This window comes from Zosterops lateralis (assembly GCF_965231275.1).
Source record: "Zosterops lateralis genome assembly, chromosome: 5".
NCBI lineage: Eukaryota > Metazoa > Chordata > Aves > Passeriformes > Zosteropidae > Zosterops > Zosterops lateralis.
The window spans coordinates 23,496,919-23,960,658 of record NC_139766.1 but is presented as its reverse complement, the minus strand read 5'-3'; the positions used below and the strand labels follow the sequence as shown (position 1 = coordinate 23,960,658).

General features: G+C 40.6%; 7 protein-coding genes and 4 long non-coding RNA genes across 38 annotated transcripts; 4 read left to right on the top strand and 7 right to left on the bottom strand.

The window, feature by feature from the left end:
* Positions 1–23,230: 23,230 nt before the first annotated feature.
* Positions 23,231–28,080, bottom strand: UCHL1 (ubiquitin C-terminal hydrolase L1). The gene is made up of 9 exons (XM_083860718.1): positions 27,967–28,080; positions 27,845–27,856; positions 27,223–27,351; positions 26,281–26,431; positions 24,945–25,030; positions 24,804–24,851; positions 24,366–24,435; positions 23,977–24,035; positions 23,231–23,664 (listed from the first exon to the last, which is right to left on the bottom strand). The coding sequence occupies exons 1-9, from the start codon at positions 27,997–27,999 to the stop codon at positions 23,578–23,580; spliced, it is 675 nt and encodes a 224-aa protein (XP_083716844.1). The 5' UTR covers positions 28,000–28,080; the 3' UTR covers positions 23,231–23,577.
* Positions 28,081–42,348: 14,268 nt separating this feature from the next.
* On the top strand, positions 42,349–203,993 carry APBB2 (amyloid beta precursor protein binding family B member 2). Of its 10 annotated transcripts, none has more exons than XM_083861500.1 (17): positions 42,411–42,472; positions 59,977–60,057; positions 101,068–101,177; positions 110,593–110,661; positions 114,650–115,450; positions 138,850–139,055; positions 143,969–144,031; positions 144,471–144,556; positions 144,672–144,732; positions 158,438–158,584; positions 162,818–162,945; positions 191,787–191,901; positions 194,348–194,435; positions 195,304–195,387; positions 195,880–195,995; positions 196,738–196,917; positions 197,507–203,993. In XM_083861500.1, the coding sequence occupies exons 4-17, from the start codon at positions 110,643–110,645 to the stop codon at positions 197,672–197,674; spliced, it is 2,262 nt and encodes a 753-aa protein (XP_083717626.1). In that variant the 5' UTR covers positions 42,411–42,472; positions 59,977–60,057; positions 101,068–101,177; positions 110,593–110,642; the 3' UTR covers positions 197,675–203,993. The 10 variants fall into 10 exon arrangements, with proteins under 10 accessions (XP_083717621.1, XP_083717623.1, XP_083717626.1 ...); XM_083861499.1 differs by having other exon boundaries at positions 138,847–139,055; XM_083861495.1 differs by lacking the exons at positions 42,411–42,472; positions 110,593–110,661 and adding an exon at positions 42,349–42,393 and having other exon boundaries at positions 138,847–139,055.
* A 298-nt stretch (positions 203,994–204,291) lies between these two features.
* NSUN7 (NOP2/Sun RNA methyltransferase family member 7) lies at positions 204,292–221,999 on the bottom strand. 5 transcript variants are annotated; one of them, XM_083861507.1, is made up of 13 exons: positions 219,874–220,630; positions 218,339–218,698; positions 217,732–217,790; positions 216,230–216,360; positions 214,970–215,122; positions 213,511–213,694; positions 211,720–211,930; positions 210,973–211,116; positions 210,289–210,390; positions 209,673–209,790; positions 208,311–208,375; positions 206,327–206,444; positions 204,616–204,723 (listed from the first exon to the last, which is right to left on the bottom strand). In XM_083861507.1, exons 2-12 carry the CDS (start codon positions 218,649–218,651, stop codon positions 206,344–206,346), a joined length of 1,581 nt encoding a protein of 526 aa, XP_083717633.1. In that variant the 5' UTR covers positions 218,652–218,698; positions 219,874–220,630; the 3' UTR covers positions 204,616–204,723; positions 206,327–206,343. The 5 variants fall into 5 exon arrangements, with proteins under 5 accessions (XP_083717631.1, XP_083717630.1, XP_083717629.1 ...); XM_083861505.1 differs by lacking the exons at positions 208,311–208,375; positions 219,874–220,630 and adding an exon at positions 221,977–221,999 and having other exon boundaries at positions 204,292–204,723; XM_083861504.1 differs by lacking the exons at positions 208,311–208,375; positions 219,874–220,630 and adding an exon at positions 221,826–221,892 and having other exon boundaries at positions 204,292–204,723.
* Positions 222,000–222,097: 98 nt separating this feature from the next.
* On the top strand, positions 222,098–253,221 carry LOC310909237. 6 transcript variants are annotated; one of them, XR_014590041.1, is made up of 6 exons: positions 222,098–222,273; positions 222,817–222,922; positions 227,532–227,617; positions 232,156–232,286; positions 247,374–247,449; positions 252,825–253,221. It is a non-coding gene; the product is annotated as an uncharacterized lncRNA (long non-coding RNA). The 6 variants fall into 6 exon arrangements; XR_014590042.1 differs by lacking the exon at positions 252,825–253,221 and having other exon boundaries at positions 247,374–247,565; XR_014590043.1 differs by lacking the exons at positions 247,374–247,449; positions 252,825–253,221 and adding an exon at positions 235,118–236,304.
* LOC310909154 lies at positions 248,581–250,228 on the bottom strand. Its single transcript, XR_014590008.1, has 2 exons — positions 249,693–250,228; positions 248,581–249,026 (listed from the first exon to the last, which is right to left on the bottom strand). It is a non-coding gene; the product is annotated as an uncharacterized lncRNA (long non-coding RNA).
* Positions 253,222–253,425: 204 nt separating the features above from the next.
* On the top strand, positions 253,426–259,523 carry LOC310909238. The gene is made up of 3 exons (XR_014590047.1): positions 253,426–253,517; positions 258,930–258,951; positions 259,458–259,523. It is a non-coding gene; the product is annotated as an uncharacterized lncRNA (long non-coding RNA).
* Positions 259,524–260,244: 721 nt separating this feature from the next.
* RBM47 (RNA binding motif protein 47) lies at positions 260,245–337,910 on the top strand. Of its 7 annotated transcripts, none has more exons than XM_083860852.1 (5): positions 260,245–260,351; positions 328,105–329,264; positions 330,726–330,932; positions 334,501–334,703; positions 335,091–337,910. In XM_083860852.1, exons 2-5 carry the CDS (start codon positions 328,136–328,138, stop codon positions 335,334–335,336), a joined length of 1,785 nt encoding a protein of 594 aa, XP_083716978.1. In that variant the 5' UTR covers positions 260,245–260,351; positions 328,105–328,135; the 3' UTR covers positions 335,337–337,910. The 7 variants fall into 7 exon arrangements, with proteins under 7 accessions (XP_083716978.1, XP_083716975.1, XP_083716977.1 ...); XM_083860849.1 differs by lacking the exon at positions 260,245–260,351 and adding an exon at positions 261,333–261,491; XM_083860851.1 differs by lacking the exon at positions 260,245–260,351 and adding an exon at positions 295,730–295,831.
* On the bottom strand, positions 276,597–284,604 carry LOC310910055. The gene is made up of 3 exons (XR_014590244.1): positions 284,460–284,604; positions 277,633–277,735; positions 276,597–276,678 (listed from the first exon to the last, which is right to left on the bottom strand). It is a non-coding gene; the product is annotated as an uncharacterized lncRNA (long non-coding RNA).
* Positions 337,911–361,168: 23,258 nt separating the features above from the next.
* CHRNA9 (cholinergic receptor nicotinic alpha 9 subunit) lies at positions 361,169–367,707 on the bottom strand (the record flags this gene model as incomplete). The annotated part of the gene is made up of 5 exons (XM_083862498.1): positions 361,169–361,725; positions 363,038–363,570; positions 364,220–364,374; positions 365,217–365,362; positions 367,641–367,707. 5 exons carry the CDS (start codon positions 367,705–367,707, stop codon positions 361,169–361,171), a joined length of 1,458 nt encoding a protein of 485 aa, XP_083718624.1.
* Positions 367,708–397,956: 30,249 nt separating this feature from the next.
* RHOH (ras homolog family member H) lies at positions 397,957–417,550 on the bottom strand. The gene is made up of 3 exons (XM_083862022.1): positions 417,211–417,550; positions 416,102–416,206; positions 397,957–402,663 (listed from the first exon to the last, which is right to left on the bottom strand). The coding sequence occupies exon 3, from the start codon at positions 402,441–402,443 to the stop codon at positions 401,868–401,870; it is 576 nt and encodes a 191-aa protein (XP_083718148.1). The 5' UTR covers positions 402,444–402,663; positions 416,102–416,206; positions 417,211–417,550; the 3' UTR covers positions 397,957–401,867.
* An 8,712-nt stretch (positions 417,551–426,262) lies between these two features.
* N4BP2 (NEDD4 binding protein 2) lies at positions 426,263–462,184 on the bottom strand. 4 transcript variants are annotated; one of them, XM_083861323.1, is made up of 20 exons: positions 460,878–461,654; positions 458,602–458,710; positions 457,858–458,032; positions 457,451–457,623; positions 454,489–454,828; positions 451,433–452,660; positions 450,447–450,571; positions 449,224–449,312; positions 447,631–447,707; positions 445,780–445,935; positions 442,189–444,503; positions 440,683–440,768; positions 439,948–439,990; positions 438,718–438,953; positions 437,175–437,293; positions 435,718–435,856; positions 435,429–435,614; positions 433,068–433,236; positions 431,237–431,360; positions 426,263–430,460 (listed from the first exon to the last, which is right to left on the bottom strand). In XM_083861323.1, the coding sequence occupies exons 5-20, from the start codon at positions 454,703–454,705 to the stop codon at positions 430,415–430,417; spliced, it is 5,355 nt and encodes a 1,784-aa protein (XP_083717449.1). In that variant the 5' UTR covers positions 454,706–454,828; positions 457,451–457,623; positions 457,858–458,032; positions 458,602–458,710; positions 460,878–461,654; the 3' UTR covers positions 426,263–430,414. The 4 variants fall into 4 exon arrangements, with proteins under 4 accessions (XP_083717449.1, XP_083717446.1, XP_083717448.1 ...); XM_083861320.1 differs by having other exon boundaries at positions 457,918–458,032; XM_083861322.1 differs by lacking the exons at positions 458,602–458,710; positions 460,878–461,654 and adding an exon at positions 462,138–462,184 and having other exon boundaries at positions 457,918–458,032.
* Between the last annotated feature and the right edge of the window lie 1,556 nt (positions 462,185–463,740).

Below are 463,740 nucleotides of genomic sequence, written 5' to 3'. Positions count from 1 at the left end.
CATTTTTCTCTTTATGCAGAGGAAGAAATCCGACTCTGTCCTGCAGAGACTTGCATGCCAAACTTATAGGGTGTGAGTGGTCCTAACTCAAGCACATGCTTTTTACCCTAAGGTTAAGCATAGAAGTTTCTAGAAACAGAAGGACTTTTTTTTTTTTTTCCCCCACTGGGCTTTTTCAAAGACAAATCCTAAAAATCTCTCACGAGTGTTCAAAAGACGAGCCAAAGTTACTTATATTTATGCAAGCATGGAAAGGTATCTGTGTGCTGGAAATGGAGGTGTGCAGACCTTAACCCCCACTACTAAGGTTTTTCTGAAGGGGGGTCATAACTGGCCACTTCTTCAGCTTGTGATAGGTGTCAACAAGTTTTAACAAGAAGCAAACTGTAGGATTTTAAACATGCCCTAAGTTTGGGCCTTATTTCCCCCTCAGTTCAATGGCTGAGATTTTGAATTTTGTTTGTTTTCAGAGTCAACAAAAATTACCAACTCTTAAAATATAAATATACCACAAAAGTGCATATATTTAATTCTGTTTCCATTCTAGGAATTTGTCTTTATTGTTCACTACCTTTTTTTTTTGGTCTTTGTTTATTGCTTCAAGTATGCTGGAGTAACAAAGGGCCTAAAAACAGGATATAAGGTTTATAGGGATTTTTCTGAGAACTGCAACAAGACAAAAACTAGATGAATGGGTAATCTAATCTCAAATATTTAAAGATAAATAATAAGTGTATTTTGAAATACTTATGCTAACAATCTATTTTCTGATTCTTGTAATATTTAAATAACATTGATGTTTATCAGACAACAATTAGATTCATTCTCCTGGGGCAGTGAGAGACTAACAATTTAAAATAATTATCCTACCTCTTTTTTTTTATTACTGTGCAATATCAAATGCATGACTTTCCTGTCTGGTGATCTCAACATCACCTCTTGGAGAACTAGAAGAGCTGGATTGGGCTGGAGTAAGCATCATACCACAGAGCAGCATTCAAGACAAAGATCACCACCCTAGACCTTGTCTAGAAGTGAGGGGTGGACATTAATTTCCCATTTATGCAGTCAATTTTCAGGTATCATTAAAGAAAATGTGCTCTGATAAACATTTCTATTTATTTATACGCTTACGGTCAAACATACACAAGTTTTTAAATTTATTAAATCCTCACAGCGGCACATGGATATAGAGTTAGTGCAGTCTTTAAAGAGCCCTGTCATATCTTTAAGAGTGTAAAAGACGCTCTGACTGGCAGTAGGAATCTGGCCACTTCTTTCCTAATCCTAATCCTGAACCAGCTTCTCATGCGGTCAAGTAGGAGACAGCATCCCTACCTCCCTGTTCCCATGGAAACACACTTCTAGCATCAGCCCAGCTTGCCTTTTTTTTTTTTTTTTTTTTAAATCACCATCTGCCTGGGGAGTTGCAGGGCTTGCTCTAAGCCCCTTGAATACCAGTCACAGGTTTTTCAATGGTTCTCTTTTCTGTATTACAACCACCTTGGCAACTGCAGAAGACAAAATATGAGAACTAGAATGTTAGAAACTCCAGCAAGGTTTTCCCAAGGTCACTCAGTTGCTCCTAACCAGAAACATTGCTGGAAACTCAGTGGTGGAATTTGTAGCAGCAAAAAAATCGGAGATTTTTTCTTGAAGCTCTTCTCAAGATTCTCTCATTTAAAAGCAAGTGCTTCAGTTTAACTTTTTCTTCTTTCTTTCCAGAAAAAGAATTCAAGGCAGCACTTCAACAATCCTTATCAACACACTTGAATCTGTATATATGGGGCTGCAACCTATGGGGTTGCAGGTATCAATGTCAAACTGCTTTACTTCGTCCAGCTTCAGTTCCCCTTCCCAAAAGCAGACTGTGCCTATGCATAACTAAAGTTACTGTAGAAAAATGCATTATATAGTGGTAATAGGAGAAAGCAGAAATGGCAAAAGAGGGTCTTCTCTGGTTTGCAGGGATCTTTCTGCTGCTATGCACAAATGGAAAAATAGAGGCTTTGAGGAAGATACCATTTTAGATATTCAGCTTATATTAATTGGTTTGGTCTTCTACCTTGTTTAGTTTTCTCTGCTGGGAAGGGGAACTCTCGTGTTTCTTTTTGTCTTCAACTAGCATCTAAAATTAAGCCTCTTGAGTAGCAGGAGCAGAGGTTTAATAAGGCCTGACTGCTGTCATGGCAAGCCTGATCTTATCCCATGGCAGCAATGAACAGCTTACTTCAGGAAAGCTGTGTCCTGAACATCTTCTACCACTATGATCTGCCTCCCTGAATGAACAGATCTGGTGCTCAAGACCAAGTTCTCAGCAAAACTACTCCTAGATGGCATCTTTCTGCTCTCATTACTCTTTCTGGTTGTATTAGCCCAACAAAAAACCTTTTTCTCAAAGCCAATCTGTCACAAATGCTTCCAGCAACATGCATACACCTCCATTTGAAAAACATTTCTTTTACCAAAAAGCATGGCACAGAGAACAAATGAGTGAAACACCCAAGGATCATATATTTCTATTCTATTTTACCTTACTCATTAATCTTTTCTTTATGAGCTTTTACCAATGTGTCTTAAACCAGCAAGGCCTCTGGGCTGTTTAAGAAAGGAAATTATCCTGCTGGCATCAGAGCTTTTCTGCCTCCTTCTCTCCTTCACAATCTGCCACTCTGAGCTGAAATTCTCTGACCAATACTTCTTTTTTTCTCCAGACCATAATGGTGATACTTTGAGATGTTGTCCAATCCTAGGCCAGATCTCAGAGAAATCTGAGCTGAACATAAGCATACTGCTCTGGCTAAGTATTTTCCTGTTGTTTGCTCAATTACTTCTGTACATTTCTTTGGTTTGCTTGTCTTTTTTGTGCCTTTAAGAAATCACTGAATATCATGCAGAGAACTTGAGGTTGTATGGTATTTATTGTAAAAATTCTGCTTGGGATTTCTTAATTTTCTAAAGCATAAGCCCGGAGTAGGCACACCCAGCACAGCTCTGTTTAACCTCCAGATCATTTCAGAGCTGCAGTGTCTGAACTGCACTCTGGGCCTCACACTGTTGCAAAGAGCAGCATGGCTGCCTGGTGCTGCTGTGGGAGCTGGACAGCTCTGGCATAAAGATGTTGGTATTAGTGCTTCTCAACAGGTATTAACCCTGCCAGAGACTTTTTGGAGATTTTTTTTAACTGAGTTACTGATTTGACTTTACTGCCTTTACTGGCAAAGGCAGGTTGTGCATTTTCACAGCCTGTCCTGTGTGGAAGGGTGAGTTCAGAGGTGAGCTGAGTGAGCAGATGAGAAGAGTCCTTAAAGCAGCATATACCAAGGCAGAGGAGGGTGGTGGAGAAGATGGTTGTCAAGAGTTTAGAATTCTCTTCCTTGATAAAGTTCAATTCAGAGACAGTTCTACTCTCAATGACATGCAAGCCATCTTGGAGAGAAGGCTGGTAGTAATATCCACCTGGAAGCAAGACATAGAAAATCCCTACTTTTGAAAAATGACTCTTTAAATGAGCTTTAGTTATTTTTAATTCCCATGAAAAATCAATGAATCTGTGACCATGGGAGCATGTTGATTTTTTCCAACCACTCAGACAAATGTTGTGACTTCACATTTTATTTAATCAGGGCATCTGCTGTGGTATATTTGCAGTGTTCAGCATTTGGCTGACAGCATCTGTTTGTTTACCCCAGCCATGCTGTCTTCTATCACAGTCACTTTCTCTCTGGTACCACTCACTCAGCAACATATTGTCAGGCTTGGCATTGATGTTCTGTGTCATTCTGGGAATTACAGGAGTAGATGAATCGTCTGAATTTGCTCTTTCCTGGGAGAAAAGCAGGATTATCCTTTCTCACACTGTCCTGGCAGAAGGTGAAGCCCTTTTGTGAAGCAGTTTTTATCTATTTTGAACTTTTATATTGGTTTTTGAAACCTAGTACCGCCAATTGTCATCCAGTAGCTGAGAACCATTTGAAATTTTCCTATTTTTCTGTCTTTGCATTTAATTAATTTTTTAGATTTTAAAAGCTGTTGAAAATTCCAGAATGGATATACCACATGTTGCTATTTAATGAGCTATAAGCCTAATGAATCAGAGTGCAGGTAATTCAAAATGGGAGCTCACATGCACAAATGCATTTAAATATTCAATGTCATTTACAAGCCATAATTTTGAGGCAGGTTCACCTGCAAAAAAAGCCCCTCATCAATCAATACCTCATTGTTTTAAATGCTGCTGTGCCTGTAGTTGTGAGGTTTTCCTGCCTGGCCTTCCTTTCTGGCTTTGAGACTGGCTTCTGCCTCTCCTGAAGGCCTCCAGATCCCAGGCTGATAGCTTTGCTAATGGCACAGAGCCTGGCTTAGCATCTCCTTTCATCCACAGACATGGTCAATTCTCCTACTCACCCAAACAATCATTTCCTTCCTTCTTTTTATTGTTCTCATCAAGACCTGCCTTTCCTCTGGTATAGGAAATTCCTATATCCAGCCTCCTCTTTAAAAAGCTTTTTTTTTTTTTTTTTTTTTTTTTTTTTTTTTTTTTTTTTTTTTTTTTTTTTTTTTTCCCCTCTATGAGCCTGCTTTCTTTTGTACCAGCTTGCCATAATCTTGTGTCTTTCAGCTCCACTATATATCTTGGGTACTTCTCACTTCCTCTTGTTAATATGTAGTATTGGATGGAAAACCCAACACATAAAAACAATGAAAACTCCTGGGAAAGAAAAGCAGAGAGAAGGCCCATGAAAAGAGAAAGATCACAAATGTGAGAGAAGTGAGAACAAGTTACACAAGGTCAAAAAGACGTAAACTGGGTTGACAAGTGAGCAGTAATATAAGAAAGAAGTAGAGGAGTGGTGAAAGGGAAGTGAAGAAAATAAAGTGAAGAAAATAAAGTGAAGAAATCTGAAATAAATAGGTACCAAGGTAAAGAGAAAAATAAATCTGAGCATAGAACCAGTGAACTTGTCAGAGTATCCTTTCATTCTGCATTCACAGCTACCAAGCATCACGAGGTCCATGTCCATATATGTTCTTTCCAGATCCTCCCATAAAATATATGCCTGATAAAAAGAGGAAAATAAATGTCATCATGCCCAGACCAGCAATTGAAAGGGCACTCTGAAGGAATGTGTGGCTCTTCCACCCTGCTCTCTGCTCCCAGAAATGCATAGCTCTACCCTCTTGACAGGTCAAGCCTGGAAAAGGATGTGGCAGGACAATGGGTCTTTCACCAGCTGTTATCAAGGATCTTTTTAGCCCATTAAAACAAAAGTGCATTGATGGGGAGCGGATGCTCATAGGTTTGTGTACCTGCCAATATGACATCCTGTTTCTTTAATGTAAAGACAACAAACAGCCTTCACTTCTCTGCTGAACTGGAAGTGGCACAGAAGCTCAAAACAGTATTTCTCCTCCAGTATTCTTGCAAATTTGACTGTTTTTCAGCTACTTTCTTGAAATCTACTTCATTTAAGACTGGAAGTGGAAGTGGGGGTGTTTTTTCCAAACACAGTCTGGTCCAGAGCAGGCCTCTCCTCTTCCAGGATGTATATACCTTCCACCTGATTTTGCATGCTGCTCATTTGAATGCAGCATCTTCCCCTGCTGCCACACGCCCAGTGTACATATTACCTACTCCTTTTTACCATCCAGAGTAAATTGGCAAGCACATGGAGCTACTCAAAATTTTCTCAGTGAAGGATGTGGTTGGAGGGGTTTTTAGTACCCTCAGAGAGATGTTCCTCAACACATCTTTGTCAGTGCCACCACCAAGGAAGGGAGTCTTATAAGTCAGGTAACATGCTCAGAGAGCACATGCCAGCTTCAAGTTCCATCAGTGCAGCTGAGTCTGACTAGGTTCAGTCAGTCAAGGAAAGACAAGGAGCCAGAGCAGGTGGTTCAGGGGTCTACAAACCTCTTCCGCAAGCTGAGGTTTCAGCCACAGAGCTGTGGTATTTGGGGGAAGAGAGGGGGTGTTATGTATGAGACAGCATGCAAAGAATGAAGTCAGAAACTTTTGCCAAATTGGTGAAAAATGGGATGAAAATCAAAAACTGTATGTGTGAAAAAAACCCAAAAGGTGATTTGAAAAATGAGTCCTATCTTCCAAAGTAAACTCATGGGTTCTTATATTCTGTGTTGTTGGTGTATAATAAATTTTTATGTAGTGGTGGCATAAACATGTAGTTCACCAAACCACATAATTTTTATCAAATTTCAAAAAAAAAAAAAAAAAAAGCAAAACCCCCTCTCACTGATATTAGAACAGCTATTTGCTAGGTAGCTGCTTGTGAAAGTTTGAGAAATGTGGGAAAATCCACATCACATTCAGCCTTTAATTTTAGCAGTGACTTGCATCATGCAGAAAGAACTGGTGAATAATATCTTCCCTCTCCTTTTCTTAGTAAATATTCCTATGGAGAAGATCAAAAGGGAAAACCTGTACCTGAAATTAACATTGGCCTTTATCCAAATTTGTTTAGAGTTTAGCTGGTTCACACCAAATTGGAATATTCATTTACTCAGGATAAAGAAATAGGCAAACAAAAGTGGAAAGTGGAAAGAGAGAAGCAGGGTCAGAAAACAAGAAAAGCAATAAATGACTTGCCTCCATGCAGTAGGACAACAATCTATCTTATTTAGCAATGGTATGATGTGGGAGAATGGATTATAAGAGAATAGAGAGGGTGCTGTGGGCAACCTCACCCCTGATGAGTTGCAGCTGTACTAGTTACCAAAGATCTCGTTTGATTGAACATTTAAAGGACAGAATTTAGCAGAGGATTGTGTTCAACTAGGAGCAAGAAAAAGCAGTGCAGTGTAGGATATAGGTGAGTTTTTTCTCTGTAAACAGGCTCTCTTTCTCAGTGATCTCCTCTGTCATGAGAATTTTTGTAGAACAAGACACTCCTCAAAGCCTGTGAAGGTGCTTTTGTACCAGAAGTACCATTTCTGGGACAGATGGCATCGGCTGTGCCATCACAGACATGGATAGTCACATATTCATGAGTCAGGGCATCAAAATTAGCCATCAGTCTAAATTCCATTATGTTTTCTTTGTTTTTTCTACTCATCGTTTCAAAGGATGGAGTATAATTTGTACCCCTGCCTAAATACTGCTGTGAGATAATTTCACCACTTAGACACACATACTAGTTAAAAAGTCAGAGATACTGATAGTGAAAAATGTAAATCTAATTCTGACTGCAGATACAGAATGCTTATGGATAAAAATGTCTAACACTTACTATAAAAGAAATAGGGAGTACTGTTAATATCTGTTGGACCTCCCTAATACCTTTCGATGCTCTTTAATAACTTTCTCTAATAACTAATAACTTTCTCTACTGTCTTCTGGACTTCTTGGGGATCATACTGAAATCCACAGAAACTTTTCTGAATTTAAAGAGCCTATCCTGCAAGATATGGATCCATCACAGCCTTCCACACCTCTCAGTGCTAGAAGAGTTCATGTAAGTTTTCCACTTTGCTCTTTTGAACCCAGCCGTAAGATGATTCTGCTCCCAGCTGGCCAGATGTGAGCCACATCCAAACCAGTACCACCATTCAGTAGCTTCACTCAGTACCACTGACTCTGGTTTAACAAACTGGGCTTATGCAGTCAAGCCCAAGTACTATGGAGCACATTTTGGAGCAGAGTTTGCTTTTTTCCAGACTGCTTTTGGTCTGGATGTGATGTAGGTCTGCCTGTTGGGCCATAGTCCATGCTGACAAATTTTCAGGGAAGAGAAAGATATTACACTGTTGAATCACTGTCTGAGCTGCTAAATAATTTATTATATGAGGGCAGCCCACCCATATGAAAGCAGAGCTAACAAGATTGCCACAAAATCACTACTGCTGAGTGTATATCCAAAAAGTGTTGTGAACATGGCCCTTAAAATAGCAAAAGAGGGTGGCAATACCTTTAAAGTAATTTCCACAACTTTCTTCTATTATTACTTCTGTAATTATGTCTTTCTGTCTGGCCAGGAAAAGAGCCTGAACTTTTCCCCAGTTTGGAGGCCCCAGTGCTTTTCTATGGGCCTCCACAAGAAGCCCAAAGGTCAGGAAAATCTCAGATGATCACTCAAGGGAACAGAAAACACTTTTTGATATTCCACATTACTGGAATAGTTGCTGATACCTGTTGACTCTTATTCTCAGGCACTTTTTGGCTTCTGGTGGAACTGTCTATCACAGGAGCTCCTGATCTAGCCAGAAGGAAAGACAGACTATCCATAGGTTGCAGAACTGTCATAGTTGTGACTGATCCAAGCTACATTTTTTTCATTAATCATTGCTTGTTAAAAGGGCCATATTTACTGAGCACTTTTTTCTTCTTGAAATATAGTACTCGTTGTATGTATCCTCATTGTTCTATTCACTTCAGGGTTGGTCTTGATGCTCCTTGTGGTTCCCTTTCAACTCAGGATATTTTGTGATCTCTGAGTGTGCTGATAAACCATGTCCAGGAAACTGGATAGGGATTTTGATAAGATAAGACGAGTTAGATGCTCAAATCTCAAAAATTAATTGGGTCAAGCCCCTAAGTACCATCCAATTAAAGAATTCCAGTCCTAAGAGACACTGGTGACCCCATGTTTGCATAGCATGCTAGCAGGTGAGCAGAAGGTCAAAATGAGGGTGTATCTCTAAGTGACTGGAGTGCTACTGTTAAGGAAACATTTTGGAAGTCACAGCTAAAAGTTCAGGTCAGACAGCACAGGGAACACTGGAGTAATTAATCATTTGGTGGACTTCAGAATCAAGGTTTTCTAAGGGACAAGGGGCCTCCAGTTACCTTTAGGCAGTGTGAAGGGTGATGTTTCTCTGAGAATTAGTACTTTAATCAGGTTTCTGTGGTGAATTAGAATATGCCAAATTTGTGTCTATGAACTACTTCCAGACTTTTCAATTAAGCTTCATTGCAAATGTTTCTCTTTATAGACCACTTTGCAATTACAGTGTAGCAAAGATTATTGTGCAGGAAGAGATGATCAGCCTCTGGAGCACCTTTTGAGACTGGTCAGCATCTTACATGCCTCAGTGAAACTGGGAAATCATGAGCCTGTCAGGAATAAATACTGAAACCTTGTTGACAATCAAGACCTGCGGGATCTTCATCCACTTGTGTGAGGGAAGCCATGCAAGTGGTTCCACAGAGTGGAAGATTTTCCAGCTGTACAGAGGGACTGGGCTATCAGCTCTGGGAGCTCTTGTAACATGAAACTAATTCTACTTTGAGGTGGTTGGTGTCAACATAGCACTCGAGTTTTCATGATCTAAACCTAGAGGAGGGAGACACGTCTGCAAGGAAAATGGAGTCTCATGTGGAGTTATGACATCTCAGAGGAGCAATGGTTCTTCAAGGCACGTACCGTGTCAATATGTGGGTATGTCCCAGCATCATCAGGTGGCTATAGTCTTCCTTTCCACTTCCTACAGCAGTTAATTTCTCCAGCTTCTGAAATGCAGTGAAAAATTTTGAGTACAGAGCACTGAAATTTGCCTAATAAGAGAAGCCAGCTGGAAACCATCATAGTGTGCATAATCACATGCTGGGGTGCTGTGCAGAAGAGTAAGAGCTGTACATATGCTCCATTAAACCTGCCACTTTTTAGGGCTGCTTTGTTGCAGAGGCTGTACTGACTTTTATTTTCTGAGGACTTGAAAGTGCTGGGGCCTCCAGGAGCAATGCAGGAGAAGGAATATGCTGTGAAGAAACACCAGCCCTGGGGAAGGTGAGGAGCTGTGAGGAAGGGAGAGAATCTGTTTTTCTGTAGGTACAGACCTCTGTTGTTTTTTTAATGATTCTGCAGCATTCCCCTTGTGAACTTGGCAAGAGCACATAGGCTTTCTGAACACATTTGTGTTTTTCAATGCTTGTGACTGTGAAACCTACAGGAGAGAGATGAGACTTCTTCACTCCATCCCAGAGGGGAGGCTGGACAGTGGGAAGATTGCATCCTAACTTCCAGGATCAATTTCTTATCTCCCTCTAAAACTGCTGGTCTTCCATGCCTGAATTGAAATTACTTAATTGAAACACTCTGCATTTAAAACTTGTGATAATACAAAAAGCCATCCCCTGACTCATCTCTTCTTACAGAAACACTGTGCAGAAGCACTGAAGTATGGAGGGAGATGTTTACATCAACAGATATCCTCAGTTTATAACATGGTGAATGATTATGAAACTTAGGACTGGCTTCCCAAACCCATTTTAGTGACTGTAACCCAGTTAACACATCCTTTACAGAAAACATGCACAAAAATAAGGAAATGAATACTTAAACACATAATAAATCTCTTGCTCTCCACCAAATAAATACGCTGTGCATATCAGGTATAAACCATGGCCTATTTCTTCATTATTGTGACCATTAATCTGGCTCAGTTACTGTATACATTCTACTGTTTATTTAATTTTGAAGAATACTACTGTAAATTTCCAAAAGATGAAGGTATGAATTTTTTTTCATAGATTTACAGGTTATTTGTCTGGGTGATAAAAGCTGGAGAACTGTCAGAAAGGAAGGTATATAATGACAATTCACTCTAAAATTACATATTCAACTACAGTTGCATCTGAGATTGAAAATGCAATTTGATATTGCTTTTGTAACAGATATATATATATGAGGTTATTGAAAAAGGAACTTAAATTTTTGGGGACCATGATTGAAAGAATTATGCAGAAATATTTCTTTTGTTAGAGTTTAGAAGTGAATGCTGTGAATGTGTAACTACTTGTTACTTTGATTTCATTGGTGTGGTGGTTGATGCTTTGGTAGCTCTAAAGTTGTAACACTTAGAAAGGCCACTTTGCTGTAACATGAGCTCCAGGTCCAGAGGAAAAGCCAGGCTGCTGGATTGTCCCTGGGGATTTAATGAAGTGTTTTGACTCTGAATCGCGGTAATTTGTTGATACTCCTGTAAATTTAATGAACAAATCTTTCTATAGAGGCTATTTTCATTCAATGATATTTTTAGAAATGTTCTGTGGTTGCAAACAGAGTTTATTGAGTTGGTGTATTTGACCTGGTTTTATTGACAATGATGTTTGCTAAACTACCAATGAGCACTAAGGATTGCTGATGGTGTCATTTATTCAAGGCAGTGTTGAGACAGAAGAAGTTATGTACAAAGAGAAGGATAATGGAGGGAATTGCATATGGCTTGTCACGTGTGAGCAGTTGTTTTTAGTTAGCTCCTGATCATAATGATAATCATTTGCACATTAATTGCTTTAAATGTTTTACAATGCATTTGAATTTATGTTCACTCTGGAAAAATTCAGAACCAATGTTTCAAACAGGACCATCTGATTTGCTTCGGATGTTCAAAATTTATGTGGATGCAAAAGCAATTGAAGAAATTCACCAAAGAAAAATCTGTCAACCACCACTATATGTTTAGTCTCCTTTTACATTCTGTCCCAAGTTCATGTTACTGACCATTCACAGATCCTGAACAAGGATGCTTTTTGATCAGATCCTGTAAAATGTTCTAATGCTCTTGAGACTGCAAAACACACCTGTGATCTGAGATGCATCTCAGTGTTACTGATGGTTTTGAGGGATTTTTTTCATCCTCAGTGTGCTTTTTGAGATGGCGCAATGCTGAGAGCGTCAGAAAAATGTTGGGCAGGGAAACAAAGCATTCGGTAGGTTACAGCGCCATCTATAGAAAGAGCACAGCATCAGCCTGCAAACTGAGATCTCGCTTCTTTCAAAAACCTCACTTTGTACCTTCAGCAACCAGGTCACTGTTTTAACCATCGGGTGGGACTAAACATTAAATCCATCAGGAAACTCTGAGCACTTCACTCAGTCTTTAGGCACCACTAAAATCCTCAGAAAACTTGTTCAGTTTTCCTATTTCAGCTTTCCTGCCCTTAGGCCATATATTTCTACTAAGTGTTGTGGCAATTTTGCATTTATTGTTTTCTAGAGGGTCTCCATCTCCTGGTAATACAGAATTGCTCGGTGATATGGGCACTCTTAAACTCAGCCTTCTTCTTGCCAAGTGAGTAGGCTAGTAAAGTACTTAGGTGAGGCTTTGCACAGAGCAGAATTGACTGAAGTCTTGTAATTCTCAGAGTGCACATCTGTTACCACCTAATGGGAAAGGCTCTGATGGGAGGTCAGGGGTCTGACTCCAGCTTCCTGTTATTTCTGCGTTTGATGCTTCTATATTTTAGGAGCTGTATACCACCAGCAGACTATTACCTTCTACAATAAATTGTACAGATCTCTGAAATACATTTTGCATAAAGAAAGTGGATATACATTAAGGCAAGGAGAGATATTGTCTCATGGCAAGAGGTTAGAAACTGGTGTGAAAGAGTCAAAGTCAAATGGCTATTCCAGTGACTTCATTGCTTTCAAATGGGGACCACTGAAGCAAGAGAACTCATTCACCATAATGTGCCAGATAGCTTAGTAATTAAACTTAGTTGAACATAGAGTGATTCAATGTGGGTTTTGGCAGCAGAGCAGAAGAAAACACCTAGCCAGAGAAGTGACATAACCCAGGACAACCTGTCATGTCTCATTCTGTCATTCAGAAGGGCACCTAACAGTAGGAGACTATTCACTATTCACAGTAAGAGTATTAAGCAGGGGTAAATATCTCCTTCTTGCCATCACAATGTGTTTAACTCCTTTTGGGGAAAAACTGTCGGAATTCCCATCACCTGTAGGTTTATAGCTCTGTGCTCCCGAGCCATAAGCCCCTTGTTCCTCCCATTGGCTTTCTAGAGGATCATGCTGCCTAACTGAAGGCTGAGATTTCCTTGAGTGACAAAATGTGTGGAAGCAGGGCTTTTCTTGCCCAGTTTGCTCAAGAACAGTGGTGGGAGAGCAGGGTGCTGAATGTAAGACTCTGGTGACCTGGTCTAAGCACCCAGCTCTCCTGTTTTTTCTATCACTTGTCCACAGCACTGTGGCTTGTCAGTGAGCAGCCTCATTGCTTTGGACAATAATGGCCTTTTTGCCCCTTATAGGTCTGTAGATTTTTGTTAGGTGAGTAAAAGAAGACTCAAGATCTAAGCAGTATGATGTGCCATCCCTGGGCATTTTGCCACCAACTTCAGCTGGCTTAGGAGTTGGGTTTATGATCCTAAAGGAACTGGATGAACTGTTCTTAAGCTAAATTAAAGGAATGTTTAACTCCAGTTACTTTTTACTGTCTTCTTGCCTGAACTTGCTTTATTCAAACCCTGATTCTGGAGGACATAAAACTGGAAAAAACAGCTTCCCTGTGCAAGTTAATTTCTTGTGCCTATTTATATCAATGTGGTTCCATTTTCAACACTGGCAAAAACTTACTTGCAAAACAACTCTGAGAAAATGAAAGCAAAAAACCACAACCCAAAAATTAACAGACATTTTCAAAAGAAAGAGTTTTAAGTCTTTCACTACTGAAAACTATTCTTTAACTTTATTCAGTGTTCATGGAAAAGACTGTGTTGTCTTTTCAAAAGCTGTAGACACAAGTTTGGGGAAAATACTTTGAATGGGCAGGGAGAATCAAAATTTGTCTTCCAGCAGGACTAATGCTTATGATCTTAGACCCAGGGAAGTAAAAAAAACACCACTGTTAAACTCAAAGTCTGACTAGCTGAGATGAGAGTCTATATGTTGCCATAAAAAACTGATGTTTTCCCTTGCCTATCATCTCAGTGAATACTTTCTTTTTTAAAATGTCCACCAGGCTGTAGAAAGTAGTTGGCACTCAACAAGAATAAGGGCATGACAATATCATTGATATGAGAGTTCCATGGAGTCTCTTGAGCAGAGGTATTTTTTTGCACAATCAAGAGAAACTGTCACTGTTTGAGATACAGTGGGAATAGAGAGGGTATTTTAGTACAGAGACCTTTCTGGGAAACATCCTCTCACCAGTGTGTGCCAGTTAAACTCCAGTATAGTTAATGTTTTGTAGTTGCTTTGAAGAAATGCAGACCTGGACTGCTCTGTCCATCTGTTGTGTCTCACCCTGAAGGCTTCCCAGACTAGCACACTTAGAGATGTACTAAAACAAACACATCTGGGCCACAAGAGGTAAGTGAAACTCATTACAAATTCAAGTTCAAAATCTGTATGTTATAGTACAGTACATTTCTACATGAAAAGACCACTAAGCATTTAGTCAGATTAACTACAGTTCTAAATTAACTATGAAATGAGGGGCCTGGCCTTTTGTATGTGGGCTGCAGATTTATATCAATACTACGAGCACACACAGGCTGTAGTTTGGGAACTCTTTTTCCAGTATTCCATTCCAATATTTTCAGTGTCCTTTCTTTTAACGCAGAAAGTTCAACTATAATTCCCTACAAGAAATGGCATGAGTTTCAGACCATTTTTCCTATACTATAGGTGATTTTTTTTCACAGCTTACGAAGTATATGCATATTAGTATTTGCAGATGTTTCTTCCAGCTAGTTATCTTGTATATGCTGGACAGAGCTTTAAGGGTACCACCATGTACCCTTCTGTTTTGTTATAGATTTCACTGTCCATGCTTTATTTGCAAGCAAAATGCACAAGGATTTATTTTGCCCTAGATAAGAATAAATATAAATAAATACACAGGTGTTGAAAAGCCTTTCTAGTGCTTGCATCTGTGCTTCCCTCCTGAAACAAAAGTCATTCTGAAAGCTTTACTGAAAGCTTGCTTTGAAAGTGAGTATTTTTTCAGACTGCTGACTGCAGTACTACATTTGCTAAAGAGATGCAGTCACACAATGGTTTGCTTCTGTATTATCTAGGTCACGGGCCAGAATTCTCCTGGGTGCTAACACTTTTCATTAAGCTGAATTTGTTGGTGCACAGTGCAGCTATTTTCCTTTTTAAAGCTGGTCCTAAATGGGAATGCTGAGTGGCCTGCCTAGTTTAACTGGTTTTGGTTCCATGTAGAGTCAAGGGGCAAAGCCCTTCTCCTGAGGGGCTGGCCATTTATTCTGCCATGGCCAAGCACTAACTGAGTATTGAAGTTCCCTAATTTATGCTCCTCATCCCACACATTCACTACTGTTGATTTTAACAGTGTTTGTACGGTGATCCCAGAAGAGTTTGCAATCATCCATAAAAAAAAAAAAAAAAAAAAAAAAAAAAAAAAAAAAAAAAAAAAAAAAAAAAAAACCAAAGCAACTAAAGCTGGTCTCTTTGCACAAATTTTAGGTCTCAAGAGCCTAATTTAAATCCTAGAAAGGCAAACCCTAGAATTTAAAACCTAGTGTATTCCAGAAGTCAGTGTATGATAAACCTCCCCTAAATTCAATGCAGTAATTATTCTTATTTTTGTTCCTAATCCTCTTCCTCTTACATGTGAATATGCTTGTGAGCAGTAGCTCTATCTCAAGCATTTTAAAGCATTACCATACAGGATGTATTAGCTGCATTTAGGTTTTATGATTTCTTATTTAGCCTTGAAGTTCTAAAAATAATTCTCTATACTATTACAATCTGTGATGTTTTTATGATATATACTATGATGATCCATGTCAGATGATACATATTTTACGCAGTGTGCATTAAATCTCTTATGTACATAAGAGAAAATAATGAATCTGTGTCCAGTCAGTGATTTGTTTAGGACAGCACAAGAAAATCTAAACTGGATGACTGGTTCTGGCCCTCATTGCTGCTAGATCTGCTCTTTTCTCTGGAGAGAGCCTTTTCTTCCCTCCCTCTTGGTCCATATTGTATGTGAGGTTATTGAACAGCCATAGTAAGTATACCTTGGCCTGACTGCTGAAATACTGAAAGGACAAATATTAAGATCTTGCCATAGATATGACAAATACTATGGGACTGGATAAAGCATATCCAACTTGTTATTGTTTTATTTCTTAAGAAGCTTTATAGAGCTTATTTCTTAAGAGGCTTTCCAGCAGCATTCTTATTAAAAAAAACCACCAAAGAGAGGGAAGCTGCTCTGTTGGTGGTCACTGCTGGTGAAAAGTCCAAAAATCTTCTGTCTGAGACTGAAGGCAGAGACAGCCCACACAGGTCTGTGTTCTTCTAATACACATAAATATTAGCTATTATATTACAGTGTGCAAATATGCTAAAAATGCATACATTATTTATACAAACTCATGTTACTGCTGTGGTAAAAAGTATGTGGGAAAGAAGTTGAACTTGTGAATGCTTACACCTCAGACTACAGTTATATTGTTGAGATTCACATTTTATGCCTTGTTATAATTTATAAACATTGGATTCAGTCAGGGTAAGTCTTCTTACAGCTTAACTGTAATTTCCTGTGCTAAATGGAGTCAGATGAGTGAGGAAATGAAATCTTGGACAAGTTTAATCATTCCAAGCAAAGTTGTCCCACTTGATGTAGTAGAATTGGTATAATTTTGTAACAAGGACAGGCAGTTTGTTAATTCCCTGTCCAGTCCAGAGTGAAAAATACCAAGTGAGGGGCTTCTGCTTGAAAGCAAATGGACTTTTGCCCTCCTCATGTGATGAGTTCAGGCTCTGAGTCTAAACAGATGTGGAAATATCATCAAGTGTCTGACTAAGGAAATCACTTCAGCCTATACATAAATTCAGCAATGTTCTAGAGCCTCACTGAAGGCTTGATTTCAGTTGAGATCATGGACTAGCCATGAGCTGGGGTGCTCTGTAAAATCAGACCCCATATGCTACATGGTACTAGAAATAAAATCACCTCTTGCAGCCTAGGAGCTGGATTTCAAATGTATTTGAACAGGGAACTTTTCCATGCCCCATCAAATCTAATGAACCGAATGACATTTCCTGACATGCATGTATCAAATGAGTAAGGAACAAAGCCAATATTGCTGTGGAACTAATGTTTCAAATTTTTGAGCAGCAGTATTTCTTTTCCTTTGATTGCACTCACAGGGACTTACGTGCAGTTGTGCATTTTGCTTTCAAAAACTTCAGCTAAGTTATAGGGTTAAAAAAATCCCACTTACAAATTGTTTGAGGCTGGCAGGAGAAATATCTCAAGCTTTGAAAATCAAAGAGATTTTAAGCTAATTTCTTCCTACTGTTTTTTCAGGCTGTCAATGAGTGTGTGGTTATCAGCCTGCAACATAGCAAGCATATTCCCTGCAGGAAAGGCAGGCAGCAGTCCCAGGCTCTCCTGGGACCATCCCCTACTACAAGACTCAGGAGTAACACGAGCTACACACATCCACACTGCAGCTAAGCCAAGGAATAAAGTCTGTCACCTGACTGACATGGATCTCTGCAGCAGCTGTGGCAGACAGACCATAGAAATGAAACAACTTTGGTAAAACAACTGTACAACATCTCTGGCTGCTTAACCAGCAGTTTCTCATTGCCCTAAAACACTGCATTTTCACAAAGAGCAATGATTTTCCTAAACCCTCATAGCCCAATCAAGGGCCATGAACATGCATCGGATTCAAACCAAACAGGATTTTACCATCTGTGGTACAAAATTTGAATTATGTTTTACAGGAAAGTTTGTAGTCACTGCTGCTGGCACTGATAATTTCTAAAATGCAGCAGGGAATACTTTATGACCTCTTCTCAGAGGGTCATAAAAATTGAAAACCAAGTCCCAAAATGTGTATTTAGGGATGATCACATTCATAACAGTACTGGGCTGCATCAAAAACCTGTAACAGCTGCTTTCTGAAGTTGGGAAAAATAAGCCAGCCAGCCTCTTTTCTCACGTCGTTCAGTAAGAATTGATCCTGGAGAAATGTGTTGTTTATTGACATGACTTGACCTTCAGGGCCATTGTTCAGTGAAAGGAGAAGGAATTGTTGGTAAAGTCAGATAAAGTATCAAGCTAGCCAAATAATTATATTCTTTGCTGAACTGTTTTGTTCACTTCTTCAAATCATCAGGAATATGGCCATAGCCTTGCCAACTGACTCTTCAGTATATCAGAAAGCCCGAATACTGCAACCACTCTTCATATAATCATCTGCAATTTAGATTTATGCATAATCCTCAACTCCCTGGTGCTGCTAAACATTTTTGTGGAATGGGAAGGAGAAAAAGAAGGAGAAAGTAGTATTTCTTGAATGTTGAGTTGCAATGTAAGTCTAGTGGAAAAATATCTTCAGGCACTATAATGGGACCATGGGGACTATATGTCAATACAGACTTCTTTTGCAGACAGACATGAGTTCACCTGATTGTTCTCCAAGTCAGTCAAGCTGAGGTTAGTCTAACACTAAGCTTTAGCTAACAAGTCTAGCTAAGAGGGAGGGTCTATTAACTCAAGCCCAAAGCCAAAGTAGAGTAAATATAACAACTCTCTCTGAAAGAAAAAGTAAGGTAATATGTCTCCAATATGTCTCCATTCCTTAATTCCTTACTTGCAAAGAGGGGATAGTTAAGCTGCACTTTTCCCTCTCAACACACTAAGAGTAGAAGCTCTTTTGCTAGAAATGTTAACATGCATACATATGAAGACTTGAAAAGAAAATGCAACTCAGTCTGGCTACAGTGCTGTACGTAATAATAATTCTTACTATGGAATTGAGTGTTCCTAAGCCATGGAACTGACTGTCATGTTTTTTATGGTACCCTGCTGGAAGTGCTAAACTAGCTGGAATACTTTTGCTTAGCCTGGATCCTCCAACATCATGCAGATCTCATTTTTTGTATCTTGCTGCAGGCCTTGCAATATCATCCAACCACATCTGAAGTTCATCAAATCAAAAAGTAGAGAAGTTTCAAATCAGTTCTGCATAGCTCATTATTTGTTCACTGAGCTTCAGCTAGCACTACATTTTTGATGCACAATTATTTATGGGATTAGGAAACTTCATTGAACAATCTTACGGTACTGCTGGAAAGATGACAATTGAAAAATGTCCTGAAATTCTCTCATTTTTCCGTTTTCCCCATCACTCACTGCTCTTTTTTCCCCTGGTGTATCCCTAGGGATGTTACATGCATCCTCATGAAGGAGTCCTCATACTTCATAATTCACTGACTGTAGAAGTGCTCCCTCAGGTCTTTCTTTGGCCTCTGTGTTCCCCAGGTCTCTGTGAAGTGGCAACTCTCGCATCAGGAACAAAACCTGCACCTCCCCCTAGATGCTGTTCCTGATGCAGCCATTCTTGTGCTTCCACTCCAGACAGAGAAAAAAACCAAGTCAGCAGCATCAGCCTCCAGCTCCTCCTGCAGGGAACAATGTCCCCATGCAAACACAGCAAGGAGTCTCAAGATTAGCTCCCTGTCAAGGAGCACAGCACTCAGTTCTGAGGCTGGAGCAACACTGATCACTGCTCTAATTTTTCATACTGTAATTTGTAACCTCTGGCAGCTTAACAGAAGCTGGTTGTTAAATTCCAGTCCCTTACACACTTGCAAGGATGGAGATGCTCCCATTTCTCTGACAACTTGTTCCATGAAGAACTTGTTCCATGACAACTTTCCCATGAAGAAATACTCTCCTAGTTTCCAAATGTCCTGAATTGAACCTTCCAGCCCGCAATTTGGGGCTACTGCCCTTTGATAGACCATCTCCTACTACTAGGAAAAAAAATATGGGTTTGTCATCTTTGCAATTGCCCTTGATGTAGTTGTAAGCTACAATTAGACCTTGTCTTAGTTTCCTCTATACATGGCCAGCTCCACCAGTCTCCCCTCACAGGCCATATGCTCCTTCCCTCAGTAGCCTGCTGCTGGACCCTCTCCAGATTCCTCCACATCCATTTTTTAACTGGGTGGGGGGACCCAGAACTGAACTGCTATTCCAGGTGCAACCTCACCAGTGCCAATGGATAATGACTTCCCACCACCTGCTGGTCTTGTTCCTCTCAATATAACTCCCAACATAGTATGTGGTTTGCCTTACAGGAAGAGCACTCAACATATGGGCTTACAGTCAACTTGGGACTTGTCATAAATCCCCAGGCTGCAGCAGGGCTGAAACTCAGCCCAGCCATAGGGTGGCTCCAGCCAGGTGCCAAGTTCTTCATCTCACCATGTTGAACTCCATGAGGTTTCTTCTAACCCATCCTCTCATCCCTTGAGGTCCCTTGGCTTCAAAGCATTGGGAATGTCAACCAGTCCCTGAAACTTAATATCATCATGTACAATAAGTAAAAAAGTACAAAATGAGAGTGATATTTTATGTCCTTTGGTCACAAAGGAACTTTAATGTTGCTACTCCGCTTCTGGCTGCATTTTTCTCAATTTGTGTTCATTCTCATTTAGTCCACCGTTTCACTGAGCTGAAATCCTGTCATCAGCCTTTTCTTTGCTGCTGGCTGCACCAGGAGAGGGATCCTGTGACTACAAGGTTTACTGCCAGTCTCATTTGCTCCCAATGCCCACCACAGGCCCTGCTTGTCTTTGCATTAATGGCAGAGGATATGAGTGTATCTAGTTCCTTTTTCAGCTAACTGCTTCTCCATCTTAAATATTTGAGACTGATAAACTGGTCTGTGTGTAAAAAGCTGGATGCCATTGGAGTTAGTCCCACGCTTTCCTTACCTTCCCAAAAAAGAATTCTATTTAGTATGGAAAGAGTAGTGCATCTATTGCACAACAGTATATGCAGGACTTGTGCATCAGCTGCAAGTAAACTGGGGATCTAAGCCAAAAATTATTCGCATGTATAAGAGGCTTTGCATGTTGCACTATGTCTAGCTTTTGATTAGGATAAGAATTGGCTATTTGGGTCTGAAATCAGAAGTGTGCTTAAGCATCTGAATGATCCCACTGAAAGCAATAGGACTAGCTGTGGACTTAAAAATTAAGATAGCATCTGGATCCATTCTGTCATTGGTCCTAAATCAGACTTGTTGCTCTAAGTTTCACAATGCTGCCATCTACAGAGTAAGTTGACTTTCAACAGGCAGGCAAGAAAACGGTTATGAAAATGATCGATTGCAGTCAACCCTGGCAGAGCTCTAAATTAGCAATGTGCAGGTCTAAACAGATAAGCCTAAAATCCTACCTGAGACTCTTCAATATTTCTCAAATATTTCCAAGGGTAGTTCTATATATTAATTGCTGAATGTCCACCTCTGGAAGACAGCACAAAAATGTCAGGAACCTATTAATTCAAATTAATTTGCTCAATAGACTCCTCTATCTCAAAGAGCAGCAGTCACCGATTTCTTTCTGGTTTTCTGTTCGTGGTTTATTCAATAGAATTTTAAGATGTCAAATACACACTTCTATGCATTGTGGCTTTTTTTCTGAATGCAGTATTCTGAACATATTTGGAACAGCTGCACTGAAATATTGCAACACCTTCCATGGTTTGAGATCTCTATCCCAGCTCCCAAGATCTTTGCCATCCCCAATAATCTAATCTTATCTTCCTCTTTCTGATGCCCAAGGTGTTTTAAAGTGAAGCCTGTTTGCTAAGCCCTTGCCCTCATTTCTGCAGGGCACAACAGCCTTGCTAGTGATGTCATACATAAGTGATAGATAACATTCATTCTTCAGTTTTCTCACTACATCTGGGACCAGAATGTGAGAAAATAAGAAACGTCTGGCACAAACAACACTTTCCCTGTTTTCTCATGAGGCCTAAATTACCAAAATGTTGCGTTTTGGTAGATTCTTAACTCAGAAGCTTGAGCAGAATGAAAAAAAACAGTTTATGAAACACTGAAATAACCTCAGTAGCACCATTCGTACTGCTAATTAAAACAAAAAGTAAACCACAAAATATTGGACTGCTGCAATCACTATAAAATATACCGTAGTATCTCAAAGGCATTTTCAGGTTTCTTCAGCATTGACTCTACACAGGCACAGTCATAGGATGTGCCCTCAGCAACTATCCTAAGGGCAAGGAGAGGGCACTCTGCAGCACTAAAGCTCACTGCCCCAGGTAAGGCAGACGGCTCACTTGGCATTTCTTATTCCTCCTCCTGCAGCTGGTTTTTGCTGCACCTTCCACTGCCCTGAACTCCAAATACATACTGGTATGCCCCTTGCATTTTCTCTCCTGACAGTTGTGTTGCTAAGCAGCTCAAGCCACAGGCATGGCTCCAGGACTGCACTGGAGCAGCGGCTGCAGCAGAGATGCCCTGGAGGCCTCTCCCCTCCCACAACAACTTTCACTAACAGGCAGAAGACGATGCTGTTGTAGAGGACAACAACACATAACAGACTTTTTCTTAGCCATAGTTTTCACCTCCCTGCTAACAGAAACTGAACACACTGATGTTTAGAATTGGAGTGTCCTGAGGTTTAGCAAATCCTTAGACTTCAAATTAAAATGTGTTGCAACCCTTTGCCAGCTTCAGCTATCAGGTAATTATTACATGAGTGGCGACAAGGCCCAATAAAAAACAACTTCAGCTAACACAGAGTTTTAATAGAAGCTTGAATTACCCTTCAAAAAAGCCCTGAAGCCAGAACAGCTTGCAGCATACCCGGCACACCAGTGACTATCTAAGACTGTGTTACCCAGCACTGTATTAAATGGTTGCCAGGGACAGACTGGGACTGCATCAAAATAAAGATCCAAGTTAAAGGGTGTTTAATCCCTGCTGACAGCTACCTGGAGTATCAGCAGGGAGCTGCAAGAGCAGCAACACAGCAACTAGACTCAAGTAAAAAGAATTTCCACAGGTCATGCCAAAGAACATGTATTATAGATTAAATCTTTTTCCCTTAAATCCAAAATTTCATCCTGCTATTAGAAATTCATGTAGTGTGAGTTTCTCCTTTTTAGGTCATTTTGGATGGGACAGATAAGTACAACCTCTTTAAAGGTCCTTATAACAACCACAAATTAGTAAGCACACATAGCCTAGCCCAGAATTGTGCTCTGCCTCAGCCAGCAGGTTTGATTTAGCTACAGGTAAGAAAATACCTGTTCTAATACTGTCTCCTGTAAGAAAACAACATCAACTCAGTGGGTGTTCTGTGGCTTGTAGCAGTAATAAAGACCACATTAGGGTGACATTTGAATGTTAATTTATCACACCTTACCCTTCCAAAATAAATGTGTTCAGGGTGGAAGATTGCAGCTTATGAGTTTCCGACTGGACATTAGGAAAAGCCTTACTAGAAGGGTAGTGCAGCATGCAGCACTGCAACATGTTACACAGACCCATGTCTCTCCATCCTTGAAAGCCTCCCAGACACTAGAAAGAGCAATTGCCCTGCTACCCTGAGGTTAACTTAACTTTGTGCTCAGAGGAGAGCTTTGAGGGTCTTTTGTAAAGAAGGCTTACAGAGGATGCCACACAACTCCTTTTGGAGAAAATTAGTCATCACTTTAGTCCATTTAGTCTTCCAGCAGAACATTTTATTCTCATTAAGGACAAGGAAATATCAACCAACAACTCAATTAACATAACACAGATCAAACAAGCCCTGTTAAGCATTTTCTACTTAACATGTGAAAAAAGAGTCTAAAGATATCTGATGTGTCCAAACCGTTCACATTAAAACTTGAGCTCATCCTTCAGCATAAGCTCAGCTGATGTTGCTTCTGTGTATAGCAAAAGGTGGAAATAATTTAAGTTACCAGAACAGCTGTGTTTAACAAGTATTGAAGCACTGGAGTTTAAACTGCATTTACTGGTGTGCTATTAAACTGCTTTCCTTGCATCTCTTCAGAGTCTTAGGCAGACTTGCAGAAAGCCACAGCAGAAAAACGAACTTCTCCTTTTTCACGTTCTGTAAATTGTCTGCAGATCTTAGCAGAATCCTTGGGGATGAAAAAATACAGCTGCTTAGACTAACCAAGTACACTTTCTGTACAGAACAAGTCTTTGCAGTTCTTCTCTGGGTCCCAACAACTATGTTAACATAATCTTATAGCACCAGCTAATAAATACACTGAACAAGTATCTAGCTCTTAGGGACAATACCTTTAGTAGTCATAATCTTAGCAGATCTAAGCAGAGACTTGTACAGCAAGTAGGTACAGCCACTATACACCACATGCAGACTTCTCACCTTTTTATAAGGCTTTTTAGCCTTGTTTTCAGGGAAACAAGCAGCAAGGGAGAAGACTTACCTTCAACAGCAAATCATCTGAGCTTGTGCCATGGTTTACAGGAAATGGCATACGGCCATCTGTAAAAGAAATACTTCTGAATTAGCTGAACTGAGCATGGTGGACCCAAACAAGTACACATAAGATGATACTCGGGAAGTCAGAACTAATTGTCCATAGTCTGAATAAGATGGAAACAGTGTTCTTAGTTACACCAGTGACAACTTGCTTTAGGCCTTCAGTGTAACCCATCATCAGTTAAAATCTTCAGATGAAGATACAAATCGTGTTTTGGCTCTGGGAGCCTGAGCAAACAGTTTAACTAGCACAAAGTATCTTGCTTGAGCCCCCAACACTGCTGTGCAGTGTGAAGTAGGCCCAGTCCAACTAGCAAGTTCACAGGACCTTACCCAATTCATACAGATGTCCATCCACGTTGACAAACAGGATGAAGTGGAAGTTCACACTGTTGTCATCAACCTTAGGAGACATTGTCAGATACATTTGTTAGATTGAAGCTAGTACTGCAAACCCAATTTGTGACTACAGAACAGAGGAAAGAGATATCCTCTTATTGAAAGCAAATTACTGAAAACTTAAGTTCAATAGAACAGGTCTGTGGCAAGACTTTTACAAGGTCAAGCACCAGAAATTCTAATGTAAAATGATATTTTACAACTGGGTCTTGATCCAAATTTGCAATCCATATTTGAGGAAGAAATCCTGATCCTTCCTCATGAACTGTAACAGCTATCTGACTGTTAAAAATAAAGAAAGATAAAAAATAAGTGTTGCTCTACTACCTTCATTAAACACTTTCCCCAAGATTTTACACATTCACATCTTACCCGACATTGTCCTTCTTGAGCAACAGAATTGTGGACTTCTTGTATAGCCTTAAGAGAAAGCAGGTACAGGTTACTACATCTTCAAGTGCTGATAAGTGTCAGCAGTTTGTTAATATAGTTTATTCATTGTAGTTCATATACCTTATTATTTGCCAAATGCTTAGCTCTTTCTTCAGGAGACAAATCAGCTGTTTCATCAAGAAATTTCTTCAGGGCAGACCCCTCCTCTGCATAAGACGATCAAACATTTTATTCTGAGGTGAGGTAAAGCATCAGTAACAGTTTAGATGCAGCCAACAGAAATCAATGCTTTTTGCACTAACCACAAGTCATTGCATTCAGCCTGTAACAATCGTCAACATAAGCACATTATAACTACCACTTAAAGTAAGCTATTTATCCAGAAGATATTAATAACCATCTTCATGAACAACCAGAGCTGTTTCAGGGAAAAGTGCTTCAGTGTATTCTGGATACTTGTTTTGAAAATCACTTTCAAATGAGATTTAGCTTTTCTGATTTCCCCACTGCACATTTGGCAGAAATGTTCAATCCTATCTCAAAGAAATTCAAGAAAGGTCCCAGCTGTAAGGACACATAACTAACAGAATATGGGTAGATGAAATTGTCCCACTGCCTTCAAATGAAGGCATCATTTGCTCATGACAGGCTTACTTTGGTTTTCCAGAACATAAATTAATAGTGCAGTACTAAGATGCACTGAGGTCTAGCACATAAAAGATGTGCTGCATCATTGCTTCACTCATCAAGAGTGTGTTGTTTCAGTGAATCCTTTTCAATAAGAACAAAGCAAAATTATGCTTAAATGCTCACTATGACTTCCATGTTTTCCTTTGTATAAAAAGGAATCCCACAGCCACAGAAAGGGTCCAAGTTCTCTTAGAATAATGCTAGTTGTATTTTGCAGATCTAGTCACTGAACAACAAAAAAAATGTTTTTCTATAGTAAAGAAACCATTAAAACTATTGCCTTGGTAGGAAAAATCTCTTTACAAACCCTAATCTATACAACTTCTCCAGGAAACCCCCCAGATTTTAGACTGATTTACAGGCTACTCTGAGCACATTGATTTACATTAGATATATGTAGCATGAAGAACGCCATCTCATCTATTGACATCAAGCTTAACATCAATAACTACTTATGAACAGAGTATTTCCTAATTACAGACAGACTTTGGTCATTCCTGCTAAGTGCCCTTTTCCTCTTGCATTGCTTACTAGGACAATATCTCTGCAGCTAGCAGACAGGAGTCAAAGCACATTCTTTTCTGTGTTACAAGCAGTCCACATGCCCCTCTCCAAGAGCTGAAAGACCCAGTTACCAGCTGAAACAGTACAGCATGCCTTAACTTGGCTTGCATGAAAGCCCCACCTGTCTCCCAATAGCCCACACCCATCCAATCTGCTGTCCAAAAAAATGGAAATTCAAGCACTTCAGAACATTCATACTCACCAAGTTTCAATTTGTCTTTGTTATTAGCAACGGCATGTATCAGACCAATTGTCCCACAGGAGTTACTGACGGTCTGCTTCAGGAAATACACTTTGGAACTGATCTCCTGGTCCTTTATTTTCTCAGTCTGCTGCTTCCTGAAGTTCTCATGCTGCAAACATATAACTGTTTTAGGCATTTCATCATAGCCCTATATTTGTATTGTGCAAACTACTGGACAAATAAGTTGTTGTGCAGGAGAATAAGCATCAGGACTGGACAAAGATTACATATGTCTGAACTGGATTCAGGCCAACACTTAATGGACTACCTGCATGATTCAGTCATATCCAAAGGCACTGTTCTTATTTTCTCCATCTGTGCCATACACTGGGGTGGGAAATAATATAACGGATAAGCTCTTTTATATCCTCTCCCAACAAGACTACTCAGCATGTCTCTATAATAGGCCTTTGGACCTTTAGAATTATTTGCCTTCATGAGCCCCTCCCCACCACAACAATGTATAAACAACTGTAAAATTGCTATTGGAAGGTTATAATCCTTCCTTTTAACAACTTGTTAATTAAACTTGATTTCGAAGCCCATCTCCTCATTCACTTCCTTAGCATCAAGTGGACTGAACATTGTACTATATTAAAGAAGTAATGTAGGCCTCTCCAGATCCAATGATTCAGCATGGAAATGGAACTGCTATGCCTCACACTCAAGATGGCTCATGTTTTTTTCCCTCAGTTTGATTTACAAAGCCAAGTCTCACGGGAACACTGGGATGGAATGAGAGCCCTTGCGTAGTTGCTCAGCCCAATTTAGGCTATTTGGAGGCTGGGATCAATCAAACACCGTGCCAGTGTTGTGCCTCATCCACAGCCAACAATGTGATGCTGGGGTGGATGAGGGCCACACTCCCTAGAGCGGTGCCCTGGCGGGAGGGGCACGCACCTGCTCGGTGAGCGGGAACAGCAGGAGCAGCGCGCAGGCCGGGCTCGGCACGGCGCGCAGCGCTTCATCCTCGAAGCCCAGCACGTCCACGAAGCGCCAGCCAGGACCCACCCCGAGGCGAGACAGCACCTGCACGGGGCACAGAGAGCGGGTGGCCCGGCCGCGACACGCCCGTCCCCAGCCCCGCCGCGCCCGGTGACACAGCACAACGCGCGGCCCCGCCGCGCCCCCTGCCGGCCCTGCCCGCCCCGGGCCGCACGGGCTCAGCGCCGCTCCGCAGGTGCGGCCGCGCCCCGGCCGGGCGGGATGCCGAGGGACGGAGGGAAGCGCTGCTCCGCGCCCCGGCGGGACGGGATGCCGAGGGACGGAGGGAGGCGCTGCTCCGCGCCCCGGCGGGACGGGATGCCGGGGGACGGAGGGAAGCGCTGCTCCGTGCCCCGGTGGGGCGGGATGCCGAGGGACGGAGGGAGGCGCCGCTCCGCAGGTGCGGCCGCGCCCCGCGCAGCGGTACCGCCACCGCGGCCGGCGCGCCCCGGCAGGGCGGGATGCCGAGGGATGGAGGGGGAAGGGACACCGCCCTCCCGCCCACGGCGGTCCTCCGGCGGCGGCGGCGGCAACTCACTTTGTTCAGCATCTGGAAGACAATGCGGGGGCGGGGGGGGGAAGGAGTGAGTGCCGGTGACAGACGGTGTCCCGCCACCCGCCCCGCAGCCCCAAGCCCCGTCCCCGCTGCCCCCGGCGCACCTCGGGGTTGATCTCCATGGGTTGCCAGGCCATGGCTGCAGGCGGCGGGAGCCGGGAAGCAGGCAGGTGTGCCCCACGCACGACGGTGTCCCCGCGACAGTTCCGCTGCCGAGCCGCTGGCGACGCTGGGGCGCGGAGCCGCCCACCCGGCTCTTATATAGCGGCGGGCTGGCCCACTCCGCGCGGCGGCGGGGGGAGAGGGAGGAGCGGGGCAGGGCCCAGGCGCGGGGGGGCGCGGGCGGAGGGGCCGGGGGTGCCCGGCCGGGGCCGCGGGGCCGGGTCACGGCGCCTCCGCGGGACTGGGGTGCGGCCGGGGGACCCCGGCCCCCTGATGTTGGCGTGGAGACAGTGATGGAAGCGGGCCGGCAGCGTGGGCAAAGGGCTGGCATCACCCCGGGCAACAGGTTTCTCCTCCACCATAAGCCCAGCCCCTGGGCTCTGAGCATCCCAAAGCCCATGGCTACGTTTGTGTGCCCGACCGCTCCTGAGCATCACACCCTGTTCTCTGTGTGTTGCGTAAAGTATACAATGGTTTTGATATTCAAGAAAATCATTAAACGCTCTTTTTTTAAATGTCCAGTATGATAAATCCGACATGAAAGTCTCCTGTGTGCTGATTGTATCTCTGCATTTGGACCAACCCCTGAACCAGTCCAGTGAAGCTGGTTAAAAAATAGCGGGCTTTTTATCTTTTATTCATGACCTGTCAGTTTCTGCGCACAATGTCTTTGGACTAGAACATGTCTGAACAAGGAAACAAAACCAACCTGCTCAAAATACTGGGAATCACGTGGACTCTCAACAGCTTTTCAGATTTTACTGGTAAACAGCCTGATGGGAGCCTTGTGGATAAGCGAGATGCTTCACAGTTGTCTTTCAAACAATGCAAATACTGAACAAAAGAGTCAGCTGAATGTCTGCAGTCTGTTTGGTTTTGATGACTTTCTTCCTTTGGTTTTTCACTGTGTTTCAGAATGATTTGGGCCCCAGCACAGCAAAATTTCTAAGTCCCTGCCTGATTTCAAGCACATTTAAATTAACTTTAGATCTATTGCACTGTAATTTAGTGGGGAATCATTCACACCAGGTAGTTGCACACATGCGCTTTTGAACTGAGTCCTATTCATCAACATTACTCAGTTTACAATGAACTCCTTTGGGAAAAAACCTAGAGTTAATCTTTGAAATATGGCCATAAAAGGTTCAAAATGCAGTTTCACAGTAGTTCTGCCTAAAACAAGACTTAGTGAAGAAAAAACAGGATAGGAAGGCAGGCTTTGTATTTCGTGGCCAAAGCTGGGATGTTTCCAGACAGGACAAAGCCTTGAGAAACCTTGTCCCATCTTTTAGCTGATCATGCCTTGAGACGGAGGTTGGCCTAGAGATATCCTGAGAACCCTTCCTGAGGTACCCCATGATCCTGTGATTTAGTCTACCACAGTAAAGGGAAGAGCAGTACACACTGTTCAAAACCAAAGATTTCTGGGGAGGACGGAGAGTTTCACAGTAAATGACAGTATAGTTTATTTCTGCTTTTTTCCCCCCTTTACTGTAACTGATAACAGCTTTGATGCCTGTAAACAAGCTAAAATTGGCCCAAAATATTAATTCTATATATGGTATCTTTGACTATATTCCCTTTTATGATGAACACTTAATGCACTGTAAGATGCAAGGATATCAAAACAACTTGAACAAGTCCAATGCTAATGGTTCCTGACAGATAGGTAGGAGAGTCTGCCTGCAGCCCCTCTGAGAGGATAGCAAAACATTCATCCAGCAGTCTACAAAAGAGAAGGCTAAAAAAGGCAAGAAAATCCTATTTCTGAATTGTGCAGCAGCAAATGGTAGTTTTAACTTCAACCTGCCTCAGCAATGGCAGTGCTTAGATCCCTAGGTTAGTCATCCCTGGGATGGCTCCTGTGTCTAGGCTGTTGAGAGAGACTGCAAACAGTTGTGCAAGTGTAATTCCAGGCTCTGCATGCCATGTACTGCATGCGGGAAGTGACAGCAGAACTGTTTCTATGGAACAATCTGTCAAATCTATCAATATAGTATCAATACACTAACTTTAAAATAAACCCTAAGTGTAACAATATCAAACTTCTAAAAGTGCTACTGTTGCATAAAGATGCCTGTCTCCAGAAAGTCACATAAGAGGTGCTGTGTCAGATACAGACCCCATCCACCTCATTGCAAAGATGAACTCTCTGGAACATCTTTCTTCAAAGCAGAAGATAGATGTGTGGCATACTTCTGAACTTTCTGCACTGTCCAAATGAAATAATAGTACTTGTGGTGTTCAAAACTGTTTAGATTTTAAAGGTTTTGCTCAGATGTCTACTCTAGAAAATGTGGACAGAGGAATCTTTGCTACATATATGATCTTTTGGCAGATTGCTTTCTCTGAGATACAGAACTTGGTGTCACTAATTATCTTTTCACCATATTCCAGTTGAAGGTTTATATAAGAACTAGACCTATAATTAAGGCCTATTCATGAGTTCAGAGAATCTCCAAACAAAAGTATCTATAACAAGTAGAGTAGTGAAGGAGGCAAAGCTGGCCTTACAATGCAGAGCTCCCAAAATGGAAGCTGAGGCTGTATACTATTCTTTAGAAAATAATATTTGTCTTGCCAAAATCCAAGCCCTGAGGCAGTCCAAGTCCACATCTTCTGCAGTATCCTCACCTGCCTAGCAAACATCTCAGATCTGTGCTTTTCTTCATTTTCTTATAATGACTCACTTCCCAAAAGGAGGTTTCCTAAACCCATTCCTGGAAACCTCCTTAATTTCCTACTTGTTACCTTCAAAATAAACAATTTTTGTCCATAGCTGGCTGCCCAGGGCAGCTGACTTACTGTAAATGTGCTGACTTACTGTAAGTACCTCGGCTGGCTTGGGGTAAGTCCTGCCTGAGACTAAATCCTGCCTGAGGTAAATCCTGCAGTCAGCTCAGTTTTACCACAGCAGTCTGCTTGAGTGGGATTGATTTACACACAAATGCAGTATCCTTGCATGTGGGAGCAATGTTGATGCAGTACCATACTCCCTTTGGCATGTCTCCTGCTGTGACAGTGCCCCTGAAGCTGGAGACTTTGTGGGTCTCAACGCTAGCTCTAATGACAGCTCTGGGCTGAAGCTGTAGCCCAGAGAGAAAGGTGTGGAGGGAACAAATGTGTCCCTGGAACGAACAAATGCAGCATTACAACAGGTTTCATCTCAGCCAGAACCTGTACACTGTGTCACAAGGTATCAAACACAAAACATATCTGAGGCCACTGAAGGACAGTGGGTGTCAGGGATCTGTGTATAACATCCCCCCTTCTCTTCTGGTAAATTGTCTGGAGCACAGCAGCAATTCCTGCATGAGAGTGCCTCAGCCTTTAATTAGCAGATCAGAGGGATCAATAGGCCAAGCAATTGAGTGCTTTTATAGAGGGCCTGGGTCCATGAAACATTTGAGCAGGAAGAGAGATATCTGTCTGTTTCTGAATTTCATCCAGGTTAATTTAAATACTTATGTGAGGAATCTTGGTGACTGCAGCCCAGCATGCAGGAAGTTTAAGTCCAGTCACTACTGGCTGCCAGCCGCTGCTCTCCAGGTCCATGGGCCAGGAGCTCAGGGCTGAGACATCTCAGCTGTCAAGCAGGAGACTTGCAAATTAAAGAAAATCAAAGCAGCTCAGGGCTGAGTTGGGAATGGGAAAAAAAAAAAGCCCCAAATCTTTCTTTATCTAATGTAAAGGTTGGAAAAATTAGGTTCTTGTACTCCCTTGTCCACAAGAAGCGTATGTTTTGGCTAGGAGACGGAATAATTAAGGGCTCCTGAGGTGGAGACATACTCAAGGATGTGAACTCTGGGTCTAACCTGAGATGAAGACCAGCTGAAGAAGGGTAGCAGAAGCAATGCAGATAAAAGTGTCAGGCTGATGCAAGGGGCTGCTCTGCCAAGGACTGCCTTTGTGTGTATTGACTGCTAGCAGTGACTCTGCAATTCCTCTGAACTACAGCCAAGTCCACCAGCAGGTAAAGAACGTGTTTTGCAGAATGCAAGAGCTCTTATGGAAGTCTGTAGGTGGAAGTGTTAAACTGCTGAAATGTAGCTTTGAAGGCTTGCCTTGGGAGTCTCAGTTCTAAAGAGTGCAGCCATGGTTTCCTTGATTTCAGATCTGTCTGGCAGGATGCTGATGATTCTTCACTTCATTCCTCTGCAAAATTGTGTCCACCAAACAGTGATGGTGTCTATCAGAAACACAGCAATGGCATGCTTTGCTTCACTGTAGAAGTAGGACAAACAGCAAGTGGCTTCTTCCTCTTTTCACAAAGAAAGATAGGAGAGACATCATTGTTGACAAGGGTCTCTTAGTTTCCAATTAAATGATATACTATCTGGTTATGAAAGATACGAAAGTTTGCAAGGCTTGTCTCAATGAGTAAGAAAGACAGTATACTGGCACCTAGGCAATCAGCATCTGTGTCCTTTCCCTCAAATGCTTTCTTTGGTGACATTAGCAATCTATCCTTTTTCCTCTATAGGCAGGATAGTACATCTTTCTAGTCCTGTAGAAGAGAACAATCCTTCCTCTTTGTTTTGTTGACTTAAACATTCTTAGGATTAGTGCTTTTATCTAGAGATGTAAAATATACATTTCAAGAGCACCTCATTCTGTGCAATGATTTAGCATAACACATGTAATAGCTAATAATAATGAATTTTAATTTTGATGTAATATTTGGATGATCTGTGACTAGGACTTGCATACCTGCTTACATTTTCATCCAGAGAATACTTTCCTCAGATTAACAGGCACAAAATGAAACGAGATGAGTCATGTGATTTCAAACTACTAGTTGTGAGAGATGTAAATAGCAGCACCTGACTCTTGTAATACACTCTCTTGCCTCTCTCCAAGCACTGTGTTGTGCCAGGCCATCCTGGGGTGACCCCAGTCTGCTTCTCCCCTGCAGTCTTCTGTTTCTTCAGTAACAACTTAGCAAAGCCTATCCTTAGAATTGTTTCTGAATGCTCGACATCACACAATAGCACCCAAAATTTTAGCATTAATCTCTCCCTGAGCTCTGGGACTGCTAGAAGAGCTTACCTTAGACAGGATGAGTTTCTTGTGAAACAAAATAAAAGGCTGCTTCAAATCAGCTCTGGAGCACTAGCCACTTTTAAGCTGGAGGAGCATAGCAAAAAACAAGGAAAAGATAAGAAATGTCAGTCAGTTGAAAGGATATCAAGACATTGACTCAGTACTACTTTTAAAGTAGTAGTGTTGCACTTCCTCAGGCTTATGGGGTGCTGAGGTAAAGGCACAGCCACCTTTCAGATACCTCTTTATGTCAGCAGTCTCCAACCTCTACAATGAAACATTTTCAGGGAAAGGGCAGAATATATGCCTTAAGGAATAGCTGAGGATCTAACTTCTGGATTAAGTCTATTGTCACCTGCGCTCTCTTTACATGCTAGTGTAGCTTTGGTGTTTCTGGGGGAAATGTAAGGAGAAAATGAAGAAATTGGCTAGCCTGTTGTTGGATGAAGAAGGGGGAAGTATAGCAAGGGGTTTTGAGACTGTTGAAGAAAAAAGAAAAAGGGGCTTGTCGGCTTGCATGACAACAAAGGCACCAGACAAGGACTCTTGTGTGCAGGATGTTTACTGTGAAATCTTGTATAACTACTCCAGATCAGCACAACAAACCACCTTACACTATGTCCTGGATATCAGTTATCTTCTTTTGGGGAGAAGGAAAAGCAAGGTGATTGTGATGGGCAGATGTAAAAGGCATTCCTTCATCCTGTCTTTTTTATGCAAATAGAGACTTTAGCTGGAACCTAAAGTAGTTGACACTTGAAATCAGTGAACAACAAAGCCACTTCATGAAAATAAATTAATAAACCATAAAAATCCCAACCCTCCATTTTATTTTGGTTTTTTTAGTTCACTTAGTCTTAGAACTCTGAAAGATGGTTGGTTTTTCCACATAACTGACAAGGTCCTATATTCTTGTTGTATTTGATGAGTAGTCTTCTGGTCAACTGTCTCCATCTGATCTTTATATATATGTTCACCTCCACTTACAGAATTTCTGAAATAAGTTGCTCTCAGCTTAACGTGTTCTCTAAAATCTTCACTTGCATAACAAAATGTCCTGGGTAATACAAGCTATCCAGAACTCCTACACATCAACAAGGACAGATGTAGCACAATATTTACACTAACTTGTGCCAAAGGAACTTGTGCTTCCATATCTACATGTGCATATTCTTGAGGAGTGTGGGGATTTTGTTTTTAATCAGAGAAGTGCTCTGATCTAAAGCTTTAGCTGCAGACAGTCTATGAGATGTTCAAGCATAGTTCGTCTATTGGAGCTACTACACCTGGGGAGTAGCTGCCAGTCCAGTGAGTGAAGCCAAGAGTTTGGGGTCCCTGGAATTCCCCGAGTCTGCCCTAAGTCTGCCTAGCTAGTCCTGTCCTGAAGTAGGCTGCATAGGAAAGATATTTCCTGCATATGAGACAGTGTCAAACTACCTCTTCTTAATCACTCCTAAGGAATACTTTAATGCTCGTAGCCTCTACATATACTTGGTGTGCAGGGCCTGGCAGGGTAATGACTCAGAAGTGACTCAGAGGAGCACAGCTTTGACTCTTTCACTGTGACCATGGTAGATGAAAAGTCTCACAGACCTAGATCTGAGCTGCTCTTGCTTCTCCACCCTGTAACAGCATATAGAAGCATTAAATGCATCCCTTAGTCATGCTAGCAGATTGTGTTTTTTAGGCAACAAGATCTCCTCAGTCTTTGCTGTACCAATTCCTGTGTTAGTTACAAATAGCAGTAGTTATGCACTTTTACTTACAAGTCAAGGCTGTGATTTCAAAATAATGAGAATGAGAGACTTAACCTTACATTAATAGCCACTTTCCAGAAGTACATCTGGCAGAACATAACCTTTTGGTTAAGTTACAATGCTGACACAAAATGTTTTACACGTGGTGACCACCCAGTGTCTTGCTAATGCAAAACCTTTGTCCTGTATGTGCTGCTCTTAGCAGCTGGGGGATGCAGCAGCGCAGGGGCCCAGCTGCTCTGACACTTCTGGGGATGCCGCTGGTGGAAGGTTATTAGTCTTGGCTCAACTGCAAGCAATTAACATTAAAAACACAGTGAAACAAATCCAGTTGGGAAGCATCAGCCCTTCCAAGCTGCCTTTGACCCAGCCACTCTTAGAACCTAACACTTTAGTGCTTCCTGTGCATGTTCAGATGCTGCTCTCAGAGCACCAGTTGTGTGGAGAAAGGGAGGATTTTTTTTCCCTTTCTGCTTCAGGAATTTTTTCACACTACACAAGGACGGGAGTATTTCCAAACATCCATCTTTAGAAAAATGTTTAGACAGTGTTCATCACTGATAGAGAAACTTCTTTTCTGAGGATCAGTTTTAACAAGTACTGTTTTGAGCTGTTTACCCAAAGCACATGTTGGTATGAAGAACAGCATCATTTGGACCTTGAGCCATACTGTTTTAGTGGAGGAGTTTAGCTTATGAATATGCATGCTGAAACAAATCCCTGTCTCAGTGGAGAAAAATATTTAGATTGTGAGGGAAACTACACTGTGGATCAGAAAAACAATGGGACTCTATCACATTCTACAGCTGCAAACATAAACGCAAAACATGCTGCTCTTTCCTGTGTATGTTTATACACGTAGGGAAAAATTCCCATTGAGTGCATTTGCAGCCTGGGCTTTTCTAGCTGTGTTTAGGACATTAGGCACTGGACTTTTGTCTCTCTTGTTTCAGAGACAAAGCACTGGCCTTCTGCTGTTAGCAAACCTAGCGTTTCCAACTTTATCTTAGCTTTCTGTACCTCTTAATGTGTATTAGTGGACGTGAGTGTGTATATACACATAACATAGAATCATAGAATTCTAGAATGGTTTGGGTTGGAAGAGACCTTAAAGATCCTCTAGTAAGGATGATAGAATCATAGAATACCCTGAGTTGGAAGAAAGCCACAAGGATCATCAAAGTCCAGCTCCTGGCCCTGCACAGGACAACCCCAACAATCACACCATGTGTCTGAGAATATTTTCCAAATCCTTCTTGATGTCTGTCAGCCTTGGTGGTGTGACCACTTCTCTGGGGAGCCTGTTCCAGTGCCCAACCACCCTCTGGGTGAAAAACCTTTTCCTAATATCCAGCTTAAACCTCCCCTGACACAGCTTCATGTAGTTACCTCAAGTTCTGTCACTGGTCACCATAGAGAAGAGATCAGTATCTGCCCCTCCTCTTCCCCTCATGAGGAAATTGTAGAATGCAGTGAGGTCTCCTCTCAGTCTCCTTTTCTCCAGGCTGAACAGACCAAGTGCCCTCAGGTGCTCTTGCATGGCTCCACCTCAAGACCCACCACCAATCTTCATAGCCCTCCTTTGGACACTCTCCAATAGCTTTACATCCTTCTTGTATTGTGGTGACCAAAACTGCTCACAATATTTAAGGTGAGGCTGCATCAGTGCAGAGCAGGGTGGAACAATCCTTGCCCCGCTGTCAATGCTGTGCCTGATGCCCCCCAGGACACACTTGGCCCTCCTGGCTGCCAGGGCACTACTGACTCATGTTCACCTTTCCACTGACCAGGACACACAGGTCTCTTTCCAAGGTGCTACTTGCCAGCATCTCGTTCCCCAGTTTGTATGTAGAACCCAGGTGCAGAATCCATCACTTCCCATACAGTTGGTGATTGTCCAGCTCTCAAATTTGTTGAAGTCTCTCTGCAGGACCACTCTACCTTCCAGAGAGTCAACAGCTTCCCACAATTTAGTACTGCTGGTAAATTTACTTTACTGTTGGTAAATTTACTTTAATTTACTTTATTCCGTCCAAGTCAATTATAAGGATGTTGAAGAACACTGACCCTAAATTAGAGCCCTGTGGAACCACTAGTGACAGGTCCCCAGTCTGATGTCACCCCATTCACTATAACCCTTTGTGCCTGAGGCGTTAACCAGTTGCTCACCCACCCCATGATGTGTTTATCCAGCTGTGTACTGAACGTTTTGTCCAGAAAGATACTTGAGAGACAGTATGGAAAGCTTAACTGAAATCCAAAAATATTAAATCAACTGGCTTCCCTTGATTACCTAGGTGAGTTAACTTGTCATAAAAGTAAATTAAATTAGTGAAACAGGACTGTCCACTCATGAAGCCATGCTGGCTGTGACCAGTGACCATGTCCTTCAAGTGTTTTTTAATAACTCCCAAAATAATTTTCTCCATAATTTTACCAGGCACTGAAGTAAGAATGACAGGTCTGTAGTTCCTAGGATCATCCTCCTTGCCCTTCTTGAAAACTGGAACATTTTCCAGCTTCCAGTCAACTGTGATCTCTCCAGATTCCCAAGACTATTCAAAAATCTTTGAGAGAGGTCTCAAACCCCCTGCCACGGGCAGCAACACCTTCAACTATACCAGGCAGGTTTCTCAAAGCCCCATATACATCATGAGTGGGTCACCCATTCTGGCCTGAAACATGGCTTTCCTGACTGCCTCACAAGGAGCTGTACATCATCCTTGGCTGCCCGTTGGGCAGAACCTGCAGCGAAGTCCTTCCAGGGAAAGCTCCAAGATGCCAGAGTGGCATGTGTGAAGCCCAGCAGCTGCTGGCAATGGAGAGGTGTTTTCCTAAAATTTCCAAGCTGTGCTTTATTTTGTACTGCTTGAACAACAAAATATTTACAGTCTCCAATGCAGCCTACATTGCAAAATCTCTGTTGTATTCCTGTTTCTCAGGTGTAGGAAAATATTGGTGGTCATGTGTTTCAGCGTCCATCAAGGCTATAGTTCCCATTTTAAGCAGCCAAGGCAAGAAAATCTAGCTAGATGTCAGCTTTGAAAGTGAGAGCTATTATCTTTATTTGACTACCTATAATTACAGACCTTGCTCTGTGGCAGCTTTTGAGTATTTTTGTCAACCAGAGCCACATAAAAGAGGAACTGGAGTTTGCAGAAAAGTCAGCTCTGAAAGCAGTCCTGGCTTCTAGCAGTGCCTAAGCAGCTATTGTAGCATTTAGAAACTCTGCATTAATAGCAGCTTTTTTGTTCCAAACAGCAGCTTTCCTCCATCTGGCCCTTCCAGATAGAAGGAAGTCCCAAATGGACTGCTTACCTGCAGTGGTCGGTTGGTATGTTCTTGTTTCAAATACGGTAATCGTTTGTTAGCGAATGCAGTCACCCTCCTGGCACTGTGCAGAACCTGCCCGTAATAATAAAAAAATGGAGCTGTGCCTGTTTGGGTGAGTGGATGGGCTGGATATATTCACCACATGACAAAGGAGTTTATATGCCTAAGGGCCAGTCGGGTCCAACCACCTTTCCTTCTCCCTCCCTGCAGGAAATCTCAGTATATCACTGTGTAACAGGCAGAGAAAGGACAGATCAGAGAATTACATCTAGACAGATGTCCAAGAGATCATTTATAATTACTTTACAACCATTCCTGGATGCAAGGTTTTACATTCCTGAAGAGCTAGAGGGAAACTTCAAAATTACCATTCTGCCTTGCTTGGCATGCCAAGATATCAGAGAACTGCTGGCCTACAAATTGCTCCACTTGCACTTGTTCCCTTACAGCCTTCATTAAGGCAGTGGCAGTGTGCCTGAGATAGCTAATACAGCGAGTGGGAGAGGGCTCCATAAGTATAGCAGGAGGCCTTGATTTAGTTCCTGGATTGATTTAACTGCTGGAATAATATTATCTGAGACTGATGTCTTGTAGCCTTTGCTTCTCTGTAAATAACACAGGGAAGTTTGTTCATGGCAGAATTAACCTTTCACTATATGCTAGTCCAGGGAGCACTAAGGAGACAGGAATTCAAAATAATGGGAGTGATACATGCTTTCCCTCAGGTCCTGAGAAGCAATGTGTCTGGGGGCTGAACCCTCCAAGCAGGTTCAAGCCTGTAGTAAAAAATTACATGCTACAAGTCTAATTCTTAAATCCAGCTGCAGGTGCATTGTGTGTGGTGGTTTTTGCTTTTTCTGGAAAATGTTTTGCTTTTGTATTTAAAATGGAGACTTAGTGCAGCTGCGTGAAAATGTTAGAGAAAGTGTTCCAACCATTCTGCTATAACTGAATTTTCTTAGTTAAGTTTCTGTGTTTAGCATCAATATATTCCGCCAAAGATGGTGTATGTTTTCTGCGCTATGGAGGCCCAGTGGCACCACTAGATGGTAGCCTTGCTTATTTAATAGTCACCACTTTTCCTACTGTCCGCTGCAGTAAAAGAGACGAGTTTCTTGAGATGGGATCATTGCATACTGTAACTATCCCTCTACACGGACTAACCCAGGAGTTAAAAGCTACTACTTAGAAGAAATCAGGAGAGAAAAGAAATCAGGGGAGAAACTGTTGTCCTCCTCAGAGCACACATGAGGTGCAGTCAGTCCTGATGCAAGGCCTGCAAACACGTGTGGCAGTGGGGAAAGTCACTTGCAGAGGTTTACTTGCCAACGGAGACTCCTATGGACTGCCATTCCCTGTTGCAAAGTTGGAGAGATTTTGACCAAAATAAAATTGCAGTCAATAGTTCACACACAGGAACAGCAAGATGATAATGAAATTCTTTTGGTATGAGCTGATAATATAGAAAGGCCTGTCATTTTTCCCCACTGTTGCTTATAAACACTATTCCACAAGATGTTTGTGTCTTAAGTAAAAGACACAGTGGCCAAGAGTTGGACTTTGATTATCCTTATAGGTCCTTTTCAAATAATGATATTCTATGATTCTATGAAATATTTGATGAGCCTTGCTAAGCCTAGGCAAGCACTGCATCCACACAGAAATGTTTCTAAGAAGTGAGTGTACTGGGCAGCTGTCCATTTAGAATGTATATGAAATTCCTTATTTTGTTTCCCCAACACTTCATTTTTATGGCACTGCTGACTACACTGCAATCCAAAATGCATTATATAGACTATGTAACTAAATATTAATCATAACTCTAACCACATAGCAAAAACCACAATGCAGTGTTATTACACTTATTTTTATTAAAGGAACATGAATTTTTGAGTATCTTGCCTGAGTATTTCTGTTAGGGAAATTTATTAATAGGCTATTCACTAATAATCTTGGTAACCTGCTAGTTGTCTTGCATCTTCAGTAGATATAGTGCATATTCCAGGGAGAGTTATTCTCCAGTATGCTGTCAAAGAATAAAAGCTTTCCCTCCTGCTGGATATGCTTTGTTGAAGAGGGAAGCAATCTGATTTGCAAATGCTGGAATTTGATGAATCACCTTTGTATGTCCCAGGAGGTATTCGTCCTTCTGAAACTGATCACAATAACAATTTTATTACAGATCATTATAACTATTTCAGGGCTTTTTTGGGCCATCATCATAGTCTTGAATCTAAAAATATCAATTAAAATGTGATGTTTAGCTTATTAAAGTGTTAGGAGATTAAATCATGTCCAATTTTAAGACAAATGGAAAAAGTGGCTACCGGTACAAAAAGAATACATCTAAGAGTAAGATATCAAGTATAATTTCTGGGTGCTTTGCTCTGAATTACTTTGCTTAATTGTTGTATGTCTTTGCCTAATTGTTATTTCTTCTTGTTCATCAGTGTACTTATAATTACTTTTTTTTTCTGTTCTTTAGGCTGGTGTATGTCAATATGATCTTCTAAAATTATAAACATTTCTAATTAAAGATGTAATATTGCTATTAATCTTAATGATCCTTTAAATTGTTCTCAGTTGATGAGTGTTCTGTTATTACCAAGAACATAATTGTAAAGGCGAAGGTAGCTATGGAATGCATAGGAAAAATCATCTCTTGCAGATAAGTAGATTTGCTATTATAAAAGGTGTGATAAATTTTAAAGTGGATTTGAGCACTTCAGTAGGAACAGTAAATATGTTTACATTTACAAGAACATGTAGGAAAATGTATGATATGCCAATTGAGTAATAGACTCCTTTGACCTCCTTATATGTCTTAGGTCACTCCAATATGACACAGTTTTACTGCTGATTGTTTTGCACTCACTGTTCCAGGAACCTCCTGTAATTGTTAGAGGGTGTAGAGGTCTATGACACACTTTCCATTGAACTACCAACCTATGTTGAATTTTTTGCTTTAGCAATGACCAGTTTCTTCCCCTGCAATCTCAAAAGCCTAGCTTGACAGAACAGACAATATTTCACATATTTGGAAGACATTAAACAGAAATACCTTCCTAGGGTGTGTTCTATTAAGCCTCACTTCTCACTGTCTGGGACGTTGCTGTTATTCTCTACTCATGCATCTCAAGATGTGTCCAGGGATTTAACGTGAACCATAGCCCTGTAGTAGTGCATGCAGGTTAGATCAGTGAAGTTGCCAGGCCTGGTCCTTTACTCATTTGTTTTCCACACATGAGAACACCTCATTCCTTTCCATTCACACTGGTTACCTGAGCTCTGAGACCCACCAGAACACAGCTGCTTGGAGCACTATGCCAGTGCCAAGCACACTCCTTTAATCCATGACCAGAGGGGTTTGCTAATGTTCATCAGCCATCTGGGTGTTTAACCCACTGCCATGTTGCTACTTGGTGCCCATATCCAGTGTGAAAAATAACCCATTCTTAGAGTCATAGAAACATACAATTGTTAGGGTTGGAAAAGATATCGAAGATCTTGAAGTCCAATCATTAACCCAACACTGCCAAGTCCATCAGTAAACCACATTACCAAGCACTACATCTACTCGTCCTTTTGAGTAGGTCCAGAGATGGCAATTCCACCATTTCCCTGGGCAGCCTCTTCCAATGCTTAACAATCTTTTCAGTGAAGAAATTTTCCTTAATATCCAGCATAAACCTCCCATGGTGCAACTTGAGGCTGCGTCTTCTTGTCCTATTGCTTTTTACCTGGGAGAAGTAACCAACCCATTTCATATAACTGTAGAGAGTGATAAAATCTTCTAGGGGTTCCTAGCCTACTTGTCTGTCTACATGTCTGCCTCTCACTGTCGCCAGAGGAGCACTGGGACACAGCAGGCGGCATTTTAGGAGAGTCACGACCACTGCCTCACCTTGATACGGGTTGATACGGGCATTACTGCACTTGCCAAGCACGAGCCAGACCCTTCTTTTTTTTTCCCTAAGGGGATTTTTTTTTTTCCCCCAAGGGGTAGACCTGCCTCACACACACCCCCAGAGCCTCTTCTCCTTCACAGAGGTGCATCTCCTGTGCTGTGAGCTGTGGGCCCGGCCGGGGCTGCGGGGGCGCGCACAGACATGGCGCCGCGGCCTGGCCCCGCCTGGCCCCGCCCGGCCGGCACCCCGCGGCCCGCGGCTCTGGGCGGCGGCCGGGGCGGAGGGAGAGGAGGGGCGGCGGCGGCCGGCGGCCGGAATCGTTTCCTGGGTAAGCGCAGCGGGCTGGGAAGCGTTTCCGGAAGGCTGGCCGCATCCCGCAGCGGCTTGGGGCGCCTCCGGGCCGGGCGGTGAGCGGCGCGGCGCGGCGGGCAGGTGCGCTCCGGGCCGGGGAGGGCAGGGCAGGGCCGGGCAGGGCAGCGCGTCCCGTCCCGTCCAGCGGCACAGCCCCGGAGCGCGACCGCCCGCGGTGCCTCCGCTCCGCCCGGCCCGCTGCCCCTGCGACCGGGGGGAGGCCGGGGGGAGGGTCCCGCTGCCCTTGCCCGGGGCGATTCCGGCGCATCCCGGTGTCGGGGTGGGGCCCGCGGCCGCGCTGCGGTCCGCTGCGTTCCCCGGTGAGCAGGAGCGCTGCCCGAGCCTGCGGCGAGCCCGGGCTCTGCTCCCGCGGGCGGCCAACAGCAGCGGCAGCCGGGCTTGTTCTGCTGCTGCTGCTGCGGTAAAAAGCCTGCAAAATGGTAAAAGTGCCTGTAGAAGTAGCGCTATTATTATTATTATTATTATTAGTCGAGTGAGCGATTGAGCTCTGTGATTGAATGGTACTTGAGGGTTGCGCGCGGGGCTGCAAATGGGAGCCTGTAAAATACAGTCCTCGGAACAAAACGTGGACCCCGTGAATCCGCCTTGGAAGTTGTCAGGAATTTGCTTGGGTCCCAAGGCAGCAACGGAGCTACTTTTCATTTGCTGCTAGAGAGACAGATAAAATGGAAAGTGTAACGGTTTGTATTTGTACTTCATTGCTTTGCCTGCTTGCTCGCAGGGTTTTGTAATTCTTGGCTGGGCTCCTCCTTCCTAGGGAGGGTAAGTGTACTTCTGGGCTTTAAACACAAAATAACAAAAGTGGGAAAAAACCCCAACTCTGCAGTGGTGGTGCACTGGTAGGCTTTGTGTGCTATGGGCGCTGCTGGTAGCTGTACATCATGGATGGTATCTGCAGTCAGTTGTTCAGCAGTATCTGCTGCAAGTTTCAGTGCTTCACAGAGATCTGCTATGTTGCCCCAGAAGCTGAAGTACCATTGCTACTGAGCTGCTGCAGCTTTGCTGTGTCCTCTGGCTCAGAGAGTGCTCCTCTAGCTTGTTCTAGATCCTACGTGTCGTCATCCTGCCATCTCGAGCTCTAGTATTTTCTGAACGCCTGAATGAGTTGTCTGTCTTATGTTTAAAACTATTTTCTGCTGGCATAATTGCGTTTAGTTAAAATAAGAGTGCAGATGTCCTAGCACTTAAAGGAAGAGACATCCTCTTACGATGACCTTGGGACAAAATCTTGGCTGATTAATTTCCTTGCCTGGAACAGTCATGCGGAGTGTGGGTATTTTTGTTCTTCCTTTACAGCAGTGAGTGTGTGATAGAATACTTTTTGGCTTGTATTTTTGGGAGTTTTTTGTCATCTAAGGGAAATCAAGGTCTGGAGAAGACTGTTTGGGATGAAGAGTAATTTTATCCTGTATTATGAAGAAAATATAAGTGTTGTAACAAGGAGGAAGATTCTTGGCTCTGAAGCAGCATGAGTGAATGTGCCTTTCCCAGCAAGAGTCATCTAAATTGTAGATTACAATTGTGGGAATCATTTGCTAGGAGAGAAAATGCATGACTTGGAAACCTGAATTATTCTTTTTGTTTTTCAGTTCTGCAGCTAAATTGGAAACCAGTGACAAAGCTGGTCATTTTTGTGTGGTGTTGAGTAGACTCTGCTGTGCTATTGGTCAGTAGGAACAGTAACTTCCTTAGGAAATGCCTGAGGAGCCTAGAAAGGGCTGCTGCAGGGTTTGAGCTGAAGAGAGTGGTGACTTCAGGAGCATGTTAAGGGGAAATTTGAGTACTTGAGATTGCCTGCTGTAAGGATTTTTTAGCAGAAGTTGTGAAAAACTAAGGTGAATCCTGGTAGTTGATAGGTAATGGTGAGCACTTGACTGGTTACCTCTCTGTCAGATAGCAAGCTTTGACACAGGATGTGTAGTCATACTTGAACAAATCATCCACACTGAAAACAAACTGTACTGCACATCCTTTTCTAGTCTTACCTTTGTACCCTGCTGAGAGCAGGAAGCTCCAGTGCTGGAAGCAGTGTAGAGCCAGGGGTGTGCTGGGTGCACTGGCTGATTACTGACCAAGTTGCTGCTGCCTTGCTGCTATGGAGAAAGTAAAGGTGATGGTGGAGTGTATTAGGGCAGGACACAGGCAGGAGGGCTGGTGGAATGGGTATGAGCTCCTGGGGAGTGCCAGCCACAGGTTCTCTCTCCTGTGCTGCAGGTGGGACAGTGCAGACTGAGGCTGGAGGACAGCAGTGTCAATTATTCCAGAGAAGACAAGGAAAGCCTGGCTTGCTTAGCCTAGCAAATAAGGCTGAGATGGAATGTGATTGCAGTCTGCAAGTACAGCTGGGATATAAACACTAGAAAGGGAGAGAGGAGCTATTTAAGCTAAAGAACAATGTTGGCATGAGAACAAATGGATATAAACTGGCATGAATGAACTTAAGCTGAAATTTACACAGTTTCTTCCCTAATTGGGCTCAGGTTCTAGAATAACCTTAAAATAGGTTAAATGGGAGCAAGCCCCTTAACTGGCTCTTGGGGATATGTTGGGGAAGTCTGTATTGTATGCTTAGCTGTGGCAGTAGGAAGGAAGGGTTGGTGACTCAGGAAAAGCTTTTGAGTATGTCTGAGTTAATATAGATTTTATGTGTTAGTGTTTCTTATTTTTAAAATCTGACATCACAAAATTGGTATAAAAATGCCTGCTTTACAGCTTGTATTGCTACATGGTTGTAATGTGCTTAGTGGCCACTTTCTCAAATGTTTTGCATGTTAGGTTTTTTCCTCTAAAATTATGTGTTGTCTAACAACTGTATCTAAAATTGTGTGGAAGATCTTTTTCCTTAAAGTCCAAGCAAAAGAAAGCTATATGTTTGTATGTGTGAGCTGCTTGAGCTTATAAACTTTCAGGTTAAAAAATGAAAAAATGAACTACAGCAATTCTGGCCCCCCTTATATATAAGTAATTCATAAATTCTCTCAAAAAGGAGTTCTTGGGGGGCTGTACAGTAAACCCAAATAGTGTGAACTGAGACCAGTTCTCCAAGGTATACTGTGACTGGAAGACCAGAACTAAGTGAAGTTAAAGGAAATTTGAAAACAGGTCTAGTTGAGCTAGTTGTACATGGGATTTGTCTCATTTGTTATCCTGCAGAATAGCTGAGTTATCTGGCATGATGGTTGCAGTAGTTGAACTTGTATGAAGTTTGTAGTTGGTTCAAAAAATATTGTGTGTGCAACATGGAATACAACCAGCTGCAGCTGCTGTATAACGGGTACTGTGGCTGTCAGCAGTACCTGACTGTTTCTCATGATGACCTGCATCCCAACACCTCTGTGCCTGTTTCCTTGTCTCATTATGCTTTGGACAGAGGACTAATCTATGCTGTCCCCAGAGATTTAAGGAGCAGAGGCAGAGGGTGTTGTTGGCATGCTCTGTATGGTGTCCTGCTTTAGTTGCCTAATTCTTTTGACCCTTCAGTCTGCTTTCTTTGTAATCTGTTGTCTTCTGCAACCTTTTTTCTTTCTTTCCTTTTTTTTTTACTTTTTTTTTTTTTTTTTTCCTGTCACCATGTAAGCAGATGTCAAAGGAAAAATAAGAACAGGATATCCTTATTCAAAACCTTCTCTATAGATACTGTCTGAACCTCTGGCTGTTCTTAGCTTGTTGTTACCAGAGCTGGGTGCAAGCTTTGCCTTCAAAACATTTGGTGGGTTTTGGTTCCAAATGCCTGTCTGGTCTGTCTGCAGCCTCCTGGGACCTTGTTGCAGCCTCTGTGGCCTTTAGCCAGGAGTATTACTTGTTTGTATGTCTGCTTCTGGCTCTGAAAAGAATCCCTTCTTTCTGCTTGACTTCCTCTGGATTCCTGCTGGGATTATTGTCTCTTTTACCACTTTCCATTCACCTGCAAGGGCTGTTACAGGTGAGAGGCTGTAGAGCTCTGGCAGAAGAATTTGAGGAAGTGTTGCTTTCAGAGAGTGCCCTGGGATTGCTAACGAACACTGGTTTATCTGTGCCTCATCTGGGAGGTCCTCGTTGCTGAAGTCTCTTGCCAAGGGTGTAAGAGCAGACCCTGCAGCAAGGCGATGGGAAATGAATGTAGGAGTCTGCCCTGACAAAGACTGCAGAAACTTGGCCTCCATCACTCTCAGGGTAGTGAGTTAACCTTGTTAAAGAAAGTGTGTTTCTTTATGACTTAAAAAGATGAAATTTGGTTTAGCTGGAGATCTAAGGTCAGCTTCAAAGTTCCATCTTCTATGTTAGAATAATTTTCTTTCTTTTACTGAAATGTTAAAGAAACTTCAGTCTTGCCTGAAAATGTGGTATTTGTTTGGATAAGCATTTAGATCACGACTTTTACTGCTGAACAAACCCTGCATCTGAGTGTAACACTGATTAGTGCATTTTTAAAGTGGTCTGCATACCAATTAGGATGATTAAGTAGATGCAAATATGTGCCTTTATCAGTAGTCTTTGCTGCGTTTGATACTGAACACTGATCTTGGATGAATGAAGTGGGATGCAGTTCAGTCTAGGAATTCATGAATGTAAACTATTAACCTGAGTAGTAATGCATTAAAAGTAATATGACAGAGGGAGGTTTCCTAGAAAATAAAATATACAAATTTTTCTTCTGATCTCAGTCCCAGATAGCCAATGTCTGTAATTCTGGTTTGTTTTACCTTACAAATAGTGCTATGGCTGTAAAGTACTTTAAGCAGACTCTTGGCAGACTTATATTTGACAGTTTAATCTGTCTGATTTCACAATTTAAAAGCCTCCACTAAAATCTCAGTGGTGTCCTCCTGTAGCTATGCCAAAAGAGAGTTATAACTCAGTGATTTATTACTGTTTGGCTGTTCTTATTTTCTGTAGAAGACTTAAGGGGAATCTTTTTTCCTTTGTCTTCTTTGCTGGATTACATTGCACCTCAGATAATATACCCTGTCAGACAAAGTATCAGCTCTGTCTGCCTTTGGGAAAACCCTCCTGGAAGCACTAGTCATGCTTCACTATGATCTACTTTTAAGCAATTTTGCAGTGTGTTCAGTTGTTTTGTTGGAGGTTTGTTTTTGTTTGCCTTTAGTGCAGTTTAATTTTCAAAGGCACCAAAAGGAACATTTCTAAAGTACTTCTGCAGATTTCAAGTGTAGATGATGTATTTAAAAATACCATTTGGATTTAATGTTGGTGTTAAAATATGTTTCATGCAGTATTCTCTTAGTCACAACTAATTTTTTTCCTTGTATCTATTAGGTGGTTTTGGAGGGAGATTTCCCAATGTAATTACTGTATGTGAAGGACAGATTCCAAAGAGAAGGAAACTGACAGGCATTAATGTTCCTTACCTTTATGAATTAACTTCGTGTAACAGAAAGGACTACCATAAGCTTTATATACTTTGTTGTCATCTGTTGTAGAAACATATATTGTCTTTGCAGTGTTCTCAGGATAGGAAGCCTTCCAAACAGTTATTAAATGGCAGTCATTAGTGTGACTAATATTGGAACAAATTAGTTAAGACTTTATTGGAAACCTTGTAAGTATAATTCTTCTGAGTTGAAGGGTGATGCTTCAGGGTTCTTGCAGGCCAGCTGCAGAATTCAGCAAATGAGGAGCTTGACATTAAGCCATCCTATGTATTTAATACAGAATTTCATTTACCCAAACTGCTGCCATACTTACCCAAACTACTGCTTCCACTTCGTTGCTCTTGTGTTTACACTTGCCTTGTTAATTTTATTTGCAAAGAGGTTTAATGTTAGGAAGAGATATTTCCCAGCAAGGTGTTGAATTGTGTAGCTGTGGAGGAAGCTGTGCAGAGAACCACCATGAAACATGAAAGGGAACTGCAAGGAAGAGAAGTGAGGAGGAGGGATGCTCTCCCATGGAGAACTTTGCACTTGACAGATCAAATTGGGATTTAAACGTGGTATAATGGAAAGGAAGTTTAATTAAGTTGTTTAAGTGAGTTGGAGATACATATGAATAGGCTGCAGTCTATGAACTTACGGTAATATTTACCTGGAAGTAAGTACAGTAGATAGCCTGGGTGTTTGGGATGCACTTGGCATTAAGAAAACCTTTAGCACTATGTGATGGTCTTGTCTTCTTGGCACCCTGCATGCCTCCTATGTGAGCAGGAGAGGCAGGATCTCCATGGTGGTTTTTTGTTTGTTTGTTTTTTGGTTTTGTTTTGTTTTGTTTTTTTTCCCTGATACCTATCTGGGTGTAATACCTTTGGAGAATGTGAGATTTCACAAGGTCAGGCACCCTGGTGGAGTGGCAGGTTGAGGAATAACTCGTATTTTTCAAGTCCTGTGGGAGCCTGCTTGCCTTTTTCTTCTTTTTTCTTCTTCTCTCCTTCCCTTTTTCCCCACCATAATTCAAGAAAACAGTGAAGCAGGACAAGAACCATCAGTAAAGTTTAACACAGCTGTATATGAAAAGATACATGTACTCAGACAAACAGGATTTTTAATTTATTTTTTTTGAGAAGTTTGACATTTGTTCCATTAATGACATTCATTAAAAAGTTCTCAAATTTAGGAAAAATGTTTAATGATACTTCTGTATTTGAAAAGGGAAACATTAGAAAAAACTCATATTTTTAATTATTTGGTGTTTGCTTCTTGGAAATATTTGAGATCAGACTTATTGTTACATAACTTTGTATGTTGGTAAGATGACTAACAAAGGATATTGAAGTAATACAAAATAACATTGACTTTAAGCATATGTAACTATTTAAGCATGTGCAAGAGCTGCTAGCAAACAATGCTTAATTATGTGTATTTTAACCTTATTTTTCTAATCTTTGCATGCCGTTATGTCAGCACTGCCATGTGTAAACTTTTTCAGTGAAATATCCTGTGTATTTCCTTTTGCGAATATGGATCTAAACATGGGTAAAAATGATGATGCTATATCTGCCAAAATATAGGAAGCTTTCTGGTAGAGGCATATGAGCATTTAGGGACCAGTAATTCTTTTTTGAAAACCAATACAGATATGTCCTAATGTGATAAAGATGGTGCTGTTTGTCAGGGAAATGGCTTAAGAGTTCTCTGGGAAGTTTGTCTTTGCAGCATGTCAGTATTGTGATGTCCTTGCACTAAAGTGTAACTCTTGATGGCAGATCACAGAAAATTCAGGAATTCTCAGTGAGGGGTCTGTGTGGGGAAAGGGATCAAGAGGGGCGATTGGGACGCTGTGAGGGAGTCAATGAGGTTTGAAAGAAAGTCCTGAAAGTCATGGGATCCTCAGAGCATTGTTAAAGGTCTGCTCCTCAGGCAGGAGTCACGTTTCTGTTGTTTCCTATTTTACTTTGGGCTAAAGCTCAGCCGGCATATGTTACCTGTTGGTTCTGAAATACAGTCTCCGTGCTCTGGATTTGGCCAGCCAGGGTGTAGGAACACATGCAATGACATGATGTGCTTTTACTTGTGTTATACATGAAACAGCCAGATTTGAAAAATAATAAAAAAAAAAACCTACCAAAGTTTATTTTCGCGTAACAATAAATTTGGAAAGCCACGATAAAAGGACAGCCCCGACCCCGGGATGGGGACTGGGTGAACGTTGGACAGGCCTCTATCACACCTGTCCTCCCCCGTTCACACATCCCACCACCATGAGCCTAATTTTTATACAGTTTATTTCCCCCAAGGCTAGATCCTTTGTCCACTATTCTGGGATGATGTTTTATTGAAATTTTCTTTTAAGCTGTCCCCCTCCTGAATAAGTCTCTGGGCAGAGTCGGTGAGTCGACTGTTTTTCCGGGCAGGCTGTATTTGGGAGAGTCGAGTCGTTGGGTCTTACCTGATTCCGGCCTCCTTAATTAATCGTCGGCAAGGGCCCATCTCCAGGGCCGGGAACTTTCTTTCAGGTGTTGATTTCTATTGTTCTCTTGCTGGAGACACCCAACCTGAAATGCAAGCCTAGTTTTCCCAAAACGGGTGCTTATTCATTTATTTATTAACGTTTTATTTCGGCACGAATTATTAAATGCAGTATATTCCCTATAACACTTGCTTGTTTTTAGGCAGAAAAAAAGGGAGATCCCTCAGTGCTTCCCTGGTCCAACCAGCAAGTCAGGAGGTGATGTTTGTTCTCCCTCCTTTCCAATGTGTGTGCACATGTTACAGGGAAGAGAACAGCTGACAGGCTGATATGGCAACGTACATCCCTAAATTTGCTGTTTCCCTGGTAGCAGAGGCTCTAGTGACCCTTGTGGCCTCAGAGATGCAGCAGCTGAGAGCTGTCACTGTCCTTGCCTTGCAGTAACCCCGAGGCTTCACTGAGCAGTCTGCCCTGCCAGTCTCTGGAGAGGCCCAGGAGCTGGTGGCTGGCTGCCTGCCATCCTGCAGCACAGTGCCTGGCTCTGCTGCTGCCAAACCAGCAGGTAGGAGTGCTGGCTGGGCGGAAAACATTTTGTGGGATTTATCCAAAATAAATATCTAATTTTGCATGGGTGAGGCTGAAATTCTTCAGCTGCATCTCCTGCTAGAACAGAAGAGAAAGACTTCTTTTTGTCACAATGCTTTTCTAAGCTTCTGTTCATATGCAAGGTAAAGCTGTTAATTTCCTAAATTTAAGGTTTGGGTCCTCCTTCCTTGAGTTGTGATGGATGTCTAGATCTCTACTGCTTTGAAAACCTGTTTGAAGACACATAACTTCTCTGAACCTCCCTCCCCCAACAGGCTCACAATCGAGGCATTTAGCTGATTTTTTTCCTTCTGCTCTGTGCTTCTACATAGTCCTTTAAGTATAAATATAGAGCTGGAGAAAATGGCCCTTGATCTGGTATCCCAGCTTGCACTAGGACTTAAATTAGGAAATATGAGCTTCTGCTATAGATCAGAAATTTGAGTTTGTAACCCCTTAATTTTTGGCCTGATAAATCCTATTACTCCTCGAAAGCTGTTAAGGTCCAGGTCTGTAAGTCCTAAGGTTGTTTTAAATCTGTGGGTTAAATAACACATATGCAAAGGTTTAAAATAAGACTCTCAGCCCACACAACATGCTGGCTGTAAAACCAAGACTGGACAGTGTGGGGCTGATTCAAGCCATACTGATCCGACTTCAAACCTAACTAGTGTTGAGCTTTAGCTTCTGCTGCCTATACTGCCTTTGCTGTGGTACAGGAATGGAAAATTCACAGGTTGCTGATGTTTGTACTAATGTCATTAGTTCTCCCAGAGTAATGGGGTGGATACTTCTTGCGCAATGTCGTCAGGCTGTCCTAGAGAGCTCTTGCTTGGCACACAGTGTGAGCATGTCCAGAGTTTTCCTAGAGCATTCTTGCTTGACACATGGTATGAGCATGTCCTGAGTTTTCCCTGCTGCTGAGTGCAAATATTTGATATCTTCCTCAGGCAGCCAGTGTTCAAGCAGGGAACTGGGCTTTCCTCATTCTGAGGTTGTTCTTTGAGTTGAGGTTGCAAGCAAGTATTTTAAGCACGGGTAGATGCAATGTGCTGTTATGGCAGGATGTGAATCCTCCGTGCGTGAGGTGAGCTTGAGAGGAGGTGTTGAAATTCTAAAACCATGATGGTAGAGGATGAAGCTGACTTTGAATAGAGTTTGAAAACTGACAGAGGAGATGCTCTAAGGAGAGTGACACACATACCCTACAATTCCAAAATAAAGATATTGGTGCTCCCAAAGGCTGGCTCTGGAAAGGTACTTGCCAGAGGACTTAGGTGGAGACAGGAGCTAGTACATAAATAGATGAAGAGGAATTTTAATTACACAGAGGAGCTAGATTATGACATTTGCTGCAAAATGCAATAGTAAAATAAGCCTAAGTCACTTGCACAGAGTTAAACACTAACCTGGATATAAAACTCTTCTGTGGAACAGTGGGGAGGCATAGTATGTGCTAAGTAAAAAATAATCCATTTAAAAATGTTTTCTATGTTTCTTTCTTTCCTCTCTTTGTTTTAAGGACAGGGCAAGGTTCATCCTGTAAGACTCTAAAATTTGAAAATAATTGTGTTTTGTTTTGTAGAAACTGAAGTTTCCATATGCAAGTTCCCACACAAGCTTTGTTCCTTTGCGTTTTCTTGGCTATTCCCAATGTAATATTGTCTGTAGCTTTTAGTATCTCTAATTCAGAAGCATAAGCTACCTCAAATGCTTTCACAGCACAACTGGGAGTTTTAATAGGCCGTGAGACACCCTGTGCAAAGCTTGTCAAGTGGCTACAGCTGGCTGGTAAAATTGGATGATTAAAAACTAGTGTGTTCCAAAGGCTTTTAAGTTGAGAGTGACAGGCTCGTTGATTAGCTATGTTTCTACCTCTCTCAGAAGCTATGGTTGAAAGAACTTTTTCTTTGAAACAGAGCAGTGCACACATGAATGCTTGACTCTTCTGGAGGCTAATACTTTCTTGCCTCAGATGATATCTCTGCAGCATATGGTAGTAAAATTATTAGTACTTTTGAAATGGGGGTTGTTGAGTTTTTTAGCTGTAACTAGAAAGCAACACAATATCTTAAACTTGATAGAATGTTTCAATTTGAAGCAGTAGGCTTCGGTGTGTGAAGAGCACATCACAATTTTACAAGGTGAAATAATGTAGCTGGAGTACCTAGGTGTAACTGAGGGTCTGTTGAGGATTGACAGAGGCAAAGCGCTGTGGTGAAATGGCATTGTGGGTTGGATACCTCTGATGGGGAGCAAGTATAAAAAAAAGGGAGCTCTACTGGGAAGTCTAACTCTAGTGCTGTTATCTTAAGGATCACCAGGGATGACTTCAGAAATTTCAGATGACTTCAGAACAGCAGTTTATTGTCAGAATCAAGATCATGAAATTTGCTTCTTGCTTCCAAAGAGAAGTAGTGCTAGGAGGCTTTTATGTGTTCATTTCCTTCATTTACTCCATGCTTTTTCATGGTATAACAATATCTGTGTTTAAAACAACTTTTTTCTTAAAACATTTATCTTTGAAGATAAAAGCAAAGTATTTATAATGTTAGCATGGCCTTGGCAGCTTTTAATTAGATGTTCTGAGTACAAAGTTAAGAAATAGCATGCTGACAGGAATTTTTAGATCTGCTGGTATTCCTGTTGTCACATGGATTTCATCACATTAATACAACTTTTGATAATTACACCCTTGACCCAGTTACTCTTTTTATGCTTTTCTTTCCACATCGAGTCAGGCGAGGGTAAACATTTATGTATATTAGAAATGAGAAGTTTTGTCATCAGTAATGAGTCACAGCGGAAGGTGAGGAAGGAGCACAGCAAATCTTGTGATTTTTTTTTTCCTGCATTCTACATGAAATTGTTAGGTAGATGCTGTCTTTAGGTCCTACCACACTGATGGGGTTTCCCCCAAAATACTGATTGTGGTAGACGAGTTTCTTAAGCTGTATTAATTTTTGAACTGAAAACTTTGTATGCAAGTTGCATGTCAGCAGTGATAGTGTTGCCAGAGGAGGTCTGTTGATGCCACCACTCAGGCAAGTGGCACGTTTTGGACTTTCCTCCTGTGAGATGGCAATTGACTGCTGGCCTGTATTATAAGGGCAGAAGAAGGTATTAAAAAAAAAAAAAAGAAGAGAGAGAGAGAGAAAAGCTTTTTAAAAGGAGGAGTAATTACCAAAATAATTTTCTGAGAAGGGCCATTGGTAATATAAAAGAAACTAGCCTTTTTTTTTTTTTTTTTCCTGAGGATGAGAATAGGAGCTAGGAGTGATGATAATATACCAGACATTTTGAGATTGCTTTTATCACAGATGATCTGCTTTCCTGAAATATTCACATTATCACTTAGGTCCTTCTGTCTTTGTCTAGAGGAAACAAATCTTACTTTTAGCTTCATCCTGGTTTTGTGTAAATCATTAATTGCTCTTGTGTTTCATTAAGCTGCAGCCAGCCATCAGATGTGGGATCATATAATTATCATTATTAAGGAACTCTGATGCTTTAATTACATGTCTGCCACACTTTTTAGTGCTATAAAAGAAAGGTTACACACTGCCTGTACGTCCAGGCCGGCATAGTGAGAACAGTACTGGGATTTTTTTCTGTGAATTTTTGAGTGACTGTTATTAAGACTGTCATGTGTATGTAACCTTTCAGCATACAGAGCATAAATTGCTGTTCCAACTAAACTTAGAATATGTAAGCAGTAGAGCTTTACTCCAATGAATTAATTCTCATGCTTTCAGGTATCAAAATTTGGTGGCTTAATTTCACGTCAGTGACGCCTTTGTACAAACATATACTTGTTATCTCAGTACAGCAGTGTGGGATTTCTGAGGACAAGCACTGCAAGACACTAACTGAGCTGAAAGGTCTGACGTGTCTTTTCCCCAGCATTGATACCACTCCAGCATGGAGTGACTTAACACCTCTTAAGGCCTGTGACACAATTGTACTTGTCTTCAATTAGCTGCTTGACTAATTCCCAGTGTTGGTGGTTACTGGTGGTTACAGAGATAGCAATGCTGTTGCTCTATACTAGGTATTTTGTAAAGAACAGAAATTAATAGATATCTTTTGTTGTGGAAAATGTGGATTTCCTTGAGGTGACTTTTTGTATTGGGAGGGAAAACACAAATTTTGAATTTCTCCTTCTCAGCAGATTGCTGCTTCTTGGAGTAAGTGAAACAGATGCTGTAGGAAAAGCTGTTATTTTCTTAGGTGTTAACCATATTTTTTATTCTCCATATAGAATCACAGAATGGGTTGGATTCTTCCATAGAATGGTCTTGTTCCAACCCTCCCTGCCATGGGCAGGAACACCTTTCACTAGAGCAGGTTGCTCAAAGCCCCATCCAGCCTGGCCTCCTCAGGAATGGGGAATTCACAGTTTCTCTGGGCAATCTGTTCCTGCTCCTCGCCATCCTCACAATAGTGAATTTCTTCCTAATATCTACTCTAAACCTACTCTCTTCTGGTTTGAAGCCATTTCTCTTTTTCCTGTCATTGTATCCTCTTTCTCCATCTTTCTTGTAGACTCTCTGAAAGAGAACTTAATGGCTTTTTGGGTGGGTTTTTTTTAAACCTCTACTCTGAGCAGTGAAACATTGTATTTTCATTATTTGCATATTTCTTGATTTGGTTCTAATAGAATATAAACATGTGTAAAAGTTATTTATTTTCCAAGGTGGTAACAGCCCTGATGTGTTTGAAACACAGTGTATGTTTACAGAAGAAACAGTCAGACTCTTAAGTTTTAAAACAGATATTAAAGGAAAGAATAGCTAAAGCCATGTATGGAAAATGGGACAAAATATGGCATAATTTCATCTGTTGGTGGAATATGTCAGAGTAAATGACCCTCTATTTTCTTTTTCCTACCTTAAGATGTGAGTCAGGATAACTATTTATACAGTATACTGTAGGGTTCTTGTCTCGGAAGAAATGAATCATTTTGATAATGAGAAGTGAGATAATTTGAAATCCAACTTGGTATAAGAAGGCTCCATGTTCTGAACACAAACATTGGCTTTACCCTACACACTACCCTGCATTTTGGGGGGACACGATTTGGGATTTCTTGTCCCTTGCTCTATCTGGTCTTTCCCCACATCCTTGCCAGCTCTGCCTCAGTTTGCATGTTTTTGAGCTCACCTCTTCTTTCTGAAGTTGTACAGTACTCTTTGTGCTCATAGCTCTGGAAAAGCTAATTGAAGCAAGATTTTGCTAATTGTCTTTGGAAGTGGCACAAAGAATGATCGGACTGGCTTGCTCAGCCTGGAAAAAGGGAGAAGTGCTTGAAAGTTCCTGGGCTTTGAACTGCTTGTGGCTATATGGTTTCCCAAACTATGGTCACAACTTCCTATTTGGCTGCTTGGAGGTGAATTCCAAAAGCTTCAGCAGAGTTTTGGTGTTTCTTGCTGCAAAAGCTTTGGCAAGGACTTCACTGCATACATAATTATAATAACAGTGTGTTACATACAGAAGGTTGTATAATACATTAGTATTTATTAAGTACTATCATCACACTATCTGAATTTATAAAGTTCATAATCATGTTGTGTGACCTGAAACCCCCTAGGTTTGGGGCTTAGTTTGTATATTAGAGTTGTCTGTCTTCAAAATACCAAAGAACATCTCCTTTCCCTGATGTTTTTAAATGTCATTGTAGCATTATGGTGTGTAAGTGATTTGTATCTTTGAACATAGTGCTGGAGAAGGATGGGCAGTCCTATGAGCAGTGTTAGGATTTCCCTGCTCTCAGCTTTCCCCAGTGCATGGTGTGCAAGTTATGGGCTGCCATCTCCAACCCACCAAGACAGGGAGCAAAGATCCAAGTAGTGTCTCTTCTTGTTCCTTGCGGATCTGCATGGCAAATCGAGGCGGCTCTGTAAAGTCAACAGAGAAGATGTTAGAGCAAGAATGAGGGTTGGCTTCTCTAAATACTCTACTGTATTTAAAAACTTTATGGCAGCAATTCAAGATTTTATGTAGACAATCAGTGGTGAACCTTTAATACATGTGGTAAGATCTGTCTTGTGTTAGACTCAAAGAACAGTGTAGAAATAAGTTCTTCTTATCTAAAGGAAAGCATTTGCTACCCTTGTTACTGATGGGTGGTATGCTAATTTTAAGTAACCCACTGAATTGGCATGAGTAGGATAAATGGAGAAGTGTTAACTTTGAGGCACTCATGGTCAGGTGTTAAATACGGCATTGTGCATTCTTGATTTTGTTGTTTCCAAAATTCTTAAAAAACCCTTTGGATCTGAACAGCTTGGGATACTTCTATTAAGTTACAACAGGGATTTTGATGTTCTGGGAAAACATTTTTAACTGCCAGGATAATATTTGTTCATTTCTCTTAGCAGTATGTGCTTCCTTTGGCTTTGCTTTTGCATTTTAGGCTAATGTCTTCAGTACTTTGATTTTAGCTTCCTGGTGCCAGTAGAATAGACTTGTGCTGAAGTACTTCCCTCTGATATAAGTGGGCCCTGAATCATGTTTGAAAGCCATGTCTTTGTTCATACAAAATTGCCTCTCGTCCCCAAGCTGGACATTGGGTCTTGACATTGGGTCATTTGCACAATGAAAGGCGCAGAGACAGCTTCGCTCTTCCTTGAAGTATCTGGCTCTGAATGCTTTGGCTTTAGGCTGATGATGTCCAAGCATCAGCCAAGTTTGAGCATGTTTTTGATGTTCTTTCCTGGCAGACAGTGACACCTTCATACTTTCAGGATTGTTTTTCAGAGATACGTTTCTAGTCCTAATGGTTCAGCTGGTGCTTTAAAAAAATTGATATATATCCAAAATCTATGAGAAACTACTTATCTGATGAGGAGGGACTGGAGTTTGAATCAAATTGGTGAAATTTTGAGATCAAGATATGCTTTCATTGAAAATATTCTCTTAATTCTTGCTTTAAGCATAATTTTTGCCATGGAACAGCTGTAAAAACACAAAGTAAAATTGCCCTAAGCTAAAGATTTATTGACTTTGCTTTTTTTCTTTCCTCCCCTTCTAAAACAATCTGCAGTACGTTGTGAAGTCGGGTAGCTGTGTTTGCACTCAAAAGTGTTTGGCAATGCTTAACTGGCTGTAGTGGATTTGATACAGAGTGGTGTTCAAACCAAGCATGGCTTTGTGTGGAAGGCAGGAGCACAGCAACAGACAATTACTAATGGGTTTTGTATATGATGCAACAGGAGTAGGGTCAGGGAAGCTGTGGCACAGAGCAGAGGAGCTGTAAGCGTATGTGCTGTTTGATATTTCAGTCTGCTGGGGGGGGGGGGGGGCGGGTTGGACCATAAACATCTCTCCCTGTTTCCCTTTTTGTGTTTTGCTCCGTAGCAAGGCAGATGGAAACTTCCAGTGTTATTTGAAGTTTCTCTGTACAGACGAGTAACTGCAATTAGGGCAGAACACCTTCCTTCCCACGGGGTAACCTATAGTAGATTTCTCATGTCCCTGTGTGACCAGAAATACAGAGAAAGATTAACAAACACTTTCCTGCTGTAAAACGTTCCCCCAGGTTAAAATAGATAGGAAAGTTCAGTGTGGCTGATTAGTTCTAATTCCTCCACCCCCCACCCCGCCCCAAGCAAATAAATAAAGGTTGCTGTTAAATTCACCTCATTCTCTATTAAGCCTCCCTGGTCTTAAACTGTCTAACTCAAGTCATGTTTTTAGTGTTGGTAGTGGGAAGCATTATATTGAGAAAAAAACCATTTTTGTAGAACAATTTTAAAAATATATGGAAACATAGTATTTAGCGATCAGTAAAATGATTTGTGTTGCAAGACATCAGAATAAAGGAGTTATGAATGTTGTGTATCTGCCGTGAAGGTACCTGCCTTCAGTTCCTGCATAACCACTTTGTGCTTAATCATGAAAGGATCTGTCTACATTGGCAGTGCTGGGGAATTTAGCACATGCTCTAATGTCTAGTTTATGTAAGGATTCCTACATATTTCAAATACCTGGTAACTGTGCTTATGTGTTTTGGGGGAAAAAGTGGAGGGAGGTGCTTGAGTAATGTTGTACAGTTGGTAATAAAACATTTACACATCTATCTTTTCTTACTGAGTCAGATTTGAGATATAGGTGCCCTTAAGGCCTTACTTTCCATAGTCCCTGGGGAAATTTCTCCACCTGGATTGTTAGCACTGGTGTTCAAAGTGCCAGCTGCAATCTAGTATTCGGTCATGTAAAAGATAACTAGCATGGTAGATGCATCTACAGGAATCATGGGACATCCAGGAATTAGGAGGAGGGAAGTTCCTCTGGCTAGTTGTTGGTTTACTTGCAGGTCAAGTCTTTTTTTTAAATTATGGATGGTTAAGTGAAGAAAAGATTTCGAGTGAGTGCCAAGCTATTTCTCCTTGAAAGACTAGTCAACAGATTGTTTAAGAACTTATAAAAAGTAGGAATTAGCAGCTTGGCAGCCTAAGTTGTTACGGGCTTTGAATAGCGTGTGCTTGGGAGCATTTTTCCTTTGCCTTGTCAGGACAGCTACATTTTACAATGGTCATTATGCTCCTGGCAGGGTTTGCAAACACATCCAGTTACATTTGGCTCGACTCCTGTTGCTGCGGTGTTTTGTTTTTCCAAAGTGCCTTTAGCTGCAATTCAACACCTTTTATCAATTTGGCTTTACTGCAGCATGGAAACAAGAAACGTTTCATAGAAAGTTACTGTCTAGACCCTGACTGTTGTTACTTATGTATTTCATCACGTAAGTTTTTGTGTGTTTTTGAGTAAAAAGAGGACTTCTTTCTGAACTTACCTAATGCCCTGAAATATGTGCAGTTAGAAGTTTGGTGAAGTTGTGATACGTCAGTACGTTTCAATGAAAATCACAAAGTGTTCATGGCTAGGGATACCTTTCATGCACTTCCTGTTCAGCTCTTAAAAACAATTAATATTGAGGTGTTCTGTTTCAACTCCTTTCTCATTGTAAAAGCTCTGGTTTTTTAAAATTTTTTTGTGCCTTGAAAACTGCACTCTTCATTTTAAATGAACTTAAGAATTCGTTTAAGAGAGGTTGAAACAAAAGGCTAAAATTTTCATTTGTTTTCTTTTTCTCTGTTCCATTTCTTTCCAGACTCCCTGCACTTCTGAAGATTTGAGGCAGAGAGGCACAGAAGCTGAGGGAGGTTATAAAGTGGAGGTTTGGGGATTAGATGTAAGTACAGCCATCCCATCTACAGGGATACAAGAAGGGTGCCACTGTTAGCTCTTTCAAAAGCTTGCTGTTGAATCCAAAAGAAATCTCTTGAAAACCTTCAAAGACCCATTCAGACTAAATGTAGTGTGTGGTTTTAGGTTCATGCTCTTTCAAGAGCTTCAACCTACATCACCAAGGACAGATGAAAAGAATATGTGGAGAAGTGAAAGGAAGAATAACAGGCATCTCACTGCAGCCAGCTGCACTCTGGCTTGGTGCTATCTCTTACTATTACAAAAACAGTGTGTGGCATCCTTGGTTGTGGAGGAGGGTTGCATTCTTGGTGTTTCTAGCTGAGGATGTGCATGTTGAATGATTAAAAGAACAATTTGGGAAAGATGTTGCGTATGTGACTTCAGTGTTGTGCAGTGTTGAGGTCGTTGTGGTTGATGTGTCTCTGGTGTGAGGATGGTAATAGCCTTCTTAACTCGAGTAGAAGTTGTGTAACTTAGTGCTTCAGAGCTTCTTTTTACAGTGAAGATAAAAGATATACACTGTGGTTAATGAAGGAATAGTGATGATAAGAAAAAAGTACTATCAGACACTGTTTTAACAGCTGTGGTTTCTGTGATAAAGGCATATCCCTTCACATAAAACAAACTGCAGTTTGGGGATTAAGCCTGTTTTGAATACAAATTTATGTTTAAATTCTGACAGGAAGCTTTTGTCTATCTCCCTGAAGCTGTGTGAAATCCTTTGAGGGAAAAGGGAGGAAGTGCTTAGAAAACCATTTCTGATATTAAATGGCTTCTGAAAAGCTAGACTCATCAAACCCTGAATTTGGGGTTTGGGGCTTAGTGTTCACAGGGTGTATTGAGGAGCAGCTGATTCCAGAGTGCCAGAGGCCAGCTGAACTGGAGTACCCTTTGTGCTCAGGCACCACTTCTGGTCCCCATTCCCCTGCTGAAGGAGAGGCTCGTGGGGTGCTGAGGGCTGACTGCTCCCTACGCCCACTGGCACTGCTGCAGCCCCCTGTGGAGTTCCCTGGCCAGTGTACTGTGAAGCTGAATAAATTCCAGTGGTAGCCAAGCTTGTAATCAATTAGGCACAAGGTGAAAAGAGCAAGGAAGAAAACCAGAAGTTGATAGCTGGGTGTGAAATATCACCAGGGCTTCATTAAGGGACATACAATTGACAGCTACTCAGCATCTTCATCCCTGTGTGTGCAAGGTGAGCCAAGGCTTCCATCACAGGTCCTGCAAAGGCTGACTTGGTTGTATCTCTACATCTAAACATCCTTCACACATTTGAGGATGCCCTCTGCTTCTAAAATAGTGGGTTTTGAATCTCTGCTCTCTCTGGTGCGGATGTTTACCTCCTCCTTGCCCACAAGAGCCTCTAGTCTAAACATTTAGTCTAAACCTGATTTATTCAGATCCTCTAACTTTGTATTTAAGTGCTATGAACAATTTTATACAGTGTTCTGAGAAGTTGTAAACTCCTGTCATAGTTTGTACTCAGCGCACTTTTTTTTTTTAATTGGAAGAAGATAAATCCAAGGAGCATGAATTCGTGTTTAGAAATTCTCTTGCTGTGCTCAGTGTGAGAGGGGAACCCAAAATCTGGAGAGAAAAGCTGTTGTTATGGCAGCAGAAATAATTTTTAATTGAGACTTGCTATTCAGATGCTGCTTTCATGTTTCCTATTTCAATCTTTAAAGAGGTCTGCGTGTTATATGATGAAATAAATGACTTTTTAATAAGCATATAACTAGTATCTCCCAAAACTCTGTAATTTAGGCACTTACGTGAATAATAGCACATGATATATAATAGTATGTTGCCTTCAATTTTCCAAACTCTATTAGAAAGGGCAATGATGCACAAATGTATAACTTCATTAGATCTTTATATTTAGTACTTTGCAGCCAACTTTATGCAGATATCTTTATTTGTATTGCAGTGCAATTGAATCACTGGCATAATCTTCCGAGCACTTAGGCTGCCCAATTATTATTGCAGTGAGTCTGCAGAGATTAATGAATACAGCAACTTCTCTAGGTTTTAATTTTCTTTCCATTGAACAAAGTGTGCTGGAAGGAACAATTGAGAAAAAGTAATCTGGTTTTGACTTACTGGGTTAGCCTATGGCTTCTGTCTGAATGGAGGCATTGGCTCTTAGCATCTGCAAAAGAGAGCTGCCTCGTGGCTAGGGCTTTCCTCTGAGATGTTGGGCTCTGACATCTTCATGCAAGGGTGTTAGTGATTCCAGTTTGCTCCACTTTAACTATAGCAGGGTTGCTGTGTAAGGGGGACTTTCACTCCAGTAATGGAGAGAGCAAATTCCACACTGTTTCTGGAGAGGACTAACAAAGCTCCTCAGTGGAGTGTATTTGTGCTGGGACTCCTTGGGCACCTTGAGTCCTTGCAGTGGTTGGGATTTCAGGAAAGCCAAAATGTTCTCATTTTAGAGTGCTTTCCCCCTCCATTTTTCTCCACCTTTTTTTTTTTTCTTTTGCCTTCCCTTCTTCTAGTGTGCCGCCCACAGTGAAATGTTGTATGCAGTGATGTGAACAATTTACCACAGAAATCACCTATATTTTCCCATTGGTTTCTTGCTTGTGTTTGCATCACTTTGCTTTTTGCTTCATTATAGCTGAAGCATAGATTTTGTGCTCAGACTGTACATGACACTTCCTTATCTTTCTTTTGCAAGTGCTTGTTCTTTATTTCAGACTGTGTAAAGGTCCAGACACCAAAATGACATCCTGAAAATACCAAAAGGCCTCTGGCTATTCTGGAAGAATTGAAATTGAATTCCTATTTTCATCAGGGCACCTTTAATCATAGGCTTATGTGATGAGCAACTCCACTGTATGTTTGAGTACAGATAACTGTTGGGAACTGGTCTCTTGATACATGCACTGCTCCCTTCAAGTCTTTATTTTGCTTTTATCTTAAGTGGTCACCTTCAATATGAAGGTGAAGCTCATAGATCTGGACAAGCCATCTTTTTCTACAAGCTGTTACCTGAAGTGAAGTGATTGGTCTCCCAGAGAGTAAAATCTACCAGAGCCCAAAGGTGGATGTAGAGCAGAGCAGCAAGTAGTGAAATGTGGTTTTTATGTCTGGAGTTGATGAGTTTGAATGGTGGAGGATTTTCAGTTGCATTTTATTCGGTGATGGCCATCAAATTTTCCAACCAGGCAGACTTGTTAAGTGTTGGTATTTCACTCGTCTGTGGGAGCAGGAAGGAAAATAGGAAGAAAATTACAAGCTGCATGTCTGTTAGTATTTTACAGTGATTGTGTGTGTATGCAGCTCCATCCTTGGCATGGCACTCCTGTAGCTCCATTACTGAATATTCCATCCCTCATGGGATTTACCAATCCCATGGTGGATAGTTGGGTGGTAACTGTTGAGCTTTCACCCAAGTATGGAGCTTTCCTCATGTATGAGGACTTAATCTCATAATACTGATATCAGGAGAGTGAGAGAATCTGGACCTCATCTTCTGTTTGAGAAGAGATGATGTCTGGGCCTTTAGTAGGGAGAGAAAGTGAATGGTCTTGTGCAGACTAAAAAGGTTACTTTTCCTGGGACCATGTCTTGGGACAAAGGGACTTTTTTGAAAGAAGACCCTGAGGAGAAGATAGGATTTGGATGACATAGAAGAGGTTACCCTCTGGAGGAGGTAACATCCTGGAAAAGCAATGACTTGGACAACATTACAAGTTACCTTCCTAGAATAGAAAGGAAGATGATGTAACAAATATTGATGGTCTCCAAGGACCACTTAATTAACTCTGAACACCAAAAAAATGTAATCACAGTTTTTTGGCTAACAGAGTGGCAGAAAAAGGCATCAAACTTATTTTTTCATCTGGAAAGAAATTCATCTGATGTTATTTTGAGGGCAGCAAGACATTTTAATCTTGGGGATACTCAGGGATACTGATTTATCTAAGCTTCGAGCTAAAACGTTTTTTTCTCTGAGTAAATAGATCTTTGCTTATGCTAAATATATGCTTCCTGAGATTAATGGGTTGAAGAGTCTTCAGTAGCACAGGCAGTACGGAGAAGATCATTAAGAAATGTGTACGTTCCCAGATGCTGAGTATGCAATTTCTAAAACAATTTAAATTTTGCACAATTTATGGAAGGGGTTCATGTGTGTGTGTTACGTGTGGAACAACAAGAAGAGGAGGGGAACTCTGTGGCTGGGCTAGATGTCTGCCAAATCTCCAGATGGAAAATGATAGGTCTAAGATCAGAAAGTATTCAAAGGAGAGCTATTTATCCTTCTTGAGAAGAGTAGCCAGCTCTGCAGAAGTTAAGCATTTCTCTGAGTTACCCTTGTATACTGTTCATGTAGAGCTGTCCTTCCGTCTTGCATGGGAATCAGTGTGCAGGGCCTTTTGATATTCTGCCTAGTTGTCTTTGTGTATCTTGTATCTTTTGGTCTCTTGGCACTGTTTGGTTGGTGCTCCCTTGTTTTCCCAAGCAGGTTGGCTTTGTGTGAGTGGTAGCTAGGAAAGGCAAGAGAGGGCATTATAGGGCAGGTAGAATTATGGAGTCATTGGATGTTTTGGATTGGATAGGAAGAGAATTTTAAAGATCATCTGGTCCAAAAACCCTGCTGCTGTGGGCAGCCCCATCCAATCAGACCTCGAACATTTATTTACAGGGATGGAGTATCTACAACTTTTCTGGGCAATCTGTTCCAGTGCCTCATCACCCTCATCATAAAAATATTTTGCTTATGTCCGATCTAAATCTACCCTTTCTCACTTACAAATCTGGTCCAGTTTCAGCAGATACTACTGCTCCTGTGTAGAACTCCTTTTGTCTGGTACCAGAGCCACACCTACTTTGGAATGAGCTCTGTCTGTGCCAGACAGATAGAGTGGTGCTGTTTGAGACTGGGGGAGATTGTCAGGATGGATCAGACCCTGTGTCCCTCTATTTTCAATACCTTGTCCGCGTCTTAGTGCTGTATGTTTCCAGAGGAAAAAGTAGAAGCATCTCTAGTTTTATGGGTATCTCTCCCACTGTTGTTTTATCACGATCTGTAGCGATTAGAAGGAGACCTGTGCCTTTAAGGTTGTTGATAAAGGAATCTTAGTAATAAACCTGGAGTAGATGGGATAATTCTCCTGATCCCCACATGAAATGTTCCATACTTGACTTCCATGACTTCCTTGCAGAATTAGTTTTTGTATTGATATACACTCACACTCTTTTGCATATGCAAGCAGAAACTGCCAGGCTTCCTTTTCCTAATGGTTTTCTGTCTTATCATACTTGGGGGTATTTCAGCAGATTTGGATTGTTCGAGAAGACGGTGTATTTTGAGGGTTTTTCCACTCACAGAGCCAGACTTGTTATGTTTTTATCAAAGAGGTAACCTTGTCTGGCTTAGCAGCACCTTTTGAAGTGACTAGCACAGCATGTTATAATGAAGGCATCTGCACTAGTGTCCTCTAGAAGACATTAATTAGACTAACATTAATCTTCATCTCAGTTCTGTTTACACAAAACTAATTTGAGGTTCTGCTTTTTAAACTGTGGCTCTATCTTGAACCTTTTGCTGAGCTGTTTCAAGTCCCTTTCTAGATGTCATAATTAATGGTTTGGTTAAAAATCCTGTGAGGTTTTATAGCTAGCTTAAAAGCTTGCATTTAGTGCACATTTGTTGATACTCAGATCTACTGGTGTTTTATTTCTTGTCTATTCATGTCACTTATTTGTCTCTGCAGACTCTTCATGGTCCTGTCAGATGCTGCTTTACATCAGAAACTGTAATTTTCTGAGTTTCCTACCTTTTATCTCTCTCTGCTGCAGCCTTCCTTTCAATTCATTGCATTGTGAGATACTTCAAAAGACAAGGATGTGGGAGATAGGATGCCACTCTTTGCTCTTGTGCACACTGAACCCTTGTAGTGACCCTTGCAATTGGTCTCCCAGCCAGGGCCTGGTATGTGTGCATCTCACCACCTGCCCATCGCCTGGTTATCTTGGCAAACCCATGCTGCCTGGGGAGGTGCATGTGGCAGTCCTTGCTTCCTCCTTGGCTGGGTGGGCAATGCAAAGCACACTTCATTTAGAATACATCAGGAGCTACTGACTGACAGACCTGCTCTCAGACACCGCCGTGCCTGTTATGGTTGGCCATGTTACTTTGGAGAAAGTTCATGTTTCTGTGGGAGTTACTAGTGGTATCCACACAGCAAGCAGTCCAGTATGGGTTCTTTTTGCATTGAATTAATTTTGTAAGACACATCCACATTGACACTGCTATGTGTAGTGCATTAGTTCAAAGAATGGAGAGCAGTTTGGGTGGATAAGGTAGCCTTGCCTTGGTAACTACAGCTATTTAAGAATTAGGAAGAAAAAATTATTTTGGCTGAAATTACTTGAAGTGTTTTCTTCTTTGGCCAGTAAATGTCAATTGCTTTAGAGGCATTAAAATCTTGGATCTTGTCCAGCTGTTTTTGTTCTTTTCCCCCTCCTTATTTAGCTTTGTGCCAAGAAACATATAATCTCTAATGACTCAAGCATGAGAACTCAATTTTCTTTTTTTTTTTTTTAGTCCATATTTTATGTACACATGTACATCCTGTTAACTTTTAAATAGCAACTTTTTGGAATTAAAGCTGAGTAGTAATGATGAAACTCTGTGCTTGATTCCATGGTGTAAAAACTTAGAGTAGTTCAAATTTGTGGAGAAGGGGTCCCACATTCAGTGAAATAAATGGGCAGCTGGCAGATTCTCTTGGTTGCTCTGGACTATGTGAGGAGGGGGCTCAGCCCAGGTTTCCTGATGACTTCCACTATCTCCCATCCAAAATTGATTGTTATGACTTAACTATAAGTATGTGACTAGAAAAGCATAAAATTTGAAATACAGCTTTCCAAGTATTTCTGTATAGTAGTCAAAACTTCTCAGAAGCATTGAAGTGATAGTTCAGTATTTATTTTCAATGGCCCACAATGTCTTATTTTAACTCAAATCCATAGCTCCCGAGGAACTAAAGCTGTATCACTTTATTAAATAAAGCCTCACACCAGAGTCTGTGTATGTGGTGAATTTGATGGTGGTTAGAGTTCAATATGATAACAGCACCCATTCATGTGTTGCTTTGATTTGGCTGCTCATGAACCTTAATTTTCAGAGATACGTATCTCTTCTCTATTCAAATGTTAAAAGAAATCTTGAGGTAGCTTCCAGCAATAAAACTAAACTGACCAGCTTTCCTGTGAAACTTCCAGAACTTCCGGCTTCTGTTCTGGCTTAAAATTTATGGTGTTAAAAAACACACCCTTTCTTCTGTCCTTTCCACAGCTGAGTTTAGCTGGAATGTGAAAGCAAGGAAACATTGTAACAGGAACAAATTACCACTTAAGGAATCATCGTGATAACTTTGAATTCTAATGAAAATGGTCAGAGCTTCGCGTTTCTGGTTTTGTTTTTATAAAAAAGGTGCCTTTATGCCTGCCTATACTTCACACATTAAGATTTTGGTGCATACATATATAGATATATATAGAGAGAGGAAAACATGAGAGTAGGAAAAAAGAAGCAGCTGAATAAAGACAAGTTTTATGTAAAAATTACATAACTTGAGGAACAATTGGAAAATTGGACCAGATAATAGTTTATGTTAGTTTGAGGTAGTGTGTGAATACTGTCTTGGTGTTCCTCAAGATAACTACAGAGATCAAATTGTGTTTTCTAATTGTATTTGAACATTAGCCGATAATTGTGTACACATAGGTGAAATATTTTTCCATCTCTTAATTGGTTTCTGCATATAGTGTGCTGATGATACCCATTATCATAAAATTATTTAGGCTTGAAGAGGACCCCACAATCATCCAGTCCAGCTGTTAACTTAGCGCTGTCAAGTCCACCACCAAACCCTATTTCTAAGAACCAAATCTACAGGTCTTTTAAATGCCTCCAGGGAGAGTGGTTCCATCACTTCTCTGGGCAGCCTGTTCTAATGCTTGACAACCCTTTCAGTGAAGAAATCTTTTCTAATAGCCAATATAAATCTGCCTTGCACAACTTGAGGCTGTTGCCTTGTGTCAAATGACTTGTTTACCTGGGAGAAGAGCCTGACCCCCACCTGGCTGCAACCTCCTTTCAACCTTGGCTCTCTTGTAGAGAGTGAAAAAGCCTCCGTGAGCCTCCTTTTCTCCAGATTAAACAACCACAGTTCCCTCAACCACTCTGTTTAAGACATGTACTCCAGACTTCTTGCTCTCGACTGGACACATTTCAGCATCTCATATGGTTTTTCCTGTAGTGAAGGGCCCCAAACTGATCACAGCACTGGACTTACAGCCTCACCAGTGCTGAGGACAGGACAATGACTGCCCTGTTACTGGTGTGTTTCTAGCCACACTGTTGCTGATACAGGCCAGGATGCCATTGGCCTTCTTGGCCACCTGGGCGCAGCTGGCTCATGTTCAGCTGGCTGTTGACCAGCACCCCCAGGGCCTCTTCCACTGGGCCTTGTTCCAGCAGCTCTGCCCCCAGCCTGTTGTGCTGCAGGGGGTTGTTGTGACCCAGGTGCCCGACCCAGCATTTGGCCATGTTGAACCTCGTCCAGTTGGCCTTGGGCCATTGATCCAGCCCCTCCACTTCCTTCTGCGAAAGCCTTTGTGTCCTCCAATATGCCCACCCAACTTGTGTTGTAAGCAGACTGTCTGCAAATGCGCTTCATCTACTTGTCCAAGTCATTAATGAAGCTCTGGATGCCACTGCTTGTGGCTGGCCATCAGCTGGATGTAACTCATCACCACTCTCTAGGGCCAGCCATCCAGCCAGTTTTCTATCTGAAGAACAGTGCACCCATCCAAGCAATGATCACCAGTTTCTTTAGGAGAATGCTGTGGAAAATGGTATCAAAGGCTTTACTAAAATCCAGGCAGACAACATCCACTTCCAGCATCTCTTTAAACACACATCTTACAGACTTACGGTAGGATGTTTCTACCAAATTGTAGCCAACATGCAGCAAAAGCATGGGAAAGTAAGAAAATGAAACCCAAGTTTTAACATCAGTGAAGGAATAAGAAAAGGGTTAAAACAGTGAAATGGTTGTTAGTATTTGATATGTAAATGAGTACAATTCCTCAAGTAGGTTTTATTTGTTGAGCTTAAAGCTTGGAAGCAAGCTGACTTTAGATGGTGGTGTTTATGGCAAGATACAGATGCAATAATGTGGGCAAATTTGCTGTCTTGTTCAGCCAAGCGTTGTTGGAATTTTTCTTGTAGTGAATACTATCGTGATCCCCCCTACCTTCCACACTTAGTTGTTGTAGAAGGATTATCTGCATTGCACATAAATGTGCTGTGGCTATGGAGGAGATGTGAGCTGGTTTCATGCCATCTGGCTCAGGACCAGAAGCAGTGTGCCTGAGCTTGGGCAGCAGTATGCAGCCTTGGCAGTTTGGGCTGGTGCCATCTCAGGGATGGAGCTCTGTGCTTTAGAGTCAGCATTGCTGATGTTCCTAGTATACTCCTGTACAATTGTATTAGTCTCAGTTTTACATCTGCAGGACTGTAGTTAAGAGAAAAGGCTTTATAGCTTAAAGAAAAATAGTCATCACTTGCAACACCCGTCCAGGCATTTTTTCCTTTGCATCTTTACTTTGTGATGTGAATAAAGTTATATCTAAACAACAGTACTTGGACTCTACTGTAATTTTTTTATAGCACTATATCTGAAGGTGTTTAAGCCTTACTGTTTTATAAATTTGCTTTGGGTTTCTGTGGGGAAAATAATGCTGATATATTCATCCAATTTAAGGGATTAAGATGAGGAGGAAGTTAAATGCTGGGAATAATGTGTTGAATTGCAGGAACACAGACAGGGTTGTATGAAAGATGTTAGGAAACAATCTGTTCTCTGTTACAGTTTTAGAGATCTTCAGTGAAAAAGAGGACCTTTGTGTTTTTACACACCCTGAGGAATGCACTCTGGTAGGTGGGGTACCTCTGAATGCTTTTAACAGCCTAATCGGTGCATAAACAAAACCACCCCATAGGCTGCTTTCTTAGTGGAAGGACTGTGCTTGTGTGGTATGCATTTCTGGCTAGATTCAAGTAGGGGTTTTTGGGAGGCTTTTTGCATTTTTTGTGGTAACCCTCTGAACAAAATATTTGGAGAACATACCCCTATGGTGTTCCTAGGTCTTTTCATTTGTCAGTGATTTGTTTGAAATCTGTGTTTAGAAGAAAAGTACTTGACTACCTACCTTTTCAAAGTGTACCTTTGACTTATTTCTATGTTCTGCATATTTAATATAAAGAAAATACTACTGCAATATATTCTTAAGGTGCTGTTTGACAACATAAACTGGTAGTGTTGGCAATGATGCCTTTGTAGTGGAACTTCAAGTGTTAGACTGCAGTGCTAGCGGCATGGGTTGCTGTGTAATCTTTTATATTAGAAGCAATTTGATATGCTTGTGATTTCTGCAGAAAGTAAGCAGTCTGTTCTCAAGAATTTTCTTGATTAACTCTCAGATTCTTAATTTTCCAAAAGCTAGCTCTTATCTGATAATAGAAAATAATACCTGACTGTTGAGATTTGTGCTGGGAAAAAAGGAAGGAAGGAAAGCTCCCTGTTCCCCTTTGTGCCTTGGGGTGGTCGGGCACCTCAGGCTTGTGCAGTGTGCTGAGCGTCTCCTCAGCTCTGTGTGCTTCCCTGCTGTTGCTATATTTCCCAACTAACCCTTTCCTAGCAATGGATATATATTTATTTCTAGCTAGCTTATGGTCCTGCGGGCATGCTGGCAGAATTATTTCAAAAAAGTGGAATAGTTATGCTTTAAAGACACCTCAGACTATGCAAGAATCTAAATTTCTGTAATGCTAATATATAACTGTAGTAGCTTTATGATGCCTACCATGGACTTCTAATTTTTTTAGTTGCTTTTTTCTTAGAAGTCAGTGCAGATAGAGAGGGACTATTGCTGCCATCTGATTCCTCTTTCCTTGGGAAACTGAACAGTTACATATGACCTTAAAATCCAAACACTTACTAGAGGACAATGCAGCAAAATGTTCTTATGTCATTCCTTATGAATACCTGTGTTCACGTTGGGCTTTGTTTGTTGTTGTGGGCATATTTGGGGATATTGAGGGGGGTTTAGTCCTAGCCTGGGTTTTCTGTGGTTATTTTAATTTCACTTTACTTTCTTCTGTCTTTCTGTTTTGCTTATTTACTTAGAGGCTGAACATTTGAAATCTGGGTCAGCCAAACTGTATAGATGTACTGCCCTTTCATTGTACCTGGATACTAGAGATACTTTTCCAGGAAAGTTTTGTGTCCTTTATTATGTAGAGCCACAGGAACTGCACAGGGATTTTTTGATGTGTTTCTGTATCCTAAGAACTGGTTATCAGTGGCATATGAACTTCCATGTTAAAGGGAGTATTGAGAGGTTCACAGATCAGGTTGTTGGATTACTTGGTTGAACAGAAGGAACATGAGCTTGATCAAAACAAATTAAAAAGCTAGATAAAATACGCTGCAAACAGAAGAAAAGAGAGTTGTTTTAAATAACTTAGTCCTTTCAGAAACATTTAGAGGAGAAGCCATCTTCTTCTAAGTATTTTGCTCTGCATTGGCTACGTTTCCTTCAGTATCAGCCCCTGTGGATTACAGTGCTACCTGCCAGCATGGCAGAACCTCAAGGTGGCCAGGATGATGGCTGGGCCACTCTGTCCGCTTTTTCTGTTTCTGGTTTGGTGGTTTGGTTTTTTTTGTTTGTTTGTTTTGGTGTGGGTTTTGTTTTAATGCATGTTACAGTGCTTTATCTTATGGCGATCTCTTTGTTTTGGGCTTCCGATCTGTGGAGAAGAAATATCATGGATTTGTTGAGTTTTTCCTCCATCACTCCTGGTGTTCAAAAGCAAGTGCCCTTGTATAGGAGCACCACTGCAGTATTGTGAGTAGTAGGGAGGCTGGCTTGTAACTGAATGAACCAAAAGGGACTGGGGTTTGTCCCCACATGTTTGGAACATGTGTGTATGATGGTGAACTGCTAAAGACACTTTACTGACATGCATGTCATTCAGTTAGTGAAGGAAAGTGTGATGGCAAAGTCTGGAGCAAGGGCTGAATGCAGGGAGATTCCCTTCCAGACTGTTGTGTTGCTGCAGTGGTGACCTTTCTCATGCTGTGACGTTGGAGGCCCAGCAGCCATCTACAGCTGGGTTAAGCTTACTCTGCTTGGGCAGAGTGAGACAGTGTTAACGTGGTTGGACCTGCCCAGTGTACCAAAGCTCAACAGTGTGCTATTTTGGTCGGGTCACACAGAGAGTGATTGGCCTTATCTGTTAGTGGGAAGGATGCTAATGCTCTGGAGGATTCCTGTCATCGTTGTGATGGAAATTGGTCTGTGTTTCCACAAAACAAAGCTTTGATGTTTAAAACAAGAAACAAAGGTGCGAGGTCCCACTGTGCACTCCAAACTACTCTTGATTCTTGTCCTTGGGGCTTTTTTTGCTCTGAAGTGGGGTATCAGCATCTAGAAGCAACTGTTTCCTTCCTTCACTGTGTGGTGGCTGCTGACAGCTTGTGTGTTTTGGATCAAAGTATAAGTAGACATATGGGGGGGGGTGTGTATATATATATATATCTATATATATATCTATATATATATCTTTCTTAAAAAAAAGCCCCAAAACACTTCTGGGTGCTGCTCTCAGTTCTTGATCTACCTGCTACTCCTGGTGTTTCTCAGCTCCAACAGGGACAGTCTGGGTCTAGTCATCAAACATGGGATGAATAGAGATGGTCCTGTCATGGTGTGTTTTGTGAGGATGCAATAGCAAAGGACAGAGAGTCAGGCTGGGAATCACTTGGTAAATACAAAAAAGAATTAGCTGGCTGCAGTAACTACCTCCCTAGACGTTAGTCAGCCTGCAGCGTGGTGAGTACAGGAGGTGCATTTTTAAGCTAGTGTAACCAAGCAGAGGAGATGTTGAATGCAGGGAGATGCTTCAGAGTGGCTTCTCTGGAGAGAATGTGCTAAAATGTGCCACCTAAATGGTGAGTTGTGGTTCTTTAAAACATGACATTGAGTCACCAGTGTGCCCTGGCAGCCAGGAGGCTCAGCTGTGTCCTGGGGTGTAATAGGCACAGCATCACCAGCCAGGCAAGAGAGGGGATTGTCCCGCTCTGCTCTGCACTGGGGCAGCCTCGCCTTGAGTGCTGTGTCAATTGTGACAGTGTAAGAAGGATATAAAGCTATTAGAGATAGTACAAAGAAAGGCAATGAAGATGGTGAAGTGTCTAAAGGGGAAGCCATGTGAGGACCAGCTAAGGTCATCTGGTTTGTTCTTGGAGGAGACTGAGGTCTACAGCTTCCTCACATGGGGAAGCAGAGGAATAGGTGCTGAACCCTTTTCTCTTGTGATCAGCAGTGGGGCCTGAGGGAATGACATCAAGCTGTACCAGGGGATGTTTAGATGGGATATTAGGAGGTTCTTCACCCAGAGGGTGCTTGAGCATTGGAACAGGCTCCCCAGAGAAGTGGTCACATCACCAAGCCTGTCAGAGTTCAAGAAATGTTCAGATAATGCTCTCAGACACATGGTGTGATTGTTGCAGTTTTCCTGTGCAGAGCCAGGAGCTGGACTTTGACGATCCTTGTGGCTTTCTTCCAACTCAGGATATTCTATGATTATATGACTTACTTGACTTAACATGTGCAGAGTGAGGAAATATTTGAGACCTTTGCAGTGTGCTTTGCAGAACACAGTAGGAGATACTTCAGCATAGCTCATGCTAAGAAGTTTCCCAGGAAAGATATTCTGTGAAGAGTGTTTTCTTTGGAGGCTTGGTGTGGAGATGCAGAGATGAACATGCTGCAGTTATTGTTGGCAAGGAGCCTGCCTCTGACTGACACATCTCTTAGTAGGCACTTGTGACTTCTCCCTTTTTAAACTGGTTACTTGCATTACATAGGACCATGAGGAAGATGAAGTACTCTGTTTTCCTTCAGTGATGTTGAAATTAATCGGATTAATTAGATCAAAGGAGGGATGTAAGCCACAGGTAGAAAATGTGTTCTTGTTCAGCTGTATCTAACAAGCTCTTGTTTTTCAAATTTATTACCCTGTGTAATGGTATGCTTTACTAGTCTGGAGTAATTTTAGTGAAACTGAGCGCTCATTCACTGGCTTCTGCATCCCAGTGAAACTCAGTGCTTTGAAGGTACTTTCTGTTTCACAGAACTTCTGTTCTCTTTAATTTTTTTGACTATGGGCTACCGTTTCTGTTCCATGGTCTTGCCATAAAGTGGTATGTTAAAACAGGATGCCTTTGTTTGTGCTCAGGCACCACCGTTTTGGGGGTGGGAGAAGCTGGCGGGAGGGATCAAGTAGCTGGTGCTTACAGGCCCCTGGGGGAACCAGGCTAAATGGTGCCCATTCATGGGACTGTAGTAGTAAAGTGTACCTTCCCCAGTGTTTCCCTGCTGTTTTATTTTGGCTCTGTGAGTTGCCCAAGCTGCAAAGAGTGCCTGGCTCTCTCAGTGCTTTAGGATATTTTGGGTAGTTTGAGTGCCTCTACCATCTTTTCTGTGCTTTCCAAGCAGCAGTGAGGGCATGGAGGTCCTGTGCTGTGGGGCTGCTGATGACATCCCACTTGTCCCATCATAAGCATTGCTGACCCTGTGCTGATCAAGCACTGATGGCAGGTGTCTTTTGTCTTGTGCTAAACAGCTTTGGCAAAAGATGGCTTTTGAGACTGAGTGGTCCTCGTTGGTGACTCCAGGTAGGTGTGGCATGGTTGCTTTGCCTGTCATCTGCTGCTGCCTGATCATCTCTGTGGCTTCTCGGCAGTGGGAAGGGAATGTGGTAGTGGAGGGCTCCTGCTGTGCTGCATTCAGTGACTGCTTTCCTCTAGGCAGTTCTGGGCTGTCTCATGAGTAAACCCTCAGTGTTCTTGCCAGAATGCTGTAGTTCTCAAAGTCCTGTGCAGTTGCACTTGGGAATTTTGTGGATGTATGATAAAACTCAGAGGAGATGGGGACAGGATATCCTCTTTCCTTGATAAAAATAGCCTTTGTCTAGGGAGGAATCATAATTCCCAAAAACTTAAATCAGTGCAGTGAGCAAAAATGGGCTTGGCTGGGAAACACTTTCTCTAGATTTGCTCATGAGCTTCTGGGAGTTAGGAGTGTGGTACCATCTCTGACAACCAAAATACTTGGAAGAGCATGGCCAGATGTGGAATGTGGGAGAGGAATATTCTGTAAAAATCATTTGTCATTGCTAGTGGGTTAATTTCTCTGAGAGTTTTGGAAATTCATCTTGGATATTTGGATCTAAAGGCTAACTGACTAATGTCTGGGGCTGGCATTCTCTTCAGAAATCAACACTAACAAAGGGAAGGAAGTGAATACCTGAGAATACATACAATTCTGATGTTAAAATGTACATACCTTGTATTTTGGGAGAGAGGTAGATTTTTTTTTCCTGCTTTGCAGTTCCTCCTCAAAAGAAATAAATAACACTCATTTTGAGTTCTGATTATTTACAAAACAGAGCAGCTGTGTTGTTTTTCCTGATGTTTTATTATCCCAAAATGTAAGTAGGAGGACTTGATGGCAAAACCCATAACCAGGCAGTGTGGGTGACATGGCTGGTGCTACTCATGCTGGTCCTGTGGTGTTCACAGCAAATACAATTTGCTGTTGGACCAGCCTGGGTATAGTCTGTTCTGGAGGTGTAGGGTAACTGTGGGCTGCAGTACATTGTCTGACTGTTTTTCAAATTAAATTGGTGTGGATTAATAATGAACATGCTTCCTCCCATGTTAACAGTGTGGTACCCCTGCAGCAGGTACTGGTTCTCACAATATATGTGGCCCCTGATTCCTTATGTGACGGAGGGAGAACAAACTTGCCCATTTCCTCTTCAGTGGTTGCATTTTGACAGATAAAATGGTGTAACAGCAGAAATCTAGTTGTGACAAATTTTTGCCTGGTGAGTAATGGATATCAGACTGGTTTTATTACTAAGTTACTTTAAAAAGGATAGCTTAAATGAATGATTTGTTTGTTGCTATGTTAGAGAAGAATTCCACCTCAAGTTAATTACTAAAGACTCAGCTCTACTTGAGTCTGTAAGATGTTTGCTTATTGCTTTTTCCTTCTTGAAAAAAAGGTTGTTGTACTGCTAGTTTGGACTATGGGGAATGAAAAAATTCAAAATACGAACTGCAGTCCTCTTACTTACTGGTTACCATAGAAATCTAAATAAAGAATGCTCTGCAAATAATATAAATATAACACTTTGACAGCTCTTACTTTCTTAAAAAGACAGGCCACTGTTCAGGTTTATGTAGTGACTGATCAGTAAGGGCCACTGCACATATTCTGAATAAGATTGCTGTATAAGTGTTCTGTATATTTGCTAAGTATTCTCAATATCAGAAAACTTTTCTGTTAGTGGTTTTTGATATCAGTTTGTTGTTGAGACTGACCGTGGTAAACGGGACTAGAAAATGATGCTCTGCATTCATAGTGAGAGCTGCAAAACACTTAAGATTTTATGAATTATGAATGAGTTACCTACAGAACTATTCCTATTATTCCAGCAGAAAGGTGACCCAGTGATACGCAGAGCAGCCACCTTAAAGCTATGGACAAAAACTCAGGAAGCAACAAGGTGTCTCATTCTCTCTCTTGGTCTGGCTTCTTCACTTGCCTTGTTGCATAGCCTGAGGGTGGGGAATGGAGGTGAGATGGCTTTTTGGGTGTCTTCGGCCTCTGCAACTGGCGTGGTCTGACTCACAGCAAGTCAGTTTGTGGCTTTATATCTTTTTAGGAGCTGAGATTTTTTGGAGGGTAAAACTATTTCAGGTTTCCTCAACTGTCCTTAGGAACACGTATTATGCATTTCTTCTCTGGTGGGATCTGATGGTATTTTCAGGACTTTTCATTACTTTCAAAGTGAATAATAAGACATTATTATTTTTGAAGAAATCACTCTGGTTGTTCAGTTTTCTTCTGTGTTCACTCATCTTATATAATGTAAATCACTTTCATAGTCCATTGATTTTTTTTTTTTTTTTTAATTTAGGTTTATTTTCCTGGGGCTGCTTAGCTGGTAGTAGTAGCCTCCTTGCAGAAAGATGTCAGAATTTTAAATGAGTTTCCATCTGGTGTTGGTTTTGACTTGGAACAGGAATAAAAATGCTATACATTTTTACAAAGTAGAGGCTTTTTTTTTCTTCTGATAAGTAAAAACAGACTTGAAAAAGCTAAGTGGAAATTTACAGATTTCCAGAGCCAGATCTCTGAGTTATGGCCTTATATCAGTATGCAGCTGAGTGAAACCAAAATCTGCATATGGATGCATGTACAAACTGGAGGGTTTGTGGGCAAATCAGAGCTGGTGGGGCTTCCCAACAGCTCTCTCAGCAATGTAACTGTACAGCTGAGATGCTGTGCTCTTGGAAATTTCTAAATTAGATCTGCTAGTCTTCTGTAATTAATCCAAATACAGTTCCCATGCCTACATTGCGTTCTGGACTGGATCATTCTGTGCACTGCTTCTTTGGATGATGGCATTCCAACAGGTACCTTAAAATCCTGGTGCAGGTTTGGAGAAAACTGGGCAGCAATTCTGGATGGGGAAGTTAGTGTCACTTTCTTGAATTTTTCTTCCCCCTGCCTTTCTCACCATTCCTGCTTCTCACCTGGCCCCAGCAACTGTGGCTGGGTGAGGTGGTTGGTGTTTGTCTGGGTGTGTGCTGAGGCTTTTATAGGACTTGGTTTTGTGGCATTTGTCCGAACACGTGGGTCCTGTTTTAATGAATGGGATGATGCTCCATGAGAGCAAGGTTTGGAGGGTCTGCTCTTCTTTCTCAGTGACTCTCACTGTTCGGTGACATTGGTGCTTGTCTGTTGCTATCCTTCAGCTCTGTGCTCTGCATGCTGCAGAAATGACCATGGGAGGCGCTTCACCTTTGTGCTACTCTAATGTGAGCAATGTGCCCAGCTTGAGGTGCCTCCACAGGGAAATCACATCACCTCCTATGCAGGACTGGTGCCTGAATGAACCTCTGAAAATGAGGGGGAGTAATACAGGCATCATTCACCATGGCTGAGACCATTTCCTTTTGACGTCAAAAGTATCTGGGGGACATATTTATTATTTAATAGGCATTTTTTTGATGTTTCAAGTCTTTTTTCTTGATGTCCTGCCAAAAAAGAAATAGTTATTTCAGTGGCAATTTTACAAAACCTTTGTGATAAGAAGCTGACCTGAACTCAAAGGGATTTTTTGATGGATCTGCAATTTTTCTCTTTTTGTATGTGTGTGTGTGTCCCACTTTCTAAAAACCCTGTTCAGCAATTCTAGTGAGTATTGGCTGTGGTTTTAGATGCTTGCAAAAACAGTAGATGGTGGAATTTTAGCTAAGCAATTATTTCCTTAGATTCATGCTAATATGGCATTGCATTTCTTTTCCTGTAGTAACTCATCAAAAATGAAGAGAGTTCTCACTAAGGCGTAATATGATAAAGAAAAGGAGAATTTACGCACAACACTAAAATTGTGTTGTACCTAAGTTACCCAAGTAATTATAATTTAGTGCACAAATATAATATGTAGCTTGAAGTACACTTAATTGCATTTGAAACAATTTCAGCTGCAAACTAATAGTATGCTTTTTTTGATTTCTGGTTTATATATGGTGTCTGACAACTTGTAGCTATTATCTCTGCTGTGTCCCCTTTTCAAAGGAAGAGAGATTCACTGAACAGCACAGAATTCCTAGACTGAAGTTTGGAAAATAAGGTGAAAATTTTAAAAGTCTCCAGCTTCTGGCTTCAATGAGGGCAGGGAAGGTCAATGTGTTACTCAGCAGTACTCACAAGCCATATCCAAGTACACAGGACATGCCTTAGCATGGTGTTGAATGGGGAGGTGGAGTTATGCTGCTTTCAGAGAAACAAAACTTCTTCTTTCTGTATTTATTTTTTAATTGCCACAGCTTGGAGTGTAAAGTGAAATCACCCAGCTTTGCAGCCTTGCAGCTGTATGTGATCCATTCAGTTTGGAGCACTGCTGAAAAAAGAACTACAGCTGTTTGGGTACACTGGGAGAAGAGTTCTTATTAAACTGAAGAGCATCTTTTAGCCAAATGGATTTGAGTAAAATGAAAATTAGTATTACAGCTGAGCCAGTGAGTTACTGTTGGAAGAGGTAATCCTTATTCTTTCATTTGTTCTGTGGGATTTTTTTTTCCCCCACATGTTGTATAATGTAGCTCCACCCTCTTGTTTCAGATAGTGCTGTGGTTTGATTTTATATATCACTAAGTGTGAGTTAAATACACTGCCTGGATTCATCCTACTCCCTGTGGAGGCTCCTTGAAAAGGTGCCAGACCAGGCACAGAAGATCAGGAGGTGTGAGAGAAAAAGTTCCCCTGAGCTTCCCATGGTCTGGGAGATTCAGGGTGGGCTGAGTCCACCAGGTGAGTGTGAGCCCTGCTGAAGAGAAGCAGTCTGGAAATCTAAACTGAAGCATTTCTAATTAAACGGGAGAAGGACCTTTTTGTTGCAGAGGAGCAAAACCTGGGTAGTTCTGTTGTTTCACAGGGCATAGTGATGTTGGATTTTTGGGTGCATTGGGTTGTATTTTTTCAGAAACATCAAGAGTTTCTTGCAGTAGGGAAGAGATCTATCTTGCTAGGTGGAATTACCCAAATTGAAGATAGACATGAAATGCAGTATTGGACAATTCTTTCCATCTTCATAGAAGGTAAAAATGCCACTTTCTGGTCTTGAATCCTTAATATCTTGCTGTGTGTATCACCACTGCTGTTGTTTCTGCTCTGTGCCTCAGTCAGATATTGCTTGTTTTATGCCTATGATGTGGATGTGAATTCCCAGAGGTGTTAGTCTTCTGGGTGTCCTTTCAGGTGTGATGAGGAAGCAGCTGATCCCTGCTGCATGCTCCCAAGAGACAGTGCTGTGAGAAATTGCCTCTTGCCTCTACAGAACCTCCAGCAGCAAAGTGGTTACTGAGCCTATTTTACTCACCCTGTGTTCTTCTGACAAAGTAAATACACACTAATTATCCTGTTGTGATTACATGGTGCAATTTCCTTGTTCATTATGTGCCACTGCCAGCTTTAGGACCTTTGACACTAGTTTGGCCTTGCGTTTTGCAGACATCAGACATCTGTCAGAAAAGAAAAGTCTGCAAAGCATGAATGGACCTTGAGGAATAAATGTTTCTAATACCTCCCCAGCACAAGCATCAACAGTATAAAGCTTCCGTGCTGTGGAAGACTGCTGCAGCTGGTGTGGGGGTTAAGTCAGTCATCACACTGACAGCCCATCTGATAGCTGGGCCTGGAAGTGGGATACTGCAGCCGCAGCATCTCTGGAGAGAACAAGATGTGCACGTCTTTTGCTTTCTTCATGAAAGATTTATCCTTTCACAGAACTTTGTATCAGTGTTAGATGCTTTTGAAAAGCCTGTACAAGTAGATAGTTGTTTAACTATCAACAAGCCTCTTGATTGTTTTTTAGTAATTGTAGGTGTTGTGTAGGGATTGGGTTATTCCTGTAAGACCAAGCAACTTCTGCAGCTGCTAAGGGGCAAGTGTGATTCATGGCACCTTAAAAATTGATCAGTCTTGAGCTGCTTTTGCTGTTTCTTAATCTAAACCAAGAAGTTGACTTAGTTTGCTGCACATTTGCTCACAACTCAACCAGTGTGGTATTATGAGTGAAGATTAAACCTGCCCTGTTTCTTGCTGAGGGAAATTGCTCCTTTAGATTGCTGTGTTGAGCACTAGTGAGCTGGTGTAGTGATTTCTTGAAAGACTATCTCTGACCCCTACATGGTCCAGTCACTGGCTCAGATATATATACATTATCTTGTATTTTGTAAATTGTTCAGCCTCAGATTTATTGTTGTTCAGAGATGCAATCCACCAAAGAGAGCAACTAAAGGGATTGCTTTAAAAGAAATGCACTGAGGTCAGGACCATTTATAGACCTTTGGGTTTTCTGTGAGTTAAGATTTATCCTAATATTAGCTTTGGGCTTCACTTAAACAGAGGTATTTATTATTTGCTTATTCGTATCCCTTGGAATGTTGAAGTTATACAATAGATTCGTCCTGTTATAAGCTAGCATAAATTGCTGCTTCGTTTATCACTTAAAACAAGCAATCTTTATATAGGTACTTTTTGTTTTGTTGTAAAGGGCCTGAAATGGAGGAAAACATAAGAGCTAGCTAAGGTTTACTGGTAGTTGTGTGTACTTGCATATTATCTTTTGTCAGTGGCTCTGGATATGTTTTGCAGACTTTCAGCAAGCCTCTACTGTCATGGAAATTGAGAGTTAAGAATACTAGAAGGTGCTAAATGGCAGCAGTAGGTGACAGTAGGTTCTTCACTCAATTTACCTGCCTAGTGTGGGGCGGTTTGGCTGAATTCCTGAACATCTGTCTTACCTTGCAGGGGCTGTGGCATAAGAATGGTTAGTCTTAAATCTCCCCTGTCCTGTTGAGAAGGTCAGTGATAGAAGAGCTTTGGTGTGTACCTGGTGTCCAGCCAATGTCAGTCCTACCTAGAGACCTGACTTTGGAACAAAATATGCTAATTTTAGGGAAAAGAGGATTGTAATTTTCTTTAAAAGTTATCCCTTCAGAAGTATTTTTGTTCTTTTTAATGTCAGCAATGATCCGTCTCAAAATTAGTGAAGAGAGGAGGTGGTTTGGGGTAATGTTTTATTACCTGATAGCCTCTCCATTTTTGAGACGTGTAAGTAATTACAAATAAGACATCAGAGCATATGCTGAAACTAGGCCAATGGCAGAATTCAAATTATTTAAAAGTGTTCTTTACCAAGGGAGGAAGTGGACAAGGAAATGACCTTGGCAAGGAAATGCTGTCTCCGGTCTGGGTCACTGTCCGATTCACCTGAGAAGAGTAAACATGCTGGATGACTTGGGTAACACTTATTTCCTCTCTTGGGGTCTGTTTTATTTAAGCCATCATAATAGAGATCTTTACTTAGCTTATACAAAGCACAGTCTCTTTCCTGGTTGTCAGGAATTACAGAATTGGCTCAGTTACTACAACACTGTAGTCAGATAACCTGGTCTGCCATAACTTAGCTACTCCATTCTCTTAAGTTTGGAGGCTGTGGTTTTGCTGACTGTACCAGTGACATCAGAATTGTGTTAAATTTAAGCATAACTCCTCATGTGCCTGTAAGTTAACCAACAAGATGTAGTAATCTAATGGTCTTCTGCCAGTCAACAACCTCTGCAGTGTGATTTTTGCATTCTGGTATCCCTAATTTATCTTCTGGAGTAGTATTTCATTGCGTATAATAGTTTTAAAAGTATTCTCTGTATTCTCTGCTGCTTTAATACAGTGATCTTGCAAATCTCCTTTTTTTTTTTTTTTTTTTTTTTTTGTTAAGTAGAGATAGGTTTGACTTTTTATTTCTTTTAGGAGACTATCTTTAAGATAGTTCACAAACTGCTTGTTGGAAGTACAGGCAGAAACAAGATAAGTTGAAAAGATGATTGGTAATAAATATGCCAGGAGATCAGATGGCAGATGATGACTGGCATTGACGAGATTTTTAAGGCATCCTCTCAAGTCAGGTTTTTAAACAGATATCTGTCTTGGCATATTATATGGAAAATTATTTTAAGAAATTATTTATTTGTACATTGATTTCTCCAAAGATTTTATGACTACCTGGCTAAATGGGAATGTAATTGAAGAGGAATGCAAAAAACCCACTGGTCTTAATTATGAATATCGGATACAGAATGCTAGCTCCACTGATTTCATTTGGAACAGTTTTTGCCTGCTAGTTACTGCTATGAACAAGGTTTTCCCCACAGTTACACCAAAGCATTCTTCATTCATTTAAGGTTATGCCTAAATTATTGTGACTGAAAGTACCTTTGTGGCAGAACACTTCCCACAGAAGTGTTCAACACAGAACATTTTCTTAACTTCAGCTGGCTTTGAACTACAATATTGGTGCTTTTCAAGCTGTATCTTTATTTCTACTCTAATACAATTGCAACTGTTGCATGAACTGTTTAATTTGCAGGAGCATTGTCATCTCTATCAGATAAATGCTTCTCTGACCAGGTATCCAGCATATGGGGACTTGTGTGATGTTTCTCCAAGTGAAACCTGGTGGCTGCTTGTTGTACTCTGTCTCCTGCAACTGGTGAAGCTCCCGGGACTTCTGCGTATTGCCTAGCCTGGGTGATGTTTCTGACATAAGGTGTTTCTTTTAAAATGCCTCCTGCTGTGGCAGCAATGTTAGAGACTTCTAGATCCTTGGAGAGAGTTTTTGCATGACCGATACTGGGATCACCCTTCCCTTTCTTTCCCAGGTCACAAGGAGCAGGTCTGTCCCTGTGCCAGCTATTCACCCTCCTTCAGAGAATGAGAGTGATTTATTTGACTGTACTGAAATTAAATCAGAATTTGTGGATTTCTGTAAGCTTCTGATGTTACCCCAGTTAAATGTATTTTTTTTCACCCTTCTATTTTTAAACAATACTGAAAAAGAATGGACAGGGAAGAGTTGAGCACACTGTGTACATGTGTCATCTAAACCATTAGTGCTGGCAGTGCTCCTGGCATGTCACGTGTGCCAGATGTGACATCTTTCAACAAAATTTAAAGGCATGGTGAAAGATTATGGGCATGGTTTCACATCACATTGGACTGCTCCAAAATTAATGTCTTAAAAGCTGTTAACAGCAACTGTTCAAGGGTGTCAGTCCATCTTCTTCAAGCTCTTACAACATGCCATCTCCTCATCCCTGGCATTCTTCTGGCCCCCTGTCCAATCTGATTAATTTGAGGACACAGCTGAAAACTAATCCCTCAAAGAAGATGCATCTTTGTGACCATGTCTCTGTGATAAGGAGGTGGAGCCAGTCTAAAGCCCTAGTGCTACTGGAAAGGACAGTTGGCTTAAATCAGTGTAGATGTAAAACTGTACAGTTACCATCCCTCTGCTGGCTGTGGAACAGCAACTCTGACTTTTACTTTCTCCAGCTGAATGTACATGAAATGATTCCTTGTGAGCACTGCACTGTTTGTACATGGACTTTAACTGGTTTAGTCCAAGACTGTGTTCTTATTGAAGTCATGCCTGCATGAAATTAAAGAGTGTTCCAGCTCTTGTTTTTGCATATTTCAAATTTATACTGAACTTAATTAAAATACTGAATTTCACTGTTGCTTTTAACTGTAAGGGTAAGTTAATTTTAAATTGAGTTAGCTGGTCTTGCAGGCATGTAAAGTGTGTGCCTGTGTCCATTCAAATGCATACGTACACATATGTATGTACATACACTCTCTTACCTCTGACAGGAAGTCTTGAAACGGCCGGTTCTCCCTCAGTAGCTCTGGGAATAACTAGCTTCCCAAGTGGGTAAACTGGAAACAATGGGAGATATTGTTCTTGCCATTTGTGACTTCAGCAGAGAATGTAGATGCTTATTTCACATACTGCTTTCTAGCCACTTCTGGCACCATTTAGGTTTTGAAGTGTCTCATGGAAAAATTTAATGTTTTTGACTTCCAGGTGATCCCATTTCAGCTGTGTTCGACCATGGTGTGTGACTAATTAGTGATTTTTTTTCCTAGAGCTCTAATTCTGCACTTGAACACTAACAAGTTCCATTTGGAGGTGACCTGTGAGGAAAATTACTTTTAAACTACAAAGAGTTTTGAATTTTATTTTTCAGTTGTGGCACAGATCTCAATCTAGGTTTGGTTGCTAAATTTCCATTGTTTTACTGGAGGCCTCCTCAAATGCTTTATCAGCATTTCAGTTCAGTTTGTTCTATCATATGTTTTGCTTCTTGTTGTAGAGCACCTTTTTTTTTGATTTCATAATACTTTACATCTTTTGTCACAGTTTAGCCAGAGAGGATCAATACACAGACAGCCCCAGAACTCTCCTGTCCAAGGCAGCTTCTAGTCTTTGTCAGTACTCATTTTGGAAACTATCCAGTCCTGCTGTCTCTCTTCAAGAGGTTACATTTTTTTGCTGTACTGATTAACTTAACTGTTGTGGGTAAATTTGACCACCTGTGGCTACTGCTGACCTTCCATTCCTGCAGTACCTCCAAGCAAAATGCTAAACATTGCCAGCATTCTTGAAATCGGGATGCGAGGACAAAGCACTGCAGTGCACATCCAGGGCAGTCTTTGGGGGAAAAACCCTGCTTCTTACTCTATCTTAAAATCAAATTGGGCACACAGTTTTAAGAGATGAGATTCTTCTCACTGTGGTTATATATGATGCCCCTTGGTTTCTTACTGGCATAGATGGTTCTGCATAAATTGGAAAAAATTCAACGTGATTCTCTGGAATTGTGGATTTAAATAAAACAAAGGAATGACAGGAGGTTTTAATGCATAGCCAGAAATTATAGGGATCTAAGTGAGGTAGAGCAAGGCAATATTATTGGTTAAAAATTATAGGGAATTTTATTGCTTCCTTTTGGAGCATCTAGTAACAACTGCTTAAATCAAGTGTGCTCTGAGATTCCTATTTTTCAATTAAAGTAGTTTAGCAATGTACAAGCTATTTTACCGAAGACTCTGCAATGTTGCAGTGAAATCTTAATTTCTGTGGTTTGACTTTTTAGTATTGACATGATGCATAAATATAACCATTTGGCTGCTTAATTAAGTGTGTGATGTCCTGTAGGAAAATTTCCTTTCAATTCAAGAGGAAATTAATTTAAAATCGTTTTGATTTAATACAGACATAGATGCTTCTCATGTGTTTTGTAAATGAGCTTATTTTAAAAAATAAACACAAGCACGCTGGTTAATAAAATCTAGGCCTTAAAGTCTTAGGAATGAAGACCTTGGAAAGAACATAAATTAACACATTTTGGGCAAAGCAATATAGCTAATAATTGTTCTGCAGTATTACTGTTGCTCTTCTGTCAAATAAATCACTTTTAAAGTGGTTGTCTTTTTGAAAAGCTTCCTAATCAATATTGCATTCTTATTTTTTTATTTTATGAGTAAATGCCACATCAGACTTGTGAGCATGCATTGTAGGTCTTGGATGTGCCATCATACATGAACAGAAGTTGTAACTGAGAAATGCCTTTTTGTTTTGGTTTGGGTTGGGTTTTTTTAAGTAGAATTACTGATTGCAGTCTTAGGGCATGTGGTTGTTTGGATCTGAGGATTGGTCTGCATTTCTTGTAAAAGATTTTTCAAATTAATTAAGAGTATGCTTGCATGTTGCAGGGTAGAATATGGCTAAGCTTAGAGGAATAAACTCTTGAAGCCAAAGAATGGCAAACAAAAAACTTTGTATAACTTTGGGTAAAGGTGTAGTTAATGCTGTTCTGCAGTTTGAGTCATACTTAGATGAATGGGACCTCATTGGTCCATGCAGGAAGCAAATGTTTGTATCTTTTATCTTCCCAATTTCTCTTCCCTGGAAGAAGTATTTTTTCCTGTTGTTTCTAAAATAGTTAATTATCATTTTCTCAGGAGAAACTGCAGTATCTCTTCTGTCAGAGGCCTCAAGTTGGTTGGAAGAAAAAAAAAAAGTAAAAACAGTAGAAGTAAATGTGGATTTTAGCCTCATTGCAGATTTTAAGACAGTAGGAAGAATGTAAGCATGTTTTTTGAAGATGATTGGAAAATTAATCTCATTCTTTTCATCGGGTGATTGCACTATTAATAGAGCTCCCTATCAGAGGTAGTGAATTGAGAAAATACTGCATAGCACTAGAACTGTAGTGTTAAGTAAAAAAAATCCTGATGAAATATTTTTACTTCCTTAAGATCAACCCTAGATAGTGAGTCAGCTCACCAGCAATGATGATTAATAAAGGAAAAAGCTAACCAAAGATTTCTTCTGTTAACCACCAGTTCCTCTGAGCAAGAAATAATTCCAAGTATTATCTGTCCTTATTTTGTTAAAAAACGAAACAAACCAAACAAAAACCCAAAGCCCCCAAACCCCAACAGTTGTTAAAAATTGGAGATGATAGAGATAGAACAGGTTTGATTGCTGCTTCTTATAGTGGTTCTGCCTTAATTCTGTTAAGCACATATTGAATAGTCTATTCCAAACCTTTCATAGGCCTGTATAAAGTCTTCTAGCGTGGGGCAAAAAAACTGCTGTAATATTTTTTTTAATTTTCTCCCACAGCAAACCATAGTGACAGAGAGGCTTGTAAGGTAGATGAGATGATCCTTTTTTACAACTGAGCACATATAGGCAGAAAAGTTTTGAATATGTTGCCCTGGTGTGCAGAATCAGTGGGTTTTTTGGGTTTCTTTTTTTTGTTTTGGTGGTGGTTTGTGTTGGTTTTTGTTGTTGTTGTTTTGGGGGGGGTTCGTTTGGTGACTTTTTTTTGTTTGTTTGTTTGGGTTTTTGTGTGTTTGTTTTTTTGGGTTTTGTTTTGTTTTGTTGGGTTTTTTAATTATTTTTTTTTTTAGTGCTGTCATTATAGGCATGCAGTCTGAGAGTCTGCCTGGGCATTAATGAATGCAGTGATGCAGTGTGGTCTCTTGCTAGATCAGCTTTCCTATCAGATTTTTCTTGGATATATGAAAATAATGTAAAAAGAAATAGTGTGCAACAACACAGATGTGAGACAGAGATGTGCACTTCCAATGGCACATTAAATCTGCAGTGTGAGTGGATGCCTAGGCTGAGGCAAAAGCTGTGTGAAGGCCAGACCTGCTGGCAGAGTGGCTGACTAAGCAGGATGCTGAAAGGCAGAGCATACCAGAAGCCAGTCTGGCATTGCCAAGTGCCTTGTGTCATGATATGCATTATCTCTGTGCCTTGCCCTGGTGAGGTGGGTCTCAGGGATGCTCTAAGAGGGAGCACTTTGTTGTGTACAGCATAAGCTGTGGAAAGTACTGAAGAATATCAAGAGGAGTTGTGAAGAATTATACAGTGATAATAGTATTCAGAATAGGAACATAACTTAAGTGAGTTACTGGGAGAATTTGTGCCTAAAGCATAGGTGAGAATGCCTTTTTAAAAAGGAGGTGACTTGCAAATTCAGACTTTCTTTCAGCTTTGCAGTGCACATTTAATAACCTGTCTTCATTCAGGCAGAGTTATAAGCGAAGGCTGAGTGTGGCTCCATTTTAATTTATCCTGGTTTAGATAATGCTTTGAGAAATTATTGTCTTAATGGTGAGAAAGTACATCTCTTGGGAAAAAAGTGTCAACAAAGGACTGCCTTTTTGGGAAGCTGTTCTTGGTTTGTGGAGCTCTTGAGCTGAGCAGATCATGTAATATTTTAATGTGATCTTGTGAGAGGGTGTATTGCATTTCTGTGTCCCTATTTCTTCTGTAACTACTTGTCCTGGTTTGCTGGGTTTGACTTGTTAATGTATATGCAGAACCTGAGGTAGAGAGAATTACTAAAGAGCATGCTTGTGCCCTGGAGGGGGAAGGATGACTTAAGCTAAAATGCTGCCTCCATATCCCATGGGTATGCTGTGTGGTAGAGTGACTAGATCTCCTGCATTATTCATTGCTTCTGGCTTCTACTGTGACGTGGGTGTTTATCACATGAATAGTTGTGCTGTGGGTTGCTGCAGGAGAGGTGTGTGTGTGACCTGAATACTCATTACCCCCAGGTCTGTAAGTGACAGATAAAATCTGGTTTCAAGTATGGTGTGTCTGCTAAGAAGTCTCATGGTTTGGCGATGTTTTTCATCCTAAACAGCTTATGGAAGAGCATCTTTAGTTGCTTCTAACTCTCGTGGTTGGTCTCTGTCACATATATTAGTTTTCAATTCCTTCTTTAAAATATGATGCCTGTGTGAAAATTATTCCTAAAATATATTGGAAAATTGTTCAGCTAGCCATGCTGCACCCCCTTGTGCTAAGAATAAGGTTTTTTTGAGAGAAATTCCAGACTGCTTTGTTTTCAAATATTGATTCAAGTTTTTGTTTCCACTTTTAAGGTTTTTAAGTTTCTTTTTAACTCAGCTGCTTAAGTGTTTTCGAAGCATACTTGTTTTGCTTCTGAAGTGCTATCATCAAATTGTGGGTTGGGCTTTTGTGAGCTCTAAAATTTGGGTCAGGACAGATGAGGAAACAGAAAATATGGTTTGATTGCCATCCGCTGGGGGAAAAACATGCTGCAGTGGTACTTGATTGAAGAGTTGCTGTTGAATGATAACGTACCCTTGTTGATCGTGCTGTGCTTTTGGCATAATATCCCAGAGACTCAGCCCAGATGTTTGCTCAGACAGTCTAGTACTTGCAGGAATTGTCTGGTTCTTGTGAGTCATGATTGCAGTGATATTGAAAGCTGGAGAGGAGTGGACTTAGGGACAGAAAGGAGCATACAAGGCTTCGTTGTGCTGCTGGGACAATGCTCAGCACACTGCTAAGCTGCTTCAGGCAGGGTCCTGAAGTGTGGGAGGTGTGTTCTGGATGTTTCTAAGCTGTCCCTATTCCAATGGCTTTTGCACATTGGGTGTATATGTGCTGAGACCTCACACCAGAGCAGCACATCCCTCTGGAGCAGCTCCTTGCCTTGGCTGTCGGGTTCACCCTTAGGAAGCTGGGTTGCTCACTAGTGAAAACACCAATTCTCTCAGGCTGTAAGTGCAGGGTATTTACATGAAAAATTTTAATGGTAAGGTAGTGTGTAAGATTTATGTGTAACTATAGCAGCAGAACACAATTCAAAGTGGGCTTTTTGGAGTATACAATATGACAGGATCATGTGAGCTGAAGCTGGTGCCGGGAAGATGCCAACCACTCCAAAGCTGAAGATTAATTCTGCTTCAGTGTCACCCAGTACTTTGCTTTCTTCTGATTTGGTGTCTGTGCAGTGCAGTTCAGCAAACAGTAAGACTTGAGAAAAGCAGTAAGCCATGCAGCCACAGGACTGAAGTAATACCCTGCTGTCTGCGAGAAGTCACTGGCAATGTTAAGGTCTGCGTAAGTTGTTTTGAGGGCAGTGGTGAGGAGGATTTGCTAAAATGAAAATATAGTTTTGGGCCAGAGTGGCATAAATGTTTTAGTCTCACCCATATGTGCCGCCTTCTGATCAAAACTTTAAAAAGAAGAACAAAAACCACATTTCAGTATCTGCTTTGGATATTTTAAATAAAAGAATCACTAAAATGAAAGGAGGAGACCTTAGTATCCTTCATAAATATTGAGAGTTTCCTTCCTCACAGTCTCCTCTGCAGTGACTCCTGGTCAGTCTTCGTGGGGAGCAGGGAGCAGAAGACACTTGTGCTCAAGCCCAGAAGGACTTGGGGCCTCCCCCTGCCCTTTCCAGGAGGGTATCCAGAATATGCTTTTTAACCTGGAAGGGGAAGAGAGGGACCCCTCCTGCCAATATTGAAACACCAAATCTCTTCAGTTTTGTTGGACTTTTTAGGGTTCATAAATAAAACAGTGCCATGTGCATTTCATCAGTGTTTTATCCACTATTTGTCAAAGAAATGCTTCTTCCTGACCTTCAAAAATTTGGGAAGGTAAAACCATCTAAGTGATGTAATTTTTCTTTTGGCCCTCTAGGACAGTAAGTGAATTTATGTGTTTGATGCTTCTTTCTGTGGATTCAGCAAAAACTACTGCCAAAGAAGGTAGGATGCAATGAAAGGTAGATGCTAAAAGTGCCGGGGAATTCTTGGAGTGTGACAGCAGCCTTCTCCTCCAGCCCATCTTCAATGAGCTTTTTAGCCATCATTATTTTATGTGAGTTCCCCATAGTTGTCAGGCTGTTTTCTTGGTTTGCTTGTTTGTTTTTAAACTATTTCCAGACCCTAGAAACCTTATTAAAAAACAAAGCTCTCCTTCTCTCCTCTTGGAAACAAACCCCAGCAGCCTGGGTTCTTGGGGTGGTTGCATGAGGCTTACTGGTAGGCTGTCTGATGGACTGAAGTTAGACACTGTTAATGTACTTTCTAGAAGGAAAGAGAAAAATATATCCCTAAAATAGATGGCCATGCTGTACTTATTAATTATTGATGTTACATTGGATGATTTCTTTCTTCTATTAAGAAATTGGAAGAGGTGAATTTTAATGGAGGGGTATGTAGGATCCTGGGATTCCTGTTTAAAAGACAGTTTAAGGCAGAGGCAGTCTGGTAATGTGAATGTGGCATGTCTGCATGTCTATGCATGCCCAGAGGAAGCTGCAGTATGAAAACTGTTACCAGTTTTGTTCTAAGACCAGTTCACTCTGTATGATGAATACTCTACATATGTAATATCCTCAATCTCACACAAGTTCATAACTGTGTTTCCAGTCTAAAAGTGCAGGAAATGTGAAGTCTACAGTTATTTTTTCCAGAACAACTGGATTCCTACTGACTTTGATGTTACTGCTTTTACACCCTTTCACCCCATCCAACCCACAGGTTTGCAGTCTGATAGCAATATATAGCCATTACTGTAATGGAGGAGTGCTCCAGAGTGATAGAACTCTTAGAATTTATATTCCCTGATTCAAATAGATGGATTTACTTTCATTTTGAATGAGCTTTTAATGTGAAGAAGTGGAAAACTATCCGCTGCTCTCCCTGGACAGATATGTCACCCCCAGGTCCAGTCTGGCTGCTCTTTCCTGCACCCCATCTGAGAAGCAGTTGCCCCTTGGGCAGGGGGGAAGACCAGATGAATATTTTTGATTTTTGTGTTAGTTTTTATATGTAAGTGGATTTAAATCAGAGTTCCTCATTCAATGTCAAAAGAAACATCTGAAAATCTTGGTGGTACAGGTTATTTTATTATTTAAGGACAAAAAGAGAAATACTACGCTATTGCTGAGCGATATGACCTTTAATCTAGTGCATGTGCTTCAGGAGAGTTACTCAAGTATAGAACTGATTTTGGTACTGAACAATTCCTGCTGAAATTTGGTGGTTGGAAACCTGCCTCTTTTGTACTAACCTGAACTTTCAAGTTTCTTACCAATAACAAGGAATTGGAAAGGAGGGCTCTAAAACCAGCTAAACTTCTTAGCTGTTAGCAGGAGGTCACTAGGCACAAGCACAGACTGCAGTGGAGAAGAAGGAAAAAGCTGCAGTGGTTCCTAGGTTGCTAAATTCCTGCCAAGCCTCAAGAAAGTTGGCCTGACTTTAAATTTTACAAATCAAGGGGGAGTCTATCAGATAGATGTCTATCTCTGTTTTGAGATGTGCACAAAAGTAGGTTTTGCTCTAGCTTCTCAAGAAGAGCAATAACTCCCAAACTTTTTCTATGCTGACTGGTGTTTTCTGTTTGGTTTTGTTATTTCTAGCTGAAATTCTGTAATGTGCCAGGTTTCACACTGGCTTCTGTGACATCCCTTCTTTCTTAGGCTGGGTGAGGACAGGATTGCACATCTGTGACCTTTGGAAATCCAAGTACCCAGAAATCCTACTTCAAATATATGTAGCTATCACCCCATGTTTGCAAAAGAAGAAAATAAGGACAGTTTATTTTTTTTAACTTGCACCTATTATTACCTCAACCACCCAGTTGTTTATTTCATTAATGGTACTGGTATCTTACTATTTTGTCATCTCTGGGCATTAAACATTTGCTAATTACTTCTCTGCTAAGGGTATCAGTGCCTGCATGTTATCTGCCTTTCAATTTTGTGCTTTTAAGAAAGTCCTAAATGAGTTATTCCTGCTTGCATAGATCTAGGAGGCTGAGCTGGCTCCACTGTTGCCTTTCTTGAAATATGAAGGTTTATAAAAAGGATGAAAAAAGATTCCTCTCTACATTCAAGTCTGCCAATTGTCAAGGCAGGCAATGTGGTAAAAATGTGGGTGGACATTTTCAGCAGGATTCAGAAGAAGGGAAAAACACTCAGGGTGGTGGATTCTCAGCTGGGAAATAGAAAGTGTTGGGTGTGTGGCAGCACAGTTTCAGGAATTTATGCCATCAGTGTTAAGATCCTATTTGGTCAGAGGTCAGACGTCTGTTGATGCAACTTTGTTTTGCAATTTTCAATTTGCTGTTTTGCTGAAGAGGCTGGTCATTCCTACCTTTGAGACCCATATTTTGTATTTCAGGCTTTCGTCTGAGCTCAGAATTGACAGCTGACCTAATCTCAGTTTGTGTCCAAAACCTCTCTCATTTCAGGAGTAAAAAGATTTTGAGTTTGAGATTATTTTATTACCTTTGACCTTAGTGAATTGACTACTGTTTCAGTTGCAGTTACTCTAGGCTTGGTTTATAACCAGTTTGATATATAGGATGAAAAGATTAATTATAAAAATGGCAGTGCCATGACAGATGCATCTTTTTGATTATGTCGGGAAGAAATCCTTTAAATTATTTGGAAAAACTAACATGTATGCTCAGCCTGTGAAGAAGTTTGGGGTCTCAGCACTTGACCCAGAAAGTTTTGTTTATATAAACCCATGTATCTGAGCAGGAACTTGCTGGTTTCTTGGCTTTCCTGGTAGGGTGTTAACAACACATGTGTTTTCTTTCTCTCCCTCTTTTTTTTCCCCTCCATTGAATACTGAAATCTGATCACCTGATACAGAAGTTCACAAATGTGGTAAATTGGGTTAAAATATTAGTTTAATTACCATTTATTTAAAGAAAGTATCTAATACATTGCTTTTTTAATGGAATTGTACAATATTTAGTGTGATTATTCATGGGTGACTTAGGACTAGGAAGCATGAGCAACAACATGAAATTATTCTGATTATTCTGACAGATGTTTGAATATTTAATTATTAATTATTTTTTCCTTAAATTCTCCCATCAAGAAAGGCACAACTTTTATGTGATAACTGCAGATAATGAACCATATGTTGACATGTGAAGCAGTTAATAATTCTTTCTTTTCGGATGCTGAGAATCTTTTTCACTGCATTGTTGCCAAGTAAACATGACACGTTGCATCTCAGCTGAGGAAAAGTTTATGCTGTTTTTTGGCAGTTGTCAATATAATATGGATTGTGAAGGAAGAATGCACCCAGGAATATACTTATATTATTCTAAATGACTGTCATCATTAGCTTTGCAGAAAGTATCAAAGAGCCCTAACAAGAGTCTGTCTCACTACTCATCTTCTTTATGCAAGAGATTTGGTTGACTGACATTAGTATAAAACTGGGTTCATGTGCAGGGTGGGTTGTGTCTCTCTGTCATTTAACATCCAAAAAAACTGTCCATATCTCAATATGCCACACATGGGTTTCAAATACTTTTTCACTTAAGTAAAGCTACAAATCCTGCATAATATGGTTTGTCTGTCTCTTGTCTTTTGAGGGCTTTCTAGTGTCCATGGCAGTTAGAAACACCTTTGGGTTGAAATCCCAGTCTTCAAGCAGTAGGTAGGTTCTGCTGTGCTTACTGCTTTTTTGAAAGGGTAGAACACAGGGAGTTTAGATTAGATCATTAAGATGCAAATGGACAAAGGGATAAAGAGGGAATTTTTGTCATTCTCTTACTTTTCAGTATTTAATGAAGGATACCAGCAAGATTGAGAAGGTTTGGGTTTTGTTTTTCTGTCTGGACAATTGACAGACTTCTGGGGTTTAGCAGATACATCAGTTTGGAGAGAGAAGTTGTAGCACTTCACACCAGTTAATTGAGACCTGGCAAATGCAGAAATTGCTACATTTTTCTGGAGAATCTGGTTCTGCTTTTTCTCAGCTTCCGGTTTTTGCATCTGTTCTTGTACGGGTGGCAGCAGTGCTGTGTTCATTCCTACAAGATACAAGGAAGATGAAGGTGGAGAGTAGTGCTGAAATGCTACAACAGAAAACCTAGCTGTGCTTGGAAAGCTTGCCACAGAAAGCAAAAGCACAGTGGCATCTCTTACTTGAGAAAAAGTAATACCTTCTCATTTAGAGATACTGTTTTTACCAGACAGCCAGCTTTGAAAAATACTTTTCATGGATCTTGGTGTAGATGAAATTCAGAATGCATGTCTGAAGTATTGCCCTCTTGGTTCAGGCTTTACAGGGAGATCTGTGTTTCCCAGTGACGATTGCTTTGATCATGTAATGCCTTTGCACTCCCACAGCTCTTCAGCTTGCCAGGCTTCCTTCTGGCACACAGCCCAACCTGCTGCAGTTCCAGAGGCTCAGAGCACCACAAGTCTTCTTTTTTAATGTGCAGCATTATTTCTAGCTTAACAAATCCTTATCAATGACCAAGTGAAATTGAGATTGTTGGCTCATACCAGTTCAGATAGCTGCAATGAGTGAATGAGGTTAACTGTATTTTTAATGAACTTGCAAGTGCTACAGACAGTGCTTTCCTTTGTGTTAAAATATATATATGGGCGTATGTAGTTATGCACAGAATGTCCTGATGTTTTCTGTTACAATTTGGTGAAGAAAATCTGCATTAAGATAATATAGAATAAATGTAAAAAGCATGTGTGCTTTACTGAGAAAGTAGGTATCATCTGTGCAGAAGGCTATCATCAGGGGACCATGAATGTTTTAAATTCAGCTTGTTCTATGTGATCTGGCTGCAGAAGTACTGAAAGGCTAAATTTCAGAAAAACATGCTTTTGATGAGTTAGGGTCTCTATCATAAAGTCTTTAACAGTAGGAAGTGATTAACAGTGATGATATCGTCCAGAAGAGAGTGGGAAATAATAACATCCATCCCCACATGATGGATGGGAACTTCAACTAAGCAGGTGGCACAGTATCTGGAAAGGATGACCAAGAAAAAGAAAAGCCCTCATGATGGGCTTCTCAATTATGGAGAAGATGGAAAGCATCCAAATCAAAATCTTGTGAGGGGAGAAATTAGAAGCACAAAGGCTGCCAGAAAGTATACAGGATAGAGAAATGCAAGCAAGAATGTCTGCATGCAACAAGAATTTGAGTACTGAGAATTCATTGGAAGGAGAAATGATGGAGTTGCCAGACTTTGTGGGGAGGACAGGACTTTCCAGATATCTGAACATGTCAGGTCCAAAACCACAGAAAATGTGGCAGGGCTGGAGTGCAGGCAGGACATCCTCTTGTCTGTGGGATTGTGCTTGGCTTTCCACTTCCCGGAAAACTTTAATCCTGTTCCAGCAAGCAGAGATGGTGGGGGAGTGAGTTGTTTGGAAAGCAGGGTGACTCTCTGCTTCTCAGCAAAGGCAGGTGGAGGGGACAGCATAACCTCCTTGATATGAGCACTGCCAGACAAAACTGGAAGGATGGATAAAGTCTCTTAGGTAACAGCAGACTTGGGAAAAAGCCTTCCTGAAATGAAAACACCTTTTTTGAAAAACTGTTGGTAGTTATTAGGTGAAACTAATGGTTAGGAATTGTTGATGACCTCCAAAAAGGTCAAACATGCAATGATACAAGAGATGTGGCTAGTACACAATATTGTGCTTTCTCCAAGAGGCAGTTTGACTTGAGAGATCCATGTCCGACAGCTGTTCCTAGTACAGGAAATGAAAGTGCTGTCTCTGTAGGCGTCTCCAGAAGTCAGCAGCACAACTTCCCAATGACCTGGCTGGCACTTTGCTTGCTTGTTAGAATTGTGTTTTGCTACTGTTGTCCAACAGGTGATGCTGCCAGTTACTACTTTGAATGCAGGCAAAGTGAAAACCAATAAATTTGCATTATATGTGCACATACGTACAGAAAATTTGTGTGTATATTCAATTGTGATTTCTTAAAATGAGCCATCCACCAGTCTTACAGACTTATTTTAAAATCTTTTTTCCCCCTAGATGAATGTCTTTCAGTGTCTGAACCCTTTGCTGTAATGAATCTGTTTTGTATAGGACCTGTGGCCTATATAGGCTTTCAAAACAATGCACAGCATTCCTCTTACCACGTCCTTAGCTGACCTATTTCCTGGTATTCAAAGCAAGACTTGGAAGGTAGGATTGTGTTGTGTGTCAGAATATCACACAGAGAGTGCCGGAGTGTGATTTCTTGAGTAGCTGTCCCCTGAGAAACATAATGCAATAACCTTTTCTTTCCCCATACTATGTGCAGCTGTTCCTTGCAAGTGTTGACTGTAGTCAGTCACACTTGGATGACTTCCGTAGCTAATTTGCAGTCATCTTCTTTTTTCATATCCTTTTTCTTGGGTATGGGAGGGTAGGTTGTACAACAACAATCTGTTGTACGAGATTATAGCAGCCAATATGAATGTACCTGTATTTATGTTTGAACACAAATATATTTATAGCAAATGTTGCTTGGAGAGAACCAGGGAAGGTCAAGGAGTCAGTTGACCTCATAGGTAGCAGCATGCGTGAAAAAAATAATTTTAGGTGAAACACAACGTAGTTTTAATGGCCATTAATAGCATGGAGGTTGGACTAGGAATTGTTTGTTCAGAAACAAAAGGGAATCAGTTCAAGCAAACTGCATTCTGTGTGCCAGCTGAATTCACAGAACTGGTTTGACTCCTTGGAAAAAACAAGTCACAAAGACTACCAGAATTTAGTTTGTTTTTTGTTTTTTTTTTTTTAATAGTATCAAAACATGCATACAAGTAAAATGAAACTTCTGTGGAGCAGTCATAAAACCTGAGAAATGTGGAAGAGTTGCAAGGAAAGCTCTGTAAAGAAAATATCGGCTTAGGAAAGTGACAGTCTCAGTTGGAAGTCATGGCATCTTTCCAAGATGATGTATGTCCTCATTATGTGTGATGTTGAGTAGCTGGTGGCTATGTCACCACAGCTCCTAAAAGGGACTTGGCCTGAGCTGCCTTCAGGTGCTCCCTGGGTAGCAGGTATGCAGTGCTAGTGCTCAGGTTTTGTTTCCATGGTTCTCTGTATCTGCTGCAGCATGGGAATGGCCACCTGAACGGAATCGGGGAAGATTATCAGGAAGGGACAAAAAATAATCTTCAGGCAGAGCTGTATCAAATTATTTCTTGAAGAGAAGCCATAAGGCTGTATGTCCATTTGTGTATATGTAGTTGTAAATTTAACTATAAAGATGGAAAAATCACTATAAAACATTTTTAAAGCAATTTTGCAGTGTAATAATAAGCAAAAAACCACTGAAAGCTGTTGAAAAACACATTTGTTACAGAACAAATGTGAGCCAGCAGGTTAAAAACTAGTAATATGAAGACTTGATCTGACTTACCAGGTAGATTCAGGTTTAACTCGGATTTATGTGGAGTTGTGTACAGTTAAAAACAAAAACAAATCCAAACCTGTACATGCATGATACGTGGATTTTCTAAAAGCTACATTTGAGAACTCCTTCCATTTTGTTTATCAGTGTGATGGATGCATCTGGAACATAAGGGCTGTTTTTCAGATGCTTTAGCTATGGGATTTGGGTACCAACAAGGTTGGTCATATTCCTGTGAGAGTTCCCCGAGCTTACTGAAGAGCAGAAATTCCCTCTGAGGTTCCCCTTTTTTGGGTGAATATGTTTAAAGAAAGGGGAGGTTGTTTTGGCTAGTCTAGTCACAATTCAAAGATGATTCTTAAGGAAAACAAAACAAAACTAAACAAAACCAACTAACAACAACACAGAAAAAACCCAAAACCACACCCAAGCAGCATCTTCATTTGTCTCGATCTGGGTGTGTCTTTGCTGGTACATACAACCCAATATCACGATTATTTTACAGAGCAGTTTAACTACATTTACTGTATGACACTTGCTTCTTCATTGACTTTTGATAGTTGGCTTTAATCTACCTTGTAAATCTTTGAAGTTCACATTTTATGCAGTAACTGATGAAACCTTTGCTATAATGAGAATCTATCTATATGTTGTCTTTTCCACTGAGATTTATGGAGTTTTAAAATGTGATATTTAAAAATAGTCATACCTTTGGGTCTTGACCTCTACAAAGAATGATTTGCTCCCAGAGTGGGCACACTACCTTAGGAAAACCGTACTGTACTTTCGTTCAGCTGTTTGAGAGCATGATTGTAAGGTTTAGGAATCTTATTTTTATTTGTTGGGATTTTTTCTTATGGTATGGTGCAGAAGGCCCCCTTTAATACTATGGTGCAAGGTAGATAAGGAGTAGCCTGTCTCAACTGTAGAAATTTGATATAATTTAGTGAGATTTGGGAAAGTGTATACCTTTTAGAAAGACAACAATGGATTTAGAAAAAATGAATAGTCTTGCAGCTCTGTACGTATTGATCAAACTCTTTCACAAGCTATAGAAAAGAATTGTAAATACTGTCTTCTGGTTGCAGTCTGTTTTCCACCTCAGTATTTTTTTTTTCCTAATCCTTGAACAGCTAAAGACTGTTCTGTTGTATTTTGTTATGAATTATTAATTTGGTCTATTTGGGGTGAGGAGAGACTTAATTTTTTCAACTAATAAATACATATTATTAGTTTTATTCCTATAAAACAGGAAAGGGGAAGTGGCCATCTGCAGGTTTTTTCCTTGCACAACTTTACAATATGTTGAGCTAGTAGGCCACCAAAAGCACTTGTAAAGGTCTGTTTGACCCATGGCAAAGAGTTGTCCCATATTGTCCTGCAAAAGAAATGCAGGGACTTCTGAATGAAGGTTAATTTTACTGCATACCACTCACTTTTCTTTTTAACAGCCAGAATTCTTTTAGTGGCAAGAAAATACTGTATCATTAATTCACTGAACTTTCCCCACTGGGGGGAGTTGAACAGGACGTGCTTTGTCAGCACTGATTTGGAAAACAATGGAGATCTTTACCTGTTTTTTGGACTGTCAGATATGCAGCCATATAGGTGTCTATTTCAGAAGTAATCTAAAAAAGGCTGTGTTGCAGTGTTATATGATTACATTTAAAGTAATTTTAAACTCAGGCTGCCATGGTCCCATTCTTTCCACTTGCTCTCACTAGATACCAATACTTGTGCAACCACCATGAGCCATTTCAGGAGCTTAATCTGACTGAAAATATATCTGTATATGGAGTTTTCAGCTATGTTGGCTCCCAGACCAGCTCACCAGAGAATTGCATGGATACCAGTATATATAAAAGGCTTATCTAATCCAGGAATAAGCTAGCAATGTGTTCAGTAAGGGAACTGACATGCTTGAAGATTTGGGGAGATCTCCTAGTTTCAGTGCAGTGCTATTTTGTCTGTGTCCTGATATTTCTCTTTATTTCCTGGATAGAACAAGCTTGTGCTTGTAGCTGCAGCCTGAGATAGTAAAAATCCTTAATGAATAAGGAAAAAGACTCCTCAGAATTTGCTGCTTTTCCTGCTTTGTTCGGAAAAGCAAACAACACTCCTTTCCTGGTGTTACCAGCAAGGGAGTAGATGAAATAAGAGGAAATGTATCTTAACAAATGATGTGGTTAACATTCAATATATATTGATACACATCTGGGAATATGAAGGCTATTCAGGTAAATGAAGAAAAATGTAAAGCTGAAAAGCAACTGAAAGTCATATTTTGGTACAAAATCCTACACCAAAGAAAAAAACAATGGGACTTGGTTTTAGACTAAAGCATATTAAACCAGTAATTTGACAGCTTCAGTAGCATTTCAGTTAAGACTTTGGATTTGTTATTTCAAATTGACCATAAGATGTGCCATGCAATTTTTTGTTTGCTTAGGGTTTTGATAGTGCAAAAAAATTGATACATGGGTTAATAGCCTGCATTCCTGTAAAGACACTGCTGGATAGAATGGAACAAAGCAGTCAGTGCTGTCTTAAACAGTTCATAAATGATTGCTTAATGATTGCTTCACAAAATTCAAGACAAACATTGTTTTTAAATCTCACCTACTGGCTATCTCTATTAAAAGCCAATATCAAGCTCTTTCCTGCAGTTTGTTGTTCTCTGTCATGGACCAAAAGAAGCTACTGTATGACCTGAGATTTCTTTGTGTCTCAAAATTTATGTGAGCTTATTAATGAAGGCCAACCACCAATAATAAATTTGTGCTGCATGTATAGCACAACAGTTCATCTCCTCTGACATCATGACTGAATTATTTATAGATGTAGTTATCCTGGAATTTGTAGGGGTTATTAGCATTTTAATGAAAAAGATACAGCTGTTGTACTAAATCTTCACTTTTTTTTCCTTCTCCCTCAGTTAAGAGTTTCGATCTCTGCTTTGGGAGCAGCTGACAGCGTGTGGTAATGTGCTGACTGGCACTATGGGCAGGCGGTACCCAGGGGCTCACTATCGGCCAAGCAGCTCATGTACGTATGCTACCAGTCTAATTTATTTGTTGCTTTATTACTTTTGAAGGCTGCTAAGCCTATAAATTTTGAAATAGTATTTATAAAGGACGCTGACATATTCTAATCGATGCCAGCCCTTCTGTGTGTGTACCCAAATGGTAAGTATATTGATTTATGTTTAAACTGCAAAAGCGCTTTCTAGAACTTTAAAAAGTGGCCTGCCGGGTGACTTGACCAGATCTACTGCAGTGTGCTGTGGTTTGTGTTCAAGGTCTCCAACTTCATTTATTATGGAATTCTAAGGTTAGCTGCTATTTCTGTTCCTGTCCCTCGCAAGCTTTTAATTCAAGAAACCTTCAAATAACAAGCTACTTGAGCTCAACCTAAAATGTCACTGTGCACTATAGCTTCAATTGCTTACAACTGCAGCTAACATCTACAGTTCAGATTATTTATATTCTTGAGTTCAGTATGATTCACATTGTTTCTTTCCACTGAATTGTATCCTATTACTTAATCTCTGACTGAAGTTTGTCTTCTGTAGAAGTGCAAAAAGGGAGCTCCTAGAATTTATCACCTCGCTCCTTCCACCAGCCACCACACCGCAGTGGTTCTGCAGTGCAGACCATGGGAAGTGAGCTGATGTGATCTCCCTGGAGAGCTGTGGGGTAGCACCCCACCTCCAAAAGTCTGCTACTGGTCGTTGTGCACTTTCTGTTGATCCCTCAGGCTACTGAGGTGAAGTTGCAGTAGGTTAACTTTTGTATTCACTCTTCCTTCTGCTGTAGCAAAAGAACATGATCCCACAGGGCTTTTCTTGGCATCAAAGCCAGCTTGATAAGGTCTCACTTCTGTAACATTCTTTCTGTTCCTTAAAAGAATTCTTTAAGACCCCCAACCACTTTAGGCATCTAGCTCCACACATACTTGCATTGAGTGATTCAAGTGGTAAACTGCAGTGAGAGCTGACAGCTGTGGCAGGACAGGGACTTCTGTGGTGGCTTTGCCATTGGACATGAGGAACTGCATTTAGAACCTGACTTTTGGGGTTTTGCCTAACCACAGGGCTAGACCCTACGAAGTAGTAAAGTGTGGTTACTTTCTGCTGCAGACTAATCATAGATATCATAAAGATATGTTTTTAAATTAGAGTCAAATTAGATATTGTGTCCTAAGACTTGTTTGAGGGTTATTGTCTATACCACAATGGAGGAAATAAATGGTTGTTAAAGTTTTGATAGATCTTTGGTGGTCAGGTGCTGGAGTACTGACTTGGACTGATCTGTTAGAATCACTTGACAGTAATTCTAGGCACTGGCTTTTAAACATGGCCTCTCAGTGTGCTGCTGGACATGATGCTCACATCCCATGCCCAGGCTTGAAGCTCAGACATTTAAGATAATCTAGTGTAGATGTATCTAATCAAATCCATGACTGCTTAGAGAGAAAAAGTAATAGGCATTAGATTTTTACCAGAAGAGCTTGAAATGCTTTCCTGTTGTCTAGTTGAACAGTTTTAGGCATGAAGAAGTAGAATTGTTTGCCTGGGGAAAGGCTGGGGCTCCTATCATCTGCCAGGGCCAAAACTCGCATCAGAATCAATTGGCACCAGAACTCCCTCAGTTTGAAGACAGATATCAAAACACCTACTTCATGACTGCTTTGTGCTTTTGTTAAGCTAAGTTTTCCCTTTCCTTAACCTATCAGAGTTTCTAAGCCAGGAAGCTTTCTTTGTTTTTTGGTTTTGTTACTGTATGATTTGTGCAGCTTCCTGGTGCTTAACATAACATGTTTTGGATGTTCAGCAATAATGGTATTGAAATTGCCCAGTATTTGGGAAATGTGGATCATCTGATAACAGATTAGATCTTGATGGAAGTGCTGGCAAAACACACGATTTTGCTTTTGTGTTCTTTGCATAAATAATTGCACCATCTAAGTTATTCCATTTCGTGTTTACAGTTGTTGCAATCTTCATGTTGTACATCAAGGACTTGGTGCAGCCTTAAGCTTTAGTCCCTGACTATATCTTCTGTCCATACATACACCTACACCTAAATAAATCTGTGAAGGGAAGAATTTGGTCTGTGTGGAGTATAGCAGCTGTATTGCCTCTTAGGTGGTAAGGTAACATTTCATCTATTTATGTCATTGACTGTTTCGTTGAATGATTTTATAAATTTATGGGATAGAATAGTGTGTGGTCTTATGAGAATAACAAAAGGTTTTATAGTTGTGGAAACACATAACAGTTTAAATAGAAAATGGCTTATTTGAAGCCTAATGCTAGGAAATATATTTCCTATACAGGTGCTGAAGGTATTAAAAACCTTCAAGGTGTTTAAATTGTAAAATGGAGAACTGAATTTAACAGGTGCCTGCTGGTTTAGACTTTTTAAAAGTGTAATTGGAGAGCAATGGTCTCCCTCGATTATTGTCAGCAAGCAAAACAGGCGTATCCCTGGCACTGTCTAATGCTGCTTGTGCTGATTAAATACTCCCTCGTGTGCTATTTTGTTGGGTTTTCTGTATTTTCCTTGTGAAAATATACAGACTAAGGATGGACGTACAGTCTCCACCTACTGAGAAGCTAGGTTTTGTAAACAGACTTCTTTCATTAATTTCTCCTGAGCTTTTTTATTTATATTTTTCAAATACTTGCTCACAAACTCCACTTTTCTGCATTGGCTGCAGCAGCTCTTGTGAAAACATGGTTCTGTTTGTGATGTTTAGGTAGTCTCAAATTTTATTTCATACTAATTTTTTTTTTGTGCACAAAGAGTTTTTTATGTCTGGAAAAAAACTTTTTAAAGGGCTTGTCTATGCATATCCTGTCCATTTATTTTAGTTAGTTGTAGTCTTTTGCATGACATTGGATTCTGATTAAGTGTTTTGAGGAAAATGGGTTTGTTTCCAGTGCCTTCCTGCTGTCATTCAATGCTCTTGAAGGGCTTAAACAGCAGCATCAGCAACAATAATAATAGTAATAATAATAAAAATAAAAAATACAGAGTTTTGTGAGACTGCTTTAAATAAAAAAAGCCCACTTTTTCCGAGGACATTAGAAGTGAGAAAGTACAGAAATATGCGGGTGGTAGTTTTCAGCACTTGCTGACCTTTGGGTGTGCAGGGGTGGAGGCTCAGCCCTGCAGCGCCACATCAGCCTTCACTGGGAGAAAGGGACCTGCTTGCACCTGGAACTCCAAGACCAGCCCTTGCTGCCCACAGACAGTGGTGCCACATGTCCCACTCTTAAGTCATCCTCTTGATTTGTGGCAGGTACAGATGGATTTCTGGATTTTTGACCTATTAGTGACTCAGACTAAGGTCCATGTGGAATGAATTTTTAATGTGATTCTGCAATATAATTATTAGAGCCGACACAGGTTTTATTTCAGAAACTTCTGCTGGAGGGTGGCTTTTTTGTCCCAAGCAAACTTTTTTTGGGAAATGCCATTTTTTTGAAACATTCATAAATCAAGGATGAAAATGAAAGGAAGTATTCTTCATGAAATGGCACTCCCCTGGACTGCAGATGGGAGAAGTTTGAGTCTTGGTTCTTCATGATCATCTGCTTCATGATAAAGCTGCTCTTATAAAGAATGCAAAGTGCTTGAGGGCAGAGAAAGCAGGGTTGATATTGTTAACTTGGGGTTTGATTTCCCTTGAGGAATGCTCAAATTTCTGCTCTGCCTCTGTCTATTCAGCTTCCCAAAGAATGCCCAACTGTGTCCTTCTTTGCACTGAGCTTGCAAGGGAGCTGTTGTTTCATGAAACTGCTGGAAAATCTTAGTTTCACTGCAGTGAGATAAAGAAACAGATGTGAGAATGGTGACATTATAAATAACAGCAAACCTCTGAATGAACACCTAACTCCAGTCTTGCAGCCAAATTCTGATAATTACATTGCTGTCATTAGTGCCAGATGAGTTGGTATAAAAATGTATCATGCTGTGGCTCTATGGGCTTGGAGCTGCTTCTAGAATAACAGATTATTGACCAAAGATGCACCAAACCCCAAGGAGGAGGAGTGTATGCAATGTGCAACTCTTGGTAGAAGCGTCAGTAAAATTCTACATCTGCAAAATCCTGCCTTGTATCTCCTGACTTCTTTCCAGACAGACATCTTGGTGTAGATGAGATTGAAGCTTTAGCACTGCTCAGATCATGCTTGGGCAGGTGACACTTCTCTGTAAATTTTCTTTAAGAAAATTCCACATAGTAGCTGAGGAAAAGGCAGGATTACAGACGACTGATGGAGTGGAAATTGCAGAAGTATCCAATGACACATGTTGCTCTCTTTGTTAAAGTCTCTCTGGTTTCTGCCTTTCCTTGGAAGCTGTGTGAAGACTGATGAGAACTTCAGGCCTAAGAACTTCATCATCTTCTTGAGTGATCCTGGTGAAGCTCTAAAGCACATGGTCATGTTGGCAGGTAGGAGCTGACCCAGAGCCTGCAGATGGAAAGCTTTCTTTAGGGACCGTGTCGTACTCTGACTGCTTACCGTCACTTATGCATTTATTTCTTAGCATCATTAAATAGAAGCCCTATCTCAGGACCCTGGCAGGTCAATTTCTTCTTCATGAGGGAGTCAGAGGTAGAAGGTGAAGGTTTCCTTGTAATTCCACTTGGGGTTGCATATGGTCATGGAGAGCCATCATCATAGCAGATTTGCATCATGTGTTTGTCCCCTTTCACAGAAACTTTAGTTCCTTTGGTATTCGATACCTTGTGGAGATCTATGAGTTTGTAGATAAGAAAGAAGAACAGAGGATTTTGGCTAGCATATCAAGAACTCAAGATTCCATGTTGCAGTTCAGGCCAGTAATTTGTTCAGGCCTGTAGTTTGTTCTTTTCCACTTGTTCAATGTCTTCCACAGCCAAGTTTGTTGAAACTGAATCAGCTTTCAGCCGCACTTCAGTGTAATTAATATGAATGCCAGTAAGTGCACTTGCTTTTCTGTTATGTTCTCTTTCCACTTTATTATGGATTGATCTGTTTAGTTTATGGGGACCATAAAGCAAATATGATAGTTTGATTTCATTTACGAGCACGTGGTTTGTTTTATATATGAGCACTATGGGCAGAGCCTTCTCAGGGAGCTCTACTGGCTGCATCAGGCCAGGATTCAAGTCATCGCTGTATTCTAGTACCGTTATGACATTGGGAGAGCTACTGTAGGTTATGGTTCTTTTACTCATTCCTTGGATTTCTGTCATCTTAAGCAGTACTGCAACACTTGGTTTATAAACTGTTGTATGTTTCGAAATGTTTCTGGTTTGTCCCATTTGTTTGGGTTGAAGACAACATATAGCTTTGCAGGGAGCTTTCAGCCTTGCTGAGATGTATGTCTTTGTGTGATGAGCCTTATTTTAGTTCATCCTTTGATGAAAAAACAGACTGGAAATGTAGAGACCTTTTTTGGTTTGATGTACCCTGAGCTCTGTTCTTTTACTGGAGGCAAAGAATAGATGGGTAGGACATATGAGTCCAATTTTCAGACAGTTTAGCAGATATAGTTAAAAGTGCAGATATATACTAACCTTACCTAGGTGAAATACAGAATGTTTTTAATGTACGTGGAACACAAACAACCTTTTCACCATGGAAAATCTTTATTTACTTTTCTTGGAAGCCCTGATAGTCTCATTGTGCAAAAGCTGGCACCCTACTGCTCTTTTCTGTGTCTGAAACTTGGACTTTTTATTTTTACTAATTGGTCTCAACTTACTATTAGCAATTTGAAATTATTTGCAAACACTCTAGGAATTAGTGAAATTAGATGTTTTCTTTGTATTGATACTTTTGATACACACACTTTTATTCTTTATTTCCATATGGAGTTGTAGAGTCAACTGAAGGATTATTTCCCATTTTTTTTTTAATTTACAAATTTTCGTCTCTAGAGCCTAATTTGGTACTAAATACAACTTTACAGTAAAGAGAAAACAGTATTTGCTGTAGAGAGCTCTTTCAAATGCTTTTTAAGATATCAACTATGAGACAGTAAAAATAGGTGGCTCAAAACTATTGCTACCAGTCTGGGTAATCTGAGGATAAAAACATATCCAGATAACCTTGATTGATTAAAGTTTAATGTATAACTAGCCATAAATTTGTAATATGTGCTTCAGAGGGCAGATGAAGTTCTAGCAGGTAAAATCATGATGCCAGGTCATTAGAAGTTTAAAATAAATAAGTTTATAAAGGGAAACTGAAATGTCTTTATATATGTGCACACAGTTAGTTCTTGGAGAAGCAGATTGTGCTCAGGAGTATGCAGCCTTGTTTCTAGGCTTTGCAGGAACAGAGAGTGTTTGCGAGCTGCAAATTGCAGGGCCACAGACAAGATGTGTAGGAGGTGGTTATTGATAATCTGGGGGGTTTTTTGGTGGGGTTTTTTTTTTTTTTCCCCAGCACAGCATCTGTGCTGGTACCTTAACCATCCCATCTGACAGGGTCTCAGTCAACATTCTACCTACTTCTCTTACTAGTGCTGTGACCAATGCTTTATGTTTTTCCTGGTTTTGGTGCCTTTGTCACCTGATCAAAGTGCTTGGGATTGGTCCATTGCTGTTTCAGACAGCTGAAAAGCTGGTTCTGGATCTTGTGGGTTTCCTTAAGACTGTTAAGGAAACTATCATCTTTTGAGTGCCTCTGTTTCCTGATTTAGGAACTGACAAATGATCAAAGTTATATTTATATGGGGCTGAAAAATTCCTGGTTTGAAATCAGTCTGAATCAGTTGAAGTAATTTTATGTGCCAAATCTGTGGCCCTTGATTCCTTTCTAATGCTTCATCAAGCATATGGGTAGGCTGCCTGTCCTAAAACATTTTGGTTACATTTTTTCACTGAGACAGCTTATCCTAACTTTCTGTTTCATGTGACATTTTGCTTTTGTTTTGGTATTTCTGATCAGCTTCGATTACACATTCATAAGAGTTATTTTTGCATGGCACTTGAGATTGAAGCTGCAGAACACAGAAGTCCTTCTTGCTTTATTGGTCATCACAATTGCAGAAATTCAGGTTACAATTTCTGAGTTTGTGTTTCTGTTTAAGGGAGAATGACATTTATGCTTGTGCCCTATATTAGCACTTATGTTAAAAGTAGGCATATTTGTAAATTAACGAATAAGTCCGAGGCGTGATCTTTATGACAGAGATTGAGTAATATATATGACAATTAAAAAAGCTTATATTAGAATGCTAGAGCTCAGCGGTTTAATTTAAACAATAGGATTAGAAAAAATTACAGCCGTTTACTTAGCAAGTGTTACTGTGAGCATATAGATCCAATGACAGAAGTCTTGTTATCTGTGCTCACAAGTAGCCAGCAGATAAAACACACTCCATCTTCTTGCTGTGACGATGCTGGTTTGGCTACCAGACTGTTCCATTCTACACAGGGGGGAAAATCTAATTAAAGGGAAAAAATTGATTTTGGAAGACGTAGCATGCCATCTAGTTTTTTTCCCCTCACTAAATGCAGGATTAGTTGTTATGGCATGTCATGGCTGTGCTTTATATAAATGAAAGAATTGCTCTTTATTTCTTAAACTGGTTACTTGATTTAACAGTACTTTAGTAGCACAAGCTGACCCACGTTCTCTGCAATATTGTTCAGTCAAGTAGTCAAATATAGACTGATTATTTAGATGTATCTATCTTAATTTAAAAAAAAAGTAGAGGAGTAGTGGATTTAGCTGGTTTCTTTTTGTCATTAGCACTTTTAATTTTTTATATTTTTCTTTTTTCTTTGTATCTGTTAGAATCTGATTCTGAGGAACATCTTGTGTCAGAATTTTTTCTGGATGAGGAGTTTGTGGGAAGGGGGAAGGAAAAAAATGGTAAATGAGAAGCCAAATTCAATGTGAGTGCTACAACTCATTACAACTCATTGAGAATCTGAAGTTTTTTTCCTCAATTACACCACATAAAGAGAGATGATCTTTATGGATTCCCATTAGTAAGAGCACCACTAGAACAGAAACAGCACTGCTGCTAGGCTGTTGCAGTTGGTTGGCAGCATGATTAGCTCTAAAAGGAGAAATGTCATTATTGTGGCAGCAGGGACTGGCAGGGTGCCTCTTGGGGGTGGAGGAACCAGGACAGAAAGCTGGTTACCAGATGGTGATTTCGGTAGGACTAGGTGAAGCAGGAAATAGCTGGAATTGGGAGAAGCTGCATTTAGCAATCAGGCTGAACTGCTGATTTTATTCTGATGTGAGGACAGATCCAGAGTGGAGTAGAGAGGGCAGTAGTGACTACCTGCTTGGGCAGGGGTGTTGCTTTTAATGATCTGGAGAGGTCCTTCCCACTCTCAGCAGCTCGGAGATTTGTATGGGATCATCTGCAGATAGATTTGAGAGCACCATGTGTAAGGTGCTTGCAGCCTTGCTCCTTTCCTGCTCTTGCATTCCCCAAACTGCTCTGCCCACTGTCATAAGCTTTCTTGGCTCTGCTGAGCTTTATCTTTCAGTTTCCAAGCTCAATCCAGCTAAGATGTCACTGACAGAGGGAGTAACAAGAAGAAAATCATTGGCTGTAGTCTCTGATCTACCACAGCACTTCATTTGAATATTTTCTTTCCTTTTCCATTCTGAAAGTTTTAGGTGTTGCCTGGAATTTGTGTAGGTATCTAGGTAAGAAGAAACAGATGAAAGAAAACTTCTAGTCTCAATTCTGATTGCACCTAATAATGTAACTCTGAAGTTTATTAGGATGCTTCTGGCTGACATCTGTTTAACTATTACCATTTAGCTGGTCATAGTTTTAGAATGTATGTTTTAACATGGAATTCACCCTTTGAAGTGAAGGGAGTTAGCTGGTGTTAAGCTGCAATCATATAATGGAGGTGTTCTCTACAGCTGCTTAGACTTTAACTGAAGCCCAAGAGTATAAGACCTGTGGCTTATTGGTTTATTTATGAGAAGGTGGCCAGGAAAGGGTCCTATACTGGAATTTACTGCCTAACTTTCTTTTCATGATTCTCTCCTTTGAGATCAACCCTGTGCTTCTTAGTTTCATATGCTAGATCTCATTCTGCAAATTCTTTTGTGAACCTGCCTTACTGCTGTGTTTTCTTTTACCAGTTTCCTTAGTAAGCTGTAATCTCATATTTTCCAATGTATTTAAGTTTTGGCTACAGTATGTTGACTCAAACTGGAGAGTATTTTTGAATTCGTGCTCCTAGTAAAGTTGTGCATTAACAAAAATATAATAGTTGTTTTTAATTACATATTTGTGTTGCTGCAGACTAGCCTCTCCCATACTTTAATGAGTGTCAAATATCATTAGAAACTCAGAAGATCCTCACTGTTATGCTGTGAGATTTAGAATGCTTAACATCTCTCAGGAGCTTCTAAAATGTGGTATTTTTCTTTTGTGTTTTCTTTTGGTTTTAATTCTTAAATGGTCCCTCTTTTCAGATTTCAAATTATAATCTATTTCCTGATGCATTGCTGACGCCCTGCGAGCCATGTCAGAAGTACTTCCAGGTCAGATGCCCTTTAAAAGATTCTGCTGTGCAAATATGTGAAATTTTCCACTTATTTTTCTTCTTCTTTCCTGGCACATATTTCACTTTCATTTTGCCTTACACATGAAAAAGAGAAAGCACTTCTTTTTTTTCTTTTTTTTTTAACTGTGCCTTTTTGAAGAAACTCTCTATTCAGCTTTTTAAAAAACTTCCCATAGACAATATAATGCAAAAAAGTCATTAGATGGCAAAAACAAATTGGTTATGCACTATTCTGTGTTTGTAATGGCATTTTTTCTCTTTCTTCTAGCTCTGTAAGTTTTATGACAAGATTGAAAAACTTCGATAAAAGCCATTGAAGTAATAGTCTTATTTGTATTATTATGTTCCTTAGAGAATTTGCACTACTCTGTGTTGAACACATTATAGTGGTAAAAGTATTTTAATCTATATCTCTAAGAATGTTAAAAGTCTACAATTGAGGCTGGGAGTTCTTTTAAATAGTAAATAAGTTGAAACCCTTAATCAATTGCTGTGACAGATTTTCTACTGAGTTAAGTGCTGTCTTGAAAAACCAACAATTTAACCATGTAATTATTCTCAGTAATGGTAGTGTTCTAATTGTTGTTAGCTTTTCACCAGAGTAGACTATTTTTTAGTGTAATACACTACTTCTAATCACTTACAACTTAGCAGTGTTCCCCCACTTAAACTGAGATATAGGAATCAATTCATATATCAGTGGTTCCTGGTCTAGTTATCCATTTGTGTTTGTTTTTCAGCAGAAGGTAGAGAAATTGAAAATATGGTGGCCTGTGCTAGTAGCATGGTCCTTGCTGGTGGCCAGGCAGCACAAGGAGCTGTCTGAGAGGATGATGGAGTCTGCCTGTGGCAGCCCTGGATGCAGGAATCTAGGGTTCCTGCATTTTATTTAAGTTTTTAATTAGGAAGTTGGGATGTGCTTCATCTGGGAAAAATGATGTCTTTGAACGATCACTGTGTCCTGTATAAAGGAGGAGGGACTGACTATTGCTCTTCTTCCTTATGCTGTTCTAGCATGCAATCTTTCTTCAGTGCTCTTAGGCATTTCCTTGCATTCCGATTTTTCTGGCACTTTAGTTAATCCCACTCTTGTAGCAAATTCTACCCTTGAGATGGAAGATCTGCCCATCTGTATTTCTTCTTCTCTTTTTGCCTTCTTTTATCTTTTTTTCCTCACATCTGTATCTGCTTCCAAGAGCAGAGAGAAGCTGGCCATGTAGATCCCCAGGTGTGGCTGGGAGCACAGGGTGACAGCCAGGAGCAGGCTCGTGTCCCCTGGGAGAACAGCCTGCTTCACTCTGTGCACTCCTTGTGCTGCTGTTTGCCTGTTTACTGATCATCTGAGCATGATGGTTTGATCAATGGATCACCTGAGATGGGGTCAGGAGGCGAGATGGTGTCTAGTGAAAGGTTTGTTTTGACATTTTTCTGTTCAGGGTCCTACACCAGCCGAACTTAACACCCAAGTCACAAAGACTCCTTAGCTCAGTCGTTGAACAATGTGCCAAAGTTCATCAAATCAATGGAGAACCTTTATCGAGCAGATTAGTAAAATGTAATACATTTTGTTGCAATGTTTCCAAGGGCTTATTCTTAACAATATTTCTGAGCAATGAAACAATAACAGCAGGGGACAAGCTAAAGATAAGCTGGCAGGCAAATACTTAAGCTATGTGTGAGAAGATTATTTTTTAAGAAATTTGTTCAGTAACAAAAAACAGTGGCAAATGTTGCATAAAGTAACTCATTTGTAACAAAGGACAAGAATAAATTTCAGTCTTGCTCCATATTGTGGTAATTGTATTTATTGGTGAAAAACATAAATGCTTGTTTTAATTTGCAGAAGCATGAAGTAAAATGTAATCCAGTAAAATCCCTAGATACCATGCAGTTGTGTGAGTTCTAAAGGTCAGGCAGCAAAGGGGGGGAAATTATCCCGCCCTATTACTTTACTTATTTATGTGACTTTCATGTTGTCAGATTTTGAGTGATTCAGAAAAGAATACAAAGCAGCTAGTTGATACGTAGAAGCTGTTTCATGTAAAACATTTTGGTAACGTCTGATCAGATATGACACTGCTTACATTAGACCTGGTTGGTTTTGAACAAGATCCAGAAAGCTCTGTGTGTATGTACAACGTGTTTATCTGAGATTTATCAAGTTCCTTTAAATTTTGTAATAGTTGTGTTTTAAAGTCTGTTGTGGCTAAAGTTTGTTTCAGGATGTTTTTTAGCTGTTACCTAAGATGATGGCTTTTGCACAGTATGTGCATGCGTGATTGGTCTTCTAAAAAATTTGCAGTTGGTTTTGGCTGGCTGACCAGGGCTTGAGAGATTGGCAAACATGAAAATTTGTAAAATTTAGTTTAAATTCTGTTTTTAACAAGTTTTAGAAATTGTTCTTATACAGCTGGGTAGGTGATTCAGGGAACAAAGGATATTATTACTTGATCTGCTTGGTTTCAAATGAACCAGAGTAATGTTTGCAAGTGAGCAGCTTTGACAGCACATCAAATGGGAGGGAACACTAGCAATTGTGCCTGCATTTAGGTAACAATGTGAGGTGCTCCTTTTCACTCTCTTTATATATTATATGTTCTTTTAAAACCCATACATTTAATCTCTTGTAAATCTTTACAGCAGTCAGTTCTGTCATATATCAAATATACAAAGATGCAGCATAGCTCAGCTGGAATGATCTGTCATCGAGTAGCTCAAATTACAGCTTTTCATTCCTGGATAAGCCCCAGATACCTTTTTATGTGCAGTATAAGCAGTCAATGATAACTGAGAATTAGGAACAACAGAAAGGGTGTTTCATGTTGTGGCAGATGTGTTGTGGAGTGATTTGTTAATTGGGCTCTAATTTAGTTGCCAGGTATCAAACAACAGTGACTACTACAGTAAATTGAGGTGTTCATGGAGTACTTGAACAGATTAGTGGAAGCCATAAATAGACAGTACAGGAACAAATTACAGGTTTTTAAAATGAGTTTTTAAAAAGGTCTATATTTTGATAATTTTAACAGTCTAAAAATCTGTTCCCTCAATAAACTTAATATTTTTTCAAAAAATGAGCTGTACCCTTGGCTAAGAAAAATCAGAAACTTGTTTACAAGCAGACAAAAGAATGATATTATTTAACAGTGCAGTATGTGTTCTCTGCCCTAGGATATGTGTTTTATCCTTAAACTTGAACTTTGTGAGCTATAGAAACAGTAAACCATCTCTGGAGCCACTCCTTTTTTTGAAGTTGATTGAATTCCAGCAGGGTATTTTGTCAAGGTTTTTTTTTCCCCTGCCCCTGGAAGTCAAATATACCTTTGTGAAATAATCTTCTACTTGTATTCCCTGACCCTCTACTTCCATTCTCTAAAAAAAATTAAAAAGGAAGGTGGCAGGGGTGGGAGGGGAATGAAAGACAAATAGCAGAGAAAATGCAGGTGTTAGTAGGTAACAACTGACTAGCGAGTCAGGCTTAGCAGTAATAGCACTACCCAAAGATGAAAAAGAAGCAGCATCTGTCTGCAGTCTGCTTAGAAATATTTCAAATTTCTGCTTCCTAGTGATGAGCACATGAGGACTTATTTCCCTCCTCTTCCGAAACAGAGGTGAAATACTGAAACAGTTGTGGTAAGATAGTGAGAATCCCAAGCATTTGCAAAGGCACCCCTGCTGTCCTAGAGCAACAGAATTAGAATTGAAAAATCAGCCCTGAAATTGTGTTGTATAGGGTCAAGATTTCTGCTTTTTCTCATCTTCATGATCCTTATGATATCTCTGTATGCTTCCTGCCTCTGTTCTTCCTTATTTAATAAGATAAGCTTTTGTCTCTTCTCTTACCCACTTAGGTAATTTTCCTCCTGTAAAACAATTACCTAAAGTGCTACATGCCTTTACCAGAAGCCCTAGCAAAAGTGTGCCTGTAATGAATGTGTTTCATGACAGTTTCTTTTTCTTTTCAGTTGATTCCGGTGTGGACACGCTGGCAGTGTTTATGGCAAGCGGCGGCACGACGGACGTTGTGAACCGCAACAGCCCCGCCACCCCGCCCAACACCCTGAACCTGCGCTCCTCACACAACGAGCTCCTCAATGCAGAGATCAGGCACACAGAGACCAAGAACAGCACTCCTCCAAAATGCAGGAAAAAGTACGCACTGACTAACATTCAGACAGCTATGGGTCTTTCCGATCCAGCGGCTCAGCCCCTTCTGGGGAACAGCTCTGCCAATATAAAGCTGGTGAAGAATGGAGAAAACCAGCTCAGGAAAGCTGCCGAGCAGGGACAGCAGGATCCCAACAAAAACCTCGGTACCACTGCAGGCGTAAATGTAACTTCTGAGAAGTTTGAAAGCAATGAGCCGATCCCACAGGATTCCTCTGGCTGTGAAATATTACCCTCACAGCCAAGGAGGACCAAGAGCTTCCTGAATTACTATGCCGACCTGGAGACATCAGCTCGAGATCTAGAGCAGGGGTTTGTTGCAGTGGAAGATAAATCTGCACAAAGCAACAGCCAGGCTTCTACTGTTATTGTCAATGGGGAAGTTGTGCCCCAGAAACAGAACAACATGCCAAGCCCAGAGGATGGCCAGGTTGCCACAGTGTCATCAAGCCCTGAGACAAAGAAAGATCACCCGAAAACTGGGGCCAAAACAGACTGTGCCCTCCACAGGATTCAAAACCTGGCCCCAAGTGATGAGGACTCCAGCTGGACTACCCTGTCCCAGGACAGCGCCTCGCCAAGCTCACCTGATGAAACAGGTACACAAGCAAAGGCTCCTCACAGCCCTTTTAGAAAGGGATTTCTTAGCTTTTCTCAGCTGGTGCCAGGAAGGAGAGAGGTGTTTAGCAGTTTCAGTGGGGAAGTGGATTGTATCAAAATACAAGCCCTGGCCTCACACACAGCTGCTTGGCTGCAAGGGAATTCTTGGAAGCTTCCTGGTCGATTGTAGCAGCTTTAAGAAAGGCACCAGCAGATGCTGTATACAGGGTCCTAGAAATATGCTAACTGCACCTCTTGCTAGTTTTTAAATAATTGCTCTGCAATAGTCAGGGGGTGCATGTTGTGAGAAGAACATGATTGTTGGGAGATGCTGAACTACTGATAGCTACCTACACACAATAAAAAAGCTTTTCTGAATGATGATTTTTAGGTTCAGTGAAGATTTTTACTTTTGTAATGTAAGTGTGCCCACTACCTCCCAGTCATTTGATGATGCTCCTTCCCTGTGTGCCAACATGGGTGAAGACTCCCAGCTGAGGAGTTGTGCAGTGAGCCCTGGTGGTGCCGATCCTGGAGGTCTGTGATTTTGGGCATGGACAGGACTCTTCGCTGCCACTGCATCTGGGGTAGGAGGAGAGCATCATGTGGGGTCTTCACAGCTCAGTGCTCTCCAACCCTTCCATTTATGCTCCAATAATAGATGTTAGGGCCCAAAGAAAGAAAGACATTTATCTAGGAGAAAAAAAAAACTATGCAGTAGAGTTTCAGTCATATAACTTCTGGGAAGTGAAAAAAATCCCCCAGTATTGAGAACAGTTAATCCGCAAAAGAATGTAGTCCAGCAGATACCTGGGGAATTAATAATGTTCAGTCCAGAGATTGTATTTAGCACTTCATTTTATGCAGAAATATTATAGAAATACGGTTTTCCTGAGAAGACGCCATTGAAAATAACAATATGCATTTTTCAGGGCTTCTGAATTGTTTTGTCTTTCTCTTCCCACTATTAACAATATTTCATTATTTGAATCCTGGAAATCTGAATGTTGTTTTGTGAAGTATTTTTTGTTGTTTTGTTTTCATATGTTTTCTTTTGGAGTTGTGTAATTCAAAAACTGTGAAAATTTTATTCTTAATTGATTGCACTGAGAATGCATCATTGTTTAGATAAAATCCTCCTGAAGTCCCTTAGGGCAGGATACTTGTACGTGTGGTCTAATAAAAAGATGTTTTCAAGAGCCTTGACCTTCTCTCTGAGTGAAGAGGTCAAAAATAAATACAACTCCATTTAAAGATACAAAGCAACTGGCTTATTTAAACAAATGTTAGTGTTGATAAACAGATATGATAGAATCCATTAATAATGGGCACTGAACACCACAAACACAGTACAGTATAAGAAATGTGTTTTGAGGAAACTCTTCTTTCTTCTCCAGGGAAATTAGCTGTATGTGCATCTTGACAAGAACTACATTGACCTCAACTTTCAGATAATTTTATTAATGCTTTCAGCTATCTAACTTTATTTCTGAGATTCAGTACTTCAAAAAAAAAGTCTGCAGTGATTTTAGAAGCAGAAAAAGCCTATAGTCAGCAAAGCAATGGGATGTCATCGAGATCTTAGCACATGCCAAGCCCTAATGGGTTTTCAGGCAGCCTTCCTAGAGACAGGCAGCAACCTGCCATCAGAGCTGATTGACACCCAGCACTGCGGGCAGTCCCCCAGACAAGGAAACCTGCCTCCCTTGGCCTCAGGCGCTGCATCTCCCCTGGGACATACTGTATCTATCCAGCTCTGTCATCTGGAGAGTCTTATGAATAACCAGACACCAGCTCCAGGTGGTTTTAATACTGCAAATGACCAGAACTAGATTCACATATCAGGGAATGCTCCCTCCTTCTCTCTCAAGAAACTTTCCGTAGTCTAGCTTTCAAAGGAAACACATCTTGTGTTATTACACCATCTACCTATTCCTTCTCTCCCTCTATATGTATTCATCAGTTTCACCTGGATGAATTTGTATGTATTCATTGCATGAATCTATGTGGTGCAAGCAGCAGCAAAAAGCACATGCCCCAGAGCTCAAACCTAGGAGAGAATGAGGGTGATGTTTTCTGTTTGTGGCTTGCTTTTTTTTGTTTGTTTGGTTTTTTTCTTAAGAAGCTCCCTAGAAGGCAGGCACATTTCTTAATGTTTTTATCACCTGAAAAACAATTTCAGTGGAAAGTTATTCCACCATAGTAAAGTGCAGTGCTCTGTGTAATAATCTCTAATGAATTAGAAATGGGAATTCTTCAGGAACTAAAAAGAATTCTTTTTGCCTCCAAACCAGCAAGAAAATTGGAATTTGCTTTTGTTTTCTGTTTTAATTGAAACCCCCCTCCTTCTGGAGCCAGGAATAGCCCCATAATTAAGAAGGTCCCTGAGTTGTGGGACACATGGTGCTAGAGAGCCGCAGATGCCATTGCTCAATGCCAGCTGCCCCTCTTGCTCTCTTCAGGGTTTTGTGGGAGGATGTGCAGGGGCAGCAGCCTCCTCTGGCCACCCGGTCTCTCAGCCTTTGGGTCACATCATGCCTCATTTCTCCCTGGCTGAAATCAAAGGGGTATTAAAACCACAAGTGTCCTCTTTTTCAGATGTGCTGCTGCTGTGTGCAACTGCAATATCCCAAATGCCTGTCTGCTGCTGGTCTCTGAGCAGATACCAGAGGGCAGTTGAATAGCTGGTTACAAGTAAACGAGTTCAATGCCGTGCAGAAATGGTAGCTGAGAGACTGGCCCTTGGGGACTCAGGAGTGCTGCTCTTGTAAAGAGAGCCCAGTGTTCTGAAATAACAGCATGTCTGGGGAGAATAGCCCTCTTAATACAATAAAAATTAGAGTAAATCATGAACTGGTCATAAAGACTTATAGCAGTGGTCTATTCTGCCTCTGATTTTAACCAGCATCTTTGACCAAATTAAAATAGATGTCCTCTTAAAAGCATGATTCTTCCTTTGCAGTACCTATCTGATACAGACAATAAGTCTACTTGCTCAGAAAATGTTTTCTGTGTTCCTAAGTGGAAGAAAAAGATTTATGTACTAAAACTAGATTTAATTACATTGTGGATTAACACAAATCCTATAAAACTAGAGAGAGAACCACCTATACAGTTGTAGGGTTCTAAGTAAACACCAAATTTCTAGGTTTTTTGGGAATAAGAGTCTCTAGTTCACATCTGCTGTGCATCCTAAAGGCTGGCAACTTTTAATATTGAGCTGTTACTTTTGTTTTAATCCTGCATGTTACTGATAACCATGTCTCAAGCATAGTGCATGTTTTATAGTCTCAGGCTTGACCGTTTGCTGACTGCTTATGAAATAAGAAAGGTGACTATTGCTCTATATCCCCAGCGTATGTGTAGATAACATTCTGCATGTGAAGTTACTAACTGCATGTTTGTCTCTTATTTAGCCATCCCTACGAGAAGATTTTAGGGTCAGTTTAAAAGAAATAAAACTTCAAGGACAACTGTGGTTACACAATGTTCACAGTCTACTGGTAGAAGGCTATAAAATAAATGGAACTTGAAAGATGATCCTCTCAAGTGCACATTGTCACTGTCAGTTGCACAGGGAGGCTGCTTGCTGTGTTTAGGCAGTCAGATTGGGTTTATTCTGTGATTCTTGGTGCAGCTACCTAAATCCCTATCTTGGATGCTTCAGTGCTCTGACTTGAAATCTAAAGTTTCCACAATTAAGAGTGGCAATCAGCACCCAGATTCCACAATTAAGAGTAATAATCAGCACCCTTTTGAATTGAGATAGATAACAAAAATTAATTCACTATGTAAAAGTGAATTAATATGCTTAAATTCAGGAATGGGAGAATAGATGCTTTATATAGCAATGATTAACATCCTCTTCCAGACTCTGTTTGCAATTACCAAAATTTGGGACTGTAGAAGAGGTTTTCCTGAATGTGTTGTATGGTCAGAGTTACAATTTCATACTTAACTGTTTGGTAAAAAGATAACGATTTTTCAGTTCATCCGAGCCATTCAATTTCCTCCCTAGAGTGAGCTTGGTTCAACTGCCCACCTAATGTCTCTTGAGATGTCTGGTGGTGTCCAAAGCAGGCAGCAGAGAGGAAGCAAGAGCTAGAACTTGCATTTGGAGAAACAATCACAGGCTGAGCAGGATGCACAGATAGGTAACACTCACAGATTAATTAACTAGCTGAATAGAGTCTGAAACACCTGCTCTGTAATCAGAAATGAAATTTGTTCATATACTGTGTCTGTTTTTGTTTTACAAACAGCTCCTTGTTTAATCTCTGCTATATTGTTCCCAAAGGGTTTAGGATGGTTTGTCATACAGCTCCCTCCTCCATGCTCCCTCCTAGCATGACATCTCTCCTTAAGTGCCCTGGGGCTAGGGGAGATTGAGTTTGAAGACAGTTGCCTTGTGGGTGGCTGTGCTTTGACTATTAAAGCATTGCTGTGGCTAGCTCAGTCCTTTGGCTACAAGTAGTGTCAAATGTGGCCCAGTGCTAACTGACACAGCTTCATTGATTTTGACCTTACTCCTGCTGAACTTCTGGCCATTTGATGGGAGTCTAACAAACTGGGTTGTTTTGCCCTTGATACTTCATTTCTTGTTTGGTGTTTTCAGGGACGCTTCCCATGCTACCTTAGTAAAGCACATAATTCCTAATTCAGAAAATATAGTGCTGCGTTGTATAAAGTGCAGTACTGTATTTTTGAGGGTGTTAAAAACGAATTATTTTTCTATTCAATAAAATGTGTAGTTGTGGGATAAACAAATTTATCCAGGGCCTGCACCTGGAACATGTGGAATACCTGCATGGAAAAATAAAAGGTGGCAATGGGGAGTAGAGGTGGTGCCAAGACAGCACAGGGAAGTAAATGCCAGCATCATACTACTGCCTGAGTAGTTCACAAAATGCCCAGAGCACTGCACGCTTCCCTTAACTCCACAATGCACTTTACATGAACATGTAATGTTGAGATATTAGGACATGCTTTTTGTGTGCTGTAGCAACATGGAAAACTCTTCCGAGCATCTATAGGGCAGACTCAAGTTTCAGAAGTGGTAAATAACTTAATCATGTCAGGTATTTAACTTGACAAACTGTTTTTGGAAACTTTCCAAGCTTCTGTACTTTAAGGGATAGAAGTGTGTAGTTTTGGATGCTGCATGTCCTCTCTGGGGTTGAATGCATCTTGCTGGAAAAGCTCTTCTATGCCTAGGATTGTCAGAGACAGGAGCAAGCAAAAAGGAAGGGAAAACAAATCACAGAAGAGGAAACAGAGAAGTTAATGGGGAAAAGTCAGGATCCTGATTTCAGAGGGATGATAATGCAGGAAGTCTCATAGAAGAAAAGCCACAATAAGCTGACACCAGACTAACCACCTCTCCTTAAAAAAAAAAATAGTTCATAAAGCTGTTCAAGTAATAAAAAATTATGGTCAAAATTGATCCAGTAAACCTCTGCCTCAGCACTTCTGAATGCTGCACAGAACTCAGGCCAAACTTCAATCCACCTGATTGATGCTTTGAAGTATCTGGGGAAGGGAAGGAAAAAACAGTATTACCTTTAAGAAGACACTTTATGTGCAGGCCTGTTTGTCAAGGCAAGCTGAGATGGGGTCTGTGTTCTCTGAAGCTCTTTGCAGCCTGTTTGGGTGCTTGTTTGTTACCTTCTAGGCTCCTGTATATCAGCTGCAGGTGTGGTAGAGGAATGGTCTAACCACTCAGCAGCATGAGTCTCTAGTCTTGGCAGTGGCCCTTGAGCTCTTGGGGTGCCTTGCAGTTGCTGGGGCAGCGGTGATTCACCAGGTGTACAAGCTGGGGGTGGCCAGCACAGTTTGGGGTGTTTCCTGCTCAGAAGATATTTCTGCCTCTTTGCACTCTGCTGAACGGAAATGCAAGGCCTGGGCCCCTGTGGTTGTTCCTGTGAGTACCTGCTGTGACTCCAGTGTTGGGCCCAGCAGTAGTGAGCTGGTCTCCCTGCTGCTCTCAGAGGAGAAAGCTGATGGGAGGGCAAGTGGGTTGTGAAGTGGGGAGGATGGGCTGGAAGATGGGAACATGACCTGGAGGGAGAAGCAAAAGGAGAGTAAGTTGTATGCAGCTGTGGAGATAAATAAAGACTTGGCACCAACTGAGGGAGAGCTGGAAGCAAGCAGGGATTTTTGTAGGCAGTAGGTTAGGCAAGCAAGACTAGCATGAAAGTGACAGCAGTAAATCAGATGGACTGTTTGACAGCAGAAGTGAGTATTGGGGATTTTGCTTGTGCTGGGATGTCATTTCACAGAAGTTCTGAAAACTTAATACAAAATTGGGGAGCTCTGAGTTATCTAATACTGAAGTACTGCTAAGAGAAAGTCAGATCCTAGTTCAGGCCCCTGTGATGGGAGATGTCTGTCCAGTGAGGGACATACACTTAAATCTTCTCAAGTTCCTGTCCTTTATGTTTGCACCTGGAGGTATTTCTTTTCATCTCCCCAAGTCAGTGGCTCCTTTAGACCGTAGTCTCTCAGCGCACTGATTCCTTGTGTGCTGAATTGTTACATAAGTCAAGCGTTAGTTGATTGAAGTTGAATTCACTTAACAACATGGGATTGGCTGAAGTGAGGTTGCGAGTCCATTGAGTCACAATGGTGCTGTTCCAAGTTATGGAATTGGACATACAGAAATACCTGGATATACAAAAAGTTCAGGGTATACAGAAACCTATAGCGTGTACCACCAAGACATGGAATAGAGGGTGCTGCAGGCAGCCTTGGGCTCACTGCTGTTGCATCAGGAGAAGGTGGGTAGATTCAGAGCAGTGCTGAGCATCTCCATGGACCAGAAGAGGTGTTGTGTGATGTGACTTGGCACACTGCAGAGACCTTGCTCTGAGCTCAGTCCTCACTTGAGAGTGGCTGTCGGGTCCCTGCCTTAAGGGACATGAAGCCTTTTCCAGCAATCCCATGGAAGCACATACATTTGCTGTTGAGACTCAATTGCTTCATTCTGAGAGCCCCTGGGCACTCAGGATTTGGCCATAAATGTCCAATATGTGGATGCCACAGAGCTCCAGATAATGACATTAAGTGGGTTCCTTGTAGTGTCTGGATCTGGTTTCGTAAAGCCCAGCAGTGCGTGTCCTTTGGCTTGCACAGAAGATTTGTCCATGATACACTGATGATGCAAAATCATTAGGGAGAGAGGGAGAGGACAACTCAAATATAAATGTGTATTTTTGCTTCCTGCTTATAGGGTCTTTGAGGCATTTTAATCCATTTTTATATGATATTGTGTTACGGGGATTGTTATTTAACTGTTATTCATTATGTTGATTATTTTATATGTACATATTTTGATACATTGGACTGATTTATTACATAGTAAGAGTACTTCAAGGCTTTTGCTTGAAAATGATTTTCAGAATGAAACTGTTTCTTAATAAAGCTATTTAATCCTAAACAATAGCACAGTTTAACTAAATGCATTTTTCCTGGTTTTTTCACTTTTGAATTGAGGTTCTGCAGAGCTCAATTTAAATTTCAAACACTGCATCAGTTATTAACTTGGACATCATTGCAGGGCACTGAGAGAGGAGCAGCACTGTCATAATCTAAAAGTCAGAACTTTAACTTTGTGGAGCACATTTTTTGTTTGCATGTAACTGATGAATACTCTAAATCAAAGGTTATGGCTTTTACTTCTTGAAAGTGGATTTTAGGCACTTTTCTGAACCTGAGAATTTTTTAGTAAGAACAAAGGACCTTATCCCTCCTCTCCTACTCAAAATGAAAGCCAAAAAAGCACAACTCAGATTGGCCAAATAATTTTTATATTCGAATACATTCCCATTCAGAGCTTAATTTAATTTTACTTGTACTCTGTAAGATAGAGACAGTCAAGTTATCCTGGTCATTTTGGCTGACATGATTCTTGGCTTTGCTTAAATTATTGATTATAGCGAGGGGAGGGACTTTGCAATGAGAACAGCTCTCTCACTAATAGAACACTGCTCTCACTAATAGAAGCCTTTCACTAAATCAATTTCTACCATTCCTGCAATGCACCTTCGGGAAGTCAGAGGTTTGCAGCCTTAAGAAGAATTTTGTCTTTGAAGAGTGGATCTTTGCTTTGCATTTTTTTAAACTTTTCATGCTTATACAGGCAGCTGAAGAGAAAAAAAATCAACATAAATATATTTCCAGGGGCTGGTCTGCAGGATGAGGGGCTGCTCTGGTTCAAAGTTGAACTGATTAAATCTTGATTTGATTGTCATCTAAAAGCTTGTGGGCTGAAAATACTGTTTTAAAAGCTTGTCTCCTAAGCAGAGTCAGTCAGAAAATACATCAATGTCTTGCAAGCTGGAATGAATTCAGTGGAGGATGCAGTATATGCACACATTGCTGAAATCCATGTATAGCCATCTCTCTTATTTTTTCTTGGCTTATTAGAAAATGCAGTCATTTATACAGTCAACATGGGGTGTTTTCTCTGTTCCATTTACTGGCAATTGAACAGGGATGGCTTCTCTCCCCTCCCATCTAAACTACCATTCCTGGTTCTAATTAAGTGAGTGTCTGTTTAAACACAGCAGTGTATTTTCTTGTATTTGAGTTGGAGATGCTACACTGAAGGAGACTATGAAGCTGTTGGGAGATGTATGTAGCAAACTTAAAGGATGCTGGTAGCAGATCAGTACATGTTGAACTATACAGGAGCATCTAGTAACTGTAAGTAACACTTCTATTTTACTTTTTCATAGGTTGACAATGCCACTTAGGACTGGATACTGAATGCAATTATTTTATCTGTTGATAAAAATTCTCCTCAGTGGAAGATCAGCTGGGTTCTGACAGGTTAGGTTGCAGCAGTATCTTCCTGGATGCTCATTATTTCAGTAGTGAATTGACAAGTGATGTTTCATACTTGTGATCCATAGAGCTTGAAGATCTTTACATAGATTTAATATACATCGAAAACCAGACTTCTAATTTCTCCTCTACATGCTACAAATTCTTCCTCTGTGTTTCTCTTGTAGTCAAAGGGAAGAAAAAAGTATCTCTAAACAGTGTAATAATGGTACCACTAGTCATTCCCTAAAGTTCAAAGTAAAAGAACTTTTGCAATACTGAATGTGGGTTTGGGGGTTAGAAAGATGAGATAGTTTATAGCCAGTATTGAGTTGGGACCTGTCAAAGAATCTCGACTAATATCTTGGATATTTTGTTTTGTCCATCTTGCCAGCTCTAAATAAATCAATTTGTGGAGGTAGAAAATGATGTCTTATTGGAAAGCTGACTCAGACAAAATCTTTACACAACTTTTTCTCTTTATTACAGGGGAACTGTAATTAAATAGCACAACTGTATTTGCTACTTACAGAAACAAACTAATAATAAGAAACAGTTTGGTTTGGCTTTTGTAAAATTATTTGAAATTTAGTTAACTTTTTTATCTTTTGTGGGTAAGCTAGCATTGTTTGTTACACTCCAGCTGTAGCAGAATTTAAAGATAACATTTAGTGTTGAACTCAAATTATCTTCTTTTTCTTTTGTGCTTAACTAAAACAAAATAATGAGTCTCCCTTTTTTGCCCATGGAGGCTGTCAGTGGATCAACTAAGGAACTTTGTAATCTCCTGACTACATTAATTTCCTTTGGTTAATTGTGCTGAAACATAACTAAAGCTTTTTTTTTTTTAACAAAGATATCTGAAAAGTAGGAAGATGACGTCAGAACAACAGGGATTTCAGGGCAAAGCTTCCACTGACATGGAAAAGGAAGTTTATTTCATTTTTCTTACAGGATTGTTTTTTTCCCACTAAAATGGGTGTGTTAGGCTTTGTAGAATCATATTTCCTATGTGTATTCAGGGTAAGTATAAGAAAAAAAACTTTTATACAATATCAACATCAGAATTAATGTATGATCATTAACAGAAGATTTATTTTCTGTAGTTCTCTTGATTTCATCTCACCAGGTGAATTCTCTCTTTCAGAACTATAATCCAGATTTCTGTACTTTGAATATACCGAACTCCTATTACCTAAGATTTTCTAATCTTACAATGACTTCTCAGGGAAAATGCTGCATCTGAAAAGAAGCTGCCTTAGGAATAGTAAGACAGTGAAAGTTTCTCCATTTTATGTTCCTCCCGGTGGCTTCTGTCCACATCCACTTTAAGTTTCAAGAAGCTTGGTCAGAAAATTGTGAGGCACAGTCCAGTGTATTCAACACTTCCTGAAGGAAATCACCTTTTTTGATGGATAGGTGTCTCTGACTTGAGGGAGACTGTTGTTAATCTGAGACAAGCTTCAGCTGTTCCGAAATAAAACCAATTGAGTAGTGACTCTACTTAGTTGTGGTTTTCCAGGAATGATGCAGAAGAGTGGATTTTCTCTCTGCTAGGAGTAAGTGGAGATGTTACCTATGTGTTCAACCGATGAATGAAGTTCACTATTTCCAAATTTTGTTAACATCAGTGCAATAGCTGTCAGACAGTATCAAAAAAAACCCCACAGGCAAAATATACCGGTTTAAAAGTTGCATTCCCTGTAGACAACACTTGAAAAATACTGTAATAGTAATTACTGGTTGTATTTTAAGTATTCAAATGTACAACAGAAGCTTTATTGTGGGTGAAGGAATACATCTAGTATTTGCATAGTAGACCTATTTTGTTTTGCTCTGCAAACCACCCCATCTGCAGGCAGGACAAATGGACAGATCAAGCATTGGAAGTAGAAGGGAGGGGAGGGAATTTTCACATGTTGCTCCTTTATTAGTAATACATTTCATTTTACGTTCTCATTCTTGTTGCACTGGAATACTTATAGATATGATGCATTTATAAAGGCTTAAGTAGAGATGAATGACTTCTTCAGTATATGCCAGTAAACCAACTAAAAAGTTCTTCTTAGAACCAATACACTTTGTCCCAAAATGGGAGTTTAAAACAATGTGTATTCAAAAGCAAGAAAAAAAAATTCAGGTCATTGTTTATCTTTCTAGGGTTAAGTATTCATTTTAATTTTGTTTTTTTCAACTTTACCTTCTTTTGACAGGAAAACGTGGGAGATTCTGTGGGTTGTAATGAGAAGTTTTTTGAATATTTGTTGATTTGGGTTTGGTTTTTTTTAAGTGGACAAGCTGCAATTTTCCCACTGATTCCAGGAGTTAGGGAGTTAAAAAGTTCTAGACATCACAAAACACAAAATCCTAAAAAATTCTGTCAAAAATGCTGAAAACAAGTGTGAGTTCAGAAGAGCAGTATTTCATTTCCTCGGCGTTTTAAAAGTAAACTTTTTGAAAGGAATGAACCTTGCAGCTTGAATTCTGTAGTAATGAACAAATCAACCAGCTCATTTGGTAAAACACTGAAGGTCTTTTGGTGGGATGTGGTTTTCTGATTTGCTGAGGGGTAAGATGGTGGTCAAAGTTTAAAAAAGAGAGAAAACTGTTTTCTCCTTCTGGTAACATTACTGCAAAAGGGTCAGTGTAAAGGCCACCAGATCAGGTTATTTTGACTTCTATTTTATTGTTTTACAGATGCTATGTCAGGATTATGTGTTTTCCTGGCCACAATTTTATCTGGTCTAATCGTATTTTCTGGTGGCAAGATTCACTGAGAATTTGTTATCAGTGCATAAACCGAATTTCTGGCTAGCATCTTGCTTACAGCATGTTGCTGTCACCTCTCCTTTCTACTTCTGAAATTTTCTGGAATGCAAATAATATCAGGACAGTGAGACTGTAAACACTTACTGACATAAGAGCTTTCTGGAACTGTAGTAATTGTTGTGTGTAAAAGCATTTAGTGCAGGCGGTGCAAATTACCTCTCCACAGTAGTTGTCTCTGCACTGATCACTTCCTCAGTAGTTCAGCTATGTTCCCCTTTCCTTATTCATGCAGATATTTAAGACCAACTGTTCTATTTGTCTATAAATAAAATTATATTTGTGAAATGGTGATGCATAATTTGATATAAAAGTAGTAAATTCTTCCTTTTGGATACATTTTAATATAAATCGGGTCAAGTGTGAAAATACAATAATATTCAGTCCCATAACTCCTGCATTTCTGTTGTCCCATGAGATTATTCTGTATCTCAGGATAGGAAAAGGTACAAAGGTGTGTACTTTTGTATTTATGAGAATAAATTTATTGTTTATTTTCCTGCTAGGAATATATATCTATATTTATATATAAATCCCTTAGAGGAAGCTTGGATATATTAGTTTGAGAGTTCTCACATCAGATGAGGCTTTTTAATCTGGTCTAGTATAATTGCTGTGGTAACCTTTATCAAAATCTTTCAATGAAGTTGTTAGTTCCACTATTTCCAATGTAAACTAATATAGTAAGTGGAAGGCAGAGCTTTTACAAGGGTTGCAGTGGTTTCAGCTCCATGTTGTACATAATCAAATGGCCCTATATACCAGACCTTAGATTCATGTAGTTCTTTGTGGGTCACTTCTTCAACAGGGATCAGTAGCAGAAACTTACGGCTTTGCTGAAGACAAAAACAGGGCTAGCATAACGTGGTCCTCCCCCTATTATACCTGTTTCACTTTCAGTAATTGATAGTTTCAGGACTTTCAGACTTGATATGTCATTCATGTTATCTTCTTTAATTGCCCTTGATAGACTTTTCTAACAAGAATTGGTTTAATAATTTTTTTTCTCATTTGTATTTCTAGCATCCACAACATCCTGTGACCGTGAGCTCCATAATCCAATGATGTATTATATGAAAAAGTATTTCCTTTTGTTATAAAATTGCTCTCCAATAATTTCATTAAATGCCTCTTGCTTTTCTGTTTTAGGAAGCAATAAATAACAGTGAATGATGATTTCCTTTCCATCCTTGCCTTCTTCCCACCATTCATGATTTTACAGATTTCTCTGACATCCTCTCGTTCTCCCTGTTATTTAATCTCTGAGCTGGAGAGCCCTATTTTACTCAATGTCTCTTCCTGCAGAGAGATTTTTATCTGTCTGCCTTTTCTAATTCTGCTACATCCATTTTTATAGTAGGGCACGTGAAGTGCATGCACTAGTCCTATGATAGTTCAATCCTACATTAAAACTGTAGGCATAAAGACTTCTATCTTGATCTTGGTTCCTAACATGTAACTTCTTCAACTGCCAGTGAGTATTAAAATGCTACCTTCAAAAATCTTTGTAACCTGGATGCTTCCAGAGTGGCAAAAGGTAATTAATTGCTTGCCCTTGTATATGAGGATTTGAAGTAAATAGAGTAACAGTAAAGAAACTTGTAAGAAATTGATAAAAAGAGGAGATAGGTATGTCTGTCTGTTGAAGAAAACAGAAAGGTGAAGGTTGTGCATTAAAAACAGCTCTTGAAAATGTGTATCCTAAAACTGTAGGATCTATCTGCAGTCTTTTGTTTTTGCTCAGCAACAAAAGTGAATAGAAATCCAGAAAGGGCACTCTTCTCATCCTACATAACTGGTTTTCCAGCTTTCCAAGACCACCTGCATTCCTCTGACATGTCCACAAATTTTAAGGTTTCCATCAAAGATTAACTACTGTTTTCAGTTGGGGGAAAGGACCATTCTGTTGCTTGTGCATCTCTTGTTTTACTGTTTGTAAATGTGATGAGAGTCAGCTGTTTGTGATGACAAACATTTTGAGATTTCTTAACACCAGAAGGTCTTTTCCGCAGCGCTTATAGAGCTCAATGGTTTGCAGTTTATCATACACTGGAGATTTTGTATATTGTTTTCCTGTGCTTTGGCATATTTTTATTCTTACCAAGCAGGTGTTTCTGTTTAGGGGTATTCCATCTCAGGGTTCACAATAAAGAAAACTTCTCAAGCTGTGCTCTGGGCCTACACATCTTTAAGGAAAATTTATCCTCGCTTTCAAAGCATCCATTTTGCTAATGGGCTTTTAGTTGAAGGTGGTACTAATTGCAAGCGAAATTGTCTTGTGGTTCTGTGGAATTTTAAAATTAATCCCTTCATTTTTCTCTTTCAAATAGTGTCTGGCATAGGACCCTGGCTGTTGTGTGTTGGGTTTGTTCCTGGCTATTGTTTGCTTACTCAGACTTCCCAGGGTGATTTAGGCCACAGTTATTTTTTCTGAATTTTCTTCTAATTCCTGCTAGTGCTTATATCAGAGATACCATTTGTATCTCCTTAAATGCAGATTTTTAAGTGTAGCTTTAGTTACATATATGAATTTCCACTCTGTGAAAAATACAGAATTTTAGTACTGGAGTACCATGAAGTAGATACAAGAATGAAAATACTGGTATTTCTAATGCTAAATGGATGCTTTCAAAGATGATTAACATCTATGAGATTTCTTAATATCAGAAGGTATTTGGACAGCATGACTAGAGATTTAATAGAAAATTGATATACCACTGTAGTGATGTGAAATACTTGAATAAACTGCAGGGCTAAGAGACCCCTGTGTGCTATCTATCAACATGCTTCCCTTGCCCACTGCCAGCTCCTCTGGAGCTTCTATCTGCTGTCAGAAGCCCCTGCTCATAAAACCTTCCTGTTGTAAATGTTATACGTTGCACTTCATCTATGGCTCCATTCCATGCAGGAAAAGACTTAGTTCAACTGAAGCAAAATTACTTTTGAAAAGGTTAAAGTTGTTTCGTTGTTGGCTTTTTTTTTATAAAAGCCTCAAAGTTTGAAGGCTGGGAGGTGAAGCTTGAGTTCACCATTTTACAAGCCCTCAGCGTGGACTGGAGCTGCCTGAGGTACTCAAGCTTCCCCCTTAGTGTCTCTCACTGCAGGCAGTTCTTGGCCCATGTGCTGCTTCCTAGGCTTGTGCAAAACTTCACACTTATGTATCTCTGAGTGGATTTTCACCATAATAAATTCTCCCATCCCTTCAATATTGTAGCAACATGATGGGGACATATTAGGTCTATGTTGGTAAAAAAACCAGGAGCCTTCAGTTTGCTCTCTAATGCACATTTCACTACAGCTTTAAAGTGGCAAACTAATCCATTATGTAGATTATTAAAAGTCACATTCCGGCTTTTACTAATAGTACTAAATTGAGCAAGTTTTCCCATGCTAGGAAGGGCAGTCCCATAGTGTAGGATGGAAGGGGATTCTGATGTGTAGTCACACTGGATGTATAGTCACTACACTGATGTATAGTCACACTGGCTGATCTCTGTGCACTGTGTGTTTGTCTGGTGTTTGAGTGCAGGGAGCCTGCACAGACCTCGAGTCTGGGCATGACTCCTGGAGAGTTATTTTGTGCATCTCGGACCTCTCCTCCTACGCCTCCCTGACTTTGTTTAAAACGAGGCTTGCACTCTCCTACCTCACAAGGTTGGTGTGAAGATAAAGCAGTCATTTTTGTGGCATCTTAGAGCCTCTGCTGCAGTATGTGAACTGAAGCATGAGCAGAGCTTGCATATGAGAGGGGAAATGACTGTTCTTGCAAACTTTTCTTTTTTTGGTGAAGTAAAACATTTAATTTCAGACAGTAGCTCCATTGTAATTCAATTTTATGTTCTGTTTTTACTGAATCATTAAATATCAAAAAATATTTTTCTAACGTATTTACACAGTGCTCTAAATTAAACTGTCAAAGAAAAGCAGATTTAGTCAAGCCACCAGTTGAATTGTATATCTGTGCCATTGGGCAACTTCACTTGCTTTTAATTAGCCAGTCATATGCACAAAACCACTAATGAGCACATTCCTAAAATTTCAGAGTATATCAATATATTTATACAGGATATTCTCCAGAGAAGTACAGTTCTTTCTCTGCATGGACTCCTGAAATCAATAGGCCTCATTATATTTTAGATGAAGAAAATTACCTTTGCCCAGTACCTGATTTCTAATGCAAATATTTTTTATGCAGTTCCTTTTCTAAAATGGAGGGGGAAAATGGTGACTGCTAGTCAGATTCTTTCTTCCATACTCTGCCTTACTACTTGTGTCATTCAGATTAAAGAGGCACTCACTGACATCACCAATCCTCAATTTAAACTATTGAGCATACAACAGAAATAGAATAGAGAGGATAGAAAGCTGTTCCTGAGTTCAGACAGATGGGATTAAAAGTGTGGAGTCCAACCTTGTTTCCATTCTTTAGTACCAGGGATCGGTGGCAAGTGTATTGGCGGGATTAAGATCTGTTCCTCTGTCCTTCATGGCTTGTACCAAGGTAAGAAGCACTAGCTACTTGCAGAAAATGTAAGAGAGATGGGAACCATTTGTGTCTACAGCCAGTCCCAGTAAAATGGAGAGTGACAGGCTGGGAGATATTGAGCTCTGTTTGAAGCTTGCAAAACAAGAATGTTAGTTGTAAGTAAAACATATGGTGCAGGAGTTCCTTTGTGGAGAGTTGAAACTGTTGAGGTGACCCTACTGCCGTATACCAGACATTGGCACAACAACCCCTCCTGCTCTGCAGGCATCTTGAAGTCAGAAGGACATCTATGTTAAACTTGAGTACTTTTTGTGTCAGTATTATAGACTGAATCTTTCTGTTTTGTGAGAAAATTCCAGATTATATTTGTTCATTGCCCAAAATTAATGTTTTGTTCTATGGATGGTTTGATACTAGCATACTAATTCGCTTTGAGAAGCCAGGAGAATCAGACTCTCTATTTTAAGAAAGAAATACATAAATCCAGAGCTGCTACCAACATAATTTTGCCAGTTTTTCTACCAAATGCTTGGCTGCTGTTGTGACAGATAAATTTTGTGAAGGGAAGGAGGGCTGGACTCCATGCTTTCCCTTGGTGTGCTGTGCAGTGTGCCTGCTGGTGTGATAGTGCATGCACAGGCTTCACTGGGTGAGTCTAGCAGTCCCTTGGGTGAGGTGGTCATTTAATCCTTCCTCTTTAGACCAGAAAACACCCTGCTCCTAAAACAAGATGAAGTAGTTAAATAGGTTATGAACCTAGAACATGAGACCATATGGTGCAGTTCTGCTCTCTGTGGAGAATGGCATGGGAAGAAGAGATACTATGCAAAAAATAAAATCAGAAAAGCAGATGCATATTGCTGCTGGACTGGTTTAGCCCTGAAAGTTAACTTGCAATACCATTTTTAGTAATTTGTTAATGATGATAATGAAAATGCTCTTGAATAGCTCTTGATGAACTATTTGCCACTCAGAGTCCTTTGAGGTGAGGAGGTCGTTTGGGTCACAATCACACAATAAGTGATCACAGTAGATTCAGACCAAATTAGAGGTACACAGTCTGCTGTGTTTTGGACTACTCTTTAGGTAAAAACTTTTGCCATCTAGTGGAAGGAATAGAGAATTAGTATTTCAAATAAGCTAGAAAGCCACTTATGCTGGTTATATTCTTTACTGTGAGGGTGAGAGCACTGGAACAGTCTGCCCAGAGAGGTTGTGGAGTCTGCTTATCTGGAGATATTCAAAACTCGCCTGGATGCAGTCCTGTGTAACCTTTTCTAGGTGTACCTGGGGGATTGGAAGAGATAATCTCCAGAAGTCCCTTCCAATCCCAACCATTCTGTAATTCTGTGATATGCAAAATGTATTTATAAGTTATTTATAGATCACTTGCCAAACAGTATCAAATTATTCTGACTGCTTTGAAAATTAGATGGTAGAAATCTTCTAAGGTATTGGTGCACTTTGTTCAGATACTATCTTATTCAAGCACCAAGTTGGTGGAAAGGCCATTCATTTACATGCTGCCCTTACTTGTTTGGGACTCCTTTTCATTCCACTCCTGATGGTGCCTGCTTATTTTTTACTGGATCTTAGGTTGGCCAATATGCTTTGAATTCTGTGGTAGCTTGTTTCCTCCCACCAGTGGGATGGGGAAGAGAACTAGAAGAGCAAAAGTGAGAAGCCATGACTCACGATAAAGAAAGCTTAGTAAGGGAAGAAAGAAATAATCATATATAAAAAGCAATACAAACACTAGCACTAGCAGGCCAATGCCTAGCCTGTCTGCTTGAGGCTGAGAATAGAGATAATCTCAGGCCTATGCAGGCACTGCTCAGCCATTACTAAACCACTGGCATGTTTCTAGCACATTTGGTCACAAATGTAATGTGCAGTACCTTATCCCAATTCCAACCAGACCCAGTACCTCGTCTTAGTTGCCCAGCTCTCCTAATGTCCAGCACCCTAATCAAGAGATTGAGATCTTGTCACAGTAAAGTGGAAGAGCCATAGGATATGTCTCCAGTACAGCACTTTTCAGGTAGCCATTTATCAGCTTTTACTCAAGCTGACATGATCCTTCCTACATGTCTGTAACTTCATGTTGTCACCACTGCTTTGCCTGGCTAAACAGCCCCTGTCCTCCAGATGGGACAGAGGCTGGCTTCTTCCTGGTCCTTCTGTTGCCACAACAGCTCCCTTGAGAGAGCAATTCAGGTTGCCTCCAAGTCTTCCTTCCTTACTTTACCAGACTCTGCTTGTTTGGTGGCTAGGTGTTCTTGGTTGGTGAACAGGCTAGTCCTCTTGTCTTAACCTATTTTTTGCCCATTTTCCAGGAAAGAACATACCGACCTTTCCTCACAGTCGTACTGCAGTACTTTTCCCTAATGCTGCTGCTGTTAGTATCAACTCCTGTAAACACAAGCTGTGGTGCTGGCTTCTTACAGCTTTACCTCTGCATCTCTGACTGTATTCCCCCTGAGCAGACAACTTGGAGAGTTAAAAATTCTCCCATTTAAGAAGGAGAGCTAGTATCATCCATTGCCCTCATCCATGGCTGTCATCAACAGTTCTTCAGAGCCACTCTGCTGAATTCACTTGTCCTTGTTTTCTTTGGTAATTGTGCTAGTACTGTGGTCCTTTTATCAGCAACCTGGGCTTTGGTCATTGAAAGGGGAAATAAGCCAAGACAGCAAAACTAGTGGGTTTAGTTGTGGGGTTTGGATTTTTTTCCTGGATGTTAACAAATCTGCTTTCCTCTCCTTTCCATTAGATTAGTCATCTCTGCTTGAATGCCTCTTATGCTTGCAGCAACTCAGTTATACAGCCAGACAAAGACCACATCTCATGCAAAGGAAAAATAGTACAGGTGATTCATCCCAAACCTTCTTAGGAATTCTGTGAAGTCAGTATTTTCTGATTATGGCTGATTTTACAATTGTTCAAAAGAGAAAATCATTTTGGCACAGACAGAGTCTGGTATATGCCTGTAAATCCCACGTTTCAAGCATGTTTTCCTGGAAAGTGTTAGAGAATCTTCCTTTCCCTCAGTGCATGTGACTGGTGGCTGGTTCAGCAATTCGGCAAGGAGGATGACAGGGTTGTCATGACAACCAGTTACATGCTGTGAGCAAAGATGGTGACAAATGAACCAGCTTCTGGCTGGTTATCACTCCTTCTTGAGTAACGCTCCCCAGATTACACAGACGTGTCCGATTTATGATTATTTGACCTGTTGACTTGTATTTTTGCTGCTTTTGTTTCTGAGATAGCATTCATGCTTCTCGCAGTGATGCTGAGGCGAGGCTGCCTGCTGGCTATCATTGGTGTGAATCATGCAAGTAGGTGAAGCTGTTGATTTTGCCGGAGTGCATAAAAAGTGAGAAGTTTCTTTGGAGACTTCAATAAAACCAAACAATTTAAACTTGCACATTGAGCCCACTGCAGGAAATAGATGGGATAAAAATATACATGACCTATATTTTTTCTGTTGTGCTATTGAATGGAGAGTGCTCATTAAATTTTTCTTGCCCCCAGTCATTAATACAAAGTGGTCTTCTCCCTTCAATGCCTGACTTGATTTTCAGCATGCGTATGGGATGGGGAGGAATATACTTCCCTTAGGATGAAATCCTAGATCTGCTGAAGTCATTGATGTCTCTTCAAACAGACTAAGTTTCTGTGGCCTTCTTTTCCTTTAGTTTTGCTTTTATTTAGATGCAGAAGTTGGAAGTAAACCATTTTCATTTCAAGATTTTAGAACTTCAGAAAAGAAAATATTTTCCCCCACCTTTTCCTCCTATTAAAACCTTTTTATCCTATCTTCCCAGTCCCTTTTTGTGCTTCCCCTCTGTTGCCCAGAAGGATAGCATCTGTAATATACATGTGATATATTGGACAGCTCTTCATTGTGTTTCAGCCCAGCAGTGAAGACAGACATCAGATGTCAAGTTAGTGATTTCCCACTGGTATTCAAACACCGGGTCAACATTTTGAATACTGTTGCTGTCCCATTCTCTGCAATTTTTGACATAGGAAGCTTTGATGCAGACCTCTTGTTAGAGACGAGGTGCTTTTCAGTTTGAATTCTTCATTTATATTGTGCATCCACTGCTGAAATGTGAACAATGGGACAGCTAGAGATTCAGAAGTGACTTTACAGATTCATTATTTTTTTTTTACATTTGGAAAACACTGAAAGTGTTCCTGTTTGTACCATCATGCTTCCAGCCTGGACAATGAACACACCTTTTCAGTTATTCTTTTTTACTGTGGAAGTATCCATTTGAGACAGTGATAGGCAATTGCAGTCTGGATCAAATCCAGTGTTGGGATGGTGTCCCTTTTCTTCAGAGGATCTTAGCAGAAGAAAAATTGTTACAAAACCATCATAAGAATTGAGATAACTAAGCTAGAAGTACAAAACAAAAAAAAGATATCTTTATCTCTGTACAGTGTGGGTATTTTATTACTTAACCTATTCAGATAGCGTAGATCAAGTGTTTGCAAGTGTTGTTGAGCCTTGCAGACAAGCAGTCTCACTTGGGCATTCTGCTCCCATGCAGTGAAATAAACCCTCTTTAAGCTAGAAAGACTGACTGAAAGTCTAGTGCTTCCACTAACTCCAACGGAGCTGCATTTGCATTAGCCAGAGGCTGTGCACTCCTATCTGCTGCTACTCCTTCCAAGGAGGCAAAATGAGATCCCTCTGTTGAAATGAATACCTGGAAAAGCAAAGCATGTGTCCTTTGAATGATGCAGTGATACTTCTTAGATTTCCCTAAATATATTTTCTGTCTTAGTATGACTACCTTGATGCTGTCTCCCAATTTTCAAAAAATGTGATTTTATGTGAAATAACAGTTAAAATTGTCCTGTGGCATAGGAGCTATTACTGTACTGCACCTCCCAGGAACAGAACTTTCAGCACTCTGATAACTCTGTGCAGCATTTTTACAGTCTCTGTTTTGAAGTCACATATACTGTCAAACTGAAGCTCTTTGGGGCTGCATTTCCTCTTGCTCAAGAGTACTCTTTTTGTCCATAAATTAGTGTCCTAGCCATGCTGATTGGTGGGGTTTATTTTCACCTGAAGAAGAGATGAATGTGCAAAATACAGGTCTGTTTTTCCAAGTACAACTCCCAGTTCAATACAAAATTTATTGTGTTAGACATGTTGCCTTACTTTAGAGTATTTTCTTCAGGAAGGAAGTTTGCTCCGCCTTCAGCAAACTAGGTTTCCTCATGCACAAGGACCTAAGCAGAGAGGCACTGACTCTCTGTCCCCACACCTTGTTTATGACAACCACCAAGTTCTCATGGAAGTAGAAATAATACCTAGCTGCTGTGCAACAAAAATTACATGTTTTGAAATGTCATGCCATTGAATGGGGTCATTCAAATTCAGAGGAAAATTATTTTACTACCTGTAATTCCACATTCACAGTAAAGCCACAGCCTACTATTCTGTAGTAGGTCTCTGATGTCTCAAGCACATTCATCTGTCTTGTTAGATTTTGTATGTTGATGCTTATTTTGTTGTATTTCTTGTGCTGGTATCTCTTGTGAAGCTGCATTACCTTTGACTTGCACACTGAGTGCTTTCATCTGTTAGGACAGTCAGTGCACCAGGGAGGCTTTATAGCTCATGCTAGTAGTGAGCCACAGCCGGTGAAAAGGTTATCCCAACAGTCTGCCATTCTGCAGCATGGACTGCGACACACATATGTTTCTTTTCTTTTCTCAAGCAGGTTTGCATAGCAAACATGAGGCCTGGTGTTTCAGGATGAGCACATGCCCTCTGGTGCTGTCCTGTTTAGCCATGCTTGTCAGATAGTCTGAGGCCAGTCCCTTTGCGTGAGGAGCAGACGCACACAGACATAGATCAGTCATCTGGTGTGGGCAGTGCTGCTCTTTCAAATCCTGAGCTATGTTAATTTAAAAGGAATCTAATTCCTGTTTTATTTCTCAAAATATGAAGACATATTCTGGTGGATTTATTTTTGCTAGTGGATACATTTTCAAAATAAATTAATATTACTCAGCTAGGTGATATTTTCTTATCCCAGATATTTTACATAATTTCCTTCCAACAGTTTGTTCACATACAAGAGAAGAAATTCTCTCATAACTAATTGTTGCAGAAATGTTCTTTAAGTCTTTGAGTTAAAAATCTTATTTCTGCTGTGAGTTTTGTCTGCTTTTACTTCAAAGTAATTCTTATTTATGTCTTTCTGCTACTGCATGTCATTGCAACAATAAATAATAGTATGTTGACTCCTCTGTGTCTTTGGTTGATCAGTTTGAAATTAGTAGTTAAATTCAACCATAGCTTAAGATTTTCCTGGCTGTGTGTTTGAGTAGCTGTGTATGTATGTACATCCATATGTATGTACAGCAAAGACAGAAGCTGTGCCTAAACTTTAAACTTAAACTGGACTTGCAGATGTTGCAAACATCTGCAATACTTCATTGTGATGTTTAGATATTTGATCATGCTACTTCTTGCATGATGTGGCCCAAATTGTGGAAAGTGTTTTGCATTTATTTGCCTTTTATGTGGTTCAGAAGAATGCAGTCGATTTATTCAGTTGGAAAACAAAAGTGGGCAAGGTTGAAGATGAATAGGCTTTAAAACATCTATGACCTTGGAGTCAGGAACTATGTACTTGAATGCCATAGAGGCCACAACAGGAGACATTTAAAAGCAAATATTTAGAATATTTATGAACTTCTGGAACTGATTATGGTAATGTTGTTGATTTCAGATTTGGGCTGTAGGTGAGACTTTTGAGGCTTTCTATTAAATTTGAGTGTAATGATATCATCTAGCATTTCGTCTCTTGCTTAGGTTAGTCTTCAAGTGGTAAATCAGTAATTTAAGAACTTTTTAAGTGGCTAAGGGGAAGAAATAGTCTGGAAGAAAGTTATCATGAAATTTTTGTGTCTGTTTGTGTGTATGTGCATAAATTTGGGTACCAGAAATGAGAGAGACTCAGAAAAAAGCACCCATAAGAAAGTTCCTAGAAGAAGGTTTGAAGGATAGACTAACAAGGAACTTTTAATTCCAAAAAAGTATTAAGAGCAGCAGTATAACAAGAAGTTTTTAATCTGTCATGTTACATTGAGCCTCAATAATTTGGTATGTTTTTCTGGTGGTGGTTTGCACAGGAACTGTAAAACCGCAATACCAGGTGTGCAGACCCATGCAAGAACTTTGTGTCTTTGTGTGATTTTTTTTTTTTTCTCACTTGTTCTCAGCAGATATATGGAGTGATCAGTCATTTCAGACAGATCCAGACTTACCACCTGGTTGGAAAAAAATAAATGACATTGCTGGGATCTACTACTGGCACATACCAACAGGAACAACTCAATGGCAGCGTCCTGTGTCCATCCCAACAGATCTCCAGGGCTCACGGGAAGGATCGCTTGGTTCCATTACTCCATCTCCTACTCCAGAAACTGAGGTAACCTGCTGTGTCTTCTTGTGGGCTACATATTGTAAGGAAAATTGAAATAACTTTTTGAACTTGTTAGCTAAACTGGCCTGATAATGTCCCAAAATGTAGCTACTTGTTGGTAATACATTGTAAGTATCGATTCTCTATGGCACTTTATAACAGTTGTGCCTGATTAAACACCCTAAACTTTGGATGTGTTGGATGAAATCAGACATGTCTCTGATAAATTAGGCAGTGCCTGATGAGTGTGAAACTTTGGCAGTTCTGTAGCAAAGGCTGAAGCATTGCTGCAATATATGGATACAGGATACATACAATTTTTGCACATGATAGAAGACTTTTGGCTGTGCTCTTTGTTTGCATCTTCTTTTTGGCTCATTTGGTAGGAGTATCACAAAAGACATATGAGTCTTCATTTGAGACACTAGTTCCTTTACAGGGTAGTTTCTACTGAATAAACATGTAGTGTTCTCAAGTGTAAGTCTCTGTACATCCTAACAGTACCAACTATCTATCAGTGTTGCAGTCAGGCTTTAACTAGAAACAGAGAGGTAAACTCTGTCCTCCACATGTGCTGAAAGAGCAGTATGTGTGGTACTGCCTTTTAAAATAATGCTTTCAGGCACAATCCAAGGGTTTGTTTTGTGTCATGTAAGTAGAAAAATAAAATCAATTCTCATAAAGAAGAGTATGCTTCAAAAAATACAATCACTTTGTTTTGGTATGCTGGGAAGACTTTTATGGAATCAAATACTAATATAAAATAAGGTTGGTTTAAAATTACTTTTATACTGAATTTTAAGAAAAATGTCCACAGCTCTGTCAAGGGAAGTCTTTGTACTGGCTCTGAGTTTTGGATCAGGCAATTCCTAGGGGGTTGGATTTTTAGTTTTTAATTCATTTAGAGAAAACATTTTTTCTGTTCTTGGTTTTGTTCATATATGCAACAAACTAACTTACATGAAAGTTAAGAGGAGTTAAGGACATTCAAAAACGTATTACCATATAGACTCTGAAACTTTTATCCTGTGTAGGCTTAAATATGTACAATCTTGTTTGTTATTTTAGAAAGGTTGTTCCCACATGTTCGTTAATGCTACTCATATAGTCTGCAAACTTGACCACAACATTTCATTTATGGTTTACATCAGTCAAGCTCTCATACTGTGCACCAGGCATGCTGGAAATAATTTTTGAGAGGATTCCTGGAGAAAGAACTGTAACTGTTACCCTTCTGGTAGAAAATAATAAAAAATTCAGAAATTCTGAATGCAAAGTGCTACATAAGTTTCTAGTATAAATTCCTGTAATGTACATGCGAAGGATATAACTTTACCATTATTATTTTTCTTACTCTAGAATGTAGAGAATGAGACTTTAATTAGTAAATTATAGATGGTTTTCACAAAAACCCAGAAATCAGTATGGTTGGTAAACTGCAGAGGAAAAATGGCATCTTTTCATTTGAAATATTTTTCTACTTCTGCTTAAAGTGTCTTTACAATTAAATTTTCGGACCTGCTGGTAATCTCTTACATGTATTTTTAACCTTTCATGATTCTGTTTGCTTTAAATGAAATATAGTTTCTAATTATGAATAATAGTCATTAATTCTCAGCAGCATCACAAGAGTACAAAATGTATGAATTATAATAACATAGATTTTAATGGATTACAGTATGGATGTATTAAATAAGACATACACGTATGTGAGTCCATAGTAGGTTCACCTAAGTTTTGCTATGGCAGTTCTAATTCAGCAAAGAATTTGTTCCAGCAAAGATTTATGCATAGACAGTTCTATGGCAGCACCAAGATCATATACTGTGCTGTAAAATGTGATCTAGAAAATAAGCACATCCCCAAAATTTGTATTAGTATGATATCATGTAGTTATTTTAATTGTAGATATAGGTGAAAGCATTTGCTTTTTGTTAGTTTCTGCATTCATTGGTAAGCATCTTAGTGTTATTCAAGCAGTACTGGCTTTTTGACTCAGTGATCATTAAGATAGTGTTCCAATACAATACCACCAGACTTAGAGTACTGGAGTTCAAAGCAAGAGCATGGATTGGGCTCAGGATTTTGTCCACTTCTAAATATTGAAACAGCTTCAGAGGCTCCAGGCATAGTTGGAGTTATAGCGAGTACTGTTAGAACAAGTCTTGTGTTTCTTGAAACCACAGATGCCAAGCTTTGTTAAAAGGAAGTGGAGGAAGAATCCTTACAAAACCCCAGTACAGAGCAGTTAGAGAGAAATTAGTCACAGTGTGTGTTTAAGAGGAATTTTTGGGGTTTAGTCTCTCTGCAGTTGGTACATGACAGCACTGTATCGTCTCCAAGTCACTGGCTGGCAATACTTGTTTCAGTTCCTTTTAACTGCACTGCTGCATACCCAAGTGCTCCTCCCTGGGAAAGGGTAATACAGATGTCTCTGATAAAGTCCATCTGACACTTCACAGAAGATTGGGAATTCAGTCCAAACTAGGGGCTCCCAAATGTCTTTATTCCAGCACTTCCACTGGCAGCATCACGTGTGGTGGAGAACTTCCACCTCCAAGCTGGGCCCATGTGTGAGCTGTGTACTCCTGGTTCCCTCATTGCTGCCTGTGCTTCGAGATTATGTGTTTTGAGAGGGCTGGTTTAGCTCATTCCCCCATTCTGGGTTTCTGTTGCTTCATTCTGAAAAGGCTGGGAAATATATAGGTTTTAGGCAGATGAAAGAGTATAATCAAGGATTGAAGACTGGCATGGGTAGCATTTCATATCTGAACCAATTGGCTTCCATGACTCCCTAAGAATACTGTATCTAAGTCACATTTGTCTGTAAAGCATCATATGCTAGTGTTGAAATGAGTTTATTTGGCCTCTTTCAGATTATTAATTTGTCAAACACCATTTAGAAACACCATCCCCCCCCCCCGCCCCCCAGAGTACCACCTTTTTACTCTTTGTCTTGTTTCCTTCTTTTTTTTCCTTCATTTTATTTTATTATGTCCCTGTCTCTTAAATAATGTAATATACAGAAGCTTTGCTTCATTTTATAGAATGTGGCTCACAGCTGAGGGCAGTCAACAAGAACAGATCAAGTCACCTATTTTTATGTTGTAGGTTACTCTGGATATTTAGCATAAAGAAAAACAGTTATTACTGTTAAACAGAGAATTAAAAAAAAAAAGGTAGGGAGAAATGATGCTGTAGTTCATAGAAATGGCAAAATGTCTTAAAAAGGAAAATAATGTGAAAATGTCTTTTACACGAAGTGCAAGGCAATTTTTTTCACAAGAGAATCAGTAAATTTCAATTCAAAGCAATTATGGGCTAAGCATTATGCAAAAATCCTGATTTAACAAAAATGCCAATAAATGCTAAATAACCTGTACCATTCCTTCCCTTCCTCTCCCTCAAAAGCATGAAAATGTTTTTTGGTTTTGCACAGCTGTTTAAATTTGACTTAGTTTTAGATCCCTCTTTACTCTTGTGTGTTGTCAAATTACTTTGTTTTTGAATCCTTGTCTTTTGTAACATTCTCTTCCAAATTTTAGAAATTTTGCTGCTTCTTTCCTATTTCCTGTGCAGAGATAAGGCTGTAGTGCTTAAGTTTCAGTAAGAACTTCTTTGACACTGTAGCAGAATCTGGTGATGGTAGTTGTGTCTTCTTATAGCCTAACTCATCCCAGGTCTTGAACACCTCTAGAAGTTCTTCTGTAGACAACGTAACCACTAACAGCTAGTAACAGCTAGTAATTAACGAGGGAGGAAAAGGTAACAACTCAGTTCGTTCAAAGACACATTAGAAAAGGGTTACTCCTGGGAGTTGTTTCTCACAAAATAATTCCTCCAGTGGGGATATATTGAGGATACTTCTGGGGTGAGAAGTCCACCCTGCAGGTTAATGCATTTGGGCCACATTAGTGGGTGCCACTTCACCTTGGGCCTGAGCTGGACAGACCAGCAGAGCTCATCTTAAAAGGGGAATTAATTTAAAGATCTCTTGATTTGGTGAAGCTATAAAGAGGTGGCTCTGGGTCTCCCAGCTATCAAATCTCCTGGCTTCTATTGAGAACTGTGGGAAATCTCTCTTGGTGAGACAGAGGAGAGAGGCACTCCAGCATCTGCTGTTCCTCTCAAGCTTTACAGAAAAGCCTGAACCTCAGGTTGCTTAGTGCTAAACACACTGCTACTTGCTTGACTGAACCACTGAACACCTCTGAAAATTTTTGAGAAACTCGAATGGATAATAAGAGGGTGGGCGCTTTGTTTGGTTTGAGGTTATTTTTCTTAAAATCTGCTAGACTTTTCAAAACTACTTTTTCAGCAAGAAATCTCTGCACTCCTTACTAATCCTCCTTCCCTTCCTTGCCCTTTTCTTGTGCTTTCTCTCTAGAGATATTTGATTTTTATTTTGTATGTATCTTATCCTTGTATATATTTTTTGTGTTTCAGTATTTCTAGTTCCAGTACTGTTAGGGTCTTTTAACAAAAGTGCCAATCAAATGGAAATCCTAATGTTTCCCCTTAATTGCTGTTGATGAAAGGCTGTAGCAGCTGTGGCCAACATTCATATTCAGATTCATTTTGCTTGCTTTTAAGATCATAGTTAAAAAGTAATTTCATTGTCTGTTCCTAATTTATATTAACTTTCCTTGTTTCAATCATTGTTTTGGTAAGTAACTGTTAGAGGCATGTCTTCCCTTCCCTTTCCTCCAAATGCCATGGTATAGTGGAGTAAGTAGTTGAAGTTTGAGGTGATCTGTTCCCTAACCCATCCTGTAAATATCAATGCTAACAACAGTGTCTTGTGTTTTTTTTCTTTTTCTTTTTTTTTTTCTTTTTTTTCTTCCTTTTTTTTTTTTTTTTTTTTTTTTTTTTTTTTTTAATCAATGTGCTTCTTCCTGTGTGAATAATTATGTGTCTAGAAACAGCCATGGAGTGATTTTGCTGTACTGAATGGGGGAAAGATTAATAGTGACATTTGGAAGGCAAGTATATTGTCAGATTTTAGAACCTTTACTACTATTACCCTTGTTTTTTGCATGGCAGTGGCTGTTTTCCCCTTTTATTTTTCCATGAATGTCATTCATAACCTAGGCCAAAGTGAGTGGGGGTACTGCTAGTGAAGTCTAGCTCACAAACATGCTGCCTCTTCTGATCTTTCCACTTGGAATGGATTCAATCTAAACTAGCAAGGCAACTGCCATGATATAACAAATAAGATGCCTGCACTGAATGAAATGCAGCTTGAAAAATATATATATCTATATATATATGCATGCCTCTTTTTAACTTCAGCCAGAAATACTATCGCTTCTTTGCAGGGAGGATTTAATTTCCCTTTGAGATAAGAAATAACATGATGGTGTACTTAATACTATTATAATAGTGTTAAAATGATACTAATAGCACTGCCTCTATCTCTAGGACCTACATGCAGCCACTGTGAACCCAGACCCAAGTCTGAAAGAGTTTGAAGGAGCAACATTACGCTATGCCTCTTTGAAGCTCAGGTACAGTGACTTCAGAAGTCTCAGTGAAATTACCAACTCCTTTCTGTGTTGTGCTGTAATTTTCATATGATTTTAAGACTGATTTTGTCTTTTGTTTTTTTTCCCTGTGTCACAGAAATGGTCCACAATCTGATGACGACGATTCTTGTAGCATCAACAGTGATCCAGAAGCCAAGGTCTGTATGAAGATCCACAGTGATAAGGCAATTAAAAATCAACCCCTTTAAGCATAAGCTTGCAAGGTGCAGAATGTCTCCTAAAGTTTTGAAATTCAGTGTACCCCTCCTCTTGGCACAGTGTGGATTGACCATGCAAGGCTAATTCCATCAAAGGAATTTGCAGATCTAAAGCTTCATTCTGTTGGGTCAGGAAAGTGTGACTTATTTTAAAATTACATAAGCCAGGAAATTGGATTTTAGAGCTCAAGATTCTACTGTCCAGCTGTAATAACTGTCCTCTTGCACAACTAAGTGAGTGTCTGTGTGAGAGAGGGCTCTGGTTTTTATTCTCTCTAGGTAGATTCCTGGGCATTCAGTGACAGAATTTGCTTTTTATTTTCAAGTTTGTCCCTTTTTAAAGTACTCTTCCTTTTTTATATGTCTGCTTCAACTTACATCTACTAACAAGGAAGTTACCTTTTAGAACAAGAAACTTCATGTTTTGGAAGAGAGAATGCAGCCTACTTTGAGGATGCAGTTTACAGAGAAAAATTAGATTGTTATGTGATGAAGCATCATAATTAAAGCTTTTACTATTGTAATCTAAGGGGTTTGAGGATAAAGGAGCAGAAGAAAGTTTTGAATGCTTGCCTATCTATCTCCAGATTTGTCTTGTTGATAAATTTCCCTTGTTACTGTTAAGGGTGTATGTGAATCTCTATAATTGAAAATCCAAGTAATTTAAATAAGTATTTTGGCTGTGCCATACAGCTGCAGCAACTGACAAGATCAGAATTTACTTATTTGCAGGAACAAATATGTATGTAACAGAGTTGATAACAATAATAGCATTATTGATATATTTTAAGAGAGAAAACAGACTGATCAGGGCACTAAATTTTCTTTGTCATCTTGATTATTTGGCTTCCGATGTTTAAATCAGATGTAAATATTTGTACTTTGCTTGGCCCACTGGTAGTTTAAAAGCAAGAGTTTTGGCTGTGCTCATTACAATGACAAGCACTGAATTCTGAGCACAGTAAAAGCAGTTGAAGGAGTGAGGAGCATTAGATTCCAGTCCGGAGAATGATAGAGTTGTTCCTTTCATGATGAGCCTTATGGTATTTGACTTGCAGCAGCAGAGGCTGAGGGCAGAGCTGTCCAGTGCATCTGCCTCTGCCCCAAGGACAGGGCAAGTGTGGCCATATGTCACAGGAATGGGGAATGGTCCAGAAACAGCAGGGAAAATTTTCTCCTGCGGAAAATGCTCTGGGATCTTTATTTCTCACATGGATGGGAAGGGTATGGGGTAGGTAGATTCCTTGCTAGTCTATTTTACCCCAAATACTGAGAACCTGAAAGAAATCTGATAGGATTTGGAATTGATGACTTGGAAAAATCAGATACTTTTAGCCTTTTAGGCTCTCCCCTACCATATTATGTGCCTTAACTCTCTTTGATTGAAGCTTGCTTTTGTGTGGCAGCAAGCACAGATTAATACTTTTTTCTTCATTTCATCACAAGAGAAGGAAGGTTTTTTTAACTCATTAAACTGTCTACTGGAAGAATTTGTTAAAATGAACTTTGTTAGAGGTGTGTTAGAGATCTTAAAGCTATTCATGACATTGGCCAGTACATTTGTGGAAAAAACAGCTTCTTTATGGCAGGTTTGGTGCTGTATTTCACAAAGAGAACTGTGCCACCTTGTGGAAAACGGTAGTAGTTGGCTTCCCCCGGTGTCAACTTCTGCAAAGATTGAAGCACCACAAAAATGCCTGTTTTGAGAAAAGCATGGAGTATAATTCATGTAATTGTTGTAAGAAAAGTGACGTATGCAGCAACACATTCAAGCATTGATAATTGTCAGTAAAGAACAAATGTTTCTCAGTGTATCGTGTGCTTAAGATGCAGCTCGTAGTTTCATATCCGTGGTGTCTCAGTCAGATTGTCTGCACAAGGTCATAAAGGAGAAGTGGAAAGAGGAGAATTATTACATCCAGCTTCTTGATTTCAATAATTTCTTTTTGTAGAAATTTCTTGAAGAGATGGCTCATTGTGCTTGATGAGGATCCTAATTCTGTATGTGAAACATGCAGAACTAGAAATGAGTTTTGAATTGGTGCTTCCCAGGAGACAGATCATAACCTTCCTGGTTAATTTATAGAGCAATGTGTGCTTTCCTAATTGAGTTTCAGGGAAGGCAAAAGATGCTTTTACCAATCCCAGACTGTAAATTCTTCTGGGTTGTCTTTTTTTTTTGTTGTTAAAAAATACAATGTCTCTATGTAAAAATGTGCTAAAGGCACTAAATCTTTTCTTATGTCCATATATAGAAATGGATCCTCCTGGAAATCCTGTTACTGCACCTAGGAATGGATGAAAAATGGAAAGCCCATATGACTGATTTTATCTAAAACCTTTTCTGGATTGGCCTGTTGGGCCTGACATTTGAACATGCCTTTATTCTCTCCTTTTGTCTTCAGTCACGGATTTTCAAATTGTCTGTCCACATTAGTCTGCTCAGCAAAGCTTCATTTTTTTGAGCCTCACCATTTTAGAGCAGTTTTAGCTGTGTACCGTTGTCTAATAATGGGAAGAATGTATTTAAACCTACGGAAGACAGGCATTTACTCCAAAAGACTATTTTCTACTTTAGAAATCAGTAAATGCTCTAGATCTCAAAGGAAAAGAATGAGACTGTTTGTAAGAGAGAGAGAGCATCAGGAGATGTTGATAGCAGGTATTTAAATTTAGTGATTCACCTGTAGGTGAATGGAAACACTTTCCATGTTTCTAACTGTGCGTTGGTGATGAATTTCTATGCATTACCTGGGCTTTAGAGTTTGACCAGATGGCTTTTGGTAAGCTGACTTGTGGCTGTTGTGGAAGTGGCCTGTAAATCAAAATAAACTATCTAAGCACTGTCAAAAAAAAATTTACAAAATACTGCGTTCCCCAGGTATTTAATATCCATATCTTGGCTGCTTTTCTTACCATGGATGCAGGTGTATGTGTTTTGGAGGCATTGTGTATTTGCTTCTTCCTGGTCTTTTCCAGGAGCAAATACAGGACTGCCTAGACACAGGATCATGTGTAAATAATCACTGTGTAGCCTTGGGGACATGAATCTGATTTCTGATCCAAGCGAAGACTTAACCTGAGAAGAGCTTTTGCCATGTTCAGCAATCCCAAGAAATGATTCTTTTCATACAGTCAGAGTAACTTCTAAAATTCTCTTGGTGCAAGCAGGGAGTATTCAGCATTTTCCAGCTGTTCACATCAGGCTGCATTACAGTCAAAATGCTGCAGAAAGCCTCAATTCAATTAATTTCAATTAATTAAATTTGAAAAGTTTATTCCCTCTTAAGTCTCTTTACGAAAGTAGATTAAATATAAAGGACAAATAGGGTTTCTTCAACAGTTTTTCTTCTAAAGTGGTATTTTTGCTTGGTTTTGGGTTAGGAATTTATTTCTTTCAAAGCAATCTTTTGTTTTCATTCCCTAGGAAATAGCACTAGAAGAAATCTTGTACCCATTCCTTTACTCTCAAAAGGGAACCACAATATATAAACACACGTATTAATGTCAAGTTTATTCTAAAGTGTTTTTGTGGGTGTTTTTTTTTTTTTCTTCTGTGACCAATCTTACTGACAAACTGATTCAACTGTAATTCACCATTCCACGTTTGCAGCTCCTGGGTAGCAATGGTGAGTGATGAGGGTGGCTGTTTCTAAACTGGTTTGTTATTTCTGAATTTGTCTCTTTCCCATTAGCAGCATTAAGGCACCCTCCCATCTGTAGAGATGCTGCAGGTAAACGATGCAGGTGCTTGAAAATGTTCTGCTTCAAAAGCAGTTTTAGAAATAGCCAGCTAAAGCATTAAAATACATATCCTCAATGATTTATTTTTTAAATAATCTTTTTCATGTAGTGCATTAGAACTTTCAGAGAATGTGTTTGTTTATTTATCTCTGTGCATGATAGTTATTACTACTGACATCTGTTGTGTCATTAGGTAAAAACTGCTAATATTGTGATATGATGTACATCATAATACAGATTTCCATCTAGAGGATATTTGCTTCCACCTTGTTCCTAAATGGAGTCTTGTTTAATCAAATATGAAGATGAGTCCAGGGCAGAGGAAGATGTAGCATTTTCCTAGATCTCATGGATTTACTTTATAAGGGCATACAGAGTTACATTGTGGTTTTTTGTTATATTACATGTAAAATATAAATATCTGGGATAATGTAGCTTAATTTCTCAAGCCATTCAAGATGATAATGAGATCCTTCAAAATATTACATGTCTTTCACTCCTAGGAATCTCATGTATCTCTGGGATCTAATTAGCTGTGAACGTAACAGGCACAATCAGGACATGAGTGCCTAAACAGTAGGAGGCATGTAGAGAGATTTTACTTGTATTCTTCCTTAGAAAAACACATCACAAAGCTGTTCCTCATGTGAAAGAGAATGGAAGCTGCTTGAGTATTTACCATTAGTTTCCAGGTGTGTAATGCAAGAATTAGGTCTTGAGTTTGAGGGCATTATCGGGATTTGCTTTGTTAAGATACACTGTACAAAAGGTTTGCATTGGGCTGTGAGATTTCTGCAGGATTGGGAAAAGAGAAGATAAATCGTAGGAACACCTTTGTTTCAAATCAAAACAAAATATCTTCATGGCCAGTAAAGTTCCAGTATTGACAGTGGCTGTGTCTGCCACAGGTGTGTTGATCAGGAATTATTGTTGGGGTAGTAAGAACATAGATGCCAAATGCATTACAGGAAGATGAATGATGCAGATGGGAGCTGTGTGGGTCATGCTTTGCTCTTGGAACAATTACTGCCTTTGCCATGAGTGGCCAGGTTGTGTGAGCAGTTTAGGTGCATGCCAGTGACGACTGTCCTTGTGGGGAGGCAGCTTCCCTGGTTGCCAGTCAGGTGAGGTGACACTGGAGGCAGCCTTGCCTCTGGAACTGTAACTGTGGGACACCCAGTGTGCTGCTGTGGCCTCTCAGGCATGGGATACTAGGAAGTACTGGCTATGTTTGAGAAAATATGAATATACCTATTTTTTAATTTAGTTTTTTAAATTATGTTGTTTCTTCCATGGTGGCAGTTCTTATTGCTTCACTAGGTCAAAGTGCCAGTGTCATCTTCAGTACTTTTCTCATGGAGGTGCACAGTCCAGTTTTTCTTGGCTGGAGTCTGTGTACAGCATCTTGCTGTGTACAACCTAATATAACAAACTGTGGTGGTTCAGTAGAACACAGAAAATCCCAGGCTGCTGATCTAAGCAAAATATTTTTTGTTTAAGAGGAATCTTCACTTTCTAATATTTTAATGTTGCTTATTTTAGTAGTTTTTAATCACAATTTATTCACTCTTTTATGGTGCAACACTGTAAATTTTTCATGGGCCAGCAGTACTTTGTGTGCAATTGTTGAAGGAACCCTCAGGAATGGACAAAAATTGGGAGAAGCAGCAGCTCATCATAACCATGTGTAACAGGCAAAAAGTTTCCGTGGCCATTCTGCAGACCAATGGATTCTGTCAGCAAGCAGCTCCCAGTTCAGCACAGCCTGGTCTGATATTTCTGGCAGACCTCACTGTCAGCTCACCAGCATCTCTCCTAGTATAGTGCAGAGATAATCACTGCTTGCAACCCTTGAGACCAACTATTTCACCTCCAAAACTTGTGAATTGCCTCTTGAATGTTTGTTCATTGTATTGCTACAAAATGAGCTGACAGGTATTTTTGTATTTGTCTTCAATTATTTACATTACCTTGCCAGTTTAGGGCAGCTCAGGGAAATGGCTTGTTCTATTTTGAAATGTTACAGTGTTTACCATTCCATGGCATAGATTTTTAATGGAAAAAAGTGCTGTTTGTATTTATGTGTATATAAAGATATGTATACTTATTTATGTTAAATATTGCACATACACGTTTTGAAAACAGCATGATACAAACTTGGTGAGTTATTTGTCCATTGTGGACTAGCTGAAAGCTACATTTATGGAGGAAGTGCATTGAAAAATCAATTAAAGTGGAGCATTGAGTTGAATGACAGAGCAATATTTAGATAGCTTTAGCCAGCATATCTATTTATTTTTAGTTCTATTTCTAAATTTCACTTTAAAAAATGAGAACTTTTCCTTGTCAAAATTTTCTTCATTTCATCCAAGAGAAAAGGGATAATATTTATCTTTTAAGAGAGGTAAAAGCATGAGATGTGCTGTCCATCATAATGCCATGTTGTACAGTTATGCATTATTCCATATGTTTGGAGATGATAACTCCATGGTGCTTCAGGGAGACAATAAATGGATCCTCAAATGTGGGAGGTCCAGCAGGGCTCGAGATTTTGGACTTGTGCTTTTTTGAGTCTTTTTTGAAAAGTGGGAATTGATAAATAGTGATTTAACTTAATTGACTTTGAATCCTGCTGTAAACATAATTTCTGCAGAAATCAAATTACTTGTAATAATGTTGCTTTTAATGAGACATAAAATTCTGACTTTAGTGAAGCTGGAAGGTTTTTCTCCATTGATTCATGAGGTCAAGAGTTCACTTAAAGGTTGGGAGCTCTTCAGGGGTTTTTATTTCTTTGTGCCTTTTGATGAGATTTTTAAGATTTGGATATTCCCTTTGAAAATAAGCATCACAGTACTAAATAAAGTACTGCTGGTGGCATTAGAAGCACTTATATCTGTCAGCCTGAAGAGCAGCCTACATTGGGAAAGCACAGCATTTAAGGTTGAAGTTAACAAGTGCAGAGCATTAGTTTTAAAGAAATAAATGCACACATTCTTTTATGCTCTGTAAACTCCTACAGGGCTTTCCTCTACTGGCAAAGCATATGTGTGTTTTTGTTGGGGTCATGTTAGTGTGTCATACAATAGTGAAATCTGCTTGAGTTATCCTAACAGCTGAGTTATTCTGCAAGATAGACCTGAATTTGAACATCCTTCATTAGTTTCTAGTGAAAAAATATGACTGCCTTTTCTTAAATGAAGAAGCCCAGGTTTTATTTCACTACATTGAAATGAAGCCCAAACCAGCCTTAGCTCAAAGCAAAAGGCATAAACCCATGCCTTTAGGATCTGAAGTCAAGCTATCTGTAAAGCATCTAAAGTGAAAACCTGTTCATGCTGAGAAGACTGGAGAAAAGAATAAGGTGGTTTTAATTTCTTCTTCAGAAGGGGGTGTTAGTAGGGAGTAGTAGTAATCAAATGACTGGATTTTAAAAAGTCTTGAACCAGCACAATGTTCCTGCAACATTTTCTTGCCTTGATAGAGCAGATTTGACCTCTGGCTATAAGCCAGGGGGAACCCCTGAGACAGAAGTATTAAGCTCAAAACAAGAGAGAGACTTCTTGTCATCCTACACATTGAAGTCTGCAGGTCTGAAGAAATGAGACTGTAATGCTTGGAGAACGAGTAAGGGACTGTGAGAGCAGAAAATTTGATACCGACCTCCTGTAAAAAAGTAATTTATTATAAAGGTTATTCTATAGTATTTGTAAATACTCCCCATATTTAATTCTTGGGGAGTTTAGTTTATAATCATCTGCTGAAATAGCACTTATTAGTGATTTCTGAATTCTGTTGTGACATGAATATTTCTGTGCTTATTTTTGTATTTCATGCGCATTTTCATTAATTCAAGTAATACAAGATGGACTGCAGCAGGAAGCTGGAAATGTTGAAAAGTCTTATTAGTATGTATTTGATAAAGCATTTTGAATTTTTTTGTAGTTAAGAACTTTTATGTGACATCTGTGAGTATTTCTTTGAGAAAGTAGATGCACTGCAGTCTCTTCATGTCAATTAAATGAGAGTGCTTGTTCGTTAATTGCATAAGTTCTTTTTATTCTCTTGTTACTCTATCTTTGATCTTCTCCAGTATTTTTATCTGAAATCAATGTAATCTTTCTTGCTGTGTAGCTGGCAAATATACTGGAACATACTTCTTCCTCAGAATAGAAAGGTAATATGTTATGATAATTGATCTTCCAAAGCATAAAATAATGAGAGGTTTTTTAATTTTCTAACTATCAAAGAAAATGCAAGTGAAATTTCGAAGGTTATGTTGGCTGTATAATAAATGGTTAATTATGTGACCTACATGCTGTGTCTCAGGCACAAACCTGCTCAGTGGTCTGTGATAAAAGGCCTTATTAAAAATTGTAGTGATTTACGTATGTCTGCAAGCAGATGTAACCTTTAAAAAGGAAAAATATAAAAGGAAACAAAGGAAATTGCTCAGAACCAAGCAGTCTGGTGGGCTTGGAAGTAGAGAAGAAATAAGCAGCACAGATTTAAAGCATCAAGGCAAACATACTCTTAACACAGATGTGTTCATAGTGACTGCCAACAGTTGTGTTATATGAAAAGCAATCTGTCTGTGGTCTTGTAATGTACATTAGTTTGTTGTTCACTGTCATGACAGGTAGAAGAATTATAAAAGAAAGGCCTCATAAAATCAGGCCTGCTCTATTAAATTAATAGCTAGCCTACATCTCTTTTAAGTGTAGCAATTTGCAAGTTCCCATATGAAAACAATCATGGTATGAAAACTTCTTAGCATCACAACCTATTCTTGGGTTGAAAAACAAATGCACCTGCAATAACAAGGGATTTGTCCCATGCGAATCATGGAACATAAAGAAAATATGTAAATGATACAAGAATAGAGAGATTTGATAGACAAGTAAAATACCTTTTACTAACCAGTAGAGTAAGTGGCAAGAAAGCTATTAACCAATTAAACTTGCAGGTCTGTAAAGACTGTATAAAATGAGTTGTGAAAATTAAGATTTGGCTTTTCCCTGCATGGAGATAATGGAGTCTCAGCTGACTTATTACAATTCTCAAACTGATGTTCTAATTCATTTTCACCCAATAGTGGGGTCTTGTCTATCCACGCCTTTATGATCCATCCAGTTTCCAATACTACTCTGCCATCAGTCATGTGCACTTGATCTCTTGGCCTCTTTTTAGTAGGGGTTTCTATTTGCTTTGTTTTTCTCGATAATTTTATTTTCTTTAATGCTACATGCTTAGCACTGCATGAGGCAACAGTTAGAGTGTGCATTTGCTTATGGTTAGAACTTTGTCACAGTTCTGTGTCCCTGCCAAGGCTCCTTCCAGAGTTCCTCTTGGAAAAGCTGCTGCAGAGCAGAACCCTGCCCTGTGGTGAAGGGTTTCCAATGCCAAAAAGTGTGATCTGTGGTTTGTTCATTCCTTCAATCCTAAAGTTCCCCAGCTTTTAGGCATTTAGGCAATGTTTTGGATCACAACTGCACTTCAAGAGAGGTTTACAGGTCTGTACAGGGTTCAGATGGCAGTATTTATGAGTTTGGTTCTTAGGTTAGAGATCATTAACCCTGAAACATTAATTGGATTTGCAACTATTTAAACACACGTTCCCCAGAACTGTAAAAACAACCAACAGTACCTGTGTTTTCATTTTTGTTCACCTGTCTTTTCATGGGCTAGTGTGTGATAAGGTGGATTTTTTTTTTTTTCCTTTGTGTAATTTCTTTGCAATGTCTTGTGTAGCCGGCAGGAAATATGAAACATCTACTCAAGATAAAAATACAAGATTATAGACTTACCATGGTTTAAGAGACATTTTTTCATTCACTTCTCTTAGCCACACAAGGTTTGTGGTAGTATCTTTGATCCTCTCAATCCCAAATAGCAATGTTTGCACAGTATACAATTCTTAAGTATCTTTCATCCTGCTGTATTTATCGACTTCTTTTGTTTTTCTTTGCCGGCTTTTGGAAAGAGTCTGGGTGCAAGCTGACAGCCCGACCAGCACAGAAAACTGTCTCTAAGAGAGAAGATAAATTAGATAGACTACCGTAAGACAAAAGTTGGCATTGGGATTACTTTAAATTATGACAGGCCAACAGTTATTAATTGCCACTAATTATCTCTAAGACTCAAGCAGAGATGCATAACAAACATGCTTTCCTGGCATTGCCAGGAATGATGGTTTTACTGAGCTCATAGACTCTTCATGAAGAAAAGCTACACTCTGTTTTTTAGCTTGGCTTGGTTTGCCTCTAGGTATTAGTTCCAGAAGACAGTAGACTGCATTATCAAACCTTTTTGGGATCAAAGGAAGTACTTTGTTTCTTGGCTTGTCAGTGTCATTGGTGGGAGGCAGGGAACCATGATGCTGTGTTAATGTGTTAGAGTACTAAGCAATTCTCCTGTCACACCTAACTCAGCCAGCCATGGTCTAAAAATTAGGTCATATCTGGCTGGAGACACTAGATGATTTGTTTCTACTGCATTTTGTGCTGTTTTGTTTTAAAGAGAAGAGAACCTCTAAATCAAATAAGAGGAAAAAAGCAACCAACAATAAAACACAAACTGGATTTCTTACAATCCAGCTGCTGGCAACATGCAGAGAAGACAGACATGCAGGCATGCATGCTCAGACTTCCACCTCTCTCCCACTTCACAGGTGTGTGTTTATATACTTTGTTATACTGATGCTGAGTGGAGCCTGGTACATGTCACACGTTACTGTTTTCTAGTTCTGAAAATCCACGTGAAGGTCAACTATGTCTGCTGAGCCACATCAGCACATGTATTCACTTAATCACAAAATACAAAGTTTTTGGTCTTTAGGTGTATTTTGAACAGAAGAAAGTTACTTTTATATATATACTTAAGTACATGCATTGACTTGTGAGTAGCATGTTGAATCTTTTTAGGGTTTATTGAGAGATTTTTGTTTGCAGTGAGTTTTTGGGAAATTGTTGTTTGTTTTTTTTTTCTGAAGCCTTTGTGAGCATTTTGTTTGAATTTTGGTAAGGGCTTCTTGTGAACTACACAAAAACTTGTCAGGTGCCAGAAGCCAAGGGCTTTCTCATGTCTACCTCACTTGGAAGCACCAAGAGGAAATAGGAGCAGGGAAGGAGGCCAGGTCTTTCCCATGGAGGGCAATATGTGGGGTAGACAAGGGTGTCGCCATCAGCTCACTGTACTGTTTTGACAGTGGGTTGCATAAATACGATGGATGCTGCCACCAGAGAATTTCAGACCTAGGATAAAAAAAGACCAGGAAAAAAAAAGAAAAACAGTTCACCATCTTTACTAATAAAAGATTTACCTGCTGTCAAGTTGAACAGATAGTGTTCCGTCATTTTATGTCCTTCTTAAGATACGCTCCATTCAGTGCAAGGACTGTATAGGTTGGATAAGCCTCTGAGCAATCTGGTCTGGTGAAAGGTGTCCCTGCCCACAGCAGGGAGATTGGAACTAGACAATCTTTAAGGTTCCTTCCAACCCAAAGCATTCTGTGATTCCATATTTATCCTTGTGTTCAGAAAGCAGCTAAGAAATTGCAGATGTGGTTGAGATGTGAAGAGCAACAAGGAAACAGTGTGCTTATTGTATATATGTAGTTCTTCACCTCTGTTATGATTTATAAAATGTTTCTCTCTGCTAGTATTCTGCTATTCAATTTAATATTTAACTACTTGTAAAAAAACCCCTTTCTTCTGGTACAGTAAAAATCAGTATTTTTAAATTTGCAAAGATAAATATTTAATACTCCAGTGGGTATAGCAGCACTTTTAGCAAGATTCATGAGCATCTAATGTGCCTAAAACAGTTCTGCAATCTTAAGATTAGGCCACCTTAATAATTGCTAAAAAATGTTTTTTTTAAGTATCTTGTGTAGCCCTGAAGTGAAGAGCACCCCTGAGTATTGACCCCTCCTTTTTCTCCTCTTTCATCTTCTCCTTCATGGCCCTTTAGAATGGAAAGTCAGCACTTTTGTGGGTTTCCAGCAGAGCTGGGTCAGGAAGCAGCAATGTGGAGAATTTTCATGTTGATCTCCTTGGTTGCAAAGAAAAAAAAAAAAAAAAAAAAAAGGGAGAAAAAATCCACAAAAAAGCTCAAGGCCTGAAAGGCTTTAGTTTTTTTTACCTACGCTCATTAAAGGGTTTAATGCAATTGCAGAGTGTGTTTGCTGTCTGATACCTGAAATGAGATGCATCATTGGAGTGGGTACCAGAGGTACAGGAAGCAGGCTCTTAGGCTGGTTTTCCTGCTTGTTGGAGTGAGCCTGGATGAATGCATTGTGCAAACTCAAAGAAGTCGGAAGGAGGAGAGAAGTTTTAAACAAAGGGAGAAACTCATTAATCTTTTTATCCACTGGTGAATTTTATTCTTCCCTTAGTTTGCCAAAGTTGACATATTATGCATATTTAAAATACTTTAGTGTTTTGGGGTGGGGATTTTTTGAGGGCAGTTGTTCCCAAACAGCACACCAGCGATGGTGTGTGAGCTTGATCAACTCACTGACTTCACAGCATATTTTAGAAGGTGGCAAGTGAATATTCGGCTTTTGAGCTCTAAAGCTGATTTGTTTGCTGCATCTTAAGAAGAAGGATTGGTAACTGCAGCATGGGCCTGCTGTTGCAGCTCCTGGGCTGAGTGACAGTGTGCTGCTGGAGGCCGCAGGGCTCCCAGCAGTCACCAGGAGCTGCCTTCCTTCCAGCAGCTCCCAGGATCATTGTCTGTTTTCCCGAGGACCTGCAGGATGCTGCCAAGAGCAGAGAAAGCTGTGTGGCACAAGGCAGCAGTGCTGAACCATAAGTGTTGGTCTACTCTTGCTGAACCTTTAGGGGTCATCTAAAGCATTTGTTGTGTCTGGCCAGGAGGTACAACAGTCAGCCTGTTGTGCCCATTGCTGGCAGTGCACCTGTAGTTCAGTGTGTAACACCTGTAGAGTTCTCTGGAAGAAGCCTTGGTCTTGCAGACAAACTCTTATTGACGTAGTGTGAGGTCTGTATTTCTCCCACCATAATGCCTGAGAGCAAGTGAGCAGGTTTAATAACAATTTTTATTCTCTACCTTTTTAGATGTAGAGTAGAGATGGTGCCATTCAATTTGTTCCATTTTGTTTTGTTTGCAGAAAGTACCATATGTGCAAAATAATGTTGCCTTGGCTTGTTCTGCCAACTGAGTTCTCTGGTTGGCTAAACATCTTCCTGCTAAAAAATGTATAATGAGTGTTTTATTTTAAAGGTAATTTTGAATTTCTTCTCAAAAAAGCCAGTGTTTCTCTTATGATAGCTTACCTTCTTCTTAGCTCTGAAATTGTTATTGTTTGCTACCGTACCGTTTCACTATTGAAGTGATTGCTGTAATCCACAAAAAAGTGTGATTTTCTGGTTAAAAGCCAGACAGTGGATATCTCACAAGAGACATAATGCAGTTATGTTTTCTTTCTTTTCAGTTAAAGCTCTAGATTCTAGCTAAAATTTCAATTCTACAATTCTACAAAATTTCAGTCTATAGTTAGTTGTGCTTTGTCCTTTATTGTTTTTATATTTGTGTGCATCCTAATAGTTACTGCTCTCTTACTTCCTTCTTTATGTTAACAAAATTATTTTATTGGAAGACATTGGTGTTACCTCCACAGACACCTTTCATAGCAAGTGATGCATTCTTCTTTATTCTTTGAGTATTTTCACCTTGCCATTCATGCCAATTTTCATGCCTAGTCACTAATTGGTTCTTGAACGTCCCAAACTACCACAACGAATTATATTTTCATTTTCTTGCCTTTGAGCATAAGCCGATCTACAAGGCCTTAATTTTTTCCCATTCTAAATGGAGACCTTTCACCTTAACTGCCTAGTTGCTGTTGTATGACAGATGTTTTTTTGTTTATTTTTAGTGCTTCGCTGTGCGATCTCTGGGCTGGGTAGAAATGGCAGAAGAAGATCTGGCTCCTGGAAAGAGCAGTGTTGCTGTGAACAATTGCATCAGACAGCTCTCTTACTGTAAAAATGACATCAGAGACACTGTTGGCATATGGGGAGAGGTAAGAATGGTGTGAACTTCTCCTCCTCTTGGAACGTCCTCTTGCATCATAAAACATCTCAAAGGAACAATTCTGTAGACAGCTACGTCCATGTTCTGTGTTTGGGATTTCACTACTTCAGCCTGGCACTGCCAAATACATAAAAGGGTTCAGGGTAAATGTTGACTTTTTTGTTCCAAACTGCTCAGGACAGCAGACGCAACAAAGAGGTCACTTTTATGTTTCATCTGTGCTAGTACACACTTGTGCAATGGTATTGTTGGGGACACAAAGGCCAAACTGTTGAAATTCAGTGTAAGTCGTCCTCCTGACCAGAAGTCTGAAAGTGAAGCTTTATAACAGCATTTTCAAAGGTTTCACAATGACAAAAGGCTTTAAGGAAACCCACAGTGGCAGGGTTGTGGTTGTGAAGTGTGTGAGAAGATTGGAACTGATGGACAGATGGTTTATCTTACGATGATTATTTTATCAGTATTTCAGAAGGAAATTAATTATATGTCATCAGTCTGTCTGTTGGCTCCTCTCCAATAACTCTTGAATCTCTGCACCAGTGTCATCCAGTTTTGAAGGATGCCAGATTCCCACACACTGAGGGAAAAAGAGCTCAGATTTCCTCTTTCTTGGTTTGCTGAGGGGTCAGTGTGCCTTTGTTGCCTGAACCACGGTTGCTCTGTGCTTCTTGAGTTGGCAGCAAAGAGAGGATAACGCTATGGCAACCTGGGGAAAACTGAGGGGAGCTTTAGGTTTTGTGATGTGGAAAATATGTGTGCTGGGGACAGATGAAGAAGTGGAAGATGTTGAGGGGTCAGTAAGTGAAACAAGAAGGGAAAAGCTAGGACATACAGAGGGCGCAGGAGACAAAGCCACAGTAAAACATCTTTGTTATTTGACTGTTCATGGAACAGCTTAAACTTCTGCCAAATCTTATTTTCTACCTCTCTCCTGACATTTTCAGAAGGGTTACACTAATGTGGATTGGCCACACAAGATCTGAACACAAAAGTGACAAAAGAGTGAATGTTGTAACTTTTCCTTATGTGATCTAAGAGAAATGGCACTGCCAAACAAAAAAGAAATCAGAAGAAAGACTTACATTTCAGTAAAAATTTCAGGAAAAACAACATTCAGTCTCCCAAGTTGTTGTTGCAGTCTATGGCTCAAGTCTACCATCCTGATTATGACCACAGCAATGCCAAGATGCTGCAGGGGAACAGCTGGGAGAAAGTGCCCTTAAAATTTGAAATTATGTTTAAAGGAACACATAGTGTTCTGTCTATTTAAAATAATTTCAGAAGGATTTTTATATGTAAGAAAAATATGTTGTACATATAAATGAACAAAATAATATTGTTTTTCTTTCTTTCTTACACCTGGGAACAGTTTTATTTAGATAATATATTTAGACAAGCAATTAGATATGTGTCAGTCATAGACTTTGGACTAACTGCTGACCCTAGGATAGAAAAAAACCCCAGTATCTTTATATGTGTGTAATCTTATCCATTTTTCAGCACTTTGATCAATTTGAAATATATTGTTTACTTTGAACCCTCATGATTTAAGAGTTAATGTACACATTTTTTTGTATTTCTCTCTGTCAGTCCCCTTGTTCTTTGTTGGAAACCCTTGCAAGTTTTCAAGCCAAACTGGTGAAAATTTTGGACCTCTCAAATGGATGTTTAAATTATGAGTGCTATTCATTTAAAAAAAAAAAATCAGCCTGACAAAACAATAGAGACACTGTGCTTGAATAGGTGGCTCCTGAAGTAAATCATCTTCCTGATTTTAAGAGTTCATTACATCCAAACACATTTTCCTGCCTGCAATGTAAAGCTTCAAGAGTGATTAGAACAGGCATGTTTTAGAGAGGAACCTGAAAAAATTATACTCCATCACTGATGTATCAGATGGAGCAATTATAGCAGGAATCTATTATGAAGCTAAATGACTGCACGTAGGAGTTTTAAGATTGCCTAAAAATTTACTGGAGCTAGAATGTAATGAAAGTGAAATTGGGGTTAGGACTAGCCCCAGGTTTTCATGATGTAAAAAAATGCAAAACAAATCAAAAAACCTCCCACACCCTGGGTAAAATCCTGACCCTGCAGAAGCTTTGTTAGTGGCCTTAATGTGGGATTTCATGCCCTTTGCTCCAAAAGAAATTACCTGTAAATTTTGAACTTGTACTGTTCTGTAAAATCTAAAAAGAAAAACTGTTCATCTGTTTGTGTTGCTCTTTTGCCATGAATTACACTTGTGTACATTACAATATCACTTACATGAAAAAGATGTCTTCTTGCCATTGACCTATATACTGCAGCCTGTAACATTTCCAGAAAAACTGCTGGGATTGAGCCTCTCTTTCCTTTATTCACTTTCCCTCCATGGCTCTTCCTCATCTCAAACCATCAGATCTCTGCAGCTCTTCAGCAGTCTGAGACATTAAAGCCTATATTCAAGCTCCTAGCCTGTCCAAATTCTTTTTGACCTATGCAGTGCTTTCATCTCTAAAATAGCTTTTGTATAATAAGGCAACAAAATTTAGCAAAATTTATTGCTTCTGGCTGCAAACGAGTGATTCCCCTGAGCATTGCAAGGATAATTTCCTGTGACTTATGTTGCTTATCTGCCCATTCTCCAATTTTTTCCAGCTAATTTGGATTCCATTTTGTTACTCTAATCCCAGTGTATTTTTCATGAATAACATATTTTTCCTTCTTGTAATAATTTCCTTCTGGAACAAATATATAAGTATAAAATGGATCCACAAAGCAATCTTTGTGACACTTGGTAGCATTCTTCACACAAATCGTTTAGTGCTTCTGACCTCCAAGCAAATTTCTCCCTTTTTTCCTTTGTAATGTTTCTTTTTTTGTCTGCCAGAACCATCTCAGTACTGCTGGTTTGCCCCATTTTTTTGCATGACTATCACAGCTATGTCTGTTTCTGCTTCCCTAGGAGCAGTCTAAATATCCAGCCTTGCATCTCAGCCACAGATGTGCTTTTTCCATTAGGCAAAATATGCTTGTGTTGGCTTTGCTCCTACCAAGCGTCACCTCTCTCTCCCACATCCCCCTTGGTACTTACACTGCCAGCTCTGTGTCACAGCTTCCCTTGGAATCCCTGTTAGGAGACCTGGGGCTGGGAGAGGAGATGGGCAGTGCCTGCCCCTTGCTGCCTTGCCTACAAACAGTGGCAGAAAGCCCTCATGGAGTGACATAAATGTATTTCTTATACAGACACAACATTAACATCCTAAAGACTTGAGCCACTGTAACCAAGCGGGAAACATTAGTCAGTAGGGATTCGGACCCTTTCCATTCTTTCTGTTCATGTATAGATTCTGGTACAAAAGGGAGGAAACAAAATACTCTATATTTAGCTTCTGATAGCTTCCACCTGATCAGCAGGAGCTTGTCTTACTGCTCAGCAATAGGTCCAGGATCATTTCTGCGGGATCTCATGGTCTGAAGAGTATGTGCATAGCCTTCAAGAAGGGGGATATTACATGTGATAGAAGAGGCAGCAGACCTCTGCTGCCTCTCTGCTACAAATCCTGTCAAGAGAAGGAAGATAAGAATTTGTAAATTAGTATCAAAAGAAAAATCATCTTTAAATGTGTTTCCTGTAAGAGAAAAAGCATTATTCTTGTTCTTACATGCCAGAAGAATTGGGAAGAAGTCCTGGCTCCAAGATTCCACAGTCACTAGCAGAATTCACATTCAGGTCTTAATCCTAGGTTTCCCCTTTAATCTTTCTTCAAAGAGTAAATCCTTTGACACATACAAATTGCTGTCTGTTCCCATAATTCATTGGTTAAAGTTTATGGAAACAAAACACTTTGAAGGAAGGAACTCTGCCTCAAAAATACAGGTTTTGCTATAAGGTTTTGCTATGAGGACAGACCATGACTTCACAAATATTTGGAAGAATTTACTGAAAAACTGATAAACACAACTTGTTGAATAACTCAATAGTTTGTGTCTGAATGAGTTGTATTTAAAAGACATTAGAGCTTTTTGTCATTGGGATTGTTTGAAAATATAGTAGCAAGATAGCATCTTAGATCTTTTTCACACCTAAAGTATATGAAGTTTTTTTCACTTGCTCTTGGAACAACCCAAATTTTTGAGTAAAGATTAAGCTAGTCTGAACAGCACAGGCATAACACCTTGAGCCCAGCCAGTTTGAGAGGGTAATTACTGTGTAATTGTACTTTATCTGGAACTGCAGGGCAAAGACATGTACCTTATACTGGAAAATGACATGCTGAACCTGATTGATCCCATGGACCGCACAGTTCTGCACTCGCAGCCCATTGTGAGCATCAGAGTCTGGGGTGTGGGGCGTGACAATGGTCGGTGAGTGTTCACTCTTGTCTGTCTTGACTTGGTGCTATTTCAGTCTGCTGATTCATAGTACACATTATTTTGTCCCAGGGCATATGAGAAGGTGGGTAAAATCTTCTTTTTGTTGCTGGTGTTACTTTTTAAACTCTCTGCTTTTCTTAGTTTATTTTTTTAATACTGTTTTGTTAAATCTGCAATGAACAAGCCTTTCAGATTAACTCATGTGCATAAAACTGCAAGTGTAACATTGATTTGTTTCAGATATATGTAGTACTTTTTGGTATAAAAGCATGTTTTCAAATATGTCTTATAGTATGTTTCTCCTGGCTACATGAAAGCATATCTTCCTGCTGGTTCAAGTCAAAGGTACTATCCAAGGCTCTGACTGTGTGTGTGTGTTTCTACTTTCTTGAGATATTTAATATGATGGAGAAAAAATTTGGATTGAGGGAAAAGTAATGGGTTTAAGTCATTAATATTACTTTTAGTTCTTGACGTAAGAAGATCCCCAAGGATGTTGCAGAAAACTGAGGTTTGTCCCTGAAATGTGCTGCCTGTGAGCTGAAGTTGTTCCTTGTGGTAGGGAGCAACCAGGAGTGTGTGCTAAAGGCCTTCCTGCACTGCACCTAACTTTCCTTACGTTTCCTTCCTGACTGATCTTTTGGTAGCATTCTTGTTTGTCGTGTAACATTGCTGTGGAAACAGGGTTGTGAAAGTGACTTATTTGGAGCAGGACAGTGAGCTGTCTCCCAGTCTGATTGGGCATTTTGATGTAGTGAAAACATTGCCATTCACATCGAGAAAGTCCAGGATCTTAGGACAGTGCCCATGCTGACACAAGGATAGTAAGGATTGAGTAACACTAGCAAGCTTCTGCTTTTTTTGTCCATGTTTGATAGTGTCAGGTACTGCATGACCAGTACTGGCTGTGATGGAGTACCCACATCACTGGACAAGGGAAGGGTTACTGATGTCATTTATCTGGACTTCTGAAAGGCTTTTGACACAGTCTCCCACTGCATTCTTCTTTCTAAATTGAAGAGAGATGGTTTTGATGGGCGGCAGGGCCAGGGAGGGGATTCTGCCCCTCTGCTCTGCTCTGCTGAGACCCCACCTGCAGGGCTGCATCCAGCTCTGGGGTCCCAGCACAGGAAGGACATGGACCTGTTGGAACTGGTCCAAAGGAGGCCACCAAATTGATTAGAGGGATGGAGCACCTCTCCTATCAGGAAAGGCTGAGAGAACTGGGATTATTCAGCCTGGAAAAGAGAGGGCTTAGAGGTGACCTAGTTGTGACCTTTCAGTACCTGAAGGGAACTTAAAGGAAAGACGGGGTGAGACAATTTACAAGAGCATGTAGTGACAGGTCAAGGGTGATGGTTTCAAACTGAAAAAGAGTAGATTTAGATTACATCCCAGGAAGAAAATCTTTACTCTGAGGGTGATGAGGCACTGGAATAGGTTGCCCAGAGAAGCTTTGGATGCCTCATCCCTGGGAGGGTTCAAGTCCAGGTTGGATGGAGCTCTAAGCAACTTGGTCTAGTGGAAGGTGTCCCTGCCTAAGGCAGGGGAGTTGGAACTAGATGATCTTTGAGGTCTCTTCCAACACAAGCTATTCTGTGATTGTCAAGATATGTGCAATAGGAGGGGTCTGGGGTTTTTTGTCTCCAACTTTTGGTAGGAAATGTAATTTCAAACATGAAAAATCTTTCCCAGTAAAAGATTTTCTGAGACTTGTTTTATCTGCCTCAAAGTTTCTGATTACCAATGGCTAAATTTCTAAAAGGAAAGGTGATTAATTTTTTAGGTGCCTAAAGGTTTCTAATTTTTTCACTCTTATAAATGACTGATAGTCTACTGAAGTCAACTAGGCATGGGGTAAACTGTTTTTCACTTCCTTGAGTACAGATTTTTTAGAGATTTAAAAGGGGCAAATCCAGTTTGAAATGCTGGGAAGTAAAAAGGTTTTTAACTCCTAATGAATAAACCATTAGAGTTCTGTTTGCATCAGAAAATGGGTGCATTACACATTTCCCTTCAAGTCAGTTTTTGTAGTACCTTGTTTTGGTCAGAAAATAGAGCGTTTTAAGGAGCACCTAAATGTGACACAGCTTTACAGAGTAAAGGATGCCAGCTTTGATTTTCATTAATTTTTTTTTAAAGCGTTTACAGTTCTTTTCCCAAATACTTACATTTCTTTGTGAAATAAAATCATTCCATTATGTTCTTTATAAAGTAAGATAATGAATCATATTTCTTCAGGCTGGGTACCCACTTTTCCTAAAGATAGAACTGGTCATGGATGTTTTTAGGAAACATTTAAGAGAAATGTACCTTTTGCAATCATGTGGCACCAGTAACGTTGTATGCTTTTGGTGAGATGTATCTGGGGCTGGGAGGCAATAGCAGACTCTCCTAGATGAACATAAGCCCTACCAATAGGGCAGGATTTGTTGGGAAAGGTCGTGTGTGCACAAGTCACTCTGTCTGCTCTGACCTGCTGTGGCACACCACAACATTTACCAAAAGCTACATGCAAGACAGGAAATCTCTGATCCCACTCCTGTCCTTTTTCATGCCATGTCTGGGAGCCAAAGATGAATTACAGTTCTGCTAAGACTTCTAAGAAACTTACGTATCTATTAAGAAAAGATTGTTTAGATATGGAATATGTGGGAGAAGTACATGTCCAATTTTAAAAATACAAGCAACAAGAATCCGTCAAACCCAGCTGTTCCTTTTGGTCATAAAAAGTAACCACTTTCTCAACTGTTTTCCTGAAAGGAAGTTTTATACATGATGCTGACAATACAGAGAAACTGGCAGAGGAAATAAACTAATTTTTTCTCATGTTTCTACTGTCAGTAGTAGGAGTAGGCTTTTCTGTGTTCAAAGTGAACATTTCATGTTTCAAGCATGATATTCCTTGACCAGTTGCTGTAAGGAAGAGCAAGAAATAGTTTATTAAATTTTAATACATATTGTGTTCAGGTATTAAACACAAAGTCGAAACAAGCTTTAATATTTCATTTGCTGGCACATGAATGTTCTTAGCCACTTTTATTGAAATTTGAGTTTTTCATCAAAAGAAATTTAATTTCAGAACTTCCTATTCATAGCTATTTTTAAGAGCCCTTTGCTCCCAGGGATAAGGATAACATCCTCTGTTCCTTGAGATGAAAATGATTTTTAGAAATAGAAGACTTTTGTTTTATATTAGAAGAGGCATCTTTAAATGGTACCTTAAAATAAGCAAACATAACCCATATGTAGTATTAAGAAAGCTGCTAATAGGAAGGACTTTGCAGAAGTAGGTTTCTTAGGCAGCTGTTTTTGTGAAAGTTAAGACCTACAAGAGAACTGTTTAATATTGTTTGTAGAGAAATTCTATAGAAGTTCTAAGAGAGACTTTTCTCATAAAGAACTAATGAAAGATTATTTTTAAATAGTGAAATTGACTAAAAATCACAAGTTTTGTCTTTTTATGTTGTTTGTAGGAAAGTAAATGCTTGGGAGGAGGAGAAGGAGTGTTTTAAAAGTTTCATTTTGATTCTCATTTTTTTCTTTTAGTGTGTGTTAATAAATTTATCTTTGTAACTTTTAAGTTTAGGTTTGCTTTTGCTTCTCTCTCAATCTTATCTTACTGTTATTTTTCTGGTGATGGCAAGTCCATAATCAGGGAAAGTTGCTTTTGCAAAAATGGCTTTAGTGTTTCTCACCTCAGTAGCAAGCGGTGATTTTACCAGGATGAATGCAAGGACTGTGTGCTGATGTGTACATGAAAAGAGCTGCAGTGCAGTTTCCAGCTCAACAATATGGTTGTATGTTTTCTCAGCTTGTGTTCTCTGCACAAGATAAAGTATAATAAACTTTCTCTTCTGCATTAGCAACATGGTCAAGAAAAGCAGAATATAAAATAAATTAAAACTGAAATGGTGTTTGCACCTGCTCTTCTGAAAAGATAACACCTCTCAAAGAATGTGTAATTTCAGCTGAGCTCTTCAATCTCTGAAACACCATTAATCAATATTGCCTATTCCCTTCGGTCCCTGTAACCTTGGAATAAGGACAAAACATACTGTAAGGAATTACATAAACAGGGCATAGGTGAAGGATTACACTGGAGGAAAAGGATTTTACTGGCTTTTCTGACCTCTCTTATTAGCTGAGTTTTTACAGTTATCTTTTGGTTTTTCTTATTCCCTAAGCCAGCTGCATTTGAAGATCTCTTTCTGTATGTTTTGGTAGCATTTTCCCTTCTCACTAAGAAATGGTTTAGGTAGTTATTTATGCTAAACTTCCCATTTATATCCATAAGTTCTGGCATTGTTGTTTGGAGGTGCAGTGTGTTCTAGGAGGGAGTAATGAAACAATACAGCTGTAAAATGGGGAAATCCAGTCAAGCTTACAGAATTAATGGGTTTTAAAGCAAATATGGTCAAGCGGGTACAAAAAGCTGCATGTGTGCGTTTATACCTTGATTCATTAAACTGGTTTATTTTAGCTTTGGGATTTAACATGAAAGACACAGTAGACTGAAGATGCATTAAAATAGGCTGGCATTAATTTAAAATATTATATAATTTAAAACACCTGTAGTTTTACACCAATGGTTTTCTGTTGCTGGTGGCTTCAATTGGGGCAGTATCCTCTATCCTTTCTGAGTAATCTCACTAATGAGATGAAAAATTAATACATAGAAACGCAGAATCAATTAGGCTGGAAAAGATTTCTGAGGTCATTGAGTCCAACCTTAAAACAATCACCACCCTGTCAACTAGACTGTGGCACCAAGTGCCACGTGTTCTTGAACACCTCCGGGGATGGTGACCCCACCAACCTCCCTGAGCAGTCTATTCCACAGTCTAGTCACTCTTTCTGAGAAGAAATTCCTCCTGATCTCCAACCTGAACCTTTTAAAACAGCACTTGAAATTATTCTACTGTAAAAGCTTCAGTTAAGACAAATGATACATCTAGACATGGACTACAAATAACCACTGTGATATAGTCAGGCTGTCTCAAAAAGATGGCATATTGACTGAGTCCCTGGCTTAAAGCCTTTAGATGGATTTGTGCTAGAAAATCTGCACACATTCCCTGTTATTTCAGCTATTAAACTCAAACACTTTAGGATACAGCTAGAGTAATCCATGAATTTAGGTGGCTATCACAGAGGTCCCTCGAGAACAGCTGAGCTGCCTGTGAAAGTGTCTGTAGCTTGGGAGAGCAACTGATGGCCAGCCTGGGGTGGGAATCTTATGCGTTCTTGCATTCTTCTACTATTCTTTTTGCTGCATGTTAATCAAGCAGATTCTGTGTCCAGACTGATTTCTGTAACTGCTGCTTCAACTCCATAGGAGTTTGCTCCTATGGAGCAAACAGTGATGCAAGTGATGCAAAAAGCAGCTGCTGTCCACTCTGTAGCTGTCAACAGAGAACATCCATCTTACTCCCAGACTCTTTACAACCCTCCTAGATTTCAACACCCAGAAGTTTTGATCTTACCTCATAGTCAAAGATGGTTTAAACTTACCTTGTTTACTTTGTGTGGTCATCACTTGGGTGCATACACCTTCTGTTGATTCCTCTCCAAGGAGGCTGTGGAAACAAAAAATAGTATCTTCCTTCCCAAACCAGTTGGAGTCAATGGAAGGTGCCCGCCTTTAATTCACTCCCTTTATTTTCAGCAGTGCTGAAGTTGCTCTTAATTACACATCTCTCAGAGGCTATATTAACATAGGGGCTATGTATAGAGAGAGCCATCTATGGAATAAATTATTATCAAATAATTAAATAATACTTTTCTTAAAAACAGAACGAAAAACCTCAGTAGCAACTTTTTTGTATTCTTGGGTTCTCATCTCAAGACCTTTTCTAGTCTGGGAGATGGGAGAAAACCAAATTAGTCCACTAATGATTTCACTTTGTTAGTCTAATGTATATTGAAGCTGTTCAGTTAGTATTAAAGTAGACATATAAAAAACCTTCTGAGGAGAAAAGCCACAGAAAGCATAGGCCATTGAAGAAAAGAGCCATGCTTTACAAAAAATTGTGCCAACTTACTAACACCTTGCTGGCTAAAAGTTCATGAAGCTCTCAGCAACTTTGATTGTAGTATGTTTGTATGAGCAGTAAAAGACTTTTCTGTGTGTAGTAGTTTACTTGAAAATGTCAACCTTTTGCAAGAGATGTAATTACTTTGCTTATTGTTTTCTATTGTAAGCAAAACTTAGAGTTTTGTAAGTAAAAATTGTTACTAGGCAAATAATTTCAGAAAAAATGCTGGAGAGGAAAAAATATTTTGTGCAGCAGAAAGTATTTAATTCAATTATCTCACTGTTAGGCTAGTTAATAGAATATGGGACATTCACAACTTTCTAGTGTAGCAAATTAAAAAGCAAAAGTAGAGACAGAAAGTGACCTGTGTAGCTCTTCTTTCTGTCCAAACATCTTACGCCAGTTTTGTACTGGTGGTTAGAAAGAGAGTAGGATGCTTCTATATACACCTTTATTGTGTAAATGTTTATATCCACCTACATAAAAGCACTTCTGATGTTTGCATGAGTGTTTACCTGATATCAGGAGGATTTGTGACATGTCTAGGTATTTGTAGAGCACTGAATGTCTTCTGGCATTTGCTATATGCAATAGTAAAACAAGGTACAGACTTTGACCTGTGTCTCTCTCTATGTACAGTCACAAATTTGACTACGTGCTCTTATATAGTAATTTGAAATGTGCCTTAAAAATATAAGATGATTCTCTTGCTAGCAATTTAGCACTTCAATTATTTAAGTCACATCTACCTCTGGATGGTTTTTCACATTTGCTGCTAGATGATTGCAATTCAAATATTTATATGCAGTGCATTTTAATGTAAATTGTAGCAGCATATACTGTCTTATCCATTCCATGTATTTAGAAAGCATTTCACTTCAGGATTTTAATTCTGAGGATAGTGTTGGCTTCTTTTCTAATGCTGGCTCCTCCAGGGAAAAGGGCCTTTGTTTGTCAGGGGTATTCAGCACAATTTGGCCTCTGGCAATGCAGGTAGATTGCCTGCTGAAGCCTCTTTGATATGTGCAGATCGATTAGCAAAAATTTAAACACTAATTTGGGCAAATGAAAAGATTTTTGTCAACAGATAATTCAAGTGTCTTAAATGTTTAGGGATTTATTTACTGACTGATTTGGTTTTGTATTTAGAAATTGTTACATTAACATCCGTATTTTTTTAAGAAATTTGTGCTTAGTGACATCAAAAAAATAGTGTGCATTATACCTCTTCTGATGACAGTCATCTTCATACAAATGCTATTCATCTTAATCCCATAAAATTATTTCAATTTCTAATCTGAATTAATGCATTAAACATAGAATTCAATTATCTCCAAAATTTCAGTATTTCGTTGCTTGAAGTACCTCTCTCTCCACCTTGATTTATTTCAAAGTTGGCTGGACGTACACTTGTGCCTCCTGAGTTGTACCAAATTCCTCTTATAATTGATGGGAAGTTTTTATTAGCTTCACCATGAGTTGAGTTAGTCCATAACTTACAGAGGTGGACCTCCAAGACCTGAATCCTGCTCAGCAAAATCAATGTAGTACCTCTGGGGGCATCAGGATGGTGTAAACATTTCTTTAACACATTATTTCTTTAAGGTGTAAACATTATTTCTTTAAGGACTAAGGTTCTCATACAAGCACAAAATAGCAGGATGAAAAGTCAGGAGCCTGTGGTTTTTAAAAGAGTATGAAAGAGCTAAAGGTCTGCAAGGTGGCTGTCTTCAATTTTGACATTGTATTTTCCTGATCCTATGTTTAACATCAATGAAGTGAGTTTTTCCACTTCAGACAAGACCCTGTGAAAGTCAGCTTGCCTGTGTTCTGGGATACCTCATACTGACACAGCAGTGTTTGTAATGATGCTGTATTTGCCAACAAGGTGCAGAAAGAGGTACTGTAGATTACTTACAGAATTATTTTTTAGTAGCTCAGATGGGAAGGGCCCTACTGGGTCTTTGCAGACAGTTTCAGAGCAGTGAAGGTCCTTCCTTGGGCAAGCTATCACGAGTGTAGTTCAGTTTGCTTAGGTTGTATTGAACTGCATTTGCTTTGCAGTTGTGTTTCATCAGTCTTTCTTCATAAAGAAGTTTATTTTCTGACTGTTTTTTCATTTTTTTAGTGTCTGAAGAACCTAAAGAAAGTTCATATATGTATCTCCAACAATGTAGATACGTGTTTAAGATTGATAGTACCCACATCCACAAGAAAATAAATTACTAAGAAGGATTCAATTTTTTTTTCTGTTCTATTTGAAGGACACCTGTGTGTATTTATTTAGAGAAATAGCTTTTCATCTCTGCTTTTACTCAGCCACCATCAGGAATATAATGAGATGAATTAGACAAAGCAAACTGAGCAATTGTTCTTGCCCTCTGTTCATTTATGAAGTACATACATGGCTTCAAGGGCCTTAACATAAAAAAGACAAACAAAGCTCTTTGGAGTGTTGCCAACTCAGGCATTCACAAATGCCATATTCATTTTGTCACTTTGGAGCCTTTAAGGATTCAAGGTAGTATTTCAGATTTTCCAAAATCCATCCATGGATTTTGGAAACTCATTTTGTGATTTTTATGGAGATTCGCATATACCTGCCTGAATCCAGGATTTAAACCTTCTGAAATGCTTCCTCCCTTGCCTCTCACCTTCTCTCCTCTTTTGGAAAATAATAGGAAATTTCAGATAAATTAGAAGATTGGTACTGTTGTTACTGCGTGATAATTTGTGATGGAAGTAGATGATCACGATGAGGGGAGGTTTGAAGCTTCTACATTGTTACAGACTGAAGAATATTGTGGCACTCTGAGGTTTGCAAAAAGGACTGATTTTTTGTTTCCTGGGAAGTGTCGAAATGTTTTGTTTCAGGGATAGGATGGATGCTTCAGAACACCAGAAGGCAGGGCTAGTTTGGGAACCATTTGCTTCTCTTCTGTGGGGCAGAGGTGGAGCATTTGAATGCTGCAGGAGAATGAGTTGGGATGAAACCTGCTCCAGCTTTTACCTCAAGTGTAGGACTGCAAGGTACAGTTGTGAGCCAGCAGTGTGAGGGCAGCTGCTAGGACTGAGCTAAAATGCTAGGACTGAGCTAAAATACACTCTTGACCTCGCAGTATGGATATGTTGCTATAATAAAATTTTCCTTTTGCTCAAACAGAAACAAACTGCAACCTGAATCCAAGTTCCATACTCATAAACTCATTTTCTTTTTCCCTCAAAATTTTGTATATGTGAAACCCTTGGATCCAGTCCTTGCCAGATGCCCAGAGTGAGTATGAGGATCTCAGATGCTGATAGTGGTTTTGTTTCTTCAGCCCATCTATAGCTCTGCTAGTATTACATGGGCAGTGTGTGATGGGATACTTGGTATTTCACTCTGAGATGCAGATTCTGGCCATGCAATGGGAATATTTGATCAGTTTAGGGAGAGTATGATCCCACCTGTATCTAGAGGATAAGCTAATTTCATTAACTCAGGTGCCCTGCTGTTCACTGACAGTTTAACCTGAGAATTGGGCACATCATTGCTACCAAGTGCATGGAGATCTGCCCAGATTCTTTGCAGTGTTAAATACCCATTCCCTTATTATGAGCTTGGCTGAACCTCATCCCCTGTGAGGAACACAGCAGCTTGGGAAATAGACTCCAGCTGTTGACCCATGAGAGGGCAGCACATGATAGCTGGGAGAGCCTCGAACTCAAGTGTTATTTATACACCAGTCATGCCCCCAAATGCTCCTTCTGCCTTGATTTGGCACTTTTGGCAGTGCAGGAGTTGGATTTTGTCAGCTCTTCATGAGTTGAGAGCTCCCCTGAGCTGTTTTTGCCTTGCCAGGGCTGGCTGCTTGTGATGTTTTTGTCAGTGTAAATTTGACCCATTACTTGCTGTAAACTTATTTCTTTTGCAGCCTGCAGGTAAATTGCAGTACAAAGATCCTTCCTGCCAAGGCATCTGGCTGTAAGTTCACAGCACCTGGCTGGCAGTGGGAAATGGGACTCAGTGTGGTGTTTGCCCTGGAAATTTTTTCACTGTGTTTTTGGTAGCAGTTGTTGCTAGGGAGAGCTTGTCAGCCAAACTTGGCATCCAGTGGGGCATTCTGTGACTTCCAGGACTGGTCTCAAAGCTTATTGATGATTATTCTTCACAATACAGTTCATGAAAGAAGACTTCTGTGTGAGTTTCACCTTTCATTTTCAGAATAAAGGTACTTGACCAAGTAAACTGGAAGAAATTAGATACCACTACCATTACCCTGAAGCCTGTACCTAAAATTTTTAATTCATGTTTGAATTCACATTTTTTGGTGCAATTGAGAATTGGTAGAGCTAAGTTTTACCATGGCAACACAGTTGTAGTTATTAAGCAAATTGTTTGTGCACGAATTGGAAAAGATTTGGCTCAGATTGTTTTTCATTTTCAGAAACTGCCTGCTGGTCAAACCCCTGGGAGATTTTCCTGTATCTGGTAAATCTATTGCCCTTTTTATACATAGCAACTAGAAGTAACAAACTTGGAGGAGTAGAGGATGTGGGGCAAGGGAAGGTGAAATGCTGAAACCAGGGCAAGTTATTCCTTGAAACACGTTTTTATCTAGCAGTATCTTTACTGACAGGTGCACAGGCAGTAAGTGTCAAAATATCAAAACCAACAAAGGACTAGGATTTAACCCCAAGTTGACTTTTTGAAAAGCCAACTAATTAATAACTTGAAAACTGAGATTTAGTTTTAATTATACTTTTTTTTACAGTTTTTTAAGTTTTGCTGAATCTCTTTTTCTCTCTTTGTACTGAAGGAGGATCAGAGAAGAGCAGCTCTCTCCTACAAACTGATCCAGCATATTAAAATGGAAAAAGCTGGCTTCTCTCCTTAGAAGCCTTCTAAGTAAAAGTCTGACATTGTTCTCATGAGTGCTGTTGTTTGGTCAGCTGGAAGACTACCATACCCTCTTGTATTCTACTTACCAAGACTAAAGAAGGACAACAGGAATGAAGAGGGTTGTCCTAATAGTTAATAGTTATCAAATTAATTGTGTCATCATTTTCAAATGTAAAGAAGTTACATTGAATGCTTATTGGAACCTAGATTATAAATGTAGTGCATTTATATTTTACCACATTAACCAGTTTCAGGTGCCACTTTGTTCATCCATAAAATGCCCCTTTCTTTCCTCACAAGTGAATTCCACACTTGTCTCAAGACATTGGAGAAGTTACTCGGACAATGCAAAAAGTTATTACATGGCTTTGAATTCTTCTTAGCACTGAGCATTCAGCACATCCAAGAAGGGGCTGGAGCTGTTCTGTCTTAGACAGATTTGTTTATTGAATTCCCTCCTGTTACTCCCTGGGAATCAGTGGAAAGCTTTTGGGATGGCACAGGTTGTTGCTTGAGCGTAAACGGTCCTGCCAAACCTTGTTGATGATAAGCTGGAGGAAAGGAAGGAAGGAAGGAAGGAAAGAATCCCACTACACTCTCAGGGTATATTTAGGTGGTGAAAAAAACATCCTGCTCCTTATGCATCTGTGTGGCTGAAAGAAGTGACTGCCAGAAAATTGTCCTTAACTGCTTTTCAGTCTCTCAGCTCTGCTGGTGGAAATATCCATGATCATTGGGCTCAGATAATTTAAAGAGACTTGTTGTTGGGCATTTTCATGTGGGCTCATTTTCCTTGGAGACAACAGGTGTGATCCCATAGACAGCTCTGCTAGCACATTTGAAAGAGAAATTCCCTTGGATGGAGAAGAGTGACTTGCAGGGTGGTGACCGATGTCCTTGCAAATTGGGGTTGTTCCTTGGTCAGAGTTTGCCTCCCCCCAGTCTTCCCTCTGCATTGAGGAGTGATGTGCAGTGTTGCAGGCAGCTGTGAAAGCTGAATAACCTGGAATGGGGCTGAAGCCCTGATACATTTTAAGTGCATCCCTGCCAGAAGCAGCCCTTTGTTGCTGATTGAGCACATTTGATGGGGAGTTTTGATAAAAACTAGAGCTCCAGGAACCTTTAGTGCAAGCAACACCTCTAAATTGGATTTACTATTACTGCATGTGCCAATTCTGGAAAATCAAATTATTTGGTGTGTTTGTTTTTACAGCTCAAGGATAAATCTCACTTCCAGCATAAGCAGATGTAATTTCATTGAAGTAAATGCAGTTGTTACTTGTGTCTGAATTTTTTGATTTAGCTGTAAATCTTTGTTGCCTTTTTAAGGCAACTGTCTCTCTGTTGCATTCAGTACAGAGATACGTTGTGAAAGCTTTGCAGAGGTTTTGGAAAATTGAGAGGGGCAGACTCTGTGTGCACTTCAGCTTTCCCCGAAAGATTACTTCTGTCACAAAAGATTAATCTTTGAAGTTTACTGGCTAGAAACACAATGGGTAGCAGTGAAGATTCGTAACGGGGGAGGAGAGCCACCTCTTCTGCGGGTCAGAGCGCGGGGAGCGGGCAAAGGATGGGCAGGGAGGGAGGGACAGACAGACACTCCCCTGCCAGAGTGAGCGGGACTTCCAGGGAGAGGCACCCACAGCTGGAGCCGCCAAACACAGGCATGCACAGTCCGTGGGGAGAGTGGGAGCTGACATGATGTGCTTCAATTCGATGCAAAATGAATGAGCTGCTGTTCTCAGGGGTATTTGGCCCCCGTGGTTGAAGTACAAGTACGCGGCTGCATCAAGTACACTTGCATCATCTGATGCTACAGACACACTAACGGAGACGGGGACCAGTCAGAGCATTGACTTGGGTGTTTTGTATGACGTGCTTGGCATTAATTCCTGTTTGCTGCAACAAAAAAGGTAAGAAACTTAAAAAGTGGCAAGAAAAAACCTAAGCCCTTCCCCCTTCCACCCCCCCAGAAAACAGTTTTGCATTAGTGTAGCCTTTGTCTCGAGCTGTATTTTCAAAGCTATGGTCTATTAGTCTAAAGCTACTGTGTGGATGCCTGCAAGGCAAATTACAGCTCCTAGTGTGACAAAGGCAAGTCAGATTTCTTTTCTCCAAGAGCTGACACTTAACAACCTTCAGGAGAGCAGTGTAGCAGAAATGCAGGACTGTGTGCTGAGCTGTAAGTATTTGATGCTGTTCTCCCTCTCCTTTATCCCTTCAGATGTTGTTCATTTGAGCAGTAAGCAAACTAATTGATCCTCATTATTAATAGGTTTGGGGGATTGTGTTCAGCTCAGAATTACATGTTTCTAAACTGACTGTGGTTACTGACTGCATACTGACCAGTCTGATTCTGTAGAGGCTGATCATAATTTGTTTTTCCTGATAATGCCATGTTAACGTATGAAAAAATGCTGTAGTTAAGAATAGCAGAAACCTCATTTGCTAAAGGGAGGAAAGCTCTGTGTGTTTTCACTCTCAACATATACCACCTGTATAATTATCTATGTCTAATTCCCAGCTAACTTCTAGCTAGACAGTCTTTTCTCAGCCCATAATTGACAGTGAAGATTGAACAATCTGTGTAAATCTTCAAAAGATGTGAACATGTTTAATGGCAAAAGTATTACACTATATGTGGGTATACATGCATGTTAAGTATATTTAGTTGAAGTGGTTAGCAGCTTTTTTGACAGAAGAGGAAACTTCATGATTAAATGTAATCTATTGCCTTAAGGTCTCTGTGCTTGCTTAATCCTATCTGAATTTATAAAGAAATTGTAGCAGGAGAAATTTCATTGATTTATTTATCGATATGTTGCTTTGAATCCTTATTATGCTGGGTGCATGGGGAAGGAAGAGAGACAAGCACATTTATCTTTAAACTCAGCAGCTTCACTCTTTTAGGTTTCTTGTGTGTTATGGAACCTCATTGCTGTCCCTGTTCTGTGCAGTAATTTTTGCTTTCTTAAAGGATAATAGCTGAGTCTATGAGGGGAGTACATGATGTGTTTCATCCTTTAAAACTATAGCTTTCATTATGTTCCTGTAGCTGTTGCTTTGTGGTAATTACAACAACTTGTGAGTGAGGAAAAGAACATTATTTAGCCCTGGGGCATTTCTCAGTAAAAAGTGGCCTATTTATTTTCATAGGGATTTAAAAGAGAGAAAGGAAAAGATAGTGGGGTTTTCTTTTGTAACACCAGTTAAAAAATTTTAAGGGTTTTTTTTAAAGTTTTAATTTTTTTTTAAGTATGTGTTAGTTTTCCCTTTTACAACAAGTAGGTGAATATACATAAACCCTATCTATAAAGACATTTTAAACAAAGATCAGTTGCAATACAGACGGAGAGTAAACCATTTGAATTAGTATTTTAGATAATCAAGGTGTGTATTGAAGGTCTGTGGTATTTCTTGTATTGTGGCAGTCTGATGGGAATTCAACAAGGCTTTCTGATTCATCATTCACAATTCCCTGTATTTCATGCCATGAAGAAAAACTTTTACAGTGGACAAAGTTCTGATACAGTTGATATTAGAGTATTGATTCAACTGCACTGTAAAGCCTGAATTTGGTTTAGAATGCAGACTTTGTTTCAACTTAGTTTAAGATGGATGAGATATCCTTATTCTCTGGATAAAATTGATGTAGGTCAAACTCTGAAATTTAACAGTTCTATATCAGGGATGTCAAGTCAGTAAAAAGTGTTCTGTTTCATTGTGCCACATCCAGTCTTTGCTTAAACACCTCCAGGGATGGAGACTCCACCACTTTCCTGGGCAGCCCATTCCAATGCCCAGTCAACCTTTCTGTAAAGAACTTCTTCCTAAATGTCCAACCTAAACATCCCCTGGTGCAGCTTAAGACTGTGTCCTCTTGTCCTACTGCTGCTTTCCTGGGAATACCCAACCAATCCATCTGAAGTGGAGCTCCTAGTGATTTGGGGGAAAGGTGGCCTGCTGATCAACATTCTTTTTGTGCTTCCAGAAATGTGTTTGATTTCCCTAACAAGCCAGCATGTTCTCATGAGAGGGAAATGATCTTCAGTGTATTATGAAAGATGTCTCTGGTTTACGTTGGGAGAGGAGACACCGAGGGTGGCCATTGCTTCAGGGGGCTCTAAGTGCACCCACTCTTTAATCTCAGGTTCTCAGTCACTGAGTGTGTGCAGATGAGAGAAACCCTGAAGAAATGGCAAAATGATCTGAAGTTGCTTATCTGTGGAGAGGACTTAAGAATAACAAGGACCCAGCTTGGCTGTCAGATACCAAACTGTGAAACTTTTATAGTTTGGGTGCTAGATGGCACATTGATACCTGACGAAATACCAAAAGCCCTAGTAAGTGGGGCTTACTGATTCAGAAAGTCTATACTCTAAAACAAACTCTTCTGGTTTTAAGAGTACAATTTAGTCTTTACAAAATGTGGATTTGTCAGAGCACCTCATGTTTTCTTTTTATTTTAAAAATAGAATCTGATTAGGTTATAGTAATCTTCATAATATATAATTAGCAACAGAAAGCTAGATCAAGCCATCAATTTTTAAGCAGACCTCTTCTTTGCTACCAGTGGAGAATTGCTTAAAAATTGATGGCACAATCTGGCCCACAGTGACTGGGGGATTCATGCAGAAAGCATTAGTTGTAATTCTACTCAGTCTCCATCCTGGTGGTGGCAGGGACCCAGAAACTCAAGACAGTCTGCTGGAATAGTCAGTCTGCAGTTTCAGTATTTGTTAGAAGACAAAAGGCTTAAGGATTACTTTAAAAAAAAAAAAAAAAAAAAAAAAAACCAAAACACACCACCCAAACTGTTAAAAAGCTACTAAACCCTTAGAAAAATTATAAGCCACAGCTATTTTCCTTTCATTAAAAGAAACTATTTCTCTAATGGCGTACAAAAGTGAATGACATAATAATTCTCTAAGCAACAGGAGACTTTCAAATACACAGAAATGAAGACTGTTTCCTTTATTTTTCAGTGTTGTGTTGTTGAGGTGTAACTACATTTTAAATAGGGATTTTGTTGCATTAAGTGCTACTGGACTTTGTAATTACAAATGAGAGAACCAGAATAGGGCCTCTTCTATGTCTCAGAGGATGTGCTCAAGCAAATACTTGTAACTAAATAAAGATGAAAGGCTCATGCAATGGATTGTAATTTCTAATCAAGTTAAATACGTTTTACTCCATTAAAACTACAGTAATTGATAGCGAAGACATTTCAGCTGGTTGTTATCTCTTAAGAAGAGAGATGGTCAGGGCTGCTGCTGGTGGCTGTTGTCCCATGTGAAAATGTTGAAGGACCATGGAAGTTGAAGGGCAGACCTTTGTACTTCCTTATGATCTAGTTAACACATGGCAGCAGTTTTTTTGGGTTTTTTTCCTGCTTAAAAAAGGCAACTGAGGACGTTGCAGTGTGCCAGACTCCAGGGGAAGCTACAGGAATGAAGAGGTGTGAAGTGTTAACTGTGTCTTCACAAAGTTAGCTGAATGCATCAATCACAAAAATGGTTGGGCTGTAGACCTCTGCCAGGTACAGGGGACTAAACACTGAACACTCTCCCAGGCTTATGTGCAATGCAGTGCCACACTAAAACATCATCCAAGCATGGGAACATCACCTTGATCCTGAAATACCTTTGTGGAGGTGACAGAAACAAAACCTGTCAGGTTTCTTGGTGTGATTTGCTCTCCATCACATTGTAGCCTTACAGTGGCCCTTGTTGAAGACACAACAGTAGCAACTGTGAAGTATTTGGAGCCCAGGACAACTCCTGCTGTCCCACACAGGGATGGATGTGTGGGGCATCTGAGCTGCTGAGGCTCTTGGGCATGTTGTTTCATCCCTGCCAGCTTCCTTCTTCCCACTTGAGACAGTCCCATAGGTTGGTCATCTGTGTAAACACAGCATCACCATCTCTGTCAGTACAGCACACCTCACATCTGTGCTTTGAGGTGTTTCTGTTACAGAGTCAGGGGGAAAAAGTTGCCCTGGAACAGACTACAACAGGTCAGCTAGACTAGTCTCCTGCCCAAACCTGGGCAGGGTTCAGGATCACCTCAGAGCCACTTCAGGCTGATATTTATAAGACTCCAAGAACAGATTGCACAGCCTCTTAGACTATATATCTCTGAATTTGTCCACTCTCTTGGTAAAGAAACTTGGGTTTGCTCTATTTTTTAAATTCTCCCATGAGCAAGTGGGAGACATTAATTAGATCCTCTCCTGTCACCTCATCCCCAGGATAAACAAGCCCCCCTCATTTCCAAGCTAAACAAGCATGGCTTCTAGAGCCTTGGCTGGGCTCACTCCAGTTTGTCACTCTCCATGGATTAGTGAACCCAAACTGGCATGCAGAAGTGCAGATACAGCCTCATGAGCACCATGTTGAAGAGTGTTTATTCACCTCTCAGTGAAATCTCCATCACCTTTCTGCTTGTGGGGTGGGCATTGCACATCATGGTCACCCCCCAGGATACAGTTTACATCAGTCACTGGTGTACAAAACCTGGGACTGAAAGAAGGAATGGTCTTGTATTCAAGCAGTGCCCCATCAGTTACAGCACTCTACAACTCTCTTGCCTCCACTGCATCCGTGGACTTGGGGACTCTCTGGAGGAAAGCAGGGATCAGGGAGGCAGGTGCCCTTCCAGTACAGCAATGCTCTGTCTAAAGGCACTAATCAGAAAACAAGCTGGAATAAATGAACCTGGCAGGAGTGATGGGGAGGAAGAGACTGTTATCACCTTCCCTGGAAGGTGGTGTCCTTTTGGGGTTTGCTCCAGGAGGGGGGTCCTTTCTCACATCTCTGCAGGCTGGAAGGTCATGGGCTGTTTTTCTTGGTCTTGGCCATTTCCCCTCAGAAATGAATCTCAAATCCTGTGTAGCAGCCCTGACACAATTTTCTGGGGACTGTCTTCCCAGGTTATTGGCAGGCTCTGGCCTGACCCATTTTAACTCAGTCAGCTTGGAAAGGGATATGTAGGGCACCACACTGAAGCACTTGTGCAGCTGCTCTTGCAGCATTTCTAGCACTTAGAGCAATCAACAAAATCTACCACTTGAACTTAAACTTTCCATATCTACTTTTTACCCTTGGGGCAATTTTTAAAAAAATCGTTTATTTGAGTTTGAAGGTAAATTATTCAACCATATTTGATCTACTAAAATGTAAAGAGAATGCAGGCAAGTAGTCTTTTGTATGAAAATAATTAATGAATTACAAAACACTCTATGAGAAGTTGTTGGGTTAATTGGAAAGCTGTAATTAACTGCTTAGAAGCAGGAGGTAGCCTCCCCTGATTCATATGCATGCCACGGCAGCCAGAGCCCCACTCATTTCTTGATGCCTGAGGAAGTCCAGCAGCTCAACTGCTTCTTTTTCTCTCACCTTCCTGAATTTCCTTCACTGCTCTTTTCTCTGGGCTGGCAGCTGCACTGGTGATTGTTCTGTACAGTTGTATCTTGCATAACAATTGGGGAATTAACAGATCTCCCTTTCAGAGTTTGCTCCAGCAGGTCATGTTTTGTGTCTCTAAGACATTTCTTCTCCTGTCCTCCCCCAGTATGTTGTGCCTAAGACACAGGACACCTTCTCCAATAAAATGCTTTTTCTGAGAGATGGAAATGTCTGTTTGTCCACTTCATATAAAGCCAGTAGTTAATGGACAAAGAAAATCCTATATGTTTTCTTTCTCATACTACTTAGAAACACTGTGTTTTCTTAGAAAGTGAAAGTGATAGTACTTTTTCAATTCTGATTTTCACATAGGCACTGACATACAGTATCAACAGTGTTTAGGTTAGAAAGACTTCAAATATTTACAATATTGAAATCTAATTTTAACCCTTTATTTTATAAAATGTTAGCAATAGTTGAAGTGCTTGCTGATTCTGCAAAGCCCTGTAGAAAGCCCATGTAGCTGAAGCAAAGGAATGAGCAGGGTTTTGGCTGGGGAGATCCACACATGTCACCACTGGATATTGAAAAGGGTTCAGTCTATGACAGGAGTGAGGCAGAGCACCATGTGTTTCTTCTTTACAATTAAGCTAAGTTTCATGCTTCTGTTGTAAAATTTCTGGGAAAGTCCATTACATTTGTAAATATCATTTTTCCAGCTTGACTGCTTTGATGGAATCATAGAACAGCTCAGATTGGAAAGAATATGAAAAGACCATCTGATCCAGCCATTTATGGGAAAGGAAGCCTAAATGAAATAGTCTAGCACCCTGTCCAGTGAAACCTCCTGTGATGGGAGCTGTGACATGTCCATGGAGAGGTTGTTGCAGTGAATTGCTGTTCATCACAAGGAGCCACATTGAGATTATTACAAGGGATAGCAGGTACAAGTTGCAGCAGGATAGGTTTCATTTCAACATGAGAAAAAATTAAATCTCTAGCTACATGCATACACATCCATTTTGGGCAGATGCATTAGGGAACCACATGCATGTTTAGCTAAAACCTGCCTTAGAAAACTTACATTTATTCCAGATCTACTCATTAAACCATTTCTAAGCAACAGATCAATCGCTGTAAGCTTGCTGACATGAGATGTGTAATGAGAATTGGTTCCCTTCCCTTCAGTGTACTCTGTCTTTAATCCTAGCCTTAGTACTTGAGATCTGATGATTTTTCCACTCCACTTCTTTTTTTTTTTTTTTTTTTTTTTTTTTTTTTTTTTTTTTCCAAGAGTCAGTTACAAGCTGGAATGATGTAGGATCCTGTATTTTTTTCACACAGTGCATGAATCATGCTCAGATGCTCACTAGAGATAGCCCCTTCTTTAAAAAGGGAAGTTGTGAGGTGCATGCAGGAGGCAGGAGTGGGGGAGCAGGTCTAAGTAGCTCTCTTCTAAGACTGGCCATTGTCCCTGTAGAGACACTATGCCTTGCACAGAGTGGTGTCCAGTGTTTAAGGAGAGGTGCAAAGAAGCAAGCAGCAACCCACATCGTTCCCCAGCCCAGCTAACCCTTTGTGGTAACATCCCAGGAAACTGTGCATTCTCCACAGGACAAGCTCCAGAAGCACAGGTGTCCCTGCCAGCTCACTCTGCTGGGGTTTCATGGTGGCTGGCATTTCCTGGAAAGCAGCAGGCTGTGGTAGGTGCCAGGACCTACCTGCAGGGAGCCCCCTCTAAGGCTTCAGGGCAGGAGGCAGAGCAGGTCTGCAGGAGGGGGCAGAAGGGCAGCCAACAGTCAGGGAGGCTTGTGCCTCTCCTGTCTGCCTTTGCCTGTGGGAAACGGATATTGGTTAAGTTGTACCAAGAGTTAGTGGTTGCTGAAGTGTTTTAGAAATTAACGTGTGGTGATTTTATACATCCTGGCTTCAGTTCAGTGCTCATGGAAGGTTGTTCCCCAGGCTGTCATTTCTTCAGGGTGCAACTTTCAGAGGACCCCAAGGGGCCTTGGGGCATGAGCTTTTGGAAAAGGCATTTTAAAAACTGATGATAATCTTTCTTCTACTCTTTGAGTTTAAACAATGTATGGTTTGCTCAGCCTGAAGAATTATTCTTGTTTCTTTTGTCAGTGTCTGCTGTAGAAAACGTTATTTTGGAAGAAAGAAGGTTCATGCACTTTCTGTGTCTATTTATACTTTCTGCATACTACTTCCCAGACTTGTGTGTGGTATTTTAAGGTTTATTACCTCCCACTGTTGATATGTCTGCGTTGCCTCGCTGAATTCAGCTGATGCCTGTTGGCTTCATTGCATGTTTCCAAAAATACAAACTTCAGAGCAACAAGATTCAATGAAAAAAAGTGTCGAGAGGAAATAGTGGCCGTATGCTGTGCTACAAACAAACAGTGTATGTTAAATGTACAGCACTTTTCAGCTACCCTGTCTTATCATATGCTGGAGCTCTATCTGCTTGAGTGCCTTCTAACTTGCTCTTTCTGTTTCTTCATGCTTCCCTGGATTCAGAGAGAGGTAAATTATTTTCATTTTTCCATTTTTGTATTTATCCTTCTGGCATGCACTGAAAAATGTTGTATTGGTTTGCTTGTATCAGTAAACAGAAGCTCGATTTCAGTAAGTAAATTCATACCTGTCACCCTTTCAAATTGCTGTTAACAGAATTGTCCAATTGATACTGGCTGTTGGTTGTTTTGGGGTTTTTTCCCTCAGGTCCCAAACCCTCTAATAATAGAACAGTTTAAAATCATGTGATGCAGTGGGTTTTAGTATTTGCTTCTGGTTTTAGGATTTAAATTCAGCTGATGATGTGCTCTGGAATCTGAAATGCAAGACACTAGTGTAAAAATCCCAGCTTTTATTTTAAAAATTGAAAAAACATGATACTGAGAGCAGGGGATTTCAGAGTTAAGTTTAGCTAGATTTGAAAAAGTAAACATTTATTTTCTGGTTTTGGTATTTGTTTTGGGTCTGTCTGGGTTACTTGCTTGTCTTTTAAGTTTGAAGAAAAGTTGTCCCCGGTATGTTTGATTTGTTTGGATGTACAAAGGGATCGTTTGAAATTCTCTACAATGCTTCCTGTTTCATGGGAGCACAGTGAGGCATTGTAGTCAGGTGCTCTGCAGCACAAGGGCTGCAGCTACTCCAAAGGCTCTTAGCATCCCTCAGATGAGATTTTGGGTTTGTTTGCTCTTCTAAATTGCAAAAACTTGAAAGTGGGACTGAGTGGAAGGAATGTGGTTTAGAGTTGCAGACTATTCCTCATGTTTGCTTTGTGGAATATAATGAGAATGGTTTCCTGGTCTGACTTTTTTAATCAATCCTTCAGGCAGTGTTGGCCTAGGGAAATATTTGAACTTTCTTGATTATGGTTTTGCAGTCTAATGTAGGTTTCATGCATGTGGAGAGTGATGATCCTTCCAGCCTAGCACTGGCAAAAGTGTGCTTCGGGCAGATTCATGGGTAGTGTCTATGCACAACTGCTGTGCTCTCTGTCTGAATAATAAAGAACAAAGGACTAGGAAGCCTTGCTTTTAAAACAAAACACACTGGAGAGATTAACAATTCTGGTGTAGTCTGCCGTCTTCAGTTAAATCTGTTAGAGAGCTTTGAGCATCTCAACTTGATGTATATCTTTATTAAATCTTTAAATATTCCTTTTAAACAAAAGCCCATATCTTCCAATTAGATCTGGAAGACAGAATCATTGTCAAAAATATCTAAATACTAATATGTCAAAGTCAAATTTACAGGGTCTGCTGCAAAGAGGTAGTTCAGAGGTCCACAGGCATAATAACACATTCATTTACTTAAAGGAAATTCAGGATTCATCACACTGGCCATCCTGAGGAGTTAAACCCCCACTTTACCGTGCTTCAAGAGAGAAGCAGCAACTATAATGGCCTTGACAAACTACCTAATTTTTGTGTCTTTTCTTTGAAAACTGCTGCACAGGGTAGGAAGACAACTCCCTGCCCATGCACATTTCAAAAATATTGTGAAGTAGTTAAGGAAAAAAAACAAACACCCTGAAAAATTTGTGTTGACCAAATTAATAGCCAGTGATTTTTCATACAATCTATCCCAGAAGTTCTGTCTTTTGTTAAATCCATCTATAAAGCAAGCAGAAGTCTAGCTACTGGTTGACTTTTCAGTTTGCCATGCCTGTCTAGCAATTGGGGAGCATCAGTAAGCCCCATCTGACCCCCAGCTGGATGTGACATCCTGTTAGCTGGGCCCCCTTGGGCTGCCAGTCCTACAGGAGCTCAGTTCCCAGGGCACCCCCTTGGTGACCATGGCACATGTTGTCACAGACTGTCCTCCCTGCCATGGTGGTGGTGCTTTGGCCATGTAATTGTGAGGTGAGGCTGGGAATGAGGATCAGTATGGGACATACATTTAAGCTGTACAATCTGTACTGTTGTCACTGTGCTAACAGAGCTCATGGATCTGGAGAATTGCACTTTGACATGACTCCAGTTGATGTGGCCCTTTACAGGAGTAAAATAAAGCTCTTGGTAGTAGAGGGGTAAATTATTTGTAACATCTCAGAGCCCCCTTTCTTGCTAGAGGGGCAGTGGTGGCAAGGCTGACAGGACTCCTGTCCCCCCTGCAGACAGAGGGTGGTGGGCAGCACTGAGACTTGGAAAGCCCGTCTGGAGGCCCGGCTTTTGCAGCTGCCTGAGCACCAGGCTGCAGGAAGGAAAACGGAGTGAAATGCTTTCAGCCTTGGAAGTGCTGGGCTCTGAAGGGCTGAGCTGGGTATCAGTCCTATCAGCTCTGAGAGGGTTTTAACAAATTTTGGAAGCACACAGAACTGTGGCAATGATAAGACATCAAAGAAAAACCGGCAGCTGTGAGTTTTAGGGCTGCCAGATTAAAGCCTCTGAGTAACACACAAAGTAGCCGTAGCTCCTCCTTCAGAGTGAGCAAGTGACATTATCAAGGAATGAAGCAAACAGCCTTTCAGCAGGGGATAATTTGCCCTACAAACTTTATGCTTCAATTTGAAAAACAAGCTACACACTGTCAGTGCCAGAACATTTGAGAAGAATTTATTAAAATGCATAACTGATGTTTTGCTGCAAGGAAATCCATTTTCAAATTGTGTAAAAACTGAAACAGGAAAAGTCTCCCAAAAATGTCTTCTTGAAGAGAGCATTTTAACTACTTGGCTCCAAAATTCATCACCAGAGTAATGTCATGGTGGCCAAGTGTGCCATTCTGGGTTGTAGCTGGAGAGCAGCTAAAGAGGTAGAGGAGCTCTGTGAGGTGAAGTGCTTGGAGTGAAGAAAAATGGAAGGCTTTAATGTGTGTTTAGGATTTCCAGCTGTCAGAAACAAGGAAAATTCTTTCTCCTCCACATCACTTCCAGCTCTCATCACTGAGGAGAGAAGGGTAGATGTGGTTACTGTATAAGAGAAATGGGAAGGAGAAGACTCTTGGGAATAGTTATTTTTCTTCCTCCTCCTCCAGGATTTGATTCCAAAGTGTTGGGTGTTGGATGTATATTCAGCTGGAGAAGGGGCTGTGGGTTTCATTTGGAACAGGTGGAAGAGAAGCAGTGGTTTCACTTGGTATCTGTCTGGTATCTGGTAGTTGAAAGGTCCTCAGTAACTCTTTTACGAACAGATTTTGCAGCATTTGTGAATGCTGCTTTTTTCATCTAGTTATCACTTTCTTACCTTTGGATTTTTCTCCGTAACTTTGCAGGTTCCTTGGTGTGACCATAACAAAAAGACAAGTGAACTGAACAGAGTCACAAACATTATTTCAGCTATAAGCCGTTCTCCTTTCTCCTATGTGAATAAGAAGTCTGGATAAAAAGCCTGAAATCTTATTCCATAGGATTTGTAATTTCTAACATACATATTACTGTAGGGTTTCTTGCACATCATCTTTTCTACCATTCATGATACTAGAATATTTGTGTATCATGGAAAAACCCCACCCGAGGATGGTCTTGATGGTATTATATTTACCTGCTTTAATCACTTGCCTCCTCTCCCTTCTCTTGCTTTTCTGCTTCTCTGCTCCCATGGACATTCAAATCTCTTGTCAGTGAATGGCAACCTCCTGCCAGGTGTCTCTGACCGTGCTCAGCTATAGTGGTGGCTGCCCTCCCCTTTTTGTTTCCTGCTTTCCTAAGTCTCTGGTGAGCTGTTTGCAGGAAAGCAAAGTGAAGCCTGAAAGTTACAGACTCAGGAGATGGCTTCCCCATAGCCTGGAGTATCTGTTCTGTGACCCTGCAGTTGCAGAAGTCTGTGCACCAGTACAGAGAAATCATCTTCCACAGGCTATTCTGGATGAATTTCAATCAATTTTAAGACAAACTCAGAGAATATAATTTTCTGGTTCAAGGATGCTAGTTACAATTTGTAATACATAAATCTGGAAAGAAATGCACATTTTCCTGCATATGTATCATTTTAATGTAGGTGTTTTAAATAGCAGCAGTTTAATTTTATTGAGAAGGGTAAAAAAAATTATTTCATACTTTAAGGTTAGGATGTTAGGGGTTTTTAACCAAAAACAAAAAAAGGATTCATGCAGTTCTACATTCTTCTGCAGTCTTTTGAAGAAATAAGTTTAATGTGAGAAGGTAATGGAGGATGTGCTACTCTTCTAAGCTGTACTTAATTGGGATGCCTCCTAGGACTTTAGCATAATAGTGGCAAATGGTTATAGCTGCTACTCAAACAGGACAGCATTAGCATAAGTTGCTTTTAATGTGATTATATTCATCCAAGGTTGAGCAGCTAAGTGATGCTTAGCCAGGTGTTAAATAGGTATGACTATCTAAGGTTTAGTCAATGACTGTAGACATTTGCCAATTAAAGAGAGTAAAAGAGCAAATAAAAATTAATTCCCTTCTACTTAGCACCTTACATTGTCTTTTCAACTCTCAAAATTGCTTTTTAATATGTCTTTCTCTAGTTCTGTATTCTTTCAAAATAAATTACTACTAAATGTTTAACTGTTCAGCAGAACCAGTCTTACCCACTCTTGCACAAAATTATTCTTATCTATTTTTCTGTTTTTCTAGTGTTTGTCCAGAATACTGATTTATGTCCAGTTCCTATAACTGGAAAGTTATTAATGGATAATGCACTATGTGTGCAAATGATTAAAAAAATTAAAATTACATTCTGTGTGATACTTCTTCTCTATATTTCTGTATCAACTGATGTGCTGCGCTTGTGCTATAAAATTTCAATAGTATACAACTTTTTTTTGCAGCACCGTTCTCCCACTAAACACCTTGCTGCTCTCCCCACTGACATGGAATGAAATTTTACTAGGAGCTGTCATTCAGATCCCACCAATTTCATGTGCACATACACCCTATGGAGACAGAGACTCATCCATCTGATTGTTAACCCCGTGCTAGCTCTCTGTCCAGCCATGAGCTTTGAAATAGCTTTTTAATGTCTTTTTTCACTAGTTTTCCCAGCAGAATGTAAAGATAGGAGAGTGGTAAGAGGAGGTGTTTGCCCTTTTCCATAAATTTCTATTGCAAACACGTTGCTCAGCACTTCTTCATTATCCCAGGGGCCTGTTGCACATAAATCTCACTTAAATGTTAATCAGCTTCAAGTGAGCTGCAGTCAAATGAAGGTTTATAGTTGAAGCAACCCAGAAGGGATCTCAATTGGAAGAGGAATCAGAGACTGGTCTTCTGACTTACTGAACAAAAAAGAAGCTGATCCATTGTGATCCTGTGTAGGGAAACACAAAATTTTTCTTGAGTTTTATTGTTGCTGTAGGAAGCAGATACTCCGAAATCCTCAGAAAGCCATACCTTTCTTCTCCAAGAGGAACTGTGGAGCTCTGTTTTCTGAACGCCAAGAAATGCCTGAAGCAAGGCTGCAAGGCTGCTGCTGGCACTGGAGCAGCTGGCTGCCACTGTTGGTACCCCATCTCCAGGTCTGCTGGGCTGCCACGTGGGGCCACTTGTGCAAGCACACAGCCATCTAGGTGACTTCCATGAGTTAATGATATCAGTGGTACTGTCTGTGCACTGCCAGAATGGGGAAAGATGGTTTGTGTGCTAATTTTGATTGATGATTTGAAAACAGATGGTGCTGGCAGGATTGAGTGTGATGTGATACCACAGGTTTACAAGAATTTACTTTTCATACTTTGTCTCAGTAGATGCAGGCCCTGATCATCTAAAGATTTATGTATATTCACAATCCATGAATGTAATTAGCTGATTTACTTTGTTCAAGCTGTTCAGGTACTTGAAGTGAAACACTAGTGTGTCAATCTGCATCACCCCCACAAGGATTTCATTAGTTCTCTGCAGTTGAATCCGATGTACTGGCTGGTGTGTGCTTTTCTTCTGTAATACTGTTATACAGCCTTGTTTATGATTGCAGACCATTACAAGCAGAAATATTGACAGGAGCTGCGGGACCAAGTGCTGGAGAGGCTGGACACAAGCCTTACATGCAGCCCTGCAATACTGAGACAGCGCTTGCGGAACTGAGGTGTGGGCCAGGTCATCCTGACAGCTCCTTCCCAGCACCCACCACCAACCACATGGGGTTTTTTATATGGCACCTCGTTTCATGGTTTTTACCCATAGCTGCTAATTTTTCATAAGTTACAAGTGATCTATACCCTCTTCTCTTGGACTCCAGTTAGGAGTCTTCAGCTTGCTTTTGATGCACAAAGCGAGGAGGAAATCATTCTAAAGCAAGGCTTGTCACATGTCCAGATGAGCCAAAAGCATCAGTCTTTTTCCAAAAGCAAGATTCCAGCTGAAACTCAGCATCTTGCAGTGCAGAAAAAGGGAACATGCCAAAAGTCTTTTGTGGCCAAGGGACCTGGGGACAGACTGGGGCTCGGAAACCTTGGGGCATCTTCTGTAATAGCACCTGCCTGAATTATTGCTTTGTGATTTTTCCTGTAGGTCACTGTCGGTTGGGTAAAACAGTGTCCCAAAGGATGCCTGTGTCTTACATGCTGGCAGGACCTTGCTGCAGCTAGCAAGAGCCAATGCAGGAAGGGTTCAGGTGGCAGCACATTCCACATGCTGCCCCACTGCCTCCTGTCCCTGCTGTCCCCTAATGTGTGCCAGTGCAGGTTGGGATGCAGCTTCACTGTGTTTCTGCATGGTTCTGTCATGTGGAATTGCTTTCAGATCTCATGCTCTGATAGTTTGGGTTTTTTAAAATATTATTCATCAGGCTTCAGGTTGCAAAGCAGCTCTTATATGCCAAGGGCTCATGAAGAGCAAAATCTGTTGTTCAATTAGATACAGTACTTACCTGCAGGACAGTGTCTGTACCTTGTACAGAGCAGGAAGGCCAGCAATCCATTTGCCACAATTTCTGATTCTCCCTGGATAGCTTCAGTGTGAAATTCTTCAATTCACTGGGCATTTAAAATGAATTTAAAAATTGGCCATCCATGCTACATTAAACCCTCCTCAGAATATTTACAGACTTTTATATACAGAAATGCTTTAGTTTATACTAGGCCTGTGGCTTAGGAATATCCCTCCTATCTCTTCACCACTGAGAGCTTTGCTGGTAATTATTTGTGTAAAGCAGAAAGGCGCTGAAAAGAGACTTCAGGCATAAGAGGCTGGAGCAAAGTCCCAGAGAAATCGGAAGGTAGCAAGAGGGTCACAAAGTAGGAATACACTGTGGTTGCTTGGAGGACATGAAAAAGCAGAGGTGCAAGTGAACAGAGAGTCTGGTATAGCAAGAATGGCAGTTGGGCAAAGTCAGGCTTCTTCCTGGCTCAGTATGTATTGCTGACTGTTTCAGAAGAGCTCCTGCTCTTAAGCAGCCTGAGAACAAATAAAACTAGTTGTGGCATTTCCTTCATCCATGCTAGAAAGCTATACTGTGCTGTTCTGACTAGCCAGTACAGTGCAAAAATCTCTTTTGTAGGGCAGCTTTATTTAACTTCTGAAAAAATGAGGTCAGAAATTTAGGGCAATTAGTGTGAGCAAAGCTCAGCAGGTTCACATCTCCCTTATGCAATCAGATCTCTAATTACTATCTGTATCTTTTAAACACTTTCTACAGTCCTTTGAAATACAATTTTTCTCTGACTACAGTGTCATATGCTGTTTCTTGGGGTCTTTTAGTAGTTATGAGCTGCATATGTTTTCTATAATATGTAATTCTCTCTACTTCATCTTCAATAACATATTTGAGTAAATTTTGCTGTATATTTACAATTGCATTTGGAATTATGCATTGTGACTTGAGTAAGTTGCATGGTTAGGAAACTATAATGAGCCTTTGAACTATATAAATTAAGCACCAAACATCAGATATATGTTTCATGGGCAAGCAGTTTATTACATTTGTAGACCTGCTTTGTTGAAGGCATGTATTTTATACCTTGAGAACTGAGGCATACTCCTGTTAAACTGAAGTAGGACTTGCAGTTTTGGAAATACTGATGATTCCAATGTCATCAAATTTGTTTTGCATGTTTCTAATGTGTCCATTTATCTTGTTTACACAGAGACTTTGCTTACGTAGCAAGAGACAAAGACACAAGAATTCTGAAATGTCATGTGTTTCGATGTGACACACCTGCAAAAGCCATTGCTACAAGTTTACATGAAATCTGCTCGAAGGCAAGTGGATTTATAATCAGCTGCATTTGTCTGTTCAGAGGTTCCTGAGCCCTATACGTGTAATTAGCAGGAGTATGTAGTGTTAGTTTAGTTTATATAAATGGCAATGAGCAACCGTGTAGAGAATTTGTAAGGGAAATGACACAAATGGATGGGAATTATGGGAGAGTGGGCATTTAGATTTGAGGAGGATGATATGTGCTTTTGATTTGACAACTGTGTATAGAGGCCAAAGGCTTTCCTTAATAATAAAGAAGCTGCAGGTTCAAAGTGGAAAAAGAACACAGAGGTTCAATTAATAATAATTATAATAAACAATTATGGTAAACTCCATAAATAAATCAGATCTCATTTCAATGTTGTTATTCAATGGTATTATCCTGCAGAAAAATAGTTGCTAACTGTATTTTAAAAAATCATGGGGAAGAAGGGTTTTAAGGTACTCTAGTTATGTATTCTAAAGGATCTTAGTTCCTGCTCTGATAGTGTTGTCCATAATACTGGAGAGGACTGTTCTTTTCAGTCATTCTGCCTTACCGATTTAACACCATTCTCTGGTTATTAATTTTGGTTTTCTTGGATGATCAGTCCATGAGTGTCCTCTGTACAGTCATTTCATGCAGCAGTAACAACACAGCACAGTGGGCAATCTGAAATGCTTTTAAAAAGAGAACATTAAACTAATCTACTTGAAACTCTTTTATTGAGCTGCGGTGGACTTGAAAGTGCATCCCACTTTTTAAAAATATTACACTGCTCATTTTGGTTTTCCTTAAAACATTTTAGTTTGCATCACATAAAAAGTAGGGGTGAATAATCTTATCAGTTATCCCTGTGTAACTTGTCTCTCCTTATGAGTCATAGCTCTTCTAGAAATGCTAGTTAGGAAGCCTTCAGGTTTTAAAATTCTGCTGTATGACTGTCATTTGCTTTTTACATTTTGTCTTCACGTTAGTGAATGGAATCATTGATGCCAAACCCTCCTCTGCAGTCAGGTGTATAGTCTAAAAATTTTTCATTTTTGCAACACTGAAGATGTGGTATTGAACTTGTTTGTGGTGCTTCATGCAAGCAATGTGAGCCTTTGCACAGTATGCATTACTGGAACCCTCTGGGCAGCAGGGTTGTGGTTGATGCAGAAGATAGCCCAGCCACTGTGCAAAACCTGGCAGGTTGGTGTGGGTTTGAGCTCCAGAGGAAGTGCCAGTGGCAGTACTCAGGGAGCTGCTGAGGTTGGTCAAGGAGCTGCAGGCTGTGCTTGGTGAATTTTAACTCCAGCACTGCAGCAGTGACTGACTGGAGACCTGTTATGTTCTTCCTAGTTCTCCTCCATCTCTACAATTCACACAGGTATTTCCAGCAAGTCTAGAAGGGAAAAATGTGCTACACAGGCCCTGCTACTGCTTTTATCTATAAGGTCAACATTGAGTAAATGCCATGGTAGCTTCAAGCAGGAATATCAGAAAGGGAGCAGAGCTGTCACATAAGTAACTATGACATGAAACTTCAGACATTATTTTTGGATAAGAGAACAACCAGACATTTAGCTAGCCATAGCTAACAGCAACACAGAGAACTACTACTGCTGCTACTACATCTACTGCTAATTCAGCAAAAGATGTAATCCTGATTCAGGGAAGCACTTGTGCTGACATACTGTACCTCTTTACTGAGTCAGGGTTTCTTTCTAAGCTAGTGTGTATAATTTTTCATCAGAGGGGGCAAGAATATTCCCTTGTGACCCTGCAACTTGCAGCATATAAAACCTAAAAAGAAAAGGAAGGGGGCAGAGGAGACAATTGTGGTAGAAGTATTTTCAGACCAAGTGTCATCTGCTGTAAGACCAGGTATCTTATGGCTTAATTACAATGAACAGACGTAACATAAAGAAGCAGATAACTATGGTTCATATATGAGCTTTGGAAAACCTCTGTTAGCTTCCCTGGATCCTTTCCCAGTCATGTATTTGTAGGGAATAGCCATCCAAAATGTTTATTTAGAAGTGGAGCTTTATTCCTCTTTTGCTAGTACTACACATTTTGAAGAAACCACGTGTTGAGTTTTGCATGGGATTTTTAATTACAGAATAAACAACAAAAGATAGTTCAGAGAGGAACATGCATAATGAACACTCTTCTCTCTGTGTTAAATGTTTCTTGCTATATTACTCCTCACTACAATTTTGCTGTTGATAAAAATGACAAGATTTTTTTTCCTCCTCAACCTCTCTTTCATCTAGCCTTGGACACTACTTAAGTTCTTTATGTAGTCAAGGAATGGTGAATAAAGTGGAGTAAAATTAAAGTTGTTATTTAAAAAGAATAACCTGCTTAGTCAGGTACCTTCTAACCTATTTCAGATTTCAGAAAGAGGGTTGTAATAGGAGTAGATTTATAGTTGCTGCTGTACTATTTTTTTAATGCTATATTATCATTGTCCTCTTCAGATTATGGCTGAACGGAAGAATGCTAAGGCTATGGCTTGCAGCTCATTGCAAGACAGGACAAATGTCACCCTTGATGTTCCTCTGCAAGGTACTGAATATTACAGCTAGTATCCTCAGGATGGTCCTGTTCTAGATAAGTTTTGTTTCTGATGCAGTTTTTTACAAAAATGGAGCATGCTGGGTGGAGAAGTCAGGAGTGTATTTCTGCTTTTTAATTAAAGTAACTGACTGATTGTAATCTGTTCCTGTATTACTTTAAGTACTTTTCTTGGTTATGTTAACAGTTATGGAGTCCTGCTCAGTTATGTCAACTTGTGCATTTCCTCTTTTATTTTGAAAAGCAAGTGTTGCAAACACAGTCCTACTTATTTGTGGCTACTCAGGATATTGTCTTTTTCAAATCAAAATACCTGCTGACTTGAGACTGTGCCAGTTGGCCAAAACTTCCTTAAAACCAGAATATACTCCAATGCCCCACTTGGATTCAGAAGAGCCATAAGAGTTCTCCTCCTATGTCTCTTCAGCTTCTGACTCAAGGGTGCAAGTGGGTTGTCATTCAGCTTTTGCACACTTTACTGCTTGGTAGAAGGAAGTTGCCTTTGTGTGACTGTGTTTAACATATTAGCAAGGATGATATTAAAAGTAAATCACAGATTTTTACATAGTTATTGCAGTGAACCTTAGATCTATACATCTCAGAGACCCATTCATCTGTATTTTCTGTGTTTTAATATTCCAGCAATATAATGTGGTTTTATTCTTAGCATAGACCAAAAAATTCCTTTAGAAATTATTGAGGCTTGTTCTTGTTAGAAGGAGTAAAAGTTTTTTTTAATTGATTCAATACCTTCAGAGTACAATTAATGGGTAAACAGTAGAATGTTATTGATGAAATAGAAGTGTTTTTTCCTGCTGTGAATGCTGATTAATAGAAATTGACTTTTGTTCCCATGCAGTAGATTTCCCAACACCAAAGACAGAACTGGTACAGAAGTTTCATGTCCAGTACCTGGGCATGCTACCTGTAGCTAAACCTGTGGGTATGTAACACTTAAATGAATTCCAAAATATCTTGCTTAACCTCTAATGCCTTGTCACCTGCCAGTGCTTGATTCTTGAAGGGTAGCAACGCTTCTGTTTCAGTCACATGAATCAGGCATGAAGACATCTAATATCCAGGGCATCATATCAACATGTGTTTTGCAAATAGGGTATTCTGGGAGCTGCCAAGAAGGCAGAGTTTCTTTCTACAGCTTTCTCTGAATATAAACTCTGCTACTAATGAGATGGGCCCTAAAGAACTGAAACAGTACAAAAGCTAAACAAGATGCTATCCTGCTTTTTATAACCCAGAGGAACCTGTTTTGATTATCCAGATGGAGAAATACAACTTCACAATACTTTCTTCCATGATCAATTTAATTTTAATAAGGAATCCAAAACACTGTTTTCTATAGTACTGTGTGAAGATAAAAAAATCTGTTATTTTATATATATATTGTTTTTCACTGTTTCATTTTATTCTTTTTTAGGAATGGATACTCTGAATAGTGCCATTGAAAGCCTAATGGCTTCCTCTAGTAAAGATGACTGGTTGCCAGTTACCATGAATGTTGCTGATGCTACTGTCACAGTCATAAATGAAAGAGTAAGGCAGACTGTGCTGTTTAAAACACAGTTAAAATAATATGAGTGTTGAAAACCAGGAACACAGAAATGCTAGTAGGGTTAATTTAAACTAAAATTCATTTGCTTGTTTTGCATTTTATTTCTTTCCAGAATCTGCAGAGGCTCTTACTGCTTGTATCATCTTCATTTTTCTTTATCATTCCAATCATGTTCTCAGAAATAAATTATTCATTTGATACTTAAATTCAGTGTTTTCCATTCTAGGAATTTTGAGCCTAAAATGTTGTAGGTTAAGCCCAAAGTAGTAGCAATCCTAAATTCCAAACTGCATTTGCCTTACTCTTGGTATGGAAGCCAAGAGTAATATAAAAATCTCTGTTACAGAAGAAAATGTAGAGCATTTTCCATAGAGTTTAATACAGTGAGACTTACTAATGCAGTATTTTATATATGTCTTTTGATGAGGTACTAAACCAGCATCTCTGTGTTTTGGAGTCAATATAGCCATGTTGTTTTGTTTCTTCACAAAACAAGCAGCTTCTAAAATGTACAACATTTCAAAATTTTGTGGTAATGCTCAAAGCCTCAGTTTTCTGGTGACAGCCTGGAAGGGGAGCTCAAGCCCAGGCCTGAGCATGCTTGGTTTATGCAGATAGTTAAGAAGGCACTGCAGTACTGTACCAAGATATCCTCCCATTTAATCAAAATTGAAAGTTCCACAGAGCATCCAGTAGTAATGATCAATCTTGATTCATGACCAGAATGAAGAGGAGGTCATGGTGGAGTGTCGTGTGCGGTTCCTGTCCTTCATGGGAGTCGGCAAAGACATCCACACGTTCGCCTTCATTATGGACACAGGAAACCAGCATTTTGAGTGCCATGTGTTTTGGTGTGAACCAAATGCAGGCAATGTATCAGAAGCTGTTCAGGCTGCTTGTATGGTAAGTGACCTTCTTCAAAGGCATCTAATAGATTGATTTAGATTTTCACTACCTCCATAATAATTTTTTCAAATTTGCAATTATATTAATTTAAAGACAAAAATAGAAATTAATATTATGATATATTTAATCAATTAAAATCCAAACATTTTAATGTTTGACATGCCAGCTTGGTGAGCAATGCCTCTTTAATTAATTTCTCTCATAACCACTGCAACATCTATGAAAATTAAAAATCTTTTCTTTCACTACAGAAGTTACTTAATGCCAGAAAAAAACATTTTGCTTGGAGTGATGTTATGAAATCCAGTGGTAATATAGTGAAAATAATCCTTTTTCAAGAGTAACTGAACCCAGAAAACTTGTTTTTCAGTTTTCAGATGGGTATTTATATGATTGTGTGCTAATGGACAGTTTCTGCCCAAGCACTGACAGACCAATTTCCCATTAACTTCAGCTGACCTTCTTTGTCACAGCCAAAACAGAGGTTTGACTATATTTAATGAGAAAATACTAGAAGTGTATTTAAAATTATCTGTGAAGTTATTTGATCCAGCAATGATTGCAGAATGGCTTTGCTTTGTTGCAGTTACGGTATCAGAAGTGCTTAGTAGCCAGACCTCCTTCACAGAAAGTTCGGCCGCCGCCACCTCCTGCAGACTCAGTGACCAGAAGAGTTACAACTAATGTAAAAAGAGGAGTCTTGTCTCTCATTGACACTTTGAAACAGAAGCGTCCGGTCACTGAGATGCCATAGTTGTGTAAGAGAGAAGATTCTCCTGCAATTTGACTGAAGATAACAGTAGCTACACTGAGGAAATGAACGGACAATGTCTGACCTTCCACTTCAGTTGCTGATGCTTTCTCTTCAGAGAATTTCCCCCTATCGAAACAATGTTAGACAAGCATGTTCTCTCGTTCTTGCCACCATCGTGTGATATGAAAAGAAGCATGAATAATTTTTTTGCTGTCAGTGAGTTACATCATGGGCAATGGAAGGTCTGTTTGATTGTAAATACATGAACATTACTTAAACTCACACAAAAAAGAGAATATGGCCACATCCCTCCTAGTGAACTCATGCTATAAAGTCCTTGGAGTGAACGATGCCTGAGTTAAAAGTTTCATCTTCTTTAGCTGGATTTGTCACAAACCAATCTTAAATCCTACAGCACTTTGCTCTTTTTTCAACACTGGATTAGGTATCAAGTATTAGCTACAATTAGCTACAATTAGCTACAATTGAATTACTGTAGATTAAATACCAAGTTTTATTTTTTACAGAACTACGCCTGTTTTAAATTGTTTGGCAGCATTGGTCTAGCAACTACTTTAACATCTCCCTGACATGTTTCTAAGTCATAGTGTCATTATATCATCTTCCGGTTACACATTATGGTTTCACAGAAGAATTGTGTTTAAAACCAAACAAATTATGAAAGATCCAGAAGTGTTTTCAGTAACTGAGTGATCAGGGCGATCCACTTTTCAGCTTTAAACATACAAATTCAACTGCTGGCTGTTAAATTTATTCTCCTAAATCTGATCATTAATTAATCAAAAATACTGTTTGTTTCATGGAGGGCTCAAACCAATCAGGAATAAGAAAGGAAGTAGTTAGTGATTTTATTGTCTTATGACTGTTATAGAGACTAAACTATTCCATACCGTTTCTATACAAGTGTTCGATTAAATGTTCAGTTCAGTGTCTGGTTGCATAATTCCCCCTTCCCCTCAGAGTTTGTTGCTGAATACTTAGCACGCCTGAAGAACAATTACATTTTTTGTTATTTAAAAAATTTCATGAAATTTTTGTTATTTTTAATGCTCTTATAACAAATTAAGAAGAGAGTTGTTTTTTAACAAGATAATGTTTGAGGTACTATAATTGGATTTCAATGCTTTTGCTCCAAAGACTTCCTCTAACTGATTTGCTTTACATGCCTGCAGACCCTCACAAATCAGCCCAGCATTGCCCTCAAAATTGTACCTCAGGCTAATTTTGAAATGCAGTCATGCATCTTCAATCTTTCCCTTTGTCATCTTCCTGCAGATTGGTACACGCTTTGGAAATGGAACATTAAGTATGTTTAACTAGTGTTAAAAGTGTTTTGCCTCCATTTATAGCTAGGTTCCAAATAAGTGTCTCCCAAGTCTGCAGATCTTGTCCTACTCCAACGATAAAGGAGCAATGACAAAGTTCTTGTTACAATAACTCTTTTTTTTATTTTACTAAGCAAGAGACTGTTATAAACAAACTGCTTTTTTATTTCCTTGTTCAAAGAAATTAATGACCACACCTGGCAAAGTAACTTAGGATCACAACAGGAAAGGAATGATGATTCAAGAAATTTCTGCACTGAAAAATGCAGGAAAATCATTACTAAACTCAGCGTGATGTATGAGCAAGCTGGCTATGCAACTATTGTAATTAAATTCCGCTTTCTACAATACCCTGTGAAGAGCTGATCCTCTCTGGATCTCAGATCTCTTCATGACCACAATTCTGCACCTCAGGCACTGAAGCAAACTGTTTCCCTCTCAAGGCTCACGCACTTGCCACCTCCTTTGCGCCACCTATATTGCCTGTACAGCTAGAGAAGCTGCTTATGCTGAGTACACAGGGAGAGCTGGAGGGGAGGGGATGCAAACTCACCCTCTTTAGCAGTACCTGTGGTTTAACTGACCACAGAGCCAGATCACAAAGCATGGGGATGGCAGCTTGCATATAGCTTCTGTAGTTTCCAGTACTGATCCCAGTCACCTCTGTTAGGAGCAGTGTAAAACTCACTTGTCAGAGAATCACAGAACTGTTTAGTTTGGAAGAGACCTCAGAGGTTGTCTAGCTCCAAACCCCTATCAGAGGGGCACTTTTCACCAGAAGAGGTTGCCCATCCAACCTGATCTTGAACATTTCCAGGGATGACTGCTCTCAAACTGTGGTGGCTAACACTATACCCTTAGGTAGGATTGTGAAGTTAAGAGATAAAAGTTTCCTTGTTCGTCATTGTGCTAGTGATTCACATTTTATTTTATTTTAAATTAAATACTTTGATGGCATCTTTTTAAAGTTCCTGCCAACGTCATGATTTGGGATTGGCAATTGTTGTACAGCAGTGAATTAATTTTCAACAGTATAATTAAATTTTTTCATTGCATCTGTGCAGTGCTGATTCCCCCCAAGAGAGATCCAGACTCTATTTAACTAAACCAACACTTAGCAAACAGTAGTGTAAAGGTTCTACATCCATGTTGTCAAAGTCAGGAACATCTGGTTAGCTTTCATTAGCAATGTGTGCAGCTGCAGGCAGGGCTGAGGAGAAGACAGAAAGGTATTTAAAAGCTGTACATCACTCGCCAGTGTGTGTTTTAAGAGGTTTATGTCTGTTAACAAAATGCTGTTGATTTTGCAAATATTTAATGTGTGCTTAATGATCTGACTATATGTGGCCTTTTTGCTTCAGTAGAGCTCCTTATTCTCCAGAAGATTTAATATACACCCAGGTGTTTGCAGAATCAGAACCTAATATTGCAATGCCTATTATCTTTTGTTTCAGACACTCTTTTTTTACCATGGCCAAAAAAAGTATGTATGGGATGTGTGTGTGTTTGAGCAACTGCAACTGCTCTAGTTGATGTTATAGCAACCCTTCAGTTATCTATGCATTTTTTTAATAATACCTAATGATTCTGTAGGCTGGCAGCCATGTTCACTATGCCTTGTATGTCTGATGCCATATTCTAACTTAACCTGTTAAATACAGCTTAAAATATTTTTATTTTATTTATTCTATTTTTACTGAAATATCCTCCATTATTATGTTGATGTATTGTCTTTACTGGATGTACTCTTGTAATATTCTCCACTCTGTATACTATAGGTTGCCTAAAAAAGGCAGGCTTTGTAATTATTTATAGTCACATTTTTATTGAAGTCTGTAGAAGAATCATGTAAAGCAAAGCTAATTTCTTAATTTTTTTCAATGCAAGTAGTAAGTTAGAGGTATCACGTGTCAGTCAGTCATGTCATTAACACGCTCCCTTGCAGAAGCAAGGAGATTTATATTCACAGTCAATGACTAATAGATAAAAGCCTTTCTTTTGAAATCTGTAGTGCTGGCTGTAGGTTTTATTTAAGCCACTTACTGCTTCATTTACAGGGTAGCAAGGAGGTGTGGGAGATGCAAGGCTATGGAGACCACCTACAGGGTGGTTAACCGGGAATAACAAAAATAGCATAGGAATGGCATAGATTCCATTCACAGTAAAACAAGGATGAGTGATACACTTCCTGTGCAGAGTCACCTGTACCTAACAAATATTATGCCCTTTAGTGGCAGAGGAACAAAAATTGTGGAATATCTAATAGCTTACACCAGTTCTCTGTCTCTCCTAGGAGTTCTATATTTTTTAATTTTATCAAGCATTTAATGGATCATTTATCATGGAATCTAAAAGCATTAGTACATCACCCATAGAAAAGAGAACATTCTCATTTCAAGAGCCAGTATGGGCTTGGAATTTCAGCATTACCCCCAAATGCATTACTCCTTTCTTGGGCACGTTACTTAACACATTGGCACAACGTGTGCTGTCCCGTCAGCCAAGGCAGGTTTGATTTAACAGCAGTAAGAAAGAAGGAACCACACCCATTTATTAGCAGAGCCCAGTCTTACATAAAAGTACCTGACTGACAACAAAAAGGACAATTTTCCCTGCTGTTGACCACTTCTCCACATTTAAATGTAATCTGTTCTGAGAATAAATTTAGCTGCGTAAAGTGATTGTCTCAACTGTTACTGCTCCATGAAACTGAGAATTTATTTTGTTCAAAATGGTGGTTGAGGGAAAGGAAAAACATACTGGTGGTTTAGAGGCAATAGCAGCACAATGAAGAGTTTTGTATCTATAAAGCTGAATCAAGAGTTTCTAGTTGAAAAATTACAAATAGACAACTGGATTACAGAAAAATAGTTACATAAGATATGGTTTTACTGTAAGAAGCCATTGAGTGTTATAGGCATCTACCTACAAGCCATCCAAAGGCAGTCCCAGATGTTGCCACCATGTGATGTTCCATGCTTACAAAGTAAGCTGCTGACCTGTAGTTGAAATATTCACTTTCTGATATTCTTGGTAAGACATCAAGATTGTAATTGGTTTAACCTCTATACTGTGTCAAAAATGAAAATTCCTCAAAGCAAGATGAGGCCAAGTGTGGGACATCATGGCACATATTATGTAAGTAGCCCAGAAATTCTGTTATTAAACACACAATGTATGTTGTTTTACAAGTAATTTCAACTTTAATAATGAATGATACAAATCATTCTTTAACTGCAGAATCTCTTTATTTTAAGCACTTAACAACCACATTGGGAAAAAAAAAATCTCCATAATGTCCACTCCTTCCATCCAACATGTAGAATCTCTCCTCCTACTAGATGGTTTGAAATAAAATAAGAATTTCTTTTTTTCCGGTTGTACACATGGCATGTGTACGGGTCTAAATCTGTCCTTATGAGTTTGTTCACAAATCAGAGTAAAGTTCACTATGTTACTGGAACAGGTAAGGAGAATGGATTGCTCATAGGGATATGCAGAAGGTGAGGGATGTCTTTGTGTAGGACAGCTGGCTCACATTAAAATGCTGAAAGAAATTTTCACTGGTTCTGTGAAGCAAGGATATTTATAATGAATGCCAGCTGTCTACACTGCTGGTGTAGTATCGGTCACATACTTTCTTTAAAAGGTACTGCTTATCCAGTGACACTGACTGGTGTGGGTGAAAACAAAATAGAGATGTTATATTTTCTCTAGATGGGTCTAAATCCAGACTCATATGTCAAATCGGTTAAGTTCCACACTATATTGGTGATGCTCCTGCCAACACTCTTGCCAAGTATCTGAAATGGTTGCCTAGAGGAAAATTTCTGGGCCACAGCTACCTTTGCCTTTCTGTATTGCTGTGCTGTCTCTATTTCATTTTAACAAGTTCTAAATACAATTCAGATTTCTTGTTAAAATTATCTCTGTGCCTTCCTCTATCCTCTACTCAGATTGCAAGACAGTTGTGGATATTTTATAGCTATTTTATCTTTGCCAGCAAAAGGGAGCAGCTTAGAAGCCCGTAGATGTTTCCAAAGACAGGCAGCTACTCTTTGTCCAGTCATTATTCAACTGACTAGCAGTAACATTTATAAAAACATTACTTTGACGGTAGCAACTGAGAACTGCTTCTTTTCAACTAAGAACTGTTTATGTTAAAAAATTGATAAAATGCAGTTATGAACAATGCTATAGTTTGATGTGACATTATGATAAAAATTCTGTAGTTTTAGCATGAGAATATTTGGTCTATTTTTCACTGTTGGTATTTCAATGCACACTTAAGTAGAAACCAAGAGAGCAAGTACTAGAAAGCCTATGCATGGCTTTAAAGTACTTGGCTAGTTTCCTGTACAAAAGTTCACATCTAGTTTTAGAAATAAAAAGTGAGCTAACAGGCTTGCTGTGCAAGACTTATTTTCCACACATCAGTCTTAAGCGGAAACTCACAAAAATGGTACCTAGCACTTGTAAAGAAAGTCCAGTTTAAAAAATTCATTCTCACTTTAAAAACATCAATTTGAAACTGATTACTTGTACAGGTTTAGGTCACGGTTGGGAGCTGGATGTATGATTTAACTTGACACTTTAAAGTGTATAGCAAGACACAACAGTTTTTTGACCTCACTTCTCCTAACAGTATCAGCCTTAGGCAGCTGAGCTCAATTCACTTTCAAGTGTGATTACTGGATTAAAAGTTACTATCTAACATGGATATTTCTACATAAATAGCCCATATTATATCTTTCCCAAGGCCAGATTATCCTTACATAAAGATATACCATAATGTAAAAGTATTGATTAATATATAGGAATTTTTACCTTCTTTACAAAGGGAGAGCAGAGTCTGAAGGTTCATACAGCCAAGTTGGCTTGACCATTTTTGACCAGGGCGGTGGAAATATCCAACAATTTGGACCCTGTGCTCCAGTCTGGCCATGAAGGTAATGTTAAGTTGATGCACTGGGTTTGTTTCATTACAACATTTCATATAATGCTATCAGTGGAGGCAAAGTGATTGTCAGGGGCTTCAGTACAACCCTGTTCTGTTCCGCGTGTGCCTTTTGAGCAGGTGTCTGTCTCTCATACGCCTTGCCCAGAGGTGACAGATGAGGTGTGGGTTTCAGCACTTTAAATGGGGCTGTGTGTGAATCAATGTTCACAGATTTCTTCAGCTCAACACAGCTGTCTGTTTAGGGTACATTCTTTAGCTGTGCATTACTGACTGCTGACTGCTGACTGCTTTAGACATGGATGTTACTGGCTGCTTTTGTTTGGCATACATTCTTTGTTGTATGTTACTGACTACTTTTTCCGGGCCGCATTCTTCTGTTGTGTGTTACTGGCTGCTTTTTTTTGGTTCACATTCTTTCGTGGTGTGTTATTGGCTGCTTTTTTTTGGTGCACGTTCTTTTGTGAGGTGTTACCGGCTGCTTTTTTTTGGTGCTCATGGTCTTCATGTATCCTACAGGCTGCTTTATACACAGGAACTTCAGCCTTAACATTAGCTCCAGTTTGGTGGTGAGGGGGCTTTGCAGCTTTTGGCTTACTATCACTAGCAGTAACCTTACGTTTACGTTGTTTTACCTTCTTCTCCTTTTTCACCTCTTCTTTTGGTTTTTCTTCAACAATGCCTTCTAGTAGTCTTTTTGCTGCAGCAGAAGCCAAAATGTCTTTAGCTTTTTTAGAAGTATCTTTCTGAAAATTTCACAGGAAACAACAATGAATCTAAGCTACAATAGAGAGCTCCATGAGAAAAAGACAGCAGAATCTAGCAGAAGGACTTAAGTCACATGTGATAAATGCTAACCAAATTACTTATTCGCAAAATTAAGAACTTGACTTGTGTGAAGAGGTACTGGATAGACTCTTCAGAGGCATTCTTTTCTACTGACCCAATGAGAGGAAACTCAGTTCTGGGCTCTGTAATGTGTGTCTGACTTGTGTTTAAATACAGCTGGTTGCCAAGCCCCATGCAGCCACTCGCTCCCCCACCAGCAGGATCAGGGAAGGAACTGGAAGAGTAAAGCCAGGAAACTCCTGGCTTAAGATAAAGACTGTGGTTCCCTGGGAAGACAAGTGCCATAACTCCAAATGTCCTCCCATCCTCCTCCTCCTCTCCCCCACTTTATACAGTAAGCATGATGTCACCAGGTCAGCATCCGAGTACATAAAGAGAAATGATGGAGGAGAAATTATTTACAACTAGCTAAGAAGACGGTTTCTGTAAAGAAGGAATTTTGGATTAAATTATAAGTACGTTTTCTACTTTGTCCAAAATGTTCGTTTCCTAAATCACCTAAAAACTGGCCATTGGAGCAATTGCTTCTTCGTAGTAAAATTTGACCCAAAAAAATTACTTGAATTAACTACCTGCTCTAGTGTTTGTTTCTCTGGAGAGAGACAATATGGTAGAGAGATGCACATAGCACAATTAACTAAAACTCAGACCAAGTTAAAAATATTTAATATTGTAAAGAAAGAGGTCAATAATAGGTAACTTGAAAGGCTTTTCATATGTAATTTTCTTACACTTAATAAAATCTAACTTCCCCCGAGAGGCAAGCTTCTTTCAAGCACTGTAATCGCAGTATGACAGAAAATGGTAAAAATAAGCAAGTAAGATCTCTTATCTTTAATTGGCAATGAAATTCTAATTAGTTCTTCCCCACAGCCCTTCCAGTTTTGCTGGGAAAAAAATGGTATTTTTGTAAGAGACAAGAGGAAAATGTTGATGCTCAGAGATGCAAACTAGCCCTTTAAGACCTTTCCTCAGGAATCATGCAAAGACTTTTCCATTTACTCAGCAAAAGCCCCCTGCCTTTCAAACCACATTTGCATATGCCTTAGTTTGGGAAGGAAACATATTCATACCGATTTTATTCAAATTATAATAGTGTCACCCATAGGGATTAAGATTTCTGCTGCTTGGATACTGGAAAATCTTGGTGACACATATAACAAATACATTTACTAGACACCATTTATCATGATCAAGCTGTGTATTTCATTCCAAAGTGTTGTAACAGCAGTATATTTCCTTTAGATGTTGCTGGCACTAACTTGGATCACAAGCCTGCTCTGATCATGAAGAGCTCCAGAAGAACAGGCACATCTTTTAAAGCTGTGCTCAGCATAAAACTCCAGAAGTGGCACATTTCAATTCACCTTTTGGTCTTAAGACAACTACAGAGCAGCCGGGAATTTTCTTTCAAATGTTTCATTTTATTTTTTCTTCCGTGGAAAATTGCAGTGCTCATCTCCTGTGAAGTGATTTAAAATGGTTATTTTTGTAACTTACCTCTCTCTCTAGAACAGCTAGGAAACAACCACTGGAAGTTTCTGATGGCTCAATTTTGAAAAATATTTCAGTGGAAGACTCTGAATCGGAGCAAGTAGAAAAAACAGAAGGAATAAGCCTGTAAAAAAGAAATGGAAGACCAGAAAATAATATTTAAGAATATAAAAGGAAATAAACAAGTATACATTAAGAGTAATCTTCAAATTATGTCTTTCAGTAATAGCTTTATTGTAATTTTAAAAAACTGCAATTCAAGAAAGGCATGAGAATTAATCTTTTTGGAATTAATTGGATTTTTACTTTTTTTCCAGTAATTTCTTTCTTTTACCAATTATTAAGTATATTAATCACCAGATAATATATAATCAGAGAATGAAAAATTTATGTTCTTTCTCAGGTGTGCAATTATTGATTTATCGAGTTGTCCCTGAAGTTGAAGAATGGTCTGAAAACACTAAGCAGCTTGCAGAAATTGTAGAGGTGTTGACTTTTAGTTATATATGCTCATAATAAATATCTATCTAAGCTAAAATCTTAAGTTGGGAAAATCTGCTATTTGTTCTAACTGAGTGATTCTTCTCCAATTTTACAGTTTTGCAGTGCCTCTGTGGGGAGGGAAGAACTAGCCTCTTCTCATATTCTCCTTGTATTCCTGGTTGTTACAGAAATGCCTGATTGTTACAAAGCAGTCTTAAAGACTTGGCTCATAAGGCTGGCAAACCAGTACTAAGCTGTCTCAGTACAGAAGAACACTATCAAAATGTCCTTTTGTAATTATAACCCCTTCCTCCTTACTGAGGACTGTAAGATAGAGTCCTACTCCTTAATGCTCCACTAACATCTTGTGACAGAAATCTTTTTTCTAAGATGGTTACAGAGAAATGTATTCAATATTTGAAAGCAATATCCTGATTTGGCTGGCTAGTTCACTTTTAATGGGAAGTCTGCAAAACTGTTTGTTTCCAGCTTCTCACTGTGATCTGGATTTTTTTTTCTATATTCCTTGGAACTTGATAAAACAGGCTACACAGTTCACATCCTCCTCACATTACTAAATAAAACTTAAGTCTTATGACACAGATTTTTGATTTTAGATCAGCTTATTCATTGGAAAGAAAAGCCCAGCGGTAATCTTTTATTGATGTATACAAGTTACTGTTCACCAGGAATCCCTTCAACAACCCTGAAAAATGATGCAGAAATTAATTCTAATTTGATAGGCCAAAGCAAAATGCATGAGTGGTTTAGACTGCACTTTATACACACTTGTTGGCCATGTGTACCCTTACTTTATATAAAGCTGTTGCTGTAAACTCTCATATCCTAAAGGTAAGTTCAGCTTAACCAGTGCGAACATGTTTGAAATCACCCTTAAAACTGCACAGCCAGCAGGGACCCCAAACTCCAACAGAGCCTTAATTTGTTTGGCACCACTTCACTGCTGCAGAGTAATTCCAAAAGATAAAATGCACATAAGCAAAATTGTTTTAAGTGTTTCCTGAAAGCCCTCAATTTTCTTGGAAAAGGGAATTAATGTTCAGTACATCTTTGATGATCATACAAGATGTTTTATTATGACTCGTCTCTCAAAGATACTACTGTGAACATGGGGACTAGTAACTCTGCAACAGCCTTTCATGTTATACTGCACTGTTTTTGTCAAGTAAGTTCTCTAATTAATTCTAAGAAAAGCGTAAAAGGAATTTTTGTAAGTAGTACATGCATCTTAAATAGCTTGAGCTTTCATCTTAAGCATAATCACTCTGTATATTTTATTTATGGTATTCTATTACTGCTCTGTTCATGCTGGTTACCAGAAGCTTTATTGTAGCAAGGACTATGATGAAACATCCAAGATACTGCATGACAGTGAAGGAGGAACTGAATCTGAAATTGTCATTTATGAAGCTCAATCAATCTTCAGTCAGAAATTTGCTGAGGTCTGAAAAAAAATCTTAATGCAATTCTATTGTCCTTTTCTTACCATCCAAGATGGCCTTTTTAAAAGTGTAAGTATGATTTGGTGGTTTGAAAACATTCATGATCCTTCTGCAAAACAGTGAACAGATTTGGGGTTGGCTGGGTGGGGGAGCGGGGGTGATTTACACAAACAGGATTTTTTAAAACAATAATTAAAGCTCCAGGAACTTTTTTTTTAAATAATTTTTTGTATGTTATAAATTTACATATTATTTATGTTCAATAATTTAGAGACCATTACATTACAAGGTCCCCCAAGTTCTCCCCACAGAGCTGCACAGAGGTCAAGACAGACTCCAGAAAATTTTAAATTCCATAGGAAAACACAAGCAAGGGGCCATAAATGCTTTTGGTCTAGCACACCATCACTGGCAAGACATACCCTGATTTCATCCCACTTACTGTAAAAATAAATCAGGCAGGCAGCTATTTTCTATCAGTGAATTTCAAGAAAGATGCACTTTGTTGCACTGTGTCTTATGAATAATATACAACTTTTAAACCGTCTTTGGACTGGCCACAGTAATTATCTACCATTTTAATCCTGCAAAATTTTGTCACACTGAATATCTTGAGCCACAGTACCTTTCCCTTTGATAGCCAGACTATTAACATCATCTAGGGTAAGATAAAATCTAAAAATATATTATTACACTTCTGTGTTTTTTATAACATAAACTCTTTTAAACCTGCATCCTGTAATCCACTATTGTATTTATGTGCAAGTGAGTGTCAATTGTTTGCATTTATATGACTGAAAGGAAAATCCAGAAAACACCCATCAGTGTTTAACAATTCCTCTGGCTGACAGGGGTGACAGCTAACAGGTTATAACTACATATGAAGTATACAGCATACATCCTTCTTTCATATATATTTGTATTTGCCATGATTGCAGAGGATGATCTCTTACTGTAACCTGTCCTTCCCAGAAGTCATTCATCTGAATACAGCAATGAGCAATCCTACAGCAAAGGGTTCTTATTTTTATCTATTATTCTTACAATTCAAGATTTAATTTTTTTCCTTTGAAATTGATCATTCTACATCAGAAACGGAGAGCATGCTACCAAGTTAGTTTCATTCTCTGAGTATTAATGCAATAGTAGCAATAGCTCTATCTGTACAATGTCATTTCCAACCAGTGATACTTTCCTCCCATCTTAATTTCAGATAAACAAAAGTATTAGACGAAAAAGTCAATAGAGTACTGCTAAGCACTCTCATAAACAGAAAAAAATGGCATGACAGACAGCAAAAGCTATTTTAATTTCATGCAAAATATATAGCAGTCTAGGATGAGAATTATGCTACAATTTAAAGTCATACTTTAATTTTTCCACAGATACAATTACTCATTCTGTACCTATATCGTCGTACTTTTCCTCCCTCCACTCCACATTCCAGTGCTTTATTCACTACAAGTTCATTTTCTTCTGGGTAAATTGAACAAGTGCAGTAAACAATACCTTGTACTTTCTTAACTACAAAACAAAACACAACTTTTTTACTCTTCAGATTCTTCATACAGACCATGGTTTGGTAAAAATTAAAAGCATCATAAAAATTATGTCACTTTTACCTCCTGATTTCTAGTGTTTTAAAATAATTAAAATACTTTCAAATATTTGCAGATTTCAGCACAAAGTCAATGCTGTCTCCAGTCTTTTCACACAGTTACAAAAGAACAGAGGAAGAAAGTGGCAGCATGCAGATGGAGGGAGACTACATTTGCAGAATTTCCAGAGTATAACTAAGCCATAAGCCAGTTCTCTACATAATACTGAAGAGTATTGTATTAACGTGTGGTGGACACCAGGACACAGGAACACCATCAGACTGGAGGAAATCACTATTCAGGGGGGTTTGTTACATGTTTATTGTTAATTAATAGAGTAATCAGTGTATTTTTACTATATTAAAACTGGTGATAATACAATGGAATTGATAGTGCAAAGAAATTGGGAAAGTAGCACACTTACATTTCAGTGCATGAATCAACTCATTAAGCTGCCTCTCAGCAAGAATACGGAGTTTATTCTCAGACACAAATCCCTGGAAAAGGTCTCGTAGCAATTCTGCATCTAAAAGAAGAGAGTAGTAAATTTAGTCTTGGAATTTGTATTGGTGTCTGAAAATTCAGTTGTTTGTAGAAGCAGACCTCGTTGTTACTGGCACAGTGTGAAGATAGGTTTTACAAATTAGAATACCAAGGAGTGCTGATTTATTTGCCTTACTTCTTTACCTGTCATTACTGGTGCCTCTTACATGCTTCTAGTTAATGAAAATTGTACAGTGAAAGGACTTATACAAACAGTCAGTAAAGGAATGTAATCAAATAGAAAATTATATACATGTTGGTATCTTGAAATAAATCTTCTGCCTACAGTCATTTTACTTAAAAAAGCTATACACACTCTGCTCCCCAGAATCATCCGCAAACTTTCATACTATGAACCTGAAGCAGTCACAGAATTACACAATATAAGTTATTTTATAGTATATAAAAACTATATATAGTATATAGTTACTTAAAATACTATAGTAATTAAAATAAGGAAGGTTTTTTTAATAAAATTATACAATTTACTGAAGCACCTACATCGTCTAGACCACAATACTTGGATCTATTTCTACCATAAACTACATATTGAATCAAAAGTTACCTCCATCTTCACTTGAAATAAGCTCCAGTGGATTGCCAGCACCCAATCCAGAGGATTGTGGTATCAGCAAAATAACTTTTGCCTTTTCAAGTCTTGAGTCTGTTGTTTGAAGCTCAGTAAAGTCTTCATATAACAACTGAATATCTGAAAAACAAGAAAAACTCAATGCTTATAGAATGCAAGCAAGTTTGCCTACAGGTGATACAGGTGCAGAGACTGTGGTATTACACAGAATTCGACAGAGCTAGAGCCTGCTAGATGCAGATCCTCCAAAATATGGCCTATGGATTTCAAACAGATTGAAGGGCTGCATCTTTTACTGAAAAGACAGTTAATGGGGTTGCAGTCTTGCTGCATTCTGTACTGATTGTGTCCTCCAGGTAAACTGAACAAGTGCTTGTGTTTTGGATTAACACTCTCAAACAGCTGGAAATCAGACTGAAAGCATCAGCCAAAACACCAAAAGTTCCTGCTACCAGCTACACCAACTGCTACGTAGTAGCTACTTCTGTAGAAAAAAAATCACCAATATTTCAGGAGTTTGCATCTATAATATGGTTAGACTGCAATTAACTTGACTGTAGCTAAAGAGCTATCAGGTCACTTTGTGACAAAAAAAGGTGTTACTGCCACCCCCAAGTCTCTTAAGAGGGATCTCTGAGTTCTGATAGAATTAGTCCATATTTACAGATATCACAAACATCTGTATTACAATACTTTTTGAATACCAATTGTTTTATCACCTACTTTCACATCCCATATGACTGAAACTTTTCCTCAGTTGTTCTTTTTTTGCCGAAGATTTCACACCACAAACAAAAATTGTGGACATGCTGGGATTTGTCAGCACTGACAAATGGGCAATGGTCAGATAGGAACCTATGTGAGCCACTATAATGTCACCATCTTCACTCAGCAGTGCCTGTGCAGAGTGCACAGCAAGGCTGCGAGACTTATCCTACAAAACAAGGACACAAAAATTAAGTAAGATCAACTGTTGTGGCTTCTATGAATGCCAACCTTCTTTTCCAAATTAGGAAAGTATTTCATTGTTTTCATAGCAAATGAGAGAGAAGGGAGGAAAAAAGCTCATCAGAGATATCTGCAAATACAGAATTAAATAAATTACAAAACCAAGCAGTCACTCAATAAATTTAAATAATTAATTCTAAATAATACATTAAAAAGCATAATATCTATAGGTGAAAATAAAGTATGTATCATCCCTGTAAGGAGGAAATCCTAGCAAGATTTCCTTGTTCCGGAAAAGATAAACACAGGCCACAATTCAGGCAGAATTCATCCTCTGAGACAGCTTAACAGAGAAATGCAGAACTATTCACATAGCTCTTGATGATAATTACAGGAGAAATGCTGCCCTTGTAGATCAAAGATCAAGATTTTGCTGAAATTCGAAGAACAGAGAGGCAGACTGGAATGCAGAAAACACAGGGACAGCTCCAAAAGAGTAAATGCTCTTGTACCACTAGTGATTAAAGAGAAAACTTTATCAAATTACCTCAAAATGCAAGGAGTGAAGATACTGACCACAGATACCAGGCCTTGCACCAAATCTGACAAACTGATGATACATGGTAAGGGGAAAAGAAAGTGCTAAGCATTTAAGTTCACATCATTGTCTGTGTACACACAGCATTCAAGCACCACTCCACACCACCACAGCAATGGAGGTTTTGATGGTTTTATTTACTAATTTTGAATACTTTCAAGAAGTAACACTCAGAATTTGTTCCCATTACCTATAGGACTGTCATCTATAGTTCTTTTCTGTAAGTATTCTATTGAAAACCTACAAACTGAAATGGAATATGGAATACTGAGTCACTTTTTAAGTTGAGCAATAAATTTTGACACTAAAGTTTTCAGACATCTTGTGAAACTGCTGGTTGAAATGTTTCTGCTAGGCACTCAAGAATCATCAGACAATTCAGATGATTGTGTTGTGTTGTGTTGTGGCATGGTTACTGCAAACCACCACTCTAGAACAGAAACCTCCCACCAAACTTCACTGGGGAGTCTAATGATGGCAAGTCACGAAAAAGACCAGTGGGGGTTATGGAGATCAAGGAACTTTGTATTTTGCACAAAATACAAAGAAATGTGATCATTCCACCACAGACATGCATTTAAATAGGAAGAAATATTACAACAGCATACACTATCTACTAACTGGAGGAAAGCATATGGACTTATATTGAAACTTTACTCACATTTTCAGAAGTGAGACTGCCTCTTTTGACCACTTTTTATATTTAGTTCAACAATTCTAAGACTAAATTTTAAACATCCTATTAACTTAATTGTAGTCATCAATTATAAGCATTGACATTTGTATGCTAAATTTAGTAAGTTAGATTAGTTTGTAACCTAATTATTACAAATGTCCAAAACCTTATGAGAGTTTGTTGCTGCCTGACAGATTTAATAGACTAGTCACACAATACACAACCTCTTTCTAATGCAAACCAATTATTTAAATTTGCAGATCATCTGGCTCAAGGCTGAACATCAACTCACCTGCAGTATGAGTTTGCTATCTGCAAAAAGATCTAAATTAAGCAGTTCTTCTCTAAGAGAGGAAGGAAAAACCAATACATCATGGCAATGTTGGTCCACAGCATACGTATAATGGTCAAAGTCTGACACAGATTCAACCTTTGTGAATCCCTTCATCTCCAAATCTCTGATAACATCTTCAAGGCTGTTAACATACAACTCTGACCATTAAATATACGAGAGTTACTTAAGCAACATAGTTTACATTGATTAGAAGAATTTTTTATTTCTGTTACTGTGTGTGTATACATATGCATACATATATAGGTATAAAATAGATACTGTCTAATGCAGGAGGGAAACTTACTCTACTTTAGGCATGTAGGTTCTGGTTTGAAACAATCAAGTTATTAATAAGTCTGATACAATTAATTTAAAAAGAGGTATGTGTCTCCAGATGATGATTCAAAGCATCAAAACAGAAATGTCCCTGTGCTCAGGAGATACTGTAGTAAATTTACTGCTTGGAATGCTTTAGTTCTTTCAGTTGCTTTCAATCTAGCCCAACTGACCAATAATTTTAATGGCTGATACTGAAAGAATCCTTGTGTAAATGTAATGAAGGCATAACTGCTGAGGTTAGCAATTCAAATATCATAAAGATTTAAAGGTAAATATAGCAAGAGGTGTTTGTTGAAATGCTATTTCAGACAGTGCCATAAGTTTATATAGTACATTAAACATGGGATAAATGAAGCAGCTTTTATTTATTTCCTATTTAAGGGTTCTAAAGTCACACCTGAAGTAAGGTAACATTATCTTGAAGTGCCTATAACCGCAGCACTGAACATTGGACCAAGACAAGAGTAGTAAAACAAAATTCTTGAAAACACTATAAAATGGATTACCTGTCTAACAAAACACATAACAGGATAAACTGGTTCATGTATCAGTTAGTACAGAACTGGGAAGATCAGTGTTACATATAGAGTAGCCTACAGAATTTAAGGATTTTTAAAAGTGTATTTTAATTTCAAATTTACACTATCCTTACAGAACAAACAGCAGATTTAAGTATTATGTATTAACACACCCCCCCCCTTTGCCAAGATTATGGTTTACACTAATACACCTGCTTTTAAAGACATTTTCTCTTATTTTTTGTAACCAAGTTAATTCACCGATATTTTTTCCTAGCTTTATTTCCTCATTTATTTGGTGAAAGACCCACACAAGCAACAGAATAGTAAGAAGAACTTGGTGACAAGTTCTTGGTGACAAGAACTACTGGCAATATATAAAAACTACAAAAAAAAATATGGCACAATGGCACTGGACTAAGCAGTTTCCTGTAAGAATTTTTAATTACTGGTAAAAATATAACCTGGAAATTCTAAAACAAGCATGCAGCAAACTATATCACTTCATATGCAAAAATCAATATTCATATCAATATCAGATGATACTTTGAAGACCTTACCTGATTTTAAGTGTGTTTATCCAAAAACAGACAGGTAAAGCAGAAGCCCTTTTTTCCTGCTTCCATACGTTTTCTGGTAAAAAGTATTCAATTGAAAGAGCATCGTATTTGATGCGACATCGTGCTAATGCAGCTGCCAGTTTGGTCTTGTAACTATAAAAACAGTCACAAGTTTAATAAGTTTTATAAATGTTTTCATCATCTATTAGCAAGCAACATGTCTGTTACAAAACCATCTTGCTCAGAAACCAAATCCAAAAGGGACACCTTCTTCTGCAAGCTGCAAAAGAAAATACAGCTACAAAACATTTTCTACTGCAGACAACAGTGCAGGACTGGAATTATAACAGGTGACTCTCAAATACATCCATTTTCTCAGACAGCTCAAAAAGAATCTCAGTATGTTTTTGAAACCGCAGTGTGGGGAATACAACCATCAGATTCATTTGCATGTTTGAAAATGTAAATACATATATGTACAGAATGAGCATTTGATGAAAGCTGGCTCCTAAACATATACAGAAACAATACAAGTATGATGGCAACCAGGAGTCACTTTTACTATTATTACATTAAAATGTCCAAGAAAATTTCCAGTCTTTTCTTCCCACAAGTTTCATGCATATTCCTGATACATGGTAATTCAAAATAAATAAAAATTGCTGGTGAACTACTTCAGGTATCTTACTTACTGCTCCCAGAAATGCCTTGTACATAAGAGATTAAAGAACGTTTTGGGCCATTCTAAATCCAGCAGCAACAGAATTTTGTCTAATAAATGCCTTTTGAGTTAGTCAGCTGACTGATGGAAGAGATAATAAATATTAAAATGGTTATGTATACTGGGTTTTGTTCTAATTATTTAAAATAATAAATATTTGACAAAGTTTCATAGTAGAAGTACTGCTAAATAGAGAAATGTTATTCCATTCCTCTTGACTCTATTACACATGCAATTATGAATATTTAATGAATATTTGTTTTCCTTCCTAGAATTCTATGAATGTTTCAGCAATGCCAAAATAAGATAAGATGCCTGCAAAATAATCCACATGGTAAGGATGGTTTCTTATCTGTATTTTGCATAACTGTATAAATATGAACATATGCCTCCAAACTAGGCTCTCATAAAAAAAAAAAAAGCCCACAAAATTTCAAAGTGAAAGACAGGTTTAATAATTACCTTTAAAAGGCACTGATTATACAAATCTTCATTTTTGCTAACCTGTATCAACAAAAAATAGCTCTTGGCAGATATACCTGTATAAATAATGCCCTATTTCCTGAACTTCTGCTACAACTTCCTCTTCAGCAAAAACCTTTCCTTTTCGAAACTTTCGGTCTTGTAGGTCATAAAGCATCACAACAAGCAAGCTGGTTAACTCATCCGGCTGCAAGAGAAAAGCAACTGGATGGAGAAAGTGACCCAAAGCATGCCTTATTTCTGCAAAAAGATCCATATCAAACAGCAGTCTCCCATGTAAAAGACATTAAAAACCCTTAAATGCTTACTTGCAAAAAGATGAAAGTAATTATTTGTGGAGAGTTAATAAAATACTTTTTAAAAAAATATATATTTAAAACTCAAATATATAACTTACAAGTTATTTAGATTATCAAAATTAAAAACATTCTCCATGCACACAGATAAAATACTGTATCTTAACTTCTAATGTTATCAGAATTGAAACTTCGAAATTACTTTCTCTTCTTAAAGGAGTTTGTTAAGTAGCTAAGCTAACAAAAACTTCTTGTCTATCAATTCCTCTCTTGTGGGATTCTTCCATATGTAGGATCTGATATGCTCAGTTGTAACAACCCTTCTGCTTTTGGGATATATATAAAACCTCCTTTCTTTGTCTAAATGTTTAAACCAGGGAGCATCTCCTATTTAAGAACAATAATTACTCCATTTCAGTTACCATTGTCTGCCTCTTTACATAAAACTCTTACAGTTATTATGCTTTCTAAAATTTGCACCTTCTCACAAATGTGCCCAAAATTAGTTGGAAAGCTCAAATTATTAGGGAAATACCACCAAACACAAAATGTTAGCATAAAAGTCTTTCTTTCAAAAACAAGGCAAAGATAAATGTGTTAGATCATTTGCCTGCTCGCATCAACCTCCACAAAAAGGAGCTTTTTGTTGATAAACTCAGCTCAAGTTTATCTTGCAATTTTCAAAGGCATCAAAGACAAAACTGGAAGGAACTGCAGAATATTCTGCCAACTCTAGAATTTCTTTCCATATCAAAGCAGGAAAGCATGTTGAGCGAATAAACTGGACCAGTTTTAGCCAGTACAATATTTGTATACAGTACCGTTTGTCCAGGAAATGAACCATGGGGTCAATACATTTTTTTGTCTGATGGGATTCACTCTGTTTTCCAACTCCCAAGGACAGGAAAGAAACATTTTTTTTTCCCTGCTCACAAGGGGACACGGCTGAGAAGGAAAGCACATGGACATGGACAATATCACTGAGCATGTACTGTGTTGCAGTCAAGTTCATGGCTCGCTTTCCCACCTTTTTTCTTTGAAGGTTTTGGCTCCCAGCAATCAGTTGCAAGAGAATCTCACAAGAGATCTTGAAGATGGGTGCTTTACACAACTATGTGAAAAGGTCAGCAATGTTTCAGTCTAAGGCTGTCACATAGTCCAAAACAACAAAGGTTGTTCTGAAGTATGTTGTAGAAACCTCAGAAAAGTACTAATTACATCAACACAGAAAATAAAAATGCCTCACAAAAATGTTCACTTACTATTGAGTAGCATGGATAAGCCTTACTATCTAACAATATTTCTTCAAGAAGATCTTGATCTGTAAAAAGAAGAAAATGTTGACAAGTTATGCCATTCTTTACAAGATTCTATGGAAGTAAACCTTGTAAGTCACTAAACTGTAATTTTAAATATCATGAAAATTGAGGGCAAATTCAATCACCAACAGTAGCAACCCTATGTAATTCATTTACATGAAAAAGAATAGGCTTTAAATGTTTGATTTCACAAATGCTAATAACACTTAGCTATACTTAAATAGGAGGGATATGAGTAGTCTAATAAATGTATACATTCATCCATATTTAGGATCTGAAAAGAACCACCGAGATGAACTCAGTTGGTCAGAGCAGGGTGCCAGTAACACCAAGGTTGTGGATTCAATCCCCTTACAGGCCATTCTTGATGATCCTTGCAGGTGCCCTCCAATTCAGAATATTCTGTGAATCTGTGACTCTGTAATAACCTGAAGCCTAACAAAAATTTCCTCAGATGACTGCTGTCAGGCAGACACTGAATATTTGTTTTTCCATGTTTTCTCTGCTGCATTATTTCTGATGGCAATTCTTGGGTAAGTTTTGTACTTACATTTCAGAGCATTGAAAGCCAGTTCATAAGATGCACGCCTGGAATACTCATCTTTAAAAGTCACCATGGGAGATTCTGCGTTATCACCATACCGCACCTGGCTTTTATCCTCACTCTTTTCAGTATGAATGCCTTGAAAAATCTTAGCTGCATTTATGTATATGGAGTCAGGATAGCCATTCTTCTCAATCTGAGTCACTCTTCTTTTTTCAACAGATCCCTTTTCATCTGAAATTTTCGTTTTACTCAAAACTGAAGTACCATTTATAACATCCTCATGTGAAGACACCAAATTACTTTCAGAATCTGGCATTTTTCCAGTTACTGACTGTGTAAGTGAAAGTCACAATCCTGCTGCCTCTGCAAAAAACAAAGTTTGTACTGAATCATGACATTTTCTTTTACTAGAATACACTTTTCCCTTCCTTTTAGGGTTTTCAATAGAATTTATTTTCTTTTTCAGGCTCTAATCTTGCAAATACATATACATATAAGTATATCATTTACATTCCTATACATCTATTATCTTACAAAACAAAGAGAAATATTTATAAGAGTTTTCTTACATTATTTGTTTTCATCAATGCACATGCCAAGATTGGTTACTTGTTTCAAGAAGGCCAGTGCTTTACAATCACTTGTCCTTTACAGACTATGCACACAAGTCTTGATTCTCAGTGTCTAATAAGAGCCATTATTATTGCAGGCAGAATAGTATCTCTTACTAGGAATTCTCCTTTAATAAAAAAGACACCAAAATTTCAAAGCAGACATCATGTCTTCCAAAGAAGAACCATCTTGAAAAGAGTTGCAGTGAATTCCAAATGATTGTCCACTAACCTGCCTATCTGTTCTTAAAAGTGGAAAACAGAGATCATCTAAATGTTAACGTATTTCATGTATTATCTAAACAGCACAATTTTAAATGTAGGAAATACATCCTGAGAGTCTCTCTAGGTATTATCCAACTCTCCTAAAGTCCACGTGCATTTCTTAAATTTTCTACACATCTTACATTTACAGTAAAATAAAAATTACCTTCCCCAGAGGTGGAATAGGGCTTCAGGAAAATGAAAAAGTCCCAGAGTTAGCTGAATGCAAAAATATGCTAAAGTTCCACATAAAACGTACCTAAAGTATTGGATTTACCCTACTTGCTCTGGTTGTGATAACACGCATTTATGATAATGCCTAGAGATGCAGAAGTCATATTAAATGTTCAGAAGTGGGTTAAGCCAGAACAAATTTAAACACAGAATAAAGATTAAAAAAAAAAATCAAACTAGTGTTCCTGCCTAGGGAAGAATAATACAACAGAACTATGAGGAATTTAGCAGCTATGGCACAAAAAGCTAGGCATGGATCCACTGCTGCCAAAGACTTCTGGATATTTTAGGATTAACTGCACAAAATAGCAGAATTGGGGGGCAGGGGGTGCCAGTTTAAAAATCAAGAAAAAAAGGTTCTATTCCGATCAGATGGAAGGGGTCTTCTTTTTTGCTACATAATTTAGTTCATTACAATAAAATACATACCTCATCTTCCCAGTTCAGACATACTTGCTCAGCATCTTTTTCTTCCTCTCTCCTTTCCTGCTGCCCATCACAAAAAGCCATAGTAGCAACAGAGGATGGCAGCACAGAGTTGGAGGGGCAAGGAGAGGGACACAAACTGTTGCTTCTCCAGCAGGCAGCCATGAAATGCTCCATGCAAAGCCAGCATTCCCCCATTCCAACTCCCTTTCCCAAACATGGGTGACACTCAGCCCATCTCTCCCCTCGCCAAGACCAGCACAAGTCAGTGCCTGACTAGCCCAGCATGCTCCACACAATAGACCAGTGTGACTTCCTGAATTCCGGCAACTTATCTGGGGGAGGCCACATCTCATTCTCCTTCCCCAGGATTTGCTCTCCAAAACTGAGAGCTGTAGAAGTAACTTTTACTGTTACTTTATAGAGGCCTTAGGCCTCAGACAAACAGTTCCTTCAAGCAGGAGTTTTGCTCCAACATCCCTGTTAGACGCAGCAGTGATGGATCCATGGAGCAAACATAAATTTATTTTATGAAGCCATATTGAAACAGAACAAGCAGTGCTATCAAAAGAAAGCCCTATTCTTCACTAGAATAAAGCACCAGATCACCTAAACCAAATTAAAACACTTGTGCTTAAAAAGGAAAAAAAACCACAAACACAAATGCTTTCATGATCTTTCACACTATTTTCACCAGCAAACATAAATCTCACAGAAACACGAGCACCATCTCAGAAACTTGAAACTCAAATGTCTTCTCCATGTGAATGCAAATATTCCACTTTTGAAGAATATGCAGCAAGTGAACTATGTCTTTGGTGTAAGGACTTCGAAGATTTGTAGAGTTCCCAATTACTCTTTGTGACTTCTTTGCCAAAGCTGTTTTTGCTGAGCCACAATACACACTGCTATCAAGATGATTTAAAGAATACACTTTCCCAAAAGACAAATGTCATCCTAACAAAGATGAGATGCCAGTGTTCCGCCCTGTGCAGACATGCTGCACGTTTGCAACACTATAAATCAGTCTGAATTACTGAACGCCAAGCAAAGGACACCAAGCTGGATTAATATAAAGCTCAGCTGGAAAGAGGATCTTCCCAGACAAGAGAGAAAAGATCCTGCCTTTACTTGTGGATCTCAAGCAGATTACTCAATTGACAGGGAAAGAAAACACTCAAGGTTCCAAGGTCTCCCAAAACAGAATGGCTTGAAGGGTATCTGCAGCTTCGACTTAATAAACTCAAGCAGACAAAATAATGACATTTATTCACTGCACAGCATAGCAAGTGGTTCACACACAAACACATCTCCCATAAAAATTACTAATTCCTTTGCTCATAAACCAGTAAGTGTATTTTCCCCATTTCTTCAGTTATCACCTTTTACAGTAGCCTCTACAAGTAAGGAAGAGAGATAAACAGGAAGCAGCCCCACTGCACTTGTGTTGTCTCAAGTCCAGCAGGCAGCCCGACCACCCAGTTCCCATTCACATTTTACCGGGGACTCCATGAGAGGCGGGTATGTGAGAATGGACGCGGCTGCTCACACACCAACAAACAGTAAATCCTTCACAGCCGTAGATACACGGTAGTTTTCTTCTCACTGACTCTGTGGGTACACGGCATCTGCTTCCCAACATCACTGCCACTGACACTGAGCTTCAAAGCCTCTCCTGTCCAGCCGAGCTGGAGGGCCGCGGAGACCAGTGAGAGTGAGGACAGGCCAGCCACCACACCGCTCCCTACTGCGCTTTATTTACCACAGACGGCTGAACTCCACTCACAAACAGGCATACAGGAGGGGGGAAGGAAGGAAAAAAAAAAAAGCAGCTGTTTCTTTGTAAAACCAGGCAAAGCGTTCGTTCATTGTAACAGTGCCCTGAAAGGCCCTGAAACTCAGCCGGCTCCCCACGGCCGCTGCCCTTGGCCTGGGCAGGCCCGCGCGGCTCGTACCTGGCCGGGCTCCTGCGGCTCCCTCGGGGCGCTCCGGGCGGGGCTGCGGGCACCACCCCGGGCCGTGCCGGGCAGGGCTCGCCCCATGCCGGGCCCCGGCACGGCCCGGCCCGTCGGCCGCCCCCGCCCGGCCCCGCCGGCCCACACGCACCTGCGGCTCCGCTGCGAGCCCGGGGCGCCGCTCCCGCCGGGCTCGGGCGGCGGCTCCGCCCGCACAGGCCCCGCCGGGCCGGGCTCCATCCCCGGGGCCGGGCTCCATCTCCCAAGGCCGGGCCCGGCCCCGCCGCCTCCGCCGGGAGCACAGAACGCCCGGGCAACGGCACACAGGGGGCTGGAGCGGAGAAGCGCTTCCAGAGGTTTCCTGAACAGACCTCTAAGAAAATCCCTTCGCGGGAGCCAGAGCTGCTCCCACGCTCCTTCTGTAACTTCGGTTTGCAGGGCTTCTTTGGTTTGGTTTTTTGTGGTGGTTGTTTGGTTTTGTTGTTTGTTTGGGTTTTTTTAACCCTTTTGTTTAAAAAAAAAGAAAAAAAGTCCAAACAGCATTGATTGTGGTAAACTCCATGAGCAGGTTTACAGGCCAGAGTCACTGACACTCCTGACAGCATCTGAACGCCATCAGGGACAGAACTGGAAACCCCAAGTGCAGGAATAACTCCAGATAAGGGGCTGGGCTTTCACTAGCACTTGAAATTAGCAGCGTGATCTTGTAATGTTTTAGCTGTCTGGGCCAGTGCTTTTATTCAGACTTTGAAAACATGATTGGAATGCGCTTTAAAGTTGTTTCTAGATGTTTTATTTTCAAAAAAAAAAAAAAAAAAAAAAAAAAAAAAAAAAAAAAAAAAAAAAAAAAAGGAGGGGGAAGATTATCGAAAATATTCCAATAATCAATAAATCAGCCATAACTTTTGTGAAAAACCAGAAATCTGCTTTTCCCCTGTCAAGTTTTTTCCTGTTACATCAATGCCTTCATGGACAACTTTTAATTTTCCAGAATAAGGGGAAAACCCTTGTGGTTCTGTTAGAATCTGTGATGACTTTTGGAGTGTCATTTCTCCAACAAGATCCTGCCTGGCAGCTCCCAGAAGCATCTGTCACAGGTATGAGTGCCCTTACATAGGGAAGATAGAAGTACAGACTCTTCTGCAGCAGGGCTGCACAAAAGCTGGGTAACCAAGGCTTTGGTATAGATTGGCTGCACATTTAGTAAACCTCAGTACAAACCTTAGTATAGCTGTGTTTTTACAAATTGTGAGGTTACAGAATTTTTGGGAGCAAGCTGCATTGAAGCACACAGGCCAGTGCTTGTTATTCCTTCCAAAAACTTGGGTGTTAGCCAGATCCCTTTCTGGTATCAATCTTAACAGATATCTAAGTAAACCAAGATGTGACTCTGTGCAATCACATGCATCAGGACTAGAAAATTTTGGGAGTTAAAAACAGTGCTTAATTTGTTAATGGTACAAAGACGCCCCTCTGGTCTGGATCTGGTACGTGCTCCAGCGTGGCTGGTGCAACTTTGACAGCAGCAATTAGTTACAAAAGGAGCCAAATAGGCTGGGTAAACTTTGCACACAGCAGTTCAAACAGATCTTGAATCCTTCCTGATAAAGGGGTAAAATATGTGTTTAATAGGTTGTGTGGATCAATAGGGTGCTATGCTAGCAACAGTATAGTGGACAGAATTTTTTTGTGCTAGTTTTTCCAATTTTTGTTCAAATAGATATGGCAGCTCTTCTTAAAAGACACAACTGGAAATTGCTGCCCAAAGTCAATTTCATTTATGTGTACGAATATTTCACCTTCACTTTGAAGTAGTCTATTTTGCTAAAAGTTCTGTTAAGAATTTTCAGTACCTGGAGCTAATTGTCTTTTGAAAGAAATAAACATATATTACCACCACTATCTCATTTCCATTTTGTCTGTGACATTTTAAACTACTGTTCCCTCATAGGAAGCCCCCATAAAACTTCATATTTTAAGTTAGACTTTTTAGTCTACATGCTTTTAACTTATTTATGGACGGAGAAAAAAGGAAACTGTGTTCTGCTCCATCTGGGGCCTTTCTTCCCAGAGCTTAGCATGCTCTGAAGTTGAGCAATCTCATTAGGGTTAATTTGATGCAAGTTGAAGTGGCTCACTGGCTTGCAGGCTCAGCACTCTAGGTAGTACATGAATGAATTGCTGACAAAGTTAGAGTAGAACATTAAGAATGAAAATAAAAGATTAAATCTCACTTCCTTCCATCACAACTTGAAATACTTGAGTGTATTTGTTAGGTTAAACAATGCCAAATTTGGTAAATTGTTTCATTGAAGGCAAGCAATAGAAAACCATTAGGCTGTTTTATGTAAGATAATGGTTTAAACTATACCTACTACTCAGGGACTAGATATGGTACAACTTGAACTTGGTGGCTTGAAGATGACACAGTGCATTGAATTGATATGTAGGAGTGGGATCTTGCTGCTAAGTCACAACTTTCATCTCAAGTCCACCTGCCTATATTTGAAGCCAGGGATCTTTTTTTCCTATGTACATAATTTATCTGATTTTTATCTGACCACTTATTCTATATCATAAGGTCTTTGTGACCTTATCTCTAATGCCTTCCCTCATCCTCACTACTCTGAATACTTTTATGTATTGGCAAACTATCACATCTCGTTGCTCCTCTCCTTTTCCAGATTGTTGCTGAACAAAAAAAAAGTTGGTATATAAATTACTAAAGAACTCCACTGATTACTTCCCTTACAATCTTTTTGCCAATTATTCATCCATTCAAGGACATTCTTTCATACCCTTCTTATTTTGAAATTACAATCCCAGTCTAATAAATTATGCTGAGGCAGAAAGATCAAAATCTGCCAAACTGATGATGCCCACAAACATCTACCTGCTGATATTGTCCATGTTGATTTCTGAAACTCTCTCTCTCAAAAATCAAGACACATCAAATATTTGATTTTTCTAGTGAAGAGGCAGGTGCTGACGTGGTATAGCAAAACCTAAGAGATCACAGGAGTTTCAGTTCATCTAAGCCTTTTAAATTGTAGAAGTTTTGATTACTCATTGAATCCACAGGAATTTGTGTTTAATGGTTTGTGAAGTTCTTCATAATTAAAGACTAGCAAATCATTTACTCAAAACAAGTAAGATGTCATTAACATTCTATACCAGGATGCCATATGTAACCACATTGTTGGTGGCTGTGGAACCTGACCGTGTGTGGTGTGCTGTCTTTAGATAGCTCTTTCAGACTAGATTGAATATGTGAGAAAGGTTGCCATTTTTATTTGGCCCAACACAGGTTGCCAAATTAATGTGTCAACAGACGTATTATATAGTAACTGGGAGTTGGTAAGTGAACAAAGACTTCACCAGTTTTGTCCCTTATAATCACTCTGTAAGTAACTGCGGTTTCAGTGAAACTGAAAATAATTTTGTTGCAGAAATGTTAAATGTAGTTGTTCAAAACTTTTAACAAGTACCATATGTTAAACTTAAAACCTCCAGGGAGCTATAGTAGGGAAAAACATATGAGATGTTATCTTAAATTCCTTTTTTCTTTTATGTTTTTCCTTCTTGTTGAAGTGTTACATTCAGTCTAAATTTCTGAAATACTTATCAGCATCCTGGTTATGGTCAGCCTTCCTGCCTCAGACCTGGAAGATTTAAGTTCTAGAGCAGCGTGTCTTTCATTAGATTTAGAACCTAATCTGAATTCAGTATAATAACTTCAACCTTAATTCTTCAGCTATTCAAGCATACACGAACAGCTGTCTGGACTCTAATGTCAGCTGAGAGCATAGGACAGACAGAGGAAGTACAGATGATAAACAAACCTTCCTCCTTTGCGTTTCTAGTTGATTTGCAAATCCAGTCAAAAATCTAAGGGGTTCATTCAAAACCCATTTGGTTTTTCTAGAATATTTAATTCTATTTTTAAACGTAATGGCCAAATGAGTCCAAAAGTTGCTAATGTCTACTGAATGATCAACTCTTCGCTGGAAAGCTTGCCCAGATATGTTTTGTGCTTAACAACTGAGATTTTATTTCATTTTTATCTCATTACACTTGTAAGAAATCTTGTATTAGGCTTTATAATAAGGGGGAAAAAAGTCTATTTTGATATGGAAAGTTGTAAATTTACCTCATTCACTCTTCTGACCAATTATTTTACACCTGTGAGGCTGTAACTCAGAAAAACACAGAACAACTAAAAGGAGCTGGTTTGAAACTAATAAATGCCCTGATAGAAAACAGTAGGATAACTAAAACGTTATTATAGCAATTGGAAGTGTGGAGGACAAGGAAAAGCTGATGACAAGGAAAGCTCAGGAAGAAATCTGAAGATCAGGCACCAGAATAGTTGCTATTAATAAGATGTGTAGGAGCTTGGAAAAGAACCGGAGGAATATGAGCTGCTTCAGGGATAACAGGAGTAAGAGACAGAGGAAACAGAGCCAAAATTTCTAGCCAGAGCCTATCAGAGAAGGAGCAGAGCAAAATAGTGGAGTTTTCAGTCACACAGAAGCAAGGGGTACAAAAATCATTGCAGCAGTAATTAACATTTTTGTCACTCATGACTTTAGCTTTCCAAGTCTTCAGATATTATTATTGACATTTTGTAAAAACACAACAGCCAAGGTATTAATAAAACATTCCTCTTCAGATACACTCTTACAGTATAGGTTATGTAAAAGTATTTCTATCATTTATTTACCAAGAACATGCTAAACTGAGTTCCTTATTTCTCATGGTATGACCTCTAGCTAATATAGTAATCATTACTTCTAACATTAAGATTTAAGAGTGATTTTCTGTTCACAAATATTTTTCATAGACAGACAGGCATAAATCCCTGTTGGCATACATGGACAATTATCAAAATAATATTGTTTAGCAAAGCTAGACTTTGACATAGTCATACGAAAGCCCACCCCCTTCAGATAATCTTAATATAAGTATCTGTGTGTATATATAGATATGTATTTATAATTTATATAAGAATATGTATTTTAAATCTATATTAATATTATGTATTGATATTAAAATATATATTTATAGTTTATAGTTGTATATAAATACAGATATATATTTAAAATAATATTCCTGGAAGTTAGGAAAAGGAGAGCAATTACCAATACAAATATTTCCCTGTATAATCTAATTACAGCTCAAATGAAACAACTTAACACATAGTCACCTCAATTGCTAATGCTTATATTTTACCGAGAAAAATAAAGCTACTGCATACATTTCGTAGAAACCATTTGTGCAAGACAATGTTCACTTATGCAAATACTAATAAAATTGCAAAGATGTCTACCAGGAAGATAAAGGAGACACAGCACGGAGAAGTAAAGGACAGTCAGATAATTTGACACCAAAAAGCAGCAGCCATGTGGTTTGGCAAGATATAAGAGAAGACATTCTTTCACCTTTCAGGGACAACATGTTCTAGTTTTAGTGACATAAACAGCTCCTTTAATTTTCATCCTCTACGTAGGTAAGCACACCTATACAGAATGGAGAGTCCTGAAGCTGTACATGCATAATGAATCAAGCCTCAAAAGATTTGTTCACATCACTACAGTTGCAAAATTAAATTATAGCCTGCCTCATTAGTACTTATTTTCTGGTACATGTCTAAAGTGGTGCTCAACACTTCTGTTGTCTGTTTACTTCCTTTCTTCTATAACTTAGGTTCAGAGACAATCTGAAGGTCTAGGACAACTTGAGCAGATGTGAAGAAATGAGACCCTCTGTTCTTTTCCAGAACCCCTGCACAGGTAACACTAAACACCAAGACAGATTTAGGCTTCTGGAGCCCATTCAGCCTTTCCTCTCATAACTTGCATCTACTGAGCTAAATTTAAACACTCCTACTGAGTTTAGTGATACAGGATCAGGCTTTACCTCTGCACAAGTGATATCCACCTGTTGGTTTTGAGATTCTTAGTTCATTGTAGTCATTGTTCCAAATTCATTTCATTCCCTTCACAAGGAAAGAGTAAGTTCCCAGTTCTGTGGGAGAACTGGTGTTGTAGGGTTGTGCCTCTTCCCTTCCCCACTCTGATATTTCACACTGTTGTTGATACCCCTCTTACTCTAATGGCAGTTTCAGTTACAGAGACCACAAGTCTGTGCCTGCTGGTTCTCCCTAAAATCCAAATTCGCTGCTGTCCTTATCTCTCCCCTGATCTCATCTCTGCCCTGTAAATTACGTGTTAAGGCCAAGGTAAACTCTAGATAAGGCATTAAGGTGTCTGTGGTCTAAACCAAGTGAAGACACATGCTGCTAATGCCCACAAAAGCACGCACTTCACTCTATTTAATTTTGTTGTTAGCATAATCAGTGATAAGCCCAAGAATCTTCTTGAGCTTGGTTAATTTTTTCTCTTTTTTCTGGAGGGGAATTCCAGTTTTCAAATTCCTCCCATCTGCAAATGGGTCTCCAGCCCCTTTCTTACAAAACTGAGAGTATCTGTCTGCCAGATCAAACAGCCCTTACAGCTCTGGCTGTTTATACTGGGTATTTTGTAGGAACAGGGGTGATTTAACAGAAGAGCCTCGCATTCCAGTAGTCTTACCCATGATTCACTATCATCTAATAGCACACTTTTCAGCCCAGATTATTTTCGTGTGTCTCTTAAAGGTTTGTAATATGTGTTAGGCAGTGTTATAGATAAAAACTGCAAAGCTTGAAAGACAGAGATCAATACTTTAGGCCATGTTGTTATTACTGTTATTGTTGTTATTGCTATTATTTCAGTCCAGTAGATTTTACAGGACCAAGCAGAAAACTACAATCTTTGTGAGGGTTTTCCTACTTTCTCTCTATGCTGGAAGCTAAGTAACATAGTGATCAAGAGTTAAATCTCAATTTAATGTCAACGTGCTAACTTTGTAACTTAAGATACACACTTGTGTTACAGACACCTTTCTGACTAAGAGCATTCATCACAGTGCCTGTATGCAGTTTTTGCTGCTGATGAAGCTGATTTCTTTTTCAGAAATCTTCGGCACTGCTCTGCAGATAAGAATACTGTAGAGAAATCTGTGAGTCTAACTCTCTTTGGAATGCTGCCAACCATTTTAAGTCTCAAAATTAACTCAGCCCTATTCACAAGATCGATCAATTCCCTTTCAAATGTATTTTATGTGAAGCAGATTTGTGAAAAGTGTTTTTTAAGCAGTGCAATTTCAATGCAGCTATAGTGGCAGTGCATATGCATCATCAGATCATTGCCTGGGAATGAGATGGCTTGATCCATTATGCAGACACAGCCTTAAGAAATACACTGTGCTTCTATTTTTTCTTCTAACATTTGCAACTCACTTGATAAGTTTGTTTGCATGAAATTGTCTATTTTTCCCTTTTGAGTACTTTGTCACAACTTTCCAGCAATAATAACAAAGTAGTCTGTTAATAGCATGAATTGACACATTTTTTAGTATGACCATTTCATTCTCACCAATACCTAGTAGAATTGATAATGATAAAGGCAAATTCTTAGTCCTGGCAAGTCATAGTTGCTTTTTTATGTTCTTGAACAAACAGAAATGAGACGGTCCTCCCAAACAAAGATTAAAAGAATGTAATTCACTGAACAAGCAGAGGCAACATAAGAGTATTCATCAAAGCCAGGAGGATAAAGAAGAGAAACAGTGATTTTGAATCACGTTTCTGTTCTGGTATTATGCTGAAGTTCAATGTTGCTCAGGACATTACCTGAAACTAGAAGCAGATTGTCACTGTTTGCCTTCTGATACATCTTAGATTGGTGGCTTTTTTTAGACCTTTTATCTGTAAAACAGGTAACCTGCATACCCCGATGGCTTTTAAAGCTGTCTTTATGACGTGTAATAGAACACTGCTAGGCCTTGGAGCCTGTCCTCACAGTGCCCATCCTTTCCTCTCTTTGTGTTTCTCACTTTAAGCCTGGTTTCTTTCAGGGAGCGAAGAACATATGTGACCTGTTATAAAGTCTGGCACTTCCCTAGCCTGTATCCTGCAGTGTTAAGTACTTTAAGAAGTGGGGCAGGCTTTAAAAAACACAGCTTTCCAACTGATTTCATGCATCTAATAATAGCCTCTCAGGCAAGGAATTGTGCATGTGCCTCATGCAAGCGATCACAGTGTCAAAGTAGACAGAAACACACAAGCTACAAGCTAAGAAAAGCAGTTCTACAGGCTGCTGATAGGTTTCTGTTCTTTCCATGTGGGACAAAGAGATCAATTCAATATTGGAATGGCCAACGTGAAGATAAGAAGACAATTTTCTTCTCCATGGTTTTAGCATAAAAGGATTTATGCAGCTCTTACTGTTCTCATTGGGGACTGGCCTTAGTCTTTCTTGCATGGGATTTTATCACTTGTTTACTTTTTTGCATTACTCAGTGGGTGTTGGCGATAAGGTTGCACTTTCTGAGTGGTTAAATTTGTTAATATTAATAGCTAGAGATACTAAAAGCTGTTGTGCACTGCTGTGGTCATATTAGCTTTCCAAGCAAAACTTTTCTGAACAGAAATATCAGTGAGCTTTTCTCTCCCAGATCAAAACAGCCATCAGGCTTCCATTTAAAATTTCACTGATTCTGCATCTGTATTCCAGTCTGGTTCAAGCCAAAGAACACTGTGTACATTAGCATTTCACAACTTAGTAATTGTTCTCAAACATTATGAGTCTCTGTAGAGACTATTGGAATTAGATCTATTGCTTTTCATAGGAGAAAAACTAGTTCTATTCAAAATACTGAAAGGAAACTTATAAGAAAATACTTAAAAAAGGATGAAAGTATAAAAGATTGAGAGTATATTCCTATTTCTCATAATCTCTTCTTTCCAAATCTTTACATATATTAAATTCTTTGTGAAGCACTCGTTCAGTTATGCTAGCAAAGGATATCATGATATTAACTTGCAAAATTACATGGAAGGTTGTTTCTCCTCTGTCTTTTCACTTGTTAAAACCTTCAGTGATATTGTTAACCATCATGGAAGCACTGCAGGGCCCTGAGTTTTTATCTTTTTCTATAGGTGAATGGTTGTTTGATATCAGTGTATTTATTGGCAATTTGAAGATTTTGTTTTTCCTGACAGGGTTTTTGAATTTCCCTTGATCTGTAGAAGTATCATTGAGAGGAAAATATAGGAATGCAAGTCTAAGCAACTTTTTTCCTTTCTGAAACAAGGGCTGCAAAAGGTTTATATTTAAATTACAGAAAGAGTCCTCAATTATTTCATCTTTCTTTCAAATTTATTAAATCCCTGTCTTGTACATCCAGATCTTGTACATCCACTTGGATTCAGCAGTGAATTATTGGTCATAGGAAGCCCTGGGCAGTCAAAATACTACATTAGCTGAATTAAAATATTAAAATTAAAAATATCTTTGTTACATGGAATTGCATATTTTCTTAATTTATGTATTCAGGTGATAGGCAGTTAGAAAAACTGACAGAAGTTTCTAGAACAAATGAAGAGTATTTTACTTTTGCCTGTGGATATTCACCCAACAGATTCATACCACTTAATTAGTGCATTTTTTTTTTTACTTGAGATGTATCAGTGAGATGGTGAAACAATTAATAATGGTAATTTCAGTGACATTTCAATAAGGAATCTGAACATTTTCTTTTAAACAGGCATTGGGTTACTCCTAAGAAATCTTCCAGATTAAATCTCTCGAGTTTGTGTTGCAAATTCACAGCATGAAGTCCAATGATCCATTCAGAACTTAGAGCAAAAATGTCATACTCATTTTACGGATTTCAGTTCTGGCACATGGCTGCTTTGGCTTCTTAGTAACCCCCTGAATGATGTGAAAGCTCCCAGAATGTATGGAAAGGGTATCTGTGGGGTAGGGGGCTGTTCTTCTCAACTGAAAGATTTCTAGTAGTGGTTCATGTTATAATTTTGGCCAAGAGAAGAGTTAATAGTAGTTTAAACCTGATCTGATTCTGGTGCTAAATTTCCTATGGTTCTGCTTCCTTCCTACACTGTTCAGACTCTATCGGTTTATCTTGCAGAACTCAAGCCACAGTTGTATCCTGATACCTACACAGAAGGAAATTGAAACCTACTGCCATCTATTTTTTCACATGAGAAGAATTCCAGAGGAAAAGCAATATTCCCAAACCAAACTTTGCCAGAATATTTTTAAATAGAACATTACAATAAAATTCTGTAATATTACACTGAATTTATCATACAAAACATGTATATAAATTCAATAGAAGACATTGTTAATTTGGCAGCGTTTCATCAGACATCTTAGTTATCTGATTGCATTAATGCTACATATCCAAATTCTCCTTGTTCTAGTGTTATGTCTCTCCCCATTGGAACCCAAGCCCTGGAGTCAAATAAGAAAATATCCCCAACTCTTTGAACGTATTGGATCAAAGGAATGAATGACATCTCTGATCTCAGAGAACAGAAAAGCACACACTTTGGTAAGATCTTGCTCACTTTTAAGAAACCTTGACTGGAGACGCAGCACATGGTTAAAAGAGTTAGGGCCAACCCATAAAGCCCAGAGCTCAAACTTCATCTGTATCTGAATTAATGTGATTTCTGATGCTAATGCTCATTCAGTCCCACACTGACAAGTGCAGACCCAACTTTTCTGTGTTTGGAACATAATGTTTGAATATCATAAAAGTCATTAAGCTTTTCTCTAGCTAAACTTAATTTGAGTCTTTCTGAGCCCCTCATAACAATCTGGGGTTTTCTACTACGTTCCTGATGCATTGATATCACTTCAACTGCTATTAAAAAATATCACATTTAATCAAATAGAACAGCATCATCAGCTGGTTCAGCAAACTCCTCAGGCATTAAGGAGGTGTTGTGGAGTCAAGTGCTGTTAATTGGTTCAGTCAGACTGCTGGGGGGGAAGTGACCATCTGCAGCGTAGCCATCCCGAAATGCATGCAGCAAATCAGGGCACACTGGAGCTGTCAGGAGCTCTGGTGCGGGCAGGGAGCTGTACCCCTGGAAGAGGTGTCTCCTGTGCCACCAGTGCCCGGCTCGGCATTGCCACCTCCCGGCCCAGCCCCGGCACTCCCGCCCGGCATTCTGCTGGATTCCTCTCGGTTCCCAGAGAGCCCGAGCGTGGGCAGTGGCACAGGCAATTCGAGCCTCCTCGCAATGCTGCTGGGCGGGTTTTGCCGCGCTCTGGCCATACAGGAAAGCCTGGTGAGCAGGGAAAGATGAGGCACAATGGCACTGGGAATCCCTGCGTGTAAACCCTGTATAAAGGTGCTTTCATATATGTGATGTTTGTGGATTCACATAAGACACTGCAGGTCCTCACTGTGTTTTCAAATGCTAAGCTAGGCTGAGTTTAGCAATGTCCCCTTGCAGCACCAGGGACATCCTCGCCCATCCGCTTCGTTGGCTCTACATGTTGCTGGCTGACTTTTGGACAAAGTTCAGTATTTCTTAACTAGCACCCAGAACAAATGAGCAGCAGCCTCATTTCCCTTGCCTGTGCTTCTCCATTCATCTCACCCTTCTGTGTAAGCAATAGCTGGTAGAGACATATGACATTTTTTCATCACAAAAGTAAACCTAAGCCTAAAACATTTGTTCGTTTGACAAATGGGTTAGAGCTAATGCCTTTTCACCACACTTCTTATCCTAGGATTTCTTATCACCTGTCAGATATCATTGGTGTAATGGCACCTGAACACTCTGTGGCCATATCAGTGTTAAGTCTGATGGCTTAACTTAAGCTGTTGCGCAAGGCAGTTGAAGTGAAGCTGGGGGGTATTGCATAGATGATAGAAAATGCCCACATATTTTCTTCCACCAGCAGAACTGAGAGCGACACACATTCAGAGGGGAGCGCACAGTTGTGAGCCATATGCGTTGTCAATCTCTGGCATTTTTTTTCAGTGAATACTTTGTGCATGATCCTATCAGGTCTTTCACTGGGGGCTTTTAATGAAAGTGTACCTAGAGCTGGTCTTACTTAGAGTCATTCCATTTAAATATTCCTCAGCTTGCTGTGTATGAAACATTTTAACATCAAATTTAGAAAATGCACCCTCCTCTTGCAGTTTTATAGGTGGATTTTCTATTTAAATCTCATTAATGCATGAAAACATTAAAATGCTGAGTGTTTAATAAATATTACAAAACCAGCAGAAAAAATTATGTAGTTAGCACTGTATATCTTTTCTTCTGTGTCTCTGATGAGATGAATATGCTCAGCTATACAGCAGTTGAGGAGCCATTTTAATTAGAATTTAAATTAGATTTTTGTAGACCTGTGAAGAAGGACGCAAAAACGGGCCAAAAGATACTACCAACTGCAGAGAAACTCATTGTGCACCAGCAGTGTCCTGGAAAAGAGGATAATGTTCTCTAGCATGATGGCACTGGAGAAGGAAAATGTTGCAAACTCTAGTGCAGAAAGAGTACTTATGTGAGGACTTTGGACCAGCAGGCTTGAAGAGATTTCTACTTATTTTAACCTTTCAGGAACACACGTAAGAGGAAAACCTGAGCTATCAGCAGTGTTTTAGATTTCCTGCATCAGTAGCTTTATATGACGTTTTCCAAAAGAAAAATTAATTCTATGAAAATTTTGTAATATCCTATGTCATAGCTAAGGCTTGTTTTTGGATACTTTTTTCCTCTGGGCAAATAGTACATGCCAGTCTTCGGGACTGGCAGCTCAGCACTTTCACCACCCTTCCATTAAAATGAATTTAAATGTTAAAATAAAAAGTTTATGGATCTGATGTTTCTCAAATAGAGCAGACATCATGGTGCTGATTGATAGGCAATCTTCTCAGATCTGTTTGCAGGTCGTGAACTGAAAGAGCTAGATTCAAAATGCTGACTGGGTAAAAGCATCAACATTTGAAGTCCCACAGATCATAACATTTACTGCAAGGTCAAATGTAATATGGGTGCTGACTTTTGAGCTGTTTTTTCGATTGGTCACCAGAGTGCTGTGAAACTAAGTGTCTGGACTGGTACTGACTAATATGTGTACCACTGTAATTATCAGTACATTTTGCCGTGTTTTTTCTTGCTATAGAATCATCACAGAGTATCTAACACGCATGCAAGCCAGAAGGCAACATTTTTTTCTTCCATAAAGACTAGTGCTATATAACTGCACTATTATGGCTGCAGATATTTTCAGGCTTTTCTCTTTATTAAATTTTCATTCAGCTCGAGAAAATGACTGATCTTGGCAACTGCTCCTAGCGCAGAGAGCGAGAAGCCGCTCTCTCCTTTTTCTCCTGCAACTCTGCTACTTTTCCAGCAGGAGGAGCTGCAGGAACAAGGAGCCAATTCCTCAGACTTACACTAAGGAAAAATACCTGGGATCATTTGTCAGCACAGTTCCCCTTCGTCTACGCTGCTGTACAACAGGTGAAATACAAGATATTTTTGAGAGACTCACTTATTATCAACAGATTTATTATTCATTTTGCAAGGAGTAAAAGGTTTATCAAGTAATTAAGACAATGTTTTCCAAGCCCTACTGTTGAGTACTCATTTATAGCAAATCTTTAGAGTTTCAGCAGTCATTAGCAACTGAGTACATATCAGCTATGCAAATCCAGGTAAAAGAGACATAAATATGGTTGAAAGGGACAGTATTTTATTACTTAGTGCAGTATTTTTAAACAAACAGAATAGTGCAACTAAGCAAAGGAAACTGAAATGGCAGCCTAAATAAATTGACTGGGCATGATAATAGATATTTAACTATGGATAAAAGGAAGTTTGGCTACCTATTCAGCATGTAATTTTTCCTGTAACTTTCTTGTATATTGGTCTGTTTCATCACTAAAATGTATTCATCCCGTTGGTGTATCTTAATCTGTAGCCTTGCTCTTTTTCATGGAAGCTTTTTCTTATTGTTCATTTGTCTTACCTTAGGACTCTGTCATAACCAGATCCTGTCACACGTTCTCTGCATGGATTTGTTTTCATTCCCACACTTGTGCCAACAAACACTTTTTTTACTTGGCAAAATTATACAATGGCAGCAAATACACAACTTACATGCTCTAAGTTAAGCGAGTGCAAAGCTCTCTGTAGGATTTTGGCCTTATTCATACCAGGTTTATCTAATAACCTCCATCTGGTTAGGTTTTGCTGGCTGGTTTGGTCATTATCTTTGCTCCTCGTGTCTCCTTCTCAAACTGTGCAGTGTCACAGTGATCTTTTTCCCCTCTCTTATTAGATATTTGTTAGAGACATATTACCTTTCATTTACCAAGTTGGGCCCTGTAGTAAACTGGAAAATAACTGACCAGGTCCTAAAAGCATTTGACATTTGTGCGCAAGTAATTAATAAAGTTATCTGGCACCCCAATACCTGGATACTTATTCTATGCTTTTTGCCTTGCTCCCTGTTATAAATGCTCAATGTGCAGCTCTGGTACAGCTTTGCATTCTGGCACAATTAGGTGTGCATTTAAACTGTGAAACAGAAGCAGTGTCCAGACCAGGTAGAAAATATCCAGATCTAAACTTTATCGAAGTTTGGGTTTAGATATGAGTCCAGAACTTCGCTGCCTCTGAAGCAGTCTTTTGGGGTGGTTTTCTCAATGTTTCCTCAGAGTTCTAAAGCCATGCTCATGAGCATTGATATGACAGTTTGCAGAATATATAACCTTTCAGTCATATTCATATGCTCTTCTGCCTGGAGGTTATATCAGCCTGACAAGCTCCTAAATCCAGATAGTAGCAGAATCTTACTGAGGTGAAGTTTGTCTTATCTGCCTGTTTCATCACATGGTCAAAGGATGCATTAGCAACCACTTCACTAGGAATAAATTTATGTTGGTCCTGCCACACACAGAGTTGTTAGGAATTTCTTCAGTCAGATTGAGACAGACAAATCCCCTTTCCAAAGAATGGGTGAGGCAAAGCCAGAACTTGTTCTGGAAGCTTTCCAAGACAGACTAGGCGATAATGTCAGATCCTCTCCTTCCTTTAATCAAAAGAGTGAACTTTCAACATGTGTCACTGTGAACATATTTATTTGTTTAGTTACTTGATGAAGTGGAAACAGGACATGGTCACAAGGGATAACCACAGAGCAGCCAGGCTGGGAGTGGTTCTCACAGAGCTGTGCAAGTCTTGAACAAAAAAGAAAGAAAATATGAGGCTGGGCTGCTTCTGCCTCAAAAGGCAGAATCACTATGGTTTTGAGGGAGGAGATAATGAAAGGAGGCTGTAGCTGCACATAATGCCACTCTGGAGGGGTTCTAGGAATTTCCCCACGTCTGCCTGCCCAAGATCCTGATGAGTGCAAAATATTCTGAAACTGTTGTGGATGTTTGTGTTTAAGTAGGAAACTGAAGATCCGGTGGGTTTGTCATCTTTTCTTCCTGACTTCCAATACCTTTCAGGAAAGAATCTTAGGCTGGAAGCAGGTGGATCTTGAGTTGAAAATCTGGTATTGTTGCATCCTGATAACTGCATGTGCACACATACAATCTGGGCATTGAAATGCTGCTGTTTGAAAATATGGAAGGGGGAAAAATGAACCTACATTTGATAGTATTGTGAAGGAATTGCACTGCTTTTGAAGATTGCCTTAAGTCTGCACTTTTTTTTAAATCAAGGCAGCTGGATTTTTTTTTCCACTTTCAATGCCTGAGTTAATGTGCCTAGGGAAATGCAGGGACTCTGTCAGTCCTATTCTAAGTCTAGTTGAGACTCAGGGATGGATGCCCACCATTATCTTCCTCACACTCATTTTTCTGGAGGCGCTTCCTTTGTCTCCTGAAACAAATTTTCCCTGACACCCTGTTCAGACTACAAAGAAAGTGATTTTCGTTCCCCTTTCATCACTTGTATTTTTTTCAACTATCACCTAATCTCCAGCCTGAAAGGTGGTTATCAGTTGTGTCTTCATTTGAGTATAGCTCCAGGCTTCCACTTAAAACATTACAGACATGATACTTTTGAGTCTGTTAAGAGCAGTGATGCTGCTCCAGTGATCCTTTAAAATATGTCGGTATAAAAAGTCCAGGATCAGTAATCCTTCACCTCTGTAAAATAATTACTTACCAGATTTTTATCAAAAATAAGGATGCTTAATTTGCTCTCTGAATATGTCTAGGGCTTACACGAATTTTTTCATCGCCAATGTTCTAATTATATAAAATAGATGTGAGTGTAAACAAAAAAGCATCTTTTCTCATTACTTAGAAAAATATAAGTAGGTCCAAATATGTATAATATGGTGTTTGATTTTGAGAGATAATAGATTTATCATCAAATGTCAGATAAACTCAGAGTTTGGCTTGATTCTAGGTCAATTTCACAAATTTAAGGCAATAAAACATAGGTTCATGGACTATCATTTTAAATTACCATCGTTGATGAATAACAGTTTTAAGGAAATAATGCCTGTATCTTTTTGTGTTAGATACAGTTAACTGTGTCAAATTTCTGAAGAAATATTGCATCAAATGTGTATCTGTTGTTAGGTTCCCCAAGCTTGTAACCAACTGGGCAGCAATAATAAACCAGACTGTTTGGTTTTAATACAGAGCAAAAGAATATTGAAAATATTCTTCTTTGATACAGATTCGTGTAGTGAATGGGTATCACCATCAGAGTGGAGTCTTACTCTGGCATTTCTTGTAGAATAAGCAAGATTTGTATATTTTAGTGGAGTATCTCTATATAATAATCTGCACAAAGGTGGAGTCCCTAGTCCTTCTGCCCTACTCCCCCCTGCCCACGGAAAGGATAAATTACTGCTGTGTATTTACTACAGTTTTTCTTTATCTTCATTTACTACATGCCCTTTAGCTCCCTGGAAGGTAATTAATAATATATTTGGTCTTGGGGCTATTTATATTTGTAACTTTACTCTTGGGGAATCTTAACCAGTTCAAACTGTATCTGACCTCATTTTTCAAGTTTTTCTTAAGAGCAAAGTTATTAATCTTGAGATTTCTCAAGCTAAGTCATGCATTAATGTTCTCACAGTAACAACCACAAAACGTCCCTGCTAGCCTTTCTCTTTTTTTTTTTTTTTTAACTTTGTTTGTGTAGATACCCTACTAACTAACCAAGAAAGGTAGTTTCGTGCTGTGGCCTCATAACATTTTTTTTTGTACTTGCACTTTTGCTCTGATGTCATGAGCAGTACAATGGTGGAGTAATCAAAAGTATAGTCAGGTCCTTGAAAGCTAGTAAAATTACTCATGCAATCCTTAAATCATGACAGACATACATGCATGCACATATGCACACATTCATAAGGGTAAGGACTTTGCTAGTTTGGTAGGAGTCACTGTAATGATGCTACTTATTAACTAAAACCTTAAAATAACAGTAATAATCACTACTGGACTTTCAGCTATATTTTTTTCTTTTTTTTAATCCATAATTTGTGTTGACAGGCCTCCTTCTTCTTCTTTTTTTTTTTTTTCCCATGAAACAGGCCAACCACTCCTTTCTAAGGTGAAGAGAAGGCAGAACATTAATTGTTTGAGTGGAATGTGGGGATAACAATTTCAATGATTCCCAAGATGCATTTAGTGATCATGAAAGCTGAACATCAAAGCATTTCTCTTTGTTTCACATTCTTACAAAGCAAATCTATAGAGGTACGTGATGAATGTAATTTTTTTCTCCCCTTTTTCTGCTGCAAAGACTGTTATGGCTTCCTGCTATTGCCCCTGTTCTCTATTTTTGCCCCTATGTCTGGTGCATGTCTGTGCCATGTCCGTGCCACTGATTGCTTTTGTTGGCAGGTCACATGTGCTGCACGTTCCACACAACTCCTCCCCCTTCAAAAAACCCTTTCACTCCACTTTCTCCTCTGATAGCAAGGCAGCATGCCAATAGCTCCTTATTTTTTATACTTAAACCACCTAGGTTGTGTAAGAGGCACAATATTGGTTGCCACTACTTCGCAGAGTTCTTTGTGGTGGCTTTTAATATAGGAGAGCACAACCTGCATGTGGCAGAAAAGGCAGGAATGAGAGCTGTTTACCAAAGTAATCATTACTAGTCTGACCAGCTGCACCAGGTCAATGAGTAAACAGTCCATTTCTCTCTGTGCCTGTCATGGCAAAAATATACTGTGTGTATATTTCTGTATGCCACTGATGCCATTAGCATTGTTAATTTCACCCAATTTCACGTAGCTTGGGAATTTAACCATACATTAATTCTGGAGGTCCCCACTAGTGGTGGCATTACAGGGAGAGATTTCTATAGATGTAAATCCTACCCCGAATTCCTCAGAGGCAGAGAGTGCCCAGATTCCAAATCTCTTCCTTTCCAGCTCAAGAGAAGGTGGTTAGAAATTATTCAGAATTTGTTAAACTGTACACCAACTACAACCCCCATCTGCTGAAGAGCAGAGGATTCAGGAAACTGGTGTCAGTGGCCAGAGCCACTCAGTGGGAAAAGATTTGCAAGGAAAAAAAAAAGGGAAAAGAGAATTATCCCTATTTATGTCCTCCAGAACTGATCAAGCAGCTGTATATCCTCTTTAGGGGTCATTCACAATCAGTATGGCAGGAGCAAACTCAGCAGTTTCAGAGTTGAAAGCCTCTTGGGCAAGCAGGGGCTTTGCTGGTAGAAGATGTAATGTTTGTGCTTCCTTAGCCTGCTTCAGTGAATCCATTCTTCACTGCTTGTAATCTTCAAGTGCTCTAGATCTTGCTGTTCTGTTCTATTGATCTTTATTCCATGACAAATAAATGAAAGTTGCAGTTTGTGACCTTTTTGTGCCTCTATGCATGCTGACTTTGAAATTACCACTACAGTAGACCCAGGAACATCCATGTTAGCTCATCTCAATTAGATAATAAATATATCTGTTGGTTCCTGCACATGCAGTGGAGTATTTGAAAACTGAAGTGTTTTCCTGTGTTTACTCATGGCTGTTTATATTTGGGTATACTTCTCCTACATGTCACTATAGTCTTGCTTTGAAGTTTTGGACTAAAACTAGTACTGCACTGATCTCTAAAGCCGTTGTGTACATAAAAGAGTTGCTAATGATGCCAAATACCACTAGTAAATGCTGGATTTCACAATGCAGTAGAGATGGGCTGGAACAGGTTTCCAGGTTTCCATTCAAATGCATCATTCAGATGTCTCCTTAGGAAGCAGGAGAAGCTTTTAATTTGAAAAAAAAAAAAAATCAAGGCAAACCTTTTCCATGAACTTATACAAGTCAGAGACCAAATGTCTGCACTTCACTTTGCTCTTAGGAATCTGGAGGTTCTGGTGCTTGTGAAGCTGAAGACCTGTATTATGTAGCTCTCATCACATTTTTCAACAGATTTCTCTTAATATATGAGCTTCCTTAAATATCCTAATATCAGACATAAGAGCCATTGTTCAATAATGTCAGAGAATGAGATGGGGATTAGTATTATTCTACCAGTCTAGTATATGCCTGGATAAGATTTTTTTTTTCCAGTAAAATATTGAAATTCATTTGCAAGGCAGAATGAACTTAAACAGAGAAAGTTGAACCATACATTTTCCTACATACTAACTCAACCCTGTGCAGCTCCAGTGCAACGGATATTTTGAGTTGGACATATTTTAATTTTACCTCTTCTTGCTTCATAGATATGCTTAGGCACTCATTCCCACAACTGTACAGTTCCATCAGTTATGTCTGCAAACCTGAAATTTACTATGAGGGCTGGAAAAGAGCACCAGAAATTTAAAAAGTGGGACAAAATGCTTGTGCTTGCAGTACTACTGAGGAAAAGACCTGTGGAACCACAGGTTTCAAATGGTACCTGGACAGCTGTAGTGTGTTTTTTATTGCAAACCTCTTGCTCTATGGAAGGTGGACAGACATGAGTATTTATCTCTTACAAGGCAAACATTTGGCTACCTGTTCTGTAGGAATTTTTGACCACTTTATATCATCTCAGGAACACAAATACAAAAATTTGAAGCCAAAACAAGTCTTCCACACAACACCCAGAAATGCTCAATTGCTTGGTGCTTTACAGCTCATCAAAATCTGACCAATTCTTGAAAATAATTAAGCCAATCTAAGTCAAAATGCAGAAATATTCAGTCAGATTCATACTATGACAAAATTTCACCACATTGGGTCACATATCAGCTCTGTAATCAAGGAAAGGCTGTTATGCTGCTATTGAATGTACTGTTGTGCCTGATGGGGAAACCAGAAGTGCTTCCACAAATCACTCATTTAGCAAAGCTCCCACTAACTCCGTGTGAACAGGAGAGATGCCTCGAGGTAAAGAAGGATTCTCATGTCTCTGTGCACTTGATTCTCACCTCTCTATGTACATGTGGTGTGTCTTCTACATGTTCTGTTTCCTAAAATGGCCTCTCACCTTCATGTGATCATCTCATATGGCTTAGCAGGAGAATCCATGCAGCCTTTGTGAGGGGCTGTTATGTACAACAGGGGCAATGCTGAGGTTCTGGGTTCCCCCAGAACTCAGCTTCATTTATCCTCTGGATGGTGTCTCCTTCTCTGTCAACACATCTCTCCTGGTAGGCAGCAGTGGATGAACTGCCAAAGCTAAATGACAGCTGCTACCCAAACTGGAATCAAACCAACAATTTGCAGGAAAATCATCCTGTTCTGAGCAATCAGATTCCAAATTTTAAGAAGAATTATCTGTTACACCTTCACATTAAGGCATATGCAAATTTTTGGGTAATGAACATGGTTTTCTGCCATTCAAGTTTTCCAAAGCCTTCCATTTTATGGATAACCTAATTTACTAAATATGGGGAGGGAAGAATTTTTGAACCTGTGTTTGCTGATGTTAGTAGACTTGACATGTGTTCTTTTTCCATTAAATTACATTGTTAGCTCTATTTATCTTCTCAACTTTTGTATAGGATGTTGCAGAATTTATTAAAAGGCCTTTGCTACTCACTACAGCTGACTTTGAATAGCTCACTTGTCTGCATTCACAATCTATCTTTCAACAAGCAGCACAAAAGAAAAAATCCAAGTAATGCTGCTGGTTAGAAGTTTCTCCCGTTATTCATCAAGAAAATGAGCACATCATTAGCTTAAAGCCAGCTGAGAGTTTTGAGGAGAGTGGATAGAGCCCTGGTTAAAAATAAAGAAAAAAAAAAAGGGCTAATAAAAGGTATATATCTAGTTTTTACAGATGTCAGAAGGAATTTAAGAAAGGTGCACTAGGTCTTGTACACCTTGTGTTTTTCTTCCACTGAAGTTTCCCCACATACCTTACAAATGCTTGCTTAAACGGATGAATTTCAGACTATTATTCAATACAATTATGTGTTTGCAAACACTGGAAGGGAATGTTTTTCTCCAATGAAGACAGGTCTTTTACATAGCCATGTTTCTATTCTTTGAGTGGGTGAGGTAATCTGTACCTAGTCAGTGCTTTGGAGTGTTTAAAAAGTGTTTTCAAATAAAAAAAGTAAATAAAAATAAAAATAAAATAAAATAAATAAAAATCTTGTAGATTTTCTATATATTAGATCCCTTTTGTTCCCTTACAAGATGCCAAGAACCTAAACAAAAGCCTGTCTATCTATGGAAAGAGCTATCAGGCCTGAGAGGGTCTCACTGAGCTTTTGTTCACCTTTCTGGTTTGTCTAAAGCCTTTCATGCGAGTCATATTTCTGAATTCTGTTGTTCATGTTTTATGGGAATGACTAGCTGGTTGTACCAGGTTTGTGAAATGCCTGCAGATAAAAAAACAGGTGATCATTTTAAAGGCTTTTGTAAAGGAGCTGCTTTGAGATCTAGCCCAAGTTGACAGCAATCCTTTGCATATGGGACTTGAGACTCAGTATGTCCTGTGCTGTTCCTGCAGTGTTTGGGAAGGCACAAAGGCTGGAGTTCCTCCTGTTCCACCCTTGCTCCCAGGGAATAGCCCTTAGCAGCAGTAACTAACCACAGAGGTCTTGCAGAGAAGCCAAACCCTATAAGCACAATTTGCATTTACACCACAACCCTTGTTATTGCAAAGGAGTGCAGGCAGCCCTGTTGGTTTTGATTGCCATGTCACCCAAATGAGTTATGTCACTATTATTTGATACAACTCATTATGAGGAAGATAAGGTTATTCTCCTGTAACCTGAAGTCTGTGAGTTATATTGTTTCTGCACAGCACTATTAAGTCCAGATTGATAAACTTGCCTTAAATAGCCATGCAGATAGGAGATTTTAAACAGTCTTCTATTGAATACAAAGGGTTCAAATTTGAAGGGTGTTCTCCAGCCTTGGCAATACATTGTCAGAGTTCATATTCCTCTAAAGAGCTCATATTTAAAGGCAGCTGCTGCTTCTGAGCAGCTCTTCATTGCCATCAAAGTAATACACCAGTGCTGACAGCCACTCTCAAAATAATGGACAGGAAAAGAGAGCTTTTAGCTCTGCATCTACCTCTTCCAGTTATTCCCAGACAGCTTTGTCCAGCTCAGAGCAGGAAAACAGGAGGTCTGTCCTACCATTTCATACAGCCACAAGATGGACTTTGTGGGATGACACCATTGGGCTTCATCTGGGATAACCCCAGGACCAAAAGGCTGCTGTGTGGCCTACCAGACAATTTGAAGGGTTATTTACCCTTAATAACAAAAGACCTTCCTTGTCCTGGTATAAGACGACAGAGAGAGACAGTGTTATCTTTTCAGGACCTCCTTATCAGTCTCCTCCTGGCTCTGGTCAGACTGATGTCACATACCAACAGGAGGAGAAAGCTGTGTAGGCACCTTGGTGGCCTGTATCTACACCAAGTTCTCTTTAGTCCCTGTGTAGAGCAACCCAGGGGTGTCCACTGCCTGTCTGGACAGCTTTAGGGAGTGGTGGGTGCTCTCAGGGATGCTCTGCTTGCTGTCTCCCTCCAGTCTTCTACAGATCAATTTTTGAGCTTGTGTAAACCTTTTGAGGTGTAAACCTTTACACCCTCTCTCTTTTTTTCCTATTTGTTGTCTCCTGGAAACAGTTTTATTTGGAGGATTTGTGGGTTTGGTTTTTGGTTTGGGTTTTTTCTTTGTATTGTTTTGGGGGTTTTTTTAAGGCCTTTCCTTTCTGGGAAGGGCTTGAAGATTTTGTTAGAGCCAGGAGGAGATGAAATGATATGCTGTCCTGCGTACAGCCAATGGTTACTTGGACAATCTGGGAGCTTGGCTGTGACCCAAAAGGCCTAACCTGCCTGGAGATAAGGTTCTGGGCTCCTGGGGTTGGCAAGAGACCAGAGTGTGGTAAAAGCTGAATTGTCCAATCAGGCTGAAGGAGTAGGAGCTCTGCTTGCTCCCATAGAGATGGGAGGAAATGTATTGCTCTTTTGAAACTCAGTAGTTCTGTCAGAAATTTTACATCCCAAGAGAAGTGTGATCCGTGTTTCATAGTAATTTTTTGGTAAGCAGTATGGGAAAGAAATGAGAATTTTCCCACAGGCAGCTGTATTATGGGTGTTTCTGAGGTTGGTAATGGCTGGGATTTGGCCCGTGGTTTTGAAACTCCAGGCCAGGACACACAGAAGAAAATCTTAGCAGAAGTTTTAACCAGAATGACTTCTTCTTTAGTTAACACAAGTGAAGTCAGCTTCCAGACATGAGATTTACATAAGCAGAAGATAACCAGCCCAGCTGAGAAGTTTGCACTGGAGATGTCAAGTTCAGCTGGAAGAAGTTTATATCTGGACATTGTCAGTCTGCTGAAACTCAGGAAGACAATTTCCCATGCAAAGCATTTGAGACTCTTAGCCTCAGACTATACTGCTGGATCTTAATGTTCTTTAGGACATTTGAAACTACTTGGGGTTGGAAAATATACCTGCAAATCATGCAGGTCATGTTTGACTGATGGAATTTCAGTTATTGTAGCAGCCACACATACAAGTGGAGTATAACTTGTACCAGTGCTGTGTGCCAGAGTTTGACTGGTGCATGTCTTCTGCCAGACCTGACAGTTAAATGTATGCCTACCTATTTAAAACACTGTGAGAGTATTTTTAAATATAGTGTGGCATTATAGCAACTTTACTCAGCAGTTTTCTGCAAATAATAGCCACTTTATTAAAAAAAATTCCAGATCAGCTTACAGCTTAACCCCAGTCATTGACAACCATTTATAATAACAAACCTTTACTTTTCAGGCAATGGGACTCGTGCAAATTATTGAAAGATCAAGCTTGTGGCTGACATACTTTTTAAAGATTTTTAAAATTAGATACCTCAGATATCCTTGCAGAGTGAATTCAAATATAAAAGGTCTTTTTAACCCTTCTGCAGGGGCTGCATTGGCAGCATGACCTTGTCTTGGTCAGTCTTGGGAGATCTGCAACCCCTCTATGCATCCAAGCCCAAGGTGACAGCCCCTGTGCAGAGGGGTGCAAAGCAGAGGTCCCACAGCCATCACTGGTACAGGTGTTCATCTGTCCTTCAGCCACAATGATAGATGAAGAAAAACCTGAAGATTGCTCTTTGTCCACCTCCCAAAAGAATTTTTTGGCAGGTCTGGTTATTTCATCCAGACATTAAATAGCTTTGTTTTATCTTTTTTCCATCACTACCAAAAGCTCTGAATATTCTTGTGTGCCAAAAAACAGATTTGCTTTAGACTTGAGATAATTAAAATAAAACTGAAATCATTAAGACTTTTTTTAAAAAGCTTAAAACCTGTGAGCTGAAATAAGCAGGAAATTTATTCATTTTTAAGAAATGTCTTCTCCAGTTGACAGGAGTTTAGAAATCTTCTTCAGGTACCTATAATCCATCCATCTCTCAATTTCTCCACCAAGAATTGATGTTAATAAATGGAGAAGACATTAATTTCTTCACACACAAAGACTCCTGTTGCCATATTGTTGCAACATCAACAGGGGCAAATTTTTCTGCTTCACAATACTAAGCCAGCCATCCACATTAGCTTAGAAACCTGGCTGCACTCAGTGCTCTTCATTTTTTCCAGCAAAGGTTCATTCCTCAAAACATCTTGTTCTTTGAATAATGGCCATTTTTGGATGTTTTTCTTGGGTGGTCTTAGGCTCAGCAGGTTGTTGGTGCTACTGTGCACCAGGCCTTCCCCTGAGAGGCTTTGCAGTGGGTGCATTGCTGGTAACTGCAGCAGTTTGAGTCCGTCATTTTCTTCTGAAGTTTTCAGAAGCAAAATATATTGCTCTTTCTACAGTTTTTCCTATTAAAGTCTACGGAACATTAGAAGTAAATTCACAAATGTAGCTCTTCCCCTGTAGACAACAAAAACCCCTTTTAAGGACAACTTGAAACCACATTGATATTGCTATATTTAATCCCTCAAATGTCATTTGCTAACTAATAAGTAATTTAAAGAAAGTTTACATCAAAACTTAGGTACTAGGGTATTACTGTGCCTGCATACTGAAGGTTTATATGCAACAGCTAAAATATACTTTTGATCATGCTCTTTAGCAAGCATATCAGGGTGGTCATTTAGCGTTAGGTCTCATGTAACATAAGTCTCCTAAATATTATGGACATAATCTTCCATTTTGCTTATAAATCATTAATAATGGTGTGTTTGACTTTTAATTTTCTATGTTCTTCTGTTTCAGAACTAGGACGGCAGAGAAATGTACTAGTACCTAAAGGAATCCCAGTTCCATCTCAGACTGTCTCTTTTCATAAAAGGTAGCATACGCTGACAAAATACCTATTGTGACCTTCCTTCTGCATTTCTCATTTATAAGATTTCTGGAGATGCACTCCAAAGATATGTTTCTTATTTAGAAAGAACAATTTTATTCAAAGAGCAAATAATGACTCTGAACGTTTGCTTATTCCAAAAATGTGCTTTTTCACATGGAATCACAGGACCAGTCTGCTCTTTTGTAGCAGCAGCAAAGCAACCTTTCTTGCTGTTAAATTATTATATCTTCTCTCTGCAAAGTTTTAAAGTTTTCCATCAGAGAACTGCACAGGGAGTGAAGGGACAGTGATGGACATGTGGTGTACCACAGGTAAAACACACTTCTTCCCATGTGAAAAATGCAAAGCAGTGCCCAGGAGCAATTCTGGTAGTCAGAGACTTCATGGTCCCCTGCATTCCCAGTGCACCCCCCAGATCCTGGCTCTCCTGCTCACAGCCAGTGGTGGCTGCCCCTGGGGCCTGGGCAGTATGGTCTAACATGGGGTTTCTGAGCATGCTGAGGAAGCTAAAACAGAAACGTTTCCAGAATAGCAAGGTGGAATGATTCAGATACACAGCTCCACTGCATTATCAGCTATTCCAAGTAATGCCTATGTCTCCTACATCTAGTATGGAATTCTGTGCTGTGTATGGAATTTTCTCCTCCTCCAAACAGGGGTTAAAAAAATGGCCAGTACAAGACAAATTAAATCATCTCTCTAATTACTTCTGGAAAGCCAAACTCCTCCTCTGACACTTTAAAGCTTTATCTCCAGCTGTGCCTTGGCATACCTCCTCTGTACTGGTTTACCTAGGCCTCCTTGGGTATATTCTCACCACTAACTAAAGGTTGTCTCCCAAAACACGCTGGTGCGGGATCCCGTGTGGGAGCTGCAGCTCAACAGCCTCCTGTCTCCCCTGCTTTTGGGCTTCTGATGTCTGCCGGGATTTGCTCCAGTTCTGCTTATCCCGGGGATTCAACACTGCCGTCTAGCAGCTATGAGTTTCCCGAGATTACTCCCAGCTGTGGGAATTGTCCCAAAACATCTTTGCTGTTGCGACTGCCTTAGCCAGCATCTCTTTAAAATGCAAGCTCCAGGTGATTGACTTCCAAGTAAGAGGAGCTGAATAGGTTTAGACAGATTAACATTCTAGCAGTAAGTGGCAGTCATTCCAAGGAGCTAAATCAAAATCTCAAGTGCTCATTAGCAACAGCGGAGAAAAAAGAAAAAAAAGAAAAAAAAAAGAAAAAAAAAAAAAAGTAAGGGAAAAAACTAGTCCGAGAACGTAAAAAAGAATGAGTACATAATGGAGAGACTTGGTGGAAGCTGTATTCTCATTAGAGTTTTTCATTGATGGCCATCTCCCTAAAACACCAGGTCATGGGGTGCTGCTGCGTGGCATTTTCTTGTAACACAAAGTAGGAAGGTGCAGTTGACCCAGGGTCACTCCGAGTTCAGAATCAGCCCGGTGAGATTGGCCGGCAAGATGTGTGTTAGCCATGCCGGGCTTCAGGGGCAGGGGGAAAACTACCGCAGCTGCCATTTGCTCTTCAGCCTTGGAACGACTGCTCTACACCCTGAAAAACAAAATACAAGTCTGTTGTGATGAGTTCACTCGGGTCATCCAGGGCACTCCGTGTGCTCGTAATAATTTGTCTGTTTGGAGTGTCCTGTTAGGACAGTGTTGCAGCAATCGTTGTGAGGGGGAGGTAAGGAGGACGCTCAGCACTTAGCAATCCGGACAAGAAATACTGCTCTGTCTCGGGGCGTGCAGGGACAGCGGCTTCCCCGCGGGTTCTGAAAGGTGCACTGGCACTGGCCATTGCCAAACTGCACGCTGAGGAGGACGGCACAAGCGACCCTGCGGCACGTCCCCCGCACGGCGCCCTGGGCTCCCCTGCCCTGGGCTGCTCCCCTCCCGGGCACCCACCGCTCCTTCCCCTCCTGCCGCTGTCCTCCTCCAGCCTGAGGAGCAGGGTGAATCCTGGGTCCAAGTCCTACTAGTGAGTGGAGTAGTTTACATTTATACAAAATATTTAGTTTTTTCTCAAGCTTGTTTTCCTAGAGTTCTGCAAATCATGCAAACAGATTTTTGCAGTTTAGGCAGTTGCACTGCAGAACTTCACCTGTTCTCACTAAAAGCATATGAAAAGGAGTAAATAGGAAAGATTTGGAATTATTAACAACTTGTCCCATAAAAGTAAAATCCTCTCTACCTGAGTGCAGAGGAAAGTCCCCATTACCTTTTACATTTCAGAAAAAGCAGAGGCAAATCCTGACCCAGGTTCCCTTTGCTGCTTGATTTACTCAGAGAAATATTTTCACTGCTGTTTCACACAGCACTAATGAGTTTAAAACTCAGTGGGTTCACAGCAGCTGAACGGCAGCAAGAGTACAACCCTGAACTGTACCCAGCTACAGACTCGCCTGCAGGAAAGGAGGAAAACCCAAAAGCACTCTGTAGGCTTGAATGCTTGAAGAAAAGATATCTAAGGGTTTGTTTTGAATCAGGCACCCACACCTGGCTTTGTACACATCAGAGTTCCTGATACTAGCTTTCCCAGGTTCTGCTTGGCTGCTGGCTCATGCTGCTCCATTCCCTACCCACTCCACCTGCTCTGCACAGTGTGCTTTGCCTAAGTGAGGCTCACCCTTGGCACAGGAGCATGAAGTGCCTGGGTGTTCTGGCAACAGAGTCAGCATTAAGCCTGGAGACAGTTGAATACATTCCTTTGACCGGCACCCACATTTTTCAATGCCTTTTAGAAAGCAGCTTTCGCTGAAAAAAGAAACAGCAGCAAAGAGATCAAGATGTCAGGAAATGCTTTTGCTGACTTGGTGTGAAGAAAATATTTTTCTTATCCAAAGCAGCAGAAGAAGCTGAATAAGTCACTTGACCTTCCTTCCTTTCCTCTCCTTACCCTCTAGGCCTTCTGCCTCTGCAAAGGACATTTCTTCAGCCATTTGCCATCCTGTCTAGCACATTTCTTCATATTTTTTTCTCTTACATAGTCAGCCCCTGGGACTACTCAAAACACCTTTTGATTTGCTCCTACCTTGAATTGATGGGCATGGCAAAGTCTTCTGGTTGGATCCATCACACACACAGTGGTTATAGAATTTTGCATAAACAGTACCTGAAACAATAGCAAGTGAATTTTCTTTCTGGTGTTCTGAATCTCTCTGCTATAGTCTCAACAGTTTACAAGCTGCAAATTTGTGGATCTAAGCCCATTATGCTTGAAAGCACTGCATACTGCAAAAATTCGTGCAGGAATTTGAGTCATTTTGCTAGGAAGTGTCATGCATAGCTCTCATGATCACTATTACAAAGTATGATTCTAATTAAAAGAAACTCAAACCACAAAAAAAAGCACCTTTGTGTTCAGAATCCTGGTAGTTTGCTAGTGTAAAATATTGTTTCTTTCCCTTTTCCTCCAGATTTCTTTGATCCTCTAAGCCAACATAGGTAAGGAGAAGAGGGCTGGATCTTTTTTCTACTATACTATGCATTTTGCCCTGCAAGTAAAGTCCCCACTGCAAGCACTGTGGGCACAACATAGTCTCCAGGCTCATAATTAACAGTGATGATTAATGGCAAAGTATCTGTCAGAAACTGTGGGAATAACTGTTCATCTCTTAAGGAAGGGGGATGCACAGGATGACCTCTCAAAGTCTCTTCCAGCACCATGACTCTGTGACAACAAAAAGACAAAAGGCCCCCAGCTTGTTTTTCAAGTAGTCAGCTCTTTGCAGGGCTGCAGCTAACAGATAGGAAAAAACATCCTTCCATCTGCAAGCAAAGCTCATTGATAGATATGCAAAATTCTCCTGCCATGTAAATTTTTTTATTAATATTTGTTTATTTTCTTCTAATTACTACCATAATTGTATTACGTAGCTTCTAATGGCAGTCTCTCTGTTCAAAATTATGCTATTTGTGACAGCTGTAATGTATGGATCTGGAAATGGAGCCCCAACTGCAGTAGATCTACTGTCTTGTTAGTTTAGAGATTTCAACCCAATGAACTTTTTTAGAATTCAGTTCAAGGATAAAATTACTATTTTCAGTGGAAACAGGTTTATATTAGAGAAGAATGGAAACACAATATCTCAGAGATTTAGATTTTTGTAAAGCCATTTTCATCATTGCTCTTCCACCTTCCACAAGACTACAAACGAGGGCGCACAAGTCAATGAAACTTTCAATTTTTAATAAAGACTCACACCTTGAAAAGGGAAAATTATTTCTCCTGGTGAAACTTTTCATGATGCTGATGTGAACAGAAGTGTGATGGCATAAAACCGGTGCCAGTGCAGTGGCTTGTGGGCATGAACAGGTTTGTTCCCAGGTGGTGCCATTCCTTGATAAGTGGGCGTTTCCTCCTCTGCTGCCGTCAGTAGCACCTCCCTGGTGGCTCAGGGGTTGTTTATGCTGAGTAAGGTGACTCTGACCAGAATTACATTCTAGGAGTGCTTACATGATTTCTCTGTCAGCTCAGCTTCAGCTTGTACTAACAAAGTGCTAAGCAGATGGGAGAGAATAGGGTCAGAGCACTCTAGGTTTTTGTGTGGTTTCTGTCTGAAATCTGTCTCGGGTGCTCAAAGCCTCTTAGATTTCTCCACTTGCTCCTGTATACTGGGGGCAACAATTTCTATCGATATGCAAAATCTATGATTTTTTTTTTTTTCTACCTGCAGTTTAAACTGGTGATTTTTGGGAAAAATTGCAGCTGGGAAAGGAAGAAAGGGAGATACTTAAATGTAGTAAAGGTTATGGAAGTAGAAGAAAAAAAGAAAAAAAACCCACAATGCAAATGCCCAAGAGCACCTTGGCCATTGTAGTAGAAAGTGCTGCTAAAAACCCAGTCATATCAGCATTGGCTAGAGGGAAGGTGCTTCTGACTGTGCACTCTGTTCTTCTCCATCTCCCCTGCTTAAAACAATACCAGTAGATATTTTGGCTGTGTCAAGATTATTATTAACAAACCACTAATTACTAAGCTAATAGAATTAAAAGAAACACCCCACAATTAAGGCCTATAAAATTCATATAATCTCTCTACTTTTGTAGGAGTAGTCTGGCAGGGATGGCAGAGCCCCATTACATGGCACAGGGGGTGGCTGGGTTCCAGGCATTATAAGTCATTGGGTCTGTGGCAACTTGTACTTCTTGCTGCTGTTGTTAAGAGACTATTTTAGGGCACACGTATTTATTTGACCTTAACCTACTAAGACCACACTAAGCCATTAGTTTTTCTTCTGGTGAATCCCATTAATTAACCTGCCAAATATTTCATCAGAGTTCCTAATGGGAAAACCTACAGAGGAGCTAATGTTTTTTATGGTCACTAATGCAGTTTATCTTACTGTAGATCTGGAGGGACTTGGTCATGGATCAGGATCCTGTTATGCTAAATGCTGCTAAATGTGGATCACATCCCATGGTTTTCCTCACAGAACTTATCATCTGAAGAGACTTTGTCAACAGATCTTCCTTGGGGTAGAGTACACATGGACTGGAAAGATGAAACAGTAAGAATTGCCTTTTTTGTTGTGAGATATATTTAAACAATATAAACATAACTTTAAAAGTCATACTTATTTAAAAGTCAAACCAACTGTATCTGGCCCCCTGTTTGTGACTGTGTTCCAAATTCTTCCACTTGCCATTTTATGTATAATCAGAAGTCATAGTTTTATTTTGATCTTGTTCTTATTCATGAATTGATATATGCAATGCTAAATGTTTGCTTCTAGATTAAATTTTTAAACAACAGTGAATTGCTTAGAATGTTGCAATTAAGACTAAAATAAAGCATGAATTCTAATGTGCCATGTCTTTTGTTCAAGTATATACAGTCTGCATTTTTCACATAGACTAGGTGAATTTCACCTTTACACTGTACATTTGCAATTAATTTTCAGCTAGAGAGGATTTAATTGCTCTTTTTGCTGACTTGTTTGAACTCTCAGGTTAAGCTGAAAAGATGCTGTGAAATATGGAAAAAGAGGAAGAAACAGAAACATACAAATGTTCATCATTAGCTAACTGCAGGACACTGCAAGTAAGAGAATTAAGCTGATAAATATGCTTCCTGTATAACACCTCAAATCCATGTTGTACTGTTCATCTTGCAGCTATGAATCTGAAGGGACTGGTTAGAGTAGGGATCTTCTTCAAATATTGCAACAAGACACATTGTGTTGCTGTTATATGATGATCAGTTATAAAATGATAATCATAGAAATTTTCAAAACTGGACTTCAGTGCTACTCAGAGTATTCCCGCCTGAGCTGATCACTCTCTCTAGGTTTCAAGCAAACTAGAGAGGCAAGCAGTGTTTTTAGATTTCCTATATCCAATTTTGAGACTACTCAGTGCAAATCCAACTCTTATAATGGCTTGCAGTTCAATTAGTTTTTCAACATGATGTGGGGTTTTTGCATGTTTCATCTTTCTCTTAAAAAAAAAAAGAAAGAGAGAGAGAACAGAGAAAATATTGTGGCCTCAACTATTTTCCTGTCACACAGCCTTCGGTTCCTATTTCCCAGACAGATCTCCAAACTTGAGTATTGACCCCGAACTTTGATAGAAGTCAAGGCAAATGTGAAGGTGACCATCATTTTGTGCTGAAATTTGTCTTTGGGCATATGTCCGTCCAGGGTTGGACAGTCAAGAGCATGAAAACTGAACATTTTTACAAAAAAATATTACTTTAAAATGTTTAAAAGTTTCAGAAAAATATTTAAACTGAAAAATGGTAGATTTAGATTTAGACTAGATTTTAGGAAGAAATTACTCACAATTCCTGAGGGTGTTGGTGCTCTGGCCCAGGTTTGGCCAGTGGCTGTTGTGGCTGAGCCATACCTGAAGCAACCTGGTCTAGTAAAAAATGTCCCTGCCTCTGGCAGGGGTTTGGAATTAGATGGTCTTTCAGGTTCTTTCCAACCCAAACCACTCTATAACGTCTCTATATATGATTACTCATGGGTGGATACACTGGAGACAACTGAGGGCTCAGAAGCTAGAAACCAATGCACAGAACAGAGAAGAAAAGCCAGCAGCGCAGGTGACTAGTCCTACCAAAAGCCTGCAGAGGAGCCTTCTGATACAGCATCATCTGTTAGTGAAATAAACTATTTCATGATTATCTGATTTCTCCTGTATCCAGAAAATTCCTGGTTTTGTTGCAAATTGCTAATTTTAAAAAAAATATTTCTACCTGGCTATTTGAGTCAAAATGAGTATCAGTGTTTATTAACATATGGTACAGAGATCTTGTGTATCTGGGTGACCTTCCTGTTTGATGGCTTCCTTGTCTGCATTAAAGTCCCACAGCCCATTGTCCCATGTCCTGCTGGAGTATTTCTGTCCATTGGAGCATGGAAGGGGTTCAGCTCTCACCATTATTTTCAAGTCCCTGAGTCATCTGAGCCCTTTTTTTTTCTGGTAACCACCCATGACTATTACGGGATGTGTGTGAACACCCCCTCCCTCCCACAGTCACAAACCTTCTTGGTTGTTCCCCTGACCTCTACTCAGGCTCACACCCAGCTGAGCACACAAGTGTCTACATGCACCACAGTGATATCTGATGTTGTCTTGGTGGCCTCTCAGACCTTGCTGCTTATTTGTGCTGAGAGATAGAAGTGAATTTAGGCCATGTCTTTCTCTCCTCCCTCCCCCCTTTTTACAAGGATTAATAAATAGCTGAATTCTACTTGGCTTGACTTTTGTTCTGTCTTAGGGTTTGCTTCAGTACATAACGATAATTTCCTGCTGAACTGCTTCTGCTGCACAGTGCCTGTTTCACTTCCCTTCCAAAAGAAGTGACTTCAGAGTAAATACCCAGTTCAGAACTGTGTGACTCCCAGCCAGGGTTAAATCTGACCACAGAGCCTTATGATTTTACTCAGCTTCTGATTTCACCAGCAATGGCTTCCAGTTTTGAGCTAAAGTATGTTTGTTGTGAGGAGAGTGCCCAAGTTTTTAGCTGTCAATGCTCAACAATCTGCAAAGAAGAACACAACTCTAAGATAACCTATGCAAATGATCTACTCTTCTGAGCTGCAAAACTGTGAGAGAAGGGTAAAACTACATTCAGAGTGGTTTGCCCTTGCTTTTTCAGGTCCTCATTTTATTACGAGGACTGGAAAACCACTTTGTCTGTGTGAGTGCTCAGCATAATTATAATAGAAATGGCATGACTATTATTATTTCTGTGCTGGAGGTGGTGCTGCCTGTGGCTCTCCACAAAAGTGTGGAGCTCTCTTCCCTCCAAAGCTTTAATAAAATCAAGAAGGAAGAAGAGCAACATCTTGTTGCGGTACTCTGTGAGTTGTGGGTTAGGTTGGAGGGTTATGTAAGGGCATGTTTGCATACAGCCAAGGTGCATCATGCAGACAGCCCTGAACTAAAACACCCCAATATACACCTCTGGCCAGAAATCCCCAAAGATTATTTGCTAGCTAAATGCAGCAGGAGCACGTGGCATATGTACCAACATGTCAGTTACCCTGAGTGAAGGGCTTACATCCAAGAGAAACAGCCACTGCCATCACAGACAGTGTAGCTGTGACACCCCCAGCCCCAGGCTGATGGGGACAGAGCCCCTGGCAGCTCACAGGCCCTGGGCTAAGGGGAGCAGCTGAGGAGCTGCTGTGGCTGCACCTCTGCTGCTGGGGGCTCCTGCACACAGCAGATGCAAACCCACTGCTTTGTACACGGCTCCCACAGGTGTAGACGGTATGCACAGTGACCTGGAGCTGGGACCTGGAGGTGGAGGAGAGTTATTGAAGGGAGATGAAGGGCAAAGAAAAGACAGCAGTTTCAGAACAGCCAGGCAGGCAGGCAAGAGAGCTGCTGCCAGGGCCAGATGAGGGGAGTCCTCCAGGCTTGTCATCCCCATCCCAAAACACAGCACTGGGAATCTCACTGCTGTCACAACAGATAGCCTTTAGGAGGGACTCAAGGAAAAGACACCAGTGGTTTTACCACCTTCTTGTTTGAGGACTGTATTTGGTGTGAGGACAGCATGGGGGAACACATGACGTTGCCTGTAGAAAAGCAAATATTACCATGACCTGGGCTGGTGCTGCTGGAGTTGTGGAAAGGCAGAGGCAAAGTGCTGAAATGGATACATGAATGAGAAGGGCTGGTAAATGAACAGTTTAAATGAAAGCCTGAACCTGAGATGTGTGTAGAGGAAGCAGCTGTTGAAAGGGGTAGGATGGTCAAACCACTAAGTAGGAAAGCAAAAGGTATGGACTGGGAGGAGTTGTTGTGGGGGCCACAGTGACAGAGGTTGCAAACAGACTGCATGGAAGTGTCACAAAGAAAACAAAACCATTCTGAAACAGAAGGTACTGTGTTACAGAATAAGCATGTTGAGATCTTTTAACATAGGGAACCACAATTAGAAATTCTCACTCTCCAAACTTCAACTGGGAAAAAATCAAATGCTGTGTGATTACAGACTTGTTTACAGACTCTTTGATTACTGAACTATATTCAAATGTTTAACCTGTAGTAGGAAATATTCTGTGTTAGAAAACTTAAACAAAATTTAGAGTTGAAGTAGAGGCTTTTTAATTTTTGACAAAAGTAGCAAGTGTTCTACTTCTCCAATTACTTTTCTGATAGTTAGAAATTCATTCTTGAATAACATACTCCCACTTTTTCATAGTCTCCCAATTAGAGAGAGAGGAGAAAAAAAGTTTTGCCATAATCTTCTTAATGAAATGCAGTCACCAAAGTTTCAACATGCAGTTTTCTTGCTGCAGTAAAGTCAGCTATTGGGCAGGAGTGATGAACTCTACAATAGGTATTTAACATAACTGATAATACAGTAAGCCATATTCAGAAGGAAAAATTACAGTCCAGGAGACACAGCTCTCTAAAAACCACCCCAAACCCCCTGGCATTTTTTATAGCAATTTTAAGATCATTTTTGGAGGACACCTTCCTTAATCAAATACTATTTCCTTTAAAGATTAGTGTTCACAGCCTAATCATGCTGCACTTAGCTTAATTTGCTTTGCTATGGTCTCATTAAATTCTTTGTTTTGGTCAGAAACCCTGCCATGGCTTGGCAGAGAAACAGGAAATCTTCTCTCCATCTTGGAGGGTTGTGACTGCTCTTTCATTTTAACACACAGACTGGAGGGTGCTGCAGCAAATTACATGTGGGTCACTCATTCATTCCTATGTAAGGAGCTCACAACCCCTTAAAACACTTTGTCAGCTGGACAACTGGAACAAGAGGGAGAAAAATAATTCTTGTGTCAAAAATGTCTCAAAATGCCATTATATCACTTAGATCTAGTGTTTAATTTTAGGTTCCCTGAAACCTCAATGGCAGCAATTCCTACAACTGATTGTTGAGGCTGCTTTCATCCCATCTCAGCTTGTGATAGATTCAGCATTTGGTGGTCAAGAAGAGACTTTCCTGAATTGCTACTGTCATTTGTGCTGAGAAAGTGCACTTAAGGAACAACCTGGCACCATTACCTGTTATTTGATCTGGAATCTGTGAATCAGAATAAAGCACAAGTGATAAATAGTAGAGGTTTGGCACTATTATTTTGCTGGCAGATGAGGAAATGTGTTTTTCCTCACTGAAGTTTGGAAGTCCATTAAAAAGTTGAGAGTAGATGTGTCATGGTCACCCCTACACCTGCAGGAGTATGCAGACAGATGTGGTACCTTGCAGTCTTATCTGGGTCCATGGAAAGTGTCTCCTCACACAGACAGTGAGCAATAAGGAGTATTTTAATTGCTGGATGAGCTTCTGCCAGGTATGAGCTCTAACTAGGCTCCCCTAGTGCTGTCATGCACATCATCTTCAGCTGAACAGAACTAAGAAGAAAGTCAAACTCTTTCCTATTTGCATCCTGCACCAGAAAGGCAGGAACTGGCTTTCAGGGATAAGACCCACAAGCACATGTGAAGGGTCAGTAGAACAGGCAGAGCTACACTTTTAGCAGCATACCTTAAAATAGTTGGCTTTACCACACTGGTGCAACCATGGCTTTTGGTAGCCATGCCTGTGTTCTGGACATGCAGGGGAAGGCACTCACATGTCTTTCCATTTTCTATTTTATTCATTATATTACAGAGATGCTCATTTAGAAGTAATCTTTATATGTTGGCAAAGAACTACTTCTGCCCAGTAATGTCAATTTGCTCCTCTTACTGGAGCAAATGGAGCATAGGTTCTCTCTGCTTGAGATGGATTGCCTGAGAACTTTATCAGCAAACTTACCAGATGAGGACACTATGGGAATGTCTCCCTTTGGGCAAATGGGTCATGATTTTAAAGAGTACTACAGAATACTTAAGAAGTTTTTGTACCACTAAACCCCTCATGATTTACTATTCTGGACTATTTTTTCTTAAGGAATTTCTTAAGCATAATGTTTGCTGCTAATGGTGAACTCCCATTTTAATTAAAGTATTTTACGAAATTTTTCCCCAGGATTATTTGCTCATTAATGCAGGTAAGTTCTGAATTTTTTATTATTTATTTATTCTTGATGGATGTGCTAAAATTGTAATCACATGCTTTTATGAACTTTTGGATTGTGATAGTTTGGAGAGAACACACTGTTAACTTGAATTTTGCAACATTTGACTGTGAGCTTTACATATTATACCAATAATAGTTTGATTAATTGGTTTGTACCTGCAGGAAAACTCTTACAGAGTGAATGTGGATTTGCTTAGGTAAAACCTGTGAGATTTTTCTATACTTGAAAAAGAACACAATTAGACAGATTATTGTATAGGACAAGCTGCTTTCAAAGAGCATAGGTAATATCACAGAAAAAAGGCAGCATAGTGGGTACCCAGCTCTGAATAAATCTTTTAAAATTTAGGAAGAATTAAGAAGAATTCTTAATTAAGAATTGCCATGAATTAATTAATAATTTAAAAAATTAAGAAGAATTATGAAAATCAATTTCCTTCACTATTTTCGAGCTCAAATATTATTTATTCTTCTAAGATTTAACTTTCAGGACTTCTAATCTACTGTTGGGGGCTTGAACTGTCCAGTTATCCTAGATGAAGATCCTCTGTCTACTCACCAATTACAGATGATAATTGGGGTGAGGGTCATGATACTAATCAGTTGCACAAATGACCTACATGGGGAAACAAACAGATGAATAATATCTCCAGATCATCACTACTGGTAAATATTGCTCTGGTGAATATTTGCATATACATGATGGAACATTGCTTGTTTGTTTTGGGATTTTGGTCGGTTGGTTGGGTTTCTGCTCTCGAGAAAAAAAAAAACAAAACAAAACAAAAACAACTCCCCACTCTCCAAACTTCTGCATTTGAACAAAAGTGATTGAAGGGAGAAGCAAAACTTTTTTCAGGGTTTTTTTTTTTTTTTCTTTTTTTTTTTCCGTTTCATGACAATGCTAGCAGGAATTACTGCTTTAAAAAAAATCTGCTGGTGTGTGCTTCCTGTTCCAGTTTGTTTAGTCACAAGTCTGAATTAGATCTGTCTGTTGGTTGGTTTCATTTACTATAAACAGGTCTTGTGCTTTGTTTCAATACATCAAAGCCCATAGCCAGGCACAGACAGGTAACGTAAAAGGGGGTAAGAAAGTTTACAGTCTTGCTTCATTGTTTCTTTAAGCGTTCCAGACGACGGTCAGAGGGATCACAGGGAGTTTAAAAGAAGGCTTGGTTGTTGGTTTTTTTGTCTATATAAACTGGTTTCTCTTTTGTTCCTTTTCTAGAAACCACATGTAACTTTAGGTCAGAAAAGTGTAAAATGTGGCAGTTCTTAAACCAGTGTTACCGCTGCCCTGGGGTAACTGGATCAGGCAAAGGTGCAGGCTCCTCTCTCTGCTATATGCTGATGCCTGCTGCTGTCCTTCAGGTGAGTACCAGAGGTTTATTTTCTTTCCAAATATCCATCCACCTGAAGGAGGCAGATGGCTGAGAAGCATATCTTCTCATAAGTGAAACTGCCCCCTCCCCCCCCCAAAAATCACTGTTTTAGCCCTTTATAGATAAATGCGATTCACGCCCTCCCACAGTATTTTTAGTAAAGCTGCTCTAAAAGTTTGCTTCCTTCCAGCCCTTGCATCTCTCCAGGTTTTCGTCTCTGGTGTTTTTTTTTTTTGTTGTTTGTTTGTTTGATTGGTTGGTTGGTTGGGTTTTGGGGTGGGTTTTTTTTGTTTTAATTTTTGCTTCTGTTTTTGTTTGGGGGGGTTGAGGTTGGGGTTTTTTGTTTGGTTGTTTTTTTTTTTTTTTTTTTTGGAGGGGGGGTTGCTGGTGGTGTTTTTTGGGGGGGGTTGCGGAGTTTTTGTTTGTTTTGGTTTTTTTTTTTTTACTCTGCCCTCTTAAAACAACAGGAATGCTGGCTGGCCCTCAGCCAGGCAGAACTCAGCAAGCAGAGTAAAATTTCAGTTCAGATTTACGGGAAGGTGTTGGGAGTAAAAATCTGGTTTGGTGAGTTTAAGGCAGGGAGTAGTCCAGAGACAACCTTGCTACTGTGAGTGTGGAGAGAAAGAGAGGAGGGGGGGGGAGGAGGATAATAAAAACCACCCAGGCTGGAGATTAGAGACCGATTTTTCCCCTGTCCGAGTTTCAGTGCATGTTCTTGAGCTTCTGCAGCCTTATCGAGTTTGTAGGCAGAAAGCCGGGTCTGGGGGTGGAAGAGCTCTGCGGGGCCGGCAAAGAGCTCAGCGCCCCGCTCAGCGCCCTGGAATGTGCGGCTTAGGGCAGGGGCGAGCAGGGGCTTTGCCTTAGCTGGTACTAATTGAAAGTTTTAGTACTCACAAACTCTCTTAAAAAAAAAAAAAAAAAAAAAAAAAAAAAAAAAAAAAGGCGCAAAGAAGCGAACGAAGAGCCAAGAGAAGGGGTTAAGATTGGGAGAGCTGTTGCTCCAAGCAGCAGTGCAAGGAGTTGCTCAACTCTCGTTTAGCAGCGCGGTAGGAAGGACAATGCATTAAGGTCGCTACCCCAAAACGCTGCCGTGGCCGCGGATGGTGCTGGGCGCTGCCCTGGGCTCCAGGTAGGTACCGCCGCTTCTCGGGCTGCTCCTCACTTCCTCCGTCCTTAACCGCGGATTGGATCGTACCTACTCTTCTGTGATTGGGTTGACAATGTAAGCGAGCAGAAGTTCACTCAGAAAATACATTTTAAAGTATTTTTACGGGGGAGAGGCAAATGGAGAGGGCTGCAGAGGTTTTCGGTGGAGTTTTGTTGACTGTTTCCAATGTCAGGTTTCTGGTGATTCTGAAGATGACAGATGAGAGGCAGAGGCAGGTACTAAACAAGGACAGATTGAGAGGTGATTTGCAGATTTGAGAGTTTTAATTATGTGTTTCTCCATGTCAAAGAAAAAGCACATCGTGACTTGTCTAATGTCTTTGGAGTCAATTTCGGAAGAAGTGTTTTGTTTTATGGCTGTTTCTTCTTTTTGAACACTTAAGATGCTGTAGTTTGTATAGACCGAGAGCCGTGGCACAAGTGACAGGGAGGTGACAGAGGGCTGAGTCTGCTGTCTGCTAAGCTGTTACAGACATTAGCATAAGAATGGGATCTTATCTGTGAGAAGTTTCTGAAGACCATTTGAAATACATGTATCCATCAGGAGGTCAAGCGTCTTCATGCTGAAATATGTCTGATTAAGATGAGAAATACTAGTGTCTCCTCACTCATGTTAACAGAAATAGTAGATCTAAAAATTTTTTTAGACGTAAGGTTACACAGCTCATCTCTTCTTAGGAATTTTAAATAAAATTTTGACCTAAACCCGATTTATTATAATGCTTAAAGATGGGCTGGGACCTTACAGGTGGCAAAATCCCTACTACATTTTATCGGCTCAAGCGGGCTGACCTGGCAGAAGGCAGGAGCATTAGACGGGGCTGAAATGAGCCGCCCGAGGCTAACGCGAGCTGAGTATCGGTGCCCTTATGTGCCTCCCAGACTTTGCAAATGATCATTTGGACAAGCCTACAATTATTCTGTACCAGTCTGGCCGAGCTGGCAGATGCGGGAGGGGAAGGCGCGTGTTTCACAAGGGGACGGGAAGCGCAGGGAGGGGCGGGCTGCCAGCGCAGGGCCCGGGGGCAGAGGTCGCCCCTGGTGTTAAGCGGAGCCTGGTATACAGCTGGAAAGCTGGAAGGCGGCTCGCACTCTCAGAGAGGAGGTGGAGATAAGGCCGGGAATGGGCCGCTGCTCGGTGTCCGGCAGGCTCGCAGCTAAAGCTCAGAGTGCTGTCTGCGAGATAAACGAAGAGACAAACACTCCCATTGCACATTCGTTTCTCTTTCCCGCCACTCCCCTGCATATTCCCGTCCTGAGAGAGGTTGTTCTCCTGGCTTGGTTCAAAACTGCATCCTGCCGAGAGCTGAGAGCGGTTGTCCCCACCTCTCCTCGTAGCCCGGGGAGAGCCCAGCTCCCTCTTCTGCTTTTGGGGTCTGACCTCTCTTGAGACACAGGCCCCGGGCTCAAGTGTTGTTAGGGATATATTGGAGTTGACTGGCATGTAAATAATTGCTAATTTGCAATTGCTAATAATTTCTGAGTGTCTCTGCTGCAGCTGAGGATGCAAAACCTTTGTTTGAAGTTTCAGAAAATAAAAGAATTTGCTGCCTTCAATACAACAGATTTTTTAAAAGTTGAAAACATTGTAATAAAAATATTTAATACAAGAAGTGGAGATGGTAGAGCTTTCAGGGAATACTGTTTCTATGTCTGTTTGGTCTGAATCCTTGATCTTGTGTGACCTTCCCCTGGCTGGCTTCAGCAGAGCTATCCCTGGGACTGGGGTCTGCTTTTGCAGCTTCCCACATTTTGGAATCTTGGATTCCTCCACATGGCAAAGCCCCCTCACTTTGCTACCACTCTGTGAAATGCTACACCCTCTTCTGTGAAAGCTGTGAGAACATCTGACAGCTACAGAAGACCAGAGGTTACCCTGGAGTGAAAGTCCCTGTGGGGTTACCAGAAGAGCCCACAGCACGGCCAGGTGACACGTTCCAGCAGATGTTACACCCCGTTTATGGGTGAAACAAAAATGTAATCTTGCCTTTTCATTCAAATGGCCCTCATCACTTGTGTGCATTTTCCTGAACAAATATTGCTGTGATTTACTGAGAAATTTAGTTGGGGCAATGTGTTCTTTGTGAAGAAACATTGCCAGATCCTGTTCCTGTTAAAAAAGAAATCAATGATGAACATAAGGATGAACATAAAGATCAGGTTTGCTCTGTAGCAAGGAAGCAGATCTAACAGATTAACTATTAAGAGACTATCTCCATGCCTGTATATGGCTGTATGTAGTTGCCTCTTTTGTCATGAACTTGAAATCTCCAAATTACTGATGACTTAAACCAACAAATCCTTCCTGATATTGTAGGCACTTTGAAATTTGTTTTGTAAGGCAATTTTTAGGTGCAGTTTTCCAGTTTGTAAAATGGATCCCACAAACAGGATATTTTTGTCTGCTCCCTTACCAGAGGGAAGGACTCTGACCTTTATCTTTCCAGTATGAGGCCTAAAATAATATTTCTTTCTGTTGTAGTAATATTTTTTTCAATAAAATGCTTCTGGGTACACCTAGCTCTTGCCAAGATCAGGAACATCTCAGCAGCCTTGCTGAGACAATGCAGGCTTTGTATAGCTCTGGCTGGTAGGGCTTTGGTGACACAGTAAACTCAACAGAGGAAAGCAACTTTTTAGTAACTGCAAAGCTGACTACCTGATACTTGAGGGCATTTTTGTCCTTTCCAGGCTTTCATCTGCCCTGATCCCAAGTAAGATTTTATTTGAAAAGAAGAAAGAGGTTTCTGATATTTTTAAAATGTGTTTTACAAAATATGCTTAAAATCTGGATGTTATCTTTTCCTTAGGTAGGTAATAAAGCTGAGACTGAGTCAGCACAGATGGGCTTGTTTGCCATGAGATGGAAAGAAAATACAAGGGCATGAGAATCCTCAACCAATAATGTGACAACAGTAACTTTCATGTATTTCCAAAGGGGGAATAGCTTAACCAGCCACTAAAAACTGAGAGGTTTTCTATCCTATTTCCCAATGTGAGAGCCATTGGGAGGTTTACTCTGGAGAAGCAGCACTCCAAGTGATGTAGCTCAGAGTTTGCATTCATATTTTGGCCTTTTGAGTACCCAATGGATGGGCTGGAGTTGTGCCTTAGAAATAAGCTGAGATACTGCTTCGGCCTTTTTGTCTTTTATCAGAGAAATTTAGTAAGCTCCACCACAAGTCAGGGTGTAGACTGAGTTTCAGCAAGTTGAGTTCCCAGTAACATTCAAGATGTCATTTATGCCTGCTGTGTCACAGACCTGGGATTCCTGACCTGGGTGTTTCTGCTGTGCAGACCTGCTCATACAGGCGCAGCGGAAGGGCTGTCACTGCATGAAAGAGCTGGTGAGAGGCAAGAGATGGGATAGGTGCTAGTGGAGCACAAGGAAATGGTGAGGGGTCAGCTGGGCACAGAGTGCCAGCAGACTGGCTGCTGTTGTACTCTCCCAGCAGCAAGGGTGAGACTTTAGAAGGAATTTAGGAGAGGTGAGCAAAGTTCCTCTGCAGCTGTGACCAGGGAGATAGTCCCAGTGAGGAATTATGAAGGAAAACAGAAGGGCATATGATAGGTAGCATAAAATAGGTGTTCATAAGCTGCAAAAGACACCTGTTTGTGCCATTCAGCTCTGCCTGCCTGAGCAAGTACTGTATGTAAGGACATCTTTTATTTTATTTGTTATAAGATGGAAAGAGGATCAACGGGAGTACAGAAAATGAGTGTCACATTCAAAGCTATGAAAATTACTCTTGAAGAAATATTTGGAAGATGAAACAGTGGATAAAGATTGTAGGTCAACAGTGGATAAAGATTGTAGGTATGAGGTCTAAGTGGATCAAATTAAGAAAGAGCAAAAAGGAATGTCACCATTAATGAGCTAATGTGAGGGTAAGACTCCAGGGAAGTATTTAAGTTTTGAGGGCAGATAGAATAGCCAGTGTCTTTGACATACATGCAGAAAGCATCAACAAGTCTTAGCTGTACCTTGAAAGAAAGACTGCCCAAATAAAAAACTTGCAAACATTACTGCCTGCAAACTGAACAGTAATGGTCACTGTGGAAAGGAGAGAAAATAGACTTTGGGTATTCCTTGAGAGAAGGGCAGTATTAGAGAGTCTGCTTTATCCACCTGTAGCTGGAAGTGATGGCTGGGCTTTCAGCAGGCAGTCTTTCAACCTTTCTAGCAGAAGAAACAACTGAGAGGTGTTGGTTGGGCTGGATATTATGGGGAAGAAAATCAAAGAAAAATGAAATGTAGGGAGAATTTTGCAATTTGACTTGGTATAGAGATAAGGGCTAGAAGCAAAAGAGAAGCCATGGGAGTTGATGGAGTGGAAATTGCAAAAAGGCTGAATGGTGGACATAATGGAGGAGGCTAAGGGATGGTGCTGAATGGGACCACTTGTAGTTTGGTGAAGGAAAAACTCAGCAGTAGATAGCCTCTGGACAGTGCAGGCCAAATAAACAGACTTTTTCAATGAGGAAAAGAGAAGGATCAGGGCAGCAGAGGAACAGAATTGGTAAAATGGACCCAGTGTGACAAAGAGTGTGATATGGGTCACCAGCATAAATCAGCAACAATAAGAGAGAAATGGGAATCAAAACCCAAGAAGGAAGGTGATGGACTTGGTGAAGGGGAGGCATTTGCAGGGCTGGGAAGAGAAGGGAAGAGAGAAAATGAGAAATGAGCAATCCTTGAAAAGTGGAGTAGGAGGAAGAGGAAGAGGAGGAGGAGGAAGGAGACAGGAGAGGAAAAGGTCAGCTCACTGAGTCTGATCCCAGTCAGGGTAATGCTGACACAGAGGTGCTTCATTATTGTTTGAAAGCTGTGCTCAAGATTTCAGGACCTGTAAGTGTGAAATTATGAAAAGACTGTGGCTAACAGGTCTTTAAAGCTGGAAGTTGTGCTGGGGTGACAAACAGAGGGTATGAGGTCTAAGCAGTATGCAGGGTGCAACTTCTGGAGCTCTTATGGCAGGGGTGGGAGGAAGAGCCAGAGCAGGGAAAAACCATGAAAGGCAAGGAGGGAAAATAGAGTCAAACACAATCATGCACGCAGCGACATGTCCTCTAGATGTTTTTGAACAAAAGAGCATGTTCAACTCACCTCAATTAAATATTAACATTGTTACCATGACTTAAGGCCATGTTTCTGGTAGTAAAATTTCTGTTGACTGTGTATGCTGAAATTTCACCAGAGTTCATACACTACTATCCACATCCTAATGTGACTGTTAGTCCTCACAGGAAGCATTTCGCTGTCATTAGCATTTTCACTAAAGGTAGCACCAATACAGTACTTGAAGCTCACAGGAGCATAGTCACAGGTAAAGCTGCAAGTAGACCTAAACTTAATTGGTGAATGTATTCCAATTTTTGGGACTGCAAAATAATCTGTGGCTCTTGAAGATGGATTCTGCCTTTGGCTTCTTGGCCTCATGAAGCAGGCAAGTAAAGAAACAACTTACCTGACCTACTGAGTGCATACATTTGATGAATGTGAAGGTGCCTCTGGCTGGATCAAGGAGATCTGAATGTGCTTGCTGTTGCTGCCATTTGTGGTGTCTTAGTCAGTGTTTACAAAGTAAATGGGATGAGCAGATGCTACTGACAAAGTTGTCTGCTCACCCTGAGCACCCAGGCCAAGGGTGACTGCAGATGTACCCAGTGGCGTTGCACAACCCCAGGGCCCAGAAGCAAGCTTCAACCTGGGCAGGGCTCAAACAGGCCACAGTTGTCCTGCATGGAAGGAAAAATAGTGATTTTCATAGAGAATAATTGTATTGAGCAACAATAAACAAAAAGGCTTTACATGCTTCTTCCACATATTGAAGTCCCAAGTCTCAACTTACCTATGTGAGTCACGGGTCAGACTGTATGTGTGCAGAATAAATCTTCCTGAGCACCACAGGGGTGGCAAGAGGAATCTGGGATGTCAGCACAGTGCCCTGCCTCCTACAGTGTGTGATCAGTGGGAACAGGGTCTGAGACAGGCAATAGCTCTTGAACACACCTGTGTCTCTGCTGCTCTGCTCCTCTCTGCCTTGCCAGGTGGGAGCCCTCCCTAATATTTTAAGGTCTATTCTCTTACCACAGGTGTTTGCAGGTCCTTGCTGGAAGTGCTGGGAAGATATCTTCCCATGGTCACTCTTTATATCTCTTGGAAAGCTCTGGTTTTCTGCAGGGAGTTGTCTGCAAGCTTACATTTTTGGTAAGCAGCAAGACCAACTGGCAAACAATTTTAGTTTTTAATGTTTGCTAACGTTATGAGGCTAAGTAAGAAAATTCCTATGCAAATTCCTTCACAAATTCCTGACCATTCCCATGGCCACCTGCCTCGGGGAAAGTTTATCAGGTACACTGTCTGGTTGATATACAGGGCACTGTATAAAACCTACAGCTCTGAGGAATGTGGAATGAACTGCCAGAAGCCCTGAGTAAATACATCAAGTATTGCTAAACTGAAGGCACTGGTGGCCTTGTCTGTTGGCTTTCGCATCAGAATGAGAAAAGCCCAGGGCAAGTATTTTGCTTACAGAAGAGTTTCAGGGCTTTTTTTCCCTCCTCTATCTAAAGCATTATCTAGTGTTTCGGCAGTGGCTCTTTGATTCCTGCCATCTCCCAAAGACCTCACAAAGGGTTTGTGGTGGTGTGCCAGTGGGAAGAGAGGCACCGTTAAAAACATCAGGGATTTGAGAAGTGTTACCAGTGATCCTGCCAGTCCTTGGGCTGTGGGGTTGCTGAGAGCAGCTCGTGGTGTCCATCCCATTGGCCTTTACCAAGGAGACTGAAATCTGAGTCAAATCTTAGCATTTTCATCTGTAGATCACTGAGGTTTTGGTTTGTTTGCTTGTTTGTTTTTAAAAGGAAAATATATTCTTTCTATTTGTATATTTATACGTATATATAAACAGCATGTGCATTGTAAGTATCAACACAAATTAGTCTCAGTGCTGGATTTTGATATCCTAAAGCACTGTCAGTAACCATCTTTATCTCTGTTTTAGGGAGATGGTCTTATGGGATCATTTTACCCACTGTTCCATTTTTTTGCCTCTCCTCCTGTATACCAGAAATACACTCTTGAGGAGTGCCAGCAAGAGACGAGCTGTTAAAGCATATACTACATAGATAGAAGAGGTGAAGCATTGGAGCATCTCTGCCTCTGTATTTTCCAACAGATACAACAGGGGTTTTTTTCTAAATAAATAAGATGTGTAAAAAATACAGGTTCTCCAAAGGAAATTTAAGCAAAATAGGTGACAATGAGGTCTACTTACCAATGGGCAGTGTAAGAAACTTAATTTTATAAAAAGTACCATGTATATGTAAGCCTAGAAGGTTAAGTTCTCAATAAAGCTTCATACTGGTAATAATGAAAATCACTTAAGAGACCTCAAATCTCAGTGCATGCTGCCAGTAGACAAGACATGGACTGAACAGGGGGTTCGTAAGGTCTGGTATAAGTTTATAGTATCTTTGGGTGCACCTCCTTGTCTTTAATGCATAGGCAACTGTATGTTCTCTTTTTTGTTGTACTCCAAAGTAATGGAAAAGGATCACGCTGCAGTTCGAGAGCTGCAATTGTGTTACCACAGGTTGGATGCAGGCTATCTGTCCCCTCTGCCCTAGGAATATCCACAAACTGGTTGGACAAACCCTTTGCACAGCTGAGGCTGGTGCAAAGAGGATTAGATAAGCTTGCTAGTTGTTGTTGTTGTTATGCAAGTTTCTTTCAGAGTTGTGTGTTCAAAGCTGGCCCACTGCTTCCCCATCTTCAGAGGTTCACCTTTGTCTTCTGTCACTGGTGCCATGCCCTCTGCATGCTCTGTGTCAGTCAGTGAGTCTGGCCCTGTGGCCAGGGATCCTGGCACAGGATACGTGCTCTGAACTGGCTTGTGTGTGCCCTGGTGCTCCACACACCACCCACTCTGCATCCTTGCAAGTACTGGACAGCTGGATGCAGAAATATTGGAACCATGGAAAACCAAAAGGGGTGAACCCACTTCTGGCCAACATCAGGACCTTCGAATGACAGACAAGGTAGATGAACCAGACTTTCCTTTTCACTGCATTTCTACATTGTTTGAATGTGGGTTTCAGCCACAATACCAAAACACAGAAAGGGCTTAGCTTCTGCCTGAGCTCTGGTGACGGGACACTGTTTTCATGTCTTCTCAATCAAGCACTGTAGCATGAGTGTGAGATGAACATAAGTTTGTTGGTCCTTCTGTAGATCCAAACCACTTATATCACATTTCCTCTTCATCTCATCTTAGCTGTTTTGTGTTGCAATCCTTGCTGTGCTTCCCTATTTCCAAACCAAAGCAAAATCTTTCTGAAAAAAAAAAATCTGAAAGCTGATGCCATTTTGAAATGTGGCCTTTTTCAAACAAAGAACATCAGGTCACAGTGAACACATTGGTTTGTTAATCTTTACCTGGAAAGTAACTGGTGCCAAAATCATTGCATTCTTAAAGCTCCTGCAAATGTCAATCACTATTAAATAAAGGTTTCTTCTGAGTTCACACGTACTATTGTATGGATATGTGCAACAGGGTGTAGAACAAGCCAGGCAAGAGGTGAAAAGTATATGAATGACTGGTTTTGCAGGAAAAGCACCAGTATAAAGCTTAGGAAACCTGAGTTCATGTCCCTGCCTCACCATAGAAAATGATATACATGACTTAACAACGGTACAGTCAAGTGGTTTTTGTGGATATCTGTTTTGTGGTTACTGGTCTCTGCTGGTATAGCTGAACATCCCACCAGGTTGTGAGGTCTGCTATGGCAAATCTATGAGGAGCTTCAGCAAATCTCAGGGATTTTTCTGGGTTTGGCTTATGCCTCCATTTAGGTGGGGTTGGGCCGTTGTGCTATGGGAGTCCTGGGGAAAGATGAGGGAAGCTGCCAATCACAGCTGGACACCTACCTGAACCTCTGGCAGACCCTGGGCTCCTTGCCTCAGCTCCCTTTCCTTCAGTCCCACAGCTCTGGGGTGAGGAGGACTCTGTGAAGCATTGCAATGGCACAAGCTGTCAAGAGATGAGGAGAGGGCACTGCCAGCAGGCTGCATTTCATGATCCAGCTGTGTCCCTGTGAAGTGAGAGCAAGGTCCTGCTGACAGAGCAGTGAGCAGCACTTGCTGTGGAACTCCAGGGACAGGGGGGAGCCAGGAGTCCCCAGGATGCTGGTGGGACAAGTCCCAGATTTCTGCTTCAGATCACTTGTTTTGGAAAAGCAGTTTGAAATGTACTGGTAAAGTGCCTGTAGCTTTAGTGTTGATAAATAGATATAACAGTTGTAGCCCACTCCCAAAAAAAGTGTCTACACAACATAAATTGGGACTGTAACTGCTCCAAGTGCATGACATTTCGCATCCAAAAGTTTCCATTGCACAAGCAGATGTAAAAGGAAGAAATGTAAAAGGAAGAAGACAGATCAACTCTGGGTAATAAGGATGTCCTGCATTTTCTATTAGAAGACTGTTTTTATTTGCTCATAATTTTGCAAAGCTTTGCATTGCATGGCAAGACACCTGAGGCCTATGAATTGTTCTGCATTTACCTGTATAGAGGCCCAAGAGTCACTTAGCATAAAAATATTTGACTATTTCTGAAAATCAAAGCCAGAGAATTTGGTTTTTTTCAAACTTTTGCAACTTCTTCCTAAGGTTTCCTAAGTACTTGACCTCAAGCAGGGAAGTGGCTCTTGTGCAGGGGTCAAAGCAGGATATAAACCTTTGAAAAGAGTTTCCATGTGTTTAGTGGAAGCTTCAACTTTTAACTTCCAAGTCCCCATACCCACTGTTGATGCTGCCTATGCTCTGAGCAAAACTTGGGTCAAAGTTCTAGCATGAGCCTGCTGGGCTCTCTGCCCTGAGTTCAAGAGCTGTCTATAGGGCATCTAAAGATAAAGAAAACAAAGAAACAAGTACTGGAGCGTGGGGGTCCTGAAGAACAGGTTGAACCTAGTGGGAAGGAAAGAGAGAAAATAGAGACAAAGGAGCAGGAGAGGGAAGACCACTGTCTGCCTTGAAAAGCTGATGAGGAGTCAGAAGGCTGATGGAAAAGGGGATTTGATAACTCAAACAGAAATGACTGAGAAATGGTGGCTGAGCAGGGAGCCAGCATATTTTGGAGCAAGGTCTGACGCGGGAGGCTGCACTCAGAGCCAGCCAGTCAGGGGTTCTCAGGGCTAGAGACTGACAGGAGGGACATGTAGGAGTTTGAGGCACTGCTATTGGACAAGGGCAGGAGCAGAAGAAGGGGCAAGTCATGAAAGGAGACTGGATGCAGCCCAAGCCAGAGCACTTCAGGATGTGAAGCCAAGGGTTTTCACCACTCCAACTTTCCCTCAAGAAGCTGTAAGGAGTCCCCCATTCCCACCTCTTCTCTCCTTCTCTGCTGCTGCCCTGTCTTTGTCATTTACTGTTCCTCTGTGGAACAGAAGTCCAAGCAGTAAACATCATGTGCCCCTCGGGTGACACACACATCAGTAGAATGCCTCATGATGGAATTTGGGGTTGGCTTTCAGTTTGCATTAAAAAAAAAAAAAAAAAAAAAAACAAAACAAAAAACCACAAAAACAACAACAACAACAACAACAACAACAACAACAAAACAAAAAAAAAACCAAAAAACACCACAAGGAACCTTAGGAAACCACGCACAGATATATCCTACTCATAAAAAACATGAAGTGCCAGATTTATAGTCTGCACAATCCTAGTTTGCCTTCTGATATATATATATTATTGTAGTATCATCCTGGTTTTTTGACACATTCAGTGCTGATGAGGTTTTTTGAAGGAGCCTTGCCATATGCCATCCATAAAAATGAGAGTGGACAATGAACCTTAAATATTTAATTCTTTTTTTCTCTTGCTGTTTGGGATATAAATGGTTCGTGCTCTTGAATTCTTTTGCACTGAAGAGACATTTATTCTCTTTGGCTTTTTAGTGGTGCTCATTGCTACAACATTTAAATACCTACGAACAGTAATGAGATAATCTGCATAACAACCATTTGATACTTATTTACTGAAAAATAGGGACACAGGATATAAATTAAGAAGTTTGCCGTAGTTTTGATTATACAGTTTAGGATGCCAGGGCCAGGCACAGGTGAAATTGCTTAGCTAAAGGTCATCTTCACTGAACAGTGTACTTAAGGGTAAACAAGCTCTAGCTGTAGGCTTATGTCAAGCTGAGGTTATTTTGGGCGTTCAGAAATACATGTACACAAATAAGTTGAAGAGTTATTTCCATGTTTTCAAGATTATGCAATACTTTTTTTTTCTGCTTTAGAGTGAAATTTCGTTTAGAAAATGTCACCAAATTTAACAATAGAAATGGAGTAAAGAATTCAGAAATTAAATGTTTGCCTTGAGGCAAAACAAATTGTCTCCTTTTCTTGTTTTACTTGCACTTCAGCTACTAGTATCAGTTGGTCACACTGCTCGCCTCATGACTCTACTTCCCAGAAAACTTAGTTTTACTTAAGATCCACATTTTCAAAATGCATTTCCCAAACAGTTCCCTTGCAGCTACCTCTAAGTGCTCATTGCTCCTGCAAGCAAATTGCAGTCCAGAAAATGTTCCCATCTGAAAACAAGGAACATGCCACTGTACAAAGCTTGGTTTAAATGACTTGGCCAGTGATACAGAGGATAAATGTGCAGACCAAAGGCAGAAAGAGCCTCTTCATTTGCGTTAGCTGTGGGTTCCCGTTTCCATAGTGCACCAGGTGCTGTCACCTCCGTTGTCTCTGGCAGAATGGTGGGGACAGCAGCCACTGTTGGTGTCTGACCCCAGCTCCTCTGCAGGAGCAAGGCCACCCTCTCTACTGCATGATAAGTGAAGGAGGCCATTGTCTCCCATGAGGGTCCAGAGCAGTGTGAGATCAAATTTGCAGGACCCACATTCCAAATATGAGGTGCTCCAGGGGAGCAGCACGCTGCACCACTCACTCCCCCATGCACATGTCTGCAAGATACAGCCAGAGCCAGGCTGGCACCTTCACTTGGTGAAACATGGGAGTGAGGGCAATGGTGCCATGTGTCAGGTTGGAGGGTACCCAAGGAAAGCCCTGCAATGCTTTTGTCCCTCCTGGGCTGTAGAGCTGTGCTGGGCTACACCAGAAATAAGTGGCTGGGGTGGGGAGATGCCAGCCCCATGCCACTGCATAGTCAGGGATCTGTGGGGCCAGGAGGAGAACTAACAAGTAGAAGCATCCTTATCACCAACAGCTGATTAGATATTGGGCTAGGAAGGGGGGATCCTGGGCTGTCTTTTCTATGCCATGGCCCCTTTCTGTGTTTAATCCCCATCCCTGCACATTCATGGGGTAAAAGAGGGAGGAATGAACCGTGGCTTCTCATGGGTGGGAGTCACTCACAGTCTGAACTGTGCTGGCTAAGGGACTGGTTTGAGGATGCAGTGGTTCCACATGCATCCCTGCTGGTCAGCTGGAGGGCATTTGGAGATTTGACTGGCCAAGCAGGACAGGTGACCTAAACCTCGCAGGGGGAGCCTCTTTCACTGACAGCATTGCAGCTGAAAAAACAGCTGAAAACATAAACGAGGCTGGTGTCCTCTGCATGGAAAGAAAAGATAGGGGGGTAAAGAAGGAAGATGTTATGGAAGACAAATAGTGAGGAGTGTGCTGAGGACTGGGATATTACTCATGCTACGTGTACTAGAGTTAGACATTTCCTTGCTTAGGGAATATGTTCAGCATGGCTCTGGCCACCACAGTGCACCTCTTCTACAGATCTGCTCATTAAAGGGGCCTGTAAAGTGGCAAAAATCAAATGTAGCAATTCATGCTGCATTGTTAGGGTGTTTTATTCTCTTTTCCTGGTGGATGACAGTTCCAAGTGATAGCTGCCCTGAAGTTAAGCTGTTTCTAGGTGAGGAACAAGAGATTGGTCAGAGACTGAGATGATGGGACTGTGGACTCGGGGATGCCCACCACACAGGGCTGTGTTTCTGCTTTGTATGTCACCTTCAGGTAGCCTAGGCCTGAGGCACAGCTGTTCAATGGAGCTGCTTTCCCTCCCATGAAACCATCCCAAAAGCAACTATGACTCAAGAAAGGAGCAGGATCAAAGCATGAATGCAATACGTTTCCCAGCCAGTGTGTACTGGCAAAGCTTTGGTTCTTTTTAAAGCAGAAATGGGCAACTGAGAAACACTTGTTGCACTGGGTACCACAGATACCAGAGGGAAGGCATCCCCTGGTCAACCAGCTTGAAATCCAGAGTCAGAAATGAAAGATGCAGAGCAACCTCCTTCATTCATAGCAAATGGCTGAAGATAAGGACAAAAACTCCTGTCCTGGGTGGGCTGCAACACAGCAGATCATGCTACAGCCTTCATTGAGCAAACCTGAGGTGTGAAAATGTTTGTGGAAACTAATGGGTGAATGATTCACAAAGACAGAAAAGGACGTCCCAAGAAAATAGAAGAGTAGGCACCTCTAATAGGGAACAAAGCAGTTAAACTCTTCTCCTAACCCATGGTGGTAGCAGTACATTCCCTTTCATGCACCTGCCCTTGTGCTCACCTGCACTTTCTCTGTTCTTCTGCAATGCCACAGGCTCTGAGGAGGATCTGCAATATCTGGTGATTTCTTTGTAACACAATAGTAACTTTTCAAAAGATGCAGGACTGACACTATCATTTAATATCTGTCCATCCCTCTGTTCATTTAATAGAACAATCATAGAGAATGCCACTCTCTTTTCATCTTCAGAGCTTTTCTATCAGGTCTGTAGGCTGGCCCAGCTGTGTTGGCCAGATCGCATTTAGTTCCTTTTCTGTGCCCTTGACCCCTGCTTTCTCACACTGACAATACTAGAGGCCATACCTGACCACCATACTAGGAAACCTTCTTCATCTACTAGCCAGATTTCACCTGTCTAGGCTGTATGTGAAGTGTGCCAATACAACAAAAAGGGAAAACACAGTCTGAGCTTTGTGTGACCCAAGGCAGCTTGCAGTAGTGACCAAGGAGCAGCTCCCAGCCACCTGGGCAGTCTCAGGCTAGCAAGGAGAACCTGTGCCTGCACAGGTTATGCCCACTTACTTGAAATTGGTGAAAATCAGCATGCCATGTTCTGGCTTTCAAAGCTGAATTGGTGTCAACCCCCATGGAGATAACATGCATTATTACTGTTGTACTTGAGCAGGGCGTTTGTTTTTTTTTTTCCTCTGTATTCCCTCTCTATTCAGACTTTGATTTAATATTCCTTCTCTCCTTCTGTTTCGGTTACTTTGTGTCTTAGAGCTTAGAGATTTCCTGCCTGTATATTGAAAGTTTTTAATGAAGAATTTCAGCAACTCTCAGAGTTACCAGTAAAAGCTTTCTGCAGATTTTGACAGAAGGAGTTATATGAAATTACTTCTAATCTCTTTATCCTTGTCACACCACTCTGCTATGCAGTAATACACCAAAGAATTTCCAGAAAGTGAAGGTTGGCGACTTACAATACCTACCCACTTGGTTGAAAAAATAATTAAAGGAATTGGGAGGTGAATTCAATCTGCTGCTTTGTTAGCTGGGGAACAAAGGAGGGGAAAACTGGAGAGAGAAGACTGGAAAAAGTAAACTTTTCCCAGTTTAATTTTTTTTTTTCAAATAAAAACTTGAGGCCAAGCAAGCCATTTACCTCAAAAGTTTAGATCATGTTCTGAAAGTTAAAAAATAAAGTGCTTTGGTTGACTTTATCATGGCAGCTATCAATGGCACGTGGTTAATCCCTGTTAGAGTGGCAAACCTGCAAAACAAATAACAGTATGTCCTTGAGTGCACCAGTTCTGTGCCTGACAGGTTTTCATTTTTCACCCCGTTGCATAATGCTGGCACGCACATCCGACACGTAGTGTATGAAACTGTCTGAGTAGGGGCTGGTTCTGCCTCCATTCAAGTCAAAGCCAATACTCTTCCAGTTCTCAACAGAGGCAAGGTCATGGCATGTGCTGGAGCTGACAGCAACCCTATGGGGAAGCCAGGCAGAAATATTTTGTAATAGGTCAGCTGTCTCCTACTCTAGTCCACTTTTACCTGCACTTGTGTTAGGACTTTGCATTTGAAATCCCATGGCAACCAATGACCTTTGACACTTGTTTTCTCAGATTTATTTCCTTGAAAATACAAACAAGGAAAAAGGGGGAAAAACCCCAGATATTATTTCCCACTGAAATACACACATACAGAAAACAACATATTGATCTTCTTGTAGTCTGCATTTGTCAATCTTAGCCAAGCATTGTGTGTAGGTGTAATGTGATTTAAAAAAATAAGATGAAATGTGGGTGGGACTGAAAATGCAGTTGCTATTATTCATCTGTTTATGGCATCATGCACATGTGATCGGGCTGATCTTGTGCAGCAGCCTAGGAACCTATGGATTGCTTGAATCATGTTCTGTAAAAGAGCCAGGAGATTTGTTATTTAATACTTCTGCTAGATCAGCAAGATCTGTATATACTACATTTGTATTTCATAGCTAGAGCCAGTCTCATCCCACACATGTGATGAAACATCAGCATAGAAATCCATACCCATACTTTTTTTTTCTTACAATATGCAAGCTCATCAGGATTCCAGCTATTCCAGGATAAAAATATGTGTAAACAGCTTACATACTTACCGAAAGTGAAGATTTTGTAAAAATAAAACTATTTGTAAGTTTGGGTTGAGTTTGCAAAACAGACTGATCTGTATAAAAATTAAAATTCCAAAGAAAATATTTTAAATTTTCAGTTGTGAGCACTTTATGTGGAAATTGAATAAACCTCTAAAGTGTTGGGGAAAAAAATTAAACTGAAATTGATTTTTTTATTTGGTTGAGAAAAACAATTAAAAAGAACTTTTCTTATTGCTGTTTCGGGGGTCAACTTGTGATATATATATATATATATATATATATATATATATAAGGTTGTTTCTACAACTTTAGTTTTGATACACCTCCTCAGAAGGAGTAAAAATGCAGCACTGGCAATGATTTGCCAAGCCATTCTCAGTTGGCTAGAGTAGGGAGTTTTCCATGGGAGTCCAGTCCTGAATGCTCCTTCAACTCTGTGGAAACTTACCTGTGACGTATGCCGACCATCCAAAAATCTTAGGTACCGATCCCTTATCACGTTTTTTCAGGCTCAACCACATTCCTGCTTCCACAGAGAGCAGTTCTTCTAGCTGCAGGCAGTACAAACTTGCAGCGTTAATTATTTGATCATCCGCCTCAGTATTTGCAGATGTAAAAGATTTCTTTATTTCCCTTGTTAAATAAGGAGTTTGGTTTTCTATCTCTGTTCCCCATTAGTTACATCTCTGCTAGTAAATCAAAGGCACCCAGAATCGCTCTCTGGCACAGAGGCTGGTTGCTTCCAGAGGAGGATGCCATGTCGCCTGCCAAAACCAAATACTGCACCCACACTGTGTGTCAGGTACGATCCAGAGCGCTCCCTAACCCTTGGTCTGTGCCTGGGAGAGTGATGATCTGCCCTCTGGTTTGGGCAAATGGTATTTAAATGACATGGGTCCAAAGGGTGTCAGCTGTTCTGGACCTTAAAAGGTGCAATTGGTTTCCATTCCAACACCCAGGAATGCTCACTGACGTGGTTTTTCTCTTACTTCTGTGGAGGTAGTTCTTACATCTCTCCCTTCCTCACTGGCACCAATCAGCTCAACAGCTTTCTTTCAGAGGCTCCAAAATCAGGTGTATACTTATTATGTCTCCAAGCACAGTATTTACATTCAAATAAAAGTATAATTAGTGCTAGTAGCTTTAGCAGGTGTTCTATAATGAGGCTGGTAAGGGAGAATGAAGCCATCAAGATAAAAACCTGGGATCCATGGGATGTCTGCCCAGGAAGGAGTGAAACAAGGCAAAATGACAGGTAGCTGCTGAACTGAACAGTTTCACTGGGAATAAAGTCAAAAAATTCTAAGCAAGCATAAAACATGCGTCTGTTTGCAGAGGGGGAGAAGGAGGAGTCTGGAGGCTCTAATGGCCTGGGTTTTGTGGGGGGTTTTTTTGTAGGGAGGAAACATTTGTTCAGCACAAATATGCTGTGGATCCAGGTTCAGTTTTCCCTAATCTATTCTTACTGGGGATGCAATTGCAAGCAGTTCCCTACTGGAAGAAGGTAACAGTTGACTTCTGATTCCTATGAAAATGGAAAAGAAGCTGATTCTTTTTAACTGAGACTACCCTGAAAGGACAGGGCAAAACTTCCCACCTGGTCAGTACAACGAGACTCTTCCAGTTTCTCAGTGTAGTAGCAGACAGACTTTCTGATCAAAATATGGAGTTGTGTTGTGCTTAGCCCACTTCTGGGGCTATTTGTATATACCTGTTCAGTCAATGGGCTATAGTAGTAAACCTATAGAACAATAGAAAATACCTAATGTCCTTTGCAAGAATAACACAGGAGATCAGCACCCATTTTTACTAAAGCTGTTTTTGCCATCTGTATGTAGAATAAATATATTCCCCTGTTACATTGCAATATTGAATTCAAGGAAGCACTTTTTCTGATGGGATATAACTGCCATCCAAGACTTTTGTTTCCCCTATTAATTTTGTTATCCACTCCTTTCACCCACACACGGTGGGGTAGCGTTTTTAAGAATTAACAGCAGCAACTTTGTTTTCTCAGTTATGTCTAGTTTAACTAACATCTAATCTTCTTAGCTCTTATACCCTCACAAACAGGGATTTGTTCGGCTAAAAACTTTTAATGAGCCCAGTCACATGGAGCAGGTATTTAACAACCCCAAGGCAAACCCATTTCAGACATCAGAGGTGTCTCACCACCAGATTGGGAGAGCTAATTCTAGGAGCCTTTTGCTGCAGGCTGAAGAACTTGAATAACAGGGTTGGTGAGTGACTGGCACCTAGTTTTTCTACATAAGTGGGCAGCATTCTTTAATGGCAATTTGCTGGCTCCAAACAGCATTTCATGATCCTTCACTAACCCCTCATCTCTGCTCACCCTCCAAAGCAGCCCCTCAGTCTGTGCTTGCATAAGTCAAGCTAGCTCTGAAGAAAGGCAAGGATCTTCTCATGGGATTGTTAAGACCTGAAGACCTGGCAGGTTACTGGAACAAATAAACACATAAACAGACTGACTGAGGGTAGAACCTGCTGAACTTTTGATCCTAATAATTTGAATCCAGGAGAAACATGGCTCAAGCAGTATACAGGTCCTAACCAGGAAGCACAGGGTCACTGCTGCAGGGCAGGCAAGGCTGGGGGAAGAATGCTGATGCCAATGGGACCTGTGCTCCTGTGGTGCGTGAAATCAGTGACAAAAGGAGTGGCTATCACAAAGCGGAAGAATGGGTACTAAACATGCAATTACTAACGAGACTAGCTCTGCCACAGAACCAGGGTCCTGGCTGTGCAAAGCCCACCCATGAGCCCATCCATAAGTGATTCTCAGGTCCAAGCTGTTCCTCCAGCCGTGTCTCTTAGAGAGGTCCTGGGGGGCTCTGTCAAGTATTTAGCAGTGCTCCTCCAGCAGATCGCTGGGGAAACCAGACCAATATTGTGATCATTGAGAATGGAGGTAAAGGCCATGAGTGGTGACTCACAGAGGTATCACTTCATTGCACTTTTACAGCAGTATTGTCTTCCTCTGCTGTGTCTGCTGCCACTGTGGTATTTTTGAAGCACCTGTGTCAGTAGAGTGATGCAGATCAAGTCACCCCTATCGAATGTGCTGCCATGGAGTTATTTCTGGTCTATACTATCATCTTAAACTTGCTTTGGAAAATTGCTAACCATAATAAACAGAAGTAAGTAAATAAGTGAGAAATAATATCAGCATCTTCTATTTAAGGTTGCAGAGATGTAAGCCCTCTATATCTGCCACTTTCAGCCCTGAGTTTGCAATATCATGAGAGCTTTCCTAGGCATTAGCTTTAATTGATTGTCAATTAACCTGAGGTATTTGATACATTTGTCCCACCATTCTCCACATATTCATTCCTGGCTCCAGCTGCTCTTCTTTAGAATACCAGTACTTACTCTCAGGGGTGGGTGGCCCTGCCTCAGCAGGGGAGAAGATTCCTGGACGGTCTGCATAGTGAGCAGGGCAAGATATGCTTTTGGGATGCTTCACAGACCTGTGAGGAATATGACTTGCCAAGCTGATTTTTACAGATGTGGTTATGATGAGCTGCCCCTGCTGTAAATAATTTAAAATACCCTCTTGTCCCAGTAAGGGAGGTAAACTGGCTAGCCATATGGTGCACATGTAAACACAGGGTACCCTGCTTAAACATATTTGCTTGTGCTCTAGCAAGATATAAAAACAGTTTTTAAAGCAGATGATTCTGATGAATGGATAAAATGGTAAAATCAATTGAAGGTATGTTCCCTGAACAAGATCTGCTTGATCAGGCAGGATTTCCATTCCAGCCCACTTACTGAGAGATGCTAAAATAGCAAAAAAAATATGGAGCATTAGAAATTGTTCCTTAGGAAGCCAGCTTTAAAAAAGTCTGCTGACTGAGCTCATCCTGAATTTTTTGCTTTCAGAGGGCAACTGAAAAACTTACTCAGTAGCATCACATGCAGATATTTGCAGGTAGCAATAAATATATGAGTGCTTGCAGTGCTGATGACCATTAAAAGTTCTGTTTTCTGACTTACTTACAGCAAACTGAAAGCAAGCCATAAGGCAAATTAAAATGTGGCAGAATGATGTGATGGAAGGGAGACATGATGTCAGGTAATATAAATACAAGCTACTGAGTGTACCTAAGTAATGAGGGGATCTTAGCTTTAATATCTCAAAGAATACACCAGGTAAAGCAAAATCTTTGGTACTTTGCAGAGTACCATGAAGAGAGCAATTTAGCACTCACACTCTAGCAATTAAATATTTGAGACCGGCCACCCACACCAAGCTCTGTGTGGCTGTTGTGCTTTGGTGTGCTCAATGTCCAGCCAGTGGATGAGGGCTGAAGTTTTCCCACAAGGATGTGCAGAGACCCTGGGCAACAAGAACATTTTAGTAAATTCCCCAATCCCTTGGAAAAAAAGCAGCCAAAACAGATGTGATAGTTAGCCTTTGGCTGAGTAGGCTCAGGTACAGACCACCACATGGGTTTCCTGGATTCAGGTCTATAAAATCCAGGGTGGTATGAAGTGGGTGGTTTGGGGTGAGCTGTTTACAGTCTCTCCCAATGCAAGAGGTAGTGACTGTTAGACAAAGATTTAGGAGCCATTGTCAGAATTAAATGAGGTATTTTGTCATGCAGCAAATGCTGGATTTATGAAACTCTTTACTGAAGGGTATGACAGTTGCAGCAATTTTTTTCAGACACTCAAGGGAAGACTGGGCAAGTACTTGGAAGAGAGCTCCACCACTGGGCAATCCAGATCAGGCTGGAGGAGTCCCCTGAGCTGAAATTGGTTGAAGGCTGGGAGACAACTCGCAGAAAAGACAAATATGTTCATCCTATTGTTGCTATTCTTCAGGGGTCAGTTTTTCATCACTGTTGAAGACAGGTTACTGGGCTACATGAGCCCCAAAAATCTGAAATAATAACATTGTTCTTATTTTTTTTATTTGAATTGTGAGCCAATTATATATCAGTTTTCTGATGTGTAGATGAATTTAAGGTGCTCTGTCTTCCCATCTGTGCCTGAGCTAGAGGGGAGAGCACTGCAGGGAGCAGTGGTGCCACAGTACCTCTGAGAAACAGGTGGTTCTGTCAGCTACACCATGGCTATAGGTACCAGATGCATGGGGAGACAGAGGAGTAGGGCTCAGTGACAAGGGCAGAATTGCATGATAGTGTATTTTTCTGGGGTCCAATAAGTTGAAGTCTATGTTTTGTGAAGCCATGAGCTATAGTGCTCCCATTTATTTACACTAGAATGTAGATTTTAACCCTGGTAAACTAGCCTGATAAGATAGCCCTGTCCAAGAGGACTTCTCTGTCTCTTCTGTCCCACTTTGTCCCTCTTTTTGTGCATAGTAAGAACTGAGATCTATGCTTTCTTTTATGAAACTAAAACAATTTTTGAAAAGTTTGTGGATTAACAAATGACCCCAAGTTCTTCCTTTGTCCTCTGAATAAGTAGAACAGACATCACAGCAATGCAGCAAAACTTGGATTGCCCTTGTGCTCGAGAGCATATAGCTCTCATGTTTCTTAGAGCTCATATAGCTCTAAGAAACATTATACTCAGTAGTTTAAATTAACTTGCTTATCTTCAGATTACCAGAAAAAACAGTATTATTTATCCCCCTCTCTTATACCGCAGCAAAGATAAGTACTTTGTTAAAAACATCAGTGCAATTCCATTGCCTTAAAGTCTGAAGCTGTGAGGAGGGGAAGCTCTGACAAGCTGTTTCTAGCCCACTGTGTTTTGTGGGTTTATCATCTGAGTCCCTATGTGGCAAAGTACAAGCAATATGTGTTATGAAGAAAAAACCCACACTGATATTCCTATAGCTTAGTAATTGTAAAAAATTATTTAAATAACCATTCTAAAATTTTAAAACTATAATAAATATTTTTTATTTACAAATACTTTTTTAGAAAGGGATACTGCAGTTTTTGTGCATATATATATATATATAATAAAATCATGAGAATTGTGTCAAATGTGTGCACAGATGCATGTCATCACAAGATGAGAGCTTTTCTGTGGCTGCAGGGAGCTAGGGCATGTTTTTACACAGGCTTTTTTGAAATATGTACCTATCTGTGCTGCCTGGAATACAGGCTTTCATAAAACTTTTATAAATGGTATATACATTATTTAAGGTGTTATATAAGCATTAACTGTTATAGCACTTCTAGGTTTTGTTTCGGAGGGGATAAAGCAACTTATTCCTGCTATTAGTCACATTGCTTGAAGCTCTGCTGTGAAGCCCTCTGAAACAGTACCATTACCTTGACTCTAGTTGAACTGTGCTAATTTGTTTTAATGAAGAATTCAGACTCATTAGGCTAAAAGAAGTTGTGTCAACCCATGATCTGATATCCCAGGGATGTCAGTGGATTCTGATTGACACATGAATTTGCATGACTGAGCATGATATTTTTCTTTAGGTTAGAAATGCAGACATTTAGCTAGCATATTCCTTCCGCATCTTATTCACAAGGCAAAAAGGATCTTGGAGACACAGGTTTCTAAAAGAATGTCACCAAAGTATGATAGGGCTGAAACCTCTTTTTGAGTGACTGCCATAGTCCCACTTTTTCCTTCTTCACTCAGCTGGAATGAAATCAATAGAAAATTTAGTTTCTAGAAATCAGCTTCCCAGGAATGCGTTTTTAATAAGGCCATGAGAATTCCTGCCACCTTCTCTGGAACATCATTTATCTTCTTTCCTTCCTTGCATATACTACTTCACATAGGCCTACAGGTGACAAGGGAGGGATTTTAGCAGAACTGAGACAATAAAACCCCCTTGCCTCCATTTACAGTTACTGTATAGAAGGAATAGAGCTCTAGGACTAAACAGATACGGATTTTCTGTGTTGGCTTATCCCATACAAGACTCAAGGGATGCTAACCCAGGATGTGGGACATGTTAGACTGTTTGCTCACTAGAAATAAATTCCCTCAGAATACCCATCAGCACCTCTGTAGAAGTCTAGAAGGTTGCAGACCTCCTGATAATCAGCAACATCATGAGTAGTGCAAGGATGGAGTGAAATTTGTTTTAACAATGGCAATTCCTTAGTACAGCTCTGGGGTTATAAATCCATCTCTCCTTTGCTTCTCCCCTCAGAGATACAACATCACAGGTGAGAGATCTGCACAGCAAAGGAGCTACACACAACCATTTTATTTACTGTTCCTTAACAAAGAAGGCAATCAGCAAGATGCTAACACCCAAAACATTGACTAACACACTGATGAGAATGAAGTTTCAACGAGACTTACTCCATTTTTGTGCAAAGGATCACTAAAGGATCTGCCACACAGTCCACAGGCTGATTCACAGTCTGGAATTTCAGGCTCATACACAGCGTGATCCCAGAAGTTTATATTCTTTGATGCTCTGCCTTGTTCATGTTTTAGTGGGTTTAGCACTGCAAGAAAATAAAGATTTTCACTGATGATTTACTTAACCATAAGCAAATGAAATTATATTCAACCTATCAATACAGTGACATCAGTAAACAAGAAATGGGCTCAGTAACTTGGATTCAATCAATAACTGAACCATGGCACCCACTGTAATAACATCTGAGTGCCAAACGTGCACATGAATAGCAGCAAATCCAAAAGGTGCAATTTTTCCTCCCTCTGTGCTTCTGTTTGTTTATTTAGGTTGGCTGAGTTGCCCTCACTTGTTTGTATCGAGGAGTGACGGTGTTCCAACATGCCATCGCCTCCATTCCTAAGAGAGGCCTCTCGTGAGGAAACACCTCACCTTTCCCCTGGATGTGCTGGGGTTACACCTCAGCCCAGGCGGGGTGCCGGGCACTCCCCAGCTCTGCCTGCTCTCCCAGCAGCCTCGTGGCCATGCTGGGAGCGAATGCCAGGGCGGAGGGAGGATCACAGGAGATCTGCCTGGTGGCAGGCTCCCAGGTCCAGCTCTGGAACCAGTGCCTCAGCCTAGAAGTGAGCTTGCAGAGAGGAGCGAGGCTGGTCAGAGCTGTGCCAGCTGGGAGGGCAGGCTCACGCTGGCTACGTGCCGTATCTCTGCAAGAGATGCTGCAATGGCAATTCTTACCTTGACTCAAGTAAACTCAGCATCTAGCAGGAGATAATCTATTTCTTCTAATGAAGCAAGTATATGTGGCAAATGGGAAATTTTTAGCAGCCTTGGCTGGCCCCAAACAAAACACAGCAGAGACACTGCTCCTTATTGTCTTGGACCTGTTCTTGTCCTCTGCTGTTCTTCGCTTTTGAGCAGTCTGGTGTCCCCACTGCCAGCCCAAGCAATGGGTGAAAATATGGAAACATTTTTCATGATCTGGAGCTACTTTCAATTTTAATAAATAAATAGATGAGAACACTCTGACTTTTCCTATGATGAATAGTGTTTCCTGCTGGTACTTTTCCTCTGGAGACTGTATTGTCCTCTAGTAAGAAGAAAATCTTTAGAAGTGGCCAAGACATTCAATTTCCTATCCCCACATTTTTAACTAGTATCTGACTAATATGTGAGATCAGATAAATGGCTATTCTATCACTCAAAATGGTCACAGTAAGCTTAGAGAAACCAAACATTATTTTTTGATTTTTGGCTTTAATAATTTCAGTGTTCTCCTTTAGAGCTGACTATATATCAAAGGAGGTGAAAGCTGTATATCAAAGGAGGTGAAAGCACCATGCGAAAAACAAGTGATCTGGGATTCCTTCATGGGAAAGGCTAAGGAAATGTACACCATTAAGAGGATTTGAAAGCCCACAAATACACAGCTGTAACATGAAATACCAATTATCACTGCAGAATACTTCAGGATTATTCCAAACTACCAATCAAGTTTAAGTCTAGACCCGGGTGATTAATTGAAAAAAAAAAAAAAAAAAAAAAGTACAATCAACTATGAAAAAAAACCTGCTAACAGGCTCATAGCATCGTTCTCACACTTGGGGACAGGACATTAACATTTTGAGTTCAGAAATTGATATTTTGATGGTGATAAATTGAGTGACTTAGACTTTGCCTAGCATTCTTTTCTAAGGCATCTTCTAAGACCTTTCTCATAATCTGGTGATGCTTGGAGTCTTGGTAATCATTAAAATATGATTCATCATCTCCCTTCACAGTGGTCTATAATATCCATTTAGGACTCTATGTATGTTATTTCTGAACAGCTGTTTTCATATATCTATTCTGTTGTTTAAAAAACAGAAAAAAAAAGTAGCTTTTCATGACTGATTTGCAGTACCATAAAAAAGATCTGACTAGGAGTCTACAACACAGGCAAAATTTCAGTGCTCTTCAATATTTTCTTGGAACAAATGGAGTTGTGTTAAATCAAATTAACTCATTTCAGGTGTTTAAATCTTCACTGTTTAAGGGACTGTTTTGAAAGCAAAAGGCCAAAGAGTGCATTCTCAGCAAGTTTGCAGATGGTGCCAAGCTGAGTCATGCAGTTCATATGCCTGAGGGATGGGATGCCATCTCTAGGGACCAGGATGAGCTTGAGAAGTGGGCCCATGGGAACCTCATAAGGCACAACAAGGCTAAGTGCCAGTGCTGCACCTGAGTAAGGGAAACCCCTGGTATCAAGACAGGCTGGTGGATGAAGGAATTGAGAAAGGCTCTGTGGAGAAGGACTTGGTAGTGCTGGTAGATGAGAGGCTGGACATGAGCTGGCAATGTTCTCTCAAAGACCAGTAAACCAACCACAGGCTGGGCTGCATCAAGAGAAATGTTGCCAACAGGCCAAGGGAGGCAATTCTCCCTCTCTACTCCACTCCTGTGAAACCACATCTGGAGTGCTGCATTCAGCTCTGGAGGTCTCAGTGCAGGAAGGACATGGACCTGTTGGAGCAAGTCCAGAGGAAGCCATGAAGATGACCAGAGGCCTGGATCACCTCTCCTACGAGGAAAATCTGAGAGTTCAGGTTGTTCAGCCAGGAGAAGAAAAGGCTGTGAGGAAGTCTTACAGCACCTTCCAGTAACTAAAGGGAGAAAGATGGGGACAGAATTTTAGCAGGGCCTGTTGCAACAGGACAAGGATAATGGTTTTAAAGTAAGAGGGTAAATAGATATATCTATATCTGTAGATACAATATGCAGATTGCATATAAGGAAGAAATTTTTTATGATGATGATGGTGGTATAATGCTGGAATGTGTTACACAGAGAGATGTGAGACGCTTCATGCCTGCAAGTGTTCAAGTTCAGGTTGGACAGGGGTCTGACTAACCTGATCAAGTCAATGTATCTGTTCACTGAAGGGGCTGGAATGGGTGTCCTTTAAAGGTCCCTTTCAACTCAAATTATTCTGTAGCTCTATAATTCTAGTATTATAAGATCTTGCCCTAGTACAGATGAAGCTAATCTCAAATGCAAACTGTTGTCCTCTGAGAAGGTTTGTTCTAAGCAGGAGACTTGCAAGAACAAGCTGATCCTGAGAGCCCCTCCATCTTGTGCAAAGATTAGTGAGAACACAATGTGTAATTCCAGTTCTAATATAAATTAAGTCCAAGCTTCAAATCTGAATTGTAGCCTGCAGCTAAACTGGACTGACACCCAGCCAACCACAAATATCTGTGATTGTGCTTATAAGTAGACAGCACTTTTTTCACTGAAATACATGTACAGAACAGCTCCTGATTTCACAGCAGTGAGTAGAGCAGGGTTCTGTATGTCAGCTCTCAAAATACATTGTCTGCCTAAGATGAAATGTTATAAAGTGAATTCTGCATAATCTGGTGAGAGGTTTTGAAATTCTAAAATCTTAAGCAGCAGCAAGATGAATTTTGTAACTTGGGAGTTTGAATCATGATTTTCTCACTAGCCATGCTGCCTTCCTCAGGACAGCCAGATTGAAGATCAGTTTGCCACTGAGCTCAGAAAATGTATCAATGTGCTTGCCAGAGTAGGCATTACAGATTTGCTCTTAAATAATTTGTTTGCATGGAAAAACAAATCCACTTTCACTGTTACTGGAAGGTTTAAAAAATAGAAATACCATAAAATTACTCTGGGGAACTGATAGACTGGCTAAATGCTGCAGTTTTCTGGTACAGAACATTGTGTTACTGAGCTCTCCAGCTTTCATACAATAGATGGGAACTCTACAAGCATAAACTATTACTGGTTGTGTGTGCATTGGAGTAAATGATATCTGGTTTTAGTCTTTACATAGAAAACAACCAAGTTTTCCAACATATTTTGTTTGCACATGTGATGTAGCTATTGTAGAGAGGGTACTGCTGGTTCTGCTAGGCGCCTTTTAGATGAATACTTTTAATTAGTAGGAAAATCTGCTTGAGAGTATTTTTATCATAAACAAGAAAAAGGTTCATTTTACATTTTTCTTCCTCAACCGTTACCCCTCCAGTTGCCGCTCCTCCTTTCGCCCCGGCAGTGGCCCATCCCCAGCAGCCTCAGTGCTTGCCCATTTCTGACACTGCACCACTGTTCGTCTGCAAGGGTTAACATGCTCAAGTCCCTGCAGCTTGCACCCAGCACTGCCCTCCCTTTCCTTCCCCTGGTCAACCACCTGCAGACACGCTACTCCTCATTGTTTTCCTCCCCAAATTTTGCACCTCAGCCTCCCTCCAGCTCCCCCGACGATCTCTCATTTCTCAGCACAGTGACTGTGATTCAGTGTCCCATGTCCCTGTTAGCTTTTTACCTTCTCAGCCTCCCTGCTTTGCTTGACTTCATGAAAGTGAAGCAAGACTTCACCCTCTTCATAAAAATGCTCCCTATCTGATCATATCCCCATAGGCAATTTATTTTCCAATCTTTAAACCTCTGAGCTCTCATCACTTTGGTTTTCCCACCAGTCCCTCTTGAATAGTTTGCATCCTTCCAGCTTCACCACACAAGGAATTTTGTTCCTAATATGCCTGGTTTAATATAGTCAGGCTCCATTGCACTGTCCTCTCTGACCCTTTTCTATTTCTCTCTCTAGATGGACTCCATTTCTTCAACTTTCAAGCAGTGTGGCTTCCAGCACCCAGTGCACTGGTGCCAGATGCATAGCTTGAAAGCACACTACCCACCAATTCTTCCTTCACCCAGGGACTAGATGTCCTTTTGGTTATGTTCTTCCAGTACACTATTATTTTACCTGACTCAGAGGCACTCCTTCAGAACCATCATCTGCACATCCTGTATTTACTACTTCCTCTTTCCAATTCAACCCTCATTTTTCCCTTCTCACAAGCATTACTATGTCTCATCAGCTATCCGTCCAAAACAACTTACTTCACTCCAGCAGCTGGGTTGCCCCATCCTATTTTTTTCCCTTCAGAAATGGTGGATTTCCTCTTATCTCTTCTACCACAAGATGCCTTCCAGCTCTATCTCAACTTCCTCTGCATCTATCACTCACCCTGTAAGCAGTTCCCAGCATCCTGTTCCTCCTGAACCATGTCTGTTAATCTCCACGATTTTCTCTTAACTTTCTTTTCAGACAATTATCAAGTCACTCACTCTGTCCTTGGCATCCTCAACTAACTCGTGTTTTTGTGGTAACCCAGCTATCTCCAGCTGTGTCTCAGCCATTCTGCTATTTCTAGACAAAAAGTTTTCATTGGGTTCCACCAAAAGAGAGAAGTGAGAGGCAGCCAGACAGGCAGATGATAGGAAAACCACAAAGCAAGAGGTCCACTGTGCAGATCCAACCTTCAGATCTTCATCCCCCTCATCTACAAATGTTTTTTCTTGTGCTTTGAATTTTTTGATGAGGTGGATGTGCGGTAAAAGGCATCTGTGTACTGAAGCTTTGGGATGTTTTGGACTGCATGGAGATAATTAAGTAAATAATAGCTTCCAAATACGTAAGTACAGTCCTCAGGAACTGGCCTCACAGAGATCTGTATCAATATCTCCTCTGAGATTTTGAGTAAAGCAAATAAGAACAAAAATATTTCATTCATCATCTTGGCAGTATGTTCTGGAAAGGCTTATTCAGACCCATTCTTTTCCATTCAGCTATAAAATCTCTGTATGTACTATCTTCTTCAGTGTTATTTTAAATTAGAAACATTATTTGTCTCCTGAGGTTCATTCAAGGCAACTAGCTATACTCGTGGAGTCTAATGAAGGTGCTTCTTATCATCAAATGTTAGGAAGTGAATTTGAGGGCAAATATTTACCCAAATTTAACATAAGGTGCTAAGGACAGTGTAAAAAGAATGCTCCATGCTAAAATGGCTACAGGCTAGTTTCAGTTCCAACGTTAATGCCCAAGAAAGTAGAGTTAAGTTATTGTTAGCAACACATGTATTCTCTTTTATTAGCAATTCTAACTTTTTAGAGCTCCACGTGTCCAGTTAGCTCTTTTAAAACCTAATGTATCTTGACATAAGGATAGATAATAAATAAATTAATGTCCTTGACATAAGGATAGATAATAAATAAATTAATGTCATGGTCCCTACACACCAATGCCCCACCAACCCTGCAGCCAGTGCCATCCCAAAGTCTGCCAGGGCAGGTGTGTCTGCCAGGCAGTCCTGGTGCCACAGGTGCTCCTGAAGGCATCTCCTCCCAGACCTGTCCATTTGCTCCTCTGCAACTGGTCTCCACAACTGGATACAAGGGCCCAGGGATAAGATGTGGACATTGTTAAAGCATCCAGACCACAAATACCCCTCCCAGCTGTCCAGTGAGGATCCTGACTAAATCAGCACCAGGAAAGCCTGAGCCTGAGATTCTCCCTGTTCACATAAACTTGTCCCATCAGTGAATCCCAGAAGCAGCTTAGTTGAGAGACTTTTGCATTAAAATCAAACCCACAGGGTATGTACATCCCTGATTTTAAAACATCAAGTTTCCCAGATCCTTTCCTAAGAGTGACTGTGGGTGCCATCACAAAATGCAGCAATACATGTAAAAGTGGCTTAACAGCTGTGTGCTCAGAAGAAAGGAATATTTTGAAATATTTGTCCACAGTGTGAAGTTGCCAAATCACTGGTGTAGTATGGTCTTACAAAACAAGATAGAGTAAAAATAGGCAATACTCTTTGAAAGCTTTGGATGATAATGTTTTGTAATACTATTTCTGAAAAAAAAAAAAAAAAAAAGGTGCAAATAAGGGAGTGAACAAGAAAGGTGGGATAGGTTGGTTTGTTTTTTGAAAAAAAGCCTCTTTTTGCAGGGTGTTTTCTAGCCTGGCATATGATTTTGTATCAGTGTTGCCCATTTGAAGGCAGCTCTACAGAATCTGCTTGCAGTGTTCTTTCCCATCAACATTTGGTTTCTCTGTGAATCATGAGCAAGCTTTCTTACATATCTTGTGTATTTTGCAAGCTCTGCTCCCTCCAAGGGAATAGTGATGACTGAAACTCCTATCCAGTGAAACCACAAGCCAAATATGTCTGCGATCAGGTAGCAGCAGTTTCCTTACCATCTCTTTTATCTTCCAGAGGACTACTTTGTCAAATGCTGAGGACTCATTCTCCAACAGATGAGTATCTACAGGGCATTTTGCTCTGAAAGCTCAGCACAAGATACTAAATTATGGACCAAAAGGATGAGTAGGTATTTCAGGACTGTAGATCTTGCACTGCTGGCATGTCCAGGTAGGATTTCCAAGAACCCAGACACCCAGTCAAATCCACAGCTGGAGAGGTGTCCTCATGTGTGCAGCATTCAGACCACTGAATGAACACTCTCAATTCATACTTCAGGTCTCTGCTGTTTTACTGTGATAAAGATCTTCCACAGCTCACAGCAATTATTTTCCCCCTCCCACCTGTTTTTTAGCAGCAGGTAGTTGCTAGTCCTTCTGCTCCAGAGAAGGGGATGTAGCTCCTGTCAGAGGAGATCAGTGCTGTACCAGTAATTCCTGGGGAGGTGGTTTCGACACAGTGCTTAGGGATGGGTCTAAACATATTCCTAATAGCCCCATGTGCTCAGGTGCAGGTTCTTTACTGGGAATGGAAAGTTTTCAAAGCCTCTGCAGTAGCCCCTCTGGATCTGCCTGTACTCTTTTCCAAAGTAAGTGTTGCCCTGCAGGATGAAATACAAATGCCTGTGTTGAAAGAGCTGGAACAAAATTAGACCCTATTTAAGATTCACAGAAATTTCCCCTCTGTTACCTGATACCCATGTTTTAGTTTTGTTGTTTGGTCTCTGTGCTGTTAAGGTTGTTAACAATTTGTAAGTAAATTGGGGTTTCATTCAAAGAGCTTTGTGAATTTTAGGTGCTTTCTCACTTTTAATATCCCTATGTATTAGTTGCTCCCAAGCCAGTATGAAGTTATACGATGTCTGTATTAAATTAATGTTTGACTTTACAGTCTGTGTGCTGTCCAACCCGGCACCTCCTCCATTTGCAGTAAGTAAATATGCAAGTGTTACATTGCCCTTGAAACTTGTGCTCTGTCACAAAGGTTGCATGCTGAAAGGAGACTGATATGCCAAGTGTCCATGGGCCCCAGTCCCTTCTGTGAGCCGTGTGTTAACCAGAAGCCCATCCCCAGTGACCTGCAAAAGCGTGGTGCAGCACACTTTGGACCAGCTGACACCAGGGCAGACTTGGCTTCCTCAGAAAAATCATCCACCTCTCTCTGAGCCCTGTGGAAACCTCACCTCTGAGAGAGGAAAATGTGTGAATAACAGACAGTTTTCTCAAGGTGATGGCTATACAGGGAAGACTTTTTTTTTTTTTTTTTTTTTTTTAGTTCTTGTGCAACAATGAAAAAAAAGGGTTGGTTTCTGTTGCTTTATATCAGCTAATCTATAAGGACAGATTTTGGGGGAGGACCCATCAAATTTTCCACTGCTCTATTTCCCCAGGGGGACATGATAACACTTTAGATGAGCTGTAGTAGAGCCATCATTTTTCTGTGGTAGCTATACCTGGCAGCTACCACTGACAACTGAGTTTCTTCAAAGTCCTCTGGCCTCAGAGGGTCAATACTACACACTATTTGAGTCTCTCAGGCTTGTACCAGCCCAACATGATTTGTAGAAGTGTTAGCACTGTGGAAAATTGTGTATTTGTACAACCTTCCCATAACAGGCAGTAACCTTGTCTATGTTGCCAGGCAAACTAAATTTGAGCTGGCTCCATAAACCAAGTACCAGTGTGCTGCTCTTCTACTTTCACATCTCACCACTGCAACCTCAGTTTTCAACTTGCCAAAGACCAGACCATGATATGGAACACAGCAGTGACAAAAACTATATCTGACAAAGATTTGTGGCCAGATCTCCTCCAGAGTTTTCTGCTGAAATGCTACTGCAGCCAGGAAACATCAGACTGGCAAAAACAAATCTTTTCACAGAAACATGGTGTTTTCCAACTAGGTTTTGTTGGGAAAATCTGAGAGATCTTGAATGGGCTCTTTATCCAAACTGAAGAGAGAAACAGCTTGGCTGGACCTCCTCCCTTGCCTGTCTAGTGCACCTCTCTGAGAGCAGCGTTCATTACCAGTTGGAGCAGGACTGCCATGAGAAGTTCCCACTCCATGAATCTGGTTAGACAGGGTCTTAAACCCAGATAAGCTCTTTCAGATAAATCCCCTCCTTCTGCCTGGAGGTCTTGGAGGTGATAGCCACAGCTGAGACTCCAGGCAGCTCTGTGGAATAGCAGGGTGTTCTTACTTCTCCTGCGATATCAGCAAGGCACAAAGAGGCAAACATCATGTGGCTTCCAAGCCTGAGAAACAGGGAGAGGAAGATTGGTCTCTCCCTCCACTGCACAATTATCGCACTTTTCCTCAGAGGTTGGGAGCAGATGCTGTAAAGTAGCTGTGGGGGATTTTCATCCAGAGGGTATACAAATTGATGTCAAGAATTCATGAGGTTTATGCAAAAGATATTGATCAGTCTTGCAGGTTGTCCTACAGCAGCAGGATTGTGTCTAGCAGCTGGAGGGAAGTCCATATGCCTTTTCTAACTATGCCAGCATCCTGCTCATTCCCAGTAAAGAACCATCCTAGCAGGCAGTCACAGGCTGCTGCCATGGTGGCACAGTACCAAATGCATGAGACATGCCCCTTCTGCTTCTCCTTTTCCAGGCAAAAGGGAAGGGGAAGTGAATTCAGATTGGCAGAAGGGAGCAACACACCTGAAAATACACAGAGCAAATGGACCTTGGAGAGCTGAGCAGACTTTTGTGTGCTGGGCACACTGGGCATGTGGTATTGGCTGTAGCCACAGGGCTTGTGTTGCTGCAGCAAGTGGCCATGCATCAGCCCCCTGCAGGTTTGCCCTGGGCCCTGAGGAGTCCTGGCTCAGGGAAGGCACTCCCATTTCCAGTGATGCCTCTGCTCGAGTGAAGCCACAGCCCACTGCTGAAGCAACGGTGTCACATGTGTGTGCAAGCTGTTGCACTGGATGGAGTTGTGCTGCTGGCCACCTGTGAATACACACACAGCCGTGTACCCAGCAGGCAGAGAGTGCCTCTCCAACCTGACTGGACTCAGCTGGTGTCCCTCAGCTCAGCATCACTGGGTATGGACATCCCCAGCCCTGTGCAAGGCTGTACAAGATCATAATGGACCCCGTTACAGTGATCATTGTTGCACCATGTGGCAAGTCTTAACAGCTAATCTGACTAGCTGGAGCAGCTGTGGGGTATGTTTTCTCCTTAAACATGTACATTAAAATATGTACTGTTTAAGTTTGGGAACCAAATTAGAAAAAAATCATTGCTCTTCCCCAAACCAGGATTGAAATCCCATGACAGACAAGGCAGTATCACAAAACCAGAACACATAATGTAGCCTAGATTTCCCCATTGTTCTTCCATGAGCAAACATTTGCACACCAGATCCAGAAAATGTCTCCCACGTTGGAAGCAGCCACTCCATGTTGAGTCTCAGACTCTGGGTGCTTCCCAAGTTCAGCAGCTACCCTTTCCTCCTCAGGGAGCAGCAGTGTCACCTTATCAGTTCTGTGCTCAGTTGTCAGCCCATTTCATCTGCCCTCTGCATGTAATTGTTAACTTCCTGAGAACAGGAAATCTCTGTTTACCACAGGTAGAGCTTTAACTCTGAGGTGCTCCTGAAAAGCCAAGACACAGGAGTAGAGCAGGGTGTTGCAGATTGCTTTGGCCATTCCTTTCCCGTCTTCGTGTTTAGGCTCCCTTTGCATTATTTCATCATGCAGTTCAAGTCTTTTTGTTATGATTTTGGAGTTTCAGCTGTCATTTGAATGAGTGATCTCTTATGCCAAAGATTTACTTGGAAATTTATGTACTCCCACAAATTAAGCGTTCCCTCTCGGCTCTCAGCAAGGCACGCCTAGGCTTGCCTCCAACCTTAGAACAATACAGAGGAAAGTTATCATGACTTACCTGCCACAAATTATCTATTTATAGCACCACTTATGTACCTTTTTTTTTTTTACCCTTCATGACACGCTCTCCCTAGATCCTCCTGTTAGCAGGTTTCCCTTTTCTTGAGTGCTTCGTTTTCCCTGTGGAGAACAGGGCAGGTAGAAGAGGAGCGACCTTTCCAGCAGTGGCTCTGCCCCCATGGCCCCAGCACTGCCTTCTCCCACAGATGTTTGCCGGGAGGGTGGGACACGGGCTGTTCACAGCCTGGTAAAACATTGACCAGCGCAGGCAGACGAGGCGGTGGAAGCACAGGGCTGCCCAGGCAGGCAGAGAGAGCCCAGCGGCAGCCAGCGCCACGGGAACACACCAGCTTCTCCCCAGGTACCATTTGCCACTTTCATTTTCCCAGCCTGGAAAGGGAGAAGGGCAATAGTGCTGGGTTATAGGGTTTGCCAAAGCTTGTCTCCCTGGAAGGAGGGAGAGGAGTTAGCCTTGTTATTTTGCAGTTTGCTTTTGATCAACTGTAGTTGGCTGAATGGTGTCATCTAGAGCATGGGTTGATTAACTCACCCTCGATTAGCTGGTTGTTTGGATTTTGTTGTATGTTCAAGTAAACAGAATTAGTACATAATTGCATTTGAAAACTTCATTGTCTTCTAATAAAACTCAAACCTGGCTTCTGCTCATCTTCTAACTGAAGAGTTGGAACAAGAGTCAGAGATTTTAATGAAAATGTGTAATCCAATTATTGCAACTGGGATGTGGGTAGTGACTCATGCTGAAAAATACTTGCTGATTTTTGACCGAGGTTTGCAAAAATAGGCGAAGTGACTAATTTTTTCACGATTATTTCCATGTTCCTTGGAACATGGAACATGGACAGTAGACACAGAAAAAATGCCAGGATTTAAGTTCCTAGTATGCGTATGCCACTCAGAGAGGTGAGGATGAATTGTTTCAATTTTGCTCAGTGACTGAAAGTTTCTGCCAGCCAGTGGAAACTGACTCATTCATGCAGGAATCATCCTCCATGTGTGCTTTGCTGATCTGGATATGTCTTTAAAAGTACTTACCATGACTACTTAAAAATTACCTTTTACACCCCAGGCAACTGTCAAATAATCCTGAAGAGGGCTCAGTATGAAATGAATGACATATTGTCTGTATTCATGATTTATCGTCAGTATGTTTTGTGTGCTAAACAAAATGCAAGAGATTTTTTTTTTTAAAAAGAACCTGTTGCTTCCAGTTTATCAGTGTCTGGCCCTAGCTGTGCTTGCTTCATGTTTAAATCCTCCCCGATGTGACAGTGATTTTCTTGATGTGTTTGCTAACTGTGCTTGCAGACGACATGATATTCATGCTCAGTACATGCTCCATGGTGTTCAGTTGTAGTGAAGTGTGGTAACACATTTACTTTATTAAAAGTAGTCTAATGTGGCTCCAACTCTTAGCAGTACTAAAACGCCTAGAGCAAAATGCAAGGAAAGGTTGCTGGAGGACAAAACAACTGTGGCTGCTTTAAAGGATTGAAATATGATTCACTAAAAATTTTGGTAAAGGCTGCATCATAGTTTCAGTCTGTTGCTGAATTTGTAGACATAAAGCATGACTATGATTATAAACTGTGATTTTCATCTGTGTCACAGTGTTGTGGGATTCTTGCCCTCTCCTCCCAGGAACAGTAAAATGTATATGCCAGTATCTCACAGTAAATTGGACTGATGTAAAATTTCTTTTGCAATAACAAAAAAAAAGATGGTAAAATCTTATCTGAGAGTTCACAGAGACTGAATTTTTAAAAATAAATATTTAAAATAAAAGATAGTGTTGACAAAATTATCTTGTCTGTTTTCACACAAAGATAGGGTTCTAGTTGGTGACTATAAGGGAGATTACTTGGCTTAAATGGAAGGAATAAGGCTGTTGACAAAATCTGTTCAGTCTTTAAGCCCTGTTTGAGATAGCTTTCAGGATAAGGAAGCTATAACAATCTGTAAATTATCAACAATTTTAATTGTCTCAGTAAATAGTAGCATATCATTGCATGCTAAAATGAAGCAAATCTGTTTCATCCCCTGTGCTTGGTTTTCAGCACAGCTGTTTACCAAGTTTCAGTTGGTTAAACCTGTGTACATAGACTGAAAGGAGCAGGGCTGTGCAGGGATCATGAGGACAATCTGGTCTGCAGAATCTTTTTCTGGATATGCAAGGCAAAAAAGACTGAGACTAGTGTTTAGACTCATCTAGTTATAAAGTTGCTAGTTAAAAACAAGTCTCTCTTCACCCTGAAAGGCAGTTCCCATGACACAGACATTAATGCTAGACCTATATAAAATAAAATGTCCTGGATCCCACAAAGTTCACATAGTGATGCTATTTTAAATTTCCAATCTATCTTTGGGGCAGAAATTGCCATGTTAAAGGGGTGTATTAAATGGGAATGATCTCTTCAGATACTTTTGGAGTGATGCTCTCAATGTAAGGGCCAGATATTCAAATGGCAAAAAAAGAAACCCTGCCAAACAAAAACTCTCATGCAACCAGGATTGCAGAATGGGCATTGCAAAATTCTGCTGTCTCCTCCCCGGAAAGTGTCAGGATTTCCCAGCTTGCCCATGTTTTTTTCCAGGTCCCCACAAGGTGAGCAGTGCCCTTTTGGAGGCTGGAATAGCCTCAGTCCCTGCTCTCTGTGAATGAGTGACAGGGCTGTCACTGGGAGGGTGCCAAGAGGGGCATCCAGGCCCTGTTTTCAGTGACCTCCTGCACCCGAGCACTCGTTCCAGTGGCTTACATTTGCTTACTGTACTTGTTTGTGTAGCAGCTATCACACCACTGCTGAGATTCCCCATTGCAAAGATGTTGACAACAAATCACCTGAATCAGATGGGTAACTTGTGTCTTGCTGTGTGGTTCTCTTTGTTTAAGAGCCTACCCCAAATGAGAACTTTATAGTTACTATTTTTCCCCCTGACAGCCACATGGCAGCCGATTATGACCATTGCAAACACTTTGGGCTTGAGGCAGAAGAGCAAGAGCTCTGCAGTCTCTGGCAGAAGACTCATTCCTTCTATGAAGAAAAGCTACTGGCTTTTCTTTCTAAATATTGGACAATCTTTTCTGTAGAAGTCTACTTGTACACCTCCCACACAACCAGAAAAACTTTTTGTGTCACTTTGGGAGCAATTTAAAACACTGGCACTTCAGTAGTTTATTTCTTAGGGCAGAAGTGTAAATCTTACTGGAGGACACTTTCTTTTCTAGGAGTAAGAGTTTTCTAAGGGAAGCTATTTACTTTTTCAGAGCCAATTGAAGAAGCATATTTTTGAAAATCAGGTAAAACGTAAACATTAAAAGACAGTGATTAGAGACAAGCAAACTTTTGCACATTTCTAGCTAAGCAGAAGTACTAGTGATGCCCTGAAACCCCAGCTTTTCAATTTTGCTAAAATAACACAAAGTTTACTTATGAATTGCAGCTGAATGTGAAATATCGTTTCCATAAAATGAAGTAACTTTAATTATTTTAATTACAAAAATTATTTTGTGCTGCATGCATGTATCTGTGGTTACCAATGGTGCCAAAGAGAAATGAGTGCTTAGATCTTGATTTAGTTTTTTTACTTCTTTGCAATGTGTGCTTTCACTGTTAGTATTTCTTTATGCAATTTATGCTTCTTGTAATAACTTCCAGAACTTTTATTTCCTCAGAAATCAGATGTTGCACAGATCAGAGTGCAGTATATAGTTGATGATTCAGCATTTCTATCCAGATGAATGGCAGTTTGGCCTTCCCCTCCCTGGTTCTGGGTCACAATGTTTCCCTTGAATTCCAGCATTGAACAACTGTCAATATCAAACACCATTTGCTTGCACATATAGAAGGCAGAAGTAGAAGTAATAACAAGTAATTGTCCATAGATGTTTTTTAATGGCTGAACTAAACAAAGGCTTACTTCTCACACAGTATTCTGACTCACAGATTTACTGCTCTTCTTCCCTGCAACTCCCAGGCTATTAGAGTTAAAAGCAAAAAGGCACTGAGCAAAAGTGCAGTAGTGTCATTGAACCTTTGCATTTTGAAAGGCATAAGTTTGAGAGTCATCAGATTGTATCTCTTGCATCTAATGAGTATTTGGATTAAAAATGAAAATGCATTGTTCAAACCAAATCTTTTTGGTTCTTGAGTGAAGAGTCAGCCTCTACCAACTTCTCATCTCTTTTGAAGAACTAGAGAAAACAGTCATTATTCCCATCCTTCCTACCTCCTGCAAAGGTATTATCTGACAAAATGCTGTAGTACTATAGCAGCAATGTTGTTTTTAATGGTCTCCAGAAAAATTGCACATCTTCTTTCCTCTGGGAAGTCTCTGTTACTGCAACTGGAAGCAGCCCCCACAGCAGCCCTTAAACAAGCTATTAGCTGGGATCATGCTAAGCTTTACTGAACAGAATACTTTCACCTGAAAAATTTGGGATGCTTTAAAAGGAACGTTGCTATGTAAACATTCTGTAATGCACAGAAACAGCTTTCACCACCCTGGTTTATGGCAGTTTTGTTAATGTTTCTCCAAGTCGTGGCCACCCTATCATGAAGCTCTTCCTTGAATGGTTCCCAGAAATGATCAAACCACACCTGCAGTTAGCTCTTTGTGGGCAGACAACTTTATAAACCTGAAATTAAAGATTTAATAATAGAAAATTCATGAATAGGCATCTTCCAGATGAATTTAACAGGATTACTTGGTCCATTGGTGTTAATCAATGGGAATAATAGATAAAATCTTGATTCTGCAAACCCTCCTTTCTCTGGTAGCAGGTTTATACCTGCTAACTTTTTCCTGGTAATCTCTCAACAGAGGGGACACTGTTTGAAATGGATGTGAAAATATTGAAATAATGGTGTCCTTATCATACCACAGTGCCTGAAAAACCAGTATCATAGGCAAGACTAGGAGATGATCAAGTATATCTATCCAAATGAGCACCACCAATCCCAGAGATCCCTGTGGAGAGGACTTGATATGGTAGTGGGCATGGGGGAACCATGCTGCCTTTGTCTGAGAGAAGGCTGAAAGGCAGAAAAAGGGCTCTGGACACCTGGTGTATCAGGACAACATTGAGAAAAAATTCCATGGAAGGGAGCAATGTCACAAAAACAAACAGGGAGAGTGGTGGTAGAAGGGAGTGGTGGAGTAGTAAGATGACCTGATGACCAGCTGCCTGGACTTCAGAAGAGCTGCCTGTTTCAGGGGTGTATCACAGAAAGGTGTCATTTGGCTGGAAATCCAAGACTAGAGTGCTGAGAAGCAACGTAAAGGGCCTAAACAGTCCTGTCTTCCTGACAACGGACAACAGGCTCCTCCTTTTCACTATCCAGAGATAAGGGGAATGGTCAGTACATCCCATGGAATTCTATTTTGACAAGCTCAACAGGCTACAGTCTTCTTCCTCAAAGCCCTGATGGGGTTTCACCCTGAACTAAAGTCAACAAAGACTTTCCTGATCCATTTTGTGTTGTGCAGTTGCTCCAATGAGGCTGAAGAACATTTCTTTTTGATCAGCCAGAGTGAAAACCACCACTGTGATTCTGTACTACCACCATAATTACAGACACCCCACATTAAAGCTAGAGTCATACACAGCTGTTGAATATGCTAAGATTTTCACTCTATTTTGTGCTGCAGAATATTTTGATGTAAATGGGAAGTTGATGTTGGATACAAAGTCTATGACTTTCACTAACTGAAATAATGTATATGAATGAAACTGAGCATTATTCAAAGTGACTGCTTTCTGCACAAGTGTAAAGGATATGTTTCAATGAAGAATGTGTTTCTTTCTAGTTGGTCTTAAAAATGGCAAATGGAAAGGTGAGCAGCCCTCTGTAAATAGAAACAGGCTACATAGAGAGATTGCTTTTAAACTTCATGATGACACATCTTCCTGACAGAAGAAAAGAGGGAAGGCATGGGAATTAAATCCGGTTAAGGGATTTCAATTTATGTTCATTCAACGCTGTAGGCTCCGCTCTGCTCTTCATTTGCATTTAAACAAGGAACTTTCAATAAAGGAATTGTTGAATTACTTGGGAGTGTCTGTAGGGCAGTGTGAAAAGACAGTGAAAACTCTTCTGTTCATTAACCACAGTGGTAGGAAGTTTTCTGAGACTTCTGGCTACATTTTGGGAGATGCAGGGAGGGTCCATCCCCTGCACATGTGTAGTTTTAGACACAGTGTAATTGTGTTAATGTGATGAGATTTAAACTATTTTCACTTGCTTAGATATTTTGCTGTATCAGGAATCTAATTAGAGCTGTGTTTTGTGGAAAATTAAAGAACTAGGTTAAAAACAGGTCAAGAAGGAATTATCTCAAAAGACGTGTAATAATCATTCTTAGTCAAATTTTAGAATTTCTGATGGACAATGGCAAAACTGGTAAACTCCTGCTTTCATGAATACTTCCTTCTCTTTCCTTATGGTGATGAGCAGCCCTCCTAAACTCCTACCTGATGAAGTGGAGGGACTCCGTGGTTGCACCACATAACAGAACTTCATGGTGCAGATCTCCATTAGCCCTGGGTATGTAGGACACTCCAGCAACCTCACTAGCCTTTGTGTCCAGAGTCCATGATTGCTCTCCTTGGCAAGTTATTAACTGGCACTTAATTTTATAATGATGCTGAACTTTGAGGCCTGATTGCTTTGTTCTTAAATATACCATAAAGATATGTTTTAAAAAAAAAAAAACAGGTTGGGAGGGGGGAATGTTTTTTTCAAGAAGCCAGATTTTTACAGGTTTTTTAGGAAGTAAATTTTTGGAATAGAGTTGTGCTAACATGGCAGGCTATGGAAGATAGGATCTATGTCTTCTCTCTCTCTCTCTTTTTTTTTTTTTTAAATCCAGTTCCAGGGATTTTGCGGTTTTGTTTAAGCCCTAGAGTTGTAATTATGTAAATTACTTAAAGTTAATGTTATGTTTCTGTGAGTGAACTGCAAGAAATTAAAAAAAGAGTTATTCTGTCTTGTAGATTAGTTTCTTTGTCAAGAAAGTAGGCACTGGAAACATCTCTGGTTTGTGTCCTTCAGGCTGTTAGCAAACAAAATCTGTGAGTTTGTGTGAGGGGAACATACATAAGGACCTGACAAACAGATGTGCAAGCAAGTCCCTCTAATCCTCCTCTTTAATCCTTATGATCACCTTGACACTGGAAGGCAGTTGATATTCAATACTCCTATATCTGCAGGTGGAGTTTTGGTATTAGAGATAATGGCAATTCCTGACAGAAAAGCAATTGCACATAGCTCAGCAACTGACCATTCCAGATCTAACTTTCACCTGATCAAAAAAGCAAAATAATGCTATTTTTTTTTTTAATTAGGCAACTTTACAAATGTTAAATATTTTTAGCTGCAAGAGCGGTTTTTTGAGACCTCAGATTAGCATATTGCATTGGTGGTTTTCTTACATGCTATAGATTCTCCTGTTCACTTATAAAAATATCTGGGACTGGCAGTTTTTAGTGATATAGTTAATTCATAGTGTCTACAAGTCTCCTGTCAACTCTATCAGTAAGAGATCAATAGGGTTAAATATTTGGGTTTTGCTGGAGGTTTTTTGTTAGGGTTTTTTTGGGGGTTTTTTTGGTGTTTTGGGTTTTATTTGTTTGTTTGTTTGTTTGTTTTTGTTTTGTTTTTTTTGTTGTTGTTGTTGTTGTTGTTGTTGTAGTTGTAGTAGTAGTAGTAGTAGTAGTAGTAGTAGTAGTAGTAGTATTGTGGGTTAAGTAAAGAGGCTGGGAGGTGGTTTTTTTTTATGAAAACCATCACCAGAATGAATGTACCCATCTGTATCATCTCTTCAGCTTTCAAATAGGATTTATTTCTGATTTCTGAACACAATCTATTTCTCATTTATTCCTCTGTCTGCTCATATGAAAATGAACAGACACAGATTGGACCCCTTCCCCAGCCATAAAAGCAAGGAAAATTCACAGGAAAAGACAGAAGAGCTACAGCCCCAGTCACAATTCCAGCTGTTCGGAGGGCATGTGAGTAGTGACTCCATACCCTGGCCCATGACCAGACAGATCCAGTGGAGAGAGAGCAGTTTTGCCTTGCTGAGGAGGACACAATGCACAACCATGATGGATGCTGACTGGGCAGGTACAGAAGGGGGAAGTGTTCAACCCTTTGCAGCTTCTCAGATTATTATACAGCAATTAAAATACCTCCCCCCATGTAAAAACATGCCATCAGATAACAGGACACTCTGACTCATTAAATGGACCCTTGCCAAAATTGTTTCTGGAGTGTTCCAATTTCTTGCTTGGGTCATGATGTTAAATCACTACTTGCACTCAAGTTCGATGAGCCAGCTACTGGCTGGTGGAATAGACCCATAAACACAGCTGTGCTGGCGGCTACCTTTTAAAAGGTCTTCTCCAAGCATTTGGCTTGACTTTTAAAAATAGCCTGTTTCTTTTCACAGCCTCTCATCATCAAAGCATGACCCCCTTGCTGAAATCTGGTTGTGAAATATGACTTTGCCATTCACCTGCTAGCAGTGGGACGCTTTCTGTGCAAGCTGGGTCTAATGGCACAGTATTTCATTCTTGTTTGGTGATTTAAGGCTTTCAGAAGCAGGCTGTGCCATGATGTGCCTCTCTCTCCTCTGCTTGCCTGTCTCTTCCTAGAGGAAGATGCCATTTCCATTTGTGGAGGATTTTTTTTAACCACTTGCACTGCAAATGCCTATTAGAAGGGGACAGACATAGGGACATTTGCAGCATCCTCAAAGTGGTCCAATGCTAGATGCAAATTTCTGCACATTTACAAATGAAATAACCTTTTATTTATAGGTCCACATCTCATACAACTACTCCACTTCCGAGAAAACAGAAGGAAAATAAGTTTCCTCACCTGACCCAAGGGTAGGTTTTTTCCTGGCAGGTTTCAGTAGAATCACAGTCATTTGGAAGTATGACACCAAGCATGTGCAGCTTGCACCTCAGACATCCAAATCTATTTTGCCTACTAGACGTGTTTTTGTTTAGAGTAACTTTTGTAACCAGCAGTTTTCACTTATATTTGCTAACTATGCTGTGTTGCTTAAGGAAAATAAAAGTAGGTAGCAGACAGTTTATTAATTTAAATTAATAACAATTTTATTATTTGTATCAAAAGCTGGGGGTGGCCTGCTAACCTCTTTGGAGCAGGCTGGCTCATCCATATAACAGGTGTCCCATGTCTTCTCTAGAACCTATGATGATCCTCCTAGCTCTGAGGCATAATTACTATTTCTCATATGCTTTTTGTTTGCTGTCGGCTCCTGAAGTATAGCAGAGGGGTATCATGAAACTGAAAGTGTGTATTTACCAGAGCATAGGGTCACACAGGGTCACCTGGCAGTGCAACAATCCTCTTAGAAGATTCTGCTGCATCAGCCCAGGCAACCATTCCTGGCACTAGCTGATCCATTTTGTCTGTCCCTGGAGCCACATCTGGACTTGGTCAGGAAGAATTGGCTGGTTCTCTCTAAACAAGGACCCAAAAGAGAGCAGAGGGTTTCATTGGCTGGGAATGGACAGGACACATCCCCTGCTGTCTCACAGATCAGATGGAGGTGTAGCACAGGCAGTGGGCCAATCCTTCCTCCACCAGGAATCTCTTCCTAGGAGTAAAAGTTATCCTTGTTCAGAAGGGAGTTTCTGCAGCTCCTCCTCAAGATATGAGAGCTAAGTCCAGGTGATGTGCTTATGTTATGGCCTGCTGAGATTTTTTTTAAGCAAAGCACAGTTTTGGTGCAGAGCATACATGATCAGAACCAAAAATGTTCTTTTAAGGACTTAGTTTCAATTGAACTTTCACGTCCAGAATTTAATTTATGGGCCAAACCAAGAGAAAGAACTGCTGCAAAGCAGGGTAGAGAATCTATGGGAGTTGTGAGACTCCAGCAGTAACCTCTATCCCAGCTACAAAAGTTGGGGCTCGGGTGCCACTCTGCACTGAAATGCAACATATTCCTTTTCTCCATGCCACATCTTCAGTTGTTGGTTCTTTTTGCTGAACTAAGAACTAACACTGAGTTTTATAAAACATTGTGCTCCCAGCTTGACAGGCACTTGGGGAAACTCCTAGCAGGTTTTGCTGCTGTTATAAATCTGCCCTGTTTTCACAATGTTCCTTATTTTCTTTGATAATCCCAGTCTAAATGTATAATTATATTCATTCTGGCTGTGCAGTTGAGGAAGAATTGACTTCCCTGTTCTGATGAGAAACAAGAGTATTGTTTGATATTAAACAGTATGTTGTTTTGGTGCTTTTGCTGCTTTTGAGTGTAAGGACATCAGAAACAAAGCCCTATAATGGGATAATAAATAAACTGTGTTTTTCCTTTGCTGAAATAAAGGCACAGTAGCATGCAGTACTTTAGCTGTCATGGGCTTCCAAACCAAGAGGCAGACAAGCAGTGGGATTGTTCCTCTATACATCCTTATCAGAAGATATCCTCTACTCTTCAGATTTCTGCCTATCCTCGGTGTTTCATTATATGGTCAGCTCTTCTGGAATATGTTTCTTTAAGTGTAGGTGAATTTAAAAATGTTATATGCTTAATGAAATAAAGTGCAGCATAGTCTCAGAAAACTGATTTTTAATCAGGGTTAGCATGTAACTGTGTACTTTTTAAATAAAATTAGTGTGACCTGGGCAATATAGTGATTAAAGTTTGTGTTTGAATGACAGAACTGGTTTTTCGTATGTTGTTGCTTTAAGACATGAATAATTAAAGTCAGACCTCCCAAGCCCTGTGTCTAGGTACCCAAACAGTCTTCAAAGGCTCTTGAGCATGCTTAGTTCCTACTTATCTCAGTGTGAATTTGACAGACAAGGACTGGAGGATTTAAAATCATTAAAGCAGACTGATCTATGACTAACACAACTTATTAAGTCTGCTTTTCTACAATACCACTGTAGGAATGCAGAGCAATTCCAGCTTTAGTCCAGGTTCCCAGTAACTCCCATCCTCTCAACCTTTGTCCTCTCCCGTGCTCCTTGTCCTGTAGGCTGTGTGGGTTACAGCCCTGCTGGCCACTGCTCCCCCAGACAGCATTGGGGAAAAGCTCACCTCTGACTGCTTCTCCCTCAGCTTTGTATAAATGTAATCTCAGAGTTAGTTCTGGTTTTCTCAAGGCTGCATAAACTCTCTAAGGTCTCTCTCCACCTTTGAGAGGTTTGACTGCACTTGGTGCAGAGCTCCACAAGTGGGAATGTGGAGATGAAAGACTGGCAGACATGTCACGAGTTTATAGGCCCTGCAGGGGCAGGGTGTGGGAGCAGTTTTAGGAAACCAGGATGGGAACACCACGCATTCAGCAAAAAGGAAGAGCATGCAAGTGTAAGGATGTGCAAACAGGGAAATTAACTCAGGCAAAGACAATGAGTCTATTATTGCTTGTTTGCTCAGTTACAGCAGCTAACGTTGATTGTCTTCTGTGCCAAAATGCACTTTCTCCTCTTCCAAATTTTACAGTAGTTTCTATGTGTGTGCTTTCAGTGTCACAGCAGTTTTACTGCTAGAGCACCTGCCATAAGCCAGAGGGGCTTTTGCCTTTTAACCATGAACTACTGCTGGACTTTGTTCGCTTTGACGTGCTAACCTTTGGCCAGCTGAAATAGGAGAGAAGCTGGCTGCTCTTGGCGAAACACGGTCACAGTGTACCCAGGGAGGAACCTTTTGTAAAGTGCCCTTTAATCTGTTCCAGTCATCGTTAGAGGTTGTAATGATTTAGGTTTCGTTGACAGTTTCAGTTAAAGAGCATCTGAAGGCACAAGGTCTGTCCTGCTGCTTCTCTGTGACCCCCAGAGTCCCTGGCTGAGGTCTGGAAGCAGTGGACACCTGGGTGCTGGGGACACGGCGTTGACGGAGGCACTGAGTGTGTGACGGCTTAGCAGGGCACGAACTTCCTTCTGCCAGCCAGCTGAGGAACCACCAGTAGGTTAGTAACCATACCCCATGGCAATATTTGGTCATGGTCATATTTCCTATGGTATTTAGAAGGGGTTCAGGCTGTTTCAAAGGGGGTCTGGACAGTGAGACACCTGTTCCAGTATCTCAAGAAGTAGTAGATGCCCTAAAACACAATGTTCATTGAGGAGATGGTTATGGAAAATCTTGTTTCAGAAATCTGTCTTCTTAGCCACTAAATGCAAGAGACTGTCTTATGCTTTAGATAGGAAAGTTGGTCCTTTTGGGACGCTTAATATGCTCTGACCATGACTGAGAATCCGTGTCAGAAACAGGCAGTCATTGTGGAGGCTCCTGTTCTTCCAGGTTGCCAGTGTCCTGTGCCACAGCATGTAAAGCAACCCTCATGCTGTCCTCCCCAAGTGCTCTTTTAATGTTATGTTTCATCTTTTAAGGTGATTAATAACAGACTGAAAGTAACCTTTTCAAGTGTATAAAATGTTTTTTTCTGGAGTAAATCACAAAGACAAAATATTACATTTTTTTCCTCTCTGAAATTATATACCTCAGTAACTACATACAGAAATTACTTTTCCTTTGTTGGCATCATCAAGGCAACTTCAATCCACTTAGATTTTATTTCCAGCAATAATTGTTCCCAAAAGAATTGAGAGTTTCCAAAGAAAAACAGTTTAAAGCCTCAGGATAACGTTGATACTCTTCATCAGTTTTGTGGTACATCTTTAGAAAATAATTTTGCTTTAGTTTTCAAAAGCCAGAGATTAGAACAAGGCAAACCTCACCACCTGATAGCTTTATCTGCATTTTCTGGAATGTACTCTCTTGTACATACCACCAAGTTTCATACCATGAAACATATGAGAAGTCAAATAAAAACCCTGATGTGATATAGTAGTTCATGTCAAGCATGATGATGTGGCACCAAGAGTGTATTGGCTTCATTCAAATAAACTTACACACTGACAAAATTTCAACCATCTCTTCACATACACCTCTAAATATAAAGAGAATGAATACTTTCTTCTACAGATAGAAAATTAAGACCTCAGAGGTGACGTGAAAGTCAAAGTGTTTGGACAGATTATAATCTGGTGGTTGCCACATTAATCTGTGTGCTAGATAGCAATATATCACATATTCATATTCAGATATTCTGTGCTAATCTTTTGGAATACTCACCAATGAGGTAGCAGGAAGGACAATGTCCTCATGCACAAGTCTCTGCCTATCTCCTTTGGTTCTCTGAAGACAGCACACACCCCTACAAAGGTCACATTTCAACCATTTTAGCTTGCTTAGAGACTATTGCAGCTCTTACTCTGGATATTTGGTAAAATGCTTACTTTGAAGACGTAACCTATACATATTCCCACCAATTAAATATGCTTCCTTTAGGAGTGAGTTTACCTTGCTTATTTTTAGGAAGGGCAAAGTCACTGACTGTTTTAAGTTCCTGAGATTTTTAATTTTTTTCCAAAGAAAGGGAATATCTCTGCATACTTACTGCCATTTGTCACTTATTTAACACACTGCAAAGCTGCAATTTCCTGTTTAATTGCAGATGCATCCTTGCAAACGCTCACATCTCAGGTGCGTGGTGAGCATTGTTTCTGCCCCACAGCTGAGAACAGTTGATCACATGGGTTATATCTCTTCTAACAAATAAAACATGCTGGGGTGTTTTCCCTGAACCTAAAGACAGCACAGAAGACAACCTTTTAGATAAAGTCTTCTCCTTCCCCCATCAAAACGAGGTGGCCTCAACCACAGGGCCTAGCTTAGGCAGTCCAAGTGTCTACATCCATCCTGCAGAAGAGAAGAAATCAGAGAGAGAAACAAAGCAGAGCTAAGAGTGCAGGTACTACTCAGAAGAACTCTGGCTCTAGCCCCTCCTCTATCCAAAGCAAAAGTATCTCCCTCCCTTAGGACCATTTCATGTAGCTTCCAAGTCTGAACTTAAGGATTTAGTTACTGCCAGTTTGGAAATGTCCTCTTGAAAATATAAACCTTCTCTTAGAGATAGGAGGTGTGGGGCTTAGGTTCTTCCTTAATGAGACGTATCTCCTGCTTAGGTGTTGTCAATGGCTCAAGAGTGGCAGATCCTGGGTCATTGTAGAGATATTTTCTTTAACAAGAAAGGGAAAGAGCAATATGGCTAGTGGATTTGATAATTACAGCTGTTGAGACCATTCTTTTCATTCTTAAATATTTCAGCTAATATAGTTCTTGAAATCATAGACACTTTGCCTGGTTTATCTTGTCAAATATCGATTGAGATAAGTTATGTCAACAGCACTCTGAGATTTTTCTTTGAGAAAGAAGTGTTTTATAGCAGAAGTGTAGTTCTGTAAAAAAATCACCTCACTGCAATTATTGAGAGCTGCCCATTAACACAACCTTTGAGCACTTTCAAGGTTAATTAAACTGGCTCTATCCCTCAGGGTGACCTGGGCAGATCTGTCAGTCGGGGGGATGATGCCTGAGAGTCCCAAACCAGCAGTGGGCCTCTGCTCAGATGCAGCTGCAGAGATGAAAGTGCCCGTTTACTATTTAAGCATGTTTGGTTAAGGTGGGTGTTTTTACCCCAAGGTTGCAAAGTTTTTATCAAGAGTCACTTCTGTTACACTTCTGTTTGTGTGCCCTGCAAGCAGCTTGGTATAAATGTAGCTCTAGGACTTGCCTGTGCTGTAGATAATGTTTGGTGGAATAACAGGCAAATCCATCCTGTCTCCTACACTGCAAAAGCAGATCTTAAACTGGCAACATAGCTCGACTCACCCCAAAAGAGTGGCTCAGGAACAGCATGCCTGCAGCTTTTTGCTGGTACCATGTTGGCTGCTGAGAAGAAAACTCAGCTGGAAGCAGGTTTGCAGCCCCAGTCCTGCCTGCCCATAGGGAAGGTCAGCAGTGGAGAGGAGCAGACAAGATACAGATGCTGACAGAGAAGGAGCCAGAGTGCTGGGCTGAGGTTAGGTAAGGCAAGGGCACGTGATAGCATGGCTAAATTTGTGCTGGACCACATGGACAAAATCTTCCATGCGATGGGCCGAGAGATGTGACCCAACCCCTGCCTCATGGCAGCACCCACCACTGATGGGTGACTCAGTCATAGCAAATTCCTTCCTTGTGAAGTCCCATCACAGGTGTTCTAATAAGCATGGGGCTGGTATAAAGGTCAGTCTGTTTAATGCAGACTGCTCTGGTAATGATGCCTTTGCTGTGCATGTCAGTTCAGACTCTGCCAACATCATCAAAAGCTGCTTTTTCTAATCCTGATAGTAAATCAGTTTTCTGAGAAATGGAAGTTGTGGAAATAATATAATATAATATAATATAATATAATATAATATAATATAATATAAGCTAGAGTTAATGGATATTGTAAATTCCCCAGCAGATCATTCAGTCTCATGCAGTCTACAATTTTCCTTCAAGTTACTGGGAGGCAGAAAAATAAATTTGTCTTCCTGAAGGAAACTGTCAATGTCCTTATTGGATAAACTCTTTTTACACACAATTTCCATGTGATGCTTATTGTTTCATTTTCAATAAGACATTAAGAATGAAAATAGAAAGGCTAATGCCCTGCCCAAAGATGATGTCTGTTGGCTGGAGAAAGACTTTTTCCCTTAATATACTTATATTCGACTGTGAGCTGTAAAAAAGCAGAACAATTACTGGAAGAGACTGTGTGCTAACCACACTCGTTTTCATACCCTGATTCTGAAAGCCACCTGTAAATATACATTTTGAGGTCTTAATCTCCTTCTTATGAACATGTATCACAAAACCCTGTGGTTTTCTTTGCAAAAAGGCCCTGGAAGGAACCAGCAAGAATGTTGTTTGCCAATAACCTTCTAATTCTCAAAATTGGTTGGTGCATGGTTGGCTTGTGCTGGTTGGATATCCCTGCTAGCCACAGCAGGTGGCCATTGGGTACCTTTTGGTGACCTATTGAGCTTACACTAATGTCCTGCCCCTTCTTCCTTGATTCCTCCAGGACTTTCAGTCCCTCGGTAGCTACAGTGCTGAAATTCACCAGCTGCATATAAAGAGTTACAATTTGCTATTCTACTGTCTGGTCTCCCTGGATGATTCAGTGAGTTCCTTGGTGATACAGAAAGGCTGTCACTTACCCCACTGTGGAATCTCATTGGCCTCTTCAGAGGAGGAGCTGTGCTGTGCAACTAGATTCAGCAGGTTTTAAAACAATCCCTTCCCCTGTTTTCCCATGAATTTTCTCGGTGCTGGTGACCTGATAAATTCTTTAAGCCAGCAATGCTGGCAGAGGGACAGGTCCCACCCCCTTTTACCCCTCTGCCAGCACAGGTGCTCAGGTGGTGTGGGTGGGTGCATGGTGCAGCAGCACAAACACTTGTGGCAGCACATGCAGAGGCTGCAGTAAGGATGGAGTGGGGCCCTGTGTAGAGTATCAGTTTAACATGTTGGGGAAGCTGTGGTGTGAGCAGTGGTCTGGAGCAACCACATCGGGCTAGTGAGGGCAAAACCTTTTTCCTGTGGTGTTTGATTTACCCTAGGACTGAAAGGCAGTTATCATATTAACCTCCCTTGTAGATATGTCTATCCAGAATCCACCCTGTATTTATTTTAATGGAAACCAAACATGCCACAGAAATGTAATGGCTATGGCTATATTAAAAAAACCCAACTTTGTGTTTTGCTGATTTCATTCTGTTTTGTGTGCTAATTAAAATCTGATACACTCCATGGGTTTATTCGTTGTCTGTCTTCTTATATTTTGGAACCTGAAGGCTGCTTTCAATTTTAAATTCTACGTGGGGAAACTGAGCCTGACTGTTACAGTGATCCTCTGTGCCGACTTTCATTGCAGAATAACAATAAAATAGATTTTTGCTAAAAATAGAATAAATCCTTTGCCTAGTGACTGTAAAGGTTATCAGAGCAAATCCCACTGCCCATGAACCAGTGAAGCCTAAGACTAAAAAACAAAACCAGAAATCCCAAGGTGTCCTTGGCCACATTTCCCCCTGCTGGTACTCCACCCTCAGGTCTGTGACTTTGTCATCTCCGTGGTGGGATTAAGGCATGTGCCTGGCTGGCAGAGTAGATGGGGAGTCCATTTTTATGAAGGCAATTCCCTGTGATGTGGCAAGGTAAAGATCAAAACATTGACATAGGTTATGTGTAGAAGAAGCTTGGGTGTGACAGAACCTGGAAAGCTGTACCGGTTCCAGACTTTCTCTGAAGGATCTCCCCATGTTTTAGCTGCAATAGCTTAGGAAAGTCAGGAAATTACAAAATCTGCTGTATTAACTCACGTCATATAAGAACAGGTGTAAAATAACATGTTATTAATTTAAATAAAGTGGTGTTGTCCCTTTAAACAGTCAAATAGGCAATAAAAATTGTTCTATAAACATGTGGGAACCTGTTCCACCAAATACAGAGTGGCTTTGTTAAAAAGAGAAGGAAATTATAGAGAAGGAAAAAAATGCTGTTTGTTACATTATGAGGTCTCAATTTTTGTGGCTGTATTGTGACTGATACTGGGTTTATGTGTGAATATACTGATCAAGACTTTCTGAGATTGAGATTAGAGACCTTGCTGGTCATTCTTAGATTTTTGTGTCCTTTTAGTGAAATATTTTACTTGGTGCATTCCCTTCTCATTCTACTGCAGTCTCTCAGTTGTTTTTGAAGACCGAATAAAACCATAAAGGCCAACCATGGCTCACTCCTTACTCTGCCTCCTCATTTCACTTGCTCACCTCTGTACTGTCACATAGTGCTGTTTCCATCATGAAATACCTCCTGAAAACCTATTCACTACTATAATCATCAAAAATACTCACTCTTACCCAGACAATGGCATCTCGCCAATAAAATGATGAGCCTGTGGTCAGCCTATGGATCTCCCACAGCATTTGGGTTTGTTCTTTCTAAAAATCTCAGAAGGCAGATCCAATGCTTCATTAATGCTTGTCATCACACTGAGAAGCCCGGTGCACTCCATCTGTAAAGGCCAGTTGATGTGTCTGCTTACAGAAGACAGACAGCTGAGGGGAAGCTGTGTCTCCTGGGAGGAGTCTGCACCAACTCCTTGGAAGTCTTTTTTGCATCAGGGAGAAGGTCCCCATTCACAGGCATTACCATATTCCAATGAATGTCACTTTTTTTCTTCTGATTTCCAGCCTTTTATATCACTGTATTCAAGAGGATAATTATTTAGGAAAAATCTTTCACGTGCAATCCCACTGCAGGAAAGAATAAAAGGCGATGGAAGGTTTAAAGAAAACATGGGCATGGGCTGGTCTGGACTGTTCTCTTTCACATCTCTTAGGATTTAGCCCCTGCTTTATCGTCAATAATTAAAATGCCAAAACAACTAAATATATATGTTATTATTGTAACAATGGGTGGGTTTTATTCATTGCAGTCAGCTGTACATTAGGAAAGACGTGCTTATATTTTTACCCTAGAGTAATGGATGCTGTATGAAGAGAGGAACGTGTGGTGTGTATACAATCCATCCTCCCTGCTGCTTACATGGCTCTGCTCTTAACACTTTTCCACTCTTCCTTACCTGCCATCATAAAGAGGTATATAAAGAGTCATGCAGTCATTATGAACACAGTGGTTTTGAAGTCAAAGGAAACCAGGTTTCTAATGTCAGGGAAAGCTGGGAGACACACTGCATAATTCTGCCCAAACTTCTGAAGTTCCTTATAAAAGCACAGCCTGCAGGAAAAATTAATATATTTTTAATTTTTGCCACTGGGAATGGTAACACCTCAGAATATCCTGCAACAGATGATGTGTTGATGATCCTTGCTTTAAACAATAATGGAAAAGAACTTGGAAACTAACAGGATGCAGCTAAAAGTGAACATATGAAACGAAAGCCAAGGTTCGAGAGGCCTCCCTACATGATCCTAATTGACACAGTATTTGAATAGCTTTCTAAAAATGAGCCCATCAGCCCACTAGCATAAGTGTTTTTTCTTACACCAGAACAGTCCTCTCTGGGCATTGAAGTACACTCACAATTGTAGCTGATAGGGTTCACTTTACAATACTTTTAGATATATGCTTGGTTTGTTTTCCAACAGAAAAATATGAAATAAGAGAAAGACACTGAATTTTAAAAATCAATTAATTTGATGGAGTTTTGCAAATCCATAACTGCCAATGTTTTATACTCACTTTCTTATAGAGATCAGTGGAATTAAGGCATGGATCTTATTTTGGCAGAATCCCCTAGATTTTATCCCCAGCTTTGATACTGATTTTTCCTGTAGTCTTGGGTAAACCATTTAAATTTCCATGCTGCAGCTTCCCTGCCTGCAGGGCAGTACCTGCTTCTCTGCAGCTATTGTAGCTAACGGGTTAACATTTGCAGGGATGAATTCTGAAGATGAAAGACTTGCACAGTAGACTTGGGCTGCCAGTGCTCTGGGACCAGGATCCAGGCTCCAGGTGTGTTTGTACAGTGCCTAACACGCCATAGCCCCAGTACAGTGGATAAACAAGTATAAAAATCCAGAACAGAGTGATTGCAATCACCCAGTGGTTTGCAGTGTAAGTAGAACAGCTCTCCTTCCTGTTTGCTTTCAGAAACTGCCACAAAGATGCTTCTTTTGCCAGTCTTTGCCATCCTCCACATATTTCTCTCTTAGAGCCTTCTAATATTAGAGCACTTATCTCTACACCCACTGACTCCCCTACCCCTCTTCCCTATTGACCAGCCTCTGACTTGGCAATATAAGGTTGTTTTTAAAGTTTTACATGCCCAGACTAAAGGGCTCAGAGGACAAGAATAAATTATTGGTTAGGACCATCTCAAACAAACTGACAGTGCTCCCTCTGCAGAATATACTTATATTTATGGTTTGTCACTGAGAGGTTAGGACACTTTTCCTTCCAGATGTGGATGCCCTGAGGTTGTTGCTTGTGTGCTGTTTGGGTGGAGGTTTGGACCAAGCTTTCTTTTTGGGATGGAAAAAAACAGTAAAAAAGGAGAGAAAGAAGAAAGGAATGGTTATGCCGGTAAAAAACACCTGGGAAAGAACTGGAAACTGTAGTTGTTTTGCCACTGCAATATGCTGTTTGCTTTTCACCTTCTTCAGGCTGTCTCCTTTCCCAGAAATTAGCCATCTCCCAAGGTATGCCATGCTCCCTCTCCTCCCGCCGGCCGGTTGTGCATGCTGCTTGCCAACTGGGCAAATCTATCATCCAAAGAGTGTTTCGGAGCGGTTCCTCCTCTTGGCTGCTTGAGAAGGTGTGTTGTTTGCTTTGCCTAAGTGCTCCCAGGGCCTAATGCTCCGTTGTTATGTACAGACCATTTCTACTGTCATGAATCATGTTTTACCACCCCTGTGCTTTTACTTCTGCACCAGGTGCTTTTTTTCCTTTTGAGCAAACACACTGGAGTTTCCGTGTTTACTGCTGACACAGTGCATGTCGGGTACACGGCATAGGCTGAGTTATTCCTACCGTCCCACTGCCGTCATGATCCGTAAATCTACTTCTCGCTCCAGGAGCCGCAGACCCTTTCTTTTTCCTACAACCAAAGGTAAATTGATTCAGCACAGCCTGAAATAATTTTGCCAGACACACATAAAGAAAAAAAAAATATTTCACTGAGAAAGCCTCATGCAGTCAAGCAAAATATGCCCTTTTCTTATCTTATCTGTTGTGAGTAACCCAAGCTATTTGCACAACGCCTTGTGCTAGGAAGGAGTTGTTTGTACATGTTTCACTCCTTTTTTTCCAAGTTTTGAATTTTGAATGAAATCTTTCTCTTCAGATTCTTTTTACCTGTGAAAATGTTATGGTTTCTCTTTCCTACACTTCCCTGAAGATTGGACCCAGCCCTCCCTCCAAAGATCTCTTCGTTGCAGATAGTTTTCTATTAATCTTCAAACCACTTTGGAGCGCTCTTTGCGTCTGGCAGCACTAACATCCCCTCTCCCTCCCGTCCCACCCACTTAGCCTCAGCCTAAGAGCCCTTAACAAATGACTCCCAAGGAATTTAAATGGCTAACGCTCGCTGACCAATAAAGAGATGCATAAACTCTATAACCAGGTTGCACAGCTCTTGCCATTAGGAAGAAAGGTTGCTCGGGCAAAGGCGCGAGTCCCCTTAACCTGTTGCACTTCGATCGCAGGAGCGGCGAGGTAAGGGAAATCTTGTTTGCTGTGTAGGGCTTTTTATCTGGTTTTCATTTATCAGGGAGTTGAGACCAAAAGTATGTCATCATCAAGATAGGGGCTCAGGAGTTTGCCTTCCTTTAGAGGGTCCTAAGGGATTGTTTAAGAATTAAGCAACTGCTTGTAAAATTAAACTGTGAGATCAACATGTGAATATCTAAAAGAATTTGCATAGCAAATACCAAAACGAATGTCAGAACAATGAACACTAAACCACTGATATTTTAGACAGAAGAAAACAAAATCATGTTTCAGAGATATCTTTTCTGCTGTCTTAAATTAATGAAGTGAAAGGTAGCCAATTGCAACTGCTTGGCATTGTGTTTTCAATCAGTCTGTCTCTGCCATTGTCTGTGCCGCCTGGTATTTGTTCTGCTTTTTCAAGAGATTGACAAAAAAAAATCAAACTTTAAAAATGGATTATCAGCTTTTGGTGCAGAATTTGGGGCTTGTAGATTGAAGATGGCTAGTAAGGTTTAAGTATACAGGGTGTATATGCAAGTATTGTTAATATAAATGAAGCTATATAGGGCAATCTGCATACTGAAAATTTGACAGCATTTAAAGAAAGTCAGCTTTGATATTATTCTATTCATATTCTACTTAAGCAGCATGTGAAATGTGTAAGGCTTGTATGTGACATTGGACACGTGACATTAATCCGTTCGCCCTTATTTATTTAATTATTAATTTGTTGTTTTATTGGGGTCAGTGATGACAGCAATAGTGAAGTTTGAACTTAAACCAGGAAAAAGAATAAACATAGTTGTTGAAAGTAAGGTTCAGTTAAAACCAATGACAAAAATGTCAATTTACATGTGGACCAGATGCAGCAACTGTATAGAGTGGTATCCAGTCCTGAGCTAGGTGGGATTGAAACCATGATTCAAAATGTATCTGTAAAGCACTCCTTTTCCCTTTGCATGTCCAAGCTTGCCATGGGTGACAGCCCGGGCTCACAATATTGGAGAGATGTCACAGCAAATGTTGCTGCTGTCCCCTGCAGTGCTCCATGGCCTGGCAGACTGGATTGCAGAAAGGACATCTTTTTCAATTGTATTATCACAGCTGATCTCTGAAGGCCTTCACATCCAATGCAGTCTGCAGTTGGTGTTAGCGGATGGTGTTGCACCAAAGACCTTACCAGTGTGTATAGGAGTAGAGAGAGGTTATTAATTAAATTGACATGGCTAATCCAACAGAATTTCAAAACATGTCCTTTATGTTTGTCAAGACAAGACCACATGACTGTCTGTCGGGAACTTGTTGTAATGTTGTTAGTTTGATTATTTTTCCATGGGTTTCTCATATAGCTATGCACTGTATAACCACGATTAGATAATATGTTGTAAAAAAAAAAGTTAACAAAGGAATGACCATTTTGCTACTCTTTTTAATAATTTCCATTCAATTCTGCATTTCAGCTCCAGTCTTTGCTGAAGAAATTATATTGAATCAAATTATCTTTGTCTTCTATCTTCAGCTTCTAATTAAAAAAAAATAAATAATCTCCCTTAAGGTCAACAAAAGACAAATTTCAAATTATATCTCTCTCAAACCTCACTCTTTTCTGGAGTGAACAGAAGTTTCATTTCCAAACCATAGGTATTTCCAAGTGAGCTGTAATTTCAGTAGACTTAAATTGTCTTGAATTAACCCAGCACAGGAAAGTTGCCCCCTGAGAAAGTTCCTGCCTTGGTTAAACATTTTTTTTAATTTATAATATTAACACTGGGCACAGGTAACGAGTGCTGAAAATCTCTTCCTTGTACCTGCAAACCTTGTTTCTCAATTCTCCAATCCAACGTTCAAAGGTCTGTACAAACTTCTTAGATCAGAGGTCAGGTACAAATTGCTGCACTTTGCAGCTCCTTTCTGCCGATATGACAGAATTTCACAGAAAGACGATTGGCTTCCAGCCCCCACTCCTCTGCACACAGGCAGCACCAGGCAGTTAAAACGGTGATATGTACAAGTCAGCCATTGGTACCTGAGTTTAATTAATAACTAACTGGGTTTCAGTGGTGCAAGGTGCATATTATAAAAAGGGTCAAATGTCAGTGCACAAAGGAAAAAAAAAAAAAAGGACAAAACCCCAGCCACTGACTAAGCCAAATGCTTTGAGTTTAATGTACTTTCAGCAGTGAACATTCACATCCCAACTGTGGTTTGCTTTATGTTGATTTTCATTTCAGTGACCTGGCGGGGGGAGGGAACACGTTGAGCCACTTTCAGCTTTTCCTGGAATCTCTGCCTCCTGCTGAAAGCAGGGTTGCAGGTTGGGCCCCCTGTTGTTGCAGTATTCACGTGGTATACACAAAGCTTAGAATGTTGCAATAAAAGTACTGCATGGGATTAGGGTAAACTGAAATTCTGAAGCTATTTTTATTGTAATAAATTTGACTGAGCAAGTAGATTTTATACGAACAGACAGGATGTGTTATGCTTCACTCTGGGATCTCCAGGAGAGTTAGAGGAAAAAGTTTGGTCAGAAAAGCTGAAAAGACAACTGTAAGTTATGAACTTTTAAGATACTATTGGTTGCATTGCAGAGTGGAACATATTAGTGCAATATTTATGTAGACAGACAAATAGATAAAGTGTCCTGTGTTATAAAAACAAAGTAGCATGTGCAGGCATATCCCTGAACGACAGAGTTGAGCAAAGCCTTTGACAGACATTTTCTATGATTGAATTAAATCACCGTCTTCATATATAAGGTTTTTCTTCAGACGGACTAGAAGTGAAATAAGTGAATGTGTTATCTTTCCCGGGTAATGATTAACAGATGAGTCTAGTTGTGGTTTTGTTTTTCAGTTGCAGAACATTGCTTCTTGTGTCCTTCTTACGGCAAAAGCTTGTGAGCTTCTAGTCCATCCTGAATGAAACTCTTCTCCCTTTCCAAGCAGAATGCTTTTTAAAGCAGACAGTTAATGAGGAGGACACACTTACCTATATGAGCATCTCTGCAGAGAACAGTGTTTAATCACATTTTTGGTAAAGAAACACTGCAAAAACTTTCCCATTGAGTAGAGCTCATCCAGAATAGGAAAGACTACACTGAAATTTATATGTCACACATTTTCCTGTCTGATCATTATAGACTTTATTGACTAGATTGAAAAGGAATTTGGGGAGAAGGGAATGGTTGTGCTGTTTCCTGATTTAGACAGCTGATAATAGTGATTACACAAACCATGTCTCATCTTCTCAGTTTTCCTCAACATGTGGCTTCAATATATTGCAGGGTAATAACTTCAGCCTCAGCCCGTAACAAGTCCTATCAAAACGGGTGAGAGCTATGAATCAACTGGAGTGGGTAAAAGATGGAGCTGGGGCAAACAGGATAACACAAGGGTTACACAACTTGTTGGACAAAGTTCTGAATGACTTGCAGAAAAGTGCATTGTAAAATAAGGGAGGAGACTGGTTTTGCTTACCCAAACTTCCTTCAGAAATGATTTAAATTGAGGTGGCTGGTTTGGCACTGCAGTAGCATATAAGCACTCAAGAAACAACATTGCATTAGCAGAATTCACACTGCAGAAGCAGGGTCATGTTAGTAGGATGCTCTAGGTGTTGGTGGTGCTGTGATACATCAATAACTTTTTCATCAGTATGGGTTTCATTCTTGCCATGGTAAAACCATACATTCATGAACACATTTTGACTTGTGATCATCAAAAAGCCATGGCAGGAAACAAAGCTATGCTCAGAAAAGTTTTCTTACTTTATTATTTGAAATATCATTACTCACATTTCATTGAATATAATTTTTGCAGTTTTTAAGCAGGAGGCCAGGTAATTGAGGGACCTTCCCCCTGGGAATGTTCACTGCTGGGCATGGATAGTGCTTATAGATAATGCAAGTGGATCACACACAAGATTAAATACATCATAGAAAGACGCAGAGAGGGTGCATAACAGAATAAGCAGGACATTTGCACAACAGAAGATGACTTTATTTTGTATGGGAATCATAATTTTAGCTCCATTTTTAAAATTGTACATAAAATTGCTGTGAGGTAAGATTAATAGGCTAAGGGAACTGGTATAATATGGTTAAGGGAATTAGATCCGTGGTTGTTATTTTTCTAATGATAATGGTGAAAATAAGAAGTTTAACCTTCAAATGCTAATTTGAAGCTGTTGCCAATTGTTGACTATACAAATTCCTTGTTGAATTATCTGATTAGCATTCAAGTTTTAACCTGGGAAATTCCAGGATGTTAATTTACAGAATCATTTCAGGTGTTTCCTCTTAAAAAGGAGCAAGAAGCAAAAGAACAGATTTCTAGTAATTTTGATGCAATTTCTTAAACCAAACGTGTTGCTTTTGATTGGTGCCTGGAGAACATCACCTGTCTCTGCAAGAACTTTAAAGCAGGATTTTCTGTAGTGCTCATCCCTATCTTAAATATATCCCTCTTGCAGCCATTAGAGTCTCATACCTGATGTCAGGGGAGTAGTGCTAGATGTGAGTACTGTTAGAAATATCACACTTTATTTTCTATTCCTTTCCTTGAAACGAATGCAATCAAAAGTCAAAGTCAAAGGATTTTGGCGAGTTTTAAATGGAAGCAACCATTTTTAACATGTTTACCCACTTAGGACAAATTAAAGCAACTGAAAGCCATTCACAGACCCTTTCTGCAGTAAATCCACCCTGAAAACTGCTTTTCAGGACCTGAATATTAACTTGCCCCATACAAAGTGAGCATAACTAACTGACCAGATTAAAATTGAAGTTTAAGCATTAAATACAAACTCTTCCAATGAAATCAATGGTCAGAAGTCTGATGATAGGCTCTAGATTTGAATGCCAGTTGTCACCATAGCAGAAGTGGGAATTTCATAAAATCAGAGAATTTTTAGGTTGGAAAACACCTCTAAGATCGTTGAGTCCAGCCATTAGCTGAACATTGCCAAGTCCACCACTAAACTATGTCCCTAATGCCACATCTATGTATCTTTTAAATACCTCTAGAGATGGTGACTCAACCACATCCCTGAGCAGCCTGTTCCAATGCTTGACAGCCCTTTCGATGAAGAAATCTTCCCTTCTATGGTGCAAGTTGAGGCTGTTTCCTTTTGTCCTAATTTCAGCAGCTAGCCTCAGGATTTAGAAGGCTGGTTTTATCCTACCTCTCAGGCACTGTTGCTCTCTCAAGTTAAGTATAATACTTCTAGTGGGCAGAGAGCCTCTGCTGGTACATGTTCATGTCTGAACATACATGGGAAATACACAGTGCAGCAAGTGCTGCTCTGTGCACATCTCATTGTGTTCTGTGCAGCACCTGAGCCAAAAAGTTCCTGACCCTGGCTGGAGAGGGACAAGTTCAATGACCCAGGTGAGGCATGCAGATGATGATGAGAATAAGCAGTCCTTTAGAGGTGCTGGCAGCAGGATAAATTGCACAGCAGACAGACATGTCATTGTCAATGATCTCTGAAGTTACTTTCTTCCAAGTTACTCATCACAAGCTACTTATCGAATCTCTTGCCAGCCGTTGTTCCTGCCCCTTTGTGTCTGCTGACACAGTTCACCACTTTTCCACAGTTTTGCCAAAATGGTCCAGATTAAGAAAATTCACCTTTTCAAAATTTCACCTAGCCTGGGACAACTTCTTCACTCAGTTCAGCAGCAAGTAAAGAAATGTGTCTGACAGACTGCAGACATTGTCATGGCCTGTTGGCCTCAGGTATTGCTTTTTGTAAAAGGGTGAAGGCATCATCCATCCCATGTAACCTTCCCTTTCCTGACGGTAAGACCTTCAGAAAAGGGCCTTGGCCAAAAATCTGTGTTGACATGCTGCACTCTCTTGCATTGACCTCCACAAGTTTCAGTTTTGGACACCTGCATTTCATTAATGGCAGAATGTAGGAAACGAAATGTGATCCAATTCCTGTTGATCCCCACACTGGCCCTGGATCCTGCAGTTGGGCATGTCATGGCTCAGCTTCGGCAACAGTCTCAAAGACACCTGCTCTATTCAGCTCATTTATGAAAATAATGAGGAGGAAAAGAGTGACAGTCTCAGCAAGAAAAAGCAAAGCTATGTATAATGATACTGTAATTATCTTTAAGCAGGGAGGTAACTTGTACATGACACTTGAAGCAATGCACTACCTTATTTAGAATTGATGAGGCTGTTGAATTTTTCTGTTCAGCCAATAGATCTTTAAACAGGCAAACTGTGTTTTCAGCAGGAGTATTTCTAGGGTGTCTGATGTTTGTGATAAAATTACACCGTTGTTCTTAGTAAGCTGTTGGTTTTGTATGCATTTTATGAATATCAAGTTGTCATGAGAATAGAGCCAGGATTTGTAAATAAAAAACTTTAATGGCAGCCATGCTTTTAGAGCTGCTGCCTATCATCATCAGTATCAATGTTTTCCCTTCTTATTTCAAGTAAAATACTAGGCAGGTCACATTTAAACCAGTAGCTGTTATTTCCCCCTGCCAACAGGGCGTATTCGAAATTTCAGCAACCGTCTCTCCCTCTGTGGTTTAAAATGCAAAACTGTGGCAGTTTCTTGAAGGAAGCACTAGCTGTGCAGTGTCTATGAGAACACACCCTGTCAGCTCAGTGGGAGTTTGAATGGTACAGGGTTTGCAGGTGGGGCACAGGTGTCCCCATCCCTCCCCTGGAGAGTTACCACAGGGACAGCACATCTCCCAGTCTCTCCTGTTGCCTGTGGTGGTGCTGGCACCTGTTCCTGGGCTTCGTGACTGCTGGCAATTGTGTCACCCACAGAAGAGCACATGATGCCACTAAATCTATGTAACACAAAACTGGAGGGATGAATTACGTCCGAACATAAACAACCTCATTTTTTAGGAGCACGTGGGTGAAGTGGACACACAGTTACTGCCACAAGGACACTGGCTGTGTCCCTGTGTTTGTAAAAGCCTATTTGACCACACTAAGATCAACAGAGGAGAAAGTATCTGCCTAACATCACAGGGCACTGCCCAGTGCTGGACTAACCCAGGGATAAGTTGATATGTGGACTTTGGGCATTGCTCTCTTGCTGGGGCCCCAAGCTGCCTTTGCCCTGGGACAAGGGACATCATCATTTGGCCCTGTATTGTTGTTGATCAAGGTGTGGTATTTCTACTTAATAAAATACCTGTCTCAGTTAATCAGCCTGCTCACAGTATGCTTTAGGTCAGTTACTGCCAACACAGTAAGTTTGCAATTTAATATTCTGTGATGTGGGGGAAAAAGTACTTTTAAAAACAAGGTAATTAATGTTTAGGGCAAGAACTATTTACACCCTTCCTACTGGCAGCAGAGGGGTTTCGTAAGCAAGGTGATGTGAAATTTGAATGGTTTCAGTGAAACAGATATGTCTGAGAGTCCACCTGTGCCAGGAAGAGTCCTTGGAACAGAGATGCTGAATTGAGGGGCTCATAAGCCACGCTCCTGGTAGGCTGGCAGATGTTAGAATCCATCTAATATGGTGTTGAACAATCAAGCAGGATTTACCTTTTCCTGAAAGAAGCCAAGGACTTGTTTCAGTCCTGATAATGAGTCATTTAAACTTAACTGTCTCCAAAACACAACCTTTCTTGTTAAAAATATTTTTTGTCTGTTTCTCTTTTTTGAATCTATGTTATCAAGATCAGGTGTACCTTCCTCCTCTAGGAGGAAGAGTCTTGGTTCCTAGAGTCTAGGAAGCAAGCATTTGTATTTCACAAGACACTGCATTTTAATGGAGATTAAACGTTTGCATTTTCTTGCATTAATCTCACAAACCAGATGCTGGAAATCAGCTTGGCTTTAAAAAGGCCACTAGACCCATAGTACCAGCCCATGCCTTGTGTAGACCCACAACATGTGGTAGCATGTTTTCATGACCAGTTTACTGTTGACCTTAAAAATGCACAAGCAGATTTGAATACTTTGGAAACTGGTATTTTTTAAAACTGTTTTCTTGAGAGGGATTGCATATCAGTCTGAAAAGGATTAGATTATGTTGGTAGCCCATTTTGAAAGGCAGTAACAACAGGAGAGAAGAGCTCTCAGGCCAGAAAACCTGTGCATTTTCTCATCAAGCTACCAAAGGATCACTGATGATAAATGTTCTGATAAATGATGCCTGAACTTAGTCAAGGTGTTGATTATATAACATGGCAATGAACAAGTTGTTAAGTGTGTATTTAGTTACAACAGTTAGGGCTATATGGGCTCTGTAACTTCCTTAAGTAGTACCTATTTGTGAAACCCAGCTCTTTGTAGCTGCACAGGAAAAAAACCCTAAACCACATTTGATCATGAGTCTTGATTCCAAATAAATTACGTAGGGATAAATGCATTTTAGGTTCACAAGAAAATTTTAATTATACACTATCACAAATGGTGTCTATCACTACCACAAAGATGTGCTATCTGCAGCAAAGATGGCCAGCAGCACTTAGAAGCAGCTTCATTTACAAGTTGCAATATGAGAAATCATCCTGCTGGTGCAATGCAAAGTGCAGGAGAACATGCAATCTCCTGCATGGCCATTGGATCACCAACTGCTTTCTGGGGGTCAGGGGAGGTTCCATTTCATCTCCCTTTACTCCACAAATTCAGTGATCATCTGTAGCTTTCCAGACTATAGCTTCAGACACAGAGCCCTGCAGATAGCAGAGATATAGAGACTTACTATGTAAGTTGACCTAAAATAGGTGGTTTGAATGGAATTGCTAGTTTTTAAACTTAGCCAGAACTTGGAGTGATAAGTACTTGATGTGCCAACAGGTGGCCCATGTGAAGGTGATGATTATTTCCCACCAAGGTGTTTGTATAACTAGCTTTGCTTTTATTCCAAGAAATGTGACGTTATACTTCTGGGAGCAAATTGTCAAGTGAAAAACGAAGCTGTTTTACTCTGCCTTAATTTTCTCAATTATTTCAAATAATTCCCAGGAATACAATTAAAATGTCTGACTGTTGAAGGGTAATATTTGAATCTCAGAGAAACCTCTATCAACAGCAGTTCAAGAAGCTATCCATGACAGAGCTGGCTTCAAAGGAATTGTGTTTACTAAAGTATTGCCTGAGCATCAGCATCATTATTACTGCCCTCTAGTTTATTTTCTCCTCTGCTGTCCATATTTTTAAATTAAAATGGCTCAGAAGCATTAGCATGCAACACTCATAGTCCAAAAACATGCGCAGGATCAGGTCTTACCACAGACCAACATTCAGAGGTCTGGTTTCCCAAATGAACCAGGCTCAGTGGTGTTTGCCCTTGCTGCAGAGGCATCTCTGAGTATAGACCATCACAATTCTGGGCAGCTCAGAAGCTTTACTGTAAAAATCTGAGGTGCTGAGGTTACTAGGATTTAAATGGATTTTGTGAACCATACAAATTAGACATTGGTATCTAAAATCTGTGCCGATATTTTTGTAGACTTGGGTTTGTTGTACTAATGAAAGATCTTCATTGTGGTCAACAATGCAATGGCCAAATCATTCAGATGAAGGATATATATTTGAGTTCTTATGGGACAGAAAGAAACCTGTGTCTCACTAAATAAAACAACTATATAGAATAAATAAATCCCCCTGAAGCTTCATCCTTAAAAAAAAAAAACAAACAAACAAACTACCTGTCAAACCCATATATTGGGAGCATTTCTTATGGTAGTTTGCAGTGTCCTACAAGGGTCAGTGTATTTTGACAGTTCCATCAACAGACTGGTGATGAATGCAAATCATGACAAATAACTCAGTGAAGAAAAGACTGATGGAGTCATAAAACATGACAGGAAGGAGCCAATTGTGTAACATTCAATAGGTGGGATCTACTCGAAAGGCAGTTGGGATAGGGCTGAATGCAAAGTTGCGGCATTCAAGAGTAATAAACACAAGTCATGCCTACTACATGAGACATAACCAGAGCAAGTGGTGCTTCTATAAAGGATTTGAGATTAGCATGGAAAAAAACCCACCCAACTCCATGTGACTTGATACTGAGAAGATGTGAAGAAACAGGCTTTGTCAAGACAGAGACATGGCGAGAAGGAGGGATGATCTTCATCCCTGTATATAGCAAAGGTGAAAAAGGCTGAAGATCTAGACAACTGTCCAAAGACCAACAAACAAGAATTTCAGGTGAAAATATGACTAATTGTGAGCTCGGCCTGCAAGCTTTATTCAAAAAACAGTTGTGTCTTGATTAAATTACTTAAATATCACTATAAGGCATAAGCAGAGGTATTGAAAGACACTTTAGTCTATCTAATCCTATCTGGAAGCAAAAGCCAGACAAATTCTCATGAGAAATACTGCATACTTGCTTGTGGTTAGCCAACAAGCCATACAGGGATGTGGCAGAGTCCACAGCTCTCTGATTCCTTAAAGCCAAGGTCCTTGTGGAAGACACAATTTACTCAGATAAATGCTATAGCACCTAATGTGCATATAACACTAAAATGTAATGGTCCATATAATATACAATCACTTGTATTAAATTGTTGATGGACCCTTGCAGCTTTAAAAGTCAATGAACTAACTACTCTCAGAGTCCCAAGGTGTCTTGTTGAATTATGCTCAGAAAGAAAGCCCACTGTCTTGCAGTTTTGGTTATTGGCATGGTCGTTTCCTGTATGTCTGCATTTCCTGCTCTCTGCCTGTGTTCAAATGCAGAAGGTTTCTGAGACGAGCCTTCCTCTTGCTGGTTTGCAGTGCTGTGCTGTCTGCTTGGCCTAAAGCAAGCTGCCTCTCATAAAGGAGTGGGTCTCTTCAGCTTTTGTCAAGTCCTGCTGTAATAGTGGAAGAGACAAATATGTCAGACATTGTAACACAAGCAGTAGGCAACTCAGAAGCTTGTCAGATCACCCTTTGCACAAAAGAACAAGAACTGCCCCCCACTCCTGCTACTGAAATGTATTTATTATTTCCTACTTGACAGTTATGCAGATGTCTAGAGGAGCAAGGGGTTGTTATCAAATGGAAACTGTTTGGTGCTTCTCATGCATTTCCCACCTTTCACCTGGTGCTTGTGCTGTTCAGGAATAAATGGATTAACTAATGAATGACTGAGAGGGAGAAGAAGGCTCTGTAGTTGGGTACCTCTGGCTTCCTGTCAGTATCTTCTCTCTCAGTTCTGTGTAATCTCCTTTCGACCATTTCAAAGAGAAGACAAGGGTCTCAAAGGTCTTGAGATTTTGGGGTACTTGGTGGCATCCATTCATGTGCCTTTGGTGTGCTGCGACAGCAGCTCTTGATGCATGGTATGTGTGGGCAGGTGATCTTTGACCATTCCCTCAAAGAGGAGCTTTGCCTATGTCCAGGATACACTACCCCTGCAGTATCACTCTTCAGGCTGGTGTGGCTTGTTCCTCTGTTCTTCTGCAGCCTTAGTCCCATTTTGAAAAACAAACTTGCAGAACAACTACAGGAAAATGAAAGAGAGGTGGAATTCTGATGGTAGCTAATAGCTTTTAACGAGTGTCCTCCTTCTTCATTTGCCCAGGTTTTATCACGCTGTGAATGAGTTTGACACCATGACCGCTGAGGATTCCACTGCAAGGATGAGCAATGATACCACCAATGTGGCCACCACAAAAGTCCCTGAAGGTGTGGCTGGTGCGCCCAACGAGGCAGCCCTGCTGGCCCTCATGGCCCGCACTGGATATAGTATGATCCAGGAGAATGGGCAACGCAAGTATGGAGGCCCTCCTCCAGGCTGGGAGGGCCTGCACCCTCCTCGTGGCTGCGAAGTCTTCGTGGGCAAAATCCCCCGTGATGTCTACGAAGATGAGCTTGTCCCCGTCTTCGAGTCTGTGGGACGCATCTACGAAATGCGCTTGATGATGGACTTTGATGGGAAGAACCGTGGCTATGCCTTTGTGATGTACACACAGAAGCACGAGGCAAAGCGTGCTGTCAGGGAGCTGAACAACTATGAAATCCGCCCCGGCAGGCTGCTGGGTGTGTGCTGCAGTGTAGATAACTGCCGGCTCTTCATCGGAGGCATTCCCAAGATGAAGAAGAGAGAGGAGATCCTGGAAGAGATTGCCAAGGTGACAGAAGGAGTGCTGGATGTCATTGTGTATGCCAGCGCTGCAGACAAGATGAAGAACAGAGGCTTTGCCTTTGTGGAGTATGAGAGCCATCGAGCAGCAGCCATGGCCAGGAGAAAACTCATGCCAGGAAGGATCCAACTGTGGGGACATCAAATTGCTGTTGACTGGGCAGAACCAGAGATAGATGTGGATGAAGATGTCATGGAGACTGTTAAAATCCTGTATGTGAGGAATTTAATGATTGAGACCACAGAGGACACCATTAAAAAGGTGTTTGGTCAGTTTAACCCTGGCTGCGTAGAAAGAGTGAAAAAAATACGTGATTACGCCTTTGTGCACTTTACAACCAGAGAAGATGCCATTCATGCCATGAACAACCTTAATGGTGTTGAACTAGAAGGCTCATGCCTGGAGGTTACTTTGGCCAAGCCGGTGGACAAGGAGCAGTACACTCGCTACCAGAAAGCAGCAAAAGGAGGGGCTGCAGCAACCTCTGAAGTAACTCAGCAACCTAATTATGTTTACTCCTGTGATCCATACACACTAGCATATTATGGATATCCATACAATGCCCTGATTGGGCCAAACAGAGATTACTTTGTGAAAGGTTAGTAAGCACAATTAGGGGATGTGATGGGCAGGTTTGATTTTAAGCTGATGTGAGAGGTCTGCCTCAGACAAAGGACACCTAGTGCCATGCAATTTTATCTTAATACTCTTTTATAGCCTTTTTGTCATATTTCTGTTTGGTCTAACTTTAGTTTATGACTACACAAAGTGTATTTATCTATAAATAATTGCTAATGTACAAGATAGTATGAGAGAGGTATTAAATATATGGTTAAGAATAGATGAAAACCAAGCATGGGATGGAGAACAGAGGGATCTGGGTTTTATGAGTGTTATGCTAAGTCTGACCAAGCCTAAGAAATCCAGCTCCTTTCAAAGAGCTGGATTCTATGACAGAATGCTCTGGAGGCATGGGTATGGTGACCTATCCAAAGGGAGGGGGGTTAGGGAAAGCCTTAGTTAGGAGCTCTCTTGGTGGCATTTACCTTCCACATTAAAATGACAGTAATGCTGTCCTTCATAAAGTCATTTGAGAACTACAAGTGGAAGGAATCACGTGAGTGAAAAATAATTCTTTTATTATGTATACCTTAAATACTTATTGGTTACAGTCATTAAAAATTAACCAAAAATCACTTATTCATTAAAAAAACCCTAACAGCTATAACTGATATTATAATTACAGTTGTCCTGTACTTACAGGAATTAGAGTTTCCTGGAATTTGATGTGTATTTCCATACAAGAAGCAATTTAGCATAAATATATTCTTAAAGCACCTATATAAACTGAGAAGTATTTTTAACCCCAGTTTTTCAAAAATTTCAGTTTCTCAGTTTCCAGGTTTGTACTTGGAATGAACTATGATAGGGTTGAGTAGTGGGTCTAAATATTCAATTAGACCATCATAAAGTACATCAGTACTGCAGTGTTCAGAGTACTGTCATAACACGTGGAGTCGCTAAGATGAATAAAGGCAATATTTTTGGAAATGTGTTATGTGCACCTAATAAAATAGCAGAGAAAACAATTAAACAACCTAAGTAAAAATACATTCAGTGGTGGGTCAAAGTTGGTTAAAGGGCAGGTATGATGTTGTGCCATCTCAGTAGGGTCCCATCACAGCCAGCTGGACAAGTTGGGTCTCCTCTGGAGATCAGCAGACAGCAGAAGCTGTTCCTAATGCACAGAAAACACCCTCAGGTTCCCCTTGCTCTCTACTGACTGCATTGAACCTGTAACACTTGCCACAAGATTTCCACCAATATAAATGAGCAGTTAATATATGCTCACAAACATCAAAAGCTAAACAAGCATAGGCTTACTGGATGCTTCTTAGGCACTTCTGTTTTCCTAAGAGGGGTCACTGGGACTCAATCATGCTGACTTCAGCAAACATATTTATAAGTGCAAGCCTCCAGATTTCAGCCTGGGGTCACTCATGCTCCCACAGGGCTGTCACTCTCCACTATTCACCATCTTCTGTGTTGTTATCATAAGCAGGCAGCATACGAGGCAGAGGACGAGGTGCAGCTGGCAACAGAGCTCCGGGGCCCAGGGGCTCCTACCTGGGGGGATACTCCGCCGGCCGTGGAATCTACAGCAGGTACCATGAAGGCAAAGGAAAACAGCAAGAGAAAGGATATGAACTGGTTCCCAGTTTGGAGTTACCTGCAGTCAATCCAGTGGCCATTAAGCCTGGTGCAGGTTAGTGTGTGTAAGGAGGGGAGGAAAGCAGGGGGGGTGGGCAGGCCCTCGCTCCAAGCCTTGTCCCAAGCATGTGAGGACCCCTCCAGGGCCAGTCCATGACCACAGCTGTGGCAATGGGGACGGCCCCAGGGTTGGGGCTCAGTGCTCCCTTGTGCTGAGTGCTTTCTGGCCCTGGGGAGGGACTTTCTTCACAGAAGAGGCACACAGCAGGATAGGGGACACAAATATCTGGGAGCCCTTCAGGCCAAAGAAAAAAGGACTAAAGCAATGCCCACTCCTCCTGTCTCCTTTTGCATTTGCTTAGGGGGAAGCAGATTTTCTTCTCCTTCTACTCATGTAGATTAGAACAAGGTGACTAAGAGCAATCTTCCTCTCCTTTAATGTCTTAAATGCTAATTTCACCCTGGGAGATTCCTATACCAGATTTCCAGCCAGGTTGTAGCCCTCTCCTGTTTAGTCCGTATTTCTCCAGTGGTACAAGGCTGAGAAAAGGATCAGGGGCTTTCTCATTGCAGGAAAGTCCCTGGCTGAGGCAAGCTCCTCCATATCCGTCAGTGGCATGGGGAAGGAACAAGGCAGGGAGCCCTCAGAGTCCATCTTTGCAGCAATGCAGTGCCTATAGGAGTGCTCTCATCTCTGCTGGGCTCTGAGGAGCCAGTCCAAGGGCTGGGGCAGGGATTTCCCCCTTCCGCCACTTTGTCAGCTCAGTACCCAGCCCTTGCCATTCCCAGGTGGACAAGATGAAAGCTGAAATTCTGCAATTCCACAAGATCCTGTTTGAAAAAATTCTTACTTGAAAAAGTAACCTGAGGAAGAAGGTCCTTGGAGGTGATGGGGACCAGCCTTCTCTCAGAAGTCCTGATGTTTTCTCTCTATTTCTCTTTTCAGTAAACTGTAATGGCAGGACGTAAGCATTGCTTAATAATAGAGCTACTGTGGTTTCCCAAAACATTTATGTCAGTGAAAATTAAAGCTTGCATCTAATGAAGTCTGTGAAGAGTTCTTCATAACAGCTAGATGAGACAATGTCAGAAGAAGTCTAGAGACAAAGGAAGGCTGAGTTGGAGAAAGATCAGACTTCCTGAGAAAACTATCCACTCACCAGCAGAAAATATTACCGCTATGTGTGTTTGCAAAGATACTTTAGGAATTCCAGGTATTACTAAAGGATGCTTGAAAAGTGAGCTTGGAAATGCATGCTTATTAGTGGTGTCTATATTTTATTCAACTGCCAAATGAAAGCTTGAAGCTCAAGTCAAAATGTTTCTACACTTGAAGCATGTTGAGATTCAGGGGTTTTTATCAGACCTTCCCCTATCGAATGGTTCCAGCACAGCTTCTGAGCACAGAAGTACCTGGTCTGTTTTCCCCAGTCAGATTAGCTGATCTAATAAGAGGTACCACAAGCAAGACTTACTTGTTATGAAGAGGGTGTGACTTTGAAAGCACACTACCAGAATAGAGGAGTAGAAACGTACTGACTACAAAGTTTCCTGTCTACTGTTTAGATCAACCTTAAAGCTCATTTCTTTGCAAATAGTTGGAATACTCCTGCAAGGTCACCCCAATACCCCAGATGCCTGCTACTGTTTTTTCTGACAGAAGTTACTGCAGAATGGAGCACGTGAGCTCTTTGCCTTGGTGAGAAATTATCCAGGATATTTAAACCAGAGATAAAACTGATTTGACCTGACCAGGTGGACTTGGCATAAAACGAGAACTGGAAAACCTCATGACTGGGGGGTTTCTGCTTGAGGAAACAGTGATACTCCACTGGTGGAGGACACATCTCTGCCTGAAAGATATCTGATCAACTTCCTTGTTGCAGCTCCAGGATCAGAGCAAGGGTGCTGCTGTCACCTCCTTCCACCAGGCATAATTGCACACTCTAACATTGCAAAGTTTCATTGCACAGAAAGAAACCTGTGTACATATTAGGTTTCATTTCTGGCTTAATGGCTGCACCTCCCATAAATGCCCATATTACCTCTTAGTCCATCATCCATTATTTATCAAATACTTTGTTTTCCTTATGAATAACCTTACTGCTAAAAAGCTCGCAAGCTGAATGCTGAAGTGTGCGATACGAGGCAGTGATGGAAATCATAGTATCATCAAATAGTTTCCATTGGAATGGACCTTAAAGATCATCTAATCCAATGCCCCTGTCATGGGCAGAGATGTCTTTAACTAGATCAGGTTGCTCAAAGGCCCAGCCAACCTGAACTTGAACACTTCCAATAATAAAGCACATAAAACTTCTCTGGACAACCAGTCCACTGTCTCATCACCTTCATTATAGAGTATTCCTTTCTTATGCCCAATTCTTTTTCAGAATTTTCTTTTAAAACTGTTACTCCTTGTACTATCACTACAGGGCTTACAGTAAAGTCTTACAGGCCCCCTTTAAGTACTGAAAAGCTCCAACAGAGGTTTTTATTCCAGAGGCATCTTTACTCCAGGCTGAGCAACCCCAACTCTCTCAGTCTGACTTAACAGTAGAGGTGCTCCATCTTGTTTAACATCCTCTGAACCTGCTTCAACAGATTCATATCCTTCTTATATTGGGTGCCCCAGAACTGGACACAGCACTCCAGGTGGAGTCTCACCTGAGGAGAACAGAGGGGCAGAATCACCTCCCTCAACCTGCTGGCCACACTGCTTTTGACACAGCCCAGAATACAGTTGGTTTTTCTGGGCTACAAGTGCACATTGCCAGGCCATGTGCAATTATTGTGATTATTGGGAATGTTCAGCAAAGAATGCTTCTTCCCTAAGCAAGCCATGAATCCATTTTGGACCATGTACCATCCTGAACAATATTATTCTGACCAGAGTGTTCTCCCTCTGTCTGAAAGACCATGGCTCTAATTATATCTTGTTGTCTAATTATGGCATGAGGGAGAATTCTCTAAAAAGAAGTTTGGGGGTTTTTAATGTCTTTAAAGCAGATTGATCCTGGCAGATGGGATAAAACATATTTAACCAAGCTAGTCCTGGGAAATGCTGGTAAAAGAGCTGGTATTTCAAAGGGTTGGCCAAAGGATGGTATGTAAAGTAGACCGGTTGCTACCTGTAACTTCTGCAGTACAAACCACAACTTTCTGTTCTGAAGCAGCTCATCCTATGGCAGCTACATACTCCTTGATGTCAACAGCTGGAGCAGGGACCTCATTGGGACATTATACACTCTTACTCCTTGTGTTCAGGCCACACTCTCAGCTAGTGGGAAGGACAGCAGTGGTCAGGAGGGGTTGTGGAAATCTGGGTCACAGCTCCCAGTCTTCAGGAGGACTCTGGCCCTAGGACACTCACAGCAGGAGCATGGAGGAAAATGCTGGACCAAACAGCACTGAGCCTGTCACAGTGCATCAGCTATGGTGCTCCCACACATGGGAAGGGCAGAGGTGCCCCAGGTGCCCTGCCCGCACACAAAGCTACCTCCCCTGATAAGAGCAGCACAGCATCACTGCTGGAGAGTTGGCGCAGCTGGGAGGGAGAGCTCTTTGACAAGAGGTCCTGGAAACTCTCTTCTGGTATATCTGATATGTCTGGTCTCTCCTAGTGGCCATCCCTGCCATTGGTGCCCAGTACTCCATGTTTCAGGCTGCACCACCAGCCAAGATGATGGAAGATGGCAAAATCCACACTGTTGAGCACATCATCAACCCTATAGCTGTCCAGCAGGACCCAGCTAGTGCAGCAGCTGCCGCCGCAGCTGCAGCCGCAGCTGTAATACCAGCTGTCTCAACACCTCCTCCCTTCCAGGTGAGTTCAGCACAGAAATCTGCTTCCCATACTTCCAGCCTCCCGTACATACTGCTATGCATACCCAGCGTGGGGGGAAAGCATAGTTTCTTGTCCTGCTTCCATTCAGGACATGCTCTTGAGGATGCCACAGTGTCCAAGAGCACTGAAGTTCATCTGACCTGTCTTAGACATCTGCACATTGGACCGTTGCTTTCCCCACTATGGGGGACACAAACTGTGAGAGGGGAGCAGCCTCCCATGACAGCATAACTCTCAATCAACAGGACACATACTGCCTACCCTCCCCATCACCTCCTTCCCTTCTAGGGGGTTTGCCACTCAGGGCACGGAAGTGGGATGTTACAACAAAGTACTTTTTTTGATGTCTGAACCCTTTCCTCCCAGGGTCGCCCCATCACGCCGGTGTACACCATGGCTCCCAATGTGCAGCGGATCCCTGCCGCCGGGATTTACGGGACAAGTTACGTGCCATTTGCAGCTCCCGCTGCGGCCACAGCAACAATAGCCACGCTACAGAAGAACGCTGCCGCCGCCGCCGCCGCCTATGGAGGATATGCTGGATACATCCCCCCGCCATTCCCAGCTGCCACCATCCAGGTGCCCATCCACGACGTCTACCAGACGTACTGAAACTGTCGGCAGAGGAGGGCGGTGGAGAAACACACTGAAGGAACACTTTACTATTTATGAAGAAAGAACTGTCTGCGAAAGAGTAAACATTTGGGCTTGGTAAAACAATGCAGAAAGTGAAGAATGTCATAGAAAAACATGTTTGAAATATTTTCTATGCTTGAAGTTTTCACTAACTTTTTTAGGCTATTTTTAAAAATTTAACATGCCTGTATTCATACATTTCCGAAGGACCTCGGTGCATCCAGCCCACCACTGACGTGCATTTATACGCATTGTAGTGGGGTTGCATAGGGTTTCTTTTTTTTTTTTAGCAGTTATATTTTCAATATATTTGTGGTATGAAGGTTATTTTTTAGTAATTTCTGCACTCCAGAGATGTCTATTTTGTAGTGCCTTTAATAATATATCAGCTATATATTAAAAAGCACACCTGAGCAGCTAGGGAAAGTTTTAACAATATATTTTGAAGAGTATATTCAATATTTAAAGAATACATACCTTAGTTTTTTGTTTTGTTTTGTTTTTTAAGAAGAAAACAACAAGTGTCTTATTTAAAAATTATACTGGAAAGTGCAATTTGAAAAATGTGCAAGACCTCTGCATTTTTATGCTGGCATTAATACAATCTGCTCATTTTCATTTGAAATCACAAGTAACTAATATTGCCTGTTTGGAAGAGAGAGAAAAGAAAAAAAAAGCCTCCTCACACATACCTCTTCACAGTGTGATTTGCAGGTTTGTTTTTAGCTGAAGAAAGGCTCCAAGTTTTCCTTAGCAACTGGATTTTCTATTTATTGAAGCTGCTTGTAGTTGGAGCATGTAAAGAAACGAGTGGCTGATGTTTCACACAAGGTGTCTTGACTTAGATCTTCATCCAGTATAAAGCCAAGGCTTTTTTTCAATGCTCTTCATTTTATTCTTTGAAGTATATGTTGTAGTGACTGAGAACGTATGCTGCTGTTGGCAAAAGTAGCCACACTCTCACCGAGAGGATGTGCAGCATTACTTACCCATTGCTCCATCATGTTCCATGAGAAATTTCAAAGGTACTAGGGGTGGTAGTGATACTGGAATTAGTGAAACAGGGCTAGCCCCCCTCACAGCCTCCCTTCCACTCTTCTCCACGACTGGAGTTGAACATGCACATCAGGGGTGGGAGTGATTAGACCCCATGATTTTAAGACATAGAGCTTGTAAATATCTTTTAATATACATTTTTAAAGTCATTTTATGTTGCAAATTTACCTGGTATGTGGTTTGCCACAAAACAAAAACCTTTTATTGCAATATTATAAAAAGTTTGTTTTATTAAGAAGTAAATATGTTATTGCAGTGTTTTGTGGCCTGTTTAAAGGCTTTTATTTAGTAGTGCAGTGAATGTAAAATAGAGTAAAATGGTAAAAAAAAATATCTTGCCCTTTGTATGAAGTGTATCAGCTCTGCAAACACAAGTCTGGTGACAAAAGGTGAGAAGCAGGGAGTCAGCAAACAATGTTCCTTTACTTTTTGTGGTATAAGTACATGCCAAAGGGGTTTCACATTGGCCATATTTTGACAACTGAACCACTTCCAGACCACATCAAGCTCAGTTAAGCGACATTTTTAATACACGTCTTCTGCTTGCCTCAAAACTGAGCAGTTGTATTGTAGGTGCTCTTGCTCAGACAAGCTGAGCTCCCCTTGACCCTGTCGACCCATTAGCAAAAGCACTGTGAGGTTACCCATTAGGTTGGACTCTGCCCCTCCACACCCTCCCCAGAAAACTTTTATTGTCTGTACCTGCACATCTGAAAGCACACCCAGACCTCAGCCCCAAGGTCCTGCCCTTATGTAGGAAGAGAGAGGAGGAGATCTGGGCAAGCCCCCAGCCAGAGTCCAGCACTGCCTCCTCCAGTCCTCCAGTCTAAGGCCTTACATGGCTCCACACTAAACACCAGCGTGGCTCCTTGGGCATGCACACACACCCCTGGGGGCAGGAAAAGGCAGTCCAGTGGTCTGGGCCTCTGCTGGCCCACTTCCAGCCCCATGCCATGGCTGACCCTCAGAGGAGAGAGGAAGGGTGATGGCTCCTTTCCCACTAAAGCTCTCCCTGCCAACAGGACAAGGAGCCTGCCACTCACAGAGATGGCAGGAAGAGAAAGGAGCCATGAGGGAATACTGTGAGGTGCCCCTGGCCAACAGTGGGTGCTGCCTGTGCCAGGGTAGTAGCAGGCAGTACCCAGGGATGGAGGCAGGACCCAGGCATGCAGGCAGCCAGGTCATGCTGAGCCTGCTGCCCATGCCTGTCTTGACACTTGCTTCTAAACCATTTCATGTACACTACTACTGAGGTAAGTCTAATAACTTGAAATGTGAACATCTTTAGGTTAAGAACAAACTATTCTAGAAAAAAAAAGTATAAATAAAAAAAATAATAAAGCTAGTGTGCCTTATTCTCAAAAGAGCTGATATTTTAGATATTTTATTGTATCTCTTTTCTCTGTATTGTCAGAAGCCTCTGGGTTTATTTAGTTCTTGCTCCATTTATGGTACGTTTCTAGGATGTAGTGAATAAAGCATTCTTTAAAAACAGAGACTGTTACTTCATTGCAACATCCCACTCTGCCAAGGCTGTGCTCCCCTTCAAACTGGGAAGAGGGTATTTGGGGCAGGAGGGGAGCGCAGGGCACTGCAGCCAGCATCTCTGCATGCTCCAACAGAGATGAACTGTCCCCAACTCCTCTGTCCCACCATCTGCAGAGGACAGTGACCTTCCCAGAATGCATATTGGGCATCTCTCCATTCTTCCAGCATCTTCTGAACAACCTAAATCTCTCTTTGCATGCGGTTTAGAGTCAGTGCCTAGATGTGGATGGAACCGGAGCTAACATCCCTATGTGCTTTCCATCCACCCGTGCACAAATTCCTGTATCTCTGTCCTCACTGCCAGGCAGGAGCACTGGGAACAGGTTCATCCTTTTCATTTCAGCATGGTCCATGCTTTAAACACACAGAAAGCTAAGCTGCACCTCATTTGCAGTGCTCTAGACTCCCTGGTGGTTTCCTTGGTGTAAATACACCTGGACAAAATTTTTTTACAAATACCAAGTTTGTGGAGAAGACCAGTCTGAGGGAGTAGTCCTGGCTAACCAGAGAGGCCCCAGTTGCTGGAAGGTATCCAATCTGACAACTACGGAAACTATCAAGAATGACCCACTTGGTGAGGGAAAGGCTGTAAAAGTTGTCTAACTTTATTTTAGTAAAGCCTTTGACATTGTCTCTCACAATATTCTCCTGGAGAAACTGGCTTCCCATGGCATGAAGAAGCACACCATTCACTGGGCAAAAGACTGTCTGAATGGCCAAGCCCAGAGTTACATCCATGGATGGAGTTAGATCCAGTTGACAGCCAGTCGAGAGCCATGTTCTCCAGGGCTCAGTATTGGGGCCAGTCCTGTTAAATGTCTTTGTTGATGACCTGAACAAGGGGATTGAGTGCCCCTCAGTCAGTTCATAGATGACACCAAATTGGGTGGGAGTGTTGATCTGCTGGAGGGCAGGAAGTCTCTGCAGAAAGACATGGACAGGCTGAATCAATGGGCCAAGGCCAATGCTATGGGGTTCAACAAGGCCAAGTCCAGGTCCTGAACTTGGGTCACAACAACCCCATGCAGTGCTAGAGGCTTGGGGTAGAGTGCCTGGAAAGCTGCCTGGTAGAAAAGGACCTGGGAGTGCTGGCTGGGAGCTGCTGAACATGAGCCAGGGTGTGGCCAGGCATCCTGGCCTGTGTCAGCAACAGTGTGGCCAGCATGACCAGGGCAGGGATTGTCCCCCTGTGCCCAGCACCAGTGAGGCCACACCTCGAATCCTGTGTCCAGTTCTGGACCCCTCACCACAGGAAGGACATTGAGGGGCTGGAGCATGTCCAAAGAAGGGCAACAGAGCTGGGGAAGGGTCTGGAGCACAAGGCTTGTGAGGAGCAGCTGAGGAAGCTGGGGGTGCTTAACCCGGAGAAAAGGAGGCTCAAGGGGAACTGATCACTCTCTTCAGCTTCCTGAAAGGAGATTGTAACTGGATGGGGGTTGGTCTCTTCTCTGAAGTAACAAGTGACAGGACAAGAGGAGGTGGCCTGGAGATGTGCCAAGTGAGATTTAGACTGGATATAAGGAAAAATTTCCTCACTGAAAGTGTGGTCAAGAATTGGAAAGGCTGCCCAAGGAAGTGGAAGAATCACCATTCCCTGGTAGTGTTAAAAAAGCATATGGGTGTGGCACCTGGGCACATGGTTTACTAATGAACATGGCAGTGCTAGGTAAACAGGATTTGATGATTTCAAAGGTATTTTCCAATGATTCTATAATTCATTTGGACGAGAAAGAAACTACCAGCAAACCACGGCCCTTTATAAATGTTTAAACATGAGGCATGACCTTCACAAAAAGAGATGTTTTCCAAATGAGATGAACTGTGCCGCACTGAAACGTGTTCTGCTCTTTCCTTTTTCCCTTTATCCAAGCTACCCAAGATTAAAATTATTCTACACAACTTTTTCTAAACATATGCTTTACAAGATAATTTCTTTATTTTTCTAGACTGCTGATTTCTGTCTTCAGTTTTGTAAGATCTTAATTAATGATTAACTCACCGTAAGGCTGAAATATGCAAGTCATTCTCGGGATATTAACATAAACAATGCCAGAGAAATGCAATTGTGCTTTCAAGATGACCTTGCTGCCTTGGGAATGTCAGGAGTTCTGCTGAGGCCTTGGGCACTGTGACAACTCAAAATGCTGCCAAGGTGATCCCATTCCCTTTTTTAATGTCTTTCTTCATGGTCTTGAAGAGCGGATGTGCTCTTCCCTGGCTGGTATCATCTTAGAAACCATGCTAAAAACCAGCTTTAGCTTTCTTTAGGAAACACCATCTAGTAGCACAACTGTGATACAATTATTACATGAACAGATTTAGAAGAAACTCAAGTGCACCACTCTGATATGGCAACATTTCATTTATAAAAACACTGAGAATATAGGCAAAATATATGCATTTTTCATACATACAGAAAGGTAGATGCAGTACTTCATCTCCTTCTTTGTGGCTGGTATTATACCCCTAACACTTCTGATCTGAATGGGTCCTGAGCACCTACAGAAATCTCTGCTCCCTGGATGCCAATCAAAAACTGGCCCATCATGCTGACCTGTAAAATAAATAAACCCAAGACCTACACTGTAACAAGAGAAACTACCTCCGCGGTGCATCTAAAAGCCGGCAAAAGTCAGGTTTTATGCTCCAGTGTGTCAATTAAATGCTGAATCACATTTGACTGCATTTTAGAGCCAAGTCCTGCCTGGCAGCAAGTCAGAACAGTGTGGCAGGGAGAAGCTGCACGCTAGGGAATAAAAGAAGGTAGTTTTGTGGCACCAAGTCCTTCCCTTTTGGCACAAAGACAGGCTGTGCCACACAATTATGATTGTTCAAGTTGCCAAAGAGGAAAGAGACTATGGAAAATTTTAGAAACTTGGTACTGTAGAAGTACTTCCACATGAAATACTTTTGTCAAGCTGATGAATTAGATCAGAATTTTTTCCTTTAGCCAGAAGACAAGAATTGGAGTTCACTTGGTTCCTAATGAAAGAAGATAGAAGTTCTGTCTCACAGTTCTCACTCAGGCAAAACTGCAAACCCTGGATGTGGGAGGTGACCAGTCAAGGACTGTCTGCACCACAAAACTTCACAGGGAAAAATGTTCAGGTGTGTTCAGCTTTGTCCCACATGTACCAAATGCCTGTGTCTTCCCATCATAGTGTCATTGTCTCTTTGTCCAAACAGGCTGTGTCAGTTGTCAGATGACTCCATCTAACAGACTGTGGAAGTTAAAACTCTGCCCCACAGTGGGCCCTGAGGCTTCACCTCCTCTGACCAGGGCTCCCCACAGCCAGCTTTCCCCAGGGCATTTGTAGACACATGATCACAAACCCAGGTTGTGGGCTGGTGCCCACCCTGACTGTTCCTGCACTTCTGCATGCAACTGGTTTGTGGGGTGGTGGCTACCCTGGAGGAAGCTGGGTCACTTTTCATGTTTTGGCTGACACCATCACACTTTGAAGAGAACTATGAAGAAAAATATGCTTTTGTTCTTTTTTGTTTTCCTACCTGATTCCAAACATACTATAATTTTTGCCAGCCATGTTGCACTTTGAGCCCATCCTTGCATGTTTTTGCAATGTCACAGAAGCTCGTCATTAGCCCAGCCACTGCCTGCAGTCTGTGCACTGGTAGGAAGCAGGAAGCCACAGGTAAGCCTGAAGATTTTCATGAAGCATAAAATAAACCCCTGCAAACAACCTACACAACCCACAGAAGTGAACTCAAGCTAACCAGCAGAGAGAAAAATGCACTTAAGTCAGTCAGAGGCATAGCAGCCTATCCTTAGAGCAGGTCCTTTGTTCCAAAACTTTGAAGCAATAACTACAATAAGCAATTCTCACTCCTGTAACAAATCCATAAGTTAAGAACCAAGATGTCTTACAGTCACTCCAAGGGGCATGCAATGGCAAGAGATTACTTATTAAACTTGTTATGCATGCACTGGCCATACACAGGACATCCCTAATTTCTCAAGTCTTAGACTTTTTAGATGCTGTCCTTTGCAGGAGGCTTTCCAGCCACATAGATAAGCTAAGTATTCCCTTAAAGCTTGACTTCACTCCAGAAGATGGATCCTTTGGCTCACCAGCCTTTGTGCAGGACAGAGGGACACAATCCTAGTCAGCATCTGCAATGCTGGCATCCGAGCTGCAATGGGGCAGCTAAGGAGTGCTTGGCAGAGCACTGAAGCACTGAAGCTACTTCCACCACAGTGAACATAAGCTGCTGCTCATGGGAAAAGAATTCATGGAAGTCTGCTATAATTTATAGCTGGGAAGAAAATTCAAGTCTTGTATGGCACTGTACTGTCTCTGAATTCCAAACTCCATCACTCTTAGGAGCCAAATTCCCAAATGCTGATTCAAACCACCAATCTCAGTGTCCTGCCAGGCAGATGTTCACCATGTTCAGCCACCTCACCTCTGTCTGAACCCTCTGCCTGGGTGTGGACACCCCAAAAACACAGGGGCCTGCATTGCCCTTTTCACAAAAGGCTACATGGTGCACGAGGGTCTCACTTTGCATTTCTGGACCCACTCCTTGCAGCTCATGTGGGGTTTTGAGACACTCTCAGATCAAGTGACTTTGTTACACACTTTGGCTTTTGTACAAGTTTTTTTCAGGCTGTTCCTTTTGGATTTGGGACTAGGAGAGCACTGAGGTCTAAAAGGGTTAGATTTAAGCATAATAAATGGTACTTTAAATTAGCACTAAACAAAAAAATCTGCCTGCTGAGAAAATTAACTTCCTTGTCTTTCTGTGACATCTTTGTGAGCAATAGGAGAGGAGAGAGAACACGGAAGTGTACAACACTTGGCACTGGCTACACCTCAAACTAGTATTTCAACATTTTACAATCAGCTTTGGCCATGTGACCTATGTGGAAAGATAAACTGAGATATTTAATCCTATTTTTCTTGTCTTTTTTTTTTTTTTTTTCAACATAAGGAAGTGAATTTCATGTGGTTATGATCATTAAATTACAGTAAATGATTTGCCCACAAGAGAGAAAAAACATGACAGAGTTTTTTAACATAGGTAAGGCTGGAACTGGGCAGCTGTTTGTGACCAAATATTCTTTCCTAAAATTCTCAGTGAGCTTCACTATTTCTCCCTGGCTGTAGCATTTAGGGACATGTCAGCTGACCACAGGTGAGGATTGCCCACCATCTGCTTTTGCAACCAAAGTATGAATAACAACTTCCCAAAAGCCAATTGCGTTTTGAGATAAAGCAGCAGCAATTACTATAATTTCTGCTTCATTTACAGAATATCATAAACTGTTGAAGTGACAGCTGAGTGTTTGGTGAGCTGCACACTCTGTTATACTGTGATAGGGAAAGCCAGTTCAGATCAACCAGAGGCACAGGTCTACCACCACCCTGGATCAGGAGCATGCTCCAAGAATGTGTGGAGATGTCAGGGTACACTCAGCAACTCACTCCTGATGGAGCATCCCCAGGGACCACCATGCAGCACTGAAGTGACAAGGGCAGTCTTGGACCCTGAGACACAGTAGGTGAGATTATGAGTAGGGGACCATTCTTGGCAAGGCAATGTTTAGTCAGCATTGTCAGCTGAGATGAGGACACAGACTGGGAAAATCTAAACGGGGGCAGAAGATGTTCAAGAAACTCTGCAGACTGTGCCCATGACTTGCTCTGGCACAGTCAGGAGGGTACACTATGGTTTTCCTGTTAGCACAGAGAACTGACTCAAATGACTGAGGGGTGCAGTTGTTAGAGTGCCAGGCAACTGGAGATTGTCTTCTTCAGCATCAAGGGTTGTGTGCCTGCTGATTTCTGAGAACTGTGGCTTTTTGCTTTTGTTTTTGTTGTTTGTTTGTTTGGCTTCACTCCCACATGCTAACACATACCAATATCCTCCTTAGGGCAACATTAGTCTCATTATATTATTTAAACAGCTTTTTGTTGCAGTCCACTCAGTCCATGGAAATGTTGGCCTAAGCGTGAATGCAGGTAGAAATGAAAACTCCCTCTGTAAAGGCACTGCTGCAATCTCCTGGAGCCTTCCTGGACATCTGTACAGGCTAAGCAGGGCTTTTCATCTCAGGTGTTACAAGAGAATGACATCCAGGTTTCTAGACTGGACCTGGCTCAGCTTTGACCAGCCCAGAGCAGTGGCAGGTGAGCCACACACCCCAGGTACCTGTAACCAGCCCCAGCCTGGCTCCGCCAGCCCCCACCGGCCGGGACGGGCCAGAAGGGAGGAGCGAGGGCTCGTGTTTAACCAGGCTCAGCTCCCTGATGCGTCTGCCACGTCCCCACAGGAACCATCGCACCGGCACAGGCAGGAGGCAGAGGGGTGAGCTGTGCAGCCCAAGGCAGTTCTGCAGGATCAGCCCAGCATCTGCTCCCGTCTCAGCCTGCCTGCATCTACAGGGCAATCAATGGTGAGGGCACAGCAGCAGAAGCACACCTAGCAATGCCCTGGCAGGTAGGCATAGCACGGCAGAGCAATGTGAAAGCCCCACCTTTGGCACAGAAAACATCTTGTACGTGAAATTGAGCAACACCACAGTGCACTGTGACTCTGCCTGTCAGGCTGTTTCTGATGCTCAGCCCCAATATTTTCTGCTGTGAGCCTTTTTTATTAACTGGCAGCTCTCCTGCTCTCATTTATTCTTGTGAGTAGGTTTATTACTAAAATAATTCTTGGGCCCAACACAGCTCCCCATTCCCTGACAACTTACTCCACCAGGCTCCTCTCATCTCTTCTGACTCTCTCGCTGCTTGCACAATGGCATCACGCATCTCCTCAGGGCTTAGGAGGGGCCAGCAGCAAGAGCCGTCAGTGAGAGGGGCACCGAGCACCAACAGCATCTCCACAGGTGAGCTCAGCCCCGGCGGCTGCTCCCCGCAGCCCACTCCTGCCGGGGCTCAGCATCCTAACCAGCCCACTCCTGCCAGGCCTCAGCATCCTAACCAGCCCACTCCTGCCAGGCCTCAGCATCCTAACCAGCCCACTCCTGCCGGGCCTCAGCATCCTAACCAGCCCACTCCTGCCGGGCCTCAGCATCCTAACGATGGCCCTGCTCACACACACACCACTAACACCACTCGCCTTCAGGAGCTTCACCTCCAGTTCACTTCAGAAATGGATTTTCATGTCTGCAAACAGGGAAAGCTGTGAGGAGACCTGGCCTGGCTATTGTGATCCACAGAGGCTACACTGCCTGGAATAGGGAACAGACAAAAATATTAATGAAAAACAAAGGACGAATGGGGTTCCTTGGCACCCACTCCTCTGTGGGTCTGATTTGCTGGTATACCAGACTGCACCTGCGCAGAGGTATATTCTTCTCATCTTACCACAACCATGGAAAATTCCTACCAAGACGCATTTCAGGATTTGACTTTGACAGAACTTAGGGACACCCTGGAACAGACTGTATAAGATAAGGAATCACATGCCACTGTCTTCTATACACACAACTCAATGTCTTTGTGTATTTCATGTCAAGTCTTTAAGAAGAGATTACTAAGACATCCTAGCACCACATGTTATGCTGAAGAAAAAAAGAGAATATGCCTGCTAAAAAGATGTTTCAGAACAGCTTTCTGATACTTCAGTTATAAACTTAGAGGCATTATTATAAATTAAGCTTGACAGGCTTTCTAAGAGTCTCTCCATGTTATCCCATTGTTGATTCCAGTCTTACCAGTAGAGTCATTTTTCTTTTCTTTTCCTCTTTTTTTTCTTTTTTAATAGTTGTTTCCTGGCTATTTATTAATTGACCAATCAATAAGCTCCAAAATAAGTAGAAGGGATGGAAATACAGTCACCATCTGACAAAATTCTATCTATATGCTCTTCCAGATTGCTTTTCCTTGCAGTCTGGCATTACAACCCCAGTGTAATGAGCAGGACAATGCCACAGGGTTGGATGGGGCTTAGAGGTCTCAGGTCTTGTTCCCTGTAAGTTTTCCTCTTTTGTTGAGTTCGATGGGAAAGCAGCACAAAAGGGCCAGCACATGAGTTCGCATGGAAACACACACCTCCCAAAACAAAAGATGAAAGCTACTCTTCTAATGAAATCAGAAGGGGGAAGAAAAAAAGTGAAGGCAGAGTGGAAAAACCTGCAAGAGGTCAACAAGGAAAACAAAGGGCAGCTTTATGCAAGCAGCTATTTCACTACAGATATGGCAGGGCAGGCTAAGGAGCTACTACCCTGTGTTTTTAATATAGAGATTCAATGTAATTAGGGCTTTGCTTGTTCCAAGAAGATAATGACAACCCAAAAGATAAGATTTAATAGTGGATGAAGCTTAAGAGGGTGGAGAAGAGAGAAAATAGACAAGGAATAAGGGTCTTCTTCTCAAAAAGCAGAGGAATGCTAAGGAAAATGGAGGTGATTCTCTACATTTTACTTTTCCACTTTGATCAGAAGGAACAAAAGCTTTTGATGACTGTTACAGGATCTATTGATCAAAGATAAAAAACAGGTCCAAATGAGCTAATATCTCTGATTGAAAGGTAAATATAGCAGAACACAATTTTCTAGTAAGAAAGCAACTTTTGGACATCTAGCAGATGGCATAAGAGGCTCAAACTGATGAAAGCTAGAAATAGATACATTTAAGTTGACATAAAAGGCTCAATAACAAGGATGAGCTGATACAAGAACTATGATACAAATGATAAAGCTGGGCAAATCATTGTAAAATTTCTGCCAAAAAGCTGTTCAGAGGCATCCACTTGAGCTGCATCCCAAGCAGGAGAGACACATTGCGTGAGCATTGCTGCATTGGGCAGCCATAGCGTCAACCCCCGTACTGCAGCCCTGACCCATCACTTCTGCTCCCATGGGTTTAAGCTGCCAACACCTCCCCACTTGCTAAAGAGTTACCCTGGCAGCTTGCTAGATGACAGCTTGCTAGCAGGCTGTTGCCAAAGCGACTGCTCGTGTGAAATTTTGATTTTTGGTTGGACATTCCCACTATAAGGAGCCTCATGCAATGGCTGTTGTGGTCCAGCGCACTGTGGGGGCTCTCTGCCAGAACAGAGACAACTGTGACTACTGTAAACTCTTATTTCTACATTTGCTCAGCCCAAACTGAGAAGCAGTTTAAATTTACTCAACTTGTTTGCTACTAAAAGGAATACTAAGAGAGAAGATGGTATTTCAGGGTAGCCCAATATGAATGGTGGAGAAGAAGCAGAGTGATGGATTTGCTTCCACACCTTTTGCAACCTAGGAGGAAATACATAAACTTCCCAGGAAGATCTTTCCATCTCTTGCAGCTGCACAGTTAGAATTTACGAGTATCTGTGCTGAGTCTGATGCAGGATCCATTTAGCCCAAGATTTAGTGTCCACCACTGTCAGAAGTCAATAACCAGGGAAGAGAAAGAACTGGATGAGTTTCTCTACTGTTCCCCAGCATCCCTTCAGCCTCCAGGCAGTTCCAGCTTGGGGGATTTCTGCAGACAAACATGTTTTCTGTTTATTTAGTAACTGTTAACACACAAAGACTCTCCCTCTCAGATAAAACAGATGGAAGCTCAACCAAGATATTGTTCCTTTTTATTTTGCATAGGTACTTTGTACACTCCCTATACCTTCCTGTCATTACTTCCATTTAAACTATGCATGACTTTTCTGGGCCTGAAATACAGGAGAACAATGTCTTATTGTGGGGAAGGTGGGAAGGAACATTCACCTTTGGAGACTGTAATAGTTATTCTGACACCTTTAAACATCTAGCAGCATTTCCTCTGCAGTTCTGAAGACTTAGCCCTCATTCTGTCTTGGTTTTTGAGACACTAAACTCAGAGCAATGTGCCCTTGAAAATCTCGTCTTGAGCATTTCTGAAAATGTTGGTATTTGCTATCATTGATTTTAAGGAAAGAGTTATGGACGAAAGAGCTACTTTCCACAAGGCAATTCAAGATAAGCACATTGAGAAATAGCAGACACACACTGTCCACAGGAACAAATAAAGCTTACAACAGCCCCAATGTTGCAGAAAGCAATTTGTGTTGGCAGGTATGTCGCAACTTCAGTGCCAGGGGCTGCCATAGGTGTTCAGGCTATTCGGATCATGCCCAAACACTGTACTGGTTGGGAATATAGCCTGACATCTGGCAGAAATGCAGCAGATGTAATGGGCATAGTACTGCTAGTGTATTGAGTATGTCCTGTGCACAAGGGGCAACAAAGTCTGGCTCCAGCTGGGAATCTCATGGATCCAAGATCAAGTACAAGGACATGCTGCAAATGATTTCCAAGATGGGAAGTGATAGAACAGAGGAGCTATGAAGTTGGGCTTTGGAAAAATGAAGTGCAGTGATTAAGTAAAAAAAGAGGAGACATGAGGACTGGATGTTCTGGAAAGAGAAGGCAAATGCATCTTAAGAATCATTTTGAATGTTGCCTTTAGATCTTGCTCGGAGGGCCTTTTTTTCTAAAGCTGCCCTTACTTTCACTATAGTGAAGTGCCAGAAAAGCTGCTTCAAAAGTACATTTAATTATTGCATTCATAAATTCTGTGCTAAAACACAATCCAGCAAAGTCACTGGAAACAGCTGAAATCAGTTTTTCCCCAGTACAACAGGACACAGATATTATACTGTACATTTCTTCTCCAAATGCTCTGCAAAACCTCCAAAGGCTTGAACTTGCATGGAGAAGAGCAGCTAGGGGTGGTCAGGCAGCTGCAGCACCCTGGCCCAGCCCCTCTGCCTGAGCTGGGGTTCAGCACTGGGAATCAGATGAGCTAGAAAGCTGGAGAGGGACTTTTCACAAGGGCATGTAGAGACAGGAAAAGGGGGAATGGCTTTGAACCAAGAAAGGGTAAATTTAAATTAGGTATATTAAGAAGAAATTCTTCACTATGAAGGTGGTGAGGCAGAGAAACAAGTTGCCCAGAGAAATTGCAACTGACCCATCCCTGGAAATGTTCAAGGCCAGGTTGGATGGGAACTTGAGCAACTTGGTCTAGTGGAAGGTACCTCTACCCGTGGCAGGGGCTTGGAAGTAGATGATCCTTTCCAACCCAAACCATTCTATAATTCTATAAATTAAATTATTATATCTTGCTTTGTGATTTATATAGCCATATGTATACTTCATTTCCTATTTTTAAACTTATAATCTACATTTTACAGATACCATAGTGGTTTTGCTGCAACTGCCTTGGAGTTGATCTTGGTAGGAAAGGCAAGGCTGCAATGCTAGTCCATAGGGACCCCAGACCTCAACAAGGAGATGTTTGAGGCATCCCTGGGTTGATTAACTCTGCAGGTAGTGTCCTTCTCTGCTGCAGTGGCTCTGGGGAGCTTTCTAAGCTCCAGTAAGAGTCAGCACATCACCACAGTCAGCTATACTCCAACACCAGAAGAGCTGCAATGCCATCTTTGCAACACTGTACTCAGCGATAAAACACAGTAAGGACCCCTTGGCAAAGAAAAGCAGGAGAGGACGACACACAGAAGGGACAGAGGCATTTGCTTTTACACATCCTCCCCAACAGCTCACATAAAGGGTTATTCTGCATGATCTGGTATTAACCCAGCTGTCCCCACCCTGCTGGACTCTGGCAGTGTAACTATCAGGAACAGCAACTGAGATGGCCCTGTGCATTTCAGTGCAAGAGAGCAAAGGCTAACCAGGAGTGCTGGATGTAAGGAACAGTGAGACCAGCTTTCTGTGACAACACCCTGATACTAGCTTGCTCCTGATTCCCTCAAAGAGGAATAGGTTAGTTTAGTGCATTTATTTGCACTCAGCTATAGTTTTGGAAAGTGAATCATATGCTCAGAAGCACATAGTTTCATGAGTGAGTTTTCTGCAGGGGCTAGAATGAACCTTGAGTGCCGATTTATTCTCAGCTTTGTTCCAGTTTCATCAGCCTGGAGGTGCTCCTAGCAATGGCAGAAAGTTTAGAGGGAAAGCAAAAGCAGCAGCATGCCTTCCAGTCTTCTGAAGCAGAGGAAGGCATCTATGGAACACACAGTTCAGGATCAGGTTTATGTTTGACAAACATAAACACTTTCTACCATGTGATTGTGCTCCAGTAAAATTAGAGGTTCTTAACCCAGCTCTGAGATACGATGCAAAAAATTGGATGGAAGTGAACTACAAAGGCAAAAGAGCTTTTCTTTATGATAAAACCTCAGAAGAGCAATTAATTTAATCAGCAGACTTCAACACCACCTTTCATAACCTGAGATGTGCCAAGAGGTTAAGGCTATGGGGGACAAGTTATCTTTGTGACCTTTACCACCAGGAAAATTTACAAATGGCAATTAGTAGATCCAGAGGCAAAAAAATTAACCCAGACAGAGAGCATGTAATAAACCTCTGGCGTTTAACTCAGCAAGGTTGAAAGCAAAAAAAGCCAAGACAGAAGCTAGGCTGTGCAACATCCAGCAACAGCAGCAAAAGGAATTAACATTGATCTCAGAAAAGGTATGCAAATCATCAGTTGTTATATACTGAGGTCATAAAAGTAAACCCACTTATTTCACATGGGATCCAGAGTTGTTGGACAGTATTTAAGAACAAAAGCAAACTACAAGTGATTGTATAGATCTTTGATAAGATACTTTTTCTCTTAGTTTTGCCATGAACCTTGGAACTTCTAGCTCCCTACCAGAGTAAAACTCTTTTCTTTCAATAGCATGTAATTAGGTGAACTACCTGGTATAGATAAAGCTTACTTACAGTGAGACAGCATGATCCTTAGGACCAATAAAAAGAGGGGAGGCTCACGTACCAGGTAAAAACTTGGAAAACTTGGAAAATTTTAACAAAGCTGTGTTTTGTTCAGCACACGCTCCCCACCACAGCTCTTCCTGGACTAAATGAAGTCTCTATTCCCTTTCCCTACAGCTTAAATCCATTTTAAGAGAAATCTTTATCTCTGTAATAGAAATTGCCTGTGTTTGTTCATTCAGCAGTAATGCATGGGTGCACCTGAAGGGTGAACACTGAGAACTGCAGAGCTGTAGGAAATCCTGCCACGCTCGTGGCATAATTCCAAAGTGGTGGTCCTGCTACCAGGGCATGAAGCACCTCAGCAAGACTCAAAGCTTAATCAAAGCAGATATTCTAGAACGATGCTCTACTTCTACAAATGCCATCTCTAAATTTGTCAAGGGATGCTTAATTTTTAAAGGGAAAAAACTACAGTCATTAAGTAAAAAGAATTGGGAATCACTACCAATACACAGTGTCCTAGCTAAGCACCCCCACTAAACACAGTGAAGCAGGCAATGAAAAAAAACTAGTATCATTCTGTTCTGTCTTGTATTCACCCCCATCTAGAGCAATTTATTCATACATCCTGCTAAAGAAAAAAACATAGTTTGCTGGCTGATATACAAGCCACAAGAGCAGGCCTCAGTCACAGCAGGACAAGCAGCAGCAGGACCATGGCCCAGAGCTATAGTAATACTTTGCTGCCTCATCTTTAAATAAGCATCACATTAATACTAGATGCCACACCACTGCAGATCTGCCCATTGGTTCTCTCCAGTCTGTGATAATGCCCCATCATCTAGGTGCAAAACCTGCAGTTTTAGGTCCCAGTGCATCCCCACAAGGTTTCCCTTTTTTGAGTTCACAGCTTGTAACTTTTCTGATGTCTGGTATTGACAGGAATTTCTGAAATAAGTAATTGTGCCATGTTCCTTCTCCACAGGCAGGGCTTTGTGTATTTAATGGATTTAAGGCAATATGGGTACAGGTCTGATTAACATTTACCTTCTTGTTCCAGCTATTTTTTCTGTTTGTGGGGGTTTTAAAGAACATACAAGTTACAAAAGAGAAATGTAACAGTCACAGTGGCAGCACAGTGGAAGTGAACAGCGACTGAAGTTTTGCTGCTGCACAAGATGAAGTCCTTCCCCCCAAGCTGGTCATACCACTATTCAAGCAAATACAGCTAGACTGATGACAGTCTGGCAGTGCCTGCAGCCATTCTGCCTGCTCAGCAGCACTGCCTCCTCCCCTCTGCCATGTGCACAGGGAGCTTCAGGTCTGTGTCCCTCTGGGATGGAGAAGGAAGGGGAAGGAGTCACCTGCCTGGCTGGTTCGAGAGGATCACTTACAAAGCACATCAGCAGGCACAATGGAAACAGTGCCATGGGGGAAGGTTGGAGCGTAAGCCAGGCCCAGGCAGAAGTTAAAGTACTCTGGGTCTCTTGAACTGAACCAAATTACCTCCAACAGATGTCTTTTTACATCTATTACCTCACAGGAACAATTGCAAGAGTCTCTACACTCCATGAGTCCTCCAGAGGATGGCAATATGATGCAACAATGGAAGTTTAAGTTGGTATGGTCGGTTAATCCTCCCTGGACAGCAGGTGCCCACTAAGTCACTCTTATCATTCTCCTCCTCAGCAGAACAGGGAGGGAGAAAATAAGATGGAAAAAACCCTCATGGATCAGGATAAAGGCAATTTAATAAAGCAAAAGCAAAGGCTGTGCATGGAAGCAAAGGGAACAAAAAACAAAATTATTCTCTACTTCCCATCAGGAGATGATGTCCAGCTTCTTCCTGGGAAGTAGGGCTTCAGGATGCAATGCAGTTGCTATGGAAGAAAAATTCCCCACTCCATCCCTTTCTCCTTTTTCAGAGCTTTTATAGATGAGCTGATGTTATGGAATACCCTTTGATCAGTAGGTCAGCTGTCCTGGCTGTGTCCTTTTCCAAAATCATGCCCAGCTCCAGCCTCCTTGGCAAGGGGAATGTTGGAGAGACAGACGATGCAGTGAAGTGCTGCTCAGCAGCAGCCAAAGCTCTGGGGTGTTAGCCACACTTTTCTAGCTACCAACGCAAACCACAGCTTTGTGAGGGCCCTTATGAAGAAAATTATCCCCACAACCTGGTCAGGGGCTCAGGTTCCTCCTGTCATAGCTCCCAATGACTCCAATAGGCATTTTCTCTTAGTTCCAGTAATATCCTGACCAAGTGTGGAGACCAACCTCCACTGGCCATGAAACCTTCAACCTGCAGTACTTCAAGGTCTAACAGCCTACTTCAAATCGGATCTATTCCCGAGACTGTTAGCCCCTGAATCACACTATGAATTAAAGCACAGCTTCTGAGGAAGTAACGAAGCAGCCTTGCAGAACAGCAATCTTTGCATTTACCCATAGGATAGAATTGTTCATTTGCTTAGTCCGTAATAAAGGATTAACAGGAACAGCTGTGCTAACGAGTCTACATCACTTGATGTGTTGTGTGGAGAAAACAGCAGATTTAGGCTTAAGAGCAGCTTTTTTTCTTTAAAAAATTGCCTACAAGCATGGCCTTGAAGCACCTCAGCAACTAGAACAGCACTTGTGTGACCTCTAGAGGTCTCGGGATTTAGGTGAGGAACTAACTCCTCAGAAGGAAGTTTTGCAAGGCGCTTTTACAGCAGAGACACATGGGCCCTGGACTTATTCTTTCCAACACCCTTCACCTCTCTACCATTCCCCTAAGGGCAGGACCCCCTCGTCCTCAGGAATCTAGGGTCCCAGTATAGTGCTCCTAGAGGCAGAAAACTTGATGGCTTGAAGCACTGCTGAGAATTCATGCAGCTCAAGGGTGCAGTCCCAAATAACACACTTATCCAGTCCACTTTGAACCATGGTGTTGAGAATGCTTTTCTTTGCAGTTCAAACAACCTCTGCAGGGTAGTGAACATGGCATTCCAAAGCAGAACTGAAGCACTGTACTTGAAGGTGACTAAGGTTTGCCCATACCTGGCTAGCATATCCTTGAGGTCATTTGTACTCCTGTATTGTTTCAGAGCAAGAGAGTAAGAAGCCAGTTCACTCTTGGGTTTGGGGTGTTAGTGTTAAGCCTTTTTCATAAAGTTTTCCATAAACTCTCATCCTTTAATTATGAGGAAAGAGATTATCTTGTGACCACCATTCTGTTTTCAGCTATGTTAAAAACACTAGATAAAAGCAACAGAAGTTTCATTCACCACAGTTATCTTGCTGGCATTCACCTAGAATATTAAAATGCTAATCAAAAGTAGGCACAACGTGCAGGACAGGAAAATACACCTACAACAGCTATGAACCATATCAGGCCTCCTGTGAGGGAAGCTACCAACTTTCTGTTGTCTGTTTCCATATAAGTGACAATCTTCATACTGAAGGCCACCAAACACTTTTGGGAACTGAGCTGAGAGATGAAATGGAACTGCTCTACCAGTAGGTGATGACAGTGGGTCCTCAGGGTCCCACCAGTCCATCAAGCTAGTGAAGGCTTGGACACATCATCACAATTTGGGGTGAGCTGGCACCCTTGTCCCTGACTGAGACAGTAACCCCTTACCCCACAACAGACCCACTGCTGTGATGCAGCCCCAGGGTTGCTGACAGTCCAGCCCTGGACACAGGTTGGCCAGAGAATGGGACATGTAAAATGAAAGTAGCTATCCCACAGCTTGAATGTGCTCTAGTGAACTCACAGGTGCCGAACAATAGTCTCAGTAATTTTATATTTTTCACTTCATGTGTAGTTAGTTTTCCCCATCTCTTTCCTCTTCTTTATTTTGCTAATATTATGTAGCATTATTTTGCAACACAGCTGTGTCTGCTATCATCCTCTAACCAATTGTGGTCCTAAGCAAGTCAAACCAAAACTTTCATCCCCACTGAACATGGACTCCACAAAGCCAAATGCTTTCTCTGTAAAGGTCTTTTTTAACTTCTGGAGACTAGTCCAGATGACTTCACCATCTATTTAACTGTATTTTAGGGTACACTTTTGCTACAGTGAGACATTAACGAAAGGCACTCTTTTCACTGAAATGTCATGAGCAGCTTGGTAGTGCTCAGCTAGAACTGAAAATACAGAATGAATAAAAGAGACAGATCTATTACTTATCTATGGCACACTAACAACAGAGGCATGCAAATGTATGCATTAATGAGAGTATCATTCTTTGTTTGTTCATATTACATCGTCTCAAAAAATTTCCTGCTAACTTGTTGTTAAGCATGCTAATGGAGAATTCAAAAGCAAACAAAACAAGAATATGATGTGATTATACAATATTTAAGACTGCAATTAATCAAGTTGTCTGTTAGTGGAGACAGACACATAGCAAGCAAATACCCAGTGAATTGAGTTTAATAATTTTATTAAATGAAACATTCCACCTACAATATGCTGGGTTAGTTTTTTAAGCATGTCATTTTTTGTTCCACTCTTCTTTTGCCATCTCTGTCATTGAGTTTAAATTAATCAAAACTAATACATTCTTCAAACCAAAGTGAAATGTAGGAAAGACTGTGGTGTGTAGTCTCCCCAGAACTCCCAACAACACAGATAAAATCTTGTTCAGCAAAGAGTGATATGAATAAAAATGATGACCTACGAAAATCTGCTTCAAGTTCTTTTAAAATAGACATAAAGATTTATTATGAGTAGTTGTGTGAATTCAAGACTCAGAGGATAATAATGGCAGAGGAAAAAACAACAATACCTGCTCCCCAGAAAAATCCATAATCCTAAATGGGTTACTTAAAAGGTAGTACTGGACTACTTTATAAATAAATGTCTTCAGAAGGTATAATAAAAACCCTACTTGAACTTGCAGATGCCCTTTTTTAATCTCAATTTGCATTTTCTGTATATTCACTAGATAGACTTCTATTCTGAAGCAGGAGTACCCAAGAAGAGACCATGGCAGTTCCAGATGCCAGCTTTTTCACGGAGCATATTTTCCACCCTGCTCTGCTCCCCATAAGCTTACATCCCACCCTCTGCAGTTAGATTTGTACTGCATCCTGATGCTGAGGTACCTCTGGATTTTCTTTTCAACCACAATGGCTAGAACTACACCAGGCAGAACATACAGTACTGTCATGGCCAGACAAAGCAACTCATGTGACTTAGGCATGACTTAGTTCGCTACCAAGGTCCATCCCTGCACCCCTGGTAACCAGAAGACACCACCTGAGACACTCACCTTTGTGGTGCAGTGTATTCCTGGTGCCCTTGCAGATCCTTCAGTGGTCTGGGGCCTGCAGACTAGGAATCAAATGTACAAAACTATTTAGAAAGACAGACATAAGAACAAAACTGAGCTAGATACTTGCTGTCTCTGTTATTCCTTACTGTAAAGGTAAAATGGAGTTCTTTAAAAGTGTCTGGAAACAATGAAGCCCTAATTTGCACAGCACAAACTAGATACAAACACCTCCACTACCTCTGGTCCCTTCCACAGAGGTGGACTTGTCTCTAGCAAAGAAAGATTTCTCCTTTTTAGTAGACTTCAGAGAACACTGAAAAAAGAGATGTTCATCTTGCTCCCCTCCTTTAATTGAGCTCCAGGTCACTCACTCTGCCTGCAAGTACAGAGGCAGTGGCTGTACACAAACTGCAGAGGTCACCTTTGGTCCTATATACTGTCACTGATGAAAAGATTTTAAGAAAGAAAACCAGAGTCAATATATTCTTTTCTTCAATGAATAACAGAAGTTTGTAAGAAAAGATGGATTCTTCACACTTTTATAAACAGAATGAGAGTTACCTTTCACCCCATAGTCTCCTTTTCCTGTCTCCAGAACAATTATATTCAGGTCTTGAGCTTCTCAAACTGGGACTGCTGCACAACCAGGAATTCTTGCCACAGTCCTGCATTTCTTGAGAAATGACTATGAGACACTTATCATAATCCTGGCAGTGTCAGAGAACCAAGCTTTGCTAACCAGTGGACAAAAGATGTAGATGCTTAGAATGTGACAAATTAATTCCTGAAACATAGGAAAAAACCTCTTCTCTCTCAGAGTGTCATGTATTGTTCAGGATGATCCTTTTTGGTTTAGTCTGGACCCTCTTGGTTCAATTTCCATGAACACAAACAGAATTCTTAAGTTAGGAAAGGCTATCTTCTACCTTTCTGTACTGTTGAAAATCCAACACCACAACATCCCATTACACTTCAGCTCTGTAATTCTGTTTGTGAAAAGAGCAGTGAAGGCATCACAAGAGACAGTTTATATTTTTCCTCATTTCAACACTGCAGTGACTCAGTACAAAACAGGAGAGTTGATCTCTCTGCCAAGAAATGGTACAACAAAAGAATCTGTCAGCTCATCTCTCAAAGGCCTCTGCAGAACACAGATCTAAGACTATTTTAACAGCATCATTGTCTTCCTCAGTAAATATAGTCACCTTGCTGCCTTCGTGGTAAACAGTTACTCAGTGCATAAGTAGCTAATTTTCCATTACTGTAATCATAGTTATTAATAATTTCTGGATTTCATCTTCCTCAAAGATTACTGGATCTAAGCATATGGCACACAAATGAAAGGGGAAGAGACCAAGACAGATAGAATTAGATTAAACACTCCTGTCTCACTCAACACTACAGCTGTCATGTACAGTTCTGCCTGCTAACACACAAGGCTGATTTAAAGTTTCTTCTTGATGAAATTTCCTCATGGAAGAGGTTGTCAAGCATTGGCATGAACTGCCCAGGGAGGTGGTGCAGTCACAATATCTGAAGATGTTCAAGAACTGGACCTTACACTTGGTGCCATGGTCTTGGTGACAAGGTTGGTGATCAGTCAAAGGTAGAACTTGATGATCTCAGAGGTTTTTCCAACCCAAATGATTCTGTAATTCTGCAAACATTAAGACCTAAGCTACTGTCCCTATAGTTTAGTCAGATACTCCTGAGCTAGCATTAAACCAGGTAGCCCTTTCATGGGCCTTCAGTCAACCTTGTCACTAGAACCATGGCCATGCAGTGTCGCATCATGTTTTTCACCCTGAATGATGATCGATTCCAAAGACATGACTCAAGGGTCCTAGCATCACAAAAATTCAGGGACTAGCTTCTACTGGCATTCATCATCTGCTCACAATCTTTATCAAATCCAGGGTTCTTATGTACTAAAAATGGAAAAGCCTTTCCTTCAAGATCAAGAAAAATCACCATTTGTAAATAAAGGGTGAAAAAAACCACTTGAGAATGTGTGGTCATCCAAAGAAAAGGATAACAATTTAAAAGCAAATTTAATAGTTAATAGGTTCAAATGGTTAGAACTATTTTTCAAATCATACAATTGCAAGGAAGATATTTCTTATACATTCGCATCTTCACATAAAAAGTACTGGGGAATTGCAAAGCATGATTTCAACATCATCATCCAAGCATGCAGAGTACTGAAAAATTACCAGTGTGATAGAGGCCCACAATCCACCTATGATTGCAAACCTTCCCTTACACATGGAAAGCCTACAACTGCAGCAGTTTGTTCTGAACAGAGTGATGTGGACAAAATCTGAATTTCTGAGGAAGATATTTTGAGTCAGACTAAAGGGCTGCCTAAATCTTGAAGCTGCCTCCAGTGGGTGCCACCAGTGGGACGAGCACTGAAGAACATGTAGTCATGAATCTCTAAAATATTGCTCCTCCTTTAAATGCTTGGTGACTGTATGCTCCTATTAACTGTGACAACTATGAAAATTAGTAAGCCAGTTGTTGGGGGTTAGGTTTGTTCTTTTTTTTACTCTAAATAATTTTTTCCCCATAAGTTACCAAGGAAACTAAGTGTTGGATCTTAAGAGTACTTGACCAAAATAAAGAGGTGGCCAAAACTCGAGAGGGGGAAGAGATTACACGAGTTTTGGGGCAAGTAAAGGACGGAGCTTGAGGCAGATCCAGTCTCTGTTTTTTCGGCGTTCGGGGAGAGAGAACGGCTGGGTTGCTGCTTGCTGCTAGACGAGTTCCAAAGGAGTCCAGCCCTGGGAAATCTACCATCATCTGCTCGCCCTGAAATTCTGAGCTCCTCTGCCGCCCTGCTGGAGCTGGGCCAGCCCCGCCCCACCTTTGCGGCTTCTTCGGCGCTGCTCCTCTTACTACAGGTGACCGTGCACCGCCCTGCCCTGCCGAGACAACCTGCCATCACAGCCACCAGCCCGGGACCTTTCCATTGTTTCCAGCTTGGTGCTCTGAGGATCCTGCAGGGCCACCGAGACTAAACTGCCCTGGGTTTTTTGTGAACCAAAGCCTTCAAGGTTCTTGGTACTGTTTTTGTTATTAATGTTGTAGTTGTTTTTTGTTTGCTTTGTTATACATACTAGTAAAGAACTGCTATTCCTATCCCCAAATCTTTGCCTAAAAGCCTCTGACTGCAAATTTATAATTGGAATAAAGGGGGGTGGTTTACACTCTCCATTCCAAAGGAAACTCCAGCTTTCCCTTGCAGATACCTGTCTTCCCAAATCGAGACACCAATAGATTTTCCTTTTTTTTTTTTTTCCCTTAAGTCTTGAAGTCCATATAATCTTTCGACATTCACCAATCATGTTGCAGTGTTCCTCAGCCTTATCACATGTTGTGCAGACTCCTCCACTGCCACACACTGGGGACATTTCATGTACCCCGTTCCTACATTGTAAGAGACTGAACAGTAGATCTTTATGCCACCATAAGCCTTAAGTAAACCCTTGGTCATCAGTTTTCCATGCTGAAGACTCATGTTCTGAATACTTTACCGTTATCTTTAAATTCTCCCTCAGCTTTACAGACAATAATTTTTTCCACAACAAAGAGCAAACCTGTTTCCTCAAGCAGGCAGTGTAAGTGCCAAACCCTGAAATACGTGGCAAATGGATGCAATCGTTTTTCTGTACAGTGAACGAAAATGAACAGCATGTCTTCTAAAGGAGCTACTCAAAGTTACCCTGGTTAAGAGGGAACTGATAATACGCAGGGAACACACTTGAGACTTTTTCCACATACTGAGTTTATTCTTAGCTAGACACCTAGTTTAGCTTTACATTAAAACCTGGACTTTAGGGCTTGCATTATGTATGAGAATCCAGATAAGTTTACAGTGTTAATTATTCCACACAAAAGAAAACCTCCATTAGCAATTCAATGCATCATTTACATCATCAAAACAAAAAGAACAATTCCCTTTCTTCTAATAAATTTGGGCATAACAACTGCATCACTTTACCAGTTTACCTCCTTGCTCTTAAGTTATTGATTCACAGGTATGCGCCTATCAATTGTGACAATTATGAAAATTAGTTTTATCACATGAACTTTTGACTGGGATCCATTACAATGCCATTCTGCCTCTCCCAGTGCATCTAGAATGTCATGGTTTCAAAGTTCAGGTGCTTTGCAAAAGCAATTTATTTGCTAGGGGCATGCCTGGGGTACTGGTTTCTTCCTTTACCACAAGAGACATTGTCCAGAGCTCTATCAGTCTGAGAGGGTTAACAGAAACTAACAGACAGAAGAGGGGGGTTTGGTGTGGTCAGCAACAAACATTTTCCCATACATGTAAGTATTAAGGTGCTGAGCAAGGAGTGTTCATTATGGCACTACTTAATGAGTCTGTAAGATGATGATTTTGTGCTAAGTAATACACAGAGCAGCCTTGGCATTCCTGTAAACTGTTTAAAATTTAAGTATTAAAGAGCTTGTAAGAGTGAACAAGGGACACAAAGGGTGAACACTAGTAGGTAAATACAGTTAGAGAAGACAGAAGTCACACCCTCCTATTTTAGCAGTCTCAAATAGCATTTAAAGGTACATCTTGCACGAGTGCCCAGGGCAGTGAGACACGCAGGAAGGACAGAAGTTCTTCCTACTATTAGGCTCAAGAGAAAGAATTGAAAAGAGGCCCTCTGACTCAGTGAGGAAGAAATCCTGAGAATCTAGCTTACCGGAGTCATGGTGATAAGTGAGCTGTAACAAAAAATATAAGTTTTCAAGTCAAGTTAAAAGGGAAAAAGGGAGTGCCGTGAAGAGATGATCTCCAGAAAATGTCACCATGCCACAAATACACCTTTTTTCTCCCCATGTAAGAGAGAAAGGGCTGATAAAATTACGAGGTGCAGAGATGCAGCCCTGTGAATACACAACTCCCTGCTAGGCTGCCTGCTCCACTGCAATGCAATGCTGCAATGCCCAAACAGCCTGAAGACATGGCCAGTACCGACCAAGGTGGAACACTGACTGCTCATCCTCATCAGCAGCTTCATCAGCACATCATACTAAAAGGCAAGCACAGTCACCAGCAAAGTCCTCAATTATGCAATGTCTCGACTCACTGTCACAGCCTACAGAATCTTTTTGTTTATTGTTACAGAATGCAAGACAAAGGTCTCAAAAGCACCCCTATCACAGAACTCCTCCTAAACAAACTAACATAGAATATTCAGATTTACAAAAGGAATGTAATTAATTTTCAGTTAAGCAGCTTTCCCAATGATCAGCACACTCATAAAAAACACCATGATAAAAAAAATCCACATGAAAAACCTGTCCATCACTTTTGCAACTTTTTTCCACTCGATTCCTTTGGCCTTGTTTGCTTTATGGTCTCTAACACAATTAGCAATATACTCGATATTTTTAATCAGCATTTTGTAACAAGAACAGCAATTAACAGTCTCCCTAACATTTTCACCATTAACTCCATAGCTTTTACTCCAATTTCCATTGAGCTTCTCCTTGAGACTGCAGTCCTCATTCCTAGTGGAAAGAGGACTTCTTACCTCTTTGTGCCTCTTCTGACACCCACCATCCCCCTCTAACCTACGTTCTTCTTCCTTCTCTCTTTTTGGACTTGTGCAATTTTCACCCACATCATAAACAAAAAAGATTTTTGACATATAGTCCAAAATAACCACCTTGGCCCACTGTGGAACAGGCTTTGCTTCTGAGCCACAATGATGGAGATTCATGATAATGATTGTCAATGCAGTGGAAGCTGTGATCATGGTCATAGTTGCTATGTAGTACTTTCCTAGAACACAAAATAAAATAATATTAAAGATGTTACACTAATAAAAAAATGCAATGAAAAGTAACAGTGTGACAGCATACTGTTAAGCATAAATGCAAGTGAAACAAAGTTTTAATCACCGTAATTCTCTTAGATCACAATTTAAAAACAAATATACAAGCCATTAAAATAAAATCTCATACTCATTACTGGCATGTCTTAATCAGATGAGTGTGTGACTACTGTATTAGTATGGTAAATATTTGCACGCTAAAACCTCTGATTACTTGAAACACATCCATTCAAGAAAGCAGCTCAAGAATGTTTCTCAAGAGCCTTGCTCTTTTCTTAGTGTCTGCAAAACCCCCATGCCAATGGCACCTTGGAAATCCCACTTCCTCATGTATTAACAACAGTGATGATAACACATTGTTTGAGCTATTGGGGCCTCCCACAGCAGCAGATCCAGGCTTTCACACTCAAACATGTCAGTGAATATGCAGACTTTGCAGACTGTGCTGGTATCCACAACCAGTGTGCCGCCAGCTCAGAGGTCAAAGCACAGAGCTGAAGAGAACACAAGCTGTGCTCCTCTGCCCTTGCTTTTGTTAACAGAAGGACACAGCTGCCCACCCAACCAACCTATGCAGAGAGGCAGCTCCCAGCCCTGCTCTGCAGCCTTTGCAGGAAAAGCAAGGGCTGACAGCAATGACACAGGATATGCCACAGACAAGTGTGATGGGAGCCCAGTTTCAAAGGGATTGGGAAGGATGGCAAGGGAGAGTGTGGGAAAAGAGAAAACAGACTAAGCTAGATTCCTTTCATTGCACATGAACTTTTCTGAACTCCCAGACATCAATTAAATTTCAGGATAATGGATTCCCAGGAACCATAATCCAATGTAGCAATTGTCAGATATTAAGTCAACTGTGAGTATGCCAGCCAGGCCATCCAACCATCTGGATCTGACAGAAACATATCTTGAAACTGTCTGACCTTGTGCTTATATCTTTTGATTATACTTCATGTGTTAGTTCTAAATTGTTTTCCATTACTAGCTTTATTTTAAGATGCGATACCATAATTCTAAATATCTAACTATATTTAATTAATATAAAATAGCTAGCTAATGTATAATTTAAAATAAATAAAAAATAACTTCTAAAATCTGCAGAATATATACACCAATTCCACAAATATTTCAAATACTTCACTATGTTTCAAAAATGTAGCAAATTTCTCTTCCCAGAAACCACAAATTACATAAAGGATCCCTGACATACAGCCCTGCTATTAATAAGTCATGCTTAAAGACAAAGTGTGTAAAGCTCACCTATCAATGGTACATTTTCAGATGGGGGCATGATCTCTGCAACCATCAGCTGGAACACAGTCAGAGCAAGAAGAACTGTAACACCCAGAGACACTTTCTCACCAGAGTCTGCAGGGAGATAGAATCCCAGTGGGGCCAGGAAGGAGATCAAAATGCAAGGAAGCAATAGATTAAATATGTAGAAAGAGCACTTCCTTTTCAAAATCAGCGTGAAGGTCACATCTGGATAAGGCTCTGAGCAGCAGCCATAGGTGATAACATTTTTAACTGCTGGCATACCATGAATCTCCCATTCCACATCTTCTATGAAGTCAGAGAGATCACCACTATCAAGAGAATTGATGATGTCTACCTGATTACCATTATAGGTCCAGGACCCAAAGGTAAGGTTGCACTGCTGGCTGTCAAAAGGAAAATAAGACACATCCACTACACAAGAGCTCTTTGTGATAGCAGGTGCATCCCAAGTGATTTTTCCGTCATATCTCAGCACTACGTTAGTATTTACTGGTTCTGAAAAGTCATCATCAGCCCTAAAAGACAGAAAAATGGCAATCAGGATAGACAGACAAAAACTGAAGGGCCAGAGAACGTGGGCAATGGGGAAGAGCCTCCTTTCACACCACTAAAAGCATGCTTCTGAAATCATATTTACACTGAATTTTAGTAGGAACTTACTATTAACCATTATTTACAGGTATAAGTGCCCATGAATGCCAAATGTCAGTGCTGCTAAATTATGTTGTATTTTTTGGCCATAGTTTCTTAAAACTTGACTTCAAACAGGACACAGTAGGATAAGTGTATATTAAAAGATGAAAACAATCTGCAGGTCATTGTTGGCCTGGGAGACAAGACAATGCAGCCTTTATGTATCATCTTTTGGTGGACAATCTTCCAGAGCTCTCTAGGAGCATCAGCAGAAAGCACCTCAGTCAGCCAGGGTATTCAATTCCCAGTGCAGAAGAATTCAGAAAAGCTTTCTCGTGTAGCATAATTTTCAGATCTTGTCTATAGGTTTATTGCAAAATATTTAGATTATCAACAACAAATGTTAAGACAACAAACATATCCCTTGCTAGGGTAAGGTAGAGATGAAAGTTCAGATTCTGTAGGCCAATTACTCCTTTAACCCCCTCCCTCCCTCAAATATGCAAGCTGATTTTCTCCAGCCACACTCACTTGTTATATAGGACAATATCTGGTCTCCATACCAAATTGCTTGGAATCCTGATAGAATCCAACCCATCATATTTATCTTTGTCCCATCTGAGGTATGCATCATACCAGCTTTGTCGAATCCATAAGTAAGCTGACAAAATTTGGTTCCTTTCATCCTGCATAAAAATGTTGAATTATTTCTAGCTCAAGGTGACAAAATCACATCTTAGATGCAGATAGCATTTGTGATATGGCTTTGATGTAGTGCTCAAAACAGGCCAGAATATTAACAGGCCACAAAATAATTCTCAGACAGGCATCTAGCCCCATACACTGTACAGCGAAATCACTGCTTTGGACTTTCCCTTGTGCAAACCTTCTCTCAGCATCCTCCCTAGTTTTAATCACAGTGTCTAATGCTCCCAGTTCTTCTTAATTTCCTTTTGCAAGCTTCAGAATAGCAAATAGCTAACAGGTTCAGGCTAAGAAATTCTTTGAGAGCTTGGAAAGACCTTGAAATTATAATTCAGAAGTCACAAAAATAATCTTCCCTTCTCCTTCCAGACACATTTTCTTTTGCCTTAAAAGTGTATCTTAAAAAACATATTTAAAAAGTTACTGAAGGTTAATTTCAGGAATTTTATGTAGAAATTAATTGCATCTTAGAAAAAGCATTTGCTGTATTTAAAACTGAGCAGAAATTGCCTGGAGGATGTGATACCAACACCTAACTACAAAAGAAGTCTTAAAAATTCAGCATCTCTGTTTCCAGACTTATAATGGAAGCCTTAAGTGTTGCAACCAGAGAAGAATGTGCAAAAAACTGGAGACCAGGACACACTCCCACCCCCTCAGGCCACCCGTCTCCCCAGCCCTTGAGGAAGCATTTCTGAAGTTGGCACAACAAAATGAAGGCTGCTTTTCCTACTCCAAACAAAAGGCTTACATCCAAACAAAATGCTTACGTCTAGTAGAGTCCTGCATATTTTTAGAAAAACAGAACTATATTTTTACTCACCATGTCTTTAATTTGGGACAATGTGATCTGAAGGGTGACATTCAGTACTTTATCTGTGTCTTCCACTGGTCTTAGAGCATTGGAGTAGTCTTCAAACAGTTCATTAAACAGCATGTGAGCATATTTTCCTTTGGCTGATTCTACAGCTAGATAACATGGACTTGTTCAGTACATTAGATTAGGTAGTGAGCAGCATCAGAAAACACCCTCTTTCTACTGCTTCAAGCAGTATTTGCTACAACCATATTTATCATTCATATATGGCACAATATCAGTTCAGATACAGAATTGTACCTGATGAAGTTATTCAAATAAAGACAGCGTTCACCTGGAGCAAATGAATAGCTGACTTAATCTTTTCACACTGAAAAACACTTTGTATACAGCAATTTCTACAATTTTGAAAGTATATATAATTACTTTCATTTTACCAATGATTTTCACAGGCAGATATTAGTGACTTCCAGTCAGCAAGGTCTGAAATCACACCTATCACAGGCTAATGGCCTTTGGTATGTCCTCAAATGCAGCACTGGTAAGATTCCTGCTACTTCCAGGATTTAGTCTTTTTCTTTTTAAACTACCACCTGTAAAATGTCTGAGCTGCTTTTCTTCAAAAGGTGGCAATTGCATAATGTATGAATACATCTGTGCACTAACATCTTTTCCAAACCATGTATTTGGAGATGCTTCTTGCTATCCAGACTTAGATACTAATGATAATTGACTAAAACTTGAGGTTTTAAATTACACTTTTGCTGTTTCATACTGTTTTGTACATCACAGTTTCTCTAGGCAGCCTCTGTATCATCTTTACATAGATTCACAAATCTCTGCAAGCAAAAGGCAAGGACAACAGAACCACTCTGTTACAACCACCCTTGAAGGTGGGGTAACTGAGGTTCTTCTTATTGGATCCCTTGGGATGGATGTGTGAAACAACACTGAACAACTGGTTATGTATAAATACATATATTTATGTATGGCAGGTTTATTTTAGAGCAATTTAGTTGCAATGGTGTCATTGAAACTACAGGAAAAACAGAAACTCTCCAACAATTTTTCAATGTTAGAGAATTAGGCATTACTTTATTCTGGGCAGAATGTTATTCTGAGCAGGACATGCAATAGAAATTGCTTCATTCACACATGCCCGGGTTGTGCAGTGAAAATCATTCCACCATACATGGTTCTTTACCAGACTCTTCGCCTATTTATACATAAAACCCCCGAAGAAAATCACATTCACTCGTCTTAAATGACACAGTTGTTACTGTTCAGTCTTCTATTGATTATTGATCCCTTTGATACTAATTCGGCCCTCACTCCTCACTCCCATACTCTCTTGAACCAAGAGAACCTCACTTGGTTCTCTTATCAATCTTTTCCCAGACCAGGTGTCTCCGTGGGAGTAATGCCCGTTAATGTTCATTTATTTCCTGTGTACCTTCTGGCTACTCCCCATCTGGAGATGTTAAACTCATCAGACCTCACCCGGTGAACAGTGTTTTGAAGAGAAACTTTAATTCCACTCTCCCTGGGCAAAGGTGAACATGCCCCTGACTAAAGTTACAAAAAATATTTTAAAAGTTGCATCAATTCCAACAATGGGAAAGAGGTACTTAGTGGTATCAGTTATTATCTATAGAAACGAAAAAATATAAAAGCATAAGAGATTACACTTCAGAAAATACAGACGGGAAAGAAAGAAAATGAAAGAAAGGATAAGAGTAGATAAAGGAGAGGACCGATATCACCATCCATGATAAAAAGTATTATCTCATCTCACGGGATCTGCTTCTTATCTGTCTTCTCCCTTATCTAGTTCAAAACAGCCCAGCTTGTTGCTAAACAAAGGTTAATTTGTCGTGGTGATCTCTGGTGATGGGTGCTCACCCCCTTTGCACCTGGCGGGTTCTTATGCACGTTCAAAACCTATCCTACTCCCCCTCGGTTTTGGGGTGCAAATACGGCCTCAGCAACATCATCAGGTTCATCAGGATCATCCTGATCATCAGGATCACGCCCGCTGCTTTTGCAAATGGCCGATTTGTGAGTCGTTATCACTTCAGCATTTCAGTCTCTCACACACTGGCAAGACTTGCCCAAATGCCAGGTGGCATTATGTAGGGAACGAGTGCTTTGGAGTACATTGCTCTCTGGTGATTCACACCGACTTCTGGACTAATTAACAGTTCAAAGCAAATCTTCCCGACCAAAAAGGTATCCCAACAAATCAAAGCTTCCCGAAGAGCACTGCAATTCTGGTGGCACATGATCATTTTGTCTATGCATCAGTGAGACAAAGTAAAACTAAACAAATTAAACACTTCTGGAGTTCAGCCATGTAGAGACCTCAGGTCACAAGACCCTGTCCGAATAAAATAAACCTCAGGGCAACATTTAGCTAGCAAGTATTCTCACCTTTGAGTATCACTGCTGTAAACAGGAACCACAGAGAGACGTGAAAGGAGAGGCTCCTTATCTTCATTTCTGGACCTTAAGTAAAACTGTTCACCCAAGGGTACAGAAGTGTTTACCACCATCCAAAACTATCCAAAAAAGTAAATCAAGGCGCTGACACACTGGTGCGCTTCTGGAAGCAACTGGGTCCTCCCTCAGCAGCTGTCAGAGTCCTGCAGAGTCTCGGGCTTTGTCCTGCCCCCGCCTGGGGCTCTGCGAACCCCCCCTTGGAAACCTGAGCGCTGCCTGCTCTCAGGCTAATGCTGAGACACAAAACCAACAGATTGGGTATCAGTGCCAAAATTGTATTCCGTTCCATTTTTTTACTACAAATGTAAGATTTCGTCCAGTTTATGACAAATCCTTTCACAGTTCTTTGCAGGGCTTTGTTTTACTGTGCCACATTCTGCAATAGCCCTCTCGGAACCAGTTCTATGGAATTTGTGGACCTTCACAAAAAAGTGATCTGACTCAGTACTTTAACAGGCATAGTGATCCTGTACATCACACATCCAATATCACACAGAAAAAACCCCAATACCCAAGGCCACGGCCTACTTACTTCCATGCAGATAAAACAAGGTTTTCATTACTAAAGCGTTGCCACATGGAAGAGATGCAGTTGCACCAAAGTCAGAAAACACATCTAATGTTTGCAGTAGCCCAAAATCACTGTGCCAAGAACTTCAGCAGGTGTAGACAACTGGGAGACCAGTACTCAGCACAGTAAATCTGGAGCAAAACCGGACTTTGCAGGTAAAATGCCACTTCCTTACACAGTACAATTTTTCACAGGTGAACTTGACAAAAAAAATTATAGTCACTGGACAACATTTACATTTAGCCAAAAGAGTTTCAGGAGAAAAATGAGAACATGAAGCAATACCTCACCTGGCCTTCCAACTCACTCTGATGGTCAGAACTTCAATAGCTCTGTCTATATTACTCATGTTGTCAAGTTCACTTCCTAGTAACACAGACATTTTCTTTCATGTTTCTCAGACTAGAGATTACTTCCTTCTCTCCACAGTCCAGTCCATCCTTCCTGATACACTGCAGTCCATTTTGCCATCCTTTTAGAACAGATAACAGATAACATTCACTAAAACTGAAAGTGAAAATATAGGATGAGCTACCAGAAAAAAAAATTGGTCCAGATAATCTTGATCCACAGAAAACATAAAATACTGTTGCTTTACTCTTGCACAGTCTTTTAACTAAAAGAAAAGTTATCCCTCCATACACATAATTTCTACACATCAGCCCTACAAGCAGTCAGTGGCTAATGTTTGTAGTTTTGTGGGATGTATAAATCATTTACATTTATGGCCAGGTTTACTAGGTAAGTAATAAATAATTTCAGTCAAAACTCCTGTAATGAAGTCCATCTCCATAATTTCATTTGCTGAATTGTCAAAGGAGTAAAAAACTGGAAAACTGTTTAGAAGTCAAAAAGGTCAGAACAGCCCCTAGGCAGTATGTAATATCCTGCATTCTCTGTGGGATAAAGGTATATGATGCCAGAGACAACAAAAATTGTGGAAAGAAGACAATAGTTTTTGGATACAGTCAGAAAAATGCATTCTCAGGAAATAATTTTAGTCTACAATAAATTATAATTCTGTCAGCAAAGAGCTACTGCATAACATCTCTTACTGTAATCACAAGAGTGATGGGGTACTGCTTTAAGAGGGTTGCTGTAACCACTACTGGAACCAGGAGTAGCCTTGCTCTGCCACAGGCTTGAGACAGCCGTGTGACCTGTTTCATCAGCAATACACACATGTCAAGCAGTGGGGACTGATGTACTTTCATTTGCTTAAGATAACATATATTAAAGAACCCTGTACATTTACTGCAATTAAGTCTTCTTAAAGAGAAACAGCAGGTTAAAAAAAAAAACAACCATGTTTACATGTTGTTTACCCAATTTATTCTTATACTCACATACAATTCCTTAATATTAATTATAAACTTGCAAACGGGTAGACCATAAACCGTGATTTATAACCTATAATATTTTCAGTCACCACACTGGACATACAGACACATAAACATGAACACACATGTATCAGACATGTTTGTTATGTTTGAGATGCTGTGTTGAATGCACGGTGCTTGCAAAAGTAAATTAAAATACATCCAAAAGCCTTTTCAATACTGAAGACACAAGAATTTTAACAATGTTAGTATGACAGGCCATTTGGCTTCTTTATGTTTGTTCACAAGATATCTGACCTGTATTTTTAATCAAAATATCCCTAATGTGTGCATTTTGTATGAATGCCGAGCATCAATTTCTCGTTGATCTGAGAGATTCATCTACAAACCCACACTTCCTCAGAACACAGTTCTAAGATTTGGCACCATCTAAGGCAATTACTAGCCCTAGATCAAACATCCCATTTGACTTTTGAATGGCGCTTATAGTTAAAGAGTTGTCTTTCTTTACAGTTAAAAGTCCTGCTACCAAGTCAGACATTAATATAAGATACGAAGCCGCTTACAAAGACAATTTAAGAAGAGTCGGGAGTGTTCGGAAGTCAGAACGAAGCCTTTAAGCAGTGGCAGGCCTAGAGCCGCTCCCGGCAGAGGCACAGGGATGCCGGCGGGGTCCCTCTGCCAGCAGATGGCCCTGTCACCCAGCCCACTGATCCTCCCGCCTCAGCACAAAAATCACCTTATAGCATTATAGTCTACTTCCATCGGTTTCGCAGATTGTTCGCCTTACATTTGATGTATGATACGGTGAGACAAGATGTTCTTTTAAGGAAAAATAAAGCAGGAGGAACAAACCCGTTTGGTGGCCGGATCCGGGGCCTGTCCGGAGTTCCCTCTGGGCAGGACCCGGCGGACCCAGAGCGGACCCAGAGCGGACCCAGAGCGGGCCCGGGGGGTCAGGGGGTGTCAGGGGGTGTCAGGGGGGTGTCAGGGGGTGTCAGGGGGGTATCAGGGGGTGTCAGGGGGTGTCGGGGGGTGTCAGGGGGTGTCAGGGGGGTATCAGGGGGTGTCAGGGGGTGTCGGGGGGTGTCAGGGGGTGTCAGGGGGTGTCGGGGGGTGTCCGGGGGGTGTCAGGGGGGTGTCAGGGGGTGTCAGGGGGTTCGGGGGGTGTCGGGGGGTGTCAGGGGGTGTCAGGGGGGTGTCAGGGGGGCGGGCACGGGGGGTCAGGGGGATGTCAGAGGAGTGTCAGGGGGTGTCAAGGGAGAGAGCACGGGGGTGTCAGGGGGGCGGGCACCGGCCCTCGGCACCAGCCGTGAGCCCACACAAAGCTACGCTTGGCGCACAGGCGGCTTCTGCTGATGCGGAGAGTGATTGAGGCCCATGGCACAATACCCAGCCCCGCTCCCACGTGTTTTGTTCAAAGGTTTGACTCTACGGGAATGAGTATGGGCTGTTGGCAGGGCAGAGCACTGTGTTCACACACACACTCCGAGCTGCTGTACCCTCACATAACACAGGTGGCTTCTGATGCTTCTAGACACACATATACTCTCATGTAGACATCATTAAAAAATCTAAATTCCGTGTACTGCCATGTAAGGGAAGTTCGACTTTGCATGTGCTTTAAGGACAGACTGAAGTGGAGATGACATTGGAGAGATCTCTTTTATATCAAAACTTCCAAAGTTAGATATCTATCGTAGCCAAACTATAAGCAATGAAGTGTAAAAACATATTTAGAATTTTGTTCTTTCAATCCTTCTTTTCCTGTGTAAAATTAAAATGTGCTCTTGAGCCTAAGGTTTTTACACTAACAATTTCAGGGTTTTTTTAATGGATTCTTACCTTTTTTTCCATAAAAAACATTAAGAGTTTTCAAGCCTTCAACTGGAAAAGCTGCAGATACTGTACTATCACAGGCCTCAAGGCCGTCTGTACCATTTATAATCCATCCCTTCATCAGAGAACAAAAAAGAAGAACAGATTGGTTTCTAAGCACAGTTTGTAAGAAATGTCTCACAGTCTGCTTCTACTTGCCTTCCTGCCAATTTTTCCTCACAGAAGCTGTTGTATTCACTTTCTTCACAGCATTTGCTACTGAATATTATCTTGTGACAGGGTCAAGCAGCGCACTGGCTGTTCAGAGTCAGACTTCTCTCCTTGGACTAACTGGTCTTAATAGCAGGGGTAACAACAGCTCCTGCTGCCAGCAGAGCAGCCTCACCGATCCTGCTCTACAGAGCACAGCACTTCATTTACATGCAACATGTTTCTCTCCACCTCATTTTTTCTCACCCACCTACTGCCTCCTCCTTCCTTCTCTGTAAAAATCCCCTACCACCCGAAACTAACATACTCATTCATATTTTCTTCCACCCTGCTGTACACATGGAAGATAGGAAATACTTTAGGAAGTATTCACAATTCTAGGTCATGAGATAATGTAGGGTATTAGCCACATTTTCCAGAGGTGGGAAATCCTCATTTGCATGTTACAGTTGTGGGGTTTCTGAATATAAATTCTTTGGGTGCACTTACACAGGCATCTCTGCCTTCCGTCTCCCAGCCCCTGAAAAGAAACTTTCTGAACCTAGAAGTCTGGAATTACTTAATATGGTCTAATATGCAGCAGGTTATTTCATTTTCCACCACAATGCTTACAAACCCATTAGTATTTTGTCCATCAATATCTGGCATGGTTAAGGACAAAGCTAGTTTATAATTTTAGGTATCAGAAAGCTATTTTATACACAGCTCTTTCTCATTGGCATAATTGTAACATGCCTTTGAATGGCCAATTGCAGAATCTGTGCTCTACACAAAGGCAACCTCTGGGCCTAGACACAAATCACAAGTTTGCTCTGATAGGCAGCCTGATGCTCCAAACCAAGCTGAATTAGAGAAAAATTCTTACTCTTTTACAAGTGTGCTGACAGACTCAAACATCTTCCTCTTGATGATCTCTCTTGAGCCATGGAAGGCAGCACACCACCTCAGCTTTTGGAGTAGAGGGAAGTCTCCCAGCTACTATTGCAGGCTGAAGACAGCTCTAGGTACCCCAGCTTGTAGGCATATCACCAAAAAAAAACCCAAACAAACAAACAAAAACACCAACAAAAAAACCCCAGACATTAAACCAATGTCTGAAGAGGTGAGACTGAAAGGCAACAGTTTAGACACTAACTCAAAACTAAAGTTTCACTCTCCAAAATTTAGAGGTGGATAGGAACATCCCTTTAAAACACTACCAAAACTTCTCACGACCACAGGACTACCTGCATAGAGGGTTTAGCATTTCCTGAAAACATATGCTTTCCTGGCAAGCTCACATCTACCTTGCAACACAAAATATGGCAAACTAGATGGGGGAGGACACAACTCTAAATCACCACAATGCATTTAGGCCCAAACAAACCTCCCTGTGGGATAAAGCAAGCAGCAACTACTCATCTCTGAGGGAAAAGAACTTTCGATAAATCATGGGTTTAGCTACTGAAACATCTTATGGTACATGGGTACTGACATTCTTTAAAATGTCCTAGCCTGAACACACCCACATTATGCTGTAGTTTAAGCAGAAGTATTTCCTCTTGAGCAAAACATTGTAGTAAATCTGCTGATTTATTCAAACTCTGCAGCTACACTCGTTCTGGCACAAGAGAGTCCTTTATATCTTGGGAACAAAGCACTACCATTTCAGCTGAAGACAGCATCCCTTTTCTTAAGTATCTGTAAGCACAGTGGCTCAGTTAAGTGAGTCTGTATTCATACTGTCCGTTTTCATCTGCAAAATTTCCAGCAATTGTCCAAAGACGTGATACTGTTTTCTTCTTTTCAACCCATAACAAATGTACTGAAATTAAGTACTTCCAAAGGGAAAAAAAAATAAGTTAAAGTGTTAATACAAGGAGTCAGAACGAAGGAATATATTTTCTTTGGTTGAGTGGGCTGAAAAAGCTTATTTTGCCAATAAAGACATAGGATTTGCCATCTAAAAGTGTTAGCCTACAACACTGACCTGAATCTTACAGGCTTAAGCAGCTGCTATTTTTCAAGTACTGTGGAAGGTGATATGAGGTATAAAAGCTGTTAAGGGAAAAAAAAAAAAAAAAAAAAAAAAAGTGTTTTAACATTAAATTACTACTATAACCACATATCTGATTGGTTTGTGTGCTTTGGAAAACATTTGTCCCTTGCTTGCCAACAATTGGCAGGGGGGCTGTGAAATATCTTTGCCAATTGCTCAGCTGCCTTTAGCTTAAAGAAGTGCAATTTATTCTGAAACAGAACCAAAATGCTGGACAAAATGCAACAGGGATTAGTGCAGTTTATAACTGTAACAGAGCTGTGAGAAGTCAGACCATCCCAACAATCATCCTGTGATTATTGTAGCTTTTGGGAAATGTATATAAAAATACAAGAACCAGTTCCTCAAATTAGTAGCAAAGAGTTAGTGTAAGAACATTCCTAGACCATGGAACAATTTTAACAACAAATTCCATATTGGCTTTACTCCTGGGCTCTAACAATATTACATTGCCATATGAGACAGCTGCTTCTTATCCAATGGTTTTAATGGCTGAGGTACAGTCTACACTGGACTCTGATGGATAATTGATTTGTTCTTGGTGGGAAAATATACATAAGGAAAAAAGCATGGGATTTGTGGTACACATTGTTCTATCATCCTCTTCTGCCAGTATTTTAAGGCAATATAGGTCGCTAGTATTGTTAAGCAGCACATTGCAGTGAATCCACTGTCAACCTCAGAGAGCGAGACAGCAACACATTACGACATCTCACTGGAAGAGATTCAGGTTCAGTGAACAATTGGTGCACTTGGCACTTGCTAATGCTTCTAGCCAAGCTTGCATCACAACCTGTGAAACAGCCTTTTTCACCTACCTTGACTGAAGAACACTGCTTTTCCTTTAGATATCTTAAAATACACATAGTTTCAAATTCTATCCAGTTTCCAAGTCTGCAACATTAGTAATTACAAACCTCCTGAGGAGGAATGACTTAAGAATATGAAATGAAACATCTTCAACAGAAAGCACGAGCTGGGTAAGCAGAGAACTGGTATGTTGTGCCCAGCATGCTGCTACTACAGCTGCTGAGTGTCCTCCATCCTACGGGGAGGAATGACCAAGTCTCTTCAATGTACAGGTAACATCAAAACTGAGTGATACTCATATCTGAAAGCAAGTAGAAGGAAGAAGTCAAGGTGACAGAGACTTCTAGGTAGATATGTAAAAGACACTCTGGGGATGTTTCAAGCAACAAATCAATGCAATCCCTCAGTCTACAAGGGTTCTCTTTTCCTAGCTACATTTCATCCAGGTGTTGGTTGCAGACAAGAAGCAAATATAGGAGACACAATTGCTTGCATTAGCAGTCTCAAAAAGTCTTCTCAGCACTTTTTATAGCACAAATAATTTTCCATATAACCACTGTAAAGAAAACCGTAAGAGGTTTAAAGGCATTTGGCTATTTATTCTCCATTTTCTGGACTTGTATCTTGGCTATCAAACGACACAAAATGCTGTGTCCAGAATGCTTAGCCAGACTAGCAGAAGATGCTTTCATTCTGCAAGCAAGAAATACTCATTATTCCTAGTGTGAAACCTGGCAGATACCTGATTTTCTTATCTACTTCATTTTTAGTAGATATGAAAATAAGTAAATATTTTCAAATTTCATCTCTTTCGGGATTATGAATTCTAAGCTACAATTTAAATAATTAAAATTTTAGCTGTATAAGGACATAAAATTTACACTTGTTTGATTATTACTGAAGTAATGAGCAGGTGACATTACTTCTTCATTCTAAGGAATATGTATTTTATATAAGCATCACAATTAGAATGGAATCAAATGCATAACAACCAGGTGTAAAAGAAATTTTTAAAATTTTTTTTTTTTATAAGTAAACAACCCTAAGCATGAATATGTAAACCAGGAAAGGAACCTCAAAGAAGGCTTAGTCTCCCTGAAAATCAATGTTAGAAAATTCCTAATGATGGATGAGGAAAAGGCTGAGATACTCAAGAATTAATTTTTTTTTGCTTCAGTCTCTAATATCAGCCTTTCTTCCCACACCACTCGAGCAGGTGGACAGCAGGATGGGGTCTGGGGAAGCAGAGAGCTTGTGAAAGAAGATCAAGTTTATGACCACCTGAAGAACCTGAACACACGTAAGTCTATGGGACCTGATGAGATGCATCCCAGAGACTTGAGAGAATTGGCTGATATAGTTGCTAAGCCACATTCTATGATATTTGAATAGTCATGGCAGTCAGGTGCAGCAGGGCCAGGAAGGGGATTCTGCCCCTCTGCTCTGCTCTGCTCTGCTGAGACCCCACCTGCAGGGCTGCATCGAGCTCTGGGGTCCCAGCACAGGAAGGACATGGACCTGTTGGAGTGAGTCCAAAGGAGGCCACAAAGTTGATTAGAGGGATAGAGCACCTCTCCTATGAGGAAAGGCTAAAGAATTGGATTGTTCAGCCTAGAAAGAAAAGGCTTATGGTGACCGAATTGTGTCCTTCCAGTACCTGGATGCAGCCTAAAAAAAAAGATTGAGAGGGATTTTTACAGGAACATGTGGTGGCAGAACAAGAGGAAATGGATGCAACTAAAAAACAGTAGGTTTAGGTTAAATATTACGAAAAAAACTACTTTGAGAGTGGTAAGGTGCTTCCAGAGTTTCCGCAGAGAAGCTGTGGATGCCCCATTCCTGGAGGTATTCAAGGCCAGGCTGGATGGAGTTCTGAGTAACCTGGTCAAGGCACTAAAGGTGTCCCTGCCCATAGCAGGGAGGTTGGAACTGGATAGTCTTTAAGGTCTCAACACAAACAGTTCTGTGATTCTATTATTCTATTACTTCCCCCTTATTCTTGAAGAGTCTAACTGCTTAAAATAACAATTATAAGTTCTAGAATTTTTAACAGTCTGAGCTACCAGATGAATGAGTCACCAGTATCTGCACATAATACAGTGAATTCCCACAGCAGAGAGTCATCAGTAATACAAGAGTTTCTCAGCTTTTTCTAGAGTCAGTATGCTTAGCCTTTCACCCTTGACATGATAAAAATGCATGAAACCAATAATTAACATGGTAGGAAAAAAGGTGAGTTGAAATAATTCCCCATTTTACACCTTGAAGTAAAATACCATTCTTATCACCTATTCTTTTCTATTCTTTAGAACAGCTAAACAAAAATAACTAGTGTATTAGTTTGCATGGCCAGGTTTTGGTAGCAGGGGGCTAAAGATGTGGCTTCTGTGAGAAGCTGCCAGAAGCTTCCCCCATGTCCAGCAGAGCCAAAGCCAAATGCCTCCAGGACAGCTGTGCTGCTGGCCAAGGCTGGGCCAATTAGAAATGGTGGTAACAACTCTGTGATAAAATATCTAAGAAGGATTAAAGTTATTGTGCAGATGTAATTGCAGCCAGAGAAGAGTGGGGTGAGAATACGTGAGAGGAAAAACTCTGCAGACACCCAGGTCAGTGGAAAGGAGGGGCAGGAGGTGGTACTTGTAAGGTTTTACTTCCACTTAGGAGGGGTACAAGATCAAAACTCTGGCTATAACTACAGAATGTAGGCAGAAGTAAGAACAAAGATCATTCTCTTTTCTGCTTCATGTATCAGAGACATAGAAATCACAGATAGGACAGGCATCCATTTTCCCAGTATTCCTGAGCAATCATCATGGCATTTGTTTGCCAAATACCAGGTTCCCCAGAAAACAAGACTTACCTAAAAGCTTTCAAAACAGCACCTATATTAAAGGTGCAACCATTAATACAGCCATTCCTGTCTGCTAGGACAACTATTCACACTCCTAAAATACTGGCAAAAAACTTTCCTGTATCCCCATTTGGGAAGCACAATTTATTGCTGAAATCAATTAAATGGGAGAGTCCTAGTAGGTAATTAAATGGTCAGGCACATTCACAGTTAAAATATTTGGGTACTGGGAAACAAATATATGAACGGGCAGCCACTTTTACCTCTTTCTACAGAGGCCACCCCTGCAATGCCCCCTCCCACCACTCCGAAGCCATGCTGCATACAGCCAATACACAGACCTTTCACAGCAAGGCAACAGACAGTACTAGGAACTGGCCTGCCTAGATGCAGCACAAGCCAGTGAGCAGACAAATCACATGCACAGGGGACAGCAAAACCCCAAAGCTTCCACAGAGCACAAAGCACTTCCTTACACAGGAGTGTTCCAAGTATCTGCTTGGCCTAACAAGCAGCAGCAGCTGGGGGGCACCTCAGAATAATTCCTGGGGAGATGCTACATTTGCATTACCTTAGCTCTATTTACACCAAGATTTCATGCACAGAAATAGAAATTACTTTGCAAACAAGCAATTCAGGTGAACAAAGGAAAGTAATGAAAAAGACAGCTTTTAGCTGAGCTTTTAGCTGATATCTCTGATATCAGCATAACCACAGAAGTGTTGCTGCACTGCAGTTAACTCCCACAGCAAAATCAACACTATGCGCAGTAGAGAGTAGTGGATAGTGCTGCCCTGCATGGACAGGGTGTATCTCAACTAAAACCAGAAAGTCTCAGAAATCACAGCTGAATATCCACATGGAGATCAAGCCAGCATTAAATTTCAGCTAGCTACCATCTTTCTGTTCCCCATAATTTTGTTAGAGAAGGGTATAGTGCAGGGCAAGATACAAAACCAGCCTGTTGAGCTATAATTATAGTCTAGGGTTGAAGCAGTGATAGTAATAAGGGTGATCTAAAAGACTTGTTCACCACAATTCTCACACAGAGGACTGTCTGACTCACCAACTCCTGTCCCAGTCCAGCCATATGAAAATATTTTCCACCAGAGGCTATCAAAGTGCTACAAATACTATTAACACCAAAATTAGAAATACTCAAGCCATTGTACGTTATGGTTATGGTTGAAAACACAATTTTAAAAGGTAACTTAAAAATCAGGAAAAAGGCAGGTCAAATTAAGGCAAATAAGTATCACATCCTAAGGAAATAATTAACTGTTAGGTGAACCATATGCTATTTTTGTTATTTAAAGTACTGATTAAGCTAATTATGCTCACAGGGAATTGAGTCTAGAGGATTAAATTAAATCTTTTCAGAGGCAGAGTTTGATGATAACTTGCTATCATCCATTTAAACAGTAAAAGGTACGATTTTGAACATCTTATGATGATCAACATTTTAAGAAGATCATCCTTTGGTGTCTGTTATTTGGGTAATAATATAGTCTATACTTTCTTTTTGACCTTAGTGAAATGTTAGTGTTAAAATGTGTACAGCTATGCCAAAAGATAATACCATTTAACTGCTTCCTCTTTACAACTATTACCTTAAAAGCTCAGGTTTTCTTTGAGAGCAAAGATTAAGTTTTCCAAGTAAAGAGCAACAATAGTACTAGTAGGCAGAAACTGTTTTTAAAAGGCAATATTTATTATCTCAAGATAATAAAGATATTATACAAGATAAAAACGCACCTTTCCATGCACAAATGTGTGACCATCCCCCCACTTCACATACAGACAGAACAAACAAGTTCTGGAGGAACTTGGGATCACCCCACTGGGAGGTAGAAAATTCATTTCAAATGTTAAATACAAAATTCATATTAGAGGCTAAAGTTGACTCCACATAAAGAAGATGACTGGTTAGCTTCTAAACTATACGGCTAAAGTTGACTCTACATAAAGATGATTGGTTAGTTTCTATTTTCCCGCTGGTCTCCACGGTCAGAACCTCCCCGGGGTGCCGCAGGGCCACCTGGCCAGGCGGGTGACCTCCTCCTGGGGGTAGCCGCAGCGCGCAGCGGTGAGCGCGGTGCCCAGCCAGAAGGAGTGCACGCCGAAGTGCTCGGGACACATGCCCAGGCGCCGCAGGGAGCCCCGCAGCACGGCCAGGAACTCTCTCCTCGTTACGGGCCTCAGGTCGGCGTGCACGAAGAGCGCTCCCTCCAGCCGTGGACGCGCCGCCAGGTAGCTCCGCAGCGCCAGAACGGGGCACACCCAGGGCTCTCCGGACAGCGCCAGGCTGATGGCGTGTCGCTCCTGATCCACGGGAGGATAAGGAAGAAAAAGCAGCACTTTCCTCTCCATCAGCTGGAGATCGCTCAGGCGCAGCAGCTCGGGCTGTAGGATATCACGGTGCTTTGCCACCATCTCTCCTATTCGAAGCGCCCCAAAAAAAGCCACAGTAAATAATGCACGAAACAGCAGGCACTCATAGTGCGTTCTGCACACAGACTCCAGAACTCCTAAGAGAGATCGCAACATCTCAATTGTTACAGGCAGGTATTTGTCCCTCAGGATACCGGCTCGGCGTTTCAAGCCTGTCACCATGCAGCAGGTGATAGGATCTTCCAGAGGATCGGCGTTACCAGTCAATTTTGATAAGTAAGAAAGTGCTGCCATGTATTTGAGTGTCCTCGAGGGGGAATAATTAGATTCCACAACCAAAAACCCTCTAATCTGCTCCACTGGAATTGGCCAGGCTGCAGGCATTCCCATGCTTTCCCTGAAGACAAGGAACTGCTTCAGTCCCTCGAGGTAGGCTTGCCAAAGCTTATCATCCCCTGAGCGCTCCAGCAGAGACAGAGTCTTCAGAGGACAAGGTCCCAAGGAATGCTTTCGGTGATAGTTCATCTCGCTTCCTGCAAGAGAAGATGCACATTAGCACAGGGTCACCAGAAGCATAGGCACACCACTTAGGCAGCAATAAAGACAGGACTCCTGAGCGCATGACACCTCCAGGTAATGCTGTGAACTTATCTGACACACAGCTCACACACAGCTGCACCAGAGATAGTTTTCAAATGAGAATTAAGCGACATATCAGGCCCATTTCAGGCACTGGATGTGGTAACAGTCCCTGAATTTACCATATTGTGGAGTAAAGTAACGAAGACAAATATAAAGCAGTTTTTAAACCAAGGGAGAAGCTAAAACAAAGGTCACACAGCACACTCCCTCCAGTAGGTAACATTATTTCCCAGCCCAGGAGGGGGAATTCTCTCTACACCAAATTCTCTCTATCCCAGCAAACCCTGCAGCTTGAGCCCAGAGCCCGAGCCGAGCCGAAGGGCCGCACTCACCGTCGGGCGGTGTCCCGGGAGGGGCTGCAGGCCCCGCCAGGCTCAGCCGCAGCCACTCCATGCCCGGCTCCCGGGCCAGCAGCGCCAGCATGTCCCAGAAGAGCGCGGCGCCAGGAGCGCTGGTGCGGCAGGCCATGGCAGGAGAGCGAGCACCGGCCGCGCTGGAAGGAGACTGATGGAGCTGAGAGCCCTGGGGGACCCTTTTATCCCGGGGGACACCGCAGCCCCTCCCAGAACAGCCCCCGAGGTCAGCGCTGTCCTGGAGCACAAGGGGGGAGGATGGGGAGCTGGGCGCGGCCTGAGAGCTGGAAGGTGTGAAACATCCTCTGCCAGAGCCTGGAATAGATTTAGTGATAAGGTTACAAAGGAGAGAAAAGTACTTGTGATACCTTTCAGTTATTCTCCTGGGCTCTGCAAGACGTGGTTTCCAGGTTTGGTAGAGAATGGCTCAGAGCAGCTGGCTCCCTTCTGAGTTACTTATCAGCCTTCCTTCGCCGTCAAGCACAGGCAAAGCACGGAGATGCTTTTGCACAGTTTAACGAGACAGCTGCCTTTCCACAGTAGCTATCCCAGAAAAAATCCTAAGAAAAAAGCAAAGCTCCTCAGCCCACAACTTGACCTTTTGGTCTCCCTTTGAAGAAAGCCGGGCAGGGACCCGGCGGCATCCTTCCCTGGGAGTTCCGGCTCGCTCGAGGTTTGGCCATCACCCCTGGCCGTGACACAGACCTGTCCCCGTTTGTACCTGCCCCCGCTGCCGGCTCTGCCCGTTCAGTAACAAACACAACGGCACAGGTTTGTGGCAGAGGAGAAGAACAGGGCCAGGGACAAATAGTTTCAGTCACCCCGGACATCCCTGCGCACCTTCCTGAGCTGCAGCACACAATGGCAGCGATAACGGGCCGCTCGGGCGTTTCCCGGCACTGGGCAGTGTCCCTTTCCAGGAACCCCCCGCAGGGCCGCGGGCAGGGAGCAGAGGGGGCGGGATGGGCGGGCCCCGCACGGACCCTGGCCACGGGCTGGGATGGGCCGCAGGAGACACAGGAGGCGTTCCGAGCGGGACGTGAGGACCAGGGTATAAAAGGGCAGCGCGGCGGCACAGCCCAAGAGGGGGTTGTTCCTGCTTCCCACTGCAAGGCAGCCGCGCCGTTGGTGATGCAGAGAAGGGCTGAGCCGCCTGCTGCCCCTTCACCCTTCTGGGGGCTGGTGTCCCTGCTGCGGCTGGAGCCCGGCATGGGGTGGCTGCCCTGTGGTCTGCACGGCTGCCCCGGACCATGCAGTGGCTGTGGGGCCGAGGCTGGCACTGGGGAAGGAGATGGTGAGTGTGCCCCTGGGGGGGACAGGAGGGGCGGGGGGCGGCTGAGGGATGGGGGAGGGGGTGGGCAGAGTCCTGCCGTGTGCTTTGACCACACTGTTGGAAGTCTCCTCTCTGCATTCCTGCATATATTGTTACTTTGTGGTGCCTTTGTCACTCCTAGACACTTGTGCCTAGTGATGGAGGTCTGAGGCCACAGAAACCTTGCAATAGCATGTCAGATCTGTCATCAGGCTCAAGCTTTTGCTTTAAAGAAACAAATAGGTGGAGGGTTATGGGTTTTGAGAATGTAGTTCTTCTCCTGTTGGAGAGTTGGAAACTTTGCAGATGAGAGTCGTAAGAATGCATGGGACAGGCTTTTTGTCAGAAAAGTTCAATTAAAGGCTGAAGCATGTTGTAAGGGAGGGAACTTGTACCTGCTTTTGCTTGCCATTACTAACATGGCTTTCTTTCAGCAGGTAAGCTCAGCCAGGTTCCTGAGAAGCATTCCTTGGGCCCTTGGCCCCTGAAGGCCCTGCTGTTACTGGAGGACTCAAGAGACAGTGACTTATGGCAAGTCTACCATGAAGGCCTGAAAAACTTTCTTTCATTTAGAGAAGACATGTCTCTGTCTGCAGTCTGGCCAATTCCAGCTGAACAGATTAGAGAGTTTCTGATTGCCATGGAGTCCCAGGATCTGCCTCCCACAAAAATAATAATGTATATGGAAGGACTGTCCTTCATCTCCAGAATGGTAGATCATCCTGATCCTCTTCCAGATCCTCTTACTTGTTTCATGATGTCAAGGCTGAAATGCAGGACTCACTGTTCAAATAATGAAAACTCCCCTGTAACAATTGAAGTCTTAAGATCTCTCCTGGGAACTCTGGAGTCTGTGTGTAGCTCTCCTTATGAGTGTTTGTTGTTCCGAGCCATTTTTACTGTAGCTTTTTTTGGTGTACTCCATATAGAAGAGATTGTGGCAAATCACCGAAATAGAGCTCAGCCAGACCTCCTGCGCTTGAGTGACCTCCACCTGACAGAAGGAAGTGCAATTCTTTTTCTGCATACATCTCATAGGGGCCGACAGAGGCGTTTGATCCAGCTGGGGATATGTGAGGAGCTGTGGGTGTGTCCTGTTGAAGCTCTGCGTATCTACGTGGCAGCACGGCCACGAGGAGAGGGCCCTCTCTTTGTGCACTCAAACAGGATGCCTGTGACAAAGAGGGACTTCCGCACTGTTTTCTGCTGTGGCCTAAGATCTGCTGGAATTCCTCCAGACAAGTATGGGGTGCATTCCTTCTGGCTGAGGAACTCTAACAGGAATATCTCAGGGGTATTTCCACAAAGTGATTAATAGAACGGCAAGGTGGTGGTGAAGATTCTGAAAAAGACATACTTCTGTCTATCTGTTGCACTTCTATAGTAGAGGGTGCCTTCTGCAATCCACAAATTTTATACCTTATACAGACTGATACAGATGGACATACTAGTACAGAGGGACAAGTGGAAGGTGACTTCACACCTGTGGTGGTTTTGAGAATGAATTGTCATGGTTTTAAAACTGGGACTTACGGGGCAGTGCACTTGGTGTTCAGCATGTTTGTTCTAACTGCATTTTGACCTTGTGTAATCTTACATTAAATGGTGCTTTCTTTCAAGAACTTCTCTAGTTTGGTTTGTTTGGTTTTTTACACCCTGGTCAATGGCCATTCCTTGCAGTGATGACACTGTAACTTGATACAAGTCTGCATTTTTTTTTTACTATCTAGTGTGATGAGAGGTAAAGCTGACTGACTGGTGATAATGTGTCACCAGTGCATTTTTTTTACTATCTAGTGTGATGAGAGGTAAAGCTGACTGACTGGTGATAATGTGTCACCAGCAGTGAAGTTACTCTGTTGTCCAAATCGCAGTTCCATCGCAGCTGCATCCAACCTTACCTGTTGCAGTCTCAGTCTCCTTATTACAGAAGCGTTCCCCTTTACAATTCTTAGTATCCTTCCCTGACTGGTCTGGAAAGGATGTATTCAGACCTGGATACTGATCAAAAGTAGCCTTAATTGAAGCCTGAACACATCAAAGTTAGCTCTGCTCAGTTCAAAAGTGGCAGAGGACATAAAGAGATGGCTAACATAAATAACACTCACTCTAATTGATGCACTTGTTAGACTTTTAACCAATTAAATGACTAGTATCTGAGAAGCATGATCATAACAAGGTTGAATGTCACATTTCATACATAAGGATGTTTGAAGAAATGGCATCCTGCATAGTGTGCTCAGGACACAACTGAACAAGGTGACAACTAGGTATTCAGAAAACAGTCAGCATCATACTGCACCCCCCATCCTCCAGCTAGTTTCCAAGAGGATCTTTCATTAGAAGAAACTCACTCTGCAGAAACAGCTGTGATAGTAGACAACAATCTGTTAATTCCCTGGCATACATTTGGTAGCTCACTTTCTACAGCTTTACTACAAGCTGTTGCAGAATTAGCATGCTGTGATGCTGATGCCGAGTCACAGTCATCTTGCTTATATTCATGAATGTGAATCTGGATCCACCAGCACAGTAATCAGGGAGCCTTGGTCAGGTTCCAGTATGCGCTGATGCATTGCTTGGGGACCAGCAACCTTTTGGACACTTTCAGTCAATTGATCCATAGAAGTTACTGTGGCAATTGGATCACCTGTCTCCAGAGGAACTCAACCCCACAGCCCAATAGGTGGCTCTTTGGGTGAGGGACGAGGGAGCTCTTACTTCCTGTGGTTAAAACCCCAGGTCCTCAGTTGCCCTCAGCTTCTGTTTCTGTTAGCATAAATCACTCTCCCCATGTAAGGGAGGCTCTCCACACATATTTAGTTGCAGACTCTTTCCAAGTGCAACCATATTCTTCTTTGTAATTTAGCCAATTCAGTAATAGTAAAAGGTATTTCTTAGGTAATTATGCAAGGGAAAGCATCATTAATTCTTTTATGTTGATATTCTGTTTTAATTATGACCCATTTTTTTTTTTCATATCCAGTTGGCACAGCTTTGAACTTAAGTGTACTGAGTATCATCTCACCTGGTATGACCTGTTGCTATATGGCTGGAAGTTTCATTTGGGGCTTTTCTTTATACAGCCCAAGTGAACACAGCCTTTTTGGCAGGTGTTTCCGGCAGAGAAAGAAAACAGGTCCCTGTGGTTAAGCCACATAGTGTACTTGAATTTATTCACCAATCGGCACTGAACACAAGAAACTCCCCCACCTTATCTGAGCCCCTGTGAAAAAGCTCCAGAACCAGGAGAGTAGTTTAACACCCACCACTAACCTCTGTACTTAATATCACCCAAAAAGGTAGCTTAAAAAACCCAAACCCACAATTCATTTACTTAGTTTTCTGCGACAGTGGCTGCAAAAACTGGGCTTGGGCAGTGGTGCATCAGGTGCTGCCAGCAGCTCTAATGAACCAGGAAAAGCTTCCCAGCCTCCCTGGCCCCCTGAGCACATCCTCATTACTGGACTTGCTCATCCTAACCTGAGTGGAAGTGTGGCTTCCTATCTCCTTTCCATCAGGGACACAGGAAAAATAAAGACCTATGAAGACTTCTGGAGGAAAACTAAGCAGCAAAATTAAGCTGCAAAAATCTAGTGATGCAACACATGGTAATACTCCCACAGGCACAGCACAGCCAAGCCCAGTGTGAGTGACGAAAACAAAGGAAGTCTTCTCAAGCCAAAGATTCAGGAGCATACCTTTCACTACATTTCTTATCATATAGTAAGCACTAATGCAAGTCCAGATTTTTTTTCCTTTTTCACAAATTTTCCCTATCTTGTCATGAAGAAGCCAGTAATAATATGTTTTTATTAATCTTTTTGTGTCTAGAAACCCTGAAGAGGGGATCTGGGTGTGCATCACTTTTAACTGGGGTGTTTGCACCTGAATTGAAGATATCATCTTCAACACTCGATCTCCCATTTCTGCCCGCAGTGTTTTCCCTTTGCAGTTCTCCAGGGCTGACCTCGCTACCTTTGAGTCAGACTGAGATAGCCAAGACCACGGGGAATCCTGTAGGCACACTATTTGTGACCATAATGTTTCAAAAACACATGATTTTCCCACTGCATGTGCACAGAGGCAGCTTTGTTTTGACATTGTATCTTCCTCACACCGCTCCTCACCCACCATCCAGAAACAGGGTGTTCCTCTGCCTAAAAGCATGGGCACATAAATAAATTTAATTGACAGTGTGACTTTACAGCATGTCATTTATTCCATGGTAACTACCCATGCATACACACTCCTACGCAGCAAAACATATGGCAAAAAGGTGTAAATGACTTCACACTTCATCAAAGAGCAAGAGCATTCAGCCAGAGGTTTGTAACCAAGCAGTTTACTCCACAGTAAGATTTGCTTCTAATCCAGTCCAGATTGTGTCCTTTGAGGCAATTAGCTCCCTAGCAAAGCTGAAGCTTTCACACATCCTCTAATCGAATTATCTGTCTCTATTTTGGGGTGTCATATTTTTGTTCTGTAGAATAGGATAAAAAAGAGCTTAACTCTTTTTTAAATGGTCAGGCTCCCACTGAATAGGAACTATTATCTCCTGTTAAGTGGGAGATAAAAGGGCCCATTAGCCAAATATTTGTTAGTGCAGAACTCAGACTTTCAAAGAGCTGTCCAGTGGTTTCATTTATATGATCACCTGTCTTCTCATCCTAGGTAAGAACCAGCACTTAAAATTCAAAAGATGAGTAAGATTACAGAGTCAAGAGCTCTTATCTTGATCCAAGAGTCTTATCTTCGGCCTTGTAATTGATCAGGCTAAGTCAGAAACTTCCAGGTCACTTTAATTTATGTCAAACAGGTGATTTTTCATCACTTTGGACTCAGAGGCATCCCTCTACCTTCCCAATGGCATTTTTCTCTGAAGGAGGGATAACAAATGCTGAGATTGCCAGTGACAAACTTTTCAGTGAAATACTTTTTGTTACTAAATCATTATCCAGCAAATACTCCAGGAGAAGTTTAATGTAAGGACTAGTGAATGTTAAAGTGGGACTATTTGCAGTAGGAGGATACGCTGGAGACCACAGAACGGGGAAGGTGTTCAGTAGCCAGAGCCCTGTGACTGCTGTTAGTAACTTTCGGTATAGATAAGAAAGTTGCCAAAATTAGTATAATTTATAAGTGTATACTAGGCATACTTATAGGAAAAACTATTCCCACATCCTAGCAGCAGCTCAGCACAGTGATTTATACATGCACACAGTAAGGGAGAGGGAAGCTTATCTGCTATCCAAGTGAGGGACTCTGCATCTGAGTCCTGCCCCTTCTTCTCTCGTTACAGCCTTCTGCTAAAAGCACAGGAGTACACCCCAATCTCACCAAAGATTTTATATAGCAAATAGTGTCTGGCACACAGACTACAGAGGCATCCCTATTTCACTGCAGTTCTTTGTGTGTGTGGACATCAGAGGACAAGACCTAGTCCTTTTTAGATCTAGGTCTTGTCCTCCTTTTCTCCTCCATGAACGGGATAAGGACACCAGGTGTGAGACCCCAGCTCCTCCATGAAGGTACTGTGGATTAAATGATTGGTTAAACTGTGGGTATGACACCAACTGCAGCAGTTTCAGCTCTTCTCCCCCAGAACCAGAAAATTACCAAGTGCTTAGCCAGGTAAAAGGAATAGTATTTCATTTTGATAATTCAGCTGGCATACTCTTCTGTAATGAGACCACATCAAAAAGTGAAACTGCAGTCTCATGCGGTTGTTTGCAGAGTAGATGAATCAGAGCCTCTCTCTTTCCATGCAGCAGCTCACTAAACCTGTGCTGAGTTGAGTTTAATAATTTCCATTCCCTTCAGGGCAGAAGGACATAGTCAAGCTAGGTGATTGCCCAAACACTCTGCATCATGTTGTGAAGGATTTTAAAGTCTTAACCTTAATGAGTAATTGATGAACAATTCTTCATTTAAATGGTTAGACTTGTAACATCTGCTTTGGCAGAAAAACATCACCACTACAAATCCAAGAGCCAACAAATTTCACAGTTTATTCAGTGTTAAAATGAACTCTGGGTTTATCTCAGGATGTAATTCCAACTGCAAAGTTAACAGGGACTCTTTTATGAGGGAAGATAGCTAAAGAGGGAGGGCTCTACCCATTGTATTAGCATCAGTCTGTGCCTTCACACTGCATATCCCACACACCCCATCTATGTCCATCCCTGTCTCAATAAATCCTAAATCTGACATCAAGTCATCACAACTGACTTTATGTCGCATGCAACAGGAAAGCTCTGAAGTGGCTGCTGTGAGGTTAAATGCCTCAAATCTTATTGGGCAGAATACTCTGTCTTGATCTTGATGCAGAAGTTGAACTCCAAATATTTGGCCCCTATACTTAAACTTCTCTCTAATGTGTCTGAGTTTTGTTTGATCCTATATTGAATATACGTGATCCTACCTTTATGCTGCTTTCTTGCACAGTCATTCCTAGCAGTTTATAGTTTTTCTTGTGGTGGGGAAAAAGGAACTTTTCAACTGCAATTAACTTCCGAAAGACAAACAATAGCTGTGACAAGTGCCTCCATGCCTCTTGATGGCATTGTAATATAAAGTAAGGTGTAAATGCAACAAGAAATCTGTTATATGTGTGCTCACAGTTTCAACAGCAGTGTCTCAATTGTGTATTATGTTGTGGAATATGGTGTTTGGAAAGATTTTTCCCTAGGGATCAGACTAAGCACAAAAATAAGGTGATCCTCAATTCCTCAGAAAACAAGGCTGATGTGATTGCTTTCTGCGCTTTCTGCTTGTTTTCTCTGCAATAACCTGTTCATGCATTGGCAAATTTTAATTAAATTCAATGGAGGAGCAAAAACCTCAGAGATACTAAGGTATTTAAAAATGTCATGGAAATGTGAAAAAGCTGTCATCTGTATTGGACCCATCCAGCTTTGAGACACGGATTCCTGGGAAACAGCTTTACCCATTCTGCTGTGACATAGAGGCACCACAGCAGCAATAGCTGTGAAATGACTCACCAGACCCATGTCAGAAGAGGCAGGGAGGGTCCCAGAAGCTGTGCTGTGGTCTGTGACAGTGTCTGTAGACAAGGGTGGAATCTCCTCACCTTCAGATGTCACAGTATGGACACCTATGGCTGAGTTGTTTAGACTCCTTTTAACAGCTGAGACTGAGTAACATATTTTTCTGGGGCATGGTTCACCTTACCAATGTCTGAAACAGACCAAAAGAATCTCATATCAGAAGTACCTATTTATCTCTGCTACACTCCTGGGTTTGCTTTTTGGGAGAGTGGGTGGGAGGCAGAAGCAGACTCCTGCCCACACTGCTGCACATCTGCAAACAGCTGGTGCTGATGGAGCCCATGAGAACACTTCTGCAAGCAGAGGATAGAACACAGCCCATGACCATATTGCAGACAGCTGTTGATTGCTAACCTCACATTTCTTCAATTCTGCAAATGCTTATTTCCTGACAATACTTCTGCAGGGTTAGACAGATGGACATGTGGATCTTAAATACATTGAAATACCACCTGTTGGGCCAGCTCTGCTCTAAGCTACGCTTAGAGTGATGTTGTGCCAAAAGCAAACCCTGCAAAAACCTATGGTTATGTAGAGCTCATATTCCAAGGGGACCCTGTGCCACCAGAAGCCAGTTGGTTGCTCTAACATCTGCAGGACTTCATAGGAGAATGTCAGTCCCTCAGCACACGCTAGAAGGCTTGCTTTCTGTGTTCCTTTATCTTAGGCACAAGGTGGTTTTTACTCTGATCATTCACTGGCAAATGAGACTGTTGCATGCTTGTCAGGCTGCTCCTCAGCAAACCTGGGCAGCAAACCCATAGCTCCAGTCCCAGCAGAGTGAAAAGCTTAGAAAGATGCAAAACTTGCTTTGGGTGAGATTGTATCTTGGAAGCCTTATCTTCTGCAACACAAGGCCACTAAGCCTTGGGTTTCCCTACCAGTTCTGTAATGTTTGTATTAAATATGTAGGCTCCAAAGCACCAAGGAAAATATCAACAATTTCATTGCCACAAACACAGTTGCACCCTGGCTGCTACCACCTGGTGTCACTGGCTGTCATAGTTCTTGTGCCACCCCACAGCCCAGGGCATTCACAGATGTTCTGTTCTCTCTCCACAGCCCTCCTGACCCAACACTACTGAAACAGCCACTCCACCTGCTCCTGAGCTCACACATCTTGTGGGTACAGGTCCAAGCTCCTGGCCTGGACAGACTGCACAGGCCAAGGGGCAGCTTCCCCATTCCCCATGCTACAGTCCCTGGAGCCAAGGACACATGCCCTGAGCCCTAGACAAGGCTTGGGAAAGGAGCAGGTGGGGAGGTGAGCACAGGGCCATGCATGAGTGTCTCAGGCTGCTGCAGTGCAGGTACAAAGCAAATTTGCTTTTTTAAGGGTCCACATTAAACTTTGCCTGAGAGTGCTGGGTTGGGGGTGGCCTCAGATGTCCTTCTGCACTCCCCTGCATGGCAGACTGACCTCACTGGAGAGTCTTTCAAACTGACTAGCAAATGCAGGTCATTCCTCACGTTGCCTTTTTTTTTTTTTTTTTTTTTTTTTTTTTTTTTTTTTTTTTTTTTTTTTTTTTTTTCCCTCAAGGAATTCCTAGCTGGGATATCACATTGGTCTTCTCCTACTAGGAACATCAGAATAAATTGTTCAAACACATTCTTGTGCTGCAAACCACACCACGAACAGCTTTTGAAAACAGGAGTGCAGGGCTGACAAAAGGATCCCTTCAACCAAATGGTCTCTTCTCTGCTTTCTTCAGTTCTCAGCAACTTTTTTCACTTCTTACAGCCTCAGCTATTTCCTTTTGCTACGCTTTAGCTCCTACTGTTCTGCTTGTAGCAGCCCACCTCTCTCCTCTCCTCCCCCCTCCTACTTTCTTTGAAAACCTTCTTGAGAGCAAACCACATCCTTACATTCCTCTCATTGTTAGAGACTCTACCACTGCTGTTGTTATGGTTCTTCATTACTTTTTGATAAAGTGGTCTTAGCACAGCTATGAACCCAAGCGCTCTTCAGGTGTTCCCATCTGCAGGTGTGCAGACTATCCCATAAGCTCATTTTACAGATGTTTGAACTAAGTTCCTCTTAACTACACCATATACACCTCAAAACTGTAAATGATTCCTTGCAATAAGTGCAAGCTGTCCATGAATTTGAAACTCAGTGCAGGTTTGTGGTCCAGTAAAAACAGTTTGCTAAACAAACCACTGGACACTTCAGCAAAAGAAAAAAAAAAAAGACTATTCCTGTTTGTGCCATTTACTCTGGGCTTAATTTTGTGGCCATTGATGCAAAATCTCTGCATTGTTGGATCATCCAGGGATTACTCAGACTTGAGCTCCCTGAAGCACAGGGAGATGACTGAATTCTCATAACACTGCCAGCAGCATTTGCTCTTTCTTACAAAGGGCATGGAGAAGTGATCACAACATTCAGCTTGTGTCAGCTTTTGCAGACTGCATCATCTCTATCCTTTGGCTTGATGATATTTTTCACTCTGTGATCCTGACCCTCTTTGTACTGTAAAAATGTCTGAGTTTGTATTTGTCTTAAGGGAATTGCCTTGCTGTGTCCAAGCAACACCTCTGACAGAATTAATTGGTTTTGCAATTTGATCAATATTTCCTACATCAAGAGGGAGCTTTCTCATTGACCTGGAGCACACTAGAGGCACAAGGTGCAGGCCTGCTTCTTACTGATCTGTTTCACACAAGCATTCAGCCTGTGAAGGGAAAATGTTTTTTCAAGGGTTGTGCTGCACCTGTTGAGAGATCAATAGTGGAAGCCTCTGGGCTGAAATTGATGGGAATCTGCTGTGCTAAACTGGCCAAACAGGAAGCAAGAAGAAAGGCATATTGCTCTTTTGACATCATGTTGCTTATGTGTTCAAGCCCGAGAATGTGGTCACCGTATCAGCAGAATGTGGTTCAGCCCTGTATGTCTTGTCCCAGACAACCTTCAGTAGTTGAATGCAGAGGAATTCACAAGGGACTTATGCTCTCCAAGCATTTAGCATGGTCAGTGGGAAGCATGGTACTACAGGCTGGCTCCCTAGGCCAAGTTCTGTTCCTCATGGAAAAGCAGAAAAAACTGCTGACTGCATTGTGCAGCACAATGGATGCTTTACACCTTCAGTTGGTGTGATGAGGAACATGACAACTGCACTTCACACATCTCCTGCCTCTTAGTTGAATACAAATACGTCTGGCACCAGCCTCGTGCCCTGCTCCTCAATCCATGGAGAAAAATTGAGTCCCTGCACTACCCTCCATACGTGACAATCCTATCTACCTAGCTGATGTTTTGAAGCTGTTACCAGATCCCTTCAGTTACATAGCTGGTGAATTAGAAGTAGTGACAGAAAACCTATTTTTGCAGACTTGAGTTTGACCCTGCTGATTTCTGATTCTGTCTCCTGTTCTCCTTCTGTCCTACGCTATATCTGTAAGTTTGAGGATGAGCAGACTTCAGTCCACCACAGTCACTGCCTGATCCAGCTGTGGCTCCTTCACTCACATCACAACAGGAGCACCAAATCATAAGATGCTGGCAGGGATGCAAAGTTCCTCACAGATGCTTGCTGCCATGTAAAGCTCTGCACACATTGCAGGCACACAATGTACTTGTCATTATTTTACTTCAGTTCTTTTTTGCACTTCTTATTGTGATTGCTGTATTATCCTGGCTAGCTTCTCTTGAAGATTTTGGTGCTCCAGTCACACACAGTGTCTTGCAGCCCAGTCCTGAAGCCCATTGCACCCTGTTAAAAACAGGTCAAAGTGGGACCTGTTACTGAGGTAAACCCATCTCTTAGTACCATATCAACAGAAGCACAAGATTCCTGCTTCAGGGACTAGTGACTTTAGCTCAGGCACCTCTGCCCATGTGGCCTACAGATGTCCCTCAACGACCTGTATTCTACACCCCTAATCCTCAGCCAAGCCAAGACAGGGAATAATGTTAGTCTTGCTGTCAGACATGGTCCTGCTACAGCTCCTTGGATGTCCACAGGGCTTTGGGGACCCATTGCTGCCACCCTGGATATTGACACAGCTCCTCTGTTTTGTTTTGGTTGTAGCTTGGCTTTCTCAGGCTGCTGCATCTGGGAGACCTTTCCAGCAAAATGGCTGATTAATCAACTCCTTCTCTTTGGACTTCAGAGGAAGTGTGGCTCATCTCTCTGTAACTTGTGTCTCTCAGGGCAACACAGGCTTGTGTTCAGAATCTCACTGTCCACATTTCCCACCAGAAAATCACAGCATCACCTTCACAGAGCCCTAACAGCTTTGGAACTCCCATGTCCATTCAAAGACTTTTATTTCCCTATTTTCTTATGCACCTGCAAGTCTTCAGAGGCCCTGTTATAACTTTTTTTTCCACACCCCAGGGATTTTTTCAGGGGTTACATTAGCACTACAGTTGCTTACGTACCTCTGCACTGTACAGAAATGAATGTAATTTCCATTCACATGCTTGCTGACTTTGGCCATCTCCTGCTGCAGCTTTGTTTCATGCTCTTGCAAAGAGCACCTCTGAGTTCTCAGGCTTTTGCCTTCTTCTCTTCCCATGCTAAGTGTCTTCTCTTGGTGCTTGCAGACTCCAACTACATGATGTGGTTCACTGCTGCTTCTATATTTCACTCATCATGCCTGGTACTCCCGTAGCTTCTCTTGTTTGTCATGGCACATGCAGCTCAGCTGACTGATTTTGTGAAGGCAGATTTTTTTCATGCCGTTCTGCCTTAGCTTTCAGTTTTCCCATTGTTTTGATTCTTCTGTCATAGGCACCATAACAGACCACTACGCTGCACATATCTAAGATTCTATGTTTGGTGAATGCCCTGTTAATTCTGGACTGTTCAATAACATTCCTGAGTGATTTGTCCCAGATCCCAATCAGGACTTAGTTTTTTGGGGTTTTTTTTTATCTAGTTAACCAACCCCTTCTTGGATATTTCCTAAACTCATTTGTGCATTTGCTATTTCTATATTTGCTATTTGTATAGCAAATGCTATACATATGCTATTTGTGCTCTCAGCTGAAAGCCATATCACTTATGTATTTAATAAGCAATGCAGTGATACTCCTCCAGTCTCTTCTGTGAAGTTTCACAAAGACTTAACTCCACCAGCATTGGCTGTTACCTATTGCAAAGATCAACTGCTCCAGAAATAGCTATTCTTCGTGGAGTGTGGTTGGGAAGTTGCAATTTTTTGCCAGGCAAGACTCATGGGATTTCTTCATCTGTAAACTAAAAGTTAAATTGTGCCATATCTGTAGTGGGAGCCAGAAGCACGTGTCAACTATGAAAGAGGGAAATATCTCCAGTAAGGATGCTTCATTTTCTTTAAATGTCTCTGGATATTCAAGGAAAAATAAAAAAAGATAATATCCCTGCACAACAGAGAGACAAAAACTTGAGAATTCTCCAAATCAAGGGCACTGCATTGGTTTTCTTGGCAGCCAGGTGGAAAGTTGCAGAAGACATGGAGCAGTCAGATACTTCTCTCCTTGAGTTCATCTCCTTAAATTATGTCTTGTACTGCATTGTGAGCCTGAGACTCTAAATGAGTACCCTTGACTGCTCCCTCTGCAGAAAAAAAATCTTTACTATCACAAAGGGCTGTAAGAATGTTCCTGTCGCACACACTGAGATCAATTCAGCTCAGAGTCCAGTCACTACAGCGAATGTAAGAACATGCTCCAAAAAGAGGGATAGGAATAACCGTGGAGGGACTTTATCTCTACTTCACCTTCCCAGCATTCAGCACAACTCTCAGGAAGAATTTGGCTTCTAAACATATCAGTGATGAATGAGATGTTAGCTCATTCCATACTGATGTTCTATAAAATAAAAAAGGGCATTATGTTAATTACAAACTGTTAAAATAGTAAAGCAATTAAATCTTTGTTATATCTTGTGCCTTCTCTTTCTGTCCTTTATGCTTACCTGCCCCCTGTGGCTTCAGTGAATTGAAATTCTGGAAAGCCCTACTCCCATTATGTGTGTTACAGACCATTCAGAGCACACTCTGCAGGTCAAACCTGTCACAAGGAACACCTGACAGGCCTGACAAATGCAAAAGTACCCACCAGCACCAAGATCTTTCATGACCAACTGAATGTACTTTAAAAAAGGTCACTGCCATGTGTCCATCTCATGTGGGGGGCCAGTAGAGCCGTGGCTTGCCTGGTGTCACCCAGCTGCAGAAGTGGTGGGGCCAGGGACACCCTCTGTGTCTGTGCAATGGCATTTCATGCTTGCAGTTTGCCCCCCTGCCATCCACCAGACAGCCACGGGGAATAGGCTCAGGCAGAGTGAATTCATTTGGGTCAAGCTTATCCTAAACTGGTCAGTCACACCACCAGTCAGTTTGGAGTTGTGTATCTAAAAGTTAATTGTGCAGGCTTACACAGGTCTGGCCCAGAGCCTGGTTAAACTCAAAATCTCCCCACCTACCCTAATTGAGCTTTGGCCGAGCTCTCCACAATGGGGTAGGGACTGAACAGCAAAGTTCATTGTTTAAGCCAGTGGCATAATTATGAGCCAAGGTTGCAGCTCTGGCTTAGTTGATCAATAATTCTATGATGGATCAGATACCAGCACTAATTCCACATACAAGAAAATCATTCAAAATATCTGTATACATTCTAATGCCCAAGATTCATAAGAAGTTCTAAATTAGTCTCTTGTGGAATCCTGTGACTTTTAATGCTTTCTCAGATGCATGTTGAGTTGAACACTGCATCACTGTCCTTTAAGCCGGATATGGTGTGTCCTGGGTTGCAGTATAGGATGTGCCCAAAGTATGTATTCTATCACTATCTTCATGAGCTATTGAAACCAGGTGGGGCAGTGTTTCCCTTCCCCCCTCCTTCTGGGCTGTCTTCTGCTAATGGCCCATCAATGCCTTGTCCACGACTCACAGGTAACACCCTCTGGGAGCTATCTCTGTTTAATGGGCCATCAAGGACCCACTGCATGACTCATAGAATAATATCAGCCCATTGTGAGATCCTCTGCCCAGGGGGAGGAGGCAAGCATTCCCACCTGGATATAACCTGGGATTTGGGGCAGCACAGAGAGTCCTTACTCTCTGGATTCCCAGAGGACAAGAGCTAACAGACCTTTCTATGAGATGACTGCTTCAACAAGACCACTTTATCTGGATTGCTACTGCCACCCTAACTAACAGGGTGTCCAGTTGTATTCTGACTCTGTCAGGGGTCTTCTGTACTATTTTATTTTATTTTATTTTATTTTATTTTATTTTATTTTATTTTATTTTATTTTACCTTCTTTCTATTAAATTGTATTTCTGACTTGGAGTCTCTCACTGGCTTTGCTTTCAAACCAGTACAGGTGTCACAGTGACAGATAAATGGAAGTGGTAAGACAATAGCCAGAAAGATACTTAGCACTTCATATATTTAAAAAACTGGGTTTTCTAAGAATGAGAAAATTCAGCAGTGCTTATGTGTTACAGGAGGTTTGGCATAAAAGATATGTCTCCCTACAGCTGCTTTTACTCAATTCATCTGCCAAGTTGAGAAGTATCATCCTTGGGTCTCTCCCCATATGCCCTGAGACTGGCCATGCAGCTTTGGCCACCACTGCCCTGACTGTGGCTAGCAGACACCTAGCAAACACAGCCTCATCCTGGGCAGCTGACTCTTGCAAGGGATCTTGCTTTTCAAAGCAAAGCCATCTCTTTTGAAAGTCTCACCCTTTTGTGGTACCTGAACAGCAATGGAGCATTTTGGGAAGGCAGCCAAGGGAGTGAAGGGAGACATCCAGGTCTTGGCATGAGAATTGTCCCAGATCAGCCTGTATCCTCTGAGGCACAGCCTGGAGCTGCTGTGGGAGCCGGTGCTCACTGAAGACTTCTCAGAAACACTGCGGCGAGTGAGCATCTCACACCAGGGGAAGACACCAATCATCATTTCCTTCCTCTTTTCCAGAGACAGAAACAACCACCACACGGAGGCCCATGCCCTTCTGCTCCACCCCTGTATGAATCATAGCCAGGGTGAGAGGAGCAACAACAGAAATGCCCCTGGCAGCCTTCAGTAAGGTTGTGAAAGACCTGAGCAGACATGTCACTCATTCACTTCATAAACAGAAAGGCAGCAATAGCTATTATTTTGTCTGCTAATAACTCATAGCTCGTGCAAAGCTGGAGGCCAGCTCCCCATGCTCAGGAAGCTATGTGCCACAGGGTTTAGCTCAGTGCTTTGAGACAATCTCCTCCTCCCCTCTCCAAAATGCAGCAGCTGGAGCCCAGCTACCAGTACAACAGTAGCTACAGAAACCAGGCCTCAGCAATGACTTGGACACTGACGCTGATTTCAGAAATGGCACACAAAACAAATGTGTTACTGCAAGGCCACCTGCATGTGACAGAAGTCTGACTGAGGCAGGGCCAGCTCTGTTTGCAAAGTAGGGCAATTGCTTGTGCTGCAGGTAAGAGGAGTCACAAGGAGTATCTCTTCTGTCCAACTGAAAGCACTGGGTAGCTTCGTGGTGATGCTCTTCTACCTCACGAGTGACACGGACCCTGCTGACACAGAACGGCTGCAGTGTCACACTGCAATGCAGTGAAAAGTCCAGGTCAGTGGAAAGGCCACTACAGCTGTAGTTAGGCACTATATAATATAAACACCTAGATACACACAAAAGTTGTTTTTTCCCTGAGTTTTGTTTTCAATAACTGGCTGCTCAGAGCCAAGGGTGAAGGCCACAGGTCAGCTACGACAGGTACATATCGATAACTAGTCAGGATGTTTTGTTCCTACCATTGTGAAGGAAATCTCTGAGACATAAAATGTTTCCTCACATCCAGAGACTTTATTTCATTATCCTCACATCCAGAGACAGAGATGCATTACTGTCATTTCAGCAAGGGAGTTTGGCTAACCCAGTTGTGGTCATATCTGGCTTGTTTAAGAAGCCAAACTGACTTTTAATTAAGTTAAGGTAGCTAACCTGCTCATAAAGGCACAAGCAGACAAGCATTCTGATGTTCTGAAATGAAGCTTTTTATTCCTTTTATATTAACCTAAGATATGTGCAACCAAAGCACTAAGACAAAGTGCTTAAAAGGCATGGATTGCCCCATTTATTAGAAATTATTCTAATGGCTGTATTCACTCAAATGCCATAATAATACAGGAAAGGCTGAGATGTCAAGAGTGCTGACACTTCTTTTTCCCTCACGTTTGATTCCTCTTGTAACTTCTTTCATAATGGTGCCATATACAGAGTCCCTTAAACACATTTTCTTTATTAAAACAAGCATCAGCTACTTCTGTTCACAGACTTTAGTAAACGCAGAGCACCCACAAAAATTGCACAAAAATTTGCAAACTGTCAATTGCAAATATCAGGCAAAAAAGTATCAATTATATCTAACATGCTTGAATAATTTTCCGTATGAAAAATCAGCAGGCAGGAGTGATGATTTGAAACATATTTTTACTATTTACTTGTAGAAAATATTTATACTGTATGCTGCACATCAAGTAAGTTTAAAAGCCTGGGAAATCTGTATTTGAAATAATCCTTTTTAAAAAAAACATTTTAACCTATTTTAGTAGCAAGCAAAAATAAGAATAGCAACAGAATAACAAACTGAAAGGGATCTGTTTGAGAAGATAGGAGAATGTTTGGGTAAGGTCTATTCCCTCAGCTGAAAGCTTGACCCAACCAAGGCAGGGCTGCATATATTTTCTAGTTTGCTATTTTTCAGAGCAAAAGAAGTTGAAATTTCAGATGTGTCATTTTAATGTATTTTAAAGGTCAGAGCCAGATTTTAACCTCCAAACAGTACCCAGGGGCCCTGTTACCCAAGCAAACACAAGCAAAACCACCCTGGAAGGGGTTCATAGGAGACCTCAGCAGTCCCTTCTTGTTCCCACCACAGACAACAGGGCTGCAGTTGTGCAAGCAACAAACCCCAGTATACCACTTGGCCAAATCTTCATCTGAGTTCTAGTGTGTCTAGATTTCAACCTCTGTTTTGGAGTTGCCACATTTTTTGAGCACATCAGTTCTATAGCTCAGGGAAAACTGCATAATTACAGGCACTAAAATATATGTGTTTCACAGTTTGTTCCCAGTGAAAAGTGCCTTTTAGCTTTGAGAGTCTGAAAATAACCAGGCTGTGAAAATTTGAACCATTTTCTTCACAGAGCATGAAACCAAAATCCCCATACTCTTTCCAAATTGATTTTAAAAATCAGCTGGCTTTCAGCAGCCTCACACCTTGCACTGACTCTAGAATGCACAATCAAGAGTATATCAAGCCATCCCTAAATTTCATGCGTATCCTATATCGTCAGTTCAGGCATCTCAAAGAAGCCTATCCACTTGGCTTCACTGAATTGCAATAGACATCGATTTCTTAATTTTGTAACACACCATAACAAGTTCTGTGAAGCTAATACAGATGAGATGAAATAAGATTTTCAGTTACAGTGTGATTCTGGAGCAAATCTTTATCTGGCTTCGTCTCTGATAACAATTCTGTGGAGCCTTTTGGTGCCTGTATGTGGTACTTTGTGGCAGATACCACAACACAGCATTCTCACCTGGTGATTATTGCTCTTCAGCACATAGGAACACCAGCATAAACTGTTGTGAACAAACTTTAACCCATTGAGGGGAAAAAAAAGACTATTGACTAGAGCATTCTGGAAAAAATATGTCTTAAAAATAGTTGAAACCAGGTATTAAATCCAGTAGTGGAGTAGGGAACATAACAAAAATGTCCCCAGTTGTAACAGATTTGAAAATTCATTACATGACATTTTTCATGCAATCTTTAATGTTCAAACAGCATCAGCTACTTTTAAATTAGAGTTACAAAGCCTAAGACTTCCAGTGGAGCGGCATTGCAAGAGTTGACATGTAGAAGCACATTTCTCCCAAAAGCCAAAATATTTTTAACCAAGGACCGGAAATATCTGGCCACAAATATGTCAATTTTAGTGTTTCAGGAACAAATCAACATTTGAGAAGAAAGAGAAGTAGGAAAGAGAAGAATTCAGGGAAGATGGGTGGTGACAGAAGTCCCTGTCGTGTGCTCAGGTGCAGAAGTTTGTAAAGATTTAAGGCTGTTATGGAAACCTGAGATGAGACCAGGATATTTTTATGATCACAAGACTCCCTTACAATTAGGTTGATGAGTGGTAAATATTCAACAGTCTAGAAGCCAAGGGCAATCACACCACCAGGTGTTCCCTGCCCTACTGGTGCCCACACTGTAAATACTTGCCCACCTACATCACAGGTGAGATAATCCTACTGTGCTATGTGCCATCTTTTATGGCACCATGCTATATAAGCCCCTCAAAGGTTAGTTCTGAGCTAGGACAGGGAAAGGGACAAAGAAAATCTTGCTGCACTAAGAAATTCTCTTGGGATGAGACAGATCTGCAAGACCTGAGAGAGGGTGCAGGACAGAGGAGACAGATAATATGAGGAGAGGACCACCACAATTCACAGGGAATGTACAGCATTGTGTCTTGAGCCCACTTCATCATATTTTCTTAAATACCTGAAGTTTCCATTTCCTTAGCCTGCTTTTCTATCCAGGAGGGTAACTTGGCCCTGGTACGTACATCAGGATTTGGTTCCTAGAATTGACAGGCTCCCCAGGATGTAAAGCCTCTTTCAGTCTTACTTGGATACGACCTAGGAAGTTATACTTAGCTCGCAAACTCAAAAAAAAATAATTTAGCCATTCTAAAGACCTTCAACCTTGCTATGTACTCAATCTTTTACTATTGTAGGTGACTGGTTGCACTAAAACCACTGCTTTGAAAAAAAAGTGTACTAAAAATATGTGAGAATTTAAGTGCTCATGAAAAAATATCTTCCATCTCTGGAGACTGAAATATTTTGCCTCCAAAATTACAGCAGGGACAAGAGAGGTGATGGTAGCACAGAATTATCCCTGTCAACCCAACCACATGTCTAAACTAACCCTGTCTGCAAGCTCTGCCGAGGTTCTAACCCAGTGAAGTCTAGGAAGAATCAGATTAGTTTCCCACCTTTGACCACATTGTTGAGGAACAATATTAAGGAAACCAATCTCACAAAACTGCAGGACAGCTGTTAAATGTCACTAGGTTTTGATTACTCCTATGCTGGACATAGTGGTGACTGTTATGCAATGACTCAGGCATGTCTAAGAAGTGCTAGGCTTGCCTGCTGGCCATTTATTACATGGATAGGACAATTCATTTCTGTGGTTAGTTAAAGGGAGCTCAAAAATATTAAAACAAACTTTTGGGATTTTACAACATATACAAGAGTCCTCTAAATAAAATACACATTGGTCAGGTTTTATATACTATATTCTTAAGTAAAAAATATATCTACAAGGACAGAGGTGGGTGCTGATCCAGGCAGAAGTTTGTCATTAAATAAATGCAGATGTAGACATACCAACAACTGTAGAACACTGACAGAAACTAAACTAAAATCAGTACTGTTGTTATCTGCAGATCTGCAGGCTAGGCCTGCTCCTGTTCAGCTAGCAAAGTCCAAACACAGGCTTGTGAATAAGGGTATGCACCTTTCATTTTTCAAGATAGCGCCCATGTGTTTTGGAGGGGAGAGGATCAGATAAAGAGCACATCTGTCTCACAAGAGGCACCTGCACTGTGGTCCTGCCAGGAGCCCTCCTTTGATTCACCTCCCATTCTCTCTGCTGCAGTATCTTTGTGAGAAAACAGAAAGAACAAATGTGAGCAAAACTACTGCTGCCAGTCCTCAAAAGATCTTGCACTCATTAATAGAGAAGAGTTTCCGCCTGTTCTGTCTTTTGGCTTGGTTGACGGCGGTCCGCACGGCGTACTCAAACACCTGCTGCACGCCCCTGTTGCTGAGGGCAGAGCACTCCAAATAGCCCTTGGCCCGCACATCCTGGGCCAGCCGCTTGCCATCCATCGGGCTGATACAGGAGGAGCTGTAGGGACCCATGTCACGCTGGTCAGTCTGAGTGGCCACCACCAAAACAGGGATGCGGGGCAAATGGCTGCGGATCTCACTGATCCATTTGTTCCTCAGGTTCAGAAAGGAATTGTGGTTTGCTACCGAATAGCACATTAATACCACATCTGCCTGTTGGTAGGAGAGAGGGCGAATGCCTTTAAAGGCATCACTGCCAGATGTGTCCCAGAGACCTAAGCTAATCTGTATACCATCCATGAAGACATCCACTCCAGTATTTTCATATACGGTGGGTCTGTAGTCATCTGGAAAAGTCTCAGAGGTGAAACGTACCAAGAGAGATGTTTTCCCAACTGCAGAGTCTCCCACCAGAACACACTTAACTGAATCCAGCATTTTATTAACATCCAAGGCCAAGAGCGTGGTCTCTGTGCAGCAGGCGTGGGACGGAGAGATGCAGTGGTCTTAGAGGCTTTCTATATAACTTCCATTTAGTGAGAAACCATCCAAATCTCTTGACTTCTTATTGACTTGATTCCGTCACTTGAGACTAAAATTTCATTTTCTTCCACATGACTCTGCTGGTTTTAAATCTTCAGTGAGTCAAATGACATTTCTGGAAGAGTAAAAATAAAATGTAACATTTATAAGCCACAGAGAACAAACCATTCTTTATCAAGATAAAGATGCCTGGACACATCTTTGGACAGGCATGGCAAGTATCCCTTACTGAGGATGATGAACTTCTCCATTTCCTCCCAGCCAGCTGTGTGTGCAACAGCCATTGGTGTAAATAACCTTCTTGCTGCTCCACAGGGGCTAACAGTCTTATCACTATTGCCATTTTCCACTGACGCAAGCTATTTTTTCCCCTCCATTTGTCTAAAGACTAATAAAATTACTTTAACTTTAGTATAACTGCTACTAATATGCTGTGAGACATTTCCTGCTTCTGACTTTCTGAATCTTTCTCACCTTCTAACAGAATCCTGAATCTTTACATGATCAAATTCCCCTGAAAACATACCCACACTCTCTAGAGGAAGTCAGGAGAAAAAAAAGGATCTTTGCTAACTGATTTGACTATTTAAACAATCCTATATGGAACGGTAACACAGAACCACTTGTGACAATAAGGAAGCAAAGACTTCAGTTGTGAATCTCAAGTCACATGAACCTGAACAATTTTCAAAAGCAGTGAAGGATTCCCAGGAAAAATACCCAAAAAGGGTTCATATTTTTTTTACAAGTTGCTTTCAACAATCAAGAAGCACAAGCCAAAGAAAGCCCCACTACCATGCTTGCCCCAGTCAAAATTTGATTCAAAGGGGCTATAACTGTCTTGGCATTTAATCTCTTGGAAAACTGAACTAAGAGTACTCTTCAGAGTAGGTAATTGCATTTGAGCTCCTGCCAGCATTCAGTCAAATTTCCCTATTTTGAAAGCATTTTCTTCCCCACTAGCTGTGTGCAAGATTCACTGCTCACACAGGGTGACACACAAGATGCTCCGAAAATCACTAACGGCAAAACTGAAGACAAATTAGTTCTGATGAAGGAGAGCAATTAAAAAGAAAGTATCACTGCATAATCTCAAAATGTCACGTGTTTGTTACATAAATTATATATTTCTGTTTCCTTCATATATGTAGATAAACATCACAGCTGAAGGCCATTTGCATAGAAATGAATGATGGCCACAAAGGGCATATACTGTATTTTACTGTAATGCTCTCCACTTTCAGTACCCTAACACACCACTGCCCTCCCCCTTTATTTCTAGTACACTCCAAGCTTTGGCTTACTCCAGAAAGGGGGGAAAGCAAAGGAAAAGTGCTAGATGAGCTTAGAGAGAACACTTTACAGGCACCGACAACTGCTATTGGCCCTGCTTTCATTTTGTATTGAGGCCATGCCCTACCTCCTCTTGTGCCGCTGGCACACCTGCATCTCTCCCACCACCAGATGCCCCGGCTGAAGGCAGATGTGCGGCGGGAGCACACGCGCTGCTTTATAGAGGTGGCACCAAGCCTGGGGGCTGTCCCCGTACGGGCTGGAGTTACGGGATCTACGGGAGTCGTTGCAACAGACGGCGCTTCCTGGCCTGCCAGCGAGACCGTGCTCTCACCATCGCCCCTCGCTTCTAGGAAGTGGCATGGAGGCTGAGGCTGCTTCACGACATTCCTGGCTGCCGGGAAACGGGCTGCTCCGTGAATTTAAGTTTTAGTGGCAGCAGATGAAAATATGCTTTTAAAGATTCATTAGGTCTAACTCCACTCTCTCGCCTTCTCTGTTCTCCAAACAAGCTCTCAAGGGAATTAAACAAGACTTTTACAAAACACATCTATGAAAAATTCAAAAAGCATATGTAGAATAAACATTCAAACTGCTTATATGAATCATAATCTCTCTTTCAGAGTATTCTACTTCAAAATTGGGTCAGCATTATAGTTTGAAAACACCTCAATTTCACCGCAAGACAGTAGTGTCCTATTCAGACAAAGCTGCATATTCTCAGGAGAAAGTTTCCACGTACCAAGTATCCTTTTCAGAACAAACATTGCTTTGGTGCGAGTAGCCCTCGATATCTTCAGGTTCATTATTTTGTGCACGTTGGAATGTGGGGGAAAATAAGGATGTCCAAAGCATGACTTTTGCGATTTCATAAATGCCAAAACAGAAAGACAGATAAAAGGATTGTTTTGGCACTCAACTTATTGATTACCAGGTCAAATTATACTGGCTATTTTGAAAGAAAATGTAAAATTTTTAAAGAGATAAAAAGAGATATTAAAGACTAGTGAATATGGCTAGTTGAAAGACAAGCTGAAATATTCCACTGTGACAGTGCAGAATTGTTTTCAAAGCAAATTATATTGTTCTACATTTCATCAATGAATAATAAAAATACCCTGGTATATAACAAGGTCCATATTGTGATCCTGTGGACAAATTGCCCTCAGTGGCCCTGATCTTGCATTTGTTCACAATTCATGTGCCTACATATATAATTGGGACTGCATATGTGCATACTGAAGTATTATCTTTGATTAGGCTCATAGCTGGTCCTTGTTGCAGCCTCAGGGTAAGAGCAGCATTAGTGTATTAAAATAATTACACAAGTTCATCTCACTGGATAGAAAACGCTTGATTAAACATCAAAAAAAGCAATGTCTTTTAAAGAACAGCACTGGGCACTTCTGTGCCTCAGTATACAACCAATTTTAAAAGTATTTGAAAAAGTTTTGGTCCCTTTCTCTCATATTGTGTCTTGGTCTGACAGCACAGTGTGCTACAATCATTACAAGACTGCAGAAAACCTTCTGATCACAGATCAGAGATGGAGCCTAAGCTGCTGAGGCATTTTTTTTCCTTCAACAATTTGATTTTCAAAAATTTACTGACTTTATTAAGATAATTTTGTACATGGAATTCAATATATAAACCTGTATCCTCTTTTATGCTTTTTTTTGGTTTCTGCTTTCATCATTCAAACAATAGAAGATTTTAATCGAATAATAAGGTAAGAGCTTTTATAAAATCATTAGGTATAAGAATGCATGTCTTATTTTTGTGTGGTCATGTTGCGTAGTGATCTTTAGCAAACTTCAGGTTTTGTTCCCTCTGTCTTTGGAATGCAGGCACTTGTGTGTGGTTACAGACACCTCGGACTTCACTGATGATGTGAGCACAAGAAGCTCTACAACACTGCGGAGTTGGGCAGTATCTGACCTGCACCTCAGCAGTCTCATGCAGGTAAAATGTCTCACACTTGATCATGGCTGAATATGATATGGAGGTGAGTGAAGTTGCCAACTGAGACAGGACAAAAAGCAGAGCGTAGGAGCACCAAGCTCTTTGCAGGTAGAGGATTCAAGGGAATGTCCGTCCCATGAAAAATTAATCTGGTATTTGTTGAAAGAGGTCTACCAACAAAGGCAAGCAAATGCCTTTTGATACTACTGTATCAAAAGGGGTAAGTTTATCAACTGAACCAGATGAGATTTTCATTTATGCCAAGAATATCTCTGGCATCTACTATAAGATCATTGTGAACCTGACTCGCTATGGCTAAACATCTCCAGGGGACGGACAACGTCTTACGATAGGGGAAAATAAGAACAATCAGGAACTTCTAATTTCAAAACCTATCCTAGATACTGATAGTGCACACTCAGGTAGGCTGGAATTTCAATGGAATTAGCTCATACATAAACAAACCATGCAGGCAAACAACAAGCTTTTTAGATCAGACAGTCACAAAATGCTTCAGAGAGCTAAAGCAGTCAACGTGCTATTATTGCCATTATCTACTCTCCACCTCAATTACATTTCAGCAGAGTTCCTGTTTATGTCAGGATAACAGCAGATTAATTTTTCAGTTTGAGCACTATGTATGCTAGTTCTTGAAGAGACTTGACATGGCAAGGAAATTAAAATATTTATACTAATAGAAAAGGTTGAAAACCACAGGAAAGACTTCCACTAGCTGTGCAATTCTTGAATGTACATGCTGTCTTTGCCTACATACTCTAGTCTTGTAAGTCCCACCTTGTTGGGAAAGATTAATCAGGGAAACCTTATAAATATGATTGCTTAGCAAAAGATTCTGAAAATATGAAGCCTGTAATTGAAATAGAAATGGAAGCTTACTTTGAGTTGTAGGATACCGAGTCTTAGTTACTATATAACCTAAAGACAATAGCCTAACCAGCTGAAGAAGAATCCATTTTGATTAACAATACCTTTCTGCTGGCTAAGGGATTCAAAGGTCAATGTAGCAAAACAGAAAAGTCTAAAGAGTAGTTTTTAGAGTTTAAAATATAATACATGGTAATGTAGTAGTTCTTATAGGCTGTATGTAGATTCTATAGGATTTTGTGTCTTGTATTGGTTGGTCACTGTAAATTAGAATATTCATCACAAAAGGAGATATAATGTATTGTAATCAGGACCTCGCTCTTCTTTGCGCTCTCTCTCTGGACCTCGCTCTCTTTCCCTGCTCTCACCTCTGCTCTCTTCCCCCTGCACTCTGACCCCTGCCAGCTTGCTCTCTCTCTCTCTCCTCTTTTTAGCCCATACCCTCTTGCTCTGTCTCGTTCTCTCTCTGGGACTTCCCTTCAGCCAAGGCTGGTGGCTGAAGGGAAGGCCCTTTCTACCCACGACCCTTGCAATAAAACCACCTATTCTAGAATATCTCAGGTTTGCAGAGTACCTTGTCCCTGTAAGTCACGGATGCTTCTATACCACCTCACACAGAGGTGGGTTCTGCAAAACCATGCCTACAGTTATTCTCCAGTGTGCTGGTTGTAGCCACTTCTCCTTCCAGCTGCACTACAGATATGTAAGAACTCTCCTCACATCCCTTAGTTAGGCACCCTTGAGGAGAGGAAGGAGGAACAAAGACTACCCTCACTGACCAGAACAGTGTGCAGCTTTACACCTTCACCTCCATGGGCACAGTTGGCACTGCAGGGCATGCACAGGGCCTGAGACTCCTGCAGGCAGAAGGAGAGGAAGGAGGAGAAGGAAGGCTGGCAGGCATCAAGACAGGCCAGAGACACTGTTGCCTGATTACACATTGTCCTGTGTTGCCTGTCACACACTGTCCTGTGTGACAGCACCCAGAAGATGCACTCCCTGTGCTGTTGTGACTCCAGTCTGAACGCCTTGCTAGATCACCGGGTTGTCAAGGCCATAGTACCTGGTTTTCAGCTCTGTGGATGAGGTGCACTTGCTCCATTCAGATACTAACTTCCAGACTGCTTCCACAGCACAGGTCTCCTGAAAACTAATCCATCAGCTGCAGTCTGTCTGGAGATCGCTGCTGGTCTGTAACCAAATGGCCCTTTGCTGCACCTGTCACGCATTCATTAACCTGGATTCTCTGACATCTGCATTAGCTGCCTCCTGGTTTTTTAACTCCTTTTAAGACAATTTTGATCTATAGCCCTGTCCTGCCAATCAGCCTCCCTCCACCTCAGAGAGCGTCAGCATTCAGTGGTGTTATGACTGCCATGAAGAACTGGCTCACAGCCTGTACCTTTGCAAGGTGCTGCATCTTTTCCCCAAACTACTCCACCAAAAAAATCTCCATTCAACTAATTCGCTTCCTAAGATGGCTACCACAGGGGCCATCACTATTCTTTGGCCCAAGAGCAAGATGGCATTGGCGTAATAATTCAGATGTCTGATATAATTATAATACTGACTGATTAATTGCCAGATTATCTTTCAAGGTGCTTTTATATTTCAAAGAATTGAAAGGATGCTTAGAAGCTCGGATGAGAGCTTTTATAGAGACATTTTATCCTTAAGTACAATCATTTCTTCAACACTTTTCTAAACTTAGAAAAGCAAGCCACATGCAATGAACCCCTATTTTCAAAACCAGGATGTCTTGTCATCTCAAAAAACAATCTCCTTCTAGAATTAAAAAAAAAATTGCAGACATAAAAACTTCTTTCATTCCCTTATTCACAAAACTGAAATCTCGCTCCTGTTTTAAATTTCGGTGTTTTGTTCTGAAAAAAAATACAAAATTAAATTTGGCTTTAATTTCTAATTTATGAATTTTTGAGAAAATAGAGAACTACTTTCTTAGAAGCCTTTGGAAAAAATCACTTCTGGATCAAGACACCTGAAAATATCTCAGATTCTTTCTCTGGAAGTTTTAACCACTGCAAATGAAGAGAAAGATTTATAATCAAATATTCAACAATCTTATCAACTTTATTATTAGCAAGGGAACTCAAATTATCAGATTTAAAGGAAATTCCCTCATATTGAGAATGTGAAATCTTGATATAAAACAACAACAAACACAGACCAATGTTATTCACAAGATTAAACGAGATGTGTAGTCCTAGTAAAGGGATGAAAGCTTTTTGTGTTACAAAATATACATATTTACACACATGCTCATACATATAAAACTGCTTAATGAGCTGTCTTAAATTGAAAAAAAATCAATTTGATTTCTTTAGTAATAGTACCTATGATAATATATATATAAGCAATGGATAATGACACATTTAAAGATCTATTCAACTTAAAACAGTTGCTGAGAAAAATTATTTAACTTTCATTGTAATTATGGAATTAGACAAAAGAAATATTTATCTTCAAGAACCCTCCTTCTGTGGCCAATCACACCTTGATTCAGCAACTTACAAATTACACATGAGCACAGATTATTAGAACCACTCCAAAGATTAACAAAAAGCCTGGAAGACTCTCATGTAGTGATCTGAGATCCTAAATCTCTAAATAGAGCTCAGTGAAATCTGACAATGCTAAGTACCCATTTAAAGGGTCAAGCCATTAGTCTGAAGTAATTTTTTCTCCATGTTTATGGCACCACATGGTAAATTACGAACTATGTGGCATTCATGGTCTAATGGATCATTTTCAAAAGGGATCCATTTTCAGTGTAAATGTTCTCTCCAAATTAAAAGTGGGGTAAATAAAGTGTAGGAAAGTAATCCCTTCAGAGAGGGCCAGGTAATAAATCATTCTCAGTCTGATCCAATACCCTCAAAAGTCACTAGGAATGGAGCAGCGTCTCATGCCTGTAGTTAGGTCAGCCTAGTGTTCTTGTTCTGCAGGACACTGGGTATGTCACCTCTCTTTTCCAACCTTCTCTGTGCTAATTTTTCTCCTCTGTGCTTAAGCAGAGCAGAAATTTCTGAGTTTCACTACAGATACAGCTGTAGATGGAGCATCTGGTGTGCAAATGTCACACACGTGTAGGTTCCAGCACAGGAGTTCATCAACCATCTGTCCATCTGCCTGCCTTAATAGTCTGTTTCTGCACACATATACACACATATATATGTACATATATATCCACCACTGACATCGAACAGCTGCTGGGTCTCTATGGGGATACAGATACACTTGCAGATGAACATGGATAAAGTGCCGCGTGCTGACTCCAGAGCTATCACACGTACCTATGAATAGTCTTTCTGTCTGAATGACTTACAGGTCAAAAGCAAATTTTCAGCAAGTCTAACTGCATTGAAGCCAAACTGAAGCCTTGATAATATAAAATACATTATATTTAAGGAATTTACTTTAATCAGACTATTGTGTGTGTAGAATTATTGACATGTAGAAATGCTTGCAGTTTTGGGCCTCAAACTGCTTCAAATTTTTCATGCCACATCCTCTTTTAATGCAGTTCAATTTCTTGAAGTTTGAGACAAATCAAAAAAACATTTACAACTTTTTTTTTGTAGGATTTTTTTTTTACAGAGTTAACTCTTCAAAATCTCCTCAGATTTTTTGGCTGTTGAAATATTTTTTTGCTGTTGAAGTACTCCTTTATTTACAGCCTTCGGCAATTATTGTGTTTTCTTTCCAATGAGCCTAATCCTACCCCTATTTCTGCTTGTTTTTTTTTTAACATCTGCAGACACAGGCATAATCCTCATGAAGTTTCCATTTCTCTTTCATACAAAACTAACATTTCTTAGTTTTAAATAATCATTTGTAATTTCTCAGAGAATGATGCATTTGCTAGACTGGATGCACAGAAGTGAATATGAACGTATATAGATACACAAAAATACTGTAAATAAATCAGTGCATATTTAAAATCCAGCTATTTCAGTAATGAACCAATACATCCATGTACAAAAAAATCCCATCCATATGTACATACGTATGTGTATGTCCATATACATATATATATATGGATGTATTAATATTAATTCATTGCAAAAGACATTGACACAGAATGCTGTAGGAAACAACATATTATGGGCAAGATATCTTACCATCATTTGAAAACCTACATACATATTTTGCCTCAAATGGATGCAGTTTTGAAATGACCATGGTCTACATACAGGTACACATGTATTTGTATGCATATGAGCAGAGATTACTGCTGTGCTAAATGGGGATTTGCAATAACCTAGGTATCTGACTGATATAGTTTTACATATAAAATTACACAGTCACTCTTAGTAAACTATTCTATTTTTGCTGTGTATGCAGGCATTACATTTATTAGACACATCTTTACAGTATGTTACAATGACTTCTTGTTAAGGAGATGCATAGATTTACATTAAATCCCGCAGGTGTGTAACATGATAAATTTTTAAAACAAACTGGCATCTCCACATACACACTTTCATTTGCAGGCAAAAGGGCCTCTTTCAGAGCCTATGCCAAGCCTATTGCAGTGAAGAAGGCTTCAGTGTGTTTTAAAGGCTTCGGTGTGTTTTGAAGACTTCAGTATGTTTTGGCTTTAACCTGCGGTGGGACTGCACTCCTCTCCCTTGTTTGCGCACCACTTGATCTTCTTGACTGGTTCCCTTAAATACTACAAAGTAGTTAACAGCATAGCTAAAAGCTAATACAGGAATGATACAGGTGATGTGCTCCTCACTGTTAAAGTCTTTAAAAATTGCCCTACCATTTCTCCATTTTTCTCAATGGATCTCTTGCAAGATCTCCAACTTTAATTTCACAAATCTCTTCAGGTTTAACTTTGCTCTGATTTAAATAATGTCTAGCACAAAATAAGGAGATTCTCAAGTCTAGATCTTCTCCCCCTAATATCAGTGGAAGAAGAAGGAGATTCTCCATGTTCATTACACAGGTTTGATTTCAGTGGGAGGTAAAAGCGGAGGAGGAAAATGTTAGTTAGAACAGAATTAGCCAGTGTTCCATGGAAGACTATTTTTGCATATTTTGTGATAAGAATAAAGTGTCGGATGTACAGGTGTTCTGAGTAGTAATAATGATATTGCAGTGGATCAAACAATTCACAATAATGACCTCTTGCTAAAATATAATGATTTGTTTTAAATTTAGGAAGAACTCATATTTACTGCATGTCACCATTTGTTTTGCTGTGATGAATATTAAAATTCTGACATTAATGAGCAAAACTAGCAAAGCAAGCAGCACTAATTTGGTTGGGTATTTATTTTATAACACAGAAACTCCCTGATAATTTTAGCTTTTCCCCCTTAGGATTGCCAGGAACAAAACCCTTTTTCTTGTCTCTGTATATATCGGAGTATTTAAAATCATAGTCTAGATTTCACACAGCAGAAAACTGCCATCTTTAATATTCTTAAATTTTGTGTGCACACATGTACATAAAAATGTTAAAAATTTGAGGAGCTTGCTTAGAAATAATTTCAATTACTTTTCAAGCAGCACTTGTGATATACAATATACAATTATATATACAATTATCATAACTTATCCTGCATTTGTTGATTTATGATTTTTATCTTTTTGATTTGTTTTAAAAATTTTAAAAAAGGAGTTGTCTTCCACAATCTATGCCATGACTTCGTATTCATGCACTATATCCAGCACATGGATAAATAAGAGATCTACAAGTAGAGGCTACCATGTAGTCTCTAGAATTCCTCAGTCAAAGCAGATAAAATTAGATAAAATAAAGGGGCATGCATACTTGCCTTCATCAAACTTCCTATGTTCCATGCATAGTTATGATTAAAGCCCAATTTCAAAGGAACATGCTTTCTTTTTTTTTCTTTTAGTTCTTTTTTTTTTTTTTTTTGAATTAGCACAAGTTATACCTGGCAGCTCGGATTTTATATTGATTTATATCTTACCCCAACCATATGCCAGAGCAGAATATATATTTTAGCGCCTGTTTACCTTTCTGTTTCTCTGATTCCATTACAACCTTGATCTCTTGCCACCTTTATATAAAACATATAATACTGCAGATAGCAGCAGGTCATACGGAATAGGTTAAGCAGAGAAGACTCTACAGCCAAAAGTAATACATAAATCCTTCTCACTCATTCTTCAACTGAGTATTTTGAGAAGCCATTTCATATATTTATAGCTGACATCTACTTGGCTTTCAGTCAGTTTAAAGATCATGCAAATCCCCATGCTACGGTAAATCTTAATGCAGAGTTCTTCAGTGGGAAGCATAGAAAGTTTTCCTTGATTTTCTTGATTTTCACATATTTTGAATGAAAATGATCAAACATATGAAAAGAGAGATATTTTAGGAGAGAGATGTTTGAACATTATGAGAACATTTCCCATGCTTTATTTTTGAATCCTGATGGACTTGATTCAAACTCAGAGATATTTTACCCGACGGGTTTTCATCCAGAATTGAAACTCCAGTGAAAGAGATGGGAATTCAAAAACTTGCATTTAAATTGATGGAAACTAAAGAAATTACATGAAGGGTTTTTACGACACCTGTTTCATAATATATTTTTATAGTGAGAAAAACAAAAACTCACTGATAATTAGATAATTAATAGATTAATTAATAGATATTTGAGTATATCAGTACTCAGTAACTTTGAACTCCAAAGTCTTCACCAGTTTTTAAGCACAGTCATTTGATGGAAAAAAAATGAGTCAAGCTGAAGACTGAGTCTCCACTGGCATGCCTATCAATGAAAGGAAAGAATTATTTTCTTGTAAGTTTGAGAGGTTTAATATTCTTTCAATGACTATGGCACAGGAAACACCAAAAGAGACCCCTAGCTACACAGGGGTCTTAGTCTCACGCTTTTATATTAGGAGAGCCAGTCATACCTATATTTTGACATAAATCAGTCTAACCTTCAAAAGCAACACACTGTCACTCATGAGAAGTTGTATCACCAGATGGTAGAACAACCTCAAGCTGGCAAGTGTCAGTTACTGGTACTCCACACTCACACTTGTGTGCGAGAAGCAGCATCATGCACCGCATGTAACCACAGCCCACTGTGCCAGCTTCTGCCAGGACAGGGGTTTGCTCCTTTTCCAGCACATGCTGGGTCTTTCCTATCTGACAGGTCACCATGGGTCCCTCTAGGGAAATCCCCAAACCATAGCAGAATCCTTGTGTGGTTTCCAGCAGGTTCATACATTTTGTCAGGTAAAGGGAAGCATGCCAAGTTCAGCCCCACTCTCATCTCTTAGCAATTTACATTTCTCCTTGGCTTCTTGGTAACCAAAGACCAAATGCAATTGCTTGTGCAAAAGCAATTCAGTGCAGATGCAGCAGCAGCCAGCTGTGCAGGGGGGGAGCAATAACAGGTCTGGGATAAACACAGGGCACGGCCACAAGCAAGGCTGGGCACAAACCACTCCTGTACCCGCTCTGCGAGGAATGCATGCACGCTCTATGTGCTCAGACCATGTCCCCTCCATCCTCCAGCCACCCTGGCAGCAATGACAGACTGTGACTGCTGGGACTATTGCTCCCTGCCACTTTGCCAGCTGCTCATATTAGACCTGATTCACCAAGGTTTGTAGCCATGACTCACACTCACTACTACACTATAGATGTTTCACAGGCTCCTAAAGTCTCCCCTTCCACAGTACACTGATCCTTCGGGTGGATTGAAAAATTTTTCCAGTTCTTCAATGACATAAAAACTGAAGGACAACTAAATCCTGCTAAGCAAATATGAGACTCGGTTTTGTGGAGAAGAGCTAATGGTAGGCTACAGCCCACAAATTTTGTTGTTACATTGCTTTGTTGGGTTTGTGTGATCCTGCCCAGTATTTTAAGGCTATAATGCTTTAATAGTGGGCTTAAGACAGCTGCAGCCAACTTCCTTTCTTAATTGCTATGCTGGAGTTATCTCAAAATATTTTTCAGCTGTAACTTGTGTCACAGCATGGAAATATTTGAAAACTGTTTAATAAAACTACACACCACTAGCCAAAACCACAAGAACCTAATTTGGGAATGATGTTAAGCGTGTGGTGTGATATCTGAAATGTTACACCAAGACTTGGAAAATGCAAGTTTTACACTTACTTATTTTATCACTTTTCAAGCAAAAATCAAAAGCACTATAGAAAAATCTGCAATTTTTCATTTTATGGTCAACGTCAATCAAATGCACTTGAATGGTGCATTCAGTAACATTCTACTGTTTCTTAGGGAAAACTGTAGAATCACAGCACCAAAATTTCACAGAGAAAATGGGAGGTTAAGAGGAAATTTTCACAGAAAATCTTTTACGTTAAAGTGCTAACCCACCATACATCTAGAACTGCATAGCAAAAGCAAGAGGAGAAACAGCAGAATTTCATCTCCCTGCCTCCGTGTCCTCCTGGCTGGTTATCAGAAAGCATGACAGAGAAAATCTCCTCGGGAGTTTCCGCTGGTACAGACCCACTGCTCTACAGGACGGGCGCAGCCTGCGAGGCCGCCACCACACCGGCTGCCCATTTCCTGTGTGCACTGGGCGTGCTGCAGATCACCCACACATATCTTTGAGGATTTGTGTGCCTTGCCCCTCACTGTACAGGAGGCTACTTCCCTAACATCACCGGCACTAGCAGCTGCTAGCAGCAATGTGACTTTAGCATCAGTCTCTCCATTTTAAGGCCCGATGCTCTTCTGCTATGAGATGACTTCACATTGCTTTGGCACAGTAAAATTACCTTAAAATGGGATTAAGTGGCAGTAATTTACAGCCATGTTGCCCTGCTGATGGCCTATGGATTTTTGTCTTGCTATACATGAAAATCAAACCCATTTAAATTTAATTTTTTGCTCTGGAACTTAGTAAGTACAGAATACTTATAAAAACACCAATTCTCTATTACTACAAACCTACAATTTTTCTAGTTAGCAGCACCTAATCTAGGGAATGTAAAATTTGGTATTATGCCTTACTAAGCCCTACTCTCTAAACTTAGCAGGAAACAAGGGCACATGTGGCTTTTTGACCCTGTGTTTACTGCCCTGTGTTTACATGTCTCAAACATGGTATTCACATAAAGTCTGTACCCACTTTCTCTGGTAGATTTGACTTCATTCATATGATAGATCTTCAGACTGGTCTCAGAAAAACTACATCAAACCCCATTCTAAAGTCAAGTAACTATATACATATGATCATTCCTACTGGAAAATCACAAACACACTCATTCTGACTGATCTTAATGGTGAGGTTGAAAATGTGGAATATGAAGGAGCACAATATAAAGCATAATCCCACCTTATTCCAACAGGAACAGACACCAAAATCTGCTGACAGACTTGCCTGTTAACAACTAATTTATCTCATTTAACCTACCTTTTTCTCCTGCAAGTATTTTTTTCAGGATAAATCCCACATTAAAGCTGGCCTCTGCCAGTTGCCACAGTTCAACTCCTGCCCCATCCAAAGGTAGAAACACAGCTGAAAGGAGAAGTTAGAAAATCTTAAAGCCACATTCAGATTTTTTGCAAGGACTTATGTCAGAGAGATGGTTCCAGCCTCAGTGTGCTCTATCCTCATTCACCTTTCAGATTAACTGCATCTCACTGGCAATGTGACAAGAGTATTCCATCACCACTAGAGCACTGTAAGACGCAGGTTTTGTGAGAAGAATCTGGAAATGGGTGTGCACAGATGTGCGCACATACACAGATACTGCTCTGTAAGGGGACTCCACACCATAAGCATGCCATGGTTGGCTCAGAAAGCAGGGAAGAATTTGTGGGAGTGAGCTGAATGCAAAGTTACAGACGTGGCCACTTGGATGGGAATCTTCCATCTCAGAAGGTGGCACAGGCATTTGTTAGACCCAGCAGGGCCAGGCATCTTGCTCCAGTCCTAAGAATGTGTTTCTCAAATTCTCACAATCAAATCTTCACTTAAATTTGTTTGGGAATATTTAAGATGAAGCAGAACAGTTTTCTCATAGGCATGATGTACTTCACAAACAGGGAAGAAGACCATCATTTGAAATGCTGCAGATTTATACATGTCTATCACTCCTGGGTTTATAGTTCATACAACAGAAAAGAACATCAGAATCAGATCCACCATCTTGAGAGTAACTCCGATTTTTTTCTTTTATCAGTTAACATGGAAGAAACTAGCATGGTACAGCCCATCACACTCCTTTTTCTAATTTATACTTTCTATTTGTTTTTTTATGCTGAGGTGAAAAAACTCTGGAACAAATGAAAATCCAGAAAATGCAAGATCTAGGCTGGTGTGTAATTATATATCTCAACACCAAGCATTTAACAGATGGTATTTAACAGAAAAGTAAAACTGATTATATGAACCAATTTCACAAACTTATTAATATAAATAATTAACAAAAGTAAACCAAAATATATTGAATTTGGTTCAGAATATCAATTCACATTAAGACTTCTAGGAAAAAAAAAAAGAAAATGTAATAAACTCACCAGAGGCAGGAAGCTGAAAGAAGCTGTTGAAAATTAAAGTTACGGAAGTCAACTGTCCTAGACGAGACAAGGGAAGAAAAAAAAAAAAAAAAAAAAAAGAGTGGTGTTCTGTGTTCCGGGCTTTTTCAGATAGAGTTCTTTTTTAGATTAGAACAATTATATAATTGAGAGAACAAAAAATCCAAAAGCTCTAAAGGTAGCCACAGATGCCTGCACATACAGGCCAAAGTAGTCCTGGGAACTGGGTCTAGTTCATCTGGAGGCAGCAGTCACAGCAGACCCAGATGCAGTGTGATGAGAAAGAGTGGAGAGGTTTAGCGTAAGTCAGCTTCCTGGTGAGAGCTTCACAGCTCTGCCTCTGTGGGTTTGTTGTGGGTTGGTATATCTTTCTCTCTTTGGTGACTATGGGAGCAGATGTAAAAACCTTGATGATGGGGGAGGGAGGCAAACCCTCCAGGCTGCAGAAAGCTTTCTCTTTGCACTCTACTGCTCCTACAGCTGCCTCCTCCCTGCTACAGGGGCTAATGGCACAGCACTGCACAGCAGCTCCTCTCCTGTGAGGAGAAAAGGAGCAGATCATCAACTGCCCGGCACAGCTACGTGTGATTCACTCTCCGGTAACAGAATGACACTTGGGATTTTTCTGCAACCTGGAATATGGGCCCATCTGGAATACGGCCGTGTCTTTACAGAGCAGAGTATGCCTGTTTAACTGACTTGGTGCAAAAACCCAAGGCAGGCACTTTGGGCTGGGATGTACACAGTTTTGTTATAATTCAGCGAGGATCCCTCTGAAGCACTTGTCAGGATTGATCAGTGGCATCATTTTATCAGCATATATGTCCTCTCTTCTACCAGCAAAAGAAGGCTGAGCAGGTGGACACACAGACATTGAGATGCCCACCTTTCTCAGCACAGACAAATTGAGCTGGCCAGATCTGCATCACTTCCAGCCACCACAACTACTACCACAACACTGAAAGCAAAGCTTTTGGTGGTAGTTTCAGGATTTCAAGTGTCTATGGTCTATACTTTAGGAGTAATCAGCACAAGAGGTTGTCCACTTTGTATAATCAGGCAATCAGAATGCAGGCAGGGCACTCCTGTCCCATTCTCCTGAAGCAGCCCAAGTGCACTGGCACAGCAGAAGAGCTGGCCCTGAGCTGAAGGCGAGGGGCCCAGATGGGTAGTGCAGTGGAGTGTCTGCTCCTCAGGCAGAGGCATAAGCACTGGCTTCCTAAGCAGCCTTGAAACCCAGAAGCACAGAAGTGGAAACCCAGTCCTTTTCAGCAAGTATTTTGGGCTCAGTGAAGTTATCTCAGACCATCTCTAGTCATGAAACAGTAGAAATGGACTGCCTGATCCAGACCTAATGCCATGCATTTTATGTTCCTTGCAGGATGGAAACCTTCTGAAGATAGCTAATGAATTGGTCCACATTAACATTATGACAGTACAATGCATTCCAAGATAAAGTCATACTGATTCCAAGAAATATTAAAAACCAACTGAATAATTTACAAGATAAAGCAAAAAGGAAACAAAAAGATAATTTATGTGTAGATGAAAGGCAGTTTGTGCCAAAAATATAAAAAGAATATAGCCTATGAAAACATGCTGTAAACCTACTGATGAAAGCTTCCAGAGCAGTGCTGCACATTTAGGCTGGGAAATCAATTTGTTTCTTTTCCCTACAGAATGAAATTAATTCAGTTGATTATCAACAGTGCTGAAGGTAAGGAAAGCTCACAGAAGGAATTTTGGGAATCCTATCTTCTTAAAATATTCAATCTTCCTTCTAATTTGAGACAAGATTTTGAATAAGGGACTTCAGCGCATCACCGGTTTATGTGAGAACTTGTGTTTCCTCATTTTCACATTAAAGATCTATTCATCTGTTTTTAACCGGGTTTAGGTTTCTCAATACCAGCCTAAGCAGTCAGGCAGTAAGTTTCCATTGCAATTGTGATAAAGCAAATCAGACACCTGAACATTTTGAAGTGTTTTTATCAGAAACATTCAGAACTGTCAGAATAAATACTATTTGCAAATAATACTGATACAAATGTCTTTGGTGATCATTACCAATTTTAGGTCTGCTACAGAGAGCAGATACTTAAAAATGCAACTACTCTTCTTGGTTTTGTAGAGAGATTAATCCAGATGTGAAGCCATCTGGCTAAGTAGTTTGCATTTTGGAAAGAGTGCATCCATCTGTAAAATACTTCAAAAACAACTTTTGAACCGAGTGAACTCAGCAAAGAAACAAAACTGTGGAGTAAGAAACATGTTTTAGCATGTCTTGATTTCCACCCATTTCCCTCCACTACATTTCCTGAATGATCATGACCCAATAATTTCCCAAAAATAGTTGAATTTGATCTATTTGAGACCTTTGTCAGTAACATACATGCTTCACGCATTTGATCCATTATTTCACTTCCAAGAGACCTGGAACTCCAACAAAAGACCCTCAGCTCCATGCACTCTGCACATGTAGGTAATTCCAAAGTTAGATGTAAAATTGACACTTGACCTGTTTCTCTTGATCCTTGGTTGTTTGTTGCATTGGTTTTTGGGAGTTTCTTTGTCTGTCTTACTACAGGTTTTCTGCTCCTTTTCTCCTCTTCATGCTGTGCAATGAAGGGGAACATCTGGCTATGCGAGAATAGTTAATACATTAAAAAATACATTGCTTCTCTTTTTTAAAAAAGTCATTATGAGTCATTTCTGGGACTTTCAGAAACAAACACCTTGTTGCAGAAAATATTTATGGAGGTGGAGCGAAGGATTGCAATTTATTTTTGCATTGAGAAGTAGGATGACAGCAAAAAATAAAGTCTTAAAGCACAAGGAACTAAGGGTTTAAAAGAAATTATGTAAAATAACATCACCCAGGGTCTTAACATGGGTTAGTCTACAATGAAAAGTCACATCTCTTCTTAATCCACTGCTTTCTGTCGCTCTTGGAGAAAAAAAGAAAGCTGCTGGTGTTAGGAAGGGGGTTGAGATTAAGGAAGGAAGCTGCTCCTGTCCCCCCTGCCTGATTTCCTTTTTGTTCCTAGATTCACACAGCTCTGATTTTGGTCTGCCTCAGATAGTGTGGTATGTGCAATGCTCAGGAAGTAAACCATGATATCCACTTTATTTAACCCTACAACCCTTTCTCCTGTTCTAGATGATCATCAAACTACATAAAATAAAATTAATTGTTGCTTATGTCTAACCACTGCACCAGGTATATAAACCAAAACACAAGAAGAAATATGCTTATTTTGTGAATAAAGAGCTTAATTATTTTTTGGTATAATTTTTAAAGGAAGGCAGGAAAAATGTATGTGGTCAAGATGCCAGCTGTGTGTTGGGAAAAATGGGATGTGCCTATTTGCTTTCCTCTGAGTTCCTAGGCAGTATAGGGGAAATCAGGTAGGTCACCCAGACACATTTCAACCTGGGGGTGAAGTCATTCCCTCCCCAGGAACAGATACCTCAGCAAAAGGGAGGCTTCCTCACAGCATGGCCGAGAGCATTGCTGAGGGAGCCTCTAAAGCAGACCAGGCACAGTAACTTCTGCATTACTCATTGCGAGAGCACACAATCTGAAAGAGGAAATGAAAACGCAGTCTCACAAGCACTTCCTATATGGATCTTGGTAAAACTCTCACGCATTATTTACTATGCCTTAATAAGTTTAGGCTTTGGTTCCTTACCAGCCTAGCATTGTGGGTTAGATACCTCTCAGGTTTGGTAGTGGAGTGGCACAAACTGAAGCCTGTGCTGATAAAACAGAACCCAAAATCTAGCATGAGGCAGGTTCCTGACACATTGTGTGGGCAGGACTAGAGGCCTTCAGAGGGTGAGTCAAAGCCCTCCAGAATACTCAGAGTGGAGTGTGCCTGACAGAGAAGCCTAAATGAAGGAACCTGCTTGAACTGCCACCCACTCCCTGTGGACTCTCTTGCCCCCCTCCTGAGTTACAAAGTTCAACTTTCAACTCAGCTCAGCTCCTGAACCCCTTCCCATGCCATTGCCTCTTCCCCTTCAGTGACAGGCTTGCCCTATGCTTCAGGTGGCCACAGAGCAGCCCTCCAGCTACTCCTGCTCTGTAGGATTTGGCCCTGAGCTGCCCAGTTTCTGGGTGCAGTGCTGAGACTGGTGCAAGGCACAAGGCAGCTCAGACCTGGGCGTGCCTGAGCAGCACAGACCTCTCAGGCCCAAAACAGAAAACCATGAGTTGTGCAAAACAATGATCAAACTTGTGTTTGGCACCAAGATTTGGCTCATCCAGCCTCTTTTCAAGACTGATGCAGTTCCATACATTAAGTTCAAACACTTCTGAGGGAAGACAGGCAGAGATTTCTCCACTTTCTGAGACCACAGCTTTCTGCTCTCTCAGCTACAGAACTATTCTTTATTACTTCAATGTTTCCCCACTGTGTAGAGGTTACTAATTAGCTATTTCTCTGGGATAGTTCTCTCTAGATCAGGTTGTCAGCAACAGGGGCTATGTGACAAAACTAACATTTACATACTTAATGTTTTCTTGAAATCTGATACACGGAATCTGGTGTCCTAACCTCCTAGCACAATTCCTCCCGTGACATCAGTGTGGTACTGGTGGACAATGTACAGGAAGTGATTTCCTCCAGAGCAACATGAAAACCTACATCCCCTTTCTTGAAAGTGAAGCGTGCTTAGGAACTGCACTAGGGGTAACTTAATTCCCCTGTCTCTCATTCTGAGCCTAGCATAAAAGCAGTCACATCATATAATAATAATAATAAAACGTTTAAGGGTTGGAATAGACCTTAAAGATCATCCAGTTCCAACCTCCCAGACCATGGGCAGGGACACCTCTGAGCTTGCTCCAGGCCTTATCCAACCTGACTTTGAAAAATGCCAGTGTTGGGATGTCCAACAGCCTCCCTCCAATCTGTCCCAGTGTCTAAGAACTAATTGAATCTTCTTCCCCCCAAATCAGGTACTATTTCCAAAACACCCATCTGCCCTATGGAAGGAACAAGATTCTTTCTGTGTTTGCCTGGTTGTTTTGTTTGTTTGTTTGTTTGTTTGGTGGGGGGTTTTTTGTTTGTTTGTTTTGTTTTTTGTTTGTTTGGTTGGGGGTTTTTGTGTGTTTGTTTGTTTGTTTTTTGTTTGTTTTGCTGGCACTCTGGGAAGACATTTGCCGCAGACAAATCACAGGGAAGACCTGGGACTAATGACAGACCTCTCTGACTGGCAGAAGCTGCTCCTCTCCCCCCGCCTAATTTCCTTTTTGTTCTCAGATTCACCTATCTCTGGTTTGGTCTGCCTCAGATAGTGTGGTATGTGCAATGCTCAGGAAGAAAACCATGACACCCTTGATATCCACTGTATTTAACCCTACAAGCCCTTCTCCTGTCCTTCTCTTGGTCATTATAAAATAAAGCCAATTGTTGCTTATGTCTAGCACCAACGATATAAATAACACGTAAGAAGTGTGCTTATTTTAAAGAGCCTAATTTTTATAATTTTTTAATTTTTAAAGGCAGAACGTACAGAACGTGGAAACCCACATCTGTTTCTCCAACATTCATACTTCCTTCTGGATCTTCCTGGATCTAATGCAAAACTAAGCCGAGTGGCTTTGCCGCAAGCGTGGAGGAAGCTCCACTCGTTTTCTCTGTGTAACCAGCCCTCACCGGAGGCTTCCCCGGCCCCAGCGCCGCCAGGGCGCCCCCAGCGCGGCTGCCCGGCCCCGCAGACGCGGCTCCTCCTTCGGCTCTGCCCGGAGCCGCCGGGCTGCGCTGCGTCACAGCGGGGAGGCGGCTGAGGGCGCCCGTTCCCGAGGCGGCCCCGTCCCCTCAGCAGCCCCGTCCCCTCAGCAGCCCGTCCCCTCAGCAATCCCGTCTCCTCAGCAGCCCCGTCCCCTCAGCAGCCCCGTCCCCTCAGCAGCCCGTCCCCTCAGCAGCCCCGTCCCCTCAGCAGCCCGTCCCCTCAGCAGCCCCGTCCCCTCAGCAATCCCGTCCCCTCAGCAATCCCGTCCCCTCGGCAGCCCTGTCCCCTCAGCAGCCCTGTCCCCTCAGCAGCCCGTCCCCTCAGCAGCCCCGTCCCCTCAGCAATCCCGTCTCCTCAGCAATCCCGTCCCCTCAGCAGCCCCCTCCCCTCAGCAGCCCGTCCCCTCAGCAGCCCGGCTGCGGCCGCCCCCGGGGCTCCCTCCCCCCTCCCTGCTCTCGCAGCCCGCGGGAGGCGCCGGTGGCTCCGGGCAGCTCCTGGCTCCGGGCCCGGGGGAATGGCCAAGCGCACCCCGCCCCTGCAGGCACGGAGGGAGCTGACACCCTGCTCTCTGCTCCCCAGTGCCTGCTTCAGCCGCAGCCCGCGGCCCTGCCCTGCCCCGCTGGTGCTGCTGACTCTGCATTCGTCTTGTCAGGAATGAAAACAAAGCAGGCCGCCTGTCCCAGCTATGGGAGAGGCCATTGGGCTTCCCCTTGGGAAACTCAGAAATCCGAAGGCAGCAGTTGGTTTTGTTTTGAATCTGCTTTTCCCACTTGCTCCTTCTCTGAAGAAGGAGATATGGATAGTTATGCTGCTCAGTCTCAGGCTCTCTGCTTCACCAGTTAGTTCCTCCTTTCTAGTCCATAAACATGGAGATGTTGCCCCAAAAGAAGACTCAGAACAGGAGCCTGACATATGTGCCCTGGCCTGCTCCCAAAGGGAGGTCTCCCTGCCAGCCAGAAAGCATCATCCCTCCAAGGACGTTCTGCTGTCTACAGCCTATCAAAGTAGCTACTTTACATGGCGATCTTGATAAATGCACAAACCTGTCTATATGGCACTGCAAGACAGTAAAAGGAGATAATCTGGAAAGGCAAGAGGGGTATACAGGTGAAGAAGCCTACTTTTACCCTGATTTAGAGGCAGGAATCCAAGGCAATGCCTTGTGAGTTACCTGACACGGAGCAAACACTTATTATGGAGATCTCCCACAGACCAACTTCACAGGGCTACCATTTCTCCATTTACAGACTGAACTGATTAAATCTGTGGCACTGGGACACTGATAGAGGATTTCCACTGTTTGCTCTCCTGGCCAGTGTGTATGACTAGCTCCAGATGTCTATGAAGGAGAATGCTGTTTCTCAAGATAATACAAAAATAACACTGATCCATGCAGTTGCTTACCAATTAGTGGCAACTAATGAGAAGCCACTGCTAGCCCACCCAAGCCTCATTATGCAGAAAGTCAAGCAACATCAAGGGGGTTCTTCCCCATCAGGGTTTTTAAGAAGACTGCCACCAGCAACATCCAGAGTGGCACAAAACTTCACAACAGCACAATGCCTTTATGTCAGTCTCCAAACAGACTGATCTGTCCAAGAATACAACATACAAAAACTAACCCAGGGTAGCTGATGAAGAAACCTCAACATTACCATCTTCAAACCTGCATGCAAAAATGAACTTGTCTTGCCCATCTCTAGCACAGAGCAGCAAGTACATTTTGAAAACAAACTCCACCCCACCCATCTCTAAAGAAGAAAAAAAAATCACCAAAATAATACTCCGAATACAGTATTCTCCCTCTGAGGAAGAAATGAACAGCACGTGATGTGTAATAACATCCTTTAGCTCCTGTCATACAGAGAAACAACTCTGCTCTGGTAGGAGCACAGTAAGAACTGCTGCCACCATCACTAATGCCATTGGCAAGGGCACCACCTATTGTCAAGCTACCTGACACGTTCTACCAGCAGACACATTTAATTATGCTTCAATAATTTGACCTGAAAAACTGTTTGTCTCAAGCAGTATTTTTATTTTACCACACTACAGTTTTCAGTCCTAAAGTTCAAGTAATTTTCCTAAATAAGGACAGACTACAATATCCTATTACTCTTATTTAAGTAAGGAGACAGACTCAGAAATCCCCAGGGTGCTTTTGAAGAGCAAACTCCCAGCTGGAAGCATAGAGGCGTTCAAGACAATCCCAGCACTCAGGAAAAAAGGGAATGAACTGAAACAGAAGCTGAGTCAGGATGGACTGTTTTAGCAAGGGTAGGAGTTAAGCTGCCTCAAGACAGAAGGCAAGTCCAGCAGCAGTACCTTCACTTTAAAACATCACAATTTGAGAGACTCATGCCCAAGCAGGATCTTCAGCCACACTGCCAGAGCAGGGAGTCCTGTAAGTAAGGAGCACACAACCATTGAGACATTTACCAATGCTGTGGTCTAATAACCATGGCTCAAGATCAGCCACGTCACATCTAAAACAGCATCTGCCAAGCTTTCATGTGTTCCCAAAACCTGTTTTCCCTGCTCTCTTGAACAGCTTATGAGTTAGGGCTTTGCTGTGGAAATGCACAAGCCGGACTTTCTGGAGCCAACCCAAGCTTCAAGGCAATGAAGCCACAGGAATGAATCTGTAGGAGTCATCTTGGGTCACAGCAAATTGTCATCACACTGAGCTAATAGAATAGGTTAGACTCCAGCCAGCACTTCGGTCTCAGTGTCATTCCATACTTCCAGGACAATACACGGGAAAATACCTGCACCTGCCTAGAACAGGGCAGGCTTGGGAAAGGCCAGACTTACTAGCTCTGTATCCACCACGGTACAGCATTGTGCTCCCCCAGGATTTGGCCTCTCACTGCCCCTGCTGACCTCCTGCTAAATGAGGTCTCTCCAGAACTCATCCCTCCCCCAAACCCATTGTTGCAGTGGTCAGACCACCCCTCCCCTTGGCATACTCTCACTCTCCCATGACTAAACTAGCCTGGAATAGCATCTCTTCAGTTACTTCAGGCCGAAAAAAATCTGAAACCATGACCCTCGTTTTCAGTAATTTGAGCATTCAGCTCGCACTTACAACACTGAAATTCAGGCCACAAATCTGTTCCTTTTTATCTCTGCAGATGGTTGCTTCATCTCCCTACAGATGGTATCCCGAAGTCAAGCAAGTGGCTTTCATGCAGAACTCGAAGACTACTATTTGAAAAAATTTGATACAAGCTGAAACATAGTTTTCCAAGGAAAGACAAGAAGGCTATACTTGTGACAAAAATCCTTTATTAAACTAGATTTTGTAAATTCCTTTTCATATAGAAATTCTAAATGCAAATTACAAAACTATTTCAGTAAAAAATCAAAATTATAGTTAACAGCAAAAGTACAACTTTATACAAATAAAAAAATCAATTTTTATTTTAATTTTAAAATAGAAATTTGTATCTTCCAATGTACTGGTCCTAACAGCTTTTACAATTGGTAGCTGCAATACTAGGTGTTTTCACATGCACATTCACATCTAGTCATTTAATCCATTGTGGAGTTTATTTAATAGCTGAAATAGTATGAACAGTTGGGCTTTGGTTGGGTTTTGATGGGGGATGTAACACATGATATTAAAAGCAAAAGCCAAAGTCATTAAGTATTGTCAAGGTATCCTGAAACATTTTTTAAAATAAATTTTTGTCCTACTACTTTCACAATCAACTGAAATACTTTTCAACAGTCACATCAGTTCAAACAACTTTCTTCATTGCATCTCTGGCCTTTTTTTTTTTTTTTTTTTACTCTAAAGATCACTCATCAATGTTAGCATGAGCATTAATTTGTATATTAAAAAAATTAATTTTCCTAAATGAAAACTTGGGATAACTATTAAAATGTTTTGTAAAACAAGACACAAAAGGTCACATATTAAAGGCAACCGTTCATCACAATTACATGCTGTCAAAGAATAGACTAGAAAGTGGTACACAAAATAGGTATTTTAACAGTTGTACATTATTTCCAAATGCTGGTGGCAATACTGCTATTTTAATTTTAAGTATAAGATGATAAGATGAATTTACACAATACCTCAGGATTCTCACCAATGTAACTGCAAGAGACATCAGAAAGGCTGGAACTTCTGAAATGTAACCTACTTTAAAATACCATTTTGAAATTATTATATTTCAAAGAATTCATCCCAGAATACATTGTAAAATCAGTCAGAGAAATACAATAACTCCAGTGTTGTTCTTCTGGAATATTGGCAAGTAGCATGGAGATCCTTACTAATAAAACTGTACCTATTTTTCCTCTGTGCACTGACTGATCTTGTGACCTATTCTGTATCCAGCTCAGCACAGCTTTTAGGCTTGTGCTTGAGATCCTTTAGAGGATCATCATATTTTCTCAGTCAGAGAGATCATTTTGAGTTCTCCACAATGCCTCATTTTGTGTTGCTGAAGCTGATAGAGGCTCTGCCATTATTTTCAATAGAGGAAAGATTGGTTCTGCCAGTGTAATGATTTTAAGCCATCATCTCCATCAAAGTTCAGATGCTAGGTGAATGACCAATCTACACCAGGCAAGGCATTCAGAGTATGTTAGTGAACCTCAACCTGTACCCCTGTGAAGGCCAATGAAAAGAGGGAGAGAGAAAAGAATTCCAAACTGCTCTTGAGCTGTGTATTTCTCTGCTGACTTTGACAGACTGGAGAAAAATTCTTCTAGCACTAGGTAGAGCTGATTTTACCCTGAACATTTTTATCTATTTATCCAAATAGGACTAAGGGATGAAAAAACAATATGAAAGGACACTGAAGCTCACCAGGAACAGCTCCTTTCTGAAAAGTCCTAGCCCATTTCCAGAGACTGTTTATGCACTTTTAATCCTTTAATCTCTTTTGTCCCCTTAAGCTTGCACGTTTAGCGTGCAGTGGTAATTTTGAAAGAGGCTCAGGAAGTGGTGACTTCAAAAATATTCCTGAGCACATTGGTCAGAGCCATTTTCTGGGGAAGTGAGAGTCAAGTGCAATCATCATCATCCACTTTCTAAGCCAGAAGAAGGCAAAAAGCTGTGTTTCTCATCTCCAGGGTAAAGTTGTCAACTAGATTATGATGAACAGATGGGCAAGATGACAAGTTTTTCTGCTTGTCTTTTGAACTAAAATCTCAGCTGTCTTTGTCCATGTCGGGAATGGTGTGAATATGCTGAGTGAAGCAGGCTGCCTCCCAAAACAACCAGAAGTGTTGGCACTTCCTTATTCACAGGCACATCTCTGTAGGATTTGAGCACCCAAGCAGCTCAACACACAGCAGCCACCCAGGCCAACCAACAGGGACTATACTGCAATGAGCTGTCCCAGAGAGCTGCAATTCCATTTGTTATAAACAGCAGCACTAAGGAAAACCTATTTAGGAACAGAAGGAAGTTCCTTGGTCCAAAACAAAGATTTTGGCACCAGTGAGACAATCCTAGCATTTGCAATCCTGTACAGGTGATAGTCTGAACTACTGTCTTGAGGCCAAGTGCCTAAATGGCATTTCAGTCTCCATTTTAGGCACTGTCACAGAGGATGGAGTGCAGGCTTCACCACACAGGACATCACACAGTGGGAGAAATAGTTCTGTTAGTGCTCTTTGGGGACCACAGATCTTTTGTATTTCACCCACTGATTCCCAGAGAGTGCAGAGAGAAGGAAATAGAGAAAGAACACAATTCAGATGAACTAACTACCCATAAAAAATATGAAACTTATTATGGCAGGGCAGTCTATTATTATAGAAAGAGTCCCTTTGATTAAGTATTACTCAAGCTATTCTTCCACTTGAAATCACCAGGAAAAGGTTACGGTATCTGTTGAAGCACGAAAAACTCATTTTTAAGTCTATCATGCATCATATTCACTGTGTATGTATTAAGAGTAAATACAGATATATTCAGGAAACATCATGTCTTTCAGCCTGTCAGCAACTTAGACACGTTTTCAAGTGAAACCTATTTCTGTGGACAGCTTTTCTCACAGAAGTTGTTTATTACTCATGCATACAAATTGCAGAACTTGCACACACATATGGATTCATATACAAACTCTATGTGCATGTAGTTCCTGGATAAAATTTACTGCAAACTGGTTAAAAATTAAAAATTTCCTCACATATAATCCTTAATCCATTAATATTATTCCTAATACACAACTCACACCTGTTCTGAAAAAGCCTTACAACAAAAATTCATATGCCTTTCAGGAGGCAAAGTTGCAAATAAAAATAGAAATTCATTCTGGAAGATATTTCTATTTAAAAAGTGTTCTGATTGCGTGCTGGAAACACTTGCCCAAGTACAGATGTTTATATTTAATTTTTGAAGGGTTTTGTCTGGGTTTTTTCATGTTGTTTTGGTTTTTTACACAGATATTTCTAGATGCTGATGAAACACCACCAAAATCAGAGTAACTTTTGCACTCCCAGGCTTTCCAGTTAGGCAATTACTATTGCAATACTGGCATTCACTTTGATGTTAAAAATACATTTAAAATGTCTCATGATCATATTTTCTACAAGGAAATCACCAAACAACACACAGAGAATGAGAATGAAGAGATCATTATTAGACACTTGTAAAGTGAAACAGTACTGCATTTGCTGCATTTAAAAAGCCACAAAGTAAGAAACAATTTCAATCCAGTAGGTGGATCTCCAAAAGAGATTGAATAACAGCACTGTGTTTTTCCCTTTAAGAGATCACACTAAATCTGCCAAATAACAAACACACAGCTGGCCTTAATGCACAGGCCTTATATGCAACTTCCTTCAATATTTGGAAAAGTTCAGAATGAAGTAAGGGTAATAGAACTGGTCAACCCATCATAACATAACCGCTAAAAAGACACCAGATTTTTGAAGAAACCTGGAAATACTGTGCACTGAGATGTAACTGGATTTGAAATAGCAGTAGTGCCCAGTTTCAGCCTCTCTTTTGCTCTTCTGAAGGGTTTACCACAAAGTTCTAAATTACAAAATAACATTATATAAGATATTATATAAGATAATGCATTTTAGAGGTACAGAAGCCACTGCAATCAAAATGTGCAAGGGTCAAAAGGCAGATCAGGTATGCTAAGAAGACAGTTACATTAAAAATTACACTTTGACTTTCCTTAAAAACGTAATATATTTCTCAGCAAAATTCTTAATCTGCATTTCTGAGACTTAAAATCCTTTAAAGTGTCTTCCTTTTGCAGGTTCAAAAAAGGACCTATTCCACACAAAAATTTATTGGAAACATACTGACAAATCCACTTGCTGTAAATTGAGACCAGTTCTAATAAAATATCATCCTTTAAAACAGATTACAAAATACCAGTGCAGTTGCTCAAAACATGGGGGTTTTTTTCTGCTACCCAGCAGTCATCTGACACCTTAGTTTCTATATTCCTCTTTCCACAACTCCTCAATTCAGCATGACTTTCAGGCAGCCTGGTTTTATTTCTGTGAACCTATGAAACAAGAAAAAAAGAAGCTTCAATATATGCAATTATATGCAATGCCATCACTTTCAATTCTTATCAAATATATGGAAAGTATTAAGGTTCTCAGTCAAGTGTATGTGCATGCGAGAGTCAGAAAATCAGCATTATGTCCTCAGATATGACACTGAATGAGAATTTTTCAGTGTCTGGAGACATGAAGACCTGGAAAAAGCAGAAACTAAGATGAAGATTTGAGAATTCTTAGTTATATTAATTTTATAACCAATTTATTCTTGGTTATATTCATTCTGTTCCTCTATTCCTGTTCCCCTTTCATTCCCTCTTCTTTCAAAAATGGATTTTCATCCTTCTATTTTGTAGAAGCCAAGAAGGAAATGGGAAATCATTGCTGTTTTTGAGTCTCACCTTTATGCCTACCTTCCTACACTGCTCTGTATAAAAAGCAGCAAACACACTGGTGCCAGCCCAGACTTAACTAAATTGCTATCCCTCATAAACTGAGCACAAATGCAAGTATTGGGAATCAATAAAAAGCAGGATTAACAATTTTTCATAGTAAAGCTAGCAATCTTGAATGGAAATATGGAAAGGATCTAACATTTAATAGGTGCTACACAACTGCCTCGGATTTGTGAAACAACTGACTTAATTTAATCTGAAACGGCAGACCTGCCCTAATCTGTGTAGTAGTTTAACAGCATTCTAAAACTAAACTTCAATTTTCAGTTAGTTAAATGTGGGCTAAGAAAAAAAAACTATCAGTAACAAAAATCTAAACTCACCTGAAGTTGTGGCTTGTGAGGTATCTGATAGCTGCTGGTCTGATGCGAGCGACTCCTCCCTGGCTATGGCTTCCTCTTCCCGTGATAACACTGAGATACGGTTTACCGCCAGACTGCTGGTACTCTGCAACAGCAGGAATTGTAACGGTTAAAGCTTTCCTCAGCAGAGCCTTGCCATTCAGTATAACCCTTCTTCTGAAAACTCTCACGACTCATTTAGAGCTCTCTTTTCCCATGCTGATATCTGTGTTTCAGATACAAATAGCAAATTTTCACCCATTCTGAAAAAGTCAAACTTTTAAAATCTTGATCGCTTGCAATATGCATATTGTGATCATCACAAAATCCTTCCAATTTCATAGATGCTTTACTGTTTCTTCATCTAATATTCAATTGGAATTTACATTCTAAGACATAAATTTAAATTGCAAAATTAGAAGAGGTGGGTGTCATTCACTGAATTTTTAAGTGGTGCTTCTGTTTTGTTTCATGTTTAATCTTCAATTAATGTGAATAAAGAAATAACATTTTATTGAATAAAGAAATTAAGAAGAATGAAAATATAAATCCAGCTTTTGACACTTAATGTCACATTATCTGGACTATCTTCTGCTGTGTTGAGCATGGAAATCAACAGATCAACATATTCCATGAGTTTTATTAGGGCACTTAGCCAAAAGAAATTGCTCTTCCCAGAGATATCAGCAACCTACATTGATGAAGAGTTTGAAAAAGAGGAAAAAAATAAACTAAACACAATTAGTCAAGATTTGCCACTTTGGAATTATCAATTTACATGATGTGTTTCTTCAACTACTCTCCTCCACACCATAACTTTATTTAGGTTTTACATTTATTTACTGTTAATTCTGCCAGCAAAAACCTTCCCGGTATTGATCCTTTTCCCATGTAGGTACAGTGAAATTAATTACTTTTTTTTTTCAGATTTAGGTGAATACACTGAGCAGAGAGGCCCTACTGTCAATTTCAGCATTCCTGATTTAAGTACAGTTCTGGAAATTTAGTTCTAAAAAGCATTAGGTTACAGTTTAAATTATACAAATGTCATTGCAGGAACTGCACGACATAATGTAATTTAATTATCAGGTTTGTGCAGCAGTACTTTGTGTAAGAAATATTTGTTATAGAAGCATTCCCGGTGTGCTTAAATTTCGAGGGTAAACTAGTAATGCAGAAATTTTATCTTTTTATAGCATGGATGCTAATGAAGTACTTGAATTCTCCACTATGAGAAAAAATGAGCTCTCAAGCAAAACTGCATAAAATGACATTTCTGGAAGCAACAGTATTATGATCTCAAGCAATGCTGCGAACAAACTGGTAGAGAAGTTTCTGAAAGGTAGCTCAAATCTCACACTTTCATGTAGAAGTTGAAGACAACATCACCATTGTGGTTAGAATTTCAACATAGTAATTTAAAGATTCTAAAAGCAACACAGTTGTGACAAAGCAATGCAATGGTGATACATATGTTTGCATCATCAGCTCAGTTAAAAATGTCAGGAAGGACAGACCAAGTATTCAGTAATGGTAATAAAAAAAGGGTAGAACAGAAGGAAGAAGATTTACAAAGAAGTGGGGGAGGGCAGCAAGACAGAAAGCAACAAGAATTATTGTCATGTCAAAGAAAAACAATTCCATTGGGGAAAAAATGAAAAGACTCTTTGAAAACAAAACACAAAGCCTAGTTGTTTTTAACATACATGTTATTAAAGCACATTCATTTCCTGTAATATTGCCATGTATCATGGTTTCTTAATAGAAAATGAGAGTAATTTTTAGGGGGCAAGAATTATTACCTAAATCCTACCTTCACTTTTTTCCTGCAGCACTCTGGACAACTGATTCACAGCTTCATCCACATGGAGACCATGCAAATCCAACACATTCATAGGCAGCAACGAAGTATTTACTCTCTCAAAGATTTGCACAGCAGCAGCATGATTAGCTTCTTTCATCTTCTGCTCATGAAGGCGACCCTTTATTCATAAGCACAGTGACTATTACACACTGAGAAATAATTTAAGCTCCACACTGGTCACTGGTTTCAAAATGACAGCACTGGCAGGGTGCTTTTAGTTCAAGTTTGACTTAGTAAAATTTATAATACTAGCAGAACTTTTGCAAGATGCTCAGTGAGACCTACTCACAAGAAGATTTCATGAAATCTGTTTGTGAGAAACTACTCAAAGCTGGCACAAAGAAGACATAACAAAAGCCTTACAAGGAGAAAAAGGCAGAAGAGGCACAAAATCATAAGGTCTTTACACAAGCTAAAAAGTTACACTCCATACTGAGTTGCAGATTTATTTTCCTAACAATACATTTTTATTTCCTGCAGGTATTTTGCTAAAATTATAATGAAACAGTGTCAGAGAAACTGCCCAACAGATTAGGAAAAGCCTGCTGACTGCTGTATTTGAGGTTAATTCTTCCAAACGCATTCCCGAAATTTCAGACAAGCCAAGGGTAAACACTAATAATAATAATAATAATAATAATAATAATAATGCCTATTATCTCTCCTAATACTTTTGACATCTTTTATGACTGACTGCCCTCCTGGAATGAGGGCAAGGAGCAGTACAGTTAGTCATCTTATAAAGTGTACAAGTACCAACTCCTTCCCATGAACCTTGCAATGGTAACAGCTGAGAGATCAAAGCAACAAATTTTGTCCTTGAAGATCTGTAGGCACAGTCAGAAAAGGAATGGAAGATTTAACTCCAGGTGTTGGACTGACAAAGGCTCAAGAGAACAAAAGTGAAAGTCTGTCTTACACGTTCTTAAAATGGATCATCTGAAGTGTATTAGTGTCAGACCCAAGACAGCAGCTCGGTAACTCACTTGCAAAGGATTCCCAAGACAAAGGCCACCAAAGCATAAAGTATTTTTTATGAATAAAGGTAGCTAGTTTGCCTTTTTATTACCTAAGGAAAGTATATAATAAATAAATTTCAATAGATTTACAATAGATTACATTTGTTCTTATGGATAAGAACAAAAGAAAGACAGGACTTGAAATTACATTTCTATTTAAAATACTGCACACCTTTGTCTCAAAACTTCAAGAACATATGAATAGAAAACATAAAAGGTTCATCATAAAGGTGGATCAGTATTTCCTACATGCACAGTAACAATCTAAACATTTAGTTATACCACTTGCATGAAAACTTTTTAAATAAGCAAATTCAAGTGATTTATTATTACAATTTTGTTCTGTCATAAAACAATTCAGAGTTTAGAATTAAATGCTTTTGTAATGTGAATTCTTACCAAGTTTTTATATGCTATTAGATGAGAGGAAAATTACAGCCTTTGAAGATATTTGTAACAGATTTTTTGAATGTGATGTCAAGGGAGGGGTCTCCTGTAAAGGCACCAAGAAACCAATGTAGAGGAACTTTAATTACAAGAGATGAGTCTTAAAACCAAGAGTATGATCAACAGCACTGATCAGCAGTACTCAAATTGGTACATACTAAGAAATGTGCATGAATCAAGACCAAAGAGCCTGTGCTTCGAGGCCAGAGCATGCAAGACTGATCAGCAGCAGATCTACACTCCATAACCAGATGTATCATGAAAAGCATGACATACACACCTCATTTATCCCAACCCAAGACAGACTGTAGCCATAAAGATAGTCAGAATGAAGAAGAGAAGACAGCAGGCAGCAATCTTGCCCAAGATTTATGAAGGATGAAGCAATCAAGATTCTGTGGCAAAAGATAACATCTTAACACCTGACTCCTATAAAGTACAGAAGATGTGTCTAAAAACAGTTCAGCACCAACATATACAGAGGATTCAAAAAATTATATTTGTTGCAGTCCATGTCACACTCCAGTGAACCTAGCCAGACCACTTGGACACAATCTTGTTGTTTACAAGTATGTGATGTGAGAGAGATCTAAGACAAAGGAACATGTGTGACTAAGCACTAGGTTATCACCCTTCATCAGGTCTCATACCAAATTTGGTTACATTTGTTTCCTGTGCCAGTATCATTATTAGTGGAGGCGAATTTACTTGGGATTGACAATGTAACACACGGGAACAGTGACGAAATTCAACTGTAGCAGGCATCATGCTTTGCTTATCACTTCCAATTCAGTGTTTAAGTACCTCTCTAAGTTCAGAGAAAAAGCACCATATTATTGTTTACCTGATGTGCATAAAATGCTGCCACAGGCTTCATACCCATGCGATAGGCCTCCCCAGCCTTTTTCAAACATTCCTGTCTCTTTTGCTGATGACAAAAAGCTTCTGCTCTTAAGTCATCATACTGTGGATACTCAAAGTCTTGAAACACTTCACATAAAGGATCATCCTCTTCCTTACTTTTTTTTGCCTGTAGGAATTTGCATTGTTGAAGTTACAGATGCACTGTAGGGTGTTTTCATTAGCATAGTTTTGGCTATGTTTGTAACTATGGTTTAAAAAAAAGTAAGTACCTTCTTCTCACGGTTCTTTGCAGCACTGTAGGAAGAAACACTTTCATTTTGCTGAACACTTTCTTGAGCTATAACTGTTTTTACAGGATCTGCGTCCAGAACACAGTTCAGAAACTGTTCAGTTTGCTCTAAAGAGTAACTGTAAAGGATAAATAAAATCTGTGACTTTACAAATATATATTAATAGCTATTATATTTATCTAAATTCATTATAACATACCTTGATATTGTTACCGAACTAGATTACAATGAAAATAAACACTGGAATGGACTATTCCAGCTTATTAAAGAAAGTCTTTGCAGACTCCTTGTAGGGCCTTGTGTGGCATCAACACACATGCAGTCTTGGTTGACTGAAATATAACTGAGGGGCACTTGAACATTAAAAGGAAAATGACAGACTGAAATAAATTGCATTCTACCTTAATCAAAGAGATATTAATAAATGCTGCTCTTTGGGCTGGGTAAGATAGTTAATCTTAAATCTTCTCTGGTCAGGATTAGATAGTTCAAACTAATTTAAAACTAGCTCAGTTTTCTGAAACCCTAATGAGGGAAAATCCTCGTATTTTTAGTCAAACTCTGTTATCAAATTTAATTAAGACATCAGTTGCCAACAGATTTCTAATAAGCCCTTTTTCTTATTTATTCCTGCTCTTTAGTAAGCTAACAAGAGCAGACTGATCAAAAGTAAAGACAGATTTTGGGAAAGGCAACACTATGAGAACAATTTAGAGTGTGAAAAATGAGATGGTGAAATGTCTGAATTATAGAAATGGGTGAAGGATGTATTTTAAACAGAAAAGATTTTTATAACAACCTGGACAAGCAGCATGACTGACAAGTAGGTATGCAAACCCATATGTACAGACAGACATTCAAACGGCCAAGGATGAAAAAAGATGTTTCTCTTGGAAAAAAAGAAAAAGTTCACTTCTCAGAAACATGGATTTAAGAAGTTAGACACATATCCCAGAAACACAATGCAGAAGACAGAATGTCAGCATTCTCAGAGACAGAGAGATGACTCATTCCTTCGGAGCGGCTGAAGTAACCAGAAAAGTACTCACAGGTAACACCAGGTGATAGTAGTGTTTTCCTCTTGGGCAGATGCCATTTCTTGTGAACCTACTATTGCCACACCCATTAATTTCTCCCATTAGATTTAAACCTCAACTCTTGAGAAAATATGCAGTTCCACTGAAAGTCAGTCAGTGGTCAATAGCCAGAGACATTCTCCCAGTGAAAGAAACTGTCTATTCCTCCCTAAGAAGAAATGTGTCTAAACTGAGAGTTTTTATACACTTTTTGCCTTTAAAAACAGCTAGTTTTGCCTTTATTTAGACTAACAAAAAGCACCGCTTTGGAAAAAGCCGTTCTTTAGCAGTATCTTAACTCTCGATATTTACGACTGCAACTGAGTACCATTTTTACAAACAAGTAAAAAGATTTCTTACTTATTGTCCCTGAAGACATCCATTAAGAAATTTTGATTAATAGTTGGAAACATCTCAAAAAGTTGCTTCTCCTTTAGTTTAGCAGCACAGTCTTTTCTAGCTGTAGAAGGAACACGATTCTACCCAGAAGACAAAAGAAATATATTACAAGTTCTTGATTAGAACAAAATACAGTAAAGGTGGAGCCAATCCAACTTTGCCATTATTTGTTACAACTTAAAAAGTATCTACACAGTTGGTATGCACCCACAGCAATGACAACGTGCCATATCAGCCTGCCACACTGATCAGCATAAAGTAAGGACAGCTGAGTTGTATTATACACCACTGCAATACTCTGCAGTCTTTGGAAGTAATGCAGCTAGAGCCCCCTCATAATTCGGACAAAGTAAAATAAGGGTTTTTAGGAGGGATTTAAGTTTTGGAATTTATTCCTTGCCAGTCCATCTAGTCCAGTGCTAAGTTTGTGCGAAGTCCACCTCTTTTCTCTATACTGAGGGCCTGGGTTAAAACAATACTTTACTATTAAGCAGCATAAACAATTTTGGTTTGATGTATCTGAAGTTGTGTCTATAATAAATATTCCTACTTGTGAAGCCATCTGAGAAGATGACATAATTATAGCCTAGAATCAATTGGACTGATTGTTCTAATATTCAGGTTTTTTAAAAAAAGGGAAAATAGAGGTCAAAATAAAGCCAAGCTCCATGAATCCAAACTGAAAATGAAGCTGTGGACATGACAGTAATTGTTATCAGTAGGGCACATACATGCAGTTCAAAGAAAGAATCCACAAGCCATTTTCGTAGTATAGGCTAATTCATACAACTTTCTACACCAGTTCAGAGCTCCTCTACTTAAGGACAGCTGCTTATCAGAGACTAATTACACATAAAAGCTCTGGTTCTGAACAGTGGTGGGGCAGTAGAGGGCACTATCAGGCACAAGCCAAACAGGCAGTGCATGGGAACTCTGTGGAAGAGAACTAGTGAAAAATCTATTAAAAAGCTACTGTTTTCTGAGAAGTGGCTACAGAAACTTGTTTGAAATTAATCTCAAGTACTTATTTTAATGTCTCATCTGTTAGGAATGTAGTGGGTTCTCCTAACAAAAAAAAAAAAAAATTACAACCAATTCAGTACACTTCTAAACAAACAAGGCATGGAGCCAACTAAGAACTTTTTTTGATATTGCTGTCACAATAAAAAGCATGGAAGATTACAGTGATCTTTGGTTTTAGCAGAGCAACCAAAAAACAATTCAACCAAACATAAATGCTAACCTGGATAGTGAAATGCAGCACGATGTATTTGTGAAACAATCAAAATATTACATTCTAAATGAGACTGTATTTTTCAAACACAACCATCTATCTCAAGCAAACTCCCGTATCACAGTAATCAACAATACTAATTAGCATACATATGTCTCACAAATTGAAGCTGTAATCAACAGCATAGGATTGAGTCACCAAATAAGACACAGTCTATTTTACTAACAGTAATAAATCTAAACCACATTATAAAAATGGTGCTATCCATACCAGGTCCTCTCTCTCCTGCATCGCTATTTCTTCAGAAATTATTTGCCTGAGAGAAACTTTCTGAATCTGAGCATTCCAGTGATCCATAAATGGAAAAACATCTGATGTTGCTGGAGTTTTTGTCTGTATATCATTAGATGTGCCTGCAGCCAAGCTCGATTTTTTGTTCTGTATTTTGCTGTCTGCATTCTGAGATAACAGCACTTCTGAGTCATCTGTATCTATCTGCTGAATCACTGCAAGACATTTAAAAGCAGTAAAAGTAGGGTGACAAAACACTTTTTAGCTTATATATACAATGCAATGCCAAAATAATTAAGACAAGTTTTTCAACCTATACAGTTTGAGTTTTGATAAAACAAGATGCTAAAACAGAAACCAACACATTACTTTCTTCTTCTTCATTTTTATTTTCCAAAGACTGTCTAATCATCTTTATTTATTTTGTAAAATGAAAGAAAACCATCAGATCTCCTCACCACATTTTCAAGTACTAATTCATATCTAACAGCTGTAAACCACCATGCACATGCATTAAGTGGGGGGTTGTTTGCTTTTACAAAAGAATCACTGACCCATATGTTTACCTGCCTTTCTTCCACAACTTAAGGACAGATGCTTAGCAATCTGGCTTTATGCTTCTACAAGTTAACGTTAAGTTAATGGCAACAGCACTGTTTGATCACTAGTTTGCACCCACACTGCAATCCAAGTCTGCAGTGCGGTTCAGTGGGGTGCAGGAGGACATTTCTCCTGGCAGCTGAATGAAAACTGGATTGCTAGAGATGTTAACACCTTCTGAACAAGGCATCCATCTTCCAGCTAAAATCACCTCTGACGAACAGCATGACAATGTTGTATTCCTGACCTCCCTCCCTCACCTGCAGAAATCTTACTCAGCTAGTAATTCTCTGGCTGCTCCTTTACCTGCCACAGATAATTCCTACCAAACAGCTGTCTGCTTCAACCAGAGCTTCTTTAAGTTTTCTGAATGGCAGAGAATTATAGGCTTTATCTGGAACTAGTGATTCTGCTTATAATTAACTTCTGTCCCCTCCCCCACACCATAAGAGATTGGTAAATGGATCCAAAGGCAATAAAATTTAGCCTAAAAAATAAAGTCATTATTTTTCCACAGATGGAGTATTTGCAACCTTAAGTTTCAAATAAATAAATATTTTTATAATGAACATTAAGTATTTTTACAATTAAAAGAAATACCCAACATACCTTCTGCAGACAACTTAAATGATTCAGCTCTTCTCTGACGCTTCTAAATAGCAAAATCATGAATGTTGTAAGTTACAAATTTTGCAGGAAAACTTTGTAAGTGTTAGCTTCTAATTAAAGCAGTTTAAAAATAAAGTCTCACAATATTTCTCAAAGATCCAGTATTTTAAAAGAAATATATTTAGGAAAAATAATTATGAAATAAGATCTATAGGCTAGAATTATCTTTCTAAAAACACATCAAACCAGAGCAGCATGCCCCACTGCTGAGACTTCACAGCCTTCATTATATAAATCAAACAAAAATTTTGCCAAAAGACATTCCAAGTTTCACAGAGCTGTGAAGGAACACAGGTTAGAGAATTCATCTCAATTATTGCATGTGGAGATCTTTTGTATAGAGAATAACTCATAAAATAATAATTTTTACAGGTCAAACAAGGATTTTTGGCCAGTGGCATTTTTCATCAACCTTGTAGTGAAACTGTGCGCTATGATGCTACTTTTTTAAGAATCTTGTTTTCACAATGAGGCACTGATGGCATCCCTTAAAATGTCTTTCAATAGCTCCAATGGTGATGACATACAGATACACTCCATACATTTTACAAACTACTATTACATTTTATCATTGTTCTTGCAAAGATAACACCTTTAGACCAAGACATAAGGAAACAAATAGTTTGATAAAACACAGGCATGCTACACTCTATCATAAGCAAGAAATCTACTGACCAGAATAGATTCTTTCCATTTTTCATGAATCACTTTTGCCAAATTCAGATCAATATGAACCACACAATCCTCAACAGTTAGTGATCCTTGTGGAACAAAGAGAATATATTCATTAAAAGCATTCTATAAAAACTTATAAGCAATTGAAGTACAGTATCCTAGACTTATTAATTTTAACTTTGGAGATTCTACATAAACTGGTCATGCCTGAAAAAAACTTCTAAACAAAAAAAAAAAGCATTCCACAGAAATTGTTTTCAGGTGTTCAAAAAGTCTGAAAGGTTTGGAAAGAAATAAGTTAACATTAACTGTATATTGTCGAAATATGACTACCTGGATAACTCTATTTTCCCTCCTGCTTTCTGTTTTTCCAGCAGACCCTTCTTTCACAAAGCCATTGTTAACTGAAAACAACAGTTTCATCCATGAAACTGTAATTCTCCTTATTCCATTGCAATCCACATGGCAACTGCTTTTCTGTACAACATGCCCACCACAGCCCAACAGCATGACATCCATCCTTTCCAACACACAAACTCTCAGAAATAAACCCCAAGCACCCCCCCCCCCCCCCAAACTCTAAAGGAAACAGCAAAAATTTTCGTGGTATCATAATAAAAGCTCTTTTTCCTAAAAAGGCTGCTTCTTACCTTTCCTAAACTAAAAAAAGAAATATGTATGTGTCAAATAAAAATTCTGGGCATACTTCAGACACAGGAAAACGTGTTTCTGCTATAAAAAAGCAAACTTTTTTTTTTTTTTAAGGAGGTAGACATGGAAGGCAAAGAGCCCAGCAATCAAACCCATCAATAAATTAGGTATCCAGGGTTTCACATAAAGCAATCTTCAAGATGAAAGATGGAAATAAGAAAAAAAAGGAAAGAGTGTAGGGGAAAATGAGAGAAAAACATCAAGCTGTATATTCCTATTTTCTTTTTCCCCTTTTCTATCACTCTTTAACTTTTGAGATGCATGTTCAAGCTGCTTATGGCTTCCTTAATCATAATCTGCCAATAGACTGGTCTGCTGTCATCTTTTAAGTATACGGCCACACTTCATCTCCCTTAACCACCCATCTTCTTGTCCTCCCACTTAACTGATGCCAAAAGGGTTTTTCCCCTTTCTTCTTTCCTAATCAGCCACAATTTGCATATTCTTTATCATCTAAGTATCTCTTCAGAGTGTGAATATAAGCTTAAGGGCCTGTTGCTTAGAATGCAAATAAGCCAATGCATTTTCTTTTTATTTTGAAGTATGTGCATGTACAAAAAGACAAAGGCAGAAGGTAGTACTACTGCAATTATATGTTATGCCATAGTTCACTGAACTGTTACTTCAGTTTCATTTCTGCATTAACAACATCAACTGCCAGTATCATGAGAAATTACGGGAATCTATTCCCTAAAAATCAAGCATAAAGGGAAAAAAAGCACCGGCAAAGAAAGAAAGGTTTCCTAACCAAGTAATTTTTTTTTTCATAAAAACATGTATGTAATTACATCATACCTGCATCAATGCCAACAGGCCCAAATATCTCTTTCAGCTGGAGTGCCAGCTCAGGAGGTAATGTTAGTTCTAGGCAATCTATACTGAAGGCTGCATGTGATGCTGGTATAGGGCTTTGTCTCTTGGCTTTAGTTGTAGCCCAGCTTGGAGTTTCAATTTCTTCGTTAACACATATCTCCCTGGAATTCTCCTGAGTTTCTTTATCCATCTCCAATTCTTTATTGCTCCTAGGATGAACCAGAGGTGCACGATCCATTTCCAGTAACAAACCAGTCTCTTCGGAACTTTCAGCATTGCTTTCTGAAGGGTTACTGTCACTTTCATTGTTTAATTCAGATTTCAAATTGGTAGAAGTCGTGTTAGGATTATGAGGCAAACCTGCATCAAGTTCTGAAAGTGATGGCTTAGTTATAGTTTCTTCAAGAGGACTCTCACTCTCTCCCTTCTGCTCTCCTGAAAAGGACAGCTCAATGACACCTGCTGCTGAGTTGCTTGTGTCAGCTCTAGGGGCTGAATGCACAGAATTTTTCGGTTCCACCGAATTATCCAAAGAGGTAGCAATGAATGAGTCAGACACATCAGCACTTGTCACAGCTGTCTTAGCACCCCTACTTTCTGTAATGTTGTGTGATGAGTTCTTGCCTTCCAAAGCCTCAATGATATCACCAGCCTCCTGTACTTGAGAGGTTTGTTTGCAGTCTTTGAGATTCTCATCATAGTTTGTACTTGCCTTGAAATCAGAGTCTGCGACCACTGACTCAGCTTCACTTATCGGAAAGCTTTCAGTATCAACAGCTTTACGTAACTTTTCATCAGAGTCTAACAGCAGACCTGTGGCCCAGTCTATGTCTTTGTTACATCTTTCATACAGATCTTTCAGAGCTTCAAATGAAACAGACTCAAAGAGCTTACAGAGCATATCTAGTTCTTCAGACTCATCAATATTGATAAGCTCACTTTCCTCCACAAAAGTACTTTTATCATAAGTAACTCGATAGGGTATTTTTTCCTGAGCATCTGAGGCATTATCTATGTCTTTGGGTTTGAAGCCATCCAGCCTGCCATGCAGTATTTTTGTTGTCTCAGGAAAAAGCATATTCTTTTCTAATCTCCACAGGAGAGCAAAGTCCTGTGGTTCAGTCTGTGAATGGCTACTTTTTTGCCTACGTAAGTTTGTGTCCTGTTTTTCTTCTGTCACGTTAAGTTTACACAAGTGGTCCTCTTCTCCAGGATGTGGCAAGTTGCTGTTTGTAAAAGTGAGGGCTAATTTGTGATGTTTCCTTGTTCTCTTACTTTGCTGGGATTTTTCTCCACTTACTGTTTCACTAGCTACTATTTCCTCTTGGTGCACAAGCGAACTCCTTACATCTGGTTGCTCTTCAGTGTTCACAGGTGACCTGTGAATCACATGTACAGTTTCAAGAGCATTCATATTAGTGTCATCTTCAGTATTTGTGTCTTCATCACACTGATTTAAATTTGTCTTTCTCATTCTCCTTGACCTTTGTTGTCTCTGTTCTAATGAGGCTGAGACAGGCCAATATCCTAACATTTGCAATTCTGGTGTAACATTACCTGAATTAACAGAGTAAGAGCTACAGGGCACATTTTCGTCCTCATGTCCTTTCTCAACAGTGCATGTCTCAGGCAGGCTCACTAGCTCTTCACCTATCTCAGAATGCTGCTGACTGGGAGTTCCACCTTCCTTATCACTCTTCAGAGGAGATTTTTCTAGTCTTCTAGATCTTTTGACTCTCTGTCCCATTGTTTGTTCCACGGGCCAGTCACCCAGAAAGTTTAGTAGTTCTGGTTTTCTGGATGTGTCAAAAGCCAAACTGCTTGGTTCCACTATGATACTTGTTTGTGTTGATTTTGGTTCCATACATATTTTGCCCAATTGTTCAGCTACAGTCTGAACTTTGAGACTGTTGTTATCACTGTGTTCCTCAGCTCCACCTGTATCTAAGTTCACAGTCTCTTCAGCTGGGATTACATCTATGTCATTTATTACTGCTTCAGTGTTTTCTTCTGTTTTTAATCCCTTTTCTTCTTTCTTCTCCAAGGGCAGCTCTTTTTTGATGCAATCTGATAAATTAATTTCGAAGTCATCTTGAACAGTGCTATTCTCAGAACTGTGTTCCACTGAGTTGTTTTCCATTTCTTTTTCCTCTTTCTGAAAATGCTCAGGATCACAACTACTTTCTACTGTTAGAGAAACATTGGGAGAAGTTTTATCAGCTTCAGCTAATTCAATAGGCTCCACCTCAGAAGCAAAGCATTCTTCTTCCTTTACATCAGAATGTGCCTCTCTGTTTCTGAAAGACAAATTGGAATGAAATATAAACCCATTTCAAACCTTCTTAAAGCATTTGTCCACATTTTTAACTCCTGTTAGAACTGGAGTAGAGTTTAACCTAGTTAGACTTCCAGTGAGAGGAAAACAAATTTGACTAAGCTGTAACTCCAACACTCCTCAATAAAAAAGGACTAAGCAAAAATGAACTTTCTTTAGTAACTATCCCCGTTTTACTAGAGCACAGGGCTAAGAACACTTTCTCAGGAGTCAATCTTCCCCCCATCCCATTTCCAGCATTCAGTTTTGTATCAAAGCACTTTGCTGCCAGACATTTTCTCATTCAGATCAGCAAGTCTGGTAAATATACTTTTATCTAATGACTGTTGCTCTCTTCCGTTGGCTGAATGTTAAAGACAGTCTAGACATTAACTAGGAGAGAATGCGCCTCTTCTTGTCAAACCATTTTTCACAATCAACTACATTCCATGTATTATCATTTCAAATATATCACACACGCAAAACTCAAGTGAAATAATAACTGAAATAAGATCTGATTTCCGGTGTGTCCTAGTTTTGGCCAGAACACAGAGGTTATTCTATACCACCTCACATCATTGTTGGAGCAGGAATGGGAGGAGAAAGGGGGAGCAAATGAGCAGTGCATGGTTTGGGAGTCTCAGTGGGGGCACTGAACTGGGGAGTGCCATTCCTGAGCCATGACACTGTGCATTACAATACACAGCACGAGCCAGGCTGGCAACTGCAGAACTGTGGTGGATACAATCAATGGAAACTTAGGCAAGTTTTAATCGAATATACTGAAGAGCAAGTAGGTAACCTGTTACTACTGCACAAAGAATCCACTTTCTACCACAAAGATGTAATCTAATATCAACATACAAACTTGGAAATAGTAATTTGCTCGTATTTAGGAGTATGTTCTTCTAAAAAACACTTTACAAATTTTAAGTGCTTTGTATCTACAGCACACATCCACCAACCCATTTCTAAGATAAGAGAAAGTCAGTCAAAATTGGCTTCTTGAAAAGTAACACAGCCATAATGGGAGGCTTTCAAAAGCATTGGAAAGTTGACTAGATCCCCTGACTGTTCATTTCTGAAAATCCTGAAATTCTTAAAAATTAAGAAAATTATGTAGGGATTTTTTTGTTGTTATTTAACTTTTTAATACATTCACTGTTCAACATTATTATCCAGGTTTTGTTGCTAAGAAGCTAAAAGGCTACATTTTTAGCCTTTTATTTGATGCTACAAAGCTAGTGAAAGAATCTAACCTCTGGCTTTCCTCCTGACAAGGATCTTCACTCCAACCAGCAGCTTCTGATTTGTCTGGAACTGAAGAATCCAATATAGATCTAACAGTAAGGCAGCGTTCATACCGTTCCAACATTCTTTTGATCTTTTCTTTAGATACACCATGAATGTTTCTCCTACGGATTGAAAACAACCAAACAAAAAAACCCACATTTCAGATTTGTGTACTACAATGACAAAAGAGAATAAATTTACAGCAAGACTAACCAAAAAATTCAGGGAGTCAGATGAAAAGCTGTGAAACAGCAATTCTTTCTGTATCAGTGCACTAGGACATAGCAAACAGGACACATCAGACAAATGGCTGCTCCACTTCTCCATCCCATCTGGTCTCCCTGTACTGCAGTTGGATGTTTTGTACAATACTAAAATCTAACATGTACTAATAATGCAACTTCTTAAAATAAGTTTCAAAAAACACACTATATCAGATCCTGACAGCAATGCAGGATATCAAACTGGGTACAGAAAACTTCTGAATTCAGCCTTCTTTCTTTGGTTTTGCTTAACTAAGAACTCGTTGAGCCTTGAAGAAAACCTATTCACCTATTATTGCTATTCACCTTCTGGCCAGAAATTTTCACTAACTCTGTTAATCACCAACTAGCACTCTGCTCTGCTGCAGTTCCACCTAGAACAAGTGAATCTTGCCAAGGATAGTAAAAGAGAATTTGAAAATACAGAAGAAAAGGTTTAACTTTTAAGAAGGAAAATAATCTACCTTAGCTCACTTAAAAACAGCCAATCTTAAGCTAAACATGCAAATTCAGATTATAACATATACTATAAAATCACAAAATAACTTCTGTTAAAAGGGACCTCTTGAAGTCCCATACTTCAGTCTCCTACTAAAGGAGGAAGTACAGCTACATCAGGTTGCCCAGAGCCTTTTGTCTGATTTTGAATATCTGAAATGACTAGAAACTCTCTGGGCAAACTTTTCAGTACCTAACCACCTTTAAAGTAAATGCTGGGCTTTTTTCTTTTATGTAATCAAAAGTTACAACATGATGATATTTGGCTTGTCCTATCCCTGCATAATTCTTTTTAGTCTTCTCTATAACCTTTCAAAAGGTAGCTGAAAACAACAATATGATTCTTCTTCAATTATCTCTGCTTAAGGCTAAATAAACCACTCTGGCTCAGTTCTGTATCACCTGCAAATTTGCTATGAGTGCACTCTGTCTCAGCATCCAAATCACAAAAAGGACATTAAAGAGCTGCAGTCCCTCCCCAGAGGGACATAAGCCTTCACTTCGGACTATGATCATAACATTTGAACCTGGCAGTTAGCCAATTTTCTCATTATGTTTTCTTCTGTTTTATTATTCACTTCCATAGGGTATATGTCTTGTTGATTTCAGCCCTAAGTAATAGAAGGTCCTACTAAAGAAGAGGCAAACAACAATGGTGATGCACAGAGGTTTGTCCCTCTTAGGCCATGAGGTGCTGACAGCCCAAAATTCAATGACGGCAGAAACACTTCAACTAAAGCAACAGACCAGGATGCAAAAAACAGCCCCAATGTGACACCATTTTTGCAGCCTCAGAAACCCAAATAAACAGTCACTGTACCTTACATCCAAAGAACTCTAATAATGAAAACAACACAGTGTCTATTGCTAGCAGCACCTTTTGCATGTAACTGAAGTGACAAAAGATCTTACCATACATACATGCAAACAAAAGTCCACAAAATATAATTAAAAAGGTACTTTTTATCACAAAAAATTTTACAGATACCTTGCTACTTCACTAGTAGCAGTCATAGCTTATACTGTCTAGCATGTTATTTTCCTTTACATTCTTACCTTTCAAGTTCTTTTGGTTTAAACTTCCACCAAGTGTCTGGTTCTCGGAACATTACTTTGTATTTGAATTCCTGAGCCTGAATAAAAGAGATATAAAACAAAACATGCCACATCACCCATTTCTTATTTCTCTGACTAAGCACACTATATGCATAGCTTGCTTCTTCAAAGCTGTTTCTAGTATTTTTGATACCTATTAAACATTTGGAACAACACTTTTGCTCAGTGTTGCACTTTGGTTTATATAAACTGAGATTTTTTTTAAACATGTATCTATATTTCTAACCATAAAATTAAATGTGTGCCATGATGTGTCTTCTCTGAGACAATAGTGCAAAACATCTCCTCTTTCCAGATACAGCATGCCATGTCTACAAAGCCTCTCCAAGACAGAGGAAAATGCACAGCTTACATTCAGAGCTGACCAGATGTGAACCAGCTCCAAAACAAGCAATTCAGTTACATTAGCCCAGCTATTGTGGACAGCTCTCCTGCCACATGGCAAACTTGACCAAGCTGCAAGTAAATGGCTCCTATACAGTCTCATCATCATGGAAAAAGAACCTGAAGTCTAATCAGGATAAGCATTGCAAGTATTGTGCTGATTCTCCCCATTCTTGTTTTCAGAAAAAATTCTTATCACTGTACCAAACACTGCACTTCGGGAAGAACTTTCGTTGCATCTTGATTTCAGGATACAGCAAAAGAAAAGACATAACTTATAAAAAACCTGCTAATCTGACAGTTAATAAATGCAAGGATAATAAAATAAACATTTTATTAACAAAAATTATCTGTGTTAAAATCTCACTGTTCATTAATCCATTAGCACATACAGCATATGTAGAGTATCTGCTCAAAAGCTGTCAATTATAGGTTTCACACTACACTCTCTGCTGTGTTTCTGTAACATGCAAGAAGAAATCCCAAACCTACATTATAATACTTTTTTGCAATGTATGAATTCAGTTAATCTGAACCAATTTTATAAAATAATGCTGTTCTAACTACCAACCAATACAGTCAACAATCAACAGCAAAATATGCTCTAGACTCTGAAAGTGCTGATGCCCATTTGGAAACTATTAAGTGAAAAGGTGGGATCACTTCAAAAAAAGTATGAAATAAATCTGCACAAGTTCAAGCAAGCCAGCAATACTTGGTAAATCTAGCCTCCAACTGGTATTTGCCTCTACGTCATACTTAGCTTTCAAATTTTACAGAGCATCATTCATTCATTAGCGTTCATTAGCGTTGACTACATTTGTAAAGTAGCTTCTAATTTTACTGGTCATGTAAAAGAGGAATGACATTCAGTTTCCTCAATGACATTTGCTTTTGTCCCCAAGAACAAAGCACTTGGCTTTAGCTTTTGGTAACTAGGCCAGGTTAATGCTCATATACCACACGACACTAGTCACACAACACAACATGACACTGGGCAATATGATCCATGCAACACTTTTATTTTGTGCTCCAGACTGCCTTGTAGCATAGCAGCTAGACTGAGAAAGACGCTCCCATTTTAAAACATATGTTTTTACCATGCTAGTCAATAATCACTTTTCACATTGGTCAAATTGTAATACTAACCAAAGTAACATAAGGCTTCATCTCCCATGCTTGTATGTTTGTGTTGTCAATTATGATAGGAGAGATTCTCCTTTCAAACGCCTCTTTGGCTGAAAAATACACATGTACAAAACAATGTAATACAGTTAATCTCATTACAATAGAGTGAACATAATACTCATTTTCTGAATTTGTTATATTTTCACATAGATAATCCATAATGATTAACCACTGTGTGAAGAACTCTTGCCATGGCTTGATCTGTTTCAAGGCCCTCTATTCCCCCCTCACACATAAAGCTATTGATATATGGCATTAGCTTTTGAATTAACGTATCTATGATAATTAAGAAATGAAAATGCAGATGTAAAATGCACCAAGATGACTAATCAGTAAATTGAACTAAAAAACTACATGATCACCTTAAAGTGGACTTCTTTGTTGCATACAAAATTCTTGGCTTTATAACAGTCTTAAGATTAGTCCACTCTGTAAACTGTATAAAATATGAAAAACCGAAAGAATTATTGTAATTTAAATACACAGTAATGAAATGTATAGAACCACTAACTTTGAGACACAGCATGTTTCTGTAGCCATGTTACAATGTGCCTAAACAATCACAGTTCTTGTTGAATCCCACATTTATTAATTTGTTTCTCCACTGGTAGAGATTTGACAGCAGAAAGGGGATCATGGTTCAAATTTAGTAAAAGCTTAAAAAGATTTGTTCTATGGTGAGTTTAGCACAAGGTCACTGTCAAAAAAACCCCACTCAATTATGAAAAGGGGAAAAGTAATTTATCCTGTCTCGCTCTTATAATTTTGTTTAATTTTGACAATTTCATGTACAAGAGGAAAAAAGATAACAAAGAGCAGGAAGATGTGTATTATTTGTATCCTCGTTACTTACTGCATAAGCATATTATGGATCATCTCAGAAGAAATATTTCTGAGAGATGGTGTAGGTAACCACTCTGGAAACGGGACACTACCCAAAATACATACCATGATAAAATCTGAGGACAAAACATACTCTTGACAAAGACACTGGCATTTCTAATTGCGAAACACACAATGAACAGATGACTTCTGAGTTTGTGCTCATATTCTTTTTCAGTACATATTAAAAAATACTGCTATGATGGGATAAATGCTTGTCATGTAACAAGCCAGGCAGATTTTTAAACAGCACACAGCACTGAACTATAAATGAGACAGCTAATCCTTTATTTATATCTCACCTCGTTTCCTGTTCCAGTCATGTGCTTCCCCTAAGCAATCAGGATCATAACGGTATTGTCCATGTTTGTAAAAGTAATCATCAGTACTAAGAATGATTCCACCTGGGTTATCCTCAAGCAAATTCCTGTGAAAGATCAAGAAATAAACAGCTTTTTCCCCTTCCTCCTCCCAGGCTTCAATGTCTACTACCATACATACTTTTTTTTTTAGTCTCTTGCACAAAACCAAAATTATTTGGAACGGAAGCAGCAAATGTAGGTAAGAGGAGAAAAAAAAAATCAACCTCCAAGCAAATACGATCTACAATAATTCCCCCTCTTTTTGCTTTTTCCAAAGGTTGAGGATTATCTAGGGGAGAGAGCTGATATTGTCTCCCTACAAGTCTCTCATTTCAAAACAACAAGGGAGGAATTTTTCCATCTAGTAGTGAGATACATTCACACTGACAAATATCCTGTATTAATCACATCAAATGTTTCAGATGTCAGTCAAAACAAGTCTAAATTCAATCTAGGCTTTTTGAGAGTAAGAAAAGAAATCAAAAAATTCCCCCCAAGAAGCTTCAGATATACTACTTATACAAAAAAAAGTCACACAGTGAAAGGGGAATTTCTGCCTGTGAAGAGCTGGCATATTTCCACCAGTGTTATTCCAAGAAAATACTTGAAATAAACAGGGACTGAAAGGACACAGCAGACCTAACTAACTCTACAGCAGTGATGCTCTGCTGACAAACTCCTCTGTTCAGTGATTGAAGTTAAAGCTCATCATTCCTATTTCAATTTCCACTAGGAAAGGACCTGCAAGCAACTCTGCTTTCAGCACTTATTATTATTATCCAACACACTGTGTGTACTGTGTAGCTGGCAATGAGGGTTTATGCATAACTATTTACAAGTGTCAGAAAATTGTCTCTGCCTGTGCCAAATCCTGTACACGATCAAGCAATTTTTTTTTTTAGAAGCTCACAATATAAATGGTCTACCTTGCCAAATATGATTTTCCTGATCCTGGAACACCTCTGAGAAGAACAAGTACTTGACCTATAAGTTGCATCTTTTTTCTCATCATGTGACAAACACGTGGTTGCTGTGCTTGCGAGAGGTTCAATTTTGAGTTTTTATCTTGATTTCCCCATACCTTCAGAGAACGGTTGCCATCCCAGGCATTTGAAACCACTGGGGAGGAAAGAAAAAGTCCTTTTTCTGAAGTTCTATAGTCAGAAATGCGTCTCCACTGCTCTGGACTAGCAGCCACAGGAATTACAAAGCTGTGACTTCCACTGGATGGATAAAACACGGGAGCCATGAGATTCCAGTGCTGAGACTGATCTGATGGCATAGAAAAATTTAAGTTATAACCCTGCTGAGTTTGCTGAGTATCTGCAGGTCTTTGTATTTTGAAACTGGATGTTTCATTAGAGTTATACATCTCTGGAAGAGAAGTGCTCTGCTGGCTATCAAAGGCAGTCACTGCATCTTCATGCTGTTCCAGGCACCTTGAATTAGGATCTCCAGTAACAGCTACTCCATGTTCCAAAGGTCTTTGGGAGGACCCACAAGAAGCAGCAGTCACACTACTTTGATCCAAAACAGTATCTTGTGTCTGATCAGAATTTTCACATGGTATTTCTCCATTTGATAATTTATATACCTCTGAAGCCACATCATGTTGAACATCTATTTCCAACAAATCAGACTCTTTCAGTATCTGTGCAAAACTGGCTGACGCAGATGGTGAGCCTATCTGGATGCTCAGCTGACTTGCTGGTGGTTGGGAACAGCAGAAGTTTTCTAAAACCTCATTATTTGTCTCTGCTTGCTGTGGAAAAAGTAGGACATTGCAAACGGAATCAGAGTTTTCCCACTCGGGAAATTCGGTAAAACCATCATGTTCCACAGGGTGCTCATGTGCTATTTGGTCATCTGCAGAATCAGGCAATTCTTCACTCAAGCTGTAACTCTGAAAGGCAGTTTCTAGTAAGGAATCCAGTTCTCCAGTCAGCTGCACACCAGATGAGAGGACGTTTTCTATTGCTGCTCCAGAATAACTATGTGCTGCAGTACCTTCCCTCATTCTTTCACTTGCAAAAGCTCTTTGCTGATTAACAAGAGGTAATGATGATGCTGCTAAATCAAAAGCCAAGGTTTTTGAAGATGCTACTCCTTTGGCATGGGTGGACAGCTCTAGAAGATGATCCATAGCATTTTCTACTGTAGGGTAAGATAAACAGAATAAAGCATGGTCAACTAAACAAACCCAAGCTGATGTGCATGCAATTTTTTTACTTGAAGAAGCATTTATTACAACTAAAGAAACAACCAAAAGACAGTTCACTAATTCACCTTTAAATATAGCTTCTGAAACTCCCTTGACCCATTTCTCATTAGAAGTAAAGACAGAACTCAATACAGATATATTGAAAAATAACAAGCTAATAAACTTTAAAATTACTAAGGAAATACTGCCTAAAAATTACTAATTTTAACTGGAAGAAAATACTAAAGCTAGATGTTTAAATGGATACTTATTTCTAATCTATCTCATATAGTTGAAAGAGTGTAAAATGAACTAAAAGCTCTACAAAGGATGAAAGAGATGGAAGTAAGCAAAGTACGTTCACTGTAGCCCATTTTAAAATGTCCTATCTAACATAGCCTGAAAAACCCTGTATCTGCATTAATTCTATGTAAAGCCACTATATGGAGGGTGCCAGTGATCAACATGAACAAAATGAAAAGCAGGCACAAACATCATCTGAGCCCTAAAGCTAAGTTTGTTTTCCTGAAAGACACTGTAGCAAAAACTTTAGGCTCTGACTGTTTGCACTCATTAAACAAAATCTTTGTCATCCTTCCAGTTTCTTCTACTGTATGAAAACAACTTATTAGCACTCAAATACGCTAAACTTTCAATTTTAAAACTACTGTTAACAGTACAAGGCTATGAACTCTACATGTTTACTGCATTCTCCAATAAGCTTTAGATAAAACTGTTATTATCATAAAGGTGAATATTATTAAGAACTTGAAGTATAAATCAGTAATTCCATCAAATTTAATTTTAAAATGAACAATGGTAACAGCACTCTCACAGTTGTTCTTAAGTTAAAAACTCTGTACAATTTAGGTAATAAAACAGTCCTTTTAATGGTCACCTAGCTTTTATACATGTAAAAAAAAGCCAAAATCTGCTTTCTTTGCACACATTTTTACAATAATCTAAGTTAATCACATCTGATCATAAGAATACAAATTGATTAAAATGCTCCATATATGGCTTATTCCCCTGACAAGTAATTCCTCAGACATTGCTATTCAGCACCTCATGGAGTACTTTTATTATAACCAAATGACTTTGCATATAGAAGAATTTTAAAACCACAAAAGAATGGGAGAGACTGGGCATAAATATGAAAATAGTCTGCCAGGAGAGTTGGGTATGTAGGTCAGCAGAAGGCAGGGAAAGAAACTAGTTCCTTGCTTTAGTTCCAGCAAGGCTGCAGAGAACTAAACACAGCAAACAGAATTAATCCTGCAGAAACTAATCCTCAGTGGACATGACAAGATGACAATGCAAAATAAATGTAGAACAAAAGCTCAGTTCAAGTATTTAAGGAAAACCAAATGCTGCCAGGATCACATACGGCATACAATCAAAAAATTGTGATCTAGAACATAAAATACTCCTGCTGCAGAAACAGCTTAGACATCTTGCTGATATTGCACAGAAACTAATTGGAGAAACCAGATTCTTCTCACAACTCCATCAGTGCCTGCTCTGTGTCACAGAACAATCCACTCTAAACAGTATCTCCTTTTATGAAGCACACTGCTCCATTTACCAGCCTCACAGAAACATTGTTAAACTTAAAGAATCTTACATAGTTGTAAAATTTCAAAATATTATTACCCACCTACTTATTAGAAGTTAAACTCATAAATATGATTGCAACATCCACGCCAACTTTCCTGGAGTTGCACTAGTTAAGAGCTATCTGCACATGAAACAAAACTGTAATGTCAGCTGTGTATTATTTACCTTTAAAATCACACTCAGACAGAACCATATAAACCACACTAGGATCTAGGTCAGAAAACATCTCTGACATGCTGTTGAAGAGCTCTTCCTTATTGACATAATGCATTGCCTGTGCCACTAAGTGGCTTGGGTCCCCCTGGGATACAGGAACAGCAGTTCTGTCAGAATTGCCATTCTTTCGGGAAGGACTCCCACCAGTTTTCCTCTTCCGTGGCATTTTGCTTTCTAAATCCCAGCGTGCTTCTTGCTCTGGTTTGTTCACATGGGGCTGACAGCACCAAGCTTAAAAATCACAAAAAAAGCTCTCCTAACCGGGATAGACTGAACAGAAATTGCAGACCTGGAATAAAATAAAAAAATAAAAAACACAGAAAAATTATAGTAAAATACACAATCACACTTCTATGTCTTCTATTTAAATAGCTAAAGGATTAAAAAACAAGCATACAGGAAAGCATTTTCTATATGTCTGCCTTTCTTGTTTTCAAATGGCTGACAGCTAGAGCAGCCTTATTTTCCAGTTAACTAGACACTGAATCTGCGTCTGGAAGAGAGAACAAATAAAATGTAGCTTAAAAGAGAAATCCAGAAAAAATAAAGTTTACAATGCCAGGCGGCCAGATCACAAATATTTTTCTGCTACTGAGGACCAGTTAACATTATGGAACATCTACATTCTGTTAACATTCAGAAACTACTCCCCTGTAGTTACCAAATCTTTCAAAAGTCTTTCATGACTTACTTCCCCCAACCCATGACATTTTAAGAATAAACAGAAGTTCTTCAGTGTTCAAACACTGGCAGAGAGGTTGTGGAGTCTGCAACCTCACATATTCCCAAAACCTGATATAAAAGCCCTGCTTGAACCGGGCTGTTTCAGGACTTGGGTAACGTGCTTCAGGCACTCCAGCTTGATTTGATCACTGGGTTGAACCAAGTGACATCCAGAAGTGCCTCAGCCTGTGTGTTTTTAAAATTGTTTAAATTGAAAACATTTTACAATTGTATAAACTATAAAGCAGGAAGAGGCTTCTGTCCACCTCCCACATTGGTGCCATGAAGCCTTTGAACACATCTGGTTAAAACATTACAGCATCTATAATAACTGCAATTACTGCATTAATCTTGTATAGGAAAGGTAAGCATTTATTAATTGAAATACAAGCATGGAGTATGGCATGGTCTCCCTTTTTTTCTTTGTGTCAGCATCAAAGCTCTGTTGAGTTCTTGTGATGATCATAATAAACTAATTTATATTTTTTACAAGTAATTATTCAGAAGACTAGCAAACCTTAGTAAGGCTCAGAAATCTGAATTTAATTACAGCAAATAGTAACTATTTACCAATAACAATTTACTGAGTAGGCCATAAAATACCTGTTTTTATATACAAGAGGTATTATGCCAGTGATGATCAATTCAACACGTGCAGATAAATCAATGGCAGCATTTCCATTTTCACTTGGTCCTTCCCTCCCTGGATCACTGGCACACAAATGACAATGCCAGACTAGTACCAGATTCAAACAGCACTTTTCCATTATCCTTTATCAATCTCTTCCAACAACCAAGAGATTGAACATTTAGCAGAATGCTGACCGTTATGCTCTCAAGTAATAGAAATTTACGAAAGCAAAACAGACAAATCTAGGATCTCAGGAGTTTCTATCATGGGTATATGGACTTTACTCAGACAAACCAGATGAATGTCTGAAACAATAACAAGGTCAAGGAAGTCTGAAATGCATGACAAGGAAAACAACACACAGGAAAAGGAAGAAGCAGACTTCCAAAAATAAAGGAGAAAGCATAGTGGAAAATGCTAGTTGGCCAGATTGAGCTGGGACAATTACAGCTGGTTTTTTCATCACACTTTTTTTGGTTCACCTCTTTGATTAGCCAACCTTACACCATTCTCTGCTGTCACGTGGAAGTATGCAGCAATCAAAAAACCAGTTACAGCAGGTCTTGTTTTTCAAACTTCTGCATCTAATTGATTCATCCTCTAGCCAGTAGAAAAGGTTGTCCTAACTTAAACAATGTTGACAGTGCTATAAAATGTGCTTGTTCCTCAATAAAAGAGGTTCAGTGACAAAGGAGTGATCCTGCAAGGGAGAATGTTATCCATGCACCTTGACATTACTGTGCAGCAATAGTCTTTAAGCAGAACACTTCAAGTGCTGTCAGTGTTTGAATCCAGCTCTCTTAAAATGATCAATCCCGTAAGGACATGCTGCTGAAAAACATGCTGTGACTGCAAGTTACAGGAAAAGAAGTAAACAGGTAGTATTCAAGAGCAGGCAGAATACACAGAATAGAAAAATACTAAACTACTTTCTAATTGAGTTACAGTTGATACCAAAAGTATTCACAAAACTCTTTATATCAAAGAGATTGCATTAGGAAACCATGAGCAGTAAATATGGTTTTACAAAGTTATTACATGGCCTTATTTTTAAGCAAACAGACCACAGAAGTATGCTAACCACTACTGAATGTTTACTAAAAGCATTAAGCACCATAAGACACTTTTGGTTTAACTGTGACCAAGTTCAAATAGCAAATAATTTATCAGTATTACTTCTCCTCATTTTTTAAGGACAGAGGAAGTCTCTAGGCTTGACACAATGCAAGAGTCAAACCAGATGTATGTATTTTTAAATTTCCCTGAATATTTTAAAGTAATTAATTCCATATTTATAAAAGTGGTTGGTTTGTTTTTGGTTGGGTGGTGGTGCTGACAGCTTTTTAGTTTGGTTTGCAATTGGGGTTTTTGAAAAACTTCTTAATTTCAAACTATATAAAATATTTATCATGTAATACATAAATTATAAATATATTTTAAATATATATATATATAAATAAAACAAATTAACACATGCACATATATATTTACAAGCTGGGACTGGAAAAAAAATCTCTATTTTTAATACATATAAAATAGCAATGGCTCAGAACTTACATCTTTAGCTTCATTGAGTTGCCCCATAGTGGGTCCCTTCTCATCTTTCCAAAACCACCACTGACGGTACATTTAATACAGACCTGCTGTTAAAATATATAATGCACTCTTCTGTCAGGAAACCATACTTTCTAACATACAAATCAGATGTCAGCAGAAGTGGCTGCTTCCTCCTGACAAAGGAATAATCAGAATACAAATTAAAATTTGTATTTTGCTCACTTTAAGCAGTTTTAACACTGAGCAATACACTTAATAGGTTCGAACAGATAAAGCACAGCTAATATCTTAAACAAGTACCCAACATGTCAAGCTGAGCTCAACTTCAACTATCCTTTTCCTAAGGATAAGAACATCTATGTGATTTCAGTTTTTAGGTGATTTCTTATCTAAAAAAGACGACTTACATCAAGTAAAGAAATAACGTAGCAGAAGAATTAGCTAGAAATAAATGTAAGTTTCCTCACTTGTCATTCCACTTGGTTCCTCACCACAGTTCTTAACCATCTTGAAAAGGTCTACATATCCATGCTGGTGAAGACTCGATTCATTTCATCATGTGGGAAATTAAGGAAATAAAACCTGGCACATCAAAATAAGATTATGTTACATACATAGGTTACTTGTAAAGTCCTATTGATGCTAACTGCACTTCAGTTCATCAAAGCATCTGCCAAGTTCTAATCCATTGTGTACGAACCAAAGATGTTAGCTCTGCTCAAAGTCTGACTTAATTCCAGTGCATACATTAGCCCAGAGCTTACTCCCCACAAGTCTTGTGCTTTCAAACATACTTTAAAAAAACTCCAAACAGCAATAAGACCATCAAATAAAATAAAATAAAGAAGGAACAATAACAACCCAAATACACAAATAACCACCAAAACCAAACTGAACATATACACCTAAATTAGGTAAAGAACTTGGAACAACTATTCTGTCACACTCCCAACATGACAAGCTGATGGCCTAAATACCCTTCACCAGAAATATAGATACCCATCTCATATTTTACATCCAACCTCATTCCACTGCTCCAAAGAATTAAAAACTGCTATCAAAACACACAAACACTTCACTTAAGCAAGAACTTGATAATGAGAATCCAAATTTACAACTAAAGGACATTGCAGACATATGAAGTTATTCACCTAAACAAAGTGGCTTCAGAAAAAACATACGAGGATAAGCTGAAAAGCCATTCAATGATTTTACAGAACAGGTTATTTCCACATTTGTTAATTTGCACTTTGAGGTTTCCTGAATGGAGGAAAACAAGTAAGTATTTAAATACAAGCACATAAGAAAAGTAGTCAATGAAATCAAACTGACACCAATTCATTTTACTTTCTAGAATTTATAAAATAAGAAGCCTTTATTTTTTGGACAATGTTTGAGTCCTCCTTCTAAAAACCCGAAGGTAAAAAACAAACAAACAAACAAACAAAAACAACCAGGAAATGCCTTCCAGCGGAATTTTTTCCCAGTAAGTGTAGGAGTAGCAAAGGAGATTGTTTGGGAGCCTTTTGCGTTCTTCCATTTCTGCCAGCAGTCAGCAAGGGATCTTTTCTACTCTTTCCTTCTTCCACTCTGTGTTATTCCCACTGGATGTTCCAAGGTCTTGTTCAATAGTTTTAACAGAAGTCCTCCTTTTTCTTATCAAGTTCTGTCAAAGTCCAAGACACTAACAAACAGGTCTCATTCCTAACTAACTCGCATACACTTGCTTTACACAACCTGTTCTGCTAGGATTTTTTCCCACTTTTGTGATTTTTAAGTCTGGCCCAGGTCAGACAGATTATTTTGAAGCTGCTGCAAAAAATAAGTATTCCTTTGAGTACAAAACAAAAACTTCATCCAACCACAAACACACTTCATGAGTTCAAAACTAGCACAAACTCATCTGAAGTAGATGCTTATGAACCACAACCTGCAGGAAGACCAGAGCCCTGTTTGCTAGGAAGGACTCAAAAGCTCTTCTGCACAAGCCATGTCACGAGAAGTCAACTTGCAGTGGCAGTGACCTAACGTTTGACAGGTGACAGAAGCTGTCAAACTCATCGCGCAGTTTCCTTTCAAGCCACAAAGCTGCTCTTGCTAGAGCCCTTCCACAGAACTCCCAGAAAGGGACAGGCAAATGTGCTGCATGTACATGATTAAAGCAGTAGTATGGGAGGAGGAAAGCCACCAGTAAGTGTGTTCTCCACCACCAAGTCTGCTTGAAAGGAACTACTTTTGTAGTCACCTTCTTGTTGCTGTGTGCTTAGATTTTGGAAAAAAAATGCAAGTGGCCTTAGTATTATGAAGAGTGCAGATATGCAGCATGACAAACCAGAGAAAAAAGAAACAAGCTGTTTATTTCTCCTCATTTAGGTGGTGAACACTGTTACTTAGGTGTGGGTTTGGGTCTTTTGTGTTTGTTTGGGGTTTTTTGAGTTTGTGAGTTTTTTTCAGAAAATAGTGTCTGCAAAATGTCTTTCCATCTCTACAGGAGTTTAGTGATACCTGATCCTTTTATAGCTTCCCTCCTGTCCTTTTCCCATACAGCTCACAGCCCTCTAAAGTATGCTGAAGAAAGGGTTTCCCATGGCAAATCTGGCTTTGAGGGGAGACTTTCCAGGATGCAGAGCTCATGGGCAACCCGGGCTGTCCCCACAGCCCAACCATGTTACCTATAACCTATGCCCAGCCTCCGAAGGCATGTTGCAGGCTGAAACAAAGATGAAATTTGTGACAATGTTGGTGCTTCTACAATTCCACGCCTGACATTGGTACTACCGCTTAAGATTTTATTCCAACTCCACACCACAAATCACAGAGGTATCTGGAAAGAGAAAAGAGAACTCCAGCAGTCCTGGAGCTGTAGCTTGCCCACACCATGCTTCCAGAGACTATTCAAAACTCAGCCTTACTCAATTCTGACAGGCAGTATAACTGCTAGCTAATTAATGCCCTTCTGGCATTTTATAGTAGCAGAGGCCCTGTGAGAAAAACTAAGGCAGCAACTTCTTAAAATTCAAGGATTATTATTTTAATGGAGTTCTTCTGCATGTGAATTTAGCTCTATAAACGTTCCCAAAATAATAATTCGACTATGCCAGCCACTTACTATAGGTTACAGATCAGTACACAGGTAGGAGTGAAAGACAAGAGACTGCACAACACCTCAGACCTAAAACCCCCGAAAGCTCCAAATGCAACATTTTTATATTCCCTCTATATCAGTGACTTCCCAGATGAAATGCATTAACATTAATGCAACAGAGGAAGAGTTTTTTGGGGGTTTTTTAAGTGTAAAGAAATAGAGGACAACTCCATAGCTAAAACAAAACAAAAAAAGCAAGAGACAGTAAGAAAAAAAAAAGCATATTGAAAAATAAAATACAGGATTTTTAGATGTGCTTTGATGGTGTCAAATTACCCTCACCAGTTCTCCAGTGTGTAGGAACCCGAACTGCAAACGCGCTGAACCATGTGACACAAGCAAGCCCGTCTCGGTCAAGGATGACTGTGCCGGGAAAAATGAGCCTTGAAACTTTCAACCTTACAAACGTATACCATACTTAACTTTTTCTGCCTTTCTGCAATTTTCTCCGTTTATATTTTAGCCTCTGGCTCTCAAATCACAACTAGAGACAGGTTATCTAAAACTTTTACTCCTTTTGGAGTTCTTTTGCTTCAGTTCTATAGGAGTTGTTCTCAACTTTTCACTCCAAGGTTCTCCTCCAAGACTAAGATGCAGACTGAATTTTGTCAAGGCACTGTATAAAACAGCATTTAAGTGTCTCAACAGTCACCCTGTCCTTAGTCTTTCAGTACAGAAGTTAAGAAAAGTACTAGTAAATATGTACTTCTTTTTTTTTTTTCTTTTGAAACCAGGCTCCTCCAAAGCCTCAGTGACCTTATGGGTACTTGATCAGCAAAACTGCAAATCCTGTCCAGAGCACGGAGGGATACTGTGCTACGGAGGTCCCAAACAAACCAACACGTTTCAGCGGTTCTTGACTGTTAAGAACGAATAAGCCCCGAGAGTACTTAGAATCTTTTGATGTCATTTTGAACGGGGTTAATTTATCTCGCAGGCTCTGTTGTTCGCGGGATGAAGCCCATGAGCACTCCGCACGGCTTGCTGCGGGGCAGGCGGCACAAGCCTTTCCCCCGACCCGCCAGTCCCGAGCCTTCCTCCAGCGGCCCCGAGCCTTCCTCCAGCGGCCTCGGCCGCAGGCAGGGCAGGCGCCGGCATTCCTGCAGCAGGCCGGGCAGTTCGGTGACGGCCGAGGAGGGGTAGGCCGCGGGCACGGCGGGGCTCCCCACAGCGGCGGGGAAGGCCCCGGGGAGAGCAGGCCCGACGGCGGCCCCGGCCCGGCAGCGGAGGGGCCCGCCCGCGACCGCACTGCCCCGGCCGCTTCTCTTCTCCCCGGCAGCAACGACCCGAGCCCGCGGCCCGGCGGAGACAGGCGGTCGAGCTGCGCCGCCCCCGCCCCGCCGCCTCCCCTCCCACCCGCAGGCAACTCCTCTGCGGTGACGCCCGGCCGGGCCCCCCGGGCCCGCCGCCATACGGGACGCGTCGGGGGCCTCCCGCCTCCCGCCCCCAGGAGACCGCGGCGAACAGCTCCGCGCCCTATCGGGAGCGGGGGGAGGGCGAAGCTCCTCCCCGGCCCCGCCGCCAGACCCCGCCGGCCGTTACCTCGCTCGGCTCGGCTCGGCTTAGCTCGGCTCGGCTCGGCTCGCTCGCTGCCGCCGGCGGGCGCGGGGCTGGGGCTGCGGCCGCGGGAAGGGGCGGCTCGGGCGGGGCGTGCGCCGCGGGGACACAGCGCCGTCCCCCGGCCGCCCGGGGAAGCGCAGCCCGGGAGACGGCACCGCCCCTTCCCCTTCCCCTTCCCCTGCCCGCCCGGGCCCGCGGTCCCGCCCCGGCCGGCTGAGGGCTGAGGGCTGAGGGCTGAGGGCAGGGCTGGGGGCTGGGGGCAGGGCTGGGGGCCGAGAGACCGGCTTGGGACGGGGAGCGGAGCTGCTGGGAACGGCACGGCATCGCCGACAGCTAGCACGGTGACGTCTCTCAGCCATGTAGTGGCAGGTTTCACACTTGCAGCAAAAAACCTGAGTGTTTAGTTGCTGCTGCTGCCCAGTTTTACTAAGCAATGTTTAACGTTAAGGAGTGATAGGTCCCACAGTGTGGAGTGATGCCGCGGGTCTGCAGGCTCATACTGAAGGGGAAATGGGATGTAAACGGCGGACGAGAGTGAGAGTTTTTAAGAAAGCTGAGGAGTGTCTGGTGGGATCTGGCATCAGTGATTGCTGTGGAAGTTACACACTGCAACAGAACAGAGAGGCTGCTGATGAGGAGGAGAGGGGTTCGTTATCCACAACAAGGAATGGACACTTGATGGAGATGGACAGTGGAAGGTTATGGAAAGATGAAAGAAAACAGATGTGTTCTTGATGGACTGAGATGATAATAAGTAGCCCTAAATTAGAACTGCTGTGAAGTCACCATGAAAGGAACTAAGTGAACAGGAGTTTTGAATTTATTAACACGTAGTTGATGCACAAGGTGCAAAAGGGTTTTAGGGGCAGAGCTCTTAAAATAAAATTACTTTTCAAACAAACAAAACCCCAAACAAACAAACAAACAAAAAAGCCAAACAACACTCGAGAAGATTTTACTGGGAGAACTTTCCTGTAGGTTTTGTAGAAGTTCGTTGATCTGAGAAATTTCTCGGTCACCAAATGGCTTTAAAATGTAGTTGGAAAATTACATAGGAAGTTTACTCATCACTGATGTCTGAGAATAGGACTTGGTTACATTGCCATAGGCATCCTTGTCAGCTCTGTCTCCCTGCCTGTCCCAGCAAGGTAATAGGCAGGATCTTCACTGCTTTGTGCTTGTAGGTGCTGTTGTCAGGAGAGGGATTGTCGTGCCTCACTGTCCTGAGATACCTCCCTGCCATCTGCATGCAGCACTTCCCATCTGGGCACAAGGCCTCAGGAGGACATCTGCTGGAGATGTCCCACTGTGATCTTCCTGGGGAGCAGATACAGGACACTCCTGTGAAAGGGGAGAAGCATTTTCCCTCCTGATGAGGTGTCACAACCCACTTGGTAGGATGCTCAATGTTCTTTATAACTTGTCATCACGCTGAACAAATACACCAACCCATGGGTCAGGGAACGCTTATGTCTTATTGTATCATGATCTTAGTTCCAGCAAATAGCCCACTATTTTGTCTCGAAAGTGTTGACTAAGAAGCCCTTACCTTTTACAACAAACTTTAACAAGCTTCCAACTCCCA

Excerpts from the sequence above, each read along its gene's own strand:
- NSUN7 (XM_083861505.1), bottom strand. The coding sequence starts at position 218,651 with ATGCCAGATTCTGAAAGTAATTTGGTGTCTTCACATGAGGATGTTATA. Across the intron at positions 211,117-211,719 it reads CAGTCATATGGGATGTGAAA|ATATTCAGTTGTTATATGAA; the intron begins GTAGGTGATAAA and ends CTTGTTTTTCAG. Across the intron at positions 206,445-209,672 it reads GGAAAAGTACGACGATATAG|GCTTATTCCTTCTGTTTTTT; the intron begins GTACAGAATGAG and ends TCTTTTTTACAG.
- APBB2 (XM_083861495.1), top strand. The coding sequence starts at position 101,132 with ATGGGCAGGCGGTACCCAGGGGCTCACTATCGGCCAAGCAGCTCAT. Across the intron at positions 158,585-162,817 it reads CTGTTGGCATATGGGGAGAG|GGCAAAGACATGTACCTTAT; the intron begins GTAAGAATGGTG and ends CTGGAACTGCAG. Across the intron at positions 191,902-194,347 it reads TACATGAAATCTGCTCGAAG|ATTATGGCTGAACGGAAGAA; the intron begins GCAAGTGGATTT and ends TGTCCTCTTCAG.
- N4BP2 (XM_083861322.1), bottom strand. The coding sequence starts at position 454,705 with ATGCCACGGAAGAGGAAAACTGGTGGGAGTCCTTCCCGAAAGAATGGC. Across the intron at positions 435,857-437,174 it reads GATGTCTTCAGGGACAATAA|TTACTCTTTAGAGCAAACTG; the intron begins GTAAGAAATCTT and ends TATCCTTTACAG. Across the intron at positions 435,615-435,717 it reads CAAAGAACCGTGAGAAGAAG|GCAAAAAAAAGTAAGGAAGA; the intron begins GTACTTACTTTT and ends AAATTCCTACAG.
- RHOH (XM_083862022.1), bottom strand. The coding sequence starts at position 402,443 with ATGCTGGATTCAGTTAAGTGTGTTCTGGTGGGAGACTCTGCAGTTGGG.
- UCHL1 (XM_083860718.1), bottom strand. The coding sequence starts at position 27,999 with ATGGCCTGGCAACCCATGGAGATCAACCCCGAG. Across the intron at positions 25,031-26,280 it reads CAAAGACAAATTGAAACTTG|AGGAGGGGTCTGCCCTGAAG; the intron begins GTGAGTATGAAT and ends CGTCTTATGCAG. Across the intron at positions 24,852-24,944 it reads AGCATTTGGCAAATAATAAG|GCTATACAAGAAGTCCACAA; the intron begins GTATATGAACTA and ends CTTTCTCTTAAG.
- RBM47 (XM_083860847.1), top strand. The coding sequence starts at position 316,484 with ATGCATAAACTCTATAACCAGGTTGCACAGCTCTTGCCATTAGGAAGA. Across the intron at positions 316,597-328,104 it reads TCGATCGCAGGAGCGGCGAG|GTTTTATCACGCTGTGAATG; the intron begins GTAAGGGAAATC and ends TCATTTGCCCAG. Across the intron at positions 330,933-334,500 it reads GGCCATTAAGCCTGGTGCAG|TGGCCATCCCTGCCATTGGT; the intron begins GTTAGTGTGTGT and ends GGTCTCTCCTAG.